We start from the raw sequence: 552,839 nt of genomic DNA on the forward strand, positions 1-552,839 counted from the left end.
AAATTTGCCTGGGGGGGGTTCTTACCCCCCCTGAAAATTTTTACCCCGGGGTAAAATTTTTGGGGGTGCCTACAGCACCCCCAGGGTAGGGGTAAATTTTAAATGGGGGGGGGGGTAAAATCATTTGGGGAGGGTAATCGCCCCATTATCCCCCCCCCTTGGACGTCTATGTACATAACCATGACTTAAAGCATCTTCTGTGAGGTTAGCATGACCTACTGTGCATATAAACATGATATAAAGCATATTATATAAGGCTAGCATGTCTTACTGTATATATAGACATTACATAAAGCATATTATGTAAAGTTAACATAACTTACTGTATATATAAACATGACATAAAGCATATTATGAAAGGTTAGCATGACTTACTGCATTAATAACTCTGGCATAAAGCATCTCATGTGAGGTTAGTATGTCGTACTGTATACACAACCCTGACATAAAGCATCTTATGTGAGGTTAGCATGACTTACTGCTTACATAACTTTACATACATAAGCATCTTATGAAAGGTTAGCATGACCTACTGTATATATAAACATTACATAAAGCATATTATATAAGGCTAGCATATCTTACTGTATATATAGACATTACATAAAGCATATTTTGTAAAGTTAACATAACTTACTGTATTTATAAACATGACATAAAGCATATTATATGAGGTTAAAATGACTTACTGTATAAATAACCCTGACATAAAGCATCTTATGTTTGATGATTGACGAGTCAATTCGTTCATGCAGCGTATATAAACAAGGACATGCAGGAGTTAAACAAACAAAGTGAAAGAACACTCAAAATCATGCATTTCAATACTTGGTAGTAATAAGTTTATCACAGAAAAGAAAACAACAGTGAACTATAATACAAAAACATGTATATCAGTCAATTTTTATCGCTTTTTTTTGTTTTAATGTAGCAGCTCCTAGCAAAAAAATAAAATTCATTATGATGGCCTGTATCTAATATGAGGGAATCTAATCTTATGTACAATATGAATTGCATATTTAAAAAAGGCCTGCGCAAACCACGCATGTAAAAAAGGGCCTACAGTAGCCAATTCATCATAACTAAGCAAGGGCGTAGTGTGCAGTATTTATAGGGGAGGTAACAATTGGGGAATCAACAATAAAAACAAAAACATATTTTCGTAGTTTGAACATTAAAGAAATCAAATAAAAGCTTTGAACGTCTATTTTAAAGGAAGGTAAACCTATTTAAATAAATGTATACCTAATATTCCTATTTATACCTATAACAATCATCACATCTTATTACATACATAATACACATCTATTAGCTCGTTAGCGTACCAACTAAGAGAAGCTTTACAGACAACTCTGACATTTATTTTTACAAACTTTGTCGCAATTTTTAAAAGCGAAGGTTTTCCATTATTAGGGTCGGTCCGTCAGTCCGTACGTCACAGACAGTTAGCTCTTTTCGTTAATTTAAACAGGTTAGAATTGTCCTATCGTTTCCATCTATCGTTTTGCATGATGATTCCTGTGGTAGTTAGGTACAATTTAGAAAGCGTAGCAACTCTATAATTGTTACTAGAATGTCCGTACGTCTATTTTTAACATGTTGATTTTTTAAATTTTAACAACTAATTTTTATGTGAAAAAATCATCCGATTGTTCTGATTTTTGGAATACCGATTCCTCTAGCAACAAAATACAATATTATAAGCGAAGCATATCTATAATCAAGTCCTAAAAATGTAAGCATGTCCTTAAACAATATCTAAGCATAACCTTAAACAATATCGTGTATTTAAGCAGTTTTTAACAAATTTACTTACAACCTTCAACTTTTATTAATTTATATTGTGATATGATTATTCAGTCTGACACTCTACAATTGTTAATGTCCGTTTATTCTACCGTTTCAGAGCTTCGTTTTTATGGATGATGTCATCCTTGTTAATTGAATAAGCTGCATTCAGACCAAGGAATTTTTCTATCATACTAATGGCAACATATACTAACATATTAACTTTTTATTTTGTAATTTTACAAATAAATTGGATAATCTTTTTTCGCGGGATATAATTTGCAATAAGTCCCGTCCTGAAAAGTAGACTATTATCACAAACCACATGCATTTAAAAAAAAAGTTTGTCAAATCAACATTACTCCATTGTTATACATTTACTTATAAATAAAAACTTTCTTAAGCTTAGTAAGTGCCCTGTTTATAGAACAGTTTTAAAACCATAACAAGTTAGGACAACTATACAAAGTCTTACTATATAAGACCTGGCCTTATTACCCTCTAAAATCTATTATAATATAGAAAACCTCTGAAGTGGATAATCAACACTTACAGAAGGGTAAATCTTATTTAGAAATTGATTTGATCCCTCTTAAAGGAGTAATAAACATTATGCAAGGTTAGAGTTTATATTTTATTATGAAACTTATTTTCGTGCCTCCAACTACTAACTATTTTCAATCAAATTCCAACAGTTTTTGTTTTTAGATTCCTTCTGTTATATAGGCGCCGCCTTTCATTTTACAATAGATTTACTATAATCAATATAGGATCATTGATGGTGCCTTAAAAGAAACTAGCGGCCGCGTCATTGACTTCTAGGATTGTTGTACTCAAATTAGGTGGAAGTTAGCAAAAAAAATGCCCTAAAAACCATCCTAATACTTGATTCATAGATGAAATAGGATAAAACCATCCCGAGACCTATGTGAAGCTTCCTTAAAACGGAAAACTTAATTAGTTTAGTGGTTAGCGAGATCTTAACTGACAAACAAAGTACAAAGTTTCACAATTTGAAATATATTAAAATTTTGATTGAAAAATATGATGTATGCATGCATATTACATAGGTCTATTGTTAAGATAGAACAATAAAGCAAGTTTATCATATGTTAGATCAGTTAGATGAGAATAATAGAGTTAATACACATTTCTAGATTTTAAAGTTTAATAAAGCTAGGTCCAATTGTGTAGAAGAGTAAAAACTAGTAATTACAATAAAGGTTTAAATAAAATGCTTACTGTATAAATAAGAAAATTATCTTAAGGCTAATTCAGAAAATGTAAATAAAAAAACATATCTACAGTCACAAAACGCAAAGAAAAGCGTATGAAGTATTAAGTCAAATTTTTTGTATTTCGAAAACATTTTTGATTAGTCTAGAATTGTGAGGTCTCATAAATATGAACATGAAGATGCTTCTGAGAATAGACTTCAAAATCGCTTACCAGAAAGTAGACATATCTAAAATGTGACTCACACAAAATGTGTACTCAGAGTTAACAACATATTTTTCTTTTACCATAACATCAATCAATCAAAGGTAACCTACAAGGTTGTATTATGCCTGAATACCTGCTAAAAATTTCTATCTTCCATATACAGGTGAAATATTTGATGAACTGAATTTAGTTTCCGAAAGTGTGCGTAGCTTCCGCGTCCTATCTCAATATTTGCTACTAGCTAAAAAAGCTTCAAACTTCAAAACAAAATCAAAATTTGAAAAATTAAAATTTTTGAATGTATAATGTTTAAATCGTTTAAATCGCTTTTCCATTTGACCGGAGTCGCTGAAAATAGGGTCTGCAATAATTGGGTTATCTGCTGTACACTTTAGGAAACTAGGGCTCGAATAGGAAATTTATTTCAGCTGATCAAATATTTACATACATACAAAGGTCTTGCCATTAAATAATTGGACTTATCATACAAAAAATATTTAAAACGCAATGATAGATACATTTGGAATATTATCTCAAATGCGAAAAAAATGTTTTTCTATATTTTTCTGGAATTAAAGGATTTTAAACCAATTTCTATTAATTTTTTTTATTTCATGCCTAATTCCGTCTGTTGATAGCAAAAACCCAGTCTTCAATTAAGAATCTCAAAATTTTCCAAATCCAAATAAATTTTAAAATAAGAAGTATCAGTTCATTGACTAAGCTTATGATCTTAAAGATTTTTGTGGGGCTCGGCAGCCTCTCACTTCAGGCACTTCTTCGGCTGTGGATAGTTGCTGAAAGACAAATGCGCCAATTTTGAGTTGCATAAAACTGACAGAGTTAAGTTAAGATTAAGAGACAACTGAATAAAATTCCAAACATGGTTTACATGAACCATAAATTATAAAAAATATCTTGGAAGGAAACTTTTACATCTGATAAAGATATTTTCTCAGATAATTTCATACATACTTTTCTTTACAGAATAGGTCATAAGTATGTAAACAAGGATGATAACATCCATAAGAAAAGAAGCTACAAAATAAAAGAGATTTATGAATAGTAAAACAGAAAAACAAACAGGTTTGAGAAAATGTTCGTTGATCATGAATGTTTTTACTCAAAGTTTAAGACATCCAGTGAAAATAAATTACATTTCTTTACAAAATATATATTTTCAACACAGTATTACTGACAGGCAGACATAAAGTAATTCAATTAGTAGATTCTCAATGACCATGAGAAAAATTATCTAAATATTTCAGCCTTTTTCTCGAATAGCAACCGAGTGAACACAATTACTTCTGTAAGAAGGCCAATTGTCTGACAGACCAAGTAAGGAGAATCTTTACTTAAAGCTAATCGAACTAAGTTTTTTTGCCTGATTTTGAATAAGGACTAGGCAACCACAAGTAGACCATTTAGATGCTTTAAAAGTATTACTATAAGGGGAAAAATTGGACAAGCTGTTTCTTTGGGACTGGCTTGCATGCTGCTGAATTATAAATAAACTGTTAATTAACTTAAAATGTTTGTGTTTTGTTGGCTTGAGCATATAAAGTACTCCATTAGTAATTTATTCATTTCGATAGCTTAAAATTGACTCTCGGTTCTTTGTTCACCCCCTCTTTCCTATATTTAATTGAATAATTAAAGAATGAATAATAAGGAATCGTGGAGTGTTAAAGAGCGAAGGGGGGGGGGGTCTTAAATGTGGGGATGGTCGAGACAACAACACTGTTAAAGACAAGATATACGTGGTGTTGCTGTTTGGTATTCACACAAAAACACTAACAAAATTAATTGTAAAAAAGTAAAAAGCAAACGAGTTTTAGTAACTCAAGAATGTACATCCGTCTGACCCTCCGGATGCAGGTTATCCCCTGGACTATTTTGAATTTTAGACACTGTGGGCTAGAATTGAATCAAGACAAAAGTAAGTGCCGAGCCCTGGGACGTATGTATGGTGAAAATAGACATAAAACCATGATTATTCCAGGTAAAACCAAAATATTTCAGCGGGGGCTTTTTGAGAAAATTAGATTTGAAAATTTCAAGTTCAATTTTCACCCCCTAGGAGTTGCCGCATAATCATGACAAGAAAAGCAAATATTATTTATTTTAAATTTTGAACAACTTTGCTTTTATGGAGTCCTTCTTAAAACCTCTCTATATATGATTTATTTTAGGCTGAATTTTCGTGACCTTTGCAAAGCAAGTGATAAAAATGGCCATTTATTAACTCCCTTCAGGAGTGGTTTTATGAAGAACTTTATAAAAGCAAAGTTGTTCAAAATTTAAAATAAATAATATTTGCTTTTCTTGTCATGATTATGCGGCAACTTCTAGGGGGTGAAAATTGAACTTGAAATTTTCAAATCTAATTTTCTCAAAAAGCCCCCGCTGAAATATTTTGGTTTTACCTGGAATAATCATGGTTTTATGTCTATTTTCACCATACATAGGTCCCAGGGCTCGGCACTTACTTTTGTCTTGATTCAATTCTAGACCACAGTGTAGAGTATTCAACTACTGGTAAAATAATCTATAACCAATTTACTAAAGGGTTGAGTCATCCCCATTACAGAAGAAATGCGAACAAATTGTATCTTGTCCTCTTAAAAAAGGAGACAATAACCAGCTGCCAATTAATATAATACCTCAAACACAAATTTTGTAATGAAGATCACAAATCTAAAGGAATAAGCCAAAAAAAATTAATTAATTTACAGCCCCAATTTTTATAAATAAAACATACCTCTTATGCAGATAAAATGTTTGGACGTTGCTAATATATCGTATTTATGCTTCCGGTTTCGCCCCTAGTATCAAGGGACTCTATATTTGAAGGGATGGAGGGGGGTGTGGGCATCGTGCAGAAAAAAAGCTTAAAACCAACTCATGATTGGATGTAATTGTACAGTAAATTTATTTTAGTTGAATTGCTAAATTAAATTTTGCCTAGATTGTAAGAATATCAGCTGTTGTTGATAAAGGAAGTAAAAGGTGAAAAAATGAATTCTTCACAAATATCAGGGATGAATAAAAGTGATATTTAGAATTTCTTTTTAAAAAGAAAGCATTTCCATCTATGGCGTGCACAGGGTTTAGTCAGTGTGGTACGCGAAGTGCACTAGAAAAATTTGACACGCCCCTTACGAATTTGACACCACCCTAAAACCAAAATCGAGGATGGTGTGAGCTTTAGGAAATTGACGGGCGAAGCGCACAAGTGCCAGCAGGGATTGTAAGAGGTTGGACACCTTCCTTAAATTTGCTCTTTTTTTTGGGGGGGGGGGGTTATACACGCTTCTGCGTCTTTCGTAATAAAAAGTGTGCATCTACAATTTTACAACAAGTAAGAATCAATTTTTATTCAGACTTTCATCCCGTTTTAGCATATAATACAGTACAGTGTGCGTTTATATGTATGTGCGCCCATTAAGATCTCGTAAACTCTAGTTAACAACTTTCTAACAAGCTTGTTTTAAGCTAATCTGAGGTTAATAGTACCCTCTGTAATGGAACGAGTCTCTATTTGATAGAGGCTTATTGAAGTTAATGAAAAAGGAACTGTTTCTCTAAATTCAACTTTGTTGGCCTTTGTTGAAGACGTTGTCACGTTGTCAATAGGACACTCTTATATTTTTTTATACATATCTGTAAATATCTTAATCCCTGCATTAATTTTAAATCTGAATTTTGAAATGAAAAGAAGAGCCTTGAATTTTAATTAATATTTCATTTTAGATAGAGGCGACTATTTATGGATGTTCCTACTAGACAGATAGAAATAAGGACGATTACGTCTAGTAATGTGAAAGATTAAAATACCTATTCCAGATGATATTGGAAAAATGGTGCTTTCCCTCAAAGCACAGAAGCCCACCCAAACTCCATTTCTTTATAGAAATAATTTAAAAATAAGGAGTTTTTTTCCCCTTCATGCCTATTCCCTAACCTTAATCCTGCGTGGAGCCAAACCTACGGGACAACCCTGTACCCAATACAACCTAACCTAGTCTAAAGTAAAAATTAAAATAAAAAATACGCCCCCCTCCCCTCCATTCATTTTAAATTAATTGCAGAAAAAGGCACTTAGAGGGAAACTGCCAAAAAAAATCAATGAAGGAAAAAAACAACTACGTCATAAAATTTTGTTGCTAGGGTCGAAACCAACAGTAACTTTGAATTTCACAACCGACATTTGTTTGTCTATTTTTTGACATTTAGTTACACTGTTTGACATCTAGTGTATGGCTAATATTTGATATTAGAGTAGATACTCTATGAATACCTTTTACGTTTTAAATTGATTTTATTTAAAACTATTTACCAAACAGTTATTGATTAAAAACTTCTTTTAGTTCAAATCACAAATAGAATAAACTAAGATTTAAAATTTGCGTATTTTTATATACTTAGGATTATAAAATAAATATAAGTAATGTAATGGTAAGATTGATATCTAAGGTTAGATTATATGCTAGAATGTTGACAGTTTAAAATGTGTATTTTGAGGTTTTGAAAGAATTTGTGAGATTTTTAAAGAAATTATATCATCTAAATCTTAAGGAAAAAAGTTTTTTCATAAGTTTTCCGTAAATTAAACTGCCTTTTTATTATTATAGAGACAGTTTTCCCCCAAATATAGGCCTAGGCATAATAGTTTTGTTCTATCATTTGGAAAATTTGCATGATGATTTCGTAGCAACTCTATAAACAAGTGTTTTATTTTTACTACTTTTTCTATAATAAACATTTTATTTTAAAATTTAATCGCCTGCAAGATTTCTACAAGAAAAGATATTTTTCAATAATATTTTTAAAATGTTTTTAATAATGTTCAAATTGTGTATACGAATATAAGAATGCCGAGGTTTTTTGGTAATGGCAAATTTCTTTCTTTGCTTTACTTTTTTTCTTAATTCTTTTTCTATTTGACCAAATTCAAAGAAAAAGACATTAAATTGTATTAAAGTTAGGATAAGGAACAAATATAAAAGTTGATCCTGATATAAAAGATTTATTGTCTGTCTATCAGTCACTCAAGATGTCGCTAGAAGTTTTACTAAGGCCAAATGCAGATTTGGGGGGAAATGAAACATTTCCAATAAAAATTTAACCCTAAAAAATATATTAAGATTATTGAACAATTCCACAGCTTATGGATGCTTATTTTTCTATTTAATTGCTTTTGTACCAGTTTTTTCAGGCGTGTCTACTGATTATGCACGGGACCGTACGAGAATGTTTAGTTATCTAAGTGCCTCGGTCGGACAAATGAACAAATAGAGACGTACTTAAGGCCAAACTCCAGTTATAAAGTAGCTACGCTACTAACAATGTTTTACCGTTTTGTGGTGCAACCCTCTGTTATGATGGGAAAAAATCCATTAAGTAAATGTTTTCAATTTGAATATTGTATTTGACTTTGATAGACTTTATTCATGAACTGACTACAATTTTGGACAACAAAACATTATTATTAAGCTGTTAGTTTAAAAGCAACAAGGACGATTAAGCTGAAGAGAAGCGAGTAGTAGTGATCAGGGATTTTAAGGGTCAAGACAATGGACGATAAATTATTATTGTACGTTCCAAATTATGCCCAAGCAATTTTACCCCTACCTACTCCAGATTAAAATTATTTGTATAATAGTTATTTCTCGCATCGTATTATAAACGGTTTTCCGTTTTAATCTTATGATTGTACATTTTTATATTCGTAGAAAGCTGGATATAATACGATGCTAGACATAGTTTTTCGTATGGATGAGAACCGGTTCCTATCCACCGGATTCGAATAAATACGAGAAAAGTTTGTACAATGTACAACACAATCAAGATCTAATATAAATCCTTTAAGCCTACTTTGTGCCATTATAATGTGCTGTCCAATATCCCTTTCTCCCTTACAAGTGGTATTTATTAATGGTCAACGTAAATATAAAATGTTTTAGTTCCCTTTCCCTATATGTTCATAATACTTCTTTAATAATTATATTTTATAATTAACTATTTCAACCCTAAATTAAGACTTAAAGAGTAGCTTCGCTACAAAAGCAATTGAAAATAAAATTATTAGACTGCATCCTTAGACTAAAAGGACTTAAAAGAAGCGAAGCTAATCAACAGTAAACCTTAATAAATAATCTTTAATATTTCAACATAAAACCTCATACTAATGGTTGTAGGATATACATATGTGGATATATTGACAGGGGGAAATTTGTCGATAATTTAGCTTGCTAATTTGAACCTCATTTATTGGTAAGGTCGTTAATACATTAGAAAGGGATGGGATGGGGTAAAGGGGGTGGATTGGGATTTTAACCATCTTCAGATTCACTGTTATCAGAGTACATAGAAATCTGGTGCAACATCCAAATGATAATACATCGATTCACTTTTATCAGAACAATTACATGTTTTAATTTTTTTTAATAAGAGAAATAATATAAAATATGATCATTATACCTTTAACTATTTCTGATATTACAAAACTGTTTTGGACATTGTTGTCCTTGTTTTAAGGATATCAAACATTTATAGGTACATTATTATTTCTGATTGAAATATTCATAGATTATTCATATGCTTTTTGTTTATTTTAACAGAAGCGAAGCTACTCTAGAATAGAAACGGATCATTTTCTTTCCGTTCTTTCCATTATTTTAGCTTCTATCAAAGATAGGTGTCTGTAAATTTCTATGAAGATTCGTCTGTCTATTGCGATATTCTTGAATTCTATATTATACATTTGTAGAAAATATTTTCAATGACCAATGCGCATTGAGCATCTTCTTCCATAAAACTTTTTTGTCCTTCGATTTGTCTGTCAAAATTCCTTTTATTTTTGCGCTACATTTTGATGCTGTCATCCTTGTTATTTATTTAACATATGTATTATTGATCAGTAGGAACTTTTAAATTCTAAATTGATATATTCATGTCAAGAATATCAATCAAATTAAACTAAGAGAGAAATATTTTTTAAAAATATGGTAGTCATGGAATTCCAACCCACGGGATTCCTTCCAATGGGATTCCTCCCACACGTGACTTCTCCCAAACGGGATTACTCCCACACGGGGTTCCTAGTGTTCTAATAGTGGTCATGGAAGGAAGGAATGGGAATTTGGACTGTAAATTATTTTAGTATCCAAATTTTTATAGCCTAGTTATCTTTTTAGTTAACTTTGGATACTTTTAGTGTACAATTTTGTGAACCAATAATTTAATCTACAGATAGGGTAATTTATTTAATCATAATTGGGTATGTACATCAATTATCGTCCATTATCCTGCCCCTTAATATGTATCTCTGGAATTTTCACTCCAAGTCCTATATTATGAAATTTATGATAAATGACATTTAAATGAATGTTTTGTAATAGTTGACAGTCAAACAGCGGGTAACGTGTATTATAGAATTGCCCCACTGAAATTCTAAACTTCGGGTATTTTCTCTTTAGCAATTACAAGGTTGCAAATGTTCATGATTAAAAAAAAATATAAAAAAACAAATTTGATTGAAAACAGGAGGTCAAATTTTCAATAAATTTATACTTTTTTAACATCACTGTATTTTTTTCTCTTATAAATGCTTTATTTTTTATACAAGCAGATACGCCCCTAGCACAAAAAAAAATCTAAAAGTTTTCTCTCCCGATCAGATTTGCCCTTTACAGTAAGAAATAATCCTTAATAATTTATATTTTTTATATTACAGAAAAGTGCCATAAATAAATGCCATTTTTTTCACCGATTTATAGTTTTTCATAGGAAGATACTTATTGAAAGATGTAAAAATATAAAATCACTAAGCAACCCTGAGATATATTAAGACAGACAGGCTATGTTCTAAAATATTGTTTCAACATAAAATGTCGTTATATAATAACAATAGAGTAACCAAGGTATTCTTTTATAAAACAGCATGCGTGTTAAAAATGCTATTTGTAATAGAGTTGAATGTTGTTCAATCACAAGTCCTATTCAATCTGCAGACAAGTTAAGAAATTTTTCAGTAACTATTTGATTTCCTTTGATCTGGAAAAAGGCCACCCTTAAAAATGAATGCTGCTTGCTGCTTTAAACCTTTTTTTGTTTTGATGTTTACATTTTGGGTTAGTGTGTGTCCACTGTCCAACCTTATGTTGCAAATAGCTCTGATAGTTCTACTATCGATTTAAAATCTTAATAAAGGATTCCTAAAACACATAGGTATAATATAGCAATTCTATATTCGTTACCAGAAACATATAAACCAAATTTTTATGAGTAATAATTGTAACATCGATTTGATCAGGGATCGGAAGCTGCGCGTAAGCCGCGTGTAAGCCTCAGTGAAATCGTCATTTTATCACTATAAAATTTAGCTTGATGTATAAAACTGTCTCTTTAGTAGACAATCCTTCTTTCAAAAATTTCTTTTTCTGCTCACAAGCAGGTTTAAAACTGAGGCTTATGCGCGGCTGAGGCGCGGCTTCCGAACCCTGGATTTGATTTATGATGATTCCAAGCTCGATTAGAAATAATTCTAAAAGCATTGCATTTCTTTACTGACGTATCAAAATGTTAGTGTTTCCATGTAGAGCATCTTTTCTTTACAATATTTTGCTGTAAGATTTATTGTGACTTTATATATGCAGGATTAGAACTAGTTCTCAGCCATACTGAAAAATTATTTATAGCATCGTATTACAAAAATTTTCCTCATGTATATAAAATGAAATTAATACCAGTTTTGTTAGCCATGATGGTTAAAATGATGCAATAAATAACTATTATTTATTGGTATTTAAATATTTTTCGATTCCAGTCTACAATCCTTCAATTTTTTTCTATGAATTGGCTTTTGGTAAAATAATTTTTATTTTGAAGATAAAAATGGAGGTAAAACTCAAACTAATAAGGAAAATGAAGAAATTAGTTTGAAAAGGATGATAAATAGTTTTGTCTGTGTGTAATAATGAAACTCCACAGCTGCATTTCTGACAAGTACTGCTGTCTGTCATTAACTAGTCATATATGGAAGCTTCAACAAATTGGTTTATCGGCCAGTAATGCCAATAACTTGAATATTATATATTTTTTGCAATTTAGCAATTGTTTATGACTTATGCCGTTCAGTTCTTTAATTATCTGTTGAATTACTGCCAGACTAACCGACAAAATGGCAGACAGATTATTGAGTAGCTTCGTTACTAAAAAGAATAGTAAAGTGGGGTATAGTCCCTTTCGTAACATCGCACCTTATGGGGCGATTCTTCGCATTTTTCACAGTAGCTTTTTTTCCTATTTCTAGCCCCTGCGGGGCCAATTACTTAACCCTGTGGGGCAATCACCTAACCCAATATAACCTAACCTAACCTAAAATAACCTATAAAAAGCCATTTAAAAATACGCCACTTATGGGGTGATGTTACGAAAGGGACTATTCTAGTAAAGTGTAGACAAAACTCAACCAATTACATATAGTTTCAGTGCGATGGACTTAAACTGTCATGCACAAGATATATACTAGCTGTGTCAAAAAATTTAACAATATATAATCTAATACAATTTTTTGGTTTATGTTTTTTTAATTTGTAACTTTAAAAATGAAATACTCCAAATTGCAACAAACAATTCAATTTTGCATTCTGAATATTTTATTTTTGATGAAAAAAGCAAACAACGACAGGCTCTTGTCCTACACACGAGCTGGGTTATCTTCAAACCTTTGAATAGTACTTTTATTAAATACTAGCGGCTTTGCCCCTAGCCTCTAGGGGATTTGCCCAAAGAGGTATAACTACATCTTTTATTACCTGAAGATCCCCCACTCCACCACTATTTTAAATTTTAAAAAATGGCGGGGGAATTTTTTGTTTTTGGGGGGTTGGGGGTGTCCCAACCCCCAATAAAATAGCCTGAAACCACCACAGAACCAGTAGGTATATTCCCTGAAGAGTAGAATCCGATCGGTTCAGTGGTTACTGAGATCTTAAGGGACAGACAGACAGACGGACGGGCAGACATCAAGCTACTTTGTATAATAGATTGGTTTGGGATATACAAATTACATTTTGTGTTTTTTTCCACCAATACTTTTGCTAAGCAGAATAGAGAAACTTTGTTTATCATAATGTGAACTGTACTTCAACCACTTTATAATCTTTCAATCACTTAATAGCGTTAGACTGTGCCTGTTATAAGTTGCCTTTCTTGTTATATTTATTAGGTATATTTGTCTTTTTATCTTATTTAAATCAATGTCTAGCGCGACATTCTTGCGCACACGCGGGTAGCGCGGCATTGATGCGCACACGCGGGTAACTAAATAGATGATTGCATTTTTTATTTTTTTTAACGATAAAAGTTATGGACAGAGAATGGTACTTGCAAACAGTGTAATCATTTTTATACATTAAGATATTTAAAAAATAAACAATTTACTAAAACTGAATAAGACCAAACATTTAGGGCTCAGCAGCCGTAGCTTGCACTCAAATGGCCAAAATTTTAACAAGGCCCTTAAATTCTAATTTGTAATGTAATTTTTAAAAAATCTTACTTCTATACTGTGGTATACAATTACAAAAGTAGCAACAGATGTTCCTGTTTAAATAAGAAAAACATAATAAGCAAGAGACTTCTACGATAAGGAGAAAGGCGTCGTGTTTAAAAATTATTCACGCAACTTATTCAATTGCAAATACTTTGTTTATATGTCAGAAGCACAAACATTTTTAAAAGAGCAAAGTGTAGATACTCTAAATTCTTATATTTCCTTTAACTTTTTGATTTTGACCATTTTGTGCCTTTTCCTTTTTTACCACTAGAGGCTTCGCCCCTAGCCTCTAGGGGCTTTGCCCCAAGAGGAAAAAAAATTAAGTACTACTGGTGCTGCCGCCAGTAGTTTTATGTGAACTAACTTCCCCATAAGAAAAAAAAAATGTGGAAAAATAGGTACCTACGCAAGAAAAAAAAATTGGGGGGATTTTTTATTTTTGGGGGGGTTGGGGGTGTCCCATCCCCCCAAAAAATAGCCTAAAACCACCACAGGACCAGTAGGTATATTCCCTGAAGAGTAGAATCCGATCGGTTCAGTGGTTACCGAGATCTTAAGGGACAGACGGACAGACAGACAGACATCGTTCTACTTTGTATTATAGACTAGCGGCTTCGCCCCTAGCCTCTAGGGGCTTTGCCCCAAGAGGTGATAAAAAAAAATTTTGGCGAAAATTGTAAAGGACCAAGGAAATCTCCTTCAAAAAAAAAAAAAAAAAAAAAAAATGGGGGGGGGATTTTTTGGTTTTTGGAGGGGTTTGGGGTGTCCCACCCCCCAAGAAAATAGCTTAAAACCACCACAGGACCAATAGGTAGATACCCTGAAGAGTAGAATCCGATCGGTTCAGTGGTTACCGAGATCTTAAGGGACAGACAGACAGACGGACAGACGGACAGACAGACATCGTTCTACTTTGTATTATAGATTAAGGGCTATGCCTTTAAAGGATTCTATGGACTTTTTTTTGTAGAAGTGGGGCGGTAAAAAAATGTAGATCCTCCAATTACAATTTAATTTTTCATGAGTAGAAAAATAACATTACGGTTCACCACTTAAAGAGATATTTCGGTTCAAACACAGGCACACTTCCTATTACTTTATAGAATTTAACACTTCTTATTATATAAAATTACAAAATTTTCGTAGCTAGTGTGATGTATTTTTAAAAGGGTCCGTTGCTATAGAACAAAATCGTAATTTTCTTTTTAAAATTATAAAACAAACTATTTTCATTCTATATTTTATTTATTATTTTAACATTTTAGACAAAATATTCATAGGAGTATAAATTAATAGTATAACATTAGATGAATAAATGCAAGGGGTTTCTAAAAAATAAATTTATAAAAAAATTATCTATATATTTTTCAACACCCTGAATAATGAATACTAAGAATGATTAAATCATTCTCCTAACTTGAAAATGTTGATATACCTATTTATTCTTTTAAAAATGATAAATTGCGAAGGTGGAATAAAAAATACATTTGTCAAATTTAATTCTTAAACTGTTGGCATACAAATCCCCCCCTCGCATTTAATATCTCTCAGTTTTATCCATCTATTTCAGTAAGGACCGCGAAACCAACTTTATTTTTTGAAATGTACCTAAAATTTATATTTCTATTTGTTGTTTCCCTGTCTTTAAAGGGATTTTGTCCTAGGAGATGTGAATATCAGAGGTCCCTAAAAACCTACTTCCAAGATAGTCAAAACCCATATTATATTTTTTTGTTTTTAAAAGTGACTTATTAATAGATCTTAAATCACATATTAGCCAAGAAGATAAAATATTTTAAAAGAAAGGAATAAAATTTAAGTTAGAGAAGAAAAAGAGCATTTTTAGGCTGCATTTCTTGTACCATAAAATGGTTTCGTGGCTCTAACTGTAATAATAATATATATATAATATTTTTAATATTTACATAATATACAAATGATATAACTTAACATCACAGAATGAATTTAACAATCATATAAAAATTCAAAAAACGATTTTTAACATTCAAAATATTTTAGTAAGTCATACTAAAAAAAATATTAATATTTTTAAATCAAAATTGTTATCATAAATGTTTCAAAAAATATTATATTTGACCACTTAAAAAATTCTATAATATTATTTTAGCTTTTACTGATATAAAAAGCATAAACAAATAAATAAAAAAAACCTGATTTTAACCAGGTAACATTTTCCTAGTTCACTTTAATATCAGATGAAATTTGAAATCTGATTTAAAAGTGAATTTATTTAAAACGAATTCTTAAAACATTGAAACGGTAATCAGTTAAAAAACCAACATATCATTAAAAATAAAACTCTTTAAATGACTGCAGATAAAAATAATACAAAATCACATCTATTTAGAAGAAAACTATATATACATTTATTCAAATTATCATATAAAACTACAAATTTAAAAACTTCACAATATGGAAGGTTTCGTAATAGTTGAAATTAAATTGGATTTCATAATGTTATAAATCATGGAATTCCTTTAATATGACCCTTTATAATTATATCTTTAGATGACTTAACATTTAATCAAATTAAAAACGGATTGAAGATGAATTTTTAGGGTTATGGTATGTTAGGTTAAGTATGGATTTGGTAAACCCTGTAGGGTTATTTATATGCCAGATTAAGAAATTATGCCTCATTAAAGAATGTTTTTTTCTAACTAAAGATATTCCATTATGAAAAAAAAACCATTATTCTTTAAATTTTTTTAAAATTATGTTAGTGTGTATGCATATGTGTGTGTGTGTGTGTGTCAGCTATGTAAGTTGTTGGTGATGTAAAATGACATTTACGACATTTATGACAGTAGTACACAAGTCTTATGACTATGTATTCACGTTCAGACCTCTTATAGAAGTATATTCTAAATGGAGGGTTTTTAAAAATTATTTCTTTTCTTAATAAACTTTGCTGTAATTCAATTTTAAATAACTTTACCCTTAAGACTACGAGGTCAAATGGGATTGGATAATTATAACATATGTTAACCTATACATGAAGATAGGTATACCTTATTTACGGCAATTCCTCTTAGGATTTAGAAATTTTTTTATAATTGTTTTAAAAACTCATACTGCTAAGGTTATCTTGAGAAAAATCTGAATGGGGAAATTTGAATGGTATTTCTACACTTGTACTAACACTGCCAGTCACTGATTTTCGCAAGGCTTGCATGGATTTTTAATAAAAAAATTTGAAAAAATCATTGTTATGCAGTCTTCAATTAATAGAAAAAATGTGTAAATATTCTCAGGTTTGAATAAAGAAAAAGCTTCAAAACAGACCTTGACCAATAAAATAGAACTTTGAAATGCAATAATGTAGCCATTTCAGAGATCTTATAGATAGTCAGGCCTAATTTAAGGTTGTAGATTTGTTTAAAATATGATTATTTGCAGGTTTATGTGGACACCAGAACTTTTGTGATGTAAACAAACATGGAGCTGGTAAAATTTGATGTGACACATATGGGGCAGCAGATACATTTGCATAAATACACACACACACACACACACACTCACTCACATACACAATTCGTACGTGCGTAAAACCAGGGTATGGCAAACGCAGTTCAGATTATCAATGATAATATGAGTTAGGTAAAATGATGCCCCTGTGGGGTTTGGACACCCGAAATCAAATACAATCTTTCCGCTGAATATCTAACGGTAAATTGCAATTGACGATCCTTTACATAAATGCCGTGTGTAATTTTATTTTCATGGCTTAATCTTAGATTTATTTTATAAGGCCCTCTTTCAACCACCTATCCGTTCATTTTTTCATCATACCCAAATCAAAATTTTAAGCCTCATTTTTTTATATTCCTTATAGAAATAACTAATTTCTTAAGATTATGATTTTTAGATAAAATATGCATTTGGATAATCTTTTCGATGTGTATGGTATGGTGAAATATCTAATTTGCCGTATGACAATGCTGGTAGTAAGAAAAATTACTGATAATAGCCTTAAATTTCAAATTGAATATGACCATACGGTAAATATATATTCTTTCATTTTCATTTCGCTAAATAAAAATGTTGAAATGAAAATAATATTTTTGCACAAAATTAGGACAAATAAATACCATTTTAGTGTAAAAATATACATATACACACAATTTTGATAAGTGACATTTCATGCAAAGAACAATTAACCCCCAAAAAGGAAAAAAAGGATTGTAAACATGTTTTCTTAGGCCATATGTGTTATCAACAAGTACAACAAAGTCCAAAAATGTATACAGCGGAGATTTAAAACTCAAAAGCTTGCATCTTTCTCTCTACTTTTAACAACCATAATTAAATTTTTCCACAAGCTTTAATAAGTGATAAAAAATACATATTATTTTAAAAAGCTTCAATTTCTTTTTTATTTCATTTTTAATAAAATATTGTTCTTTAAATGGACCTGATTATTAAATTTATTTTGATTCTAGACCATTTTGGAGAGAACTCGATTTATCGAGAAGTTTTCCTTCATCCAACCCATCTTGCTTTATTTCATAAAAAAAAATAATTAAAATGCTAATAATTAATTAAAGTTGTAAGGGTCAAATTAAAAGGTACTAGTTTCGTATTTGCTGCAAATAGTAGTAATCAGAATCTGTTGCAGTCAAATGTACAGTTCAATTATTTTACAACAAAAAAATACATCTTTAAATGTTAAAAATATCACCTAAAATGATGGTTTGTAAAAGATAGATAATCTGAGTAACATAAATTGGTGTGGGTATGAAAAATTACATAGGACAACACAATAGTGTGTTTTTATTATGACTAGCTTCATGTGCTATTAATATTTTGCACACACTGTTTTTCTTTATAAATTTTGGCACACGCAGGGTATTGTATATATTCTTCTTATGCGCAAGCTAATCCATGTCTAGCGAGAATTTTCGCGCAAAGTCAGACGTTTAATCCGTCATTTATATCACCATATAACAAAATTTTCAAAGAAAAGTCTGTTTTTTTCTACAAAGAAATATGCTTTGCAACGAATGGGGAATTATTCACAAAAATATTTTGGTTTTGCACTTGATATGCAGTATTAAAGTTGTGCTGGGTTTGTGCACAATTTTGGGTGAATTGTAACCATCTGTGGACTAGTATAGCGTAATATTATTATTTGTGGGGGTTGGCGTTGCTGTCTATCTTTGTGTCTGTTGTAAGTGTTTGTACATCTGTGTCTGTCTGTATGTACAACATATACATTCTTATACAGATCACACTTATTTGCAACAACCAAAGATATTTTTAACAATAGCTGTGTTTGTGTACGTCTATTGCGTGGGATGTTTAGTCCCTTTACATTAAGATATATCGTTGTGTAAAATATATATAAATGTCTCTAAATAAATAAATAATGCAGTTTAAAACAATATCACTCAAAATAAATTGTTATTATATCTCAACTCACACCGTTCTATAAAGATTAAAGTTTTACTTTTTCTTTTTTTGATTCAGTTTGACTACTTTGAATTTTATATACATATCATTACGTATATACATTATCATTTAAATGAATGTATTCTAATTTTTATTGTCCGTTTTTTAATAATATTCTATTTTGCACATTAAATTGGCACTTTTGTGATTGGTTCAACATTATTGTTCTAGTTCCCCGGGGGTGGAGGCGGGGGCGGCGGTAACGGTCTCTGCCCTATCCGTGGCGGTGTACCGGTAGATGATGGTAGAGTATTGGTGTTGGGGCTTGCCCCGCCATTACCGTTATGCATAGGCTTTGGCGGTAGTTTTGGCATTCCACGGGTTTTCGGCGGTAATGAGGGTTTATCGACAGTCGGGTGATGTTGATTTAGGTTGTTTATAGAGTGACTTGGCGAAGAACGGTGGAGGCCGCCGTTACCGGGAAGAGACCTCAACGGCGTTCCGTTAACATGACCCGCGTGGCTGGGACTAGAATTGCGGTCAGCATCATTAAACAGGTAAAAGCCGCCGTTTTTCTGCTTGGAGTTAACTGGAGTGACATTTGGTGACACCTCCTCGTTATTGCTGACTTTCAGTTTGTAAATATTCTTACCCCTGCTGTTTCTATCAGCCAGATCATTTCTGTACTCTTGGCCGCGCATAGGACGTTCAGGGAAGTTTGACCTCTCTAGGGTATCTTGGTCAAAGTACAGCTCTGCGTTGGGAGAGTTTGGCTTGCTGTGGTGTCCTCTTGACTGTCCAGAGTCATGATTGTTTACAGAAATTAAAATCTTGTTTGAGTAAACAGATTCATTATCGCCTGATATGGATATAAGCATCCGCTCCCCGGCTGCAGAATATTCATAGTTCTTAGGCTCCGCCTCCTCGTCGGCGCTCTCACTGCCAGTGACAGCATTACCACCTTGCCATATACCATCCTCAGTATACTCGTTGTTGATATACACCTCAGCAACATTATCATTCTTATGATGACCATTGTTGGTACCATAATGATCATTGTCAGCGCCATTGTCATATTTATGACCGTGTCCGTTTGCAAAACGGCCAAACTGGTGGCGGTCAGCAACGTTGACCACTTCATAGTCGTCCTTAGGATCACCAGAGGCCTTGGCAGCGGTATTGCGTCTGTTCATTGCACCATGGTTGTTGCCGGTGGTAGTCAACGCAGGATTTGTGTAAATATCGCGTAGTTTTGACCTGTTGTTCATATCCAGACTGTCGTATTCAAATTCTTTTCTGTTGTTGTTAATGTTGCTGTTTGTTGAGTAAACACTCTCTGTGTCAGTTCCTCCTCTCATACGCGGCACCTGCACATAATAAATATAAATCAATCAATAAGCATAAAAATCCATTAATCATAATCAATTGAAATAGTGCTTTCATTATCTCATCCGAAAGGTTACATATACGTATCTTAAATCAATATTTGTAAAATCTGTAGGAGCACATCCACTATAAAATATTATATGTCCTTATACTTAATTGGTTTTAGAATATTAAACAATCCTGCTTTTCTGCTATTTTATTTCTCCTTTTCATCAATATGTTAGTTTATTGTTGTTGCGCTACTTCATGGTCATTGCTGAATGGGAAGTAAGAATAGTTTTACCTTTAAAACTTCAGTATTGTAAATTTCACTGAGGAAATCCTTGTTGCGCCTCCTGGCAACCTTGTTGCTCGTCTCGTTGAAGTGCTGTGAGTTATGGGCAGCTGACTGCAGCACAGACTTGCTGATAGGACTATCAACATAGGTAAATGAATCTGTCTCATCTCCGTCATTGATATCAGAATCATCTGCCACGTCGACAGTGTCATCATCACTGTCAATCTCATTGGATGTGGCCACATCAACTGTGCTGTCACTGTGGTTGTCACTGAGGTCGCTGACACTGCTGGGCCTGGTCTGGATGCCAGAGTCGATGCTGTGCGGATCGCTGGAGCTATGCTTCTTCAGTGTCGGCTGGGAGCCGGAGGATCCGGCTGATCCAGTTGTATCCGTCTTGTTGCTCTTCATCGAGCCCTTGGATCCCTTGCTACCGCCGTCATGTGAGTCATCATTTCCGCCAACATTCTCTGCACCATCCTCATCTTCATCCTTTGTCTTAAGAGTGTTAGCCCTACTGTGCTCCTCTGGGATACCTTCCAGATTTGGCGCAAATCCATGGTGTACACCAACCAATTGTCCACTGCCGCCTTGAAGGCGCCTAGCAGCAGCGGCGTGCATGGCCGCAGCTACCTGGTGCTGGTGCTGTTGCATGCGCATCATGTGCAACCGCTGTTGATCCATTATAACATCCCCATTTGCTGCGGCAGCCGCGTCTGCAGCGGAATCATGGATGGTGCGGGCAACCTCGCGGTTAAGCTTGTTCTGCACGACCTTCTTGTGCGCCTCAAGTAGCTTTTCATTCATCTCAAGAACCACGGAGGCATCAGATTCGGAGCCGGACACGGAACCAGTTTTCTGAAACAAAAAAAAAGAAACATTAATTTTTCGTTAAAAAATTTGTTATTTTTTTTCGCTTTTAGAGTGCTGAATGTTACTACTTAGGGAAATAAATTAGATGAATTTTAAATGGACATAAAAATGCACGGTGCACTTTTTTTCCTTTTTAAAAAAAGTTAGTTAATAGGGTAATTAATTACGTTGATGACCCTTGAGGCTAAGATGGTTGGTGGGGAGATATGAGAGGGGGAGAAACCAAACCACAATTAAAATTATATCTTGTTATTTTCTGCAAAAGCCTCTAATATACGAAAGTGTGTATGCGTGTGTGTGTGTGTGTGTGTGTGTATTTAAAAATATGTGTGTAACCTTGCCCTTGCGAACATTATCCTGATTTAAAATTGCAAACAACATGAACACTATAATATACTATAAAAAAACACAAACTTGAATTTATTATAAATGAATGGATTAGTTATTTATCGCATCATATTATAGACAGCTTTCCGCGGATATTAAAATGAAAACTGATAATGATCTTATTATTTTAATCTTAATATTCGTGGAAAATTGTCTGTGATACGACGCTATACATGATTTTTTGGTATGGCTTGAATCCGGCTTTAATAAATATTTTATCTTGAATTTTTTACAGTGCAAATATACTTTCAACTTTGAACTATTTTCATAAAACACGGCAACAAATCAAGATCAAGATCAAGGGAGGGGGAGGGGGGGGGGGGTGAAATCTGAGAACTGATAAGAAAAAGAAAAATTTATCAAGTTCCGTCAACAATATAAAATGTGCATCTTAAAAAATTGGATTGAATAAAAAATCAAGCACGATTGTGTTCGATAAAATCATGGTGTTCAGTAATTATCAAGATAGTTATTACGAAATGTTTTAGGTCGATAATAAGGTCGAGTGTGATTATTCTCGAACACCCATGATATTTTATTATTGGACTTTGAATTATAATATGGTACCAATAGTTTTAACGACCTCTTATTTGTTGGCTTTTATTCAATATCGATTTGGCTGTATACATTGTTAATGAGGGTGAACATGAATTTATCGTCCATTGTCTTATCCCTTTAATATCATTTAGTCAATATACATTTTTTAAAATTAGTTATAGAGACAATACTTTTCAATTTCACATAGATTTTAAGAGGTAAAAGTGGAGGGAAAGTTGTTTTGTCCTCCATTTACATATCCTATATGCAAATTTCTCTGTGAGTTTTAGCTTAAATTGACTTAATTATTGAAAAAATTTCTATTCTAAAAGCTAAAAGGTTAAACCCAAATTAAGTCTGATCTTTTTAAAAGCAAAGCTTTTCTATAATTAGGGTCGGTCCGTCCGTCCGTACGTCCGTCCGAGATAGATAGCTTTTATTCGTTAATTTAGGCATGTTAGAATTGTTCTATCGATTTCAAACTTTGCATGATGATTCCTGTTTGATCTGATTTTTAGTATATTGATTCCTGGGACAACAAAGAACAATAGTATAAGCAAAGCAACTCTATAATCAAGTCCTAAAAATGTTAGTATGTCTAAAACATTATTCTGTATCAAGCAGTTTTTCAACAAATTTACTTACAATTTTGATTCGACTCTTTTCATACTTTTATATTCTGATTATTCAGTTCAGACACTATACAAGTGTTAATGTCCGTTTGTCCTACCGTTTCAGTGCTTCGCTTTTATGGATGTTGTCATCCTTGTTTTTCTAACGTTTTACATAATATCTGACTTTTAATACGCATTTGGAAAGTTTTAACATGACATTTATGCCAAAAAAAGGGAAGAATAGATTGAATTAGAAAAAAGGGTGAAATTCTTCAGTTTTGTTTTTAGGTTTTATGATACAATAAAAGTGTTAAACAACAAGGATGACAAAATTATCATTAGCGACACACAAAAACTATCCACTATTGTTGTGTTAAAGTTTTTTTTAACACTCCCCTAAAAACTAAAAAAAGATTCCCCTATGGCTAACATCACTGGAGCAAATTTCTGTGGACGCCAATGGATATACCTACTTACTTGCTTATGACGTACTAACCCTAATACAAGAGTAGCTGCGCTATTAAAAATATAAATCAGGTTTTGCCCTCTGAGCTAAACTTTTATTTCATCTAATTTTATGTTCTAAAATTGAAAATCTCCATTTTTAGAAGATTTAAATGTGCATAAAATAAAATTTGATTGTATATCTTGGACTATTGTCTCAATTTTTCTATCTAAAAGCGAAGCTACTCTTTCAATAGGTGAATGTCTGCTCGTCCGTCTATACATTGCGACACTCTTCCGCTTTGTTTCATACGCCTGCGTATACCTGAAAAGACTAGTAAATCTTCGCCTCTAACACAGAGACAGACTCAAATCTTTTAAGGGTTGTATTGGTATTGTGTCGATATAAGCAAGTATGTTTTCATTAGAATATCTATTAGGTATATTCTATGTCAGACATGGCAACTTTTTATCAACATTTAAACTTTTATTGTATAAAAGAGAATGCTATTTATAACTTTTTTCTAGCTTATTGTAATTGTAGCTTCGCCACTTGTGAATTAAAGATCTTTTTCTTGTTTTTCTTCTTTTGTTATATGATTTGTTTTGACCAAATGTCGAGGGAAAATTGTGAAAATTATTTAGTAAATTATGGATGCTTAAATGTAGGCGATTTTTTTAATGGTTTAGAGTGGGAAGTGTTTTAACAAGAAAGAAAGCATACTTAGGTAAGGAAACATATTTTTTCAAATATCTTGATTCTAATGTCCATGGGTTTTCATTTGAGAATTTTCTAAAGTTTATTCATGAATAAAACAAGTAAATTACATTTCCAATCTAGAAATAAAATAACACTAAAGAAGACTTAACAAAAAAGTAAATTATATTAGTTGATGCTGAGTTGCTTGTTAGCCAAAATTTTTAACAGGACAAACCGACAAAATATACATATAGAGCAGCTAAGCTACCAAAAATTGAAGATAGTGAAGGAATATATTAACAAGGATGACAACATCCATAAAAGCGAAGCACTGAAACGGTAGGACAAACGGACATTAACACTTGTACAGTGTCAGAACTGAATAATCATAATATAATAATATAAATGTATAAGAATCAAAGCAAAATTGTAAGTAAATTTGTTAAAAAACTGCTTCATTCAGAATAATGTTTATGGACATACTAACATTTTTAGGACTTGATTATAGAGTTGCTTCGCTGATTATATTATACTTTATTGTCCCAGGAATCAATATACCAAAAATCAGATCAATCGGATGATTAGATCACATAAAAATTTGTTGTTAAAAAAGTAAAAAAATCAACATGTTTAAAATGGACGTACGAACATTTTAGTGATGATTATATAGTTGCTACGCTTTCTAAATCGTACCAAACTATTAAAGGAATCACCATGCAAAATTTGAAATCGATAGGACAATTCTAACATGCCTAAATTAACGAAAAAAGCTATCCGTTACGGACGGACGGACGGACCGAATTATAGAAAAGCTTCGCTTTTAAAAAGAGTAAAAAAGAGAGGAGTAAAGAAAAAAAAACAATTAAAATTCTCGTCATCATAAATTGCTAAAATAAAAGATAGAATAGTAAGAAACAGTTTAAACTAAATTAAAAATTGAAATAAGTTTCTCTTTTTTTAAAATAAAATGTTTTTTCCTAGATTATGATTAATAGCTTTAAAGTTACTATGCAATGAGGGAAAAACTATTTTCATTTTAATACTATTTCCTAATTTTCTACTTTTATTTATTCTAAGGTATTTATGAATTCTAATAGTATGCAAAGAAGATATTCTTCATATGTATGTGTGTGTGTGTGTGTGTGTGTGTGTCTGTAATGTTTGTTTGTGCATTTTAGAAAAAAACAAGGACCTTTATGTTCACAAGCAACTAGGCAGATATAAACTTATTATTAAACTTAAAAATATTATTTATATTGGAACAAAATTATTCTAAACTTTTTAAAAATAGATCGATCTAGACCAGATCCAGTTATAGGGAATGGATGCGTTAATAAAAAAAACATTTGAAAAATAAGGGTACTTTAGGATATTTAGTAGCATCCTACATTTTGAATAGACTACGAAAAATACCCCCCCCCATATTTTATTTAAATTTCAAAAATACTTTAATGGCTACTCCATGGAGCTCTTACCCCCAAAACACCCTAACCTGACTTTAAAAGAAGTATAGTGACTATTATTTTCTTTCTATTAAAAAAGTAAGGAAGGGGGGTGGTTTTTTTACTAGTGATTGAAAATATATTGACGAATATTTGGAATAAGAGATAAAAGGCAGGGATGGAGGGACATCGAACGTAAATTATATAAAGTTTTATAAAAAAAACCGTTGGTTTAAGAACGTTGTTAATGTTATTATCTTTGTTGGTTGTAAGAAACTATCAGCGTCCAAACTTCAATATAGAGAAGGGGCAGTTCTGTTTATCATAATTGGAAGTTTAATGTACAATTAATTTATTGTCTATTGCCGTATCCCCCAGGATCTCTGGAAAGAAGGGCAATTAAAAATGTGGATCCTATAATTAATATTCCAATGGTTAACCGAGTTTGACCATAACACAAAGCAAAATAGTTTTCATTTTCAATCCATTTTGAAAAGAGTAGCAACTCCATGTGTATATTCCTTCGTTCGTTTGTCCATCCATCAGTTAATAACGCTATGGGGTCAATGTGATTGTCTCAGCTGCTATATAAGAAAGACTGTTGGTTTTATGGTGAGGATACCAGTTTCAAAAGAGAAAAAAAATCACTTTCGTTCGTCGGTCTGACCAATACTCTATAACTCATGTTGTCCGTTTGTCCATCAATGATTTTTTAGTGCTTCGCTACTTATTGATTCATCCTTGTTTCTCGCATATGATTAGACAAGAACAATTTTCTTCACTGTAGCAATAATATCAAAAACGAGAACAACGTTTAAGTACCTTTGTTACTAATTATTATTACAAATACTTTTGTAAAACGCAAAGAAAAAAAAATATTTCATCAAATGAAATTCAACTAACAAACGTTTAATTTCCTTTTTGATTGTATCATGTATACTATAATGGTTTATTTCTATAATTGCTTTTAAAATTTTTGCTTGTAGATAAACATCTAAAATTTATTTTTCATTGAGAATGTAAAAGCCAGTCAAATGATAAGAGATAGTCCAAATGGAATAAAAAAAATCAAGTAGATTTACTGATTAGCTAGAAAGTATATATATTATAACCAAGAATATTTTCTTTTCCATTTATCTAAGTCTAAATAAATTGCGACAATCAGCTTAAAAAACTCTAAAATCTCCATTTTTCTCCCTTTTTCCTTTCTCTCTGTGTCTCTCTCTACTTTCTCTCTCTTTCTCTCTCAAATGCAATCTCTCTCTCTCTCTCTCTCTCTCTCTCTCTCTCTCTCTCTCTCTCTCTCTCTCTCTCTCTCTCTCTCTCTCTCTCTCTCTTTGAACCTTATCATGATAGGGTTAAAATCACTAAGCGAATCTAAATTCTCATGTATTTAGGAGAGTCGTGGGTAAATGGGAAAAAATTTAATGGTGTATCATCACAACCGCCAAACGTCTCACAATATAAGATAATTAGAGTCGCTATCTAACGTATAACAAAAAGCTACCCCTTCCTCATTCCTTACATTTATTATAAAACATTCTCTCAAATCAATTTTCTAGTGTATCTTTTTGCGATTATTTAACACTGTGAATTTTACAAAATATGCAGAAGTGATAGTACAATTTAATAAATAATGTTGTCTTGTCTATCTCTAGAAAGCTATCGAACATACTATAGCTTCTCTGTAACAAACATAATCTTATCTTATTTTTATAGATAATGTACATTTTAACTCTTTGAATTGAAAGAAATTAAAGACCATGGCATAATTAATCTACAACCGTTTAATAGTTACAAGTTACAAAAGGCAAAATTTAACACATTGATGTCCTTATTTTGTGTGCTATCCTCTCATTTCTGTGTCATTATTCTTGTTTTTATTAGGTTTGTTGCATTTGAACAAAGTTGTCCTTGTTTGTAAGCATTGAAAAATATTTGTTAATATAGAGATTGGTTCCTTATGATAACATTTTAAACTGCATCTCTAACATCTAGGGAATCTTAATTCAAATGGATATGGGAGGGCAGAAAAATAGCCTAAAACCATACCCAGACTTATTTATAAAACCAAAGCCTTAAACCACCTCAAGACCTAAAAGAAGCTTCACTGTAAAGGAGAACCATATCGGTTCAGCAATAAACGAGATCCTTCGCTACAGACAATAAAAGCTTACTACTTATTATGATACGTCACTTTTCTCTTTCGAAAGGGTATTTGTAAGGTTAAAATTGTATTTGAGTGGCCTTCTTTGATAATATAAGTAAGTCAAAGCTAAATAATCTTTTGAAATTTCTTTTCGTAAATCATTAAAAATTGTGATATTCATTTTTAAATCATAATCTTAAAGATTTTGATGTGAATAACTTTTTAAAGGCTTTTTTTCTTTGTTTCTAAATATAAACTACAGGGTGCGCCACATAAATCCGGACTTTTTTCAAATGGCCATAGCACCAAAACTACTTGACCAATCATGACGTTTGACCACACTATAAAAAGCTTGGGTAGTTATCTTTTTGCCCATAAAAAATTTTTAGACGATGGAGGACGTGTTCTCCAAGCTGGCAGCGCTTATGTTCAACATGGCAGAATCGAAACGCGCTGATAGTTTACCCTGGATTCTTGACTAGGGCCCACTAAATCTGACCTCAGCCCATCTGTAGGTGAGGTAGAGTTATACAACTTGCTGGGGATACTGTTAGATACATAAGTAAGACACTAAAAAAGACTAGAGCTCTCTATCTGAAATGGCTTGGCCGTAGTACTCCATCAAAGTGAAACGTGGCAGATTTTGAGAGGTCAAAAACGTCAAAAATCGTAAAAATTCGTGAAAATTTCTCGGTTCTCGACTACATGGGCCCATTTGTAACCTTAAAACTCGTTTTAGACTATGTGTTGCGATGATAACCCTAGCTTAATCTTCATGCCATTTCCAAAAAGGTATTGCACGTTATTCTAGCTTAATTGTGGCCCAAATGAGAGCCGCCGTGTCGAAGGGTAGCTTGAAAGATGGGTGAATTTGGATCCTGCAGTTACTCACGTCCCTAAGGAGATATGGCCTCCCAGCAGCCCCGATCTTCATCCAATTGACTTTTGGGCCTGGAGCACCATTAAAGCATGAACCAATAGACGCGCCCATACCACAAAGACCTCCTTCATTGCCACTATGAAGGAGAACTTCGCCAGCTTGGACAGGGACATGGTGACCAGGGTCTGGGGGCGGTTCAGGGGGCGGGTAGAGGCGGTGATTGAGGCTGGCGGCAAATTTATTGAATAATCTAATAGTCATATAGCTAGATTGCTTCCCAGTTTTTAAAATTCAATAAAATCTTTTAAATTGACGATTTTATGTTTATTTTTTTAAAAATAAGAAAAAGTCCGGATTTATGTGGCGCACCCTGTATGTGTAAAACTCATATACTTATTATGAATCGTAGTGGATATTATAGAAAACATAAAAACCTATTTTTAAGTGCCAACAAAAATAATAGTTTACATAGGTGTATAGATTATATACCGTATATGTAAAAATGGTGAACTGAAATTAGTTTCCGAATGTGAACACATTTTCCTAGGTGTTTCCCAATCCTATCTCAATATTTGCTACTAGCTAAAAAACCTTCAAACTTCAAAAAAATAATCAAAATTTGAATGTATTAACGATTTATACATTATACATTCAAAGTTTTAATTTTTCAAATTTAGATTTTTTTTGGGAAGTTTGAAGGTTTTTTAGCTAGTAGCAAATATTGAGATAGGATTGGGAAACACCTAGGAAAATGTGTTCACATTCGGAAACTAATTTCAGTTCACCGTAAAAATATGTCCTATATTTACCAGGGAAATAGGAATAGGACAATGGCAAAGAAACTAATTCTCTCGGGAATTAATGTGTGTTACATTCAACCTTTGGTAGCTTGAAAATTTTAGGGGGGGGGGGGGGAAATTGAGGATTAGATTACCACAGATTCGGAGATTTTCAAAATTATTTTCTTTTATAATATTTTGATTGGCGAAAAGTTACATTTTTTCCATAAAGCTAACCCTAAATCGCTGACTTAACCCTTGATATAATTTGTATAAATAATAATAAGGTGGTGGGGTAGTTATCACAATTATATATACAATATATTTAGCCTGGAGTTATCTTATAATTGAGATGTTTATATGTAACAGACAGGGCAATAAATAAAGTAGTCAGGTTGAGGTTTAAACACATTTTTGTAATAAAAAAGATTAAAGAGGAAAGCATTAAAATATACTACATATATCAAGACACCATAAAAAAAATTATGCCCACAAGTAGCGCAGCGAAAACGAGATTTTAACAATTTAGGTGAAAGTGTAAAACTTATTCATTGTAAAATTCTGCTTTTGGTAGATTTATTCTACCGCCAGTGACCTCTCTCGAAAATTAATGACTTCTGCAGGATTAGAAAAACAAACGTACAGACACACGTACCAACAAACATACTAATTAAAGTTACTCATTTTATCTGGTAGACTTTTCTATATAACCTTGATAGACTACGTAAAGGGTGGAGAAATTAAAATGTGAAAATAAAGAAAATGTAAGAAGGGTAAAATTACTTTATTTACCAGGAGTGGATAAGTGTCCAAACAAATATGAATAATATTTTTTTTACAAGAGCACCTGCGCCTTTAGAAGCCTATAGGGGCACATTAGAGGTTGGGGGAGGGGCTCAGTCCACTACATTGAATTTTAAATTTTTTGAGGGGTGGGGGGCGAAGTTTTTTATCTGAGGTATATTTCTTTTGGGAGGGTGGTGTTACTCTTCTACAAATGGCATATACGAAGCTTTACTGAAAATAACAACCATATAGATACTGTTGGTAGTAAGATCTTGCGGTACAAACACACAGACAGACCTTCTGACTCTTGTTACATGTCAGAATCAGATGTTGTCCTATGAATCGTTAAAATCAATCTGTTATCCCTGTGTGACTATTATCAATATAAGACTATAACGTCATGTCGATAAAAAATCAACATTGACCACTTTTTATGTCAGCTATAAAGTCGACATAATTATACATTGAATGTCGAAAAATCGTCCATGCAGTCTATACATTTGAATATATCATAACTTGGATCTTACACCAGATTTTCATGTTCTCTAATAAAGTGACACTTGTGGCGAGCTAAAATAACTATTCCCCCTTTACCCCATACCCTCCCTTCGTACTGGATGAACAAACTTACCAATAAACGAGTTAACAAGCTAATATGACGATAATTTTCCCCCTGACTTGATATCCTCGTATTTTCTACTCCCATTTCTATACAGTATTTAGAGAACACCTTAATCTACTGAGCACAATCAAATCAAATGGACAATTCTACAATTTTCACATAATTTTAAATTTCTATCTAATTATATTTAAGCAAGAATAATTATGGCCGTAAGGAGCGTAGCAATGACAAACTAAACATTTCTTATTATAAAAAGTTATTTTGTACCAAAATAGCCATAACAGATGTAGGTTATATTTAGCTGGTAATGCCAACGAATCATTTTTGCTGGGCTTAGTTTTTAAACCCTTTATGTTTTTAAAATCTACTAACAAACAAAACAAGTCAATTTCAAGTGTCTGGTATTATGGACGGAAGGTGTGCTTGCATACGGAAACTCTCTAATTATTGAGTAGCTTCACAACTATATAATTCATTATATATAGGCTACGGCAGCCCTTTTATTATTTAGTAATTAACATTATTTATCTTATTATTAAACTAGTTACAATCACGCCTTTCAAGCCTTAGGTTAGGTTTAATACGGACTTTATTATTGTAGAATATGTTAGGGAGAGGGCACCTGAAGAAAACTAATTAGCCTCACTCTTAAAAAAATTACTGATTTTCAAAATAAAATTTTATTGCATTATAACTACACGAAAAAATGTATTTTTGATGCCCATTTTGTGTTATATTATGTAAGATAGCCTAAAACCAATTCAAGACTTGAATCTGAAATACAAATTAGCCTAAACCATCCCAGGACCTATGGGAAGCTTTCCTAAAATGGAAAACCTAATAGGTTCATTAGTTATAGAAATCTTAAGCTACAGAATACTTTATATTATAGGATAGGAAATAATAGAGACTCGCAAAGATAAGGGTTAGAAATCTAAACTCAGTGGGCAAAAAAAAGATTTTCATAAGTTGAAAATAATGGATAAATTTGGGATATTGCATCTATTATGCTGTTCGAGAGATAGACTTTCAACCAATAAATTTTTCTGGTGAAAACTTTGTGGGTGCAATACAAGGACACCACTCTTACATATGTAAATATAACAACCTTGAATATTCACCTTCCTTTGTAGTACTGTCAAATTAACAACAGTCCAACATAAACATTAGGGGACCAAAGGAATTTGCCATACTAGAGTAGAGAAACCAGACCAAGTTGACTAGGGAAAATTCTTGTCTTTAAAACAAGGAAAATTCTTTAAATGCAATGAACTTTAATATAGAGGGAAAAAAATAGTTTTGGATTTTTTAAGATAAAAACTATGCACAACGCATTATGTCAAGCAAAGAGAAAAGCTGTTTTAAGTTTCCCTTTTGGATATCATTTTCTAATTAAAAGTGCTTTGAGAGATATGTGATACCTAACTTTTTATTTTATTATATCTTGTTACTGTACCCCATCATGGCGAAATCCGCGAATCCTTCCTTAAAGTGTTCACGAAGCTGGAATTAAGTTGATATATGTCACTGATTAATGTTTTTTAAGATTACTTTTTTGAGAATTAAGTCTTAAATACTTCCCATTTAAAAATAAATCAAACTTTAAAAAAACGAATTTATTCCCTTGAAAACATCGTTGTATTTTGTGTTTTATTATACATATCTAAAAACCTATCAAAATCGACAAATAACAATCTTTTAGTTGAAGTTTACTTGCAAATTTATAGTGAAATAAAAGCTTTTGTTACATACCGTATTAAACTAACCAAAAAATGTTGAAATTGTTATCTACGGATAGATTTAAAATTTTCTTCCGATGGTCACAGAAATAAAGCCATATATGGTAATGAATATCACTGATAATGGTACCTGGATTTTCATTTTTTCCTTTATTTAAAAATTTATATGAATATCTAATTCTACATATCTACATGGCTTTAGATATGTGACGTTAAAAATCATTTAAAATCAGTTAATTGCTTTGTATATGTATGATAAAATGTAATATAACCATTGAACAGGATACATACAGGCAATTGATAATATCATAATTGAAACTATAAAATTAAGCTATTCTCGGGACCATCAATAATGTATCATCTTAATTAACGCCTATCTCAAAAAATGCTTATCTCAGAAAATGCTTTTCTAAAAACATTTTAAAAAGCAAAGCATTGTTTTATATTTAGCAATCAATATATTAATAAGAATATATTTTGATATCATTAATATGACTTAATTATATTCATTTTGTATAAAGACACATTCATTTATTAAAAATTGTTAAGATAAAGTCCAAGCTTTTTAGCTCTAACTAGTGGCTACGCCCCTAGAGGCCTCTAATGGTACTTTAAATGTTTTTTTTTTATATTTAAAATATGTCTATGTTGCGTTTGACATTTATGTTTCATTGAATGCTCTTTGTTAAATCAAGAAACATATTTTTTTTGTTTTCTTGTGATTTCTCTTAGGAAGGTGGTGGTACCCTCCCCCAAAATAGTGACAAATCTTTCCGGGACCTATGAGAATCTACCATGTTAAGAAGAACCTGATTGCAGCGAGATCCTTTGGCACAAATATACAGACACACAAACATCCTGTTACTAATAAAGTAACAGGATGTTTGTCTGTGTGTTTGTACTCTCTTTTGGAATCATACTGCAGAGCTAAAAATACGAATAGGCCCCCACATAATTGGGGGATTTTAAAGTTTTATTATCAATTGAGAAAGTTTTTACAGATATTAAGGTTTTATTTTATTTTGGGGTAAAATTCTTGCTTAGATTATATTTAATTAATTAACTAAAATTTATAGAAGATATTTAAAAGAAACAAACTTTAAAATGTGAATTAATTAAAGGTTTTGCTGTAAGTGTTTTCTAAGATAGGCGTTTTTTGAGTACAGACAGGTTGAATTAAACACACACACACATACACACAGACAGAGTACGGACACCACAGAACTTGATTGTATTAAAGTTTATTCTTCAAAACATGGAATAGGGTAAAGAGCACACAAATTCTATTCTTTTAATAAATTTATATATAAATCTGTTGTATATGGATGTACAATAATTAAAGCAAGGCTTTATTTTAATACTAAACAAAATTACGTAAAGATGGTTCCTGAGATATTAAATCAAGTCAGTTTATAAAATAACATGTCTTTTCAGTTATGGGAATACAATTATTTACTTATTATAGTTATTGAAATTGTCCTATATTGGTCCAAACTTATAACTTAAAATACACTTAAGGGACTGCAACTTTTACAATATTCAAAAATGTTTGGTTTCTATATTTCAACTTAACAAAATTTGTTGGTACCATTTGTACAATGACAGGTAAGAGAGGGGACGAAGAAAGAAAGAGGGAAATACAAACGGCTATAAGTTGGGTTTATAAACAAAATCTGTATGATTATAAATCAATAAATTAATAAACTTGTTTAACCAAGTTGTCGAGATTTTACATAATATCACCAGGGACGTCCTAGGGGGTGGAGGATAAAGGGGTAGGCATCCCCAAAATTTTTAATTTTTACCCCCCTTAAAATAAAAAAGCTTAGACGTCACTAACTCTATGACATAAAGATTTCTCCCCCCAAAATGAACTTTGTGATGCTGTAGGCATCTCAGAAATTGTAATTTTTAATTCTTCCCCCCCCCCCCCAATAAAAATGCTTGGACGTCCTTGAAAAGTATGATCTATGTTATCAAGATTTTCAATGATAAACAACCTTTTTGTTTCAAAGACCCAACTCTGTGTGAATGAAACAGTGATATTACTGGATAAAAATTATATATTATCCAGATTTTATTTAATTGACGACCTTTTTGTTTTAAATCCCCAACTCTGTTGAATGAAACAGACAACTACTTAAAATAATGGGCCCTGAATGTTTATTTTATATGGATTTTTCATTTAAATAATGTTTAGTTGAAACTTATGTATATTGATTGTAGGAATATGAATTTAAGGCTCTAAAAAAAATTAAATAAAAAACAAAATTTGGATATCTAGGGTTTAAATATAGGCAGGTATTTAGAAAAATTTGACTTTTTCCGATAATTGGGAGAAAAAAAAGATTGCTTTTGTTTATGGAAAACCTTTAGTAAGACTGCTAATTTTTTTGCTAGATATGTATAGCAAATGATATTTGTTTATTCTTTTTGCCCAAATTTATTCTTAAATCATGTATTTTCTGAAGATTTCAACAATTTTTCATATGTTAGTGTACCTGCATAGATATATCAATATTTGGTAACTGATTTTACGAAATTAACGCAGGTTTTACATTTAATTGTAAACCAAGTTTGAACATTTATTTCAAAAGAGGTGTAGAACAACAAAATTTTTGTAGTATAAATTTCGTTGTTTTTATGTGTAAGCAAAGAAAAGGGTGATTTTTCCTTAGTCTTATAAGTGCACAGATTGTTGTGGTATTTTTGTGAGAAGTGGATCTCGGCATTCTTAATTAATTTATTTCTACCTTTATGGAATTTTTAAGGCATTATTCAATGAAAATTACTTAAAACATATGAAAAAGTAAATAAAAATGCAATTTGAAAAATTAGCTTCGCGATCACTTTAAACATATGCACATTCATTTAGCCATTTAAACAAACACCATAGATACATACAGAGCACAAAAATGTAGATTAAGATTAATATGGTTTTGATGCTAATAAGAATAATAGAACTTTGACAGCTTTAAAACCATTAAAGGTTCAAATTTTTTTCATTTTCTGCCTTTCTTTATTTCATTAGTGCAGATTATACCTGCAAGCAATGTCATGGGTGCGCAAACAATTTAACCGCGGTATCCAGCGCATGCCCATTATTTTTCTTCACGCAAAATGAGCGCAAATTAAAAGGTGTTTAGGGGCGAAACTTAAAAATACAACAAAATGGTTAATTTTGCATATTTTACCCCATACATTATTTGCCTTCCAATTTTGGGAAAGGACTTTTTACAAGAGATGGGCAATCCAAAAACGAAGTCTATTATTATTTTATCAATAGTTGCATCTTATTAAACAGCCTAACTCTCGGCTAGTTTTTGGATATTCGTTTGTCGCAAATAAGTAAATCCGCAACCCTACCGCACTAATTTGAAAATTCTGCAATTAACTAGATAATTCAAGTTGGCAGCCGTAAGATGTCTATTAAATAAAATTTATCAATTTACTAAGAAAGTAAAAATGCATTGTACTGCTGAACTGTTAAAGATGGTTTGTGCAATTATTCTAGTTAGCAACACATATAAATTATGTGATTACCCCCACTCTCTCTCCCACCTCTCTCTACCACCTCTCTCTCCCTCCGCCATCCTACACTATATCTAGAAGCTAGTAAGGTAAATGCACATCATTTGGTATATAGAGAACAAACAATCTCTCATTATCTTTAATTATTGTTCAAAGTTTCCCTAATTAAAGAAAAGTCTTATTCTATTAATTTAGCTTTTTTAGTAACAGAAAATAAGTAGAAAATGCAAATGAGAATATTTTGCACATTTTTTGGCATATTAAGTAAAAATAAGAAAAATAATACAACATATTTCCCACATAGGAATACGACAAAATTAATTAAAGAGTAGATGCTCATTGATGAGTAGAATCTTCACAATTAATAGATAATTCATCTCTGGTGTATAACAAATCCACAATATTAACCCAACTGTCTATAAGTTGATATATATAATGGTATGCTGGTAATTATTCCTATGTCTGCTTTGTGGTTATACACATTTCAAAGGATAACATAATTGCAAAATTAAACAAGAACAAACTTTATACATTTAGAAAAATATCAAAACTTATTAATAATAGATTCAAGAAAAAATTTTTTAAAAATTTTATTTTGGTTAAAAGCAAGATTAATTTTGATACTTTAATTCTCTCCTTAAGGCCTCCACTTTTTTTGCTTACTGCTGTGTGTGTGTGTGTATTTATATGTAATGAGTCATTCAAAGATTAAAATCAACACTGACATTTTATTAAAATTGTCTTATTACCATAATTTGTAGCGAGACTATTTATTTTTGTTTAAACACTCAGGGACAAGGGATGTAAACATTGGAAGTATAGGAGTTTCTCAAGCCTTAAAGAACGTACTATAAACGTAGAAACAGAATTTTAAAAAGTCTATATGTCAACCATATTTAAGTAAAATGGTTTTTTTTTAGAGATTTTAAACCCTTAAAAGCTTGCAATACCCTAGCGTTTTAAGTTATATAATAAAAATTCCTTTCTTTTTTTATTCTAACTACTTTACGTTGGACATGACGGTCCTTCTTAAAAAACTTTTGGTACTTGAGGATTCTTTCATATCTGAATTTGAAAAACTAATTGTTCACGTCCCTTATCCCTGTGAAACACCTAGGCTAATAACTCATTGTTTGTAAGTCCTTAAACCTTAAATGTTAACAGGGACAAGAACTATTCTTCTTTAAATCTTGTAAAGTAGAGACCCATGCAGGAATGGGTCAATTGAGAAAAAAATGAAATCTCATACAATTTTCCAATTGTCTAAATTCAGAAAGAAAATATTGCTTTTAAAAATAAAACAATCATTCACTTTTCAAGGCCGTTTTTAAATATGCAGACTTTATCTGTGCACCAGGGAGTGACACTAGTACCCAAAGTTTTATAATAACGTTTTCTTATTCGTTGGCTTGACAACTTTGGGATATTTTATTGAATTTGAATGGTTGGTTCATTAAGCTGAATATCTAAACTTTTCAACCACTAATTGTAATCTACAGAAGGGGTAATTTTGTGTATCATATTAACAGACGGAAAGAATTTTTATGAAACATGTTCCTTTCAGTGAAGCTGCACTTGATATATATTGTGTTGTACAAGGTACAAGGTACATGTACTCAACAAGTATACATATGTACATGTTTTCAACTCAACAACACATATCCATTTTTAGTAACAAAGATTTCTTTCAGTTTAGAACTGTCCGTCCGTCCGTCCGTCTATCCGATGACGTAATGATAGCTTTGAAAGTAGATTTTGGAAACATTCTTATATTTATAATTTTGTATGAAGATTCTGTGACAATAAATAATATAAAAGTTAGGAATGATGTTTATGTTTTGAATGGTAGAATTATTCTACTGATTTTAATTAGAGCATGGTAATTCCTAGAGCTTTAATGTATTATTTTATAAGTATAAAACAACAACTGTCCAAAGTAGGTACAAAAATTTTAAGTATCTTGTATTTTGTGCAATTTACAATATATGAGCGAAGATGTTTTCTAATATCAAATTCTGCTCCCTTCTTTGATATTAAAAGTATTTTTACGCTTGTTTGTTAATTGTGTCATTATATGAACTTTGCTTTTATGCATGTTGTCGTCCTTGTTTTAAAGACACGAGGCCATTTCCCGTGTGGTTTGTGCAGCGCCAAATCTTATCTGCAAATCTGAACTCATTCTACAGATCTATTCTACACTACACTCTTAAAAATTTTTATATTTTCTTAAATCCAGATTTTATGTTCTTTATATTTTCAAAAGCTTTTTAGAAGCTATCTTTAAAAGCAGCTATTTAAATTGCTGCTGCAAAAAATGAAAAAAAACGTCAACTTTGTTAAACAAAAAAAATCATTATTATATAGAAATGATTATAAAATTAATTGAAAATTGACGTCAAACACCTTCCTTCCTATTTTGGCTTAATTCACTATGTTAGAATGCGCCAGTCATAAATTCAGATGGGGCAAATCGATTCCACTTTTAATAAAAATAAATATTTTCACCCCAAAAAAAAAGATCGTGAAACTGTACTGTTTTTTGTATAAATTTCTAAGTTAATTTGTTATTATGAAAACTCGAAATAATTCATTTTTTACAGTGCCTAACGATAGTAAAGTCTGAGCTAAAAAAATAAAGATATATATAGACAACAAGCTTATCAAAGTTATCAACATGTCACATATGGACCTCATTTGTTAACAAAAATTGACATTTTTCCTTCATTACCGCGATTATTATCTTTTTAATAACACCACGGCCTAGTTTGAAACAAGGACAAAGGACAACAAACACCTTATAGCAATTTAGAAGTAAAACAATAAAGTATTGTACAGTAAAATAGGGAATTTTGTTAGGTCTTGCTTTATAAAAAAAATACTGAATATGGCACTTTTGTTATTGTTTAAAGTATTTTTTTTTTAAATTCAACCAACGAACAAGGAATTTACTTGTATCGGTTATACACGAAATGACAACAGCACAAGCCCTAGTTGTTGAGAAGCTGCGCTACAAACAACAAGGACAAACCATTTTTTATAATTTGGCGTTCTTCAAGGATATTTACTTTAGGCTTCAGTTATTTGAACTTTAAGTTAAAGAGTTTTTGGGATGGTACAGTTTAAGATTATCATCTATAGAACATCAAATAAGGGGGGTGATCTTTATAGAGATAATATCTTTATATTAAAAAAGGCTTCCTAAGATGAAAAAGCTTTTTATATAATGTATTGTAAAGATAGACATGCCCTACAAAATTTTGATGGACATATTGATAAAAAAATGATTTCAGATTTTTTTTCTCAAAATCATCTAATATTGAGGATAGAATTACTAAATATATAGTAGATGGAGATCAAGTATAGGAAAGACACTTAAATCTTCAATTAAAGAAGTAAGAATTTGTATGTATGAAGCAAAATATCTTTGCAACTGCTGAACTTATTTAGTTATGTTTGTAAAGTAAATTTTACATATTTAAATTATGTTTTTTTTCCAAAATTTATTTAGAGGCTATACTGAATTGGTCTAGCATTGTCTTGATTTTATTGGATGATTTAAAATGTAATTGTAAATAATTTGATCAATTGATGTACAGTAGACTGGCCCAAAAAACATGAATTTTTAAATCTTTACCATATTAATTTGCGCATACCTTGAAGTTGTTACCGGCTCAAATGTAGACCTTTTAGTGAACACTAGACCTCTCTACAATGAAAATTGATCTCGAAATTTCAATCTCAAGCTTTTTATCAAAAACTTCATATTTTCATGATTTTAACAAGAAATGATTAAAGAACTGCCAACCTAAAAAAATGAAACAAGAGTTTAAATATGAAGCAATTATAAAAAGTAGGCAGAACCGCCATTCCTGCCGAATAATTCCGAAAAACGTCTAAAAACATTGTTTTATTTAAATTGATAATTTGTGTAAGAAATTGAACTAAAACAGTAGCTATTAGTCTTATGAGAGGAGAAATGATGAAAAACTCAAAAAATATATGTTTTAAAGACATAAAATAGGAAAAAGTGTTTTTAATAAATTTCATGGCTCAACAGACATTGTCGCCAATAAAGAGACAACCTTTTTCAATAAAAAATTAAATGAAGGTAAAAAACATGCAATATACGTATTCTCATATTTAACTTTTACAAAAAGCATACTAATAAAAAAAATAATATCGCAAAAAAATAATTTGATTGTTTTTTATTAAACCAGGAATAAAGAGTAAGGCTTATCTTTAATTATTTTTCTTCAATGATTTTGCAGTATGAATTAGCTTTCCCAAATTATTGTTATTGTACATAAATAAATTTTTATACTTTCTTTCTTCATATGTTTATTCCTGGTGATTTTAATATTTTATTTCAATGTTTGTAAACAAACAGACAGAAAATTTGATGTTTTGCCTTATATCTGGTGTAAGGCTTTCTTAATTTGAAGAAGAAAAGGTGAAAATAAATATGCATTTGACGAGATAGCGATAGATTTTTTCTTAAAATCAATTATGGGGCTAAAATCTACAAACAATACATAACCTATTTTTACATTGCGCACATTGAAAAGCGATTTAGACCTTCATTTGGGCCACACTAATGTACAGTTACACCCATATTAATGACAAAGTTACTCATTTTGTAGATTAAAATTATTGGCGGAAAAAAATAACACTGGAGGTTTGTATACAACCCAAATAAGATTTAATAAAAGTTTTCTTAAGCCAATGAATGGGAGATCGTGTTTATAAAACTTTAAGGACCAGAATAATTTACAGTCTAATGTCCTCTCCCTCCGTGCAATGCATATTTAACATCCAATATATTTAATATTTGATAGTGTAAGGTCATTTACATCTGTCTATAATTGATTTTCCTTGGTAGATACAATAAATAAAAAGTCTAAGTACTAAATTACACCCAAACCTGTATGAAATGTATTTTGCCAGGGAGGGAGAGGACAAATCAATATAAATTAACCTGCATACCTCCGACCTAACTTATAACAAGCTATAAACAGTACAATTTTTTAATATTGGGAGGGGGGCGGGTGTTAATTGATTGTCCATTGTCCTCTCCCTGGTATATAACAAACTGCATTAGTAAAGGAGGCACTACCATAGCTTAAATGTCCCTCTTCCTACATAATTGCCTGCAACATCATTATTCAAAGTAGTAGGACTCTTTCTACTGTAAAATTAATACTTTTTATATGTTATAATGCAGCAAAATAATAAATACTAGGACACATCTATTAAAACTTAGCCGGCAAATGATTTCCCGAGCAGCTGAGCTCTGCAAAAGTAGGCAGTGGGTGGCCGGTTCAATTTGCATGGACCTAGATACACACATTTACATAAATTGAAAATATCTTTCAAATCACATGGCAGTACCTCCCCCCCCCCCCCCCAACAAAAAAAAAACATCTATAGTGTTTTAAACGTTGAAGAAAAACGAGTCCCGCATGGGATGAAATTATGAAAAATATGGCGGTGTTGTTTGAGGGGTTTTATATGGTTTAACATTGGGTTAAGGGGAATTACCCATAAATTTGTTTTTTACAACTCAAATTCAGGAAGTAAACGATATTATTTGCTGGGTGGATAATTCAAAATATGAAACATTAAAAATTATCTGTAATGAATGGGTAAACCATGAAAGAACCGTTGACATTCTTTAGACGTTATCATCGACATAACGTTATTTAAAAGGACAAAATGATATTTTAAAAAATTGCTTACAAGATTTAACATCATTAAAGACACGTAATAGACTTTAAATTTATAGATTGCAGTAACAGGAGCCGTTCATTTAAATATTGCTCGAAAACTGAAGGAGCAGAACCTGCAGGGTTATACCTGGACCCTGGATTATTTTACCTGGCACCTAGATTATTTGTTATAAACTTTGAAAAAATATTATAGTATTTTGCCAATGTTTTTATGTTTTGTTGAAGTCTACAAAATATTTTGGTTCTCTACCTGGATGACATTGCCAGGCTTGCTAGCCTCATAATCGTTCAGCAAAGATTTTCACCCAAACGGGTTTGAGATGACAGATTAAGCTTCGGTGCCGAGCCCAGCATTATTGTAAATGCTATATAAAGCCAATACAAAAAGGTTCATAGCTAAAACAATTTATAACATTTGTATCTATTTAATTTATCACATGTTGATATTCAGACATAAGGCAAAGGTGCAAGGTAGTACACACAAAAAACAATCATTGTTTTACACTATACAAGTGCGCTGTCTGCTATTCACTGTAAGAAATAATTCAATTCTAATACTAAAAGATTTTAAGAGTTATTTTTAAGGTTACCTAAGTTTAGAAATGCTATTTTGTTTTACTTTTTGCGATATTTGAATTGCTCTAAACACTATGAGACATAAATGGACGGACAAAAGTAAATTAATTTTGACCTCTAAAATAACCAACCACTTTTCAGTCAGCTTCAGAAGAATATCATATATTCAAGACTAATAAAGCATTTATTTGTTTCAAATACACAAAAAAATTTGCAAAAACTAAGCAAATAAATAAAATAACAACTTCTTTTTAATAGTGTATAAACTATTACTAAAAATTAATGATTATTTCATACGGCGCGGATATGAAGTCTTTGTTTAGCAAGCACAAAAATAATTGATCATTCCATTGCAAATATACAGTAGCTACTTAATATAGTTGGGATCATGAAACATACAATTGTAAGGTAGATACTTAATATAAAAGGTACCGTGAAAACTTTAATAATACGATAGCTACTTAAAATAGTAGGGATCACGAAACCTGCAATTGTAGGGTAGTTACTTAATATAGTTGGATCATAGAACCTACAATTGTAAGGTAGCTATCTAATATAGTCAGGATGGGATCATGAAACTTATAATAATAGAGACTTTACTTCGTATAGTCGGAATATGATCATGAGACTTACAATAATACGATAGCTGCTTAATATAGTTGGAATCATAAAACCTACGATTTTATAGAATCTACTTTATTTAGTTGGGATAATGAAACCTACAATAATACGGTAGCTACTTAGTATAGTTAGGATCATGAAACCTACAATAGAATTGTAGCTACTTTATATAGTTGGAATCATGAAACCTACAATAGTATAGTAGCTACTTAATATAGTTTGGATCATTAAACCTACAATGATACAGTAGCTACTTAATATAGTTGGGATCATAAAACCTTTTAATAATACGCTAGCTACTTAATAAAGTTGGGATCAAGAAACCTACAATAGTATAGTAGCTACTTAAAATAGTAGGGATCACGAAACCTACAAAAATATAGTAGCTACCTAATATAGTTGGGATTATGAAATATACAATTGCAGGGCAGCTACTTTATTTGGTTGGAATCATGAAACCTACAATAGTATAGTAGCTACTTAATATATAAAATCTACAAAAGTATAGTAGTTACTTTATTTAGTTGGGATCATGAAACCTACAATTGTAAGTATTTTCTTAATGAAGTTAGAATGGAATGATGAAACCTATGATTATAGGGGGGAGTGAGTAAAGCAGAGCAGATTCCCTAAAAATATATTTTGTACAAAAAGGACACATTCAATATAACTGATAATTAGTCATTATATTGTTTATTTGGGGAATAATTTAAGGAATCTCTTTACCACCCTCTATATGTGTTGTATTGTAAGTATAAAAGTCGGGTTAAAGACAATATAAAATTTTAAATGTAGCGAACCAAACTTCCACCCCCCCTCACTTAAACTATTCTAAGAACATGATTCTAAGCCCCAGTGTATAGAGCTCTAACACAACTGGGCTTTAGGTCTGCGAGATATTTTTCAGGAGAGGCTTTTATAACGCACAGAAACCTAACCTAAATAAGAAACAAAGGTATAAAATATGGGGAGGGGGAGACCTTTGTGGTCAACTGTGAGTATAAAGGATATTGCCAAGACATTGATTAATCATATTTATTTTAGGCCGGAAGCAAACCAGAAAACAATTACACAACAGGGGTATAGGGATATACTAATTGATGATGAGTAACCCCCTACCCTAAACAAAAAAATGTTAAAATTCTGCATTTAAACCTTGAATATAATATTTGACTGTGGAATGATTCAACTACTATTGTCCCTTGTGTCCCTGATTTCACCACGAACTCTTTAAAACCATTTAGGGTACACTCATTGAGCTACGATTATTTGGAATTTAAAAATGTCAGATTGTCTGTCTGTAGCGAAATATCTCAGAAGGTGTAAAGCTTTTTTTACACTCTCAAAAAATACTCCTTCTTTCTTTACAACATGGAAAATGTCAACAAAGAAAGAATTTATTTGAATTAAATAAAAATGAAATAGACCCTAACAGGGTTTGTTTGTTTTTATGTATAGTATAGATACGAAATTCATTTTTATTGATTTGTAATAAAGCAAAATATTTCATTTTTTTGCGAATGTTGATCCAGCTCCTGTATAACTATTAACTAAGGCAAAATACAACTAAATAAGACCTTTACTTTTAAAAAAATATTTCTTAGATTGACTTGCATTTTTTCTTTAAAAAAATATATTCGTAAACATTTCAGTTTAAGTCAAAATTAATAAATACCTAATTTAAATACGTTACTACAACAATGTAATAAAACCTATGATTGCAAAAAGTGTCTGAAATTTTGTGCTAAGCATAGATTGGCAAACATTTTCACAGGCATACAGGGATAAATAAATGGATGCTAAATCAATCTTCCACAACTTTGCAAAGAGTTTTCCCAAAAGGAGAATCTCTATTAGCACAAACAAGTGTGGAAAGATTGATTTATCTTCCATTTCCTATCCCATAATCCGTTGCTTTCAATTGTTTGAATATTATAAAGAGTAAACAAAACTATAGACAAAACCTAACATTTTATAAATTTACATAATAGCCTCAAACTTTTCTACCAGTGAAAAAATAGCAGTTTAAAAAAATCATTACCATACTACAGAAAAAAAATCATTTTGTAATAGCTACCAATGAAATAATAATTAAAAATTTGGGACTAAATTGGTTTTCATTGCACTGTTTTTGTTGGATTTTTTTTTTTTTTTTTTTTTTTGGGGGGGGGGGTTCATTTATGTTCCATTTACCTACACCTAAATCTATGTGTTTATTCAAAATACAGCGTTTAAAGTTAAGATAACTCAACCTTTGACTGGCTATCTTTACAAACAGAAAATGTGTCTATGAAAGAAACCAAAAACATATTAACTGTTTGAAATGAAAGTTAATAAATTACGAAACAAATGAAATTATTTTCATGATGACAATATAGGTGTGCTTCCACTTCCGCATATCATATTCAAATCATAATAAACGCAAATTATTAGTACAGCTCAAAATACCCCTTCATAATGCTTTATTCATCAAGCACAAACTTATAATTATTTTCTATTGCTTATAAACTGATGTACGTCCCTAATAATGATCAACATAATTACCCTCTCTGTAAGATTATGATAAGTGGTTGAAACGTTTGGACACTCAACTTAACTGCAACCAATCAAACAAAATTCAATATGGATCCCCAAAGTTGTTAAACTAATAAGAAAAGTTATTATAAAACTTTGGAGGCTAGTGTAATAAACAGCCCAATGTCCCCTCCCTCCCTAACCATTGTGTATATACGGATAAAATATATGGATGTGCTATTATGCGGGAGTGAAAGCACACTGAAAAGATGACTGCTATGAATAATTTGACTGGTGAAAAGATTAATTATTATGTCTGGCTTTCATCATAAAAAAAACATATTCCACTTTTGTATATTTAATTCTAATAAATAATGAAATTATATTTATGTGAAAGTATTTTGAAGTGAAGTTACTCATAAATGTAATTGCTCCGTCAAAATAAATGCATCTTACCTTTGTGATATCATAGATATGGTCATGATGATCATTCCCATCTCCTGTGTGTAGGGAGCAATGCATCCCGTTGCCATCCGCTTGACCACTGCCGTTCCCGACAATCCTGCCGCCGTTGGACGATCTTGTGCTTTGGCGCAGTTTACCGCCGGCGTTTGGGAAGTAAGGATTAAATCCGCTGCCAAATCGGGTGTTGAGGTTACTTTGATCTCCTTCTAAGCCGAGGATCCGTGAGGATTTATAGCCCAATCCTGGCGGTAACGGCATGTTCAGGAACTGTTCACGCAGCCGCTTGTCCCGCTGGTGGCGCCGACGGATTAGTATGAATATAATCATGGCAAACAGGTAGAGCATCAAGAGGAAGCCTGAACAGATGCCGATGGCAAGGTACTCGCGTTCAGTCAGCCGTTCTGTTCCCTCGGACCCGGTACCGCCGCTTCCTGCCCCTTGGTACACACCGGCGTCTTTCCGTTTCTTTCCTGAAACACATTACATTATCAAGAAAAAATGATATAATAGAATAAAGGATTGAACCATTACAAAAAAACATCCATTCCCATACAAAATTATTTGAGAAGGGAGGGGTAGAAATTTTAAACTTTCACCAAAATTATATATGGAATTTCTTTCTTTTTTTGACAATGTATAAAAATATAATCTTTTCATGGATAATCTTTTTATTTGTCAAAATTTTCTTTAATCCACATCTGATGGTACCAAAAAGGTGTTTTTTTGGTGTTCAGAAAAAAAAACATATAAAAATTATAAGCTTAAATAATTCTTGAGTATTTTATCTATCATCAAATCAAATTATAAAATGCAGATCTCAAAATAAAAGCTTTCGAGTTTAAAAAGCATAAAATTTCTAATAACTAAGTTTATGGAAATCATTTTTGGGGCTAAAAAATGTATTAAATTGGCTAATTGTAAAGATTTTTATTTTTATTGTACGATAACTAAAAATATTGAACAATACATAATGCATCAAACTGTCCTATGCAGGATTTTTAAGAATCAAAAAAAATTTGTGTTCATACCTTTGATCAAATTTAAGTTTTCAATATTTTAGTCAAACATTGCTATCTTATATAAAATTTTAAAATCTATGTTTAAGTTTTTGTAAAAATCTTGAAGAGTCATGCATATTTCTATCAGCATTTTTCTCATATTTTCAACTACCTCAGACAGAATTTATCACATAAGAATTGGTGTAAGGAATTGCGAACTTACTATTGCCTTTTCCCTTACTTTGGGGCGGTTTTAGGCTCACTCCCTTTTCGACAGAGCCCCTAGATACTAAGGGCGAAGACAATAGTAAAGAAAAAATTTCTCTCCGAAGTGTCAAATCCAAATTATTGTAAAAACATAATGGAAAAAATCTACCAAAAGTTAAATTCTTTCATCCGAGCTTGGGATTTAACAAATTTTTGTATCCCTTCATAAATTTTTGGTATGGAATCAAATTTATTTATGTATGCAATTCTTAGATTTCATTTCCCCTAAACTATGTTTGGAAATTATATTAGCCCTCTCATTGGAAAAGTTAAACTTGTAAAAAAATGTAGTTTTTTCTGCTAACCCCACTCGTGAAAAATAACCCCCTGGCAAAAATCCTTCAGGATGTTATTTCTCCCTCGCTCCCTTAAACTTATGTAATTTAAATTGAAGTCACAAATTGATTTTCGAGGATGATGAAATAATCTTTTTCTGTTTGTTTGAGTTTTGATGGGCGGAGGGTAGGGGGGTGGGGGCATGGTGTTAGGTTGTAAAGCTAATCCCTGGGTTAATCCTGTTCACAATGATGCAATTCTTCACATTTTTTTACATTTTTATTCACAAGTTACTTTTAAATCAGGAGGCCGGGGTGTAAAGGTTTGGACTTTAATTTAACAATTTTTCTACAATAAAAATGTATGTTTAGACAATTGTCAATATTTAGTAACTTTGCTTTGTTTCCATTAATACATTTTATGGTTCTTCTGACTTATTATCATTATTGTTAAAACTGGTACTCCTGTCCTACTTCAAATTACAAGCAAGGCTGTTATTCAAAATCTGGCATCCCTGTCTTGTTATGACTATTATTAAATCTGGTACTCCTGTTCTTATATAAATTACAAGCAAGGCTGTTATTCAATATACGGTACCTCTGTCTTATTATTTAATCTTAATCTAAATTAAAGACTGTTTGTGTATATCTGGTACCCCTGTTTCATAATTGTTATTATTTAATGTGGTACTTCTGTCCTAATACAAATTGCAAGTCAGACTAGCAGCCTATATTTGGAAGATTGCTTAATGGTTAAATTCTTTCTATCAGAGAGAAATGATGTTGGGGAAGTTAACAAACAAAATTGCTTACTGAATTTGAATATTATGATTCCATAAAATTAACTTAATAACTAAATAAAATCTCCTTTATCTTTTACTTATTAGGATTGTAGACTAAACTTAATTTCTTAAATCAACACTTAAAATAATTTTTTTTTGCTAAATTATATTAACAACTAAAGTTAACTAAATATAATTTAAGGAGAAAGAGGTTAATGGGGAAAAGCAACTTAAGAAGAGGGTCATAAATAAAGGAGAAGAAAAGATTAAGAAAAAGAAAAAAGTGGAGGGGGGGGGGGGCTTTTCTGGTAAATGAATTGTAGTTTTGCAAAATTAGATTTGCACTGTAGTGTACATTTGTAAATGACCCCCTTTCCCCTTTAACTAAGATTGTTTATTACCGTAATTTTTTGTCAATCACATAATGTTTTTATTTCTAATATATGTTATTGATTTAATTAAGATAAAAATCTTAAAACTATTAATTAATTTTAATTCACTAATGGTATACCTAATACAATTTGTAAATTTAAACATTAAATATATGATTCTAAATCTATCTTTTACTTAAATTTTATATATTTTGTAATAGAATTATTTCTTCAGCACATAAGATTATACGTTTTACATACCCATACTTTTTCAAACAATTTATTTAATTTATAACGTTACTAATAACTAAATTAATACAAAATTGAAAACCCATAGAAATCAACTAAAATTGATGTCCTGTTTTTATATTTATTTTAATAAAATAAAATTCTCCTCAAATGAGGAAAAATAGGCTATTGACTTTTCATCAATAATTATCTATTAGGTATCCCATTGAACTAGTCCAAGAAACTGGTCAAATAAATAAGTCATACCTGGCGACCCAGCCACTCTGAAGGCAATACAAGGCGAGTACAGCGAATTCTCTTTTCTGCTTAAGTCCTAAAAATAATATTTTATAATTTTATTTCTTACTAGCGGATGTGCCCGTGTCATCTAGGGGCTCTGTAAACAAAGGGTAGAAAAATAGCCTTACACCATTCCAACTCTTAGATCTGAAATTATATAGCCTAAAACTATCGTGGGATATATGTGAAGCTTCCCTTATAAGAACTCAATAAGTTCAGTAGTTTTTGAGATCTTAAACTTGAGACAAAAAGTCTTACTATTTTAATTATAAAATAGGATAGCAAAAAAATTAATAATCTTTATAATAGTTATTTTTCGCATCGTATTATAAACGGCTTTCCGCGGATACAGAATGTACAATTATAAGATTAAAACTAGTTTATTTAGCCCCGAGGTGCCGAAGGCACCGGCTAAAAATACTGGTTTTAATCTTATGATTGTACATTTTTATATTCGTAGAAAGCTGGATATAATACGATGCTAGACATAGTTTTTTCGTATGGATGAGAACCGGTTCCTATCCACAGGATTCGAATGAATACGAGAAATAATGTTATTGTTATACTATATTACAACTCAAATATCTAATACTAGCAAATCAAAGGAGTCATTTCATCAGAAAGAAAGACGGGTGGAAACAGTGAGATTTAGACTAATCATAGGAATCATCTCAAGAAATTACAGAAGCATATATCCAAAAGCAGCGATAAGGTGACATTTGGTGTAATGGACAAAGTGAGGCAGATAGCAGATTCTTAAATGTCAGAAAAATCATCTAAAAATTTCAGCTGTTTATCTTTTACAACAGTAGAAAATAACAGATTTAACTGACAAACATTTGAAATTGCAAAGTAGCTTCGCTACTTATAAAAAAGATAGATACATAAATGTAATAAATGGAGAAAGCTTTGTTTTCCTTGCCATATTAATATTCTATTCATAGAACACTCCCATACTGATAAAAAATTGTGCACATAAACAAAAAGAAAGGTTCAGTCAGAAAGAAATAGGCAAATGATGAAATTAACAAAATAGACCAAAAAATATATCTATTTCATGTTATTATCAAATTTTCAAATTGAAAAAAGATATATTGCCCAAAACTTAATGTGCTTGTAAATTAAATTCTCATAATAATTAATATCAAATGACAAAATAGCTAAAAACCTGAAATGAGAAGCTCGAGAAATTCAGTCGTAAGCAAGATCTTAACGGTCAGACAACAAAAACTTACTACTTTAAGTTTATTATTCCTTTTTCCATGGATTGAATAATAGAAAATATTATTATTCAATTTGACCATCTTTTTCAACATCCCTTAAAATTTTCATACTTTAATATAAAATGTAGTTTAAGATCTCAAAACCAATCGTCATATTTATATGATACATTTATGTGTCTTGCTCTGAGTTAAAAAAAAAATCTTGACCACTCATATTTGCTTTTTGGAAAACTTTTAAAAGCCTATTTCATAAGAGCATTACAGCTGTCTAATTAGGGTTTTTAAACGAACTATTCTTTTATGTAATTGAAGTTGCCAAAAATATTTAGCTTCAAACCCTATTTGCAAAGTTTGGGGTGGTGGGGGTCATATTAAGCTAAATGGAAATTTACAAGTTTTGTAATGATTGAACATAAAAACACAGGTCAAAACTTTCAAATCTGCTTAAATATGTAATTTGTTTACTCAAATATGTATACATGTGTAGGAATGTATATACTATCTAAATTTTTCATATTAAATGAACATTATTAATTTTCAAAAAATTTCTCTTCATCACTACAAAATGACAGGTTATTATAAAATTCCATTATAGAGTTCTTCCGTGATAATATAAGTGTAATTGTCTGCGGATATGAAAATAACAGGACTAAATTCATCCTGTAGTTCTGAATTCATCCTGTAGTTCTGAATACTTACCTTGCAGAGAAGGTTGACAAGAACCAATCTTCCTTCCAGGGTGTCCAACAATTTGTCATCTCCCATCCACTAAAAAAAGAAAAAATGTTTTAACAGGGTGTCCAAATTTTAAAATATTACATTCTTAAACATTAAAATGATGTAATTGGTATCCAACAAACTGAAATGAGAAAATATTAAGTCAGGATTTCCAACTGTTTCTCTCTCAATTAGAATAAACAAACAGGTTTATGTTTACAAAATAAACGAAATTTAGTAATATTTGCCTTAGTGAAATAATGGATGTAGAATAAGAGTGGATATTATGACAGGGGATAAATTGTCAAATTAGCTTGCAAACATGGAACTCATTTATTTGTCAGTTCGTTCATCCAGTGGTAGGGGAGGTGGTGGGGTAAAAAGGTTTCGTTATTTTAACCCGCTGCGTGTTTCACTTTATTAAAGGACATGAAAATCTGCTGTTACTTTCAAGTAATATCTATTTGTGAAATTTATAAAAAAAGAAAACTAAAATATACTTTTTAAATGCCCAAATTTGTGATAATATGTATATCCATACACACATATGTCTAAATGCATTAGATGAAACTATTTAAATTCCACTCAAAAAGATATCCTCCATCATTTTGTTATCAGTGACATGCGCAAAAATGGGAGGTAAAAATTTTTAACTAATGGATGTTGAGGCCATTTTATCGCGATGTGTGCATTTAATCTAATTTCTCACATTTTTAAAGGGTGTTTTATCGCCCCCACAAAGGGACTTTATTACAGGGTGTTTAAACAAAGGGAACTTTTATAACATTATGAAAACATAGATATGCAGTTGAATCAAATTGTTCAAAGGTATAAAAAAATCTAAAATTTTATAACAACAGAAGAAAAACTCCCCTCCCCTAATAAGTTAAATAAATATATGTTTTGCAATATGTAAACAGTTATATTATGTTTGCATAGAAAATTCATATTTTTATGGATTTTAATTTGTAACTGTTAATTGTTAACTGCAATTTTCTAAGTGTTTTTTAGACGGTTAAGGGGAAAGATGATATTAAATGTTTATAATAAATATTATCATTAAAGATAACTTTTTGGGTAAAATTGGCAAAAATTTAAAAAAAAAACTAAAGGTGGACAATTAAACCTTATGCAAGTACCTAAAAGAATCACACCAATTTTTTTATTCTGCCACATTTTTCGCTCTTTTTCTGTTATATAACATTTTTGTAGCTTGTTATTAATGAAAACAGTTATTGTTTATGCTGTAAAACTAATTTGTTTAAGTCCTATTTCTAGCTAATAAAAGTATAAGCACTGCATACTAAAGTTAAAACAGTGAGGAAAATGAAAATCTTTTTATGAAATCGAGACTACAATTAATATTATTTGTTGATCTCAATATTGTATAATTACCGTTAAATTGATGAACACCCCCAATGATGATACACAAAATTACCCCTTCTGTAGATTACAATTAGTGGTTGAAACGTTTGGACACTCAACTTAACCAACCAATCAAACAAAATTCAATTAATGTACCCTAAGTTGTTAAGCCAAGAGTTAAGAAAACGTTATTACAAAACTTTAGGAACTAGTATAATAAAAAGCCTATTGTCCCCTCCCTCCCAGATTTTTTTCTCTATAGATACAAAGTATGGGTTTCATTAGCCTTACTGCAACACCTTAGAATTTAAATGCATTGCAATATAATTTCCAAGTATTTCATAAGCTATATTTTTGTCAAAACTGTAATGAACTAATATAACTAATATGTTGTTCAACTCCCTTTAAAAAGATTTATCCTATTATATAAAGTAGTAAGGTTTTCTTGTTTGAAGATGAAGATCTCGAAAATAACAAAAGAACTGATTGGGTTCTCCCTTTTAGGTAAGATTCACATAGGTCCATTGATGGCTTTAGGCTATTTTATTTTCAGATTTAAGTCTTGCGATGGTTTAAGCTATTTTTCGAATACAGAGCCCCTATGCCTAGGCGCGCAGCAGCTAGTATTTAAAATAGTCTTAAACTTTGTGAAATTTTTCATTCTAGTTGCACTTTTGCAGCTATAGCCGAAAAAATTTGTAACATATGTACATACAGCTGCAGCCGCAACTTTTTTTCACAATCTAAAGCTGTTTTAATGCTTACTTTTATTAAAATTTATCTGATGAAATCTACCGAAATTATTTTAACCTTTAAGAAACCATTATTATTAGTTAAAGCATTATAGTAATAATTTGTAGTAATAGTAATAAATATAGCAGCGCGGTAAACAAAGAATCTATATCGCAAGCTTACTCATCCTCTCTTTAGTTTAAAGACTTTTACATAATTTAAAAACGTATTTCTTTGTTGGTTGATCGAAGAGCGACTTCTCTGTAATAGTTATATCTCGCATCGCATTTGAAACAGCTTTCCGCAGATGTAAAAATGTACAATTATAAGATTAAAACCAGTTTTGCTAGCCCCGAGATGCAGAAGTCACAAAACTGGTTGTAATATTATGATTGTACATTTTTATATTCGTAGAAAACTGGATAAGATATAATAATGATTTTTCAGTATGGCTTAACACCGGTTCTAATCTAGCGGATATTCATAGTTTCCGAAGCCATACTGGAAATAAGTTAAACATTTATAATGAGATACACTTTTGTCTTTGTTTTATTATCATCCTTGTTATTTTCATGTCACAAATATATTATACACAGGCCTTGCTGACGAAAATCTCAATAGTTAAAAGGAACAGCATTTGCAAAAGTTTACTAAAAATAATATTAAAAATATTTTCCAATATAGATTATAGCTTTTTATTTTAACTCCATTATAACGGGGGCTTAAAAACACCCACAGAATAATAGTTAAGAGTAGAAAAATGGAGGAGGGGAGGGTATACAAGGCGTTTGTATAAGAATGAGTGACAGAAAAGGTATTCTTATTTAAAGCAGAACATTCTGTTCCCGCCCATACCATTACAAATTCATTAATATACAGGATCAAAACCCAATATAAAACTTTAATAAAAATTTGAATATAGACATTTTAGTTTGTTTAACAATATATCTATAATTTTTGGTTACAATATCTTTTGAACCCTTTTTTTTCCTGTAACAAGATTCAAATCTTTCCAGAAAACTATGTAAAGTAACTTTTAAAGAAAGGGCAACCCTAATTTTATCCTTGATTTCTTTTGGGGGTAAATTGTTTAAAATCTAATAACATAAATCTATTTTTAACCTAAATTTACATAGAGTCTTAAACATCCATCTTAAATATCTATGTGTATTGGCCTAAAAAAGTAATTCAAATAATGACCAATATCAGTGGTTTCAAGGACATTCAGAAAAAGGGTTATTTTGCCAAGAGCAGGGATTACGGGATCGAAGATGAACTCTTTAGGTTGGTTCTTTTTACCAGGGGATCAACAAAGCCCACTTCCACCAAAAAAATAGGGGTAGTGTAATTATTGGGGGATGGTCACGGATCATTCGACGGGGTCGAAAACGAAATATTAAACTGAAATGTTGCAGACCTCCTCTTCCGAGGGTTACCTCGCCAATGCAAAAATACTATCTCAAGTTAACATGCTTTCAATACTGACTTTAGAAGTTTCATTAAAAAATCAAGCTTCATAATTTATACTGTTTTTTCCCTTTTATACATCTCAAAAAAATTATCTGATTTCTGATTTAATAAGAAAAAAGGTTTTAAAATGTTAGAGTGTCCTTTTAAGTAACTAACGTCTTTCCATCAAGATCTTATAAAGGTATGTCCTATTATTTCTTACATCCACACTACAAATTTTACTTGTAAGGAGCTCTTTTGGAGAAATTCATGTTCATCTTTTTGTATTTTCTGACATAATAAAAATAAAAAGCGTTACTTAAAATATCACCAGATTATTATTATTAAAACTTCTTTTTTTGCGCTGTGTTGAATTAGGAGTCCGCAGATAAGAAAATTAAAAGTTATAGGTTTCTTCTCTTTTCTTTTCTTTTTCCCCGATTTGATCAGGATTTATTTCAGTGGCTTTTTTTAAGAAAAAGAGTTGCCGAAATACATGGATTAATTCGGGAAAGGGGGAGGGTATATTCCCCCAAAGCTCCTGTAAGTAACACTCTAGAGTCTCTAAGTGCTGTATATTCAGAAGGGCAGAAAATTAGACTGGCAACACAACTCGACTCAATAATGAACTTTTCAAGTCTTAAATTAGACAATACTTTATCAAACATTGAATCAGGAGCTGGGGAGCGCCCCCCCCCCTCCCCTCCTTATATCTAAACCCCACATTTAAAGTGTTTACAAAACTGTGGAAAATAATAATTAAAACTTTGTACCAAATTAATAACAAGGTGTCCTAAATTATAAGATTATAGTATGGTAAATGGATTTAATATTACTTGGTTCTTGCACCAGATTATCATGTAGTGGCTAAATTAACGACCCCCACCCCCCTTTTACATACATGTTAGGAAAGGACAGACCTATGTACATGTCCTTACTATAAGAAAAGCAGCGAACCAAATATAAGGAAATGTTTTTATACTGTTTTGTATGTTAACCTCAATTTTTCCTTACCCTTTGATAGTTCTCAGTATGTAAGTTACAGGGATAATACAATATACGATAAATTGATCTACATTATACAATATACACCCTTGATTATGATAAACAAAATTATCCACAATTCAGTTAGAACTATTGATGTAAAAAAGTTGGACAATGCTTGTTTGACCCAAACAATCTAGATTTGATGGAAGTAACCTGAGTTTTAGAACCAACGATTGAGAGAACTTTGGGTACCAGTATAATTTAAGGTCCAATGGCCCATTTCTCCCTGGTAAGTTATAGGGTATAGTAGTAAATATTTACCATAATATGATGTCAATATTTAATAAGTTCTTTGTTCAGAGGAGAAGATATAATATAATTAATAATATAATTAACTGTGCTTTTCAGGGAAGTTTCATGTGGTGGTTTATATAGTTTCAGGTATTTTTTTCAGAAACAAGCCTCTAAATTAGATAAATCATTTGCATTCGAAAGAGAATTTTAAATTGCTTTGTTTTTTTAAATTATTGATAAAAAATCTGACATATTAAAAATATCAATACTTGTAAATGTTAATTTTATTTTTACAGCAACAGTATCGGTTTTACAAGGAAGTTGAAACAAATATAATCTCTCTAGGAAACCCCATTTGTTTAGAGTAAAGCTTCTAAAAATACCATTGTTTCTACAAACAATAATGAAGATTTTTTATGATTTCGTTTTGGAAGAAAGGTTTTATTTTTTTAACTGCAATTGTTGAAAATTTAGGTGTATTACAAAAAAAATGTTAGTTGATTATTCTCCCCAAATTAAATTAAAATGTAAAGGTTTGTTTTTCGATATATTAAGATGTATTTGCTTATTGTTACCCTTGTTTAATTAAAATCTTATTTTTCCATACTTTATGAACCATAACTAAGATTGTATTCAAATAATAACATCTTTTTAGTTCTTAAAACTTTAATATAGTACGGTTTGACAGCTTCACCCATTTTTCCTTTAAAAAAAACAGCTAAGCCGCAGTTTTTGCAAATTCTCTGTCAAAACGTACAGAATACAACTATTCCACAATAAAATATGCGCGACTGCTTGGCTCTGACTTAAATTCAACATGTTATATTGATTAATTATTATTAAAAGCTTTTAAATAGTTAACTAGATGATTTATATGAATTCTATCAATCAATTTTTTTGCGAATACACCACAATTGAAATCAATTATTAATTGCTATTAAAAAGATACAAAGCGTTAGTTGAAACACATTACATTCTTAAATGAACTCTTTTTACCATTCCAATCCTTTCTTTTTGGTTACACAGCCACTCTATGATTCAAAGTATGTCCGAATGTCTGACGCAAAAATGTGTAACCTGTAAAAGTATCTGTAAGTTTTTTAATCTGTGCTAAATTTGATGGATTTTATGGAACATGCTATCAGATTTTCTTATGTATTTCAGTTTAATGTTCTTTTTTTCTTCTGAAATACTGTTTTTATTTTAACGATGTACTTCTCTCGAAAATATTTGTTCTTGTTTTATCTTGCCTGGTTTAAACTTAGCTTTTTGCCAATTGTAATTAAGCGCGGCATCCTTAAGAATCCTTATCATACAATTATTTCCGCTCTTGCAAGCAACAATGCCAGAGACTTCTTGATTAACGATCAAATAGATGGAAATTCGGCTCAACAATTGTAAATGATTGTTTTGTTTTCAGACACTTTTTGTGCTCGGGTTTTATAGGCTGGCACAATTGAGATTTTATTCTCGCGCACATGCCACGTATAATTGTGGAGTTTTTGCGTTCGGCATTATGCGCGTAATAAACGTTTATAGATGACAGAAGCTCAATCTTCATAATTGTAAGGTGGTAATGGTAGAAACTAAAAGTAAGGCTACTTTTTAAAATCAATAAAAATTGGTTACTATGTTTAATATTTATGAAACTTCAGAACAGACTTAGTATGTTTTGGAAAATGTTAAGCATGAAAAAATGAAACATGTTGTCATGAATTTAGCCTTTAAATATATATTTATTGTCTATTGCCCCCTCAATGTAAAATTGCCTGGTGTTATTTCCTTCCCAATGACAACTTTATACCAATAACAATGAATCTATAAAATCCCTATATTGAATTTCAATGTATAAATAAGAATTAAGGATTAAGTGTGTAATATGTATTTATTATACTTGGTGTATATAATTCATACATGCTAAGGGATTAAGCACGGCTTTGACCAATTTAAACAATATTTATTAGCGCTGCACTAATTCATAATCTTACTACTTTCCAAAACTCCTCTTTTAGAGTGAATTATATCAACCTGGATGTTCGGCTACTTTAGCTTCTTATCCTATTATATGAAGTTGAAAGGATTTTTTTGTCTGTCCCAGGAAGGTTTTAGGCTATTTAATTTTGATTTTTAAGTCTTGGGGGAAGTTTGAGGGTATTTTTTTGCGCTCCCGACCCTTCGAATACTGAGCTCCTAGATGATAGGGGCGCAGTCGCTATTTAATGAAGTTGTATTTTTGTACTGTAAATATATCACTGAATTTGATATATTTGTTTAGATTAGTCATATATTTCAAATATTTCATATTTTATTTTTAAAATAGCATGGAAGATATAGTCTAAAATTTCCAAGGGTGGAATGAAATAATAACTTACAGACAGAGTCAGTCCCTAGTTAATGAGTAGTAGCGCTTATACAATGAAGTTAAGAGCACTTGGGCAGTCCTTGCTATAAAATGAGCAATGAACAACATGCAGATTCAAATTTCAACAGGAATTCAGTAAGGTACGCCATCACTTCCACAATATGTAAGGACTTTGGGGGATAATGAACGATGAAATAATGTAGTCCCCCAATTATGATAAACATGCAAAGTTATCCCAATCTAAAATAAATATCTAAGGTTTGTGCAACTCAAGAAAGTCCCCAATGTTGCTAGGCAAACAAACAGGATATTTTGAATTTTAAATTTTTGAGCCCCTATAATTTACAGTCTAATTTAATCCCTGGTAAATTGTGATTTATTATCACAATCCTTGAATTATTAATAAAATACAAACTGACCCTTTTTATTTTTCGTATATGAAATAATATGCGGCTATGGCAATCTGCGGAATTGATGACTAACCATCTGTAATTGTAACAGAAAATGGACGTTATAATCGAGATTTAAAGGGTGTGCATTCATTTCCCCACAAAAATATTATTATTTACTTTCAATTAAATCATATTATTAAACTTTGCATATTAACCAAAAGGAAAGTGTAGCGGAAGGAAGTTTGATCAATTTTAATCTGACAATTATTAATATGATAAAAGTTAGCCTTTTGAGCTAAAAATTATTGTCGGATAATTAACCATTGGCTTTTATAAAAATACAGGTTTATTTGCTGTTATGAATCCATACCGATTAGTAACTTGATGAGAATGAGACTTTCAGTCAGATTTAGAAATAGAAAGATATTAAGGAATCTTAGGATTTAAGCTGAGGGAAGGTAACAATACTTATTGGTGTCCCTACATTTCCGTATTTTTTTTTTTTAATGTAGTAATGCATCTCTTGAACTATAGTTGCTATAGAAATAAAACTATAGCTTGAATGCCTAAAGAAGGTATCGTAGATACAGGTTTCTAATAGAAATGATTCAATCAATCATGAAGTGAATATCAAATTTTCTTTTTTCCAATTTGAACAAATACTTTAATCATAAAAAACCCAAAATCTAATATTTGAGTTAGTTAGAATATTTAATAGAAAAAAATAAAGAAAGAATGGTATTCTTCTCTACTATAATATTGTTATTGGCGAAAATGTTGTGACGCCAATTCTATTATGTCCTTCATAGTATGTCATTGACCACTGAAGCTGAGATAAATGATGAGTTTACAAGATATTCCCAGGGATTAGGGAGAGGGTTGGGGGGTTTGGGGGGGGGGGGTGAAACATGAGATTTTACCTGAGGGAGAGGTTTAATAATATCAACCTTTAAACCTTCTATAGTAAGTATTGCGTTTCTTTTATATATAATCTAATCAGTGGCGTGCTGAAGGAGGTTGTAGGGTGATGTTTTTACTCCTTCTATTGGTTTCACACCCCATTGTAAATCGCTGTGAACGCCACTGAATCTATTATTTCAAGATCTAATTCTGAAAGCCTTAATTTTTACAAATATATAAGGAATAATCCCTACTTTTCAATTTATGATATGCATCTGACATAGCTGAATAGCCATGACATAAATTTTTTTGTTTGGCCAACATTTTAATTCATTACTTCACAAAAACTTAAAAAGTTAGGTATTTTTTCCATCAGTATTACATGTCTGTACATCCATTATTCCTGCGATTATTTGATGTATTACAAAGACAGGCTTAACATCTCATTTATTCAAATATGTTATTTCTTTATATTTCTAAAAGATGATTTTTTGGACATAATAATGTACCGTTAAACTGACCAGCTGAAATTTTTACTGTAGTTTAACTTTAAGTTCTGTTTATATTTTTTTTATAAATTAAAGAATTTTTTACTTTTATTATATACAAAAAATGTCAATATTATACTGTTAGACATTATGTTCTTATTTTAGTTTAAAAGAATGCTTAGAAGACGATATTTTAACTGACAAAAATAGCTTTAATTTATCTAAAAAAATGTCTTAAAATTCAAAAGTATATAAAACAATATAAGGATAAGATAATTTACAAAACATGTTTAATAGCAGCAACTAGCAATAAATTATTTGGCATGGCAAAATAGATTTTCTTCATTTAATTTTGATGACAATCTAATGTTGCTTAATATTTCAGTGTTGCTAGATCACATACATACACACACTCATACACACACACACAAATATAATTGAATATTATGCCAATACATATGATTATTATGTGTGTGTGTAAGCTTACTAAAGTTTGTGCTTACTATATAATCTATCTCCTGTATGATTATCCCCTACTTACATTAGGGTTTAAAGGAGTGATAACATTATTTTCTAGTAGCTCAATTTTCAGTTTGTCTCGGTCTATTTGATAAAATCATATCATTGGCTAAGTTGAAAGTTATTAATCCTTAAATAAAAGTAACAGGATGACTGTGTCTGTCTATCTGTGTGTTTTTGTAAGAGTGTAGTGAAAGATATCGCTAACCACTGAACCATTTGGTTCTTCTATACAGTTATGTTTTCAAAAGGTCCAAGGAGGTATTTATAAGTGGAGGGTTCTCTTCCACTCCCCCTGCCAATCCTCACTCAAGTGCCCCTTTAGGCCTCTAGGGGCATATCCACTGTTAGATGATGAAATGAGAACAGCTTTCCTATTATTATTTTTGTCTTAAATTTATTTAATTAGTTGAAAGCAGATGATTTAAATTAGTTTACTTCTCTTCAACTCTTAAAATTTTTAATACACTTTCATTTTAATAGGATCCTGTCTTGTTTAAACTCGGATTCGAAGCGGAAGAAAATCAAGTTCTCAGTTGTGTTTGACAAGTAGCTGATAAAGGTATCTTTGTTCTCATCTTGAAAATTGGCAGGGCAAGTAAATGATTAATATAGAATCATTAACAATATGTGCAGCAGCGTAAGCTTAACTTGGTAGATCTTCAAGTAAGTCATGTATAGACATTTTTTAGGTAATTTTATGAGTAAGAAATGTCTTTAAATGCAATACAAAGTTGAGAACAAATGTAATACAAAATTGAGAACATATGGGGTGCTGTAAAAAAAAAAAGAAACTTAATTTGTATTAAGAGGACACTCTCTTTATTTAACCCAGGAGGGGGTTTAGTGCGCACCTTCTTTTTTTCTGGAGAAGGGGGTGTATAGTACATCTCAACATCTCCAACCACGCACGCCCCTGTATTTCAAATATAAATATGAGGGATTTGTCCTTTTCGTAAAATTATTTTGTCGAGAAAATATTTTATAAAGTAGTTTTATTCTCCCCTTAAACATTAAAAAAATAATGAAGATTATAAATGTACTAAATTACTATTTTAAAATGAAAAACATTTGTTACGTGTCTTGAAATTATTTTGAGAAGTGAAGCTTCTTTATATTTTTATAATTTATTAAATTGTCATCGTCTTCTCAATAAGCTGAATTATTTGTTGGCATAATTGTCCTTGCTGAAACAAATACTTGTCTAAAATACATTTTTTAAAATTTCCCCCGTAAAGTATTTAACCTACCACTCAATTGTCTTCCCCTAATTTTGGAATAATGAGGGAGGGCAAAGTAGATTTTTTCCCCAGTGTATTACTATCAACCTATCAATAGAAGGTTCGGATTATTTTATGTTAGTTTAGGTTAAGTGGGACCCTGAAAGGCTAGATTGATTTCCAAATGTAAGTTCTATGATTAAAATATTATTTTTAGAGAAGCGTCATTTTGTTTATACGGGATTAAGTATTAACATTTTGTTTGTCCAATAAGAATTTGCTAACCACTAAACCGATTTACTTCTTGATTTTAGGGAAGTTTCACATATGTCCGGGAGAGGCGTGCATAAGGGAGGTGTAAGTGTCATATCCTCCCTTTCTGGAATAATCAAAAGTGTGGGTGGGAGGGGGTGGGGTGGTGTGTAATGGACTGACACATTAAGGACATCTACCGATGATAGCTCAATTCTACTTATTTTAAAATTTGTCCTTTGTCTAAATTACTATGCCAGCCATATTTTGTCCATAATTTTCTTATTATTGCATGATCAAAACACACACATATCAAATTACACACACAAAAACATACAAATTAAATATTTATTTTAGTAAAATTGTTATCTAATAAAAAGTATATTTTGAAAAGTTACCTAATATTTTTGGTTGTTTTAAAGTTATCTTTATGGGTCCAAATGATTTTTAAAGATATAAAATCAACTTTAATTCTCCCGATTACAAAAAAAGATTAAGATATTTTATTTCTACCTTTCTATGTATGTAAGCAAAAGTATAGATTTATATAAACTTCAATATAATTAAACGTTTAGCTGAAATTAAAAAGACTAAATCTTCTTAAGAAACAACGATTAGAAAACCCCCTACTGATTGAACATTAATATGTAATAAGAAATTGGGCATTCGAAAAGAGGGGGAAATTCTATGATGGGCTGCTCATAAGTGAAGAGTTTTCATTATAGACCATATGCTTCTTAACTTAGGTAGACAAATTAGATTCATGCGCATAAGACTTAAAATAAACGACAATAAAGAAATATAATAATAGCATTTTAAACAAAACTTTTACATTTTTGAAGGTATTGTCTATAAATCATTGAATTTTACGTTAACTGCTAGAAAATTTAGTTTTAAATTTTAAAATCTGTCAATATAAAAGAAGTTACAGTCATTTTTGCTGACGTTCTCTGCAGACTGAAATGCATTAGTTATACAGATAACGGTAAAAATTTGAGATTTTGCAGATATTGTCAATAAATTGGCAGTATTCTATAATGATTAGATCTACCTATTGACCTGTATGTATATGTATTGATGAAATTGTGAAATACTAATTGCTAGATCATAACAATCATCTATACACATTACACAAACCAGATATATCAACTCACACAGAAGGGGAAAGGTAAAAGATGAAAAAATTTCTGGGAAAAAAAGCTTTAACATTGTCAAACCTATAGTTTAACTTTAAATAAAATACATGTCTGTTTATCTATCGTTAAGGTCTCTAAAACGGCTGTACTCAAATTCAACAACTGAAATTTTGACATTTAACATTTAATTTCTTTTACGTATTGATTATTGTATTTAAATAAGCTTTGTTATGGTCCTAGGCTGATTTTAGACTACTTCTATGCGTTTTACCTACGGTTCATCCTGAAACCAACAATTAATATCTTTAAAGTAGCCATAGAACGTTCCATTTACACCTGGTAGAATCAAAGGGAAACCTATTGGGGGAAACGGTCAGAGAACTAGAAAAGAGGAATATTTCAGCCTGGAGATATTTGTATGAGATGCCTGGAGGCTGCCTGGATAAAATTACTTAATTTCATATTATCTAATCCTCACTCAAACCATACATTTACTAAATTTATGTATAACTTTCATATAATAAGGAGTCATATTTAGCACCTAAGCAACTTAAAAGAACAAAAAGTCGGGGATCTTAAGAGACAAGACAACGTGAGATATATTGATATACATCCCAGATGATGATAAACAAAATAACTCCTTATATAGATTTAAGAGATTGGTTGCTGAAAGGCTTGGATACCACTAGTTTGTAACCAACCATTTACAATTTAATAAAATTTCCCAGATTTTTAAAGCCAACTAATATGATAAAATGGTTAAAAACAGTGGGTACCACTGTAAATTACAGTCCAAAGCCCACTCCCTCCTTAACAAAAAGGGCAAAACATTTATTCGAAACCCTCATTTCGATATTAACTATATTTAATTACTTAATCAAGAGAGAGGAAAGAGGAGGATTTTTTAAAAACAAAAAGATAATTACGTTAATTCTTGATAAATAGACCGACAAATAAGACTTGAAAAGTAGTTATGATATTAAAAATATTTGTAATCACCAATTATTGTGATACCATCTTTAATTTCATTACTTAATCATAAAAGGAATGTGTAATAACTTTATATAATACCATATTATACTTTATTGCTGTCATTATATCAACATATAGTTGTGGGCAAAATTAGAATCGTGGTAGATATAAGTTTCAAGTAGCAATCATTAATTATCGTCACATTAGCTCTTATTACAGCCATAGTCTTGTATAAGAATATCAAAAGAATGTTTCCATATTTAGCAGTATGACTTCCAAACCGATTTATATCCGCTGGATTAGAAATGATTCTTAGCCATACCTGAAAATCAAGGTTTGGATGGCTCGGACCTTCAGCTCATCTGGGTCGACAAAACTTTAATTATTCCTACTTTTCAGTTTACTCTCCGCGCAAAGCTGTCTTTAAAACTTAAAATAAATATTCTTTAAATTTTTAAAATTAATTGAGAATTATTTTCAGCTTCACTACTGCAAATTATGAATGGTTATCATAGTATTCAGTGATAGAGGGATCAATGTAAGTAAAGTATTTTTTTTTTAATACAATGAATGAAAGTTTGTGCCTTTGGGAGCTTGAAATATTGTATCGTTGAATAGGAGGGATAATTTACCATTGTTCTATCCCTTCCAGTATATTATTATTATTCTCTACTCCTCACCTATTCACAATTGTTTTTCAATTTCACACCTCCAAATATTGGCGTACATCCATCATAGAGTGTTCCATCATTTTAGCAAAATTATTTTATCATAACCACAAATTTTAGCTAAATTATATAGTTTTACAGTAAAAAAATGCGTCAACTTATTTTCTACACTCTCACCATTAAACAGTAAACACTCACTCTAATTTATTAAAGTCTTTCTGCGAATACAAAACACTTAATTGATATGAATATTTGTGAAATCGTATGCACATTTGAACTTATGAGTTGTATAAGCATGGCCACAAAAGAATCATATCTGTAATATCCCAATAGCAAAGTACATGTTAACATCTACAAGCAAAAGAGCAGTAGGGGACTATTTTTTAATTGCATTAGAAAATTTCATATTATGATAACTATTCGAGTACTGGCAGGGAGAGAGGGGATATGAGAGATTTTATTCTATACTTTGATTGGTTGGATAAAAAATGGCAGTGTATCAAATTTTCCACCAATAATTAATATCTACAAAATGGTTATGTATTTATCATAATTAGAATAGTCAGTTAATACATCGTACCTTGCCTCATCCTTTATGATCCTTATTCATATGAATTTATAATAATAGCAAATAATTTGGTTGAATTACTTGCACACCTCATATTCTTCCAATCCATCCATACCATTGTGTTCATGTATTTTAGCAACAAAATATGCATAAGTAATAACAGCAGACAAAAATAGAATGCAAAATAAGCACAGAAAACATTATATTTAGTATTTTATAATAAAGTTTAAGGTTTTTTTAATATTGAGCATGTCACATAGATTATTGATTTCTTTGGACTTTTTATGAAATGGATATTAAAATAGTTAACATATTGAAAGGGGAAAAGAGGACATTGGACTGTAAATTAAACTGAAATTTACAGTTTTATAAACACTTTCTCTTATTGGGTAGCTAAATTTGTTGAAAACTTTATATTAAATATAAATAAATTTGTACCAACATGCAGTGTCCAAAGTACTATATTAATGATCTTCTATGTATCACAATTGGGGTGTACATTAATTAATTATTCATTATCATATCCCCGAAGATCCCTGAAAATAACACAGCAGTATGAAAGGCCATTTTTATAATTCAATTGATATTTTATTAAAGTAATTCTAATGGTGTAAAAATAAACAAATATTTAGTTTTTAAAATGAAAAAAGTGTTTAGCATAACGGTGATAAAATACCTGGTCTAAACCCAATATAAATTATGTATGGTAGTAAATTTCAATATTTAATATCACAAACGTTAAAAAAGTTATAATTTTACAATTTTCCTCTAAAGCCTGTTTTAAAGTAAGTTTAATGTTATAGGACTATTCTGTAAGACTAAAGGTGGTTTGAAATAGTTTTTCTTAAGAAGAACCATTCCTTTCCCCCGTTTCAGCGAATGACCTAAAGATCTTAGTTATAGATTGAAGTGCAAAGAGCCGAAAGCTCTATGCTGTCTCTATTTTAAATGTATAAAATACTAAGATGGTAACCTATTTAAGATTCTAAGATATATGTTTACTAATTACTGTTCACCCATATTTCATTGGATGGTTAATATTATACAACAGATAAATTAGGACAGGCAATTGTCTTAGGACGTTGAAAATACATAATTTAGGGCAATGGCGTGCACAGAAATTCACCAGAGGAGAGTAAAACCAAGAGAAAGTGATAAAAGGGGAAGGCAGATTTTCAAATTTCAATTCTAAGCGTTGTATTGTCACCTCTCTATACTTACTTACCTTACGCCACTGATCATATAAAGTTGTTTTGTGATTACTGAAAACTATGGGATGATAATTTTATTATTGTTAATACCTTATTTTGATAAAAATAAAAAGATTGTTTTTATTAAATTTACAATGTCATATTTAATCGTGCTAGGAATACACTTACACAATTTTAAAAGGCAGGTTGATTCATCTATCTTAATGTAAAGCTTATAAAATAATACTAATTTTGTATATATTTACAGATTTTCTATGCTTCCAGATTTTCTATGTTTCCAGATTATGATTTATAGTTAAAGGAACCTTGATGCGAGGTTTAAAACCTTTATGACACTCTTAACATGCCCCAGAACTATTTTACGCAGTGGAGACTATCATATGTATCATGTCCAAAATGTAGAAAAGCTTTAAATAAATCCGAAGCAACCTGAACTAATTTATCCTGGTAGAAATAGTAATTGTAAAACACACCAGCCACAACTAATTACTTCACTTCAGGAATATAAGTGTTTGCCTATAAAAAAAATAAATCAAATAAAAATAATTTTGTTTACCTTTTAAAATATTACCGTAAAGATATAAACAAGCTAACTTAGACAAGACTTTACAAAGCTTCTCTGAAAAGCACTTATATATTTCTTTATTCCAGTATAAGATTGTAAAAGATAGGAAGGTAGGCGGACAAACTTACACTCAGACAGAAAACCTACTACTTTAGAGTTTTTATGATTGTAAGAAATTCAATTGCATTTTAAAAATATTTTTTGTATCCCATTGGCATTTTGTGTTAAAATTAATTATTAATATTTATACTACCCTTTTTTACTTGCCATAAAATTGTTATCGATTAATAAGCATTTAAATTTATTTGGTACTTAAATTTTGAAAGGGTTCTGAGACATTTCATTGGGGGAACTTTTTACAGTAGTTTATCTAGTTTTAAAATTTTAATTATATTAAATTGTGTTTCACCGTTTTTTTTACTCTAACATACACAAGTCCGTGGAAATCCTAAATTCAGGGATCTTAATGGATAGAAAATAGATTAATATTTATATATTCTCAATGATGATCAACAAATTTGCCCACTTCTGTAGTTGGAAATCATTGGTTGAAAAGTTTTGACTCTGTTTTTTTAACCAACTAATCAAGATTAAGTAAATGTACTCAAGATTTTAAGCTAGCAATTGTTAGTGCATGTACAAAATTTTTTGGATAACATAAAAATGTACAGTCTAATGTGCCCTTCCTGCCTGTATGTTTAATATGCATGTATTGTGTATGGGACCTATTTTTATCAGAAGCTCAATTTTAAATTTTGATTCGCTGCCAGATTTTGAAATAGATCTGTCCAAACATACATTATTACAATATACTACTATACAGGGTGCCTCAACTAATTTTGAAATAGATCTGTCCAAACATACATTATTACAATATACTACTATACAGGGTGTCTAAACTAAATTCTACCTTTTTAAAAACTTTTAGTAGGCAATAAGTAAAAATAATACGTTATTAATCAGCGAAGGATGGAACATTTGAATGTATATAAAACTCGTACCACGTTATCTTATTCGATAGCTCAAAAATATTTAGTACTTTTATTACATTTTGAGTGGTTAGTTCCAAACCTTTCAGCCAATATTTTTTACCTACAGAAGGGGTAATATTGTCTTTCATTACAAGGGATGTAAAACAATTTCTCCTCCATTGTCTTATAACTTAAGATCCCTAATATGAATTTACAATTTTTTAATTAACATCATGTTTTATGTAAAACTAGCGGCTACGCCCCCTAGAAGCCTCTAGGGGCACTGCACTGGTAGGAGAAGGAAAAGTCGACCTCATCCTATTTTAAATTTGAGTTTTCAAAGAGTTATAAAAATTATTTTTTTGGGGAGAGGGGGGTTAAGACACCCTCTCGAAAAATAGTTTAATACCTTCCCAGGACCTATAAGAAGCTTCTCTGTAAAGGAGAACAATATCGGTTCAGCGGTTAGCGAGATCCTTCGGGACAGACAAAAAACGCTTACTACTTTATATAATAGGATATATATATATATATAACTCAAAAATCTGTATCTTAATCAAAGACGTCTAAGCCTTTTATTTGGGGGGTGGGTAAAAAATTGAAAATTAAAATTTCATTAATAGGGGGGGGGGGGGGTTAATCTTTATATCATAGAGGCAAGGACATCAAAGCTTTTTTTTATTTTGGGGGGTAAAAATTAAAAATCGGTAATCTCCTCTTTACCCCCTTCAATCCATACATTTTTCATAACTATTTTCTTTTCCTAAAAACATTGATAATACCATTTTATATTTTTAACTATTTTATCATCCCAAGAGAAAACATTAATTTATCTTCCATCGTACTAATCCTGTATTCTTGCCAATAATATAATATAGAAACATATGGCGAAGTCCAGTAAGATTATTGAATTGTTAACCGAACAAAACAGCAAAATTTTTAATAGATGCTTATATGAATTTAACACATTTTTCTATATAGCTAGAAGACAAACCTGAAAATATTATTTCTATGTGGAGTGTCGACTCGCCATTACGCACGTCTATGTATCTAACTTAAAGCTTTGCGTATCTGGCAGCATTTATTGGATAATTTAAATAAAAACAGGTTCTTTTGCAGGATTGATAAAACATTGATTATTGAATTGTTCAACTTTCTCCAGAAGTTTATAAAAGCAACATCTTAAGGTGTGCATTAGATTCCGCATAAAAAGTGTAATGGCTTTGCAGAGGCACAATGATAAAAATGTAAAAAGGGGTTTTGATGATTAGTTAAGAAATAATAGCAAAAATACAGCAAATTTTGGCTTTTGACAATATGAAAATAATAAGAATTAAAGCGGGAGTGATGTCTCACTACATTTAAACTATTTAGGATTTTACAAGACTAAATAGAAAGGGAAAAAGAAATACCAACATCCATAAGTAGCGAAATATAACAAATAAATATTATCATAATAATCAAAAACACACAAAGGTCCCCTAAGTTTTATAATAACGTTTTCTTATTCGTTAGCTTAAAAACTTTAGAGACTTCAGTGAATTTTGATTGGTTGGTTTATTAATTTGAGTGATCATACGTTTCAACAAATAATTCAAATCTACAAGGGGTAACTTTGTTTATCAACATTTGGGATGTACATCAATTTATCAGCCATTGTCTTATCCCTTTGGATTACTGTCAAAAAAAAGATAATAAGACATCAGAATAATACAGTACATTATAGAGTAGATGTGCAGCTAATAAATATACTATAAAAACTCAATATACATAGAAGTTGACGGACGGACAGACAAAGTAAGACAGGTATTTAGTATTTATAAAATCTTTACAAGAAAATTAAGACAATTATATTTTAACAAAAGTAAAAATTAAGTTTATCTTTAAAGAACAGACGTATAGACTAACTTTGTATTTGTAGAGTAGCCACGATCTAAAGGCTGATGAGGGAATAAGAAAAGGAGAAAGGGGGCTAGGTTGAAAAATCATATAATTATTATAGTATTGTCAAATTGAAATCTCTCACTTTTTCACTTCTATTTTCTCTTTATCTCTTTTTTCTTCTCTTTAACTTTCTCACATTTTCTCTTTCTCTCTTTTTCCTTCTTTTTTTTCGTTTTCGCTCTCATCATTTTTTGTAATCATGAATTATAACCATGATGAAAACTCATGTATGGTGTTGTATTACTAACAATTTTCTACAAATAATAAAATTATTTCTAGTTTTGTTGTCACAGACCTTTGACTTGAATTAATCTTTTTATATAATTTTACTATCTACGGAAAGCTGTCTATAGTACGATGCAATAAATATCTATTCCATTCCAACCGTGTTGAGAGAGAAAAAACTGTATTGATAGTATTGTTTTTAAAATACAAAAACCAAATAATGAAGTAATAGAAAAAGCTTTGTGGTAAAAAAGGCTATTTTCGTGTATTCATACATTATTGCTATATATTTTGCCATTTTGTTCAGCAACAACAATATTTTGAGTATTGTGTGTATTGTATGTATATGTATGCTTAAGTGTGTAAACATTTTTGTACTTGGTTGGTGGGTAGTCGGTTGGACAGGCGTGCTAACAAAATCTATTTGTATAGTAGCTTCGCTGAAAATTATATTCTTATTCAGTTGATAGTAACTTCAACTTCATTTTCTAAACGTTTAAACTTTACATAAATACAAACTTAGTTTACAGAGGAGGCTTCGATTCATTCAAAAATCATTTTGTGGTTTTTGAGGCGCTTTTCAATCTACATATAGCTTAAAATACATTAGCTTAGAAAAATCTTTGAAATATATTTAAAGATTTAATGTTTTATTTTTAAAGTAAAGCATTTCTATAATTAGGTTCAGTCCGTCCGTAGCGCAGAACTCTTATTGTTAATTTAGGCATGTTAGAAAATCGTCATTGGACTTGGCATGTTGATTCCTGCAATAGTAAGGTACGATTTAGAAAGCTTAGGAACTCTATAATGGTAACCATAATGTCCGTACGTCCATTAAAACATGTTGACTATCTTTTTAACTCTACAAGTGTTAATGTTCGTTTGTCTTAACCTTTACGAGCTTTACTTTTATGGATATTGTCATCCTTGTTTTTATAAAAAGACAACATAAAATCTTCCACTTGGCAAATCCTTAAGTAAACAAGAACAACTTTTTACTTTACTTGACGAAATCATATACTTTAGTTACAGAGTAGCTCCGCTCATAAAAAGCGAAGATCAAGGGCTTAACACTACTTGAAATTGAAAAGAAGTATAAAAAAATAATATTTAAATTTTTACTCCAATTATGATAGAGAGCGCTCTGTAGTGAAATTGATTTAAGTGATTCGTAATTTCTGGTAGACGGACTCGATTTATCAATATATCTAAGATTTAAATTGTTGCAATTGATATAGAGTATACGTGGATATTATGACAGGAGTAAATTTTTCGTCAATTTTTCTTGCTATTTCTCCTGTCATTTGAGGGTCTGGCCGTTCATCCAGTAGGAGGGTAGTGTATGGGGTAAAGGGGGTATTTGAGAGATCGCAGAAGGTTCACTTTATTACAGAACATGGCAATCTGGTGTAAGATTTAAGTAATAATAAATACCTTGATGTTTCATTAATAACTTTGACGAATGCATAAACAAACATCGTTTTTCTTAAGTAACTCTAACTAAATAAATAGCTTCATATGAAATATATGAATCACATCATGTAATTGAACTATTTTCTAAAGAGGAATATCATCGGTTCAATTAATTTACAACCCTATTTTCCGCCCAAATGTTACAAACAAATTTCCACACATTTAAAACTTTGGGGGAAAGATTGTTTATAGTTCACTGTCTTATCCTTGAACCGCCAATTTTTCTTACAACATAAAAAAAATCTCCTACCTGTAGCAAAGTCCTGCCACCATCCCGAAACAGCTGGAACGGCTGTTGAAACTGCGGCTCATCCGAAGTCGTGTTCTGAACGTCGATCCAGCCGCTGCCCGCGGTTGCCAGGACATCGCTCTCCTTGCTGACCATGATGTTGAGGGTTGAGACGACGCACACGGGCGCTGTGGCCGAGCCGGTTCCAGGTATCACTATTTCAGCACTAAACAAATTTATAAAATTATTTCCAGTATGGCCTCGAAACCGACTAATAACCGCTGGATTAGAACCCGTTCTCATGTATAGCATCGTATTACAGACAATTTACTATAAATGTTAAACTAAAAATCTTAAATCTAATACCAGTTTTGTTAGTGGGCCTTCGGCCTCTCGGGTTTAATAAACTGGTTTTAATCGCAATTTTTTTCACTTTAATATTCGCGGACAGCTGTCTATATTACAATGTGATAAATGAATAGAACAATCAAACTTTTCATCCTATAATCTTAAACTACTTGAGGATGTATATCTATTTATTGTCATTGTCCTATGCTTTAAGATCCCTGATAATTCTTAATATTCAATATTAATTTGTCTTAAGTAGAATCCTCCGATTAATCTTTGCTTTTTAGGAAAGCTTCCTACTAAACTACTGATATTTGAGAGTCAAAATAAAATGTAATCTAAAATGCATTTGAAGATTGAAGCAATGTTTTTTTGGTCTGATAAATCAAATGCAAATAAATGTAATTTATAATTTTGATTAAAAATATTTGATGAATTCTGAGATAAGTTGTAGATACGTTTTTGGAGTTGAAGACCCCATCCCCCCCCCCAACCTCACTCAAAAAAAAACAAGTTAGATTAAAAATCGCCGTAACCTAAAGTACAACAGAGATCAGTAAAAATGTAAAAAAGATGTTCTCATTTTTTTCTTCTCGCTTTCTGTGTTAATAATTTAAATAGCACACCTTCTATATCAATATGGTTTGTTTGTAGGTTCATTTGTCTTTAAATTGTTGTTTTATTCATAATAATTGTTCTCTAGCATATTTTAATAGGGTATTACAACTAATAATTCATAGTTCATCTAAAATATTTTTATCTTGTTATTGCTGCGCACATAGCGATTCTAGAGCAAGAAACTTTAACTTTCAGCAATCAACAAACGAAAACTTCAGTCCTATGTAATTTTGGGTCCAGAATCATAATCTGTTAAAACTAAAATCCTATGTCTTCCTATTTGCAATAAAATCGCATTAAAATTGCAACAAATATTTGCGATACCTTATTTTCATCTTATAAGAAACAATAATCTATTTTGCTAAAATAAAAATTAAAGTTAACCATTTATTAAATACTTTCATATCTTTAAATTTGCAAAAAAAAGATATTTTTTGCAGAATAATGCCATTTATGTCAGCGATATAAAAAGTCTCCTTAAAAACAGATTGTTAGAAAAAAAAGTAAATGTAAGTATTATAATATGTTTTTCTGAAGTCATTTAATAAATTTATACAGTAAAAACCAGAATTGTGCAACTTATTTCAATGAAAAGCCAAAAAACGTAATTTGCAAAAAAATTGCAACCCCTAAATCACCTAGAAAAATAAACTTTTAACCAAACTAAAGTAATATGTTTTAAAAAACATTAAAAAATATTAATCTTTTATAAAAGAAAGTTTGTTAGAAAAGTTCTAATCAAATAGAACAGGGCAAAATTATTTTTTCAAAATGTAAACAAACACTTAACTTTGAATATTTCTATACTTTTTCTAAAACTTAAAAATCAAATCGTACTTAAAATCAATGTTTTGTTTGTTAAATCTTCTTGTGGCGAGATTTATAAATGTTATTTTTTCATATGAATTGAATAATCATAAAAAAAAGAAAAAAAATTGCATTAAGCCGATTCAAATATATTAAATATTTCCTTATAAAGGCAGCAAAATAAAAAAAGGTGTTAAATAAAAATTATTTATATTTATTTCTTAAGCTGTATAACTTTTTAAAAAATTTTAAAACATGATTTTTGCTAAAATAGATATTTTTTCATTAAAAGGAAATATTGTTTATCAAATCAGCTGTTATCAAAGAATATATCGTTTTCTTATGTTGGGCTACGAATAGTAATTTCAAGGGATCGACAGCCCCGCACAAGCCTAAAATTCCGCAGGTGTGCAAAATAAGATTTTAATAAGGAGAATTGTCTGTTAAGAAACAAGTTTAGATTTTCAGCTTAATTTTAAAGATATAATATGACGATTTAACTGAGGCTTACCCGCGGCTGTTGAACCCTGTTAATTTAAATTAAAAACTATATATCTTTAACAGTCTTTAACCCTCAAAAGTAGGACCCCTTTCCGCATCTTAACCAGTTGTACTTAGCAGCTCCGCCGCAGATGGTGGTTGGCGGGAAAACTTTTTCATGAAATTTTTTTCATGAAGCTTTAGTTTAAAATTTTTAGTTTCCAGCCTAAAATATAAGAAGTAGGATGTCCTCCTTATTGAACAAAACTCAAATAAAAGTTGGGTACGATTTAGGAAGCGAAAAAGCTATATATTTCTGACCACAAAATGCTGATTTTTACTTTTCTAACAGCTTTTGTTGATATAATTATCATATTCATCTGATTTTTAGATTACTCACAACAATTTTATAAGCGAAGCATCTCTATATTCAAATGTATGTTCTTCAACAGTATTTACATAATTTTGCAACTTTATGTACAATTTTGTTTAATAACTACAAATTAATTGCCTGCTTATAAAGTTCTCACATTCTACTTTTGCACGCATCTGGGCCCTATTTTTTCATTTGCAAATTGAATACATGTTTGCGGGAGATAATTTAAATTTCGTCTTGGTTACCGCAAAATAATGCGGCACTCCAATGCTAATTGCCTAATAACACGTTTTTTATAGTATTATTTCTTATAAAATCAAATACGAACGCTAATGCATTAAAAATCTGTTATAAATTACAACAAATTAATATTATTATTTTTTTACCACTGGGAGTTATTTATATGAACATTTATGTTATGTTGTGAACATTTTAGCAGACAATTATTTATTTTAAATTTATAAAGGTAAAATTTTCAGGGATATAAAAAAAAGTTTAGATTTTTTTTCATTTTAAAAGATAATTTAATTAATTGTCAATAATCGTATTTCAATATAATATATTTTTGATAGGCAATATATTAGTCCTAAAAATTGAAAGTCGTCGTACTGATTTTAATGATAAGGTTTTTAATTTAAAAAAAAAACTTAAATATCTCGGAAGAAGGGGAAAGAAGGATTTAACTGTAAATGAAAACATGAAATATAGGCCTTAATTTTATCGCCACACTTTGCGGATTCTTGCGGAGAGGTGTGGATAGTATAATTCGCCTCTGACTTGATGTGTGCGCTTCTTATTTACATCACTTTAGCGATTCACGAGATCTTACTAAACTTGCATACATCCAGTAACTTTATAACATAGGATTGCCTATATAATGTGCAAGAAAATAAAATTCAATATAATCCCTTTGTTAAAATCTTACTGTATAAAACACACACATACAAAAACATAAACATGCAACATACAAGATCGAAGAAATAATAATATTTGAATTGAGGAGGGACTAACGTAAAAGTTACAAGGAGAATTATATCCATAAATAGAACAGCATTAAAATGAAAACGGGGACGATTAAGGAGTAGACATTGGACTATTATACTGGTACCCAAAGTTTTATAAATAAGTTTTCTCTCCTACGTTGGCTAACAACCTTTAAACTATATTCAAATGTTGATTTTTTGGTTCAAACTACAGCGTCCAATCTTTTCAACAATTTTTATCTACAAAAGGGATTATTTTGTTTATCCTTATTGAGGATGTACAATATTAATTATTAATTTATCGTCCATTGTCTAATCCATTAGGATTCCTGGTAAATTGTAAGCAAGTTAAAGAAAGTACAACAATTTTTAAATCAAGTATTTGGAGCAATGTTACATTTAAATTACCATTAATATTAGACGTACGGATACAAAAAGCTATTGAACAGCTGCGCTACTAATAATGAACATGAACTATAAAACTCGTCATAGAATGGATATTTCGTGCCATACCAAAGGTATAATTATTAGTTAACTATCCTCCCTCCCTGTTTATTAATGTTCCCTCCACTAATAATAATAAATAATTAATCTCTTTTAGACAATTGGTTAATTTTTATAGCACGCTATTAATTACTATCTTGTACATTATTTTGAATTACGGTCATTAAAAAATTTTTATAATGATTTAATTAGAGGATTTTTTATTGCTTTGTATTCACTAATTAAAACTAAAATTTTAAGCTATAGAGAGGGCGATTTGAATCAAAAATGATTTAGCGCATTTTTTGGCCAGGAATGGAACTTTGGACGGTAAATTCCACTGGTACCTTTGGTAAAACCTTCAGGTACAATTATAGGACTTTAAATGGTTGATTCAAAGCTAGTAATGTCCAAACTTTTCAACAGAAGTTGGGTACATTTTTCTTCATATCTATGTAATGCTAAGCAAAGTCTAGCCCAAGAAATTTAATATAATTTCTCTCATTAGTTAACTTCTTGATTGCTTTAAGCTTCTAAATTATTTTTTTAAAAACCAATTCAGCATTTCTTTTTGAACAATTTTTACCGTGTGTTTTTTTTGTTTATGAATAGATTTATTACCCTAGATGGCCAATCAGTCATAATAATCCCTTTAACTAGCAAAGGAATTTCTAGTAGACGGATATTTTTGTTTTATCATATTTAGTATCATATGACTCACTCGCAATATACGAGCAACGAAGTTTTAGACAATATAATTTACCTAAACAAAGATTAAACCTAATAACTGCCCTATCTTACCAAAAAGTGTACACATTCTTGACAATATTATGTTCGGATTGTTCATACCAATTGAGTGATTATGTATCTAGACCTCCTTTGTTTATTGTAAGGACACACCTTACCTATGCTACCTACTACCCAGAATATTAGGTTGTAAACTTTTTACAGTAAACTTAAAACTTTCAGGGCAAATGAATAATATTCAAAGTAGCCGCTAGATAAACAAAAACGATAGGTTTACAGACTGCGTAGAAAAAAAGGTTTATTACTGTAGTGTACAGTTGTATGCCTTTTATTTGAAACAGTAAGTCAATGGCACCAAAAAATGCGTCTTGTCCTTTTCCCTGAAAACGGACAAAATTGGTTATAGAGTGGTAGCTTTGAAGTTTTAAAAAGTAAAACAAATAAAAGCACACCCCTGTAATATTTTGATATTTAATAACGAAGCTATTCTAATTATTTACTTAAAATAAAATTAAAAGTGGTGGGATAGTTTTTCGTGCATTTTTTTACCTTTTGCCAAGTTAAATTAGGTTGTATTAGGTACAGGATTTCCCCCCACAGCGTTAGTGCACCGCAGGTATAGTACCTACAAGGTTCTAGAGAAAAAGAAAAAAATACCCACCTTATTTTCACTATATTTTAATATAAGGTTTGTGTTTAAGTGGAAAAAAGAATAAAAAATATAATTAAGCTATGCTTTGAAACAATATACACATAAAACACACGAACAATTTAGAAGACAGACGCACATGCATATCAATAAAGATTTGATTGTCATAAATTATGAAAATTTATATCCATGTCATATTAGAAAATTTAATGTTCATGTACATAAACACATTTATTAAATCTTTAAAAAGACACTCAGCAATTTAAATTTTTTTTTTACATAATTGTTTCGATAGTGCCTTTAAGTAGCAAAATGTCGGAAAAATAAAATGAATATAACTATTTTCACTTTATAAAAGTTTTAAAGAATAAGGACACTGTAAATGTTGAAGTGTTTAATAGTCTGTAGACTCTCGAGGCATGTAAGTAGATGCGTGCGGGAAAATTTGGGATTATCTAAGAAGCTTAACTTAAAGAATAATATATATAAAGAGACCTGCAATCTAAGGGTTGTCTGCCTATATATTATGCATATAAAGCCAAACAAAAGAGTGTCCTGTTAAAGATTTAGACTCTGGTGGCTATTAAAGAGAAAACATGATAGTTATTTCAAAATTAATATATACTACCAGGGCCGGGGCTGGCTAGACCGATAAATTTTCCTTAACATCATTTAATACTCTCTGTTTTTTTTTCACATCAACTTAATTATTATTTTCATTTGGGAATATTAAAATTTCATAATTTTTTTCTGAAAGTTATTTTTAAAGGGAGAAATAGTTATTTATGTGTATTCTAATTTTAAAAATGATATTTTTTATCGAAAATAGCACAAATAAATAATTCATGTTATGTATTTGAAAACAATTTAAAGTTTTCTTAATAGAATTTTTCTAGCACAGTAACACTCCTCCTCCTCTCCGTAGATTAAAATAAATGAAGAAAGGGGGGGGGGTAGCTATTTGTTATGTTAGGTTATATTGGATACAGGGTAGCCCTGAATGGTTAGGGTACTGCAGGTTTGGGCATATTAAAACAATTATGTTATCCCCTTATTTTTAATTTATTTACAAAAAATGAGGGGAAGGAGGTTCAATGTTTGATAAGCAATTTGAAGGAAGTCGCCGAGCCTTTAATGATTCCTGTTACCACATGCCTTAATTATTATAATTTACCTGGGATAGATAAGTTGACCAGCCAGAGGAATGAAAACAAATAAGTTACCTGTGATAGATAAGTTGACCAGCCAGAGGAAAGAAAACAAATAATTTACCTGGGATAGATAAGTTGACCAGCCAGAGGAAAGAAAACAAATAATTTACCTGGGATAGATAAGTTGACCAGCCATAGGAAGGAAAACAAATAATTTACCTGGGATAGATAAGTTGACCAGCCAGAGGAAGAAAAACAAATAATTTACCTGGGATAGATAAGTTGACCAGCCAGAGGAAGGAAAACAAATGGAATTTTTTCTGAAGAATTTCCAGAACTGAAGTCAGCCAGCTCACATTCTGAAATAAAAATAAATATTTTTAAGAGGAAGAATAAAATACATTACAATAAACGGATCAAGTCAAGCTGAGTGTGCCAATGGCAACAAGTAAAACAGAGCGTGCCAATATTCCCCCTAGTCAAGTAGAGTATGCCAATATTCCCCCAAGTAAAACATAGTACGCCAATATTTCATCAAGTAAAGCATAATATGCCAATATTTTATCAAACAAAGCAGCATGACAAAAAAAAAAAGATGAATTTAACATATTTTCCGATTTATATTATAATAATTAAACCTACAACTAGGAGCTCTTTATTCCAAGTAGTAGAAAAGTTACGAAAATTAGCCTAAAACCAATTAAATTTCTAAATAAAAGATCTCACTAATCGATGGACTGATATGGTTCTTCTTTCAATGAAGCTTATTATTGGTCCTTTAAAATACCATGATTTTGTTACAATAGTTTTTCTTTTTAAAACCTAAATGTAAAGGAGATTTTCAGCTCTCTCCTTCCCTAAAATGCCCCTACAAACAGCGAGGGGGGGGGGCGCTAGTATATATACATAAATTATTTCAAAATTTAAGAAAAAGCATATCTTGACAAGTAAAGCAGAGTATGCCAATATTACGCCAAGTAAAGCAGCGTGTGCCAATTTTCCCCCTAGTCAAGTAGAGTATGCCAATATTCCCCCAAGTCAAGTAGCATGTGCCAAAACAGGCTATTGGCATACTCAGCTTAACTTGATCCCAATAAACTGTTATACAGTTAAAACTGTATATACATTTGTTTAATTGGGTGGTCATGAACACTTACAAAAAGAAATTTAGAATTTTCAACAAAAAAAAATAAAAATTGTTTCCAGAATGGCTTCGAAACCATTTAATATCCGCTGGATTAGAGTTGGTTCATTGTCACACTGAAAAATCATGTATAATATTACGGACAATTTTCTACGATTTAAAAAAATATCATAAAATTAATACCAGTTTTGTTAGCCAGGGTCTTGAGCCAACAAAACTGGTTTTAATCTTATAATTTCCATTTTGATCACCGCGGAAAGCTTAGTGTATTACGATGCGGTAATTATAATTTTTTTTGTAAATATATATGTCTTTGTAGAAAGCATCGTATTAATTATAATGGGCAATTAAATAAAATTAATTGTCAGTATTAAACGCACACATTAAGTTATCAAAATATTCTGCTTTTTGAAAGTAATAAAAAGTATAAAAATGGTCTGTCTTTTTGTCCGTCTGTCTCATTTGATCTCGCTATCCACTGTACTAATTTGTTTCTAATCTTTAGAAAAGCTTCCTACTAGTCTCATCAAAACGAAATTATAAGTTAGGTTTGGAGTTGCTTTTCCTTAAACTAATTGACAAAGTGAACTAAGCGAGTTACAGAGGAGATGTTACTCCTAAAATGTTATGTTATTGTTTAACTGAAATGATTGATAGAAGAAGATAGTGTCAACAAAATTCTAAATCTTTTAGTTAATCTAAAACCTTTGTTAGTTTTTAAGGCTACACTCTTAAAAATAAACCTTTTTCTGCCAATTAAGTATGTTTTTTTTTCCATTGTTACTTTACAGTAGTATGATCTAATTTTTATTACTGATATTAAAAAAATAACTAGCTTTTTACTGGCCAAAAAACTTGAGAAAATGCTGTTTTTTATATGTGATATTTTCTCTACCAATAAAGCAGAAAATCTTCAAAAACATTTTTTATAGTTTATGTCAAATATGAAGTTAAATATACAGAAACATTTGGAGACAAAAAAACTTGTGACATATGTGGACATTCTTTTTTACTTCTTCCACTTTTTTTGACCAATGGGTTTATTTTATTCATGCGTTTTTATATTTAAAAAAAAAAAAAGTTTGGTCGATGATGAACATTAGGTTACAATGATTAAAAGTTAGTCATCTAATTTCGTCGACTTACACTTTATTAAATAGTATACATATGCCGACTAGATTATATAAAAGTGGCCAATGCTGACATAAAGACTAAACAAAAAAAGAGAATTAATCTATTAAATTTTTCAAAGTCGCAAATTTTCAAATTTTTCATCAATGCAATGGAAAGCGCATAAACAGATCTTTCTGAGCATATAGATAAAAATTATGTATGATTTTTTAAACGATGTATGAATGAAATAAAAAATTTTAGAGCTTTAATAAATCTGTAAAAATTATTTCAAGAAAAAGATACTATCAATGTCGATATAATGATACAATAATAAAAGCACAAAGTCTACTCTAACTCCAACTGAAAAGACGGACGAACAGACAACATTTTTTATAAATATAATTATAATGGGCGTTTTTTGTCCTTGGTACTAATTAAGGATGTAAAATAATTCTAATTTTTAACTAAAAAAGCAAAGTCCCGTTTTAAAGAGTTTTATAATCTACGGAAATGTATGTTTAACTAGGGTCTAATTAAAACGTAATTTTAACAAGGATGACAACATCAAATAAAAATAAGCATAGCAAATCTGTAATTCGGACAAATAAGCATTAAAAGATAGAGTGACAAAGATAATTAATTTGAAGAAATTAATTTTTTCTTACAAAACTTCAAAATAAATCTAAATTAAAAACATAGAAGAGTTGCTACGCCCTAAAACATGCTTAATTGTTGTAGAAATCTTCATGTAAGGTTAAAAATCAAAAGTACAATTCTAACATGCCTAAATTCACGATCAGTGCTTTACGGACAGACGGACACACCCTAAAAGTATGTAAAAGCTTCGCTCTTAATAATAATAGTACTGTACACTCAAATATTTACTATAAATTTTAGATTCTGTATTTTAACCTAGATCCTTATACCTTAAAATCAAATGAAAAAAGTTCTTTTTTGAATCCAGTCATTTTTTCCTCTCATCTATTGTTTTTTTCCTATTTTTCGTCATTTGAATATTTATTCTCTCTTTAAGTTTTTTTTCTGTCTCTTTTTCTCTTTTCTTTCCTACTCTTTTTCATTACAAATCCAATTCAAATTTCAATATTTAAAGTCAAAGTCTAAATATAAATTTGTTTTATATGTGTGTGTGTGTGTGTGTGTGTGCGTGTATGTATGGGACTGTGCGTGTTTGTGTAAGTGTAGCAATCTTGCTAAAAATAGGCCTTTATTCATCTTTTTTTTGTAAGCGTGCAAACCATCGCCCGCCTATGCCTATATATATATACTAGCGGCTTCGCCCCTTTTTGGGAGAGGAAATTTTCAGTTTTGGGGACAGACGGACGGACGGACAGGCGGACAGACAGACATCATTCTACTTTGTATTATAGATTATTCTTTTATACTATAGTTTTATTTATTAGGGTTTTGTTTTGTCAAATTTCATAGTAAGAAGTAGTAAATTGTGGTTATATTATGTAAGATCTTATTTTCTTTGCATATATGGTTTTAAAGCTATTTAAAAATAAGTTTTGTCTATCCCAAAAATCTATAACAATAAATAAAAAAGCTTTTTTAAAAGAAATAAATCAAAATCACTGGATAAAGTTAGTATCTTAAATAATTATCTTATACGAAAACAAGGATGACATCAGCCATAAGAAGAAACACAACAAATTATAAAAATATCAAGGAAATCCAACGTATTAAAAAACAAAATAAGTTTTAGGTTACATGTTCTTTTGTTAGGAAAATTAAATACAGAAATTACAGCTTTTTATCTCCAATATCAGCCAAGAAAATCATGTTTTTAAGATACATACAACTAAAAAAAACTATATAGACAAAGCATAAATTCATGTATGTATAAAGAAATTGATTGATGGACTACTTTAGTAAAGTAATTTATCCTAATAGCCATGTATCTAGGCTTATAAGTGAATTTTAATATTTTTCATAAAATAATTTAGAGACATTCAATAAGGTACATTTTTATTAAGAGAGTCTTTCTATCTGAAGCTTAAGATCTCAATAACTACTGAGATCCTGAAATGGCTTTAGGCTATTCAATTTTCATTTTCTAGCTTTTTTGCTAGCCCCTCTTTTTAGAATACAGAGCCCCTAGAGGCTCGTAGTCGATTGTTGTATAAATAAAATTCTGGTAGTATCTTAAAGGTTGGTAATAATGTCAGCATAAATATCAGGCAATTTTATTTACTCTATTAACGAATAACCATTATATATATGGGGATATATAAGCCCATTGTTATTCAATTCTATGAATAACTATTAGAACATTAAGTTGACAAACTCTTTGAAAGATTAAGGATTAAAGCTAAAATGAAGATTTAATGTGTCTAACTTTCAGATGTAAAAGTTCCCCGAATTAATCAGTGTTGCTTTTTCTATTAACTATTTTTCTATGGTGCTATCACGTTCTCAAATGTTTGTAGTTATTATGAGACAATTTAGCCAAGATAAATAAAAACATGAATTATTCTTCCCCTTTAGTTTTCCACATCGAATTGCGGTATAAAAAAATCATCTGTATAACCTATAAATGTATAAGTGTAGATGTATAACACAGACAATTACCTGGTGCATGTAGTGAGGACCTTTTTAGTATGCTAGCAAATTGCTTTCTGCTCTTTTGTAGTGATTTGGCTTTGTTGATATTTCCGACGCTATTGGCTGATATTCAAAGACGCAATTGAAAGCCGGCACAGAGTCCTCACCCCTTGGCCATCAGTTATTTAACCCCTGCCCCCTCTATTCTTTTAGTTTAATGTATAACCAAATATCTTTAAGTCTGTACCAGTATGGGAGATTATTTATCTTCCATTGCATTGATTCGTTTTTATTCCTGATCATATACAAAGCAAAGCTACTCCAAAGTTTTAAAACCTTTAGATGAACAAAAAACATGTTTTTATTAGGAATATTTATTAAAGGAAAAGACGAAGGATAATAAATTGATATACATTCTCAATGATAATACATAAAATAACTTCATAAGAGCTAAATTATTGGTTGAAAAGTTTTTAAGCCAACGAAAACGATGACGTATTATCTTTAAAGTAATATATCTAAAGAAAAAAATTAAAATACTTTCTGTATGAATGGATATAATGGTAAAAAGTGTCCTTTGTATAAAGTTAATATGAAAGGTTGAATTAAAGCGTAAAAGTATATTGTATGAGAAACGACAAATCCCCCTTTATCAGGGAAAGAAGAGACATTTGACATAAATTATACTGAGCTGGATCTTTAAATCATTTTAGTGGTGAGCCAGATCGGGGTGCGCTGAATTTCAGCCAATGAGAGCACAGCATTTTATAAAATGCCGCGCTGTTATTTGCTGAAATTCGGCGCACCCCGATCTGGCTCACCACTAAAATGATTTAAAGATCCAGCTCTGGTACACAAAGTTTTTAAAACACGTTCTTTAAAAAACTTAGGCTATTTTTTATAAAAACTTAATTGGATTATAAAACTACCAGCAAGTTTATTCTATAGTAGAGGTTGTACATCAATTTTCCGTCTATTGTCTTATCCCTTCAGATCTTTGCCTTGTATCAAAGACTCGGCTTGCCAACTATGGCATTTTGAATAAAAACAAGAAAAAATATAATCATAAATAACATGGATTTGTAATATAATATTTTATATTCTAACCAGTAATCTTCATGGATAAGAAAATAGATGATAATTTTATGTACATCCACATTGCAAGGAAAAATATTTTTAAGGAATTTTAAAAAGTTACCTCTTGAACTTAACTTGTAACAATATAGGTGTAAAAAATGTATAACTTAAGAGAGTTTAATTCTTAAAAAGGAAAAAGAGATTAAAAGGCCATTATTTAAAGTGTAGTGAATTTTTTGCTCCTTCTAAGTCCGATTCTCAAAAAGTTTATCGAAAGCTACATGTTAACAATTCATAAATAGAAAGTAAAAAAACATCAAAAAATCTTTAAAATAAAATAAAGTTTTCAATAAATATTTTAAAAATTAAGTACTCAAGTACACCCTAGAATAAAAATTCTGAAAATATATTTTTCCAAACTTTTAAGTATCGGACATTTAAAGTGAAAAGGTATTGTCTTTCATAATACATCAAGTTAACAGAAAGATTATCCTTTTTTTATTTTACATTATTTTGTGTCTGAATTTATTATGTTAGTTTTCTGTGTATACCAAAGGATCTCGCTAATCGCTGAACCGCTATTTTTCCCCTTTAAAGTGTAGCTTCTCATAGACCCTTGGAAGGTTGGTAACTATTTTTTGTAAATTACACTGGTTATTTTATTTGGTGGCTCAAAAACTTTGGATAATTTTATTGAAATTGGATTTGTTTATTCCAAACCAACAATTATAATCAACAGAAGTGGTAGTTTTTTTTTTATCAACATTGTGGATGAACTTATCGCTTTTTGTCTTATCCCTTTACTTCCCTGTAAACAAACATAAAATGATTGGTATGCAAAAGTTATCACAACCAGTGGCCCAGTGGCTTGACCTCACACACACACACTCACACACACGAACACACACACACACACGCATACATGATCTTGCTAAATCTAATCTAGAATCATAAATACACACACAGACATACATGCACCAAATATCAAAAGGATTGAGAAGAAGGACAATGATGTCCAGAAGTAGCGCAGCATCAACAAGCTAATACTGGTTTTATGAAATCAGAAGATTCAATTGTAGCACGGTAACAGTTCGGGGAAAAAATTGTTCTATATTTAGCAAATGTAATGCTTAAACGATAAAATAATAAAGAAAAAAAAAAGAAAATAAGAAATTTAATGTAAACAGTCTCATCTCGAGACACGAAAAAAAGTTGGGATTTTTTTATATAAAATATTTCAAACAGGTAAAATAGTTTTTATTTTAAGGAAAACTCATCTGGTACAATAATTTAGTGTTTTTAAGCTATTTTTCATGATCATCGTTGCATAGAATCCTATAGCTGGGCAGAGTATGTTAGTTATGGATTTGTTTTTTATTTTTTTAATAAGGAAATGTTAATAGTGAACATATCGGTAAGCCTTCACTTCCGTATACTATTAAATCTGCATTGCCTTTTATAAGATAGTAGTTATAACCTATATATATAACCTTTGGAGGCCAGATACACTGTTAGGTGCAAATACAGTGCGATTGGGAGATATAGTTATTTAACCCTTTCCCTCTCTAGTGTTTTACTCTAATTTCGAAACCGACAAATGGAATGAAGCTCTTCGCCTTTTGCATTTCACAGTCGCGGTTATTGTGATACATGCACGGAAATGATTGCACATCAACATATCAATAAATGACATTCTAGTTTGCACACGATATTTTTGCAATAGTCAACTTGTTAATTGCATAGAAGTGCTTTAATTTACTTTATCCACCTAACGAACGTACGTCAGTCACTAACAGATAAACCTATCCTAACATTTGAATCTATGCAAAAAGAAGAGGAACGGTTATTAAAGCCCCGCACTGTTAAGTGTACTTTTAAAGGCTACAGGTTTTTGAAGATAGGGAGTAATATTTATGACCTATAAAATTTAACTTTTATAAAAATATTTTATACTCACAGTCAAAAGCTTTTATTTGTATTGCCACGCTTTCATAAATATTTTTGTTTTGTTGACTGATATATCATATTTTGGCATGCTATATGCTTCAAAATATAATGCAAAACATAGTATTTAGATAAAAGTCTGTCTATAATTTAAGATACCTAATAAATTTAGTAATTATTTTGCTTAGAAAGCCATATAATTTTATGTAATCAAAATTGTTTATAACATTAATTGAAGATATAGAAAATCTATAAAAATTTTAACTAATTAGGTGCATAATCAAACGAAAATTTTTATCTCAAAATAAAGTCAAAACCTTTCACTTTAGGTTTATTTCTTGTTAATATAACCAATCGCAGATATTTTAGGATACTGCATAAGAAATCTAATTGGTTAAAAACTGAATATCTTTAGCAGTTCTTTTCCAGCCTTTTGCTTACATACCTAAAAAAAAAATAAAAATAATGGTTAACAAAAATATAAACAAAGCAACAAGCTATGAATTGACTATGAAGATAAGCATGTTTAGAATTGAATAAATTCAAATGCTTGACTTTGTGTAGATGCACTGTTTTAACCAGTGCAGTGCTAGGTACCCGCAGCTGTAGGTAGCCGCAGCTGTATTAAGCAGCAATTTTACTAATCAGCCGCGTGCAACAAAACCTGCAATTAGCGATCTATAGGCATCATTGACCTGGCGACTTCATTTTCCTATATATTTAGCTGCATTCTTGTTGAAAAGTAGGTAAAATAAAAGTTAGCCGCGAAAACTAAGCAATCCGCAGCCGATTATAGAACTTATTAAACTGCAAGCCGCTCTGTCGATAGACGGTTGCCGAACGCTTCTTACCTCTCAATCAAACCAATGCAATTCTATAACCTGTTCAGTTCATATCCATTTTTTTTACTTTTAACGACTTTGTTTGGTAAGTGTAGGTCCTCTATAACTTAATTATTATGCTTAATCTATGTCAATGGTTAATTGATAACAATTTGTTCTTTTTAAAATTAAGGACTATTTAAATGCTTATTTTTTTCACAATTTCCTTCCAAGAAGAGCCGAAATTAGTATAAGAATACTTACTAGAAAGATTTTTACATAAATGATAAAAGAAATCCTTTAATTTTGCCTAGACTAATACTTTCATGTATTTTTAAAAACAATACTTTAATCGTTTTAGTAATTGAAAATAAAAGACAATTACCATACCATTAGCTACTCTAAAAAATTAAAACATCTTATAGGGTGAGACGATTTTAACTGCTAATACAAAAGTATCGCTATTTAAACGCTACGATATAAAGAACCGTTAAAAACGTATTAGATTTATTTAAATGACATAAACAAATTAAAAAGGAATAATTTGTGCACAAAAATACAATTTGATTTAATATAAAGCAACACAGAGAAACAGACAGACAGACATAGAAACACACAGACAGACTTCTAAGCAACAGAAATAAGATTAAAGTCGAGCAGACAGTTAAATTGACATAGGCCAACAAAGCAATTGACCTTATTTACATTTACAGAAAGATTACACCCCCCCCCCCCCCCCCCTCCACTCCTCGTACACACTCACACACCTTTTATGTGTTTTGATTCAATTTTAAATTTTGCTTAGGAATGCAGCTACTCTTGAACTTGCACCATCGATTTAAACTTGATGATTCATGTAATAGTTAGGTAATAGCGTAACTCCATAATCAATACCGGATAGTTCGCAAGCCCATTTAAACATAATGTTATTTTGCTGTTTTAAAACAAAATATCTTATGATATAATCATCCTATTTACTAGATATTTTGAAAACGTATTCCATAGACAATATATGATGGTATAAGCGAAGCATTTTTATAATCAAGTCCATTATGTTTGTCCGTCCGTTTGAATTAAGGCTCGAATCTTGTAGTTAGAGTAGTAATAGTATGTAAATATGAGTTTAGAATAAAAATCTCCCAAAATTTTATTTGGTGTCTTTTTGCCAAACAGGAAAAATGCCTTACATAAAAAAGGCGCTACTCAATATTATGCACAGTTAGGGATTCCAGAAAAAGTCCATGCAATCAAAGGATGGTTATCTGTAGGCTGAAAATTTCTAAAATCATTTTTAAATAGAAAAAGTCCTATATATTCATTTTTTATATATGAATTTAAATTTAAAAATTTCCAGATGTAGAAATTTATGTTAAACCGTTTAGGATAATGATTATATTTCTAATGAAAATATCATCACAAGCATAATTTACTTAATGATGGGGAAAATTTCATTTATATGTCTATTAAATCAATTTCAAACATATGTAGGGGCTGAGAAAAATATGTATAGAAAATTGAAAGATAGGTAGAAATTACAGAAAGAAAAAAATTGATAGAAAAAAGGATTATGTAATAAGATTTTTTTTAAAGTCGCAATCATTAAAAATAAATCAATAAGAATAAAGAAAGACAAAAAATATAGAAAGTAAGATAGACATAGATAGAAAAAGGAAAAATAGAGTCAAACACACAATGTGAGGGAAAGATATACAAAGATAGAAAATGACAGAAAGGTAGAAAGAAAAGCAAGAGACAGTAAGACAGACAGCTAGAAATGATAAAAGAAATTTGTAAAACTATTTAAATATAGAAAATATTGAACATTTGTGATAATTTAGACATTATTTCATATACCTCTCATCATGCTATTCATATACTTTTCAGGGATGCAAGGTATCTAATATTAGAAATAAAATAAAAACTTTAATAAGTTAGATTACCCTTTTATTATCCAAAACCTTTAATCAATATTAGACACTGGCATTAAAACTAATCATAGATACCCTTTTATTATTCACTTAGCTAGGTTATCTGTTCTATTAAAGTGTATGTTCTTGTTCCCAACATCCCACGGACAACCAACCTTATGATTGCACATCCTTTGCCAAGCTATACATGGTAATGAGTTGCACCTTATAATTGACCAAAGCATAACCACTTCCCTTAATATCAAAATCTTATACTTGATATAGCAACAGTGTAAACATTTTTTAACAACTTTAAATATGTTACGGTTTTCACTTACATACCTCATCTCTGAACCATTGAAATCATTTACCCACCACTAACTTTCATAACCATCCACTATCCTTTCCTAGGACCACAGCTGCTCTAGGATTCAAGTAATTTTCTGTCATTGTTATTTAAATAAACGTGGAATGTTAGATCAATCTAATATACATATCTGCAAAGGTAAGAACAATTAATCATAAAAATATGAATTGACGAAACTATGTAATCTGAGTTAGGAATTAAAATTTATATATAAAAACTATCTTACGGACCTCCTGACCATCGAGTAATGTATTAAAATATGCTAATTTTTAACAAATAATTATTATAATTGTCTTATAAAGTTTCTAATGAATAGGACGATTCTATTTGGCCCAATTTAGTTTTACAGCTCTGGGTTAAAACATTATTTTATACTTATGAACATATTAGTTCTCGTAAATTTTAAGAACAATTTATTTCTGTTCATAACATTATCTAATAAATTTAATGATAAAAAAAGTAAATAATTGTTTTTAAGATTTTCGTTTTACCATAACATGTTAAAAAATCATTAGTATTTAAATTCATATTTTTGTATTGTGTAATAATTTTAGAAAAATCATTTAAACTATTAATTGCCTAATATATTTTTGTTATTTAAATTCTAATATTTCTCATAAAAATTCAAACAAGTGATTACAAAATCGAACTTAAAATTATTTTTTCAAAAATTTTTCAAACAGAGGAAATTATTTATTCACGGGATATTTTTTCATCCTTTTACAGTTTTTCATTTTATTTTTCATGACATAACGATAGAAATTATTTATATGAAAACAACAATAAGTCGAAAATTCAATATCCTATTATATAAGGAGTAAGAGTTTTTTGTAAGTAGCTTAATATATCAATAACTACTGAAGTTTGGGGATGGCTTTGAGCTCCCTTATAGCCCCTTTGAATACAGAGCCCTTAGATGCTAATATTTTATAATAAAAAAAATCACGCTCTGTATTATCCTTGTTAAACACTTATGATTTAGGTAAAGGTGTGTTTGTAAGCATGCATATGTGTGAATATTGTGTGTGTGTATGTACGTGCGTGTGTGTATATATGTTGATGTTTGTGTATTGGATCGTGTTTGTATTTGAGTCATGTATTTGCTGTTATGGGCCTATATATTCCATATATAAATATACACTTATTACTTAATAATATTAAATATGGTTCTTGGTGGTCCTTTAGTTCAATCCCTTACATATAGTCAAGCTTATCAGGGGTAAGAGGATAGGACAATAGGATAGTAAATTAAACTTTATCCAAATGATTAAATAATTATGTATTTAGGCGCTCATTAAAGATAAAAGTGAAGATACCATTATTTTTTCCTTCCTAGAATTTTTTAATTAATGTAATAATCATGGGACCAAACGTTAAAAGAGGGAATGTACCTTTCTTTTTTTGTCTAAATCTTGTTGATGTAAACATCCCATATTACTTCTCGAGTGTATGTTTCTGGGTTTAAAAATAAATTCTTTATATAAAAGTGTTTGAAAAGTAACACTTTTTGAGTTACTATAAATCTGTAAAGTAAAAGGTGAAAATAAAAGGTAAATTAATCTACCTCCCAATAATTTCAATAAAACAAAAAGGAAAACATTATTGTACTTTTCGATTGGGGGGAAGATTATTTCAAATTTTAGCTGAATGTAGAAAATATGAAATCTAACTTATATAATACATATAGTTAAAATATAATTATTAATAAATAAGTAATAAATTTAAGTTTATTATATTCCAAGTTCTTCTTAACTGTTAAGGAAATAATAATACAAATTTAATAATTTATAGAACGTTTGTGATGTACCTAAATTTACTCTTGTAACTAGTTATTCTCTACGGACAGACATGTTCTAAATAAAGATAAGCTTCGCTTTAAAAAAAATGATTAAATATTTGATTACTTATGATGCAAAATATTTTTATTTTAATTATGTTTTATATAAAGTTGAAGATGAATGGTAATGTAAAATCATTAAATCTGCAAATCTATCACAAAGCAGTGTGCATTCATTTTCGCACAAAAAATAATGGAACCAAAAAAATTATCAGAAGCATAAATGTTTATACTAAAATAAAAGTTGAACATTCTATTATTATGAGAGCATTGAAATAGTTATTTGGGTGCTTTCAATCATTTGTTATTTGATATAATTTATTTTAATATCAGGAATACTTGACTGATTAAATATTTTTTAATGGGCTAGGCTAATTTTTAAGAAATAAGATGTCTTTTTTAAAAAGGTGGGAGATAGGGGATGTTGAACTGTAAATTGTAAGGGTTTAGAAACACGTTCTCTCATTCCTTAGAAGTTGTACAAACTAGCAGTGTAATATTTTCCACCAATATTTTCCATATATAAGAGAAGTAACTATGTTTGTCATCATTGGTGGTGTACATTAATTTTTAACCATTGTTTTTTCACTGCTTATTTCGGCTTTATTATCAAATTACGGTGTAGAATATATTAGTTGGAAATGATAAGACATCATTGGAGAGAGAGAATGCTAGGCATGATTTAAAAGTTAAAATAGTAATTAAGATTTATATCTAGGCAGATAAAGATAACCGAAATAAAAGTAAACTTTGTTATAATAATATATTTGTTATTTTTCATATCTTATACAGTTAGGGAGTTGAATCCATTTTTATAGAAGCAGAAATATAATCTATGATTATGGTTTGGACCCTCTAAAACTGTAATCTACCCTTCCACTTTCCCCTCTCTTGGTGAAGATATCTTCAACGCCGATACGATTTTTGAAATATAAGATTCCACTTTTGTCTCTCTTGTTGAAGATATCTTCACCAAGAGAGGCAACATCTAGGAATAAAGATTCCACTTTTGTCTCTCTTGGTGAAGATATCTTCAACAAGAGAGACAAAAGTGGAATCTTAAATTTCAAAAATCGTATCGGCGTTGAAGATATCTTCACCAAGAGAGGGGAAAGTGGAATCTTACATTTCAAAAATCGTATTGGCGTTGAAGATATCTTCACCAACAGAAGGGAAAGTAGAATCTTACATTTCAATTTTCAAAAATCGTATCGGCGTTGAAGATATCTTCACCAAGAGAGGGGAAAGTGGAAAGGTAGATTACAGTTTAAGAGGGTCCAAACCATAATCATAGATTATATTTCTGCTTCTATAAAAATGGATTCAACTCCCTAACTGTTATAACAAGGATGACAACAATTGCGAAGCACAAAAAACGTGGATGGGAATATGTACAATAAGAGATATAAGTTTTCCGGAATTTTAATGTAGGGAGTAGATTTGAAATCTGCATCAAATTTTAAGGATTTTTTATAAAATTCGTTTTTTGTAATATTCTTTATCTAAAAGCGAAAATACATTTTAAGTTAATTAATTTTGACCAATAGGATAGGTGGATTTTAAACTACCTGCGTTCTAATTGGTTGAATGATGTACGACATCCAATCAGAGCGCAGATTTTTTAAATCCACCAATCACAGATGCCAAAATTAATTAACTTAATTTGTATTTCCGCTTTTAGATAAAGAATTATACAAAAAACGAATTTTATAAAAAATCCTTAAAATTTGATGCGGATTTCAAATCTACTCCCTACATTACAATTCCAGAAAACTTATATCTCTTAATGTACAAGTAGATTTAAAGAGTATTTATTTTAAGGAATGATTTAAAGTGGTTTTTTCACTATTTCTTACGCCTAGAGGCTAAAAGCGAAGCAACTAGTAGCAAATAAAGTAAAGGACATGTGTATAACAAAGATGTTGAGGAAAAAAACGTATTTTTCAACACAAAATCACAAATAATTGTAAACCACGTAGTGTCCTCTTGTGGTATCTATTTCAAGTGTCTGGACTCAATAGTTAGAGTTGGCTTACAGATACTTTAGAAAAAATGAGATTACCATTAAGATTTGATAATTTCATTGTCAGGAGTTTGGTGTTGTATGCCCCGGGTTTTTAACAACAATAATAATGTTGTTTTTTTTAAACAAGAGCAATTCTACCCGTAAGTAGTGCAGCAATTGCATGCTCAGACAAACTTTTTTCTTGTACTTTTATTCTTACATATAAATGTGTGCAAATCGCTAGGATATAACTTGCTCTAACCTAACCAAAAAGTAAGAATTAAACAGGTTTTTTTCATCAAAAGTTTGTTTCAAAAGAATAGCTGACCTATTAAAAATATTATATCCAAAAATGTGTTGCTTTTAAAGGATCATTCTTACAGAATGAGGAAATGTGTGAAATGGAAGCCTGTTTTTGCGTGATGGTATTACCCTCACCAATGTTCACAGAAAATAACCTTAAACCTGCCGAGGATCAATTATAGAGCTGATGTTTTAGATATCTTAAGCAACAGACGAACACCTTGCTATGCTATTGTTTTCTGAACACAAATATTTTTTTGAAAACCTTCCTCGACTGGATAAAGATAATAAGACGTAAATGAGTAGCGTATTTCTATCCATTCATAGCCTGTAATTAGAATATTATACCCAATATAAAAACAGTAAATAGGGATGTGCGATAGAAGGGTGTCAATATCCCTGTGACAAAAATAAAAGGGGTTAAGCACATACAACCCTACCTATTAATGCATTTATATATTATAGAGAGAGAGAAAAAATGTTTATTTTGCTAGGGTTGTTTTTTAAATAATTACTATATGATCAACACAATAATTTTAGCATGTTCTATTTATTTGTTTTATACTCAGCTTTTTATTTTAAAATAAATCACCGAATGGTTTATAAAAATTTTAAGGATTTTTTTTTCAAGTATGGCTTCGAATTCAATTAATATACACTATATTGGAACCAATTCTCAGCCATACTGAAAATCATGTATAGCATCATGTTAAAGACAGTTTTCTACGAATATCAAAATAAAAACATAAAACTAATACCAGTTTTGTTAGCCTGGTTTTGATCTTATAATTTTTCTTATTTTAATATCCGCAGAAATCTGTCTATTACATAATTTCCATCTTATCTCTGACACTCAGAGGATAATGGAGCTAAAATTAGTCTACACACCTTTTTTTTACTAATAGACAAAATTTCAAACATAATCATGGCAGAGAAGATTAGGTTATCGTCCATTGTGCTATCCCCGGCTAACTCCACTTACTGGTATATGTGTATAAATCTCTCTGTAGAGATGCGGGTGTAAAGAGAATATTATTTATGTTAAAACACCCTAGCCCCAAGATATTATACATTTTAGGTAGGGGGGGGGGGGGAGGTACGGGATGAGAGAATCAAGAATATATGAATTTATAAATGAATGATTTGCTAAAAAAAAAATTGACACTTAGACAATGTTTATAATAGTTTAGCCAAAAAAAACTTTTTTAAATGCCATGTAAATATAAGGTCGTCATAGTTGCTTCAAATTGGACACCACTAGATTGTAATTGGGGATGGATTTATCTTCTATTGACCTATTCCTGTATCCGAAGGTGTTAAGGATAATTTACGTTGAAGTTGAAATATGGAATTTACAAATGTAAATAAAAACTAATCTTCCTCCAAATAGTACAAAAAGTTGTCTGTAATTTTTACAAATATTTAAAATTATTTAAACAAAAAATAAGACTTAAGCATATATCATATTTTTTAAACTTTTGGTAAATACTCTAAATAGGGGAAGAAGGTGGAGGTAGTGTACAGCAGGTTTTGCAAAATAAGTTTTGGAACTGAATCAAATTAATAATATTACTTTAGGGCCTTTAATTCAGGCACTGTTCAATGTTTAATACCCTTCCCCATTTTAAATTTGCCCCATGGCCAGTCATTTGCCAAATACCCTATCCCCCCCCCCCCTCATACCTTTCTTACCCCTCTTGGAAAGATATGGGTATTGCTAATTAATGATTGTAGGTTGGGGGTAAACTGGGGTAAATTTTAAGGCCATAATTTGTATGGATTTATCAGGGTGGTAAAACAAGATGAGACAACATTTGGAAAAATTATAGGAAGAACTTCTAAGTTGACGTGAATTCTGGGTCATTTGTGATTCATGGAGGAAACGAGTTGCGGCATTTCTGGCTCTGATGATGTTTTTGCACAGTTTTCAAAATATATTCCAATATTCCCCCTCCCCCCCATGATATAACACTATATTCTTTATACTTTTTACTTATTTCATTCTGTTCATTAATTACAATTGGACATAATCGTTCTATTCCTTTAAAACCTAAAAAATTTATGAAATTTGCCCTCTGCTACCCTGTCTATCTAAGAGAATGGCATAACCAATTTTCAATGTATTAAAGCTCAATTCAATTTTATTAACAATCATATCTATGAATTTATAAAGATTTTTGTTGGCAGCATAGCTACTCTTTAGGATATTTTTTAAGGTTTTTTTTAGTCTCAAGTTACAAAAGATCTTTAGGGATAAGACAATGGAGATAATTGGATGTATATCCTTAAAATACCCTTACTGTAAATTGAAATTATTGATGGTGAAAATTGATATTTTTTGTACAAAACCATAAAGAAAAAAATAAGAGTCTCCATATTTTATAAGCCAACAAATGAGAGAATGCATACCAGTATAATTTACAGTACATCCTATTTTAAATAGTCCTTACCAAATCTACTAAAACGAAAACTATCTTCTGTCGCATTTAAGGCTTATCTTATCCTAATAATTAATTTGAATCATTAATTATGAAGGTTAAATTTGATTTTGTTCTTGTCAGATTATATTTTATCTGTGAAAACTTACTTCCTTTTTTCTATCAATATACATATATATGTGCAGCTACTCTATAAGTCTTTACACCATAAAATGTACAGAAAAAATGGTTGCATGTTCCGTGTTTATTGTAGCTTTTTGAAACCCTATTGGCCTCCATTAAATACCCTACAAAATAGATTTTTATACATCCAGTGTAACCAATTTATAAACTACTAGCCGCTGCACTCCTTTTGGAGGCTCTTTAATTGTATTTTAAGGGTTAGCAAATACCATAAAACCACCCTTTAAATAAAAAAATCAAATAATTTAAAAACCATCCTGGGACAAACGTAAAGCGTCCTTTAAAAAGAGGACCCAATCTGTTCAGTAGTGCAGTAGATCTTAAGCCTCAGACAAAAAAACTTACTACTTTATATGATAGGATAAAGAAGAAAAAGTGGTATATGCTGACATATCATCAACCTACCATTCTCCTATGGAAATTATCGATTTCGAATGTATGGCATTAAATAAGAATTACTAAATCTAACATGTTATTGAAAAGGCATGATTCTAAAACATCATAAACCTAGTATTATATTGATATTATAACAGCATGAAAGATTTTAATACATTTATAACTTAAAATACAGCGGTGTATCATGAAGGTGAGGTCAATGGCAGTCAAATTAATATACGACCCTTCCTTCACTGTAAATTTACCATCAACATAAGGTAGAACTGGAATTAGGAGGAATACAATTTTCTCGTCCAGTGTCCCATCCCTATTACCCTGGCTCTATGCAGTGTGTGGGTGGCAATAACAGAAAAAAATGGTCGAAAAACTGCAAAGCAAAGTGCATACCACTGACAGGGAGGAGATACCGTGATAAAAACTATTTTTTCGCCAACTTTTCCATTATTCAAAATAGTCAATTCTATTGTTTTTCTTTTTCTATGTACAAAAGCATTCTGTAATATATACAAAAAGATAATTCAAAGAAATGTTGAAGTGTCAAAAAAAAGAGTCAGAATAGTTTTCCCTTCTGGTGCCACATCCCTGTATTGTATATAGTGCATACTGGAAGATAAAGGAAATAGGAAAGAGCCAACAGAGAATAAAATGGGTAAATTTAGGAGCCTGGGGGCCCGCAGGGGTTGGAGTAAGGAGGGGTGAGGGGGTTGCATCGTGACCAACTCTGCATTTTGCTCTCTCAGTTCTCTTATAAGGAAGTCAACCATTTTCTTTTACTCTATCATTCACACACACACAATTACACACAAAAGAGGGAAAAATACGCTATCTATAACACTATTAATAAAATTATATACATGTTTTACTAATTTTAAGATTGTTCTTTGAACGTTTTTTTATAATTTTGAAACCACGGGAAAATATGATTAATTACCACAATTCATGCATGGGTAATGGGTATTTATTCTGAAAACGAGAAAGCAACATTAATAAGATTAACTTAAAGTACCCAAAGTTTTTAAGCCAGCAAAAAAGAGTACTTGATATTAAAACTTTGGGGACCAATATAATTTACACCCCACTATAACTCCTTCCCTGAGGGAAACTCAAAGTTTGCGATGAAAATGACATTGAAACAATTTATTTTTCAGGGAATAGTTCCCTGTTCCACCTAGAAGGTATAAAACATAAAAAAATCAGAGAAAAAATTTTGAAGATTTAAATGACCAAGATAAGATAATTATCGTGGAACTTCTTCTGTTTGTCGGCCGCGGGCTCTCTTTGCCAGACCTAACATTAATCATTGAAAATATTCAATATTATATTTTATCAAATGTAAAGGGGCTTTTTTTTATCTAAACTGATGTTCTTGAGATTTAGGTCAATTCGATCAATCACAGGTTTTTATGATTTTTAAAAAAATTCATAACTAAAAAAATAAAAATAAAAACGTTAATCTAAGCATTCGCTTTGAACCTTTTTAGTTTTCGTCAAACACAAGAACATAAAAATAATTTCAAATGTTACATTGTATTACGTGTGAATTTAATATAAAAAGGGGTATGCATTTGCACATAAACAGGTACAATTCCTTAACTATACAGTACATTTAAAGTGTGGTTGTTTTATTTAATTTTAAGACTTGGTCTTAATTAATCTAAAAACTAAATGACTGTACATTTAGCAGTAATCCTGATCCAAATAAAGCTCTTTAAATAGAATTAAAACTTAATAACATCTCAAATTAAACATCCCACAAAAAGGATAAATTTTATTATAGTTTGATATTAAAACAAAGCATATGCTATTATTAATTTATTTCTTGTGATTCTCCACAACAATAATAAGTTTGGTGGGCACTCACTTTCGTTTAGTGTTTAATATAAAACAAACACAATTGCAAATCAACCTTAGAGGGTGTTTCATACAGCAATGAAGAAGTGGCACTTTGTAGGGAGGGAGGGGACAATAAACTGAAAATAACACTGGTTCCCAAAGTTAAACGTTATCTTTTATGTTGGCTCGGAACCGTAGGTAATATTTGATTAGTTAGTTACAAACTTTACCCAAATGATTTTATTTATCATCATTGGGGAAGTATATAAATTCATCGACCATTGTCTTATCCCTAATAATCCCTGTGAAGAGGTTGAGAAGTTGCAGTCCTGATTGATAACATGTAAAGCATGTGCGGAAGTGAAGACACATCACTAAGTTCCTTTTCCAGTGTCTCAGACTAATCTAAATTTTAATTAGAATTTAATTTAAGTCAGGCACATGTCTAATTTTGAGGCAAAGGTGATTCAATATATCCAAAAAGGAGTAGATTAAAAGTCCTCTAAGTTTCTTCCCCCTCCCCTACCCTCTAAAATAAATACAATATTTTTTGTAACACTTACAGTTAAATAAAAAGTATATGTAATTAAGTTATTCATTTAAGATTTGTTTAAGATGTATACAACAATTAAAATGGTTAATAAAAGGTTTGCGCTAAAAATACTTCCTTTTAAAATTTCTTTTTTTTATTTGGATAGTTTCATACATTCGTAATAAGGGGCCATACATACAATAAAGTTAATAACTACGATCGAGGTGCTCGGTTCGAACCTCATCATAGCTGAATTATTTTGTCATTATTCTGCAGTGTCATATTTGCGACATTGATAGTTGGAGTAGGGGGTTATATCTTGGCCAAAAGCAGGCCGACTTCCCATCATAATGAGGTATAACTTTAAAAAAAAAGGCAAAGTCAGGCAATCATAGGGTTGATTGCCTGTAATAGTTAGTTAGAATGCTGATACCGTTTTATCTAACTGACATTAATCTTTTCCTATTATCAACAGAAAAAAATTAAAAGCAACTCTATTTATTCTATAAAACACCAAATAAGTGTTAACTGTTTTTGTTAGAAAAAAATCTCTAAAACAGCTGATCCTAAAGGTCCACAATTTTCAGGTAAGCTTTGATGCTGGGCACATTTGAAGATAATTTTTGGTTGGGTAAGGTAAATTTTCCTATAGAATATTGGCCGAGATCCATCAACCCCAAATCAATAAAGTGATAAATCCTCTGAAGGCTTGGGGCGCAGCTGTATGCCTTTTAATTAGAAGGAGAAATTTTATTGTTCTCGTCTAAAAACAAAATTTCGTGAATAATTGCGGAAAGGTGTAAAGCCGCTACTTCCCCCGCTGTCTATCTACTATCAACACTCTTTATATAACTTGCAAAATAAATTTCATGAAACTAAAAGAACAAAAAGAAAAAGCCAATGAATGGACTATTAATTATGAACTATGAAGGTCCTAACTGAAATATAACGCGTTCTCTCATTTAATGACCTAAAAACTTTGAGGGGCCATTAAAAAATCTTGATTGGACGGTACAAACCCAAAGAGATTTATGCTTGCCTTCGTTTTTATCTTACCCACTATTCATAAACAATTTCGGACATACCTAAAATAATAATCAAATTAAATTATCATTTTGAAGGGTAATCTTTAACAAGTGAAACACAGCTTTGGTCATTAAATCAAAATTACGTTAATACATAACTAAATAAACTAAAGATTGTCCACACAACTCTGAAATAGCCAAAAAAAAAAGCGCGAGAAAAAAATCATTCCCATATAAACAACCCCTTAAATAGTGGATGTAAATATTCATTTATTTCCCTGGTATCTCATTTATATCCCTGGTATCTCATTTATATCCCTGGTATGATTTTAGAAGATTTTTAATTTTTTTTGGAAGATTTTATAATTTTTATTAATTACTAAAAGAAAGAAAATATAAGAAAAATGATCATAGCCGGGAAATAAATGAAAATTAAAAACCAAAATTAAACCACATTTTACTAGCATAAAAATGAGTTTTTTGTTTAAATGAGAATGATATTCCTGTCCAGTTTTTTGTTTAGGAATGAATATTTCTTACCCTCGTGAATAAATGATGACCTACCGGTCCATCATTTATTCCCTCGGGTAAGAAATATTCATTCCTAAACAAAAAACTGGACAGGAATACCCCATTTACACTTTTCAAAACTTATGTAATAATTATATTAAGACTACCTCTCCCTCCATTGCCAAGACTTTTACAAAGATGTAATAATTTCTCTTGGAATCTATCTATTCCCAAGCCAGCACTGTAAGTCTGAAGTAATAAAGGGTTATTGTTTTAATTTCCGTTTACTATACACACAAATATAACTTTTACTATTAAGGTAAGCTCAAAAACTTTCAGTTATCGAATGGACGTACTGACGTTATGTTATTTTGCTTCATGCAACATCTTTTGTTGAAAATCCTTATATATAAACGAACTTAAGAAAATTTAATAACATTAGTACAGTCTCAAAAAACGCTGCGGCATAGCGCTACGACACAAACAAAAACGGGCTTCTCCAGTAGTATAATTTGTGTCTTAAAAATAATATAAAAACAAATTTGGAAATTCTTATCTACAAAAATATGATGCACATTCAATAAAAGAAGTTTTTAAAAGTTACATCATAATAGATAAATAGGTATAACTCACTTTTATGTGATTTTTAGACTTATATTTTTTTTAGAGTTTAGGAGTATCTTTTTAAGCTTCCCTCCATTCCATAATAATCTTATGAAAAATATGGGATGTCTGTCTGTCTGTCTTTCCTTTTTATGGGGGTTGGTTTGTAACCAGGGATACAAAGAAAGGTTAATAGAAAATATTTTAATCATCATTCCAAATTTAAAAAGAGCGTAATACGACTTAAAAATAGTGGGGGTAAGATTAATTCATCAATCATTAATATCATTAAATCATTAACAAAAGGGGTAAAGTCCTACAAAAAATCCAACCAAGATAAGTGTATAATAATGATAATTCTTATCTCTTTTTCCCAATACTTTTAGGGTTAATTGAATTAAAATAAATCTTAAAGATGTATGTCCCTAAATTGATAAAATAAAATTTTGCAAAACTAAAAAGAAAGAAATTTTTATCAATAAGCAGTGAATTTTTTTGTGCTATACCTCTAATTTTGCTGTAATGCATGCACATTGTTAGGATGGTTAAAGACAGGAAACATCACATAAAGTAAATATGTATATTATTAGGTATACATATACATATGTACTTTTTAAGTAGTGCATATTAACATATTTACAAGAATGGTATTATACAAAACAATGGGACCATTTAGGAAATATGTTCTACAAAAAGTTAAAAAACATATTTACTATATTTTTAATACAAACCTTTAGGTAAAACTAATTAGATAATGTATATTTATGTTATAAATTATATATTTTACAAAAAATTGCGCCTTTAAATTTACACGAAAGAAAAAAGTAAAAGATATACAGACAAACACAAAGTATAGAAAGCCCCAAGTATCCCTATATAAAAGTAACAGGATATGTGTCATCTATGTGTATCAAAGGAATTCGTTAATCGCTAAACCGACAATGTTCTCCTTTATAGTGTAGCTTCTAATAGGTCCAGGGAAGGTGTTTAACTATTTTGGTGGGGGTTACCACCACCCTCTTATTTAAAAGAGGACTCATAAAAAAGGTTTTACTTTAAAAGGAAAATTAAATTAAAAATAGACGGGGGTTGATTCCACTTACCCACCTCAAGAGGCCTCTAGCGACCTATCCGCAACTTCGAAATAAACAAAGTACAAACATAGCCTTGAACACTTGATATATTCTTGTTTGCACAATACCAAATTTTAGATCCCAATATTAATAATACAAAGTAGTACTATGCCTGTCTGTCGGTACGTCTGTCTGTCTCAAGAACTTAATCTCTAGAAAATTTTTGTCGTCAATTCATATTTTGTTCTCAGATATTGGTCACTACGTTCCTCCAAGGTCAGATGAGAGGATGGGGTTATGGGGTATGGTTATATTAGCCAGTTGGGAGAAACATTTTATCAGGATATGCTAGAATCTCTCACAATATCCACGTATTTTATATCCATTTGTATTGTATTGTAAACAAGAATTATAGTTTTGTTTGATTTGAGTGTTTAACTTCCATAATTGTGCTCGCCATCATCATGATACCATAACGTGTAAACACAAAACAAAATATTTTAATAGTATCCTATTCTTATATATAAACAACAGGATATAGGTCTGTCTGTCTGTAGAGAACTATCTCGGAACCGATATGGTTATCCTTAAAATTAAAGCTTGCTAAGGGGCCAGAGAAGGTTAAAAACTATGTTTTGGTAGGGTACCTCAAAGGGAAATAGCCCAACAAAGAAATAATTTATTCCAATTAAAACTAAAATTGGGTGATGTAAATATGTCCAGTTTTCTTGCAATGTATATTATATCATTTACTTTGTATTTTTATGTGGACACCATATGATGATACATTGTAATATCACGAGAACAGTATTTTTTTACTTTTTCTTCCCTTCAATCTTTAGCTACAGTTTCCTTTAAACTTAAAGTGAACCACTAACAAACCCTGAATCATTTTAGTGGAACCCAGTTTTGTAAGATTGCGTAACATAAGGCTAGAGCCCCCAGGGTTAGAAATTCTAACAGAGGGCTAAAAGATATTTATTGAAAAAAATAGTGGAGGGGTAGGGAGGAGGAGGGTTATGTTGTCCATACGCCAGTTGAAGGGATAATACCTAATCCTTTTCTTCTTCCGTATTTACCAAAGATAGGCATACAAAAAATCTATTTGTTATAGATAAAGATTGCAAAAAATAGAAATAAAATGATTTTAGCTGCAAAAATATGTTCTACTTGCTTTTTATAGAAGCCAGTTGAATTCTCTTCTATTAATAGTATTGAGACTTATAGAGCTGTGTTGTTATTAAAACAGTATTTAGAAATAAAATGAAGTACAGTAACTCTTTCTTTTAAAAGTAAATCCGTATACACCAGAGAGGGGGGGGGTATTTGACTGTAAATTATACTGATACCCAGTTCGATCTTATAAACCAATTCTAAATTTCATTATCTTTAAACTTTGTAGACTTTTAATTGGTTGGTACAAACAGCAGTGCCTAAAATGGGTAATTTTGTTTATCATTATTTGGATTGTACATAATCAATTTATCGTCCATTGTCTTATCCCTTAATATCCCTGGAATACACACACTTACAACTATAAGCAAATAACAAACAAAACTTCAGAATTTATAACAAATATCCGTTTAAATCTAAGCCATACCCTCTCAAACTATGAGCTATTATTTTATGAAATAGCATTAAATACATTTTTTCATTAATGCTTCTTTAAGAAATGTCAACCTTGGTCCCTTATAGTAAAGGCCAAATAGTAGTTTAAGCCATTTTCTTTCATATTTTCTTTTTTCAAATATAATTTTATCAAAACGACGTTTAGTTTCTATTAACATATCTATCAAAAGAAAAATTAATATTAATATTTTAAATAGTTTTTTTTACCTATCCTTGTAGCTCTGATTAAACTTAAACTGATTATCAAATGCATTGATATTAGCAATGCATGTTTATAAGAGTGTTTCAAAAGGTAAGGACTTTTTAAAATAATGTTAATTTTTGGTTAAATGTAGTCTGTGGGTTAAAAAGTGCAATGTTTTCATAATTTTTTGGCATCATTAAAATGATTAGGATATAAATTCGACTGAAAATTCACCATTTAGAGTTATTTTAAACCCCTCTAATGCTTTCATATGCAAGTAGATATATATTCATACATGTTCATAAATAGGAACACTCTGCAAATAGTCTAAAAGGTAAACTCTTAATATTGCAGTTAAACTTTACAGTGAGGCGTCGACGGTGGAGTTTCGCTCTCGAACAGTTCCCAACTACACCCGTCTACCTTAGCCTTCATAGCCATTCCTTCTCCCTTAGTTATAGAACCATTTTGTCAAGTTTAAATAATTACTCAGAATGGAACTCGAACCATTTACTTGCGGAAACGTTCAATATAGCAGCGATGTGGAGCTGCCGGTTTTTAGGAAAAATGATATTTCCATTCCGGCTCCTGAGAATACCGGCTCCACATACATAGATGTAACATTTAAGAAATTTGGAGCCGCCCATTACTTTGGAGCTCCTCTGCTGCGGCTCCAGCTTCGGCTCCACTCAGCTTTAATAAACATGGTTAAATACAGTTTAACACTGTTTGTTTTTATTATTATTGAAGTAGAGGAGTTTGCCTTTAATAATTGCATTCGCAAGACCAAAATAGTTGCAACTGAATTGATATATGAGGCTTGAAATAGGCCCAACTATCAAATCTTATAAATCAGTCAAAAAAAATTAACAAGCTGCAAATATCATAACCAAATATCCAATCTAATTTATGCCAGCAAAAAAATATCAAGATTTGCAACAAATAAGAATTAATATCAAAGTTTATATCAATTCTATGCGGAAGAATAGCTATTTATCACATCGTATTATCGACAGCTTTCCGTGGATATTAAAAGTTATAAGAGTAAAAATGGCTGAGAATGGAAAATATATTCCTCTTCTACTTTTTAGCCGGTTAAACAATTTAAATTTTTATATGTACAATTTCTATGATTTTTTGGTATCTTCATCTATAATACAAAGTAGAATGATGTCTGTCCGTCTGTCCCTTAAGATCTCGGTAACCAATGAACCGATCGGATTCTACTCTTCAGAGAATATACCTACTGGTCCTGTGGTGGTTTTAGGCTATTTTCTTGGGACACCCCCAACCCCCCCCCCCAATTTTTTTTTACAAGTTTTAATGAATATTTATGAATTTTTACGAATTTTTATGAATTTAACAAATTTTTATAAATTTTGTTAATTTGTGAATTTTGTGAATTGTGCGAATTTTGCGAATTCGCCATTTATTTGCAAAAATTTGTGATCCATTCGCACTTTGTTTTTTGGCTGGGTAGGCAATATAAGATGTAATTATACCTCTTGGGACAAAGCCCCTAGTGGCTAGGGGCGAAGCTGCTAGTGTTCAATATAGTATTCAATGAAAGTTAAAGTAAAGGATATTATGAAATATTATAAATTGAAGGTTTTTATTAATAGCAAAATCCCGTAAAGAAAGATATATTATTAGTTAAATTTTTTCATAAAATAAAAGAATTGCCAAAGCAAATTAAAACTTCCTGTGTCCCTAATCTAATTTATAAAAGGCATGTTACACAAAAATGGCGGGCAGGCCAGAAAGCCTTTGGTGTGCCTTCACTTTCACAAAATGTTTAAAATTATTAAATCACAAAAACTGCATATTAATACAACAGCAAAAACTTTCTATCCCCAATTCTCATCATTCATAAACTATTCTTCTATTTTTTGGCAAATGTCTTTTGTTTTAGCAAGATATGAAAAACTTTGAGGAAATGACCACAAGCGGAAGGGATAGTGCACCCAAGCATTTATCATTTTAATTACCCCTTCAGATTAAATGGTTAATTTTCTTGTTAAGTTGGAGCACAAAATGCAATTAATTTGGTGTCCATCTAGTTTAACACATCAAAAAAGTCTTGGCCAAAACCGCGGCATAACAAAGGATGTTCAAATGTTCCTTCAGCTGTTATGTTGAGCGCTTGATGTTGTTAGGGCAGTGGTAATGACTTGGTACTAAAACAGGCGCAACCATTGACATACACAGTTAGGAATTTTGGACAAGGGCCATGCAATAACAAGAGTTGATTATCTGCAATAGATGGAATGTAGTGCCTTGGGACCAACGATAAAAGTCGGCCCTTCTTTGTTATCAACCATCCAATGAGGTATTTATCTGGTATTTGTCACTCCATTATTTTACTTGTCCTCTCTAAGTTATAATAGGATCACCAAATAGCCTATAAAAAAGCTTCCCAAAAATTGTAGAATTAATAGTTTAATTTACTAATATTTTTGTAAAATTTGCAAGACTGCAAAAACATTAATTAATGCATAAATGATAGAGTATAATTATCTAATAAACACATTTAATCGCTTTGTTAGTTATTATTAAATTGTTTTAATAATTTTTGCTAATTTATGTTGACGTGATAATTATGTGTTTTTTCAAAAAAAATTTAACTGTCCCTAAATCATTATAAATGTAGTAAACTTCCTATTGCTGCACTACTTTTGTACATTATTATTCCTTGTTCATGTTTATTAAACATGTGCAAATTTAGTGAACTAATTTGTGCTAATTTGATGCATATTTTGTATGTATAAGGAATAAAAACAAAAGTATGGCCAATTAGAATTAAACTAAATATCTAGGGGGGTGTGTAATCTAAATAGAAGCAGCTTATAGTGCCTAGTAAAAAATTACGTCACTCAATACAAATCACCAGTGTTAGGCTAGTATACAAGTGTAATTTACTAATGGTAAAATGTATACTGTCCTTGCATTGGTCATTTGTATTATATGATGTCATTATTTATTAGGCACTAGTACGTACGCTGTTTCATCTAAATGATTATTATTAAATTTATTTAAAAAATCTTTTTTCGGCCCATCTTTTGAGAAGCCTGGCTTTTCTATAGATGTATCTATTCCTTTGTTCCTTTATGAATGTCTGTTTGGTAGAGTCATCTCAAAAAACGCCTATCTCAAAATGGTAGTCATGGAATTTAAGAAAAGTCAATACTAGATATTTTTTAGAATCAAGACCCAGCAATGACAAAACTTGTGTGTTGAGCAAATTAGTAATTAGTAATTAGTTATGTCAAAAAACTAACTAGGACTATGTAATAGCTTTAATTGTACTAAGATAAATACAAGGATTGGATAATGAACGATAATTTAATCATATTTTTAAAGGCTTTATTATCCTATTATATAAAGTTTTTTGTCTGATAAGATCTTGCGAACTAATTTACCAATTAAGTTCTCCAGTTTAGGGAATCTTCAAATAAGTCCTGGGATAGTTTTTAGCTATTTTATATTATTTTAAATTTAAGTATTGGGCTGGTTTAAGACTATGTTTTTTGCCTAAAACACAAAACGCCTAGATGCTAGGTGCAGAGCGGCTAGTTTATTCATAATTTCATAGGATGTTTATTTAAAACAATATTAAATTTAGGCTTTAGTACTTATAAGCGTATTTGCTTATATTTTTTAGAGTGTTTATTTCACAGTACAAAAAAAGTTTGCTAAAAGGCCTTTATTAGGAATTTATCCTTGTTAAAATGCAGTTTTCATTTTAGCACCCATTTAAGGGGCATTTTTTAGGTGCAAAACTACTCTTTACACTTTTTATGTTGGTCAACATTACCTTTGTGATACACTTTGTCGTGCAAAAATTTTATTTAATTTGATTCTAAAAAGAGACTGGCTTTGAAAATAATTTTGCAAAAACAAAAAAGTGGTTTCATAAGGGGAATAAATGATAGATAGCTATGGTGGATTGAGGTTTAAAATAAATAAAAGGCTATTAAAAAGCTTTGCAGCCTGATCGTTCCTGTTTACTGTTTAGTTATTAAAATTAACGAGCAACAATGAAAAACTTTATTCATGATAATAACAACTTTTTAAAGCTCGTTATTCTACGTCTTCAAATATTTTATAGATTTGTAAAAATAAAAATATTGTTTAAAAGCAGCTGCATTAGACTTTTTTGCAAGCCGCTGCTATAACCGTGACTGAATTTATGATGGTTTATAACACAAGCAGCCGCCTGGAACTCAAAATTAGCTGCTAATAATAACTAATAGCCAAAGAGTCGACCTCATGGACAATCTGAAACCAACATTTTTTTTAAAAAAACCATAGCTGATTTGCAATAAAACCCCTAAACTTTTTTCTTATTATCACTTTTTATGCTAGGATAGAAATTAGTTTAATATTGGAAAACCAGCCTTTTTCTTCATGTATTATAATATGTAGCTAACACGCTATTTTACAAAAAGGGCGTCTTTGACTTTTAAAAAAGGGGGAAATTAAATTAAATTCATGAACTTTTAAAAGTTAATGCAATTAAATTAATATTACTTAAAACATATAAACAAAACTTAAACTTATATAGAAATTTATATTAAAGGGAGCAAGGACCCCTACTTCCCACCCCTTGCTAACGCCCCTGTTATGATATAGAGACAAATTGTTTTATGCACGCACTCACCTCTTCACACACACACACGCTTATCCAGAGACAAAGGTATAAGTAAGAAGAATAAAATGTTATAACAGTAAAAAAAAACAGTACAGGGGTGAAAGGAAACAAAAAAGTACGTTATGGAATGTATAGCCGCTTTAACAAAAAATAAAAAAATTATTTGAAATCAAGCAAAAAAATTATTATTTTTCTTCAATTACCTAGAGTGCCAAGATAGTTAGACGTTCGATGTACGATGGACGTACTGACATGTATAAATCATAGAGTAGCTTCAAGCTTAAAGAAACTTCTATAGCCCAGTTTTATCTCTGACAAAACTTTACATCTAAACAAAATGCACAAACCTATTCCTAATTCCTTGCACTTCCCAAACAAGATGTGAAAAATTGGCAAAAGAAATTTCTTTCACGAAATCCGCCCACGCGTCAAAAATGTTGAGACTTCGTGTCCGCACATACCATCACAAACGCAAGTATTGTTTCGCACATCAGCAACTATATCACAATAGCAAAAAGAAAGAGGGTGTGCTTAATTCTAAGAGTAATGTAAAATTGGGGATTTGAGCAGTAAAAATCCTATCTAGTTCTTATGACTAGATAATGTGACATGTTAGCGGAGTTGAAGACTCACCGTCAAAAATATGGGTTATGAAGGGGGGGAGGTAGAGTTGGGATGGGGGAATTTTTGCATATGGATCAAATTCGGGTTAGGGAAATTATTAGAAAAATCATTAAAAATTGGAATTGTTCCTATCAATGATTGAACAGGGATAATTTTATAGAGCAGTAACCTATTTCAAAAAAAAGAACAAAAAATGCTAATACAGTATTAATAAACAAAATCTATTCAGTAAAGGTCAAACTGTAAGGTTTTGCATCATAACTTGGTTGAAGCTTTTATCAGAGAGCAGTAGCACCCCTTCCGCGTTGTATGTTCTCAAAAGTACTTTTTAAATTAACATAACTTGAAAGATTTAAAATTATGAATCTATTGTTAATATGTTTATTGGTAAAAATTAGAAATGGTTAGAAAAGTGTTAAATTATAGTACAAATTATCTTGACATGGGCTTTGTTATCTGAGGAAGCTGCGCAGCAGCTTATAGTGCCTAATAAAAAATGACGTCATACAATACAAATGACCAATGATATGCAATTATATACATTGTAATTGACCAATCGTAAAATGTATACTAACCTATGTATACTATTTATACTATTATATTTATATAATATATCTATTATACTTATTTAATTAGAAATAATGCTACTGGCTAATATGTCAGTTTCGACCACTTTTCATCAATGCCATTAAGTCGACATTAAGCCCATTAAAATTGTTTTCTATTTCAATAAAATATTTTTTCTTTATACTTTTTAAGAAATCCCTTTAAGGATAAAGTTTTAGTATTTATACATAACTTTTATAAGATAAAACAATTTTCAAACAATTGATTTATTATTTAACCCAGAAAAAAATATATTTTCACTGATTTGCACAAAACACACACAACAATTGTATCCATAAGTAGCTCAGCAATACTTTTTTGGCTTTGAGTTGTTAAAAAGTAATAGATTTTAGTAAAATTCTAAAATCAATCTAGCTTTTAGAATACTAATTCCCGTTTCTTAAAATAACATTCTTTTGAATGACAATTTGACAAAAGATGGCATAAAGAAGTTGTATCAACTTTTTTTTTATAGCTAGCCGGTTCTTTTAGTAAGTAGTAGATGTAAAATTTTTCATAGAATTCAAATATGCAATCGGTTTTTTTGTAGACCTCTTATTTTTTAAGTAATTTAAGTTTTTAAAAAAAATAATTAAGTCGGTTTTAAGGTACTAAAACGCAACAAAATAAAAGAAGAAAATGGTCAGTAAGAACAAAAATAGTAAGATCTTTAATTTGACACCTTACTTTTAAAATTCTGTTGAGTAATTATTGAAAAAATCTATTTTTTTAACCTCGGTATAATAAAAACTTTAGACCTAAATATTTTCTCAAACAGACATAAAAAACATGGGTTCATATATACCATTAGAATCAGAAAAATATTACGAATCCATTGTAAGCAAAATTGAAAAAAATTAAAAAATTAAAAAATTACAGAAATGGCCAATTATTTTTTTTGTTCAGACAACACTATTGTCTTCCCTTTTTTACCCCCTCTTTACCCCCTCTTTACCCCCTTCCCATTTTTATACTCAATTGAAGAATTAAGACGTTGCCTGTACAACATAATATGATATTTTCATATAATTCCTTTTATTGTAGTTTATATACTATATTGTAAACTTTTTTTTTCAATTTTGCTTACAATGGATTCGTAATATTTTTCTGATTCTAATGGTATATATGAACCCATATTTTTTTATTTGTGAAATAATAAAATTAAGTTCAAAGTTTTTATTCTCGTGGGTTTAAAAAAATCGATTTTTTCAATAATTACCTGACAGAATTGAAAAAGTAAGGTGTCAAATTAAAGATCTTACTATTTTTGTTCATAATGACCATTTTCTTTCTTTTTTTTGTTGCATTTTAGTACCTTAAAATCGACTTAATTTTTTTTTTTTTTAAACTTAAATTACTTAAAAAATAAGAGGTCTACAAAAAAACCGATTGCATATCTGAATTCTATGAAAAATTTTACATCTACTACTTACTAAAAGAACCGGCTAGCTATAAAAAAAATAGTTGATACACCTTCTTTTGAGACAAATATTTATTGATTTAGGATACACCATACATTATATAAAGTGTGCTTTCAGTTCCGCATATGTGTCACATTATCCAATATAGATACTACGCATGGCTCTTTAGGGATAAGACAACGGATGATAAATTTATGTACACCCCTATTCATAATAAACAATAATAACCCTATCTGTGAAGAAAACTAATTTTTGATTGTAAAGTTTGGACACTGCTTGTTCGTTTCAACCAATTAAATTTAATAAAAATTCCAAAGTTTTTAAGCTAACGAATGAGAGAACATGTTCAATTGTTCATACAACTTTGGGTACCAGCATACATTGCAATCTAATATCCCCTCCCCCCAGCCCTGATATTATTACATTTTCAAAAAAAAAGATTAGGTTTCATTAAAACTTATGCCTTTTTGAATTTGTGGAAAAAGAAAAATCTAAATGCCTCTTTCTTCTAAAATGCCCTCTCACATTAGCTTCACACTCAGCCTAATAAGCTAACTCATAATTATTTGTTAGTGTGTCTTTTTTGCAGGTATGAAAGACTAAGCGGATATGCGCAGTGATTTCACACCACACCACATACTAGATCAAATATATGGAAATAAGTTCACATTTACCCAAAGGCGATAAAAATATTACAGATTTCTTATGGACCACATTAAAAGCAACCCCCCCCCCCCTTATTAATTTTTTAACAAGTATAAAAAAGCAAAGCTGGACGTACAAACTAACATTAATAAATAAAAAAAATAGAGCGGTTGTTTTTGGAAGAAACTGAATTTTAACGTACTTACATTTTAAGGCTTGATTACAGAGATTATTTGCTTAGAACATACTAAACATCATATTTTAGAAGTTATTTTATAAAGGAGGGTCAATCAAACGTTGACGGAAATTAATAAGATATATTTGTGTGTCCATTATGAATTTAAAATGATGTTTATACTGGAGAACTGCCTACAATCAAAAACTAAATAAAAAGAATTCATATGCTAAAATCTTGAGGCTAAAGTGGCCTAATTTCTAAATAAATATTTATTCATGTTTATATAGAATAATCTTATTATAAATATGTTTGTCAGAGATGGGAACAATAGGCTGTTTAGTACACTAGTCCCCATTTTTTTTAATAGAGTTTTCTTATGCGTTTACATAACAACTTTGGTGACTTTTAATGAATTTTGACTAGTTAATTCATAAAGTTGAGTGTTTAAACGTTTCAACCAATAATTGTAATCTTTAGAATAGGGAGTTTTGTATATTATTATTGGAGATATACTTCAATTTATCCCTTCAGATCACTGCTATAGACCCATGATTAATTTGTTTCCATTGTATTATCTCTATTTCCCTTAAGACTCATATAGACATTTTCAAGTGTAAAGTTGAACATGAGATGAAATAAATTCCTGACTATTAAAGATACTAAAGCATACATACATAGCATACAAATTGACTTTCTACTGCATTTTTTAAGGGCTCTGCAGCCACATCCACAGCCTCTGTTTTTTCGTTATCGTACTGGATCAATTAATTCTAGACGGTTCCCTCTCGAAACCGCCGTAAACATTCGCATCCAAGTCGTTCTGCAGCTGTAGCCAACAATTCTTACAGCTGATTGCGATAGAAATCAACAGTCGCAAAAGCTGCTGCTGACTTTTTTCAACAATCCGTAGCTTAACCACAACTGTTAAATGTTTTCAATACACTTTTAAAATCTACAATGAGGTGAAAACCCGCCTGGGTGCATTTATATGAAAACTTTTTTATTTACTGTGCATCTTGTGTTTAAATGTTTGTGCGTACATTATATAATTTATCATCATTTTCATATCATATTTAGCTAGGCTATAAATATTATTACCATCTACCATCTTCTATTTGTTCTGCTTGCAGAGTTTCTCTATAATTCACTTTTTCGGTATGTATGTAGTTCTTACAACAATTTAAATTTTCTGTTAAAACAATTATTTCTACTAGTCGCAGAGCATAAAAAAGCATAAAAGCTATTTTATAACATTTTAGGGCTATATTGGTCGTGTAGTAGTTCTATATCAATAAAAATAAACATTTTAATTACTGCTGGAATGAAAAATGATTGTCCTTGTTACCCATGATTAATTATTTAGTAAATACTTTTTATCTCTGGAAATAATTTGCATACAAAAACAATATTCTAAATATTTTTTAACACTTCTCATTTTTAGCTTTCTCTCTCTCTTTCTCTCTCTCTCTATCTCTCTTTCTCCTTTTCTATTTTCTTTCGATCTCTCTCTCTCTCTCACTCTCCCTATCTACGTTGTCTCTCAATTTTTCTTTTTATCTTATTTTCTCCTGTTTATCTATTTTTCAGCCTTTCTTTTGAACAATCTTGTACTATCATTGACATAAGAAATACCCAATTTACTAAATGTCTTTAAAATGAAAATATAAAGAATCTTTATATTGCTTGTAAAAGTCAAATTAGTTGCCAAATTTGTTATCTTTTTTACAGTAATCCTATCTTTTTTTATTTTAAATCTTCCAAATTTTTCATTATGTAGCTATCTATTTTATGTTCTTTTTTTCTAACAGTTTTGTAAAATATCTTATTTTTTAACGAGTAGCTTTTCTACATTTCGGTTGTGTTCATAACGTCCGTTTAGTTAGAAAGATAAATATCCCTTTCTGAAAATTTCTCTAATAATATAAATAAGTTAAGTGTCGTAGCAACTTTATAGCCTTTATGAGAACTAGATTTTAAACGTTTGATACGTAGGTAACATTTTCATTGTAACACGTAAAATTATCAAATTGTAGAGCTACTATGCATCTACGTATGGGTGGTATGTTATAGTCCATATTGTAAGCATAGCTAAATATTAAAGTTCTTTAGCTCAAATCAATCTTACTAAATATAGAGCTAAATAATGTAAAAAGGCATCTCTCTCTCTCTCTCTCTCTTCTTCTCTCTATCTTTCATATTCTCTCTATGTATCCGTTTCTTTCTTTCTCTCTACTTTTTTCCATCTTTCTATTTCTTTCCTTAACACCTTTCTTGCTATCTTTCTAAATATCTTACAATTAATCTTTCTAAATGGTAAGGGTATGTCCCCGGGGTTTTTAATCGCCATGGCATTCCACCAGCAAACCATAGTCTAGATATATTCAAGTGACATCCCGCCGTTTTTATCTTCTCATGGATGTTTGGATAGGTAGAAATTGTACTTTTAAACAGGCATTTTCATTTTAGTGGATTTTAATACAGTATTGCAGTAAGATGCCATATCTATTTTCATAAGTGATAATGATATACAGACAGACGGACATATACTTATTAATATAGTAACTTTTACACTGGCAACATTACATTTATTTTTTTTATATCTTGTTATCTACCATTTTTTGTGTCTATCTTTCTATCTTGAATGACATCCCACCGCGTCTCACCTTCGGTAGATATTACTATCTTAACAATATCCTAATATAGGCGGTTTGAGCCACCTTTAATAACATATTCGATATCGAAGAAAATAATGCACTATTATTACATTTTTTTGTGGTTTCTAAAGCTAAGGTAAGATCCGTAAATTAATTACGAAAATTCCATTTTTTTGTATATTGAAAGATATTCAAAACTTATAAACGAATGGTATTAGAGGGAGGTTGATATTAATTCATGGGAAACTGTTATTCAATTTAGTTTGGTATTCTATCTAACACAAAATAAATCAAAAAATTCTTTCAGGAAAACAATTCAAATGTCATGTAATATTTTATTTAATTTGTGTATTTTTGTTTCAATAAAAGATATAAACTTAGCATATCTTCTTATTATTTCTGTTGATTGTCTGTCTGTCTGTTTGTAAGACTGTGAATTGGGCATTTTCATTGTCCTATGCCGTCCAAAAGATCTCAATCACAGCTGAGCCAATTTATTTCGATATTACAGAGAGGCTTCTTATTTTTCTTAGGCAAGTTTTAATCTATTTTAGGGTAGGGTTAGCATACAAGAAAAATGGACCCCCTTACCCCCATTTTTCTTTATTTTATAAAGCCCCTAGAGGCTGGGGATGAAGTCACCAGTAGTTAATACATGAATGATATTAATAAGCAATGAATGCCAAACCGTCCATCAATTAATGAACATAATATAAACTATCCTAGCAATTTCAGTTAAGTAACATCAATTCATTGATAGAGAGATAAAAGATACAACAAAAACTGAAAAGTAGAACATAGACTTTAATGTTAAAATAAGTGGCGTTATTAAATGACAAGCAGACAAAACAACTTGACAAGCAGACTTACAGACAGACAGACAGACAATAAACAAAGTAACAGACAAGATAAGAACATACAAAAAAAGAAATGGACAAACAGAAATACAGCCAACATATAGACAGAAGGACAAAAAAAGAGACAAACTGTAAAAATTTAATATATGTAGCACAGTCAAATAAACAGATAGTAGACAGACAATAAATGAATGAGTAGGAGTAAAACCAAAAAGGACATACATAAAGACAGTCCCAAAAGTAGACAGACAGGCAGACAGACAATCAATAAATGGGTGTATGAGTAAGAATAAAATAAGAAGAAGTAGATTTGAAATGAAGGAGTATTAATCATTAGAGTCATAAGTTTGATTGGCCAGAGCTTGTTAGGATAACAAATAAATCATGCATCCAAAGTTAACAGCGGCAGGGATGGGTCAACTCAATCAAAAATTTATTTGTATAATTTAACTACTTAAGAAAAATATATTCATTTGCTATTTCATTATTTTCTCTGTGCAACAATTTTTGTTAATTAACAATTTCCTAAAAAAATCGCAGCAATACTCGATTTCTATGATACCCTACCCTGTCTGATATTAAGCACCTTGTATTTGACTGGTCAGTTTTTGCTCCTATGATCATAATGTACTTTTAATACTCGTGGCTAACAAGGAACATAATCTTCAAAATTTAAAAGATGAGATTTAAATTCTTTAATTCACTATTGATGAAGGTTCAAGTATCCACTTTTGACTTTTAGTATTTCTTACCTGGTACATTATCTACACACTGCTTTGTGTCCTCCCTGTAAGTCGGCCTCTCTGCCGGACACTGGCACTGGCAGCCGCCGCCGCCTCGCAGCGGCTGCGAGTACCGGACACCAGAACAGAGGTTATAACCACAACCTGAAAAATAAAAATAATTGTTAAAGGATTTATAGAATGAAGGTTTATAAAAAAAAAATGAAAAACAAGTTTGTGGATTATTACCCCTAATAATTTATATAGAGGTGTAGAGGGACCCTGAAATGTTGATATTAGGAAAGCATGTATTAACCTTTCTTCAACTAATGCTTACACACTCCCCTGGTGAATCGCTGTGCACGCTTCTACTTTAAATGTTTTACATGACAATTGTGATTAAGAGTCTAAGTGGCTGTTAAATTTTCTTGATTCAGACTCAGTCAGTGGACATTTTTATAGTGTCTATAAAAAAATGATGTCATACAATGCAAATGACCAATGATAGGCCAATAGACAGACTAAATTACCAATGGCAGGCCAGTATACATTATAATTGACCAATATATTTTTTATAGGCTTCTCAGTCAGTTGTCTAGAAATTCAGCTAATCAAGAAAATTATTATGAAGATTTTGCTGATTTTTTAAAACTTTGAAATTGTGAGGACACTTTTGTCCAGGATCTTGTCTTGCAAAATAAATTGGCACTAGAATGTATAAAATAATCATATGCAGAAAACAATATTACATAAATATTTCAAATATTACAGTTTCGCAATTGAATTAAACATAAAATTTTAATATTTTCAAATTATGTGTTGATGATGGCTGAAATAGCTTTTTTATTAAAAATATAAATGTTTCAAACTCTTTTCTTGCATCATGGAAAGAAAACGAAGTAGAGAATTTTGTCGTATTCTCACAGTAGCTTTTCTCCTATTTCTAGCTCCTTCGGGGGGCTCTAACAATGCTGGGCAATTATTAACTTTTACCTAACCTATCAAAAGCTACTGTGAACATACGACGAAACCCTCTACTCTATTTTCTTTCCATGGTACCTTTTCTTAAAAAGAAAAAAGATGCATAAGCAAAACACCCTCTTCCACTCAGTAATTTTAAGCAACCAAAGCCAAAATTTTACTTATAAGCCAATTGTCCTTTCCCTATATTTCTAAATTCAATTCATAAACTAATTTAATTTTACATTCTTAAATAAATGAGAAAAAAGGTTCCTAAAATTTAATTTGAATTAGAATGTAAAAATGTAAAGTTATTGCTATAAAACAAACATTTTACAAGCACATAAAAATATTTAACATATAAATGGGAAATAAGTAAATAATAGAGTGCTATAAAAATACTTTAGTTTATGTTTAAAGTGAACCAAGCAATTACTTTTATTATCATATATCCGCATTTTTATCACATTGACAGTTTTTGTATTTTTTACAATATATCAAATATGTACAAATATTTGTTTTAAATAAGATTAGGAACTTCAAATTTGAAAAAATATACGTTTTTAAAAAGTTTTGATATGATACAAGAAATATAAAGTATCTTTAATCAAGAATGTTTTGTGTTCTTTGCTTTAAAAAAAGTTGTACTGTAGAAAGAGGGGGGTAAAAAGAACAAGCATAACTTCGCCCATATGTTATAATTATTATGACTTTGCACGTTGCTGGCCTGCTGTGCATAGTTTTAACACCTAATTGTGCCATTACACTGAAGAAATGACAATTAAGATCATTGAACAAGACTTTTACAGGGCTCATCTTTAAAAAAGTTACAAGGACTAGAGGGTTGAAACAAGAGTTGTTTATTGGTCCACACAACACTTATTGGTCAATTCGTTTAACCAGAAGGAGGGGAGGGGATGGGGTAAAGGGGGATTGCCAGCTACAAGTTTCACTTAAATAAGAGTACATGATAATCTGGTGTAAGATCCAATTAATAATAAATCCATTCATAAAGCTTAAGAGGACGAATCGACATAATTTGTTTGGTGGAACCAAACAATGAAAAAAAAATTACTAAAATGTATTTTTAGTTTGGTCTGGAGATAATTTGTTAATTTGTTTTATAAACTAGCTGCCACTCTTAGTTATCAAAACATCTGTGAAAACGTCAATATATACATAGAAGGAATAATTATCAAATAAAATCTTTAAATTTCTATGTTTAAAAAAAATTTCAGGGTGTATTTAAATAATTATAATTTTGCTCAAATTAATCGGGCAATATTGAAAAATGCCAACACAAAAATTGTAAGCATCTAGCGCGCATAGATTCTTATAAAACTTTTGGTGAATTACCCCTCCTCGTGTATTAACTTGATTATGACATCATCAGAGTGTGTCAACGGAAATCGGTGTCACCACAAATTGTTGGGGGAAGAGTTCCTCCCCATTTTGGATTATGGGGGATCTAAAGAGATAAGACAATGGTCGTTAAATTGATGTTCATCCCCAATGATGTTACACAAAATTAACCCTTTTGTAGATGATAATTAGTGGTTAAAACGTTTGGACACTCAACTCAATAAAACCAAACTTAGTAAAAGGCCTAAAAGTTGTTAAGCAAGCGACTAAAAAAAACAATATAAAACGTTCGGGAGTAGTATAATTAACAGCCCAATGTCCTCTCCTTCCCTAGGAAGAATACCAATTTACCCTAAGTTATACTTCCCTGGTAAAAAAGAGGATTCCAAAAACCTTAATGAAAGAGAGGTCTAATCAATAGGGCAACTGAATTGATTAAGTTTAGACTTTAACGACAAAAAGACGGTAGCGTTGTTATGTATATAATAAAAATATTGCTTACTAAAATTTAAAAACAATATTAAACATATAACTTCAAAAATAAATCATTTTCTAAATAACAATGTGCATTCGTTGAAAATCTATTAATATTTCATAAATTTTAATTATCCTTTTAATTAGATATTTAATTATTTTTAACTAATTTAATTAATTATCAACATCTATTGTCTATGTATGTATTATTCTTAGAATATTGAAATAATTTAACTTTAATAGTCCTCTTAAGAATCTTGCAAAACTTAAGAAATTAATGTACAACTACAGTGGTAATAAAAAAATTATTGGTTGCAAAGTTAGGACACTGGTAGTTCGTACTAACTAATCATAAACTAGTAAAGTATCCAAAGTTCTTAAGTCAACAAATTAGTATTTATTAACCTTCGGGTACAAATAAGAATGAGAGTAAAAGAAAAGGGAAAGGTTAGTTTGTGATGATTAAAATTGATACATTGCAAAATGCACCATTAGCTGCGATTGAAGATCCCTTCTCAAAAGTCTAAACAAGATAAAGTTTAAACTGTATAAAATTTAATAAAATTTTTAATTCCTATAGGCTACTTAAACACACACGCGGACACAATAACTTCAGCTTCAAAGGACACTCAATCTGTGGTTTTTTTATTTTCTTAAATTATATTTAACTCATAAAAATCCCATATAGCGAATAGACAGACAAAAAAAGTTGCAGAGTAGATGCTCATTAATCATGGAAATCTCCACAAATATCTCCGATGAACTAACGATTCCAAAAAAATACCATGCAACCCCAAATCACGTTTATCTTGAAACTATTCTGACAGACAGACGGACAGTATTATGATTTATATGAACTTATTTACGATAAAAAAATTTAAGAAAATTATATCAAAGAGTTTTCATTTAAACATTAAATACCTTTCAAGTTTTAATTGTATTCTTGATATTTCGTGTTTCATTCCAAATTTGTTGCTTAAGATTCTTATCTGTTTACAATTCAAGTATTACAAATGTATGACATATCAAATTATTGAGTGGGGCTTTTGAGGAGTTATTGTTTACTTGTGGGGAAGTTTTCTGCAATTATCTGCTAATTATTTTATTATAGTGTAATAAGTACATAAAATATAAATTCAGTGTGTTGCTTGAATGAGCTATTGTTTACTTGTGTGGAGGTTTTCTGCTATTCTTCAAAATATTCAGGGATTTTGAATATACCCTAGTTTACTTTTGTAGTGTTTATGTCAACAATAAATTTTTATTCAAGTATGACATATCAAATTAATTAGTATGGGACTTGAAGTAGCTATTGTTTACTTATGTGGGTTTTCTGATATTCTTCAAATTATTCAGTATGGATGTTAAATATACTATGGTTTACTTGGGAAAGTGATCCGCTATTAATTTATTCAATTATTACAATTGTTTGACATATCATTTTTCTGGAGTTTGGTTAAACTGTTATCCTAATATATAAAGCAGTAAGCTTTTTTGTCTGTAGCGAAAGATCTTGCCAACCAATGAACTGACAGGGTTCTCCTTTGCAGTGAAGCCTTTTATAGGTCTTAAGATGGTTTTAGACCATTCCATTCTTATAAAAATAAGTCTGGGTATGGTTTCAGGCTATTTTTCTAATTTCGAATATAGAGCCCCTAGATGATAGGGGTGCAGCCGCTAGTTTATTTTTATTTCAGAATGAAAATGTATTAGATATTCAATTATTCTGATGAAATTTGAATACACTATGGTCACTTATGCTTAGTATCTTCATAGATCTTGGTTTTGGATAAATAAGATTCACACAACTTTAATATTATAAAAAAAATTTCATTATATATCCTTCAGAACTATCATTTCTTACATTGATAATTAAAATATTGTAAGTACAATTTCTGTCTTCAAAACTTACAATCCTAAATCAATGACTATTTACATTTTTTTGTCAAATTAGATTTTTTGTATATTTGTACAACTGTTGAAAATCCGTGTCTATATTATGGAAATGTAGCGCGTATGCCGCGTCAATATATATCTATTTGGTTATCTTAAACAAATGTATCATCTCATCATGCATTCTGTCAGCCTCCAGCAAACCCTCCACTCTCCATCCCTGTCACCCTCCTTCCACATTCTCGCCCACGTTCTTTCATTCAAATTGTCTTATCTTAAAAAGATTAAGATTGTTTAGTTTGTTGGTAGCGAAGCTACTCTACAATAACGCGCTATTGAATTGGTTGGTTGGTTAGTCATGCACTGCACCCTTAATGTACTGTGAATACAGTAGTATAAAAATACTATGAACATAGGCAAATAAATAAAAGAACTTTTATAGTATCTGGAATAATATTCTAAACAAAAAGCTACAATCATTCTTATTTAGATTTTAAGTCCTAACTGATGAAATCATTTTTATTATTTTTCCTAGTTTTGGTTTTTATCTTTCTTGTTTAATTGTTAACATAAGAAGGGCGGGGTCAACTGATAAACAAAAATTCTAAAAATATTCAAAATTTTAAATCTTTTAATATCTTAATAGTTACGTTGTATGATTTTGAAAATCCCATATTTTTATCTTTCTTCTGAGGTGTATTAGAACGAGACTAAAAATTTTATACAGGGTGGTAAAATATTATTTTTTCTTAAAATAGATGTATTCTTTTCCTACGCTTCGAATTGACAAAAGAATCGCAGAATCACCGTAATATATTTAGTAAAAAGACATACTGCAGTTTTACATATTTTTTTATCTAAATATATATTAAAATTGATTTTTTTTAAGACGATGATAAACTTTTAATAATAAAAATCTTTCTTCAAAAAAGTTTTAAATGAAGCTGTAAAATAGTTTTTTATGGCGCGGAAGATTTGATCGTTCCACCCTGTAAAACATGTCTTTTAGTTTAGAAATGTGGTGCACTTAAAAAGCATTGCGACCCCACTTATTTTAGTAATGATGGTATTGTAACTAATCTTAAATTACTCCATCCATGCATGAACTGAACACATTTAGATGGTGCAGGGTTAGAGGGAGAGGTAAAGGGAAGATAAATCAATTTCAAACCCAAGCAGTATCAAAGTCTTCGCAAAAACACATAGAAAATATTAATTTATAAAGCTCTGTTTTTCCAAGTCACTTAAAGGCCGAATTTTTGTCTATTAAATTCAATTTTATTTTCTAATTCCCTACACCTATATCCCTAGAATATTAGGAACCTTTATGGTACCATTTATTATAAATTTTACATATACCTATATTTATGGTATAATAAGAACCTATATAGTAATGTAAATATGACTTGCTAGTTTATAATATTATAAATATTTACATATACCTATATCCATGGTATAATAAGAACCTATATAGTAATGTAAATATGACTTGCTAGTTTATAAAATTATAAATATTTACACATACCTATATCCATGGTATAATAAGAACCTATATAGTCATGTAAATATGACTTGCTAGTTTATAAAATTATAAAATATTTGATCATACATTTTTAAAAGGAAGCTTTGAGGCTTTTATTTAATGTAAGCAAGGATAACTTTGATTTAATGCATACCATTTAAGTTTTGTGTCGACATAAAGCTATAAATTTTAATAAGATTCATTATTTTATGTCGGCTATAAACACATGGTAAAGATGGTCAAGACTGACATAATATAGAAATGATGTAGTAAGATATAATTTGACTAATATTTATGTAAGACTTACAAACAAGAAACCTCTATCTACAATTGAGAATATTACAATATTGACAAAGAGTGACTTTTTAATCAAATATGAATTTATTAATGATATATTACAAAATCATATAAGGTAAAATAACAGTTATAATAAAATGTAAATATCCAAAACAGTAATATGAAGAATTAAATAAAGAAACCTCAAACTGAATAGAATGACATGTATGACAAATAGAATTCTTTACCCCAGGGCTTTAGTTGATAAATAACTTCCCACTTTTAAATTAAAACGAAGATTTAAAGAATAGAGTAGCAGTTTTTAGAGAATTCTCTTAATGGCCCCATTTTAATTATTCTTGAAAAAATTTAAAAGCATAAAATGCTGCCTTGTTTATCTTAGAAATATGGGCGCAGCCGCAGCTGTCATAAATGTTTGCTGGTCGCAGATTTAAGCAACCGTCTCCGATAGGAATCAATTTAAAATCGATGAGTCGCAAAAAATCCGCATCTAAGCCGATAAAAATTGGCGACTGCCGCAGCCTGAATATTGTTATTCAAGTACCCCCTGCGGACGCGTAAAATAAAGTAACTCTAAAATCATAAAAGAGATAGAAAGAGACTAACGGAGGGAGAAAGATAGAGACAGAGAGAGAAAGAGAGACAGAGAGAGAAAGAGAGACAGATAAAAAGAGAGACAGATAGAAAGAGAGTCAGAGAGAGAGAAAGAGAAACAGAGAGAAATACATAGAGACAGGGCGAAGAGGAATAAAAATGAAATATAAAGTTTATTATAAATTGATTACTGATTTGCCCCTGGCAGAATAAAATACATATTCAACATAATGTTTTAATATTTATTTATAATTCAGATGATATTCTTTAACAAGGAACTTGTTGTCAAATGAAAGCGAAGCTTTTTCAATATCAGTTAATTAATAATTTTGCTTTATATTATTTTCCATTTATATGCTATTTTTGCATTTAAGAGCATTACAAAAATTTTAAATTAAATATTTTCGAACCTTAATTTTATTCATGGCAAATACTTTATCCTTACTGCTGAGCGTGTGTTGTAAAATGCCCCGCCCCATAACTTAAACAAGGCCAAGAATTATTCCCTACTCCTCCTGTTTAAAAAAACTAATGTTTTAATCTTTTATTTCAAACTTTTTCAGTAGTCATCTGTATTCTATGGTGATACCTAAGATTCAAAACAATTTGTGACATTGTTCTATATAAATGTATGTTTAATATCTTTGATCATATTTGCTGTTATCTAATGTCTCATGCCTATATTTTTTTAGACAAAATGAATTGAAAATGATTGCTAAAATCGAAATATATCTTCATGTCTTAGAATAGTGTAATTTTTTAAAAATAGGTTGAAAAACATAATAACTTTAAAATAAAAATAAAAAAGTTAAACATACAAAAAAAAACTTGTAAAATAGCCTTTCTATTAAAAATGTTTTGTTTAAAATATTCAAAATTCAAGTTTTTAAATTTATTTAAACAATTTACAAATTTAAATGAACAATGGTTAAGCAATTAATGTCTGAAAAGACTTGTTTAATCTCAATTTTTTTGGCCTGGTGCAATCAAATATGGCTCCACTTGTTTCATTTCATTTAGCAAATTTTTTTGATCTTTAAAAATACAAATTTGGCTGGCAAATTCAAAACTATTTTTCATTTGTGTTGTTCAAATATAGACCTCCTTAAGTTGCACATTGCCTAACCTTTTTTAAAAACTGTTCAGCTATGCTATGTATTACCTTATTCGCATGTCTGTCTGTCTGACATGATAAAACGCCAAGCATAACGCTTTAATTGCATTTATGTAGGTTACAAATAAAAATAAACCGTTGCACAGATTACAATTTTAGTTAATATTCTTAGCTAGATTTTGCATGTTAAAAAAATCATCTAAATCTTTAGGATAAAAATTAATGCATATTAACATCCTTGTTTTAGTTCTAAATAGTTTAATTTAGAATTAAAAGATTGTAATATGGGTATGTTTAGTTATTTAGCTAAAATCTTGCCACCCAAGAAACCTACAACATGCTTTGTATATTTGCTTTTAAGACCAACTAGGCTTCTAAAGGAATTTCAATTTTAAATGAGTATTTTTTTACTATAGAGTACAAGATGAACTTTATTTAGTACCTTTAGCGACAGCGGCATGCCGGCCGCGAAAATATAAAAATAACCGCAACTATTTATAAATAGATAATTAAATGGATATATTTTAAGGCACACATACAATCTTCTTCTCTATGGGCAATTTCGAATATTTAAAATATCCTAGACAAGCCTACAGTCATGAGAGTAGGCAATCAAATATATATTTTAGTACATTAGTTTTGATTTGTGTATATACAGTTCCTATTTAGTTATAAAGCAGGTCAAAAACGCCTTTTTTTCTGCCAGTTATGGAATTATAAATATGTATTATTTTTAGCTTTTTTGTTTGTTATAACTGTTCTTTTTTCTTTAGTTAAAAATTATTATTTTGACTTTTTTAATTAAGAAGAAACCAAATTATTGTAGGTTATTTTTCTCTTTGAATTTTTATATTGTTTTAATTAATTTTAAATTAAAAGAGGGTTGGGGTAGTTCAATGGGAGGTATAATTATATTAGTGCTCCTTAGATAACAATAATTGAAAAATTTGAATTGAATCCACTTTAATTTACAGTAAATAATGAATACTTAACTTAGAAGACCAAATTATTTTTTGTAAAATATTCAATCATCATAGATCATAAATACAACAACAAAATGGCCACAGCATCAACAACAACAGCAACAACAGCTTTCAATATTATCATTTGCTTTTATGGTTGTGGACAATAAGAAGTGGGTAATGGAGAAGGGGTAAAAAATTAGCACAATTTTTGGCAAAATCCTCATTTCTCCTTTGCATTCCATACCCTCCCCTCCTTAGATTGTTGATATAATTAGCCTCCCTCCCCCCTTTCATACTGTAATTCCCAATTTGGATTAAGATAAAGTAAAGGAGGTTTGGGGTGATCCACTTGGGTAACAAGGGATTTACCTAAATTTGACTCCCCAAATTGAAAAATCGTGGCATGGCATTTGTATTGAAAACAATAAGAATCGTTTTGCACAAAATTTGTAGATTTTGGTTGTTGGTTCGTTTATATTGCCTAACTACACTATGGGATAAAACATAAATATACTGGCTAAAATATTATTTCTTGTAACAGAATGTTTTATTCTAAAAACAACTATAGACTTTAGCAACTGAATAAATATATGCATGTTTCCAGAATGATCGTGTAAACGACTAGACTGATCATTGATTTCCACGGATATTAAAATGATAAATCATAAAAATAAAACTAGTTTTGTTATCCCAGAGGGGCCGAACTGAAAAACATTGTAAGTTGTATACAATACAATACAGTGATTTTTTAGCATGTCTCTGTTGTACCAGATCATAACCAGCGGATATTAATCGATTTCGAATCCATAATGGAAATATTATTTTTTTAAAGATTGTCTACGAACGTGTCAAACAAACCTGCGAATATGTCATATTTATATGGCAGCAATGCTGCCTTTTTAAGCCATTGTGATAGAATTGCATCAATTGTTTTGACCATCTTTGTAAGTAAATTCATCTTTTTGTTTACAAACCTTTTGTAATAATACCAATATAATTTTATTTAAAAGCGAAAAAATGTAGATTTCACTATTATATAAATTACTAGTATCTAGGGGCTCTATATTCGAAGGGCAGAAAAATAGCTTAAAACCATACCCAGACTTATTTATAAAAATAAATAGCCTAAAACCATCTCAGGGCCTGTACGAAGCTTTCCTCTAAAAGAGAACCATATCGATTCAGTGGTTAGCGAGATCCTTCGCTGCAAACAAAAAAGCTTAGTACTTTATACATTTACATTATAGGATAAACATCAAGTTAAAATTTGCCCTGTGAAACTCTGCTGCTCTTATTGTGTCAACATGCGACATACTTTATTATTACAAAAGCAATAGCTTGCAAGAATGGGGTTGTGAAATTTAACATAACCCTAGGTCGACAAACCTATAGAAATTGAATGTCAACACAGAGCTCTTTGGATCAACTGGGTATTTCTAACATCCTTTTGGAACAAAATTATTTTAAAATATTTTGGCTGTGGTGGCAAATTTTACATAAAAATGCAAATTTTTCTACTAAATCAAAAAATTCAGGTTTTCAGCTTTCAATTTTAACATTTATTGCAAATTAAAAGCTACAAGAATAAACTTATTGCAAAGATTATTTATAGTAAATATAAAAAGGCTAAGTCGTTTATGTTTTAAGGTTACAATTAGTTACAGAAAGGCCTTTTTGGAAAATAATGCAATAAACAATTTACTATTCTTTTTATTTTGTCTAACTTTTACATTTTGGCAGATTTAACCAAAAATGATACTATATAATAATATTTTTGTAAATTAGAGAAAAGTATAATTATCTGTATTAACTTTTTAATCTACACGATTTTAGAACCACTGTTATTCTATAGGTTTATAGGTTTTTGGTACTGTCACTTTTTGAAGCATTACATTGAAAAAAATCAATGCTTTATCTAAAATGTTTGAAAGTTATAAAAAAAATGTTGTCATGGCTTATATGATATTGACGTATAACATTGGGCATGAAACTAAATCGATACTATAACCTTAACAAAGACATTAAAACATATTAACTTTGATTTAGCTGATATTTTGTCAAATTTTAATAAATCTTTTAATCAAATTATCTTGATTTTGAAATCCATGTGGACTTTAACGTTCTTGTTGTTGCTTTTGATGTACCAGATGGGCCATGACTTGATTGAGGGATAAAGAGGGGGCGGATTTTTCAATTTGTCCACATCATTACAATTGACATAAATTTAGAGCACTCATAATTTGCTTTAGACTTTTAAAGATCCATGGCAAGGTAGGAATATCAACTGAAGAAAAACTATTCCGTAAGTCAATAATAACATTAACTTTAGACAGTGTATTTTTATTATGCTTTTGCAATAAGAAAAGACAATACATTTTTTTGACTGGTGATCGTCTTTGAAAGCTAGCACAAAAGATTGGAGGGATCTACAACTTTAATGTCTAATATGGGAACTACCCGAATAAAAGGTTGTGCCATCATTTCAGCTTTTAATATTAATAACTAAAGCTTTGATCGTACAATACAAAGCGCCTTTTAACGACGGGAAAAAGTATAAAAGGCTCATACAAAAGACGAATTTGACATTTTAACTTTTAAGATATAATTACTAAATTGAAAATTAACACCTACGAAAGATCAACATAAACACCCCTCCCCTTGTTTTTTCTGCGGGAGTTCTCGCCCCACAGGTCTCTCTTAACCCTTACTTATTTTAACAGAACATAAATTAGCCATCAAAATTATGACTTTTTATTTGGTCCATTTTCTGTTTAAATGAAATAGCAGGAAAACTTTTCCAATTTGATTTTTACTTAGTATTCTATGCTAATGGTAGAAAAACACCATATTCGCGACAATGATAGGACACCAAAACTAAATATTGTAATATGACGTCGCAGATTTCCACCAATTGAATTTAGTTTTATAATTATCTGAACAAAATTGAAGAAAATTGAAGGGCTGTGCACAATATTTCTAGGAATTCAATCTTTTTCTCCCACTAACCATAACAAACACACACACAAACTCATATCTATAATACAAAGTAGAAGAGTGTATGACTCCTAAAACTGTCTGAAGCTTAAGACCTTAATTACTGGACAGGCGAGGTTGTGATTTTTAGGGAAGCTTCCCCTCTGCAACAGACAACTTTCCTAACTTTAAAGAGACACCACTAAAATATTCTTTTTCTGTCAATTCAAAACTTTGTCTTGCCAAAATTTAAAGGAGAATAAAACTTTTGTATATGATCTTTGGTCTTACTAACTGAAGTATTACCTTAGTTCAGAGGCCTAAATATTTGACAAGCTAGGAGTCACTGCCCCTACTACATCTGCTACTTTTTAGTACAAGTAGCGGCTTCATCCTTAGCATAGAGTGGATGGAGGGCAGTAAATAACCAAAATCAATATTTTGAAATAAATCAGCCTAAAACCATCCCGGGCCCTATAATTAAAAACTTAGTCGGATTCTTAAAAACAAACAAAATCCTTACAACTTTAGTTTCTACTTTACTATTTCAAATGTTCAAAATTGAATGAAACAAATTTGCCTGACCTTGTGAAAAAAAAATTAGGTTTTTATCAGAAGATAATTTTAAAATCTATGAATATTTAAGATTTAAGTGTGTGTATGTGTGTGTGTGTGGTGTGTAGGAGGGCGTAACCACAGTATTTTGTTAATTGTTTGAATATTTAGTAATTGTTCAAATCTTTCTTATCCCAAAATTTATTACATGACTGAGCCTAATTTTCAAACCCAAAGGTTTCCTCCTTAAATTGTAATTTATAATTTTAATTATAATATTGTTATGAATGAATAAATGAGGTTAACCACCCCACCCAAGTTCTTGCTGATTACGCCTCTAATTGTTAAAAATAGTTAATTTTCTTAAGAAAATATTTTTGGTTATTATGATATAAATCTTTTTAAGAAAAGCTATTTGTTAATTTTTTTAAAATACAGAATTTTAAGCTGAACAAATCAGAGCTTTAATGTTTAAAACTGAATTTTTCTTTTAAAATGTTTAAAAAGACAAATTTTAAGATAAAAGGACAATTAAGTGAGAACACCCTGTATTGTAGTATGTCAATTTTTGTTAATTTATAATTTAAAAGTTATTATTGATGGGACACACTGTATATTTTTTTTTAAATAAAGAGTTGGGGCACTCTGTCAAGGTACATAAAACAAAAAATAATCAGGACACCCTGTAAAGTTACATAAGAAATGACTATTTATTCTTGTAGGAATAGAAACACTAAAGTATAGACACCCTGTAAAATTTAAAAATATACTTAATAATTGGGACACCCTGTTAGTGGATAGTTGCATAAGAGTTGATTGTTATGTTTCTTGGCAGGAACAGACACAGTAAAGTATAGACACCCTGTAAAGATACTTAAAACAAGAATAAGTTGGACACACTGCATAGGCGTCCAAGGGGGGAATTAATGGGGCGATTACCCCCCCCAAACGATTAAGGGGGTGCCGTAGGCACCCCCAAAATTTTTTTCATTTTACCCCCCCCCCCCCATTCAAAATTTACCCCCCCTAAACAATTTTGGGGGGGTAAATACCCCCCCCAAAATAAAAATCTCTAATAAAAAAAATTTTTGCGCGCTTCGCGCGCATTTTTAATACTATATATTTAATAAAATTTAAATTACCCCCCCCCCCAAAATGAAAAGCTTGGACGCCCCTGACACACTGTATAGTTGCATAAGAGATGATTATTAAATTTCTTGGCAGGAATAGTTGGCAAATTAAGATAATACTTGATACCATATTGTCTTAGGCAAAAATTACATGCTATACGAGTCAGTGCACACTAGAGGGAAATCCTTGATTATAAATTTTTATTTGTTTTTTATATATAGGACAATATCATATTCTAAATCTTTCAAAATAATGTATATTTTTTAGTCAGTTAAAAATCTAAAAGCATAATAAACGACAAAAAGCTCTAAGGTTAAAGGGTAATGGTTATGATAAGGTTTAAGGCTATTTTATTCAATAGAATAAAGGGGTGGTATCCATTGAAGAAAGGGTATTTTAAAAATCAAATTTTAACCTACCCAGCTTCTAGTTCAAAAGTAAATATAATACTCCTTATTTTTCAACTTTTAGATATTCTGAGGTTTTTAAAAATGTAAAAAAATATTAATCCAATTTTGACCGATTGTATAGTAATGCAGTAAGACATTAGTTCCGTCCTAATTTCACCCACAATATAACATTTTTATAAAGATCTAGCAACCTATATAAGGACATATTTGAATATAATAATAGTATATTTAAATTTGAGAATGTGCCCCTAGCCTTTAAGAACATGTAACAAAGATTTTTGATACCTTGAATTTTATTTTAGAAAGGTACTTTTATAATTAAATAAAAACCAATTCCTGAAAAAAACTTGCCTGAAAATGAGAATTTTTGAGACAATCCAACAAACATCATACCTATTTTATTTATTAGAAAGCAAGATGAGATTAAGTTGATTGAATTAAGAATAAGATATCTAAAAAGAAAAAGAAATTGACAAAGAAAGCGGTTAGGGATGATTAAATAGAGCGAGAGAGAAAAATATTACTTTAGAGAGAAAGAGAGAGAGAAAAAGAATGAGAGAAAGATTGTTTAAAAGAGAGAGAGAGAGTTAAAAAGAGAGAGAAAGAAGATATATTAAGATTGGTGCGCCAGAAGTGCTGACCTATTGACACTTCACTCGCGCGACATACTCCCCCCCCCCCCCAAGACGTTTTGGTTTCTATAGATCCCCCCGGCCCCATCCATGTAGTTGCCCCTGAATGAGTGATTCTCCTGCTACTAGTTTAACCTTAACCCCACCAGTATATGTATATTTCGAGGATCCGCAGCTTTCGTTATGACAGAATATATAAACCATAAGACATAATAGGTAATACATAAAATAGATATCAAAAGATACAAAAACATAATTTTAAGCCATTCATAAATCATGGTAACCTGGCAATTAGGACAGAAAAGCAGGCTTAATACTTAATAGTCCTCATCTTCATATTAAAGTTTTTTTATCTTAATATGTTCAAATTTGAATTTATTCTTTTGTCTGAGACACCAAACCAATTCGATTTTGCATTGAGTAGTATGCTTAACTATAAGTCCATAAATTACTGCTTTGGTTTATTTTTAATATTGCATCAAAGAAAGCAAAAATCCTCCAAAAATACTTGGTTTGGTTTTTGTTCCCTGAACATAGCAAGATCCGTGGATACTCTGATGTATATGAAGAGTATGCTCACAAATAGGGTCAAGTAGTTCACATTATTTATTTCTCTTCTTTACCCAGGGATAGGATAGATGTATTCGTCAAGTTAAAAGTTATAATGTGACATGAGGAGTTTAACTCAATATCTAAAACAAGTTATTAGCCCAAAAAATGACTACTTTATCTATCACCCATCCATCTTTAAAGCATCTTCAAAGCATGCATATCTGTTTATAGACTAATTTTTAACTAAAATTTGCAATCTTTATCTGTTCATAACTTCAAACACCTGACCTAGCAGCAGTAGGCCCAAATTTATGTATGAAGCCATGTCTTCATGAATTCATGGCAGAAGATATCCTATACAATATATGCAACAAAATTGGAAATTAATCATTCTGCTTCCAATGATGTTTCCCTATCTGCCTGCAAGCATATAGTGATACAAGGTTCTTTATTGGTACAAATCTCCACGGTACTGTCAACTAAGAATTTTACAACAGATATTTGTTAAAGATTTTTCCCAAACCAGTATAGTTTTTTTCTAATTTTATCACGGACCTTTCCATGTTTTTCAAGTCATCTTTATTTTAAGAAATTAAGATAATTGTAAATTCAAAACTAAAGCTAACCTAAGATACATAATTCAGCAGGCTTGGAAGCCGCTCACTAACCACCAAAATGCAGCGCATTGAAATAGGCGTTTTATAACTTTAAATATAGCCGAATGTGTGTACTTTTATTAATTTAATACCAATTATTTTGATCTACATAAGGGTTAATGTTGTTTATCATAATTGGGTGCGTATAGTAATCATCAATTGTCTTATTCATTAAGATATGGTAATCTGACCGTTTGGTGATATTTTAAAGCCCCCAAACGGGTTTGAATTAGCCGCTTACGCGCGGTTGCCGAGCCCTGACTAAAAACAGAATCCAGACTATGAATATTTTGTGTGCATTATTATTGTTTGAATGAGATTATGTAAATATATATTGTTTGCTCCCCAAACCAAGAATACAGTTTTGTCCTAACAATGTGTAACTGTAACTGGGAGGACCAAAAAAAAGTCAAACTTCATTTGTTGCAAAATAGACAAGAGACAAAATGATTTGTGGCCTTTTTCTAGATTATTGATAGGGGTCACTACGGGGACCAACACTACAGTTAAACTTAAACACAAAAATATCTTTAAATGTCAAATATATCAAATGGCAGAGGGTATTATTTTGACAAAAAGGGCATCCATTTATAAAAGAATTATTTAAATAATGAAATTTTAGTTTTGGAGGTTTTTTTTAAATGGCTGATAAGTTTTTGGCCATTTAAACTGTTTCAACGGATTAAAAATCCCTTCCATGTACAATAACTGTCCGAATATATTTTCAAAATTACAAATAGATTTGACAAATTATTTTTATTTAGATTTGATTTGAATTATGGACATACATTGATAAGACAATGGCCGATAAATTTATGTACATCCAGAATGATGATACACAAAATTACACATTTTGTAGATAACAATTAGTGTTTGAAACGTTTGGACGATCAACTAAATAAACCAACCAATCAAAATTCAATAAAAGTCCCCAAAGTAATGAATGACTGGTGTAACAAACAGCCAAATGTCCCCTCCCTCCCTGGATTTAAATGCTATATGGACGCAACATACTTGATTGTTTTTTTTCTATAATAATAATCATAGGATATTCTAAATGCAGAAATACTATATGAACAAAAGCATATTAAAAGCCATTTACAAACATAAAGAAAATGCAAAGGACATAAAATTTGAAATAAAGATATGGCAAACAAAAAAAATGAGTATAAAGAGGAAGGGGAAAGAATTCTTATGATGGATAATGATGCACTTGAAACAGGGACGCCATCTTTAAAAAATAATCACAACACACGAAAAACTGAACGTCATTGACCAAAATATTCTGTGTGATTTTTAACAGCGCATCTACTGTATACATTTGTTAAATTTACTTATATTCCACAGGATACAGTTTACACATTAACCAACTTATTGTATACTTGTCCTTGTTAACTTAAAATAACAAGAAACTCAAACTTACATGTCTTGGAAACTCTATTATTATCAAGCTTAAAGTTGGTAACCCTGTTTCAGAGATATAGTTATCTGAAGAGTGATATACAGGAAACGGCGGAAACTGTTACTGTAATTTTATAACAACTTGAAAATATCCACTTTAGTTTTTCTTGTACAAACCGAACTTTTTGATGAAATTCAACACATACCTGGAAACAATAAAATTAAATTAATAATTAAACTTAGCCAAAGGTAAAACAATATTATGACTTTATATTATAAATTTTTTTAAGGAAAGAAACTGCAATTTTTCAATAAGAGAAAATAGTTTTCTTCAAGTTTAATATTCCTGTCCATAAGACGTATTTAATTTTTTCATATGATTATGTTCTCCCTTATGTCTAACCAATGCAGTGCAAAATAACCTTTCCTCAATGAAAAGTTAATGAAAGATAAAAAAAAACTTGTTATAATCCATTGTGCCTACCTGCAGGACTCTCGTACCCTCTACTTAACCTAACCAAAATAAGGAACGCTACAAAAATTAGATTTTCTCAAAAATTGTACCACATACTATACTATGATCTATTAAAATTCTTGAGTTTTGACTCAAATTTTATGAGAAGGTTCAGATATGTTGATGAGTAAATTACTACTATAGTTATCCTTGTTTCATTAACACTTCACCTCCCCATGATCGAGCACATGGTGGGGAGCTGGGGGTAACCCCCCTCCCCTTGAAAAAAATTCTCCAGGAGCAAAACATTTTTTGGCGCAATTCACCTCTCTCTCTCTTACTAAAAGACAGAGGACATATTTATTAAGTTTTTACACCCACCACTTATAATATCATGTGTATACCCTTGTCTCTATAACACTAAATCATAACCATTTCCTTCACTTACTAAAATTGCAACATTTTAGAATTTTTCCTTTTAAAAAAGGCAATAAATTAGAAACATCCCCTAAATAACGTTAACCACAGAAAATAAATCTTTTATCTAAGCCTTTTCTTTTCATAAAACAACGTTTTATCTATAATTTTATTTACATTGTTTTTTGCTTTAAATTTGTATTTTCAGTACAACTGTGTTAAAAGGAATTTATTATTACTTTGATGTTACACCAGATTTTTATGTTCTCTAATAAAGTGAAAAATGCAGCTGGCTAAAAAGATTTTCCCCTTCCACTCCTTTTTCTCAGTCCCCTCCTCTCCTACTGGATGAATGATTGGACCAATAATTGCATTCCATAGATTGGTTCATTGTTGACGTATCATTGACGTATAATTTCAATTTAAAGTAGAACGATGTCTGTGTGTTTGTCTGTGTGTTTGTTTGTCTGTGTGTTTGTTTGTCTGTGTGTTTGTGTGTTTGTATGTTTGTACCGAAGGATCTCGCTAACCGCTGAACCGATAGGGTTCTCCTTAACAGGGTAGCTTCTCATAGGTCCTGGGAAGGTTTATAACTATTTTCTTGGGGGGTGGGACACCCCCAACCCCCCAAAAAATGAAATACCCCCCCCCAAAAAAAAAAAATTTTTTCATTTTTTTAACTAAAACTAAAAATGAGGAGGGGAAATTTTTCGCCCCCCCCCAAAAATTTTTTTTTTACTTTTTCTTTTAAAATATAAAATAAGAAATTTAATTATTAAATTCGACTCTCTCCTCCTCAAGTGCCCCTAGAGGCCTCTAGGGGCGTAGCCGCTAGTTTCAATTTAAAGTAGAACGATGTCTGTCTGTTTGTTTGTAGCAAAGGATCTCGCTAACCGCTGAACCGATCGGGTTCTCCTTTACAGGGTATCTTTTCATAGGTCCTGGGAAGGTTTATAACTATTTTCTTGGGGGGTGGGAGACCCCATATTAAAATAATGGGGTCAACTAACCCCCCCCCCCCCCACCGAAAAAAAAATTATATTTTTCTTTTAAATCTAAAATACGAAAAATTAGTTTGATCTAGCCCCTAGAGGCTAGGGGCGAAGCCGCTAGTTTGTCATAAAGTAATAATAATTGCTACAAGAATTATAAATCTACTGTAAAATTCTGAAACTATGGTTGACATGAACTCTAATGGAATTATACTGACATAGACTTGTATTGAATAGTGTGCTATTATCTCCGCATATATGTGTTTCATATTCCTAAGTTTAAAGGGATACAACCATGGACGATAAATTGGTAGATCCCAAAGCGAAATTTTTAAAAAAGTTCACTAACTTTTGCGTCAGAGAATAGGACAACATGCTTAAGGAAATTTTGGTATCAGCAAAATTAACAGTCCAATGACAATAACTAAACGGTCAGACTATTTTATCAAATCTGCTAATTTTCTAAATGATTTCGCTGGGGTTTTCAGATAGCCGACGCGCTATGAGGTTTTAAGATTAGTAAAATGTATCAAGACATAGCGGAATTGATAGGATAGCATTGCTGAAACTCACGCAATCAGTCAAAGGTTAATCTTACCTCCTTAAATTGTGTATGTGTATATTTAATATTAAAACAATTCAGCTCAAGGATCAGAGCATGCGACAGTAACAAGAAAAAACAACTGGGCGTTTTTGCAAAGCAGCAAAAATGTAATCAGAATGAGAACTAAACATTGAATTGCATAAAGTTGAAATTGGTTAATTAGTATAATATTTCAGCTTTTACAAACAAAGATTTTTGGCATGCTTAAAATTCTTATGTTTCAATTAATTTAATAATTAAGCCATCATTTTAGTACATAAATATTTGCATTGCAATTTAAATAATGAGAAGAAAAAAGTAGTTGCTCTTTTTGAATATACATATATTTCCCCCCAATGTTAAACTATCATCTTCTATCTTTATTATTTTTATAAACATTGCTTTGATTATAAATAATTTTTAACAAGTTTTGCTATCAACTAAAAATGCATATCCTACCGACTAACTAAACGTGGTATAATTTTTTTGCTAAATTGCAGAAGCATTACTTTTTCTTGGCCCTGTGAAATTCAATTAGAAATGGTATTTATTCAAATTATTTTCTTTTTAATTTCTATGTACATATTGCAACGCATACATAGAACAGTAGCGTAAAAGAAGCCTTTGAGTATTCTAACTTAATTTTTATCATTATTGAGACAAAATGGATTATTACTCTTTTATCAGATTTGTGAATTTGTAATTTTGCCTCAGGTAACTTAAAACAACTGAGGGGAAGAAAAGGTTGCAGAATATATTGATTTAGACCCAAAAGTTCTCATTATTGATTTTTTTTTCATTCTCATTATTTAATTTTTATTGAAAAGAGAACAAATCTAATTTTGACTGTCGAAAAGTTGGGGTGCTGCTATTTCTACGACTAGCAAAATTTTAATCACTGTGTTTATAACAAAAATGGGTGTGTTTTTATCAATTTTTTAATAGGGGTATAATTTAACATATATGTATATTGTACTAACGGACAAAATTACAACTTATTATTGTTACATCATTATTATTTCATTAGGTCTTTCTGTGTCCAATTTTATTTCTTGATATTGAATAACAACGTATAAACACGATCGTCCTTGTATTTGTATTCATTCTAAAACAAAATATAGTGAATCTTTTTTATCAAACATTTTGTGTTTTTCATGCCTTAATTTTTTCCGATAAAAGGTGACCTCGAAAGAAAGTAACGCGATAAAAAAGCTATACAATACAGATTTTTTGAAAGCATAGCTACTCTAACAATACCTACTTCTGAAGTTTTGTTTGTGGGTAACTAAAAGATTGAAATAAATTGACTGTAACTTATTTGTTCATTAAAGGTTGATTGGAAATTTTATTTAGCTATAATGTACTTGACTATTAGTGATTTTTGACAACAAAGTCAAAATATTTATGTTCTTGTTGTTTAGCACTTACACTTTTCATCAAATGTTATTATCTGGTTAATGCTAAAATATTTATGGACATGATTGTACTTGTAAGTACAACACTTTTCTCGTGTTAAAACACAATTCAGCCAGATAAAAACAACAACAAAAAACTTTTTAAAAATCAATAAAAATTATTGTTTTCAATTGTTGCATTGAAATCTTTTAAAATTGTTGCAGAGCAGATATTTGAAATAATTCTAATTTGTGACAGTTTAATGATAGATTCACTAACAGCCTTCAATTCTCTGCAAAAAATATTGTTTCTTATGGTGTGGGCTTCACATAGCAAAAAAGCCTTTATTATAACCATTGGATCATTAATAACTGTTTTTAAGGAGGCATAGTTTATGAATTTAAGTATAATTTAGCTATTTGTTGAAAATTTTTATTGCTTACCTGTCTTAACCTCTTTTCGAGGAAGCTTTGTGTTTATCAAGTTCGAAATTAATTCCTTATCATTATCCTAAAACTAAGCGCAAATGTCGTCTTTTTTGGCTTTCCTTTGATAATGTGACGCGGCATGGATTGTTTGTATATTTTGATGCGCACGTTCGTTACTTTTGAATGAGACATGAGTGTGTGAAGATTTCGGAGAACAAAATTGGGCCTATCATTGGTCTCATAGTGTGTGAACGACCCTAGTATACCAGGGATTTGAAACCATAAGAACTTCAGGTAGAATTTGTTAATTTTATTAGGAAGAATGGTGTATAGGACGATTATATGTAGTTTTAAAAAATGCTTTAGCCAGCTAAGCATGAACTTAATTATGATTAATATATGTTTTAGTAATTTTTATGTGCCTTTATTTTTGCATTTAACAATGATTTATTAATCCAAATAATTTTCCTTTAAAGCCAAAGTTTCCAAAGATTCTTAATCGTAGAGAAAAATGATTTTTAAAAAGCAATTAAGATTACGTGGTTATAAATAACTGGAATTATGAACTAATTGATTTTGTAATTTCAGGACTTTGAAATAATTTCATCAATAAATCTATATTCAAACCTGCTGTTGAAACTTGATGGTTCCTGGTATTGGGGGTTTGTATGTTCGCCAACAGATCTCGAGAACTTCCCGCTAATTCGGAAGTCAAACTCAACCAAAGTGTCATGGTTGAGACAATTTCAAAATACTGAAGTTGAAGGAGCTGCACAAGCAATTTCAAATGATTGGAGTTTGAAGGAGCTGCACAAGCGAATTTCAAAGAAGTGAAGGTTGAAGTTTAGGCATTAGCAAATTTCAAATAACCTGATGGTTGAAGGAGCTGCACAAGCAATTTCAAATGGTTCTGAAGAATAGGCATTAGCATTCTTCAAAGAATCTGAAGAATAGGCGTTAGCATTCTTCAATAAATCAATAGCATATAGTGTATTGATGCAAAAAACATTGACAATTTTTCTGTGAAATAATTACCTAGTGAATCAATATGGTGCTCACTAAAAAGCAGAAAATTGAGCGAGCTATCGCTATTGGCAATGAAAGGCTAGAGGTGTTTGACGAACAGATAAAAGTGTTTTATGAAAATCTAAAAGCCTGCCAAAGTTTTAGTTCATGTGAAAATGTGAATTTAAAATCAATTCGTGACATTTTTAGTGAGGTCAAGGACCAATCTGACCTAATAAAAAGTCTAAAATCTGCCGTGGAGACTAGTGAGATGCACAAGTTCAAGCGTGATTTGGATGAAGCTAGTGAACAGAAAACTGTTGCAGATAAAGTTTATGCGTCGTTGGAACAGTGTACGAAAATTCTGCACTGGCTTGACAATGATTCAGACGACGTGAGGTCGAGCACTGTCGCCAGGAACCTCGACGTCGTTGAGAAGGTGAGGATGGACATGGGAGTGCTTAAAATTTCCATGGAGTTGCGCCAAGAAGTACGTGATATGTACCGAAGGCTTAGAGAGATGGAACGTCGTTCATCTAACTCGGATAAGCTTGGTGTCTGTGGCACCAATAATTACGACAGTTATCATAGTCGTATGTTGCATGAGGCTAGTGCTAGTGTGAATACAGTCTACAAATCAAGTTCTGCGCCTAGCACATGTACCTTCCTGCTGCAAATAGTTCCAGTTGTAGCACCTGGCGGCGGCGCCTGCCATGCCGCCGTCAGGTTTGATTCTGGTGCAAATCTATCACTTGTGTCTGAGAAGTTGTCCAGCAAGTTGAAGCTGAAATCTACCGGCAGATATACAAACATTTCTGTTGCTGACGGTAGTGAATCGTCCTGCCGCAATGTGGTGTTCTATCTGAAGGACAGGGATGGTGACTTGAGAGAATTTGAGGCAGCTGTTATGCCTAACCTCGGAGGTGGCAACGAGATGCGCTCGGTCCATCCGGAAACCGCCGCCGAAATATTTAAGATGCCGCCAGAAAGATTTACATATATTAGTGGAGGCTTAGATATCATCATTGGAAATACACATCCTGACGTGTTTCCATCAACCTACCAGAAAGTGGGCCAGTCTATGTTGTGGCGAACCATTTTTGGTAGTGGTTTTATCTGTACAAGTGCTGACTATGGAGCTGGTCAGCAGAAATCTGCGTATAAAGCTGCCGTAACTGTTGATGAGAGTGCGTGGCCGGTTGGTTCTGTCGTAGCTGTTGATAATGAAACGGTTGGTTCTGTCGTAGCTGTTGATAATGAGCCGGTTGGTACTGCCGTAGCTGTTGATAATGAGCCGATTGGTACTGCCGTAGCTGTTGATAATGAGCCGGTTGGTACTGCCGTAGCTGTTGATAATGAGCCGGTTGGTACTGCCGTAGCTGTTGATAATGAACCGGTTGGTTCTGTCGTAGCTGTTGATAATGAAACGGTTGGTACTGCCGTAGCTGTTGATAATGAGCCGGTTGGTACTGCCGTAGCTGTTGATAATGAACCGGTTGGTACTGCCGTAGCTGTTGATAATGAGCCGGTTGGTACTGCCGTAGCTGTTGATAATGAAACAGTTGGTTCTGTCGTAGCTGTTGATAATGAGCCGGTTGGTACTGCCGTAGCTGTTGATAATGAGCCGATTGGTACTGCCGTAGCTGTTGATAATGAGCCGGTTGGTACTGCCGTAGCTGTTGATAATGAGCCGGTTGGTACTGCCGTAGCTGTTGATAATGAACCGGTTGGTTCTGTCGTAGCTGTTGATAATGAAACGGTTGGTACTGCCGTAGCTGTTGATAATGAGCCGGTTGGTACTGCCGTAGCTGTTGATAATGAACCGGTTGGTACTGCCATAGCTGTTGATAATGAGCCGGTTGGTACTGCCGTAGCTGTTGATAATGAACCGGTTGGGTCTGCCGTAGCTGTTAATGATGAACCTGTTGGTTCTGCTTGTGATGCTGTTATTGAGAAACCTGTTATTTCTGCAGTTGATACTGTTGTTTGTATTGCAGTCAATTCTGATGTTAAAGATACTGCCGTAGCTGTTGATAACATTGCTACGGCAGGTGAGGCTGTAGCCGTTCACAATGATGATGCTGAAATTGGTTGTGTTGCAGCCGGTTCTGATAATGAGGTTGGTGCTGTTGTGAATCAAGAATCGACCTGGCTGCTGCCAAGCTGGCCGCCCGACACAGGGTAAAGGGCCTGCAATATGGCGGGTGTTGCCGCCAGAAAGTTATTGAAAGTCTACCAACCCCACAAATCTAATTTACAACATAAACTATTTATGTGTGAAAATGATCTTTTAAAGAAAAAATAGTACAAGTTATATATTAAGCTTGTGAAGGGAACCTAAAAAGGTTCTGTAAAGAATAAGTATTCATTATTCAACTAATTTTATTGTTCATATTTAAGCACAAAAATTCTACAAAATTGTTTAGACTTTTAAAGCAGATTTTAAAAGATTTTGTTTCTTTAAGTATGACTTCGAAAAGCAAAAGTTGTGTGTATTAACTACCAAATGATTTTTGCAGATTTTTTTTAGATTGAGAAAAATAGATTTTTTAAAATTATTTTTCGAGGTATTTTTTCATGGTTCACGTTTGCTTAAAAAATGTTATTTCTCAGATTCTCATATGAGATAATGCATTAAAGTAAAGAACACAACATGTAAAATTATTATGATAATGTTTAAAATATTTCTGATTATTATTTTAAAAAGATTATTGCAAAAAATCAAGATATTTGTTTTATTTTGTAAGCAAATAAAGGTTTTTCGTTCACTCCGGAGGCAAGGATTCCTAATAATCCACGCGTAAAGATTTTTCTTCATTCCGAGAGCAGAGATTCGTAGTAATATATGTACCTAGCGATTTCGGACAGGGCAATTTTAAACCTTGAGAAGTATTTTATAGCAATTATTTTCCTAGGTACATATATTTTCGTTCATGTTTAAATATAAACTCTATTTTCTATGAGATAAGCATTTATAATAATGAACACGATGTATGATATTATTAAATTATTGATTATTATTTATATGAATATCACAGAATTAATTTAAGATAAACTATGCATATTTAAAATTAACCTTTCCTTCATTTTTATCGCAGATATTAAAATAAAAGCGGTTATTAAAAAAAAATTATGATCAATAATTGATTCTTATTTTATGAAAATTGAGAACATTTTTTTTAGAAAAAAGCCACATTTTCATATGCCTATTTTATGCCTAAAATAAGAATCAACCGAAATGCGATTAATTTTTATTCTATTTCATATGCTCAAATTTAATTTTATTGAGTTTAAATTCTTTTCAAAAGTACAATTCATTATAAAACTTACCTGAAAAGTTTACCAAAAAGGAATAAATGTGTCGAGGTTGCGTGATTCGATATTTATTCTAAAAAATAAATCAATTATTTTTAGCAGATTTTTTTTAGAGAAAGTATATATGAATTTCAATCAAGTAAAACATTTTTATTCAGATCAAGGAATGATTGAAAATTCATATTTAAAGTCTCATTTTTTTTACAAAGAAAAATTGGTATATTTTTATAATTCCGATGAAAATTCTAATGAAAATATTATTATTTTGCTATTCTTTAAGTATTAAAAAGTTTTATTGTTGATTAAGATAGTACAGTTCTTATTCATTAAGTTTGAAAAACTTTCTGCCCAAGGATTTTGAAATATTTTTTCTTACTACTCTTTTTGATGCTTAACAAATTTAGTTTTAAGTACCTATAAATCTTAATTTTCTTGTCTAAGATTTATTTCGTTTTATCTTACCATTATTGTTTACATTTCAACCTGATTTCATAGGTACTTATTGATTTTATTATAATGATTTATTACCTATTGATTATGAAATGATTATTATTTAGTATAGTTGTTATATTTACAACATCATGATTAATAGGATTATCTATTTTAGGATTTGTGATTGTCATGTGCATGGAATGTTGTATGGTACAAACCAATTCCCATCCTTCTATCCTAAAATGTGAGGTATTATGAGTCCTAGTGAGGAGTATAATATTGTGTATGCATTTCACGGGGTTTCATTTAGTTAGGAGCAAAATTGTCACGTTTTCGGGATGTGGCCATTCTCATGTGATTATGGTGAGTTGAGTTTAGTGAGCAATGTTGCTAGTGCTCAGCGCAAAAAAAACCTTGAATCTCGTTAAGGAAGTTAATTTGACTTTCAAACGGGGGGTGTGTCTTAACCTCTTTTCGAGGAAGCTTTGTGTTTATCAAGTTCGAAATTAATTCCTTATCATTATCCTAAAACTAAGTGCAAATGTCGTCTTTTTTGGCTTTCCTTTGATAATGTGACGCGGCATGGATTGTTTGTATATTTTGATGCGCACGTTCGTTACTTTTGAATGAGACATGAGTGTGTGAAGATTTCGGAGAACAAAATTGGGCCTATCATTGGTCTCATAGTGTGTGAACGACCCTAGTATACCAGGGATTTGAAACCATAAGAACTTCAGGTAGAATTTGTTAATTTTATTAGGAAGAATGGTGTATAGGACGATTATATGTAGTTTTAAAAAAGGCTTTAGCCAGCTAAGCATGAACTTAATTATGATTAATATATGTTTTAGTAATTTTTATGTGCCTTTATTTTTGCATTTAACAATGATTTATTAAACCAAATAATTTTCCTTTAAAGCCAAAGTTTCCAAAGATTCTTAATCGTAGAGAAAAATGATTTTTAAAAAGCAATTAAGATTACGTGGTTATAAATAACTGGAATTATGAACTAATTGATTTTGTAATTTCAGGACTTTGAAATAATTTCATCAATAAATCTATATTCAAACCTGCTGTTGAAACTTGATGGTTCCTGGTATTGGGGGTTTGTATGTTCGCCAACAGATCTCGAGAACTTCCCGCTAATTCGGAAGTCAAACTCAACCAAAGTGTCATGGTTGAGACATTACCAAATCTAGATTAGCAAGAGCATTAAAAATGTGATGTGAGGGGAAAAAATGGGCTATGAATAGAAATTTTAAAAAGAATATAAAGGTGTTTGTTGGAAAAGAATCTAACTGCACTAGTTGGGCGCTTTAAGTAGAACTATTTCATGATTTCTTCGTTTTTGCTACTTTGCTACTTGCTGAGCTAAACCGTCTCCTTATTTTTAAATATGAATTTTCTGGAATCTTTGTTAAATAGTCAGACTTTTTTATGTGTGTTTGTGTTTGTATGTGTGCGTGCGTGTGTATGTGTGTGTGTGTGTGTGCAATTATTTGAATGCATTAACTTTTGATGTCTAGATTAAAGCAGGAGACCGCCAGTCGAAAAAAAATCAAAGCAGGATTTTTTTTGGGGGAGGGGGGGTATTTTTAATTTTTTTGGGGGGGAGGGGGTGTCCCATCCTCAAGAAAATAGTTTAAACCTTCCCGGGAGCTATGAGAAGCTACCCTGTAAAGGAGAACCCGATCGGTTCAGCGGTTAGCTAGATCCTTCGCTACAAACAAACAGACACACAGACATCGTTCTACTTTGTGTTATAGATTATATGCTGAATAATTTTTTAAAATAGGAAAGTGCCATATTTTCTCGCTACTTTCATCTAGCAAAAATTGCGGCAGCTGTCCATACCTGAATCTAAACTATGCGACAACAAGAGGTAATTTGAATACTCATGACAATTATTTGGTTCAGGTAAAAGTTCTACTAGCCCCCCTCATTAGGTATTTTATATTAACAACATACAGATTATGATGTGTCATCACTTCTGCAAAATGTCAAGTCTAAAACTCACACTCTATGACTTATTTTTAAGGATGAAAAAAGGGTAGGGGCAAATGTAATGGTATAAATGATTTAGCAAAGGTTAGGTTATAAGAACCCCAGTTTTAATACTTCAGTATCCTAGCTCATAAAACACAAAACATTAACTTTATCCTTTTATGTGGATGTGATAGTGCACTGGAAAAAAATATTGAGAAAATATGATTATAGATTTGCATATAAAAAGGAAATGAAATTATACAGAAAAATGAAAACTTATGTTTTATTACTATAGCGCAGCGATAAAAAGCATAGTAATTTTCTAAGAAAAAAAGAACAATAATATGTTATATGAAGAAAATCTATCCAATAATGCAAAAGGACAACTTTATCAATGTATTTTTATTAAGCAAATTAAAAGGAAAAATTCGGCTAATCTAAAAAAACTAGAAGTAAAAAAAGGCTTAAAAGTTGGTTGCCGGCGCTGTGTAACTACCATAAGACTATAATCTTCCTTAATACTCAAAATTGCATCGCATTTAGTAATAAAGACATCCATTATAACATATTTCAAAAGAACCCATCTTGTTTCATTACACAGTGGTACGTGTAGGGGGACAAAATTTAATTTAACAAGGACGATTATACACAATTGTAGCGTAGAACTCATATTGACTGAGAGGTGAATACGCTTACAATTATAAGGAAAGAAAGAATAGCGAATAGTAGGAAAAAATAGTATAATAGATTTTTCTCCGTGCCTAATCCCTGCAGGGGTTATAAGCCTGTTGGGCTTATACTTCCTGTGCCTTAACCCCGTTAACATACTCTATGCCCAATTTAACCTAACCTAACCGATTCATGTCTAGGGTCACAACTAGAACAAAAATTACAATTTTTTTTTACAATATTTGAGGCACTTTGAGGGAAACCACTAATATTTTTTATGTTCCTAAATTTTGACCAACTTTAGCGCACTGTGAATTAAACTCTCTCTACCTACCCTACAACGATACGACACACTTTTTAGACTTTGTCGTGATAGTGCAAAAAATTGCTGATGGATTTAAAAAATGAAAATTATAAGACGGCAAGATAAAGAATAATGGTTGGATTATGGCTTTAACTTTATGACATTAATTAACTATATTTATATACAGGATATATAAAAAAGATAATTTTCGAAAAGTATTAAAATCATTAAATTAATGACGGCCTAAAATAAGCAATTCTCATTATAATTTGTCGAAAAAAATTAAGTAAAATTTAATTTTAATGTCATAATTATTTTTAAACTTTGGGGTTCTATATAGAACACAGTAATAGTGTCTGACTGATTATGACGTAACAAAAAAAATTAGCCAATGAGAGGCCGTTATTGACCAATGCAATGGTAAAATTTAAAGTGGCCTCTCATTGGCTAATTTTTTTTGTTACGTCATAATCAGTCAGACACTATTACTGTGTTCTTCTATATAGCAATTGATTTTAGCAAGGGACGGGTGTTTAATAAATTATTTTTTATACTGTGCAGCTATTCTATAAATAGGTTATGTCCGTACGCCCGTCTGTATTATAGGAGTCGATTAGAATTATATAGGAATTTTTATATGTATTTGTGTCTCTTTATACAGCCCCTTCAGATTAGGGAAAACTGTATATCGTATGTGATCCATAAATAAAACAATTTGCTGTCCTGAAACAAGTAAAGAAGTGTTCCATATTCGCTACTTCTAACGTTGTTATTCGTGTTTTTTTTCTGATTTGCACATCTTCGCTATTCTTTGTACTCATGTTACCGTTGAGGCATTAGCTAAAAATTTCAGAAGAAACTACAATTTTTTTTTTTACATTAAAATAGAGTTCAAAATTTCTCAATACCATTCTAAAATGACTTCAATTGTTTTTATGATTAAGCAGTAAAGCTGTTCTACAAGTCTATGTATTTGTCTGTTCATTTGTTAAATTGTATGATTTTTAGAGAGAAAGGGATAAAATAGAAAAAAAGTAAAATTTGCAATTCTTAAGAAAGAAAATTAGAGTTTCCCTTTATTTAAGTAAGTTCTAATCTGTACTCTTTTCATCTATTGTCTCATTTTTTAAGGTAATATACCTTTAACTAGTGGGGCTCCCATACCCCCCCCCCCTTTTTATTTTTGGATTTTATGATGTTTCTAATAGGTAAAGTCTTTTGGAGGTTTAGGACAATTTTTCGGGAATAGGGAATTCCCGCAGGTGCTATAAACAAGATCTTTAGATGAAGAAGTAATAAAAATAAGAAAAGGTGGGGATTTAGTGGCCCATTGGATCTACAGAAGATCCTACAGATTTTTTTCCAACACATATGCCATCTTTTCACTTGGGATCATATTGAGTTTCAAGTAAGCTCATACTTTAAGTTTTATTATTTTTTTATGAAAAGCTTTTTAAATTTTTTAAGTACTGGGTTATATTTTAAGCTAATTCTTTTTGGAACCGACTTTGCTGTATTTGGTAATGTTTTAACTTTTTAAGGTAATTTTGCTGTGCTGTTTTTTTTTCAAGCATGTGACAAAAAAAGAATCCAATTCCATATTCCATAAAAAAGGCCTTGTTTTTATAATGCAAAGACGTTAAATGATCGAAAAGAACCTATTTATCCATCTTAGAGAAATAATTTTGGAACGCTGAAATATCTATTACAGAGAGATGGTGTAGAAATTTGTTGTATAAAAAGTGTGAATCTTGAGCAAAAAGTTAATACGTTTTATCAGGGCTTAACAGATAGTTAGTTAGTGATCACACGACTTTAGTTATTTATCGCATTGTATTATAGACAGCTTTCCGCAGATATTAAAATGATTTTTATTTTAATATTCATAGAAAATTGTTTGTAATACGATGCTATACATGATTTTTCAGTATGGCTAAGATCCAGTTATAATCCAGCGGGCATTAATCGGTTTCGAACCAATACTAGGAGTTCTATTCCTAACAGAGTAATACAAAAGATACTAAACTAAAGTAATTACCATTACTAAGTAGGACATGTGATATAAATCAGATTTACATGAATGTTTCAGAAAAGAAACATTTTAATGCAAATTAGGACTTTAAAAGAGGCCAAATTTAGGACCAAGCCATTTGTTCCAGAAAATTTGGTGATTTCAATCATTGGCTAGAGTTGCTAAACCTTTTTACAATACAGTTAAAAAAAATTATTAGATAGATAAATAATTCTAATCATTTAGAAAATTTAAGCTATAAGTATATTCTATTTTTATTTGATTATATTTCTCTTCGTTTTTTTGTATTTTATTTAATTTTCAATGCATAAAATTGTTTGAAATGTTAAAAGTAAGTTAAGGCTATCAATGTGTTTATAATGACCTAAAAGCAAACAAAGATTGTAATTGATACATGTTTACTTGATAACCTGCTTTTTAAAAGCGAAGCTTTTGTACATATAATTAGGGTCGGTCCGTCCGTCCGTCACTCCGTACGTCCCCGTCCGTAACGGATAGCTTTTTTCGTTAATTTAGGCATGTTAGAATTGTCCTATCGATTTCAAATTTTGCATGGTACGATTTAGAAAGCGTAGCAACTTTATAATCATTACCAAAATGTCCGTACGTCCATTTTAAACATGTTGATTTTTTTTACTTTTTTAACAACAAATTTTAATATGAACTAATTATCCGATTGATCTGATTTTTTGTATACTGATTCCTGGGACAACAAAGTACAATATTATAAGCGAAGCAACTCTATAATTAAGTCCTAAAAATGTAAGTATGTCCATAAACATCATTCTGTATCAAGCAGTTTTTCAACAAATTTACTTACAATTTTGCATCGACTCTTAAATATTTACATTCTGATTATTCAGTTCTGACACTATACAAGTGTTAATGTCCGTTTGTCCTACCGTTTCAGTGCTTCGCTTTTATTGATGTTGTCATCCTTGTTAAAATAAAAATAAAAAAGTATTTACTAGCAGGCCATTTTCTTTCTGTCTTTTTCATTTTATGTATTGTAAAATGTTGTGTCAATAATATGTTATTAAGTGGTCTTGGCTGACATAGTATCGCCAAGTCGTCATTTATATCGACAAAGTTGCATTTATTTTAGAGTTTTAAGGGATAAAACAACGGACAATAAATTGATATACATATCCTATGAAAACATATTTTATAATGTATGATATGATAGCATCATATAAAATATATTATTATCACAAAATTTCACAGGATTTATTAATTTTTGAATTTTTAAGCATAAAAAGATAAAAGAAATGCATCAATTTATTTACTGAGTTGAAAAAGAATACTGGCTACTCTATAAGAACAATATTTAGTTCAGCAAAAACTGACTAAAAGAAAACTTTACAAAGTTGGGATGCTGAAAAAGACTTTCTCACTAAAAACATCAATCATTACTAGTTTTGCTTTCTTGCATTTGTTAAAACAAAATATCAAAATAAAAAATAGATAGAAATGATCCTTTGGTACATTTACTTTTTATACTGGTAGAAATTGCATTGTTAGATAATCTGTGTCTAGCTTTTTCAGTTTTGTAGATTTTTCGTAGATTTTTTAACCTTTTCCAATAAGTAATCACCCTTTTAAGGGAAAAAAACGCTTCAACCACCCGACTGTAATACATATGAGGCTTAAGAAAATTAATGAAGCCCCCAGTTTTAATAGAAGCTTGGTAAAAAGAGGTTTAATAGATGTTACATCTGGGGGGATTTATTACGCAGGCCATATAATACTTAAGTCCCAAGTGTACTTTAAAATCAACTAAATTCAATACATTTTATAATCACTAATTTTATTGTTTAAAGTCCCCTTTAATCAATTTGCTATATCTTTTTCGATTGTTATACACTTAGTGTATTTTAACATTCGAAAGGAATCGCACATTATTATAGGGAAGGTGAACTATCACGTCTGCGAAAATAACAAACCTAATAATCCATAAAATAGAAAATAGCTTTTGTGTTTCAGTGTTAGTCTAATAGGAAAGGGGAGATTTGCTGCTCTAGTAATAATTTTCGGCACTCTTAACTTTTTCCATATGTAAATCTATATCAAATTATGAAAACAAATTGTCCTTTTGTGGAAGTGATTGGATACCTTTCAGTGAAAGTTATATAATACAAGGTTAATTGTGTCCATTGTAGAATAGGAAAAAATGTGTATATTAATAAATAAGATATTAATTAAAAGCATTTCACATAATACTAAAAAGACACTTTTTAAAAAATTAAAGGTAGTAAGTAAAAGAACAAATAAAATTCAAACAATTTCTGTCTTAAGCATGCTTTTCATGACTGCTTAAAAAATATAAAAAAAAAACTTTTTATGAAGACACTCAAGGATAAGGGTGCCGTCATATAAAGAAAGATAAATAAGAAAAAGATTGTACAAAAAAAAACTGTATAATTCATGTTATTCTAATGTTATTTACATGACATATTACATAATTCTATTCACACCCATCAGGTTTTTAAAATATTTTTATTGAAACAAGGTAAAATTGTCATTAAAAACAACCATTATTTTAAATCTGTTTTTAAGATGGTTTGATTTAGATTTTTAGATGTACTTTTTATGTAGAATAATCTTATAGTTCAATCTCAATTTTAAGCGTAATTAATTAGAAGAACGCCACGATATATCTGACAAAATAACTATGTAAAAAGTTTTAATGATTATTTTGTCGGCTTCTTTTTCTAAATGAAAGATTGAAAAAAACGAATAAAAACGAAGATTGGTAAAAAGTCCGGGTAAATTGTAAATAATTCTAAAATTGACAGTCAAAAATACTTTCATTTTATCAACGTAACACTGTCGATAATATGTCAATCATGGACTCTAAAATTTAAGTAAAAAGAAGAATTAATATTTTCTGTTTAATTTCCCTACCTTCGTGTCCATTTAACATATTTTTACTAATTTTAGTACAGTTTTTGCTCAATTAAATATCATGAAAATGCATATTTTATTCACGCATAAAAAAAGATTACGAAAAAAGTTAAGGCAGGATGAGAAAGAAAATACAGGGTTGTGGGGGTGTTGGGGTGGGGTGGGGTGGGGGTGATCATTTCCACACATATGAACAAGATAAGTAATAGCTAATTGTACCAGTGAGGGTGAGGTTGTTCGCTTTTATGCCAGGGATCTTATCGAAATAAAATGGACGAGAAATTTATGTACATCCACGTGATAATAAACAAATTTCCCCTTCTGTGTATTAAAACTATTGGTTAAAAACCATGGAAACTGCTACCAAACAATAAATTTTTGAAAAATGTTCCCAAATTTTTTAAGCCGACAAATCAGAGATCATTAGGTACAAAAATTATTTAAAGTCCAAATCTGATCGAGTTTTAAAGATGTAAATATCTCAAGTCTAGACTGCGCTGTTTGTAAAAATGGCATAATGGTGGAAATATATGAACACCGTAGGTTTAAAAGCAAATTATAGAGCTAAAAAAGCTACCAGGTAATTTTTCTATTTGTATAACATTATTTTTTACTTTCTATTGCTAACAGCAACAAAAGCATTTCTTTATTTTCTTCATTTAAGCAAAGCTTACCTGAAAATAGAATAAAAAGTAGTTATATGCTTCAAAACGTTACTTTGTTTGAAAATGCATAAAAATTTGAAAAATTTTAGTAAAGATTTGATTTGGTCCACAACAGATTATTTCTCTATTGAAGAATGTATTTATGATATCAAATAAAGAATCACCTCCAACCTCCATAAAAAAAAAGGAAAAAAATATTTTAGAGCGAATCCTATAATATTTGATTTTTATAAGATAAGCTACTTTCTTTTTTATTCATTTTTGTATATAACTGTTTGATGGAAAGTTGGAGATTTTATCAAAATGTAACATGGAAGATTATCAAAAACTTATTATAATCGTACAATATAAAGTAATAAGGTTTTTTTCTCAGAAAGTTCAAGATCTCAGAAAATGCTGGTCTGAATGGATTGTGCTTTTCCGAGAGGCTTCATAAAGGTTGGTTTTAGGCTATCTTTTTTGGACACCACCCTCCCTCCCTTATTGGCTCGGAGCGAAGCAACTAATATTGATATAGGTCAATTATTAAATGCTTTATTTTATGGTTTTCTTGGATATTTTTTAGGACTATATGATTTTTCTAGTGGTCTTACTTGTTAAGCTCAAGCTGCCGTTCTTGATTTTAGCTTGAGAAAAATGTTGATTTTTTAGTATTATAATCTATTTATGTATTTTAATTTCACATCAAAAAAATACAAAATTAAATAATTGTACATACTTTAACAATTAAAAGAAAATAACGTTTAAAATAAAATATGAGTATAACAAATAATCCTTAAAATCAAATAAAACGCCAAACGGCATCCTCCACTAAACCTGTCATTTAGAGATAAAATTCTAAAAAATCCACCAAAGAGATCTAATCACTCCAGAATCGATCTCATGGGTCCCAACTTACAAATAATTCTCTACGGTTTAGATCAGGAATCTTAAGGGATAAGACAATGACCGATAAATTAATCTACATTCTTAATAATGATACACAAAATCATTTCTTCTGTAGATTAAAATAAGTGGTTGAAACGTTTGAACACCCAACTTAATGAATCAACCAATCAAAATTTACTAGAGTCCCCATAGTTATTAAGCCAACGAATAAGAAAACGTTAAAATAAAACTTTGGGTACTAGTAAAATAAACAGCCCTTTGTCACCTCTCTCTCTGAGTTTGGATACTTCAAATTATATTTCTTAAAACTAAATCTTTATTATCATTTCTAAAGCATTTTTTCAATAGTATATAAAATCAGAAATTTTTAATTTATACATTTCTAGTAAATTTTTTAATTTTCAAATTTTTTGGCGACCCTGGTTCTTTGATTGGACAAAATAATCCACCAAATATCTGTGTATGTGTGTATTTGTATGTTAAAAAAAACTTTCTAAATTGTATCAAATTAGTATGTATTAAAGATCTCTATAATTTCTTGTTTTCCTTTGGGAGGTCTTATTATCAAATTGGAACAATTTAAATGAATTTTTTGATGTAATTTCATGGTTTAGATCCATTTATGTGGGTTAAACCAATAAATTTTATTTTATTCTGTTTTTAAATTGGTTAAAATTTGTTACGTTTTGGGTAATTTAAAAAGATTTTACTATTTTTTGAGAAAATATAATTAAACAAGAATGAAAACTTGCCATAATGGCAAAGCTTTTAAATAGATTATATACATATTATAACTTTACCATTTCTTAATTGAAAACCTCTTTACTGAACTCTTTGAGTTACAATTCTTAGCCACTTTATCTCTGTCTATGGACTATAAATTGATTACAATTGAAAATGATGATAAACAAAGATAGCCCTTCTATATTATTGGTTAAAACGTTTAGACACTTTTAGTTTAGAACCAACCAATCAGAATTCAATAAAATTACCCAAAGTTTCTGAGTTAACAACTAAGATAACGTGGTTATAAAACTTTGGGTACCAGGGTAATTTACATTCCAATGTCCACTCCCTCCCCTGATTAAAACCACCTAAAGTGTGTGAGATGTTGGTGAATAGTCTTGGTGTAAAATTTATTGATAGATATATCCGCTATTACAAAATAATAGACGAATTATTTAAAGTAACACAAAATTTGAAAAATAAGCTATAGATTTCATAAAAGTTAGGTATGGTAATTAATTAATATTTGTATACGTAGATAGGTATAATTATTATAAGAAGGTACACCCCTGTGGAAATAGGTATACCCACACTTTACAAGTTTTCAGGTATTAACTTTCATAGACAAAATATTTTGGAAAAAAAAGGACAGTTTAGTTTTAGGTTTTAGCAACAAAGAAAGTTGTCTATAATATTTTAACATCATATTACCGACCAACTAACCGATTGTACATCTTTCAAAGGAGCTACATTAAAGCAAAATAAAAAGATGAAAAATTTAGATCTATGATATTAACTCTATTGTAAAGACATATATGAGCGATTACAAATTATACACATGTATGTATGGAGGGAAAATAAACAATTTCCTCACAAATTCTTACACTTTAGAATTTGCCCCTTTCCCAACACCCTTCTTTTAACCACCCCTTATTAATAATCTAGATGAAAATTTTACTTTTAATAATTTTCCATGGTATATACCATAATAAACCGTCTCTGAACAACTGTAAAGGAGAACCGTAACGGTTCAACGGATAGCGAGATCCTTCGCTACAGGGAAATATAAATTCTGTTAACTTTTATAATGATTAATTTTAGCATTGAAAGAATATTACAAAATTTATTAACAATTAAAATATCCTTTTTTCTATAAGAACTTTTATTTATGCTTTCAGAAAATTTTGAGTAAAGTAAAATAATGCCCATAACCAGTACTAGGCATCCCAGAAATTGATCGGCCATACCGTTTACGCGATCTGACTGGAATATAAAACACATACAACTTATAAGCACAGGATAAATTCAACTTAATGATTTTGCAAATAATTTATCATATAAACTAATACACATATTTTATATTGATAAATTATACATATTCTTAGGATTATTGGCACTTTAATATATAACAATTTATCTATTATATAAATATAATGAATATGTTCATAGAAAACAACAAAAAAAATAATATTTAAAATAAATTGATTATTAAAATATACGAACGGACGGACGGACTGGATATTGTGACAGGGGAAATATTGTCGCCAATTCAGGTTGCTTTTTTCCCTGTCATTTCTTAGTCAGTAGAAGGGGAGGGAATGGGGTAAAGGGGGAGATGGGGGCGGCGTTATTTGGGCCCGCTACAAGTTTAACTCTATGTATTAGAGTTTATGATAATCTGGTGGTAAGATGCCAGTAATAATAAATCCATTGATATAAAGATGTTTTGATAAATATAATTATCTAGCTGACCATATTGATCTTTAATTGTAACATAAGTAACTCAAAGGATTCGAATAAGCAAAACAGAGAAAAATTTTCCTTCCTAAATTCTAAAAGATACTTCCAAATCCAGGTAGATTTCTGTGCACCCATCTGTTGTATTTTTTTGTGCACAAACGTAGAAACATAAACATATTATACACCTACATGGTGTGTAGAGATGATATCAATTAAATTATTTTCATTCAGAAAGTGGAGGGATAAAGCACATGAAGATATTTTGTTTAAGATTCCGAATGAAAACAAAAAGACTACTTAATAAGCAAGGGCCTCAGTCATATATCAAAAAATTTGTATTTTTAAATGTTAGAATTGGTTTATTAGAATCATCTTAAAATCTTTAAGTTTATCTTATTTATAAATACTAAAATCTGTCTTTGGTAGGTTGCATATATTCAGGGGAAAGGGTTGCAGCTTAATTTTAATCCCTTTTAGCCCCTTTCCTCCCTGACATATTTTATAAATTTATATAATTTATAATATTCATGTGCTGTTATGAGAACTATTAGCTTGCTAACCATAATTGATTATTTTAATACTTTCTTCCTATAACAACCAGGCAAATATTGGATAGGACAATGGATGATTAATTAATCTACACCCAAAGTCAGAAAAAAAATTGTGGACAGACATACTTACAACCTTTAATTTGAATTCAGGGCTCAGAAACCGCGCCCCAGATACGCATAAGGCTCAATTTAAAACCGTTTTTGGGCAAGAAGAGAAATTCCAAAAAGATGGAATGTCTGTTTAAAAACAGGTTTAGACGTCCAGCTAAATTATAAAATGACTATTTCACTGAGGCCTAAGCGCGTCTGCCGAGCCCTGGTTAAATTCGATAAGCCTGATGTAATGTTTGTTTGCAAATATTCTCTTTTTGTTTAAGGGACAAGAAAAAAGGATGATACAATGACGAACATCCCAAATTATGATAAAATTGTCACTTTCGTATATTAAAATTTTTCGTTAATACCTTATTAATTAATCACCTTATTTTTACATCATTTTAAAAGAAACTCCCTGAAAAAAATTCAATGTCGCACGAATATCACTTGATTAAAAATTGATTACAATCGCTGGTATGATTGTACATACAATTATTACATATGTAAAGATTGTTAATAAGATAAGATTCTCCTTTGATTTTCTCAAAATTGTAAAGCAACACAAATACCAAATATTATTACAATAACAGCATATTTTCTCTATAAAAGCCAGGGATCTAAAGGGATAAGACAATGGCCGATAAATTAATGCACATCCCCTTGAATGATACACAAAATTATCCCTTCTGAAGATATGAATGAGTGGTTGAAGCGTTTGGACACTCAACTTAATGAACCAACCAAAAATCAATAATAGTCCCCAAAGTTATTGAGTCAACAAATAATAAAACGTTATTAGAAAACTTTGGAGACCAGTGTAATAAACAACGCAATGTCCCCACCCTTCCTGATGAAAGCATAGGTCAGTTTGTGTGAGTGTTCAATCACATTTGGAAAAATATTATAACTGCACAAACTGTTATATATACACAAAAAGCACAATAGCAAATATCACAATATATAAAATAAATTGCAATTAGAGAAATAACTAATATAGCAATAGTTTTTAATTATGATACTATTTGTAGCGGTGGTGGTTGAACACCGTAATCAAAGTTACAAGAGCAGTGAAACCCATCATTTTGAGAAAGTATGTGTGTGTGTGTCTGTGTGTGTGTGCGTGTGAGTGTGTGTGTGTGTATGGGTGTGTGTGTGTGTCTATGTTATCAAAATTGAAGATCTGATTGAGAGAGTATGGTTGGTCCCCCTGTCATCTGTATGATCAGATAAAACCCTGGGGCAACCACTGATCATGTCTCAAATATTTTTCCAGCTTTTTAATGCTTTGTACCGCAAAAGATCTCAGAAACGGTTACTATTATACTTATGAGTGCTGAATTTAGGAAAAATTTGATGTTGTCTTAGTGTTTCTTTAGTCACTTTTTGGGAAAAGAGAAATTATTTTTATGAGGGTTAAGCTATCTGAAACAGTTGAATCCAGTAGATTTTAGTTTTTCGAATTCGACTTTGGGTCTTGGGGTGATTTTAAAGAATTAAAACCCTAAAAATAAGGCAAAAATGTAATTAAATTTTAAGTTATATAAAATGTACATAATTATGTTAGGTTAGATTTTGTAAGCAAAACAGCAAAATAGCAAAAAAAGTTTCATATATAAGAAGGGACCTTAGTGTGTAATTTGAGTCACAATTCAAAGAGAATGTAAGGTGTCTATTGGGAAATAAGGACAAGTATGTTTATATGTAGCACAGCAACAACAATATCGTGAGTGTGTTTGTATATGTACTGGTCTGTAGATTGACGTTTGAGGGCATAGATAATAAATTACGTATTATACAATGAAGTTTACAGACAACATATGTATGGACTTACATACAATTGTATAGTAGCTGCGCTAATACACTTGTTGATTCGAGAATTATGCAATTTTAAGTTGGTATTTTTTTGGAGAAAAAAAGTACAGAGCACTCAATGAATTATATCAGAACAGTGGCGTTCACAGAGTTTTGCAAGGGGTGTGTGCATCTTGAAATAACCATAAAGATAATGGCAGGAATCCAATATTCCAATTTTTATGGCGGGGTCGTATTTCGGAGTATAATAACAATTATAAAACAAGGTTGGCAACATCCATAATTAAAATGAAACAAATATATCTTACTTGTGAAATGATTGGTCCAGCCGTTTGCAAGATCTTATGGGCCACACATACAAACAAACATACATCTTACTAATTATATGATAAGGAAATCACTGGATATTAAAAATATTAAACATATTTTAACTATAAATTTTGTTAACATAATTTTCAAAACTGTTAAAACCGCAGAAATTACATATTACTTTTCACACATAAAAACACACAAAATACACACACACATACACAAGAATACACTCACACACTCAAAAATATATATTATTCCAAAAAGTTTGATTCATTTTAAAAGAAAAGTTCTAATTTTCAAAACTAACATTGCAAATTTGTTCAAAATTGATAATAGGTATCAAAGATGGTTGAATCACCCCACAATCAACAGAAAGTTCAGCCAGTCAAAAATATAAGACTTTCACTTACCTATAAAAGTATTGAATATTATTGATATTTTATGACAAAAATACAAAATTATAACAATATAAAATTATTCTTTTTCATATTTACAATTCTTAACTAATTGTCGGATATTTGCATTTAAAATGTTTACAAGAAACAAGGGCTCGGCATCAGCAGCATAAGCCGCCAAAAAGAAACAGAGAAAATAAGCTATTTGTCACAACTGTTTCTAATATGGTAAACAACCCGCCAATAAACAAACGGGTTATACTCGGCTGCCAAGCCCGGCATAAAACCTGAACATTCAGAATTTCATATAAACCACTATAATAATTACATTATTAATTTTTTGTTTATGGTTTCGTATATTTGCTTATAACCGCCCTGGGTTGTAAATATTTTGGTTTTACTTTTAAAATTAATAAATTATCTAATATGCATATAATTTGTAATGATTTATACAAAAAATTTGGTTGTTGAAATTCACGGAAATAGCTTTAAAACTGCCATGAACAAAAAAAATACTACAAAGTTTTGCTGTTAATTGTGAATTAGTTTCCAAGATCGTAATGAACACATGTGTACAAATAGTACAAAAACACCAAACCACTTAAATATATTTACTAACTACTCTTTTTGTTCTAGCTAACCAGTGTATAATACGCTACTATACCAATCATATATATATGTATATACATTCGTCTATATCTATATCACGCCAGGCTACAATTGAATCAAGACAAAAGTAAGTGCCGAGCTCTATGACCTACGTATGGTGAAATTTAACATAAAACCATGATGATTCCAGGTAAAACCAAAATATTTCAGCGGGGTCTTTTTGAGAAAATTAGATTTGAAAATTTCAAATTCAATTTTCACCCCCTAGGAGTTGCCGCATAATCATGACAAGAAAAAGCAAAGATTATATATTCCAAATTTTGAACAACTTTGCTTTTATGAAGTCTTTCATAAAACCTCTCTATATATGATTTATTTAAGGCTGAATTTTCGTGACCTTAGCAAAGCAACTGATAAAAATGGCAATTAATTAACTCCCTTCAGGAGTGGTTTTATGAAAAACTTTATAAAAACAAAGTTGTCCAAAATTTTAAATAAATAATTTTTGCTTTTCTTGTCATGATTATGAGCAACTCAAAAAGATCCCGCTGAAATATTTTGGTTTTACCTGGAATCGTAATGGTTTCATGTCTAATTTCACCACACATAGGTCCCAGAGCTCGGCACTTACTTTTGTCTTGATTCAATTGTAGCCTGGCGTGATATAGTATGTAAAGTAAAGAAAACCACAAATAATTGTTTGAGTTACTTTTTAAAATTGTAAAAATTTGTTTAGTAAAAATATCCGCACAGCATGTTTACCTAATAACTTTCACCAAGCTAGCCAGCTGCAGCCACATTAAGCCGCAATTGCTTTAACGATACGCAGCTGCCTAAAGCTGACGATAACATAAAATCTAACCAAAGCTGTTTTATTTTAAACAATCCGTAGACGAAGCAAATAGTAGCGGCTAGCCTTTCTGTTTTTAAACCACCGCCACCAACAAACTGCAACTGCATCTAAACCGCGACAAAAATGTGCGAATTTCGTACCCTCGCTTTCACAATTTGTTGAAAAAGTAAATACAAAGCAGACCGTTTTGTTGTTAGAAGCGTAGCCATTCTACAAAAATTTCATGAACCCTAAGTCCAAGTCCATATTTTTTTATCTATAACTATTACTTTTTTCTAGCTTAAAATGATTTTTTATGTTTATAGAAACTAAAATTTGGTGTAAGTATTTATAAAGTAAACACTCGCCCTGCTTTTACTAACAAACCTATTTACTTAAACAAACATTCAGTTACATACACAAATATACCAAATTCGGAGTTTTCCCTGAAAAGTTTCTTGTTGAACACATAAATCCCTCCAAATTATTTTTGAATAAATAGAAAATAAGAAATGGTATACAATTTCGTTTGATAGGTTTTGATAGGATAGATTAGATTATATTGGGTAAGGGTATTAGGAATTGAAAAGAAAAAAAACTAACACCCCAATTCAATGAAAATGACAGGGTTTCAGTACTCGACAGGCACTTTGAAGGAAAGAACCAAGACTTCATAAATATCATATGGCATTAGATTTTCTAAACAAGAATGACAACATCATTGTACCCCGAACTGTAAACATGGCTATAATAAACACATAGTGTGTTCAAGTTTAACAATAAGAAAGGGAAATGTCATAAATGTCCTTTAATAATTTTGTGTATGATTTATAATTAATTTTTGCTGTTTCTATGTAGAATTTGTCCTTGTTCTATTTTTATATATTCTTTTTGGGTGTCTCCATTGTTATGATAAACAATATAATCACATATAAATATAAAGCTAAGCTTAACTAATTTTGAATATTGTAAGGTGACTTAAAATTTCTTGGACCCCAACTCTTATATCAAGCTGAGCTAACTTATTATTCGATGCAGATAAACAAATTAAATAAAAAATATTGATAAAAATTTATGTTTAATTGTTTTAATCAGGTTTAATTTTTTAGAGGGAAATATTTTTTTGTGTAATGAATTAATGTCATGGAAAAATTGTTGGTATTTAAAGCATTAGCGTGCCAAAGGGGGGCTCCAAAAACACGATATTAGGAAGAATTTATTTTCCCTTTTTCACCCCCTTCATATTTGGTAAAACCCTGTAAAATTCACTGAATTAAAGCTTAATAACAAATAAGGTAAATTGGGGCTTCATGATAAATAGTCAATTCATGCACCCAACTGAGCAATCAATAACATAAAGTAGTAATGTTTTTTTGTTTATCGTTTACACCTGGACTGATAAAGTTCCCAATTTTGGCATTTTAGAACTATGGGCGAGAGTGAGACTACTTGTATTGCAATAAAATATAATATAAAAAGGCTGATGTATCGAGTTGGAATCAAATTCAATGTTCGGACTCTAAAAACTATAAGATATATTATATTTATGATACACGACCTTTCATTTCAGTAAGGTAAATGAAATGAATTTTGTGTAATACAGCAAAAAATTATTAAATGCTATTAAAAATAACTGAGCACTAGTCCTTTAAAACCTTTATTCATTTGAATTACCCTACTGTACGTATAATGCTGTATCACTAGAGCCCAAAAAATTGGCTCTGTCATTTTGCATTTTTTCTGATTTGGATTTGTCCTTCGGCTTAGTCAGGGTTCAGCAGCCGCATGTAAGCCACTGAGAGGGGGCTATTCCTACGGTACTACCTAGTGTCCAATAGGTCCTTACCTATTATAATATAAAAAGGAATTTTCAATATATCGAGAGAAAAATATTAGAGGGGGATTGATATGCTCGATTATATGCACTCTTGGTAAAACCGCCAACCTTATCCTAGCAGCGAAATGACAGAAAAATGTCGGTTTATTGGCGGCTGAAGAACCCTGGGTTATGAATATCATTCAATTATTTACTAGTCAATTATTCAAATACATGTACAGTGGAAAATATCATAGCAGAAATGGTAATTTTATTAAATTATTATAATTTAATTGAATATAAAGAAATTTTCCACTAGCCAAAGATTCAGAATTTTTAAACAATTACGCTATTGCTTTACAAATAGCAGAAACAAAATCATTTGATCTTAATAATGATCATGTTTGACTAAAAGAAAATGAAGACAAAAAAGTATTTCTTTGGGTTCAAAATTTCTTTGCATGAAGAAACATAATTGCGAGATAAAAGCTTTGTAGTAAATGTATACATTTCAGATAAAATATTTTAAATTTAAACTTTTTAAAGGTGAAAAAATGACTTAAGGACGAGCTTTTTAAATCAAGAGTATGCAAGGAGATAAAGTCATGCTTTTTATTCATGACTTACAACGGACCAGAACCTAGTAATAGTGTCTAACTTTTTATCTTTGTGACGTAACAAAAATCGAAGGATTAGAGGGGAGGTGGGAAAGGAAACCCCTAAAAAAGAGATGGATTTTTGTTACGTCACAAAGATAAAAAGTTAGACACTATTACTAGCTTCAACGGACCAGTATTATGAAGAAAAAAAATCTTATAGGAGAAAAAAAAGGTTTTTTTTCTCGGACAAAATAAATTAAACAAGTCTTCATATAAAAATTATGGGAAAACTTTTAAATAAATAATATTTTAAATAGCCAAAAACTAACGTTATTCTAAAAGTACAGGTTGCCATGAAAAATATAATCAATCATTGAATTAACAGGTATAAAAAATTGCGCCACCTCTGATAACCACTTCAATATCATTATGAATTTACGATGCACATGCAAAAAATACTTTTAGACTCATCACAAAAAGGTTTTATTTCGATGGTAATGTACAAAATAACAAAAATATATCAGATTTTATACAGCAAATATTTACATTTGGGATTAAAAATAACAGTAAAGTGTTATTAACATATCTTTAAAATCTAGTCATATTTTGCAATATATATCTTTAAAAGTACAATTAGACAGTTGTACTAAACCTAAGAATCAGGAATGACAAGACTTATCAATCACTCTAATTTATATCTAATATTCTGTTGAGCTGATGTGCATGATAGCGCCACTCAAGAGTTTGAATTATTACCCAATACATTCAACAATTTCATCAAATCAGATTAACAAAAAAACAAGAATAGTTCATCTAACAAAATGCAAAGGTATATGGCCATTTAATCATTATTATTTTAATTTTATTGGCTGTTTGTCAAAAAAAAAATATAACTTAAAATCCTTATCATGATTAACAAAAAAAAGTTTGGGAAATGTACAAAAAGTTAGAAACCCTTTAAACAAAGTTAGTTATGAACCCTGATGCAGTTCTTCAAACGGCCATCCATCTTTATTTCTTTGCTGTTTTAGCTTGATTTAATTGAGAAAATAACTTATTTATTCTTTTTAATTTGGTAAATATAAAACATGTTGGCAACTCTATAGAAATAAATGTAATTTGTCACGTAACAAAACTCGTTGTCAACCCTGGCCAAAGAACGAATAGATGTTCTTGGAATGTCCTGACTGACACCTAGTCAGCTAGTTTAAATCATTAAAATGCAAATAAAATCTGATAAATTGCAATTTTGTTTTGTTTTCCTGTACGTGGGTGCTACTTTTCTGATGGTAACATCACTCATAGTAATATCAATTACCTCATACGGGTGAGGTAGCTGTCCATGACAATTTGACGTCAGTTCCAACAACCTAGGATAACTAAGGAGAGAAAAATCTCTCCTTAGTTATCCTAGGTCCCGGAGTATTAGGTTAAGTAACAGCTATCAGATAACCAACTTTTTGATCGCACAACCTCTATATGAAAAGTCCTTACTGTGCAATGCATGGTTAGGATTTGCGCCTGTTTGCGCCAAGGCATTACCCCTACTTTAATAACTTATGTCGCTCACCTGGCATAGCAGCAGTAGGATCATTTTTAACATCTTTAGTTATGACGCGGTGTCGGGCCGAGATTCGAACCTATCACCTACCCGACGACGAGCGGGTGCGCTACGTGTTGAGTTACAGTCACGGGTTTTCAGTCATAGGATGGTGGTAACTGCTCTACAATGTCAGTAGGGTATATCATTTAAAGTATACCTATCTACATAGATTGAAAAACCTATGCCCCTATGCCATAGAATTAGACATGACGTTCATACTTGGAAGATATGAACATGTAACTACATAGACTACTAGACAGTTAAATGTTTAGATCTAAGTATATCTTTTTTCCTATATTAGAATTGGATACGTTTTTATCTTAGGTCTCATTTTTGGCAATTTTTATTATCTAAGAGGCACTACTTCTATGCTTTAATTCTAATCTGTAAATAGAATAATTTTTCTTCAGATAAAATATCCCTTTGTATACTGTATAATCAGTTTGCCTTTTACCCTAATAAAACATAAATGTTTCTTTATCTTTTGAATAGTAATTTTTGACTGAAGTTGTCAATGCCTTAATCACTGGTCCTCCCCTAACCAAAAAAAGTTAAAGCGATAAATGTATAAGATCTAAAATCCAATAGGCCATTAAGATAAAAGCAATCCAGCTTTATAATGTTGTATGTCAAACAAATTGCCTGCTCAATAGAGTGTTTCAAAGATTATATACTTTTAGAAATACTGCAAACATGGTTCAGCGTAGTTAATATGAAGGTTAACATTTATATTTGAGCATGATTTAATTTCATTTTTATAACTTTCCTAGAGTAAAAATTCTTTTCTTCGCTTCAAATTTGTACTACTAAATTTAGCAAATTTTAGCATATTCTTTATTCCGATACAAATTTGATGTAGGCTGTCATATACCTAGTAACCTTGTACAAATGTAAAAAAATCCTTTTTTCTTTTATTAGATTGTTTGAGGAGTATTTTTAAAACTTTTAAAAAGTAAACCATATTTTTATGAATATTTTTGAAAATACCTTAACATGTATTGAGCATAGTTGTAACTACAACGAGAATAAATTTTAATTTATAGAAAATTTTGCATCCCTCTACTGTTAAATGTTCCCTGCTGAACAGAAACACAAATCTTTACAAAACAACTTAATCAGGTGTAAAGCTTACACTAACTTTGCACTCTAAAAAATAGTTTTTTTATATTAGAAGCATAGGTAAGTTGAACATTTTTCATCATATAAAAAAAAGGTGAAACCACTAACTTGTAAAAAGCTTTACAAAAAAGCAACGTTTCTGAACTCTTTTGTTTTTAATAGTGTTATTTAAATCTTAATAGATAATTCAAAATAATCATGTTCTATTACATATTTTTTTAACTGACTTTTTAGAGTGCATTAAAATTTAGTGCAAAAAGAGATTAGCATGTTTCTTATAATAAGTGGTAAAGCACTGCCTTGGGGCAAAATCTTAATGTTTTGCAGATCAGGAATCTTTGGAGCTTCTCTGAAAATCATTCAATTGCCCTGGCTCATTGGATATAGAATACGTGGATATTGTGGCAGGGGAATTTATGTCGTCAGTTTAGGTTGCTAGTCCTCAGATATTGGTTAATACATTCCTCCATCAACAAGGGAGGGGGTGATGTAATAAGGGGGAGATGGGGAGTATCATTAAATTAGCAAGCTGGGAGAAACATTTTAATAGGGTATGCGAGTATTTGTCACAATATTCACTTATTCTTTATCCATTATAACCTAATGTACATAGTGATTGTATATCCATTATAACTTTAAGTTTTAACATCTTATAATGAATTGTGACCTTTGCTTTGCCAATACTTGACATAATTGTTCTCGTCATACTAAAGCTTTAAATACCACGTGTGGTTTATTATTTTTTTATTAGCATTATCTTATTAGACATTTTAATTCCTAATTCTTTAAGTACATAAAAGACAGCTGATGTGATTAGGTGTTTATCAGACTTTTTATAAATCTTTTTACCCCGATATTTTTCAAAGGTTATTCGTAAGTTATTCGACATACTTACTATTTTACCAATTAAGATAAAATGTTATCTAAATTGACATTTACTGCTAACACATTTTTTCTACCTTTTTTATTTTACAGGGAGAAGGGAGAGAAAACCGGACTAAAATGTAGATATTCTTTTTTTAAAATGAATCAAAAAAGCAAATGGGTATGTGTTAAAATTTCAGAATTCTTTGGTTAAAATCATTATTGTAAGCAGTATATATGGGTAGAAAGTGTTTGAAAATAGAAGATTTACATCATATACTACAAAGCATAAAATATATGTAAATAATTATGACAAATAAAGAAACAATTAATAATAATAACAAAGCATAAAAAATTAACCCTTCTTCTCTGTAAATTCTAACACAGAAAGAATATGTTCGCATTAACTAAAAAAGAAAAGTAACAATTACAAAAAGCGCGTGTCTTACTTTTAATGACCAAACAAACTATTTTCCCGTACTAAATCCATCAAGATTAAGGAGTCTCATCCATCAGGTCCTCTCTGTAATTGGAACAATTGTGATAGACGTGGGAAGTATAAATGACAAGTCATAGACTACCCCTACCTCAGTCACTCACAATTTATATCAAATTTAAGGGATTAAGCAAGCAATTTAAAGTTGATTTTATACAAAAAAAAAATATAATTTAAGTATGTTCTAAAATGGTTAGAAGAAAGTCTGTAAAAATCACTTTTCTTTCCTTCTCTTTAATTTCAAACATAGCTTATTTTAAACAAGAGCTAAGCAGCTATAAGCCAGCTTCCAGCCGCCAATTTACTGTACACCAGCTGCTTTGGTGACATTACTAAGAAGATTGGTTGTCATATTTATTTATAGAACAGGGTTCTGATTTCAAAATTAGGAATTAAGGCAGCTGGCTGACAGTTGTTTGAACTCTATACAACCTTTTTTTTAATTTTTTAAAGAAAAAAAATAATTTCTTTTTTAATTTAATCCCTTCCATACTAGAATAAAAAGACATAAGTTTCACTTTTTATGAAAAGAAGATAAAAGCAGAGAAACTATAATTAACTAATCAACACTCACCCTGTCAACATTTAAAACTCTGTTTTGTGCAAGCTGGTTAAAAGCTTTTTTATGCTTATAGTATTTTAACATAAATGTTAGTAGGTAGGAATTTATCAAGAAGGGTTTGCTGATTTGTTGGTTTAAATCTTTCAATCAGTAATTCCAAATACAGAAGGGGTAATTTTGTTGATCATCATTGGTGATATACCTTAAGAATCCTGGTATTTCTTAAGTTAAGTTACTGAATTTAGTGATTACTCAAACTTTTGTAGAATAAATTTAACTAAAGGTGCTTAAAAACAAGACGGTAGTTTTACCTTTTAACACTTTCAAAACAACCCAGTAATAGTGTCGGACTGATTATGACGTAAAAAAATTAGCCAATGAGAGGCCATTATTGACCAATGGTAAAATTTATAGTGGCCTCTCATTGGCTAATTATTTTTTTACGTCATAATCAGTCCGACACTTTTACTGGGTTCCAACAATTTGTAAATACATTGCTAAAAAATTGTAAAATTAACTTGTATTTCATTTTCAATTGTTAACAGGGAAATACAAATAATCAAAATAACTTCACAACAAACACGACAAATTAACTTTGTGCGATGGGAAAGTTTTGTCCCTCCGATAATGATTCAATTTCCCTTCCTTTCTAGTTAAAATTTGGTCATTTCACTTTCATTATTCTTATTAATTACTATTTCAAATGATAATTTATAGTAATGAGAAAAAAAAGATTTTAACTCAGTTTTATGTGTAGTTTAGAAGATTTCTAATTTTTTTAGATGGAATCATAAAATAAAATAACATTTACGAAAAATAATGTATTTCTTATATTCTATTACTATTAAGTAAAAAATATTGTATGAATACTATTTAAAGGCTTTTTGGTCAAAAGAATTTTTTCCTTCGTGGTTTTTTACAGCTAAAATAAAAGGTTTTTTTCAGAAATGTCATAATATGTACATGTGTATTCGTCTCACATTTTATCAAAATTACGAAAATTTCAGTATAAGTGTAAAATTCTACATCCACTTGGATAACCCAAATTTACCAATGAATAAGCATAAAAAAAATGACTATTAAGGCCATAAAAATGTACATGTGTATAAGTGGGGTAATGGCTGTGAACCATATTTGAAAACAAGGAAAGTTATGCCCATTAGTAGCGTAGTAATAACAAGTTGTCATTAAGAATATTGAAGTTTTATGTTGAAAAAAAATTGGTAAACATATCACATACATAAACTTTTCATTCATTTTGAAACAATATATGTTTTATTTTAAAGTTGTAAATTACATAGTAAATTCCGATCAATGACGGGAAGACCTGCAGACATGTTCTAATTATATTGTGGCGGCGCTACTAAAAAAAATATCACCCTTTGGATAAAAGATGGTCATACTGTGCACAAAATTTTTTATCAAATCTATAAAAATTTTACAGGTTGATGTAAAATGTTAAGATTAATTTCACCAACGTTTATATAAACTAAAAGTGAATAAAAAAACTTTTATAAAAACCGACAATTTAATTTTTTGCAGTTCAAGTATGCATAATATTTGTAGATAATTATTTGTAATTGATAATAATTGCAAGAAAAATGCTTTAATCTTTGTTAAAACTGATTTTGTTTTGAAGATTTTTTAAAAGAAGAACTTTTAGCAATTCTTAGCCGGCACACTGTAACTTCTTTTTGTCCATATTCAAAATAAGCATTAAACATTGTAATCTTATTTTGTCCATTTTTCTTTATCCACCACATACACTTTACACAAAAAAATATGTGTGTCTGTGTGTATTTTTGTGTGTTAGTGTCTCTATGTGTGTGTGTGTGTGTGTGTGTGTAAGGTTGTGGTTATCTTGTGACATATGAATACTGTGTTTAAACCGATGGAATTCAACTTTTTGCATCAGAATTATCCAGGCTTTTTATCACATTCCCCTCCCCTTCCCCAGAGTGTAACATTGCACTAACCCTTAACACCCCCTCCTACATCCAATCCCAACATATTTCTATGACCAAGATTCACGAAAAAAGGAATAGTCAAGTACAAAAAAAAGTTTATCTGCTTTTAAAAGATTGAATAGGAGTATTTTTCTGATTTTAAAGTATTTTTGTTATAATTAAATGTTAAGAATGTTAGTGTACAATAATTTGCTGTAATAAGTATCAACAGAAATTAAATATGTAATTTACATGTAAATTAAACCAATATTGGAAAAGCTGAACTACAATAGTATTCTTTCATAAAATACGCCATCATGTAGTTGAGTTTGAACTTTTATAAAGTCTGCTAGTAACATGTTGATAAATTATAGATCGCGGCATTCGCACGCAGGTCTCAAAGAGTTTATATTTGGTTCAAAATGTGAGCAGTTAGGCTGATCATTCATCAATTTTTAAAAATATTTTAGATGATTTCTTTATCCATTTCTCTCTGATACGAATGTGAAGGAGGTGTTATATTACATCAAGACAAAAAACAGGCAGAATCTTAAATGATAAGACAGTCAAAATTCCCTCCATGTCACAATTTTTTTTACAGAAAAAGTATTCATTATTTTGTTTTTAAGCAGCGCTGATACACTTTACCTAGAGAAGTCTTCGAGTCTGTTTGTAGTCGGTCTTACCAAGGGCAGTGGCTAAAATCATTAAAAATTCTATGCTTGTTGATTGATTTTAAAAATTGTTTTCATTTTTAAATAAAAAATTAATCATTCTTTAAATAATCTATTTATTTTTATCAAAATCTTTTTATTAATTTAAATTTTTTTTAAATTAGGTTTATCCACTAACTTAGATTGAAGTCTTTTTTAAGATTTATTTTGTTTTATAAGCTGTTGTTTTCCTAAGAGTACGAGGTTTTTATGTCCATATGTTTTAATAAATATATTTTTTTTTCCAATTCAATGGACCTTTGAAGTGTAGATAAGAGTCTTTATTGACTTTATTTGACCAGATCAGACCATTAGAATCACGGAGAAATGGATAGATAATTAAGATGTTAAAAAAAAAAAATTTGGATCCAAGAAGGGTAATTAATTTCCTATAAATGAACTTTGGTGAAGAAAAGTAGCGAAGAAAATGAAATTAAAAAAGGTTTTTAGATCCTACAAAAAGGTCGTATTTTTTTGGGTTATTTTTCCAGAATAAGTATACTAGAGTATTAAATAAACCAATATAAATTTCACAAATAAAAAAGTTTCCAAATGATCATACCAATCTTTTTCAAATTGAATTTAGACTTTGTTAACAGTAAAAATAATGTAGTATACAATATTCTACATATTACAACTAATAAAAATGAAAATGTATACAATATTGTTAGAAACTTACAAATCAAATTATAGAATAGTGACACTTAAAAAATTATATCATTTAAATTAAATGATAAAATAGCACACCAAAATTTTTAGCTAAAAGACTAAAAATGATTTATAGGACTAAAAAATAAAATTTATATTAACGTTTAATTTAGCAGAAGTATTTACCGTCATAATTTTCCTTGAACTTTTCCACCAGTAAAATAATCCCTATTGCTAAGAAAAGAAAGCGTTGCTTGTTTGATACAAAGATGAAGGAGGAAAAATAGTTTTCTTCAGATGAATTATCCCTCCTTGAAAAATATTAAAATGAATCATTTTAATATCCAAAGAAGAAGCGACACAAGATTATATTTTTATTGAGAATTATTAGACTGGAATTAATTTAAATCCTTGAATGGCTGGCACTCTAAAAGCTTGATACGGCAAGGCAATATTAAAAGCTAATCAAACACTTCCAAAAGCAAAGCTTCTTATGAATAGGGTTAGTCTGTATATCCGTTGTTTCGTTTGTAACTGTTACTCTTATAATAAATTTAGCAGTGTTAGAATTGTCCTATCAATTTTAAACTTAACATGATGATTCATGTTCCAATAAGGTACAAATTTAAAATCGTAACAACTCTATAATTACTAATATGAAGTCCAAAGTTTTATTTTATGAATCTTTGGCTACTTAGACACCACCTTTTTATATGATGTAAATAAATATATTCTTGATTTTTGTAATTGTGATTCCTAGGACTAATATGTACATATTATAAGCAAGGAATCTTAACAAACTAGAATCAAGAAAGTAAATATGTTCCTAGACTTCTAAATAATGTTCTGTTTCTTCCAGTGCCGACACTCCATAAATGATAATATTAGTTTGTAAAACTGTTTGATGATTTATTATGCTTCACTTTTCTGGATGTTGTCATCCTTATTGATGTTATACCCTTTGTTGTTTTTTAGACATGATTAATTTTTACATAAATTGAATAAATTTATATGTTTCATTTATTAATATAAGAAACTTTTAAAATGAATAACTTAAATTAATTTAGAATCTTTTTATTTCTGTATTTTTCACATTTTTTATACAAATAAATAAATATACCTTACCTTGTTCTACAAAAATATCACCGTTAAAATGTCGGTTAATCCGCCGTTGTGGCAGGCTTTGCATTAAACTAGAGGATACCGACTTCACTGAGGTTGGCCACTGGCCTAAATACACACATAATAACACAAAAATGCTTAATTTAGTCATTTTTGATTTCTTTTAAACTTTAAAAGTATACTTCTTAAAGTAAGAAAATCACTGTTTATATATATTCTAATTCATTTATCATCACATTATAGTTTTATTTTTTTCACAATCATATTAAAATTGATTTCAAATCATCACTTTTTAAATTATATTTATTAATCTACATGTTCTATGTAAAAATCTTAACTTTATAAAAAAAAACGTGGAGTTCAACGTCGGATAGGGCGCCGTCTGAAGAACTTAGCATACTGTAGAATATACAACTGTCACCATGGCAAAAGGGTAAGGGGGCCGCAGGGGAGAATTATCATACCGATAGAGTTTAACTTAAAGTCAAGAAAATAAAACATTATGATAACCTGTTTTACCCCATCCCTTATCCTCTACCCCACTTTTGCTTTCATTACAAAATTCTTCCATCCTAACTTAACAACGCTACTCAATACTGTGGCTCACCAAATTTACACATAAGGTGACGTTAACATGGGAAATACATATAATTAATTATGAAAATAATATATCCAAGTGCGTCTGTCGATAAAAAGAGAAAGACACAATAAATCATTTAGCTCTTTATTTTTAATTTTTTAAGTTTAAAAATATTGTACTCGGCTATTCCTTGGCCGATTTAGGCTTTTAATCATATCCTGGCCGAGACAAATTTAGACCGTTGACTAATCAAAAATCGGTTCAGTTAGAGGGATACCCAACGTCTCAATTTATTGCTACCAAAAGTCTTATAACTACGTTGCAATTATATAAAAACCCGTAAATTGAGTTTAATCAAAGGAGTATACTACATATTTCAATCACGCCCCCATCCCGTGATACAGCGTGGAATTAATTTGTCATCGACCTATCATACCAGAATGTTAGGGGAGGGGGGAGACGTAAGAACGTGATGCTTAGGCTTAAAAGGGAAAGTTAATGACTTAGAGTCAAAGGAAGAAAAGGCATGGGGTTAGGCATATTAAAGGGGAGGGGAACATCAAAGGGAAGTGAGTAAAGGGTCTAAGATGCAGAAAACAACGGGAAATCAAGGCATGAATCGCCGTAAGTATATTATATGTGTACATATACATATGTTTGTCTCTATATTTATATTGTGGGGGGAAGGGATCTCAATGGACAGGAGGGATAGGACAAAGGGAAAGAGGCCATTTGGCAGAAGAATTCATCTTTTCTCAAATCAATTTACTCGAGAATTTGGAAACTTTAAAATTAAATAATTAAAAGTTAGATTGAGATAGAGGAGGGAAAGAGAGAAAATATTTCATAATTGGAATTTGAAAGAAAAAAAAATAAATGTTTTTTATAACCTAAGTATTTTTCACCAATTAGATAAATTAAAAGATTTATTTTATCTATTATACAATGTTAACAATTCAAATTTTTTGTGAAACTTTAAAGATATTTTTTCTATGTATATGCATGTGACTGTTTATCCATTAAGATCTCAAAAACTGTTAGTTATTGAGTAAAACACTAGAGGGAGAAAGGGTTAAATAACTGTTTCTCCCCATCGAAACCACCTTGTTCAACCTTTCTATTGGGTCATTTAAAATCAATCAATGGTGTCGCTTATATTAACACAGCCAAGTAGCAGAAAATAATTTAGAAGCAGACGAAAGAGGTCTTTGAAAAAGGAAGTATATACATCTATACTATAGATCTGTTCCATCTATAATAATAATGAAACTTTAGAGACATAAAATTATATATACAAACAAATAAAGTAAATTTTACAAAAAATATATGTAACCATATTGATAGAAGTCTTAAATGTCTTAATTTTGGTGTATCTTAACCCTATCTTACTTTAGGAATGCGCCTGTTTTGGGATAATTGTATGACCCCTAACTTGACATTAATTTGAAGTTTTGTCAAGTTTTGATTTGAGACTATGAAAACCAATAACATCTCTGGAAACTGAAAGAAATATAACCTCTCTAATACAGTCAATGTTTTATAATATTTAATTTCATTTTCAACGTCTTTATCATGCTGCAATTCTGACTAGCACTAAAACTTGATTTAATTCTAAATGCATACGGAATAAAGGCATGATATAAAAACAAACATTTCTATTGTAAATAAACTTTTGCCTCGAGGTTTGGTGTTTTTATCTTATATTTTGTGTTTCTATGTTAAAGGGGTTTAACTTCAATGTCAGTTGTTTTGGGGAGTTAATTGGTTCGAATCTCATCCATCCCAAGTCATAACTGAAAATGTTAAAGTTGGTCCTGATGCTGCTGTATCAGATGCGTGACATAAATAAAAATGGAAGAGGAATAACTTTCACAAAAACAAGCGTGGCTCGTTACGTTATATTTATGATTTTCCAGTTTTACATTAAGAACTTGCGAACTACTGAACTGATTAAATTCTCTATTTGTTTTTTTTAGTCCTAAGTAGTTTCTATATTATTTTATTAATAGTTTTGCATAGAAAGCACAGATGCCCCACCTCCCTTTTTAAAAATAAATTGAAAATAGGAGAAGGGGGTAGTATGTATCCAATATAACCTAACACATGACCTAAAGTAAACACCCAAATTAACCCCCCCCCCCCCTTCCTCTATTTCTTTCTAATTCAAAATAAGGGGGGAGAGTCTGTGCTCAACTTAGCACCTTGAAGGAAACAGCCATTTATTTCTTAAATTCAAATCTTGTAATGGTTTTAAACTATTTGTCTACCCCGTCCTTCTCTGTTTATTCCCAAAGATGCTAGAGGTGCATCCGCTATTAAATACTAATGGACTGGCAGACTGAATAATAAAACTTGCAGAGTAGCTATGCTTGTGACAATATGGCTGCACAACTATTTCATTCTCATTGTACGCAAACAGACATCTTGAAAGGGCATAATTTATTTCCAGAAAAGTGTATGTATGAAGTCTACTTTATGATATACTCAGTGTCCTATTAATCAAAATTTCTCTCAATAAATAAAACTGACGACAAAATCAGATTTGAAGAAAAGTATTTATATTACAGCAAACCTTTTAGACAATTTGAGTTGGTTGTCTGTGTGTTTATACTTAGTCCCTGTATAATTTATCTTTTGTAAAGTAAAAAACAAAAGATTGTTAAAAGAATACATGTTCTAAGAAGCATTTCTTTTCTACATATATATTTTGTCCGCAAATTAATTAATATTAAAGAATTCTGTTTTTTTTTGTATTATGTTATATTTTTGTTGAACTTCACTTTCATAGATGTTTTGTCATCATAGTTGTAATTAAACAAACAGAATCTATTTGTACATGTAGAAGAACTTGAAAAATCTATATTGATTTTTCTTGATAAAATATATTTAATTATCAAAGTATTAGTGTCGTTTGTCTAGAGCTAAAGATTTCAATAACTACTTGGTCGATTGAGGTCTAAATTTAATCAAAGCTTTACATAGGTTCTGGGATGGTTTTAAACTATTTTTATTCTTACTTTACCCGTTTGAATACAATCTCCTATATGCTTGTGGAGCCTCTACTTGTGTAAATAAATTGAATCAAAATATATCAAAAATTCTACAAATCCGATGAAATGCAGAAGTTTTGAGAAATTCAAAGTACTTTTCTCCGAATTTTCAATCAATAATTAAATATTTCCCACACATATTAAACACACTCACACACATACACACACACTCAACTACACAGACATACATACATACGAATTACACAAAAAAAGCAAACAAACACTCACACACACATACAAAAAGCTCTATGCTTTAACTATTATTTTCTTATTTTTAAAACAATTTCGCCTTAAGACCCTAGGTGTTATACCCCGGGGGATAGGGAAATACTTCTAGAAAAAGAGGTGTACCACAATTTCTTTAACCCACACTTGAAAGATGACAAAATCAACATATCAAGACTTGAAGGAAGCCTCCTTTGAAGCCAAATTATTGCAGTAGTTTAAGAGATATTTTGCTTTAAAAAATTAAAACAGGATACAAATGAAATGAAAAGTTTTTAAAGTTTTGCAACATTTCCAGAAATATTATGAAAAAAACAAAGGAAAGTTTGATATGGGGAGGGGCCAGAGCGAAATATGACGTCACTTCTGTTAAGGAAATGATGTTCTGAACAGGAAGATTTCATCAGCATCACAAAAAGACACCGTAACACTTTTCAATCAAGGCTTCGAATAAGATTAATTATCGTTGGATTAAAACCGGTTTCAGACATGGAAAAAAAATCATAGAATTGATACCTTTTTTGTTGGCGTCGAAGGGATGGGCCAATGGCCGGGCCAACAAAAAAGGGAATTTATTCTATAATTTTTACACTTTCATGTCCGCGGACAACTGTAATTAGATTTCAAAGTTTTAAGTTTTATTGACAAAAATATTTTTATAAAATACAATACATATGTACAAAAGTTATTTATCATTGCAAATAATGCAATATTAAGACATAAAAAGCATAATTTATAAAAAGAAAAAAATAAACAAATGTTGTTAAGTCCTTGTGTTTAAAAGCAAGGTAAAATTAACAAGAACAAAATCTTGCACAGATGGAAGACTACTGACATATATAAATTAAAGAAAAACTATGTCAGCCTGTACGTCAAGTTAAAGTATAAGATCTCAGAAATCTAGTCCAAGTTGTATTCTCCTCTATCTAGAGAATTTTTATCAGGGCTCGGCAACCGCGCGTCAGCCGCGTGTAAGCCTCATTAAAATCGTCATTTTATAATTTTAACTGTTCCCAAACAGATAATCCTTTTTTTCGGAATTTTTTTTGTACACAAGTGGGTTTAAATTTGAGGCCCTGATTTTTATACATGTACTAATTTGGTTTTATGCTATTTTGAAAATAATTTATATTGGTTAAAGATAGGTCTTGAGATATTGACAGGTTTACTCTTGAAATAAATACCTAGATGAATTAATCTTCAAATACAGGGAATGGTCAATATAAGAAAAAATATGCCACAATGTGGCTGTGTTTGGAAAAAGATTGAATAGAATAATTTTATCTTACATTAAAATATCCCTAATATACTTAAATCGGGTATAGTCTCTTTTGTGGCAACGCTCCTTAACAGTAGCTTTTCTCCTATTTCTAGCCCCTGCGTGGGGCTCTAACCCTGCGGGGTCAATTGCTTATACCCTGTGGGGCAATCACCTAACCCAATATAACCTAAAATAACCTATCAAAAGCCATTTTAAAAATACGACGAATCGCCCGTTAATGAGCGTTGCCACGAAAGGGACTATTCCCCTTAAATCTTTTTACTTTAAACTAACTACTTCAATTCAATTTTCTACCATTCTTGGACAAATTGAAGAATAGCTACGCATAGAAATTATGTTTTCAAGTCTAATAAAGAAAAGTGGGAAGTGGTTTAATAAATTAATATATTTACTACTTTGCAATTTTCATTTCTAATAAAAACAAAATTAAACAAAAATACCAGGGATGTGCTAGCTTATATTTTACAAACAAATTAAATTCAGAGGTGTATTAGAATGGGTGTAACAAACACCAGAGGAAGCTGATTAAGGTGGTCCGTCTTACCCTCCTCCCCCCCACCCCCAAGGACTCTCCACAGAAAAATCAACTTTGGATTTTTGAAAATCTAACCTGAAACTATTATTCTCTGTTCAATTTTAGGCATTTTTTGTTTTTGTGGCATCGCGATCGAAGCCCTTTGAAAATTTTGTCCGCCGCCTATTTGTACTGCCGCTATAACAATATATACTACACTTTTCTCCACTCAATATATGTTTGCCGCTAAAGAACATTTGCTCCATTGCAACCGGCCGCTCTACGATTTATCCTCTTCCTTGACTGGACAATCCTGCCGCCTCCAGTTTGTGTTCGCCTCCGCCAAATATAACCTTATTTTGCCGCAGTTGCCGCATTCATCGCCCTTCTCCGCCGCTACTCCGCTATACATTGCGTACGTTGCTATACACAACACCCCCAGCCTCCATTTAATTTCTGAACAAGGGAGAGGGGAGCATGTATTGAACCGCGACATACAGCAATGAATAGCGGAGTAACGGCGGAGAAGGGCGATGAATGCGGCAACATAGAAGCTAAAAATCACTAAAGCAGCACAAATTGAATGGCGGGAGGATTCACTTAAAGGAGGTAAAAAATTTCAAAGGGCTTCGATCGCGATGCCACAAAAACAAAAAATGCTTAAAATTGAACAGAGAATAATAATTTCAGGTTAGATTTTCAAAAATCCAAAGTTGATTTTTCTGTGGAGAGTCCTTTTAAGGCTGACATCTTCCACATCCCTGTGCACGCGGATTATAGTTCTGATTTATAATGGTTGGGCTGTAGATAAACTTCTTCTATTTAGTTTTGAGTTGAGTTGTAAATATTTGAAATTTTAAGTATTTTTAGACAGTTGACAACAGATACCAATATAACCCCTTGATTGGACTACGGAAACTGAAAAAATTTATGTTTAAACATTCATTTTGTAAAATTGTTACCATCAGTGGAAGTATTTCGTTCTTGATAAAAACTATTATTCTTAAAATTTTATAATTTATTAAAAATAAATTTTTGACGGCAAAGGTTGACCATGACAATTGATCATTTTAATTTCAAACTTCTGTTCTTTTTCAAACTAATTGTAATATAATTTACTATTAAATACATATGAAATTATATAAAGTTATAAAAATGAAAAAAAAGGATTTATTACTTTTAACAAAATCATGTCACCATGTCAAATCTGTTGATATTTAATAGATTTGCAATTTCAACAGTTAAAGATGACTTTTTATCTTTAATAAAAAAAATGGTCGTGGTTGACATAACAAAGAAATTCAATGGCAGTAGAGATTATTATTTCTGGTGACATAATTACCAAATAACTATGGATTTTTCTGTCCTTGTTAGGGAAAAGAATAGTTGGTACGCATCAATAGATTAACAAAGCCATTTTGTTGGTTAACTTTTTAATATCCCTCATTATGACGAAAACATTTTAAAAAGAAAGGCTCCACAAGTCAAACAACAGGTCAAACGTTTATTTAAAAATGGAACTAACAAAATATTCTTTTTTGTTTTATGTTTATCTTGATGCAATTGGATCAAATACTTGTTGCTCAAGATTGACGTAACTATACTACGCTTATAACATTATTCCTAATCTTTATTAAAGTCGTAACTTTCGAAAAATAAATTAATATCCTATGACATATTGATATCCACAGATACACAAAAATAGTGAGACATAAGGATATTCAGGTATTGATTATAGAGTTGCAACGATTTCCAGATTATAATACAGAAGGAAATAACGTACAAGAAAGAATCTTAAATGTAAATAGGCTTCGCTTTGAAGTAAAAATTATGATTTAATTGGAATTCAACGTAACTTTTTGTGCTTGTTTATTTGATTTGATTTATTATTATTTTGTCTGCGTTAACATTAATGTTTAGAAAATTATTGTTGCATTGTTTTCTTCAAATATAAAATATGGACATTTAAGAATATTTTTTGTTTGTAAAATCAAACAACATAAGTGTATTAACTCAGATACTCTCTAACTAATGGTTGTTCATATTGACTGTACCTGACATAATTATAATATTTTATAGCAGATGCGCTGCATGTCCTTTATATAAAGTATAAAGTTTTTTTCGATTACTACTAATCGACTGAGTTCTTCAATTTAGAGAAGCGTCACATAGGTCCCATGATGGTGCTGGACTAATCCCTTTTTATATTTTAATCATAGGATGGTTTGGTTTAATTTTTGTCCTTCCTTTCTCCTCCGAATATATAGCCCCTAGATGCTATGGGCTCAGCTACTGGTAAAATTACATAGTAATAGGGTTAAGGAAGCAAAGCTGAATAAAACAAAACATTGTGTTTTACCAAGGATGACAACAACCATACAAGCAAAGCTCTAAAATCAGACGGTAGGACAAACAAACATTAACACTTGTGAGTGTCAGAACTTAATAAGTAAACAAAATTGTTCATTATTGTTGTAGGAATCATTATTCATGATCAGATGATTAGTACAATCATATCACAGAAAAAATTGTTGTCAAATAGGAAAAAAATCAAGCTGCTTTAGAAGGACCTATGGATATTTTGGTAACATTTATAGAGTTGCTACTCTTTTAAAATCGTGCCTATTTGTTACAGGAATCACCATCTAAATTAACGTTAATAGCGATTCGTTACTTACTTACGAAAGTGCAGACGGACTGAACCTAATTATAGAAAAGCCTCGATTTAAAAAATCAAACTTAAGGAATATGAACTCATTAATATTCTTAACTTTTATTATCCAATTTTCAACCAGATTTTTTTCTGTTTTAGTTACAAGATTAATTAGGTCAAAAAATTCCAATGGTATCTTTCTTTGTGCTGGAAGAATGAAAAGAACCAAAATTTTAGAATCCTGATGGATGCTTTGGAATTCACCCAGGAAAAAAGGGAACTATAGATTTAAACACTGATTTTGCTCTGATTCATATTTAATTTAATGCAATTCTTTAAAAAAGATTTAAACGGAGGGTATTATAGTATATCTTCAACTTTTAAATTTGCTTGTTTTGTCGACTTATTAAATTCTTATTTAATGATTATTCCTTTAAGAATAAACTATACATAATTAAATCACACAGTCTTAAAATATCAATATATACAGTTTAAAAAATCAGCACATAAATTGTTAATAACAAGATATATTATTATATATTGCAAAAAAAACATTAGTTAGTTATATCTGGAGATAGTTTGATAATCAAATACTAAAGTATTTTGTGTTATCTTTATATTTCAAATCAAAATTAATAAATTTTCTAATAAAATGTGATGATATACTACTTTTATCTAATAATTTGAACAAAATTGAGCTAAATGTCGACTTCAATGTCAGTCAGATTATCTTTTATAACAGTCCACATTTTGTGGAAACCATTTATATATAAATTTCGGAGTTATGGTAGACCTTAACTTAAAAATCTATGAATAATACAATAATATGACTCTAACCTAATCATTACAAAATCATATGTATCTCTAAATAATATATTTACAACATGCTACTGTAGAATATTTAATTATTTTATCATCGAATTGTCAGATTTAAAAAGACTTTGAAGATAGATATTTTCTAATTTACTGAAAAATACAGATTCCTTAATTCCAATATTTCATTCATGCCTTTAACCCAAAATATACATATAACTCAAATATAGGATGATTCTCAAACATATTTACGCTATTTTTTTATAATTTAGATTTATATTTTTAACAGAAGCTTTTCTTTAATTATTCTTGTAGAGTTAGGTTTGATTTAGACACAGTAGCAACTCTATAATCGTTACCAGAAATTCCGTACGTCCATGTTAAAACATGTTAATTTTCGACTTTTTACAACAATATCTATTGATATTGAATATGCTATGCGTCCGATTTTAAAATTTATGATTAATAGGACAACTAAGTATAATGTTATAAACGACATTGGACAGAATCCTCTATTTAGGCAATTTTGTAACAAATTTATAGACAATTTGTTTAGACTTATAAATTCATATTCAGCTTATCTACAAGTGTTATAGTTCATTCTCCTACTGTTTTTTATATTTTTTTAGATGTTGCCATCCTTGCTTTTTCTAAAAAGGAAGGAATTCTATCAATTCAAATGCATTTTTTTCTCTCTTTTTTTTATTTCTAGATTTTTTTATTTTTTTGTGGTTCACCCTGAGAAACACGCGCGTACACACACACACACACACACACACACACACACACACAAACATATCAAGTATTACACGGTTCCCTATCAGGTTTGTTCAACATCTGAGACACATTTTTTTAAAACTTTTTTAAGGAAACAAGGATTATATTAGTATTTGTTGGCGGAGCTAATTTATGCTTATTGTGAACATTTATGATATTTATTTTTTATATGATATCATATAAATAGGAGGTGATGGGATCGAGTCTCGGCACAACACTGCGTCAAAACTAAAGACGTTAAAAAAGATTCCCACTGCTGCAATATCAGATGCGTTACATTAATAGTTAGAGTAGGGGAAATGCCTTGGGGAAATCAAGCACAGCTCATTACTGTGCACAATTTGGACTTCAAGACAGAGGTTGTGTCATCAATGAGTTGGTTGTCTGTTGGGTGTTACCTTACTTAATGCCCTGGGCAATCGATCAGAGTATGTTTAAGATGGCGTGGAGAGGACTTGTACTCGAAGATTAACCTAGCCCCCAAGAGGTCATCATCGTTGAGAAGCTATGCTATGAACAAGCTTGTGTGTGTATGTCCTAAAACTATTAGCTATAGAGAAGCTATGCTCTGAAAAAGCTTGTTTTTGTATGTCCTAAAAATATTGACTATAAAGAAGCTATGCTATGAAAAAGCTGGTATGTCCTAAAAGTAAAACTATTAACTATAGAGAAGCTATGCTATGGAAAAGCTTGTGTGTGTATTTCCTAAAAATATTGACTATAGAGAAGCTATGCTATAAAAAAGTTAGTTTGTGTATGTCCTAAAAATATTGAATATAGAGAAACTATGCTATGAAAAAGCTTGTGTGTGTATGTCCTAAAAATACTGACTATAGAGAAGCTATGCTATGAACAAGCTTGTGTGTGTATGTCCTAAAAATATTGACTGTAGAGAAGCTATGCTATGAACAAGCTTGTGTGTGTATGTTCTAAAAATATTGACTATAGAGAAGCTATGCTATGAACAAGCTTGTGTGTGTATGTCCTAAAAATATTGACTATAGAGAAGCTATGCTATGAACAAGCTTGTGTGTGTATGTCCTAAAAATATTGACTATAGAGAAGCTATGCTATGAACAAGCTTGTGTGTGTATGTCCTAAAAATATTGACTATAGAGAAGCTATGCTATAAAAAAGTTAGTTTGTGTATGTCCTAAAAATATTGAATATAGAGAAACTATGCTATGAAAAAGCTTGTGTGTGTATGTCCTAAAAATACTGACTATAGAGAAGCTATGCTATGAACAAGCTTGTGTGTGTATGTCCTAAAAATATTGACTGTAGAGAAGCTATGCTATGAACAAGCTTGTGTGTGTATGTTCTAAAAATATTGACTATAGAGAAGCTATGCTATGAACAAGCTTGTGTGTGTATGTCCTAAAAATATTGACTATAGAGAAGCTATGCTATGAACAAGCTTGTGTGTGTATGTCCTAAAAATATTGACTGTAGAGAAGCTATGCTATGAACAAGATTGTGTGTGTATGTCCTAAAAATATTGACTATAGAGAAGCTATGCTATGAACAAGCTTGTGTGTGTATGTCCTAAAAATATTGACTGTAGAGAAGCTATGCTATGAACAAGCTTGTGTGTGTATGTTCTAAAAATACTGATTATAGAGAAGCTATGCTATGAACAAGCTTGTGTGTGTATGTTCTAAAAATATTGACTATAGAGAAGCTATGCTATGAAAAAGCTTGTGTGTGTATGTCCTAAAAATACTGATTATAGAGAAGCTATGCTATGAACAAGCTTGTGTGTGTATGTCCTAAAAATATTGACAATAGAGAAGCTATGCTATGAAAAATCTTGTGTGTGTATGTCCTAAAAATACTGACTATAGAGAAGCTATGCTATGAACAAGCTTGTGTGTGTATGTCCTAAAAAGGTCTAAATATGATGAATATCTTGTCATGGATACCAGACACACGCACAACACACACACACACACATTCAAACACACACACACACACTCAAACACACAAACATAAAAAACTTACACAAAATATTAAGAATTGTAAATTTACGCATTTTTAGTCTAAAGAGTCAATATATCTGCTAGTTGCCGGGAAAGTTATGGATAAAGAGTCCTAACTGACAGTATCATAATTAAAGACGAGTTTCTAATGCTCATTTACAAATTAATAGTTATAATAGGGCATGGAATGTCTTGGCCGTAAACAGGCACAACATGTTCAGTTAAGGCTTGAAGAAGAGGTAACTCTTGGATGTTGAACATAACGCTACAGAGTCATGTGCATGACTTTGGGGAGTTGTGAAGCCTTTCATAGTGAATAAAGATGACAACATCCATAAGTAGCAAACTAAAAAATTAAAAACATCCACGTTTACACCATAGCGTTACGGACTCACTGATGGACGGACGGACAGACAAAGATAATTATAGAGTACCTTCACTACTATGTAGAAAAGTAGAAGACAGTTCTTCCTAATATCTCATTAAGTGGATTTTTGACACCCCCTTCAGCCCCAGCCACAGCTTCAGCACGCCAACCATTTAAATGTCTCAAATTTTTTTTTCTTCATTGAATTTCCCGATAAATAAAACCTAATAATGCATAAATATGAAACCATAACAGCAAACAACATGAAATAAATCGATCAGTCACCCCCCCCCCAAAAAAAAAAATACCTCCATTCACTAAAAGAGCCCACACTAAAAGGATATTAAATGATAATGTAAAAATGTAGACTTATGTGAGTTCCATATATGGGCAGGATTGATAATTTTCAGTATGATTTGAATACTTTCTGAGATATTTATGTGTCTCAGAGATTAGGGTCAGGGTAAAATTTGAATCTACATAATACCGATTTTTTTGTTAAATGGTTATAAAGAGGTGTTATATAGGTTTATCAGTAAATGTAATGTTTAAACGATAATAAACCAATTTTAGGCAAGGCTAGATTTATATACATGTCAATTTGATTGAGTATTTGTTGCTCTGTCGGACATATGTGAGTTATAAAGTAGCTTCACTACAAGAAAAGACAAACACATTTATACAAACACTGACAGATAATGAAATAGACAGATGAATTAATATTCAAATTGAAAGATAGGTAAATGGCAAAACAAATGCGAAGGACAAACAGACAGACACAATTATGTATGTTATACAGACAGTATAAGAACAAAAAAACTTGATATATTGGAAAATGGTTATATCTAAAAATGAACAAATAGATTTGCTGAAACTTTGTCGTCCCTTTTCCATGTTTTAAAGTGTGTGTGTGTGTGTGTGAGTATGTGATGGTTTGAATCCGCCCTAGACGATTAACATATTAACCAAAGAGAAAGAAAAGGTATTTTCAGCCGTCACGTCAATTGAAGTCATTTAGAAGTGCGGCAACAACTAATTAGGAATTAATTGATTTTAAGGATTGCATTAATTTTGTTGCTCTATTTTTGGGCAATTATACTTTACCTTTTCATATGTATTTATATACATAAATTTACAATTGAAGATCCCTAAACGAAAACAAACATAAAAAACTTTCTTATGAGTTCATAGCTGAAAAAAATGAATTTCATTGTAATAAATAATGATAAAAAATCCAAACAGATGAAACTTCAAACTTAAACTTTTATGGAGGGGACAAGAAGTACATCCTTAATTTTTACTTGAATATCATATGAAGTGTTAATGTTAATGTCGTGAGGGTGTGTTGCACCTGGACTGAACAGTCAACTTGTCAACTCAAGGCTAGACTCTTGGTCCTTCACCTCATACCGGTGCAGGTACAGTTCATTACAGACAACCAACTCTTTGATTGCACGATCTTTGTCTGGAGATCCTAACTGTGCATGGTAATGAGTTGCGCCTGTTTGGGGCCAAGGCATCCCTCCTTCTCTACTTTTTGATGTCCTGTGCCGAACAAAGCAGATAGGTACCATAATTAACGTCTTTAGTATGACGCGGATTTGAGTTGCATCCTTCCAGTCAATTTCCTTGGCACTTTAATTAGGACTTGTGGGTAATTTACACTTCAACCTTATGGGTGGAGAGTTAAGGTTTCGTGATTTTTCGGTCATGGTATTATTGCGACAATTAATGCATGAACATGACGCTGTATCAGCAATGACTGAAACCATATCAAATCCTAGGGACTTTTCAATGCAATCTAGGATCCAAGCATGACTCCTAGTCGTTGAACTAACAAACGCCACTAATACACTAGTGAGCTACTATACAACACAATGCTAGTCCACAAGGACTTTTCTATCAATCTATGACCTTACAGCGTTTGAACCACTAAGCCATATCTGCGGGTCATATGAAGTGTACATTATGTTTAGGCGTTTGTTCAGGCTTTCAAGAGCTGAATAAGCTACCTGGCCATTTATCTCTTATACCTACAGGAAGACATTAATATAGATACGGGGGAAGATAATTTGGATATCCTAGATATAAAAACAATTGGAATCATGAATAAGGGACATATAAAGAACAACTATAGCAAATTAAAGGCAAAGCTTTTCTACATTTAGGGCGATTCTAATTGTTCCGCTTGCTTCTTGCTAGTAGTAAATCTTCAGTCAGCATTAAAATTTAGTATGTATATCTAAAAATTGAGATTTCTAAGCATATGTCTAATAAGTTAAGTCAATTTAATAAGGCATCTTGCATTTTAAGCAACTTGGGTGAATACACAAGGCATTTTATCAACCTATTAAAATTGTATATCTTTCCATTATATAAGCGCTGATACTCAATTATTGTCTTATTTGTTGAGCTACGCTTCCTTAGATGCTGTCATCCTTGTTTACCTCACTTATTACAATAAGTTAAAAAACATTATATAGACATTAATCGATATATTATATTTCATGTACTCTAATAAAGTGATAATCACAGCTGGCTAAAATAACGATACCCTCATCCATAATACTGGTAATATCTATTTAGACAGTACTACAATACAGTAAAATATTAATGAGTTTACAAATATTGACGCTATTGACGCATCAAAATAGCAGAGTATTATTGGATATCTTTTTGCAATATATCATACTAGCGGATTCGCTCCTAACCTCTAGTGGCTTTGCCCCAAGAGGTGCTCCAAAAAAAATTAAGGCGAAATTCGTAAAAGGACCAAGGAAATCTTTTGCAAATTCTTTAAAAATTGGGAGGATTTTTTTGTTTTTGGGGGGGTTGGGGGTGTTCAACCCCCAAAGAAAATAGCCTAAAACCCCCAGAGGACCAGTAGGTATATTCCCTGAAGAGTAGAATCCGATCGTTTCGGTGGCTACCGATATCTTGAGGGACGGACGGACAGACAGACAGACAGACGGACGGACGGACAGACGGACAGATATCATTCTACTGTGTATTATAGATTATCATTTCAGAGATCTTAATTAGCACACACATACAGCTTACAGATACCTCTAATAATTCTAAATCCTTATACTAAAGTAACAGGATGTCTTTGTGTCTGTGTGTGTGTCTGTGTGTCTGTACCGAAGGATCTCGCTAACCGCTGAACCGATCGGGTTCTCCTTAACAGGGTAGATTCTCATATGTCCCAGGAAGGTTTATAACTATTTTGGAGGAGGGTACCACCACCCTCCCTAGAGAAATTAATTTTTTTTTAAATTTCCCAAATTTAGAAAGAGAGTTCAACGAAAAATAAGCGTCAAACGTAAAATATTTTTTAACTTATTCTTTTAAAATCTAAAATATGAAATTGAATTATTAAATTCGACTCTCTCCTCCTCAAGTGCCCCTAGATGCCTCTGGGGGCGTAGCCGCTAGTGTTAAATAAAAAGCTAATATTTGCTCATACATACATTTACATTTGCAAAATTATATAAAAGTTGGGTGGAAGAGACATATTACTTTTCTTATTTTTAGTGGCGGAGTTACGCTTCGATTCTGTATGTCCGTTTTTATGTCTATCCGAAACATTTTGGGAAAAACATGATTTTCTATGCTTTTATACTATTTAGACGGTGGTTAAATTTTTATACAAAGCAATGAACATCCCGTAAATAATTTACGCAGTTCGATCTGTTGATCTGCAACAAAAGACAATGAGATATTATTTTTATAAAAAGGTTTGATGATTTTCTATTTAGCATGTGTTCTTTCTCTCTCTCTCTCTCTCTCTCTCTCTCTCTCTCTCTCTCTCTCTCTCTCTCTCTCTCTCTCTCTCTTTATGGCCACTGTAGATCTGCTCTAGTACTCAATTTGTCCGCTTGTCCAGCCATGTTTTTTTTTACTTCTTTTCTTATGGATGTTTTTATTCATGTTTTAGAAACTAGTGCTTTGTTTTTAGCCTCTAAAAGCTTCAACTAAAGAGGGGGATAATGTGTAATACCTAACAGTTCTCCCGAAATATAATCCATTAATGTATAGTAGTGGGTAAATAGTAATAAGAAAAGAGAATAATTACCGACCTCACAACTCGATAATGTAAAGAAATAGCATCATACACAAACATTTACAAACATAAACACACACAAAAATTCCTCCATTTTTTGGTTAGACAACATAACGGCAAATATTTCAAGTTCTTATTTGTATCTTAAATTGAAGCTCGGCAACAGCAGTGACATATTTATCATGCTGCCTTATTTTTGGTCAATCTTAATTAGTAAACATAGCGGGTAATTGAATCTGTAGCACTTTTTGCAGTTAATATTTATGATTATTAAGAGAAAAAAGAGAATTTTTATCTGATATATGTAAATATATTGGCAAAAAATAAAACAATTTTAAAAAGTAAACGTTATTTCAATGTCATAATAGTTATTTCTGTCTCAATACAGAATAAAAATCAAAAACTGACTTGGGGAAGCTAATAATGTATAAACATTTTTTTAATGAGCGAATATATGATATTAAAATTGTTTTGTTGAATATAAACACCCATTATCCATACATATGAGCTTAATAAACTACAATCTAGGCCCAAATTTTAATAATTACTGGGTGTTGTTCTTTCTCCACAGTTTTAGCAAATTTTTTGTCCTAATTTTGTTCCTTGTTTGGATATTATCATACTCTGTCTTGTCTTTATTAGTTTTAGTATTTAGATACAAGGTCAACACAAATGGTGTTTCTTTGTTTATGCAGAAACTAGTGGTACGCCCCTAGAGGCCTTTAGGGGCACTGGAGGTTGGGGAGGAGGGGATAAATTTTTTTTCTAAAGAAATTTTGGTGGTCATTTTTTCTAGGGTCGAATTCTCTTAGGGTGGTTGTGATACCCACCCCCAAAATAGTTAAAAACCTTCCCAGGACCTATGAAAGGCTACATTGTAAAGGAGAACCATTTGTACAAACAGACAGAGAGACACACAGGCAAACTCAAAAATCCTGTTATAGTTAAATAAGGATTTAGCAAGCTGAAATAAATCCTCTAAAAGGATAAATTTAACTCGGGTGTAAACATTAGAAATAATTTTAAAAATCCTATTTAAGGTTGTCAATTTTATATCTTTAATAAATATCCATAAAATTAGTCCCTGGGGCATTGCAATGCTTATGAAATGTATAAGACCAGCTGTTAAAGATGTTTAAACTTTAGACAGACAGAAACATCCTAAATTTGACAATGGTAATTTCATCGATTTTTTTAATTAAAGAGGACAATAAAAGAAAAATTGTTGTCAGAAAAGTTGTTGATTTGGAACACAAATTTGTAGTATTACAATTGAGGGTTACATCTATTTTCTCCAATTAAGCTAACAGAGTGTTTATTTTAATTTAAACATTTTGTCCTAGTTTTAATAATATGACTTTGATTAAGTTTTTTTCATTTATTTTTGAAAAGGTCTTCATTTCTGGGTTTTTTTTTAAAGAAGGCGTCTTAACTTTTATTTTTATAGCTAATGTAATAAACAACCCATTGTTCCCTAACTCTCTGAGATTTCACTATCTAATTGTCTATAACTAGCGGCTACACCCCAAGAGGTCTCTAGGTGCACTTGTGGTTCTGGAGGGAGTGAGGAGTCGACCCTCCCAGATTCAATCTAAGTTTAAAAATAAATTTTGTAGGAAAGTTATTTTTTTCTTTGGAGAGTGGTAGTACCCTCCCCCAAACCGGTTATAAACCTTCCATTATCTAAATGGCAATTTTCTTCTTTTTTTGTTGCGTTTTAGTACCTTAAAACTGACTTCATTTTTTTAAAAACTTAAATTACTTTAAAAATAAGAGGTTTACAAAAAAAAGATTGCATATCTAAATTCTATGGAAATTTTACATCTACTACTTACTAAAAACACCGACTAGCTATAAAAATAAAAGTTAAGACACCTTCTTTAAGAAAGGAAGATTATTTTTTTATATTCTATAAAGTTTATAAAATGGGTATAATTAGTTTTTAATTGTTTAATTCTATCCAAAGTTATATCCACCCTTTCCATCCACCCTCAATAAATTACACAATTTAGCAAGGCTCGGTAGCTGCAGCCGTAATCCGCTGCCAATTTGGTTCAGTCATTGGCATCGTGACGCCTTAAAAATCAGCAAAATGGCGGGTAAATTAACTGGTGAACTGCAAATCTGGCTCTATGATCTTTTATCTATTTGTTAGTTTGTCTTCAATTTCTGAGTTATTTAAATTTATTTTATCTTTAATCCAGTCACCCTTTTTTAGCTTATTTAGTCAAATAAAATCATCTTGATTTTTTGTGATCAGCCAACAAACAAGAAATAAGCAACATAGCTATAGATCCTAGTCAGCAAAAAGAAGGGCGGCTGTCAAGCCCCACAATTTAGCCTTATTCCATTTTTTACAGCAAGTTTGGGTCAAAATAGGTTTCAAGTATTTATGACTTTAATTGTTTAAATTGCATTTTAATGGCCCCCCAATTGATTACAATCCAAAATTGGTTCTCTTCATCTTATTCTAGGTTCTATTAAGTGTTTAGAATAAAGAGCAAAGATATAGAGTGATATCTAAATGATCTTTAAAATAAATAATCCATTGCATTTTAAATTTATCGCCAGAATTACAGAATAGTTATTTCTTTCATCGTATTATAAACCGCTTTCCGCGGATATAGAATGTACAATTATAAGATTAAACTAGTTTTTTTAGCCCCGAGTTGCCGGAGGCACCGGCTAAAAAAACTGGTTTTAATCTTATGATTGTAAATTTATATATTCGTAGAAAGCTGGATATAATACGATGCTAGACATAGTTTTTTCGTATGAATGAGAACCGGTTCCTATCCACCGGATTCGAATGAATACGAGAAAGAAAATTAACGGACTTTCCATTAATGAATTAATGAATCAATGATAAGAAAATAACCTCATATAAAGATATAAATTTTTGGTGGGAAGAATCACTGATGTTACTTTATACAATATCCCCCTCCCCCAAAGTTTGTAAGATATCAAGTAGCAGATACTATAGTTCATAAACTTTCAATTTTATTTTTGGAGGGTATCTGTCTCTCCCACAACCCCACAAAAAATTAGATGGGAGGTGTGTTTTTCTATATATCAAATACATGCAGAATGAGCTTTCAGAGAGTAAATGCGAAAAAAACATTCGAAGTTAAGGTTTATTAAAACCAGATAAATAACTCTCTATGTCTAAGTATCAATTGCATGTTTTAAGATAGAAAGAAAAGATGACCAAAAAGTTATGAGATTAAACAAAATCTAAAATGGACTGATCATCATTTAGAGAAAAACAAAGAAACCAAAATAATTGGATACAAGCTATTAAAACTATTAAAAAGGCATAATTGCTTGTACAACTAATTTTGGCTTACATTTTTAATGTACTTAGTAATCAAAGTAAATCAAAATATGAAAAATGTTTGAAGCATTTTTTAAAATTTCTTAAAAGCACAAGGACATTTGTGTTAGCACAGTAAGAGCTAATACTAGTAACTGTAAAGCAGTCAAGAAGCAGTTCAAGTGCCAATGTTATAAAGAGTGCATATTCTACTGCTAAACTAGCAGACATAAAGAGTTTTAGAGTAGCTATGCTGCAAACAATAAGGAATCATTTTTGTATGCTGAAAGTCCGACTCCATTAAGAAAAACGGTATTTTTCGATTTTACAATAGGCAAGCTAACAGCATACATGTATAGAATTAGACACGTTCAAGTTTTCAAAGGTAAATTATGTCCCTAGAATAACATCAAGTATAAAACTTCCTAAGAAAGTATTCAACCGTGTTTATATGTTTTAAAATAGGCCTAGAAATATTCTCTAGACATGTGATACCATAAATAGTGAAACATGGGGCGAGAAATTACAGTTCATTTTACAAAACCAATAACTTTACTTTCCCCCTGGCCTGACGCTACGCCCTCTCCCGCCAAGTATTTTACCTTACTCAAATTTTCACTCAGATATGATGATATGAGCATATGGAATTTTTTCATTTCAACTAAATTTGAAATACAGCGAAGCCATTTTAAAGCTATTGGCTATAAAATTTAATTTAGTCTGCAAAAAAATGTTCAGGGAAAAGTTAAGTGTTAATTATTTTAGATTTGGTTATAATAGATAAGCATAAATTGGCATAATACAGGTTTTAGAAGAAATAAAAAATACAGTTGATTTCAGGAGCTCTACCTTTAATTTCATCAGAATATCATTATTAATTTTATAATGATAGTTTGCTAACCAGTGAAGAATAAAACTAATTTGCTAAAATATTAAAGCTATTATTTTAACATTGTATGAACACTAAATTTTGTAGCCCACCGTAGCATCACAAATATAAAACTAGACGCGGTCAGAAAGTGAAAGCAGAAAAGGAGTTAAATCCAAACAGCAAAACTATTGTGTACGGCTTCAATACGCAAGGATAAAATTAATTGTAAAGTTCGAACATAAAACAAATTGAAGTGCTTAATAAAAAATAAACAAAAAAGTATCTGTGAAAATAATAGACAAGCCTAGTTCTAGGAAATTAACTTTGGCGTTAAAAGAGTTAGATTTGAATTTTTTGGTCTTTTGGTGTGTTTTTTTTAGAACTGAACAAACAGTAGAAATATGTGACTGCCATTATAACATACGCACTTACAATATAAGGAATATATAATATATAAGGAATAAAATAAACACAATGATGAACTAAAATACTTTGGCTAAACTTTGAATCTTGCTGTTACATATGAACATATTAAAACCAACTTTAGCTTGAACTTTTATTTCGGGCTGGCTGAGCTGTTTGCGAAATTGTAACTGTAAAATCTTAACTATTCCGCTTACACTTGTCTAATTGGTCAGATTTAAATAGGACTAATTAGATTAGAATCTAGTATTTGATTAAGAAAGTTAGGATTACCATATGTTCTTATTACTTGCGATACCTAAAACGGCTTATTTGATGTATAGTATAACTTCTTAAAGAGTAAAAAACATGGGCTCATGGGGTCAAGGGCTAAAAGCTGCCCAACTAATTTATAAAATTAGCAAATTAACGCACTAAATTTTGTACAGCTGCCGCAGCCCAAAGCACTAATTCAAACAATAAGAATCAACAACCTCAATCAAAAAAAGTCATTCAAAAAGGAAGCTGTCAGGCCCTTGATAGTCAAAATCTCGACTTCAAAATTTATTTCTGATTTTTAAAAAGATCTAAGAAATAACTTAATAAAATTTGTACTCTAAATAATGTATAAAAATTTGAGGAATGCATTAAAATAAGAAAAAATACTTCTTTAGATATTTCACCCAAACGTTACATATTTAATTTAATGTCATATAATATGGAAATAATAAGTCGATACAAATGCAAGTTTCTAGACTAAACAGATTAATTGGACATAATCATCCTTGTTAATATTCAAAATTTCATAAAAATGAAGATGATGTCAATAAATTTTGAGTTATTAATTAATAATTTATTGAAATTCCTTACTTCAAAGTTAATCAAATATAATAAATTATAGAAGAAGGAGAGAGGGAAAAAAGGAGAGAAAAGTAAATTAATTAAAGGTATAAATTTTTTATATTGTGTTAAAAGATAGAAAATAGAGAGACAAACAGTTTAAAAGACATATTAATTACTCAGTAACGCATCAAAGTCAAACACAAATATTTGTGATAACTAAGCTACTCTATAGTTCAAAATGTCCGTCTGTACGTCAGTCTAAAACCGCCCCCCCCAAAAAAAAAAAAATAAAGTTCTTGATAATTATGTTTTTATTTAAAGCTAAGTCTAGTGAAAATCAGAAATATTGGAGAATTTATAAACTCACTTTATCATATAAATCACATGAATATAATACTGTAATTACCGGTGATGAAGGGACTCCAGAACCCACCTCAGATGTTATAACTGTGTTCTCTAGCCTCAGGTTAGTTTCTCTAGCACAATCAAGATTCTTTCTTTATAAGTCTGTATGTGTGTGCTGTGTGTGTGTGTGTGTGTGTATAAGGTATATGTGTGTGCGTTTATTCCTTGATTGCTAACCCTTGATTTGTAGGTGCTTTATGTCTTAAAGAATTAAAGATTTATTATAAATGTTAATAAAATAAGAGAGGGGAGGGTAGTTTTTCTAATAAGGCTTCGGTGCTACCTATGCTCAATAAAATCTTAGATAACCCAATCTAAAGAAATAAACAATCAAACGAAAAACTGTCCTCACCTTTCTGTTTTTCATTTTTTTCAAAATAAAAGTTTGTTTGGGGGGGGGGGGGGGAGGTTTCGTGCTCGATTTGGCATTTTGAGACGAACCGCCACATATATATACAAACAAATATTAAATGCTTTAGAAACACAATAGTGGAAGCAAAACTGTATAGAACCCGCAGTGTATATTTTTTAAAAAATGTTTAAAACTGTAAAATAATTAATGACTACATAACCTTAGAGTAACAACACACACCCATCTGTAGAGTCCATCTTTTTACTAAATAATGGATCTACAGACACAATTTTATCCATCAGTAGCGCAGCAACAATGAGCTTTTAATAATTTAGATTTAGATGGAATAGTAAACTGTTATACTGCAATAACAAGGAAAATATATAATAATTTTTTTGATAAACAATGCAAATGTATTTAGTCAAGTAATAAAAAATTTTCTAAAAAAAAATAATTTATGCCATTTTTGTGATTTTATAGAGTAAGGTTCTGTACTTTTACTAAAATAACATTTGCGCGTCTAATGATAAACTGTTTGGAATGTATTTAGAAAAAAGAGACGTATGGACATATCCTAATTATATAGTAGCTACACTATTAAAATTACGTTTCTTTGATTGACTTTTAGCGCTTATGTAAGGGCAGGGCGAAACATATTTAAAATTGACCAATTTGAACATGGCTTCAATCTGTTTACTGAGTGTTTAATGTTGGACTGTCCCTAATTTGTATTAATTTTGAGGAACACGACTCCAGTTACGTCATATTTTTCTTTCCCGAAAAAGGGAAGGGGGAAAGAAAAAAGGGAAGGGGGAAGAAAAAAAGAGATGGGAGAAAACGGGGTTTTCCCCATCTCTTTTGAAGAGATTTTCTTCCCCCCTTCCCTTTTTCGGGAAAGAAAAATATGACGTCACTGGAGTCGTGTTCCTCAAAATTAATACAAATTCGGGAGAGTTTTTATTGTGTCTTAATGTTGTGCCTAAACATCCAATTTTTGGAATGACTATTGCTAAATTTATATCTTATCTAAAACCATTTTAATATAACTGAAAAATTTGGAGCTTCGCGAATTCGTTCAAAGTCCTGGATTTTTTTAAATCAGGTAATTTTTTTATATTATTTCACATTTTTACCCCCACAAACAAATTTAGGGGGATAAATACCATCCCTATGTAAATACTGCCTTGGGGGTCTTTTTTTGGGAAGTTACAAATTTTCTGCACGCTACAGACAGACAAAGTAAGTGGAAGAAAGGCCATTTAAAATATCCCTGAGAGGTGAAAACCAGGACTCTGTAGCCGCCAGTAAGCCCCAGTTAAATCTTCATTATAAGTTTTAAATTCAGCTGGATGTCTAAACATGTTCCTACACAGACGATACATCTTTTCAGAATTTCTTTTTTTTGCACAAAAGCGGGTTTTAATTTGAGGCTTATGTGTGGCTGCCGAGCCCTGGTGAAAACTGCCTTTAATAGTATAATAGGATTTAATTTGACTAGCTTTAGTTTTGGAAACAAAGAAACTAATAATCGACCTCAAAGGTGTCAATTTTTTACACTTGTTTAAATTTTAGGGTATTTAAAGTTATTTAAAACAAGAAGAATAATGTTAAGAGTGGATACAATGTGTAGGTATTAGAATATCAATGTAAATAAAGAGATTATATGTTTCTTTGAATTTACTTTTAAAATCTATATCATTATGAGTATAGCCATATGAGATAAACAAATGTACACATTAGTAATTCCTCATTTTTGGATAAGAAATAAGGCAGATTTGCTCTTAAAACAACTTGTCAGTGAAGATCACAGTTTCTCGTTGCCATAAAGTTGATATAAATTATGAATAAGACGAACAATGCTCTTAGACAGACAAAGTAAGTTATAGAACAGCCATGTTATATGAAATGTAAAAAAAATGTTTCAAAAAGTTTAGAACGGCAGACTTCGACACCCTTCAATCAAAATAATTTGGAGAATATTTAGACCCATGAAAAATTGGGCGACTAGTTTTATCTCCATGCAAAATTACTAAAAATCTTATTTCAGACTTTCTTGATTTTTCTAAAAATTAGTGTATGAATTATATAAAATCTTAGCTGTCGGTGTCCCTCGTATCTTTTATACTTTTTATAAGTTAGGTTAGGTTGAGTAAAGGTTAGAAGAGACTCGCAGTAATTGTTCTCAGTAGGAATAGGGCCCCGCAATGGATACAAAAATATTATTTTCAGGGGTTTGGTCTTCCATGTTTATTTATAACTATTTATGGTTTTAAAATCGTCAATAAAAATTGAAAACCCATTTATTTTTTATTTGATAGTTATTTCTCGCATCGTATTATAAACAGCTTTCCGCGGATATAGAATGTACAAATATAAGATTAAAACCAGTTGTATATTTTTATATCCGTAGAAAGCTGGATATAATACGATGCTAGACATAGTTTTTTTTTCGTATGGATGAGAACCGGTTCCTATCCACCTCGGGGCTAAAAAAAACTAGTTTTAATCTCATAATTGTACATTCTATATCCGCGGAAAGCCGTTTATAATACGATGCGAGAAATAACTATTATTTTATTTTAAAAATTAGCTATATCGTTATTTTTTCCTCATTATGTATGGTACATCAGACATAAAAAAAAGTATAAAATATCTTTTTTTTAAAGCTTGGGGGAAGAGTTGATATTTTTTATAGGAGAGTCCAAATGTAAAAGGGGGACATATGTTCATTTAAGAGATGAACAGTTAACTTTTAGATCATAATAGGTTTAGAAATTAGGACTCAAAAGCTAAAGAAAGATCTTTGAGAAGCGAAGCTACTCTGTAGATAGGTTATGTACGACCCTGCTATTGCGTAAAAAAATCAAAATTTCCTTGGGTATAGACGGATTTTAAATAAGATACAACGGAAAGTGTCTTATTCAGTGTCATATCAATAAAACTTTTAAGTAAAGTGTCTACGTACAATTTTTTATTTTTTATGTTGTCAATATAAAATTTAATAAAAGTGTTCATGTCTGAATGTGAAAATGGTAACTGGACAAAGTATCTCAAAAATTAGCTATGTGACGCCATAAAAAAGAGGAATTATCCATTTCTTTTTTATGGTTTTTTTCCCACTTCTCCTCTCATCTCCCTCATTTTTATGACGTCACATGGCTGATTTTTTAGATACTTTTTCTAGTTACGTGAAAATGACGTAGTTATTCCACTATTACATACTATGGCTACGCTACTTGTGGCCCTAATTGTCCCCTCATCAAAATAATAAATAGGTTTTTGAAGTTGATATAATATATCAGAAATCAAATACAATACATGGCAATTTTAGTAACTTAAAGCCTCGCCATTATTAATGATGTATTAGTTTCATTCATCTGACAGAGTAGAAACTTTTTTGAAATTTGTGGTTAAATTTATTAAACTATTAACACATTAAAGAAATGTTTTAGGTCAGTCATTTAGCATTTAAAAGTACGATTAAGACGGTCAGATAAACGATCATTATTAAATATAGATTGCCAATGCTTTTAATATTTAACATTATTCAGAAGTCTCAACAAATATTTATTAGTAATTATTTTTAAAAATACTGTTTGCTTATTCTTAATATGGCCATGCTTCGCTTTTAACTGGTGCCTTTTCGCGCCAGACATATTTTTATCATATTAAATTTTTTAGTCAAAAAGCTTTAAATCATCTTGTTTGAAATGTACAAACAGAAGTCTATTTATATTTATAGAGCTGCTACGTTTTCTAAATTGTAACTAACTTTACAAAAAAAAAAGCATTTTGCTAAGTTTAACATTATAGGACGATTTTAAAATTAGTAAATTAACAATCACAGCAAAACGTTATGGACAGACGGACTGTTCCAAATTGTAGAAAAATAATTACTGCGCCATTTATGAATTTTATTTCCTTGTTTTAATGACAAACTATTTTAAGTTTCAATTCTTTGAAGACGCTATCACGAGAAAAGGCAAATACTATAAATCGATGTTCTCTTTAAATCTATTTTTATGTAGAAAATTTCTATAATACCCTTTCGTGTATGTATCAGTAGTTAATATTCAAAACTACAAATAAAAAATAGAAAAAATATTATCCTAGTTCGAAGCAGTTATTACGTTTGATGGCTTGATCAAACCATCAAGTTACTACTTTTACTAAATTATAGATTGGTGCAATGATCTGTCGAGAAATAAAACATTTTGTTTCAGGACAAAGACCAAATTGGAGAAAAGCTACTGTGAAAGCTACTGTGAAAAATACGAAGAATCGTCCCTTAAGGTGCATTGCCTCGAAAGGTACGAAAGAATCTGTGTATAATGAAAATTTTAAGTTCGCTTCGCGCTACATAAATAACTCTCGCTTGGTTGTATGAAGTGAACACCTCGAACATGCAATATACAACATTTTTACGCGGTGTAGGAAAACATAATAGCAATTTCTACCATCTTTATTTTGGGACCCCTCTAAATAAAATAACTTTCATTTTGAATGCCTTTCAGTAATTTTTCTTTGTACAGAATTAAATAAAACATGGTCTTTTGTAGATTTAAGTTTTGAAATTCTAAATAAATATATTTCAGATACGTTTTCTCGGATTCTATTAAAAATAGATGTTTGGAATTTTTTGTGAAGATTCCATTGCAAATAAGCTCCTACTCTATAACTCCCTTTGTCCGGAAAGAAAAATAAATGCTTATACTTAAACTAGAGTAGTTATATTCATAAGTTGTATTGCACTTATAAAAAGTTAATAAATAAGACAGATAGGACAATGGGCAATAAATTAAGTCTAGCTTTATATTAGTATTTCTGGTAGTTTAACTTGATTTAATTGGAATTTGATTATGAAGCAATAAGACCATATCTTAATTCATAATATTAGTTTTAACTAAGAAAAAATAAGTAGGGAAACAAGGGGGGTGGTTTTACTATGGACCATTACCACTTTTGTGGGATATTGACAAGATAATAATGTATGCATATAGATCGATGTTCATTACAGGGTGGGTCTTCTTAAACCTGAACGTTTTAGAATAATGAATATATAGGCAGAATGGCAGGTAGCTAATATTAAAAATTATTCGGTGATTTTCCCCATGTGTTTTATTCTTTTTTGGGTTATCTATAATACAAAGTAGAACGATGTCTGTCTGTTTGTCTGTGTGTCTGTTTGTCTGTTTGCTTGTAGCGAAGGATCTCGCTAACCGCTGAACCGATCGGGTTCTCCTTTAAAGGGTAGCTTCTCATAGATCCCGGGAAGGTTTATAACTATTTTCTTGGGGGGTGGGACATCCCCAACCCCCCCCCCCCCAAAAAAAAAATACCCCCCCCCCAAAAAAAAATCTAAATTACGAAAAATTGGTTTGATCAAACCTCTTGGGACAAAGCCCCTAGAGGCTAGGGGCGAAGCCGCTAGTGTTAATATAAACTAAGGTTAGCAAAATTGTCTGACTCTGGATAGTATAAATTTTTTTCAAAAATAGGTTTGATTAAAAGCATCAAATCCTATGGTCATTGTTATTAACAATAACATCAAATTATAATATTTATAATATCATTATAAAAATTATTTTTCTTTAATGTAATGAGAACATTGTAATGTCATTAATATGTCAGCTATGTCCACTTTCTACCTATTTGGTGCCATTGGTCAAAGTTTTAGAGGCAAATCCGTCTGGTATTTATTAATCTTAATTTTTTTAATATAGCGTCGACATTTCATCCAATACCAATTAATATTATTTAAAATCTCTATGAAAGCAATATTGAAAAACTGATATTTCTATACTATTTTTCATATGATCAACATTGTCATAATTCAGGACAAGTATATGGACAGGGGCTGCTATTCAGCCAAATAATTCCATTTGAAATTGCCGAAAATTAAACATTTCATAGGCATAGAGTTGGCGTGAATCTTATTTTTATATGTAACTCAAGGGAATTGAGTAAGAAAGGGAGAAATAAGGGAATTGGGTTGTGGGTTGTGGGGAAATTTTCACTTATTTGCATAAAGATATTCTATATTCTAATATATTTTTTCAATTTTATGTAACTTACTTCCTTAGCTAAAAAAGAATTGTTTTGTACCTATATTGAATTCTATCCAACGGAGTCCATGCCTATCCGTCAAGTTTAACCAAAATATGCCTATTTTATACAAAATTTCTCCTTTAAGCAACATTATCAGCTTGCCGAACTCAATTTTAGACATTTTTTCATAGTTCAGATATATATACATGTCTACGTAGATAGATAGATGAATATATAGGTAGATAGACAGATATCTAGGTATAGAAATATTAATCTTATAAAAAAGTAAAAGATAGACAATGAAATGATAGTTATTTCTCGTATCGTATTATAAACGGCTTTCCGCGGATATAGAATGTACAATTATAAGATTAAAACTAGTTTTTTTAGCCCCGTGGTGCCGAAGGCACCGGCTAAAAAAGCTGGTTTTAATCTTATGATTGTACATTTCTATATTCGTAGAAAACTGGATATAATACGATGCTAGACATAGTTTTTTCGTATGGATGAGAACCGGTTCCTATCCACCGGATTCGAATGAATACGAGAAAAAAAATTATATAAAAATTGTAATAATGATTGTTTAAACCTAAAAAAGTAATAAAGTATCCTTATAATTAAGACCAAAAAGGCAGGGTTGTAAAGGCATAAGACAATGGCCGATAAATTGATGTATATCCCCAATAATTATACACAAAATCATTCAAACTATAGACTACAATTAGTGGTTGAAATGTTTGAACACGAACTAGGAAATCAAAATTCAAAGAAAGTGTACAAAGTTGTTAGGCCAACAATTAATAATACTTTGATATAAACGTTTGGGGACTTGTGAAATAAATAGCCCAATGTTCCCTACCTTACTGCCAAAAAGGTTTTCACGTATTTAATATGTTATTTGAACTGCAACTACTATATAACTCTCTTTGTCCATCAGTCCGTCTGTCCTACCGTCCGTCTGTCCATAATGTTATGGGGGATATTTATTATTTGAGGCTGATATTAAAGATAGACGACTGAAATTTTTATGAGTATTCATCTTAAAAATTAACGTTTAGTCAATCAGTTTTGTTGTATGTTGGTCTGTCGGTAATGCTAAGGGTGGCAATTGATTTTAGTGAGAAAAATTAGATTAAGACATCTCAAATTGTTTGTTATAATTCTTTTTTGTTCTGATGGATGATGTCATCCTCGATTTGAAAAGAAGATGTTTCAAATTCTTTTATATTCTCTCTTTTAACCCCGGGGAAAATATGACTGGGAGGGAAAAAAAGACAATGCATTAAATTATAATAAAACCATTGAAAATGAAAAAGATCTATTTATCATATTAATATATAATATAAAGAAGGGGAAAGTGAGAAAAATAGCTCTAAGTACAACAAATATGTGAAAACTTATATAAAAGTTATCATTTTATATACATGTTCACTTTTGTATTTTTTATAAAAATATTGGTTGCTCCGCCCCTTAACTCTATATGAGGACGGGGAGACAAAAAAATAGCCTAAATCCACCCCCAAGACATTTATAAGGATTCCTTGAACAGTATAACCAACCCGAAGCAGCAATTTCTGAGATCTTTAGCTTCAGACCAAACAAAATATTATTACCCTAAAGTCCCCTAGATTTTATACTTTAAGAACAGACAAACGGACATTTAGACAACCTAAATATTGATCTTGACTTGTATACATAAAGTCAATGCTACAATGGGGTATGGTGATAAAACCTAGCCTATAAAAAAACTCATGGTATTTATTAAAAGCGAAGCTTTTCCATTATTCGTCCGTAACGGATGGCTCTTTTTGTTAATTTATACATGTTAGAATTGTCCTGTCGATTTCAAACTTTGCATGATGATTCCCATAACAGTTAGGTACGATTTAATAAGTCTATCAACTCTATGATCTTTGCCAGAGAGTCCGTAATTCTATGTATAACATGCTTGTTTTGTAACTTTTTAATGCTATATTAATCCTATTCATCTGTTTTTTTGGAATGATGATAACTAGGATAACTAGCTTCAATATTATAAGCTAAACATCTCTATATTTAAATCCTAAAAATGTAAATATTTCCTTATAAAGTATTGGGTATTTAAGCAATTTTGCAACAAATTTATGTCCCATTTTGTCTAGACTTACAAATTAATGTTCTCCTTATAAAGCTCTGACAATCTACAAGAGTTATTGTTAATCGTTTGTCCTTCCTTCTTTTTTTAGAGCTTTGCTTTTATGGATGTTGCCATCCTTATTTTTTTACTTTGTCCATTGTATACAGTTTATAATTTATAGTTTACAGCTCTTTTATTAATAAGGTGAAAATAAACAAGGATGTTATCTTGCATTAAAACGAAGCTAACCGCTTCTCAAAAATTCTACATCAATTTATTTATTTGTATCTAAAACCATATTATATTTATATTATCCCTGAAAATTTTCACTTAACGGTCCAACGTGTTTGATATCCTAATGGAAATAAAAAACTAACACGTTTAAAAGTAGATCAGACAGATGCTTCGTTATTTGTGAAATTTTATCCATAAACAAGACTGGAAATTTTCATGGCATGGTACATACATGTTAAAAAATATGCGTAAAATGCGTACAGGATGATTTTAGATGAAGAGAAACATTAGTCATTGGAACCTTCTGGAGAAATTTAATTTTATGTTTAATAGTAGCATAGGAAATAATATTTATAAAGTTAGTTTAAAAGTAAATAAATATTAGTCAGGGGAATCTTCTTACAAAATAAGACGTATATCTCCCAAGTATCATTTTCCTCTATAAAGTGGCTTCGCTAGCAAAACTTTTCTCTTTTACATTGACGAACATTGAATATGGACATGGTTCTATAAATAGAGTAGATTCGCTTCCAAAAAAAAATACTTCTACATTGACGTACAGACCCTATTCAAATAATAGTTTTACTTTTGCCACTAAAATTGACTATGGTTCTATCTATAGAGTAGTTTCGCTTCCCAAATAAAATACTTCTACATTGACGTACAGACCCTATTCAAATAATAGTTTTGCCACAAAAATTAACTAGGTTTACACTCCATCCGATCAGAATTGATAGTATGATAATTGATTGTAAAACCAGGGATGCAGGGATTGGAAGATACATGATAAAATATCTGTCAACATATTCATAATCATATGTGTAGCTTATTATTAGATGAAATAATGAATAACCTAATGTCGTCACTATGTCAGACTTGGCCACTTTTATTTAATGCCATGAACATAGTCGATGCAAATTTGGTTTAAAAAAATGCGTGTCGATAAATTATGTCAGCCAAGACAACTTTTATTTAGTTGACATAAACTATTGAAATTGATATCAACAATAGGCAAAAAATTTTGAATGCCCCTCACACCCTGGTGTGAAAAGGACTTGTTAGCAGGGATCTAAAAGGATAAGACAATGACTGAAATATTGATGCACATCCCCAATTATGATACACAAAATTACCCCTTCTGTACATTACAAGTGGTGTTTAAAAAACTCAACTTAACAAACCAACCAATCAAAATTTAATAAAGGTCCCCCAAAGTTATTAAGCCAACGAATAAGAAAACGTTATAATAAAACTTTGGGGACTAGTGTAATAAACAGTTCAATGTCCCCTCCCTCCCTGAATAGTTGGGCTTAATCTTACATACAAATTTACAGGCTCAATATTTTTTTAGCTATGCCAGTTTTTTTCAAACTCAACATTTTTTTTTAAAATTCATTATGATTGAGTAGAAAATTTCTCTATAAACATTAAACAAACGTCTGTACTTTCGTCCTTTTTCCACCATTTAAAGAATTGATCCAATATTGTTGTATTTTAAAGGATAGAAAACTGTCTTTTAATTCAAAATTTTATTGGTATTATAGACAGCTTTCCGCGGATTTTAAAATAAAATTATTAGATTGAAACCAGTTTTGCTAGCGCATTTTAATCGGTTTCGAATCCATACTGGAAATATATTTCTCGTATCCGGTGGATAGGAATCGGTTCCAAGAAATAACTATCACGACACCCTGTATTTATAAGGTAAATGCACTAGATATTGACACCGCGTATGCGTAAAAAGAGGTAGATATGTTCTTTTTAGAAAATTTAAAGTATCATGTGGATTTTGAAGATCTTTTTCGCAATAGTTTTTTGCAATAGTGGGTAAATCTGCACAATTACCCATAACTGAAAAATCGGCCTAAATACACATAAATTAAAATATAAAAATTTTGATAAAATGAACAGCTAAATGTTTTAAACCAACTTTTAAAAACCTACATACTACGCCCTTGCCTGAATTTTGCACTTGCTGTCGTCTATAACCCTTAATCAAGATAACTTAGGAGGAGTTTCTCTTTTATTAGCATAACTGCATACATGCCACTTTAAACTAGATAAATTTGTATTTTTATAGCGAATCTTTGCCACCTAATGGGTGTGTCCGTGTGTTCTCCCGTTCTTAACAGATAACTCTTACCGTTATATCACAAAAGCGATTTTAAAACATCCTTCAAGATTCCTTTAACGATCACATATTTACAAAATAAGAAGTGTAGAGACTTTATAACCATTAATATAAAGTCTATTCTTTGATTCTTTTACGATTTAAAAGAGAGTAGCATCTCTATAACATATATATCTGTTTGTCTGTAATATCGTCAGAAAGTTTGTCTAAGCCAACACAGAAATGGATGCTTTAAGGATAAGTTTAGTTTTTATAATTGCAAATCAGTCCAGAAAATTTCCATAAACATAAACCATCCCAAAAAGACGTATAAGGATGTTGTTTCAGAAATCTAAAGAATCTTTTAAAAAGACTCACACAGTATATACACTACGAACAAAGCATATTTCAATGCAGCTACGCTAAAAAAATGACAAATTGAAAGAAAATATGTGAAGATAATGGATGAAAAATTTAAACAGTTGTTACAAAGATAACTTTTCTGTTTACACAGAAAGATTACTCTACAGGAATGGATCTATTATTACACGGATCTTACAACAGATTATCATGTACTCTAATAAAATGAAACTTGTAGTGGGGTAAAATTATGATCCCCCCATCCTTTCACCTTCTACTGGATGAACGAACAGACCAATATATGGCCGGGGAAATAGTAACCTAAAGTGACGACAATTTCCCCCTGTCATAATATTAACGTATTCTACATCCTTGCCTACAGGTTGGATATTTGTTTGGCCTATTCGCGTATACAAATATTTACAGGGAGAGGATGAGAAGTACAGACAATTTCCAGGGTGATGTTAAAATACAATGTCCATTGTCTACATTCCCATGCTTGCCCTGATCATCCTTCTTTAAAAGTAACCATATGTCTCTAACCGCTGAACCTATACGGTTCCCTTTTAAGATGTAGCTTCTTATAGGTCCTGGGTAGGTCCCATCCCCCACTAGGGGCGTAAAAATAAAAAATATATAGGAAGGGGAAAATTATGAGTAGCTACACCGTAAAGGAGGACCGTATCGGTTCAGCGGTTAGCTTTAAATTTAGACACATAAAGATCCTGTTACTTTTGTATAAGGATAATTCAGATTATTGGTTGTGCCTTATTAAACGGTTGGTGAGATCCTTCGGTACAGAAAGACACACAGACATCCTATTACTTTACTATAAGGGTAATTCAAATTATTGGTTTTACCTTATTCCTGCATTCATATATAAATAGATTAATTTAAAGAAAGCACTGCTTTTTTATTTACCCTACTGTTGCAAAGTTAAATTAGTTGGTTGTACTGCTAAATACTCTGTATTTCACAAGGATGAAACGTATTAATCTTCCCAATATCTTTATAATTAATATGAATTCTTTAGTAGCTATTGTAATCTTAGTAAAAAAAAAGACTTATATTTATTATAGAGTAATTTTCCTTTACTCCTTCCTAGTATTTCTTTTGTCCTTTAGAAATTGTATTCCAATTTTATTGAAGCAGCCGTGAGAGGGTTTCTTTCAATGCAGATTTATCTCGTCTTAAACTAATGAATAATTAAGTTACACAGCAGCTTTTAACAACAACGAAATTAGTTCGAAAAAAATCAAATCAAAAATTAAATACGTATTTTCATCTGTCGTTGGGAGGGGGGGGGGGGGCAAAACATAGTAAAATTTACGATCTCTCTATCTGCCCCCCAAATATTATTGTAGATTTATTTCGCTTATTAGTTATACCTTATTCCTGGTTTCAATGGGTTACCTCCTCCCGTAGGATTAGGCCTTATTAAAAGGTAGGGTTTGGTAGTAAGGAGTTTTATTTGGGTTTTAACAATCTCATGGGAATCTCCATAAATTATACAATAATAGTAGTTTTGCTTTTAACAATAATTATTCCATAACTACACATTTACCTTTATGAAGCTTATTTTAAAACTTCATCAGAAAAAAACTTTCTTTAGTTATAATTAAACCTTTAAATGTAAGCACTGTTCACGGCATCTTAGTTTTATTTGATTATCTGGGGCATCTGAAAGATGTGGTCACTTATATGAAGCTGAACATTTGCAATGCTCTGCTATTTTTAAACCAAGGAGGGGTAATTATATTGTCATTCGTTGTCTGAAAAACTGTTGGTACTTTTATGGCTGTAGTTTCAGCTATTGGCAATTCAAATTAAAGGGGCTGTAAAACAGTTAACTCTTTAATGTTTAATCACTTTTTTGCAATCTTTTGATCAATAATTATCTTATAACTCGCGGAATCTTCATAAAAGGTTTCAAATCTGTAGAGCAATTTTAATCATGTGTAGTTATTTTTAAAAAGGACCTTTTCTACAACTTTCTAACTAGTAAACTCAACATGAATGTAGTATTTAAAAATGCATTTAGCTCACATTATACAATTACACATGACACATTTTATAGTTTTTTTTAATAAAGAAGCTTCAACATAACTCACTTTGTCTGTCCATACGTCCGTCAGTCTGAATGCCGTATGGAGAAACTATATATTAATCGGTTGTATTTGAGATTGAGTGTAAATATTTCCTCTCCAGTGTCCAAATTAGTTGGTCTGTTGGTAATGCTCTGCTATCTATAGTATTTCTATTTGGATAATGTAACCTACTCTGCTGATTTTACAACAAAAAAATCTAAAGACTATCTTGACTTATAGGCATCTACACTGTCTGGTTTTATATTAGTGCTTCGCTACTTATGGATATTGTCATCCTTGTTTTGTTTTACTTTCATTGTTTTCAAATGCGTCCAGTTAAGGATTTCAATGAAAATTTTGAGTTTTGTACAGCACACATCATATATTGAAAGTATAAATAATTAATCCCTCGATTAGACCAATAAGATCACAGGGACAATCCGACCACACTATTGGTTAAATATTTTACATATATAACAAGTTATTTTTCAGTTATTTGAAGCTTTTCTTGAGCAAACTATATCATTTGTTTTTGGGATGAATCATATGTCATTAAATATAAACAAAAATCTTCGTTTGCAAAAAATACCTTTTTAGGTTTAACAGGCTGTTGTTCCTGATTGATAATCTAAGATGATAAATTTTATTTTTCAAGAATAAATATATTATTACTTGAATTTTACATCAGATTTTCATGTTAGCTAATAAAGTGACTTCGCAGGGGGCTAAAATAACGATTACCCCTTTCCATACCCTTTACCCATCACCTTCCTACTACTGGATGAACTAACTGACCAGTAAATGACAACGGGAAATAGCAACCTAAATTGACGACAATTTTTCCCCTGTCATAATATCCATGTAATTTTATATTTTATCAATTTTTTTTCCAGTTTGGTGCCACTGTGCTCGTCCTGACGTAATGCTAATTATACCAGACTTTGATTTAATGTTTGTGGTTGGCTTATCTAATTTCAGCAAGGAAACAATTTCACAGCCAAGACATTCTTACACGGGCGTGTACAGATATTTACACGAGGGGTGCAAAGCGAGCGAAAATTGTATTTATGAGCTTTATATTGTTTTTTAACTATTATTGACTCGGATAAGACAATGGACGATAAAATGATATATTTTCCCAATAGTGATAAACTTTATTACCCTTCTGTTGATTAATGGTATTGGTGGAAAAGTTTGAATACTTCTAGTTGAGAACCAACTATCAACAATATAATACAGTATCCAAAGTTGTTTAGCTATCAAATAAGATAACGTGGTAATGAACCAGTGATATTTACAGTCTAATGTCCTATCCCTTCTTAACAATAAAATAGTCACATAAAAAAGGTTATGGATTGAAGAATAGTTATTTCTCACATCGTATTATAAACAACTTCCCGCGGATATAGAATGATTGTACATTTTTATATTCGTAGAAATATGGATATAATACGATGCTAGACATAGTTTTTTCGTATGAATGAGAACCGGTTCCTATCCACCGGATTCGAATAAATACGAGAAATGTTATTTTTTTACTGTTAATGCTCCTAAAGTAGAATACTCAATATTTTCTGTGTGGGGTTTTTCCCACCCCCGAAATTATCCTTTGTGCGCTCCATATACATTGTTATGCTAATATTCTGTTCATGACCCGCGGTTTTATATTTTTCCGCGAAAAAAAAAGTACAATGGAAGATTGTTTTTGATTTAGCAGCATTAGAAATTATATATATTCCTAACGGATGTGGCACTAGCCTCAAGGGGAATCTTTAATTTAGTAAGGAAAACTGTATTTTCAAAATATGACTGTGTCAAATAATAAGCTTTCCTGAAATTGAGAAATTATTCGGATCTTTACGAGCAGACGAAAAACCTCAAAGAGTCAATAAATACTGGGATTATTCAGTTAAAAATGTAAGCTTAGTGTTTAAAAAATTAAATAACACAACAAAAGATATTTTGGTGGTATGGTCAGTCAATATTTCAATGAATTTTATAGTTCTTATTTTTATATAACAAAAACAATTTAATGAGGTTACTAAGTCAGAAAAAAATACTAAAACTGTCAGCTTAACCCTTTACAGTCGGGCCCCTTGCCGCACCTTAATCAGTTCCTATTATAGCTAGAGGGCTAAATTTTTTTGTCCCCTGTTTGATAATAAATTTCCGACCTTTTATAAGTCTAAGTCAATTTTCGCTTCCTTCACCCTTTTATTTAACAACCTTTGTTTTTAGGTCAGCGACCGCAGCTGTACTTGGCAGCTGCCAGCCGCCGCAGTCGGCGGGAAAACGGCGGATGAAATTTTAATACGTTATGTAGACATGTAAGAAAAGCTTAAGTTTAAAATTTGAAGTCTCTAAGTCAAAAATTGCGGCCACAGGGGCCTTTTAAAGATTTCTGGAGACCTGGAGGATCAGGAACTGCTTGATCATACCTGGAACCCGAAAGTGACTTGAACACCTGTATTTCATATAAGGATGTACTACTAGAGGATATTTTAGTATTTTGGTATGATAAAATGCTTTGTTTTAGTCAAAAAATATTTTTGCTCTTTACCTGGATCGGATAGCCCTGCCAGGTTTGCTGGCATCCTGTGCCCGCCAGGATGGAGATATTCAAAAAGGAGAGAGTATAATACCCATACTTAAAAAGTCATACAGTTTGGGCTCTTTATCATTCACACAGAAAATGAGATAGAAAAAACCGGAGGGGGGGGGGGGCGTTCAACGCCTCCCCCCCCCCCCCCGACCATTAAGGGTTTAAGTCATATACAAAAAAATGCAAAAAAAATATTAAATTTGTGTTTTGTGGCATTAACCTCAAAAAATATTACAAATCAGAATTTTTGTTTGTTTTTTGTGCATATTTCTATAATGTCATTATAAAATTTTCATATTTATTTCACCTATCAACCATTCTTCTACTTTAATGTATGTTTATCAAAAACAACAGTTTTTGATAGAAATATTCAATGGAATTGCCGGGAGGGAGGGGACATTGTGCTGTTTATTACACTACTCCCCAAAGTTTTTAGATAACGTTTCTAATCCGTTGCCTCAACAACTTATTGTATTTTGATTGGTTGGTTCATTAGGTTTGGTGTCCAAACATTTCAACCATTAATTGTAATCTACAGAAGGGGTAAATTTGTGTATCATCATTGGGAATGTAAATAATTTTATCGGCCATTGTCTTATCTTATCCCTTTAAATTCCTGCAATGGACTACTTAAACTCTTTAGCTTCCTAAATTTAAAAAGCATTTAATTCAATATTTTTTTTTTCTTTTTAATTATAAAATTTGTGTACGTAATCTACAAATCATCTTGGCTTTGTAAAATTTGAGTAACATTGTCAAAACCTTTTTTTGATATTATGATATAGTTAAATTACAGTGGTCATAAAACCCGTCACTACTTGGTCACGTAATATTAAGACATGCATATTGTGGGGTGTTCCTTCAATTTCATATTTTATCATATCCAGGGGCGTCCAAGCTTTTTCATTTGGGGGGGGGGGGTAATCACCCCATTACCCCCCCCCCCCCCTTGGACGTCTATGATCATATCCTCAAGTATTTCAAAATAATTAAAGTTGTGAGACGGGGCCCAGTAGGTATATGCTGTTGTAATGGATGTAGAATATACAGTAATTTAGGTTGCTAACATGGACCTCGTTTATTGGTCAGTTAGCTCATCCAGTAGGATGGTAGGGGATGGGAAAAGGGAGGGGGGTGGATCGTTATTGTAGCCCTCTCCAAGCTGTCGCGTAAGAAACGATAAGGAGGAAATGAGATTTTCTAGGCGGCCTTCCAGGATGGACTGCTGATTTTTTTGTGAAGTTTCCCCATACCAATGAGTATCCAGTTTACAATTTACTTAGTCAGTCATACTAAAAAAAAATTAAATTTAAACACACAAAAAATCATATGTGAAGGATACATGATATTTTTTACAAATATTTTCTTAGTTTATAGCCACTATACAGTATACATCTGCTCTACAACTCACTTTGTCCGTTTGTCCATCACTGATTTTTTACTTTATTATACTTATTGATTTCATTATAAAAACTTTAAAATACAAATAAAAGATATTACTTTGAAATATAGTAATTTTAAAATAATAAAATATTGCTTTACATTTATTTTAATGTTATTTTGTATTTGCTGCACTTCTAAAGGAACTAAAGTTACACATTGAAATGTTTTCAAGTATGGCTTCGAAGTCGATTAATATCCACTGAATTAGAACCAGTTGTAAGTAACACTGAAAAATTAAAACCATTTTTTATAACTTAGGACTTCGGCCCCTTAGGGCTAACAAAACTAGTTTTCATTCTATTTTTTTTTCATTATCTACGGAAAGCTGACTATGATACGAAGCGATGAATAATTATTCCTTGTTCCTAAAAGCCAGGTTTAATATAATTACTTAATATGTGGGTTTGGTTATATTAGTTCAAGATTCAAAACTATTACATAAATCTACAAACAGATGACATCATGAAACATGTCAAAAACTTTTTTTTCACAAGCATAACTTTAATCCTATTATATAAAGTAGTAAGCTTTTTTTTGTCTGTAGCGAAGGATTTCACTAACCGCTTAACCGATATAGTTCCCCTTTTCAGTGAAGCTTCTTCTAGGCCCAGGGAAGGTTTTGAACTATTTTTGGGGAAGGTACCACCACCCGCCAAAGAAAAATCGTCCCTAGAAAAAAACGACACCCTCGAAATTTTTTAGAAATGAAAGTGGGGTTGGATTATTTACTCTCCCCCCTCAAGAGCTACTATATAGAGGCCTTTAGGGGCGTAGTCGCTAGTAAATTTTATAAAGTGATTAAAGCTGACAAAAAAATCTAATTCTTTTATACTTCCATCGACATTATGACGATTCTTTTAAAATATATCCGTTAAGATCTCGCTTACCACTGAACCAATTTAGTTCACCATTTTAAGGCAGCTTCTCAGAGGTTCTGGGATGTTTTAAGGATTTAGATGTTTTAGAAAAAAAAGAAAGTTTGAAATTAATAGGACAATTTCATAACATTCCTAAATTAACATTAGTATCTATCAATTACAGACGAAAGTAATGACTTAACCTACAACTAGAAAAGCTTCGCTTTTAAAACTAGCACACAATCTTAATTGTAGATATTATGAAAACGAAGCCCAAGTAAAATGTTACAATGTCATGACAAGACCATTTTCATTTGGACAAACATGACAACATGTGCATTAGGACTGGGATAATCACAGGGAGAGGGGATTAGAGAATCTTTATTTTTGTAATAAAGGTAGTAAGACAAGAGATGTAATGATTGATTGAGCCAATAGGAGAATCTCATTGGTTGAAATTGTGTACACATTTCATTGTGAACGCATGTTTTTTTTCATTTCATACATAGATAAAAGAATAAAGGTACTAAGAAAAAGAGGTAATGTCTGATTGAGCCATTAGGAGAATACCATCGGAACCTACATTAAATCTCATTGGTTGAAATTGTGTACACATTTCATTACGAACCCATTTTTTTTTCATTTTATACTTAGATAAAAGTCAGCTGTAAACAATATCATTTCTTAATACAAAGCTTTACTAAATCAAACTTACTTGCTAAAAAATTTTGTCATACAATGAAAAAGCTTCAAACAGAGGTGGATTCTTTTTAAAAAATTAGGCTCGCTACTCACTGGTGAGGCAAAATTATTTTTGTAAAAAATCCTCAAAAATTGCATAAAAAATCTACAAAAATTAAATAAAATCATAAAAGGGTAATTAACATATGATTTTGTTTAATTTTTGTAGATCTTTGATAAAACTTTTGGATGATTTTTCACAAAAATAATTTTGCCTCACCATCGAGTCTTTTTTTTTAAGAATCCACCTCAGCTCGAGTCAAAAGTAAACAATACTATCATCTGCTAATAATGTTTCTTTTAAGATTTGACAAAAAAATAGGGTCAGAAGCGTAATCTAGATATAGTATGTCTATTATTTTTGTGTTTAGACTTTTCTACTAATAATTACAATATTTATAAGGGGTAAATTGGCGTTTTCATTTTAAGTGCTCAGGTGGGTTAGAACAACGCAGGCTAGGCATAGATGTTTGACAGGAAAGAAAATCCTTATATCCGTGGAAAATACATTCTTATACATGTAGAGCCCTTAAAACTAGGGATCTAAAGGGATAAGACAGTATCCAATAAATTGAGAACATCCCCAATCATGATACATAAAATCACCCTTTCCATAGATTACGATTATTTGTTGAAACGTTTGGACACTCAATTTTATGAATCATCCAATGAAAATTCAATGTCCCCAAAGTTGCTGAACCAACTAATAATCGTTAATCAACAAGGATGACAACATCCATAAAAAAGAAGCACTGAAACGGTAGGACAAACGGACAACACTCAAACACATAACACTTGTATAGTGTCAGAACTGAATAATCAGAATATAAATGTATAAGAGTGGAAGCAAAATTGTAAGTAAATTTGTTGAAAAACTGCTTGATACAGCATAATGTTTATGGACATACTTACATTTTTAGGACTTGATTATAGAGTTGCTTTGCGTATAACATTATACTTTGTTGTCCCAGGAATAAACATACCAAAAATCAGATCAATCAGATAATTAGATCACATAAAAATTTGTTGTTTAAAAAGTAAAAAAATCAACATGTTTAAAATGGACGTACGGACATTCTGGTAATGATTTTAGGAATCTCCATGCAAAGTTTAATATCGATAGGATAATTCTAACATGCCTAAATTAACGAAAAAAGCTATCCGTCACGGACGGACTGACTGACGGACGGACCGACCCTAATTCTAGAAAAGCTTCGCTTTTAAAAACTTAAGGGACTAGGACGATTAACGTGTAATCAAAACCAAACAAAAGCCGTGCTATCGAAAAAATTAAAGAGTAAAAACTTGCAAAACAACTATATTTGAAAATAAAGATGATAATATAACACTAAAGAATAACATATTTTATTTTATCAATGTATTATGAAGAGAACTTTATTTTAACATAGCAGATTTATTTCATCCAAAACAAACTAATATTTTGTTAAAAATATAATTTCTTGACATAAAAATGTTAGCTTACAAGATGATTTAATTTTTCAACTGGAACATTGTTAGTGGTAGATAAAGTAAGAAAATATAAAACTACAGAAGCAATGTTTTAACTTTTTCTGGTAATTACTACAACGATTGGCGCATTTTTTTTTATTTTTTTATTAAAAGCATTTTCATAGTTGGCAGCATTTATACTATTTTTAATACATATGATATAAGCATAATAATATCTTATCAAAATAAGGCTTTGATGGCAAGAAGGTTCTTTCAAAAACAATTTAACAGCTTTATTTTGTTAAAATGGTCTAAAATTAAAATGATTTAAAATCAGTTATTTGGACCCATAAGTTCAACTTTTCATCAAACGTTTTCAATATTTCATATTTGTATGCAAGAGAAAGGGCAAAGCTGGTTATTTGGATCATTCCATGTGGTGGTATGAGGAAGGAGACAATAGTCGACGTCTTGAGACTTGGCTGGCTTATTCCATTCGTTGTTTAGAGGAAGGTTAGTTTTGGTGGTCCATGCGCGGAAATTCATTCTACGACTCCAGAATAAAAACTTACGGGTGATAATTTGTATTATTCCATGTGTTTGTTGTGGGGAAGGTTAGTTTAGCTGGTCTCTGAGTCCAAAATTGTTAGATGACTCTTGAAAGTCAAGGCTCACTGGTGAAATTCCCCCTAAAACAGAAATTCTTTTTATTACTGTATTAGCATTGAGCAACTTCATACCCTAACATATATCGTATGTTTGTCCAGAGCTAACATAGCCCAAAACAATCCCAAGACTATAGTTTAAAAATAGAATAGCCTAAAACTATCTCTAAAACCATCCCCCCAAATAGTTAAATAACAGAAAGACACATAGATATTCTGATACTTTTTAAAAAGGATAATAAAACTAGAGTTTGTGGGTTTTTTTCTATATATTTACCTAGAATAGGGGCTGGGGACGAGCCCCAAATGCTTGATGGGGTCTGATTAACAACCAGCTGGGACAGTGAGGTCTTTCTATGCTGTTGTTGTTGATGTTGCATAACATTAGCGGTTGACACATGGTGGTGTTGCTGGTGATTAGCAGAGGATGTTGTCATGCTAGCAGAGACGTTACCACCCATACCAACCATCTGGTGGTGATGGCTGTTCAGATAGCTGGAATTAACGCCGCTAACGCCGCCATTTATGGTGACGGGAGGGCCACAAGAGGTTGGTTGGCCACCACTCCCATAATTCATTGTTGGACCACAACCTAAATATAAAAAAATTCTATATTAATAAATAGTGCACAGGTTTATATTTTATATTTTTAAATAAAAAATATTTTTTTTCTTACCTACCTATTAATGGCAAATAATATAAAAATTCAGCAAATAAAAAACATTTTTTAATGAGCTCATTATAGCTTTAGGAGTTTTAATTGATGTAAAACTAAGTTGCTATAAAAATGGATGCAAATTAAAAAATACTTAATTTACCTCTTGCTAGATAGATAACATCACCCCAGCCCTCACTTGGGGGGTAGAGAAGCCCATTTTCTAGGACCAGGTTCCTCCACATGACCCGTGATCCCCCCTGTCCGCTGCTAACGCGGTATTTCAGCCCCTGCGCGCCTCCAAAGATACTCTAAACAAAAATTTGATTTTAGTTTTTAATATAAAGCCTTGGCTATATGACAAAATAGGAAACTTTTAAAAACTAGATCTAAAATACTTACAAAGTAACTCAAAGAAAAAAGTTACGGCACAGAAATTTATTTGGTATAACAGTTTGTTTCATAAGTTATAATGAAGGACTGTGGAGAAACTACTGTGGAATCGCCGCTGCAACCGAAAACTGCAGTTTCACGCCATTTTTTTACGCCAAATTAGACGATTTTGAATCCTGTTATTATTATAATTTCAACTTTAAATTGTGTCTCAAACCTGGATAGTAGCCAGGGGAAGGAGTCCGTCCCTGTTAGTTGGTACTTCCTCCACTTCTCCATCCACCTCTGCCCAAATTCTAACGTAGCTCCGCTCCTGGACTCGGTCACAAGTTTCAGGTTTTACATTCAATAGACCCCTTACAACCTAGGGAAAAGAAAGTTATTTGCCTATCAAGCACAGAACTATTCCTTAAATTTAATTGGAAATAAAGTTGGGGATGGTAGGTTTCTATCTTTTTGCTACCTCTAAAGCAGGAGGTAGGTTGTGCTAAAATTCCGTAAAGGTGTGAGTTTTAAGGCTTAAAAAGAGTAGTAGAACGATTATATTCACTAAATATGTGTATTCCCTATATTGAAAAGAACTAGGTATATGCAAAAATATTAGTGAAAAATGTTTAGTTCTACTACTGTTTTTAAGCCTTAACACTCACACCTTTACGGAATTTTAGCGCAAACTTGTGCTGGCTAAGCCACAAACCTAAATGTTTCAATGTTAAGGAAAGAAAACGAGCACCCCTCCTGGTCAACTATTCATCTGTACCTGTAACTCTGCCTGTACCATGAAGATGTTATAGTAAAATTATTTAATATATTTTCTTTCTTTCTGTTTAAATTACAAAAAAATATTAAGCAAAATTTTAAAACTTATCAAACCATTTCAGAAAGATAATTCAATTTTTAACTCCGTGTAGCCACCTCATGTTCCATAGCTGGCTCAAGACCAAGGAGGAAAATGAAAAGTAAGCTTTCTTATAAAAAAATTGTAATACAAAATTTCCTGAATTTTTAATTCAATTGAACAATTATCAAATTTTGTTATTAATTTAGAATGTGACTGCCATATGAAAGATTGTGTAGCTGCATTAAATTAATCTATCTTATTGCAAGAAGTGCTTGGTTGCATAAGAATCAAGGTAACTACCTATAGTACCTACCTAAAAGAACATTTATAAACTTTTTAATAATTTGTTACTGTGTCCTTAAAAAGAAATCAATATTTAGACTACAAGCTGTGTACCTGAAAAGCTGGTCAAATAATTGTTAACTGTGTACCTATTAGGTAATAATCAAATAAAAATGTATTTTTTATCATTAATTTTATATCATTAAAATCTTAGCCTAAACATATTATTCAATTTAGATGTTTGTTGTGCTGTACCTGATATTTTATGTTGGCATAGCAGCCTTCTTACCCTTCTCTGGTAAATATTTAATAAAGAAAAATTCAAATTCAAATACCCAGAGATAGTTAAATTTTAATAAAAAAGAAAAGAAAAAAAAATTTAATTTTTTAAAATTTTTTTTTTTTAATAACTGCATGCTCTTTTCCTTTTTAGTCATTACGAGCGCAGTGTGTTTGAGTAAAATTACCAACCCAGGCAACTTAATATACCCCCAGAGGTAAAAATATTATTGTATATGTATTTTATGTTTTAAGCTCCAAGTTTATTCCATAGTGTAATACTTTACAAATTTATTTTATCATCTATTCTTTTAAATTTTTATATTTTAATTTTTATATTATCCTTTTACAAAACATAAATTCTTTTTTAGTTTTGTGAAAGCATAGCTGAGATGTTCTTCTTCTATTTCAAAGTTAAAATGCTGTCCACAGACAATGTTAACCATGCCTGTTCCTTGTCCACCGGAGCTGCCTGCTGAAGCAGGGCGGATGCAACCCTCCTACAAATTCCCAGGTTGCACAAAACTACCTCCCCCTTTCTTGTTAATAGGGGAGGGGGGGGGGAGTTTAAAAGAAACCACCACCGACGAATTTTAACGTCTTTTTATATGCAAAGATTAATACTTCTTCGTTAAGTCTTACAAAAAAAGGTATCTAGGTAATTTTTTTCATCTAAAAAATCTCGGTTGACTTAATTTTTATGAGTGAAGGGAAATTTTATGATGGGATTGGAGTGGTTTTAGGCAAAAACTATTTTTCTAGTGTTAATGCACATTGTTATAATATTAATGATCAAAATGATTACCTTTTCCAAATCCCCAAGACGTTTTCCAAAACTTTCGATAGCATCATTATTTTCCTAAAAAATCAAAAATTTTGAACATAATACGAAATATTATTTTTTCTTTTAGGTTAAAGAAATACTTGAAATCGATTTTTTTTATTTTAAGAAATTATTCAATAAAGCCTAATTGACAATAGTAAAATCTCAACGGAATAAAATCAACTTTTGGATTTTCAAAACATGGTTGAAAAATTATAAAACTTTAGCACTCTGGTTTTGGGGATCAAGGATGCATGGTAAAATAACAATAGAATAATGATTAAATTCTTACAATTTTTTTTATTGTGGGAAAGAAATTTTTGTAGATTATTTATGCAGAAGAAATAATAAGATACCAACCTTTATTTGTTGAGCAAATAGTTTGACAGCTCCGTTATTGCTTTGACCTCCATGGTTAGAATGAACGTCCTCATCAGACTGCATATCCCTCTCACCATTCTCAACATTGCCACCAGCCTCACCGCTAAGAAGAACACGCTCGTACCGTGAAGGATACTTGGCCAGAAATTTTGATACAACCTTAGATCTATGATGCTGATTGGCAGCGAGGATTTTGTCCAGTGTATACTTCATATCTTTGTAGAGGGATACAGTTTGAAGGTAGGGAACAAAAATGGTCAGAAACTCGTCGGGGGCCATGTATCTAATATTACCATCAGTGAACAAGGTTGCCTCCAGAACTTGGCTACTATCCAGAAGATCAGCTGATATCAACAAGGATAGAATGATTGATTCTCTGGCAAAATCAATTTTACGATTGTTGTCACTCTTGCCAACGACTTCTAACATCAACTTGCCAAAATTAACCAGTTCAGTTTCAGAATTAACATTTGTGAGGTTGGCGTCGGTAGTATCTCCTTTCTTTGTGACAATTCTCCGGGCAGCTTCTTCAATATTCTCAAGTAGCACGCGAGGGAAGGGCGCAAGAATTCCTTGATATGTTTGATCACCCGACTCTCTATCAAGATTACTTTTCCAAGCTAGCGTGGCAACATGACAGATAACCTGACTGTTAGAGGTATCCAGAACCGGAACACAGTTTACAATTATCATTCCAGTTAAGTCATCATCTTTGAGTTGCGCAGGATCGACCATAAAATGGCCATTATCAATAAAAACAGATGGATGCATAAGAACTTTGCAGAATTGAGTTTGCATTATTATAAAATCTTCCAGATAGCCATGGAAAAATGCTTCAGCTCCATACAGATGGAATCCACTGTTAGCAGAAGACTTGGCTGAGACAATATTTCTGAACAGGGCAATGTTATGTTTAGTTTCTTCCAACAATACATCTTCCTCTTCACAGTTATATCCTTCAAATACATTGGGATGGTAGCTAGTCAGGGTTGCCTGCAGAATATTAAACACATTGATTTCTGTGTCATTTAGATCTTTAAGGCAATGATTTTCAAGTTGCGCAGCCCATTTGCCCAACACAGCACGCAGGGGATTGAAGTAATTTTCAAACGTAACATTATCATCGTTGTTAATAGTGTGCTGGATATCCTTTTCAAGCGAGGATGGATCTTGCCCGCAAGACCTCCAGACTTTGCCAATCATGCTGGCATAATCTTTAAGATCATCTGGGCAAGTGAATATTGAGTTTTGTCCTCCAATATCATCGTAACATAAGATCTCAATTCCCTCAACTAAATCTTCTTCAAGCTGATGAAAAACAAGTCCATTACGAAGGGCAGCAAAGTCATCAGTATCGTACACGGCCAGGTATTCTTCTGGCGGCCGCAGGTCAAGTTTCTTTTCACAGGGATGCGAATGGAAATAATTCCAGAGTATCTCAGCAATTCTAAATACGGTGACACCAATGGCAGGGTTAAGCTTCAGCTTACTCATCTCAAGATTCCATTTCATCTTACCACCCTCCCCGACATTCTTGCATGCATCAAATACATCAAACAGCTGTTGCAACCCCAGCTGTTTCTGGCGCAGTGTCTTAACCAACTGAACCTCGTCTGCCTTGATACAGGACAAGTATTCCTCCAGTTTACAATATTCTTCTTGAGTTGACTGTTCATTTGAGCCTGGGTGTTCTGCTGATTTAGTTGATGGGATGCTACGCATGGGAGAGCTTGTACCTGAACCTCCAGAGGATGATACAGTGTCCATGGTACTCGTCTCACTTGACATCACATCCCTAGGTTGGCTGCCAGGCTGACTGCTGAACAAAAATCCGCAAAGAGAAAATGTTATAGTTGGCAGGTAGGCATCCAGCTTTCTACAGGAAACTCTGGTTGTAGTGGTCTCAACTCCACTTGTATTCATGCGCTGTATATGTGAATTAGTATCTTCCAATAGCTTTTGGGTCAGCTTAGTGGACAGATAGGACTGCAGACGGCTGTAGAACATCTTATTCTTAGTTTTGCCGTACATTTGAACATGATCGCGGTACATTCTAGTAATGTTGTCCAACTGGATGTTTGCTTTGCGTAGCATGATTATCACACGGTGTATGGAAGACTGACATTCTGTATCATTCTGTCGATTATCAAAAAATTCTTTTTCTATGGCAGTAAGGGTTAAATTGTTAGCTGGTATATAGCTATTATTATGATGGGGATTTGATATATTTTCAGAAACTATTGAAGAACTGCCATTAACAACTTTGTTATTATTTGAATTATTATCATCAGGCTTGGCATACAGTGATCGCCGAAACTCTGAATATTCTGCTATAAACTTTTGTCGCTCAGCGCTGCTAATGTTGTACTTGGGGTGGTTGAGATACCGGGACAAGATGTCAACGTCCGCCTTGAAATTTGTGTCGCCTGCACTATAGTTTCCCTCCTCCTCCGCTGCGATGATATTATTAACCAGGCTGTCCACAAAGTTGCTGTTGCCAGGCCGGAGCTCCGGCAACAGGGCGCAGATCTTAGAGCGCAGGTACTCGGCAATCTCGTGCTGTGTGTCGTAGTAACGGTCCAACTCGTCAAGATCAATTTCTGCAGAAGATTCATTGCGCCGACGTTGGATTTTTGTACCGTTAACAGCAGGGTTTGCATCATTAACGGCATCTGGCGCTGTATAGTGTTGGCCATTTGTAAAACTAAGCTTGGACGATTTTGCAAAAGAGTTTGACTCTTTGTCGCCTGCAAATGCTTTAACAACGGCATAACTAGGACCTGCCGCTGATTTAGTTGATCCAGGTTGGTCTGAAGGTGCTAAGTTGAGTGCAACCAGCACAGTTGAACATTCACTAAGGTAAGATTGTAGATCATTCACATTGCATTGGCTGTCCTCAAAGTGTGAAGGATCAAGATGGAACCTGCCAAAGCCTTTGACATTTACAACAACTCTATCCTTGGCTGGAAAATATTCAATGCTGGCGATCTCAACAATTCCAGCGGCCGCAGCAGTGATAGTTGTCTCAGCATTGTTGTCAGAAGTAAGGCCGCCGGAGCCGCCCACTGCGGCTGCTTCAGCGAAATTAGTCGGTGTCTGCCTTTTCTCAACCCTGGCAACAAATGTTTTGCTCAGATCCGAATTCAACTGTTTTAATCCACCGGTTAGTGGCTTCTGTCTAATTGGGACAACACCATTGCTGCTCTTCCTTGACTGCGACTGCTGAAGCTTATTTTGTTGTGGCTGGTAGTCCGATGGACCAGGCGAGACAGACTTTAAACGCTGTTGTTGAATGTTATTGTTAATCCGTGCATCCTGGTGACCTTGTGTCCTGGTGGCAGGACTTGGAGCCTCCAGTTGTTCAAGATACTGGTCCAGGTATTGATCTAGCTTGATTCTGACTGGTGTGGTTACAAAGTCAGGTTGTAATGGTTCTCCTTGCCACACACACCGAGCCTGGTAGCGCACAGCACACTGCGTGTCTAAAATGAAAAGAACTTTAAACTAGGGTTGGCAATCCGTATCCGAATCTGGGATCCGGAATCTGGAATACGTCCAATTTTTGGTCAATTTTGGAATCCGAATCCGTATCCGGAATCCGTTTTTTAATAGCGGATTTGGATTCTTAATTGGTAGGCTAAAATTAGCATCTTGAGTTTTTTCTTTCAACTCTGCCTTTTTGAAGGCAAAGATTAATTTAAATTAAAAAAAGCCTTTTAAAATATTGCTAAAATCCGGAATCCGAAATCCGCGGGAATCCGCCATTTTTGTTTGACGGATTCTTTTAAGAATCCGAATCCGGTCCAAAAATTTGACGGATTGCCATCCCTACTTTAAACTAAACGATTCATTAATATTATATATTTTTTTACGATTGAGGGTAGATGTTCCATTACTGTTATCAGTCATAATGTGAATTCATATGCACGAATGTTGTAAAAAAATTGGTCAAGTAATGGCAAATTTGTTTTTACAAATATTTTTTTTAGTGTTATTGTTAGATTAGGAAATCAAGTCATATTTTCATTTTCATTTGCTAGAAGGCGTACGGTCAAATACCTGATTATTACTAGATAACACAAAAAAAATTAAGATAATACCTGGTGGAACTTTTCTGGCAGTGAAGTAAACTTGAGTTTCTGGTTTAAGCTTTGTTGGCAGGTTGTCCGCAGGTGTAGATATCCTGGCACAGTCCTGGGTACCCCAGCAGTGGCTGTGAGTTGTACAGATCCACACACACGCACAGTGAAATAACACTAGCTCTTCGATAACTCGACCCTACAACAATTCTTTTTATTTTCTGCAAGAAAATAAAGTGCAATAATTTAGGAGCGAAGGCAGAATGGTAAATAAGTACTATTACCTCAATTTTAAAGCGATCAAAGACAGAAATTTTGGGAACTATTCGGAGGTTCCATTAATGAAAAATAAAAGAAAAAAAGCGGCTACGACTTAAAATGGTACAGACTTTTGCACACAAAATTGTAGAACCTTGCTATATAAATCATTGGCAATGGTCACAATTCATCTATGTTTCATGAAGATCAGACAAGTCTTCCAGACAGGCCTACCTGTCTCATACTCACATTAACAAATCAAAAATAACAAATAAATAGTTTGCATAACATTAAAAAGTCATTACCTAATAATCTTTCTTTTTATTTTTGAGTTTTAAAAGACTACCTGGTTCAAAACCTTGACCGCTAGAATACCGCTATCGCCGCCAGATTTAGACGATTTTTTGTGACCGCCATTCTCACTGAGGTAAGATTTTATAATTCCGCGGAAACTGCGCGGATTTGAACAGTCACTTGCCCGCTTCTCGAATTCCTCAAGAGTTGGATCCCTAAAAAATAAATTTATGAATCATTTGGTAAAAAATATGTTTAGTTCAAATGTGAAAGAATTGACTGAAAACTTGGGGCTTAATTATAATTACAACAAGGACATTCTATGTACTACAGTAACAGAATGTCTATCTGAATGTATGTAAACTAAAGACCTTGTCATAATTTTCAGGGAAGTTTTATATTAGTGTAGGGAAGGTTTTAGTCTATTAATAAAAGTGAAAGTCCTTCGATGCAAAGGGCGAAACAGCTGCAAAGCAAACTTATAAAATTATTCACGCAACCTCCCCCAGTTGCGTTAGAAGGGAGATTGTTAGGTAGTTTGGATGCCTAATAACCAAGTGTATAATACCAACACATCCCTTAACGCTAGGCTCCCCTGAGGAGAGTGTCATCCATTACGGTGACTTAATCTGGGACACCTGCCTTACTCAATATCAGCAAGGGTGTTGTAATAACAAGGAGCTCTCATGAGACAGCGTGTCAAGTCATACTTGAACGTGGAGCTTAAGCTGGCCCTTGTGGCTTACCAAAGTGTCTCAACATACTCCAGGAGTCTAGAAACTATGGCTTTTCAAACAAACAAAAAGCTTCTAAAAATTACCTATAAACAAAGTTGTCTTGTTTGTGGGTTTGATTTTGAGTAATTGAAACAGGATTAGATCTGGCAGAAGGAGGGGCTGCCAAGTTGGAACCTGGTTTCTCAAACCATTTCTTTACCTGTAAAAAAAAGTATAAAAACGTCAACGTTTTATGGATAATGCTATTAGTAACTTCAAATTCGTCTTTACGAGATAATTCTATTTAAAAAAATGGAAATACCAAAATATACCTAGTTTTCTAGTATTACAAAATTAATTTTCTACAATCAAAATAATACACTTTTGATTGGTATATGACAGGGGTGCATATTCTACATGGGATCCCATGCTCAGAGGGGGGGGGGGGGGAATAAAAAATAAGTGGTTGAAGGGGGAAAAAAATGTAAAAATTAAGAAAACTGAAAACATTTTTTCCATTTCCCTTGGTTCTTGGTGAAAAAAAACTAAAAAATGTGTGGTAGGAGGGATAAAATAAATAAAATATAGAGTTCTTTAAATATTTTTCCATTTTCCCCCCTACTTGGTGAGAAAAAACTAGGGGGGGGGGGGGGAAATAAAAAAAATTTTAGCCGGGGAAAAAAATAAATCTTGTGCAGAATATACACCCCTGGTATATGAAGTGAATATGTACATGTACGCTTATTATAGAACTTTCTAATTAAAACAAAGTTTGAGAATCTACCTTTAGCTTGTGAATATCTCCAAAAGAGTCCTTGACGTAATGTTGATTCTCGTTCCCGAGGAAACTGTTCCTAGCTTGCTCAGACTGGAAGTGAACAATGGCCCAGCCGTTCCAGGCAGGATTGTTTGGGTTCTGGTGACAGCTGGAGCTTACAACGTCCACCCCGCGCCAGTCACAGATACACTCATGAAACCTAAACATTAAAATATGAAAGGACAAACATTGTATAACGAATTAATTCCAATGTCATTTAGTTTTCAAGCATGATTTTGTACTGGGACTATAAATAATTGATTAAATTGCCTGTGAAAATAACAATTAAACCTTCAAAGCGCACTAAAGCAAAAAAATATACTGTGCTAAACAAAAATAGAAATTGTCTGTAACAATAGCCTGGCTAAAAAATGATCAATCTTGCTTGTTTGTTGAAAATAGCCTGGCTAGATAATCCTAAAGCTTACTTGTCTGTTGATAGTAGCCTGGCTGGAAAATGCTAAAACTTATGTATTTGATGCTAGACAAAATGGAAAATGATAAAACATAAATCATTTATTGATGATAGCCTGGTTAGAAAATGCAAAAAACTTACTTGTCTGTTGATAGTAGACTGACTGGAAAATTACGAATGTGAAGGGCCAGGGGATTTTCTAGCTGAGGTGCGGACTCCTGGAATATAAGTATAAAGATGAATTTTGAAAGAATTTAGTCTAAAAAACAATCTTTATTGATATGTTTATTGGCAAAAATGTTTACAAATACCAGTAAATGGTGGGTTGAAATCTAAGACGATAAAATATTATATAACTATTACAGTTTGGCCTCGTTTAACCTCTTCTTTTTATATTTGCTATACATAAATTTTTAGCTTTCTTATTAGACATTCTCAATGTCCTTCGTAATTAGAAAATAAGATAACTACAATAATCACCAAGTATAGCAGATGGACCACAAGACCCTAGTTCTATAGTAGCTGAGCTAACAAAGCTGGATACTATTAATAGTTGCGAGGCTTTCAGCCAGCAGGAAATAATCATTTTTTTCTTGTTTAGCCAAAACGTATGCTGCAAAAGATGCTTGGTGTAATAGGATAATATACATTAATATACTTTAAATCAGGAATGCAGAGCAGGAGCCGAGAAGCCAAGATATTTTTCTGGAATAATTTTTTTTGTCGAGTTTTTCTTAATTTTAAAATCAAACGGCTCAGCATCCCTGCTTTAAATAAATGAGTTTACCTGGTGAGGACCATGTGACATTATCTGGACCTAAACTCTGGAGCTGGTAGTAAGCAGGGCAAGATAAGGGTCTAAATATTCAACCATAATCAATATTTTTAATTTCAATGTAAGAAATTTTTGGTTAGAAAAGGTAGGGTGAAGCGGGGCATTACCGGTAATTTTTTCGGTTTTTTGAAAAAAAAATGGGGTAAATATTAATATTTTTAAATGGGACCAAGACCATTAGAAAGCTTACGGAAAGGACTATCAGGTCCTAATAGGACATTATCCTAGGACTTTTAGAAGTTTGTCATAATTGGACTCAAAGAAATTACCGATAAATGCCCCACGGTGGGGCATTGTGGGTAACGTCTTTTTAACCTAAAAAAAATCGATGAAAAACGGCCAAACGGCCAGTCAAACATAAATAATCATAATTAGTATAGGTTATAGGGATTATCCACAAAAATTTTCATAAAGATCGGACTATTCCTTCTATGTCAAAAATTATTTTTTTTAAAAGACGAGAAATTTCGATTTTTTTTCCACAAAAATTTTCTTAAAAAATAAAATTTAAATTTTTTTATATAAAAAAACCTGTTCTATTCACTTTTTGGCCTAATTCTTAAAAAGCCCATATTGAATTTTAGATTTTACCAAAGAAAACCTGAAAATTGATCTTAAAAATTGAATTTGAATTTTTTTTCGACGTTACCGAAAAATACCCCGCGCGAACTTTGGTCATTTTTGAAAAAAATATCAACTCTACATTTAAGCTCTCAACGGATTTGGAAAGAGCGGGCAATTCTTAGTTCAAAAGGTTTTTACGGATCAGTTCTAGGTCTTACCAATTTTTGTTTAGGTCGATCTTTATACACCTAGGTAAAAAAAATTTTGGGAAAAAAAAATTTTCGTCCAACTTTGAGACCCAAAAAGTACCCTTAAAATTCACCTCACAAAAATTTCATTTTATACTTTTTTGTAGGCAATTTAATAAGGAACAAATTTGGTTTTATGTTTTTTTCTGTCAGTCGATTAAAACATGGAGATAAATGTCATTTTCTGAAGGTGGGTAAAAAATTACCGGTAATGCCCCTTACCGGTTAATGCCCCGCTTGACCCTATATTTTTCTTATTTTTTATATTTTTACTTGCAAAATGATGAACGGAAATTAGTTTTTTTCAGAGTGTTTTTTCTTTTTCTGTAAAATTAGCATACTAATCATCTTTATTTTCATCAAGCTTCGCGTGCTGTAGGTAGGATATTGCCTTTATTATTTATTGATTTTTGTTTCCTGTGCTGATTATAAATATGAATCATTCTGTGGCCGGGAAGGTTGCCCCTTGTCCATACATAGTATACACAACAAATCTAAAACAAAACAAAAAATATTCATTAATTCATTAAAATAAAGTTTTTAGTAAAGTTAGAAAAATCTAGTTGCCAGTATATTTCGAATCCTACTGATTTCCGATGAATTAGAAACGGTTCTCAGCTAAACTTAAAAATCATGTACAGGCAATTTTCCAAAAAAATAAAATAAAAAAATTTATGCTTTATTGGCCCAGGCCTACGGCTCCAATGCACGGGGCCGATAAAACATAAGGTATTTATGAGTCTTTTAAATATTTTAAAGTTTAATTTGTGCTTTTCTCAGAAGTTAGAACACTGACGTCAAGAAGAGACTTTATATAAAGAACAGTTTTGCTTTAAAAACGAAAATACTCACCAAAAAATCAAAAGAAAGAAGACTGAATATAATATCACTTTAAAGGGCAGATGGCAATTTTCACTAATATATTTTAGATAGTTGATTAGATCTGAAATAAGAGAGAAAACTGAATAAAAAGACAATTACATGAGATTTGAAATGTATAACATAGTTACACAATAACGCAACAACTTTTACATTAAAAACAACTATTTAGGTACAATTTCATTATTTTACATTTTTACATTATTACATTTTACATGTGTTATTTAAGGGATCTATTTTTATACTTTAAGTTTCATTTCATGATTTTATTTAACTGATTGTAGTTTCTTAAAGATTTCATTTTATTATTAAAATTCATAAAAAAAACACTTGTGCTGAATTTAAGAATAAATAAAATACTAAAAGGTAATACCTATTTACATAATTTTAAGATTTAAGTTTAAAATCTAACAAATGCTTAGCATGAATGGAAAAGTTTTTTAATCAATTATCTATAAAAATATTTTTCACCAGACTAAGTTATTTTAAAACAATTAAGGTACTTTTTATTAGCATAATACAAACATTTGAATTTTTTGGGGTATGTTACGTTTTTATGCTATTTAAAAAAAAACATTCTAGGAACAAAACCTGTGAATCATTTTGGATACAAGTCATAATATGGCATCTTCAGTAAATATTATATAATAAAGTATTAATTCTAGATTTATCAATTTGCCAAAGTTTATAAAAATCTATTAGACTAAAGTTAGAATTATGATTCAACTGGTTTAATAGTTATGTCCTGAAATACTGTTAAAACTGTTTTCCAGTCAATTCATTTTGTGCCAAAAAATTTTAATATTTGAAATCAGCCTGTCATTTCAAATTGATTACATTTAATTAAGAAAAAACAATAAAAACAAGTTGCCCGATTTCTTTAAGGCGCACAAAAATGGCAAGGGAAGGTATTTTTCAAGAAGGATTCCTTGTCTAATCATGAGTTTAGATAAGGTACATTTCTGGTTTTTTTTGTTTATCAGAGTTTTACTAACAGCATGATTTTGCCCGTTGTCAGATATTTAAGATGTCAATAATCTTATTAACATTTGAATTCATGTTTCTACTCCAGCGAAACATCAGAATCATCGGCGGCATCAGCTCCACCACCGACGCCGCCATTATTATCCTCATTCTCGTTGTCACTCACAATCTCAACAATATCACTGTCAGGTGTGCTGGGCCGAGACTTCTTGGCCGGCGATTTTTTGGCGGGTGACTTCTTTTTGAACATGTTGGAACTGATCCGCAGCGGTCCGGTTGGTTTGGCAGGCGGTGTCGCCTTTGATGGGCTATTCTTGAAGTTGGGGCGGATTTTTGGCGGTGCCGGCGGTTTTCGTTTAGTTGCTAAAAATAAGAGAAATGTCAACATTTGTATTATGATCGGATTCTACTCTTCAGGGTATACACCTATTGGTCCTGTGGTGGTTTTAAGCTATTTTCTTGGGGGGTGGGACACCCCCAACCCCCCCGAAAATGAAATTTCACCCCCCCTCAAAAAAAATTGGGGGGGGGGGTATGGTTCGGGGCACCAGAAATTTTTTTTATTTTTTATTTTTTTCAAAACTACCTCATGGGGAAAAAGCCCCTAGAGGCTAGGGGCCAAGCCGCTAGTTATTTTATATAGCTGAGAAAAAAAAACAGTAAACTGTGATATACTAATCATACTTAAAATCTCTTATAAGGGAACTGAGCCGAAGCTGTAGACCATAAGCTCTAAAAAATAATCAGATTTTACTTCACCTTTGTTTTCTGACCCATCAGTGATCTGAACAGAGCACAGGGCAGCAGGATTAAAATATTCTTCACTGCCCATGATAGCCTCTCCATTCATTACTATTTCTTCTACAGCTATATCATCATCATCATCAAGATCAACAGATACAACTCCTCCTACAGTATGAACAGTAATAAGTATATGTACAATTAAATCATATCGTTGTAGTAGCTAAAGTTAGGATTCAGATGCACACGGATATTGGTTGTGAGAATCCTTTAGCCAATCGCTAGATTGGAAAGCTTCGCGCAAGACTGAATGTATTGCATGCTATATTTCAAGATGACCTACAATTCTCGTGGAAAATACTCAATTATTACATCACTCTGGCCTTTTTAAAAGAATGTCTTCATTGTCTTCTCGTGTATAAGGTTGAGAAACAGCCATAAAGTAAGAAATCTTTTACTCTGGTCTGTTATCTATTCTTCTTTGATTACTAACTCATTTTATTTATTTAAAATGTGCCATTTACATTATCCTCATTTAGTCCACCATTAGGTTATAGGCTAGGGAGCCGAGCGCTGCGGCTAGGCAGGCAAGGGGGCCGAGCGCAGCGGCTAGGGAGCCTAGCGCTGCGGCCATAGTTCATAGTTCTGTCGGGGGGGGGGGGGAAGGGGGGGAAGAGGGGGGTACTCAAATTTTTAAAATTGAAAAAAAATTTCTAAGAGGATATTACCCAGAAAAGATACATTATAAAGTCAGGGTCGATGCCAGAAAAAATAAATGAAGTGAAAGTTATTACCTAAACAGTTCATTCAACTAACCTTTAGCTTTCTTTGATGAGCTACTGTTTAAATGCGATGTATCCTTCATTTTTCTCTTGGCCTGGCCATTTGAGGAGGGGGTGGAGGGCTTACTACCAACACTCGCCCTGTTTACTTTAACTGGATCAGAACTCTATAAAATTAATAAGAATCGAAGTAGTTAAAGAACGTTTAGCATGCTTATTATTTAGCATGAAGTTAAAATTATTTATCATCGACCGTACCTGTTCTCTATTAAAACCCACCCCAACAAATTAGAACCAAACGGACAGACCAAAACATTTATAGAAAAGCTCTTATTATTTCTTATTATCCTCTTATTTTTGGCCTTCGATAATCTACGGATGAACCAGAAAGTAGACGAACAAAAGGGTAAAAAGCTCTAATTTTCTTTAAAGCAGAAGTTCTAGGTATAAACTATTGCGATGCAAAGATAGTAACTGGTTTCGAAACAGTTATACCAAAAAAAAAGTCAAGATAAATTCTTACCCTAACAAGAGATTTGTACTTTCCGACTGATTCTTCTGGAAATTGATCCTTGAATGACTGCAGCAAAGTTTTCTCTAATAGTTCCATGTTTTGTTTGGTAATACTGTAAACCTAAAATCAAAATTTAAATATCAATCATTGTATTAAAGTAACAGGATCGATGTCTCTCCGAAGGATGTCGCAACGGCTGAACCGATAATGATGTGGTTCTGCTTTGCAGTGAAGCTCCTCATAGGTTCTGGAAATGTTTATAAATATTTTGTGAACCCGCGACCGTGGCTCAACACGTAGCGCATCCGCTCATCGTCGGGAAGGTGTTAGGTTCGAATCTCGGTCCGACACCGCGTCATAACTAAAGACGTTAAAAATGGTTCCCACTGCTACTATGTCAGATGCGCGACGTAAATAGTTAGAGTGGGGGGAATGCCTTGGCCCAAAACAGGCGCAACTCGTTACCATGCACAGTTAGGACTTCTCAGACAAAGGTCGTGCATCACAGAGAGTTGGTTGTCTGTAATGTACTGTACCACGGGTATGAGGTGAAGGACCAAGAGTCTGGCCTTGAGTTGACAAGTTGACTGTTCAGTCCAGGTGCAACTCACCCATACGACATTAGCACATTAGCATAAATATTTAGTGGGAGGGTACCATGAATAAGAAAAGAAGTCCCTAAAAAATTACCATTCCAAAATCTTTCTTCTTACTTTACTTTTTTAAAAACAAAGTTGAAAGTGGAGGGGGGTGAGGGTTTCACTCGTTCCCCCTCCCCCCTCAAGTATTCATAGGGGCGTAGCCACTAGTAAAGAAATATTTATTTTTCTCTCTAAATATTAAATCGATTAAATATGAGCAGAAAGATTAACGTATCGAAAAATCTAAATTAAATGCAATATACCTTTTTAAGTTTAGAAACAACCGCAGCGGCGTTCTCAGGATTCATTTCTTTCTTCTTATTCGCCCACCTCTTCCTCTCATCCTCCAAACATTTCTGGTAGATCTTTAAGGTGTCGAAGGCCTCGTTGATGTTCTCGTCGATGAAGTTGTCTGGGTTGTCGATAATTGTGATAGAGGACTTTGCCTTGGCCTTGGACTGTTGCTGCTGCTTCTTCTGTTTTGCCTCCTTCTCTTTTTGTTTCTGCCTGGACTTACGTTGGCTGCTCCAGATTGATATGGAGTACATCAGGGCTCTAGGAATCAAAACAAATCAATTTGACAATTAGAATTATGTTATCTTGTAACATCTAACATGTCCAATTATTCAACAAATAATTTTAATTTATAGAAGGGGTAAATTTATTTACTATAATTTGGGATATATCAATTTATCGTCTAAAATCTTATACCTTAAGATCCCATCTGAAAACAAAACAGGTGTTACCTCATAGAAAATATAGACTTTGGATCACAGAGGAAACAATTCCAAGTTTCAGAATCATTTATCTGGTTGAACATCTTTCTGCCCAGATTCCGGGTGATGCACCGCTTGCAGTACGAGTTGGTGCACTTGTCGCAGCAAATCATTTCGCCGCCGTTGGCACACCACCGACAGTAACAGTCTGACCCCTGCTCGTCCTTCTCCCATTCACCCTCATCCTATTTAAAAGGTTAATCAATAAAAATCTTTAGCAATAGATAAAGAAAACGTGGATGTTATGAGAATTTTTCGCATACCCTGATGAAATGTATTTCCCAACTGGCTATTATAACGATACCCATCATCCCCCCCACCCCTTGTTACTTTAACCCATTCCATCCTCTGACCATAAAGGAACCTAATGACCAATATCTAAGGACTGTATCAGCAACCTAAATTGATGACAAAAAGCAGTAATTCTATCATCCACAAGAGGAAAAGTGTTCCCCTTTTCTGCTCAAACTCTTTAGCCAACTTTAATAATTGTACATATTTGCTACTTTGCATAAAAAAAATTATAAAAAAAAAAGTAAAAATTACCTCATAAAATGATCTACATTTTCTACAGAAAGGTACTCCGAGTTCTGGATGTCTAGCAATATTATTCTTAACATGATGATTCACCTGAAGAAAAAAAACTGGTTGAAAATAAAGTAACTTGATGTTAAAAATTCTAGCTTTCTGGTTGAAATTGTGAATGCAAAAGTAACTAATACCTAAGGTAATAGTTAACTTTTGTTTATTATCTATATTAGTTCAATACACTTAATTAAGGAACCCCTTTGTTGAGACGTAACATCAACGACACAGGGATCAATCAATAGAACGTTATATTACTCTTCCCAAGAGATCTTACATCAATTCTGCATCGGAAGAAAAGATCTGTAGAAAAATTTTACGTCCATTATTCTCTCCACCTCTCGAGCTTTTTTCAACTCTCCTTACCTGTTCTCCGCAAGCTGTACAGTGAATATTCATTTGTTCCACTGAGTCTGGGTCAGGAGCTTTCTCTTTATAATAAGCTTTCTCCTCCTCACTAACAGCATCGTAGAACTCGGTATCAGATATAACCTGAACAAAAGTATATAGGTAGATTTCAATTTTAGCCAAATAAAGTTTTAGTAGGTAAATACAAGTCAGTTTTTACTTTTTATACCACTTTCGTCTAAAAGGAGAGAGGGTTTATGTTATTCGGAAATTCGTAAGTTCTAAATTAAAAACATAGTCTATAGGTAATAGGCGACCTGATCAAAAAGCTGACAATAATGAGATATAAAATCTAAATCCAATTTACCCGTCTAGTCGCATTTTTTTTACTATTTTACAAATGCAAAATCCGCCTTTAAAAAAAAATGATTATTTCCAAGTGGCTTACATAATATCAAGTTTAGGAACTAATCAGAAGTTAACTTTCTTCATAAATATATTAGTTTATTGAAGTAATAATTGACTTTACCTTCTTAGTAGGTAGATCTTCTCCATTATCCTCGACAGTAATTACATCTGATTTATCCAGATCTTCATTGTCTTTGCTTTCATTAGCCTCGTCCTTACTCTTATCACCTACAATAGAAGCAATAAAAATATTAATTAACAATGAACTAACAAAAGTAGGCTGGTCCCTGCTAATACCTTAATAAATATTTTTTTAATTCAAATCAGTACGATGTCTTTTTGTCCGTAATCGTATAAAGCTTAAGATCTCTGTAACCACTAAACAGATTAGATGTGCTTGTAATACAGTTACTATTAACTAAAAAGCAAAAAAGATACAGCTTTGATTAAGATTAAAATCATTGGTGTATATATTTTAGTTTATCCTTGATGTTGAAATGCTTGAAATACTAACAACACATTTTAAAAGATTGTAAAAAATTCACCTTTTTCATCAGTTTTACTTTCACTTTGTTCTGTGTCAGATTTGTCATCATCTTTTGGTTCATCTGCTGTCTCATCCTTAAATAAAATAGCAAAATCAATAATAGAAATAAATCCAGAGAACAAATGGTATAAGACAATGGTTGTTAAATTTGTCTACATCCCCAATAATGATACACAAAATACCCTCTCTTGTAGATTACAATAAGGGGTTGAAAAGTTTGGACACTTAACTTAACAAACTAACCAATCAAGAGCCCCTAAAGTTGTTAAAATAATGATTAAGAAAATAATAATATTAACTTTGGGGAGTAGTGTAATAAACAGCCCTATGTCCCCTCCCTCACTTAATAAATATATCCTAAAGAATATCAAGTTCCCATTGACTGTTTTATGATTATTGCAGGTTATAACCCCACCCCACTTGTGGTTTTCTGACTTAAAAACTTACAAAGAAAAACATTTTATAAATCTTTTTTTATACGTGTTGCATTAATGTAATCTTAACATGCTAATAATAAAAAAAAATCCATATTAATAAAAGTCTTCGAACAATGAGCACAGTTTTAGAAATCTTATTCATTAATATTTGACATGGCATATTAATGACATGGAGTATTTAAACCCTACCCTAAACATACTGATCTTGATTCCGCCTGCCGACGGCTTTTCTTTTTCAGCATCCTTGCCCGGAGAAGCTGTGGCAGCGGTTGCACCCTCAGCGTCAGACTTTCCATTCTCAGCCATCTTTTCCTTAGCCGTTTTCTCAGTCATTATTTATATTCGACGGCTGAGGGGAAAGAGAATTTTTTGTGGAGGTGGTCTCTTTTTTATATATCTGAAATAGGATTTATGTATGTATGTATATAGCAACAGAGTAAAGCGGTGCTCCAGATTTTGTTCACATCATTTACATAATATGATAACTGTCAACATTTTATTATTATTATGTGTAGTTTAATATTGTCATAGTTTAGGTAAATGTAATGTATATTAATTCTTTGTATTATACTTTCTTCTATTATTTTATTTTTCTTCAAAAAGTGAATGTATTTTATTTCTACAATACTCTAGGTCCATAAATATTTTAAGGCGAGTGTCTTTCTTAGAATAATATGAATTTAAACTATTTACATTTCAAATGAATTAGGCAACAAAATGACAAAAACAATAATGATTGATAAAAAAAATAAAAGTACTCTTAACTTTAAAGGGGGTGTAGTTTTTCATTCCGCTAGCCCCCCGCCCCTAATTTATATTTTTTCGAAAATTAAGAGTGGGAAGGGGTTAAGTGGACAAAAAATTATTTCAGGGAAAGTGCATATTAAAATTGAAAATGTTTGAAATATCTAGTTTTAACCCATATTATTCTAAATATAAAAAAACAGGGATTATAGATAATGTAACAGAAGAAAAAATATTTTACGCCAATTTTTAGTCGGTCAAAAAAGTAAATTATTGAGACAAAATTAATTTCTTTGCAATTGGTTACCAAGAGAATGTGGTTAAAAAAATTTCTTTAAATGCAATATCCCTGACACTGTTAAAGACACTCTTTACCATATTATTGAACAAGTATCAGATAAAACATTTGCATATCCTAATATTATTTTTAATTACAAGTACATATAATATTATCAGTAAATTATATAAACACAAACATTTTACATATTGATAGATTAGCTTAGATAAACAAAAATCCCACGTGTACTTAAAAAGTAAGCATGAAAAAAAGAAAAAATATCATTAAATTTAAAGTTTGAAATTTTATAGTATACATAGTTAGTTTTTTTTTATCGTGGGGAAAATCCATTCAGTCTAATGTGTTTTAAACAGATTAAAATGCAAATTTAAAAACAAAATGTTGAAATGTAAATTAACATAAAGTAAAGCGGTGGAATAAACTAAAACTGAGCAGGAATTTTAATTCAAACCTAAACTCGAACAAAATATAAAAATAAGAAAATCATTTGGTGTCCAAAAAGACTAGAAAAAGAAGATAAAAAAACTATAAGACAAATGCAATATTTGATATCTACAAATTATCTAATGCAAATTTTTTCTAGCAATCCTTGATTAGCGAAATGTTTCATAACAGACAGAGAGAGAAAATGTAATAAGTTTCTTTTTAGAGAAATAGTCTTTAACTAATATATACCTTGCTGCTTTTAAGTAGCATAACGCATTTAAAAGTAATTTTATGATGCATATAAAATTTAAGGACTTGAAAATAACAACATTTTAAAAATTACCTTTAACTATTCCACTAGACAAAACGTTATTTGATTGCAATTAAAGCATACTATTGTGCAGAAATGGCAATCCCAAAGTACATTTTCACTAACGGAAAAGCTAAAAGCAATAAGTTTTTATTACTGTTATTTTTCTGTCTCTTCTAAAATGCTCTTAAAAGTATTATGGACAAATAGTTAAAGACTATTTCTCTATGTACAATAATTGAATAAGTTTCAATGTTAAATTTCTTACTGATGAAGGTATACACTGGTGGTTAATATTATATCGACAACAGGATTAGATGTGTTTGTGTGCAAATAAAAATTGATTATACCATATTATTCATATTAATATTATATACAGATACTTTGGAAGATTTTTTAAATAACAATTCATTTTATGTTCAAATAATCAGAACAGTATTAATGGGAGGGGGAGGATAATTGTAGAGTTCTCGTATTCAGGGGATAATGGTCGCTATGCAACATCGCAAAAAGCTAAAACTTAATGTTTTGCATTCTAAGAACAGGTATTGACCAACTCTAAATTTCATGTATATGCTCTTTGACTCCAAATTACGAGTTCTTACAATAGCTTAACCCCTCCTTTGAAATTTTCTTTTTCATCAATATTATTTCTAAATAAATATTCATTGATAGTGAATAGGTTAATGGATGACTAATTTACATTCTTTTTTTCAAGCTAAATATTAACAAAATAAAACAACAATCCTATCATATGAATTATATAATGGAAATTTAAACTCAAATTAATTATAATAAGATAAAAACAAAATACTACATTAAGGTCGTTATTCATTGGTCGACGTCGATAATAATGAAATTATTTTTAAAACAAAGAAGTTGAGTTATTCTAAAAGCATGTACTTTCGGTACAGATAAAGATAAATGACACAGACATAACACATAAGTTTTATACGTGAAACTTGTACTTTATTACAGTTTACTGTTATACATTCAAATATATGCAGTACATTTGTTGTACATCTGCACATAAATTGAAAATGGCGTTTTAGTGACAGATTTAGTCTCAATGTATAATTAAGATAATAAATAAGGTTATTTAAATTTTTCTAAATCTCAATGATGGAATAATTTTGTGATGCTAGTTGAAACAAAAACAAAAGTAAAGTAAATACTAATAAGTAAAGTTAAAACCTATGTATGACATAAAATCTAAAAATACCCTAAAAATAAAATATCAAAAATCAAAATATTTAATAAACAACAAAACCAAAAAATACATAAAAATTTAACATTTCCGACTCAATATATTTTTAAAGTCCATTTAAAACTTAAAAGTATTTTTACGTCATTATTACATAATAAAAATTGTCATTACTAAAAATCATTCATTTCCAAAAAAAAACATTTATTTTTAGATTTTAATGCACTAAAGATCATATAAAACAATTTTTTGCCTATTAATGAAACTATAAATCTTGTGTAATATTATTTTTGATGTGTCTATAAAGCAGTGATTTGTTGAAATATTGAGAGAGAGAGAGAGAGAAGCAATGTGGCAGGCAAAGGGCTTTCACTTTTTAATCAAATTATAATAATAACTATTTTTCAATAGGAATCAACCAACCAAAAATGCAAAAAAAATTAATGCAGATAAATTTATCATGATAAAATTACACAATTTTGTAGGAACAATGCAATATTTGAAACTAACAAACATTGTATTCAATTGATAAAGTACACAATAATTTGTATATAACTAATTTTAAATTTTTAAATCAGCTGCACAATCAGTGATAAAACAGTTGCATAGCTGCTCAAGAGAACTGTGTAAGGCGGACATATATATATATAAAGTGTACAATTACAAAAAATCCTTACAATCCCTAAACATTGCCTATTGAGGCCTTGACGTATATAGAACATGTAAAAACTAATTCAACCCTTACTATGTTCAAATAAATAAATGTAAATACGATAAAATGCAACCTAGATATTTAAATTTGCAATATCATTCTCAAATTGAAAGCTACCAATCGTTAAATGAATGCCTATCTTGACATAATCAAATTAGGTATTTTGAAATAATAATTAGAAAAGCTTTACACGTTTCTTCAGCTCATTTCTGCGCCACTGCGGAAGCCTGTAGAATTCTGGGCGCGACTGCTCAAATACAAGCTCAAAATCATTGTCAGACAGGTGATTCTCCAGGTTGCAGCGGTCAACATCCTTGGGCAATCTGTAGTTTGTGGTCAGTAGCAGATGGATCGGATAGATCTTTGGTGCCTTTTGTAGGCATGCGTTCATGTTAGGAAGGGAACGGTTCATGTACGCAACAGACGTCCGGCCACCCTCCTCCTCTTTAGTAGCACTCTTTAGTCCTTGTGTATATGTAGTGGAGGATTTGATGTCACGTCGGGAATTTATAGCCGTGGACATCATGGAGTCGGGAATATCAATGCTGTGCTCCGAGGCGTCGCTTCTCATGCTGAAGTCGGTGCTGTGTGTCTTGTTACTGAGCCCAGCCTCAAATTGAGAATAATTGCCAGGTGTAAAGCTGCCGTTACTAGAGGCTGTTCCATATGAGGGTAGAGTGGATGATTTTCTGGCAGTATAGCCAGGTTTGGGCGGGCCACGGTATGATGACACAATCCTGTAGCTTGGAGTTGTTTGCGCAGAATTGAGTGTGCCTCCGTATCCTGGTGTGCTCTGAGACAAGCCACGCTCTTCTGCTCGGGAGTAATGGGTGAGTCGAGATGGAGATGCCTTTACTGGCGAATCATATCTCAGTCCAAAAACTGGTTCTCGCGTGGCTGACGGGGTTCGCGCAAAGCTTCTTGGATCCATGAAGGCTTTTCGTTGTTGCTGCAACTTTTCTCGTTGTTTGACAGTATTTAGAAACACCTTACCAATTTCGCTACCCTTTGATGATATTTTTCTCAGAGTTTCTTCTTGATTTTTCAACTTCTCTTGCATAATGGTGTCCTCGGGTGCGGGTGGAGAATCATCATCTAAGTTGTTATCCCCATCTTTCTTCATAGGCTCTGACCAGCGTCTTCTCCGCTCAGGATCCGCGTACAAAAATTGTGGAGCTGGGAAGTCATCGCGTTCAATTGGTGTTACATGTCCGTCGCCACTCTTTCGTCCATCCGGAAAGTGAGACATTTCGATTGGCTCTTCATTGTTCATATGCGGCGAGCGTGGCCTGGGAGAGCTCGCCGCCAAATTATTCACCATATGATGCATACCCGACCTGCTGCTGGATCTGGTTTGAATTGATATCTTTCGATGCTTGTTTTGAGGAACATGAAAATGCATGGGTGGGTGTGATGTCTTGCGGTCATACGGCTCAACTGGGCGGCGAAGACTGGACACTGACCGACCTTCTCTGATGTAGCTGTAGCCAAAAGGTATTCCTGGAGAAAGAGACCACTGTTCCCTTAGTAAAGATCCACCAGGGCTGCTAGCTCGAGATCCATAGTGTAGCTCACTCATAGTTGAAGACAGACCATCGAAACCATCCACAATGCTTGAAGTATCATATGTATTGAGTACAAATCCGCTTTCTCCCGGGCCGGGACCGCAGCGCGGATGCCAGATTGCGGCTCCCTGCAGATACATCTCCTCCCCATCGCCAAATGGATCCCCGCACTTGCTACATCTTGCACACGTTGGATGAAAATGATTGTTTTCACCTGCTTGCAGCACCTTGCCAGCTATGAAGCGTTGGCAATAGGCACACTTAACTCCATAGCGCTCATGATAGTCCTTCTCGCAATAAGGCTTTCCTTCGTGGCCCATATACTCGCCATGGAGCAGGACACCACAGATTGTACACTTGAAACACCAGATATGGTATTGTTTATCCAAAGCGGCCAGGGCCTGGCCATCCTTGAGCTCTTGAAGGCACCACGCACATTTATCCGTCATGTCAATATCAGAAACATTAATTGCAGAACTAGTTACACTCTTGCCTACGCCTGTAACGTGATCTTTTCCACTTGCTTTGGTTGCAGCTTCACTTTTCTTCTCCTCCTTGATACAATTCTGACAAAAGCATTTCTTTCCGACAAAAGTGACGCGCTCTCCGGTTGGGAAGGGCTTCTGACAGCGTGCGCAGGTGAAGCACTTCTGGTGATAAGTATTGCCCAATGCAGACACTACCTCACCCTCCACATATTCCGAGCACTTGAAGCATTTTGTACCAAAATTGGTTTGATAGCAGTTAGAACAATAATATTGAGAATCCTTTGTCAAAAATCCACCAGAAGGAAGCGATGTGGAACATTTAAAGCATTTAAAGCACTGGGTATGAAAGTATTCGTCATTGACCCTCAACACTTTGCCAGTGCACTTTTTCTTGCATCCCCCACAGTAGGATTTGCCCAAAAATTTAAACGGTGACTTAATTTGATGTTTTAAAAATTTGGTTTTCAAGCTCTCGTGTTGATCCTTTCTTGACTGACGTGAGGATCCAGATTCTGGATGGCCGGAGGGCTGAGACTGTTCACTAGTTACACTCCGTGTGTCAAGCTCCTCTCCGGGGGAACCCTGAGTTGAACTCGGCATCTTCAGGTTTAAGTCACAGAAAGTTAGTTATAGTATGTTTGAATTAAACCGTTCGGTTTTCTTTGGATAATATACAGATCAATACGTTATACACAGATTCTTTTTTCAACCTGAAAAAGGAAAAATGTGTTAATAGTATAAAAGAATGACCTTATGTTTTCACTTCACGCTGGTCATTTAAACCAAATCTAACGACATAATAAATGGATAAAAAAAATATTTGTGTGTTAAATATTCTTAGATTTGAAATATAAAGGAATCTTTGCCAGGTTTTGGCGGTAATTCATTTTATTATTTTTTTATGAAAAAAATTATAAATTAAAACTGCACGAAAAAAAATAATTAGGAAATCTTAGGAAATAAATATTAACAATTAAACATCGTATACTAAGATTGTTATCTTGCTAATAAATTATAATTGTACTCTAAATAAACCCCCAACAAGGATGGGCAATGTTATTTTTAGAGCAGCTTGATTAAATACGTTAAAGTTTAAATTTTTGTTTTGAATTCTTGATATTAAGGCAGCTTTACAGTAAAAACTACTATGCTTTATGAATATAAATATATACAAAAATGTGAAATTTTTATATCAAAGTTCTATGAAGATAATATTACAGTACTAAAAAATGTGTCTCTTAATAAATGCAAAGACAAGAAACTTTAAAATTGTATTTAATAAAAATTAATATTAACAAATCAAAAAAGATAAGATTCCAAAAACGTTCATTCGGTTAAGTATGTATGGAATATGAATCAATCTAAGTGCATAATTAAAAATCTAAATAGATATATTTGCAAAATAAAAACTTTTATTTGCTCTTTATTCATTACTTTAAAAGCCTTAAAGCTTCCAAATGAATAAGAAACCTAAGTACTTAATTTCTACTTGTAATCTAAACAAACAGGTATTTTCAATGGTGAGAACACTTTTAAAAAATCTCAATAAATAATAAGTCAATATTTACCTTTAAAAGGCCTGATACTTAAATAAACCCCCATTCTACGGGAAACACATGATCTGAAAAATATATTTACACTTGTCAAATTGTCAAAAATTATGCAAATTAGATACAAATATTTAGAATTTAACATTAATTTGAGGTAAGGGTTGGGCTCGGATTTCTGCTTGTTGATTTCTGTTTTCTATACAGTTGCCAACACAAATATTCAAGTTTACAATAATATTAGTTCCATATCTTTATAAAAGTTACGGGTAAAATAAAAAAAAGTTATTTGTTTAAATCAAATTAAAAATGCTACAGGTGAATTCTATAACTTCATTTTTCTTATTTTTTTATACAAAGCGTGGAACAAATTGACCTTAAAAAGCAGTTTATAACTTTATAAGTGTTTTACTCTGATGTTTATAACCTGTTTTTTTTTCCTGAGTAAATTAAGATAAATTTTAATAGAAAAGTTCCAGAATAATATTTTTTAAGTAATGTGAAAAGCTGATTCTTTTATATTCAATTCAAAAAAGAGATAATAATTTTCAAATATTTTGTTTGGGAACTCTGGTTTATTATAATACGCATGCGCACATGAACCCTTTTAATTAAATTTTTATATTTTGTAGATTCAAAATTAAAAATTTGTATTTGTTATGATTCAAAGGCTCTACAAATCATGGATTTATTTTGTTATTATTTTTAAATGGGAGATGCATTCAATTGAAATTTAAAATTCAGAATAAATTGTACAAAAAGAAATTAAAAGAATATAATCTACAAAACTCAACTCCATTACGTGTACCTAACATGAAAAAATATACACGCGGCATTTGAGATTTCAATGTCGTCGTTGTTGTGGATAATAGAGGTAGTAAATAATTATTTAAGGGAAAAACATCAAAATATATTTTCTTCTAATTTTCACAAAAAAAATATGTAATATATTCCTTTTTTTGGAAAAAAAAATCAAAAATGTTTATGAAAAGAAATTAGATAAATAATATAAAAAGTATGTCTTTATCATTATTTCATATTTTTTTCAGTTCATACTTCATATCTGTAAGCCATCGAATCATCACATTAAACTTATGTTCAAGATTAATTTTGAAAAATATTTAATTTAAAGACATAAATTCATAGTAAATTGACTTTTGTATAAAGAATAAATTAAATTGATATATAAAATGTTCACTTTTATAGTGTTGTTTTAAAGTTTTTCATAATAAATGTTTTTATTGTCTTTATCAGTTAGGGAGTTGAATCCATTTTTATAGAAGCAGATCGAAATATAATCTATGATTATGGTTTGGACCCTCTAAAACTGTAATCTACCTTTCCACTTTCCCCTCTCTTGGTGAAGATATCTTCAACGCCGATACGATTTTTGAAATGTAAGATTCTACTTTCCCTTCTCTTGGTGAAGATATCTTCAACGCCGATACGATTTTTGAAATGTAAGATTCCACTTTCTCCTCTCTTGGTGAAGATATCTTCAACGCCGATACGATTTTTGAAATTTAAGATTCCACTTTTGCCTCTCTTGGTGAAGATATCTTCAACAAGAGAGACAAAAGTGGAATCTTATATTTCAAAAATCGTATCGGCGTTGAAGATATCTTCACCAAGAGAGGGGAAAGTGGAAGGGTAGACTACAGTTCCACAGTTTTAGAGGGTCCAAACCATAATCATAGATTGTATTTCTGCTTCTATAAAAATGGATTCAACTCCCTAACTGTTTATCATGCATTAAGTTGTATAAATAAGTATAGTTTTTTAAACTTTGGAAGATTTAATCAATTAAACCTAATGATGGAATTTATGTATGTATTTTGATTAGGTAATGTTTGATACTGATTGGCAAGCCCATTTTTTATCTTAATTTTACATTGTTTGGCTTTTTAAAAGCGAAGCTTTTCTATAATTAGAGTCGGTCCGTCCGTCCGTCCATAACGGATAGCTTTTTTCGATAATTTAGGCATGTTAGAATTGTCCTATCGATTTCAAGTTTTGCATGGTGATTCCTTTAATATTTAGAAAGCGTAGCAACTCTATAATCATCACCAAAATGTCCGTACGTCCATTTTAAACATGTTGATTTTTTTTACTTTTTTAACAACAAAGGGGGGGGGCGAAAGTGACACTTTTTGAAACCAAAACTAAGAGTCAACAAAGGAACTCAACTAAAAAAAGGGTTACAGGTCTGAGATTTTGCATGGCAGTTGCTTTATAGGGGTACAATATGGAACTGTGAAGAAACGGCGGCGCAACCGCCGAAAACCGCCGTTTCCCGCCGTAATTTTTGTTGCCTTTTCTCGGCGGTTTTCGGCGGTTGCGCCGCCGTTTCTTCACAGTTCCATATTGTACCCCTATAAAGCAACTGCCATGCAAAATCTCAGACCTGTAACTCTTTTTTTAGTTGAGTTCCTTTGACTTTTAGTTTTGGTTTAAAAAAGTGTCACTTTCGCCCCCCCCCCCCCCCTTTTTATGTGATCTAATCATCCGATTGATCTGATTTTTGGTATATTGATTCCTGGGACAACAAAGTATAATGTAATAAGCGAAGCAACTCTATAATCAAGTCCTAAAAATGAAGTATGTCCATAAACATTATCCTGAATCAAGCAGTTTTTCAACAAATTTACTTACGATTTTGCTTTCATTCTTATACATTTATATTATGACTATTCAGTTCTGACACTATACAAGTAATGATGTCTGTTTGTCCTACCGTTTCAGTGCTTCGCTTTTATGGATGTTTTCATCCTTGTTATATTCTTATATTATATCGATGTATTTTTCAGGCATTAATAAATTTAAAATGGCCACAAGGCAAACCCAGGGCCTTTCTAAATGCATACTGAACCTAGCTCGAACCAACCAATCAGAATCTTTGAGTCGCCGCGGATTTTCCCGAATAGGAGGGGCATTTGTAATTTCAAGATCATCCTCTCTAAATAGATTTACGGGTGTCAATGAAGCTGTTAGTTTAAGCTGCAAATATAGCACACTCAGAAATACAAAACAGCTGTGTCTATTTTCACCACTCAGATCAAATATATTTTCTTTAAATAACAGGTAAAGTTTAGTTTTGATTATTGAGCATCTACTCTACAATTCATTAAAGGCCGGGGTAGTTGCACAAAGTGCACATAAACTTGAATTTAGAGTACTGCATTTTTTTTTTGTTCAATGGTTCTACATCTATAGGACATATATTTGAAAGTATTTAATTTTCTACCAGGGAGCTTAAAAAATATAAAGACTTGAAAATCATATTTTTTGGTTATATGCAACGTAAATGACTGTCCTGTTTTCACAAAAACAGCATGATGACTATTTTAAAAACAGTAACAAGCCCATATCACTCCACAGAGGGAGCATAGGCCGCTGACAATTTGTCAGTGTTTCTGTAACAATGTGGCTTTTTAATGGATATAGGATAGGGTTGTCAGCCCTAAGCCCTATATTTGCGGTGTAAAGCGTCCATTTGCCATTCAGACAACCAACCCTTTGATTGCACGACCTTTGTCTGAGAAGTCCTAACTGTGCATGGTAATGAGTTGCGCCTGTTTTAGGCCAAGGCATTTCCTCTACTCTAACTACCTGACATAGCGGCAGTAGGAACCATTTTTAAGGTCTTTAGTTATGACGCGGTGTCGGACCGAGATTCGAAACTTTCACCTTCCTGACGACGAGCGGATGCGCTACATGTTGAGCCACGGTCGTGGTTGACTATTTTGGTGGTGCCTAATTGATTCCTTTTTATTGTAAAACAAAAGTATGCATGTTAGATGGTATTCCTGTAACTTATGCTTGCAATCAAATGCACTTCTTGCAACTATCCCTTTGGCATTTATTCCATGACACAATAGAAAAAAAGATATTAATCTGCTGCTATATCAGATAGTCCTTAAAAACAGTTGTTAAGATTCCTCTTTAGATATTTATAACTAATTGAATGTCCTATTACACCTTGGCAAATCAAAATATTTTAATTATTTGTTTTAACTGTCGGCTTTGTCATTAATTTCGATGAATTTTCTGTAAAATATGTTTTGTTTTAGATGTTACAGTACTGAAGATAAGAAACCAAAATTAGGTACCTACCTATCTATTAATTTTACAACATTTTTCTTTCTCAAAATTACAGCTAAGCAATTAAACACGAATCAAATGTAATTACCTTTTGTTAGATAATATTTTTTCTTTTAGGATTAGCAGACGAAATTTTATCCGCCAAAATCGCCAGTGAAAAAAAGGCAGAGAAAACTGAAGAAGCCTCTGGTAGTGAGGGCAAAGAGGAAAAGAAAAAGGCAGAGCCGATGCCTAAATGGCAAAAATACGGCTATCTTTTTCTTGGTATAACCATGGGTGGAAGCATTATTGGTAATGCAATATTATTCTCAATGCCAGATCAGGACGAACAAGGAAATAACGTCGAGGTACGTAGTCATTATTAAATACTCCATACTTTCTACACTAGAAGTTTACAAATATAGAAAATGTTTTGTGAATTTATTAATACTTTGATCTATCATAATAATATAAACGAATCTCTTTCATACGCCAAAACCAACCCACGTTACACTTAACCCTTAACTTTATTCTAGTACCTACCTATTAATTCAAAATTCCTACTTTTTAAAGTCCCACCTAAATATTTTTGTGTTCAATCATTTAATTTTTATGCAGGATGAGTATTCAAGTTTGCCTTTCCCCTCACAGCACTACAACAGATTAAAAAATAAGGTGTTCACCACGAAAAAAGCCATTGAAGAACCATTTAGTGATAAACTGTTGCCCGACCCACTCGAGTATCCCATGTATCAACCCAAATATACAATTGTTATCGAGTTAACCGGTCTCTTGGTCCATTCAAATTGGACGCACAAACATGGATGGAGGTTTCAAAAGCGTCCTGGCCTAGATATGTTTCTGAGTCAAGCAGGTTAGCTAGTGTTATATTATTTACCAAGATAATAGTGAGCAATTAAGAAATCATAGACTGCGCCTTTGCCTACCTATACTTCTACCATAAAAGCAACAAATCACATTTCAATCTCATATGTCGTTTTGTAGATCTATTTCTGTATATTATAGGTAGAATTGAAAATGTTCAGGTTATCCTAATTTCGAGCTTGTTGTGTGGACAGTTGAGAATGGAATGACATTTTTCCCAATCCTTATGAATATGGACCCAGAACAGAGAAGCATCATGTACAGGCTTTTCAGGTTAGCGCACCTCATCCATTTTATTTATAATAATATCTTTCAAATGCCTGCTATTTCAATTACCGACAATTGAATCAATGTTAAATCTGTTATTTTGTAATCAATGTTTATTAAATATAAAAAGGTAATTTTGATGAGGATTTCTCTCGGAATAGTGGATAATAATTTACTGAGGACAAAATAAAGCCTAATCATGTTTGATTATATTTAAACAGACTTACATTCCTATTAGAAGAATTAAGAATTCTCGCTATTTTTTGATCGGCTCTTTTTCTTTCATTATACACTTTATTTTGATACTCAAAGATTTTATGCAAGAAGCAGAGCTACCTGTGATTTTTTTTGCACTATGTTTCTGTTAAAAATTAGATAAAATTAACTTTAAAAATCGGTTTTAGCATAGCTTAGAACTCCTGTACTTTAGTAATCGAACTAATAATAAATAGTATGTTAAAATTGAAATATTATTTTCCAACGCTAGGGATGCTACTAAGTATCAGAATGGTGTTCATATAAAAGAATTATCCAACCTTAACAGAGATTTGAAGAGAGTAATTGTGGTAGACTGGAACAAAGATCATGTTCAGGTAAGTTATTTTTTTTAATTAAAAAGTGATATACATACCTATTGGCAAATATTTTAGAAGTTTAGACTGAATCAATAGATTGTTACTAAACGATTATTCAATATAAAGATAACTAGTTGATTTACAGAAATTAGCCCAAAACCTGCTTAAGATAGATACCGTGTTTTCCCGAATAGCACAAGTTAATGTTTTACATATTGCGGTTTCCACAAGAATTTTACCTGCTAAATACACCCTTGCACCTAAACTTTGCAGATATCTTAACTTTTGCTAATCTGTTATAAATCTCTGTCAATTTCTACAATTCTATTTTAGTACCTACAACTTTACATTTTATAAATCATGATTTTTTTGTTCAGCACAATCCAGACAACGCCTTGATTTTAAAGAAGTGGGAAGGAGATAATACTGATAGAGCTCTTATAGGTTTGTTTATATTTAGGGGCATATGCTTGAATATTTCTTAGTATTTACATTTCCCAATTATTCCAAAGGAACGCGTTATGTATAAATGGAATCTGTAGTTAGTAGTACCTTTACTCTTTCAACCTTTCCTTATTATGCTGTCGTTTGATTATGGATATTTTTACTGGATGAATTTGTAATATCTCATACATGGTCTATTCTTTAGATATACACTTTTAACGTTTTTCTTTCATTTAAATGCGAATTTTTTTTTTAGATTTAGGATAGCTCCGTCCGTCCGTAACGGATAGACTATATTTATGTTTTTTTTATGACACAACTATCCTATGGATTCCTAGGACTATTAGAGACAATGATATGATTATAAACTTCATTGTGATATTATCTTAGTTGATGACACTGAACATAATTTAGGATTAGCTCAGCTGTTACACGAAATAAAGGATAATGATATTGATGACGTCAGAGATGTTCTCACCTACTACAGACAATTTGAGGATCCCATCGAGGCATTTAGGTAAGAAATTAAAAGAATTTTTGGGGAAACTTACGTATTTATGATATCAAGAAATCTTTTTTTCAGTATTATTTTGTATGCTGCACTAACTGAGGACAAAAGATTTATTATTTGGATGGTCAATCCGTCCAACTTGAACGGAATTTTAAGTAGATGATGATTTTTGTTTCATTTCGTTAATTCCATACTGCAAAGCATTGTCTTAAGATATAGCTGACCAAAATTTGTACATTTTCTAAGCAATAATGTGGTCTGATTGTTCCTACTCTGTGTTACTCTTATCCCTGATAAATATTGCTCATGTAGACTTTCTACATTTTTTCTGTGGACATGATTTTCCCTGACAATGAAATACCTACCTAATGATTTTAATAATAGGGAGAACCAGAGAAAGTTGGAGGAGGAGATGCGACTCCAGGAGGAAAATAAGAAGAAAGAGGCGGAGTCACACAGGTTCTCTGCTTTCACAGGAGGCGTGTCAAGATTCAATATCTTCAACAGATAAATTCAATCAGATTCAACACAATTATTTTCATTCTTGTTCAGGGTTTAGTTATCATTTTATTATATTATTCTTTTTAATGTAAATTTTTAGTTAAACTATGAACCCATCATTCAAAGCCTTTTAATGCAATCTTTCATACAGAGGTGAAACAAATCAAAATTCAATTAGAAGTTATAAAATAAAAAAATTAAGCAAATGAAATTTTATCTTTGCTATTCTAATTCAGCAATTTTTTTTTTATCAGCCACAGCCGCAAAAATGTAAGTTTCGAATTAAAGTAATCACCATGCCAAATTCTAGTGCTCTAACTCTTTTTTTATAGTTGGGTTTGGCTTTATGTTAAGTTACAAAAATTGATATCTCTTCTGTCCCCCGACCATTATGAATAAATTGATGCACTAACAGAACCTCTAATATTTCTTCATATTTTATCAATAAATTCTTATATGGGAGAATACGTTTGTTGTCTTCCGTAGATGTAAGGTTTCTTCTGATGTAATAAATTGATAAGTCTAGGAAAATATACATTTATATTGTAAAGAAAGGCATATTGTAGTTCTTTGCATTGTTTACTACACAAAAGTCACTTTTTTTTAAAGAGAATTCAGTTTTTCCTCAAATAGTAGGATATTTTTTTGTTTTAAGTTGTTATAATGTTTTTTAGATAGGCATATTTGAATAGGTCAACTCTTCATGTTTCTTATATATAAGGATAATATTTTTCTTTTCGCGCTATTATGTTTATCTTTAATTGGTATTGAATAATCATTCTTACAAACAATGTAATTTTTTTACCGAGTAAACATTTTAGGGGGTTAGAAAAAAATAAGGGCCCATCCACCTTGACAGTAATTTAGGTGAGGAAAAACTTAATTCTATGTCTTGTTATTTTTTTCTTAAATTGTGCTAAAATGTTAATGTAAAAGATATTGTTACAGATTGTAAAATGTCTTGGGATCAACAGTATGCAGCTGGAACTAATGATTATCAGGTTAATATTTATTATAAAAGCGAAGCTTCTCAACATCTTAATTAGTATTCACGTGATAATCTTAATTTGGAATACAAAAATCAAAATCAAAAGTTTTCTTTCCCTGAAATATTGTGGTCAACCAACCCATCGATTCCTCAACGTTTGTCTGAGAGTATTGAATAGGTAATGAGATGCGTTTTTTGAAAAACATTTATTCTTCGGTTCTTACTATTGAACTTTTTTAGCTGTTATTTAACTTATGTTCTAGCAATTTAAAATTACAAATGAACTTGTTTTCATGAAGTTTTGTTTAGTATGACATGTATAATCAATACGCGGCACAGGAAAATCAACCAGTAGATCCACAATACAGCAAGCAGCAGCCACAAAGTTATTATAATCCAAATGATTACCAGCCGCAGCAGCCACCCACTCCGGCTGCCAACGGCTTTGCACAGCCCGAGGGTGGCGGCGGAGGACAGCCATACTACGGTGGTCCCATGATGTACCCTGGAGGCCAGCCGCAGGCTGGATATCCTGGCGGACAACCAGGACAGACACAGTTCATGATGCCTGGAGCAACTGTATTACAGGAATGTTAATCGTTAGTACCAAAACAATGCACTGCCATATCGTGTCTTATTTCCTAAAGAATCAACCTTTAAGTTTCAATGAAATCTGATTTGTTAGGGTTCAGGAGACATGCAAAGACGTCCAAGGGGGGGGGTAATGGGGCGATTACCCCCCCCCCCATTTGAAATTTACCCCTAACCTTTACCCCCCCAAAATAAAAAATCTCTAATAAAAAAAAATTTTGCGCATTTTTAATACTATATATTTAATAAAATTTAAATAACCCCCCCCAAAAATTTTACCCCGGGGGTAAATTTTGGTGGGGGGTAAACTAAATTTACCCCTGCCAACAGATTTCAGGGGGGGAAATTACCCCCCCCAAGAAAATTTTACCCCCGGGGTAAAAATTTTGGGGGGGGGTAAAAAAAATTTGCGGCGCGCTTCGCGCGCCATTTTACCCCCCCCTTCAAAAATGTTTACCCCCCCCAAATAAAAAGCTTGGACGCCCCTGGAGACATGATTCTATTTTGTGTACCTTCTGGTTAACATAATGTTTGTGTGTCAGGACCCCATGGTAACCAACCTTGCCATGTCCTATGGCAGGGACTTCATGGGCAAGGGACAGGAAGAAATCAAAAGAAATTTGGATAAATATGTTTCCATCAGCCAATTAAAGGTAATACGTTTTTAATTTTGTTCAGAATAAGTAACATTCTAGTGTTGCTGTGACCTTATTACCTATGAGTTTATGTTTTGGCTATAATAGATTATAAATATTTAAATTGTGTTCTTGTGATCTATTCCAACCTCCTCTTTACTAAAATATTAACTTAAACGATGTGGGGTTTTTATATTATATTTACCTTTTTGTTTTAGTATTATTTTGCTGTGGACACGACATATGTAACCAAGAAACTGAGCATCCTTCTCTTCCCATTTGTTCACAAAGACTGGTCCATCAGATACAGCCACGGTAACGTTATTCTTAAATCATTTTTGAAGTTGAAAGTAATTTTGCATTTGGCGAAACCCTCAACTCTGGCGTAACACAGCGCATCCTGTAAGGCCCAGCACTGCGTCATAACTAAAGGTGTTATAAATGGTTCCTAATGTTTTCGGTGGTAAGCCTCTCTTTACCCCCCAGCCCCTCCTCCATATTGGACGTCCTTGTCTACTGCAACTGTCAGGTGTGTGACGTACAATGTATATAAATACAGGGTGACCACTATGTACGTTATGTTCAATATGTTCATATTGAACACCACTTTAAGGTTTTTTGGTACGTTTTTGTTCGTTATTGATTTTTGTGTACAATATGAACATTTCAGCATACGTTATTGTACGTTTTTCTGTAATGTATGATTAGTATTAGTAATCATTAATGTATTTTTATTTCATAAAAACTACAAAAAAAATTCTCTGCGCGTCATATACCAATTTATCCTGGGATTTATGACGTCATAGTGAAGCTTCCATTAAATAAAAAAACTCAATCAAGCATTTCAGTAAAAATTCCTCTAAACCAATTACAAACTTTATCAGGACATATGCGAAGTTAAACTTTAAAAGAGTATGATATTTGTTCATCAGTTAGCAAGATAATATTTAGTTGATAATTATGTTTTCATGTACTTATAGGAATGAGATACTACTTTCTATAATACAAAGTAGAATGATGTCTGTCTATATATCCGTCTTTCTTAAGCTTAAGATCTTGGTAACCGCTGAAGCAATTGGGTTCTACTCTTCAGGTAATATACCTACTGGTCCTGTTGTGGTTTTAGGCAAAGAATCCCCCCCTCTAAAAAAAATTCTTTTTCTTTATGTAAAATATAACAAGTAAGTGAGGTGGGGAAACTCCCTTTAAAAAAAACTTTTCAGTACCTCTTTTGGCGATGCTCCTAGAGGCTAGTGGCGAAGATTCTGGAACATTTAATCTTACTTAAACAAGGATGACAACATCCATAAAAGCGAAGCACTGAAACGGTAGGACAAACGGACATTAACATTTGTATAGTGTCTAAACAGAATTATCAGAATATAAAAGTATAAGAGTCGAAGCAAAATTGTAAGTAAATTTGTTGAAAAACTTCTTGATACAGGATAATGTTTATTGAGTTTATGGACATACTTACATTTTTAGGATTTGATTATAGAGTTGCTTCGCTTAAAATATTGTTCTTTGTTGTCCCAGGAATCAATATACCAAAAATCAGATCAAACGGATAATTAGATCACATAAAAATTTGCTGTTAAAAAATTTGAAAAATCAACATGTTTAAAATGGACATACGGACATTCTGGTAATGATTATAGAGTTGCTTTCTAAATCGTACCTAACTACTACAGGAATCATCATACAAAGTTTGAAATCGATAGGACAATTCTAACATGCCTAAATTAACGAATAAAAGCTATCTATCTCGGACGGACGGACGTACGGACGGACGGACGGACGTACGGACGGACGGACGGACCGACCCTAATTATAGAAAAGCTTCGCTTTTAAAAATGAATATAAACCTCATTATTAGTTGGTACTATTTACATGATTAAATTGGGGTAATTTTTTTAGGGGAGGTAATTAAAGGGGGGTAGTTAACACCCAAAGCAGATTTCAGGGGGGTAGAAAACATTTAAAGATTTAATGTAATTTACATTATCTTTCAAATATGTCTTTACATATTTTTACATGATAAAAATTCTGTAAATGAGAAATTTAAACAACTGCGATTTATTTCAGATCAAAATGTAGAACATGATGTTGATATTTTATAGTTAAAGGGTTTTTTTCCTTAATTTGAATCCAAATGTTACTATTTTCTATAAATACTAGCGGAAAGACATTGTTCTACTTTGTATTATAGATATACTAGCGGCTTCGCCCCTAGCCTCTAGGGGATTTGCCCCAAGAGGTTTAATCAGGGTGGGCATACAAAAAACCCACCCAAAAAAACCCACCCAGGTTTTTTTTTAAGGGTTTTTACGGGTTGGGTTAGGCTGGGCTTTTTAAAAAAAACCTGGGATTTTCCCCACCCTGGGTTTAATCAGGAGGTGTTATTTAGATTTATGAAGAAAAAGTAAAAAAAAAATTGGGGGGGGGGGAATTTTTTTTTTTTTTTTTGGGGGGGGGGAGGCAGGGTAGTCTACCTCAACTTTCCTTTTTTGATTTCAGTTTTAAAAAGAAATTTTTTTAGAGGGGGTATTTTTCATTTTTTTTTAAGGGGGGGGGGTGTCACACCCCCAAGAAAATAGCTTGAAACCATCCCAGGACCAGTAGGTATATTTCCTGAATAGTAGAGCCCAATTTGTTTAGTGGTTACTGAGATCTTAAGCTTCAGACAGACAGACAACGTACTACTTTGTATTATAGATGTATATGTGTTTTATGGTACGTTATTGTACGTTATTTTTTCAAAACATGTACGTTATTGTGTTCATTGTAATTTTTTTGTAGTACGTTATTTTCAATATTAATATCAAAAAGGCGGTGGTCGCCCTGTAAATAGAGTAGGGAGAAATGCTTTGGCCCAAAATGCTTTTTTGATTTAAATCTGTCAAAAAACGAGATTAAAAAAGACTTACCTTAAAAAGGTGATATTTTAACATCAAGCGGTCGTCCATTACCTTAGTCCTTTCCATTGTAATAAGTTGCGCCTGTTTATGGGTCATGAAAATACCTCTAAAAATTGGTGTCACTTACTGAACATAGGAGCAATAATGTACCAGTTTTACGTCTCTAATATGACATATTATGGTCATACTCGAACTAGACACCTCTTTGATACTAGCACAGTTGTGCAGCTGCTATATAATCAACTTTCTTATTTTAGATGAACCAGTGCAGCCCAGATTTGAAATGAATGCTGCAGATTTGTACATACCAAGCATGGCATTTGTCACTTATATTCTAGTTGTTGGGTAAGTTGGCAAAATCTATACCCAAATCACTTTTGTTTTTAACAAAATAATGAAATTAAAATTCGTTAAAAACATTCTTTCTCCTCTTGTAAAATACCCAAAAAAAGCCCCTGTATGCATGATGAGAAGGATGGTAACATAAAACCATCCTTTCCCACAATAAAAAAAAAACATATTCAATGTTCAGCGAGATCTTAATAAACAAAGAAAAACCTATTACATTATAAAATAGGATATCTTTTCAATCTGTACAAAAAATTAACCAAACGATTTGGAGGAAAACTAATTTTTATTTATTAATAAAACTTATTCAGTTACATGCTGGGTGTACAAGAACGATTCAGTCCAGAGAAACTAGCCACAACAGCCAGTGGGGCTCTTACTGCACTTTTTCTAGAAATTATTGTAAGTATGTTTTATATTATATCATACGGTAACACCGACAAACGTTCTAATACGACAAACGTCCTAATGCGACAAACCTCCTAAACGTCAAACATCCTAAACGACAAACGTCCTAATGCGACATCTCTTAAGTAAAACGTCCTAATTTTTTTTCAAAAATCAAATCTTCCAAATTTAATTTTAAAATGTTCTAAAGTAAAAGGAAATAGATATATATTTTTTTTAATTTAGAAAATTAAAGGTTTATTTTTGTTTGTGATAGCCAACACAGACTTTGGGAAAACTGTCAGACAGATTTGTAAAATTTAGCCTATGGTTTAAGTTATTTGATTTAAAAAATATTTTTTTCCTGTGTTTTATCGCCATTTGAATTTGATATTGTTAAATATTTTTATAATTAGAGGATTTTGTCCTTAAATTTGGAAGATTTTTTTTATTTCATAATTTTTGAAAATTTTGAGGACGTTTTACTAAAGAGATGTCGCATTAGGACGTTTGTCTCTTTATGACGTTTGTCGTTTAGGAGGTTTGTCGCATTAGGACGTTTGTCGCGGTAGGACATTTGTCGGTGTACCTATCATATGTCTCTAAAGAGCAGGGTGAGAGGATCATTGGATTTTATATTATACCGGGACTTTAGCAGGACTATTTTATTTTAACCATAATTGGGGAAATGTTACAATATAACAACTAGGTACATATTATCAAGTTTGGATGTCGCATTTTCTTGGATATCTTTTGAGGATTTTTGTTATTATTGCACTTGCTTTTAATGATTTTTAATGAAATGCCCAAAAATGGACTCTGTTAAACTCTTTTTGTTGTAGGTAATCTACCTGACAACAACTGTGATGTCTATTAGCTCCACCCTGGCCAAGTGGGACTTCCTGGCCTTCAGCATGTACAAGTACGTGAACATGATCCTGTGCCTGGTGTGTGGCCTCCTGTTGTCCAGGACAGGATATTATATTGGCCTGCTGTACAGCTCAGCATCATTGGCTCTCTTCCTCTTCAGAACTCTTCATCTTAGGATAGAACCAGAGGTAGGCTTTATTTGCATGTTAGGTAGACTTCAGTTGTTTGATTTTGCAATAGACCTATCTCAATCCTTTATTCTATAACTAGCGGCTACGCCCCTAGAGGCCTCTAAACGCACTTTAAGTTTTTTTATTTCAAATATACAATACATTCAAGTCTCTCGATTTTTTTGTGATTGGAGGGTGGTGGTGGTACCCTCCCCCAAAATAGTTATAAACCTTCCCGGGACCTATGAGAAGCTACCCTGTAAAGGAGAACCCGCTTGGTTCAGCGGTTAGCAAAATCCTTCGGTACAAACATAATAATCGTTGTGTCTGGCCTGGGAATTACATTTTTTCATTTTACTATCTGTGGATATGAAGCTGTCTAAATACGATGCGAAAAAAAACTATTCTTCTTTTCCAGGTGCATGGTAGCCACGGAGAGAACCACGGGAAGAGAAAGCTGTGGCTGATCTCCCTGATGGTGGTGCTGCAGCCCCTCATCATGTGGTGGCTCACCTACTCACTCATCCCCAGCGACACACAACCTGCTGCCCCCCGCTCACCAGACTTTAAACAATGAAAATCGGACATAAGATATTTCATGCTATTAGGGAAGAAATCAGTGAAATCATAAATTTGAGTTTTTAAAATGGGACTTGTTTTTAAAAGTGCAAAAATGGAAAAACACATTTATCTGATTCAACTTCATAGAAATCGCTGATTTTTCATCTCCGTTTCTGCGGTCAAGACGAACGGTGCTTCGTTAAAAAAGAATATTGTCTTCTAAATAAAGTGTTGGTGATTAACATAGCATGTTTCGTCACGCCGCAGGTTCATGTTATTTCATAACTGCATGAATATGCGAAGATTATGTGAGGCAAAAAATATAAATTAAAATATTTTTAAAATCATCCTCGAACTGTAAAACCACCAGTGTTTAGATCTATGATCCGTTTTTATGTAAATTATTCCCATCCTAAATATTGTGAATTTTAACTGTTTTGTAATAAAATTATAATATTATTTATGTTAGTTGCTAAAATTTTACATTGTAAACATAAAATATTTACTTTTTTACCTATTGCGTTATAAAACTAATTTATTTTTAATTAGAATATTTTTTTTTATCTGTCTAGAAAATTCAATCCTAATTTTTGGTTCATTGGGTGAAAATTTAACTTCTCCTTTGCAAAGAGATGGTTCCATAATGTTTTTTACAAGCTCAGTCAAGAGAATGTTTCAGATTAAAAAGTATAAAATAAATTAACATCATTCTATAAAATAACCATGTCGATTTTGGCATTTAATAAACATGAAAAAAATTTGTTGTATTATATTTTTCCAAGAGATTTTTTCCTGATTGAGTGACAAAGGGAGAAAGCAGGCCTTACCTATTAAAATTTTACGGGGGGGGGGGGGTAGTTGACACTCCCCTGCAAGCTTAAATATGGTACTATCTCTTTGGTAAGAAAATAACATTATTTTAGATTTAGAAATGGCTTTCTAACAACAAAGATCTTGTATTAACCATAAAATTAAATTGATTGTGATTATTTTATTTTATTTATATTTTTCTCATTCTAATTTAAATGTAAATTTATGATTATATTAAATTTTGCTAGGCATCCTTTTTTCAAATAAATATATTTAATAATATTAGTTTATTTTTTAGTCTGTTAGGAGTGAAGCAGCTCGAATTAATTTTGTTTTTCCTAAAAAGGAACAGTTAGGAAGGGGACATTAATGGATAATTATATTATATAGAATACGTGGATTTTGTGATAGATTCTCGCATACCCTGATCAAATGTTTCCTCCAGCTAGATAATATATCAAAACCCGCCATCCTCTCCCCTATGACGAACGACCCCTGACTGGAGGAACGTATTGACCAATAACTGAGGTCTATATTATCAACCCAAACTAATGACACAGATTTGATGTCTCTTGGTCCATTGAGACTGTAAATAAGTGATTTTACACAGCTTCTACCAATAACGAAATTAATTCGGGAAAAAAATCACGAAACCTATACGTGTTTTTCAGCTGTCGTTGGGGGGCAACACATCGTAAAATTGACGACCTCTCCATTTGCCCCCCAAATATTATTTTAGATTTATTTCGCTTGTTGGTTATACCTTATTCCTGGATTTTACACCCATTCGTTGGGTTTTGAAATTTAGGGTACAATTATTCATCTTGTTTGGGTTGTACAATTCAAACTTTCCTACCATTATACACTAGAACTGTTACTCAAAATACTCTTTCGAATTTAATTCTTCTGTTGACCTAAAAAGTTACTTCAGAGGCCAATAATAGTTATTTCTTTCATCGTATTATAAACGGCTTTCCGCGGATATAGAATGTACAATTGTAAGATTAAAACCAGATTTATTGGCCCCGAGGTGCCGAAGGCACGGACTAAAAAAACTGGTTTTAATCTTATGATTGTACATTTTTATATTCGTTGAAAGCTGGATATAATACGATGCTAGACATAGTTTTTTCGTATGGATGAGAACTGGTTCCTATCCACCGGATTCGAATGAATACGAGATATAAATTTACAAATTTCATCTCTCTATATCTAATGGCTACTTAGCGCCAGGCCTCTAAAAAATCAACAGATAACGGTAGCACAGCGGTTTTAACAATTTCTCAGCAATGTGCAGGTTTTTAGCACTTCTGCATATTTCAACTTAAACATATAAGGCCAAAGATATGATATCCAAAAAAATGTTGTCAATTTAGGTTTCCACAATGGTCCTAATTTATTGGTCAGTTTTATAATCCAGTAGGAGAGGGTTTATTTTAGCCAGCTGCGTGTACTATGTCGGAGTACATGAAATTCTGGGGCAACGTCAATTAATAATACATGCATCGATCAGAACATATGTGCTATTCTCAGCTTCTATTTAAGTGAAGATTCCCTTGATCAATGATCATACCCTCCATTATATTTCGCCATGGATCTATGGGTATAAGAAATGACCGATTAAAGGATATATATCCCCAATGATGATACACAAAATTACCCCTTCTGTAGATTACAATTAGTGGTCGAAACATTTGGACACTCAACTTAATGAGCCAACCAATCAAAATGTAATAGAAGTCTCCAAAGTTTTTAGGCAACAAAAAAATTTATAAAACTTTGAGGACTAGTGTAATAAATGTCCCCTTCCTCCCTGTGATTGACATGCATGTATAAAGAATTTATTATAGGATGAATTAATTTAAAACAAATGAACAAAAAACAATAAAAAACTTTTAAGAAATAATATTTACATTTATTAATAAGAAATATTAACAATTAAACATTCATAATTTAAAACAGGGTTCGGAAGCCGCGCCTCAGCCGCGCATAAGCCTCAGTTTTAAACCTGCTTGCAGGGTTCCGGATCCGCAAGGAATCGCATATTTTTGAGTCCAAGGATCCGGATCCGCAAAAAAATGCGGATCCGGATCCGGATCCTTGGACTCAAAAAAATGCGGAAAAAATGAAAAAATCTACCTAAATTTATATAAAATCTCAGACATTCTCTTGATGAGAGCCAATCTTTGAGGTTTAGGGTCAGACTTGAAAATTAAAAGTATTTTTGACTTCGAATTAAAGAATAAATATTTTTGAAAAATTTGGTGATTTTATTTTTATTGTCAAGGATCCGGATCCGGTAGGATCCGGATCCGCAAAAAGGCAATGCGGATCCGAAACCCTGCCTGCTTGTGAGCAGAAAAAGAAATTTTTGAAAGAAGGATTGTCTACTAAAGAGACAGTTTTATACATCCAGCTAAATTTTATAGTGATAAAATGACGATTTCACTGAGGCTTACGCGCGGCTTCCGATCCCTGATTTAAAAATAATAATATTTATGGAACATATATATAAAAAATCATTTTTTTACATAAATTAAGCAAGTTAAACTACAACAAAACTTCCAAATGTTTACCAAATTATCTTTTTTTAAATTTTTATTTAGATTGTAAAAAAAATTATTGTGAAGAAACTTGGAGAAAACATTAAAATACCCGTAAAAAAATGGTACAAAACAATTTAATAAATAATATATCATATTTTTTAACAGAAAAAATAAATTGAATGACCGACAGACAGCTAATCAAGAAATACATTCATTAATTTATAAATATCTTGAAAAATTATTATATTCAGTTCCCATAATTTACAATAAACATTGACTGAAAATATTTTAATATACAATAAAAATTTATTTTCATTTACAAAAAAAAAGTTTCAATTTTCAACCTTCACTATTTCTTCAGTAACTTTAGGCAGCTGAAACAAACAAAATATAAATTAAAGTTTGTACAAATGAAAATGACTTGAGTCGGTTTCTAAGACAACTGGTTCAGTGTTATATGCGAAGCCTCTTTATAAATGTAAGGATGTCCTAACACAGAATCCTGTTTTTAAGCAATTTTGCAACAAGTTTAAATATTTTATTTTAAAGACTTAAAATTTATTTTCTGCCTATCTAATTCTGACACTCTAGAGTCTACAAGTGTTAATGTTTGTTTATCATGATGTCTAATTTTACCACTTAACTTTTATGCATGTTATCATCCTTGTTATTTTATAATCGGGGCAAACGCATTTAAAAAGCAAATTAAATATTTGAGGAAGATTTACCATTTAATTTCTTACAATTATAAAAATCAATTAGCCTATTATTGTTCCTTACTCTTATAAAAACTGTAATAAAGTTCGTCTCAAAATGCATTTGATTTATCTTAATTTGTTTTAAAAACCTTTTTACATGCGTTGTATCTCTATAAAGTGTATCGTTTGCTTAACGTTAGTTTTAAAAGCGAAGCTTTCTATAATTAGGTCCGTATGTCCGTAATTTTTTTTTCATTCAGACATGTAAGAAGCGTCCTATCGATTTATAACTTATTGTGTTGATTCCTATAACAGTTAGGTATGGTTAAGGAACACTCCACAAGAATTATTGTTTGTTTGTCATACCCTTTTAGTTTAGTTTAGAGCTTCGCTTTTGTTATTCAACAAATAATGTTACCTTCTCTGTGTGACTCTGAAGTTGAATCATTTCTGTGACCAGAGTTTTAGAATGTGACTGTTTGCTGTGACCGCTGGCCTGGCTGCCACCAGGACGTCCAGCCACCTGACCTCCATGCTTTTCCAGTCCCAATAACTATGCATACAAATATTTTTATTAATTCTAATAACCATTATTTTTAACTATAATTACCTAGGGTTACTACCTTTGTAAATATACAAATTTTTAAGTTATATTTTTGTGTTTCAAAAAGTTTACTTGTTTGAGCAATGGGTATAGTCTTGGCTAAATTAAATATTTTTGTTTAAAATTTATTTCCAAATGACATTTCCCAGAAACTTAATTCTTTTAACAATTAAAATCAACTATAAAAGAGATATACTATGCAAACGAGTTATTGTCCTTTTTACTGAACTATATAATGTGTTAATAACAAAAAAAACTTTACCTTTTTAAACGCCAATTTATACTGTCTGTTCTTGAATGCGTAGATGAATGGATTAATAACTGCAGAAGCCCATGCCAGCACTGAACCAATTACGTGTAGACTCGGATATTTTACCTTAATATAGTGTTACTATAATGAATTATACTTATACTAGCGGCTACTCCCCTAGAAGCCTCTAGGGGACTGGTAGGGGAAAAATTCGACCTCATCTCATTTTAAATTTGAGTTTCAAAAGAGTTAAAAAAATATTTTTTTGAGGGGAGGGGGGTGAAGACACCCTCTCCAAAAATAGTTTAAAAACCTTCCCAGGATTTACAAGAAACTTCACTGTAAAGGAGAACAATATCGGTTCAGCGGTTAGCGAGATCCTTCGGGACAAACAAAAAACGCTTACTACTTTATATAAAAGGATGAAAGTAACAGGATGTTTGTGTGTTTTTACTGAAGGATCTTGTTAACTGATGAACAGATATGGTTCTCCTTTACAGTGAAGCTCCCAAGAGAAATCGCCCTTAAATGTAAAGTGAAGGGTCGACTGCCCCCTTCCCTCAAGTACCCCTGGGAACGTAGCCGCTTGTATTAAATAATGAAAGACTTTATTAGAAAAAAAATAAACGTTGTTTTGTATCCCTTAAAAAATATTTATATTCCCCATGCAAAATATCTTATAAATATTAAATATTATTAGCAACTACTCTGGAAATCAAAAACATCCCCACAACTTATGAACACGAACAAATATTCTAAATTAAAATTGTCTCGAAAAAAATAATGAAGAAAAGACAATACCAGAGTAAAAGGAATATGAGTACTTAAGGGGTTCGATATGAAAATGTGGAATTCCTTTTATGATTAAGAGAGAAACAAACCCCAAAATATTCAACAACAAAAAAATCAAAAAGGGGGGGGGGGTGGAGGGTATTATTTTCCTACCAAAATATTCTTTTCCAAAAAAAAATCAAAAAGGGGGATGAGGGGTATTAAGTTCTTTATGCCTTAACACTGCGGTAGGCATAACCCAGCGGAGCATTAATACCTGTATGTGATATATATAACGGCTCTAATAACAAGGATGACAACATCTATAAAAGCGAAGCTCTGAAACGATATGACAGACGAACATTAACTTTTGTTGAGTGTCAGAACTGAATATACAAAATATGAAAATATAAGGTTTGACTAAATTATACGTAAATTTGTTGCAAAACTTATTAAATACAGAATTCTGTTTAAGGACATACTGACATTTTTAATACTTGATTATAGAGATGCTTCGCTCATAATATTGTACCTTATAGTAATAGGAATCAGTAATCAGTAAATCAGATCAATCGGATGATTTCATCACATAAAAAATTGTTATTAAAAAAGTAAAAAAATCAACATGTTTAAAATGGACGTACGGCCATTCTGGTAACGATTATAGAGTTGCTACGCTTTCTAAATCGTACCTAACTACTACAGGAATCACCATGCAAAGTTTGAAATCGATAGGACAATTCTAACATGCCTAAATTAACGAATAAAAGCTAACTATCTCGGACGGACGGATGGAAGGACGGACCCTAATTATAGAAAAGCTTCGCTTTTAAAAATCATCCCCAAGTTGCGCAAGCCAGATTGACAAAGGCACAAAAAGAGGCTTAAAGCCTAAATCTTATTTACGTTTTTAATATTAATTGTCCCATTCTTGGCAAATTGTACTAAATGACAAACACATTAGTGCAAACAAAACATATGTAATGTATATTCTATTCTATACGTTGTGGGGGGCAATTATAAAGTTGTTCACCCCTTTCACATTCAATATACTTCTCATAAAATTACAAAATAATCTTTATTAGTTCTACTCTACAACCAGTTTATGTACGTCCAAGCGTTCTTGCAATATTAAAAACGATTTAAAGAGCGAAGCTTATCCATAATTAGTGTCGATACATCCATCAGTAACGGATAGATCTGATCGGTAATGTATGGGCATGTTAAAACCGTCCTATCGATTTAAAACTTTCCACATTAAGTTCTATAACAATAAGGTACAATTTATAAGAAATTGCAACTCTATAATAATTACCAGAACGTCGTTTACGAGATCTTTTAAGACATAAACAAAATCACTCTACTGGAAAACAAAATTGATGTTTTCCCTGAAAGTGCCTATCAAGTACTGAACCCCTCTTCTTATTTTTGAATTAAATTGAAAACAAGAAGGGGGGTTTCTGTGCTCGAAAAGGCACTTTGATGGAAATTGCCTAATAAATGTTTTTTTGTTAAAAAATACCTCATCATCTAGAACATTGACCAACATGAGAGGGAGAAAGCAGATCAAAAAGCTCAGGAAAATCATTAACATCATCTGAAATTATTATAATTTTCTTTTTATGAAGTTGTAGGAAGTGTGTGTATATGGCAGTCTGTCAGAAAGGATATAGAATACGTGGATATTGTGACTAGGGAATTTCTACGTCGATTTGGGTTGCTAATATAGTCCTCAGGTATTGGTCAATAAGTTCCTCCATGGGGTAAAGTCATAAGTGGGAGTGGAAGTAGTCTTATATTAGCCAGCTGGGAGAAATATTTTATAAAGGTATGCGAAAATCTCTCACAATATCCACGTATTTTATATCCATTTATGTCTGTTTGTCACTTAGTCAGAATCCCTTATCTTACCAATATAGCTCAACCAAAACCCCCTCTTAAATTTAATTTTTGTTTAACCAGCATTTATAAAAAGATATAAAGATAGTTATTTCTCAATAATTCCTAGTATATTCGAGTTTGAGATATCTACTTATAATGATGCTATATTAAGTTGGTTTTAATTATAGCAAAAAATGAACAAAAACTGTAAGCAAACAAGTAGCCAGATTTTAATTTGAATTAAATAATCTCTGTAAATGCACCTTTTCTTTTTATACAAAACATCTTAAAGTATTTTTTTGAAAAATCAATGGCTTCTAAAAATTATGCAATCACCTTAGTCATTCTAATATCCTCTCTCCTCTGATTAGATTGAAGTGAAGTTTGTGTATTAGGACCCGAGGCGGCCAGATGCTTCTGCACGTTCAATCTAAAAATAAAGAAGTAGCAGTTTCCTATTACTTTTCATTTTATTTTATCGAAGAGGCGGACTACGGCCAAACGGCTCGTCACAGCTTTTACGACCTGCCTTTAAAAAAATCAAACAAAACAGTCAAAACCCATGAGGCACAATGCGCTCAGTGTGAGCCGATTTTTTTTCGCGCGTTAACCTCAACCTCACGCTCCTTGCAAATTTTATATAATCTTTTATTTGGTCGGTTCCAATATATTGTAGGCAAAAACCGTGAGCCTAAGCAGTTTTTTTTTATTGTTAGCAGTCTCTAAGGCCAACAAATAACAAGGATGACAACTTCCATAAGTAGCAAGGCTTTTATGTATAAACAATTTACTAAAAAGGGTCATTTATAGACTAAAGAAGGTAGTTATTGAATAGTTGTCCATTGATTAGCAGAAGTAAACAAACAAAAAATGTAAAAACTAGAAGAAAAAAAAGAGAGAGCAACATTAAGAGAGAAAGTAAATGAAAAATATAAAAGGAGAGAGAAAGAAAAGGAAAAAGAGAAAGAAGGAAAAAGAAAGAAAATAAAGTATGTATCCTATTATATAAAGTAGTAAGCTGTAGCGAAGGATGTCGCTAACATCAAAACCTATAATGTTCTCCTTTACAGGATAGCTTCTCATAGGTCATGGGAAGGTTTAAAACTATTTTGGGGGAGGGTACCACCACCCCCCAAGAGAAATCACCCCTAGAAAAAAAATACCCAACTCCCTACCACCCAAAGTGCAACTAGAGTAATCTAGGGGCGTAGCCGCTAGAACATGATATATAGTATAGATAAATGTATTTGTATGATGAAAAGTTGTGTGTACTAATACCAGGCATATTTATAGTTGTGTGTGTGCTAACATGAGCCACATTTATCCATCATTCTATACACAATAACATAAGTAAATATAACATCAACAAATATCAACAAAAATATATTCATATCAATGGATGTAGTATGTACGACGTACGTGGATAATATGACAGGAGAAAAATTGTCGTCAATTCAGGTTGCTATTTCCCCTCTTGTTTATTGGTCAGTTCGTTTATCCAGTAAAAGTGGAGGGGATGGGGTAAAGGGGGTGGAGACAGGGGGGAAGGGAATTGTTGTTTTAGCCCGCCACAAATTTTCACTTTATTAGAGAACTTGACAATCTGGTGTAAGATCCAAGTAATAATAAATCAATTTTCATATCAGAGTTTCATTTTCTTCCAAATGCAACAGAAATAATGAACTGGGATAATTTAAGTAAAGTTAAGATCTTGATTTAAGTTTTTTTATAATAAGGCTTAAATAGAACCTGTTATATGTTATTATATTCCAGTTGAGTTTAATGTTTCGTATTTTTATTTTTCTAATATTTCTAAATCTACAAAACGCCGTGTTTTACGGGATATCTTCAACAATAAACAACCCCATAAGTAGGGTTGGCAAAAAGCCTTTTAAAATACTGCTAGAATCCGAATCCGGAATCTGCCAAAAGTAAAAATCCGGAATCCGCAAGGAATCCGACACTTTTTTTGACGGATTCTTTTAAGAATCCGGCCCAAAAATTCGACGGATTGCCATCACTACTCACTAGTAATATTATTGGTCCTAATTAACAGACAGACTTCATTTCAAGTAATTACCTATATATTCTTTAGCATCGTATTATTTATTTATAATAATAAATGAGGTAGAAAATACAAGATACAAAGAAGGTCAAATATGAACATTTTTTGTTCCTAATCTATATGAGTATGTTAGTACTAATTCATCATTTATAAAACATGTTAATACCAGACTAACATTGTTTTTAAGGAAAAAGAATAGATTTCCAGTATTTTATTATCCACGGAAAGCTGTCTATAATACGACGGGAAAAATGTTTATTATGAAACAATGCCGTAGATGTATACATGTTAAATTAATATACAGCTTTAAAAATAAATTATAGTGGTTTTTTTGTCTCCATGGAATGCGCGACCTTGGGGTGGTTGCAGGTTCTCCCCCCCCCCCCCCCCTCCCTTTCCGTCTAATTATCTTGAAAGGAAACATTTTTGAGGGGGGAGTGTGTAAGAAAATAGCCTAAAACTTTAGCCCAATCTGTCCTGGGGATGAGCTTCGTCCGGGCAGACAGACGGACAGATATTTGTAATTATTTACCTGCTTTGTCTGACTCTATAGAAGATGGCCGAGTAGCAGACAATGATGGCTATGCAGGGCAACAAAAATCCAAACAGGAACAAAAATTTCTTGGGTGATCTACCGTTCTCATCTCTGAAAAATAAATCATTAGTTTATTGAAAACAGAAATGATAAAATTGTTCTACTGCTTTTAAACTTAACTTTGTGTGATTTTTAATATTTATAGGAAACTTGGTCCAAGAAAGGTTATAACTATTTTTGGGGAGAATATTTCCACTCTTACAAGAAAAATTGTCCAAAAAAATATTTTTTTCCAAAACTTCCATTAAAAATAGGGGGATGGGGTCGATTCTCCCCCCCCCCCCCCCCACCCCTATAAGTAACATTAGAGACTAATAGGGGCGTAGACGCTAGTAAATAATAAAATTACACCCCTACACCAGAATTTTAAATTATTTAATTTGTAAATTATAATTTTATCTGCAATTTACCAATCCCTCACTCCCTGAATTGAAAAGTATCTGTTACACACAGATGACTCAATGACTAATGAGTTGTTGAAAATACTAAATTAAGTCTGAAATCTTCCAAGTATAACCAAATAAGGATAACTTATTCTCTAGGTCACGACAAGTCTTACTTTTTTACAAAATATTATGGTAGTGTCAATATAAAATTGGCGCATTAGAAAATGTAGTTTTTACTTATCAATTCAATATTTTTGGTATGCCCATTTTTTCATTTTCTTGATATAAACTTTTACTTAAAAAGGGATGGGGGCGCAAGATGGAAACAAACAAAAAGGAATTTAAAGAAAACAAGTAGATACTGCACTGGGCTGGGATTTTGCTTAGCAGTTGAATCATGGAGTACAATGTGAAAAAATTGGCGGCAGCAAATAAAAAAAATTGGCAACAATATATGATATAAAACATTTTTGAATTCTTAGGATGTTTCTACTAGATACTAGGATTACAAGAAATAATAATAATCCCCCCCCCACCAAAAAAAAAACTTTGTTACCTTAAAATAGTACAGGAGAATGTGGAAGGATCTAGTCCTAGACTCCCCCACAGCTCAAGGAGGGGCGGGAACAGTAACCCAAAGGAAAATATCCAAACTCCAGAAATCATCAGCAAAATATTTAGCCTGAAAATAAAACAATTTTAATTTCTAAGTAACTAAAACACTATTTGAAGAAATATATATATACAATATACATAACATAATCCATTTCGTGCACAAAAGCGTACAGCAAATATATAGTTTTAATTAAATCATTACTACAGCACCATTGTAAAAACACCTAATGTTTATCTACAAAATAGTTACATTTCTTCTTAACTCAATAATAATGCATTGATGTAATACGATACTCCTGTGACAGAAAATTTTGCAATCAAACCCTTTTTTAGAAAATTTAGAGAATTCTCAAATTTTTTCTATCGTTCTTATAATTGTGATATCTTTCAAGGCTTTTTTTAGTTAGCTTTCCATAATAGCATTTCTTTAAGCAGCGAAGTGGAGCCACCGTTTAATTGGTTAGTGGGCACAATATCGCTGCCTGCTATTTCCTTAAGCTGTTTTTTAGCTAGACATCACTTCTTAAATGTATCATTATTCTTTTAAGTTTAAGAAACAAACCTGGAATAAATTCTGGAGTAGGATCCAGGGCAGGCAATCAAAACATATCTGTAAAAATTATAATGATGTATTGACCATACAAAAGTTTTAACAATTTTTTACGGTAAAAGATTACCTTAGACAAATAAAAAAAGAAAGTGGAATGCTCTTGCCCATAATCAGGCTTAAGCTATAATCATACCTGTCTGTTGGGAATTTACTTGTACTTAATACGCCAAGAAATAAAAAAGAAGTCTAAACAAATGTAAGTAAACATTTGCCTATTTTGTGTCTCTCTTTAGAAGTAATCCAAAACGTAGGTATGAACTAAAGTTTTGTATTATAATCTTACTCTCATACCGGAATGTCGATAATATATCAGACATAAACACGTTAATTTAATGCCAGTGACAAAACTATTTATATTAATTAAAGACATAAATTCCAGGTTTGGCATTGTATATTTATACTATGATTTTTTGTGCACCGTTTCTTTATACCAGGTCAATTCTGTTTTACAAGGCAATAAATTATAAATCTTGGAAGGATCCTGGCTCTTGACTCGCTTCAGTTATTGAATTATCATACAAATTACAATTTATTACATGTTCTCCATTCAGCCCAGAGTTGGAACAAGTGACGTGCACAGGGTTTTGATTGACAGAGAGGGCCTGTAAAACTTGAGAGGAAATTTCAACATTAAGGAGATGTTAAACACAACGTTAAGGGAAAAGAATGTAATATTTATAAATAGTGGGGACAGATAAAAGTGTTATCTGGCTAAAAATTTAGTTTCTGTTAAAATAATACAAAATCTATAATATTATCTTATTTTAAAACCCCCATATCCCTGTGGTTCCATTTGAATTCCACCTACACACTAGTGCACCCACAAACTATGTCCAGCCCATAGTCCCTGTGGAGGGGGGTGAATTAATCCATCTTAACCTAATCTTTCTAGTTGCTTTTTTGACCCCAACCCTTTATACCTGTTAATAGTGATAGCAACCATATTAATCAAGCTAGCTCCAACATTTCCATAGAAAAAGAACGGATAGAGCCGACACATGGTATCACCAAGCAACCATTCCTCGTGGATGTATCTAAATCATTTATAAATATTATTTTTAACACACAATATTCTTGTGAAAAGAAAAGAAACATTAATAAAGAAAAGAGAGAGAGAGAGAAAGAGAGAGATTAATTAAAAAGAGATAAAACCAGGGAGGGGGGAGGGAAATATTGGAATGTAAATTACACTGGTATTCAAAGCTGTATAGTGTATAAACAACTAATCTTTTTCGTTGGTTAAAATGAAAAACCACGAGTACTTTCTTTGAATAGTGATTGGTTAGTACCAACCTAGTAGGTAGTGTTTAAACTTTTCAACCAATTATTATAATCTCAAAATTTTATTTACCATCATTTGGTATGAACTTCAATTTATCGTCCATTGTCTTATCCCTTAAGATTAATATGATTTATTTAAATGTTAACAATTTATCTTCAGGATTTTCCCTTTCAATGCTTAGTAAATTGAGTGGCTAGTAATGATAAAATAAAATATCCTAGAGGACGACTGGACACCTTTTGCCATAGAGAAGCTGCGCTACCGCTCAAATTTTTACCTGGAAGCTGTTAAAGGAAGATTTATGCTGCAGAACAACAAATCTGAGATGGCCAAACTAAAATATATCAAATTATAATCAATTTATATAAGATTAAAGTATTTTTTATAAAAACTATTTTATTGAACAATGTTATATTATGTGAACAATGTACCTATATATTATCAATTGGATCTTAAACCAGATTTCCATATTCTCTAATAAAGTGAAACGAAACACGCAGCGGGCTAAAATAACGATTCACCGCTTTTGCACCCTTTACCCCATCCCCTTCCCTCATATTGGATGAAAGAACTGACCAATCAATCACAGGAGAAATAGCAACCTAAGTTGACGACAATTTTTCCTTTGTCAAGTATATCTTACATGCATTATGTGGCCTTGATTTTATAGGATTAGAATTTTATGCTTTTTTTCTTTTGTCAAATCCAAGCTTTAAAATCTAATTGTATGATCTAAAATGTAACAGTGTTGTCTAAAATTACTTTTTTAGTCCTAAACAAGTTGAACTAACTATCTTTCAGGTATAAAGTAATAGTTCAATGAAAGAGAGAGTAAAAAACATCCTTGAATTCAATTATTTCTTTACTAGCGGCTGCTCCCCAGTTGCCTCTATGGGCCCTTGATAGGGTGGACGTCTCCACTTTCAATTGTATGTAGTTTTTTTTAAACCTTGGAATTGGGGGAAGTTTATTCTAGCGGCAATTTCACTTGGGAGGGAGGTGGTAAATTCCCTTAAAATAGTTATAAAACTTGCCAAGACCTATGATAAGCTACTCTGTAATAGAGAACCATAACGGTGCAGTGGTAAGCAATATCCATCAGTACACATACACACACAGAGATTCTACTAATTTATTATTAGGATGTAAATAGGAAATATTGAGACGGGGTTGGGGGAATTCAATTTATCCGTCGTTTACCTATCACTAAATCCAAGCAAACTTCCGTTTAATCTGTTACAATACAATCATTAATAACTTCAATAATTAACAAATAAAATTATAAATTATCGGTAACTTAAGTTTATTTTCAGTACATTAAAAAACAAGGATGATAACATGCATGACAAAAAGGATAAACGAACATAAATATTATGGCAGTGATTTTAACATTATTAGTATGTTGCCAAGCTTTAAATAATTTATATTCCTTTTTGTTAAAGGAATCTTCTTACTAAGCTTGAAATAGGCTTCGCTTAAAAACATTTATATTTCTTATTCAATAAACATTTCTTGTGGCATAATAAGTTGCGAAGTTGGTGAGAAAATTAACATAAATTTTCTAATTCAACAGGGCGAAATTTGGGTTTGAAACAAGTAGTTTTTAACTAAATCTATATCTTAAAACATAAACTTTTATCTTTTTAGACAAAGAGCAGACAATTAGATAATAATATTATCAACAAAGATGCATTTATCAACATCAGCAAGACACAAGAAATATGATACAAAGTTTTAAATAAAACCATTTATTGATATTAAAGGATGGCATCTTCAAACAAGCTAGATTAATAGAAACATAAAGACAAAGACTATCTAATTAAATGAACATTACCTGATTACAAAGGCTGTTGTGGCATGGGTTCTTAATTTGACACAGCGGCACAAAGCAATCACTGTTAGCAAATTTCCTAAATAAATAAATCTTTTTATGAAAAAAATCTTATAATAATGTAGCTGAAAATCTGGTTGTGTTTTATAAAATCTCGGAAACCTTTTAACAGAATAAAACTTTTCATAAAAGCTTGGTATTGATTCCTGACATTACCCCCCCCCCCCCCTCGTCCATTAAAAAATTTAATTCATTACCCAACGTGCGAAGGGACAATGGGTTGTTATTCACTATTCCCCAAAGTTTTCTTATTCGTTAGTTAAACAACTTTGGGGACTTTTAATTAATGGGTAATTGTGTATAATCATTGGGGATGTAAATCAATTTGTAAGCCATTGTCTTATCCCTTTAGATCCCTGCTCATTACTTATTCAATTACTGAAGTCCCGTTTTTCTAGGAGCTAAGCCATTATTATTATAAAATGTAAACCTGTGAGGCCGATAATTGTGAATAAACAGGCAGCCACGCCAGCAAACATTGTTGCAGGACGGGTATAGTGTATATTCCAGCTTTCCTGGGATACCTCCATCACTCCAGAATTTGTTGCAACCTGAAACATAAAAAAATGTTTTTTTTATTCTTCAGTGAACACTAAATAATGTACCTAGTTTGTAGCTTAAGATTTCGTTAACTCATGAATCGTTTAAATTCTCCATTTTAAGAAAGGTTCACATTTGTCCAAGTGTGCAACTGCTGTTTGTTAATGTAACTAGAAATTATGGGCAGCTATTTTATAAAGATTTTGCGGTTGACATTGAATATTAAGAATCCAGCCATAAAGGCTGCATAGAAGTGAGACTAGCTTCAGTTGCGTATTTTATGTGTTTTGACCGCTGGCTTCTGTTTCGGACTGTCTAAGTATGAAATAAGAATTACCTTAACGCCTGACATATTCTCTGTTACGGTCCAAGTATTATCCTCCATAATTCCAATTTAACACACAAATCCTCGAAAGCTTTGCTAAAATCCAGGAGAATAATTGAACTTTTCACATCACATTAAATTCAACTTTTCTCCTCGGTTAGCTTGAAAATTTTTTACAAAATTCTATCTGAAATTATGATTATTATTATCATGGGCGTTCGTTTGCGTCTAAAACTGGTATGATATAGGTATAAGAGGTCAACCGCTTCCAAAAAAATGTACTTGGTTAGAATAACAAAGTCCCAAAGACTACGCTTTGTGAGATATAAAAATCGTAAAAGTTGAACAATTTCTTGGGAACGTGAAATTTTAACATTAGAGAAACTTTAATTAATGATAACTTAATTCCAAAATCAAAGATTTTTCACCTTTCAAGATATTAATGATATTCGTGAGAACGATTTTTAATGAAGAGATGGAGACGAAAGGTTAAAAAGGGAGGGGAAAAAAGGAGAAGAAAGGTTTCAAAGACAGGGAGAGAGAGGGGGGGCTAATAGGAAGGGGAGGGGTTGATAGGTAGCTAGGTCAATCTGACCGGAAAGGTGTTAATCCACGAGCTTAAAATACAGGACAAAAAATTTGAAGCTTTTCTATATGTAGGGCGTGTTCGTACGTCATTTAAATACCATTTGATGCTGTAAGTTGATTAGCTCTGAACATTTTATCGGTATCGTAAAATCTAGTTACTCTTACAAGAACGTAAATTATCCAAAATAAAATTGAATGCTTTTAAAACCAATGTAAATTAAAAGTAAAGCTCCTCTGTGTCTCATTAACATTAAGGATAGGTGTTCAGTCAAGTAAGCAAAACTAAAAGGTTAAATCTCTGTATACCTACCTTTCATCCTTAGCACATGACATACTAATGTGATTTTTGTAAATATGAAAGTAGTTCCTTTTTTGATTTTTGCGGATTGATTTTGTTTGCAAGTTAAATCTAGCGGATTTGTTTAAACACAAATTTCCAGAAAAGTTGTTAAAAAGGGGAATTTTTTGAAAATTAAAGGGTACACAAACAAATCTATTAAACAAAGGGATGGAAGGGGGTGGGGATACTTAATGATGGAAAACAAAGTAAAGATGATTGATTATCAAGTGAAATTAATACTTAGCTAGGTAGGTAGTTGGTAGCTTCACAAATAATTAAAACTTACTCACAAAATAATAATAATAATAAACAATATTATTTAAAGTTTTTGAATTTGGAGCGACGATAGTAAATTGTTTATTCATAATGTATATTTGTTTATCAATAAGCTAAATAATGGATAGAAAGGCACTTTTATTCTAATTATAACATTTACATAGAAATATTTGGAATAAGCAAAATTTTCAAATGGCAAGGATAAAAAGACGCCTAAAAAATAGTAGGCCTATGGGTTAGGCATGGTTAAAGATCTTTTATTTCATATCTACGCGTAAACATCCAACTACTTTAGTGTAAAGTATGGACTGAATATAATCCTTTCTTATTTTCACGAATCCATGTTAAAATGATAGATATCTTAAATTGATTGAAGATGTAGAATGTGTACATATGTATGTGTATGTCCCCCCAAGAAAAAGATACATATCATATTTCCCAAACATATTCTCTTCAAATACTAGGGTCCTTCAAAATAATGAAAATCTAAGTTTTTACAACTAACAAAAAAATCTTATGAAGTATTAAACATTTAAAGATTTTTCAATAGAATTTTCATTTATAAAGATATTTTAAAATGCTGATTCAATTTCGATGTAAAAGGGAAGTTTTTTATGTGTTCTAGGATGGTTTTAGGCTAATTTATTGACCTCTCCCGAACTTTACTAGGGAGGGATCTAGTTTTTTTTTGCAGAAAGGAAATAAAGAAAAAAACCAATCCCTTCCTGTAAATCGCCCAAGATTGAGTGAAAAGTTTGTTGAAAAAAAAAATATTTATGTGGGTGAATATCCTACCCTATGTTAATATTATAATTAGTGGGACCAACCAAATAAGTGACCTATGTAAACATTGGACATTTATGCACACATTTTAGACAAGTAAACAATCAGATACTTTCAAAACAAATTCATATTTCTCACAATATTTTTATCAAAATAATATATCTCAAACTTAACAAAATAGATTCTCCTTCAATTTAATATTTCATAATTGTTTTTTAATTTTATTACCTTTTTTCAATAGGAAAGTTCCTTTTGTACATCGTATTAATGACACTAATAAAGAGCTTTCCTAAAAAGCCATTAGGTCAGCTATTAAGGTCTACAATTAAACAGATTATAGGCTTACTGATAGGGTTTTCAACAAACCTTTTAAATTGAAATTTGCAATGCCCTTTATTAATCCTAAAGAACCACACATTATTGGCAAAAACCTGTGCAAACCAGTAAAAAATATTTAATTCTTTAGTGTTTTTGTTTATCAGATATATTAAAATTACTAAAAAAAAGAAAGTAAAAATTATTAAAGTAATGAAATAAACCTTTCTTATCATGTTTTGCCGTGTTATCAAAGTATCTTAAAACTTTAACACCTAGGTAAATAGATATTTAGGATAGAAATTTGATAATAAAATTAACACCTATGTAAATAAGAACCATATACAACATTCTTAAAATCAACATTATCAATAGCGCATCTACTCTACATTTATCGCGTGTCCTTCTGTTTGTTCGTGAGGTATATCTTTGATCGTTTGGGGTATTTAAATTCTACACCTACTCTACATTATGTTAAGCTTCGCTTTTTTATAGATGTTTTCAACCTTGCTCTAAAAGTCAATCAGAATGTAATTTTTATCCAGACTTTTAACATTATTGATTTAAAAAAGAGAAAAATAAATCTAAGAAAAATGCTATCAAAATAAAGTCTGTATTCCCCAATAGAGATGTGACCTTTAAATGTTGTGTAATTTGTAATGAATTTAGAATAATGATTCTTAAATAAACAAAGTTTATAGTTTATTTGTTCTAAATACTAAATATAATCTTTGTTCACGCCCTAATATATTCTTAATAATATATTTAAATAATTATTATTATATTATTTGTTTAAGATCAAAGTTTATCAATATTAAACATGATTATCTTTAACTAAGAATAGAGATAATCTAGAGACATGTCTTTTAAATCAGCCAATAGAGATACAGATTTTGGTAGGAAAGGACATATTTTTTTTTTCATTTTGTTCGTATAATGAGATACCTATAATTAGTCGATTTTATTAAGAGGTGTTGCAGGCCTCCAGGTTGTCTCTGGACAGGTAAAAATGTAAAAAAAAAAATATTTTTTTTTGAAGAGTTAGAGTTTAACTTTTAAACAAAATATGCATCTTTTATCTTCAAATATGTTAATAACATTCAAAAGGATGCATATTTTGTTTTATAATTTAACTTTTAACTATTTAAAAAATTTTTTTTTTCATTTTTACCTGTCCAGAGACAACCTGAAGGCCTGCAGCACCTGAACCTGGAGGCCAAATACAAAATTTTTTTAAATATAAGAAATGCTCCCTGTTTACGCAAAAGTGTCAGATCCGACGCCCCCCCCCTTGGATTCTTTCGGATAAGTTTCTAGAAATTATATCCTCGCAAAATTTCGTCGCTAACCAAAATTCTCCTTTATGGAGAATTTTCACAGAGGTTCTAGAGTGATTTTATGTTATTTTTCTGACCCTTGCCTCCCCGTTCGAATACAAAGTAGCTAAACTCGAATAATCTTAAATGAAAATAACCATTTATGCAAAAAAAAGTAATGAGCTTCATATTTTAATAGGAAAAAATACAGCACCTTAAATCCTTTCAATTTAAACCTTACATATTAATACTACTAGCTGCTGCACCCTTAGCAAACAAAGTTCTGTATTACAATGAATAATAAGAACCAGAAAAATAGCCTAAAACTTTACTGAGTCCAATTACAAAGCTTACCTAAAATAAACTCACCACTTTATATACGAGTATAAACAAACTCCAAAAGTTCAGACTGCTTAAATCAAAAACCTAATAATGTGAAAACATAAAAAGCAAATAATACATTTAAGTAAACAAAGTTGTTAATGGATAATTAATAATAATTATCACTATGTGTGTTCTTTTCACAAATCTTTTATAAAATGTTTGTTGTTCTTCTTCTCTTATTTCTCCTATAACTAAAACCCTCCCCCTTTTTAAAAAAAAAATCTGCCAAAATCTTCTCAATGTTATATCTCCGACTACCCCTATTTAATACCCCATTACCTCCTCTCTCCCCCCCCCCCGCCCCCATCAAGTATAACACTCAAATGTGATAATCCCCTGCACCTCCCCCTCCCCCTTCCTGCCACCACCCAAGAAGTGAGAGGCCCAGGAAATGTGGACTGAATGACGGACCGACCAGGGCCCAAAAATCTCCGCCTTTTAGAAAATTTCTCCAAGCGGGGATTTGCTAAGCAATTTCCCGGTTAGTGGTAGTAGCCGCAAACAAAAGAACTTCCTAAAAATTTTAATCTTTGAAATAGTGAACCTTTTCTACATAAATTGAGAAATTGTCCGTTCATATGCCGTACTAAACTTTAAATGATTTTATAATTTGTACCTGTGTGTTCCAACTGAGATCAATATTTAAAATCCTAATCTAGAACAATACTATACTATTAAAAGGCCATACCGTGATTTTGAAGCAGAATTAAGACATAAATAATTATCCATTAAATATAATGTTGTTATGATAGCATCAAATTTTGAAACAAATCAACAGCAAATTATAACCAGTGTATTCTATAAAAATCTCAATCTTTTCTTACGTTTTATTTCCTTGATAAATTAAGGAGATTTTTTTAAAAATGGTGTAAAGTGCTAAGATTTTTTACACTAATCTTACGCAGAATAAAAAACCAATGCTTTTGTACAAATTTTACGGATCATGTTACTAATAGGTTAATTTACCGTTAGTTATTCCATGTCTGTTTTACTTTTATGAATGTTTCATCTTTGTTTATTCAGATTTGAATTTCTGTACATCATTATATTATATCAGAAGCGAAATTATAATAAAAAATTCCTTTTATTTTTACTTTAAGTCTTTAAAATAAGTTTTTAATTAATCAATAAAATCAAACTTGATTGACCCACTTAAAAAAATAAAAACAAATTTTCTAAACCTATTTTGTTTATGTGGAAATAATTTTATTCTGCAGTAAAACCTATCAGCAAATGGGATTTTTCCATTAAACCAATTCACCCACTTTCCAACATTAAATTAGGTCATCAAACAAAATAACATTTTTACATTACTTTTATTTTCTACTTTATACAGGAAAAAATATCCATACAAGCTAAGATAAAATAATATAAAAAAATATAAAATTCCAAGAATACGGGATCCTCATATTTTAAAACTTGAATGTTTAAAATGCTTTACCTAAAATATTATGTCATAAAGTCCTAAAAAGCATGATTCATATTATTATCTAGTGTAACTAATTCAAATTGTCACAAGAATACTCAATCTCACGCAAGGTCTGAAATTGATAAGATGAAGCTCGACTTGCCAATATTTACGAACGTTTAACCACAATTACAAAAAAACATCGCTTTAGAAAAGAAAATACATTTAAAAACAAGAATGATAACTTTTAAGTCTTTTTAATGCCTAGTCTATTTCAAAGAAAATCAGCAATTATATAAATTCGCCATTTTCTAAATCTGAAATGATTTCATCTAGTACTATATAATTATAAGATTAACTTTTTATATTTTAATAAATAATATAAAATTCAATACATAATTGTTAAAAGCGAAGCTTTTCTATAATTAGGGTCGGTCCGTCCGTCCGTACGTCCGTCCGTACGTCCGTCCGTCCGTCACGGATAGCTTTTTTCGTTAATTTAGACATGTTAGAGTTGTCCTATCGATTTCAAATTTTGCATGGTGCTTCCTTTATTAGTTAGGTACGATTTAAAAAGCGTAGCAACTCTATAATCATTACCAAAATGTCCGTACGTCCATTTTAAACATGTTGATTTTTTTACTTTTTTAAATAGCTTTTTTCGTTAATTTAGGCATTTTAGAATTGTCCTATTGATTTCAAATTTTGCATGGTGATTCCTGTAATAGTTAGGTACGAGTTAGAAAGCGTAGCAACTCTATAATCATTACCAGATTGTCCGTACGTCCATTTTTTAAACATGTTGATTTTTTTACATTTTTAACAACAAATTTGTATGTGACCTAATTATCCGATTGGTCTGATTTTTGGTATATTGATTCCTGGGACAACAAAGTACAATATTATAAGCGAAGCAACTCTATAATCAAGTCCTAAAAAAGTAAGTATGTCCATAATCATTATCCTATATCAAGCAGTTTTTTAACAAATTTACTTACAATTTTGCTTTGACTCTTATACATTCGCATTTTGATTATTCAGTTCTGACATTATACAAGTGTTAATGTCCGTTTGTCCTACCGTTTCAGAGCTTCGCTTTTATGGATGTTGTCATCCTTGTTTATACAAAAATCACAAATGTCAATAGTAAATAAAACAGTTTATACTTTACAAGCAAAAAGTTAAATTTTTTTTAATTGCACATTGAAAAAAATCTTTTTTTTGATACGATAAATAATTGAATTATGCTTTACCTTGCCGTCTTACCAATAGTAATAAATTTGCAGATGATGGCTAACATAATTGTTAAAATAATTAAAACATTTGTCGTCGGGTTAAGAAATTGCGAAACTGCCCTATAATTCCAGCTGTCCTTAAATTAGAATTTTGCTGCTGTTAATGTAATTTCTATGGCTTCTAAATTTTGTGAATATCATCCTTTAAACTAAGAATCTATTCTAGAACTGTCTTTTTCCTCATGTCTGTTCTGTTTTTCTTAGCATTGAAAACTTGTATTTTATGCTTCGCTTCTTAAGGAATTTTTCATTCTTGTTAATTAAGAATTAAATGGTTAAAAGATTAAAGCGTTTGTCATTTGGTCTTTATTAATTAGCAGGAGGTATATGGCACCTGACAAAATATATTATAAATCTTTTATTCCTTAAAAACGCGAAGTTTTTCTATAATTAGGGTCTGCACGTCCGTACGTATAGCTTTATTCTATAAGCTTGAAGATTCCTGTGAAAGCTTGGTACAATTACAATATAAAGCGTAGCAACTCGATATTAGTAATCAGAAAGTCTGTAGTCCATTTAAACCATGCCGATTTTTAACTAAATTGACACTACTTTTTGTAAGATATAATCATTTTTTGGGACATTGATGCCCTGGACATTACAACAAGGTATATTTTTTTTGCGAATCATCTCTATAATAAAGTCCTAAAATTGTACGTATGTCCTTTAACAGAATCCTGTATTTACGCAATTTATGAACAATTTTTTGTAGGTATGCCTTTTAATTAATTTATTATATTATAGGGATACCTTGCTGAGAGGTTGCGTGAGTATATCCTTATACAAAAGAACATGTGATGTGTTGAGAAGAATATCGCTAACTGCTGGACCGTTATGGTCCTCCTTTGCAGTGAAGTTAAGGTATCTCCACACAATGAAGAGAAATTGAACTTTCTAAATTCAAAAATGCCCACTGCACCCAAAAAAAGAAAGGAGATAACAAAAAAATTTGCCTTAAGATGTATAAGGATAAGATGTTGTTTGTTCTTAGTAAAATATTTAGTATCAAAATATTTTAAATTAATGCAAAGAGTATAAAACAAATACATAATAAACATACATAAATAATAACTATTTTAACAAACAAATATCACAATAATATATTTTTATTTTCTTATTTTCAAATATCATTCTTTGTCACATGACTTATCCAGGCTGAGGATTCTGATATTCTGAAAAAATATGAATATCTTCAATTGAACTATCCGTAAATCCCCCCCCCCCCCCTCCCCCAAAAAATATTATTGTGTAATTTTTTACCTTAAAGATATTTAAAATATAAATTACATTCATAATTGTAAGATTTTGGTTTGTTTATTTTCAAAGCTCGGCATCCTCGAATCAGCCGAATGTGAGCCTCAGGGAAATCAACATTTTACAATTTAATCCTGACCCAACCTTTATATAAATCCTCATATCAAAAAAATTTTTAAAGCATCCAAACGGGTTGAAAGTTGATGCTTAGTCGTAGCTGCATAACCCTGATTTTTCCCTTCATCTTACCCATTAACAAAAGCATTTATTTGGATGCTTTTAGTCCCTCTCGTTTTTATTTTACCTGTGATAAATACCAGGTTGACCTGGCATGGCACAACTGTATCCTGCAGATACTATACCAACCAGTGTCCAGGTTCCATTAATATCCTTAATAATAATCAAGTCAAAAAAAAGTTTTGCTTATTTGCAATAAGGAGAGTTTTAAAGTTTTGCCTTAATTTAGATTAATGATGTCGGTTTAGAGTTCTGAACCAAACTGTGCCATACTATAAACGTTAAGAATACTAGTGTCATAGCAGGCATAAAATAAAAACTAAGATTAGTATAATTTCTTTGCACTTAAACAGGCGTAACTATTTATCGTGTACATTTAAGACAATCACAAAATTGTAGTTATCTTAATTAATCTTGGGGGGACTAAATTGAATCCTAATTGGGTTGTACAAAGTAACAATATCCAATCTTTTCCATCAATTTACCCTGCAATTTTACTCATCATATGAGATTTGGTTCTAGGCTCAGGAGGCCTAAACCGGCCGCCATCCTGTTTGACGATTTACATGATAACTTAAAAAAGGATGTGAACTTGCTTACCTTCTCCATGAGTGGTCCGCCACTATCTCCCTGACAGGCGTCCTTGCCACCATGTTCATGTCCAGCACATAACATCTCTGGATAAATACTCACCCTAAACAAAACATCAAAATAAATTTATTTACACGAAATATTCAGAGTCTATGCAGATGTAACCCACAACTGAATGAATTTAATTAAAATATTTTGTAATTCCAGCTATTTTTGTTAGTTTGTTCAGTATGAGAAATGAAAACTTTTTCTTGTGACCAAAAATATATTTTCTAAATTTTTTTTGTTTGTTGTTCATATCTTGTTATTGGAATTTATATTATGAAACCTCAATTTCATATCTTAGAGTTTTATAAAACTTTATTAAAATGTTGTTATGCATGATGCTGCCATGTTACCTTTAAGACAAAACGTGCATTGCATTATTGAAACAATCGTTACATTCAATAAAACTGATACAGAGAGAGTGTTAAATTTTTTTTTAACCTTATTCCAGATCTCATATGCCACCTTTCACATTCGTTGTTCTCAATAGTCATCACGTCCACGGCCTGCAACACCTTTGGCCGCCGTTTGCTGTCCGACTGCATAGCGCCCCACCCTGCCACTATGGACTGTCTGTCCGGCCCGACGGGAAACACTGAGTTGGGCAGACAGATGGGCGAGACGTGCGGCATTAGGGTGGCAGGGCGGTCCAACTTCAGCAGGGCCACGTCGTATCGGTCAGCCTGTGGCGTAAACTCGTAGTTTGGATGCATTGCGATCTTACTGAAAAAGTGAAAATAATAAATTTTCCTGCAAAATAAATGTCATATCTGTAGCCTAGTGGAGAATTTACGATTTCAGTTGGCTTTCTTCAATAGCAGCCAAGAAAATTAAATTTCTCCATAACGTTACGGACTGACGGGCGGATAAAAAGATAGTGTAGCGTCGCTTTAATAAAATACATAGGTATTTCCCTCTAAGTGCCTTGTCGAGCACAGAAATCTCACCCTCCTTCATTTCTGCAAATCTTTGAAATTTCCAATCTCATTTCTAGCAACCAGAAAATCTTAAGAAGTTTTTTTTTTGTTGAAAAATTAAGTTTGAAAATTTGTATTCCCTAGGAGCTTCCGTACAAGTATGATGAAAAAAGCAACAAGTCTTAATTTAAAATCCTAAACAAGTTTGCCGTTATAAAGTACTTCATAAAACACGAAATACATGTAAAAGTTTCTACCTGACAAAGAATTTCTGTCTTGGTAGAGGTTCACTGTTGGAATAAAGATGATACTCACCAAGATAAACTCTAAATTATAATAATAAATTAATGCTTTGTTTATTCCATTTTTTTTCTTTTAGTATTAATTCTATATGATAACCCAAAAAGTCCCATCAAAATTCAATACAAGTACCCAAAGATTTTGACCCAATAGTGCAATTTTAGTCTATTTTCCCCTCCCTCCCTGACCGGGCCATGTACAATTGCACTTTTCTACATTTTCTAATATAATTGTTTAATAAAAATATCTCCTTTCATCTTCAATATAAAATCAATGTTTATGACTCAATATTTCTTCAATAAAAAAGGAAAAAAAGATTTTTATTTTCATCCTTGGAGTATCTGGTATTTATTGAGGATTCTAATGAAAATATTTAAAGGACTTTCTTAGGGCAGTATTATTACTTTTTCAACCTTTTCTGCGCGTAAAAAAGCATTAATACATACATATATAATATATATTTTACAGTGGCAATATATCAAATAGAAATACTATTTTGGCCTCTTTAAGTACACTTGGCATCAAAGTACTTTCTTATCAAATTAAAAAATACAGAAATTGATAAGGCGAAAATCTTAAATTTTCTCGTAATTAATGTATAAATAGCATTTAGAATTCGAATTTCTATCTGAAATTTTGCATGAGTAATCTTTGGTAGGTCTATTTTCCCTAAATCGAATAAAAAGTTCGAAAAGTAACGGATAACGGCTGGCGGCTCAGCCGTTTAGCCATTTTTTGGGCTATTTTCGAGGCAAATCATCACGAAACCTATCTCCACATAATAATCTCTTTGCTGCTCCAAAACATTTTCAAACGGTTCTAACGGTTGCTGGTACTAGAAATTTAAAAATGTTTTTTTTTGTATCATTTCACATGATTTAAAGCAATATGTTTCAAAGAGTTGATTCCTACGTAATTTATGACAGATTTGATCTAAAACTAGCCAAAAAAAAACGGCTAAACGGCTGAGCCGTTAGCCGTTACTTTTTCAACTTTTTGTTCGATTTAGGGAAAATAGACCTACCAAGGATTACTCATACAAAATTTGAGATCGAAATTCGAATTCTAAGTGCCATTTATACATTGATTACGAGATGGTTGCATTAACCCTCCCCCCCCCTTATCTAAGAGCTTTATTAAATTATATATGTTAACTCTTTTTTTATTCGATTTTGAAAAGTATGAAGCAATAGAATATTAATTACAAAAGAGTAATTATACTAATTGCTTTAGGGAATCTGGAATATGTCTACTTTTTTGTTTATTTTTCAGCTTTGGTAATTTGGTAACCAGAGCTGGATCTTTAAATGTATAGCCGTTGCCGTTGCCGTTGCCAGAGGTACAGCCACTAACCTAATAGCGATCTTTACATCAAATTGGCCACTTTTTGAATTTTCAGTAAAAATATATATAAAAAAAATAATAATAATAATACGTAGGTATAAACTTCAAACATTGAAAAATCCATGTTTTATTGGCAGCACTGGCTGTGGCGACGGCTACAGCTACGGGTACGACTACGGCCACGATTACGGCCAAGGCTACGGCTACGGCAACGGCTACGGCTACGGCTACCCATTTAAAGATCCAGCTCAGGTTAAATGTGAAAGATTGGTAATTTCCAGAGAGAGAGAGAGGGGACATTGGGCTGTTTATTACATTAGTCCCCCAAAGTTTTAAAATACCGTTATCTTATTCGTTGATTTAACAACTTTGGGGAGTGTAATTAAATTTTGATTGGGTGGTTCATTAAGTTGAGTGTTCAAACGTTGTAACCACTAATTGTAATATGTATTAGGGATAAATTTGTGAATCAGCATTAGAGATGTACATTAGATCTTTTCATGAAAATACACTTTTTCGAATTTTAGTCTTCTGCTAACCTAAAAAGTTACTTTAGGAGCCTAGAAATACATGTACAAAATTTCAGCTCTCTATCTCTACTGGCGACCTAGCGCCAGGCATGTAAAATATCAACAGATAACGGTAGCACGGCGGTTTTAACAATATCTCAGCAATGTGCAGGTTTTAAGCTCTTCTGCATATTTCAATTTAAACACATAAGGGCAAAGATATATTATCCCAAAAATCTTTTGTCAAAGCCTACTCTACACCTAGCGCCAGTCAGTTTTCTAAAATCATGCATTTTATACCTGTGAAAATAGAAATCGCCAGCGCTAGGTGTAGAGTAGACTTTGACAAAAGATTTTTGGGATATTATATCTTTGGCCTTATGTGTTTAAGTTGAAATATGCAGAACACCTGAATTCATCTTCCAAGCCATTCTCTAGGCATTTAATTTTTTTTATGAAATAACGGGATTTCAAAACTGCCCTTTGAAAAGGCCTAAAAAATATCTTTTTTTGTCACTTTTTTCACTGCTTATAGTTACAACTTATTAAGATATTATGCTCAGTTAATAAAAATCGGCGCCTCCAGCACAAAAACCGGCAAAAACTGGCAGTTAAACTTCTGTGCCCCTACTTGCCCCCCTCTTCGGTAAACAGTAGTTATCTCAAGAAGTAAAAGAGATATCAACACAGAGAAAGAAAGCTTTTTAAATAAAACTGAACTAAGTAACCATTACACATTTAATTTTGGGACTTTCCTTCTAGGGGCTTGTGGAGCAAAAGACCCACCAAAACACTAATAATATGAGTTCTGAGCTTATTTTTAAAGATATCAACCTGATTATTTTTTTAAAATCTTTTGTTACCATAATTGAACTCAGTAACATTTACAGATTTCATTTTGGGACTTTCCTTCTAGGGGCTTGTTTGGCAAAAGACCCCCAAAAACTAAAAATGTTAGTTCTGGACTTATTTTTAAAGATATCAACCTAATTTTTTTGAGAAAACTTTTTTCACATAACCAAACTCAGCAACCTATACAGATTTCATTTTGAGACTTTCCTTCCAGGTGCTAGTGGAGCAAAAGACCCCCCACAAAAAATATGAGTTCTAAGCTTATTTTTAAAGATATCAACCTGATTTTTTTAAAGAAAATATTTTAAATAAAACTGAACTCAGTAATGATTACACATTTCATTTTGAGACTTTCCTTTGAGGGGCTTGTGGAGCAAAAGACCCCCCAAAACACAAAAAATATAAGTTCTGAGCTGATATCAAACTGATTTTTTGAAAGAAAACTTTTTTAACATAACCAAACTCAGCAGGGGCGTCCAAGCTATTTCTTTGGGGGGTAAAATTTGCTTGGAGGGGGAGGGGGGTAATTACCCCCCCTGAAATATGTTGGTAAACAAAATTTGCCCCCAGGGTAAATTTTTTTTTTGGGGGGGGGGTAATTTAAATTTTATTAAATATTTGGTATTTTTTTTGTTAGAGATTTTTTATTTTTGGGGGGTATTCAAAATTACCCCTCCTAAAATACCCCTTCCTAAATGGTTGATATCTTTAAAAATAAGTCCAGAACTCATATTTTTAGTTTTTGGGGGTCTTTTGCCAAACAAGCCTCTAGAAGGAAAGTCTCAAAATGAAATCTGTAAATGTTACTGAACAAAGTTTTCAAAAAAAATCAGGTTGATATCTTTAAAAATAAGCTCATAACTCATATTTTTAGTTTTGGGGGTCTTTTGCCCAACTAGCCCCTAGAAGGAAAGTCATAAAATGAAATCTGTAAACATTACTGAGTTTCATAGACTTCCAAGAGGGGGGGGGGTAAAGTGGGGATTACCCCTCCCCAAACTAATTTGGGGGTGCCCCCCCCCCAAAAAAAAAAAAAAGCTTGAACGCCCCTGCTGAGTTCGGTTATGTTAAAAAAGTTTCCTTTAAAAAAATCAGGTTGATATCTTTAAATATCAGCTCAGAACTCATATTTTTTGTGTTTTGCGGGGTCTTTTGCTCCACAAGCCCCTCAAAGGAAAGTCCCAAAATGAAATGTTTAATTATTACTGAGTTCAGTTTTATTTTAAAAATTTTCTTTAAAAAGAACCACGTACATCTTAGTTTTGAAATATATATTTTCCCTTACAGGCATAGAAGAGTTGAGTATAGAGGGTTATCCGTATTTATTTTTCGTGTAGATTTAATATCTGAAGCCAGATTTTACAAAGGAGTTGCTGTTTTAGAGATATAAGGGGTAGTAAATAGCCCCTAAGTAAAAAAATATCGATACCGAGAACAAGCCTTTTAATTTTCACAAGAATAAACGCTTAGTGTAAAAATAATAAAATCAATTTTATTGATTAAAAAAATTATTATCATATTTTGTGTATTTTACTAAAAGCCTTTTAATAATATTGCCAAGGAATATAGAGAGATATTTGTTTACATTATGTAAACAGCTGTTTTATAGATAATATTATTTTCCTTGGCAAAGTATATTTACTTATTATGGGGTACAAAAAAGAGAATTATACACTGTAAGTACATATGTATACATTACTATCGGCTACGCTAAAAGAGGCTTTTACGGACACTTGATGTAAAAGGGGTGGGGGAGATTTAAAGATTCCTCTCCAAAAGTTTAAACCCTTTTACATACCTACATATTTTCTTTAACGAGATACATCACAAGATTTTATTTTGTTACATAACTAAATCTTGCTTAATTACTGTGCATGTTATTGTTTATATGGTCTTACGTCCTTTAGTCAAACAACTCTTTAGACATAACTTTTGTGCGGAAGTCCTAACTTTGCCTGATAATAAGTTGCGCCTATTTTGGGCTAAGACATTCACCCTAATCCAACTATTTATGTCCCAAACCTGACATAGCAGCAGAAGGAACCACTTTTAACGTTTTTGGTTATTAGTTTAGTCTGATAACTTTCCCGACATCGAGCCGATGCAACAATTCCAGATTTGCAGACATTCTGTTACTTTTATACTTTGACTTATCTTAATGATTTGTATTTTTTTTCAGATTAATATAATGAGTAATAATAAAAGACCATTATTGCCCCCCCATACCATCAGAAGCCGATCTTTTATTGACAAAAACAGTTTATTGACAGTTTAGGTAAATTATCCTATTATATGAAGTAAAAAGTTTTTTTGTAGGCTTAAGATTTTGATAACTACTCAAATGTTTGAGTTCTTCCTACAAGGCAAGTTTGATTCAACTAGGTTCATAGGTGGTTTTAGCCTGTTTTATTTAGAAATTAAATTCCAGGGATGGTTTAAGTCTATTTTTTCTCCTTCTCCAAAACTTCAATTAAAAGCCTCTAGTTTAGTTTCAATTGGTACGACCGCTAGTATTTTTATGGTCTTACTCTCTAAATATAAACTAGAACTAGGAATAAATATCCTGTAAAGTTTTATAAAATCGACAGCACATGAAAGTATATTAATATAGGATTAATGTTTCTAATCATGTTAAGTTCATATTTCCACGCTAAGACAATTAATATTTTAAAGTCACATGTTTAAAACTTTTATTATTAACGTTCTTCTAGTAAGGGGTCAAACTTTGTAACAAACGGCTTTGAACCTAAAATCTAGGCTAAGTCGTGACCGGTCAGAAAATTAGCCTGAAATCATCCAAAAACACATATTAAGCTTCCCCAAGATGAGTATTTTTTGAGATCTTTAGCTTCAGACAAAAAACTTTGCTTTTTATTTAGCAGTATTGTCAAGCATTGTTTCCATCTGTACAATTTCGAAAGCATGTTGACTTTTTGCTCTTTTGACTTTGATTTTTTATGTGACTTTTGGAATAATGATTCCTAGGATCAAACAAATGTTATAATCAAATCATCTCTGTAATCAAGTCTAAAATATGTTTTTGATTAATGCTATCATGTTTTTTAGTTCATTTGTCCTCCTTTTTTAGAGCTTCGCTTTTATGTAAGATGTCATCCTTGTTAGTAAAAAAATTGGGGAAAGAAATAGGGAGGGGAAAGGAATTCTTTCCTGCTGGCTTACCCTTCAAGTATAAAAATTCTTGTTTCCGATTCTTATTTTGTGTTTATTTCAGATGGTTGGGTGTGGTTGGTGTGGAGTCTGTATTAAGGTAATTTAAATTAATTTTTTTAATTAAAGACTATTGACAAAAACCTTAGCTCAAATCTTGTGATATAAACCTTAAAGTCTTATTTGTCATTTATGTTAGAATCGTCTTCTCATCTACATTAAATTCTTGCAAGAGTGTCAATTATAAATACATATTATTTAACTATTTCATAATTGATCTCGCGAGCAAAGCATTTCTCTAACTAAGTCTTGATAGTCTCGCATTTATAAGTAATTATGCTCTCCGACAATTTACATTAATGTTTTATACGGACTGTTATTTATTTTTCGCCTCAATATTAGAAAGAACACCCTTATTGTTGATTTAGAGGACTTTCGTTCAAAAAAATATTTTGCTTTGCTTTTTGAATTTGTAATGTTTACATGGCTTTAAAAAATGATAATTTAAGCGAGCTAAGGAGTTTGTACAATACATCTTTGCAGATGAGACAATTAAGATCTACATTTAAATAAGGGAGGGGGGGGGGGGAGTTCTGACACATTTGCGTAAACCTGGTGTATAGGCTTTATTTTTGAACTGAGAGGATAGATTATAAAAGATAAAATCATTCTTATATGATGAATTTCACGAATTTTTTAGATTTTTTGGATAGGGCCCCAGGTTCCGTAGCTGCAGGCCTCCAGGTGGTCTCTCTACAGGTAAAAAGGAATAGAATTTTTTTTTGATAGTTAGAGGTCAACTTATGAAACAATATGTATGTTTTTTCTTCAAATATGTAAATAACATTCATAAAGATGCATATTTTGTTTTATAAGTTGACCTCTAACTCTTAAAAACAGATTTTCTTCATTTTTAACCTGTACAGAGACCACCTGGAGGCCTGCAGCTCTGGAACCTGGAGGCCTATCCAAAAAATCTTAAAACTTCGTGAAATTCATCATATAAGAATATGCATATTTTTTCTTCAAATATGTAAATAACATTTTTAACCTGTACAGAGACCACTTGGAGGCCTGCAGCTCCGGAACCTGAAACTTAAAACTTCGCGAAAGTCATCAAGTAAGAATGATTTTATCTTTAATAACCTATCCTCTCAGACCAAAGATAAAGACGGGCTAAAAAACTGGTTTATTCTTATGATTGTACATTTTTATATTCATAGAAAGCTGAATATAATACGATGCTAGACATAGTTTTTTTTGTATGGATGAGAACCGGTTCCTATCCACCGGATTCGAATGAATACGAGAATAGTTATTTCTCGTATCGTATTATGAACGGCTTTCCGCGGATATAGAATGTACAATGATAAGATTAAAACTAGTTTTTTAGCCCCGTGGTGCCGAAGGCACCGGCTAAAAAAACTAGTTTTAATCTTATCATTGTACATTTCTATATTCGTAGAAAACTGGATATAATACGATGCTAGACATAGTTTTTTCGTATGGATGAGAACCGGTTCCTATCCACCGGATTCGAATGAATACGAGAAAAATCTTTCTATTTTCTTTTCCATGAAAACACTATAGTAAGGCAAATTAGCTATAAACCATCTGACAACATACAATTAGATTGCTTGACCTTTGTATGGAATTCCTTTATGCTAGTTGTTGTATACTTTCTTACTTTCCCATTTTATTGGAAACAATTTTATTTATATTTATATTCTTTTTAAAAGCGAAGCTTTTCTATAATTAGAGTCGGTCCGTCCGTCCGAGATAGATAGCTTTTATTCGTTAATTTAGGCATGTTAGAATTGTCCTATCGATTTCAAACTTTGTATGATGATTCCTGTAGTAGTTAGGTACGATTTAGAAAGCGTAGCAACTCTATAATCATTACCAGAATGTCCGTACGTCCATTTTAAACATGTTGATTTTTCTACTTTTTTAACAACAAATTTTTATGTGATCTAAATATCCGTTTGATCTGATTTTTGGTATATTGATTCCTGGAACAACAAAGAACAATATTTTAAAAGCAACTCTATAATCAAGTCCTAAAAATGTAAGTATGTCCATAAACATTATCCTGTATCAAGCAGTTTTTCAACAAATTTACTTACAATTTTGCCTCGACTCTTATACTTCTATATTCTGATTATTCAGTTCAGACACTATACAAGTGTTAATGTCCGTTTGTCCTACCGTTTCAGTGCTTCGCTTTTATGGATGTTGTCATCCTTGTTAAGTATATACTCGTATGTGTTGAACTATGGTAAAAGTCGGATCATTTGTCCCAAAACTTCTAGGAAATTTTAAGAATGTTTAAAGAAGGTTTAAGTGTAACAGCCAATAGTTGTGTGAGAGAGGCACAATTTACATTAGAAACCATATTTTCTGGTTTATTCCTTAGATATCTTGAACAATATCTTAATATGTATTGATGGATATAAATATTTTAATTTAGGTCCGTTATCATCAAATCAAAGAGTATATGATACAATGTGTGTATTAGAAGTAAGTTTTATTTTTAGTAGCGAAGCTACTCTATAATTCACTTGTCCGCCAGTCCGTCAGTCCGTAACGCTATGGGGGAAATGGGATTTACTCAGCTCCTATAAAAGATAGAAAGCTGAAATTTTTTGACAACATTACCATCATTAAGGAGCACAATTAACTATAAAACATCAATGGCGGTCGGACGGCTTTTTAGCAGGTTTTAGGCTATCTTTTTATTTTCCACATTTTCCCTCATATCTTTGGTGTTTATGGTCCGATTTTCAAAATCTTTTCAGTTAGATATATCAAAATTAAATTTTCCGTCGTTTGGAGAACCAACAATGACGGTCAGACTGCCTTTTTGCAGGTTTTTGCTATTTTTATATTTTCTACATTTTCCCCCATATCTTTGGTGTTTATGGTCCGATTTTCAAACTTTTTTCAGTTAAAGATATAAAAATTAAATTTTCCATTGTATGAAGAAAACAACAATGACGGTCAGACTGCCTTTTTGCAGGTTTTTGGCTATTTTTATATTTTTTACATTTTCCTCCATATCTTTGGTGTTTATTAATCGATTTTCAATTTTTTTCAGTTAAAGATATCAAAATTAAATTTCCCGTCGTTTGAAGAAAACAACAATGACCGTCAGTCCCATCCACGAAATTTTGTGCTTCTCTACCTATGGATGTTGTCATCCTTGTTTTTTTTATTTATTGGCAAGTGGGAGATGTTAATATTTCAACATAAGTAAACTTGAACTGTACATTTGTTAAACTAAAATTGGATTGTTATTTGACATATATCATAGAATTGCTGAGCTTTAATTTTGTGCCTAATTGTTACAGGAATCAATTTTCAACGTTTCCAATCAATATGACTAATCTTACATTAATTTATGGTGTACATATAAAACGAAAAATTGTGTATCGTATCCGTTACTGTCCGTATAAATCTGTCTACAATATGATGCCCTAAATTACTGTTCTAGACATAAAGAATTTAAAATTTTAATTCAATTATATTTTTAGGTCTTCAACATGATCAAGAAAGTTTCATAAAAGGAGAAAGACAAAAACACTGCAGTTATTTACAGCAATTTATGTTTTTTGCTGTGTTTTTTAATTTTGTTCTTGGTCTCGGCAAATCTTTTTATGATAATGCACCAAAAAATGTTCAACATTTAAAAAAAAACATATAAAACCATGGTGAAATTGAACTTTTTATTCGATACCATATTATATTAAACATAAACATAGTATACTCAATAAAAATACCAAGAATAAATGCTAGAAAATGCTTAGAATCACTTGTTCGTGCATAGTCCCCTTTTATACAGCCGTTGTTTATTGACTGCTATGAAAAATTTCTGTCCTGTAACTTTCCTTCTTGGTTTAATTACATTGAGTTATGTCTAATACACACATTGTACCTTATACATATCTTTGTTGATTTAAAAAAAATAAATTCTTCTTATTGTTTTTAAACGATTATTATTATTATATGTTTTATTAGAAAAGCTACTCTATAATGTAAAATGTCCGTATTAAACATTTTAATGGAATTTTAATTGACTCAGCTCCTATAAAAGACACAACTGAAACTTCTTTTCAACATTCCTATCAATATGAAATATAATCGCCTTACCACGTAAGGGCAGGATTCTCCTTCGATTTAGAATCATATAGAGAATCCAGAGAAACCTCTGCTTTTAATGGGATGCGAATGCAATACAATACCCAAGGATATTATGTTAAGTAACATCCATCAGAAAACCAACCCTTTGATTGCACGACCTTTGTCTTTGTCCTATTTCGGATATATGCTACTTAAGGGCTAAAGTTACTTTAAAGAATACAGGTGACCCCGCCAATTTCCACCACTGTCAACTATTTTCCCCCTATAAATAAATACAGTGCAGTGGGGGGGGGGGGGGGGGGGAGGGGAATTTAAATTCTTGTTTATACATACAATACTTATGATTGCGGTGTAAAGCGTCGATTCACCCATCAGACAACCAACTCTCTGAGATGCACGACCTTTGTATTAGAAGTCCCAACTGTGCATGGTAGCGAGTTGCGCCTGTTTTGGGCCAAGGCATTCCCTCACTCTAACTATTTACGTCGCGCATCTGACATAGTAGCAGTGGGAACCATTTTTAACGTCTTCAGTTATAACGTGGTGTCGGACCGAGATTTGAACCTATCACCTTCCCGACGACGAGCGAAGGCGCTACATGTTGAGCCACGGTCGCGGGTTTTATCTTATATTTAGTGCTTCTCAAATCTCCTGTGCTTCTGAATCTGAAGATATTAACACGACAACTTTTTTTTGTGGGTCAATAAAGAATATTTTTTTTTTTAGCAGCGACTGTGAATATCGGGAGCGGCATTCAACTCACTGTTTTTTATGTTAATTTTTTAGGGTTAGTTATGTGGGGAAATATAGAAAAAAAACTGGTCTGAAATGATTTTAATTGCATAATTCGGCTGTTTTTTTTGTTAATTTATTATACTGACCTATCAAGATAAGACATAACCTATGTCCTAAAAAACAGAAGAAGCACTGAATTGAAGACATTCCTTGATACACAAAAAATTGGGTATAGTCCCTTTCGTGGCAACGCTCCTTAAGAGGCGTTTCTTAGTTTTTTTTTTCACAGTAGCTTTTCTCCTATTTCTAGCCCCTTAGGGGGCTCCAACCCTGCGCAATCACCTAACCCAATTTTATCTAAAATAACCTATCAAAAGCTATTTTAATAATACGACAAATCGCCCCTTATGGGGCGTTGCTACGAGAGGGACTATTCACAAAAAATCTAAAATGACCAAGTTTCCCTGCAGGGTTAGTTAACAGTGGAATATTTTTTTATAAAACAAAATGGCTTCAAAATAACCTAATTCAGTGAGAAATGTAAAGAAAAATAATTTTTATTTGGTAGCGAAAAATGATGGTGAACAGCAGTCGCCAATATTCTTAAAAATAACTTTCGCCCTACAGAAGCTTAAATTCTAAAATAAATCCATGAATTATCCCCCTTGTCCAGCCCATTATTGTGCACAACCTCCTTTCCCGTAGTTCCCAGGGATTTTTATTATCAAAGATGAAGGACAGGTAGCCTTTTTTACGCATTTCCTCATGTCTCTTCAAAGTTTTTGCGGAATATGGTGTCAAAAAATTTCTCATTGTTTTCAGTATCAAGTATGTAATTTACATTGACTGTCATTCAACATACAAAATGGACGTATAAACATACAAATGACATGATAGTGTCCTAGATTGATTAAGATTGGTTAGATAATTTCAAAACTTCAAAATATTTTTCTAGCCCTACTGTGGACAGTTATATTTTTTTTGCTAAAATACCTACTTAGATTACTATCATAATTTGGGAAAAACGGAAATACAAATTAAATTACATGATGCGGACTCCAGGATCATACTATCTGCTGAACAGTAAAACATCCTGTATGTCTGGCGAAGGTTAAGCTAGTTTTCTGCAGAAATTGTTGTATTGTAATTCAAGGCATATATATTCTTATCATAATAAAATAACAGCGGACATAACACTCGACTTTGTATTAAAGGGGTAGTTACATGAAATGCATTTAAACTTGAATTTAATGAACTGCATATTTTTAATGTTAAATTGCTTAAACTACATTTATAGGGCATATATTTGAAAGAATTTCAATTTTTTACCATGTGGTTTTAAAAAAATCAAGACTTGAAATTATTCTATGAAAATAGCTGGCTTTTTTCACAAAAACAGCATGATGACTAATTTAGTGATAGTCTAATCGTTTGATAATTATTGTAATACGAAATTATATATGTTTGATAGCATACCTTTAACTTCTGCTTCAAATCTTTTGTCTAAAATGCACTTCTTGCATCTATCCCTTTAATAGCATTCAGACCTTGCAATTGCACTGAACTAAAGCCTTCAACAAAAGACAGGATAGTAGGTATGAGAAAAATTTTCTATACTGAAATCATTTTTTTTCAATGTATTGAAGGGTGTCGCTAACCATTAAAATATTTCTCCTTTACAGTGAAGATCCTGGGAAGGTTTTTATCTAATTGAGGATACAACCACCCTAGCAAGAGAAATCATCATAAAAGAATTACCTACCCATTCCAAAAAAAAATTTCAAGTGTAAATAGAGGCCTCTAGGGGCGTAGCCAGTAGTAAATATTATAGTTTATAAGGTTAATTATTGTTTTGTTGGTCCAAAGAGAGTTAATTTGGGAGAGAGTGCAAATAAAGTACTAAACCTTAACCAAGTAACCCATGACCGTGGCTCAACACATAGCGTCTACTCTCATCGTCTGGGGGGTGATAGGTTTGAATCTCGGCTTAACACTGCATCATAACTAAAGACATTAAAAATGTGTCCTACTGTTACTATGTCAGGTGCACAACATTAATAGTTTGAGTAGGGGGAATGTCTTAGCCCAAAAACAGGCACAACTCATTAACATGCACAGTTAGAACTACTTAGACAAAGGTTGCACATCAAAGAGTCAGTTGTCTGATGGGTGATACTTATCCTAATACCCCGGGTGTTTTGACAGAAAAGGAGACATTTAGCTCCCCTTAGTAATCCTACCATTGCATTTGAGTGTCATGAACAGCATCCCCGCCCGTATGAGGTAACCCTCAATCAAGAAATAATAATGATTCCCTGACAATAACTAACAATATTAATTCAGCAGTTAATAAGATCTTGAGGTTCAAATAAATCTGATGAACAGGCAAAAATATGTCCTTTACTGTAGCATACAGGTTCTACACCCCTGTTCAGTTAGAATCTTTTTAATCAAAATGTGTCAAATGCTTTGTCGAGTTTAAATTGTGTATAATAAAATAACTGAAAATAGAGACAAGATTTCACCAGCAATTACTTCAAATAATTCAAATAAGGAAAATAAATACTTAAAGGGCGAATATAGGTTGAATATAATATGGGCTCAAAAAAACCGTGCAATTCCATAGATTATAAGTAACTTTAAGATATTGACATATCCAAATGTATAAGTCTGTTATAGCTTAAAACCTGAACATTCTCAGGATAAATTTATGTAATAAGTGTGGTTCCCTAAGAACTCCAAACACCCTAGCATCACACAAGGCTTCGGTTTAAGGTTGAATTAAAAAGCTTTCGTTAAATGATAGTCGTAATAAAAGTGGAAACCAGTTATCAATCTATTTTTTTGTATTGTGGATTGTTTCTTCCTTGACAATATTCCCCAACAAAGTGTAAAGTATATGAATTTTATTTTTAAAAAAAAACCTTTACAGGAGAAATTTTATTTCATGTAAGTATGAAAATTATATGGTAATTGTTATAATTGATTTAAAGAGGACAAAAATAATAGGTGAATAGTGTTTTTTTTCTTATATTTTTTTCTGGAGAAAATCTGGCGATCGGTGCGTTTGTGTGTGTGTGTTGAAAATGCGTACTAGGGTAATTATATCATCAAGAATTAATCATTGATCTTTATACAGAAAAAAAAACTTTAAAACGTATTATTTACCCTAGTAATTACTCCGGACGCAAATTGACGCAAATTATTTTATGCTTTTTAAAAAATCAATAAAATAGTATATAATATAAAAAAAATAAACACTTTAATTATCAATTAAGATGCATGCCAATGTAATAATCAAATAAACTTAAGAAAACTAGTCAAAAAAAGTCTTGTAAAGGGGTAAAATAAACGATTTTGTTGACTTTCTCATTTATCATATGTTGAAGTAAAAGCAAAAATTGCAAAATCTACTTAAGGATTTTTTTGATTTTTTAAATTTAACATAGATATTTTAAAAGTATGTAATGGCACCTTTCATATAAGCTCATATCATATTGAAACTATATTCGCCCTTTAATGGTTTTAATCAATCAAAATTCAGGTGCTAATTCTTCTTAAACTACAAAGCATTGCTTTCAAATTGTAGACTGAATTAAACAAGAATAGTTTTCATGAACTGAGGTGGATTCTTTTTTAAAATCTTACAGCTTCGCTTCTAGCCTCTAGGGGCTTTGCCCCAAGAGGTGTTAAAAAAAAAAAAATTTCCGAAATCCGTAAAAGGATCAAGGAAATCTTAAGCAATAAAAAATGGAGGAGATTTTTTTGTTTTTGGGGGGTTGGGGGTGTCCCACCCCCCCAAGAAAATAGCCTAAAACCACCACAGGACCAGTAGGTATATACTCTGAAGAGTAGAATCTGATCGGTTCAGTGGTTACCGAGATCTTAAGGGACGGACACACAGACAGACGGACGGACAGACATCATTCTACTTTGTATTATAGATAGGGTCGCTGGTAAGACAAAAATTGTTTTTATGAAATATCTTCGATCCTAAATCACATAAAAAAATCTACAAAAATGAAATGAAATTGTGGAAAGGGCTAATGACAATAAATTTAATTTGAAAACTATATGTTCTTAAGCGTAAACTAAACAGACAGATATAACTTTTGAGACTATGCAAATGATGAATGCATTGAAAATTTTTTTTTTTAATTGGTGGAATGGAAAACTAGTAGTTTTTTCTCACAAAGGCATTAGAATTTCTGGTACATAAAACTGACATTGTTGACATGATAACCACATCTGAATGGAATGTTAATTAGGGTGGGTCGATTTTGGAATTTCACATTAGTAGACATTGGCAAGGGATACTGGGCCAATATAGAACCCTGTGAAACTTGAGAGGTTTTTTTTCATCCAAAAACAACGGGGGCGCGGGGGTATAAAATGTGCCCACTTCATTTTAAAACCAAAAATTGAAATTCCTTCAAACACAGGCATGTTGCATATCAAAATGACCGCATTGAAATGCTGATTACAGATTAAAAACCGTTTTGAAAAATATTGATTTAGTCTGAAATGATTTTCAAATAACCTACCAAAATAAACATATTTGACTAAATCAGCTTTTTTTTAGGTACTTAATGAGATCTTATTCGAACTAGGAGCAACATTTTAAAACCGTTTTCAGATTCGTAATCAGCATTTCAATACGGTCATTTTGATATGCAACATGCCTGTGTTTGAAGGAATCAAAATTTTTGGTTTTATAAGGGGGTGGGCACTTTTTATACCCCCCACGTGCCGGCAGCCATAAGAGCAAAGTCACTTTTGAAACTTGAATGGGGCTTATCATTCAAATATATGACTTCCGAAACTTACAATGACAGTAAAATCAAAAATAAGGGGGAAATGGACCCACCCTAATGTTGATACACAACTGCCTGTCTTAACAAGTTGCCAAGAAAATCGTTTTTCCCCAATTCTGGTTCTAGAACGAATGGACATTTCGAATTATAGAGTCTCTTTGCTAATAAAAAATAATTTTAGAAAAATTCATAATTTGTATTTATTAATTATATAAAAGTCTGTATATAACCTAATATAAACCTTAACTTTAATTAAATAATAAACAAGCAAAAATTGACAGGTATAGTGTGAGTGTACTACTAATTAAAAGAAGAAAATACATTGTTTTAAATTATGATAATTATAAAATGCCTAAAACAGGATATTTGATATTAACTTACTAATAATTAAACTTCATTAATAAACATGAATATCTTAAAACAGTTATATGCAACAGCCGAACGAACCGCATAAATACATTCCTTTTTAATCTTTCTTTCATAGGTAAATATAAATAATTTTAAAAATCGGCTCAAATGTACCTACTATGCAGGTATGTAATTAATTTATGGTTAAATAATTTCAATGCCTAGTGAGAGAAAAAAAGTAGGCTATGCACGAACAAGACCAAGTGATTCTAAGCACCTCACAGCATTGAACCTTAGTATTATTCTAGTCAATAAACTAGGTTTATGTTCAATATTTTGTTTATCTCACTAAAAAATTAAGAACTTAATATGGAAAAATCTTTGAAATGTTAGGTTTACATTTTTTGGTGCAATATCACATATGCATTTTTGAGTTCAAAGGTCAAAATAAAAGAACACGGCAAAAATCATTAATTGTTGTAAATTGCAAAAGTACATTAATTAAACTTAAACAAGTTACCAACCTTTTTTCTAAATATACATCTTTCATCGAAATATTATACTTTGTGTCAAAGCGATTGAAACAACAGTTTGAACTCAACATAACATGTAATGATTTTTTGCCAAAAGATGCTTATAATTTCAAAGTTTTTTTTTCACAAATAAATCAAATATTAAATATAAACTATCTAGTATATTCACTAAAAAATAAATTCACTGCTGGAAGGTGCTTTGGATCACTTTGTCTTGTTCGTGCATAGTCCCCTTTTACAAGAAAAGAAAAGAAAATCAGCGGGAAACAATTTTCGGCGAAAGCGGCAGATTCGTGCCATTACTTCAATTCAATTTAATTCTTTTGTTTGTTGAGTTTCATTTTCTTTTTGGTAGGTATGTATTCTTGACTCACAGACAACTTTTTCCTCTCTTCTATCTTACATTCTAAAAAAAAGAATAAAGTTTACCTAAAACAGGTGATAACAGGTTTACGATAGCTTTTTATTGTAAAGGGCATTCAGAAAATAAATCACTTCAATTTTAGCGCTGGTATTTTTTTTTTGCGATTTCCGGCTGATTTTCTATGCCAAACTCATAACAAGACACCGTAACACCCCCAGGTAAAGAAAAAATATAGATTAGGTATACATTACAGACAATTTCCGTGGTTATGAAAAATTATAATGTCCCCTGGATTAGAACTGGTAATATCCTCTTAGAAATATTTTTTTTTTTGGGGGGGGGGGGAGTGGTAAAATCTAGAGGGGGGGTTAATCTTTATATAATATAAGCAGGGACGTCGTCGTCCAAGCTTTTTTTGGGAGGGAGGGGAAAACAACCTCTTTACCCCCCCCCCTTGGACATCCCAGGAGGTGCCCAAATCCTGTAAGCCCCTAATATCACCTAACCTAACCTAAAGTTAAACACACTAAAAACTATCCCCTCCCCTACTTATTTAATTTCAATAACAAAATCTATATAAGAGGGGGGTTCCGTGCTAAACTAGGTACTTCGTGTGAAACTGCCTTAAAATCTTTATATACTTAATACTTATATAATATCCCCTTTTACATTATTTTATTGCTAAATGCTGTGTTCTTGCTTCAAGATTAGTAAATTATTGACGTTTTTTTTTATCTGTAGCTTAAGATTTAGAAAAGCACTGAATTGAATAAGTTCTACGTGTTCGAGAAGCTTCACGTAGGTTCAAAGGTAGTTTTAAGATATTATATTTTATATATATAAGTATTAGAATGGTTCCAAGCTATTTTCTTTTTTTTTCTTTACTACTTTCAATTCCTTAAATACTATACGCGCAGCCGCTTCTATTACAGTTAGGGAGTTGAATCTATTTTTATTTGGTTTGGACCCTCTAAAACTGTAATCTACCCTTCCACTTTCCCCTCTCTTGGTGAAGATATCTTCAACGCCGATACGATTTTTGAAATATAAGATTCCACTTTTGTCTCTCTTGTTGAAGATATCTTCACAAAGAGAGGCAAAAGTAGAATCTTAAATTTCAAAAATCGTATCGGCGTTAAAGATATCTTCACCAAGAGAGGGGAAAGTGGAATCTTACATATTAAAAATCGTATCGGCGTTGAAGATATCTTCACCAAGAGAAGGGAAAGTAGAATCTTACATTTCAAAAATCGTATCAGCGTTGAAGATATCTTTACCAAGAGAGGGGAAAGTGGTAAGGTAGATTACAGTTTTAGATGGTCCAAACCATAATCATAGATTATATTTCTGCTTCTATAAAAATTGATTCAACTCCCAAACTGTATTATATAAACTTTACCTATGATCTGTAGAAGTGTGTGAGATGGTAACGTAGCGTAATTCTTGACTGATTCACCTAAAATTGTATTATTTTAATATGTTCTAAAACAACTAAATTATTTAGAAAATCATACCGAAAATCTATTCTCAAATATACTTAGTATTTAGCTGAAAAGTTTTTAAAAGCTCAGCTTTTCTATAAAGGGGGGGGGGGGTTAATGCAACCATCTCGTAATCAATGTATAAATGGCACTTAGAATTCAAATTTCGAACTGAAATTTTGCATGAGTAATCCTTGGTAGGTCTATTTTCCCTAAATATAACAAAAAGTTGGAAAACTAACGGCTGGCGGCTCAGCCGTTTAGCCATTAAGCTATTTTGAAGGTAAATCCATCACGAAACCTATATCCACATTATTCTCTTTCCCGCTTCAACGTTTTACAGATCAAAAATCTAATTCTAAGTGCCATTTATCTATTGATTATGAGATGGTTGCATTAACCCCCCCCCCCCCCCCCCTCCTTAGGGTTGGTCCTTCCGAATCGTTAATTTGTACATTTTTTAATTGTCCTACCGAATTCAAACTTTGCATGCGTTGAGTTATAATCGTTACCAGAAAGTCTGTACGCTCATTTAAAACCTGCAGATTTTTAAGTCTACAATCTTAGTATGATATAAAAATCATATACATATATCCATCTATTTTAATAAATAATGTTTCCTAGAACAACAAGGTACAATATTATTGGAGAAGCATCTTTAATTAAATCCTAAAAATAAATCTACGTCCTTGAACAGTATCTTGTATTTCCACTATTTTTTTCACAAATTAATGTTCTGCTTGTTAAGTTTTAACATGCGATTCTATGTATAATTTTGAAATCAAAGCTGTTAATACAGAAGCATTTAGTTTATTGTTTTTATCTGGTTATACCATTCAAATACTTCTTTCTTTCTAACTTATCTCTTGAATATTTGTTCTAAATAAGGATAATAATTAAATATCTTATAGTATTATTGACAGCTTTCCGCGGATAGAAAAATGTAAAATTACAATATTAACACCAGTTTTAGTAGTTCCGAGAATCCAAAGATCCGGGCTAAAAAATTATTATTTATATCTTATTATTGGCAGAAAATTATCTGTAATCCAATGCTATTCATGATTTTTAGAACCAGTTATAATTTAGCGGATAATTTTTGGTTTCGACGCCATACTGGAAAAAATTTCCTTGGTTTTCATTTCTGAATTACATAACCCCTTTTTATTTTTTAAAGCAAATATATTTTTTCAGTCAAATTCAAACATATGTATACTAGCGGTTATGCCTCTAGAGGCCTAAGAGGGGGGGGGGGAGGGGAATAGTCGACTGCCCAAAAAAATTGTAGTTTTAAAAAGAAAAAAATATTGCAGGGGGGAATGTATTTTTAGGATACCTTCCGACAAAATAGTTTAAAACCAAACCAGGACCTATGCAAAGCTACCCTGTAAAGGAGAACAATATTGGTTAAGTGGTTAGAAAGATCCATCAGTACAAAGGTAGGGGGAGGGGAAGGGAGGATTACTTTTTCTTTTCATACGCTGAAATAAAAAATGAGGGAAAGAGTAATTCCACATACCTTAAGTGCCCCTAGAGGCATCTAGGTGGTGTTGCGGCTTGTGAAATATAAAGTAACTAGCATTTGGCATATAGCCAAAGCCAGGACTTATATGAACCTGAACTATAAAGACAACAGACAAAAAAGAATATAATTGGATATGATTTTTAGTCTAAAGCTTAATACTTTGATAAATACTAAACCATAAGAGTTTTTCATTTTAGGGAAGCCTTACAAAGGTACCAGGATCGTTTACAGCTAGGTATTTATTTGTAGATTAAAGTTTTTCAATTGTTTAAGGTCATTTTCCCCTATCCTTCATATAAAGAGCCTTCACATATATAGATGCTAGGGGCGCAGCCTCTAGTATGAAAGAAAACAGATTATGTGTCTGTGTGTACTGAAGGATCTCGCTAACCACTGAGCCGATATGGTTCCCTTTTACAGTGTAGCTTATCATGGGTCCTGGGAAGGTTTAGAACTATATTTTTGAAGGCTACCTTACCCCCCCCCCCCCCCAGAAACATTGATTTTTTTTTGTTTTGGTGTAAATATCCCTTTCACTTTCTGTGGAACCAATATATTTTGAGAGGGTCTTTCAATAAATAAATACCCTTTTTCGTAACCCACTGAATATGCTATAAAAATAAACAATCGATCCAATTTTATTATGAGTTTGCAGATTCTAACTAACATTGCTTGATTTTAAATTATATACCTAGCTTATTAAAATACTGTGCATCATTAATTTTCGAAAATGCACAATTTTAACTTTAATGTTATTGGAATATAATAAATTACCTTGTTTTATAAAGCTGACAGAAAATCCTGCGTTTTATATTTTCTGGTTGATTGCATGCCATTTTTAAGTCTGTAACATAAGAATGACAGTTTTAGTTAATACTTTAATAAGCACTAGCGGCAACGCCCCTAGAGGCATCTAGGGGGAGTTAATGTGGGAGATACCCTCCACCTAAATAGTTAAAAACCTTCCCTAGACCTATAAGAAGCTTCATTATAAAGGAGAACCATAACGGTTCAGTGGTGAGCGAGATCCTTGGCTACAGACAAAAAAAGCTTATTACTTTATATAATAGGATAATTGGATGGGTGAGATAATCACAAAACCGCAGTTTTTTTTTGTTGAAAAGACTTTTATTCACTACGTTAACTAACATGGATGAGGAACTGAAACATTATAGTGCTTTTTTCTTAATATGCATAAATATTCGCAAATTAAAAGTGCTCTTATACAGGCAAATGTAATAATAATATTTATTAATGTATGTAAATATCAAATATCAAAGTAGTTATCATATAATATGTATACAAATATATATGTAATGTTAACGTAATGTGTGGCCCGTGGGCGTAGCGTTGCGTAGTAGGTCACTATCAAGTATCAGCTGTAGCTCAGAAAGCCCCTTGAGCCTTCCCTTTTCGATGAAAAAAAAGCCTTTTCCCAAATTCTTTACCCTTCTGACATTGCAAAAGGGGAAATAAATATTGAGGTCTAGAATCTAGATTATAAAAGTTTTTCTGAATGACGAGCACCTTATTTAGATCTAAACCATGCTATTTACAGGCTAACAAGAATGCGTGGGTGTGTGTGTGTGAGATCTAAATAAGAAAATTTTTTATTTGTAGGCGGGGTAAATGAAAAGGGGAAGGTTTTAGATTATAATGGCTTTATGTAACATAAACCTCAACTATATCTATAAAATATTTAATATTTATCTATATTTTATATTTATACTTAAAGTATGTGTTCCTGGTATTAATATTTTTCAAATTCCTGTTTTTTTGTTTTTTTAGCTTAGGGGCATTTTATTACCCCTGATATCTCTAAAACGGCAACTCCTATGTTAAATCTGGCTTCAAATTTCGAATCTACACTAAAAATAAGTACACTAATATTAAATGTTCTATGCTTATAAGGGTAAATACATATTCCAAAATTAAGATGTACGTGGTTCTTTGGGGGTAAATTTTGGGAAGGTAAACAAAATTTGCCCCGGCCAACAGAAATCAGGGGGGGTAATTACCCCCCCCCCTACCAAGCAAATTTTACCCCCCCCCAAAAAAAAAAGCTTGGACGCCCCTGCTGAGTTTGGTTATGTTAAAAAAGTTTTTTTTTTTTAAATCAGGTTGATATCTTTAAAAATAAGCTCAGAACTCATATTTTTGTGTTTTGGGGGGTCTTTTGCTCCAATAGCACCTGGAAGGAAAGTCCCAAAATGAAATCTGTATAGGTTGCTGAGTTTGGTTATGTGAAAATAGTTTTCTCAAAAAAAATTAGGTTGATATCTTTAAAAATAAGTCCAGAACTAACATTTTTAGTTTTTGGGGGTCTTTTGTCAAACAAGCCCCTAGAAGGAAAGTCCCAAAATGAAATCTGTAAATGTTACTGAGTTCAATTATGGTAACAAAAGATTTAAAAAAATAATCAGGTTGATATCTTTAAAAATAAGCTCAGAACTCATATTATTAGTGTTTTGGTGGGTCTTTTGCTCCACAAGTCTCAAAATTAAATGTGTAATGGTTACTTAGTTCAGTTTTATTTAAAAAGCTTTTTTTCTCTGTGTTGATATCTCTTTTACTTCTTGAGATAACTACCGTTGGCCGAAGTGGGGGGCAAGTAGGGGCACAGAAGTTTAACTGCCAGTTTTTGCCGGTTTTGGTGCTGGAGGCGCCGATTTTTTTTTAACTGAGCATAATATCTTAATAAGTTGTAACTATAAGCAGTGAAAAAAAGAGACAAAAAAAAGATATTTTTTAGGCCTTTTCAAAGGGCAGTTTTGAAATCCCGTTATTTCATAAAAAAAATTAAAATGCCTAGAGAATGGCTTGGAAGATGAATTTATGTGTTCTGCATATTTCAACTTAAACACATAAGGCCAAAGATATAATATCCCGAAAATCTTTTGTCAAAGTCTACTCTACACCTAGCGCTGGCGATTTCTATTTTCACAGGTATAAAATGCATGATTTTAGAAAACTGACTGGCGCTAGGTGTAGAGTAGGCTTTGACAAAAGATTTTTGGGATAATATATCTTTGCCCTTATGTGTTTAAATTGAAATATGCAGAAGAGCTTAAAACCTGCACATTGCTGAGATATTGTTAAAACCGCCGTGCTACCGTTATCTGTTGATATTTTACATGCCTGGCGCTAGGTCGCCAGTAGAGATAGAGAGCTGAAATTTGTACATGTATTTCTAGGCTCCTAAAGTAACTTTTTAGGTTAGCAGAAGACTAAAATTCGAAAAAGAGTATTTTCATGAAAAGATCTAATGTACATCAATTTATCGGTTATTGTCTTATACATTTAGAACCCTGGTGATTTCCATCTCCTCTAATTATAATAAATACAAATACACAACGATTACGATTGACGGATTTTTTTGGAATAATTTGTGTTGTTCTATGTTAAAAATACATATAATTTGTTACAATTAATCCTCGTAATACATTTGATGATTCATGTGTCATTTTTAACTGTTTTACAAGATCTCTACAATAAACATCCGTCCTTTTATTTAAAAAAAATTGAGTGTGGCACTTGAGGAGAAGAGAGTGGAATTTGACTACCCAATTTCTTATTTTAGATTTTAAAAGAAAAAGTAAAAAAAAATTTGAGGGGGGGGGCCAAAATTTTTTTTTTTTTTTGGGGAGGGGGTTTTGGGGGGGGGGAGGTTGGGGGTGTCCCACTCCCCAAGAAAATAGTTATAAACCTTCCCGGGACCTATGAGAAGCTACCCTGTTAAGGAGAACCCGATCGGTTCAGTGGTTAGCGAGATCCTTCGGTACAAACAAACAAACAGACAGACATCGTTCTACTTTGTATTATAGATTACCTGTATTTGGATGGCCAATCAGGATCCTTGATACAATGTCCGGCTGTAATGACCCACGATGGTCGGATTAATGCCCCTCCACATCTTAACAGAATAAAAAAATTCTTACAGTTTCAAATCAGCCTTTTTAACCCTAGAAACCGTATTTTAAGATTTTAAATTACGTATTTTTAGTGCTGGTATTTCTAGTACTAGCGGTCTAAAAGTTTGTATTCAAAAGTGTAGAGAAGGACAGAAAAATAGCTAAAACCCATCCCAAATATAAAAATTTAATAGCCAAAAAACGTCCCGGTACTAATGTGAACCTCCATAAAATGGTTAACTCAATCCAAATCTAGGTAGAGACAAAAAAACCACTATTCTATTGTATAATATTACCTATCCGGGTAAGGTTGCTGTTCATGACACTGTAATGTTATGTCCAACAACCCAGGATACCCAAGGGGAGACAAATATCTTATTTTCAAACACCCGGGGTATTAAGTTTAGTAACACCCATCAGACAACCAACTCTTTCATTGCACTACTTTTGTCTGGAAGTCTCAACTGTGAATGATAATGAGTTGCGCCTGTTTTGGGTCAAGGGATTCCCCCTATTCTAACTATTTATGTCGAGCACCTTATATAGCAGCAGTAGGAACCATTTTTCACATCTTATGGCGCGGTGTTAAGCCGAGATTCGAACCTATCACATCCACGACGACGAGTGGGTCTAGTCGAGTATTAAAAGTACCTGGTACTTCCTCCCCTGATGAGAGCCATCCATGGAAAAGATCCAAATCCTGCCTCTGTACCTCCAACTACCCGCCTACAAAATGATAATGATGATTATGACGATTTGGTCCAATTGTGTCGAAATCTTTTGGAATAATCTTGGTAAAATACATAATTACGGTTATTTAAGAAAGCATTATCCTTGAGTATTTAATGATGGGGGGGGGGGGGGGGGATTATTTTTATTTATAATTCATTAGAATAGATAAACCTTGACCTTGCAGCTATACTCGTATGGCCACAATTCATCTCATTCTCTATTGCCCCATAATCCTAAAAAAAACATTAAATTAAACAAGTCTAGACACAGAGTAAAAAAAGTGGGACACGCCTACAAACTTTTTGGAGACCATCGTTTTAATACACCAAGGGACATACAAATGACGAAAAAAGCACAATTTTTTTTTGAATTGGTAGAAGAAGTACCTAAAAACTGAAAGCCTTTTTTTTAAAAGGTTTTCTTTACAAGTTTTATAATTTAGAACGAGCTAGTTTGGATTCAGATATTCAGAATTTATTTTTACTTGTCCTGTCATAGTTTTATGCTATGTTTTATTTCCGTGGGTTCCACCCTCTTCAAAAAAAAGTAAAATAGGAAACATCCAAGAAACCAGGATTTGCTGCAAAAAAATATTTATAAAAAATTTTCTTACGTAATAAAAATTATTGTTTAAGAACTATTCAATAAAACTAACCTAGACACTAAAAAGTGCCGAAGTTAGATGTTTTTGACTGACAGAGTTTGTTCACATACATAGGTTCACCTGATAATTCAATTTCCTTGCTTGTCTCATCTGCCCCTCTAAGGATCTTCCTGTAACTTCGTGGCTGCAACACACCTAAATAAAAAATGAATAAAAAAATACATTTCTACCGCTGCGACAGTCAGCCGCCAAAAAGCTGCAATTTTTCTGCTGTTAGTATATAAGCCTAAAAATTATTATGCCTAATTTTTATGAAAAGAAACGTCGTTTTTCATGGCTGTCGGCTGTCTTTATTTTTCTGTAAACATAAGTTTAATAAGAATTTACCCTTACTTTATTTCCTAAAATGATTTTTTTATATAAGAATCTTAATTTTAAAAATAATTGAGGCAATTTATAATATTCCATCGATACGAGTCAAGGCTCACCTAGGTACTTTTACACAAAAAACTTAAATTTGTTTTTGTAAGATAATCTTTAGATAGACAGACAAAGGAAAGCTTACCTGATAAAATTTATCACATTCCCCGATTTTCTGGCCATAAGTTAATCTACATGTAATGTCTAACATACACTGTCCCAAACATGTTGTCTAAAATTATATATACTTATATTTATAATTCAATTGTATGATTAGTAAGACCGCTTTAAGTCAATTCAATACTGCAAAGAAATACAATAATACGATGAGTATAACAAATATACAGTGTGTTTTTTTATGAGAACTTTTTTGAAAGCAATTTTACCCCACTTATAGTTATCAGAATTTAATGATTAACGGCTTATTTTCTTCGTTTTTTATAACCATTTTTATAACATCAAAAACATATTATAGTTTTTATTTAAAAAGTACAGTTAAATCAAAAATTCAAAACTTAGGTGTTGTCTCAACCATGACACTTTGGTTGAGCTTGACTTCCGAATTAGCGGGAAGTTCACGAGATCAGTTGGCGAACATACAAACCCCCAATACCAGGAACCATCAAGTTTCAACAGCAGGTTTGAATATAGATTTATTGATGAAATTATTTCAAAGACCTGAAATTACAATATCAATTAGTTCATAATTCCAGTTATTTATAACCACGTAATCTTATTTGCTTTTTAAAAATCATTTTTCTCTACGGTAAAAAATCTTTGGAAACTTTGGCTTTAAAGGAAAATTATTTGGTTTAATAAATCATTGTTAAATGCAACAATAAGGCACATAAAAATTACTAAAACATATATTAATCATAATTAAGTTTCATGCTTAGCTGGCTAAAGCCTTTTTAAAACTACATATAATCGTCCTATACACCATACTTCTTAATAAAAATAACAAATTCTACCTGAAGCTCTTATGGTTTCAAATCCCTGATATACTAGGGTCGTTCACACACAATGAGACCAATGATAGGCCCAATTTTGTTCTCCGAAATCTTCACACTCTCATATCTCATTCAAAAGTGAAGAACGTGCGCATCCAAAATAAACAAACACTCTATGCCGCGCCACATTATGAAAGGAAAGCCCTAAAAGACGACATTTGCGCTTTGTTTTTGGTTAATGATAAGGAATTTAATTTCGAACTTGATAAACACAAAGCTTCCTCGAAAAGAGGTTAAGACAGGTGTCAACATCTAAAAAAGGTTTTAGCGCATTTTTCTTAAGCTCAAATCTTCTACCCTTTGCAAGAAATAAATTGGATTTTCAGTAGTCCACTTTGGGGGGCCAGTACTCCCTCCCTGGTTGAGATATGGCCTTCAAACTTTAATATGTTCTAGTACATGTCCCCAAAAGTATCTTTATCAATTTTTAACTCTGTATCTCAACTTTGAAGCGTTTTGCAGCCATTCTTGCAAAGGGTAGAAGATTTGAGCATGAGAAAAATGCACTAAAACCATTTTTAGATGTTGACACCTAGGTTTTAAATTTTTTATTTTACTCTACTTTTTTATTAAAAACTGAAATATTTTTTTTATGTTCTATAAATGCACAGTGCAGCAAATGTACGTTTTTTTGGACATTTTATCTAAGTTTACTAAAACCTTTATAAATCGATCAATTCTTGATGTATATAGTTACTTAATATCAATTTAGAATCGGCATTGAAGTGAGGAAAGAATACAGTCTTTCTTTTTTAGTTATTAAATCTCTTGAGACGATTTTTTACCGTCAAAACTGAACCTCAAAATATTCGAATTTTTTCTCAAATGTCTTATTCTTAAAACATATTTTTATTAAGTACTTTATTCATCAACTAGCTTCTGAGCCCCTAGCATCTAGGGGCTCTATATTCAAAGGGATATGGAAGGGCAAAAAATAGCCTAAAACCACCTCAGGACCATTAAGAAGCTTCACCGTAAAGGAGAACCATATCAGTTCAGTGGTTGTATGTATGTATGTAGCCTTGATTCTCTGAAGTTAGGATTCAGATGCACGAGGAGATTGGAGGTGAGAATCCTTTCACCAATCCTAGATTGGTAAGCTTCGCGCACAGCTGAGTGTATTCTATGCTACATTACAAGCTGACCCGCAATTCTCGTGGAAGCTACTCAATTATTACATCACCCTGGCCTAGAGTTTTGGCAGGTGCTCCATATTAAGCCACCCTAATTAATGGCACTCTCATATGAATGAGGAGCATGGACGAGGGAAAGCACGATTACAGTTGCTTGATAGGTAGGATCCTAACTTCCTACAAATCTCCCTCCTTACAACCTAAGGGCATCACAGGGAATGTTGCGTGATATTTTGACAAATTGCAACCGCATTTGTCATCCAAGTACAATATCTATGAAAGGACTTGAACTCGGATTTTCCCAACCACAGCGTAGTGCGCTAACCACTACTCTATGGGACACCCTCAGTGGTTAGTGAGATTCTTCGCTACAGACTGAAAAAAGCTTACTACTTTATATAATTAGATGGATGTAGGTTTCTAATTAGCAGCGCAACTTCTCTATAAGTTTAATTTGTCCTTGCAAACATTGGTTACTTTAAGATTTTTATGAAATTCAACAATACTTTGTTTGTTGACGGACTTGAAAATTCTCGTTTAAAAAGGTATAGATGCTGCGCAAAATGGTACAAAAAAATGACGTCATATGATAAAATAACCAATGAGAGGCGAGTATATATTTTACCATTGGTCAATTACAATGTATACTGGCCTCTCATCGGATAACTTTATAGTATGACGTTATTTTTTTGTGCCATTTTGCGCAGCATCAAAATATTAATATATAAAACGGTGGTGTGACCGCCGTTCATTGCCTTTTTGCGCCGCCTCAATTTTTTTTACATTTCTTGCTGAATTAGACAATTTAGAATCATTTGAGACCATGTTGTTTTTTTAAGTTTTTTTTACCCTTTATAATAAGCCTGTGGGGGGACTGCCGCCGCCAAATTTATAGAAAAAAAAATAGGTTTCAAATGGTTCCAAATAGCCTAATTCGGCAAGAAATGTAAAATAAAATTAAGCAGAGGTGGAAAACGGTAGGAGTGGCGTTCACCCCTCCGTCTTTTTTAGGATTTACTGACCCATGAAAAAAGGACTGAATTTAGGATTTCCTTCATAAACAAGAATTTTTAAGTCCCTGTAGAGTTTGTTAGAAGGATAAGATTAAAGGAATAAGAACAACATAATCTCAAATGGTTTCCAAATCGCCTAATTCAGCCAGGAATGAAATTTTTTTTTTTTGGCCCTGGTAGAAAACGGCGGAGCGGTTGTCCTGTCACCGTTTTTTTTATATAAAGATACCAAACTTTGGGTTAGTATTGACCCAACCATAAAGATATACTTAATTATCTCTAAAACTAAGCGAGTAGCACACAAAATAAAATTGCTAGTATGTAGTGTTACTAGATTCCACAACCTCCCTTAATAAAGGTATATGGTAGACAAAAGAACCTTGACACATTTTGTTTCAAATTGAAATAAGAATTAAACATATATCTAATTGTTCCCTTTTAGATTTTCTTTTCTTTTATCAATAAATCATTGTCTCCCATGAAACTTAATTAAAATGATATGAACAGTAAGTTCATTCCATTAAAAGTAGTAAACATTTGACTTAGCAGTTACCAAGATCTTAATTTCAATATAAAAAGACAGGCAATGTTCTAAAATATTTAATTTCTTTCTTTTTTTCTTTTTAACTTTCTTTTTTTATATTGTTCTTGTAAATATAATAGATATAATAACGTATCAAGTGCTATGAAAAAGTCAAATAGTTAATACTTTTACAAGTTGTAGGACCTCTAAAATATCGAATATTTCTCGTAAGAAGCCTTCAGGGCATCACTGGGATACTTTTTTTTGTCATTACTATAATCAAATTAAGTTAGAAATGTACGTGTGAAGTGTGCCCTCGCGGCTTTTTTTGAAATATTACGTAATCAATATGAAAATATCTAAGTAAAGACGAAGGAAAAATAGTAATTATTTTTTTTTAAATGTCTTAATACAACTTATATCCTATAAGAAATAAATATTTTTGAAATTTTTTTTATTTAATATATGTATTGCCATAAATGATTTTCAACATAAAAAGCAATAGAAGATAAACTTGCATGGATAAAAATTGCTTGTATGATGTGACGTCAAAAACTTTAATTTCGTTAATTTTATGATATTTTTGGTTTAGGTGACCTACTTTGAAGGGCTGGTACTCAGTCAATTTTAATAATTTAAATGAAATTTAAACTCCTAGCTTCATCAATATACTCATATTATACAAATATTATGTTTAAAGCTAAAGATTTAAAAGTTCGAAAATTTGAAATGTCCAACTTTGCTGCATTGTGAAATGGTTATAAAAAACGAAGAAAATAAGCCATTAATCATTAAATTCTGATAACTATAAGTGGGGTAAAATTGCTTTCAAAAAAGTTCTCATAAAAAAAAACACATTGTAGATGATTTTGAATATACAAAGCGTCATATAATCTAAAGTAGAATATGATATCTTCTATGCTCTCATGAGAAGTTGGTCGATATCCAATGATCAGGGCAGTTTAGTATTGGTCAAGGGTAGGTTCAGGCTATTTTGCATGTGGGTTCGAAACTGCAACCCTTAGAGAAAATATTCCACCTCCAAAATAAACATTTTTCTACAATCTTAAAGCAAAATTAATCCAACCCCTTCTTGGAGCATTGCTTCCAGCTTTTTAAAATCACACTAAGGGTGTATAAGAAAAAGAAGTTTAAACAAGGATGGCAACATCCATTAAAGCGAAGCTATGAAACAGTAGGACCAACGAACATTAACACTTGTAGTGTGCCAGAAATGAATAAGCAGAATATTAAAATGTATAAGTGAAATTAAAAAATTTGTTGCAAAACTGCTTAATCACAGGATACTGTATAAAAACTGATTTTTATTTATTTATGAAGGTTCTCTACTATTGGAAATAATCGTCATTGTAATTTTGAAGATTATCTTATATCTAACCTGTGAAGCTTGGTTTGGAAATACCAGATCATAAAAATAATGAAGAAATAAAGAATTAGATAACTTCGTCAATATCAACAGTAATATCACTTTCTGCAACATTTTTGCTTTATCACTATAGCTAAGGAGGATCTATCCTTTTATTTCAGTCTTTATTATCCTCCTTTATATCTTATTTCTCTAACACTCCATTGTTAATTTTGTATAATTTTCTAAAAAAATGTTGAATTGGTTTGTTATGTTGTACTTTCTAATCTTGAGATGAAAAGAAATGGAGTATAACTGCCTAAGATGCATTGCTTAACCCTGGCATGACAAGCAGTTAGATTTTCACCCCCCCCCCCCCTCTCTCCTCCACCCACACAATAAACCTTAGAAGTATTGTCCCCAAACCATTGTGCTGCTTTCATTTTTACTTCAACGGAACTAGATGGCCTAAGAAAGGGGGGGATTTGAGTAAGGGGCAGGGGGTGGTAATAAAAAGATAAGGGCACCTTCCTCATATAGGGTTAAGCATGTTTTGTGTGTAATTCTAACTGTACTTATATAATCAATGTGTATGTGTGTGTGTATATTTTCCATCCGACCCCCTCCCTATACTTTAGATAAGCCAAAATTTAAATATTTGTTTAAAACTTATTTACTTTTTTTTATGTATATAACAAGAAATTTACAAATAACATATTTAATATAATTTGTTATTAAAAGTCAAAACTGCTAAAACAATTTTTTATTAATAATTAAAATTGCTTATATCTCTATGATTAATTTGTCGTATGATGATAGATTTTAAAGGATGAGAGGGGGTGTGGAGTTTGGAATGTTTTAAGCACAAAGTATGTGTAAATTTTGAATACTTTATAGGGTATTATAATATTTTAATTGTGTGTGGTCTTATGAAAATTTTAGAGAATTTCTATCTTATTTCAATGAATCTTTATTATCTAATTTTTCAATCTTTTATATTTCACTTTCAAGGCGTGTATGATAATTCTATTAGACTATACTATAAATAAAGTTTCCTTAGTATTTGAATAAAAACGTATAATCACAACAATACTGCAATGTTTACATTTTAAATCAGCTGCTTCGTACTGACAAGGCCGGTTTTTTGAAAATTTAATCTAGATTCTCACATCGTAAGTCTGTTGTCGCGTCGATATTCTATGGATTAATTAGAAATTTAACTTTGTTTCTGCAAAGATTTAAAATTTTAATCTCTTTCCTTTATATTCTTTCTATTTCACAAGCTCGATTTCTTGAACAAACAGCTTGGTACATAGGGTTTACTAGGGGGAAATTCCTTATGTGTTACCTATGTGGACTTAGGGAAAGTGATTCCCTATGACGCACTTACAGAAAGTGTCTCATGAATAATACTTATGTTAGCTGTGCGTATTTTTCACATGTGTAATTAGCTGAGGGAAGTAAGCTGTCATAAGTATCTAAAAGCAATGTTGCCACATTTTTAATTATTATGTTGTCCAATTTTTTTAACAGTTTGATTTACACAAAGCCCATTTTGAAGATCTTATTAAATGTCTTCTTCTCTAAATTCCGGAAATAGAATCATAAAATGATAATAGTAAACATAACTATTATTTTTAAGTATTAATATAATTTTATAGAAACAATAATTTAATCAATATAATAACTTTTCTTAATTATTTAGGTAATACAAATATGTCCTTAAATTTTTTTCTCTTATTAACAAATTAAGTTTACAAAGAGTGTAGATAAATTAAGAAAAATACAAAGAGTAAATCTTTATACAAAAGTAACAGGATGTTTATCTGTATGTTCGACTGTACCAAAGGATAATTGAACAAAATCTTTTTTGCAGGGACAGTGTTTGTCTCTGTAATATTCAACTTTTAGAGAAACTGCAGCTGCTGAAATCGCTGCCACTGGGAAAATTTTTTTTTTTCACCATTTCTTGCCATATCAGACAATATTGTATCATTTAAGACCATGTTATTTTTTCCAAAAATTTTCCACTGCGAGAGCACTTAGTAATTTTTTGTAGAATTTTTAATAATAAATTCTAATGTTAGGCTTTTATTTTTATAGTTTGTTAATGGTCTACATAAAAAAAGCAGTTACATCCCCCTTGAAGAAATTTATTAAAACCGTGGTGGGATTAGAATTAATTAAAGAGTTTTATTTTCTATATTTTCTTCCATATAGAACAATTTTTATCATTGTTTATTTTAGTTTTCTGGAGCTTTTTTATTTGTGTTTAAATTCTAGTCTACAAAAGTACCTTGAAAAACATATCTACTTAATTCTACCCTCCCAAAATTATTGTTATTATGCACAAATGCCCCGTAAAAATCGATTTTTACTTATGTATTTGACAGCTAAGCTTAGGTAAAACAGCTTATTCACATAAGGAATAGCCTGTTCCCCATGTAACATAAGGATTGAATTCACATATGTAAATGACGTCCACTTAGGGAATTTACTTCGGGAATTCACTTCGGTTTTACATCGGGATTGTTCATGATACACTTTTTCTATGAGTTCACTCAGTGAAAGCTGTCATAGGGGAAATCAAATTCTTCAAGAAATCGAGCTACAGGAATGGCAACATTCATAAAAGCTATGAAGTAGTGGTAGCAGACGAACCCATTTGTTTATTAATATACTACTCATTCCAATAACCCGCGATCGTGGCTCAAAACGTAGCGCATCCGCTCGTCGTAGGGAAGGTGATAGGTTCGAATCTCGGTCCGACACTGCGTCATAACTAAAGACGTTAAAAATGGTTCCTACTGCTGCTATGTCAGGTGCGCGACATAAATAGTTAGAGTAGGGGGAATGCCTTGGCCCAAAACAGGCGCAACTCACTACCATGCACAGTTAGGACTTCTCAGACAAAGGTCGTGCAATCAAAGGGTTGGTTGTCTGATGGGCAATTGGACGCTACACACCACAATCATAGGGCTTAGGGCTGACAAACAACCCTATCCTATATCCATAAAAAGCCACATTGTTACAGAAACACTGACAAATTGTCAGCAGCCTATGCTCCCCCTGTGGAGTGAAAAGGACTTGTTACTGTTACTCATTCCAATGCTATGAGAGACGAAATTTTTCGACGATGTAATTTCCTGAAAGCTAATTTATCATATATTTTCTTACCTACATGTTTTGTCATATACTTCACATTTTATTTCAGCACGATACAATTTGCCCAAACAAAGCTTTACCAAAGAACTGCGACTATTTATAGCTGACTAATTTTCCGAAGAAAAAAGAAAAATAACTGTCTTTCTTAACAAAATCTGTACACATTCTAACCAATAATATTGTCAAATTGTTCCTTCACTGTTTTCCTATTGGCTAATTTAGAGAGTATGTATCTAAATTATGTCTATTTTTAAAGCACTGGTTTATAGCCCCTTACTTAACATAACATAATTTCAATTATTGTGTTTTGGGGAAAATTCTCAAAGAGGGAATGTGCAGTAGCATACCTTAACTGTACTTTCATAAGAATCTTAAGATTTCCTAAATCAATTCTCTGAAAAGGCGATGTTTTTCATCATATTTATTATTATATTCTGAAAAAAAATAATGCTAAATAAAAAACATAATGGAAAAGTAAAAATAATATACGGAAAAGTAAAAATAATATACGGAATAACAAAAAAAAAAACTATACATAGTCTCTTACATATAAAGATAACGAAGTTTAATACAAAGAAGATAATATTAAAAAATGATTTCTTCTAAATTATCTTTCTGTTCGTCTGTCTCATGTCCTCTTTATTTTCTTTGTGGTTGGTAAGGTTGGGACCTCTGTTTCTAGTTCATCATCATAACTATCAGAATCCACCTCTCTTTTTATATCTTCATCATTATCACTATCAGAGTAAGATTCTCTTTCAGGATGGTTTCTTATGTTCTCCCACTCCTCTCTTTCACTTTCTAGATCTTCCTCTCTTTGTCTTCTTTTTTGTTCCATAATCTGATCAAATTTCCATTTTATCGCCTTTTTACAGAAGTGTATATTGTCCAAATAGTTCAAGAGAAATGGATTTATTATTATTTGGATCGTACACCAGATTTCCATGTTCTGTAATATAGTGAACTCTGTAGCGGGCTAAAATAACGATATCCCCATCCTTTACCCGGCCCCATCCCCTTCCCTCCTACTGGATAAACGGCCCGACCAATAAATGCCAGGGGAAATTGCAACCTAATTGACGGCCAGCCTAATATCCACGTATAGTCTACATCCATTTCAAGAGATAGTCCAATATGAGAAATTGAAGTCGGACCAGGTAAAACAAAAAACAGGTAACAAGATATCTTTTTTATAAAAATAAACGACTTTTAAAAAAGAAAAGAAAAGATTACAAACCCCCTATGAAAACACCTAGAAATTATTTTCTGATATTTCTGATTTTTTTACATAGACAGATACACATACAGAACGAGACTATCTAATGCATGTAGCCAAAATTGAAAATCTAATGAAAAATCAATAGAAAAATAACTATTTTACAATGCAATATGTTATATGGAAAATGAAAATAAGGAATAAATAAGGGAAAATATGGATCAACAGAATAAAAGAAATTAAACTTGGATGAACAATGCACATCCCTTTGGCTTTTTCTTAAACATATGTGCTGATTTCATGTGCTTGGTCATGTTGGAGTTTGAAGGGAATTTCTTTTCACAAAATTTACACGAGAATGGCCTCTCCCCAGAATGCAACCTCTTATGTACAATAAGGTCACCGTCTTGTACAAAAGTTTTCTTACAGACGTCACAGACAAATGGACGTTCTCCAGTGTGCAACCTTCTGTGCTTATCCATAGTTGACTTTAGCCTAAATCTTAGACCACAATAGTCGCATGAAAATGGTTTCTCGCCAGTGTGAATAGTCATGTGTATTTTGAGGTATCCTCGTTGTTTAAATGATTTGTCACAGAACTTGCATAAATAAGTTTTCTCTGGCTCATTCATTACTTCATCGTACTTTCTTTTGTTTGTGGCTAAGTTTCTTTGGTCTCTCCATGTTGGGTTATGTTTATCATGTTCATTGACAGTTTTAGCAGACGTTGTGCTCTTTAGGTGTTTATATCCATGTAGAAGCAATAAAATTCTCTTAGCAAAGCTATCTCCACAAGTTGCGCATTTGAAAATGTTTTCTTTGTCAACTGAATCTTTCTCTTTATCAGACCTTACCTACGGAGAATTAAAGTTTTCAGATAAGATTATTTTAATAAAAAAACAGAAGGGTTTTTGGGGGGATTTAAACTCACTCTTGGCATAAAGGAGAGGGTGTTCTGTGGTCGACTAATTGCCTCGGGCTAATATTGACTTGGTAAAAAAGGACTTGTAAAGTAAAATTAAAAAAACCCTTAAGTTTGTGTTTGTCTTAAATGAAAAAAAATCGCTGATACTTTGAGTGTAGTAGAATGAATGTAAATCCCTCCTCCCCCCAATTTTATTTGCAAATTTTGAATTATAAAGAATTTGTGTATAAGGCCCAAGAAATTTAATCTTACATTTCTTTCTGAAAATCAGAGATCGAAACGGAAAGGATTTGCCAAACATTTGGCATCATAAATAGGCAGATCGGTTCTTTGGAGACCACTGCTTAGGAGGTCTTTAAGATACTATACAAATACAAAGTGAGTTAGTTGAAATGGTATAAACAAAACACCGTTTTATTAAAAATTGTTAACACGACAATACTTGTACAGAAGTTTTGCTCCCTTAATATCTTGGATGAATTATAAATAATCCTTTTTTTAACCTCCTTTCTTTTGAAGACATCAGTATAGTTTAATAAAGTTGTCTTCTGTTGTTTGCTAGTTACTGAATGTTTCAACTTGTGTTCAGCCATGTCGTTGTAGAAGAAAGTTTCTCCACATTTGGCACAGCGAAACCTCAATTTGGTTTTGTGAATCTCTAGTATGTGAGTATCTATTTCTTTGAGGGAAGGAAAGCTTTCATGACAAGTGGAACATGAGTACCCGCTTTCCGACTTAATATAATTACCAACAATTAGTTTTGGCCTACTTTCAGAGACTGAGTTACTTGAAGTGCCTAAAAAATAAGTTTTTAAAAATCTATGAGGAAGATGTAGATAATATGACGCAATGAAACAAAAAAAAAATAGTTATAGGCTATACTTTGAAGGGTTAGTAATAGATTAGACAACTTTATCATTGCCAACAGACATAAAACTTATAGAGTAGCTTCACTACCAAAAAATATCAACCAACAGATAAACCATGACTCAAGAAATATAAGCAACTTTGCATGTCAGCTGTTGTGATGTAGTATATGTGGAACTGGACATTGATAGAGTGAGTGAAGTTAAACTTTAAAGAACGCAGAATTTGAAAATCACCTGGATAGGATCCAGCAATTCCTTGCTGTTTAACCTTGAGCATGCCATCCTTTGCAGAATATCTTCTTTCATCATTATTTTTTCTTATCTCAGCTGCTTTTTTATTCTCATCAATATTTGATTGACTTACACCGTAATTGATATTTTTTACCAATTTCTTATTTTCTGATTTAGACAGATCGTCATATGCTTTCATTGAGGAATCAATAAGATACAATGCTTCTTTTAGTGGTTCAACAACCTAAAAAGATTTTAGAAGCTAAGTACGAGAATTTTTACAACAGTTAATTGAAGGCCAGAACGTACATTCTTGACACGCTTTGCATGTTCTTTAATCAACATCAACACATAAACAAATTTACATAAATGGATTTACTAAAAAAAATATTTACCCCTTTAAAACATCTGTGATAATTTTCTCTATTTTCAGAATCCACAAGTAAGATGTTCCGACAAATTTGAATTGATTCTTTTGTTTTATCTCTAGCAGATTTAATGCTCTGGGTCAACTTCCTGAAATCATAACAAATATAGAGCCATAACTTATGAAGGAAGGGGAAATTAACCCATCTCCCTCCACGCTATATAGCCTAAAACCTGCATCTGACTTATGCTACTCTTTCCTACAAATTGGGAGAAATAGACCTACGTGAATTTGTTAATTCCAAAGTTCTTATTGAAAGCTTCACACTAATATTTCAGACATCTATCTTTAATAGCATATAGAAAATCAAATTTTCTTTAATTTTATTATTTTATTTTTATGAACAATCGGACAAATAAATAAAATAATTGTGTAGTTTATTACTTATATTTACCTAGTCCGCTCATTTCGATCCATTATTTGTAATAACAAAAATTATTGCATTCTGAAAAAACAAAAACTTTGAAAAATTCAAAAACTGTAAAAGGTGTCCTTGATGTCACCTGGTGTCTGGCTGAAATAATTCTAAATTCAATGAAAGATGGGTCAAGATGCATAAAATTACATACAGACAGCAAAATTGCTTCCTCTAGCTTTTTTAGATGAACATTAAGAGATATAAGTTTTCCGGAATTGTAATGTAGGGAGTAGATTTGAAATCTGCATCAAATTTTAAGGATTTTTTATAAAATTCGTTTTTTGTATAATTCTTTATCTAAAAGCGGAAATACAAATTAAGTTAATTAATTTTGGCATCTGTGATTGGTGGATTTAAAAAATCTGCGCTGTGATTGGATGTCGTACATCATTCAACCAATTAGAGCGCAGGTAGTTTAAAATCCACCTATCCTATTGGTCAAAGTTAATTAACTTAAAATGTATTTTCGCTTTTAGATAAAGAATTTTACAAAAAACGAATTTTATAAAAAATCCTTAAAATTTGATGCAGATTTCAAATCTACTTCCTACATTAAAATTCCGGAAAACTTATATCTCTTAATGGACATGGAAATTATTTTCTGATACTTTTAGCCACAAATAATTTAAATCTAATAAAAATCGGCTAAGATATGCCAAATTCAAAATTGTGTAAGTGACATGACACACAGACACTTTTTGGAGACCATACTTTTAGAAGTTCTTAGGACCAAGGAAATAAGGAATAAGCATAAATTTCTATCTGAATTGGTGGAAAAGGTTTAACTATTTTACAGACATAAAATTAAACATGTAAAATTTATTGTTGATCTAAAAACTCACTAAAATATAATAATTCAATAAATAATGACTAGAGAATTTTGTAAAAGCCAATACAATGTTTTAATTAATCCTATCATATCAAATCAATAGTACAAAGTTACTATCATTTACAATAATTTTGCATTATTTTTCAATAGAGAAAATAAAAAGTCTAGATGACAATTCAACATAAATTTTAAAGTTTCAAAACATTTATAAAACTAAAAACTATAAAAATTTGTGATATCATTTTGAATTGGATTCGAAAATAATGTTCTTCTGTTAACACTGTTATCAGTTCCTGGTCTATTACTGGCAACACTAAAAACAGCTGTTGCTGCTGTACCGCCAAACCAGCTGCTGCCAGCTGTCTCTGCAATTGGCTTTCTAGCCGCCATTCCTGAAGATCCATCTTTGTGTGAAGTAAATTCTGGCAGTCGGGAGTTGGCTGCTGTTATACTTGATGATGAACCTCCAAATGATTCATTGGACAATCTGGATGCTTTAGTTGAGGAGCCTCCTGAGAAAAATCCAGAATCAGAATTATCTGGAAAAAACACAATAGGTAGGTATTCATATTTACTTTCATAAATGTAGTAATTTTTTTCTTGATTTACACTACTTTTAATGACAATAGCTGCCTAAATAATATGGTGTTGAGTAGCTAGCATGTTAACAATAGTTGGACCTAAAACCCGCGATCGTGGCTCAACACGCAGCGCATCCGCTCGTCATCGGGAAGGTAATAGGTTCGAATCTCAGAACAACGTTAAAAATGGTTCCTACTGCTGCTAGTTAGGACTTCTCAGACAATGGTCGTGCAATCAAAGGGTTGGTTGTCTGTTTGATGTTATTAAACCTAATAATCCTTGGGTGTTGGAGTATCGCATCCCATTTCACGCGGATGATGCTCTGGATTCTCTAGATGATCAATCAAGGAGAATCCCTTCCCTTACGAGGTAATGGTAACAATGGACCTGATATAAAATATCAATAAAAAGATCTTACTTGAAAATCTATCTGTTTGAAGCTTTCTTTTAGGATTGTATGCAAACTGTTGCAAAGATGATCTTGATGACAAACTTGCTCTTGATCCTAGAAATGATTATGACATTTAAGTTATAATAGGTTCTTTTTAAACATTTAAAGTACTTTTAATTCTATAAAAAATCAAGTCACTATTCATCTTTTATTTTGTCAACTTTTTTATACGTGAAGCCGGAGAATTTGTTGTGCTTTTGGAAAACTTAATTTAAAACAACAATCTCATTAAAAAGTGCAATGATGTTTTACCTGCCATTGTTCGAGACCCTCTTTTATAGAAATGATTCTTGATACTTCTCACACTGGCTGAGATAGTACTGTGTTGTTTCATCTAAAAAATAATGCCTAAAACCACCGCAGCCACTCATAGCCGGTGAAGTCACAGCCGCTACATTTACAGCTGTATAACTGCTGTCTATAAATATTTTATTTTTTGGTAGTATTACTACAATGGTTAATCCTATAACATTGATATTTTGAACCCTATGAACAAAAATAATACTATGTATGTTACTAATAACAATTTTAGATGTTAGTTTATCCAATTATCTTTGTTTTTATGGATGATGTCTTTCTTTTAAAACAAATCATATTCTATAGAACACATTTCATTTACCTTAATTCCCATTTTACAGCATCTATGCGCACAACTTTGTTTGTTTGCACAAGGATGTTTGCAGGACCTGTACACCTGGAGCTTGCTGGTACTAGCCGCACTCTCTACCGTATCATCAACAGTATTGTCTACGCAAACAACATATTTAAAGATATTGTAGAATTGTAAGCATAAAATTAAATGGGACGCATAAACGTACTGGTTGTTAAATTTTTATTTAATTCATTCACAAAAAAATAATAGCTGAAGACGTCATAAAGTACCAACAGCTTCTAAGTGTCATAGTTAGGCGAGAAAAATTCATAACGTTAGAGTGTAAAAATGAATACACAATAAGATTTTTAATAATTAAGGTAAGTCATTTTTTCGTGGCTGATGATTGCATTAATGTATTATTGCAAATTACTAAAATTATGAACATGCATTGTAAAATTAGGATTTTTTTTTACCTAAGCTATCTTCATTTAAATCTTCTATTTGATCATTAGCTTTGTTTGTGTGATTCTGTGCAGGCCTCCCAGGCCCATATTCACTTTTCAGACCCTTCATATTCAAATCAAAATCAGAATCTTGATCTTCGAGCCAATTTTCATTTTCACAGCTGGGTCCATTTGGTATGCCTCTGGAATCAAATCCTCCAGACCTATTTGTGATATAGCTGCCACCTGTTGACTGCAAGCTATTGTATTGGGCAGGATAAGCTTGATTATTATGAATGTTTCTGTTTGGTAAATTGTTTTGGTTTGTTGGGGCAAATGATAACGATTCATCTGTTTCACCTGAATTTTTTATTTATTTGATTTAATATTGACCAGATTTTTTACTTTTTTTTTATTATTAAATATGAAATTTGTTACCAAAGGCTCTAAAAACTAACCTTGGGTACTGTTGATCATTTGATGTTGATACCACTCTTCAGGTAGCTCATTGTTGTGGGAATCATAATGTTCTTCATCATTATCAAACCACTCGTTAGCCGTATCATTTTTTGGTGCGTTGCCTATAAATTTGTATATACCTCATAAAAATTATAAGTAAAAAATATTAGCTTGTAGACATAAGAATGTTCATTGTCTTCCGTTTGCTTAATTTGGTTTCCAGTATGGCTTTGATACAGATTGATATCCACTTGATCAGAACCGGTTCTCAGCCATACTGAAAGTCATGTATAGCATCGTATTACAGACAATTTTTCACTTTAATATCCGCGGATAACTGTCTATAATATTATGCTATAAATAACTATTCTCTTTTGATTGACAAATGTGCAGTAGAGAAGAAGACTAAACAAGGACAATAACATATTTAATAAGCAAAGCGCATGACGATTTTAACACTAAAATGTATGGACGGACACTCAGAGTGAACAAAAGAGTAGATGTTAATTGCCATCAGAAATATTCACAATCTTTAAGAACCATATATTTCATCACAGCCTACATTTTCAAATTTCTCACAGTAATCCATTGCCCCCAAAGGGTTAAGGACAGACGATCGGACATAGTAAGATATTGAGTAGATGGTCAATCGTTATTGGTACAACAAATATGGAAGAATTAAATATTGCCTTGTCTGTGCTGTGTATAGATTTGACTGTTAAACTGATGTTCATAGAATTCATCAGGGAGGCCCTCAGGTAAACCCTGCCTACCAGATCCAGGTCTAGACAGAGCTACATCTGCTGGAAGATGATCAGGTAAACCATGCCCGCCTGTTCCAGGTACAGGGCAAGATTTAACTGTGGGATATGTATTAAGAGGCTTTGCAATTATCCAAGGTAGATTTAATTCACTAGATACATCGACTCCTAAATAATGGTTGATGTTTCTTTTGGGAAACTTTATTTTAACGTTTAAAGAGTAAAAACAGAGACTTGGCGTTATTTTTAAAACAAATTATCTATTTTAGCCTGCTACAATTATATTAGTAAACATGATAATCTGGTGTAAGATCCAAGTAATAATAAATCTTTTGTTGTTGCTTACCTACAAGAGAATCATGTATAAGAACAATCTTGACAACTTCGTCGACACAGTCTCTAATATAAAAAAAGGTCACACTAACAGATGGTTATGCATAATCACAAATATTGAAAGTAGACTGCATCTTTCACCACTTCTTCCCAAAAAATTGTTATTAATCCATTTAGAAAGGATAGGATATTTTTTTATAATTTAAAATCAAAACCTTCGATTAAGAACGTAATTCTTATGCCAGGTATACTTTTCAGCTTCCAGAATTAAGCTGTTCTGGCCTTGGGTTCTTGTCAGTAGCTTTCTCTAAAAGACTTTTATTAGTATAATTCCACACACCAAGAAGTTGACCACTGAACTCCTTCCTCTTACTTTCATTTTAACAATTTTATCGCCCATGCAAAGATATCTTATTTCGCCCGACAGGTTCTATGCATGTGGGGTTTTCATAGCCCAAACTTAACCAATCCTAAACTAAGAATAAGAAAATTTTAAACAGTTTTGATGACAATTTTTTTTAATAACCTTTATGGCAAAATCAATCATATAACATAATATTTACAGGTAATTTTTTTCAGAGAAAAACTATTTAAATAATATTAGATTTTGAAACTAGTACATTTCTTTCGAAATAACATACATGCCTGGATACGACAGTAACCACACCGACGCTGCAGAGTGGCCTTGCTAAGCAAAATTAAAACCCTACCCCATTTCCAATTATCAGATTCCATTTCTGGTGATTGATGTTGTCTCCAGATTCCAGATAATCCTCCAGATTATTCAAACTAAAGAGAAACCGATTTGGTAGAATCCATAATTCTCCTAAGTGTGACAAGGAACCAAAAATTCACCATAATTCAAAAAGACAAATATGTTAAAAAGGTAATTTTTGTGTTCTCTATAATTTCAGCTTTTTTGTAAATAAATTCTTATGATATTAACTTGATATTTTTTATGGTGATTCCAAGGTACAAGGTTATATGCGTAGCGTCTCTATTCAATTACCTCGTAAGTTGTATGAAAGATAAAAGTAATCAGCTTCGATTGAAAGCAATTTACATTCAAGATTTAGCTTCTTTAAGTATTTTAACCGTAGACTCTCAATATTTGATAATGTTCGTTTGTTCTATAGTCTAGATTGTTGTACTTAGTTTTTAAGATGTTAACAAACATGTTAGAAACTAATTTCAAATCATGGCTCGGCAGCCGCGCGTCAGCCGCCTGTATGTTAGACGGAAATCAACCGTTTACAATTTTAAAAATCAGCTAGTAGTCTTCACCGGACCCAAATGTGGCAATCTCTCTTAATATTTTTTTTCAAAGCATCCAAACGGGTTTCAATTAAAGACTTAGTCGCGGATTACGCGTGGCTGCCGAGCCCTGTTTTAATACCTTAGTGTTATAGTAACTTGATAGGAGTTGAGACCAGACAGGTAGCCAGACACATTCAACCTTCAAATATTATTATACATATATTAATTAAATAAACGAATTAAAAATGAAATAAATCAAATCTAAATATTCTTCAAAATATATATTGAATACCTACAGTTTAAAGCTAAATGAATTAATTCTAATTGAATAACTTAATACAGCCACCAACCTGTACTGTGGAATCTTCATGGCAAAAGTGCGGACAGAGTTGCCAAATGGCGGATACTTGCCGCACACAACCTCAATATCTCGCGGGTTGGCCGCGGACAAGGCACTGAATGTTGTGAGGCCAGCGGCCACAAGATGGTTCGAAATCACAAGACCTATGGAATTAGGAAAAAATTTAGAAAACAAATACCTATAGGTAGTTTTTGCCCCTGCCGAAAGCCAAAGGGTACTAAACAAGTGGGGCCCTTCATCAAAAATTCTATTTATGGTCCAAATGTAATATGAGGAAAATCACCGTTAAATGCTCCAAAGAACTTTTGATCGATAAAAAATTATTATGGAGAATTACAATTTGATGACAAAGAAAAGCAAAACAACTAAAGATAGGTAGACCAACGAATACTATCGTATTTGTAACACTTTCCCATGAACTTGACAAGGGATTCCAGGGGAAAAACATAAATAACTTGAGGAAATAATGTATAAAACTTGTTACCGATTCTATCCATCTGTTTAGCAATATGTGGAGAGTTTTCCCAGAGTCCTGCTCTCAAACTTTTATCCAGGCAAAGACAACTCTTCATTAGCTCAAATTCTTCACTTAGCCTCCTATATGAATAAATTTTTAGTTTAGCAGTTGCAATAAGATTACGTGTTTTTAGTTAAAAAATTACCTAGAGCTTATACTACAAACTGTTTACTTTGTGACTCAAATTGAACTTCTCCACACAGGTCTCCACCAACTTACTATACCCAATACCCATTCCCCTAACATCTGCTTCATCGGGCTAACGAACCTAACCATTACCTAATTTTACTTAATTTATTTAATGGCGATTTTTAAAATCGATGCAGTTTTATTTGTGGCTAAAATTCTATTTTTAATGCATTCGGAATATCAGGATATTGATGCAAATTGTGAAGGTTAAAAAATGCACAAGTGTCACCTGGAGTTACTGACATAACCCACCAGAGCCAGGGAAATTCTGCTAGCCAACTGTAGCAACCTATAATTGAAGATTTGGATCATGTCAAGAAAATAAAGTTCCATCCAGCAATGCATGTCCATTTGTATAAAAAAAAATATTTTTTGAACATGATCTACATTATTTATTTACTAGATGCTATAGAAGCTAATGGAAACAAAGTCATCAATTTGTGAGTGGATCATATTTCAAATATTTGTAAAACACTGTTTTTTGATTAATTTCAAATCAGAAAACAAGATGTGATCAACTGTTTGAGCAAGGGATTAACTAAGATTTAAAAAATATTACAGTACCAAGGTTTACAATATTTTGAAATCTGCATCAAATTTTAAGGATTTTTTATAAAATTCGTTTTTAGTATAGGTAATTCTTTATCTAAAAGCGGAAATGCATTTTAAGTTAATTAATTTTGACCAATAGGATAGGTGGATTTTAAACTACCTGCGCTCTAATTGGTTGAATGATGTACGCCATCCAATCAGAGCGCAGATTTTTTAAATCCACAAATCACAGATGCCAAAATTAATTAACTTAAATTGCATTTCCGCTTTTAGATAAAGAATTATAGAAAAACGAATTTTATAAAAAATCCTCAAAATTTGATGCAGATTTCAAATCTCCCCCTAACTTTAAAATTCCGGAAAACTTATATATCTTAATATTTACCTTGGAGCCTCCAGACCTAATCCAGGATCATTAATACTCATTACCCCAAGGAGTGCCTAAATTGTGGTAATATTTATGACTAGCGGTTACGTCACCAGCATATAGGGACCTAAACATTGAGTGAAAAATATTGATCTTTAGCATAAAACCTCCCTAAGGCCTTTTTTTCAAATAATATAGATGAAAGTGAAAGAACGCTTATTTTGTTCTTTTTATTGTTTTTTCCTGCGCTGCGCACTTTTTTTATTGTTCTTGCCTATTTTATACTTTTTGCAAGTCTCTAGGCAAGCCGCCAGCCAGTATTACTATTTATATTTATTTATAAGATGCGTATGTTTGATCTATAATCCATAATTAGAGAATTATCTTAACCCTCTTTGAAATGAGAATAAAACATCTATTTATCAATTGAAAAATTTAAGCCCATTTTTGGACTGAATCTATAAATGACAGAATTAACTTATTTAAAAACAGACCTGAATTAGAACATTAACTTTCATTGCAGCTGTTTTTATCTTTCCATCCAGTTTAAACCTAAAATAGGATTTATTTTATATCAATAAACTAACAAACGATCAATAAATATTGAACAAAAGTTTAAAAGCTAGCTCACTTAACATACCAGAGTTGTTAGGAAATCTTAACTAAAGGAGGGGTAATTTTAATAGAGGGGGAATGCTTTGGCGCAAATCATTACCAGGCAATCCACAGTTAGGACTTCCAGACAAAGGTAATGTAATTAAAAAGATGGTTGTCTTTAGGTCGTTTGACAATTTAATCATACACATAAATAAGCAAGATTTATGTATGAAGATATAGGCTTCTAATAACAATTTTTTTCTAAGTACTTCTATTATTTGTTAAATTAGGTAATACAATATATAAGGTAAATTATCCAATCTGTTGTATGGGTTGAGTAGGTTAGATATTGGCAAGATAATTGGTTACGCCCACAGATTTAATGAAAAGTAAAAGCAGAAAAAAAAACTTTTACACGGAGAATAGAAACATTATAATAAACATTGAGGGGTTGTTTTCATCAGGGGATTTTTTTCTCTCAATGTTTTTCAAAACATTAAAAAATACATTGAAAACTTAATATTTATGGAAATCGCTAAAATTCCTGCGTGTAAACATTGAAATCTCAAAACATTGAAATAAAAACATTAAAACCTAATCTTCAGGGGAATCGCTAAAACTTTCTAGTGCTTGTAAAATGTTAATGTCTATTTGTATAATTCGGTTCAGTATATTTTTCGCCCAAGATACATTTAAGCAAATGAAGAAAAAATATTGTGTAACAATCTTTCATTGCAGTTAAATAACTCTAATATGTAATATTTGCATAAAAAATACATTTTTTCTTATTAGTAAACAATTAAAAATTTTGGAAAAAAAATTATTGTATGCCACTTCCCTTTTCCTAACACTTTATCAGTATCCAATCACTGAGCGTAATTATCTAATTTTGTTCGTAATATACATATACTAGCGGCTACGCCCCTAGAGGCCTCTAGTGGCACTTTAAATGTTTTTTTTTATATTTAAAATATGTCTATTTTGCGTTTGACGTTTATGTTTGCGTAGAACTCTCTTTTAAAATCGAGAACGTAAAAAAAATTTCGACTTTTTATGACTTCTCTTGGGAGAGTGGTGGTACCCTCCCCCCAAATAGTTAAAATCCTTCCCGGGACATATGAGAATCTTTGTTCGTAATATACATATACTAGCGGCTACGCCCCTAGAGGCCTCTAGTAGCACTTTAAATGTTTTTTTTATATTTAAAATATGTCTATTTTGTGTTTGACGTTTATGTTTGCGTAGAACTCTCTTTTAAAATCGAAAACGTAAAAAAATTTCGACTTTTTATGACTTCTCTTGGGAGAGTCGTGGTACCCTCCCCCCAAATAGTTAAAATCCTTCCTGGGACATATGAGAATCTACCCTGTTAAGAACCCGATCGGTTCAGCGGTTAGCGAGATCCTTCGGCACACACAGACACCAGACAAACATCCTGCTACTTTAGTAAAAGGATAAATAATTGATTGGGCAGATGCTTTTAACATAGGAAATTGGTAATTTCATGTTTAAAGCTCTTTTAACTTTAACAAAGCATTTAGAGATAAAATTCTTTTAATTCTTTCTCGGTGATTAGGCATGACCATTTTCTATATACTTGGGAGGCATGCATTACAATTAAATTTTCGTTCGAGGAAAATTGCCGAAATATTTTTCATTTTTGGGGGTTGAACCATCCCCCATCTATTATTGCTTTACTTAAAAACAAGAACTTTCTCGGCCCAGTAGGCAATAATCTAATTAAGAGCAATTCTAACTATCTCTTTTATATTAGGTTTATAATTCAAATAAATTTTTATCCAATGACCTAATCCTCTTATTCCAGATAACTGGAACATTAAATGTGTATAAATCTGACCTTATCTTAGCTTGTTTGCCAGAATTTAGGTCATTCAGAATTTTCTTCTCTCCAACTCTCAAAACTGTTTCGGTAAATTCCTAAAATGTAGAGAAATTGTTTTTTTCAAGTCGAGAATTTTCAGAATACTTTAAAACTTTGCATGTTATTTGGTCCTAGCATCTATGGGTTGGAATGAGGCAGATAAATAGCAAATAAACATCTAAAGACCTAATTTTATAAATAAAGTAGCCGAAAACCTTTCTAAAAAATATGTGAAGCTTCTCTAAATTTGGAAACAAAAATATTGATATTTTGAATTAAAGGACATTTTGGAAGTCCATAAATAAGTATAGCATGAACTTATTGAAGCCAAAACAATTTTTTGCCTGTAATACTAAATTAGACACCAGATTTATAATAAATGATATCAATAAGTCTACCTTGCTTTCTGCAATTCTGTTGAGAACCTGCACTATACTTTCATCTCCAGTCATTGTAGAAAAGTTTTTAATTGTTGCGAATGCAAGGTAGTACCTGTATTTTATATTTATTATTTGCTATAAAAAAATTTCACTATAAAAAAAATTATCAAACTATTAAATATATCATTATCAATAGCATCATATTTAGTTTAATTTCAACACCAAATTTTATCATACTACTTAAATAAATTTAACTTTGCTTTTAAATGTAAATAAATAGTTGCATCCTTTTATTTAACATTTTACTATATCAATAATCCTTGACCTGGACATGAGCCGTCCGCTAGAAGTACCAGAAACTTTCTCGTTGTCCTCCATAATAATCACCTCGGCATCAGCCATCTCTTTCATGGCCTAAATTTTTGCGCTGTAAGTAACAGGATGTTTGTGTGTCTTTCTGTAGATTAAGATCTCAAAAACCAAAGGACTGATCTAGAAGCCTCTATGGGGCTATATCTTATCTTAATAGTAAAATCATTTTGCATTTTGTAAGCTTTGAAATCCTGCAAAACAAAGACAGATAATGTAATTTGTATTTGACGTTGGTTGATGGTTGGATGATGGACATATAGGGTGGACATACCCAAGTTATAGAACAACTGTGCTACTAAAACTAACCTGTTTGCACATTTTGTACAAATGATGATCAAGATTAGGATCCATCTGATCCTGTTCTATTGAATACCTGAACAGAATTATATAAAAGTTGTGTAAGATGCATGACTAGTAATATATGGATAGTAAGTTACATGATTAGATGCCAACCAACAAATATCTTTAGTTTTATTCAATAAGACAATGTTATAATAAAATCAAAATTTTCTACCATGTTAAAAATTATTTATTAGAAGGGCCAAACCTTTACAATAAGTCCCAATGCACTAACATCCTATCTAATGCAGACAAACAATACTTGGATTGTATGACCTTTTCTGGAAGTTATAACTGTGTATGGTGATGAGTTGAGTCTTTTAGGGTCCAAAGCGTTTCCACCTACTCTTACCATTATTGTTTACACTATTATTACTATTATTGTTTCACATCTGACCTTTCAGCAGTAGGTGCAATTTTCAACGTCTTTAATTTTTACATGGTTAGGGTAGATTTGACCCATCACATCCCCAACGACAAGGAGAGGTGATTTTTTTATAGGAAACATTCATAAATATAAGTTTTAAACACCTGGTAGGATTAATTCTCATTCTAACGTAAAGAAAAGATGCCTTCACCCATTCTACAGCATCTCGAACATTCTTTATTGTTCCTAAAATTCATACAATCAATGGATGTGGAATACATGTGGTAAAAATTTGGTCAAGTTAGGTCATATGGACATGACTTATTGGTCAATTCGTTCACGCAAACGGAGACGAGGTTAGTTGGGGTAAAGGGGGTGGATCGTTATTTTTGCCAGCTACAAGTTTCACTTTTATAGAGTACATCATAATCTGGTGTAAGATCCAAGTAATAATATACCTATACATTAGTCAATCACGTAGCTAATCATTCTATAACTGAATTAATTTCTCATTTGAAACTTAAGAGGTAATAAATTAATTTCATATACAAAATTTATTAAGGTAGAGTTAACATCCTTTAACCCTAAAACCGCACACCAAATTCTATATGTGTTTATATAAAAAGCAAATAACTTAATCTTTACCTAAATTAATTTCCGAATTGAAATGTTGATGCAGATGATTATGAAGGTTTGATTCAACCCTCTGGCTTCCTCCTATCAGCCTCTCATATAGCTCTTTCTTACTTGACTATGATGGAAACAAACAACGGTACAGCAACACAAATTGGAAATAGAAAGGCTATACCTTTCTTTAAGAAGAAGTTAAATCATAAAGTCTTAATGTTAGATACTTTGCTATTGACTAGCGTCTATGGGAACTCGTGAGAGGGGGATGGGGCGGATTTCGATCATTCCTTTATAATTTCAGTTTTTGAAACAAAGAGATTTACTACCCCATAATATTCCCTAGACCTATGAGGAGCCTTATTTAAAGAACAACCATATCGGTTCAGTGGTACGCAAGATCCTACTATTCACATACACTTTTTAGTCTTAGATTAAACATTCACACATCCTATTACTTCTTACTACGCCACACCGTACCTCAGTCATGATGACAACCGTAGCCTGTGAACAATGTTGTGGTCTGCCCGCCCGTCCTGCCATCTGCAGGATCTGTGCCTCTCCATACTCTTTCCAACCTCCCTAAATCATACACATACAGACTGGCCAGCCAATTTTGAAAATAAAAAACGTACATAACGTACACAAAAAAAATACGTTACGTACATAAAAAAGTAAAATAACGTACAAAAAAACGTACATTCCTAATAAAAATAAGTTAAATAATTTCCTAGTTAACTATTATCAATACATTTAAGTCTACTAGCAGCTACCTGTAAAGGAGAACCATAGCGAACTGACAGACACAAGATATCCTATTACTCTATTCAAAAGAACTAGCGTCTACGCTCCTAAAGGCCTATAGGGGCACTTGAGGAGGGGAGAGTTGAATTCAATAAAAAAAACATGGATGACAACATACATAAGTAGCGAAGCTCAAAAGTTATTTATAGACACCTGGAAAAAAATTAACTTAAAATCGCAATTAAAATTCATTTTTGGGGGGAGGAGGTAGTTTTTTTTTTTTAAGGCAATTTCTCTTGGGAGGGTGGATGGTGATACTCTTCCCCAAAATAGTTATAAAACTTCCAAAAACCTATGAGAAGCTATCCTGTTAAGGAGAACCATATCGGTTCCGTGGTTAGCGAGATTCTTTGGTTCAAACAAACAGACATTATGTTATTATGTACAAAGTATATCCTATTATAAGGACCAGCGACTACGCCTTTAGAGGAACTTGATTAGGGGGGGGGGGGGGAGTTAAATTCAAAAACCCATTTTTTTTATTTTAAAATAAAAAGTGAAAAACAAGGATGACAACATCCTTAAGTAGCGAAGCTCAAAAGTTATGGATGGAAATCTGGGAACTATATAAACTATAGATTAGTGTCGTAAAAAATAAGCATTTAACTTATTTAAATAAATCACAAAACCTTTTAAAAATATATAATAACGTGAAAATCTAGGAATAAATTCAGCCCCCCAACCAATAAGCAAATCTCAATGAAATTTAGTGGAAGTATTAAGAATGAAAACTGATACAATCCCTGAAAATTACAACCGTCTATCAGGAATATGAGTTGTGAAAATCACAAAAACCTATACATCTAGGAATCGATCTAGCACTGCAACAAATAGACAAACCTTAAAGAAACTTTTTTGAAAATATGTAGAATGTGAATTTATTTATTCCCTGAAAATTTCAGCCGTCTATCTTGAATAGAAGTCGAGAAAACCATGAAAAAAAGAAAATCTAGGAATAGATCTAGCACCCAACCAAAAGGCAAATCTCAATGAAAATATGTAGAATGTGAACTTATTCAATCAAAAAACAGGAGCCGAGAAAATCACGTTTCTCCGATAGCATAACGGACTGACAAAGTGATTAAAGAGTAGCTTCGCTAATAATTTTTTTAGTGAGGGAAGGGGGAGTAGACCACCCCCATTTCTGATTTCAATTTTAAAAAGAAAGAAAAAATAGGGGAAGGGTTGTGATTTTTTTCTAAGAGTAGTTTCTCTTGGGAGGGTGGTTGTACCCTCTCCCAGGACCTATGAGAAGCTACCCTGTAAAAGAGAACCATATCGGTTTAGCGGTTAGCAAGAACCTTCGGTACAAATAAACTGACAGAGAGACATACATCCTGTTATTACGTACTAAGTATATTCTATTAAATAAAGTAGTAAGTTTTTTGTCTGAAGCTTAAGATTTTCATAACTACTTCACACAGTTACCGAGATGGTTTTAGGCTATTTTTCTACCATTTTGAATACAGGTTCTTGAAGAGATATGGAAGGACAGAGAAAATAGCCTACAACCTCACAAAGATCATGTTGGTTCAGCAGTTAGCGAGATTCTTTGTTACAGAAAAAAAAGGATTTATAGGATAAACATATAATAGGATATAGGGTTATTTTGTCTATTGCTAAAGATCTCAGAAAATACTAGTCTTTAATACAAAGTAAATCAATGCCTGTCTGTCTAAAGCTTAAGATCTTGGTAACCACTGAACAGATTGGGTTCTAAATTCTAATCTTCAGGGAATATATCTAGACTATTTTCTTAGAGTGTGGGAAACCCACCCCCCCCCCAAAAAAAAATCAACCACCCCTCAATTTATTTTTGTAAACTAATACAAATTAGCGGGGTGGGGGAACCCCCACCGCACCCTGGGGCGAAGCCTAAATGAAAAAAATAATTACAATCTTTTTTTATATTTTTTTGGACAAATTTCCAACAAACGATTCTATAAAAGAGGGATACAAAGCCTCTAATCCTAGTAGAAAGTAAAAAGCTTTAAGTGTCCCTCCCCCAAAGAAAATAGCAAAAACCATCACAGGACTATTAGGTATATTCCATGAAGAGTAGAGCACAATAGGTTCAGTGGTTACTGAGATATTAAGCTTCTGATATACAGACGGACAAGCAGACGGACAGACATCATTCTACTTTGCATTATAGATAATATACTATTTTTGTAATACTTTTTGTACAAATACAAATAAATATACAAATACTTTTATACTTATATTTGATTCTTATTCTTTAAAAACTGAAGATACCAAAAAATAAGACTTCTTAATCCTACACTGTGCAACATATGATATCTTGGAAAATTTACCCAAGTATATAAAGAATTTGAAAAAAATTATCGTAAAATCTATTAAAGGGGTAGTAGCATGAAATGCATTTAAACTTGAATTTAGTCAACTGCATATCTCTTTCTGTTCAATAGTTTAAACTATATCTATAGGACATATATTTCAAATCCATAAATTTAAACTGTAAGTTCTAATAACATATATGCATAATTTACATACATATTTTTGTTCTATGAAAATTGAAGATATTATTGAATTTATTTAAAGGGCGAATAAAGGTTTAATATGATATGAGCTTATATGAAAGGTGCCATTACATACATTTAAAATATCTATGCTAAATTTAAAAATTCAAAAAAATCCTTAAGTAGATTTTGCAATTTTTGCATTCAGTTCAACATATGATAAATGAAACAGCCAACAAAATCGTTTATTTTAGCCCTTTACAAGGCTTTTTTTTGACTATTTTTCTTATGTTCATTTAATCAATACATTTGCATGCATCTTTTAAGATCATAAAAATATTAATTTGGTTTATTTTATATATCAATAATTCAATAACAAATAAGCGTCAGTAGGTGTGACGTCATCGACACGTCATACTTTTCTACGCATAATTTAGCAGTTAGATATTTCTTACTAAACGTATTTTTAATGCAATTATTTACCCGTACGTACACTTGTGCGGTTATATCTCTGTCTGCTGTTTACAAATAAACAAACACTAGCGCCACTTTTCTTACAGTAAGTAGTATTTCGTAAAAAATCGTGTCATCAGTAATGATGTTATTTTTAAAATTGTTTTTTTGTATTCTCATGTTCTAAATATTACATATTTCATGTGTGTTCTGTTTTTTCTTACTTTATAACACATGTCTGTTAATTATTTTTACATAATTAGTTAATTATTATTTTGATATTAGATATATTTCTTAACCTAAAATAGCCAAGTCTTAATAATATTAATTTCTCAACCTTTCCTTTTTCCACTAGCTAGCCTCGTTTCTTTCACCCCTCCCTCTTCTCACTATTTTGTCCTCTTCCTTTCCATATCCCCTCTCCCAACCAATCTCGTAGTAACCTCCAATTAGTCATGGTAACATCTTAAACTACACTAAATCCCCGTCGCGTCGACTACGCATAGTTTTATTTATCTTTAGAAGCACGGCTTCTCTTTAATTTGAAAGTGTGTCTGTTTGTCTTTTGGAAATTCAATTCATTATATTTATTCAATACTTTCTTTTCCTTATTAGCCCGGCTACTAAAAAATTTCGTCCATTCAATTAATCTAAATCTCTGTAGGTCTGATTTATTGTGACTACGCGTCGTTTTCTATATCTTTAGCTGAAGCGCAGCTACTCTTCTAATCAAAAAGTCCGTCAATTTGTCTTTCGGAAACAAATTCAATTTATTTTAATACTTCCAATTATTTTTTCTTATTTGTACAGCAATTTTTTTCTCAGGGATTTTTATCAAAACGTCTTAAAATGATTTTGGTTGAAGAGGGATGGTAATATGCTGTGCACGACACTGATCAAAATATTTACACCAGATATCCTATTATATAAAGTAGTAAGCGTTTTTTATATGTCCCAAAGGATCTCGCTAACCGCTGAACCGATATTGTTCTCCTTTACAATGAAGCTTCTTATAGGTCCTGGGAAGGTTTTAAACTAATTTTGGGGAGGGTGTCTTCATCCCCCTCCAAAAAAAATATTTTTTTTACTCTTTTGAAACTTAAATTTAAAATGGGATGAGGTCGACTTTTCCTCCCCCCTACCTTAAGTTCCACTAGAGGCTTCTAGGGGCGTAGCCGCTAGTTACTCATCACTATTAAAATACAGGTTTTTTAGCCAAAAAGATGAATACTCTGGAAATTCGACCAGATATAATTTATTTAGGCCTATATAGAGAGCCCCACGTCTTTATTTAAATCATAAGTGCATGGCCTAATTTTTTTTCTTATTTTATGATAAAACCCTCTATTTTCCATAGATCTAACATCATTTCAACGGGTTTTATTCATTTATTTTATATGAAGTTCTTTTAAATCCACAATAATATTTGTTTTTTGTATAGAAATACATTAATTAACCAAGATGGCATTCAAAATTTAAAATAAATTTCAAAGTATATAAAGATTTCAAAAGAATTATTATAGCTTACAGATTCTCATACTGGAATAGGTCACTATGACGAACGAACATTAACACTTATAGAATAATCATAATATATGAAAATGTTCGTGTCAAAACAAAATTGGAGTAAATTTGTTGAAAAACTGAGTACGGACATTCTTGTAACGATTATATAGTTGCTACGTTTTCTAAATCATAAATACTTAAGTACTACAGGAATCACCATGCAAAGTTTAAAATGAATAAGACAATTCTAACATGTCCAAGTTAACGGAAAAAAAATATCTGGACGGACGAACGGACCGACACTATTTTTAGAAAAGTTTTGCTTTTAAAAGACACATCACTTTGAATCTATAATTCATAATTAAAAATATGTTTATAAATATGTTTTACAAGTATTACAAAGACCTGTTGGTTCCTTTATTTGCACCAGATTTACGAGAACAAACAACGTTTCATTTTTCTCTATATCTTGGCAATTCTTGCCTTTTCTTTCACAAGCAACACAAATTATTTTAGATCTTTTTAATTATCACTTAATAACTATGGCATGTTTGTTATTTAAGAAACAATCACACTAACAATGAATTTTATTACTAAAAAGCTTCACAGATTTTTCATTTTTTAACTTGCGGATTTTTTTTAATGAATTTTATAGTTTAAAAACATAATTTTACAGTTTTTTTTTTCAAAAAAAAATACACTCAAGTTCAAATGCAATTTATTCTTTAGGCCATGCACTTATGATTTAAATAAAAACGTGGGGCTCTCTATATAGGTATAAATAAATGATATCTTGTCGAATTTCTAGAGTATTCATCTTCATGGCTAAAAAACCTATATTTTACTAGTGATCATATATCAAAAAAGAAATTATGTTTTTTTCTACACAAGAGTAGGTATAAAACTTAGTAAATGAAAATTGTTTTTAAATTTCAGGTGCTCTTAAGATAGAGGTGAAGTCTTATTAAAAATGTGTTTGGAGCCCAAAAAAATACGGATTAACAAAGTTCAACAATTTACAGATAATAACAGGTAAGAATACAGTCAACCTTTTTCAATTTTAAACAAGGATAACAACATCTATAAGTAGCAAAGCATAAAAAAATCGTGGATGAAAATACGTAGATTTAAAGATTATTTGTTAAAATCTAGAAAAAAGGGTGTGAAGGGGGGGGGGTGTAAAATGAGGTGACTCATAACATGACATACCTGCAATTTTACCCCCCCCCTTCATTGGAGAAAACAAACATTTTTAAGATGACTGATAGACCAACGATCAACGTAAATTACATAATTGAATTAACATATTATTACATAATTGAATTAGCATATTAACATATAGGAACCGGAACCGCCTCTCTCGCCGAAAACCGCCAAACTTTTGTTTGCCCATTCTCGCCAAATGCAAATATAAGGAACGGCAGGAAAGCGGAAGGCTGCTAATGCAGGAGAAGAGAAGTGAAGCTATACTAGAAGTATGATGCCGTTTCTTAAATTTGCACTTGACGCTTGCAATTTTTCTTTAATATTGACATGTTTGAAATATAAAGCAGCTAGTGAAAATATAAGGGAAATTTTATAAAAAAAGTTTATCTCAGATAATTGAAAATTGTCCAATTTGGCAAGAAAAGGCAAAAAAAATTCGGCGGGAAACAGCGGTTTTTAGCGGGAGCAACGGTTCCGCCCACGTTACTTCATAGTTCCATATTGTACCTCTTTAAACAAAACTGCCATGCTAAATTTTAGAGCTTTAACTTTTTATTTAGTAGAGTTCCTGTGACTTTTAGTTTTGGTTTCAAGAAGTGCCACTTCCGCCTTATCCCGTTTAAACAAATTTAGCCCCGGAACCTGGAAACCTATCCCAAAAATCTTAAAACTTGGGGAAATCCTTTCAGTCCAAAGATAAAGCCTATACACCAGGTTTACGCAAATGTGTGAAAACTCTCCCCCCCCCCTGTTTATTTTATTATTTCATTTAAAGCTTTTAATTTTCATATTACAATACTTGTTTAACTTTTAAGTTTCGCCAGTTGAAAATGAATGCCATGGAAACAGTTTATTGAATTAAAATATACAATTTTTTAAGGTTACATATCTCCATGCTGATGAATATGACTATCGCCAGTGGAAACTAACAAGAATATTAACATGGAATAATAAAATCTCAGGTATACTTCTTACTTTTAATAAGAGATGAAAAATGTCTCTGACTTTGAATTGCAGGATACTAAAAACTAGCAAAACTGTAAATACACAAAAGGATTCCGTTTAAGGACTTGATTAAAGAGATGCTTTATTTTAAATATTGTACCTTTTTGTTCTAGGAATCATTGCTCTGAAATGAGCTTAGGAACTTTTTGTAATCAGTATTAGATTTGCTATGCTTTCAAAATCATACCTTATTGTAACAGGGATCATCATATAAAGTTTGAAATCAATAGCACAATTCTATCATGCCTAAATAAGCAAAAGTTGCTAGCCGTTACTTCTGAATGGACGATCAGATCATAATTATAGTAAAGCCTCACTTTCGAAAAACGTTACTTTCACTTCAATTTAAGAAAGATGGCAAAAAAATATTTCGGATCGTAATTTTAAGAATTAAAAATAATCACAAAAATTAATTGGTGCTAGTTTGACTTTCTTGTATGTATGGGAGAGGGGGGACATATAGGAAGGTGAATCCACCCCTCTGACAATACACTTAACTCAATTTGAGTTTAAGGCGGGTATCAACCATTCAACAAAACCCTGAACACGCCACTAATTGAAAGTTTTAGATTTTTAAGAATTTTTATATTTTTCAGGAAAGTTCCTATGAAGTATGAATATTTCTTCTAACTGTTTAGCTGAAAATGTGCAATGTCAAGATGCTTACGAGATCCTAGTGGAGATCCTGTTGCTTTTAAAGGAATAAAATAAAAAAGGAAGGGTAGAAATTCACTCCACATTTTTTTCTTTCTACTTTGAGGGTGTTGCCACCATCCAATGAGAGAACGCTACTAGAATAAAAATTTTCCTCCACAAAATTTTTGTCTTGTTAGATAGATACTTTTTCTTTTAAAAATAAGTTTATGGTAGTGAAAACCTGGTCCTCCCTTTCCCCTGTAATTATCGTTTTATATTGTTATACTTTTACTATATTTTTTGTTAAATTAAAACTTAAGTAGGTATACAATCTATTTGTTATTGTTGTTTTATGCTTTGAAATAAACTAGTTAATAAATTATACCTAAACATTTCAAAACTTTTGTAGTTGATGTGTAACATACTTGTTACTTACGTTTGTTTGATGATATGTTTCTTTTTAGTAACCAAGCTACTCTATAATTTGAAATGTCCGTCTGTCCATATAAAACATTTTTTTGGAAACATGATTTTTTTCTCGATTTTCTTACATACAAAATGCTTTTCTCCATGTCCATATTATAAACCAAGATTTTTTGTGCTTTACCTCTTATAAGTGTTGTCATCCTTGTTAAAACTTATTTAGAACACAAAGTGGAATAGTTTTTTTCAATTTCAGTATCACTTAAACCTTTTTAAAAATTTAGCAATCACCAACTTTAATAGATTTAGAATCATAGGGGTGTAAAAGGGGTTTTCCCACCCTCCAGTCAAAATTAAATGCGGTGATACACCCCCCTTTGTGCAACTACTTCTAAATTATGGGATGCTTTTTTGTCTTTTGAGTGTATGGGTAGTCTTCAAGGGGGTGTATCCCTAACCTAGCACAAAAATACACTTGTATTATTTGTAATAAACCTTCTAAAGCTCGTACCCCCTACAAACCCCTCGATTTTGGATTAAAAGTGTCAAAATTTCCACACATCTGACGGACAAAGAAACCACACTGAAAAATGAATTAATCAACACATTATTTTCATATCTCGACAATTATTATCCTATTTATAAAGAAGTAAACTTGTTTTGTCTGTAGCAAAGGGTCTTGCTAACCGCATAACCGATTTTGTTCTTTACAGTAAAGCTTCTTATAGGTCTCTGGATGGTTTTAGGCAATTTAATTTTCATATCTATGTTTAGCTACGATTGTAGAGTTGATACACTTTCTAAATTGTTATAAAATGTTATAGGAATCATCATGCAGAGTTTGAAATTGATAGGTCAATTCTAACTAATTCTAATTAACGAAAATAGTTACGGCAGACCGACCTACCCTAATTATAAGAACCATCATCAAAGTTTTTAATCAATAGGATAATTTTAATAATTAGATCATACAAGAAATGTTGTCAAAAACAGTTAAAAATAAGCATGTTTGAAATGGATGTACCGACTTTCTGGTAACGATTAAAGAGTTGCTATGCTTTTAAATAAGTTCCTAACTGTTAAGGAATCATCATGCAGAGTTTATAATCGATGGACAACTTGCCTTGATCAAAGAAAAGAGCTAACCGTTATGGACGGCCGGACCAACCCTTATTATAGATAAGCTTCGCTTTTAAAAACCATGGTTATAAATAACAATATAACGTAGGTAAAATTTTTTGTAAAAATATTTAGGTTAGCAATCCTAATCGTGGATCGGGAATCCGCCCAATTTTTGAATCCGGATTCTAGGGTTGGCAATCCGAATCCGGAATTCGCCAAATTTTCGGCCAATTTTGGAATCTGAATCCAGAATCCGTTTTTTTAATAGCGGATTCCAGATTCTTATTTGGTAGGCTAAAATTAGCGTCTTGAGTTTTTTCTTTCAGCTCCTCCTCTTTGAAGGCAAAGATTTTCATCAGTATATATAATATCTTTTAAAATCTGGTTCGATTCTCGGAAGTGAATTATAGAGAACACCAAGAACATTGATTTTTAGGACATTGATATGTAGCACTTAATTAAAAAAAAATTAAAATCCTTTTAAAATATTGCTAGAATCCCGAATCCGGAATCCGCCACTTTTTTGACGGTTTCTTTAAGAATCCGGAATCCGAATCCGGCCCAAAAAATCGACGGATTGCCATCACTACTGGATTCCGTTTTTAATAGCGGATTCGGATTCTAAATTGTTAGGCTTTGAGTTTTTTCTTTCAACCCCCTCTCTCTGAAGGCAAAGATCACCCCCCCCCATCTCTCCTCACCTACACAACCATGAAATAGGAGAAAACTACTTATGAAAATATGAAAAAAACGCATTTTTAGATACTTCCCAGTACCCGGTAAAATTTAATCCCTTTATTTATTTTATTGCTAGAATCCGTCAAAAAATAAGAATCCATTTTATTTTTGACGGATTCTTGTAAGAATCCGAATCCGGGCCAAAAATTCGACGGATTGACAACCCTAAAAAATATCTTTTGAAAATTAAGAATAATCAAAATACCTAAGTTAAATTTCTAAATGGTTTCAGGAACTTTCCGACAAAGTTTGAATTTTATAGAACAATTCTAACATAACCAAATTACATATCACAGATGATCTTTACACAAAGGCAGACCAATCTAATTATAGACTAGCTTCAATTTTTTAAAAAAATCTTTGAATTTGAGGTTAGCTAATTAGTTAATTAGCCTCGGTTGTACTCTAAATTGACAGGATACTCCTTTTTTAGTGTAACTCTGAACCAAATTTGCAGCATTATATGGTCAAATACCCTTTAGTTAACCAATCCATGTCAATCAATGTCAGGAAGTCCTAACTGTGCATGGTAATGAGTTGTGCTTTTTCTGGGCTAAGACATTTCCCCTACTTTAACTGATTATGTCGCCACCTGATATAGAAGTGAGAACCATTTTAACGTCTTTAAATATAACGCAGTGTTTAGGCGAGCGGAATAGCTACGGTTAGTTAGATTTTGAATTAAGAAATATAAATATCAAAAGAATTTAATACCTAGCAACTTTTTATTTATCTGATATTTGTTAGTTGGCAATGTTGTTTATCAAACAAGGATGACAACATACATAAAAGTGAAGCTCTGAAACGGTAAGACAAACAAAAATTAACACTTGTAGAGTGTCATCAGAACTGATTAAGCAGAATATAAATGTTTAAAAGTCAAAACAAAATTGTAAGGAAAGTTGTTTAAAAACTAATTAAATACAGGATATAGTTTCAGGACATACTTACATTTTTAGGACTTGGCTTTAGAGATGCTTTGGTTTTAAAATTGTTCTTTGTTGTAATAGGAATCAGTATTCCAAAAATCAGATCAATCGGATAATATTATCACATAAAAATTTGTCGTTAAAAAAGTTGGGTTTAACCCCTTTCGTGACAAATCCTCTTGAGGAGTGTTTCGTCGTATTTTCTCAATGGCTTTTTATAGGTTATTTTAGGTCAGGTGATTGTCCCACATGGTTAGGCAATTAGCCCCGCAGGGGCTAGAAATAGGACAAAAGCTCCTGTGAAAATAGAAAGAAACACATCTTCAGAGGCATTGCCACGAAATGAACCAGTAAAAACAGACTTTATAAATACCACTTAGTATTAGAGTAGCTACACGTCTCATAAAACTGAATACGACTATCCTTACAAAATATTTATTATAAAAAACATAGGTTTACATCAATGGATCTAAAATGGGTAAAATGATCTATGAAGAAACATTAGAAGTAGCCAGGATCATACAATTATACCATGACGAAGCAGATCTCCTAGATTATTAGGTTGTCTCTCAGCTCAATCTAAATAAATTAAATAGATATATTTCACAAAAGTGATGGAAATAGGTAAATGTTAATGAAGATACAAGTTTCCATTTTGTGTCTATAAGAAAGTGAAAATCCATTTAAAACATTAAGAAATGAATTGTTTATAAGGTTGATTTTTGTTCCACACATGATGGTTTTTCTTTTATTTTATTATTGATTAAAGGTGTGCCATATTATTACAATCTTGATTAGGCCATTTACTTAAACTTTATTAATTACACATCCACCTCCTACAAAAAAATTTGTATTTGGTATTTAAAAGGTACAGAATACAGTATACCTAAAATTCAATTGCTGGATTTCTTTCCAATAGCAGGCTTAGGTCAAGTAGTTAACTAATTCTTGTGATAAGTAGGCTCCAATAGTTGGTCACTCCATTAAGCCAGGTGGTGAAAGGATTGTATGTACTGTATACACATCTGATCCCCTTAATAGTTCAATATTAGTTTTAACACAGAAACAAAAGGCAACCATTTAACATCCTTGAATAACTTAGATTTTTCGGAATTTTAAAAAAGTTTGTCTTAATGATTTCAAGGAAAAACAGTGCATGGTAAAGAATTGCACCTGTTTATGGGCCAAGGCATTTCCATTACTCTCATTATCAGTGTCACGTACTTCACATAGCAGCATTAGGTACCATTTTAAATGCTTTACTGTAAAGTAGTTATGACCTAGAACCCAACAGCAAGCAGGCACGCTATATTTATGCTAATGTTGCGGGTTGTATTATAAGAAAATCATATAAAAATTGAAAATCTAATCTTAAATTTTGGCGGGCACAAAAAAAAATATCAATAAGGGTAGAAATGCTTACAATCTTTTTATCTGTACCAAAGTACCTTGTTAGTTATAAATAAGAGTATCTTGTCATACTTATGATTTTATTATGCTATACGCTCAGAAAAGGGATGAGACAATAAAGGGGGGAGGAGGATGTGTCACTTGTTGAAACCAAAAGTAAATCGTGCATGATCTCAGCCCATAAAAGAGTTATAACTCTAAAATTCGGCACTGCAGTTGCTTTTGTGGAGAACAATATGGAACTGTGAAGAAACGGCGCCGGAACCGCCGAATTTTTTTGTCAATATGTCAATATTAAAAAAAGTGTCAAGTATCAAGTGAAAATATAAGCAAAATTTTTATGGAAAAAAAAGTTTATCTCAGATGATTGAAAATTTTCTATTATGGCGAGAAAAGGCAAACAAAAATTCGGCGGGAAACGTCGGTTTTCGACCGGACCGGCGGTTCCGCCGCTGTTTCTTCAAAGTCCCATATTTTTCACCACAAAAGCAACTGCTGTGCAGAATTTTAGAGCTGTAACTCTTTTATGGGCTGAGATCAATCACATTTTACTTTTGATTTCAAAAAGTGGCACATCCGCCTCCCCCCTTTATTTAAATCACTAATGATGTTTGACAAAATTATCCCTTCTGTTGATTACAATTAGTTGTTGAAACGTTTAGACACTCAACTTAATGAACAAACCATCAAAATTCAATAAAAGTTCCCAAAGTTGGTAAGCTAACAAAAAGAAAAAAGTATCATAAAACTTCAGGGGCCAGTGACAAAAAAAACGAAATTCCCTCCCTGTATACGCTAGAATTAATTTTAAAATATTGTTTCCTAGTCCAATTAACCATTTAACAAGAAAACTAAAAGGAGGGAACAATTATAGCCAAACTTAGCCTGACAAAGCTAGTCAGCCGTAGCCAAAATGGCTTGAATTTAGCCTAGATCAGCCCCAATATATGAATTCAGCTGTAGCTGTCTATCCAAGCTTTTATTCATAAGTTTCAAGGCCCGACAATATATGCCATTTCCATGATACCATTTCTTAGAGAAACACGTATCTCGGGGTTATTTGAAGACTAGCTTCCCTTCTAAAAATTAATATTTCTCACCTAATTTTGTATAGAATTCCTCTTAAAATTTGCTTTACGTTTTCCATCCTGAAAGAAAAGAATTTTTTTATTTTAATACTTAGCTACAATAGTCAAATTTATATCAAAATACTTAATGCATTTATAAAAATTTTTATTTCTCTCTAAGTCACACATTTCCTTTTTCTTTCAACTTCAATGATTCCTTTTGAATTTTTTATTTTAAAATACATTCTAGTATTACCTGCCTTTTTGGTCCTTGTAGCGACATCGACTCATTAAATTCTACTAATTCATTCCGCAGGCCCAGTGGCCAGTGTTACTGTTTCAGCGAAGAATACAAACTCTCAAACACATGCACATACATAAACACACACACACACACACACACACACACATACATACATACATACACACACATTTAACTTAAAACTTTGTTGGGAGAGTATTTCATCTTGATGCAAATAAATTAAAATAAAACCTTGTTTTGGTTAAGTATGCGATCGTCTGCTATTTTAATGCCAACTAAACTTTCTCCATGACGTATTAATATTAAATATGCGTACGGGGACAAATTTTCTCTGTAAATATTTTCCTTTATAATTAGATATGTAACAAATGTTTAATTAGATTTTCAGCAATGTCTAGAAAGTATTTTGACAGAACCTCCGAAAAAACACATTACAATTTATTAGTACTACGTTATAACAATAGTATTTCAGCAACCTTTACACGCATCCTGGTGTAAGGCAGGGGTATTTGAATATTTTAGGGAACCACTCCTTTGACTTCACTAATTAGCCCAGGTTGCATGGTTTTTTGCCATAAACAGCATTATCCAGTGGAATATCTTAAATTTGTTTAAGTTATTCATAATGTATATACTTGCACCTTTGAAATAAAATCATATTATATTGAACCTATATTCGCCCTTTAAATATACACCTATTGTTTTTGCAAAAATTTTCGTACAAAACATACAAATTACTTTTCTGCTAATATTTGATTCTTATTATTTTTAAAAAAATGTAAAACGTACATAAATACAAATTTCAAAATACGTTACGTACACATCTCAAAATAACGTCCAGAACGTACACAGATTTGATGCGTAACGTACAAAACGTACACTCTGGCCAGTCTGCACATAATCATCACATTTGAATTTGGATTTTTTTTATACTAATTTCAAATCATTAGGTAAATATGTAATTTAATAATATAAATAGAGAAGCCAAAGGAATTACAGAGGATATTACCTTGAACATTTGCAGAGTTGATTTGATGATTACAAGCTCAGCAGGCAAGTTGACCCCTTGGGCTAGAGTACTTGTGCAGGTCAACACAGCCTATTAGAGAATATAAAAGAAAGAACAGTTATGGATTAAACTAAAAGCTAATATCCTTCAATAATCAAGTAAGTATATAAGAATTAGAGGAATCTAAACAAATAAATACTTTTTCTTGTTGGCGACAAAGCATTATCTCATTTGTTTTTATAAAAGCTGAAAAAAATATTTTTGCTACATTAGAATTAATTATAATTGTTTTGGCCTTCTAATACACAAACATTCATAACATTTTACCAATTGATTATTTGCAAATAATCTCTCTACTGCAGATCTATCAGATGGACACAAACCAGCCTAAACATACAACAGTATTAAATCAAAATACTAAGCTATGTCGTTTTGGTATTTCATTGGATCTTAGGTTTGATGGTCATGCAGGGAAAAGATATTAGGATTCTGTTCAAAATTTCTCCCTACCAACTTATCTCATCATAACCACTGTCCTTTAATTGAATGCCTACACCAGCTTTACTCTGAGAGTTTACCCCAACAATCTCAAGTAGAAATTAATTTCTGAATCAAGTCCTCGAGTTGGTGAAATAAATGAGATGCAACATAAGGAGGAAGGGGATATTGATCTGTAAATTACACTGGTAGTTGTGTCAACTTTTAAATTAATAATTTGTTTTATCCCTTAAAATCCATGAAAGCAATCCTCTCAAGAAACACATGTCTGAATGAAGTCTTTAACTGCCTGACCTGCCTGAAATGTGGATGTGAACCCAAAACCCTAAAATATTCCAACTTACATGATGATATCCTATGCCATAATCAAGAATCAGGGTTTTCAACTTTTGATCCATAACAGTTTCTGCAACCGAAATAATTTTGGATCTGGCAGCCCCAGAAAAGGTTGCCTTGTATTCCTAAAATTTTAAACAATTCATATAAATGCTTTTTATTATAATCATTAAAAGGACTGTCCACAAAAAGAATTAGACCACGGTACTACAAATATAAAACATCCCTAAAATTGAAAAGCGAACAAAAGTTTCAGGTTACATTTTGAAAAATCAAGCGGCAAAGTCGTTACATAATTTTCCAGAAAAATGCCAAAGTGTTGGACATTATACCTTATTAAAATATAGATATAACAATTTATTTTAGACCTGTGATAGAATGCTGGCTGTGTGAATGGTTGACTTTCGGGTCGTGCAAAATATTAGGCAAGGTTTTCCATTCCCGTACTCATCAATTATACGTCCAAGCCTTTGGTAATATAATATTAATACTTTTTAATGATTGTTTTATCACTAAAAAAATATAATAGGTACCTAATCTAATAATAACTATAAATGAGCATTATTCTTATTACTTTAATTGCAATTCATTAGATTAATAAAAGTTAATCATCCAATCTTATTATAGAAAGTTTCTGCAGATCATAAAATAAGTATAATATCAATACCAGTTTTCTTGGCCAAAGTAGCAAAAGGCTCGAACATAAAAATCCGATACTAATTTTATAATTTTCATTATAATTTTCGTAAAAATTTACTATAATACGAATCATGAATTTTCAGTATTACTTAGAACCAGTTCTAATCCACCGAAATTTTAAAGGATTCGATCCATACTGTAAATTGTACTTTTTTCTACCTGTAAGATAGATTCATCTCAAATTTGAACTCGGATTGTCCTTTGTAAAAAGGGTAACCTAAAGAATAAAAACTTTAAAATAATTCATGAAAAGAAATATAGATCAAATACAGAAAAAAAGTAAATAAAATAGAGAAAGATAGAAAGTTAAAGGACACCTGCAAGAAAAAACACACTTTAACTGCTGAAAGACTGCCACAAGAAGACCCAATACCCCAAATTTAAAGCCTTCAGCTTCAATAAAAAAAAAGTTCTAGGCATTTTAAAAAGCATTTTATGTACAATGGAATTTTTGATAGATTTCCAATGCTCATAAAAGAAAAAAACAATATTAAATTACGTCGCCTAGACACAAAATTATAACCTTATCTTTGTCATAAACTTATATTGCCTGTAACTGATTACATTTTTACAATAAAAACACCACATTTCATAGTAAAAATCTATGAAAAAAATTCGATTTAAATTGCATTTTTAAACGAAAATCATAGCGGAAACAAAGGGGTAAACTAATACAAGCTTAGCTGTGATTGGTTGTTAAGCTGATTCAGCCTTCTGATTGGCTACAATACATTCGGTACAACGCAAGTAAAACTTAATTTTTTTTAATGATTTTGACTATAAAAATGGGTATTTTTATTGTAAAAATATAAGGTTGGGCACTAGTCGCCGGAAGGTAAAAGCAGTTTTTTGAAACAGGCTCTCTGAGATTATTACAGATTCTGATATATACATATATAGACTAATGAAAAATGCAAAAAACGAAATCAAAAGCGTTCCTTCTTAGGAGAAAATCCGGGAAAAAGATTTTAGCTATTTTTAACCTAAAATTCACATTAGCAAGCCTGCATAGAAATATACAGACATTTTAATCATGTCATTGCTCAGCACCTAGAAGTGGTAGAAAAATGCTACGCATACCATTGGAAAGCCTATAACCTCTAGTTTCCATATTGGTATATAACGTTTTTGTACTATTATTATTTTTTGAGCTAAGTTATTAAGTATACACAAGTTTTAAAAATCCAATTTTTTTCATGAATTTTAAGTTTGATACTTGTTACACAAACTTTTTAAAAATTGTATTGCTTTGCACCTAGGAGTTATATAATTATTTTATATAGGTATATTTATATATTTTGGGTGCATTTAATTTTAGCTTAATTAAAAATAGTCTTTGAAATGTGTATAGTTTGTAGTAAGAACCAAGGAGAAAGGGGGGGGGGGGAGTTTATACTTTTTTTGGCAATGAAATTCAGTATAAAATTTTGCTCTGGATGTTTTTGGGCTTGTTGTTATAGATATTAACATGATTCTTTTTGTAAGATCTCTTATATGATTAAATCTACCAGAATAAATATTGAAAATTGAATTTTGGCACTATCCTTCTAGAGGCTAGTGGGGTAAAACAGCTCCAAAACACTAACATCTAAGGTCTGAACTTGTTTATAGAGGTATCAAACTAATTTTTTGTAAACTTTGCTTTGCATAATTAAGCTAAGTAGTTACTAAAGATTTCATTTTTCCACTTTCCTTCTTGGTACTAGTGTGTTTTAGCACCCCCCAAAACACAAATATTATAAGTTATGAGCCTATCAAGATGATTTTTTTAATTTAAAATTTATTCTTGTACTTGAGATACATAGCCACTAAAGATTTTGCCCTGGCTGTTTGGACTTGTTGTTATAGTTATCAAATGATTCTTTTTTTAGAATTTTCTTATATGATTGGATCTACCTGTAAAACATTAAAAATTTTATTTTTTGACACTAAAATTATAAGCTATGAGATTATTTTAAAAGATATCAAGCTAATATTTCTAATGTAAACATTTTTCACATAATTGAACTAAGTAGCTATTACAGATTTCAATTTGGCACTTTTCTTCTAGAGTCTAGTGGGGTTAAACATTCTCCAAATACAAATATTAGGAGTTCTGAGCTTATTTTCAAAGATATTATGTTGAACTTTAATGAATGATTATTTAGTCCAGCTATTTAACAAAATCAGCCAAATATTTTTTTTAAAAGGCCCAGAACTTAAAGTTTTAGTAGTTTTGGGGGCAGTTTTACCACACTAGCCCCTAGAAAGATTAGTGGCTATGTATCTTAATTATGTTAATAAATTTTAAATTAAAAAATCATCTTGATATCTTTAAAAATAGGCTCATAACTTATAATTTTGGTGTTTTGGGGGCTGTTATAAACTGCTAGCCCCTAGAAGGAAAGTGCCAAAATGAAATCTTTAGTGGCTACTTAGCTCAAATATGCACAAAAAAATGAGCTTGATATTTCTAAAAATAAATTCAGACCTTAGATGTTAGTGTTTTGGAGCTGTTTTACCCCACTAGCCCCTAGAAGGATAGTGCCAAAATTCAATTTCAAATATTTTTACTGGTAGATTTAATCATATAAGAGATCTTACAAAGAGAATCATGTAAATAACTATAACAACAAACCCAAAAACATCCAGAGCAAAATTTTATACATAATTTTATTGCCTATAAGTGTATAAACTCCCCCCCCCCCCCTCCTTCCTTGGATCTTACTACAATGTCAAACCACACACATTTCAAAGACTATTTTTAATTAAGCTAAAATTGAATGCACCCAAAATATAAAATATACCTATATAAAATAATTATATAACTCCTAGGTGCTAAGCAATATAATTTTTAAAAGGTTTGTGTAACAAGTGTCAAACTTAAAATTCAAGAAAAAACTGCATTTATTAAACTTGTGTATACTTCAGAGGATAGCTCAAAAAATAATAATAGTACAAAAACGTTATATACCAATATGGAAACTAGAGGTTATAGGCTTTCCAATGGTATGCATAGCATTTTTCTACCACTTCTAGGTGCTGAGCAATAACATGTTTAAAATGTCTGTATATATACAGGGTGCGCCACATAAATCCGGACTTTTTTCTAATGGCCATAGCACCAAAACTACTTGACCAATCATGACGTTTGACCACACTATAAAAAGCTTAGGTAATTACCTTTTTGGTCATAAAAAATTTTGAACGATGGAGACCGTGTTCTCCGAGCTGGCAGCGCTTATGTTTAACATGGCAGAATCGAATTGCGCTGATAGTTTACCCTGGATTCTTTACTAGGGCCCACTAAATGTGACCTCAGCCCATCTGTAGGTGAGGTAGAGTTATGCAACTTGCTGGGTATACTGTTAGATACATAAGTAAGACAGTCGAAAAGACTAGAGCTCTCTATCTGAAATGGCTTGGCCGTAATACTCCATCAAAGTGAAACGTGGCAGATTTTTAGATGTCAAAAACGTCAAAAATTGTGAAAATTCGTGAAAATTTCTCCTTTCTCGACTACAAAGGCCCATTTGTAACCTTAAAACTCGTATTAGACTATGTGTTGCGATGATAACCCTAGCTTAATCTTTATGCCATTTCCAAAAAGGTATTAAACGTTGTTCTAGCTTAATTGTGGCCCAAATGAGAGCCGCCGTAATGAAGGGTAGCTTGAAAGATGGATGAATTTGGATCCTGCAGTTACTCACGTCCCTAAGGAGATATGGCCTCCCAGCAGCCCCGATCTTCAACTAATTGACTCTTGGGCCTGGAGCGCCACTAAAGCACGAACCAATAGACGCGCCCATACCACAAAGACCTCCCTCATTGCAACTATCAAGGAGAACTTCGCCAGCTTGGACAGGGACATGGTGACCAGGATCGGGGGGCGGTTCAGGGGGCGGGTAGAGGCGGTGATTGAGGCTTGTGGCGATTTTATTGAATAATCTAATAGTCATATACCTAGTTTACTTCCAAGTTTTTAAAATTCAATAAAATCTTTAAAATTGACGATTTTATGTTCATTTGATAAAAAATAAGAAAAAGTCCGGATTTATGTGGCGCACCCTGTACTTCTATGCAGGCTTGCCAATGTGAATTTTAGGTTAAAAATAGCTAAAATCTTTTTCCCGGATTTTCTCCCAAGAAGGAACGCTTTTGATTTCGTTTTTTGCATTTTTCATTAGTCTATATATGTATATATCAGAATCTGTAATAATCTCAGAGAGCCTGTTTCAAAAAACTGCTTTTTCCTTCCGGCGACTAGTGTGGGGGAAGTTTTGACACTTTCGCTTACTCCATGATTATTGGGCTAGGTATTAAAGTTAGACTATAGGTTATTTGGGATAAAAGTTTACTTTTGGTTAGTACTTCACGGATTTTTAATCATTTTTTTGATAACCCCACCCCCTAGCCCCCCGGGGCTCAAAATCCCCCTAAAAATGAACCTAACCTTAATTTTCTCAGGAACCATTTGACCAAAAAAGATGATTTCTTAAACTTAAGCTTTTATGCTTATAAACTAACTTCTGATTTAGAAGTCACCCCCCTGCCACCAACCCCTAGCCCTCCGGGGCTCAAAAAAACCCTAAAAATGAACCTAACCTTAATTTTCTCAGTAACCATTTGACCAACAGAGATGATTTCTTAAACTTAAGCTTTTATGCTTATAAACTAACTTCTAGTTTAGAAGTCAGCCCCATGCCACCAACCCCTAGCCCTCCGGGGCTCAAAAAAACTCTAAAAATGAACCTAACCTTAATTTTCTCAGCAACCATTTGACCAACAGAGATGATTTCTTAAACTTAAGCTTTTATGCTTATAAACTAACTTCTAGATTAGAAGTCTACCCCCTGCCGCCAACCCCTAGCCCTCCGGGGCTCAAAAAAACTCTAAAAATGAACCTAACCTTAATTTTCTCAGGAACCATTTGACCAACAGAGATGATTTCTTAAACTTAAGCTTTTATGCTTATAAACTAACTTCTAGTTTACAAGTCAGCCCCCTGCCACCAACCCCTAGCCCCCCGGGGCTCAAAAAAAACCTAAAAACCTAAAAACCTAACCTTAATTTAAATTTCTTATTTGTAGAGTTAGAGGTACACTTATTAGACCAAATATGCTTATTTTTGGATGTTATTGACATATCTCCTGAAAAAATTAGAATCGGCCTCCAGGTTCAGGTGCTGCAGGCCTCCAGGTCCACTCAGGAGACAGATAAAAATTTAAATTTCTTATTTGATGGTTTAGAGGTACACTTATTAAACCAAATATGCATCTTTTAGGATGTTATTGACATGTCTGCTGAAAAAATTAGAATTGGCCTCCAGGTCCACTCTGGAGACAGGTAAAAATTAAAATTTCTTTTTTTAAGAATTAGAGGTAAACTTATAAAACCAAATATGCATCTTTTTGGATGTTATTGACATATCTCCTGAAAAAATTAGAATTGGCCTCCAGGTTTAGGTGCTGCAGGCCTCCAGGTCCACTCTGGAGACAGGTAAAAATTAAAAGTTCTTATTTAAAGATATGTGTTCTAGGCAGGGTCTAGGTGACCTCCAGGCGACTGCTGGATAGGGAAAATTAAACAAATTGTATTTTTTGAATTTAGAGAAAGTTGTGCTCCAAGCAGGCTCAAGGTGTCCTCTAGGAGACTTCTAGACAGACCTAAAATGTCTATTTTATATTGGCCTAGTAACCCTTGCCAATGTCTACTAATGTGAAATTCCAAAATCGACCCACCCTAAGTAAGTTGTATTTTTTAACAAATAATTTAATCTGCAAGGTATTTTTTTCAGAGTTCTAAAATGGCGACAATATTGCTCACTGGAAATAAGTAGCTATCATATAGGATAACTTTAGATTTTTTATACCTTGATTAAGTTTCTTGTTGTACATATTTTTTATTTCTATTTAGTAACCTTTCATCTTAATTCAAACATTACACATAAGGATTTTTACCTGTTGAGCAGACTCCTGGAGCCTGTCGGGAACACATATTGAAGCCGTAAACAATAAATTTGACTATATTATTTACTTTAACCTTATTCTATTTAAATACCTTTCCTCTAAATTCCAAACTAACCATTTTAGATATTCACCTGAACCTGGAGGCCGATTCTAATTTTTTCAGCAGATATGTCAATAACATCCAAAAAGAAGCATATTTGGTTTAATAAGTGTACCTCTAACTCTTTAAATAAGAGATTTTAATTTTCACCTGTCGAGAGTGGACCTGGAGGCCTGCAGCACCTGAACCTAAAGGCCGATTCTAATTTTTTCAGGAGATATGTCAATAACATCCAAAAAGATGCATATTTGGTTTAATAAGTGTACCTCTATACCTTCAAATAAGAAATTTAAATTTTTACCTGTCTCCTGAGTGGACCTGGAGGCCTGCAGCACCTGAACCTGGAGGCCGATTATATTTTTGTTCAGCAGATATGTCAATAACATCCAAAAAGAAGCATATTTGGTTTAATAAGTGTACCTCTAACTCTTCAAATAAGAAATTTTAATTAAAGTTAGGTTCATTTTTTTTTTTTGAGCCCCGGGGGGCAAGGGGTTGGCGGCAGGGGGGCTATTTCTAAACTTAAACTTAGTTCATAAGCATAAAAGTTTAAGTTTAAGAAATCATCTCTATTGGACAAATAGTTCCTGAGAAAATTAAGGTTAGGTTCATTTTTAGGGTTTTTTGAGCCCCGGGGGGCTAGGGGTTGGCGGCAAGGGGGTGACTTCTTAACTTAAACTCAATTTATAAGCATAAAAGCATAAGTTTAAGAAATCATCTCTGTTGGTCAAATGGTTCCTGAGAAAATTAAGGTTAGGTTCATTTTTAGGTTTTTATTGAGCCCCGGAGGGCAAGGGGTTGGCGGCAGGGGGGTGACTTCTAAACAAGAAGTTAGTTTATAAGCATAAAAGCTTAAGTTTAAGAAATCATCTCTGTTGGTCAAATGGTTCCTGAGAAAATTAAGGTTAGGTTCATTTTTAGGGTTTTTTTGAGCCTCGGAGGGCTAGGGGTTGGTGGCAGGGGGGCGACTTCTAAACTTAAACTTAGTTTATAAGCATAAAAGCTTAAGTTTAAGAAATCATCTCTATTGGTAAAATGGTTCCTGAGAAAATTAAGGTTAGGTTCATTTTTAGAGTTTTTTTGAGCCCCGGAGGGCTAGGGGTTGGTGGCAGGGGGCTGACTTCTAAACTAGAAGTTAGTTTATAAGCATAAAAGCTTAAGTTTAAGAAATCATCTCTGTTGGTCAAATGGTTCCTGAGAAAATTAAGGTTAGGTTCATTTTTAGGTTTTTTTTGAGCCCCGGAGGGCTAGGGGTTGGTGGCAGGGGGGTGACTTCTAAATCAGAAGTTAGTTTTAAGCATAAAAGCTTAAGTTTAAGAAATCATCTCTATTAGTAAAATGGTTCCTGAGAAAATTAAGGTTAGGTTCATTTTTAGAGTTTTTTTGAGCCCCAGAGGGCTAGGGGTTGGTGGCAGGGGGCTGACTTGTAAACTAGAAGTTAGTTTATAAGCATAAAAGCTTAAGTTTAAGAAATCATCTCTGTTGGTCAAATGGTTTCTGAGAAAATTAAGGTTAGGTTCATTTTTAGGGTTTTTTTGAGCCCCGGAGGGCTAGGGGTTGGTGGCAGGGGGCTGACTTCTAAATCAAAAGTTAGTTTATAAGCATAAAAGCTTAAGTTTAAGAAATCATCTCTGTTGGTCAAATGGTTCCTGGTTAAGGTTAGGTTCATTTTTAGGGGGATTTTGAGCCCCGGGGGGCTAGGGGGTGGGGTTATCCAAAAAATGATTAAAAATCCGTGAAGTACTAACCAAAAGTAAACTTTTATCCCAAATAACCTATAGTCTAACTTTAATACCTAGCCCAATAATCACCGAGTAAGCGAAAGTGTCAAAACTTCCCCCCCCCCCCTTAGTTACTGGAAACCTAAATTTATGACAAAAAAAAGCTTATAATTTTGTTTCTAGGCCACGTAGTTTAATTTCAAAGTTTTCAACATGAGCATTGCAATTCTTTCAAAATTTTCAGTGTACATAAAATGTTATTTTAAAATGACTAGAACTTTTTTGTTATACAAGCTGAAGGCTTCAAATTTGGGGTATTTGGTCTACATGTGGCAGTCTTTCAGCAGTTAAAGCGTGGTATTTCTTGCAGGCTTCCTTTAAAACAATCTAAATCCGTCTACAAGTTAAGAAGTAAAGAAGTAATATTTCTTCTTTCATGTACTCTATTAATAATGCTGTGAAAAACAATTCCAAAATTTTAAAAACTTTATTTGAGTCTTATAATGATAGATTTTGTTAAGAAATATTTCCACAAGAACAAACGAGAGCAAATAATTGACAAGTTTGTAGTCCATGGCTTGGCTAGGTTTAATAATCATAGATTAATGACAAAAAAGGTAGTTGCGAAAAAAAGTATTAAATGCTTTGTAGAATTCAAAATGATACTAAATAAATCACAGGATAATGCATGGTGATGCAAAAGCAAAACAATAAAAATAGCTTATCATCACTATCATGAATGCCCAGACCATACGCTTTTTTTGCATACTCCTCTTGAACAGTGCAGTGTCAGTAAAATTCTTAGACCATATGCGCCTTTTTTGCATACTCCCCTTGAACAGTGCAGTGTCATGTAAAAATACTTACCAATAACAACCCTGTTAAGCTGTACAGGCCTGTACTCCTCTGTGAAGTTGAAATGTAGAGCAGCATCTCCCCCCAGCCATCTACTCACGTCCTCCACGTTGGGAAATGTGGCAGATACGGCCACAAATCTGGCAGGACAATTCATTGTTTTTAGCCGGCTCACGATGGCCTCCAAGACATGGCCTCTGCAAAAAATGTTAGTGAGCACTTTTCAATATCAGCGAATGCGAGTTTAACTTTATATATTCAAAATAATTTTTGAAATATTAGTATATTTTTGGAACAGTCAATTCTCAACTGAACTTTTAAGCTATTAATTTAAGCTTTGTCCAATATGTATAATTCAAGAATGTTACTTTTTATAGATCTCCTTTTATTAAACGGATTAAAGTAGGGCATATGCCATTCAATACCATTCCAATTATACGTTAAGGTTTAATTTTAGAATAGTCATATTTAAGTCTTGAGTTGTATTCATCTGTTTTGATAATTATTTTAAGACACTCCTAAGAGTCTAAAAAACCGCCAGTCAGGGGTGTATATTCTGCATGGGATCCCCTGCTCAGGGGGGGGGGGGGAAATAAAAAATAAGTGGTTGGAGGGAAAAAAAAATGTAAAAATTAAGAAAACTGAAAACATTTTTTCCATTTCGCCCCCCTCCTTGGTTAAAAAAACTAAAAAAATGTGTGGTAGGAGGGATAAAATAAATAAAATATAGAGTTCTTTAAATATTTTTATATTTTCCCCCCTACTTTTTAAGAAAAATCTAGGGGGGAAAAAAATAAAAAATTTTGTAGCAGGGGAAAAAAAATAAATCTTGTGCAGAATATACACCCCTGCCGCCAGTAGTATTTTTATAAAAAAAATGAACCTGTCCCCATCATTGATGAGATGGACCTCGTCAATCATGACCAGCCGCAAGGATTTCACAATATCACCCTTGTCCTTGAATCTCCGACTAACAGCATCCCATTTCTTTACAATACAAAAAGTGCAATATGTTCTATAAAAATAAAATAGATTTATGGACAATATGACTATAATCATTCAGCCTTAAAATGGGATTCTTAGCAGATAAAACCTTTTCCTTACTTTAACGATTTGTTGGAAAGAACTATTAATAGTTGAATGAAGACAACATGTTTTAGGCAAGGAGGGGAAAATGAAATAAGTCACAGTGTGCAACAAAACAAAATAATCTGCAACAGACCGACCGATAAACATAACATGGGTTTCTTCTCGAGAAGAATAGCAAATACAATTATATAATACCTCTGGCGTTGATACTATAACATGACTTGTTATTATACTCTCTATCTCCTACGTATTTTTTATTTCACAGAATGTTATTAGTAGCGAAGCTACTCTATAATTCACTTTGTCCGTCAGTCCGTAACGCTATGGGGGAAATGGGATTTACTCAGCTCCTATAAAAGATAGAATGCTGAAATTTTTTGACAACATTCCCATCATTAAGAAGCACAATTGACTATAACACATCATTGGCGGTCGGACCGCTTTTTAGCAGGTTTTTCTCCATATCTTTAGTGCTTATGGTCCGATTTTCAAAATTTTTTCAGTTATAGATATCAAAATTAAATTTCCCGTCGTTTAAAGAAAACAACCATGAAGGCCAGACTGCCTTTTTAGCAGGTTTTAGGCTATTTTTATATTTTCCATATTTTTCTCCATATCTTCCGTGTTTATAGTCCGATTTTCAAAAATTTTTCAGTTATAGATATCAAAATAAAATTTCCCGTCTTTTAAAGAAAACAACCATGACGGCCAGACTGCCTTTTTAGCAGGTTTCAGGCTATTTTTACATTTTTCTCCATATCTTCAGTGGATATGGTCTGAATTTCCTAATTTTTTAAGTTAAGGATATAAAAATTTAAGAAAACAACCATGGCCGCCAGACTGCCTTTTATCAGGTTTTTGGCTATTTTTTTATGTTTTACATATTTCCCCATATCTTTGTTTTTTTTATCCAATTTTCAAACTTTTTGGGGATATCAGTATCAAAATATTTTTTCCCATTGTTATGAGTATCTTTTATGTAATTTACTTTGACCATTGTCATCATACAAAAAAACAAGGTTTCGTGTTTATTTTACCCAATAAATCTATTCTTGATTTTAATAAATACCATTTAAATCTACTTGTACATATTCCCATCTACGATTTTTTGTGCTTCGCTACTTATGGATGTTGTCATCCTTGTTTCATTATTATTAATGTACTAACATGTCATACACCAAGGCTCGCCGGTATATGCACATTCAGCCACGCGGCTAACATTGCAGTGCTGCAGCCACAAACGTAACAAACCGCGAGGCAATAAGAAAGATAAGCGGCGTCGCGGAAAAAATCACCCTGTCTCAGCTGACAATTATTAGTAGCGAAGCTACTCTATAATTCACTTTGTCCGTCAGTCCGTAACGCTAAGGGGGAAATGGGATTTACTCAGCTCCTATAAAAGATAGAAAGCTGAAATTTTTTTACAACATTTCCATCATTAAGGAGCACAATTAACTATAAAACATCAATGGCGGTCGGACGGCTTTTTAGCAGGTTTTAGGCTATTTTTTTTATTTTCCACATTTTTCCTCATATCTTTGGTGTTGATGGTCCGATTTTCAAAATTTTTTCAGTTAGATATATTAAATTTTCCGTCGTTTGGAGAACCAACAATGACGGTCAGACTGCCTTTTTGCAGGTTTTTGGCTATTTTTACATTTTTTACATTTTCCCCCATATCTTTGGTGTTTATTAATCGATTTTCAAACTTTTTTCAGTTAAAGATATCAAAATTAAATTCCCCATCGTTTGAAGAAAACAACAATGACGGTCAGACTGCCTTTTTGCAGGTTTTTGGCTATTTTTATATTTTTTACATTTTCCCCCATATCTTTGGTGTTTATTAATCGATTTTCAAAATTTTTTCAGTTAAAGATATCAAAATTAAATTTCCCGTCGTTTGAAGAAATCAACAATGACCGTCAGTCCCATCTACGAATTTTGTGCTTCGCTACTTATGGATGTTGTCATCCTTGTTATAATCTAAACAACTTTAAGAGACTCCCTAGAAGCGTATATGCTAGTATGAAATCAAAAATTTCCTCGGCGCAAAAATCTCCAGTCAATTCCAAAACTCTTATTCCAACCTAGAGTAAAAAATTAGGATTAATACGTACATATTATGATTTACAATATAGCTTTTTATATGTCCCGGAAAGTTTTCTAATATGCTGGGGGAGGGAATCAACACCCTTCTAAGAGGAATCGCCACTGCACTGTATGACTTACTTGACGTACTTAGTACAATTTTGCAGAAACTTTTCCTTTTTAAAACAACAATTGAAAGTGGGGGGTCGACTTCCCCTCCCCCCCCCCTTTAAGCCACTAGTTTACCAATAAAAATTTGAAAACCGTTTTGTCTAGTTGAAAATTTATTGAATAAGTATTAAATTCAAATACATATTACACATTTTTCTAATTTACCTTAGATAGTTTTGCTTTCCAATCGTTTGCTCTAGACAAAAGAATAAAAAAATTTGATTAGATAATTATACTTTATCATTTTCACTAGCGGCTTCGCCCCTAGCCTCTAGGGGCTTTGCCCCAAGAGGTATAATCAAACCAAATTTTCGTATTTTAGATTTAAAAGAAAAATAAAAAAAAATAAAAAAATGGGGGGGGGGGGGATTTTTTTGGGGAGGGGGAGACGACCTCACTATTTTAATTTTAGTTTTAAAAAGAAAAAGAAAAAATCTTGTTGGGGGGGGGGGGGGGGGTATTTTCATTTTTTTGGGAAGTTGTGGATGTCCCTCCCCCCAAGAAAATAGTTATAAACCTTCCCGGGACCTATGAGAAGCTACCCTGTAAAGGAGAACCCGATCGGTTCAGCGGTTAGCGAGATCCTTCACTAGAAACAGACAGACATCGTTCTACTTTGTATTATAGATTGGGTATATTTATCAGAGGTAAATATTTTCCTTAGTTCCCGGGGGGAGGAGGGGGATTTATAATATAGATTGGGGAAAGTAATGTACTGGTAGGAGGGAAAGAAATTCTAATTGGTTGGAACATTCACCCCTGATTTTGACCTAAATCAAAAAACAACATACCTTTCAGAGCACAAAGCTTTAATAGGTGCGATATACACAATACGAAAACCTGTTTTATAAAAAAGTTCATTTTAAATAAATATGAAATTCGTATTAACTATTAAATAAGTTATGTGTGTTCAGAAAGATTACGCAAACGGCTGAACTGTTGACTTAACGATTTTCATTGTAGAAAATTCATAAATTTCTATGAATATAACTTGTAATTTAAATTGACTTAAGCATATTTAAGTAATTTATGTCTTCTTGACTTTAGCAAAATATGTTTCATTTTATTAAAAAATACAGAGTGAGTCAGAAAAAACTGAGTTTTCCGATTTTCTGATACAACCAATAGGAATATGGAAAAAAACAATTATAGGTTCTTGTTATCTATAAAAATATACATTCAACTTTTTGAATATTTCTGAAAACAATGGCGCTTTTTAGAGCATAAAGATTTCAAAAAGTGTGTGTGATGACTTTTTCGTCTATTATTTTGTATTTTTTAAATAAATTTATTTCTAATAAAATATTTTTGCCATTCTAAACAGATGACTAAACATATTCTTTATTCATTAAAGTTTTTATTCTACAGATTCTTAATATTTAACATCTTAAAAATACAATTTATTTAAATAAAATTTTCACCATATAAATCAGATTATAAGAAGATGACCTGATTTAATCTTCAAAATCCCCGCCCCCTTTTGACAAATTATGCTTATATTTTATAATCCGTCATAATAACTTAATCAAAATAGGGTAAAATTTTAAAAAAAAGCATTTTTATAAAAGAAATTCAAACTTCAATAACTTTTTTGTCTTTAGAGATTATTTTGTCAAATAAAAAGGTTTTATTTTCTTTATACTATAAGCTACGTTATTAAAGAAAATTATTTTACTGAAAACGCATCATAATCAAGAAATGTGAAAAATGGCAAATCGCAGAATTCTAAAAATGCTTTTGTGAGGAGCCAAAAAGCATTTCACCTTTAAAACTCATTTAGGTACTTTTCTTAGACCTTTTTCTAGATTAATATTGAAATTCTATGATTTTTTATACAAAATAGATGAGTTATTTTAATTTTTCTTGATCAACATTTTTCACACAAGGCATTTTTTGACACCATGCACCTATCATAGAGGCCGCATTTTTAGAGATAATGAAAAACACCTTTTACAAGTTTGATGTGCTTTTGTACAGAAAACAAGGACATATAAGGGGGGGGGGGGAAGTTTTGACACTTTCGCTTACTCCGTGATTATTGGGCTAGGTATTAAAGTTAGACTATAGGTTATTTGGGATAAAAGTTTACTTTTGGTTAGTACTTCACAGATTTTTAATCATTTTTTGGATAATCTCACCCCCTAGCCCCCCGGGGCTCAAAATCCCCCTAAAAATAAACCTAACCTTAATTTTCTCAGGAACCATTTGACCAAAAGAGATGATTTCTTAAACTTAAGCTTTTATGCTTGTAAACTAACTTCTGATTTAGAAGTCACCCCCCTGCCACCAACCCCTAGCCCTCCGGGGCTCAAAAAAACCCTAAAAATGAACCTAACATTAATTTTCTCAGGAACCATTTGACCAACAGAGATGATTTCTTAAACTTAAGCTTTTATGCTTATAAACTAACTTCTAGTTTAGAAGTCACCCCCCTGCCGCCAACCCCTAGCCCTCCGGGGCTCAAAAAAACCCTAAAAATGAACCTAACCTTAATTTTCTCAGGAACCATTTGACCAAAAAAGATGATTTCTTAAACTTAAGCTTTTATGCTTATAAACTAACTTCTGATTTAGAAGTCACCCCCTGCCACCAACCCCTAGCCCTCCGGGGCTCAAAAAAAACCTAAAAATGAACCTAACCTTAATTTTCTCAGGAACCATTTGACCAACAGAGATCATTTCTTAAACTTAAGCTTTTATGCTTATAAACTAACTTCTAGTTTACAAGTCAGCCCCCTGCCACCAACCCCTAGCCCTCCGGGGCTCAAAAAAACTCTAAAAATGAACCTAACCTTAATTTTCTCAGGAACCATTTTACCAATAAAAATGATTTCCTAAACTTAAGCTTTTATGCTTATAAACTAAGTTTAAGTTTAGAAGTCGCCCCCCTGCCGCCAACCCCTAGCCCTCTGGGGCTCAAAAAAACCCTAAAAATGAACCTAACCTTAATTTTCTCAGGAACCATTTGACCAACAGAGATGATTTCTTAAACTTAAGCTTTTATGCTTATAAACTAACTTCTAGTTTAGAAGTCACCCCCCTACCGCCAACCCCTAGCCCCCCGGGGCTCAAAAAACCCTAAAAATGAACCTAACCTTAATTTTCTCAGGAACTATTTGTCCAATAGAGATGATTTCTTAAACTTAAGCTTTTATGCTTATGAACTAAGTTTAAGTTTAGAAATAGCCCCCCTGCCGCCAACCCCTTGCCCCCCCGGCTCAAAAAAAAACCAAAAATAAACCTAACTTTAATTGAAATTTCTTATTTGAAGAGGTACACTTATAAAACCAAATATGCTTCTTTTTGGATGTTATTGACATATCTGCTGAACAAAAATATACTCGGCCTCCAGGTTCAGGTGCTGCAGGCCTCCAGGTCCACTCAGGAGACAGGTAAAAATTTAAATTTCTTATTTGAAGGTTTAGAGGTACACTTATTAAACCAAATATGCATCTTTTTGGATGTTATTGACATATCTCCTGAAAAAATTAGAATCGGCCTCCAGGTTCAGGTGCTGCAGGCCTCCAGGTCCACTCTCGACAGGTGAAAATTAAAATTTCTTATTTAAAGAGTTAGGGTACACCTATTAAACCAAATATGCTTCTTTTTGGATGTTATTGACATATCTGCTAAAAAAATTAGAATCGGCCTCCAGGTTCAGGTGAATATCTAAAATGGTTAGTTTGGAATTTAGAGGAAAGGTATTTAAATAGAATAAGGTTAAAGTAAATAATATAGTCAAATTTATTGTTTACGGCTTCAATATGTGTTCCCGACAGGCTCCAGGAGCCTGCTCAACAGGTAAAAATCCTTATGTGTAATGTTTGAATTAAGATGAAGTCGCCTGGAGGTCACCTAGACCCTGCCTAGAACACATATCTTTAAATAAGAACTTTTAATTTTTACCTGTCTCCAGAGTGGACCTGGAGGCCTGCAGCACCTGAACCTGGAGGCCAACTCTAATTTTTTCAGGAGATATGTCAATAACATCCAAAAAGATGCATATTTGGTTTAATAAGTTTACCTCTAATTCTTCAAAAAAGAAATTTTAATTTTTACCTGTCTCCAGAGTGGACCTAGAGGCCTGCAGCACCTGAACCTAAAGGCCGATTCTAATTTTTTCAGCAGATATGTCAATAACATCCAAAAAGATGCATATTTGGTTTAATAAGTGTACCTCTAAACCATCAAATAAGAAATTTAAATTTTTACCTGTCTCCTGAGTGGACCTGGAGGCCTGCAGCACCTGAACTTGGAGGCCGATTCTAATTTTTTCAGGAGATATGTCAATAACATCCAAAAATAAGCATATTTGGTCTAATAAGTGTACCTCTAACTCTACAAATAAGAAAGGGGGGGGGGGAAATGTGGTGACTCGTGCCACGACATACCAGCAATTTTATTTTGGGTGCTACTCCCTTAGTTTTAGAGATAATTGGGTGAAATCTTTTGGGCTGGGTCACTAATTACCCCAACTATTGGTATCTTTAAAAAAACGGCGGCGGGTCCGCCGCTCCCGCCATTTTCCGCCGCCGCCAAAAAAATTTTTTTATTGCATTTCTCGCCGAATTAGGCAATTTGGAATCATTTGAGACCATGTTATTTTTTTCAAAAATTTTTCCCCTTATAACCAACCCTGCGGGGGGACTTGGTCATTTTTTTCAAATTCTCGTTTATCAAGGTATATCTTAGATTCAGTGCCTCTCCTAAGCTTTTAAAGATATTGAGACAAAACCTTTTGAGGTAGATCAGTAAAAAATATTTGAATAAAAAATTTTTACTGATCTACCTCAAAAGGTTTTGTCTCAATATCTTTAAAAGCTTAGGAGAGGCACTGAATCTAAGATATACCTTGATAAACGAGAATTTGAAAAAAATGACCAAGTCCCCCCACAGGGTTGGTTATAAGGGGAAAAATTTTTGAAAAAAATAACATGGTCTCAAATGATTCCAAATTGCCTAATTCGGCGAGAATGCAATAAAAAAAAATTTTTTGGCGGCGGCGGAAAATGGCGGCGAACGGCGGGAGCGGCGGACCCGCCGCCGTTTTTTTTGAAAGATACCACTAGTTGGGGTAATTAGTGACCCAGCCCAAAAGATTTCACCCAATTATCTCTAAAACTAAGGGAGTAGCACCCAAAATAAAATTGCTGGTATGTCGTGGCACGAGTCACCACATTTCCCCCCCCCCCCCTTTAAATTAAGGTTAGGTTCATTTTTAGGGTTTTTTTGAGCCCTGGGGGGCTAGGGGTTGGTGGCAGGGGGCTGACTTGTAAACTAGAAGTTAGTTTATAAGCATAAAAGCTTAAGTTTAAGAAATCATCTCTGTTGGTCAAATGGTTCCTGAGAAAATTAAGGTTAGGTTCATTTTTAGGGTTTTTTTGAGCCCCGGCGGGCTAGGGGTTGGCGGCAGGGCGGTGACTTCTAAACTAGAAGTTAGTTTATAAGCATAAAAGCTTAAGTTTAAGAAATCATCTCTGTTGGTCAAATGGTTCCTGAGAAAATTAAGGTTAGGTTCATTTTTAGAGTTTTTTTGAGCCCCGGAGGGCTAGGGGTTGGCGGCAGGGGGGGGACTTATAAACTAAGAGTTAGTTTATAAGCATAAAAGCTTAAGTTTAAGAAATCATCTCTGTTGGTCAAATGGTTTCTGAGAAAATTAAGGTTAGGTTCATTTTTAGAGTTTTTTTGAGCCCCGGAGGGCTAGGGGTTGGTGGCAGGGGGCTGACTTGTAAACTAGAAGTTAGTTTATAAGCATGAAAGCTTAAGTTTAAGAAATCATCTCTGTTGGTCAAATGGTTCCTGAGAAAATTAAGGTTAGGTTCATTTTTAGGGTTTTTTTGAGTCCCGGAGGGCTAGGGGTTGGTGGCAGGGGGGTGACTTCTAAATCAGAAGTTAGTTTATAAGCATAAAAGCTTAAGTTTAAGAAATCATCTCTTTTGGTCAAATGGTTCCTGAGAAAATTAAGGTTAGGTTCATTTTTAGGGGGATTTTGAGCCCCGGGGGGCTAGGGGGTGGGGTTATCCAAAAAATGATTAAAAATCCGTGAAGTACTAACCAAAAGTAAACTTTTATCCCAAATAACCTATAGTCTAACTTTAATACCTAGCCCAATAATCACGGAGTAAGCGAAAGTGTCAAAACTTCTCCCCCCCCCTTATTTTTTCTGTATTCCTTCTGGTTGTTTCTGAAAATCAGAAAATTCAGTTTTATTTGACTCACACTGTATAGGTAAATATATAAAATAGGGTAAAACTTTTTCCTGGGTCAAGATTTTTGGTGGGATGTTGATCCTTTGACCGCTGGGACAAATCAGATGTTCCAGCTGCGTCTTCTTCCAAGTTGGATCGGATGTACTGCGGGTACCTGACTGCCAGTTCTCTGGCCAGAGCCAGCTCAAAGACGCCAGTTTTACCTGATCCTGTCGGAGCGGCAACAACGATACTTCTGTCAATATTTTTTTAATATTAAAAGGCTTTAATTTATAAACAAAATTTCTAATGACTACATTTCATCAAAGTAGACAAAACAAACGACGCCGCTAAATTTAATACATTCATTTTATACAAAGCAGTAAGGTTTTTATTGACTCAACCTTAAGATTTTAAAAACTACTGATTGTGTTCTCCATTTTTTGGAAGCTTCACATAGGTCAAGGAATGGTTTAGGGGTCTTAGGCTATTTTTTAGATTTAAACTTTTGCGAAGATCTACTTTTCTGGTCACTTCTTAACCTTTTGAATCCAAACTATATTCAGGGCGACCACTCCAAAACCAAAAAAATATAGTATTTTTATAGTATATTTTTTTTATTCATATAGTATAAATAGTATATTTTTTTTTACTCATATAGTATGATATAGTATCGTACTTTGAATTATTTAGTAATACATAGTATATACATCATCAATAATAACTCAAAGCAAAGTTGTTATATAAGCAATTTAACATATAAGGGGGGGGGGGAGAGTTTTGCCACTTTCGCTTACTCTGTGATTATTAGGCTAGGTATTAATGTGAGACTATAGGTTATATGGGATAAAAGTTTACTTTTGGGTAGTATTTCACGTATATTTAATCATTTTTGGATAGGTCTCCAGGTTCAGGTGCTGCAGGCTAGCTGGAAGGTGGTTTCTAGACAAGTAAAAAAAAATTCAAATTTCTGTTTGAAGAGTTAGAGATCAACTTATTGAACAGAATATGCATCTTTTTGGATGTTATTAACATATCTGAAGAAAAAAGGGGGGAGGCGGATGTGCCACTTTTTGAAACAAAACTTAAAGTCAACAAAGGAACTCAACTAAAAAAAGAGTTACAGGTCTGAGATTTTGCATGGCAGTTGCTTTATAGAGGTACAATATGGAACTGTGAAGAAACGGCGGCGCAACCGCCGAAAACCGCCGTTTCCCGCCGAATTTTTTTTGCAATTTCTAGGCGGTTTTCGGCGGATGCGCCGCCGTTTCTTCACTGTTCCATATTGTAACCCTATAAAGCAACTGCCATGCAAAATCTCAGACCTGTAACTCTTTTTTTAGTTGAGTTCCTTTGACTTTTAGCTTTGGTTTCAAAAAGTGGCACATCCGCCTCCCCCCTTTAAATAGGCCTCCAAGTTCTGGTCTTGAAGACCTCCAGGTCCACTCTGGACAGGTTATAAATAATTTTTTTATTTGAAGAGTAAGAGGTCAACTTATAAAGCAGAATATGCATCTTTTTGGATGTTATTAACATTAATGAAGAAAAATTAAAATCGACATTTAAGTTCTGGTCCTGCAGGCCTCCAGGTCCACTCTGGACAGGTAAAATTCAAATTTCTTGTTTCAAGAGTTAGAGGTCAACTTTTTAAACAAATTATGCATCTTTTTGGGTATTTTTTTTACATATTTGAAGAAAAAATGACATTTAGTATACAGGTTTATGTGCTGCAGACCCTCAGGTGGACTCTGTACAGGTAAAAATCAAACTTCTTATTTGAGCAGTTAATGGTTTATTTGTTAAAAAAAATTAGCATATATTTGGATGTTATTTATATATTTGAAGGAAAAAAATTGGCCTCCAACAGAGGCGTTCAAGCTTAATTTTTTTTTTTTTTTGGGGGGGGGGGGGGTAATTTAATAATGTAAATAATTACCTAACTAATAATAAAGTACTAAAAACAATTTCATTCCTATACATAAAAACAAAATAATCAACCCACAAGCGTTGCTAACTGTTGAACCAATATAATTCTCCTTTAAAGTGTAGCTTCAAATATGTCCTGGTAAGGTTTTTTAACTAGTTTTGAAGAGGGTATTTGATATTTTGATAATTATTGAAATGTTTGATTGGTCTAATTTATGGAAGGTAGACAATCAATTTTGATTTAAACATTTTTTTTCCTAATAATTGGGAAAATGTTACTTCTTTGAAAAGACATTGATAGGACACACCCAGTGCATTGTCTAATTAAAGGGCCATTGCAAACTATAACACGTGTTTTTATCATGATTAAGAACTGTTTTTATCTGGTGGAACTATTTAGTCTTTTGATTTTGGGCAGTGGTAAAAAATTTTGAAAGTTGAAGTAAAAAAGCGCGCGAAGCAAGCCAGAACTTTTTAGGGATTATTCATTCTGGGTAATTTTTAAATGTGGGGGAATAAAATGGAAAAATTTTGGGGGTGCCAGCACCCCCAAATTCGTTTGGGGTGTGGGGGGTAATCACCACTTTATTCCCCCACCTTGGACGTTCTTGCCCTCCAGGTAGACTCTGGACAGGTATAAAATAAAAATTTTTTATTTAAGAAGTTAAAGGTAAGTTTATTAAACAACATCGGCTTAGTTTTAGATGTTATTTATGTATTTAAAGAAAAAATGACAATTGAGCTCCAGGTTAAGGTGCTGCAGGCCTCCCGGTGGACTCGGGTAAGGTAAAAATCAAAATTTCTTATAAACATCTTTTTAGATGTTATTTATAATTTTACAAATCTGAAGAAAAAATATAATTGCTCTCCAGGTTCAGGTGCTGCAGGCCTCCATGTGGACTATGTCCAGAGAAGACTTGGAGACCTACAGGACCTAAACTTGATGGCCGATTTTAATTTGTCCTTCAGATATTTTAATATCATCTAAATAGATGCATATTCTGAACTCTAACTATTCAAATAAGAAATTTTAATCTTTTACCTGTAGAGCTTTATGTATTTTTGTCCTATCACAGTTAACTTTTGATAAGTTATTGAAGGTTAGGTTAGGTAAGATAAAGGTTAATGATTGCCACGCAGGGGCTAGAAATAGGAGAAAACCTACAGTGAAAAAATAAGACAAAACGCACCTTAAGAGGCGTTGTCACAAAACTGACAATTTTCGTTTTTTGTTATATAAATGTAATATCATATAGTATATATATAGTAAATTTTGGTCAAAAAAAGGTAATATTATATAGTATATATAGTAAATTTTTGTCATATAGTATGATATAGTATCCACATTCATCCTATATAGTATAAATAGTATATATAGTATGCAGTGGTCGCCCTGTATATTACAGAGCCCCTAGATGATATAGTCGAAGCAGTTAGTTCAAACTAAATGGTAAACTAACTCTCCTCCAAGTTAGGAATAGGCAAGTAAAGCTAAACAGTCCTTTCATATATCTAATTATTTACCTATTAGAGTAGAAGACACTGTCAAGAACCTGAGATTGGACCTTGTTGAACCAAGTATAGTTTGGAAACAGGATCCTACCCACCTCGCCCAAGCTGTCAACTGTAAGCAGACCAGACGTGCTGCCGTGTATACCTGGCTGTGGTCCTGTTGTGCCATTGTCATACAATTTATTTCGTTGACAAATTTCGCCTTGGCTGGAATTCTCAACTTTTTGTCTTCTCAGCCGATCATGGTAACCGTGAATTTGGTTGCGAACCTCATTTCTGAAAAAAAGGTGTTTCTTCTATAATTTTATGCATTGAGATTTGTATGACATTTAAAGATTAAATATTTTGCCTGTAGCTATTCGCCTTAAAAAAATAGCAATTATCTTTATTTTTACTTACGGAAAAGAAGTCTAGTTTTTATTTTTCTGCTTACAAATGCAAAATCTAATTTACCTTATTCCAAAACTACGGCTATCCTGCTTTTGGAAAAGTTCTCGTCTCCGTAAATCTGCCGTATTTTCTTTAACTCTGGCGTCAGTAAGAACTTTATTAACTGCTTCTCTGGCCTTGGTGGGAGCTACAGGCCTGTGCTCGTATCGAGCTTCTATCATAGGAGTCACTCCAGGGGCAATTATAGGCTTGTTTACTTGTAATTGCGGGGTAGAATAGGCATTGCCATCAATATAACTTCCTCCACTTGCAACATTGATTGAATGATGAATATGACGTTCCGTTTGACCACGAAACGTCGAGTTACCATTGGAATTTTGTAAAGAATATACTGGCGTTGAGAATCCACTCATAGGGGATTTCCCTTGGCTTGGATCTAATCCGATTCCACTGTCGATTTGATATGTTGTGCTTGGTTGAGAGAAAAGATTATGGTTAAGTACATTATTATTGTGAGAAATTGAATTGTATGGATAACTTTGGATAATATTGTTTTGGGGATGATTATAAGTTGGCAACATGGTATTATTCATTGGGGCAAAATTAATTTGTGGATTTTGTTGTGTGTTGCCATAAAAATAAGCTCCACCAGTATCATTATAACTAGCACCATGGTATGTTGGGTATGGCACAGAGTATGTTTGGCTTAGGTCTGGATAAGCTGCGGGATTCTTAATGTTTGTATTAACATTTTCAATCCAGTTTTCATTAGGTTTCACAGAATTGCACCTCTCTAAAAAAAGAGTGAAAACTATGAACAAGATTGTTTTAATAAAAAACGTAGGTAGATATGAACCCTATAAGTAAACAAGTCAATTTGAATAAGAGGGGTGTATATTCTGCACAAGATTTTTTTTTCCGGGCTGCAAATTTTTTTTCCCCTCCTAGTTTTTTCCAGCAAGAAAGGGGATAAAATGGAAAAAAATGCTTTCAGTTCTCTTAATTTTTACATTCCCCCCCCCCCCCCAACCACAAATTCTTTACCCCCCCCCCCTCAGCCGGGTTAATTTTGCAGAATATACACCCCTGTTAAGTCATAATAATTCTAGAGTAACTATCTGGCACCAATTATAACAATTCAAACTCATTACTCATGACGAGTTTCAGTTAAGATCATAAATTCTTTTATATCAGCCAATATTCCCTGTTGCTAAAACTGGAAAGAATTAAAGAAAACCGGTTTTAATGATAAATACATCTTAAGTAAACTTTAACCTGATGTTGGTAACCCATATGCATTTGATTCTTTTTGATCTTGTTTTGTATTATCTCCGTCAGAAAATTCAAAATCATCACTAGAATCCCCATCTACATCACCACATAACATTTTAACATCTGAGAGGAGTATCCATGAGACGGATTTGGATAGAAAACAAAATATTCTTGAACTCAAATTAAAGTCAAAATATACTCAAGAAACAAAGATTGTATTCACAGAGCTCAAGTAAATTTCTTAACATATATTTCATGAATAATCCTCCTCTTTAGTATATTAAATTAAACAAAATTTAAACATTTCAATACAAATAAAAATACGACAAAATGGGTTAAAGTTTCGGTTTAAGTGCAAACTTATGATAATAAAAAAAAAGTTATTTCTTAAACAATGTAATATGATCAAAATATTCAACAACGATTTATATAAAAGATAGATGAAATAAAGTCTTAAATTATTGATAATCAATGACAAGATAGAACACTTGTAATTAAGTTACATAAAAAAAGACAAAATAAAGAAATACTAACAATACGGCTTGTACTGGGATGATAGATAGGCCTGAGAAGGACCGTTTGAAACTAATACTAACAAACAAGAGGGGGGGGGGGGGGAGTTTTGACACATTTGCGTAAACCTGGTGTATAGGGTTTATCTTTGGATTGAGAGGATAGGTTATTAAAGATAAAATCATTCTTATATGATGAATTTCCCCCAGATTTAGGATTTTTTGTATAGGCCTCCAGGTTCCGGAGCTTCAGGCCGGTGGCTTCTGTACAGGTAAAAATAAAAAATAAATATTTTTTTTCAAGAGTTAGAGGTCAACTCATAAACCAAATATGCATCTTTTTGAATGTTATTAACATATTTGAAGAAAAAACGTGCATGTTTTGTTTCATAAGCTGACCTCTAACTCCTATAAAAACTAATTTTAAAAATTTTTACCTGTCCAGAGACCACCTGGAGGCCTGGAGCTCTGGAACCTGGAGGCCTATCCAAAAAATCTTAAATCTGGGGGAAATTCATCATATAAGAATGATTTTATCTTTAATAACCTATCCTCTCAGTCCAACGATAAAGCCAGGTTTACGCAAATGTGTCAACCCCCCCCCCTCTAAATACAAAAAATGGCAGCTTCTATAAATCCAAAATAAGCAATATAAACCGAATATAATTGCAGAATTTTCATCATAGGCAAAACATAAAAAAGGTTACCTAGATAGTACTAACTAGAAAGTCGAAAATTTGTAAGATAGAGAATTTAAGTCTTTTAAATTTTAAATTGGAGTAGAATAAACATCTTCTTATAAATGGTGTAAATAATACCTAGTGAATATACCTAATAGAATAAAAAAAACATTGTTCCATTATTTGCTTTCATACTCAGTTAAACATCTTAAATATTCTTAACAATTTGTTTCAAGAATGTCTTTAACGTATCTTCATTTTTTTCCTAGGTCTTTCCTCTGGATAAAACTCATCACTGACAAAAATGTCCAAATCTTGAGTGCTGTCCGCAGAAGTGTTCAAAATTTCCAATTTCGTGCTGTGTGAAAATGTACTCTCCATTTCACAACTTTGCATGTTGTACACTCGCCCAAGTTTATACGTCCCGACTTCATTTGTAATAACCTGTAATTAAAAGTACATCATACGGATATAGACTTATTGTCACTTGGATCTTACACCAGCTGAAATTATGTAATCTGATAAAGCGAAACTTTAAGCTGGCTAAAAAACGACCCTCCCTAGCCTTTAACCCATCTCCTCCCCTCCCACTAGATGAACGCACTGATCATTAAATGATCATCTCTTACCCATTAATCTAAAAGATAAATGTGAAGACCAACCTGAGCAGACCCACCAAAAATTCCATCCAGCTGTTCCTTAATCCAGCTGGGAATAATTCCACCAGATTGTAAAGTTACTCCATCTAAATAACTCATAACTGGCAGGGATAGGCTGGGTACATTTGTGTCACTGCGATCAACTACATTGAAAGTTAAAGGATAAAACAAAAGAGTGTGTCGGTAAAAACAGGGATCATTAGGGGTAGGACAATGAACGATAAAAGGGAGGGGGGGGGGGGGGGGGATGTGAACAATGACATATGAACTTAAACCGTGAGCAAAATAGTCTAAATATTAAGATAGAATTTTGAAACTTGGTACATAAGCATAATACAGCTAAATGGAATAAATACAAAAAATTTTATTTTAAAGGGAACTATCCACAAACAAGAGCAAGTGATTCTAAGCACCTTCCAGCAGTGATTCTAAATGTTTTTTTGTGTGAATATACTACGGTTCTGTGTGATATCACTATATCGATTTTAAAAAATCAAGTTTCATTATGGTTTTATATGGAAAATACTTTGAAATATTATTTGACGAAATTTCATCAAATGTTTTGTTGAGTTCAAAAGTTCAAATAAAAGAACACGCCAAAACAAAATAAAATGCTGTAAATTACAAAGTACGCTAATAAAAATGTTAATAATATTACAAGTTACCATCCCCTTTTCTAAATTAATATTTTTTATTGAAAAACTTTACTTTTGTGTCACAGCAGTTTGAACTCTACAAAACATTTGATGATGTAAAGTCATGGCCTAACATTTCAAAGTTTTTTTTTCATATTAAACCATGGTGAAACTTGAAAAAACCATGGTGAAAAAGGAAAAAACCCACTAAGAAAAAACAAACAATGAAAAGTAGGTAAGTTTCTACATCAAAATAGACCAGAAAAGGCCTAAAAAAACCATTTCCTCAGGGTTTTTCTTACCTAACTTAACGTAAAAATAAAAAATTCTTGATTTTTTTGCAAAATAGATGTAGTACTAGGCTTTGGACTAGGCTTATGTACCAAGTTTCAAAATTCTTGCTTAATATTTAGATCATTTTGCTCACGATTTAAGTTCAGATGAAATTGTGCACCCCCCTTCCCTTTTACATGCCAAAATTTAGACCCAGGTAATAGAAAGGACCAATGTAATAAAAAGAAGAATGTACATGAAAAATGGACGAAACAACAAGATACATGAAAATGAAACAAGGAAAATTTTAGAACAGAAAAAAACAAAGAATAGTTTTATTTAAAGACCAGGGAGGGAGGGGACATTGGGCTGTTTATTACACTAGTACCCAAAGTTTTAAAATTAATTTTTCTTATTTGTTGGGGACTTTTAATAAATTTTGATTGGTTGGATTGTAGAGTGTCCAAACGTTTCAACAATTAATTTTAATCTACAGATGGGGTAATTTTGTGTATCGTCAATGAAAATGTATATCAATCCATCGGCCATAGTCTTATCCCATTAATCTCTGTTCAAAGATCCACGGCGAAGACACAGGTAATTATTTTACTTGAAATGTCATCGATTAATCAATCCTTTAATTCCTGCCTAGATTTTTTAAATTAGTGGTCAGATTTTCTGCAAAACATCTGTTTATGATGTTTAAATGACGAAGTGTTGCTTGAGTTGCAGCCAACATAGATTGCAGGTTTAGGCTGAAGTAGCTTGCTGGTTGGTGGATCAAAATCTGTTGTTGTTGTGGGCCATTCTTATATTTCAGGCACATAATATCAAAAAATAGAGAAAAATAGCCAAAGACTATGCTCAAAGAATAGATACGCGGACAGTTGTTCAAAAATGTTTCTACATTTTTCACTAGCTTTATTCCAAAACTAATTTTAACTCTTCGCAATTTTCTCATTTTAATTCTCTTGAACATAGAGAAATCAATTTGGCTGGTGAGAGTAACTAACTCCAGACTTTCCAGAGTCTCACTTGTCTGAGATATAAACTTTACAATGTTTGTGCCAGAACCGTTCATAATTTCTAAACTCTTCAAATCCAGAAATTTGCAACCTTTTAGATTTTCAATCCGCAGCCATTTGTATTGAGCTATCTTCAAATGTTGCAAGGAATGACAGCACTTGGCCAGAAGTTGGGCAATATTAAGGTTGCTACATACGATTGTTAGTTTTGCTAGTCTTGTCAATTTCGGAGGCGATCCATCACAGTACACTGTTCTACCAATAATTTCAAGCTCCTCTAATGAATCACAGCATTTGGAAAGGAATTTTGCAATATTGATTCCACAGTTTTTCAATTTAAGACTTTTTAATGAGTGAAATGTTGTTGATGTCTCTTCCAGAGCTGTCAGATCAAACTTTCTCATGAAGGAAAGGTGCAGATGCTTGAGATTTGTAGCTAATGGTACAAGAATGCTACTGTCAACTTGACAAAAACTCAATGACAAGGACTTAAGATTGGATAAATGGAAATACTGATATTCGCTAGAAGAAAAAACATAAGTGGTCAGACTTAGTTTTGTCAGTACAGACTGGCAGCCTCTAAACATTACTTGAAACTGGCAGTTTTCCCATAACAATTTTCCAAGAGTAATTTCTCTTAAGTTCCTCCATGATGGTGCTATCTTGTGCAACTGTTTGAAAAACTTTACTTCAAAGCTGTTGGGATATTTAGATCCTATTTCAAATTTTAATTTAACTATTCTATCACCATATTTACGTAACAGTTTAGTGATTGAAAGTAGGTTCTCACTTGTAATATTTTTAACAGATATGCTGAACTTTTTCTTAGACCTAATGACAAAATTCGGTACGCCATCAGTTACATTGAATGTCCACACAGAAAAATGGGAATCCCAGCCTGTTACATTTTCATACAACCTTAATGGAACAGTTACTTTATAAAGGTTAAATTCTAATAAAATCGTTGGAAAGGACCGAAAAAAAATAAATCGAATTATTTATTTGCTTTTATATTAGAACAACAATAAAAGGGGACTTTCAAAGAAAAAGTTTGTTGAATATCATCCTATCCTATTATATAAAGTAATAAACGTTTTTTGTCTGTCCAGAAGGATCTCGCTAGCCGCTGAACCGATATTGTTCTCCTTTACAGCAAAGCTTCTTATAGGTCCTGGGAAGGTTTTAAACTATTTTTGAGGAAGGTGTCTTCACCCCCCTCCCCCCCCACAAAAAAAAAATATATTTTTTTACTCTTTTGAAACTCAAATTTAAAATGGGATGAGGTCGACTTTTCCTTATCCTACCTTAGTACCCCTAGAGGCTTCTAGGGGGCGTAGCCGCTAGTTATATATAAAGTAGTAAGCGTTTTTTGTCTGTCCCGAAGGATCTCGCTAACCGCTAAACCGATATTGTTCTCCTTTACAGTCAAGCTTCTTATGATCCTGGGAAGGTTTTAAACTATTTTAGGGAAGGGTGTCTTCACCCCCCCCCCCCCCACCAAAAAAAAACAATATTTGTTTTACTCTTTTTAAACTAAAATTTAAAATTAGATGAGGTCGATTTTTCTCCCTCCTACCTTAAGTGCCCCTAGAGGCTTCTAGGGGGCGTAGCCGCTAGTTTTGTATAAAGTAGTAAGTTTTTTTGTCTGTGGCAGAAGATTTCAATATCTACTAAACTGATTCGAGTTATCTTTTTTTCATGAAAGCTTTCCATAGGTCACTGGATAGTTTTAGGCTATTTAATTTTTAAGCCTACTTTTTATCATAATAAAGTGAAAAATATTAACCTTCTAGAACATAATCTCAGGTTTAGCCTGTCCCTTAGACTAAGATGCTGAAGAATTTCTCTATAGGGAAGCTCAGGAAGGCCTTCCAAGTAGGACATTTTTATCTCATCTCGTCCTAAATAAATCTTGTTGTCAAAACATTTTATACACCTGTAACCAACAAAAAATATTTATGACGGATTTGTGATTTTAGGGGGGCAACACATCGTAGTAAAGATATTTTTTTTCTGCCCTCCAAATATTATTTTATATTTATTTCACTTTTTGTATATACCTTATTCTTGGAATTATATGATCAATAGATAGCCATATTCTTTTAAAGTGATATATAACAGTCACAGAGGATAAAATCAAATAAAGCTGCTTAAGGCAGTCTGACCGCCATGGATGTTTTATACTATAATATGATCCATAATGAAGGGAATGTTGACAAGAAGTTTCAGCTGTCATTCTTGAACAGAAGCTGTAAAAATCACGTTTCCCCTGTTCTGTTTCTATCGGACAGACATCTCATATTTTAGAGTAGCTTCGTTACTAAAAATAGATGATGGTTATTGGTGATACATTGCCAATCCGATAAATATTGACACGATACCTTTTTTATCATGTCCTTAAAAGGAAATATATAGTGCAGTCATTGTACAATTCTAGAAAAATGTAAAAAAAATTTTAAAGGTCGAAAAGAAAATGTATCGTTCACTACTAAAGTTCCAAAAAATTTCAGCATGCAAATGAATTATACGTTGGCTGTTTTTTCTCAAAAATTGCTGAATCAAATAAGCCGCAAGTGGAAGTAAATCTTTTTCGCGCTTGTTTTATATTTACATGTCAATAATAATAATATAAAAAAATTATATTGTAGAAAAGTTTACTTTTTATAAAAAGTTGTACCTATACATGTAACTACACGAGAAATAAAAAAAGAATATTATATTATATGAATCAAGATAAAACATAAGTTTAAATAATCTGGATTTTTCACATCACATGCTTTATCTTCATCCTTGTTTCCATTCTCAATGTTTATTTTGTCATCTTTAGCCCTTGCTTCTTCACCTACAAATGTCCATGGTGCACTATCATTAAATGTTTCCTTCTCTCTGTATCAGTAGAAAATAAATCTTTGACTTCCAACGGCACCACTGTCGTGTTTCACTTGTTCAGTTTGAAGATTGTAAACTTTGACGAATTTGTAAACGTGCTTGTTTTCTTTCACTATCTGCAAAATAAAATTGGTTTAAATCATTATAAAAGTTAAAAGAAATATTTAAATATGTTGCAAAATAAGCATAAGCTAACAACTTATTTCATAAAACACAATAGCTATGTATACCTACAGAAAACAGAATTACAAAGAATGTTTTTAAAATCAGCTTATAAACAAACGAGACAGAGCAAATTTTCTAAATTACCTATTATTTACTATCAGTCAGACGGACGTCACTAAAACCTTTGCCTAAATTTTATACATAAAAAGCAAGTTCTACAGTGTCTCGCTTCCCTCCCATACTAAAACTTCTTGCTAATTTTATTTCCTACATTCTATCCATTTTAGTGAAACATGAGCGCTGCATTTTTCAACTTATGTCAATCAGTATTTCAACCATAAAAAGTTGTCAATTTAATAAACTAACCTTGTACTGATTGTCAAACATACCAGAAAAGAAATTCCCTGTTATCTGCAGCAACTCATCATTAAATTCAATAGAAGCTGTTTCCAAATGTTCTATAATAGGTAGATGGTGAGCCCAAAGAGGGTAAAGGCTGATATACAGATCTTGACAGCGAAAGTTATTTTTAATCTTCAGATTCCTTAGTTTGTTCTTGACTGGATACAACAAGTACTGAAGGACATAATTGTAGGCATTATAATTTGTTGGGCAACTAGATGGAATAAATCTTGAAGGAGTAAAGATAGCAAAGAAAAGTTTATCAAACTCCAGTTTTAAAGTATCAAGTGAAGGACAATTCAGCAAAAACTGGCTCAGGTTGGTGGCCATTTTCTTCAGATATAGGCTTAAACATCTCAGTTTTGGCATCCCTGTCGATACTAGCATGTAGAAATTAACCTGACAATTCAGAGAAATCTTTAGATTTTCCAGAGTTCTGGTGGTCATGGATAAAAACTTTATAATACTTCTTCCAAGTCCTCCTTCAAATTCAACCGACTTTATCACTGGGAACTGACATCCTTCTAATTGATTGAGCCTCCAGGTTTGACAGTGTTTAATCTCAAGGTATTTTAAGGTTCTGCAACACTTTTTCAAAACTCCAGCAACATCTAGCTTGCAGCCAAAAATAATGAGATGTTGCAGCTTTGCGAATACTTCAGGGGTGCCATTTATCAAGGATATGTCAAGTCCTTTGATGTTGCATAACTTGAGATAAATAAGCTGTGGTGGCAAAAACTGAAAACAATTAGAATCTACAGTACAGTTGCTTAAACTTAAAGATTGTATGTTTGAAAATTGTAGGGGCTCAAAACCAGATATTGCTATTCCTCTCAGTTCCAAAGTTTTCAGGGCAGTCTTGCAGTTGGAAAATAACGGTTCAATGGTTAAATTATTGACCCTCTTATAATCACTATAAATTGTCAACTTTCTTAAGCCTCCACATTTTAGTTGGTGTAACTTTATTACAGAGTTAAGCCGGAGGGCGTCAAAATTGTCTGAAACATTAACTTTAAACTCAACAATTCTGTCAGGATAGCTGTGAATAAAGTTAGGATGAAGTATTAATCCCCCAACATCTCTGATATGGATACAGAATTTATTTGTTGAATTAATTACAAAGCTTGGTGCTTTGTAAGCATTGCCAGCATCAAAAGACCAGGTTGCAAATGTTTCATCCCACCAAAGTGAATTCCGATACATCCTAAAATTAATTAAACATAGAATTCAGCAACTCTATGATTATCAAAATCAGCAAGAGCTAATCGAGAAGACACAAACTTACTACTTCATAATATAATATAGGATTACATAGATTCTTTCGCAAATATTTCATTATCAAGGCTTAACATACAAAGTCGTGTTGTAGCCTCTGAGATCACGAATTAAGAACCAGGATGAAAAAATTGGTAAGTATCGAAGCACAGAAATAAAAGCAAAGGAAGAGGGCGGAAGTAACATGTTTTGAACCAAACCCACAATACTGTGACTTTGAACGACAATTGCTTTAGTATAGAACTAGTGGCTACACCACTAGAACCTCTAGGGGTATTTGAAAGGAGGGGGGGGGGGGGGGTTGTATGTTGACCCACCACTCTTCATACCAGATTTGAAGAAAGGTAATTTTTTGAGGTGGGACAATTCCTCTTAGTAAGTTGGAGGTGCCCTCCCAAATAAACAATTATAATACTACCCTTGACCTTCAAAAGTTTCACTGTAAAAGAGAACGATTTGGGTTCAGCGGTTAGCGAGAACGAAAGACCGGACATACCGATTTTCAGTAGCTATTTAAATTATTTTAAATTATGTTCTTAAATCAAATTCAAGAACCAAGAAAAATCTACGTGATCGAAATCTTTTACACTAAATCCCCTTGTTTTAGGTTCAATAAGTGGTACTCAATGTCAAGAAAAGCTGAACAGACAAAGGAATGAAGTTACTTAATAGGTGCTCATTCGGGGAACTAAAGGGATAGCACAATGGACGAATTAAACCTTTGGTTACAGGAGTAACATAGACTAATGCCCCCCCCCCCCCCCACCCCTCAATGGGGCTAATTAGACAATAAATTAATAGAATTAAGTTGCATATCTTGTGAAATATCTCGTCCATAAACAGGCGCAACTCACTATGAAAGTTTTTTTCGTCTCGTTAGAATGAACCTAAAGTTTTCAAGGAATACCTATTAGAACATAGTCTGAGATTTAATCTATCTCTGTGATCCAGATACTCAACTAAACATCTATACGGAAGTTCAGGTAAGCTTTCCAGAAATGACATTTTTATGAAGATTTAATAAGTGTATCTAAAATACCCGATTTTTGGTCAACATTATTTTTTATTCTAGATTTTTTCCAAAATTCTATGGTCCTCATCAAACCTCTTTTTTTAGCTTTACTATTCTATAATCAGTTTCAAAAAGGGCTCGACAGCCGAAACTTCAGCCAAGCAGCTAAGTTTAAATTTTTGGCTTTGGCTTGATGTAACGTAGCGGCCGATTCTTCCTCAAACTTATCCAGTTATTTCATGTTGCGATTTCAAATTTGTCTAAGTTTTATTGTGTGTTTTAGAGTTGCTTTTAAATTCTATCAGATGCGCGATTGCGACTAAAGCTTTATGGGTCACTGAGAAAGCCGCTTGGCTGATTTTGAGGCTTCTTTAGGACACTTGACTGATAGTGGCTGCGGCTGCCGAGCCCTGACATCTAATTCTTTTACAATTCTTCCCTGAACACTCCTGCCGTTCGAGAGATAATATTTGACACAGACATAACCAAACCATCCAATTACTTCATAATATAGAAGAACCAACTGTTTTTACTTTTTACGTTAAACAATCGCAACGAATAGCACTAATTAAGTCAAATACAGGCTTGTTAGAATATTCCTATCAAATTATATACTTGCTTATAGATTTGTGTAGCAATAGAGAATGTTAGGCGTGGTAACTCTTTTATAATATAATATTATGTTTTTTACTTGTTTGCACGACATTATTTTAGTTCACAACGACTTAAATTTCTATGAAAATATTCTATAGAACACATAACATCTTTTAAAGTTAACAATTACAGCAATGCATTTTTATTTTGTTGAATTACATAAATTTAGAAAGAGTTTTAACATATACAAAATAATAAAATACACGCTCAAATGCACTAAATTGATTTAAATATAACAAAATGTATAGGTATGATTTTTTACCAAACTTAAATTAAATATATAAAAATAATAATAATACCTAAATAACTGTATATAATATGGAATGCAACATAAATTTTAACAATGTAGAAACATGACATTAAAATTCTTGTAAATTTCAGATTATTTTTTCATAAAAAAATGTAATTTCACATAAATCTTTAAGGTTCAAAAGTTTTATTAAAAGGGAAAAAACATATACAATTCACGTAGAAAGTACCTAGATATTTTGGATTTTTAAAGTTGAAATAGTAAACAGAAACTATAGTCTTTTAATTTCCATTTAAAAAATCTACAAAAAAATCTTTTATTTCTTAATACATATTGATTATATTTTGAATTTTTCTATGTTTACATACTCTTCATTTGTTTCATTAATTCTTCTAGAGAAGTATCATCAGCCGCAGCAGGAGCACCATCTTGTTCTTCAGTGTTGCTTGTGCTTGGAAGCTCATAAGCTGTTGTGATGCCTTCAGCCAGCTGTTGTGTGGGCTGTGAGCTGGTTGTAGCCTCGCCTGCATCCTCGTCAACTAGACTGATACCCCATTCATTGTCTTCGTGCACTACTTCTTCTTCAACTATCTCCTCTACAACCTCCTAAATATTAACAATATTAGAATCAGTTGTCAGCTATATTGTAAAATCATGTATAGCATCGTATTATAGATAATTTTCCACGAATATTACAATAAAAATCATAACCCCTCGGAGCTTACAAAACTGGTTAAAAATTAAATTTTTCATTTCAATATCCGCGCAAAGCTGTCTATAATACGAGACGATAAATAACTATTATAAATAGCCATCCTTGTTTTTTTTTTTTTTTTTTTGGGGGGGGGAGGGTGAAAAGTAGCACACAACTAGAAAATAATGCCCTTAAAGTAATCACACAATTACAATTTAACTCAACATGGAATAAATTAAATGTCTATAAATCCCTAATTCAAAAAATTGCACGTTTGGGTTTTAGCACACTATTAACACACATAATAATCGTAACTTTGCATATTTAAATCTTTATGATGCATGCACATCCATAGTGCATTTATGTGTACTATGTGTCCTATCAGAATGTGTTGGAAGGCGAAACGGCTGAGTAAGTGCGGAGAGGGGGGGGGGAGGGTAAAAGTGTATACTAATGGCGCGAAATCAAAAGATAGCGCACGAACTTACGAATCATTACAAATCATTATATAAAGGAAAGAGACAAGGGATAGACAATGAAAGTTAAATTGAGAATAAGAATATATTCGTCAATTATGTACTTTGCTTTTAAGAGTTTTATCTTTAAAATTTATAAGACTTTTCTTAGGTTAACATACCTTGAATTAAAATTTTTCACAACTACATCATTTTATTTAATTTAACTATAGATGAACTTAATTTCAAGTTATGTTAAATCTTATTTATTTCGTAAGAAAACAAAAACATTAGCCTGAAAATACAATTTTTCCTTTACATTAAAAAATTAAAAGATATGTAAACATTTTTAAACAAAATTTAAGAATAGGCAGTGATAATTCATAATTCAATTGTTTGCGGTAAAATAAAAAATGAACAGCGGCATATGCACGACAGGGTGGCCATAATTAAATTATTAAAATCCCTTTTTAGAAATCATATTACGTTTAAGATTAAAAGTCAAATTAAAATCTAACTATCTTTAAAATGCTCGCTCAAAGATCAAATAAATTTCTGGACACTTTAAATATATATAATTATTACATACAGTTTGACTTAAAAATAGCATTTAATTAGAAAAAAATAGGAAAATTTGGCAAAATCATTGTAGGGCCTAATCAACGATTTCCTGCACCGCTGCAAGTAGAAGTAGCAAATTAAATCAAGTCTAGGTCAAGATAATAGAGACAACCTAGAGACATACTGTCTAAATCAGCCAATAAGAGAATAATAAAGGTAAATTCGAGACATCTCATTGGTTGAAACATTTTACAGATCTTGGTACGCAAGGGTATAATTTTTTCATTTCGTTCGAATTATGAGTCAGCTATAAATTGCCGCAAATTTTACAATAAAAGCTTTTCTTAATTAATTCGTGTTAAAAATATTCCATCGTATAATCTAAAGCATATGATAAAACATATAAGAGGGAGGTCATTTTCTAGTAAATCCCGTAAAGGTGTGTGTTATAAGGCCTAAAAATAGTAGTAGAACGATAAGGTGCTCTATATAGTGGTATTCCCTATTGAATAGAACAAATTAAACAATAGGGAAATTTTTTTTTTTTTTTTTTGATAACCGTACCTGGAATATCTTTAAAAAATACAAAATTTCTATCAAACGCTTTGTTTGGCTCAAACTGACAAAATTTAAAAAAAATATAATTATAATAATAATGTTTTCTATAGGTACAAGGTAAAGGTTAAGAACAATCTATACCATTAAACAAAGGAAGAAGCCATTCTTTACAGGTTGTACGAGCAGTGAAAAATTAAAATGAAACTTTAACAAATCATTAATACAATGACTTAGTGAAACAAACCAACACAACAAGTTACATACAGACAATTTTGAAAACATTCAGATATACAATCTATATAAGAAGGTAGTTGTTCGCTGTAGTGAAATTGAAATGAAACAATGCACATTGAAACCTTCTACTTCAAAGCAAACAAACATGAAATTCCACAAACATAAAACTAATTTTTGTCACCTTGAATAATTCAACCTGTAAAGAATGGCTTCTTCCTTTGTTTAATGGTATAGATTGTTCTTAACCTTTACCTTGTACCTATAGAAAACATTATTAATATAATTATATTTTTTTTTTATTTTTGTCAGTTTGAGCCAAACAAAGCGTTTGATAGAAATTTCATATTTTTTAAAGATATTCCAGATATGGTTATCAAAAAAAAAAAAAAAAATTTCCCTATTGTTCTATTCAATAGGGAATACAAATATATAGAGCACCTTATCGTTCTACTACTATTTTTAGGCCTTATAACACACACCTTTACGGGATTTACTAGAAAATGACTTCCCTCTTTCTTAGAATAAAGTTAACTTTATAAAAATTATATCGTCGAAAAATTTCGACGCAAATAATGTCGCCCGTATCTCGTAAAAACAAAAAGTAAACAATAATTTTTGTCTACAAATAAAATCTCTTTTTAAGTTTGACGAAAAATGGGGTCTGATATATAGGTCGATTGTCAAAATAAAACTTTTAAAAGCTTTATATAGTTAGCTCAATGTCTTAATTAAAGTCATGGGATAGTTTTTATCTATTTTACTGCCTCCCTCCATCCCTTTAGGTCTAGGAGTAGTATTTTCTAGGTTATACTAAATTGTCTACAGTGCAGTTAACTTGCAACATATAAGATTATTTTCAGCGCCTTCTCTCTGCGTGCAAGATTCAGAACAAATCTTTCATGAAGAGCGGGAAAAAAAACAGTTTCTTTTACCTTAGGTCTGGCTGCCAATTCCTTGGCGTATTCCTCTTGTCTTTTCCTACAGTGATATTCATCACAGCTGCTATTTGGTTTCATATTCATTGTTGGGAAGAAGTCAAGCATAGCGTTGTAGCCCAGATATCTCGTTACCTACAACAAATTATAACAAGATTAGTTTTCATAAAACCGTACGCCTTTGAATATGGTTAACTGTTTCTTCATTTTATAAACTCTATAAAAAGGAGGGTAGTTTTTGTACCCAGTACCCAATATAACATAAATTAACCTGACAAAAACTATCCTTCCCCTTGATTTAATTTCTATTCATTGGTAAGGAGGGGTTGTTAGTGCATAGGGCACTTTGAGGGAAATTGTCGTAATTATTCAAGACTATATGACGTGGACAAAACTGTACCTGGCCAAACTTAAGAAGGTATTTAAGCGTGTTCTGGACGAGAAATCCAGCCACAATGCCCATTGTGGTTGGAAGGCTGGCGGCGCACACGCCATCCCTCTTTAGGGTCTTCTCGTCGATATTGCTGGCAACAACCAAGGGTGGAGCACAAGCAAAACAAGCAGTTTCTCCAGGCCTATAACAGATACGGCTTGCTTTAAGAAAAAGATTATATGTACGATTTAATAAAAAAAAAGGTTTTAATACATTAATTTTTTAATTCCTTTTTTAGGTAAACTTAAACTTTTAAAAAACCAAAATAGACGAGAGCCTATTATGTTATTAAACTAGCAGAGATCTTATCTTCTGAAGGGAAAAGAAAATGAATGATTTTATACATTAACAATAATGATAATAGTTTCAAAATATTGGTTAACAAGTTTGGGCGCTGCTAAATTAGAACAAACCAAACAAACTGTAAAAAAGGTACGCATATTTTTGAGCCAACAGATAAGAAAAACTTGGGTACTAGTAAGATGTATAGTTAATCATCCGTCACCCCCCCCCCCCCCCTCCGAGGAATATATAAAAAACTTACTTCAGAAATTGGATATGTCCAGAAACAGCATTCTCAGAAACGCCAGACTCAAACCAAGTCTGTCCCAACTCGTTGCATGCCTTGTTGATGGCCATACGTGCCTGCAACAAGTTATCATTCATTTTTAAAACCTAATTGGGGGAACAGTATTTTGCTTTATGAGGTTGAGTATGGGCTAAGAGAGTACCGCAGGGGATAGAAGATGCTTTTAGAAAATCAAAATTAGTGAGGGTACGTAGTTTTTTAATATATAAGATTCTTTACATGTAGAATGAACAGATTAAAGTTGTATATCTAGCCTCGAGAAAGAAAATAAAAATAATATGAAGTACATAAGTACAAAAGTACCCCTTTAAAAGGGATCATGGAAAGAAAGCGAAGTAGCAGGTTTCGTCGTATTTTCATAGTAGCTTTTAATGGGTTATTCTAGGTAAATGTTAATGATTCCTCCGCGGAATTAGAGCCCCCCGCAGGGGCTAGAAATAGGAGAATGGCTACTTTAAAAATACGCCAAAACCCGCTAATTCATATGATTTTTTCGATGATCCAAAGATGGAAAAGGAAATTAAATAGAACAAAAAATAAGGCTTTATCACTAGAATTCAACATTGTTGCCACTGTCGATTTTTAAATTGAAAAAAAGGGTTGCTTACATGAAAAGGATGAGTTAAATTAATGTGACATTGTTACGTCTAAGTCATATCCTCCTCCATCCTTAAATCTAAAAATACCTGCCTCAAAATTATCTACACAGCTGAGAACAAGATCGACAGGTCCATCCGTGAGACTGCCAGTGGACAGCCGGGACATGAAGTGGTCGAAGTTGTCGACGGTGGTGATGTTGTAGTTGTGCTGCTCAAACTTGACGTCAGGGTTAATATTCTCCAGGGTTCGAACCGCAGCTGCAACCTATTTTAATTGTATTTTCTAATTAAAAAAAAAAGAGAACCTAAACACATAATAGAGAAAATAAGTAAAGATTTCTTATTTGAAGCAAAGATCTCAACAACATCTTTTGTTTTTTGTTTTTTTCTATGAAAAGTATTGCCTAACAAACCTGGTAATTGAATCCTCAGGCTAATGGCGAAGCTACTATTGTTTTTTTTAAAACAAAATGCCATGTAATAAAACAGGGACAATAAAATATAATACTATCTAAAAATAAGAATAACTCTGTTAATCATAAATAATTCTTATTTTGTTGATTTATTTGAAATTGTCAATTTTCAAAATTAACTGCAGAAAAAAAACCCACATTTAGCATTGGGATGATTTTGACGAGAGAAAATAATGATGACTGTAAAAAGCAAATGTAATAAATGCTTTGCTTATATCAGGGACAAGGTACCAGGATTCTGACAAACAATTCTAAATGAAAATTTCCCGACAAACTACTTCCCTCCCCCCCCCCTCTCAACCACTTCTCTTTAGCACAAAAAAAGTTTTACGCCAATAAACCTCCATAACAATACCAAAATTTCCAGCAATTTTAAACGGAATCAATTTGCTAAAACATGGCCCCTGCTAATATAGAAAGAATAATTTTACATTCTAGTATGTCATCATTTATTATTTAAAGACATATAAACAAAATTATGGAGTAGCCACTCTACTAAAAAACATGAATTACCTTAGAAAGTCCAGCTTGGTGTGGCTGGAAGAAAAGTCTGTTCATGTTGGCCATCTCCACCTTGTCATAGTCAAACAGAATCAATTTTCCAATACCACATCTGAATTAGATAAGTTTGTGGTCACATATATTTTAAAGTATTTTTTTACAAAAGGGAATGTGAAAAGTGCTATTTCTACATCAATGCAATGATTAAATATCAATGACATTCCAATTTGCTTCATTGATGAAGCCCAGTCCATGTTTATCAAACAACTCGACCACCTAGTCCCCACCTTTTTACCATCTTTTCCATTTTGGCTTCGCAGCCGATTTTTATCCACTAGCTTATAACCGATTCTGAGCATTATTGAAAAATACATCTTATCGAGTTAGACAATTTTTGTGTAAATGTAATAAAATAACAAAATTTATATCAGTTTTAAAGATCCTAGCATTGAGTTTTTGTTTTACTATCCGCAGAAAAGCGATAACGATGCTAACAGAAGGCTATGCCTTTTCCATATACATGTTTAAGGGATATAGAATATATAGTTAAGGACACAAAAAAACCAAAAGATTTTGTCTTTATTATTCATCAATACCTAATCTTTATTTTTATTAGCAAAGGATTCTTACGAATAAAAGGCATCTAAATTTTAACTCATTTAATCTGTTCGTCTAACTCATCTGTTATTGATACTATATTGTATGTCTGTGAGCTTCGTTCCTTATTGAAGTTGTCATCCTTAGTCTAAAAATATATACAAATGTTGAATAGGTACCTTGTTAACATTTCCGCAGTGACACTGCCCACACCACCAATTCCCACCACAGCCACTGTGTAGTCGCGAATTTTCTCGTAGTTTTGCACGATGCCCATACGCTGCAACGCCATCAAACGACTGTATGGGTTCGAGTCAACCACCTAAAAACATGAAGAATTTTCTTTATAAACTAGCAAAATAAGGAAAAGACACACCTGTGTTAGCATAGCCTCTAGTATAGATACTACAAGAAAAAGGGCATTTCTTAATCTTAACATTGAAAGCTTATTATAACCAGCCCAAAATACATAAAAAAAATCCATAGGTAAAAATTGTTATAGCCATTTTAGAGATATTTTGGTTCTTACCTGACTTGACATGGTCTCAATTTTCTGCCTGTGTTGAACATTATTCTGTTCCAACAAATTTTCCAGCTCTGCAATCCTGGTAACAACAAATAATATTCAAATAAAATCATCTCGTTGCAGCTGTAACCAACAACAAAATAAATCAAAAAAATCAGCGTGGCGGAGCCGTTTGATTTTGGTGCGGCTCCGGGGAGCCGTATCTGGAAATACGGCTCCAGCTCCAGCTCCGGCTCCGACCTAAAATCAAGAAAAACTTGACATATTTTTTTCTCCATAAAAAAATATTTCTATTTTTGACTTTTGAAGGTTTAAAAAGTTCAATTTTTGATAAAAATGGACTTAAAACACATGACAAAACAGAGTTACCAAATTATAATTTATAAAAAATCTCTTTATTCATCTAGTCCGGAGCCGAAGCCGTTTTTTAACGAAAATTACGGCTCCGGCTCCCAGCAAAATATGGCGGCTCCACGGCTCCCAGCTCCTGCTCCGCAACGCTGAAAAAAATATTTGAAAAATTTCAGCTGACGTTTTCGTAATTTTGGAAGCAACCTTGTAGTAAAGTAGTCCTTTTTATCTTTCCCTTAAACATTTTTTTAGATTTATTTTGCTTGTTGGCTATAACTTATTCCTGGATAAGGTTCAATAATTTTTCATTTTATAATTATGAATCATATCATTTTCCTGCTCTTTAATTCCTCAACCGACATTTTTAACAATCTATTCACTCAAATCTGAAAATTTATTTTATTATTCAACTTTTTCTCTATTTCTAAAGCTCACTTTTATATTTACAAAACTCTAATTTTCATATCTACATACTAGTGAATAGAAAAATTAATTTGATTATATTAAAAACTAAGGAAAAGTAAAAAAAAAGTTTGTAAATGTATATAAAAATTACAATACTTACATAAAATTGATATACCTAAAAAAACACACTTGTTTATTTAAATTGAATAAAAAATATTTTTAAATTAAGAATAAATCATACAGAATTACAAACTTGGCGGTTTTGACACATTTTTTAAAAAAGTTGAAATCAAAAAAGTAGATTTTAATATTAGATGAATAATGTACAAAAAGGCATAATAAGGTAACTATATACTTTACTAAAATTGGAAGAATTAGGTATTAAAGAGCATTCATTAAAAGATTTTAAACTAAGATAAAGCATGAATGACTAGAAGAATAAATATTAATAATAAATAGAATATACAAATAGATATTAAATAATGCTAAAAGATTTAAATACTTTATGTTACTTATTTTAAAGGCACTTATGTACACAACCAGAATAAATTCTGACGAGATTTTTTAGAGATATTCCTTATACACAAATTCATTTTTTTGAAACAAACAAATATTTTGGCTTTTAATAAACTTTTAGGTACCTATATAGTTTTAAAAAACTTGTTAAAAATCAATCATAGACACTTTCTTTGATACTAGTAAATTTGCATATTTTCAACTTTAAAAAAATTCTGCTTACCTTCTCATGTACATTTCTAGTAGGTATATATAAAAAAGATTCAGATAAATTACAAGTTTTAGCTTTATGGTTATTGCTAAACTATCTTAACAACATCCATTCTAGGAACTATTTTTGGATTGTGTAATTTTATTAAGGGAGGGGCGAGGTGGGCCGACCGCCCCCTTCTCCCGGCGTAATGCTAGACAATTTTGACCGCCTCCATTCTGGAGTCCATATCATCCTGATCGTCAACGTCCTGTTTCTCGTCCAGCTGATCCTTTAACAGTTCCAGCTCCTTCATGTTGTTCTCATATACCTCGGATTTATGGCTTACAATCTAGAAAAGGTACAAAGAGTATTTTTTAAAGTCGCTAATCTGTAAGAAAAAAATGCTTGATGCTTAAGAGAATATTTTATTGACGGACGGACACAATGAAAAACATTTTAGCTAATTTTAGTTCAGAAAATTTCACTTACCTTAAGATAGAAATGAGCAGCAAATGCCAGAAATATGCAAATAATTGGAAGAAGGAGTCCTGTGGCCACCCAGGCAACTGTGTGACCATTAAACTTGTAGAACTTCACCCAACACAGAATCATTATCTCAATCAGAAACAGAAGAATACCTTTAAAAAGAAAATTAAAAATAAGGATTTGTGAACTTAAAAGTATACTGTAATTATCAATAAAATGTTGATATTAATTTAATACTATTAATCATCTATCATAATAATAGATCCTTGTCTTTCTGTCTGTCCGTCTAAAGCTCTAAATCTAGGTAACCGATGAACTAACAAAGTTATGCTTCTAACGGAGTATACATACATTTTAAATTTAAGTCTTGGGATGGTTTCAAGCTATTTAACTGCCCCCCACCCTCCCGTCGAATAAAGACCAAAGATGCTAAGAACTTATGCAACACAATGCTCAATGCTCACCTATAACTGTGCTAAATCCCCAGGCCAACTCAATGATCAGCGACATTTTCGTGTGCGGTGACTCATTCACAGTGTTGGTTGTCTGCATGTGCAGGTTGGACACTGCCTCAACATTGGGTAGAATGCAAGTGGATATCATCAAGGCTAACATGTGCACAGAGATCAGTAACACCGTACACACGGCGAAGGCAATTAATAAACCCTATAAATTTCAACAATCGTTAGTTCGAAATGAAAACCTAGGTGTTTTGGAATAGTTTCAAAGGTCTTATTATACAAAAAATGTTAAAGATCAATGCTCAAAGTACCTTCATTAAAATAAACTTCGAAAGACTACCCTACTAAAGTAAATTTTGTAAAACTAACCTCTGGTATGTTTTCGTCAATCTGTATCTCCACCATAGCTACCATGGCGAAACCTGAGAGCAGGGCTGAGGTCCTGCTAGACGCCTTCAGCTTGGCCCTGGACAGATTCAGGGCCTTCCAGTGGAATATGCTCTCATCAATACTTTGCTGTGCCATCCTAACAGATAATTTTAAATTATACAAATTAATCTCGAAAAGAAAAAAGAAATAGTTTAGTTCCTCTTATAACTAAGAAATGGAGGTACATTAGGCCTTAATTTGCAAATTCACAAGAAGCGTGTATAATATACCTGCTCTGATTTGCATCTACCAGAATAGGTGTTCTTGGAAGTACTATGCTACCCTGAATTAGACAATATATAAAACATCTTGTAAAACTACCTAATAGGAGCGAGGCCCTTTCTTGACTATAATACACCGTTAAATGGCCTTCAGACATGAATCATTTTAAATGTAGCTTCATCATCAAAGGATATTTGCTTCAGGGACATTTCACAGACAACGCCCCTAAGTCCAAACAGGCCAAGGTATTCAGTTTTGCCTGTTTAAAAAACAAGGCGTTCCAACTTCTCTTGCTATTGAAGTTACGCATAAGACAAAGCATCAACGGGTACAATTTTGAAAGTATTATGTAATGTGGTACACACCCGAAACCATTACCTCTCCCTGAAAGCAGACAGGCACTTTGCCATTTGCGCTGATACGTTACGCAGGTCATACAATTTTGCATTAACTAATATTTATTAATCTACATACAATATTTAGTCGACGTTGAAAACACTTTAGCCTAACCTTCCCTTAATCAAAATCTTTTTATGACTCTCGAAAAAAAGTTTTAAAACTGGTTGGCGGTATAATCAGGCGTAACTCTTATGGAGCTAAAACTTATATGCGCTTTAAATATTGTAGAATACAATTTACGTAATTTTTAAGTAATTCTAACATGAAGGTAAGTTTACCTTATGAGATAGAGGATATTTTCCCAGTGCTGAGTAAGTTGATAGAGCACTTGGTTGTCTATGTAGACTTACTGTTCCAAGACTGGACTGTCTATTTAGATGGGTGTAGTTGGCTCTGGACTGTGCCAAGCTGTACACAGTATCCTGATCCTGATCTTCGCACAGTTTTACACTAAAATATGTGACAATAATATAGTTTAGCCTAGCGTAACAACGCTGCATTTATACAAAATGTGGTAGTGTGTATGGAATGATGCAATAACAGGGCATTAGACAATAAAGTTTATTAACCATCAATTCATTTGTATTAACAAAGACTTTGGCAGCTAGAAAATATTGTAAGGATTTATGGGAGGGGGGGATTGTATAATGTATATTCATTTAATCTTAATAAGAGAGGACTAAAAATCATGAATAGAACAATTGTTAATATAATACTCTTTCTCCCAAGTTAGAAAGTTCAATTGTCAATTCCCTCACTCGATAATCAAGCTAAAAAAACGTAGTCCTTTGAAAAGAAGAAATGGTAAACTAAAACAAAAACACATTGCCCTTTTGTGCCCTTTTAAAAGGACAAGAAAATAAAACAATTGATCATATTTAAAACATTAAAAGTTGTTTGTACCTTTCATAATCTGAATCTCTTCTGCCAGACATAGGAGCTGAGATTACAATTAATTTTTAAAATAACATATCTAAATTACACATATTTGAGGGTTTAAATCTGAAAAGTAAGGATTAAATATATAAGCTAAAAAAACATACATAATAGTATTTACTACTTCAAATTAGATTATGAAGAAATTACTTGAGGTTTTCTTATGAAATTCCTACTATATTAGTTTGTCAGGTATGTACAGTAAATTCCTTACCGTTTCTTCTTGTCAGAAACTGTGGAAAATTTACGATATTTACATTATTTTTTCTTTAAGAGAGAATTGCTAGGACAAAAGACTAAAAAATAATCTAACGACAATTAGATTAAGTGAGTAAAGTTATGTTTAAACTTATCAGTCAATTGTTCTCTCCCTCCCATCATGTAAACCATAATAATGAAATTAATTGAGATAATTAACATATTTTTGTTGTAACAAGTGGCTTCGCCCATAGTTACCTTGAACTCTGTATTAGAAGAGAGAGGGAGGGGCAACGTAAAAATAATAAATGTTCCCAATAAATTAAATAACAAAAACTATCACGGTAGCTAAGTGAAGCTTCCCTAAAAGAAGAACTCTTGCAAATTTAGTATTAGCGAGATCTCAATGAACAAATAAAAAATCCTCCTTAATTTAATTTATGCGTAACACTAATATTAAATGGAACGAAATATTTAACATATTGTGTTGAATAATCTTATTTTTTAAAGAAACATTTTGTTTCTAAAAAATTTTTTAAAAATATAATGATGTTTTAACAAATACTAAATAATATAACCAAAACTAAATAATGTAAGAGAAAAAATGCATTAAAATTAAAATATGACTTGTGTAACCTTTCTAAAATTTAACCTATGTTGACATAATTGTAAATATAGCAGACGGAATGAATACGTGTAAACACAGTCAATTGTACACTAAACACTTTCCCTCTGACAAATGTCGTCTTTCATATGAAATAAGATTTTATGAGAAGAAAATAGATACGATTTCATATTGGAAACCAAAGTTTGATAAAAAAAAACCGATCCGTTAGCTAACAAACTTTGTATTTTTTATAAAATCTTGAATGGCCGATCAAAACTTATTTTGTCTTAACTTAAAGACATTCTATAATAAAATTTTTAATTAGGGTTGTGTGGTATATCCAGTTGACGTCCATTAAGATCCCTTAAACCAATGACAGGGAGCCAATACGTTAATGTTATAATGAAGTTCAAAACCAGCTAGGTTTCCATATTCAAGTAAACCTAATGGATGAAGCATATATGTACGTTGATATTTTGACAGGGAAAATATTCGTCAATTTAGCTTGCTAACACGGAACTCGTTTAATGGTCAGTTTATTCATCCAGTTGGAGGGAAAGAAGTAGAGAAGGGAATAGTTATTTAAGCCCTCTGCGTGTATCACTTTATTAGAGAACATAAAATCGGATGTAAGAGTAATAATATATCCACCATTGATAAACTTAACACAGCCACTTTGATAATTTGCCGTTTGTCTTATGGTCCTAAAATAGTCCTGTATATAGTAACAAATTGCAAATTTTTAGAGGTTAAATTATTCTACATAAGATTATCTCTTTAGTAGTCAAGACTTAAAAATTCTAGAAGACTAACATCAAACATCATACATGAATAGAGCCAAGGCGACAAAAATTATTTGTCCCACATTTCATTTCGATTCATGTTCCCTAAAAATATCTAAAACAAAATAAACAATTAATTACATACTATGAAAGTTTTCTAAAATTTTATTTTCTATTAACAGTTTCCAGAACAATTTTTCAACAGAATAAATTGAAATAAAAATAGATTATAATTCCTACAGAATATTGAATATTTATAGATAAAGTAAAAACCTTTTCGCAATGAATCTTTAATATATGAAATATTTTGATTTATTATTAAAGTTTTGCACCGGACAATTTATTTGCTTTACACTGGTTTTAAAACAATAATTTTCTATTAAGCACATGACAATTGTATAATTATGGCTTTAAGAAACAACGGAGACTATCCATTAATGAGATGCGACGATTTGTGAAACTAGGGCAGTAAATCAATTTTTTAGGGGTCTGCTCATAATTTCAAATTATACATATCTCATTCATGAAACATATTTTTAGAGACATATTATATTAAAGCTCTTGAGATTGTAGTTTTACTGTCAGCTTTAGAAAACAATGCTTATCCTTATAAATAAAAGATGATTTAGAACATAAAATTGTTACAGAACTGAATGTATTCTAATTGAGAGAAGTAAACCAAAGGTTTGTGCAAGCATTGTAAAGAGATGGCAAACAACAAAAGCTGACAAAATAATAACGATAAAAAGTGTATTTAGGAATCTTCACCGAACAATAAGACTTTTTCTAAATTATTCATCAGTATGATTCTAAATACAAGTTCTTATCTGTGTAAAAAAAAACATTGGTTAATCGATCATTTTTAATCTAATAAGATACTCTTCACAAGAGCATTGCTTGGGGATTCTCCATAAACTTCTTGAAATGAGCCAGCCACTGAGCACCCACAGCCCCATCCACAACTCTGTGGTCGCACGACATGGTGACGCGCATCATACTAGAGACCACAGGTTCGCCGCCCTTGCCTACCACAACCTTTTTCTCGGTACCGCCGACGGCAAGAATACAAGCCTGTGGAGGGTTGATGATAGCTGTAAACTGATTGATTCCGAACATGCCCAGATTTGACACAGTAATACTGCCGCCCTGGAATTCGTGCGGCTGCAACTTGCCCTCCTTGGCACGGCCCGCCAACTCCTTGACTGTCTCAGAGATCTCAGCCAGTCCTCGGCTTTCAACGTTGGTAACGATTGGTGTAATGAGACCATTGCCAGTGTCGACGGCAACAGATACGTCACAAGTGTGATATTCTCTGATAAATGAATCCATCCAGGCACTGTTGCACTGAGGTACTCGTTTGCTGGCCAGCGCTGTCGCTTTGATAATAAAGTCGTTGACGGATAATTTAACACCCTCCTTTTCGTAGGTTTTATTAATTTCTGCTCTTAATTTTAAAATGTTATCCATGTTGCATTCAACAGTTAGGTAATAATGTGGAATTTCATGCTTGGACTGCTGTAATCTCTTGGCAATGACCTTCCTCATGTTAGTTGTGTCGGCGTCTGTGTACACCATATGGTCACCGGTGGGAAAGCCACCGCCAAGAGGCATGGCAGCGGGGAAACCGGCAGCAGGCGAAGCTACAGGTGCACCCTTAAAATTTTCAACATCTCTGGAGGTAATCATGCCATCCATTCCGGATCCAGATTTAATTTGGAACAAGTCAATACCACGCTCGGCGGCCAAACGTTTGGCAGCAGGGCTGGCGAATGGTCTATCACCTGACTTAGATTGCGCCATTAGAGATGGCGGGGGAGGAGCAGGAGCTGCAGCTGCGGCGGGTGGAGGAGGTGGTGGAGGAGCGGCGGGTTCTTTGGGTGCTAAAGCCGCAGCAGGTGGGGCAGATGATGCAGATTTACCATCATCAACAAAGTCAGCAAATTTGGCCACATCTTCTGCTTTCTCAACAATAATACACAACAATTTGCCGACAGGGATGTCCTTTGCGCCAGCCTCCAACAAAATCTTAGCGAGGTATCCCTCCTCGGGAGTCTCAAAGCCCATGGTTGCTTTGTCTGTCTCAATTTCGCACAAAAGATCTCCCTCGCTGACCTGATCTCCAACCTTCTTTTCCCAGTTGACAATGGTACCCATCTCCATGGTGGGGGAGAGGGCGGGTAGAGCCACCCTGATGTGGGTGGGCAGGTCGGCCATGTGTCTCACCTGGCTCCTCTGAGTTGTGGTAGTTTGGCGCAACAAAATCCTCTAAAATAATAATTTCAATGAAATTATCAAGAGGTGTTGTAAATAATTTAATTTAATAATACCCCAGAACCTTAATTCATTATGACAAATAAAATATTTGGCAACGACTGCTAAACACAATTAAAATAATATTCGTTTCTTTTCTTCTAGAAATCTTACTTCAGACAGACATTCCATTTTTCTATAAAAGATAAACATATTTCATACTCTACCTGGTTTTGATTTGATGTTGCAGAGGCCAGGGTGGCCTTGTTATGAGACACAACACGGGAGCATCCAAGTGCAGCTGCAGGCTGGAGGCTACAGGTCAATCTGTCCAACCGTCTGGCGGTTAACTGACTGCTTGTGCTTGACAGCCTGTGAACACCTCGTCTCACCGCGCTAGACACCCACATTGTGTCTGCAAGAAAAAAAAATCATTTTATAATATTATCATAAATTTAGTTGAAATGCAAATAATACATGATGTTTATAAAAAACATTAACAATTTTGTACATAAGAATTAAACATATACATGTCATAATAAGTATCCAGTTTGTTTTAAATCTAGAGATGCCTAGGAAATCTTAAAAGTTTATGCTTGGGTAATATCAGATTTTTAAAAAATATTAAAATTATAATTGTAAATAAAAACACAACATTTGATTTTTAAGTTTATAAGAATGTTTTACAAGTAACCCCCAATAATGCGTCTTAACAAAGGTTTAACTATCTATTTCTTTGTATAAAAATAAAATTCAGGTACACGGATAATCACGGTCGGATAAAATATTTTTTTTATACCTATCCATTTTAACAAATTTTAATAAGGAACAAAACATCTTATAACAAAAGAATGAAAGCATTGTAAAGATTTCATAATATGGGACCAAGGTCACAAAAAAAAATTAAGGGGGTATTGCTGCTTATTTTCCGTAAGGGTATGTGTTCCAAGACTTTAGAACAGGAGTAGAGCCTTAAAATATAGCATGGCAGTTGCTTTAATGGGGTACAACGCAAATTCTTTTGCTTGTGCTCGCCAAAATAGACACTATTTAATCATTTAAGACAAACTTCTTTTTTACGAAATATGCCGGTTTTCGGCAGGGAACTAAGGTTTCACCGCCTTTACTTCAAAATTCCATATTGTTCCTTATTAGAACAACTGGCGTTCCAAATTTTGAGTTCTACTCCTGTTTTACGGAAAATAAGCACTGGGTCTGGATCAGGTAAAATGATCCCTTTTAAATATATCTAAAATTAGGAAATACATTAGTCCCCATATCTTTATCTATTTCAACTTTTGATGTTTTGTCCCTTTAAAAGTCCTCGAGAAATGGCTATCTTCGATCAATATGAAAATCAATGTTTCTGGGTGTTCCAAAGAAATTAGCCTCAGCTTCGGCGACTAGAAAGCTCAGCTCCTTGGCTGAATATCCTATTAGCTGTTTTAAATCACAGACAAACTTGTAAACAAATCTCTTTCCATGTACCTAAAAAAATAACACAATAACACTCAGTACCTATTATAACCTAATGCTAAATGAACAATGAAAAATAAAATTATTTTCCGCTTTTCTGTGAGTCAAATTTTACTTTGTAGATTTAAAACGAAACGTGTAGTTGTAGATTTAAGCATTTATTATTTACACTTCTTCCAATATCATTATTATTGTAAGTAATAGCTATTTTATTCATTTCGTATAAATATTAGGTATAACAGCCACTAATCTAGATACCTATTAAATTATGCTTGGATTAACGCGATAAAATATATTTTACCTTTGATATCATATCTCCATCGTAATAATATCTGAGAGATCTGGACATTTTCTCATAATTCATCTTTGGTTTATTTTTCCTGGCCCCCCAGAGCTGTGCCACCATTTCTGGTTTGATCAGCTTGAATTCTCCCTCCACTCCTTGCCACTGTATCACCCCTCGATGCTCCTAAATTATTGCAATAATTGTAAATGGACTTTCCATGAATTTAAAAAGCCAATTTCATTTACAATAAAAACTAATGTTAGAAGACGTTATTTTAATGTTAGTATTGTTGTATTCTACGATAAATTCTAGTAATTTAAAAAACTACATTTTTTTATAATACCTACAAGCTTTTCACGAAAAACTGTATTCTCTTTAAACTAAGAACACATAATGGATTATAAATTAAAAGTATTTACTAGCTATAAATAAAACTTATTAACATCGGCCAATCCCTAGTTAATTTCTCCCCAACGAATCTAAATTTCAATACCTTATCAGTCAAAAGTTCTAGTAAAAATTGCCACAACTGAATCTGACCGTTGTTGCCACTTCTATTCCCCGGACACCCCTCGGGAATGGGCACTTGATGACTGCTTTTGGCAACACCCAACGTCACTGTCTTTTTCTTCTTAATGCCCGGTGGCGTGTTGGGCCCAATTGAGTAACGCTTCTCTGGTGACGGACTTGACTGTTCGTTGTTACTACTTTCACCGCTGTTGTTATCCGTTAACGTTCCAACTGCAGCGAAAGGTTTTTGCACAACGGCGACAAATTTACACTTTCTTAATAGTTCAAGGTGCGTCCAAAAAAGGTCACGAGGGTCGACCGGCACTTTTATTTTAAAGTCTGCATGGCTGATATCACAAAGTTTGGGTCCATCTACGGCTGCCCAGTCTGGAAGGTTGATGGTGGCCGCCTGGAACGTCCTCGCTGCCCAGCGCAGCCAGTGCTGCACGTGTGTTACGTGCCATTTGGCGGGATCGGTTGGGATTTTAAGAGATTCTTGTTCACGACGAAAGGCTAAAAGAAGAAAAATTAGTTGATTACTTTATGCAGGAAAAATCAGAAATTAATATACCTGTATTTAAACGTTTTGGAGGTAATTAAGGTTTTAAATAAAAAAAAAAACCTTTTATCATACAATTCATTACAATACAACTGAAATGTAAGGAATCAAAGTGAAATGTAGGTATTTTTATAACCAATGTTCCATACAGCTAAATATAAATATCACAAACAAACAAGATTTTTTTTATAGAATTCTTATTCGAGTGATTTATAAATATCTACCTAAAGGAATTATAACTCATCCAAAGAATATGTTATTGTTTAAGCACTATTTCATATGAACGAGTGAATAAGTAATCTTTAAGAGACATCAAGTAAGGATAAGAGAGGTGAATATTCAGCATGGTATCCCCGACGACGAGGGGGGTGGGGAATATGTGGGAGGGGGGTAAATGAAAACTTCGGTTGATACTAATCACCAGAAAATTTTCTAAAAACGGACCAAACACTAAAGATATTGAAAAATATTTGAAAAAATCAGCAAACAGGAACTTGTCCTCTTATCTTTAGCCACAAAAAAAAATCTTTAAATTTTTAATACAGGAGAGGGAGAAATGCAGCAGGGAAAAACATTAATAAGGGGGGGGGGGGAAGTTTGTACAGTTATAGGAAATGAAATTCAGTACCAAATTTTGCCCTGGCCGTTTGGGCTTGTTTTTATAGTTATCAACCTAATTCTTTTTGTAAGCGCTCTTATATGATTGGATCTACCTGTAAAACTTGAAAATTTAATTTTGGGACTTTCCCTTAAAGGGGCTAGTGGAGCAAAAGACCCCCAAACACTAAAATTTTAAGTTCTGAGCCTATTTTCAGAGATATTGAGACGATTTTTTTAATGAGAACACTTTTTAACAAAACCGAACTAAGTAGCCAATACAAATTTCATTTTGGGACTTTCCTTCTATGGGCTAGTGGAGCAAAAGGCCCCCAAAACACTAAAATTTTAAGTTCTGAGCCTATTTTCAGAGATATTGAGATGATTTTTTTTATGAAAACTTTCTTCACAAAACCGAACTAAGTAGCCATTACAAATTTCATTTTGGGACTTTCCCTTGAAGGGGCTAGTGGAGCAAAAGACCCCCAAACACTAAAATTTTAAATTCTGAGCCTATTTTCAGAGATATTGAGACGATTTTTTTAATGAAAACACTTTTTAACAAAACCGAACTAAGTAGCCAATACAAATTTTATTTTGGGACTTTCCTTCTAGGGGCTAGTGGAGCAAAAGGCCCCCCAAACACTAAAATTTTAAGTTCTGAGCCTATTTTTAGAGATATTGAGACGATTTTTTAAAATGAAAATATTTTTAACAAAACCGAAATAAGTAGCTATTACAAATTTCATTTTGGGACTTTCCTTCTAGGGGCTAGTGGAGCAAAAGACCCCTCAAACACTAAAATTTTAAGTTCTGAGCCTATTTTTTGAGATATGAGATGATTTTTTTAATGAAAACATTTATAACAAAACCGAATTAAGGAACCATTACAGATTTTATTTTGGGACTTTCCTTCTAGGGGCTAGTGGAGCAAAAGGCCCCCCAAACACTGAAATATTAAGTTTTGAGCCTATTTTTAGAGATATTGAGACGATTTTTTTTAATGAAAATATTTTTAACAAAACCAAACTAAGTAGCCATTACAAATTTCATTTTGGGACTTTCCTTCTATGGGCTAGTTGAGCAAAAGGCCTCCCAAACACTAAAGTTTTAAGTTCTGAGCCTATTTTTAGAGATATTAAGATGATTTTTTTTAAATGAAAATATTTTTAACAAAACTGAACTAAGTAGCCATTGCAAATTTCATTTTGGGACTTTCCTCCTAGGGACTAGTGGAGCAAAAGACCCCCAAACACTAAAATTTTAAGTTCTGAGCTTATTTTTAAAGACATTATGGCTGATTTTTTTAATGAAAATTTTTTTCAAATAACTGAAAAAAATAATCAGAGGATAAAATTTTAGCCCCTAGAAGGAAAGTCCCAAAATGAAATTTGTAATAGCTACTTATTTCAGTTTTGTTTAAAATGTTTTCATTAAAAAAAATCATCTCAATATCTCTAAAAATAGCCTCACAACTTAAAATTTTAGTGTTTTGGGGTCTTTTGCTCCACTATTACCTAGAAGGAAAGTCCCAAAATGAAATTTGTAATGGCTACTTAGTTCGGTTTTGTTAAAAATTGTTTTCATTAAAAAAATCGTCTCAATATCTCTAAAAATAGACTCAGAACTTAAAATGTTAGTGTTTGGGGGGCCTTTTGCTCCACTAGCCCATAGAAGGAAAGTCCCAAAATGAAATTTGTATTGGCTACTAAGTTCGGTTTTGTTAACAATGTTTTCATTAAAAAAATCGTCTCAATATCTCTGAAAATAGGCTCAGAACTTAAAATTTTAGTGTTTTTTGATCTACTAGCCCCTAGGAGGAAAGTCCCAAAATGAAATTTGTAATGGCTACTTAGTTCGGTTTTGTTAAAAATATTTTCATTTGAAAAAATCATCTCAATATCTCTAAAAATAGGCTCAGAACTTAAAATTTTAGTGTTTGGGGGGCCTTTTGCTCCACTAGCCCCTAGAAGGAAAGTCCCAAAATACAATTTGTATTGGCTACTTAGTTCGGTTTTGTTAAAAAGTGTTTTCATTAAAAAAATCGTCTCAATATCTCTGAAAATAGGCTCAGAACTTAAAATTTTAGTGTTTGGTTTTTTTTTGCTCTACTAGCCCCTTTAAGGGAAAGTCCCAAAATGAAATTTGTAATGGCTACTTAGTTCGGTTTTGTTAAGAAAGCTTTCATAAAAAAAATCATCTCAATATCTCAGAAATAGGCTCAGAACTTAAAATTTTAGTGTTTGGGGGGTCTTTTGCTCCACTAGCCCCTTTAAGGGAAAGTCCCAAAATGAAATTTGTAATGGCTACTTAGTTCGGTTTTGTGAAAAAAGTTTTCATGAAAAAAAATCATCTCAATATCTCTAAAAATAGGCTCAGAACTTAAAAATAAAATTTTAGTGTTTTTGCTCCACTAGCCCCTAGAAGGAAAGTCCCAAAATGAAATTTGTATTGGCTACTTAGTTCGGTTTTGTTAAAAAGTGTTTTCATTAAAAAAATCGTCTCAATATCTCAGAAAATAGACTCAGAACTTAAAATTTTAGTGTTTGGGGGTCTTTTGCTCCACTAGCCCCCTTAAGGGAAAGTCCCAAAATTCAATTTTCTAAGTTTTACAGGTAGATCCAATCATATAAGAGCGCTTACAAAAAGAATTAGGTTGATAACTATAAAAACAAGCCCAAACGGCCAGGGCAAAATTTGGTACTGAATTTCATTTCCTATAACTGTACAAACTTCCCCCCCCCCTTATTATAAACCACTGGGTAACAAATATGGAAAATGAATTATACCTGAGCAAACCACCCATTTAGTGACATTACTATCCTTTGCAATATCAGGTTCCAGTTCAACTCCGTCATCAGATTTTTCTCCATCACTAAAACAAATGAATATTTTAACAGGGGTGTAAAGTTTCCAAAATTTCTCCAATTGGTCTGGAAGGGAGGGGGGTGGAAAGAAATTCAAAGCAAATATCCAGTATTTTTACTATGTAAATTGGGGAAAGAAATAGAGATGTGCACGTACAAAGAAAAAAAAAACTTAACTAGGTTTAAAGTATAAATTCCTGTATTTTGTTTTGTTTATCATTACATACAATACCTCTTCTCTAATCTACTCGTAATTTGAAGAATAATATTTGAAATATACCTTTGAGGTTCCTCCGGCGGTTCTGGTGGTTTGAGGACATCAACAATGTTTATCTTCTTCAAATTATCCTCCTCTTTAATCTCACAGATGATCTGGACGAGTCCCTCTCCTTGGACACACTGGTCCACCAGGTTCATGTCAGGCTCCAGCAACTGAGAGTCCTGAATAAGGATTAAATATAGCTTTAATTTCCTATTTCCCTCATATCGCACATCATACACAGAATCAGAATTATTGAAAAATCGTATTTTTGATGCGTAGGTTAGGTATAAAATATTATTAGTCAAGCCTCAATTCAGAAGCTTTAAAGCATGGTATTGATTATTTGTTTTTGTAGTGCCTTTCTTACACTTATTGAGGTAATAAAGCTCTTAAGAATGAATATTTTCTGAACTACCTAGGTAGGTAAGACTTTAATTCTTTATTGGAATAATCATATTTGACTCATTCATATTGATTTTTTATTCATGTCAAATTGATATCTGCATTTGAACATAGTGAACAACAGGAGTACTCTGATAGGGAGGAAGAATATTCTCTTGTAGTTGCTATATCTATTGTCTATATTTTAATTTAGTAAAATTTTGTGTCAAACCTGTAGCCAGAAGCTGTATTCCGACAGGTCAACTCCCAACATCTCCTCCAGGTCATTCCTGAGAGTGAGGAGGGGCTCCCGGATGTCCATGAGCTTGGCGTGCATCCCCTCCTCCAACGGGTCGTCATCAAGGTCATCTGTGAACATAAATAAGTAAATTAGTTAGATAATGTTTATAGATATCCTTGAAAATGTGATCCTATAATTATGCTTTTTGAAACACATTACATGTTCTAAGGGAGGGAGGGGAAATTGGGCTGTTAATTATACTAGTACCAAGAGTTTTATGATAGCATTTTTTTTATTCATTGGCTTAAAAACTTTGGAGACTTTTATTTAATTTGGATAGGTTGATTTATTAAGTTAAGTTTCAAAAATCCATGACATGTTCTACTCAGAAGACACACAAATATACCTGGATGTATTGATTGTGCAATATCCTGACCAAATGTCTACACTGTATGTACCTGGATGTATTGATTGTACCATATCCTGATCAAATGTTTTCACCTATATGTACCTGGATGTATAGATTGTGCAATATCCTGACTAAATGTCTACACCATAAATACCTGGATGTATTGATTGTGCCATATCCTGACCAAATGTCTACACTGTATGTACCTGGATGTATAGATTGTGCCATATCCTGACAAAATGTCTACACTATATATTCCTGGATGTAGATTGTGCAATATCCTGACTAAATGTCTACACCATATATACCTGGATGTATAGATTGTGCCATATCTTGACCAAATGTAAAAGCACCATCCTCATCTTCTGTATCTAGCTCTGACATGTTCATCTAATAAATAGATTGATAAATAAAGTAAATAGAGAGTATGCCAATGTCCAATGTAAAGGAGTTTTTCATTTAAATAATTTTAGTTCGAAAATTAAGGAATTAATAGGTAGGTAAGTAGTAAGTAACATAAACATCAGAAACCAAATATTTTTGGACTTAAATGTAAGAAAGTAGTAAACTAGATAAACATTCAAAATCTATAAATTTTAGGATTACTATTATATATAGAAATGAACGTCAACAATTTATGCTTAGAACTAGCGAATGCGCCATAGTATCTAGGGAGGGAGAGCAACATAAAACAATTCCATGACATCCTATCATATAAAGTAGTAAGCGTTTTTTGTCTGTCTCGAAGGATCTCGCTAACCGCTGAACCGATATTGTTCTCCTTTACAGTGAAGATTCTTATAGGTCCTGGGAAGGTTTTTAACTATTTTTGGAGAGGGTGTCTTCACCCCCCTACCCCCCAGATATTTTAATATATTTTAACTTATTTAAAAATAACTCTTTTTAAACTCAAATTTAAAATGAAATGAGGTCGACTTTCCCCCCTCCTGCCAGTGCCCCTAGAGGCTTCTAGAGGCGTAGCCGCTAGTAAATCTATAAATCTAAATGGCCTAAAACTATCCCGGGAGCTATTTAGTTTCCATGAAATGGAGAACACTAAATTAGAAAATATAAAACAAAGTACTGCAAGTAAAACATACAAACATAGATTCCTTTTTTTATTTTAAGGTCAATTTAAATGTGTATAATAAGTTAATACCTTGATTCTTAATATGTAAACTATAATGGATGTCCAATAATTTAATAAATGTAAATAAAAGGCAAGAAAAATCTAAAAATAACAAAGGATATAAAATAACAATATTCAACGACAAAATCGTCTGTAAGCATGATAGTCGAATCAAATTCACGTAACGCGCACATTGTTTTGTTTACATTAATTATAAAAATGTAAAAATAAAAGTACTTCATGTGATGTCCATTGAATAGACGGATTGTCTTTAAAGTGTACACTGAAATTCGCCTCCATAATATCCAAATGTCGTCCTGCTAAAATAAATCTTACGTAAATAAATTTTCCCAATATTTACGTGCGTGACTCGAGAGCGCCTATATAGTACATGCTGTAACAGAAAGCTAACTTGCATTACTTCTATAAGAATGTCATTAGATACAATAAAATGAATAAAGATTATATAAAGGATTATTTAAAAAAAAACTCTTTAGGGTAAAAGAAGCAAAGAAAGAGTATCAAAATTAATATAAAAAATTAAAAATTTTCAGGAATCATTGAAACTTATTAAGTGGAACTATACCTCATATATAGGAAATAAAACTATTGCCTTTTATAAAAACAGGTTATTTCAATATCCTCTCCCTTTGTACATTTTCTATTTTTTTCTGAAATATATAAAATATGTTAATATTACTACTTAAAAAGGATTCAAAATGCAAGGACATATATTTTTTTAACTCTTACCTTATACATCTTAATTGGAACTGATGATCTATTTTTATAGAGAAACATATGTATTCCATCAATAAAGAAAGTTAAAAAATTAAACTGTGTTTATACATATAACAATACTTATATAAATAGGTTTTTTATAATATAATAGTTAAAATGATAAAATATCCATTTATAGATCACAAATACAAATATCCAACAGTTAAATGAATATAATGATATAAATATATTACAAATGAAATGAAAATACTTAGAATTTTAAAATTATCAGTCACAGCTCAATTTTACAGTTTATACCTTTTAGACATGTTATTTTAGGAAACAATTTACTTATTCTTATATTTTACAACAATAGACAAAGGATGACAACAGTCAAGAGTTGAACAGTACAAAAAAATCAAGGATGGACAAACAGACAGAGTGAAATAAAAGAGTAGAAAATTAAGTCGTTTATGCATAAGCAAGGACAAAGTGAATTATCTATAATACAAAGTAGCTTGATGTCTATCCGTCTGTCCGTCCGTCTGAAGCTTAAGATCTCAGTAATCACTGAACCGATTGGGCTCTACTCTTCAGAGAATATACCTACTGGTCCTGTGATGGTTTTAAGCTATTTTTTTACTTTTTCTTTTTAAATCTAAAATACGAAAAATTAGGTTGATCAAACCTCTTGGGGCAAAGACCCTAGAGGCTAGGGGCGAAGCCGCTAGTAAGATATATAAAGCACCAAGTCTATATCTTAGAAATTAAAATAAGAGGGAGAAAATAAAAATTTCAAACATGAAAAATAACGTAAATGTTGACAGAACATGACAATTAAAAAAAAAGCTATCTATAATACGAAGTAGAACGATGTCTGTCTGTCTGTCTGTCCGTCTGAAGCTTAAAATCTCAGTAACCGCTGAACCGATTGGGCTCTACTTTTCAGGGATTATACCTACTGGTCCTGTGATGGTTTAAGCTATTTTCCTGGGGGGTGGGACACCCCCAACCCCTCCAAAACTAAAAAAACTACCCCCCCATTTTTTTTTTTTTTTTTGCAGGAGATTTCCTTGGTCCTTCTTATTTTTTTTTTACGAATTTCACCCTAACTTTTTTTATCATCTCTTGGGGCAAAGCCCCTAGAGGCTAGGGGCGAAGCCGCTAGTCTTTAATAAAAAAAAAGATAAATAATTTCATTTGCTGCAATGCAATGGTAAAATCTATATACATAAAACGGATACTTTTAAATCAGTTTTCCGTAAAATAACATGCCCCACCTTTATTCATGCGATTTAGCTTCATAATTTTGGTTTTCATCAATAAGTTTTTTACTTAAAACTACCCTTATCCGTTCCTTCATCTTCTTGAACAACTGCCCCTTGTTCATCTCCACGTCAAAATTTTCCATAACAATCATCTGCTCCAGCTCATCAAAATCTGCAGCTTTTATAATCATTTTGTAAAGGGCATCATCGGTCAAAGTCATGCCAAACTTCCTACATCTTGCATACTTGGTGTTAAAATCTGCCAGGAAGTTTCTGATATCATCATCTTTACATCTTCTGTATTGTATAAAATCTTGAAAGACTGTGTATTGCAACTCTACTTTATCTTCCTTCTCCACTCTTTTCCTCAAGTCATCAAGAATCAAGCTAACTCCATCTTTATTGTTCTTTAATGATTCTAATCCCCCGACCGCCTGACAGACACTGGGACGCAGATTTTTGCCAAATCTAGCTGAATGTTTAGGCAATGTCTGAAGCAAAATTAGGCCCTGTACGGAATGAGGCAAACCTCCAAAATCATTTGAACTTTGAGACCACATGTTTATCAGACACTCATATTCATCAAAGTCTACATGATCTTCCAATAGTTCAGGAATATATTTCAATTTGTAACCAGTCATTTTTAAAGATTTATTTTGTTTCTGTAGTGCAATTCGATCTATTGATGTAAAAAGATGCTTGTTTGACTTATTTTTGTTGGTTACACGTCCAATCTTCTCAGCTCTTTAAATTAAAAAACAGCAAATCTAAAATAAAGTAAGATTAGATTTTCATAAAAAATTAACGACAATGAGAGGGGGGGGGGGGCGGATGTGCCACTTCTTGTAACCAGTCTTAACACAAAGAAACTCTAGCAAAAAAGTTACAGCACTAGGAATTGGTGGGGCAGTTACAAACTGGAACTGTGAAGAAATGGTCGCGAAAACGCAGCTCCCACCGAAAACCGCAGTTTTTCGTCGAATTATCTTCAACCTTTCCTATCCGAATAACGATTAACGTTAACGCTTGAACCTTAACTAGAAATAGAGGGTCGACTCCACCCCCACTTCCCCGGGAGCCTCTACAGCCGTAACCGCTGATAATTTACACAAAGGAATACCTTAAAAACAAAATTAGATTTGGTTTAACAGAGCATTATTTTTAAATCTGAAAAAAATCACAAGTTCATATAAAGATATCATAATTATAATTTACATAGAAAATTAAATGCATAAGTTATATGTCTATATTACTTAATCAACTAAGTATACAACAACTGCACTGGTTTGCTAAAGGATTGCTTAAAACAAATTAAAACCTAACATAAAATATTTCCAAATATCTAGGATACACTGGTTTGGTTGCGTTACCACAAAGAAAGTACAAATTAACATACGAGATCATCATTTCTGGTTTTAATTGGTTTTGTATTTTTGATAAATTATCCAAAGTACTTAAAATTACATCTGTATTAGAATGTATGGTAAATGTTTCCCTGGGTAAATGGAAAGGTTAATGTCAAATAAATTAATCCTCTTGCACAATAAAAAAAAAATAGTTGAAATTGGAATGAATAATTTGGAAATAAGGGGGCGGGGGAGTAGAAGCAATAGTAGTTTTCAAATATTTTTTTATTACATAAATAAAAGATACTGAATATATTTACAATTTTCTATCTATTTTACATTTTATGGGCCAAAGTGGAAAAGATAAGCTATCAAAGCTACTTCTAATCACCAGTCTCAAAAGTTAATCTTAAAATAATAACAGTTATTTCGTCAATTACAAGATTTAAAATGAAAAAGTTTAATTTGGAATGGTTTCTGTTCTCTTATACCTGGTCGTCATGTATATATTAAACTATTAAACGGTAAAAAAAGTTATAAATACATAATATACATTTGAATCTTACTAAAAGAGCAAAATCATGATTCGCTCAACATTTTCATAAAAATACTCTTGGTCCTTATTGAAAACTACACCAAAGAGCGTTATTTGATTCCAGGTAAGCTTTTCTTTCTCCTTCAATAAGGTGTAGAGGATTTTCTCTTTATCATCGATGTCAATATCTTGTCCGAACGGCCAGAAATATTTAACGCAGTCATCTTCGTCACATTGATTTTCGTAGTGTAAAAATACCTCAAATCGTAGCCCTCCATAACAATTTTCCATGCCAAACCGTAATCTCACTTGATCTAGAATCATGTCAACCCCACGGGGATTATTCTGTAGTGACCGATACCCCCCCACTTCCCTGCAGATCTTTTCCTGTATGTTTAGACCAGTCCACTTGTGCGAGCACTGGGGAAGAGACTCCAGAAGAACAGGACCCTGTATAGTGTTCAATCAATCAAAACCATAGTCATAGACAGTGAAATAAATGTATAATCGACATGTTACAGGCAACAAAAATTAATTCATAATAAAGTTCTAGGGAAAAACAAGGATGGCAACATCCATAAAAGCCTAGCTCAATTAGACCACCAAACAAACAAACATTAACAAATATTAAGTATCAACGTATTTAATGTAAGCAACACTACTTGGAGATATGACAAAAATTATGTACAGGTGTGTATATTCTGCACAAGATTATTTTTTTCCCCTGCTGCAAATTTTTTATTTTTTTCCCCTCCTAGTTTTTTCCAGCAAGGAAGGGGATAAAATAGAAAAATATTTTCAAAACTCTTAATTTTATACATATCAACCCCCTCCCACATATTCTTTAGTTTTTTTCACCAAAGAGGGGAGAAAAAAAAAAAAATTCTTTCAGTTCTCTTAAAAACCGCACACGCCAATCTTGGCAAACCTGAGTTGAATTGATTGAAACTTCCCTGCATGGCATAGCTCAGCCCGTGATAAACATTTGCTACTTCAGACCAAATCCTGATGAATTTTTCATATTTCTCAAATGAAATGAAATAGTCAACGCTAAGTAGTACGCCGCCAGCAGTAGCTAAATGATTTCTCCTTGTAGGGGGCATTTTAGTAACGCGTTTTGATTGTTTCTGAAAAAGAAGTCTAATTGATGGCAATTATTTTATCTTTAACGAATTAAAATAGTAAAAGGAGATCATACACGAACCAAAGCAAGTAGTAATAATAATTTTCAGTTCTAAAACGGTTTTGTGATAACATTAAAAAAATAAAATATAAAAATAAAAACATCGTCGCGTCAAATGCTTTGTTAATCTCAAAGTGCTAAAAAATTAAGGGCCAATATAAACTAAAATAAAAATTATCAAACTTGAGATGCTTTTATCTTTAGTTCATACTCCCTTTAAATTCAGATATAAAATCTTTATAAAGTTTATTTACTTTGTAGGCTATGTTATTTTACTACTAAAGTTACTGTAAACAAATCGCCGTTTCTGCCGATTACCCCACAACCAATATTTGTCTAGGGAAAATTATAAAACTTAATCAAAGTCTGTTTTGCTCTTGCCTCAAAAGTTAAGTCATTTTATAATCTGAAACATAAAATATAGATTAGCAATCACAAAAATATGAAAGAAAATAATTTATTACAATTAATAATTAAATAAATAATATTAAATTACAAAACTACATGCATATATAATATATTATAAGTATTGGCAAATGATTTATCTTTTTCGTACAATTTTTCAAAGAAATTCAGAGTAAAAATTAGGACAAATGTGTTAGTTTTCTTTAGAAAACATGATATTTGGCCTACAATTGAGGAAAGATTAATTTTCTTTCATTTACCTTTATAATATTATTTATACATCACATTCGTAAAATTCAAACAAATGAATAAAATATCTGTGAAATACTATTTCTGCAAAGAAGGTATAAGGGCAGAAAATATTTTAATTTTTAGCGATAAAAAGCTACGCAGAACCAACTCTTGTTTACAATGTAACCACAACCAGGCTTACAGCTTGGTCTAAAAGCTGTTTATTAAGTTATGGGTTTGTCAATGTTTTGAGATGTGCGTTTTGACATTTCTGTGTAAAATACAATAATAATCTTAAAAAATAAGGATTGGAGGTGTATTTTATTTTGCATAAAATAATCACAGTTAGTCAAAAAGCGTGATCATAGTTTTCTTCATTCTTTCGTATAAATTGTCTTGCTCCATGTCAAAAAATGCTTTGAAAACCATATTTTGATCCTCATTCAGCTTTGCTGCCTGCAATAAAATGACGTAAAGCATTTTATCTTGAAAATCTACGTCGAACATTTTACACACCCTATATTTACGATCAAAGTTGTGTATGAAAGGTTTCATACGCTGGCCTTCATTTCTTTTACATTCATAGAATTCTTTGAACACCAGGAAACCTAACCAAAACTTGTTTTCAGCTTCAAACTTTGCCCTCATAAAGTTCATAATCTTGGCAACCCCATTGGGATTGTTTGTCAGAGCCTCTTTACCACCAACAGCCGTGCATAGATCTTGTCTCAGGTTTGAACCAAACCTGTCCGAGTGCTGGGGAATAGAGTTTAGAAGAACAGGTCCCTGCACATGGTGTTCAATCAAAGCCACTAAGATCTTGAGGATTAAATAATGCAAATTTTCTTACTATTCATGAAAACCTATTACTTTGATTAATTTACTTAAAAACCTGTTGAAAACCGCTGTTAAGTTTCAAGGATTTTAATAGTCAGTAAATGAATTCCACGTATAAGAGCTTAATTCTTAAGATAATTCCTTTTTACGTTGAGTATCGCAACCCCCTTCCCTCCCCCTAATTGTTTTTTCCCCCAAGCCTACATCTTCTTGTTATTCAAATTAACAAAATAATATCCTATTTTATGAAGTAGCAAGCTTATGTCTACAGTGAAGGATCTCGCTATCTGCTGAACCAATATGGTTCTCCTTTACAGTGAAGCTTCTTTTTAAAAACTAGTTTGAGGGAGATTATCTCCAACCTCCCTACACAAAATGACTCCCTCCCAAAAAGAATTTTTTTCGGCTTTTCTTTTTAAAACTCATTAACAAATAATAGCGAGGGGGGGGGGGTTGACTTTTCCTCCTCCTACTTTAAGTGGCCCTAGAGTTCTCTAGTTTCTAATAAAGGGCAAATAGTAGCAAGGTACATTTAAAATAAATTCAACATTTTGGAAGGGTTTAATTTAGTCTAGTTAGCTTTCAACTTCTGTATAACAGTTTGATTGAAAACCTGCCTGATCGGAATAACTCAGGTTGAAACAATCATTTGATAATCCAGACCACAATTTTACAATATTATCATAATCATCAAATAATATGTAGTCATGTACTGTTTTCCAATGAAGGACATTTTTGATAACCTGTAGGTACTTTTTCTGTAAAAAATAAATTGGTATGCAATATTTAACAAATGAAACAAAGCTTTTCTAGAATTAAGTGATTCCGTGTGTCTGTAGGAGAAAGGTCTGCTAGTTAATCATCATGTTAGATAGTCTTTTTGACACAAGTTGACGACAATTTTTCCTTTGTCATAATATCGACGTATATTCTAGACTAATTTTCAAACAAATTATGTGCAGCTTTGACCGGTGTAGTCAGAGAAAGCAAGAAAATGTTTCTCAAATAAAAAGACTAAAATGCAAAAAAATACCGAAGTTATTTAATGACCTTTTTTTAGTAGCTAAGAAAGTTATGTTAATTGGAAAATTCTACAGCAGACGAAGGGACAAAGTAAATTTAAAAAGGAAATTTCCGAGACATGAAGATACGAATGATCAGAAACCATTAAACTATTTTTTTGGCCTTTGATGGAAAAGGCAAAAACGAAAAGATTTTTAAAAAGACGTAGAAAAAAAAACAAATTATAAACAACACAGTAATATTAATCATAAATATGGCTTTATTATTACAACTTTTAGAGATCTTTATTAAATCATTATTAGAAAACAAATATCATTTTAACTACAGAATAAAAAAATAATCATTTCAATTAATGTCCTTGAACCTGATTTATTTTTAAAAAGCTAGGCTGAGCAATCATCAGAGCTTACAGACGCTAAAAATATTTTTAAAAAAGAAAAAATGCGGAATTTTATATTTCCAGATTAGCTTTAAGTATTCCAGTACTTTTAAGCAGCTCACATAATTTTGTAACATCTATTATGCTGAAAAACCAAAGTACTAAAAATTGAGTGAAGAAATTAATTAAAAGAAAAATTAATAAAACAACATCTTTAAAATTAGAGAAAAAAATAAGTCAAACTACTTTGCGAGATTCTTTGACATTATATTTTTTGGCGTTGAAAAAGTCTTTTCCATTATGTTTTCGAAACCGATTAATATCCACTGGATTAAATCGAGTTCTAAGCCATAATTGAAAAATCATGTAGTATAGCATCGCATTACAAACAATTTTTCAAGAATATAAAAATAAAAATCATAAGATTAATACCAGTTTTGTTACCCCGGGGGGCTAACAAAACTGATTTTAATCTTATATCTTATTTTAATATTCGCGGAATGCTGTCTATAATACGATGCGATTAATAACTATTTATTTAATTCTAAATCAATGGTTAAGTTTAACTAAATATTATGACCAAAATGAGAAAATGATAAAATACAAAAAATGAATAGGTAGTAAACATCTATTTTTATCTAAAATTATAATTTTAAAAAAAGAAAAAAAAAGGAAAAAATTCCAATTTAAAAATAATGAATAAATTTTCAAACTTAAAACTTAAGCACATTACTTAAATATTGTTTACAAAAATTTGAAGTGCTTACATTGCAAAACGTATTAGATAAATTTAAAATAAAATACATTTTAGATAATTAACTCTTGGATCAATTTTCATCTCAAATCCTCTTAAAAAACCTCAAAATATATGTATCGTTATTAAAGAATTTATATAGACAAATTTTAAGCATAATTAATGAAGCAAAATTAGGTTTTGAACACATGCATTTATAGAAATTGGTGGGATTATGTCACTTTTTGTAAACTGACATAAAACATAAAGGATTTACTTAATAAAAATGTCTAAACTTGGATTTAGCTCTGCTTTAATGAGGTACAATTTGAAACTGTTAAGAAAACGCGGCGGAAACGTTGCTGCCGCCGTCGAAACCTAAATCCTTCCTAAAATTGGTTTTTCCATTTTCGCAAAATCGCAATATTTTTATTTATTTAAAACCAACTTATATTTTCCTCCCAAAATTTTGTTATTTCTTTATAGTTACGCATTGTAACTCATAAAAGCAACTATTGTGCCAAATCCCAGCGCTAAAAATATCCTTTTTTGGTTGAGTTTCTTTGTGTTTTAGGTTTGGTGTCAAAAAGTGACTCATTCATCCCCCTTCCCCGCCCTACCAAATAGACCACTGTGCAGTAACTAAAAAATATATAATTAATTTTGTATCACATAAAGACATTACAACAAGTTAGATTACATAAAATATTGTTTTTCATTTTACATTTCACATACATATAATATTTATTTTTCACTGGGACTCATTATCGTATCTTATGTATATATTCAGTAAAGCTTTAGAGTTGTATTGCTAGTTGCAGCAAATTCGATGAAAATAATTAGAAATTATTGGATGAACATTATTTATTAGGGATCTAGGAATAGGGCAATCGACGGTTAATCAATCTTACCCCAAATCAAATAAGTGACAGGGGTGTATATTCTGCAAATTTTACCCGGCTGAGGAGGGGAGGTAAAAAAATAAAAAATATGTGGTTGGGGAAGAAAAAATGTAAAAATTAAGAGAACAGAAAGCATTTTTTTTCATTTTTCTTCCCTCTTTGGTGAAAAAAAACTAAAAGAAAATGTGGGAGGGGAGATAATATGAATAAAATAAAGAGTTTTGAAAATATTTTTCCATTTTATCCCCTTCCTTGCTGGAAAAAACTAGGAGGGGAAAAAAAGGTAAATATATTGGGGCAAGATTGTTTAATTTTTAATTGATCCCTCCCTTCCTGAATGAAAGACTGGTTCAAGTTAAACATCAGATCCTTGTATATACGTAATAAACTTCGGTAATTCGAATTTGACTTTCCACTTATTATTTTTGATTAGTTTCCTTTATGATAAAAGAAGCTTTCTTGGGATATTTATTATCTTTCTAAAGAAGCATTTGAAAATGATTTTACCCGTTTTAGATCTATAATAGTTAGAATTTAAAATCTCAATAATTATTTTTTTAGTTTGTAAGTATCTTATTAATTTTCCCCTGTCATTTCCAGATTATTTTTAATTATTAATAATTTTAATGTTATTGAACATTTTTTTCAGTTACAAAATAACATTTTGAATAGATATAAAACGAATGAATTTATGTTATAAGTTATTGAAGTATGAATGAGATGAAATTAAGTAATTTTTTTTAATGTGGATATATTTTGAAGGGGATAGTTCCATCAAGGGTGTCTCAATAGTATTTTAGCTAGTTAGTCATGTTATTGTTGATACTCAAAAGTAAAATCCTAATAAGCATTGAAAATAAATCAAACAAAAAGTTTAGGACATGTTCAAATTTTTAAACCTTACACAGTTAACGGTAAAATATTGCTGCAATATATTAAATTACAACTAAACTAAACCGTACTACCGGCTTTCCTTTTCTGAAAATCTAATTAAGAAAAAAAATACACTTTATACATAAAACCACCTGGTGCATTATTTGCCAAATGTACCACTTTTCTGCACTACCTCTCCGATTTTGTTAATACTCTATATTTTGGTCCGTTGGGTCATTCAAGGATGCTGGATGGCCAAAAAAAAGTTTCAGAGTCCCTGGATGTCTAGATATCTAGCTATCTATGAAGGTAGGTAACAAAACTGTAAAAAACACCCATTTTTTCACAATTTTAAAATTTAATTTTTTCATCAATCTTACATCCAATCTATACATTTTATACACCAAAATGATTGCTTATTCATGTAAAAAACGCACATAATGCTATTTTGGCCAAAACTCTAATTTTACAGGGTGTCCAACAAAAAGTGTATTTTGGATATCTAGCGTAATACCCAAAATACCTGTCCGAAAAAAATCATTTTTTTTGGCTTAAATCCTGTGTTTTATCTGTGTGCATATGTGGTATATAACGGTTCGGACCACCCGGGACTATAAGGTTGTCAAATTTCACTTTGGGACACCCTGTAAATGTGATTTTAGCGTCTGTAGAGCTAAATCTTGGTCCAAATTGGCTATTTTTTTTCAAATTACTCTAATATGTGTCTTAGTATGTTTGGCCATAGTGTTTTCTGACCAGATCAATATTTTCATATTTTTTGGACACCCTGTATTTTCAAAAAAAAGAGAAAAAAATTTTTTGTTTTTTTTAAATTTTTTTTCTATTTTTAAGTTACTTAAAACTGTCATATAGATACAGATTTTGACTAATAACAATAATATTTGCCTATTTTACAATTTTTTACACTTTTGGGACACCCTGTGCATGTTTTTGAAAAATGATGGTTTTTGCCCATTTTTTGGGGGAAGGAGTCGTTTTAGGGCCATAGACTATTTCTTCATTTTTATAGAACTTTTCAAGACACATCATTTGTTATTTATGCAAAAACCGCAGCGGTTATTCATCGCCAAAGGCAGAATTTTTACGTTTTCTGCCGTTCCCGAGGTTCTAATGGGCATTTGTGGTAAGAAGACGTTGATTTATCAAGATAACTGTGAAATACTTTTATTTAGGCATTTTAATTTACTAAATTTCATGTGAAGTAAATTTTTTGTATATCCAACCGATTTTTGTCAAAAGGAATTTCAAATGCACATGATTTATGTTTCTTTTATCACTTATGTTATAGCAATTATTTATGTTATATTCACTTCATTTTCTTGTTTTAACAATTGAAATCCATCTCGACGAAAAACGGTTAGCTGCACAAAAAATTTTACTTAATATGAAATTTAGTAAATTAAATTGCCTAAATAAAAGTATTTAAGAGGGATCTTGATAAATCAACGTTTTCTTACCACAAATGCTCATTACAACCTCCGGAACAGCAAAATCGTAAAAAATTCCGCCTTTGGCGGTGAATAACGGCAAAACGGTTCGGTTTTTGCGGTTTTTGCATAAATAACAAATGATGTGTCTTGAAAAGTTCTAAAAAAGTGAAGAAATAGTCTATGGCCCTAAAACGACTCCTTCCCCCAAAAAATGGGCAAAAACCATCATTTTTCAAAAACATGCACAGGGTGTCCCAAAAGTGTAAAAAATTGTAAAATAGGCAAATATTGTTGTTATTAGTCAAAATTTGTATCTATATGACAGTTTTAAGTAACTTAAAAATAGAAAAAAAATTTAAAAAAAAACAAAAATATTTTTTCTCTTTTTTTGAAAATACAGGGTGTCCAAAAAATATGAAAATATTGATCTGGTCAGAAAACACTATGGCCAAACATACTAAGACACATATTAGAGTAATTTGAAAAAAATAGCCAATTTGGACCAAGTTTTAGCTCTACAGACACAAAAATCACATTTACAGGGTGTCCCAAAGTGAAATTTGACAACCTCATAGTCCCGGGTGGTCCAAACCGTTATACACCACATATGCACACAGATAAAACACAGGGTTTAAGCCAAAAAAAATGATTTTTTTCGGACAGGTATTTTGGGTATTACGCTAGATATCCAAAATACACTTTTTGTTGGACACCCTGTAAAATTAGAGTTTTGGCCAAAATAGCATTATGTGCGCTTTTTACATGAATAATCGATCATTTTGGTGTATAAAATGTATAGATTGGATGTAAGATTGATGAAAAAATTAATTTTTAAAATTGTGAAAAAATGGGTGTTTTTTACATTTTTGTTACCTACCTTCATAGATAGCTAGATATCTAGACATCCAGGGACTCTGAAACTTTTTTTTGGCCATCCAGCATCCTTGAATGACCCAACGGACCAAAATATAGAGTATTAACAAAATCGGAGAGGTAGTGCAGAAAAGTGGTACATTTGGCAAATAATGCACCACCTTAATGGAAATATCCCTTTGAATGGATGTCCTAATTCTTCTTGCATACTTTTAGAATTAAAAAAAAAAACTGTCTAATGGAAGACACAGTAAAGAACCAAATTGATTAATACTTTTCATTTCATCAGATAAACTACATATATCTGGACCATGTTAGAAAAATTCCGAAGATTCTGTAAAATAACTTTATAGGCTGCCAACGCCACTAACGCCAATTCACCTTTGTTAATCTTAAGAAGCATAATAAGGTATAAAACACGAGAAAAAATACTGATATTAAGCAATTTTTTTTGCTAACTGATCGTTAATAAATGTATCTTTTAAATTACATATTGATTTTATTAGCTATTTAAAATAGATTCCAATGATGTGCAAACATAAGTTGTGCTGTTAGCTATATAACCGTAAGCAGCCTTTAAAGTTGTTGAAAAAGTCTTCTTTCTTATACAAATTCTTTAGTATGACCTCAGTACAAATGCGCAACTTTAGTAATTCATATATGAAACTATGGAAGAGTAAATTCCACAATCTAAGAATACAAAAATGAATTTCACTGCAGCTCCGTCCTTCGCTTCTTTTCCTGTCATTTGTCATTCTGGGTGTTCTCTTTATTGTCCACATCACAACCTTCCTTGCTGTTACCATTGTCATTATTATCATCAATCACATTATTTTCATCATTGCTACAAGCATCTGCCTCAGCTGCAGCATCAATCTTATTGTCATTCGAGTCATCTTCACTGGTTCTACTGCTGCTTGCGGCTACAACAGCCGCCACCGACATTATAGCATCCTCGCCACCATCCGAAGCGGTGGCGGTAGCTGAAACTGCCATGGCGGCGATCTCACATTCTTCGTCGTCCTGCAGCTGTTGCCGTTCCTCCCGTTCTTTGGCAAACTGTTGGCATCTAGTGACAAGGTTCTGCCATGGTTTGCCGTGTAGGAAGCAGACTAGAACAACAGTCATGTTGTCACACCCCAGACCACCTACTTGACAGTCGGGAGCAAGACATCTGAAGAAAAAACGTTCCTTAGTGCATAAATATTACAACAAAGACAAAAAAAAAGTTGTGAATACCTACCGCAAATGCTTTGATATATTTAGAAAATAATGCGTTAAAAACATATTACGTCAATTAAAACCGTACTTCGAACGATAAAAATAGATTTTAATTTAATTGAGAAAGCTATACTTTACAAAGCAAAGTGAAATTAAAGGGGCCGGGCGGGGGTTGTGTGTGTGTGTGTGTGTGTGGGGGGGGGGGGGGTTAAGTATCGATCCCGTAAACTAATTTAAATTATCTGATCATTTAGGCCTGCGGCTGCAACCTTTTCTTATACAGATATTCCTAGAAAATAAATTGGGAAACTTTTTTTGAGTTTTCCTTTATAAAAAAAAAGGATTAAAAAGATTATTTTATATACCTGTCCATGAGCTGTTCACAGATGTCCTCTGGTTGTGTATTAGCCGCAAGCTTGTCCACGACAAAGTCACACACTTGCTGATTATTCAACACATCCCAGATACCATCACAGGCCAACAGAACAAAGTCAAGATCCTGCAAAATAAAACAAGGATGATTTAACAAAGATTTTAAGATATAAGACCATGGACGACAAATAAAAGTACGTACAACCCACTTACGATAAACAAAATTATCCCTGAAGGTTTGTTCAACCACAACTATTTAATAATAGTCTTTCAGTCGACGAATGAGAGGTCATTCTTTTATTTTTTGGACAGGACAGGACAGTCATAAGTCCCTTACTTTCACTGAATCAATATGTACTGTACATGGAAAAAAAAGGCTACCATTTAGGTCGTAATGAGTACTTTTATAAAGGAGTTTTAAACAGTTGACAGTATAACTTTTAAAAAACTTTTGGCGAACTTAAAACTAAATGAAAGAAAAAAAAATAATAAAAAGGTGTTTACCTCTGCAACAACTCTTGTTTGAACGTCAGGTTCAGCCGACACGATCTGTTTATTTTGAGGTAGCTCGTCGTCAGTTTTGAAAATGAAATCGCCGAGTGCCCTCGACAACGCCAGGTTGCCGTTCACCCGATTGAACTCAACAAATCCGCCTGCAGAAACAATCCTCTCCATCTCCAGCGGATCATTCGGCTTGTGGTCGATAGACAATGCAACAGCATCGCCGTTCACACCCGCAATACACCGTGAATCGCCGGCGTTGCCACACCACAGCTTATTATCTTTTAACAGCACCATTATGGCGGTGCAACCCGCCATTTCGTCCTTAAGCTCTTGGCTGCCCTTCATGGCTCTGTCACACTCTAGGAAGCCCTCTCGAATGGCCTCAGGTATGTTTCCCTCCTGATACTCCGCTCGGTTAACTATGTGTCTGTGCAGGTGGATTGAGGCGTGACGGGCCACCATGGACCCGCCGTGTCCGTCAAAGACAGCAAAATAGGCGGCGTTAGGATCTTCTGGTGAAAGTTGGAGTATGTGTTGGTGTGCGTCCTCCATTGTGACTCTCCAACCTTGCATAGAGCTGGAAGCAACAACCAACTAAAATAATTTAAAAGTTGCAAATTATGTACATGTAGAGAAAACAAAAAAGAGGCGGAACTTTTTAAAACAAACACAATAGATCTAAGCAAAAGTGTCGATAGTTTTAGTGATAAACGATGCTTACAGTTGTAACTAACAAAGGACAATTATATTATTTCCATACGTTTATTCCCAAATAAAAGGGATAGTTGCATCAGAACTCGAATCTAGTAAACATCTTACTTTTCCTGTTCAATGGTTTAAACAACATTTATAGAACATGAATTTGAAAGAAATTCAGCGTCTTTTTTATTACCACGAATATGATAATTTAGGACGTAACACAAAAACGCCTGGTTGTAATTCATTTCTACATCGATTATCTTCAATCTTCATGGCTAACCTATATTTATCATGTTCTACAAAGACATTTAAAGGTTTTATTAATCGAACTACCCGGCCTTTCTCAGTGCATTTCATGAAACTATTCCTTTAAATATCTTACCGAATCATTTCTGACACTCGTTGTCTCCTTAGTTGTGTTTGGTTCTGACAAAGTCTGTCCCATTTTTAACAATAATTAAGATCACTTTTTTGACAAAGTTTATTTTTATGTGCTTTTATGCACACGAATATTTATTCCACTGCTTCCTATTCCCGCGCACTTCAGACAGACGTTTTGTAAATATGTCACTTGTTGAAAACGGTCATATTTGTTTGTTTGATAGATATTAATGAGTTACACGGTCACTACAAACGGTCACCAATCCATCCTTTAATTAAAGATATAATGTTTATTATAAATATTATGCTTGTATAGTGTATTATTATGCGAACATGTATTTAAACTGCGTAGAACTATAAATATTTGTGGTGTAAGGAACTGTGTCTGTGAGTGGTATAGCAGCATTGCGCGCGTGTAATGTCGTCGCTGACTAAATTAGGTTTAATTTTAGATTTGATATTAGTGGAAAATAATAATGATGTTTAAAATGATGAACAGCGCGTCAAAACTACAAATTTACCCTTTTAAACAAATAAAATCTTTAAAATTAAAAATAAAAGGAAAATAAACTGAACGAGTCCCTATTGCATAAAAATTAAAGAATTATTTTCATCTTTTTTGCGGACCAATAAGAAAAAATCGTATTAAAATCTGTATTTATTATCTAAAAACAGAAAAGAAATAATGGTTGGAAACACAAGGTTAGAGAATAAATATTAAGTCAATATTATTCCAGAAATTTTACGTGAGTTGTGTTGGCGAGAGAAAAATATACATTGACGTATACATCTCATGTTTGTTTAAGAGAAAAGGAATACACTTAATTATAATGTAGGTAAATATTATTCTATGCACAAGAACGGTAAGAAAATGCATGTACAAATACAGATTTTATGAAAAAAAAGAGACAATTTACTAAATTAACTAGGTATAAAAATGTTAGTTTTTATAGCAAAGTTTTCTTTCAGATAGTAACGTGGTATTTTTAGACAATTCTTGTGGCAAAGCTACTCTTTTAAATTAAGGGGGGGGGAAGTTCTGCCACTTTCGCGTAAACAGTGTGCAGTGGACTAGGTATTGATTTTAGATTATAGGTTATTTAGGATAAAAGTTTACTTTTGGGTATTAGTTCACGTATATTTAATCATTTTTTGAATAGGTCTCCAGGTTCAGGTGCTGCAGGCTGGAAGGTCGTTTCTGGACAGGTAAAAAAATTAAAAAAATTTAGTTTGAAGAGTTAGAGAGCAACTTATAAAACAAAATATGCTTCTTTTTGAATGTTATTAACATATCTGCAGAAAAAATTAAATTCGGCCTCCAGGTTCAGGTGCTGCAGGCCTCCAGGTACACTCTGGACAGGTAAAAATTAAGTTTTCTTATTTGAAGAGTTAGAGGTACACTTATTTAACCAAATATGCATCTTTATGGATGTTATCATCATATTTGCAGAAAAATTTAAAATCGGCCTCCAGGTTCAGGTGCTGCAGGCCTCCAGGTACACTCTGGACAGGTAAAAATTAAAATTTCTTATTTGAAGAGTTTGATGTAAACTTATTTAACCAAATATGCATCTTTTTGGATGTTATTACCATATTTGAAGAAAAAATGACAATCGGCCTCCAGGTTCAGGTGCTGCAGGCCTCCAGGTACACTCTGGACAGGTAAAAATTAAAAACATTTATTTGAAGAGTTAGAGGTACACTTATTTAACCAAATATGCATATTTTTGGATGTTATTACCATATTTGAAGAAAAAATGACAATCGGCCTGCAGGTTCAGGTGCTGCAGGCCTCCAGGTACACTCTGGACAGGTAAAAATTAAGTTTTCTTATTTGAAGAGTTAGAGGTACACTTATTTAACCAAATATGCATTTTTATGGATGTTATCATCATATTTGCAGAAAAATTTAAAATCGGCCTCCAGGTTCAGGTGCTGCATGCCTCCAGGTACACTCTGGACAGGTAAAAATTAAAAAAAAATATTTAAAGAGTTTGATGTAAACTTATTTAACCAAATATGCATCTTTTTGGATGTTATTACCATATTTGAAGAAACAATGACAATCGGCCTCCAGGTTCAGGTGCTGCAGGCCTCCAGGTACACTCTGGACAGGTAAAAATTAAAAACATTTATTTGAAGAGTTAGAGGTACACTTATTTAACCAAATATGCATCTTTTGGATGTTATTACCATATTTGAAGGTAAATTGACAATCGGCCTCCAGGTACACTCTGGACAGGTAAAAATTAAAATTTCGTATTTGAAGAGTTAGAGGTACACTTATTTAACCAAATATGCATCTTTTTGGATGTTATTACCATATTTGAAGGTAAATTGACAATCGGCCTCCAGGTTTAGGTGCTGCAGGCCTCCAGGTACACTCTGGACAGGTAAAAATTAAAATTTCTTATTTAAAGAGTTAGAGATACACTTATTAAACCAAATATGCAACTTATTGGATGTTATTACCATATTTGAAGGTAAATTAACAATCGGCCTCCAGGTTCAGGTGCTGCAGGCCTCCAGGTACACTCTGGACAGGCAGTTATAATATTTTTTGATACTTTTTGATTTGGACACCTTACCTGGATCCTGGTGACCACTGGTGACTGCTTGTGGTGGCTGGCAAGGTAAATTCCAATAAAGGTAATATTTGATATTAGAGGAAAGGTTTCTAAATAGAAAATTATTAAAATATAATAATATGACAAAATTTATTAAGTAAGTCTTCTATTTTTGTTCCAGGCAGGCGCTAGGTAGCCTCCAGGAGCCTGCTGGACAGGTTTAAAAAATCAATTTTATAATTTGTTTTATTTAGATGAAAGGTTTGAGTTGTGCTCCAGATAGGGTCAAGGTGGCCTCCAGGAGCCAGCTAGATAGATCTGTATTTATTACTTTTTGTTTATGTATGGTTTTCCACACATATGCAAAATATAATTCTGTCTAAGATATAATATTACAGATACTCAGAATGGGGAATGCAATTTCAATAGGATTCAGATTATAAAGTATAGATGCTAGTGAAATAATTTTAAAATTACTACTGAGAGAGGTTAATTTTATCCAGATGTCATTCAGAGCTACAGATTCTCCATCCAGGTTAATAAGTTTACCTCTAACTCTTTAAATAATTTTTTTAAAATTTTTACCTGTCCTGAATGTACCTGGAGGCCTGCAGCACCTGAACCTGGAGGCCGATTGTCAATTTACCTTCAAATATGGTAATAACATCCAAAAAGATGCATATTTTGTTTTATAAGTGTACCTCTAACTCTTCAAATAAGAAATTTTGATTTTTACCTGTCCAGAGTGTACCTGGAGGCCTGCAGCACCTGAACCTGGAGGCCGATTGTCATTTTTTCTTCAAATATGGTAATAACATCCAAAAAGATGCATATTTGGTTAAATAAGTGTACATCAAACTCTTCAAATAAGAAATTTTAATTTTTACCTGTCCAGAGTGTACCTGGAGGCCTGCAGCACCTGAACCTGGAGGCCGATTTTAAATCTCTCTGCAAATATGATGATAACATCCATAAAGATGCATATTTGGTTAAATAAGTGTACCTCTAACTCTTCAAATAAGAAAACTTAATTTTTACCTGTCCAGAGTGTACCTGGAGGCCTGCAGCACCTGAACCTGGAGGCCGATTGTCATTTTTTCTTCTAATATGGTAATAACATTCAAACAGATGCATATTTGGTTTAATAAGTGTACCTCTAACTCTTCAAATAATTTTTTAAAATTTTTACCTGTCCAGAGTGTACCTGGAGGCCTGCAGCACCTGAACCTGGAGGCCGATTGTCAATTTACCTTCAAATATGGTAATTACATCCAAAAAGATGCATATTTTGTTTTATAAGTGTACTTCTAACTCTTCAAATAAGAAATTTTGATTTTTACCTGTCCAGAGTGTATCTGGAGGCCTGCAGCACCTGAACCTGGAGGCCGATTGTCATTTTTTCTTCAAATATGGTAATAACATCCAAAAAGATGCATATTTGGTTAAATAAGTGTACATCAAACTCTTCAAATAAGAAATTTTAATTTTTACCTGTCCAGAGTGTACCTGGAGGCCTGCAGCACCTGAACCTGGAGGCCGATTTTAAATTTTTCTGCAAATATGATGATAACATCCATAAAGATGCATATTTGGTTAAATAAGTGTACCTCTAACTCTTCAAATAAGAAAACTTAATTTTTACCTGTCCAGAGTGTACCTGGAGGCCTGCAGCACCTGAACCTGGAGGCCGATTGTCATTTTTTCTTCTAATATGGTAATAACATTCAAAAAGATGCATATTTGGTTTAATAAGTGTACCTCTAACTCTTCAAATATTTTTTTTTAATTTTTACCTGTCCAGAGTGTACCTGGAGGCCTGCAGCACCTGAACCTGGAGGCCAAATTTAATTTTTTCTGCAGATATGTTAATAACATTCAAAAAGAAGCATATTTTGTTTTATAAGTTGCTCTCTAACTCTTCAAACAAAAAATTTTTAATTTTTTTACCTGTCCAGAAACCACCTTCCAGCCTGCAGCACCTGAACCTGGAGACCTATTCAAAAAATGATTAAATATACGTGAACTAATACCCAAAAGTAAACTTTTATCCTAAATAACCTATAATCTAAAATCAATACCTAGTCCACTGCACACTGTTTACGCGAAAGTGGCAGAACTTCCCCCCCCCTTATTTAATTTTGTATCAAAAAATGTATATTCGGAGGTAATATTTTAATCATAGGCTTCTCTTTAGTGAATGTTATCATCCATTTTAAAAAAATATTTTAACTTTGAGGATTCCATATGATAACAATTCATTTTTAAGAACTGACCTATCAAATGGTCTTGTGAGGTCAAAATGCAATCACCCTAAAACATTTTAATCTGAAAACAAAAAAGCAAAAATTTAGATTTTTGTGAACATCCATAAAAAACAACTATAATTTACAAACATTATCACATTATGCACATTTTACCTTAGATAAAAAGGACCTTTCTACATAAAAAAAATATTTGAAATTAAAGCCTACATTCTAATATATAAAATGTTGATTTTGTTTAATTACTTTTACAAATTAAAATCACTATGACATTTGAACGCAATTTTTATGTTTAAGAAACAACTTAAGTCTGTTATGTACATTCTATACTTGCCTTTGAAAAAATATCTACAATATTTAAGAGCAACATTGACTCTTGGGAGTAAGTTACTCTTACTAAACTAGTTTGCTTGACAAATTAAGTTATAGACACCTGAAACAAGGTGTCATAAACACTCCTTACTCCCTACCTCTCTCTCTGCATTTGCTCCCGTGGTGGAAAGAGAGAAAAAACGGGAGTTAAGAGAGATAGAAAGAGAAGAGCCATTACTTGTCTTATTTAATAAATTTTCAAGAAGTATGAATCCTGTATTTACAAGTAGTGGGATGAGTATGCTTATCTAACTATACGATCTCGATGGTTTATTATCTAATTCTCAATGGGAATGTAAGCACTTTAATCTTTTTAAGGGAAGCTTAGAATAAGTTATCTTCATTTTTTACCTTTTTCAATGATTAAATATATTCTCATTCTTTAACCTTCAAACATTGATTTCAAGAACGATGTTTGTCTATTTGTCTGAAGGTTAAGATCTCAGTAATCACTGGACCAATTGGGTCCAGCTTTGTAAGCATAAAGCAAATACCAAGGTTTCATACTATTTCCCTTGAGATAGACACCACCTTTTAGGGCACATAGGCACAAGGGCCGAAGCCATTAACTATTTTATAATCTAACAAACCAATATTTTATGAATGAAGTTTAGTAGAGGACCGCTTAATTACATTCTAGCCTCGAACGTAAAAAATGCAACAATTACACAAGAATATTGAGGAGTATTTTTTACAGAACTGTCTAGCTCAAACTTTCCAATAAATCCTTTCAATAATCATTCAATTGTTTTTAAAAATGTACTTTTAGCTCCACCTTTTTACGTATAGGTTAAATACTGAACTTAGCAAGAAATTACTTTTTTAGGTTATGGTAATTAAGGGGGGGGGGGCTGATGTTAAAGATTCACTTGAAAGAATTACATCAGTTGTAGGCTGTAGCTCTGAAATGTTGTCTTCATTATTAAATCTTGTAATTTTCAAGTGGCATGGCCTATTCAGAAGCCGAGTCTAATAGCCTTAATCCTACCCTGGTCTAACACTAAGCTTCTCTAGAAAAAATGATCAAGCCATATTGTAATCTAACTGTCGATACATTATTCTAGTAAATATAAAGAATAATCCCCTGATAAATATTAGGATAAATGATGAATATTATATTTTCTGTTGTTATGGTGCATAATAATTGGATTGTCAGAAGTCTTACTCTCATGCAATATTGATTATCTATGCCACAGGTCTTCGGGTGAATATATAAAAAAAGGTTCCAATTAATTGAAAATTCCTATGATTAATAACAACAAAAATTAGTGACTTCACATAAACCTATTTTGTAACTCTACCTTTATTTTAAATTACATTAAAACGCATAGTTTTCGCCCCTACAAGAGCTCTTACACTACTGTGCCCTATCCATGCGAGAAAACTAAAAGTTGTGGAGAAATTTGTAATTGCTTTAAATAAAGCTTCATTTAATCAAAATCCCAAACCGGTAAAAACTTTTAACCGGACATAATATTGGTTTTTCCTGTTTACCTCCCTTACCCCTGAAAATATGTTTTCTATTTCATACTTGCATACTAGGTTATCACTTTTACATTCTAATCATCTTTTCAGTTCTTTGTGTGTCTAAACTGCCTTACAAGTAAACTACTCCATACTGTCTTATATTTAAAGATCTAATATGAATCATGTTGTACAAAAAGGACCGTATTTGTAAATAAAATAAACATTTCTTGAATAATCTTCAGATACTTTTCTCCATAATGGCTTCGAAACCGATTAAAATCCACTTTATAATAACCGATTCTGAGCCACATTGAAAAATCATGTATAGTATCATATTAGACAATTTTCGACGAATAAAATTAAAATCTTGAAATTAAAACCAGTTCTGTTAGCCCGGGCCTTAATCGGGATGCGTTAACTGTTATTAATATTGTACAGGGTGCGCCACATAAATCCGGACTTTATTTAAACGGCCATAGCGCCAAAACTACTTGACCAATCAGAACGTTTGACCCCACTATAAAAAGCTTAGGTAATGACCTTTTTTCCCATGAAAATCTTTGAACGATGGAGGACGTGTACGCCGAGCTGGCCGCGCATATGTTCAACAAGGCAGATTCTAATTGCGCAGATAAATTACCGTGGATTTATGACTTGGGCCTACTAAATCTGAACTCAGCCAATCTGTACGTGAGATGGACTAATGAAACTTTCTGGAGATACTATCAGATACCTAGTAAAAACACTAGAAAAGACTAGAGCTCTCTATCCCAGCTGACTTGGCTGTAGTGCTCAGACAAAGTGGATCGTGGTAGATTTTAAGATGTCAAAAAACGTCAAAAATCTTGAAAATTTCTCGGTTCTTGACTTCAGGGGCCCATATGGAACCTTGAAACTCGTTTTAGACTATGTATTGCGCTAATAACCCTATCTTAATCGTCATGCCATTTTTAAAAAGGTATAAAACGTTGTTCTAGCTTAACTGTGGCCGGAATGAGAGCCGCTGTGTCAAGGAGTAGCTTTAAAGATGGGTTAATTTGGAGCCTGCTGTTACTCACTCCTTAAGGATATGTGGCCTCCCAGCAGCCCCGATCTTAATCCAATGGACTTTTGAGCCTGGAGCGCCATTAAAGCATGAACCAATAGACGCGCCCATACCAAGAAGACCTCTCTCACTGCTCCTATCATGGAGAACTTCGCCTGCTTGAAGAGGGACATGGTGACCAGGGTCGGCGGGCGGTTCAGTGGGCGGGTAGAGGCGATGATTGAGGCTGGCGGCGATTTTATTGAATAATCTAATAGTCATATACCTAGTTTGCTTTCCAGTTTTTAAAATTCCATAAAATCTTTAAAATTGACGATTTTATGTTTATTTGTTTAAAAATAAGAAAAAGTCCGGATTTATGTGGCGCACCCTGTATATTATTTGAATTAAATCAGAATTAAGAAAAGATGTAATAACAAATACATTATTTATTTATTAACATTGTGATAATAATATTAAATGCAAATACTTGATTAATATTTGTTTTAACTGGTGATGAGACGCAATGATTATGGTTCTATTTACAGTAAATGGGAGACCAACCTACATTCACAGGAATAGGACAATGGGACATAATCTTTCTCTCAGCTTTTGTGTATAAAATTCAGAGTTTTGGGTATTTTATGAATATTGAGGTTTAGATTAATCTATCTACCATTGCCCTTTCCATCCCTGCAACATTACAGATTAACCATAGAGATGAAACGAAACAGGATGATTAATATTTTTAGAAGAAAAAAAACACAAGAACAAAATTATAGTTTTAGGCAACAGAATTTGCATCTATCATTCATAGCTTTAAGATTATTCCTTATAAAAAGGAACCTAAAAATTAAAATAACTAATTAAACATTAAAAAGCCAAAAATGTTCTCTAAAAGTTTTATAGATGCAAAACATTATAACTGTTAATTAGAGGAAAGATAACCTAATATACCTAACCTACTAAGTAATCCCAAATGATCAAATATTTTAATATTCGCGTATACACAGGTGTGATGCTTATAAATCTTTTTGATAGACATGATGTTTATTATTATATTTTTTGTAATATCTTTACTAGACATATTTGTATTTTTTAAATTTAAAAAAGGTAACTTTGTAATAAGATACATATAATAAACGTGCTGAAAATATGAAAATATTGCAAATCAAAGCAAAAAAAATTTCTTTGTTCAAATAATAAATTACAAATATATGAACTGAGAAAATTATATTTAGGCAAAATTGGCAGTTTTCTTAATTATCGAAATTTCTTAGTTTTTACATGAAAACTCTTTAAAGACAGGGATTAATTTAAGTTTACTTTTATCTATAGGTTTGAAATATATATTAACAATTTACTATTATAGACTTGAAATCAATCAATCACTGAAAATATGCTGCATCATCGTCGTGGCGTCCTTCAAAATTTGGCGCCACACTATCCTTCTGCTAGTCTTTCTCTCCGCCATGATGTAGAACGACCGGCCTGTTTACACTGGCCACGATGTTGGTCTTGTCGTGCGAGACACTGCGGTGAGCCAACATCTGGATGCGAGTAGGGAAAGGCCGCTTGCATACGGTGCAGGGGTAGCTCTCTGTTGACTTTGGGGTGCTTGGGGCGCTGTTGCTTATGATGGATTGCAGATTTGGATCATCAAGATCTATAGTGACTAAAAAAAATCAATTAATATATATTAAGCATTTAACAATATAGAATAGGTTTTTTAAAAGTATATCAATTCTTTTGATATTCCCAAAATATTCATCCTTGCCCCTCCCCCCAAATAAAAAATCATATTACCTGGTGAAGGGGGTCTTCTTTGTGGGGGATTATTCATAGGAATTCTCTTCACAGCATTTGAGGAAGTTGTGGTAGAGGTCACCATACTTGTTGACATGGAGGGGGTCATCCTGGACTGCGCCATGCTCGACCCAGTGCTTGGGGTAATGCTAATGGATCCAGTGGACATTGGGGTTCTCATTGGTGTGCTGTATGTAATTTTATTGTTGGGCGTGTTGTTGCCGCTAGGTCCTGTTGGGCTAGTAAGTTTCCTAACCCCACCAGCCACTAAAGGTGTGCCCGGGGCTTTGTTAATCACAGTCACTGAATAGTTTGTCATCGCACGGTTGGGACTCGGCGACAGTTTAGTGCTCTTTACACACACTCTCTTCATACACGCCTTCCTCAACTTGCCTTCTCCGCCGAAACGCTTCATGTCACGACAGAAGTCACAACGTTTACAGTTTGGCTGCAAACAACCAGAACACTCGCCACACCGAGTGAATGTGAATCCAGAACCTAGCAAAGACGCAAGTTCAAGTTAAGATTGATTAAATTGAAAATTACAAATATAAACAAAAGACACAAACTTACTCCCCGAGTCACTAAAGTATATGCACTGCTAGTCTGCTATGCAAAATATTTACCTCTCGCCGGGGGACCAGTTGACTTAACTCTGATTGGGACAGAAATTTTCTTTGCTGGTGATGGCTTGCTATCTGGCTTAGCTGCTGCCGTACGAACAAGGGCACAGCCTACTCAATTTTTTTAATTCATTTCAAATAAATGTACTGACAATATCAATAAAATCACATATATTATTGATATAAAGATTTTAACTGTTAAGAAAAAGTATGGCTTTATTCTATAGGTAAGTAGATATTGCCTACATAACTAGGGATGGGAATCCGTCGAATTTTTGGGCCGGATTCGGATTCCGGATTCTTAAGGAATCCGTCAAAAAAGTGACGGATTCTTGCGGATTCCGGATTCTTATTTTTGGCGGATTCCGGATTCGTATTCCGGATTCTAGCAGTATTTTAAAAGGCCGTCCGTCACAGAGGGATAGCTTTTTTCGTTAATTTATCACTATGTTACTTGGTTGAAGCCTTGTTTTGTTTAAAGTGTTGACTTCCAGCATAACTAAAACATTTACATCACATTAGTAATTATTAAAATTTGTTATGTAGAAAAAAATTTAAGTGCTACGTATGTCCTAAAAATGTGCTTGGTATTTTCTAACGGGAGTGTGTATATTATTATGTCATGTGATCACTGTACAGCCAATTAGAGGGCTTAGTTGATGGTGAGTGGATTACACTTCATCACGTGATCGTTGGCTGTCAAATCTGAGGTCTTGGAATTGAATAGCTCATCACGTGATCGCTGGCCTGACAATGAGAGCTCTGTGTTATTAGCTGGTATATCAACTTCGTGGTTTATGTGGGAAGAAAAGAGGGGGGGGGGTTGGGGGGGAAGGTGGTGTGTTGGGGAGGAGGGGGGGAGGTGATCTTTGCCTTCAAAAAGAGGGAGTTGTAAGAAAAAACTCAAGACTGTAATTTTAGCCTACCAATTTAGAATCCGGAATCCGCTATAAAAAACGGATTCCGGATCCGGATTCGGATTCCAAAATTGGTCGAAAATTGGGCGGATTCCGGATTCGGATTCCGGATCCGGATTCCGGATCCGGATCCGGATTCCCATCACTATACATAACATAAATCAAAGTCATATTTCTCTATCGTAATGGCTAAAAGTAGCCCCCCTATCTATATATCATTATTAATGGTAATTTTTTAATGAAATGAAATAAAATTCCTGGGCAAGTTGGTTGAGAACAGTTTAAGCACATCCCTTTCACCTCTCCATTCAAATTATGCTCGATAACCTTAACATGAATTGGAAAATAATAAAAATTAATATGTTAGATGCTCAAGATCTCTGAAAAAAACAGAGACTAAATACTTGCGTTTTAGATAGAAACCAGAGAGGAAGAGACATTGGGGTGTTTATAACACTAGTCCCAAAGTTTCATGGTAACGTTTTCTTGGTGGCTGTCTCAACAATGTTGGGGACTTTTATTGAATTTTGATTGGTTAGTTCACTAAGTTGAGAGCCCTAACGTTTCAACTTAACCACTTAATGTAATTTTCATTGGTTGTAATTTTGTGTAACAGTATTGGGTAATATGTACATCAATTTATCGTCTAATGCCTTATCCCTCTATATCCCTGTAAAAACAGTTTTGTAAAGTGGAGGCTAAAAAGAATATTCATGCCCATGTGAAGCGCAGCAATAAGAAAAAATCAGTTTTTAACAGGGGGTATCCAATAAAAAAATTCAGTGACATGATATATCCAGATTGAAGATTAGCTGCATTCTAAAATAAAATTGAAAGTGCAAATGGGAATGGCGTAAGTGACACTTATTGAAACCCAAACTAAAAGTCAAAGGAACTCAACTAAATAAAGAGTTACAGCTCTGAGATTTGTTATTGCAGTTGCTTTAAAGAGGTATAATATGGAACAGTGAAGAAACGGCAGCGGAACCGCCGCTCCCGCCGAAAACCGCCGTTTCCCTCAGATTTTTTTTGCCTTTTCTCGCCATATTAAACAATTTTTAATCATCTGAAATAAAATTCTTTTTTTCATAAATATTTTCCTTATGTTTTCACTTGACACTTGTAAGATTTTACACTTGCAATTTTTTTGTATATTGACATGTTTGAAAATTACAAGTGTCACGTGAAAATATAAGGAAAATTTTTATGAAAAAAAAAGTTTATCTGAGATGATTGAGAACTGTCTAATTTGGCGAAAAAAGGCAAAAATAGCTTCGGCGGGAAACGGCAATTTTCAGCGGAAGCGGCGGTTCTGCCGCCGTTTCTTCACAGTTCCATATTGTACCTCTTTAAAGCAACTGCCATGTCAAATCTCAGAGCTGTAACTCTTTATTTAGTTAAGTTCCTTGACTTTTTGTTTTGGTTTCAAAAAGTGTCACTTCCGCCCCCTCCCTTTGTTTACTGTACCTTATAAGTGTGATTCTGTATTGAAAGATAAATATCATGAAGTGGCAGTTTTAGAAATTGTTCATATTTCTGGACCCAGTTCTTTGTTCTACTGTGTCTAAAAAAGAACCAAATACATTTCATGATTCAAACAAGCTTAGTGCTAATGGAAGAAAGCTATCAGTCCAAAAAACGTATATTGTATACGATTAAAAGATAGATCGACTTGAATTCAAATATTTCATGTTACAATTAAGGATGAAAAATTGTTAAGATGTCAGACCCACATTATTAACTGGATCTATCTCTGGTTTCAGTAAGTAGGACGTGTCCTACTTTAATCCAATCTTATGAATTAAATCTATAGTCAAATCAAGTTATCATGCATCTTTTCAAAAGTTTTTAATTCTCTTCAAAACCTTTATATCTTAAAATATTTAATTTATTTTCTTAAAAGCGAAGCTTTTCTATAATTAGGGTCAGTCCGTACGTCCGTCCGAGACGGATAGCTTTTTTCGTTAATTTAGGCATGTTAAAATTGTCCTATCGATTTCAAGCTTGGCATGGTGATTCCTGTAGTAGTTAAGTACGATTTAGAAAGCGTAGCAACTCTATAATCTTTACCAGAATGTCCGTACGTCCATTTTTCTACTTTATTAGCAACAAATTTTTATGTGATTAAATTATCAGATTGATCAGATTTATGGCATATTGATTCCTGGGACAACATTATAAGCGAAGCAACTCTATAATTAAGTCCTAAAAATGTAAGTATGTCCATAAACAAAAACATTATCCTGTATCAAGCAGTTTTTCAACAAATTTACTTACAATTTTGCTTCGACTATTATGCATTTATATTCTAATTATTATTCAATTCTGACACTATACAAGTGTTAATGTCCATCGTTTGTTCTACCGTTTCAGTGCTTCGCTTTTATGGATATTGCAACCTTGTTTTATTAAAGTTAACGTACTTAGCTCCAAATTTCTCTCTGCTAATGCTGATTTTCTTCTCTAGGTATAGCGCAACTTTCAGAGGCTCTTTGCATAGGTCCTCATATGAGCTGACTGTGTTGCAACTGGTTATCTTTGTTTTGGCGCACAGCTCCTCGAAATATGTATTTTCGTTGTTCCCCTTCCATACTATAGAGTGGTAATATTCCAGTCCTTCCTTTACAGATATAGGAACTCGTACTATGCCTCCGGTAGACAGCTGGTTTCTGGCAATAAGCTTCAGGCAGGGCACTGAACTTATGTCCACATAGGAATCATCTTTGATGGTGCAGTTTTGAACCTTTATATGAAAAAAAATTTGTAATTTTAAAAGTAAGTACTAAAGTAGGTAATATATATTTGGTAATTTATGGTAAGAAAATATTAAAATAGTTGCATTTTCCAAAGAAATATTATTTTTTCCATGTTCTTAAACTCTTTTTGCCATATCAGAAAGCATCATGAAGGCATGCCTAAAAACTTTTTAATAATCCTCTAATCAATCAAATATTTTGAATAAAAAATCACCTTAACATGATGAAGCGGTGCTTTGGTGACATTTGCCTGCAAAACTTGCAGATCAGTTTCCTCCTTGACCTTGCCTGCCCCGTCGTCAATGTCTACCTCCTCCATGATCCAGGGCATACTCTTGTTGGGAATTAGCTTGGGTGGGTTGCTCTTCTTATCTTGCTTCTGGTACACAAAAACCAAAATGTTAAATTTTCTAATTTAGAGATGGGTAATTTTGAAAGAGATCTACCCATCAAGGTATGATACAAATAAAAACATCACAAAAGAGTTATTTTAAGACCCAATTGAAGTAAATATATTTGTCTACGAACAACTATTTCAAAAAGAAAACAATTTCAAAGGGATTTCAAAATCAAAAAAATAATATTTTATCGAATACGTACATTTATAGGTACAAAAGAATTAGTGTAAAAATTAAAAAAAAAAACTTATAACAATGAAATAAATGTTCCTACCTTGCATTTCTTTTCCACAACGTGTCTGCCATACGTCTGGTTAAGCTTAAAATTTGTGTTGCATAGAGGACAATTGTATTCACCTATAATCAACACATATTCAATACATTTTAAATCATGAAATTTTTACCGTTCAAATATGTCTGTCTGTCTCTTGGTTTGTTAGGCTATTGTCTCGCAGTCGTTGAGTAATCAATGTCTTTCTCATTATCAACACATAATGTTATTTGCTAACTATGGAATAATACGTAGTCAATCATCTAAAAACAATAATCAATCAAACATGAAAATAAAAAATCTTAAGTTTCAACTTCTGAATAGACACATCGGATAGAATTATAAAAACTGTCCAACATCCCAAAACAAATAAATAATACCTGCTTTGCAAAGAATCTTATAAGGTTCCCGTTTCTCATTTGCATCAGAAGCTCCCTACAATAAATATTCTTTTGTATATTGGAAATGTGTGAAATTCTCAAATTTCCATATTTATACAGGGATGGAGAGAATATTAACTATAAATTACACTTGTAACCAAAGTCTTGTGATCACGATGTCTTGTTCGTGAGCTCAAAAATTTTTATATTTTAATTGATTACTAACAAATGATTTGATTTAAAGGGGGGGGGGGGGGCGAAAGTGACACTTTTTGAAACCAAAACTAAAAGTCAAAGGAACTCAACTAAAAAAGAGTTACAGGTCTGACATTTTGCATGGCAGTTGCTTTATAGGGGTACAAAATGGAACTGTGAAGAAACGGCGTCGCAACAGCCGAAAACCGCCGAGAAAAGGCAAAAAAAAATTCGGCGGGAAACGGCGGTTTTCGGCGGTTGCACCGCCGTTTCTTCACAGTTCCATATTTTACCCCTATAAAGCAACTGCCATGCAAAATCTCAGACCTGTAACTCTTTTTTTAGTTGACTTTTAGTTTTGGTTTCAAAAAGTGTCACTTTCGCCCCCCCCCCCTTGATAAAAAAATTCAGCTATTCTATAACACTTAAATTAGAGTAAACTAAGTTTTGTGTTACAAACAAGAAGATGAGAGAATGAAGAGGAAATATTAAAAGAAGCTGGTCGAAAAAAAATTATTCAAAATATACATATTAAACATAGAAATTAAGACAGCAGCATAATTCACCCTTTTTCTTAATATAGAAAAAAGCTGCTAACCTCTGCTGTGCTGACAACTTTCTTCTTTGGAGAGCTGGCGCCACCGACAGGCTTCTGTGCCAATTTTCCTTTCGCATTTTGTTTTTGTTTCGCCATCTTGGCTCGTGCAGCGGCTGCAGCCTTTGCTTTGGCCATTGCAGCAGCCGTAGCCGCGGCTGTTTTGGGTGTACTTCCTTTCTTTCTATTAGCTGCTGCTTGTTGTTGCAAAATTGAGTGGAAAGTCTAAAAAATAAAATATTAGTTAAATAGATTCATAAACGTATATTAAGAATGTATATTTTAATCGATGCTATTGATTCTTATATTTCAGTGGATTTTTACTTTAAAAACTTTTTGTGTTGTTTTTACAAGGTTAAACATAATATTGACAACTTATGAAGTTTGTTTCACACATCAGCATTAAAATGTACCATACCTTTGGATCTGTAGATTTGAGAAATTGCATAACTGCTGGTTGTGAGCTTAATGACACTCCAGATGGTGACACAAAGCTGTGGGACACGATACCGTTCGTGTCTACGGTCGCGTGTACCTTCCAGTCCCGGGGCAACCAGGGGAAGTCTTTGCGGTCCAGTGGCACAACCCGGGTCTAAATAATTACACATTATTGTTATAAGCAAACTATTACTTAACAAACTTATTTTTCTGTACAGTGCAGTGCATGTAATTTCACAGCACAATTCTATGAATCAATTCGTTCAGTCCCAAAAATTTACAATTTTCGAGAAAATGCTGGTTTTTAATTAACCAATCTACCTGTACAGGAGCTGAGCCTTTTGCTGACTTGATTGAGTAAGGTGTGATTGTAATACTGGAGCCGGAAATCTTGGACAGGCGGGTAGCCAGGTCCTCGCTAGACTCCTTGGGCGGCGGAGTGGGCGAGGGTGGCTGAGGGCGTCGTGCGCTAAAGGAAGATAGAGAATAGGGGGAGTCTACTACAGTGCCTTCAAAGAGATTCTTCATTTCAAACCTAAAGCAAAATAATAGGTTGGCAGAAATAATTTATTTTATAAGTAAGATTCATAGTCAAGCACAAAAGTGCTGCTTTTGAGGTATATAGGGTAAATGTTATTTTAGTCAAGATAAAAAAATTAATTCAAGGATTAGGTACTTTACCTGCCAATTTTTCTCCTTCCAGATCGTCTGATACCAGAATCTTTTGTGGTGGTTGTGGTAGGGGAACCTACTTTAGATATAGACAAACTTGAATCAAGCCCAATTCCACCCAACTTCTGCATAGGTAGTATTTCCGCCGTTGGCCGTAGCTTTGAGCGAATAAGTGGTTCAAAGGAGCGGGGCAACTGGAAATCTGTCATGATGAGAAACAGTGGGTCTAACTTAGGCCATGTAAAGGCAGGTCTCCTTCTTAGAAGAGCGGAATTTCTTCCTCCATAAGACATACCTAATGGATCAGCCAGTGGGTCTCGTTGTTGTGTTATACCCAGAAAATGACAATCAACATCAAGAACATCGAGCTGCACCAATGGTTCTGGCTTGAGGCTGTGAATTGAAATAGCTGGTTCCATTGCAATATCATCGTCTGCTAGAGAGTATACAGATCCTAAGGAGATGCCAGTTTCGTTTGCAGATTCATCTTGAATAACAATTTCCGGCTCAGCTTTGACTTTCCTTGCAGACGTTCTTTGTCTTGACGCCGGGGTTCTTCTAGAGGAGGCTGATGTGGTATTTGTGACTGGTGTTATTTCTTTTGTAGCTGATAGCTTACTGCGCTTTGATTTTAATGTAGCGCTATGATTTGAGTCTTCGCTACTTTCATCTGTGCCACTATTCATATCAGGTACATAGCTACCGTCAGTATTTTCATCCTCATCCACATCATTCTCCACACGCACTGTTGGGCCCTTGCTGCGGCTAGATGTATACAAATATGGCGAGTTAGGATCCGTGTTAAAGCCTTGGTTAAACGTTGAAGGCCGAGCTTTGCGTTTCAATCGCCCAGCAGGTTCAAACGACGAGGTTGATGGTTGCTGCGGTTCTGGATCAGGTTGTTCTGGTGGTTCTGTCTTAATACGGACAGGAGGAGCACTAGTTGTTGCTTTGGCTGTTGGTGTTGTGCTAATTTTACTCGCCTTAGATGTAGACTTCTTAGCGGTTCTAGATGCTGGCTTTGACTTTTCATTGGCTTTATTCCACTCCAAAAGTTTCTGTGAGGGACACCGTAATCTCTTGGATTTTTGCTCCGAGGACAACTCCTCGGTAGCTTTTTCTTCTCCAATTTCTTCTTTGATTTTCTTAATTGCGCTCTTAGGTCCAGCCATTGGCAATTTTCTTTTTGTTGTGCTCTTGGTCGAGCTGTCACTTGTACCTCCTGAGGAATTTCTGGTTCGGTAACTTTTCATTGCACTTTTAGGTCCAGCCTTTGGCTTTTTACGTCCTTTGCTGCCATCTGATTTTGTGGACCGCGTTGACCTTGTGCTCACAGAAGAAGCTCGCGATTCGCTCTTTCTATAAGGCTCATCGTCCGACTCAGGTGGCAACGGAGTTGACATGGAGGAGTTGGCTGTAGGTGATGCCGGAGGCAAAGATGAAGGCGTTGGAGAACGTGGTGGAGATTCTGGCTCGCTTTCTTCTTCAGGCAGGTCATTGGCTGGATCATCAGCCCAACGAATGTTTAGGATTGTGCCTAGTTTACTTTCATCAATTTGTTCTTTAGGCTCCTCTTTAATAGGTGGAAGTAATTCCTCTTTGATTTTTACCAAAGGTTCATCTTTCTTTGCTTTGGTTTCAATCTCTCCAAGAATGCTGCTTGAAATAAAAGCAGGCATTGTCGGCTCCTGCTCTTTTTCTGGTTCTTCTTCCTCCTCCTCTTCGGCATTAGGGTCGGCCCATTTTACGCTGAAGAAAAGGGGTTTTTCTTTTACTGGTTCCGGTTCCTTTTCCGGCTCTGGTTCTTCTTTTTCCTCCTCACTGTCCTCTTTCTCTGGCTCTTCCTCAACATTATCGTCCGCGGTTTCATCAGCCTCGTCTTCATTTACATCATCTTTACTGGTGTCTGCCCATTTAATGCTGAAAATTAGTCCCCCCGACTCCTTCTCTGGGGTGCTGCGTCTGCTGGATGTGGTTGAACGTGGTGATTTTTCTTTAGTCGGAGGTATTGGTGACTTGGAAGGAGACTTTCCCTTTGTTGGTGTAGTTGATGGGCTGTTATTGTCCTTCTGGCTGCTGCTCCGTCTCGTGCTTCTTTTCTCTAATTCCTTTGCTTCCTGCTTCTCCTCAACCTCTTCCTCCTTCTAAATAAAATGAAAATAATGTACTTTTAATGTAATAGTTCCCTAACGAGTAATTAAAAATAGTCTTCCAGTAAAAATAGTAAAAAATAATATTTAGGATAATTAATGTTATCAATTGAAATCAAAATCGTGCAAATTGAGTCAAAATATGCAAATCATAAATCAATCATATGAACATAATTTCAAAGTTAAATTTTATTTATGAAATAAACATTTATCTCTGTACGTCCATATAAGTTCGCAAATCTATATTATAGTCATTGTTCTTATTTTACCTCGGGTTCAGGCTCTGCCCATTTGCACATCAAAATCGACATTTTTAATCATTGGAATTTCATCTGGAAAAAAAATATTAAGGTAACATTTATTGTTTAATTTGAAAAATATAGCATTTATCACAGGTTTAAGAATAGTTGATATAACTACGATCACTTTAGTTTTAAATACTTCACAATAGCATTTTCAATAGCTATTTTAGAAAATTCTGTTATAATTTCACAAAATAAAGTTTAAAACACCAATTTCTTGGCAAACTGGTTTGATTCAGAGTCGAGAAGTTTTCTTTTATTAGGCTTATCCATGACTTTCTTGGCGAGTGTTGAAGGCAATGGTAGGTTTTGTTCATTGGAAGGATAGGGCTTGTTAGAAAAATATGGCATTTTTAATGCTTCAGTGCAGTTTGCTCTCTGAAAATACAAATAGGATTTATTCACATATATATACACTAGCGGCTTCGCCCCTAGCCTCTAGGGGCTTTATTTCTGAAGGTTCAGGGGAGAATTTTAAAAATTTTGTTTACATATTTTTAGATATTTTTTGTATTTTATAACATTTTATTACTCTTTATATCATTTTATAACTCTTTATAACATTTTATAACTCTTTATAACTTTTTATATTGATTTATATTATTTAAAACCTTTGAAATTTTTCTTTTTTTTATTGTTTTTTAAAATTTCTTTGCCATTAGTCTTTTTGGGGCTTCTCCCCCACAGGAGAAGGAAGTTTTCACAATCTTTTTGAATTTGATAAAACAAAGTTTAAAAGAAGAAAAGAAATTTAAAAAGAAGAAAAATAATTGAAAATATAAAGAAAATATAAAAAAGTATAAAAAAATATAAAAATTAATAAAAATATATAAAAACATAAAAAAACATTAAAATTAGAAAAAATATGAAATTTTTTTTTTGGGGGGGGGAAATTTTCATTTTTTAGGGGGTTGGGGGTGTCCCATCCCCCAAGAAAATAGCTTAAAACCACCACAGGACCAATAGGTATATACCCTGAAGAGTAGAATCCAATCGGTTCAGTGGTTACCGAGATCTTAAGCTTCAGACGGACGGACAGACGGACGGGCGGACGGACAGACATCAAGCTACTTTGTATTATAGACTAGTGGCTTCGCCCCTAGCGTCTAGGGGCTTTGCCCCAAGAGGTATAATTACATCTTCTATTACTTACCCAGCAGAACGGATCACAAATTTTCGCACCTACCCAGCAGGAAAACATTTTGCGATTAAATTCGCGAAATTCGTAAAATTCGTAAATTTCGTAAAATTCGTAAAATTCGTAAAATTCGTAAAATTCGTAAAATTCATAAAATTCGTAAAATTTGTAAAAAAAAAAAAAAATGGTTTTTTTTTTTTTGTTTTTGGGGGGGTTGGGGGTGTCCCACCCCCCAAGAAAATAGCTTAAAACCACCGCAGGACCAATAGGTATATAACCTGAAGAATAGAATCCGATCGGTTCAGTGGTTACCGAGAACTTAAGCTTCAGACGGACAGACAGACGGACGGACGGACAGACATCATTCTACTTTGTATTATAGAATTATAGATATTACATAATATTTAAAATTTATATAAAAAAAAACACAATTAAATCCAGAATAGACTACACTCTATCTATCTAGGTATCAAGTTATAATGTGACATAAAACAATAACAGTTCTGAATTGACTCGAAGGACAAAACTTGCTTTATTACTTACCTTTAGTGGGCACAATGTAAGAAGAGAAGAAAGAAGATCCAGAAGGTCGTCACCAGCAGCTGTAAAAATATCCCGGAGTCTGGTTCCTGTCTGATGCTTGAACTGGATGTAATCAGGCAAAGAGGTCACTCCGGGCCAAGTCTCTTCTGTCGGTGTCCCTAGTGCCTAAAATGTGAAAAATTCAAGAAAATTTTTTTCTGATTCTGAGAGAGAGCAGAGCAACTTGTGTTTTAAGAACTACACAAATATATAGATCTTGGGGAGTACCTATATCTTTTCACCTTAACTTCAACAGAAACTATTATTAAAATTCATATAAAGATAATAAAAATGATGACAATATACAAAGGCTATACCTGAAATATTTTTGACAACTGGTCGAGACATGTTTCTCCAGCCAGGAATGGAATTCTCAGAAGCAGCTCAGCCAGGATACACCCAACAGCCCAAATGTCAACACCGACGCCATATTTCTTGGCCCCAAATAATAACTCTGGCGCTCTGTACCACCTGGTCACAACCTCGTGTGTGTACAGTCTGTTAGGTGACCCGAAATACTTTGCCAGTCCAAAATCACCTAGCTTAAGACAACCTTTGGCATCGACTAGCAAGTTGTTTGGTTTCAAATCACGATGTAAAATCCAGTTTTGATGGAGGTATTCTAGGCCCAGTAAGGTCTGTAGGATGTAGCATTTAATATTTGCTGCAGTTAAAATCAATGAAGTGTCCTAAAATTTTTAAGAATTATAATTGTAAATTAAAACCTAGCTAATATTACTTTAGTGGTTTCTTAAGCATTTTTGTGTCCAGTTTTACGCTAGTATTAATATTATCATAAAAGTGGAAAGTTACACAATTGTAAAAGCGTAATAAAGCTACCCCCATGATTAAAGCATAATTTCCGATTTCTCGATTAGTTTAGTACCTACATAAAAAAAACTTTTAAATTACAAATAAATCTTAAGATAATTTTAAATCTATTACCTTGATAATAATCTCCAAATCCGTGTCCATGAAATTCATCACAATCGACACATTGGATTTGTGTCCGAAAACGTCGACAAGCTCAATTATATTGCGGTGATTCAGTTCTTGCAATAACTTGATTTCTCTAAACAAATAATTGAATCACAATTCTTAGGGAATGACCTAATCTGCTGAAAAAAAATATTTTTATGTACAGAATACAAGCTTTATACAAAATCACAAGATATACCTAAGAGCAGTCCTGTTAATACCATCTTGAGCTTCAGCTCGGGATCCTAATTTAATCTTCTTCACAGCAACAATCCTGAGGAAATAAAAGGTATGATTTTCTTTTATTCACATTTTCATAAATATCAGATAACGCTTTTTTAACCAACACAATAATTGTTTTGTAATAAGAACTAGGGATGGCAATCCGTCAAATTTTTGGACCGGATTCTTTCAAATATCCGTCCAAAAAAATGGCGGATTCCGGATTCGGATTCTAGCAATGTTTGAAAATGCTTTTTTTTAAATCAAAAAATTTGAGTGATACATATGTCCTAATAATTAATGTTCTAGGTGTTCTCTATAATTCACTTCCGAGAATCGAACCAGATTTTAAAAGATTTTATATATAATGATGATAATCTTTGCCTTCAAAAAGGGGGAGTTGAAAGAAAAACTCAAGACGCTAATTTTAGCCTACCAATTAAGAATCCGAATCCGCTATTTAAAAACGGATTCCCGATCCAAAATTGACCAAAAACTGGGCGGATTCCGGATTGTTAACCCTACTAAGAACTAAATTAATGTTGGTTATAAAAAAATTACGTACTAAAGATTACCTTAATATTTTAAATCCATCTAATTTTCTAGAAGCTTTAAATACTTCAATTGCTCATCATTTATAACGATAAGATTTAAGGTATCGTGCGCATTTGAAAACTCCGATTTAAAAAAAATTGCTGTTAAAATAAATCATAAACTATTAAAGTTAAAAAAATTTGGATGATAATTGGAAGAGAAATAAGTTAATAATTGAATCAAGAAATATCAACGAACGAGTAATGAATACTGACAATAATCAGTACATACCTATCCTCATACTCCTTATCTCTGGCCTTGTAAACAGTAGCAAACTGACCCTCTCCAAGGAAATCAATCTTCTCATATCTACGCAGTTTTTCTTCAATGCTCGACATTTTAATATAATTTCTTTTAATACCCAATTATATCAACATTTCTGAAAGCTTTTATAACCATAAGTTGAAAACAAATCCTATTTAAGTCGACAATAAATAAAAATTAGAAATATTACAAGATTTTATATTTGAAACGGCCACTATTATTGTTTTGTGATGAATTTGGCTAATGAGATGCTGTGAAAATATGTAGCGGCATGCGCGCATAGGATCCCCTCCGGTTTACACAGGGTTAACAACTTTTTAAACTTAACTTTTATTTATAACTTTTTCAAGTGTTTTAAAAAAAAAATATGAAAAAGATAATACTTTTTTACATATAAAACTAACAAATTATAAAATTCAACCTAAAATACTCATTCAGAAAAGAAAAAACTGAAATTAAAACTATCTTTAATAAAAGTTGACAGTTTAAATTAAAAGAGCGACAACTTTTTATTAGAAGTTTCTATAAATGATAAAATAGTCCATTGAAAATAATTAAAAACTGTTTTATTGTACTATTTTACATCAAATATTTAAAATCGAATAAAATGATGTTTTTACTTTTTGTAAACTATATTTAAATCAAATAAAAAAATTTAAGTAAAAATAGTTTGTTGGTTCTGGTAGAAAAGCGCTGAAATCAAAAATCAAAATAAACAAGAAGATATATTAGCAGAAACTTTAAGGCCCACAACATAGGCCTATTTTTTTCGTATTGAAACTTTTTCTGGAAATCCGCATTACTAACTTATTATAAATATAAATGGCGTTTTAAAACAATTCTTTCAGTTTAATATACGAAAACATTATTTTTAACAGATTTTAAAGGTATTGAAATGAAACTCAAAATATAGATGTAATATATATGATATATCAAAACAGTTTTGATAATGATCTTTGAATCAAAAACTAAAATCTCTTGTTAAACCATATTATAACTTATTTTACTGTTATGAAGTGCGATTGTTAATTTGTCCATTTTAATATACTTATATATTTTTACGTTGTACTTGTTTGAAATTTTAGTTAATAATTAAAAATTTTTAAGAATGTTCATGTTTTCTCGATAGTATCTCTGTAGCAAATATATCCTAATAGGTAGTAGTTCAACTAAAATATTTTATATTTGTACTTGTCAATTGTTGTTTATATTTTATTTCAAGATGGATAAAGGAACAGAGATGAAGCCATGCTCTTCCAAACCTGGCAGGCTAAAGGAGTATATTTCACATAAAGAAAATGCCGAGTCTCTTCTTTTACTGAAGGATGTTGAAAATGGCTTATTAGATTATTTATCAGCTCTACAATCAAGGTCATTATTATTACGAAAGTAACTTTATCAAGTATTATCATGCTTGAAACGTTCATTTGAAGACCAAACGTTGTTGATTTGAAATTAGGCGCGCCTGCATTTCATTTTTTTTCATATGCATAGCAGTATTTTAATTACTTTGCTCACATGCAGCAAGAGCAAAAACATGTTATTAATTCCATTAACCCAAAAGCAGGTTTTAAATCAAGTTTTGTGTCCATGGAGTAAGTAAATTTTTAATAAATCCAAGTTACTTTGTCGTTTAAGTACTTTGTGTTTAAAAGCAGAATAAATGATCCTGTTAGGAGATATCTCATGTAGAATTACATAATTTGATTGATATTGTATTATTCTATCTAAAATTTAATGGTTAAGGAGAGACGAATTAAATGTAGAAATAGAGCACCAACAAAAGAACGAACAGATAAAGGACAATAACAATCTAGAGGGCAAAGAAATGCTTTATTATGAAAAGGTATTTTTACAAATTATCTCATTTGATGATTCTATATGTGAATTAGAACATATTAATCTAAATATGACATTTTGGTTACTTTGTTACAGGATGGCGTCTATAAAAAATCAACATTAGGAATCCTGAATGAATTTTAAAAACTAAATAAGGCATAATAAATAAAATTGTTCCTATGTTAGAATATTTTATCAAATGTACATATAAAGTCAATTTAACACAAATTAAATTTTAAAATTAATATCGTTGGTAATAGCTATATCTTAAAAATAACATAATTTATAAGACAATATCTTCTATCCTTATATAAAAGAGGCACCTCCGAACAGAAAATACAATTTTTCTTATAATTTAGAAGGAGCTTCTTGAACTTAGAAAATCTATTGATGCTGTTAAAATAATGATCGAGCAGTCTAGAAGTCTCGCCGAAAATAATGATCCTAACCAAAAGCAAAAAGTCAAGGTAAAAGCAAAACGTTGAGGTACGAATATTCTGGATTGCAAATGAACTATTGAAAAAAAAACTGCATACTCTCGGCAAAACTTGAAAGTTTAGATATTTATAAAAGAGAGTGAGCGAATAATTCTTTAAAAATATTTATATGTCCCAAAAGTCTTTAATATCATCCGCTCTTCGTTGGGGATGTGATAGGTTCGAATCTCGGCCCAAATCGCGTCATATCTAACGACGTTAAAGTTGTACCAATTGCAGTTATGTAAGATGCTCATCATTATTAAGAGGAGGGAAAATGCCTTGGCAAAAAAAGGTGTAACTCATATCCTTGCAAAGTTGCGCTTTCAAAGTGTTTGTTGTCTGCATTAGCTGGAAAATATTTCCTAATATAAAGGTCTTGCCCTACGTTGTAGGCAACCGTCCCTAGAGTTTTTTTTTATCAGGTATCTAACGCCATTTTAAGTATCGAAGCTAATACTAAAGAATTAAAAGATCAAAAATAATTCACGTCTTCTATCCTTATAATAAAGTAACAGGATGTTTGTGTGTTTGTCTGTGTGTTTGTGTGTATGTTTGTACCGAAGGATCTCGCTAACCGCTAAACCGATCGGGTTCTCCTTAACAGGGTACCTTCTCATAAGTCCCATGAAGGTTTATAACTATTTGGGGGGAGGGTACCACCACCCTTCCAAGAGAAATCACAGTAAATCGAAATTTTTTCTTCTCGAATAGAGAATCCTATGAAACATTGCAAAGTATCGTAGAAATTTGATCGAGACTTCTTCGCAACATTGCAAGGTATCGTATTATTATTTTAAAAACACCAAACATTTAAAGTGCCACTAGAGGCCTCTAGGGGGCGTAGCCGCTAGTATTAATGAAAGTGATAGGTCAGATTTTTCAACTCGTACCCAGTTTGACAGAATTGCCAAATTTTAAAAAGATGTTCCTGTGTTCTTCATATATAATCTTTAAATTAAATAATTGTGATCTGCATTCAAATTTTCTTTATATTACATCATCAGGAACTTGAGAAGAAAGTGAAGGATTTGATGAAAAGAAGAGGTGTTCACAAAAAGGCATGTTTAAAATATTTAAATTTCGTGTGAAGTGCAGCTATAACAAGCTAATAATTTGGATAAAAATCGCTTCAATATTGGATGGGTTAAAATTAAATATGTTTTACATTAAGTATGTATTTTTAAAAGGAAGATAGCAAATAATTTAAGTTTTTATAGTAAATATAGCTGGCCAACATACCTTTAATTTATATGATTATATTAGTTTTGTTTTCTACCCTTCAACAATTTATTAAAAGATCTTATATGTATGTTTGTTGCCTAAGCTTTTCTTGAAATTCAAATATTTTTTTTTATGAAATTATTTTTTATTTGTTATTCTAAGGTAAAATCTGAAACACCAGGGCTCACCCATCTCAAAAATGTTGTATATCACCTTCTAAACAATATTATTGTCGCCAATGATCAGCTTTTGGAGGAAATAAAGACAGAAAATAAGCGGTTGGCCAGCATTGAAAAGTTCTTAATGGTGTAAGTAAATACAAATCATTTTAGATATTTTGTGCCTACATTTTTTGTGTGTATTTTCCCACACCTTCATTGTGATCTTGTTACACATCATTATTTAAGGTCAATAACTACAACATATTAAGTTAATATTCTTTTTTGAAAGATTGTTCTTTTCAGATTGGCTCAGAACTTTTCACAAGGTTTAACTCAAGTTAAATTTGTTAGGGAAGAAAAAGAAAGGTAACGACATTTTTTTAGTGTGATAAATGGTTTTAAGTAGCGAAGCTACTCTACAATTCAAAATGACAGTCCGTTAGATACGGAATGGGGAACACTGTATTTACTCGGTTCTCATTTAAGATAGGCTGTTAAATCTTCTATTTTTACAACAAAAAATTCTTGATAATACTATCAAAATTAGATGTATATTTTCTTGACATCTTTTAATATTTTTGTGCTTTCTTACTTATGGATATTGTAATCCTTGTTTGTACTCCTTAGTGCCTAGCAGAATACTCCTCCCCTTATTCTTGAATGAATTGAAAATAGGAAGATGGGGCAGTTTTTTCCCTTCACATGGAGCCCAAAAAGGCAAAAAAAATTTATATGTATACACCTAAATTTATAAATTTTTTTAAACAAAAATACTATAATTTCAAAAAAATTTTATTTTATCATAGAAAAGTTAGCGAACTGGAGGCACAGTTGAGAAGATTTGAACTGGGTTTGTATATTAGTTGCATGGCTACTCTAAACCTCACTGTGTATGTCAGACTCTAATGTTATGGGAGAAATAAAATTTACATGATCTAAATTAGACCTTATCTAAATCAGACCTTATGTAATTTGATCTTTCGTAACAACGCCAGTTATCATAGGCATTTGACATTTCTTTATCTATGTTATCAACTTTATAAATACGTCTGTTTAGCTCTTTATATTTAGCACCAGCATCTACGCCCCTAGAGGACTCAATTATAGTTTTAAAACAAAAAAGTTTTGGCACTTCAGTAGAAAGGGAAAACCAGCAAGTCATACAGTTACGCCGCGCCGTAGTTGAACGTTTTATTTCTCGCTACCTCAGAATAAAATAAAAAAAATGTTGTAATATGACTGAATCTGTTTAAAGCGATGCTGCGCTACAATTTTTTTTCATATGAAATAGGTAAGCTTATGTTGGAACAAAAGGATGATATTTGCCAAAGTAAAGAAAAAACTGATGAAATTCGAGGATCTTTCAATCCTAAAAGTCTGAAATCTCTTCATATTGATAAACTGGTCAGACTCAAAGAACTTCAAATACAGGTAAGTTTATTACTAATCAGTTTCATTAGTTGTGAACAAAAACTTGATTAATATTTACAGTCCATTTTAAACGAAACAAAATTATAGATGGAATTTAATTGTAAATAAAGCTTTTTCACCTATTTGTCCTATAAACTTTGCCACTACTAGACTTATTTACGTCTAAATATTACATCCTATTATATAAAGTAATAAGTTTTTTTTTGTCTTTAGCCTAAGATTTCGATAACTACTGTACCAATTGAGTTTTCCATTCAAGGGAAGCTTTGCATAGATCCCTGGATGGTTTTAGGCTATTTTGCCCTCAATACTTGGGGCACAACTGCTAGTTAACTAAAAAGGAACAAGATTTGCTAATTTTATCATACTTTTTCTATTCTAAAAATAATATTTGTTATTGTATTGTTGCGTAACTTACGGATAAATCTATACTTAGTAGATAGTAGAACTTAGTACTTGGTTAAAATGTCTTATTGTTCTATCTCTGACTTTTGTTACTAATGCAGGCTTTATGGAACCTGCAAGAGTCTGCTAACTGTACCAAGATGGAGATGGAGGACCTGGAGCTTCTCAATAATGAAGGTTCCAGTTCCAGGATTCTTCTCAACAAAGAGATTGACGATTTGTGGTAAACTATTAACAAAACTTTATTAAGCACGATGTCGATATTCTTTTATAAAAGTAACAGTATCTTTGTGTGTTTTTATCGTTATGTTTCTCCTTTACAATATAACCTCTCATAGCTCCTGGGAAGGTTTATAACTCTTTTTGAGAGAAAGCAATAATCAAACAGAATTTAGGCCAAAACTTTTCCATCATATTCTGTATAATTTTTAAAAGGGGAGATAAAAAATTATTATGAATTTGTTTGTTTTTGCAATACACACTATGGATTCCTTTATCCTATCTCCTTTTTTTTAAATGTACAAATATTGTCAAATGTTGTCCCATTCCATTAAGGGCACAATTAATGATTATTATGAGTATGACTTATTAGCAACTATGATCTTGTAAGAGATTTCATGATATCTCCATAATTTGCTAGGTATAAACATTAACTATGTTTGGTCATTTGAATATTTGTATTTGTAAAATATTTTTTGTTTTGTTTTATACATTATAAGGGAATTCAAAGGCAATAAATAAAGGAAGGAGATAAATAAATTAGTATTCTTATATTTAAAACGGCTACAAACCAGAAACATTAAAAGAATTTCTTGTATTTTTTCAATTAATATTTTTTTACTTTTACTACTTATTAAGGTCAAATTGGAAAGAAGAAAAGGAGACACTGAAATTTAGATCAAAGGTATAAATTGCATTTATTTTAAAAGTTTAGATGGAATCTTTTATATTATCAAATTTAAATTTTAAATTAGCTAGAAAACGTTTCTGTTTATTTATTTAAGAACAATATTTAACAAAACCTCGACCTTATCCCAACGCGACACAACTTCCTCCGTCCCCCCTTCTCATCATAATACCTCCTCCCTCCTATTTTACTCAAACCGGACCACAAAATGCTCGTTTCTTATTGGCTGCGCCGCACCTTGCATATTGCTTTGATTGGCTTGAACAAAGTTCATTGTGGTAAAAGTTTAGTTTAATATTTTCTCCCTAGAGTGTAATACTTTAGTACAAGCAAATAGCTAGATTTGAGAGTTTTAAAACTTATTTTTAATTTATTAATATTTTTTAACCTACTAAAATAATTTACAAAAGAAACTAGTAATTTTTTGCTTATAAAGGCAAAAATACTTTAGGATCTTTATAAAAATTTAGATAATTCCAATAGTAAGTAAAATTGCCTCAGTTTTGGTATCGCTTCTCGGCCTTTTGGCTAAGATCAAAGTGTAGTATCTGTTCTTATCAGCTTAATATCTGATACGGGGACCATGTGTCCCCTTCGATATTAAACTCATTTTTGTCAGGGGATGAGGACTTGGAGCTTGCTCCAGCCTTGTCACGGGTTGGCCTGGTATTGCAGTACCGCCAGGATCGGCCCACTTCCCCGCTAATATGCTTAGTATTTCATTATAATTATCAGTTCTAATATTATTGATTTACCGTTAATTCATGGATCTTTGGTCGGTGATATGTTGAATCTATTATTATCATTGAGCGTTTTGCAGGGATTTATTTAGGCACTTGATTTGATTTTGGGCGGCCTAATTGCCAAAAGGGGTTCTGGTTACATATTTATCTCACAAAGCATATTTTTACTTAAAAACAAAAACATTTATATAGTATTTTATCATTATTGTATGTATAATTATTTCCAAAATCTCTGGAGACTGTAGATAGTCAGTTTCAATTCTTTTTCATATAATTATCTCTACATCATTTAATTTTTTTCAGATCGAGTTTGAGTCAATGAAGGCTAATATTAAGAAACTCAAGGTTAAAATAGATATTAAACAGTGCAGCTACCATTTTGCTAAGACACACTCTATTTTTCTTTTTACGTAAACAATCTTTTTATCAATACATTTACAAAAATATAATACCTCTCCATTTAAAAATAAATTTGTGTTGCTCTGCTTTTTTCGAACAAGATTGTTGTTATTAAATATATTATTGTTGTAATTGTTTATCGAATAGAAAAGTATTGCTTTCTATGGTTTTGTTTTGAGGGTTCAACCACTCTTAATCAATTGGAAAAAGTGAGAAACGGAATCAAATCTGCATTTTAAGGGACTTAAATAATGTAAATCTTTACTATTATGTACAAATTTCAATTTTTTATTATCTAGGAAGAGATGAATGAATTGGAAGAGATAAAAAGTCGTGAATGTCATGAGATAATTAAGAAAGATAAAATAATAACAAGACTGCAATGATACATTTGTAGATGTACTATTAACACAAATGTTTCTAGAATCGATTATTTCCACACCCACAAAAAGATAAGGCTGCTAAAGTCTGAACGTACATTTTATGTTTGCACATCATATTAACAGGTATGAGTAGTCATATTCAATGTATAGTATTCTCGCATAGACATAAATGCGCGAACAAGACCTGTCATATTCGTGTTTTCTTTTGGTGCTCTTGTGTCTATATATTATCTTAGCTAGCTGATTTCGGTCGAATGTCATTTAACAATGAACGGATATAAAATGAACGTTTGGCTGCTACCACGTTAAAGCTTCTACAGCATCTGGGGTAGGCCCATTCAATGTTCGAATCGTCATATCGATTTCAAACTTGACCTAACAAGTAGGTACAAATAGAAAGCATAGCAAATCTATAATTATTAGCAGATAGTTTTGTTCATTATAAAATATTATTTATAATGTTTACATTACTACAATTTTATTTATAATACTTAATCTATGTTATATGATGTAATAATCAATTGATCTTGAATTTTGGAGTATGTATTTCTAGGGAGATTATGTATAATCTTTTATGCGAAGCATCTCTATAATGAAGTCTTACAATCTAAGTTTGAAATTAGGCAATAGGATATATCTGTACGGAGTTTTTATATTCAGTTCAGTCGCGTCTCTCTTTTGGACTGTGGAGTCCAGAGAATACGGCCACCCTGCTCCTCCATGAATTCCTTTTTTTGGCAAGTGCTTCAGCTTCTCCCCATGTTAATTTCAAATTAAAGAGGTCCTTTTCAGTGCTCCGCCTCCAGGTCATTTTTGGTTGTCCCCGTTTACGTTTACCAGTGGTGGGGTTCCATTTTAAGCACTTTTTTGGAAACCTATTTTGTTCCATTCTGAGCACATGTCCTAGCCATCTTAGTCTTTTAAATTTCACTTCTGCTTCAATACTATTGCACTTGGTCTTAGCATACAGCTCAATGTTTGATATTTTGTTTGGCCAGAATATTTTGCAAATTCTTCTTAGGCAGCTATTGTGAAATGCATTAAGTTGATTTGTTTCAGTTTTCACAGTTCTCCAGCATTCAGCTCCATAAAGAAGAACTGATTTTACATTACTGTTGTAAAGTCTGATTTTTGTTTTCAGAGCAAGTTTCTTTGAATTCCAAACGTTGTGTAGACTGTTGAAAGCAACCCTAGCCTTATCAATCCTGGTTTTAATATCAGCTTTTGAGCCATTTTCACTGCTGATAACACTCCCCAAATAGGTGAATTTGTTGCTTTGTTTCAATTGTTCACCATTTATTGTTATACTTTGATCAGGGTTTGTAGGTATATTCATAATTTCAGTCTTCTTGACATTAACAAAGAGCCCGACTTGTCCTGCGTATTTGACTAGTCTATCTGTCTTAGCTTGTAGATGTTTAATTGTTTCTGAAATCAGTGCCAGATCATCAGCAAAGTCCAGATCTTCTAGGTGTCCTAGTACGCCCAGCTGGAGACCACGTTTTTTGTCCTCTGTGGTTTTCTTCATCACCCAGTCAATGACCAATATAAATAGAATAGGTGATAAAATGCATCCCTGTCTAACTCCAGTGCTTATTTTAAAGAAATCAGATGTCTTATTGTTTCCAACTGAAACACAGGCTTGGAAGTTGTCATAAAATTTAGTTATCATAATTATCATCTTTTCAGGTATACCATAACTTCTTAGTATTTTCCAGAGTGTTTGTCTGTGTATGGAGTCAAAGGCCTTAGAGAAATCAACAAAATTTACATGGAGTGGCTTGTTAAATTCAACACATTGTTCAATAACTGTCCTAAGGGTGAAAATTTGGTCAACACAGCCTCTTCCAGCACGGAACCCAGCTTGTTCTTCTCTTAGTTTATTGTCAATTTTCTCATCAATTCTGTTTAAAATAACTTTACATAGGACCTTGCTTGGGATAGAAAGCAGCATAATTCCTCTCCAATTATCACAATTGTTCAAATCTCCCTTCTTAGGTAGTTTTATGATTATACCTTTAGACCAGTCAGTTGGTATCTTTTCTTGTCTCCAAATTTTATCAAAGAGATCAGTCAGAGTCCTAGCAGAAAGATCTATGTCTGCCTTAAGCATTTCAGCAGTTATCAAGTCAGGTCCAGGTGCTTTGTCGTTCTTTAGACTATGTATAGCAGCTTTAACTTCTTGAATAGTTGGTGGTCTTGTGTCTATGTCTATTTCATGTCCTGGTTCTGGTTCAGCAGTAATTTCAGGTTCAGGTCTGTTCAACACTTCTTCAAAATGCGATTTCCACCTTTCAGCAACTTCTTTTTCTGTAGTGAGTAATTTACCATCTTTAGCCTTGATAGTTTCACCACTCTTTTTGTTATATTTGCCACTTAATTGCTTGGTTATGTTGTATACTGTTTTCATGTTACCGAAGTCAGCTGCTCTCTGGGCCTTTTCAGCCAGATTGTCAATGTAATCTCTCTTGTCTTTCCTTGTGCGCTTTTTGACTTCTTTGTCTTTAGCAGTATATTCAGCTCTTAAATTGCCCATGTCAGCCAAATGTTGAGCATTATGAATTTTGTTTTTAAGATTCTTTCTCTCTTCTATTTTGTTCCATGTTTCTTCAGAGATCCAGTCCTTTTTCTCTGGTTTCTTGTGTCCTAGGATTTCCTTAGCAGTAGATTGAAAGTTTTCTTTAATTGAAGTCCATGTGATCTCAGTCTCGTCATTTAGGTCCTCTAAGACTTGAAATCTATTTCTGAGTTTTAAGACAAATTCATTCTTTATCACTGGGTCCTTTAATCTTGAAGAATCATATTGTCTGCCAATCTCACTCTTTATATCATGGCCAGTACGCTTCAGCTTTAATTTAATCTTACTGACAACTAGTTCATGGTCACTGAATATGTCGGCTCCTCTATAGCTCCTACAGTCTTGCATTGATTTGACCCATTTTCTATTGATCATAATATGGTCAATCATGTTTCTTGTTTGTCCATCAGGTGTTGTCCAGGTATATTTGTGAATGTTTTTGTGTTGGAATAATGTACCTCCTACGACCATATCATTATTTAAACAGAATTCAAGTAAAAGTTCTCCATTTTCATTTCTTGTACCTATGCCAAAGTGTCCCATTGCATTTTCCACTCCAGTCCTGTCAGTTCCTACTTTAGCATTCATATCTCCAAGAACTAGACACATGTCATGTTTGGGTACTGAGTTTCTGATTGATTGCAGTTGATCATAAAACTCTTGTTTTACTTCTTCACTTTTGTCATTTGTTGGGGCATAGCATTGGATAAGGGTCAACTTGCAGTGCCTTGATTGGAATCTAGCCTTAATTATTCTGTCTGATATAGGTTTCCAGTCTATTAGTGAATTGACATGTCGTTTTTGGATAATTATAGCAACCCCATACATATGTTGACTTTCATGACCAGAATAAAGTATTAGGTGGCCATCTTTGGTTGTGGTTTGTCCTTGTCCTGTCCATCTACATTCTGCAATTCCAAGTATTCCGATATTGTAACTTGTCATTTCTTTAACTACTTGGGCTGTTTTAGTTGACTCATACATTGTTCTAACATTCCAGGTTCCTATCTTACAGCTTTGCTTAGAACTTATTGGTCCTTTCATCAAGTTGATAGCTTCCTTTCGGGTCTCACCATCATCTTTCATATTCTCAGTAAACTGAGCATCAGTTCCAACAGTTCTTGTTTCATGCACACCTCTGGCTGTGTTAAAGCCATAAGTGTTTGAGGTTTTGTGGGTGGTTTCGCTAACTGTGATGATTTTTACAGGTAGGATAGTTAGTCCTACGCAAACCTTTCATATCCCTGGAAGGAAGGGTGACTGGTAAGGGGAGGGACGTCAATATCCCCCAGTACTTCAAGAAGTACCTCCTGCCCTGACGGAGTTTTTATATGCTAAATACTAAATGCGTTGTTACTTCTAATTTGTTAAATTTTGTTTGTCCTGACTTTCTGATTTGTTGAGCTTCACTTATGTTAATTCTTGTTTTGAAAATAATCGATCCCAGCAACATTTTACCACTAGATTTTAATAAACCATGCAGTACGCATACTAGTAAAAATTGAGACGCGAAATTACGCATTTGAAATAACATTATTGAAATGTTGGCAACTAAAGTTACTTTTTAATTAAAGCTTTAGAACATTTTAACATGTGTATAGGTATTACAAGTAATTAAAATTAAATTATAATTTAGAAAGTCGATAAAGTTGTGAGTCATTATAAATATAAATCCTTACACCAAGCGCGTTAGTTGTCAACTTACTACGCGGCATTAATTGCTTGAGTGCGCATTTGGAAAATTCGGACACGATTCATACACAAATGTTATTAATTTATTGAATATTGTTGTCGGTTTTACATATTTTCTTAATATTTTTATTGAAAATTATAAATAATGGTAATTTTAGCTGCTTATAGTAACTTTCATGTAAAACTTTAAAGTTTAATAGCTACTTGGAAGAATAACAAAAATTATGATTATGAAATTGTATATTTTAATCGTTTAATAGTTTGGCAATAAAAAATTCTTTGTTATCAGTTTCTTTAAAATTGTTTATATTGATATTATCTAATTTGATTATTAAACTTATTCAGATATAAATTGAACTAATAATGGCCGGGAACGTCGATATCGGGGCTGTGCTAGGCGAGCAGTTGCTGCAAGCTGCCAAGATCATGGAGGAGCAAGTGGATGATGAAATTAAACAACTAGAGAGGATGGACGAGGATGATCTGGAAGCAATCAAGCGCAGACGAATGGGTATGTAAAATGTATAAAGAGTTTCATAATTATGTGCTGCTTAAATACGTACCTACACATCTAATTAGTAATATTATTATCAAAATTTACCTCCGACTAGATTTTTACTAAATCTTTGGCAACTTTCAATTAAATCTCATGTTTTCTTTTAAAATTTTGTCTTGCATACCATACTATTTAGAAACGTATTATTTCAAATGTCCTCTTTTAAAATTTTCAAATTTAATCTATAAAATCGAACAATAACGAAGAAAATTATTAAATTGATGATGTGGATGACTACTGCTATTTTATTTTCTGGTTTTTAAGGTTTGATTAAGGAGTTTTTATTAAGCACTGTTTTTGTCTATATTCAAATAAATGTATTCATTTCATTATTAACATCGTATAAAATTGCTAAGATTTATTGACCATGTTATGTTTTGTTAAGATGCCATGAAGAAGGCTGTCCAGCAGAAGGAAGAATATCTGAAGCAAGGTCATGGTGAATATTCAGAAATTCCTGAGGAAAAGGAATTCTTCAATGTCACAAAGAATTCGTCCAATGTTGTCTGCCATTTCTACAGAGATGAAACTTTTAGGCAAGTTTTTATTTTGTCAACAATATTATCTCTTTCTTTAAATCAAAAATTATTGGTTGAAAAGATTGGACGCTACAAGCTAGTTCCAACCAATCATAATTAGATAAAAGTACTCAAGTTTTTGAGCTAATGATTAAGATATCGTGGTTTTAGAACTTTGGGTACTGGTGAATTTTACTGTGCAATATAACCTTCCTCTTTGATTTCACCTATGTACATGAGAACTCCACCAACACAATAATTTATTAATAAGTTTAATTTTTTAGGTGTAAAATTCTTGACAAACATCTTGCAATCTTGGCTAAGAAACACGTTGAAACAAAGATCTGTAAAATCAATGCAGAAAAGTGTCCCTTCCTCTGTGATAGACTTAAAATTAAGGTGAGCTTTTAAAAATAAACGGATGGCAATAGGAGACACTTTACACAAATTTTCATTTTTACCTGTACAGAGACCACCTGGAGGCCTATTCAAAAAATCTTAAAACTTGGGAAAATTCATCATATAAGAATGATTTTATCCCTAATAACCTATCCTCTCAGTCCAAAGATAAAGCCTATATACCAGGTTTACGCAAAAGTGTCAGAACTTCCCCCCCCCCCCCTCCTTATTCCTTTGAGTAAGAAAGATTTTTGTTGTAGGTTATCCCTACGGTGATTATGATCAAGGACTCCAAGACCCGGGGGTATGTTGTGGGCTTCACAGATCTGGGCAACACAGATGATTTCTCCACTGAGATGTTGGAGTGGAGATTGGCTCAGGTAGGCAGGATTATTCCATGCTTCCCTGAAAATCAAATATTTATCTATCTATTAATTCTTTATTGACACGCTAATCAACGATTACTGATTAGGTATGAATTATTTATTATTCTTCTACAAACAATCTTTTTTTTATGTGTAATATTTTTTTTTTTAATTTGAGAAAACAAACTTATTTGCAATTTCATAATTTAAATGATACGATATTGTCAACCTATATAGAACATTAATGTATATTTATTTTTAGACAAAAATGTTTTTTTCTAATTAAGTTTTCATTTACTACAGTTAGGCTTTAACATGTAAATATTTTTAAACTTAACCCATTTTAGGCTGAAGTATTAAACTACAGTGGAGACTTGATGGTGCCCCCAGACCAGGCCAAGAAGGGAGGCAAGACCAACTTTGTTGGCAAGAGGATCAAGGGCAAGGGAAAGCGAAGGGATGATGATGAATCTAGCGATGATAATGATTGGTAGACACTGGTACAAACACACAAAACAAATAACAACCTATGAGTTTTGGAATTTTTCTAGGATCTCATACAATCTGCTTACTAACTCTATAATTAGTAAAACAAAATTCTCATTGTAATATCAATTTAAAAAATAATAATCGTAATTATTTTGTTACTGGAAAATAGTAATGTAATTATTACTACTTGTTGATGTAAAAGAGATTTTCTACAAAATATGTTATTATTGTACAAAATTTATTAATTTACACAATAAACACACACACACATGCTGCACTACGTCATTGAGTCATTCAGTATTAGTTTACAATCATGTTTAAACAAGGGGGGGGGGTTTAATGCAACCATCTCGTAATCAGTGAGCAAATGGCACTTAGAATTCGAATTTTGATCTGGAATTTTGCATGAGTAATCCTTGGTAGGTCTATTTTCCCTAAATTGAACAAAAAGTTGGAAAAGTAACGGCTAACGGCTGGCGGCTCAGCAGTTTAGCCATTTTTAAAACTATTTTCAAGGGAAATCATCACGAAACCTATCTCCACATAATACTCTAGGCTGCTCCAAAACGTTTTCAAACGGTTCTAGCCGCTTGTTGCTGGTACTAGAAATCTAAAAATGTTTTTTTTGTATCATTTCACATGATTTAAAGCAAAAATATGTTTCAAAAAGATGATTCCTACATAATTTATGGCAGATTTGCCCTAAAAATAGCCAAAAAACGGCTGAGCCGTTAGCCGTTACTTTTTCAACTTTTTGTTCGATTTAGGGAAAATAGACCTACCAAAGATTACTTATGCAAAATTTCAGATCGAAATTCGAATTGTAAGTGCCATTTGCTCACTGATTACGAGATGGTTGCATTAAAAAACCCCCCCTTATAAAATTCTCTGTGAGGATTTTTTTATTTCGCACAATTTATTAATATTTGTCATATGTTATAATCTTTAGTTTAGCTTTAAGCTTTGCCATTAAAATTTTGTTACCTAACAACTTATTAATATAGTTTCAAAATATTTTAATTCTATTCATAAAGATTACATTGCAATCCAAAAAATGGAAAAGATATTTAGAAAACTCAGAATTTTAGAATTTTATTGTCTTGTATGCTATACACTAACACTAGGGATGCAGGGATAGAAATATGGATATTAGATTAACCTACCCTCAAGCTACATGATCTTTCATGTTTCCTATCGGGGCAAGAATAATTTGTCTTTTCCTGTACCCCTTACTAACACCCATGTAATGCCGCCCGCTGTAATTGGAGATTGGACAAAGATTCTAAAAATAATTCTATTTTATTATTATTTGTCCTTATCTCCGAACGTTGCCTTAATACTGCTGCATTTATATCTCAAAACTTACACATTCTATAATTGTTCCTATTGAAAAAGAAGTGAATTTCAGATTTGACCATAATGGGAGGCTTGTTCAGTTATTTCAAAGGTTTGCTGGGCTCCAAGGAGATGAGAATATTAATTCTTGGCCTGGACGGTGCTGGCAAAACAACTATTCTTTACAGGTTAGTGTGTATTTTATTTGTTGAAGCATTAATAAAGAGATTAAAATAATGATTCTCCCACCTTCCATAGCTATAATAACTCTTTCTTTAAAAAATATTAGTTGTTATTTTATTTGATATAGATTGCAAGCTGGTGAAGTTGTGACAACAATCCCTACCATTGGTTTTAACGTTGAAACTGTTACATATAAAAATCTTAAATTTCAGGTAATTTTTATATCTTTTTGTGTTACATTGTTTTAAAAAAACAAGTTAAAATTAAGTTATTGCAGAATGGATATATTATTACTAAAGTGAAACTTGTAGCGGGTTAAAAAATGAGGGGGGGGGGGGGGGTTTAATGCAACCATCTCGTAATCAGTGAGCAAATGGCACTTAGAATTCGAATTTCCATCTGATATTGTGCATGAGTAATCCTTGGTAGGTCTATTTTCCCTAAATCGAACAAAATTTGGAAAAGTAAAGGCTATCGGCTGGGGGCTCAGCAGTTTTGCCATTTTTTTGATATATATACCTAGTACAAATTATTCACGAAACCTATCTCCACCTTATTCTCGTTGCCACTCCAAAACGTTATCAAACGGTTCTAGACGGTAGTTGTTGGTACTAGAAGTTTCAAAAATGGTTATTGCTATTATTTAACATGAATTAAACCAAAAATATGTTTTAAATAGTTGATTTCTACGTAATTGATGATGAATTTACCCTGAAAATAGACAAAAAACGGCTGAACGGCTGAGCCGCCAGCCGTTACTTTTCCAACTTTTTGTTCGATTTAGGGAAAATAGACCTACCAAGGATTACTCATGCAAAAGTTTAGATCGAAATTCGAATTCTAAGTGCCATTTGCTCACTGATTACGAGATGGTTGCATTAAACCCCCCCCCCCCCCTTGATAAACGAGTTCCATGTTAGCTTGTTAAATTGACGAAAATTTTTCATCTGTCATAATATCCATGTATATTCTGTAACATACATTTATTACAGTAACTAATTTTAAACTAATGAGCTTTTAATTTAGGTTTGGGACTTGGGAGGTCAGACAAGTATTCGTCCTTACTGGAGATGTTATTATACAAACACAGATGCTATTATTTATGTTGTAGACAGTGCTGATAGGTAGATACAATTTCTTTCAATTTTAATGGATTTGTTAATAATACCAAAATTATAAATGGGTTAGTGGAAAAGGGAGACTTTTTGAAACCACTACAAGTTTTTTTTCACAAATATAGTAGGTACAATTTTGAACGGAAGAAAAAAGCTAGTTTTCCACTTTGATTTTTCTGTGATGATGGTTTTCATTCAGAGATAGCAACGGTAAAGTCGCCGTTTTTCACAATATCACATAAGGTGCCACATTTAGCCCAATTGTAATGTCGTAATTCATTACTACATCAAAATTTCTTAATTTTTGACCATGATTGAAACAAATCGCCCGTTAGCGGACATTTTATAATTTTATTTTATTTCAGAGACCGAATGGGGATAAGTAAGTCCGAACTCGTGTCCATGCTGGAGGAGGATGAGCTGAAGGACGCTGTCCTTGTCGTCCTGGCCAACAAACAGGATATTGAGGGAGCTATGAGCGTCACAGAGGTCCATGGAGCTTTAGGTCTAGATAAACTTAAAAGTAGAACATTTCAAATTTTCAAGGTAAGTTGTAATTATCCAGGGTCACCAGGGATAAGGGAATAGGATTTGGGCAACCAATTATAATTGAAAAAAAAACTTTCGTCCAACTTACACTTTCTATTCTCCCTATTTCCTTAATGGTACAATCCAAAAGTTTTGCACGGAAATTACCCAAACAAAATATTGAACTTAATTAGAGGATGCGATCTAATATAAAATACTACGTTTTGTTATAAATTTTTACTAAGTTAAAAGAATGAAATCCTACTTAATATTGCTTTTCAGGCGAGTGCAACAAAGGGTGAAGGTTTAGACGAATCTATGGAATGGTTGAGTGATACTCTTCAAAATAAAAAATAGTCAAATTAAAAATATCAATTCTAACTCCGTTGTATGCCCCTCCCTCTCCTTTGCCAATCCTGAAATTTATGAAAAAACAATATCCCTAGGAATTAATTGTAATTGCATTTACTACCTGTGAAAATGTTTTTATTTAGGCAAGAATAAAAAGATGTGCTAAGTACATCAGACTTTAATTTTTTAGAGCGGCGAGTTCGTGTATTTCTCATCATTTTGGTTAAAATTAGCATGTGATAAAGTGACAAAAAGAATCTGCTTTTTTTTTGTAGGAATTAGCTTTCCTACCAAAGAATTCGTTTTCTAGTGTCATTTCATCACATGTGTGACAATTTTAACTAAATTAAAGTGATATACGCCTCTCTTCTCCCCTCTTATTTCTGCAAATATATTTTTATTTATAAGTGTTTATACTTTTTATGTCCCTTTAGGATAATATTAGAATTTATGAAAATGAAACGTGAATTTATTATAATTTAGAACCATCATGTATCTCTTAATATGGCCTTGTTTTAAAAATATATATATATCTAAAACAGAGGAAGCCAAGTGAACAAATCAGATCTTGGCAAAATGTTTGACTTCGGTAGGGATTATGTATAACTTTCTGTGTTCTTGATTACGTTTATTTTCACTTTTCACGTCCTTATTTCAGTAGGAAAACTGTTTATCACCTATTTGCCTGTTTTATTTGTGATCACTCTCTTTATATTTTTCATGTTTTGTGATAACATAAATTTTTATATGACATAATATAATTGTAGAATATTTTATAAAGCTCTTTTTTACAATAATGAGGTTGCGGTTTATGTATGTTTGTTTTATTTTGTGATAATTTAGTATTTTAATCAGTTGTTAAAAGTGTTTATGTATAAGATAATATTTATTTTAAATAAGATTTTTTCAAACCATTCGATAACACTCAGAGATGTATATTCTGCATGGGATCCCCTGCTCAGGGGGGGGGGGAAAAAAATAAAAAATAAGTGGTTGGAGTGAAAAAAAATGTAAAAATTAAGAAAACTGAAAACATTTTTTCCATTTCGCCCCCCTCCTTGGTTAAAAAAACTAAAAAAATGTGTGGTAGGAGGGATAAAATAAATGAAATATAGAGTTCTTTAAATATTTTTCTATTTCCCCCCCTACTTTTTCAGAAAAATCTAGGGGGGAAAAAAAATAAAAAATTTTGTAGCAGGGGAAAAAAAATAAATCTTGTGCAGAATATACACCCCTGATAACACTTTAACATCAATCAAAATTGATGTCAAAAATAGATATCCACTTGTTTCATAGAAAATTTGCTGTAAATAGACCATCATAATTCGTTTACCCTTTTCCATTTTGCTGGTATCCGCAATGAATTATGGGTTTTGTATGCGGCCAAAACAAGTTTTTAAATTTTTACCTAATATTAAATACCCTACAATAGTCATTACTGTTATATTCATGTTTTAGAAAATATTGACCAAATAATATTGTAACGATCTCAACTTTTAAATCTTTTTCCGTAGTCCAAGACACATTTCTACTTATATAGATTTAAAGCCAAATAACATCACTGTATGTAAATCTTTCTTAAAATAGGTCAAATTTTCTCTAGACAAGATGTTTGTTTGATAATCAGATTGTTTCCCAGTTTGATACTTGATCATTTTATTTCAGACATAAATAGGTGATCAGAATCAAGGCCTACAAGAAAAAGGCCTGATCATAGATATTGTTGATTAGGCCCCTGGACATCGGCCTCAACTAGGCCTTGAAAGTAGACATGGCGTCGTCCGGGGATATCAAACAGATTCTTAGTCTTGCCAGGTCAGTTTTCATATTCGTATGTATTTATATATTTAGCGTCGTCGTTTATTTAGGCACGTAAAATCGTCTTGAATCATGATTTCTGTAACAATTAAGTATTGTATAAAGTACAGCAACTTTTAACCAGAAAATCTCTATGTATATTTTAATATTATTTCATTGGCGGTTCACTTTCAATATACCAATCTTAAAATTATTGTAATTTGTTTAATGGTTTAATTCCTGGGACGAATAAGCACAAATGAATACATTGTTACAATAATAGTTATTAGGAGAAGGTGCCATCCTTCATAATTTCAATGTATAGGTATGGTTTTCAGTAAATATTGAATATTTCAGATGGAACACGTTGTCATCTGACACCCAGGCGGTTTTACTACAAGCCTGGACAACTCACACTGGAGGGCTTAAATCTGAACTTGAAAAGGTAAACAAAGAGAATTGATATCTGTATTTTTCAAGTATTCTCCCAATTATTGACAAATTCATTGTTAAATATTAAGTTTATTACCTCAAAATTTTTATATCTGATTAAAGGATAAGGCAAGCAAATTACAATACAATATTTTAGTATATTATTATGCTGTTATTAGTATCAATATACCTGTATGAAATCAATGAAATAAAGGCACTGTCAATCAATCTATAACGGGAAAGTTTTGGTAAAGTTGTTTATACTTGTGTACCTGTGCTTCTAAACAAATAATCATTCATGGTTTTTTTTATGTCAGACTCGAGTTGACTCTGAGCAGCGGATTAGCTCTCTCCAGAAGAAGTGTCAGCAGTTAGAAGCTCAGGTCACAGAATTTAAAGGTAGGTTTTTATTGTTTAGTAAAACATTGGCATTATAATAGCAAAGACAAGTGACATTATTGGAGAGTTGACCACTAAGAGTTACCGTCAATAGCGTCTTTATATAACTTGTAGATCTATCTGATATATTTAAGGAGGATTTTTAAAGATCAATACTAAAATATAAAAAGATTGTTGTTTTCTTTTCATTTTATTTCTTTGAAAAAGCACTGAGCATCTTAAAAAATAGATAAAACGGAACACCAAATATATTTAAGTTGCGTATTTAAGATGAGAAAGAGAAAGGAGAAACTGCCCTAGATGAATACAGAGAGCAAGCATTCAGTGCCAATGCTACCTCAGTCAAGCTTACACAACAAATAAATACATTAGCTGCGGAAAGAGATGAATATAGAAGACAATTCCAGAATGCCAAGTAAGATTATCTTTTTTAATTTTTAGAAGCGAAGCTACTTTATAATCCACATTGTCGTGTCTGTCAGTAAGTAATTCAGTCTGTCTGTAACTCTATAGAGGAAATTTGATTTTCTCAGTCAGTTGCTATATATTTGATTGTGACTGTAGATTTGTTTGTGAATATTCCCTTTACCATTGAGCTTCTAGAATGTAATTTACTAGTCGTGCTTCAAAATAAAAGTATTATAAAATATAAAAATACGTGAGAAAGGTTTTGTAATGTCCCCCCCCCCCCTCCTCCTATAAATCTATTCTTACTTTTATAATTGCTATTAACTATTAAGATCTCCTTGTTATCTTACAATAGATCAGATGGCAATATTTAAAGCTTAACAGTAACATGTAGGAAAACAAAACATTTTGTTTGACAGAAAAATTAGGAGGCAAAGCAGTAGACTTAAATTAAAGCTTACAATAAAGCAATTTATCTTCAGAGCTGAACGTGATGATATATCCGGAGTATCAGAGCGAAGACAAGAGGAGATAGAGAGGCTGCACACCAAGGTCAAAGATCTGACGGAGGAGCGGGACCAGGCGGTCAGCTTACGCTGCGAGGCCCAGGCTAGGCTGGAGGACCTACAGAGCAAGGAGATTAACATTGAGTTTAGAGAGAAAAGATTGGCAGAGGAGAGAACTTTCCTAGAGTCTCAAATACAAATGCTTAAGGTAGGACCATAACATGTTAATTCATCCCCGCGGGTGTTTCCCTATTTATCACCTGCGGGGGTTTGGTCTTACTATTACCGAGGACACCCAAACCGTGTTAACCTGACCAAAAGTAAAAAAACACTAAAAACTACCCACATCTGATTTTTAAATTCCCAAATAAGAGGCAGGGGCGGATTTTCTGTGCTTAACTCGGGACCTATTGATCTATCTAGTTTAATTTAAGTCTTTTTATTTTGTTATTTTGGCTTTAAAAAATAATTTATTTCTATCAGGATGAAGTAGAGAAGAGTAATGAAGAAGTCCTGAAAACCAAGCGCGAATCTGGCCTGCGCAATATCGAGCTTACCTCGGAGGTCGCCGACAAAACCGAACAGATACGTATTCTCTCCCGCGAAAAGGAAACCGCCATGGAAGACCGCGAGGCATACAGACGCAAAGCGGAGATTCTCACTGAACGCCTGAAGGACGCCAGGGATTCTGAATCTAAGCTGGAGGAGAACTACAGGGCAGAGTTGAAATCTCAGAAAAAATTGGCGGATTTGTACAAGGAACAAAGCGAGGAGAACACACAGAAGACGGAGGAGCTAAGCAACGCGGTGACAAAGCTGCAGGACATGCTCAAGGATGCCGGGGATAAGTATGGTCAGCTGGAGGAGAAGATGGAGAAGGTGAAGGCGGACTACAAGGTCGAGTTAGAGAAGGGCAACGAAGCTATTACTAACCTGAAGGCTGAACTAAAGAATGCCAATAAGCTGATCGAGACCGTCAAAAACAAGGTAAATTTTATCAAGATTACTAACTATTCTTGTAAACTTAAAATTGTTGTAAGGGGGGGGGGCGTAATGACATTTATTCGTAATCCGTGAGCAAAATGGTCTAAATATTTAGCTAGACCCTTCAAACTTGGTATATAAGCCTAGTCCTATAGGTATTACATCTAAATGGCAAAAAAATCCAAAAATTTTTATTTTAAGGTTAGGTTAGGTAAGAAAAACCCTGCGGAAATGGGGTTTTTAGGCTTTTTTGGTCTATTTTGATGTGGAAACTTACCTTAAATTGTTTTTTCTCAGGGTTTTAACTTAAATACACTGTATCTATTCATATGGACATTATTTAAGATGATTCACTAAGTCGGGGACCGACCCCAGGGGGCTAGGTGGGTGGCCCGCAGGGGTTAAGTGCATTTTTCCCAATACATATGTTGTGATACATCTAATTATAGGTTTTTTAGGTCAAGGAACTCAAATTCAGAGCTAATATAAGCATTAGACTAATCTTAAGCTAGCCCCAGCGGGCTAGGTTGGTGGCCCGCAGGGGTTAAGTTCATTTTTTCTAATATATATCTTGCTATATATCAAAATATAGGTTTTTTAGGTCAAGAAACTCAAATTCTGAGCGAAAATTAACATTAGACTAACCTGAAGCTAACCCCTCCCGGGCTAGGTTGGTTTTCTGCAGGGCTTAAGAGCATTTACCTAACCTAACCTAAAAACTTACTTATATTTATACATGTTTTTTCTTGTATAAACTTTGTCTACTAATGAGGACTTTATTTAAGATAATCCAGCAAATCGGGAACCAACCTCAGCGGGCTAGGTTTGTGGCCCGCTGAGTGCATTTTTCCTAATATATATGTTGTGATTCATCTGATTATAAGTTTTTTAGGTCAGTTAAATCAAATTCAGAGCTAGAATTAGCATAAGACTAATCTGAAGCTAGCCCCAGCGGGCTAGGTCGGTGGCCCCCAGGGGTTAAATGCATTATTTTCCAATATACATCTTGTTATATATCAAAATATGGGGTTTTAAGTTCAAGAAACTCAAATTCGGAGCTAAAATTAGCATAAAACTTTCCTGAAGCTAACCCCCGCGGGCTAGGTAGATCTTCTGCAGGGCTTAAGTGCATTTTACCTAACCTTACCTAGAAACTTACTTATTTTTTGGTTTTTTCCTTGAATGAACTGTGTCTATGAATGATGGATCATCATTCTTAAGTAATGTTCCTATGAACAGTTTATTCAATTAAAAAACCTTCCAAAAAGTAAGATTCTAGGTTAGGTTTGGTAAAATGCATTTAAGCCTTGCAGGCAACCCACCTAGCCCGCAGGGGCTAGCTTCAGATTAGTCCGATTCTATTATTAGCTCTAAATTTGAATTTCTGGACCTAAAAAACCTTTAATTTTATGTATGACAGCACATACTTTTTAAAAATGGACTTAACCCCTGCGAGCCACCCACCTAGCCTGCTGGGATCGGTCCCGGACTTGCTTGATCATCTTAAATAATATTCTCATAAATAAACACAGTTTATTCAAGAAAAAAAACCTAAAAAAAAACAAGTAAGGTTCCAGGTTAGGTTAGGTAAAATGCACTTAAGACTTACAGGCAACCCACCTAGCCCGCTGGGGCTAGCTTCAGATTAGTCTGATACTTTTATTAGCTGTAAATTTGAGTTTCTTGACCTAAAAAACCTATAATTTGATGTATGATAACACATACATTTTCTAAAAAATGCATTTAACCCCTGCGGGCCACCCACCTAGCCCGCTGGGGTCGGCTTCGACTTGCTGGATCATCTGAAATAAGATCCTCATGAATGGACAGTTTATTTGAGAAACAAAACCTAAAAAAAAAATATTAAATGTAAGTTTCTAGTTTAGGTTAGGTAAAATGCACTTAAGCCCTGTTGGCAACCCACCTAGCCCGCTAGGGTTAGCTTCAGATTAGTCTAATGCTTATTTCAGCTCTGGATTTAAGTTCTTTGACCTAAAAAACCTATAATTGGATGTATCACAACATATATATTGGGAAAATGCACTTAACCCCTGCAGGCCACCCACCTAGCTCGCTGGGGTTGGTCTTCGTCTTGCTGGATCATCTGAAATAAGGTCCTCATGAATGGACAGTTTATTCAAGAAAAAAACCTAAAAAAAAATAATGAATGAAAGTTTCTAGGTTAGGTTAGGTAAAATGCACTTAAGCCCTGTGGGCAACTAATGCTTATTGTAGCTCTGAATTTGAGTTCTTGACCTTAAAAACCTATATTTTGATATATCACAAGATGTATTTTGGAAAATAATGCACTTAACCCCTGCAGGCCACCGACCTAGCCCGCTGGGGCTAGCTTCAGATTAGTCGGTCCCCGACTTGCTGGATCATTTTAAATAAAGTCCTCATTAATAGACACAGTTTATTCAAGAAAAAAACCTGTAAAAATATAATTAAGTTTCTAGGTTAGGTTAGGTAAATGCTCTTAAGCCCTGCAGAAAACCAACCTAGCCCGGGGGGGGGGTTAGATTCAGGTTAGTCTAATGCTAATTTTCGCTCAGAATTTGAGTTTCTTGACCTAAAAAACATATATTTTGATATATAACAAGATATATTGGAAAAAATGCACTTAACCCCTGCAGGCCACCAACCTAGCCCGCTGGGGCTAGCTTCAGATTAGTCTAATGCTTATATTAGCTCTAAATTTGAGTTCCTTGACCTAAAAAACCTATAATTAGATGTATCACAACATATGTATTGGGAAAAAGGCACCTAACCCCTGCGGGCCACCCACCTAGCCCCCTGGGGTCGGTCCCCGACTTGGTGAATCATCTTAAATAATGTCCATATGAATAGATATATTTTTAGACCATTTTGCTCACGGATTACGAATAAATGTCATTACGCCCCCCCCTCCCCCCCTTATTGTTTTAATTCACAGATTTATTTAAAACTTTATTTTAATTACATAAGCATTACAAGTACTTAAGCATTTTAAAATTATATTTTTTTCAGGGCTTGACAGAGGATGCTATTGAACATCTATCTCCTAGTGCTGCTCAAGCATCACGGCTTCTCAAGTCTGGCGTCACCCTGACTGGTATCTACTCACAGATGGTGTCACTCAGTGAAGAGCTCGCCATGGAGAAGGAAGAGAACAAGCGTTTGAATGAATACATGGACCAGATACTGGCAGAGATTGAAGAGCGCGCGCCAATTTTAAGGCAGCAGCGCGAGGATTATGAGCACGCTATGTCGGCTGTTGGTGGCCTCACTGAGAGCCTTGAGGCCGCACGTGAAGAGGTTGGCCTGCGAAGACGCGAAGCAGAAGATGCTAGACGGGACCTGAAATCAGTGGAGAAGGATAGAAATAAGCTGGAGCAACAAGTTATTGATCTTGGCAAACAAATTACGGTGCTTGTCAAAGAAGTCGAGGCTGCTCGCTCCGGCGGGCAGGTTTATGAACCTCCACAAACAGTCAACGTTTCCTCCCTGGAGTCTGTGATCGAGGCCCGCTTGTTGACCTACAAGGACGTGACAGAGTTGCAGCAGCGCAACATTGAGTTGTTGGCTGTTGTCCGTCAGCTGAGCGAGTCACGTGAACAGGCTGAATCATCCCTGATTGAGGAAAAAACTGCTGAAGTTCGCCAGGAACTAGACACGGCACTCAGACAAGCAGAAGAATTACGCGCTGCACGTGAAAGACAAAATAAAATGGTGGACAACTTGATTAAACAGCGTGATTTGTACAAATCCATGGCAGCGGGTAAAAAGGATCCAACCCCTGCATCTCTAGCCGCTGTAGGCCAGCAGGGAGTTACTTCCGAAGAATCTGCCGCCAAGATTGAAAAGCTAACAGCAGAACTTGAAGAGGCCAGGAAAGATCTGGCCGAGTACAAGAAAGAAAAGGGAGAAAATTATAGAATGCTCGAGAAGGATTGTTCCAGGTTGAGAGATGAACTTCTGGAGGCCAGAAGTCAGGCAGCTAAGCTGTCCTCGCAAGAAGAATACAACACACAGAAATTCAATATTGCCAAGACTAACTGTGAAAGTCTGAAGAAACAAATAGAAGCTCTTGAAATGAGAAATAAGCAAATGCACAGCATTACTGAGAAGCATGAAGAATCAATTACAAAGTTGCGCGAGGAACTATTGTCTCAGAGCCGTCAGTTATCACATGCGGAGCTAACAACAGACAGACTTAGTCAAGAAAACCGCCACCTCAAGGCCATAGAGGCAAGATTGAGCGCCGAGCGAGATGTCTTACATCGCGAACGTGCGTCAACAAACACGATTATGGCCAATCTTCAGCAGATACAACTTAACCTGGAAAGACGTGATGACCAGCATAGGATCAAACTGACTGAGATTAACGCCAATCTGACCAAGGAGGTTGAGATGTTGCGCAAGAAGTTAGACGAAGAGCAGGACCATTTCAAGGCTAGTGTCAGGAATTGGGAGACTGCTAATCAGGAGCTGCGCGAAAAGGTTGCCCGCGAGGAAAACCTTGCGAAGGATTCAACGCAGCGGCTGACAGAGCTGTCTGCCCTTATGGAAACAATGAATACTGAACTAAAGGAGAAGACAGAAGAATTACAGTTAGCAGAAAGTAGGCTAGCTGGCAGAAACTTGGCCTCGCAGGCCAGTATCTCTGATTCAGAAGGCAAGAACAGGTACAGAGATGCCGAGATTCTCATGGCTAAATCTAAGCAGGAAATCAAACAATTAAACAATCAACTCAACAGTGAAAAGAAGAAGGTTGAGGAACTAAAACAGTTGGCAGAAACAGCCGAAAAGCGCATGGCAGAGAGCAGCAAAGCCATGGAGGATTGTAGAGAAGAGGCGAACATTAAAATCCAAAAGGCTGAGGATGAAAAGGCATCAGCTGAAAAGATTGCCCAGGATTCATTCGCTAAACTCAAAGAGATGACCAAAAAGATTGAAGATCTTGAAGTTGAGGTAGGTGCTGAGGGCGGAGTTCTCAGAGAAAAATATAAGAATGCCTGCAAAGACCTTGAAGATATGCAGCAGAGGGTTAAACAGTTCGAAGCACAAGACTCTGAAATGAGAGTGAAGATGGCAAGTTTGTCAAGTGAGGCACAGGAAATGCAGGATAAATATCAGCGTGAGCTACTTCTACACGCTAAGGACATTGAAGCTCTGAACCAATTGAAGAGCGAAACAAAGGACAAGATGACTAATCTAGAAGAGATTGAGGCAGACAAGGCAAGAATTGAGGCAAGGGTTCAACAATTGAAAACAGTTCATACTGCGGAGATGGCTGATAAGTCGGAGGAACTGAAAGCCGTGCAAAGTCAGCTGGAGCTGGTCACGAGCCAGAATGAAGCTCTAATGAAACAGCTGGAATCTGTGAGCGGCCAGCTGTCTGATCTGTCCGCTTCTGGACATGTATTGGATACTTCTCACTCAGCTGCGGACACTAGCATGAATGTTAGCATCAGGTATTATTTCATCATTTGTTTCTTTGTCATTTTACTTATTCCAGTGGATGCATCTAGAGGTCCTTTTTCAAAGGGGTAGGGAGGAACAGAAAAAAACCTGAAACTACCCTAAGGATTAAAACTATAATTAGAATAGCTTAATAGAATTTATATACATAAATTACCCATATTTTAGCTGTTAAGATACCTAAATGTATTTATTTATATTATTTTTTTCATGCAAAAAATTATCTTGATTACTTTCACATTTTAATTTTTCATTTAGCTCCATTCCTGAGGACGGAAGTAACGAGAAGTTGATGTCAATCATAAAGTATCTGAGAAAAGAAAAGGACATAGTGACAGGCAGATTGGAGGTGAAGGAGGCCGCTCTGGCAACTGCCATCAGGCAGCTGGAACATGCCAGGAAACAGGCAGAGGATGTACACAACGCCATGGAAATGGAAAGGTAGGTTTTCGCTTGTTGTTGTATTAGCTGTTCGTAGCCCATTTTCGGGTCTATGGTCGTCATCTGTTTATTGGCGGCTTATGGAGGAGCGTTATTCATGATACGAAGACTTAATTTTGGACACCTGCCTACTCGGCGAGGGTAATGTAATAAAGAGTACCTCCCAGGAGACAGCATGTCAAAACACTACATAGGTATAAAACAAAAACTATGGCTTCCCACTCACAAAAAGAAATGCTTATATTTTGTATGCTAAACAAATAAAAACATTGTAATTTATTCAGGCAAGAAAGAGACTCAAACCTTATGACTGCTGGCAAGCACGCGGAGCTGCTGCGAAAGGTTGAGAGCCTTGCCTCCCTGACCGACAGCAACAAGCTGCTGCGAGAAGAGAAGAATAAGCTTGATGCGATTGTGAACAGTGCACAACAAGAGGCTCAACAGGCCAAAGAAAAGATTCTTCCATTGGAAAACAAAATTCGGGTAAGCTTAATTTAATTGTATAGTTTACAAACAGGGGTGATCCTTTTTTTAACCATATCTATAAGTCAAAGGAACTCAACTAAAAAAAGAGTTACAGCACTGAAATTTGGCATGACAGTTGATTTAAAAAGGTACTATGTGAAACTGTGAAGAAACGGCGGCGGAACCGCCGTTTTAGACCTTGTAGGATACAATATTCCCGTCCCCTTTGATAAAAAGATGAAAAAATATTAGGGATATAAAAAGCTTTCAAAGAATCCTTTGTCGGTTTTAAACTATCTCTATTGAGAGTTAAGTTCTATGATGCATAAGCACCTTTTTTTAATAACCCTAAATTCAAGAGGCATTATATTAATATAAAGTTGTTTATATTATTTGTTGCCCAGGACCTGGAGGAGAAGTGTAGCAGCCTACTTATAGAGAAGACTGGTCTCGTCTCTGAGACAGAGGAATGGAAGAAGAGATCAGATCAGCTGGTTGAAAAAAGCTTCAAGATGAATCCAGAGGAACTTAAGAGGCTCCAGGTTTTTATATTTGATTTGATATATTTTAAGCTTCTTCATGTTCGTCTGTCAGGCAGAAATGTTAATTTCTATGCAACTTTCGAAGATACACAGCTGAATTTTGCTAGTGAACATTCCAAATTCTAACCTTTATCTAAGTATCATAGTCTGTCGCTCCGGAAGTAACGCTATGCTTCGAGAAAAATTATAATCTTGGCTTTTTTGATAGATAAAGGACTGAAATTTCTAAAGGAAAAATCTTCTTTTATTTAGGTACCTCTAATAAACCAATGTTTTGTTTATTTTGATCTTCTTCATTTAACTACAGGATGCAGAAACAAAGTTGACAAAGCAGATCAACCTGCTGAACGCTGACAAACAGAAGGCCATACAGCAAGCAAACACTGTGACAAAGGAGCTTGCCAACTTGAAGCAGTCACTCGCCAATACACAGGAGGAGTTGAAGACAGCTAAGGTATAAGATCATCTTTGGATAGAAAAGTTCTAGGGTGTATTTAAATTGGGCATTAGACAAAAGGGGGGGGGGGTTAATGCAACCATCTCGTAATCAGTGAGCAAATGACACTTAGAATTCGAATTTCGATCTGAACTTTTGCATGAGTAATCCTTGGTAGGTCTATTTTCCCTAAATCGAACAAAAAGTTGGAAAAGTAACGGCTAGCGGCTCAGCCGTTTTTTGGCTATTTTCAGGGTAAATCCATCATCAATTACGTAGGAATCAACTTTTTGAAACATTGTATTTTTGGTTTAATTCATGTTAAATGATAGCAATAACCAATTTTAAAACTTCTAGTACCAACAGCTACCGTCTAGAACCGTTTGATAGCGTTTTGGAGTAGAAAAGAGTATTATGTTGAGAGAGGTTTCGTGACTAATTTGCAATATAGATATCAAACAAATGGCAAAACAGATGAGCCGCCAGCCGTTAGCCGTTACTTTTCCAACTTTTTGTTCGATTTAGGGAAAATAGATCTACCAAGGATTACTCATGCAAAATTATAGATGGAAATTCGAATTCTAAGTGCCATTTGCTCACTGATTACGAGATGGTTGCATTAACCCCCCCCCCCCCCCCCCTTTAAAAAATCATCTACACATATGAAATTCTCCCTGTGGTATGTTTAATTTTTAAAACTTATCATATTTGTTATATTTTTATATTATCCTGACTAAAATATTTTGTTATTGCAGGCTGAGATTGAAAAGAGGCAAACAGACACTAAAATAATAACTACACAGAAAAATACAATTAATAACTTGAATAGAAAGGTAAATGTTATTTTAAGATAAAATAACTTTTTAAATATTTTTTATAGTAACATTAAATTGAAAAAAAAACTGATATGATATTAATAAAAATTCTTTACTATAGAATAATGAAATGGTGAAACAAAATGAAGCCCTGGAAAAGAAACACAAAGAAGAACTTCAGAAATTGAAGTAAGCTTTTATTTAAAGCGGGACTTTTCTACATTTAAGGTCGGTCTGTACGTCTATATAGCTCTTGTCTTTATCTTAGGTTTGTTAGAATCATCCTAACGATTTCAAACTTTTTATGGTGATTCTAATAACCAGCGTTTCGGAGCCGTATCTGGAAATACGGCGCCGGCTCCGGCTCCTACCTTAAAATTAATATATAAATTTTTGTTCATTATTGAATTTCATAAAATAGAATAAATAATATAAAATATTTTGCTTTTATTTGATTAAAGCTATATAAAAGTAGAAGGATGTGTGTCTATTTGTTAAGTAACAATAGTTTTTCAGATTATTATATAGAAATAGACCGTTGCCAAATTATAATACTACTTTTAAAAAATCATTTTTATCTAATCTGGAGCCGGAGCCGTTTTTATCGAAAAATACGGCTCCAGCTCCACCAAAAATGTTGCTGCTCCCGGCTCCGAAACGCTGCTAATAATAGTGAGATACAACTTAGAACGCGTTAGACATCAACTTTCTACATCCTTTACCTAGTTTTCTTTGATTTGTAAAATGTATGCTATATCATTTATTTGTTTATGAAACGAAGAAAAGAAAAAAATTTTTTTGTGATTTAACTGTATCTAGTTTTATATTATTTTTTATTTCGGTCATGAAATAAAAGACGCATCATTACATCATACCTTTAATTTGACCAATGCTTGATTTTCTAGGACAGACTTGGAAACTTCAGCTGCCAAGGCCAAGGAAGCTGGTGATGGGGACGAAGCCTTCAAGAAACAGCATCAAGAACTTGAAGTCAAATATGTAAGTCCTTGTTTTTCAAAACCTTTCATAAAAGGGAAGGATATGCTTATTATTGTAACTCTTAATCCCTTAATATTTGCCCTTCACGCTTGTAATATTGAAAACATGTCACAGCTAAAAGAGTGTTAAGTGCAAGTATTTGAGATAAAAAGAATAAGTTGGTCTTTAATGATTCAATTTAGCTAATATACCTCTTAGAGATGAGGGGAATGGACCTTAGCCAAATATTTAGAAATCTGTATTGTAACAAAATTAAACTTTCATAAAAAACTTGTAGATATATTTGTGTTTTATTATTTAGAAATCGCTAGAGGAAGAACAAAAGAAAAAGGCAACTATTATCAAGAACTTGAAAACTCTCGGCAAACAATTCAGAGACAAATCCACAAGTTACGAGGAGAAGGTCAAAGAATTGGAAGCAGCGACCCAAACCAAGGAAAAGGAGATCTCAGAGCTGAAAGAAAAGCTGGAAACTACTGAAAAAGAATTGGAAGAAGCCAACGCTTTAACTGAACAACTCAATCCTACAGAACATCTGGAGCGTATCAAGGAAATAGAAACACTGAAAAATAACATTGAAAAACTTGAAGAGCAGAAAAAAAAACATGATGATAAAACTAAGTACCTTCTAGGTACTATGCGAGAAAAACTAAGTGAAACAAAGGCCGAGAATCAGAAACTTAAGGAGGATCTAAAGGGCAACAATGTGACAGCTCAAATTGTTGAGCTCAGGGAAGATATTGAGAAGATGAAGACAGAAAAGGAAAAGATGAAGACAGCTCTAGAGTCAAGGCTGAAACAAGTAACAAATGAAAATCTTGTACTGAAAACTGAAGTTAGTGATTTGCAGGACATGAAAACAAAGCTTGATGAGCAAATTGAACAGTTGCAAACGCAGCTCGAGACAGCAGCAACCGCTGCCGCAAAGCCAGTCGCTGTGGCAGGAGTTGTTCACCAACACGAGCAGCGCAAGCAAGTCCAGCCACAGGCACACATTCCACCGCACCGGCATCAGCCTCCACAGCGTGATGAATTCCGTCCGCCCCAGACAGCCAGCATTCGTCCCATGACACAAAGGTCAGCAGCAGCTGTTGTGCTGCCAACAAGCCAAGGCTCTAGTGCTCAACCAGATGCTGGATCAGCTGTTCCAGTTGTTTCGGTCAGCCCAAGTGTTAGTAGTGCCGCTGCAGCCACTCCGCAGTTGCCAAGCACTAGCCAGTTGGATCCTACTGCTGTTGAGTTTATTCCCGGCGATAGGTCAGCTGCCACCTCTTCTGACTCAACAATGGCTGAAGAGGAGCCAACCGAATCTTTCCGTCCGGACAGTGTTCAGGCCTCGACAAGTTCACCAGCTCCACCAACACAGAGTGCTCAGACATCCACTAGCGGCCAGGGAGCAACACAAACGACAGCCAGTGTTCAGCCCACACTAAAAAGAGCCCGAGAGGTTATGGAAAATGTAGTCGTCGAGGATGCTTCTGTTGCCGGACCTTCTGGCAGCATCCAACATCATCAAGTCAAAAAGGCCAAGCTTGTAGCGCTATCCGTTGAACATGAGGTTATTGCGGAACAAAGCAATGTTGCTGACGTTGATCCATCAGCTGCTGACAGTCAAGGTGAAGAGGTTGATCTTGATTTCGATGACAATACTGACAATATTGTAGAATCAAGTGGTGGTTTAGCAGAAGAAGTTGAGGTGGGAGGTCAGCCAACTGAAGAAATGGATTACGGAGGAGAAGACCTTGAGGAGGGAGAAGTCACCGAGGAGGAGGAAGAAGAGATTGCTGGTCCTGAAATGGTTGATGTTGAAGCAGGTGCCATTGAAAGAGCTCCCACAGGTTGGAATTCGATAATGTTATTATTTCATGATTCCGATGTTAATCAATATACAGTATAAACTGACAGACAATACATTCAAGATAAAAATTATTGTTTTAAAAATAATCTTTCTTGATGTTTTGTTTTTTTTATTTTTAGGTGAAGGAGGAGAAGCTCTGGACGAAGAAGAGGAAGTTGATGATGGAGAACCTGGACTAGAACCAGAGGCTCTTGATGCTAACCTTTTCGAGGATGACGGGGAGGATGGAGAGAACAGCAACAACGTGCCGTCAAGCAGCACCGGAACAACTGTGACAGCTGGGATTGCGCCTGTCCGCTCAACTTTTGCCTCATCAACCGCAAATCCCCCGGCTGTTGTCGTGTCAGGATTCGAGGTTGAAGGTTCTGGAGTTGGGGAGGATAGTGTTGTTCCGGGAACACCAAAACTTGCCGAGCCACGCCGACAAGATGACTTTTCAGAGGCTGTAAGCTCACCTCAGGTGCCAACATCTTTTGAGTTTGCAGCAGCCGCTGCTGGAAGCAGCAGCAGCTCTTCCATGCAAGAGTCAATTGAGACTAGCAGCGGAATGGCTAGCGGCGGACTTAGTGGTCAGGCAGGTGCAGCTGATCAGACTTCCTATGATATTTCTCAGCTTGCTCAATCCGACAGCCGTTCTCCACAGCCGCCTCAAGATTTGGAAGAATCTGAAGCATCAACAGGTGGACAACAGCTGGCTGAAGGTTTGGACAGTGAAGAAATTGACATTGAAGCAGCAGGCGAAGAGAATAAAGGCGGCAGTGGCTCTACAACAGCCGCTGCATCCGGAGCCACCGAGTCGGAAGAAAGCGGCGTATCTAGCAGTGGCGGCGGTGGTAATGCTAGTTCAGGCGGTCGTGGACGGCTGCAGAGAAAGCCGATCACCTGGTCATCACCTCAGGAAGGTGAAGCAGGAAGTAGTAGGCAAGCGTCTGGACCTGCAAGTACAAGTCCTCAACGTACACTGAATAGGTCACAGGTAACTAAGCTTTTTTAATTTTATCAATTCGTGAATACTTGAGTTATCCTTTTGATTAAGATGTAGAATGATCGTCTGAAGCGAATAAGAGCTTGAGGGCACTTTTTACCTCATTTAAATTTAATTTTAGCTAATATCCGAAATATGCATGGATGTAGTGTGTATCATGATTTGTAATACTACTAATTGATTCGCCCCTAGCCTTTAGGGGATGGCGAATCCGTTCAGGAAAATAGTCTAAATACATCCAAAGACTTGAAAGCTGCCTTGAAAAGTACAATCGATTCGGACAAGCGGTATCTGAAAAGTTAAGCTTCAGACTTGAAATAAATACTTTATAATTATACTAGCGGCTTCGCCCCTAGTCTCTAGGGGCTTTACCCTAGGAGATAATTTTAAAAAATTATGTACTTCTGGTGCTGCCAGTAGTTTTATGTGTTTACTAACTTCCCCATAAACCAAAAAAATGGGGGGTATTTTTTATGTTTTTTTTTGGGGGGGGGGCGGGGTTGTGGGTGTCCTACCCCCCAAGAAAACAGCGTATAATCACCACAGGACCAGTAGATTTATTCCCTGAAGAGTAGAATCCAATCGGTTCATTGGTTACCGAGATCTTAAGGGACGGACAGACATCAAGCTACTTTGTATTATAGATAGGATTCTTATGATTGTTTAATTATAACTAATGAATATATTTTAGTTGACACGTGCACTGCGCGGAACCGGACTCACAAAACCAACTCGCGGAAAGAGAGGCGGTGCTGCCCCAAAATAAACAAGAGCATACAGTATCCATGTTATAACAATACCAGAATCCTTATTCATCATAGAAACTCTCTTTTAAGTTTAATCTGCTAGTAATACTGTTAAAAATATTTTATTTATTTTAAAACTAAAATATCATTCTTTGAGATAAATATAATCTACGTTCTATAGTAGAATTAGATCTCCTGTAAATTGATAAAGTAAATAAGATGTGATTTATAAAGTAATTATAATGTGTTTTCTGTATATCTATAATGTAACAAAATAATATTAAATCTTTCAGTTTCTTGTGAAAAGAAAGTCAAATGATAAGTAATCCATTTCTTTTTTTAAAAATCTTTTTGCTGGTGAATCATGTATATAGCATTATGTTAAATCTAAGTACAATTGAAAAAATATCATTATTAAACATATGTTCATTTATTTCAGATAAATCTTGTGCAATAGCAATTATTTTGCTATTACCCCCTCGTGTATAAAATCTAAATGGCACGCTTGTTTCAAAAGCTGAAAAAGAACGCGTCTGGCATCTACAACGATCCCTTCAAGTGGGGCGTAGTCAAGTCATTGGGTGTATTCTTATTCGGCATCTACCTGGCACGCGACCTTAAGGGTATCAGTATTGACAGCGCAGCCCCAGCAGGAGCCGCCTAACCTAACATAAACCATATTAAACAAAGACTAAATTACAAGTAATAGTGATATTAAATAATTTAAAATGGGAGAATTAGTGGTTCCAGGTATCCGGTTGTGTGAGAGTGATGACCGTCACGTAGCTGGGCCAGGAACGTACCTCCAGCATGGATACATTTACTCCAGCCTTCTGGGTCAACTCAATCTCGTCACACTCAAGAATAATGTTGTCAGCGTTGAGGTAAGTTAGGAATTTTTTCTCTGGAAGGTCGGAAATGGCTTTAATTTATTCAATTGTAATAGGGCGGCTTTGAGTAAATCGGTATATCCTGATATTATATTTGATAACATTTAACCGTGGCCAATAAACGATGATTTGATAAAATAATTTTGAGGTCAAATGTATTTTTATGTTACATTTTCTTGTCAACATTCAAGAAAGAAACACTTGATTTATGGTAGTAGCCTTTTCTGGACTCATAATGAAATGGGACCAACTTGCCTATATGATCTTTTTAAATTTCGATTCATTTTGCGTTTTGGTTTGTCAATATTATACCTTATACCTGCTTCTGTTAATAATGATTTGAAAATGAGCCATGTAATAGGTCAACCAACAACCAATTTACAAATATGTATCAGGTTGAAGGATGTGGACAGGTGACAGTGGTGCCAACTACCGGTGATATTGTCACTGTCAAAGTTCAAAATGTCAATCCTAGAGCCGCAAAGGTAGGACTTTTTATTATTTAGGCATCTTTTTCATAGGATCAAAATTTTTGTAGATTTCTTTTGGATAGTTCATTATTATTACCCTCATCATCAGCTTAATTTCACTTGAAATATTCGTTTGCGCTTGTCAGCATTTGTTTTCTAACAAATGAACCATTTTTATCCAAAAATGAATCCTTAAAACTCATTTGTTTGGGGGTTGATACCTCAGAATACATAAATTTTTTTGAATAAGGATTGCTTTCACTCAAAGTGCCAAGCGAGCACAGAAATCTATTCTAACCCACCTTCCTTAACTTTGTTGTAAGTTTAAACTAATGATGGTATTGAAATATAGTAATACATTTTTTATTGCAGGTGCAGATAGTGTGCGTCAAGGACGCTGTTCTCTCCGAGCCATTCAAGGGATCCATCAGGAAGGAGGATGTCCGGGCCACAGAGAAGGACAGAGTTGAGATGTACAAGTCATTCAGGTGATAGGCTTATTATTTTGACAAGTTTAATTTGTCATCGTGCTTATAATAAATCTTTAAATATAGATGTATAACAAGACAACTACCTGGATATCTTTTGTCGTTGCAAAATATCTCGTTCTTAGCTCTTAAAAAAATCTAAAAGTTGACAAATTCTCAAAAAACTTAAAAATGGTGTTTTTTTAGTCATTTCTAACGCTAGGATTAGGAACGAGATATTTTGAAACGGACAAAATTCTTGATTCTACTCCTCAATGCCTTTTCCGGGAGCTCTTGAAGAATTAGTTCTGCTTCAATAAACTTTTTATCAGATAAAAATGTCCAAAATCGACCCACCCTAATATACAACCATGATTCAGATAGATGTATAAGAATGAAATATATGGTTTTGGCCGTCCTGTTGTTTTCTAATTACTCTGATTTCTCGATTTAATTATCATTTGTAATAAGTAACATTCTGACTTTGGCCTAGATATTCAGACCTCTTACTATGACCCTACTTGGGTTCATAAAAGTATACTATACACAGTAAACACTATACAAACAATAACAATATCATTGTTTAGACCTGGTGATATTGTTCTAGCAAGAGTTATCTCTTTTGGCGATGCTTCCACTGGTTATCTTTTAACAACAGGTAACTATAGATCATTTTTTTGTTATTGCTGTTTAAAATAGCAACCTCGAATAGTATATATGAAATGAACTTTGGTTTTTATACCTTACAATGCAATGGAATGTTTAATTGGATTGTTTCTGTTGATTTTTATCTTCAACCATTTTTTCTTGATGTATTTATTCCTTTCTTTTATTTTTAAGAGTAGGTATCATTTTTAATTTTCCCTTATTTTCAGCTGAGAACGAGTTGGGAGTGGTGATAGCCAAGTCCGAGTCTGGGTCCAGCATGATACCCGTGTCCTGGACAGAGATGCAGTGCCCGCACACCTATGCCAAGGAGGCCAGGAAGGTTGCCAAGGTGATACCTGAACACCTGGCCATAAATCCTGGCGCCTAGCCGTCCTGCAAACCAACATCCGCCTCTTCATATTAGTCAACACATACTGCTATTTGAATTCTTGTAATGCATTATTCATTCGTTTGTGACAGAAATTTCTTTGTTTTCAAGTCATACATTTTTTTATGTTAATAAATGATTTTTTTGTTGAAATTTTTCGGATATCAGATATCCTATTATATAAAGTGTTAGTTGTTTGTCTGAAGCTTAAGATAAGAGTGGTTTTTGGCTATTTTCTGAACTCTCGTAGAGTGTAGGGGCAAAGTAACTAGTGTGTGTAAAAGGTGGAGTTAAGTTGATATGGTACAGGTAGGCTAAATTATAGAAGCCCCTTGCAGTGACTAATTCACCTCAAGGGGATAAGGTACCCATTTGACTTGGAATAATGATAAATGTGCTTGAGCTTGGGCCTTTCACATCTGCTTGATCGGTAAATTTGGTTTCCGGAACTCATATTCGCTGCAACTTTTGGGACATAAAAATCTTGATTGGTTAGTACTAGCAAGAAGTGTTTTAACTTTTCTACCATGGTTTCTACAAAAGGGGAAATTTTGCACATCATCATTTGTGTTTTGAACATTAGTTTAACGTACATTGTCTTATCCATTAGAGCTACAAACTTTAAACTATGAATACTCTATGTTAAAAGCGAAACATTTCGTTTTACTGAATTTATTTCCCTATGGCAGAGAGCAAGTACAACTATTATCATAATTTTATTCTGCATGCGTTTTTGTCTTGAGTTTGGGGTTAACCCAGCCAATTTGAATTTCTTTGCATTGAAGTATGCCATAAAACCAAATATAGAGAGAATGACAAAGCTCGAGAAGACATACTTTCCCCTTTTTTATCTCTAAGTAACAGCCTTTCTTTAAACAATGTGCACGTCATTGCTAGCTACCGCCTCACTGAGCCATATAGTCAGCCACGCGAATTATTAGAAGCAACAACAAATTGCACGGCTTGATGTTAAAGTCAGCTTCTCAAAGCCGGAGGCTTACTGCCTAGTCCATCCTTCCTCAGCTGCAAAATTCTAACGCTTTAGTCGCCGCCGAATTCTGGTTTGTAAGTCCTATACTAAAATGTAGTAAGTTGTGTATTTTGGTATCAATATTTGAGCTAAATAGGATAGATTTGGGCAGGAAGGACGTTTTTGCAATACAATGAGACTTGAAAGAGCTTGGGAACTTGGAATGTTACTTTATATAAAACTATTTATTGTGTGCAAATAAATGTTAAGTTGCTCTAAAATCTGTTGCTACATCAAACCACAACTATAAATGTTAGACACAAAAAATGTGTTGCTGTTTTTCTTACACTTCTTAGAATTGCATATTTCAAAATGCAGCGCGTCGTGCTTAGGGTGGGAGAGAAAAAAAAAGGTTAAGAGTGATCATAAAAAAATAATTTTGGAAGAGTGTACAATTTTAAATAAAATAATCTAAAGAACGATAAAATTATTTAGGATAATAATGCATTAATGACAAGAGAAATGTTGTTTAATTCAATAGCATACATATGCCTCATAATTTTATCAAGATTTAATGTTTGTTCGTCTGTCTGTCAGTGACATTACCGAAAGATATCACTTGAGCCTGAATCTGTATGTCTCTCATATATAGGAAAGCTTCTTATACGTCTCAGGAAGGTTATTCCACTCTACTTTAAAGTCCCCCAAGAGGTCACAAAGTCGCTGTTAAACAAAAAAGCTTCAAATTAATAAATACTTTTAGTTTGATGTAAAAGTTGAAATAGAAATTTGAAAGACACTCTGTATCATATAGAAAAATTAGACTAAAAACATACTCACAATCCCTATTTAAAAGTCTGTGTCTTAGGATATGGCTGGAGAACATTATCTGCTGGACCGATTAGGTTCTCCTTTACAATAAAGCTTTTTATGGTTCTAAGAAAGCTTAATAACTATAAAAATTAAGATCTCTGTTTTCTTCCTTTACCATGCAGGAAAAATCGACCTTGGAAAAAATGTTCTCCCTCCAAAGTTTTACTTTTGCTAATCCAAATTGAAAGTGGAAGTGGTCGACTTACGCCCCATCCGTCAAGTGCACCCTTCTGAAAAGTAAGCCCTGATAGTTTTCTGCAAATGTTTGATTAAATCTAGTTTTATACTAGTATGTATGTGTCTAGTTACAAAACTCACATTTATCGAGATAGAGAAAAAGATAGAATTTTATTCAAAATGAAAATTACTCGGCGCGACGTATTTTTTTTTGCATAGTACTTGAAACAGGGGAAAATATAATTGAATATTTGTTAATTTGTCATAAAAATAACAATAAAGGATTATTTTCCAATGATCCTTATTTTAACAATATAATTTATGTTGTAATGTTGCCCCCTGTAAATTTCGAATTTATTGCATAAAATTTGGACAAAATTTGTCTTGAACTGGGAGGAAACATAGAAAGGTTAAAATTTAATGCATTTTTTATTTGGAAGAAAAAAAATGAAAAAGCGAAGCTTTCTACAATTAGGTTAGTACGTCTCAGTTAGCCTAATATCCCATAGGGAATTGTTTAAATTGCCCTGAATTATTACACATTTTATCATGATCAACCAGCGGCTGCGCCCCAGGTGCAAAGAAAGAGGTAGAAAAATAGCCTAAAACCATTACATGAAACCTTTAAATCTATTAGGTCATTCCATTCATTATTGATCTACTAGCTTTGTTGAAAAGGATGTTGTCATCTTTGTTTTTTTTCATAATACGGATTTGTTTTGGTATTCATATTTATATTATACAAAGAGAGAGGGAGAGAGAGAGGGCAATGGACTGTTTATTACACTAGTCCCCAAAGTTTTATAATGATTTTTTTCATTTGTTAGCTTAACAACTTTGGGGACTTTGGTAAATTTTAAAGGGTTGCTTCATTAAGTTGAGTGTTCAAACGTAATACCACTAATTTTAATCTAAAAAAGGGGTAATTTTGTGTATCATCATCGGCCATTGTTTTATCCCTTTAGATCCATGATACAATATCTAAGAAAAAGCCCAAAGGCAAAGTTATTTACTACTTGATAACAGCATTCATTTAGACAAAGGCATTTCCTCAAATTTTTAGCTACGTTTTTCAAAAGTTGTTTGGTGGATTTATATTTTCTATCTTAAAAAATTGATAAAAAGAGAAGCTTTTCTACTGTATCGGTATGTATTTGTCATTAAACTATAGCACCTCCCCACCGCCCCCGCCCCCCCCCCCCCCCCCCGAAAAAGAACTATATATTTGTTAATACAGATTGAGGAACACAGTAATAGTGTCTGACTGATTATGACGTAACAAAAAAATTAGCCAATGAGAGGCCACTATAAATTTTACCATTAGTCAATAACGGCCTCTCATTGGCGAATTTTTTTTTACGTCATAATCAGTCAGACACTATTACTGTGTTCCAGTTTGAGTAATAAAAAGGCATATAATAATTTTAGTGTAATTTTTATTCTCTGCGTAAAAATAGTTTAAAACCACTTTAGGCACGGTTGATAGCTTGATAGTATTTGAGATCTTAAGCTTCACACGGACGTGCAAACAAACATTTTCTATGTTAAATTCACTGCAGTAAAAGAACAAGACACCATCTTCAGTCTAAATGACATACATTAATTTAACTTACATATTAAAAGATTAGTTAAAATAAAGAAATTCGTAAAACTGTAAAAGCAGAAAATGTTGCTTGAAAAGGAAAAAAATTATATAATATGATGAACCTTGTAATTTATAGTATAAAGAAAATTCTAAATATTTGTTTGTCTATCAAACAGACCCCCCCCCCTCTCAACCTCTCCCCTTACATAATTGTTGAATTTTATTTTTAATTACCAGCAATTATTTATTTTGAGATAGGGCAGGCAGGCAGTAATTTAAGATCCAAGTCAGGGATCCAGGCCCCAGGGATAGAACAATGGATGAAAACATTTAATTTCCTACAAATATTCAAGCTTTTTGTTAGGTTTTTAACAATTGGGGGGAAGTATGGTTTAATGAAGAAAAAAATTCCCTTTCAATGTCTTTTCCCTCTCTGGATCTAACTATAAATACCAGCGAGATTTAGGGATAAAAAGGGATAAGACAATGGCCGATAAATTGATGTACATCCCTAAATATGATACATAAAATTAGCCCTTTTGTAGATTACAAATAATGGTCAAAACGTTTAGACACTTAACTTAATAACTCAACCAATCAAAGTCCCAAAAGTTGTGAAGCCAACGAATAAGAAAATACCATTTTAAAACTTTGGGGACTAGTGTAATAAACAGTCTAATGTCCCCTCCCTCCCTGAGTGAGATTAGTTTTCAACATATAGAGGGGCGTACACAGTAATTCAAACATGGAATTAGTTGCTTTGATTCATGTCCCAAAACATTTAGTTTTGCAGCAAATCTACTCTAGAGCTATTGTGTATCAATTACCTTATTCGGGCGAGGCTGCTGTCAATGACACTTTAACGTCAGGTCCAACATCACAGCTAGGATAAAAGGGGAACCAAATCTCTCCTTTTCCGTCCAAATCTACGGGGTATTAGGTTTAGTAACACTCATCAACCAACTTACTCTTTGGAGCTATTCTGTAGATATGATATCAACAAAATAAGACATATTTTAGTACTTACTTATTTTATCAAAGCCGAACACTAACAGTCGATATAACTCACATAACCATAGAAATTGAATTTTTAGAGAATACAATCACATTTCTCCAATTGCGTTACGGACCATAAAAATGAATCATAAAGTAGCTTCGCTACTCAAACTGATCAGAGAATACATACATAGAAATTAATATATATATAAATTCTATTTTAAGAAAATACTACATTAAAATCACTAAACCTTATGTTTAATAAAACATCGCCCTTGCCAAGTAACACATCAACTAATGGATTTTTTGTTACCATCCACCCTATTCCCTTCCCTGATACTTGATGAATGAACTGACCAATAAATTACAGGATGAATAGCAATCTAAACTGTTGACAAAAGATAGAAATTAATAATCTTAATTAATAAAAGATAATGGACAAAAGCCCCTTAAAGGAGAAAGCCTAAAATGCTGCTAAAATGTCACGTGTGACCTGACGTCATAAAATTCGATAAAAAGGAAGGATGAGAGGAGAAGTGGGAAAGAAAATCCCGAAAAAAGAGATATATTTTTATGACGTCACACGTGACATTTTAGTAGCATTTTAGGCTTTCTCACTTAAAGAGATGCTACGCATCTAAAAATTAATTTTGACTAATTTATACTTATGAAAATTTGAAATGAAAATTCAACCTTTACCCAATGATTTAAATACTTCTATATAGCCCTTACTTCAAGATGTTTCTACATATATGCTAAAAATTGGTGAGTTAAAACAGATAAAAATATTTTCCATCGGAGTTAAATCTATACGTATTGTGTTGACTTACTATTACATATTTTTTGTCAGGATGTATACGTTTTGTCTGATGATTACGTTAAACTTATAGCCAACATTGTCATTACTAATAGAACCCAATATCTACAATAAAATTGTTGCTGTTAAGAGTAAATGTGGTTTTGTTCACATATATACATTATATACAATATGTTTCAGCAACTATTGGATATAGAGATAGGTAGATGGAGAATAAATTTACCATTCCTTCCAACTATAATATATATTTAACTCTTTTAGTGAAGAAAAAACACCAGATAATTGGTGGAGCTAAAACCACGTCATAACTACTGCTCCAATGTCAGTTGCGTGATATTTTAAGTAAAGGGAATGCCTTAGTCCTAATCAACAGCAACTAATTCATATACACTGGGAGTATTTTCAGACAAAGGTTGTTGAATCAAAAGGTTGGTTGTATGCATTAAATGGGATATAAATGCCCTGGGACTTATCTTATAATTTATCTTTCATTGACTTATTCCTTTGTCCCTGAGAGACATTATTCCTACTTGTATTAAGTGTTACTGAGGTGAAATTATCTTCTAGATTTGCCTCAGGTTATTATTCATCCCAGGCATTAATTGTCAGAATTCAACTTTCAGCTCTTTACCTTTTAAATATAGTTTAGTAGTCTTCCGGTGTTTTCCCACAAAGTGCCTATCGAGCACAGACCTCACCTGAATTAAATTGAAAATTAGGAGATGGGTAGTTTATTTTGTTTATCTCCTGCGGGGATGAGCTAACCCTGCAGAGCACACACCTACTGTACTATAACCATGCGTGGCTAACCTAACATGATCTAAAGTAACAAATAAACATATAAAACAATAGGTTTTCTGTGCTCCATAAGGAATTTTGGGTGTAAGCGTCGAATTTTGTGAAAGTGTGGAATTTCACTTATATTAGAGAAACACATCAGTTAATGCCAATGATAATATTGCGCGGATATAAAAATTAAAAATAATCTAGGCTAATTGTTAACCAAAATGACTGATTTTTGGTTGTAAATGTTAAATCAGAGCTTACTGAAGATAAATGATCATGTTACTTCTATAATTTATAAAAAACATTAGGTAATATTGAGAAGATTCGCCCCTCGGTCTATGACTGCAGACTAGTAATACTTGTAGTGTAGCCTGACTACTAAGGCAATCAATAAAATCACCTTGTTGGTGCAGAAGTATTATTATTACACAATAGGCATAACAATACAGATATATGTAAATATTGAATATATGATCACTAACCTGTCTTTGGTTAGAGCTCCTATGTCCTACTGATATTGCGCACAAGCAAACAACATCAGAGACAAAACAGAACTAACCTAAAACAGGGCATCTAGCTATATTTATAGATGTAGACATTCATTCTTGGACAGCTCTCTAGCTTTCCAAGCATGAACCGTCTTCATGACAAACATATCTATGATGCAACACATATAGGATAACATATAATAATTGATAAAGGTGTTCACATAATATCACATTCTCCCCATTAATTTTTTTTTTGAATTTCTTGATATGTATATAAAATTTATTTGCATGCATATTAATTTTGAAAAAAAGGTTTGGAAGAAAATAAAATTCATAAATAATTATTCGAAATAAAATTTTGTGTGTGCTATTTGTTTTTTTTTCTTCAGTATTTTCTCCCTTCCTTCATCAGATTGTGTCAATTGTAGACAGGGATCTTAAGGGATAAGACAATGGACAAATAAATAATGTAGATTTAATAATGTTGGTAAAAATTAGACACTGCTATTTTTTAAACAATTATTCTATCTTGCATTGACCTATCATATCATTGATATCTTATTTCAATCCTTCGAATTTTTGGAATACTGATACCTAAAAGGTGCAATGTTTTAAGTGAACCATCTCAATAAACAGATCCTAAAAATGTAAGTATATCTATAAACAGTATCCTGTATTTACGTAGTTTTTCAAGAAATAACTGTACAATTTTGTTTGGGCTTATAAATTATTGCGTTGCCCAATAAGTGCTGACACTCTACAGGAGTTATTGTTCGTTTGTCCTTCCTTCTGAACGAATTTTCTTACAATTTTGTTTTGACTTATGAATTTATACTCTGCTTATTCAGTATATTATCACCCACTGTTAATGATCGTTTGCCTTCCATTTCAGATCTTTGTAATCCTTGTTTTCTTGAGATTATCTATCCCTCTAGTCCTCATCACCTTTCACTTTGTGAATGACTTTGTTTTTGTTTATTAAAGGTTTGTTTACAAGTTCTGATGACATCAAGGTGTCAGGGATAGAGCAATGTAATTGATATTTATCAACTTCCATCAAATATAAAAATGGTTTTATTATTATTTTTTGGATTTTACACAAATTGTCAAGTACACTAATAAAGTAAAACTCTCCATCCATCCCCATAACCCCTCCTACTGGATGAACTAAATGACCAATAAATGATGATCATGTTAGCAACCTAAATTCATGTCAATTTTTCCCCTGTCATATCCACGTATATTCTACATTAATATAAATCTGGTATCACGTACCTAACTAATAAATGTTATGTTTTGTTTTGTACCTTAAAGAGAAGGAATGACTCTGAAGGCTAAGGCAGACGGGTCCAGCTTGTTAGAGTCTTTGAACTGGAAGACCTAATCAAGAGAGTTTACCTGTCCCGGCTTTCCTGCTTGGAATATACCAATATTGTTTACTGGGTTTCAGACCACAAAAGCAGATATTTTTTTAGACCTTCCTGACAAAAAACTTGGTACATGTTTTTTTTAGCGAGTTATATAAAGTAGAGCAATAAATCAAAATATAGCTTTGTTAAAGGGCTGCTGAATTTTTATCCTTTTTTAAACATTTTATTATTTTATTAAAAAAAGTGAATTTTTTCATTTTTACTATTATTCATTTTATTGCTGTTAATCTTTTGCTGTTGTAAACCAATTCTTTAAAGACAATAAAGGGAGGGTGACCATGACATAACATAATAGGAAGATTTTGCCAGGGGGTACAAGTAAAGTTTGGGGAAGCTTAAAGGGGTCAAAATCAAACCAATCAAACACACCAAAAAATATTGTTTTAGATAAAATAAATTCAATTTTAAATGAACAAGAATGAAAACACCCATATGGTTTTTAAAAAATTAATCAAAACAAATGGAAGAAAAAAATATGCTAATCTTTAAACAAACATCTGTTTTTACTAGCAGTTGAGAAAATCACAAATTTTTCAGCGTTTAGATGGACTAGCGAACAAATTATTGTAAAACATGACATTTTCTTACAAATCATTCAGTCGTTAAAATCTTGCTCACAATAGATCTCATTCTCTTTTTAAAAATCAAAAATGTATACATTTAGGCTGGTCCGTGCGACCGTCCGTAACAGATTTCTCTAATCGTATGTGTATGCATGTTAGAGACTGAGTTGTTCTTTCAATTTCAATTTTGCGAGCATTTACACAGAATTTTTGCTCCGACTTCTAAATAATATTAAATAAAATAAATATATTTTGTTGATCTTTGTGTGTCTGACTGTCTAATTTATTAAGTTTGCCTTTATAAATGTTTTCATCCTTGTTACTCATGTATCTGTCTATAAAATCCATTAAAATTTAATTAGTGTAAAAATGTTCTCATATACACAGAACAATGATATCTTTATATTTTTATAAATTTGAACATAAGAAAATATACATTTACATCTTTCTCTGAATAATATCTCTTGAAATGCACATGTTGCCAGGGACTAAGGGATAGGAAATTGCGTATTAGATAAATCTTTATACCTTCGACCGTGGCTCAACACGTAGCTCATCTGCTCGTCTTCGTGGAGATGATAGGTTCGAATCTCGGCCCGGCATCGCGTCATAACGTAAAAAATGGTTCCTACTGCTGCTATGTCAGGGGCGCGACATAAATAGTTAGAGTAGGGGGAATGCCTTGGCCTATAAACAGGCACAACTCAGTACCATGTACAGTTTTGACTTCTCAGAAAAAGGTCGTGCAATTAAAATGTTGGTTGTCTGTTGGATGTTACTTAGTATATTATCCACCAGTGGGCGTCAGAGAATTGTATCCCATCACAAGCGGATGATGTCCTTGGGATCTCTATATGATTACTTGAAGTGGAAGGAAAATCCCGACCGAAATAGAAAATAGGTAAATCTTCATAGAATCACAAAATTATATAGACAAAAACCCATTTAATTGAACGCCCTTTGAAACACTTATCATAGTTGTTACATTTCCCTGTTTCCTTGTAAACTTCAAGTGTTTGGGGAGAGGGGGGGGGGGGTGAAAAGTAGGGGCTCTCAAGAGAGTTTCATATTACCTTCCTCTCTTAAATTTGACATAATTCTTACTACCCACCCACCCACTCACCAAAATAGAATACGAGAAGGGATTGAAACATCCCCCACCCTCCCTCATTACTTTTAGTAAAAATTATTTAGAGGGCATAAAAAGGAGAGAGGGGGTTGTTATAAGTTGTTATTCAATTTTTTCTTAGGGGAATCATATGGCCTAAATTAATAGACGCCCCCCACTTAGCGAAAACACACAATTCTGTTAAATTCATTTAAATAAATTTGTTACAATAAATTTCATTTTATAACTCTAAATACACTTAGACATAAATAATCTTTTTATTGAGATTTAACAAAATATTTGGTTAGAAAAATTATAAACAATGATGACAACATCCATAAAAGCGAAGATAAACGAAGATTGAGTTAAAATCTAAAATAAATGAAACTAAAAAGATGTACTACTAATTCTAGACCTAATTTGAGAGATGCCTTATTGCATAAGGAATCATAGTGTCAAGTATATAATAATAGAATATTAGAGTCATGACAATTTCGCTGCAAAAATAGCTGAAAATCAATATGTTTTTTTATATTGAGATAATCCTTTTTATTAATGTCTGTAAAGTTGCTACGCTTACAACATTATTGGACCCTATCGTTACAAGAATCCTTGAGATCCTAAAAGGTTTAAATTAGATGTGACAATTCTAACATGACAAAAATTGATTGTCAATCTAACGGACACACGGACGAACACACACAATGTGGAAAACCTTTAATTTAGAAAATTTTGAAGGGTTTAATCCCTCCCAGGTCCTTTTTCTTATAAGGGGGGGGGGGGAGTAATGATGTAAACAGGGTCATATTACTGTCGAGTTTTTCATGCTACAAGCATTATTCAATCAGATGGTGAGGTGGGGTGGAGGGGGGGGGGGGGGTGCTGGCTGATAAGAAAAAGAATTTGAAACAAGAAAGTTAAAAGAATTATAACTGTGCTTCAAATATTTATTTATTAGAAAATAAACTATTTGTTAATGTAATTAAAACCAAAGCACGTATTTCTTTTACATTCCTAATTCTTAATTATTGCTTGTAATCAGCTTGGAAGTAACTTAATGGCAACATATTTCAATATTTTTTGTATGCATTAATAAATTTTACTTTGAATTACACTGGTACTCAAAGTTTATAGTTTATAAATACGTTCTCTAATTCCTTAGCTGAAAATTGTGAATACTTTTATTAAAACTTGTTTGGTTGGCTCAAACTAGCAGCATAAACGACTTTTCAACTAACTATCTTAATCTACAGAAGGGGTAACTTTGTTCATCATCATTATCCTATCCTGTAAGATCCCTGTTATAACATTGAAATACAACGTGTTTAAGAAAACTTAAACCCTTCAACCTAATGCGATGAAAATATTAGAAACATGAGATACAATACAAAAAAATTATCAGGGATTGTGAGATAGCACAACAGAAGATAAATTATTCCCCCTCAAATATTTTAATTATGTGAAATTCTATCTATAAAGAAATTTTAGGCCCAAATGTAGAGTTGGAAAACAAATTTTAATCGCCATTGAACCAATCCTGAAAATAATTCTTTAAGATATTTGTTTGGGGATAAAACTTACAATCTTAGAATATATTGTATGCTGCTGCGCATTTTTTTTCTAAAATTAGGGTCTGTTCGTCTTGGAAGAATAGTTATTTCTCGTATCGTATTATAAACGGCTTTCCGCAGATATAGAATGTACAATTATAAGATTAAAACTAGTTTTTTTAGCCCCGTGGTGCCGAAGGCACCGGCTAAAAAAATTAGTTTTAATCTTATGATTGTACATTTCTATATTCGTAGAAAACTGGATATAATACGATGCTAGACATAGTTTTTTCGTATTCATGAGAACCGGTTCCTATCCACCGGATTCAAATGAATACGAGAAACGTCATTATGTACATTCACTTTATAATTCACCTCTGAATTTAATTTCATAATGTACAAATATAAGATCAATAATGGTATACTTTTATTTTCAAAAACTAGAGGGTTTTGACGATATGCATACCACTTTTCTACTATTAACACAAGCCGCGCAATTTGAATTTGAAAATGGTCCACATTTTTTTGCACACCCTATAAAACTATTCTATAAGAAGTATTTAAAAACGCTAAACCATACAATCACACAATAGCCAATGGACCAAATGGGTATGTCATATTTCTTATCTAATTTTTATATTTGTTTTCGTTTTTATTTTTAATCCTCTTTGATTTAAATTAAATAAATTACACATCACTGCTTCTAAAGGAGAGGACTGAAGCTGTTAACATTTACAAGAAATTTTATTTACCAAAATTTCCAATGATTCACTTATTCCTTTTTTTCTTTAACTAAAGCTTCTTTGTAAAACAAAGGGTTGGGAAAATATTTTGTATTTGACTAAAGTTAGTTTCAAGAGATGTGGAGCCGAGTATTTGACTATAGTTAGTTTCAAGAGATGTGGAGCCGAGTATTTGACTATAGTTAGTTTCAAGAGATGTGGAGCCGAGTATTTGACTATAGTTAGTTTCAACAGATGTGGAGCCGAGTATTTGACTATAGTTAGTTTCAAGAGATGTGGAGCCGAGTATTTGACTATAGTTAGTTTCAAGAGATGTGGAGCCTAGTATTTCTGTTGGTAAAATATTTTGTATTTGACTATAGTTAGTTTCAACAGATGTGGAGCCGAGTATTTTAGTTGCAAAATTAATCATAATATTTTTTTATAAGTATCAAAAAATTAATAAAACTTTTTCAGAATACCTCCTAAATATTATCTAATTATGAATACAAAAATGAATAATAAATGCTTTTTGTGATACAGACTTTTTCCCATCATCTAGAAGTTTAAAAATCGCAAAAAAAAGATTTGTGTAAATGCATCACAGTTTAATATATCTTACTAGATATATTAGCCTTTACTTTAGGTAGATAGCAGTGACTAGTAAAAAGTGAACACAGTTATGTTGTAGCCTTTGTCGTGTGTGGACGCTTAACGGCTTCCTCCCATTATGGCTGTAATACTTCAGTCTTTCTTATACATAGTCAGCTTATATACAGCATGACCCTCGAAAAAGTATTTTTAAGCATCTGCAGCCCTTATTTCTCAATGAATTATAAAAAAGTGCATATGTCCTTGTTCTCCATAGTATTCCACATAAGTAGATATAAAAATATTTTTTTTACCTCCATTAACACCGGAGATTTTTAGAGCTAAAGTTTTGAAAAAGTGACTGAGGAAAAAGTAACTTTTAACATGAAACGACTTTTTTAGCAAAATTAAGGTAGAAATCCTTTTATTTTTGTTACTAGCAGAAACTTTATACAAAAATGAAATAAAAAATTTAGTTTTTGAGTAAAAAGCATTTTTTTACACATATTTTTTGAGTCTTTTTAGTTTAATGATATTTTGAAAAACTTACTTATTAGGCAAAATTGTTTAAGATTAAAAAACCAAATAAATCTTTATGAATATAGCAGGAAAATTGTTTTTGTTTCACAATCCTAACTTTAATAACAAAAAAGTTATAAAGAAAATAAAATTAGAACATAATGATTTTTTTGTCTAAAAAGCTTAATTAACCCCCTATTAAATTATTGAGATGTCAGAAAAGTAGGCGGAGCAACTGTCATAATTAATCCTTTTCTCAAATAAGGGTTAATAAATAACCTAAAATTTGCAAATAATCAATTCATTCAGTAGTATTTTTTGCCATTAAAAATTTATATTTTTTGGTGGAATAAAAAAGAAATAATTAGTTAACTTGTTTTTCTTTGTGTATCATTATTCAGTTGCCAGAAAAACATAATATAACCATCCAAAAATAAGAGAAACAAAAAAAAATTCTTTTTCTCAGTCACTTTTTCAAAACTTTAGCTCTAAAAATCTCCGGTGTAAATGGAGGTAAAAAAAATATTTTTATATCTACTTATGTGGAATACTATGGAGAACAAGGACATAAGCATTTTTTTATAATTCATTGAGAAATAAGGGCTGCAGATGCTTAAAAATACTTTTTCGAGGGTCATGCTGTATAATACAGGTTGAGAAAATGTGTTTGAAACCAATTTATGTAAAGAAGTGAGAAAACCAGCATGAAATATTTCCACATACCAAAACCATTCAGTGAAGCCAGCTTAAAATATAAGAAAAAATTCTTTGTATCCAAGATGTGTGCTTTCTGTTGGGGAATTTATGTCCCCACATACCCTACTTGCAGACCCACCCTCCTCCTAACTCTCCATAAAGAAGAACCTCCCCTAAATCATTCTACAAGAACCTGTCGACCCCTTCTCCCTCCTCCTAAGCCTGACCGTTGGGTGAAGCTTGGCTGTAATCTGAACCTAACTTCGCATCATCACATTGGTAAATATGGGACAAAACAATTTAGCTTGGAGATAACTAATTTGTTTTTTTACATAACTCCTGATGTTTCAGTTATTATCTCCTGGTTTTACTCATGCCAGGCAGCTGCCATTTTTTATGGGTAGAGGGTTTCTTTATTGAAACTTTGGCGTCTTGCTGTCGACGACTTGCAGTGATCCCTGATACTTTTCCCTTCAAATTCAAAGTCATGGTATACACTACATAAGAAATCAGCACTGAGAAGCATTGATACCTGTCTATGTGGATCTTGTATATAGTGTAAAAAGTGACAATAGTAAAGCTTCATTTATAGCAAAGCAGACGGTTTTCCTCCAGCTTTATTTCTGTGGAATCTTGACTACATCAATTTAAAGAACATATCTACTTGAAGAATAACATAAATGTATTTAACTACAAATCTATTATCTCATTGATTATCATTATTATTATTATATGTACACCCATGCAGAGTAACATGGGCCGTAACATTATTATTTGTTGTGGTATATGTTTACCATTAACATTATTTCCAGTATTTAATGAAAAAAATACTGATGAATGCTATATGTTTGTACACATTATAGCTCATTGTGAGTAGCTTGCTCAACCTACCCGAAGCCCCACGGGTCAAATGTCATATAATTTGACAATTACAAATTTTTAACACTATTATAACTGTGTAGTTAGCTTAATGTTTTTATTATTCTTTAAAATGTTTATGTTTTATTTAATTTAAATGTATGATAGTTCCTTTAAATTAATATGTGATTTAATTATGTATAGTTTGTTCTTAAAGGAATAAATTATTAAATACAAAAAGTGAACACATTGAAAAAACTTTTTAAAAGTATTCCGATTGACATCATATTTCCTTCTCAAATGATGTCATTTGAAATAGCTTGACCCAATCTTATATCATTTGTCCTGTTTTATTACATGGCACTTTTTACATCTTCGTTTTTACAACTAGAAAATTATTTGGATTTTCATCACTAGATATAAAATAATTGTATAGGTGTTAGATAAAGTGTTAGATATTTTCATGGCAGTTACTTGAAATGTAACTGTAATTCTATCAGAGGTTTATTAAGTTGTATTTTTGCTGGTTGTAAAAATGACAGTGTTCCGTCTCTTTACACTCCTACATTTATGTCTTATGGAGATACATTTTAGCCAGGACCAATTTTGTAATCTGGAAATGGATCAGAAATAGTCTAAAAAATTGTATGGCACCACATCCCAGAGTTCTAACTAGTGGAGGTGGAAAATAATAAGATTTATTCATAAATCAAATATAACACTCTCACATGTTATAAAATCTCATAGGGTTAGATAAGCCCTTCTTTACCTTTTAGTAACACTTTGTTTCAATAAATTTATAGTATTTCTAGATGTATAACCAGACAACTACCTGGATCCCCCTGTTAAGGACCTTTTTCGTCTGCTAGCAAAATGGTGTCTGCTTTATACTGTAGCGACTTTGTTGTGTTAATATTCCCAACTCTATTCGTTGATTTTCGATGACCCATTGAAAGTCGGCACAGGATCCTTGAGAATGGGAAATATACTTTTTTACCCCTTCCCCTTTTGGGTTTTACTCTAATGTTTGACAATAAATAGAAATAAAATTTGGGGCCGAGATAAAAAGATTATTTTTGCTACCCACCCCCGCCCCCCCCCCCCCAAAAAAAAAAAAAAATAATTTCAAACCATAACAAATATTAATTTCGAATTTATTCAGTTGTTGGTTAACGCTGTATTTTGCCCTCTTTTAAGAGTTTGGGACTTTTTATAGGTCCCTCAAGTCCTTGAAAGAACCTAACTTTTCTTGCTTTGATGCAAAACAATTTTTAGAAAAGAAGGGGGGGTTGGCAAAATGGCTGTCATTAAAGAAGAAAGGATTTTATTCTGATGAACTCCTGTAAAGTTTTCCAAGTAGGAGACATGTTGTTTTCAATAATTTTATTTATATATTACAATCAACATATATGTTTCACATACAATCATAAAAAGTAAAACATTGCGCACATTTGCTGAAACAAAATATCTCAGAAACTCCTGACTGCTAGACAACTTGGATTTTGATTTAAAGGAAATTCTCACATTCAAATAAAAAATTAACATAAATCTAACAATTTAAATTAAAATATGAGGGGTTGGGGGCGACACCCCTAGGGGCTAAAGCTAAGTTTCAACTTTCTTGATATTTATTTACTTTAAATTCCTTTAGTAAACTTGTTATTTCTTTGTTTATTTTTAATAATAATTCTATTTAAATATCAAGGGTTTGCAGCCGCAAATTTTTTTTCTGTATCTTTTTTTTCGGGGGTTAGGTGACGACGTTCCGGGTTCAAGTCCTCTCTATGTCACCTTGAACACACTCTGTAGTTGAATTGCATTGTAACCCGCTCAATGGCCCAGTGTATTAAGTAAGGTAACACCCAACAGATAATCAACTCCCTTGTTGCACGACCTTTGCCTTGAAGTTCTTACTGTACATGATAATGAATTGCGACTTTTTTGGGCCAAATCATTCCCCCTAATCTAACTATTAATGTCACGCATCTGACATAGATAGTTTTTTAACGTCTTAAGTTTTGACGTGGTGTTGTGCCAAGACTCGATCCCATAACCTCTCTGACGACGAGCAGATGGGCTACGTGTTAAGCCATTCTACAATGTACTCGACTGGGCCAGTCAGTCCATAACTCTTAAAATTATTCTTTTAATTTCAGTTACCGCCTGTAACTGTCTATTAGTCAGTTTTACCTAATCATATTATTTTAGTTGCTCACATCGAGCGACGTACATTGCTAAACATTGTCACCGAATATCACATTTTGCCGCATCTTAGTTTGATTTTTTAAAAATGCGGCTGACAGTCCTCTCTCAGTAATTATTTAGAAGTTTAAAAGGACTTTGCCACCCGAGCTTAATTTTTTTTATCTTTCTCTACATCTGCTTTAAGTTTAATATTTCTTGTTATTTTATCTTAATTTAACATAAACAAAATTGAAACATTCAATTTTCCCAAAATCCAAACTCTAACTCATAAGATTATAAATAGAGATATTAAATTAGAACATATGGATTAAGGTTGTATTAAGTAATTAACTAACCTTTCTCTAACGGAGCGTTGCTTGGTTATTTTGTTGATAGGAGCTTGTATAGGTATGTAGTTAGTAATTATATCCTTACTCTTATTATATAAATTTTACACTAAGATATTAAATTTTTAAAAGGATATAATAAATTAGAGGTTTCATAAGTTTGGTTAAAATTTTTCATTAAGTGCATTTTTTATACAAATTTATCTATAAGTAAACAAACTTTTAAATTTTTTATTTTGATTTTTGGTCCAGTAACGTCTCGGTGAGTTAATCTCGCAAGATTTGAGCTCATCTTAAAGGCTTAAGACCTTTTTTTAAGTTAAAAAAATGGGGGGTGGGAGGTTGATAAATTTTGTACTTTCCTCACTTTGTAACTCTGTAATATTTCTGTCAGATTGTATTTATGTAAATCTTAATCTTAATGTTAAATTTTGTTAAGATAAAACTTTTTTAGCATCTCGGTTTCTTATTGACTAATTTTCTAATTTTTCTCTATTTTACCTAGCTTTATTTTAACTTCAAGGAATTTGATCTCCAATAAAGGGGTGTTACTGGACATTCTCAAAGACAAGCACATAATAAAGTAAGTATATTTTGTACTGGGTGTGATCCATTAGATCTCTCAAACAGCTGAATCGTTAATCAAAAGATTTGTAAGGAAACTATATATTTTGGAGCTAAAGTGTCTTAGTTTGGTAAAAATCGTAATAAAAGGTTTTTTAAATACATTTACATTAAATGAACTTGGATTTTTATATTTTCTAATAAAGTGACACACGTAGCAGGCTAAAATAACGCTTCCACTCTTCCACTCCCATTACACCATCTACTCCCCTCTACGACTGGATAAACGAAATGACAATAAATGGGAGAGGAAAAAGCAACCTAAATCGACGACAACTGTCATAATATTTACGTATATTCTACTTCTATTTTTTTCAGCTGACACCTGTCCCTGTCCCTAGGAATGGGTGTAACATGGGTGTTAATTACAAATAGTTTGTGCCTCTAGTAAAACAAGATACCAGAATTGAGGGAGGGAAGGGGGCGGGGGGTAACCGCATAAATGATTGTACCATTTATTATTATGACAAATACTTTAAGGAAGGGGGCAAAAAAAGAAGGGTTTATAGGTAGGAGAAAGGGAAGTTAAAGGTAATGATTATATGAAATTGAACTCTTTCTCTTAAAAAACTCCCTTAAAACACATAAATAATATACAAACACAAAAAAAAACAAAAATGTTATTTATAAATTGATTTTAAGGGTTTAATAAACATTAAAATCAAGTATGATTAATATAAAAAAAGCACAATATTGACCCTTCCCTCAGATTTTAATATTTTGTCTTTTGGATATGAAAAATATAGCACATAGCACATCAAATTGAGATAATATCCATAAAAGCAAAGTGTAGTAATTTAGACAGAGAAAAATAAATTAAACTTTTTTGATAGATGTAGTTAGATGAAACTAACGTTAAAATCAAAAAAATATTTTACTTAAATGAGACATTTACATTTTCAAAGCATACAATAAATGTATAGATATCATCAAAAAAATTCCCTGAATTTATAGTGGTGACCTTTTTCTTCTGCTAGCATATTGTTTAAAGCTCTTTTGTGACTTGGCTGTGTTAATATTTCCAACTCTAATTTGCTGATATTCAAAGACCTAATTGAAAGTCGGCATAGGGTCTACGGAGTGAGAACATAACCCCTTCCCTCTCCATTTTTTTTTAAATTAAAAGACTCGTAGGGATCTGGGCGCTTGATTGGTAAATCGCAAACTAGGATTTTTAATGTATCCCTAGTTTTATATAGGTAATTTTTAAGATAGACGTTTGATGTTATAGGCGATTTATAATATATCCTTTTTTTAAATGTCCCTAAATAACTCATTGTAATTTCGTTTGCTTCTTAAATTACAATATATTGAATTTTGGTGCTAAAATGTCTAGCTTTTAAAGAAAAATTTCTAAACATTTTTAGGGTGGTTTTACTGTTTGAGTGCGAGTGTACCATCATTACTGCACAAATATATGTTAATTAAACTGCCAAAATCAGAATAACAAGAACTTGTAAGCGAAATATCAGAATCCCAAAATGTTAATACATAAAACAGATCAAAAATGGTAAAATTTTCGTTTTTTACTTGGTATATGGTTCGGTTTATACATCTGAAATGATTGGCGGATTTAATATTTTTCGAATAAATATCATCTGATAAATAATACATAAATAATATAATCATAATAATGATATATATTCTTTTCTTCGGTGGTAATAGCAATTTGTGTTGTTCTTTATGCGTAAATGATAGCACTCGGTAAGAGTGAGACACGTCAATTAAAGTAAATTCCAATTCTCTTGATGAAACAAACTTACCAAACTTTCAAGTTTGGGCTGAAATTACTTCAACCTTTACAGGGAAGCAGGGATATTCAATACTTTATGTAGAAATTTCTACATTTATATACAAGCGACGACGCCCCTAGAGGCTCCAAGGAACACTCTAAAAGAGAATGTGGAAAAACAGACAAAGTAAATAATAGAATACTTTCGCTACTGACAAATATTAACTTTGCCTTTAAAGTGAAATGCGTCCCAAAAGTTGAGTATTTATTTTTGTAAATTCATCTGTTCCCTTGTCCCTGCAGATTTCCCTTGTCTTTGTAATGTATTGGTTTATTCAAATGTGGATTAAACTCAGGAATGGAAGGTAAATACAATTTTTAAAAGCAAAGCTTTTCTATAATTAGGGTCGGTCCGTCCGTCCGTACGTCCGTCACAGAGAGTTAGCTCTTTTCGTTAAATTTTAGAGAACTTTACATAGGTCCCTGGATGGTTTAAAGCTATTAAATTTTAGATTGAAGCCTTAGGATGGTTTTAGGCTTTCGTTTTTTTTGGCCCCTTTTTTACCCCTTTGAAAACATGCCTGGGGCGCAAACGCCTGTATCTTAAACATATTAAAGTAAATATGTACCGAAGGATCTCGCTAAGCGCTGAACTGCTGGTAAGGTTTTTAACTATTTGTGGAGAGGGTACCACCACCCTCCTTAAAGAAAGCCCTATAAAAATCACACCCCCCCCCCCTCTCCCACTAGAGGCCCCTAGAGACGTATCCGCTAGTGATTTTAATGAAAGTGTTCATCCATCTTTATAAAAATTATTTCACATTTCTAATTAACAGTATGCGCTGGGACGCGGGGCGGGTAACACACATCATGTGTGCTACTCTAACCGCTGCACACATTATTTGTGTCAACATTCTTTGTTATTTGTTTGATAACAAAATCTTCGTTGTTTTCCGATAGGTGCTGTGAAGATAATGTTGGTAATCGGACACAGACGATTTCTACCATCACTGGAGAAGAATCAGTTTTCTGTCTGCCTACTTTTTTCCCGCTTCAAGTTTTTTTCGGTTATTATATATCCATTTTTTGTGCTGGAAATATTGTTTTGAAATCTGAAACCAAGCCGAGACGAGATGGCCGCTAATAATCCCGCCTTTTCAACAACAGTTTCACCTACCTCCCTCCCCTCCAACTCCTGTCATCACCCCTTCTGCTACACCTGTTCTACCTCCTTTTCCCGCGTGATGTCTGTGTTTTATTACTACTCTATTTATTGTGTGTGATAAGGGAAATACATTTCCCTTTTATTCTGGTGCATTCTCCCCCATATCATGGGGTTATTTTTACCTGCATATGTCAAGGGGCAGGTCACTTTGTGTGAATTTTAAGAAATCTTTGACAAGAACCTTTGCAGTCTTTATTATTATAGGACTGCCTTACGATTTTGACTTTTCATCAATTTTGTAAGACCCCAAAAGAGCCCAGTAAGCTGAAACTGGGACCCCCCAACTCCATAATCTACTCCTGCCCAAACTGCTTGCTATCAAACAAACCAACCAACTCTAACAAACTGAAACTGAAACACCAAACCAATTTAAACATTATTAATTTAATTGTGTAGTTAGTCTTTATGTTAGTTATTGATATTTTATATGTATAACAGCTAACCCTTAACCTACTAACACATATCTAATTTTTATTTCGTATTTTACTTATTTCATTATGTATGATTTTTTTTTATAAAAATAAATCATTTTTAACAAACAACATTTCTAATTAATTATGCACATCCATATGTTGACTTGGTCATTTACACAAATAGAAAAAAAGTTTCTACGAAATACTATAAATTCCTGTTATTAAGAATTAAAGTAGATCTCACAAGTTAGGTTATTTAAATATTAAATAGAGAAAAGGTGTATTGGGGTGTTGATTAAAAAAATATATTTTTACTAGCAATGGATTTATTATTTCTTGAAAATTCCAGATTCTCATGTACTCTAATTAAGTGAAACTTGCGCCTGGCTAAATAAACTGACCAATAAGTAATCTCCAGGTTAGCAACCTAAAATGACTACGATTGCCTGTCATAATATCTACTTAATTCTAGATCCATTTAAGTAGTGTGCCTTATAGGAGAAGTTTAGATGATGTTTTAATATTTTTTATTAAAGCACTTTTGTCTATAATTCTAAGTTAAAACCGTTGAAAAAATTTCAAACGACGATGACTAAACGCATCGTTGAGAAAACTTTTTTTTCTTTACGTAATTAATTATTTAAATGAAAATTCATGTTAATTTAAATTCAACATTGTATCCCAATTCATTAAGAGCAAAGATACTTAAAATATTCTTTTGTCTGGGATTAATATGTCATTGTCTCATATATATATGACCTCCTTAAGAATTTTTTTTACTTAAAAAAAAATTAAACGTGTCCTTAGAAGCCTCTAGTAGCATAGCCGCTACAACTAAAATAATCAAAAGATAAACTAACGAAAAAAATCCAAAAATGTATGCACATTGGAGATCTAAAATGTCGTAAATGTTCTTTTTTTTACAATTTTAAGTTTAGAACTAATTCCCATGAAGAGTAAAAATTGTTCAACCATTTCTAAGTATGAAAAGTTATCACAACAAAAGTGTATCTTTTATAAAAAGCGCACTATAGGGCTAATGTGAGATTATTGGTTTGGGGAGGAGTAAACCTGTCTAGGAGAAAGCCCAATTAAAAAACTTGCCCCACCCCCTCTAAGGATGAATTTCAGTTTGAGAAGATTTTTTTGTTATTAGTACTCTGACAATTTAACTGTCCGTAGTAATCAAATGAAATCATTTCTACAGAAATACTTGCGCTCCTAAAGATACCTACATTATTGAAACAACTTTGCTTTTATGCTTTTCTTTTTATTTACGAATTTGGATATACATCCAAGCTTTTTATATATCAATAGTTAAACACAAAAGACCCCCCCCCCTCACACAGCTTACCCTCATCTTGCACTGACAAGGAAGAATGTCCAAAACAACGAATAAGATTAATCAATAAATATTTGTTAAAAGAAACCTACAGTAATGGACATGAGAGTGTGTCAATTAAAATCTCGTATACGGTTGGGACTAAGCCTTTAAAGCTTAGTATTGGTCCTGAGCAAGTTTTAACTTTAAAACAGGAGGATAATTCGGAGATACGAAAAGTGTCATGTATGGCGTCATAAAAATACGTCTAAAAAGGAAAGATTAGAGGAGAAGTGTGGAAAGGAAACCCCTAAAAATAGAAGGATTTAGACGTTTTTTATGACGTCACACATGACACTTTATGTATCGCCGGATTATTCACCCCATAAAAAAAATAAATAGCACATGATACCTAGAGAGAATCCTAATATTTTTCTTAAAGCTAATAATATAAATGTTTGATATAGATGTAATTATAGAAAAGCTTCGCATTTTATAATGTTTGTTAAAGAATTAAGTAGGTAAATAAGCCCTGGATTATATAATAGAAAACATCATACCATAAACATTGTTTTAATCCCTCAATATTTGGTAAGTGGTCAAATAGGATGTTTTTTTTATTAAAAAGACAAAAAATATTCAAATTTAAATAGTATGGTAAATTGAAATATTAAATATAAGAAAAATTTAAAACTATGAAAAGAAATATTCGACTGTAAGTAATTAACTAAAAGTGGTCTTGGCTGACCAAATGTCGACATAAAGTTATTCTATGACGTTTCATACATAAAGTTAATTGAATAATGCACCCTTAACAGGGAGAAAGGGGACATTAAGAAATTTTACTTACCCCTTAAGGTTAGGAACTCATTCGTTTTAAACTTTGATTGGGTTGTACAAACTGACAGTACCCAAACTTTTACGCCAACAATAAAATGTCAATAGGGTTTATTTTGTATATCATCATTGGGGATTTTATATTTATTATTTATAAGATTTTTCATTTAGACAAAAATCAAAATTTTTTAGTACTATTAATTCAAATTTACAATTTTTAGGGCAATTTTCTAAAGTTTTATCCCTGATAATTATGCAAAAAATGTAAAATAAAGGTCCCCTTTATCTAAAATCCAATTATTTTTAGTAATTTTTTTTGAATAGCGCACACAGATATAATTGAATTGACAGGTGTTCCTACGTTTTGGGGTGATTTAGAAAATAGCATAAAACCCGTCATTCTTTTTAACTATAACGATTGCATCCATAACAACAAAGCTCAACAAATCAGACAAATGAGCGATATAGATTTATAACGGTAATAATATTGGAGAATAGTTGTTTGCATCGTATTATAGACAGCTTTCCGCGTAAATTAAAAGGAAACATTTTAAGCCAGTTTTGTGAGTTATCAAAACTGGGTCAACTGAAAATAGTTGCCGAATGTGTACGCAGTTTCCTGAGTGTTTCCTCATCCTAGCTCAATATTTACTACTAGCTAAAAAAGCTTCAAACTTCAAAAAAAAAATCAAAATTTAAAAAATTTAAATTTATAATGTATAATGAATAAATCGTTTATACATTCAAATTTTGATTTTTTTAAGGGAAGTTTGAAGATTTGTAGCTGGTAGTAAATATTGAGCTAGGATGAGGAAACACCCAGGAAACTGCGTACACATTCGGCAACTATTTTCAGTTCATCCAAAACTGGTATTGATCATAGACGTCCAAGGGGGGGGGGGGTAATGGGGCGATTACCCCCCCCAAATTTTTTTTCATTTTACCCCCCCATTTAAAATTTACCCCTACCCTGGGGGTGCCGTAGGCACCCCCAACCATTTGGGAGGGGGTATTTACCCCCCCAAACAATTTTGGGGGGGGTAAATACCCCCCCCAAAATAGAAAATCTCTAACAAAAAAAATTTTAACACTATATTTTTGATAAAATTTAAATTACCCCCCCCAAAAATTTTACCCCGGGGGTAAATTTTGGGGGGGGTAAACAAATTTTACCCCTGCCAACAGATTTCAGGGGGGGTAATTACCCACCCCAAGCAAATTTTACCCCCGGGGTAAAATTTTTGGGGGGGGGTAAAAAAAAATTGCGGCGCGCGCCATTTTACCCCCCCCCCCCCCAAAACCGAATTACCCCCCCCTTAAAAAAATTTTACCCCCCCCCAAAATAAAAAGCTTGGACGCCCCTGGTATTGATATTGTGATTTTTATTTCAATATTCGTGGAAAATTGTCTGTGATATAAAGCTATTTTCAATATAGCTGAGAACCGGTTCTAATCCAGTGGATATTTCTGGAATACAGTATATAAAACTAAATACTGTTTTTTTTGTCGTGAACTTTTTTGAAACTCTGGTTGATGAATTCGTTCGTTTTTATATTTGAAAATGTAATCATAGAGATACTCTATGCTTACTAAAATATACTTTATCGTCCTGGTATCATTTCAAAGGGCAAATTTATGAGACATGTGCTTTAGATTAAACGCTTGTAAAAATGAGGGTCATTACCTAACTGTTACAGTGTGGTAAAGTCCACTTCTTCGATACTTTACAGATATCCACGATGGAACCTGTAGTCCAGTCTTCTTGTCAAAGTTGTTCGTCCGAATAAAACAGTCTTCTTTCTTGGTAAGTCTTTATTGATCTTGTTGGTTCTACATTTTAAACATGACTGAATATTACAATGATTGAATGAGTATTTATAGTCAAATCAAATGAGTATTATAGAATACAAAAAGAGAATTTATAAACAGTACAAACATGGCGCTATATAAAGATACATATTACATAAAAAGGTCACTTTGATCATTCTATAGGAAGGTGTTGTAGGTTGGGTATTTTTGTGTTCATTTGAACTTACAATAGTTAAGTGTACATATGTACACAATAATTGACTTCACAATATGGTCCCATGTTGAAGAGTACAAAGTTTGAACTGGAACACATCTGGTATTATTGTGTACACTTGAACCCCAAAGCAGACTTACATAACTGGGTGGCAGGAATAAGGTTGGGGGGCTTACATCAAAAGGGGAGGTAATTCCACAGGCAAGCCTAATGTTGAAGTTCCATTTATGCATATATGTAATCTTGTGTATGTGTTCATCTTGTGTCATCCTATTTGGAACAAGCTTTGAATTCATATCTTATATGGCCATATGTTGATTTTGTTGTTGGGAGTGTATTACAGAAAAAGGGAAGGCAGCCTAACTAATGGTCTGGTTCCTCTATTTCAAAGACTGGAATTCTTCATGGTGTGATTGTTGGGGTTTTGTCAAAGGGAAGGGCAGCCCTTATTCCAAACTTGAATGTATCCATAAAGTGGGCACCAAATTAGGTTGGGGCTTGAACAATAAAAGGGAAGGTAAGTCACTTCAAAACTTGTCCCCATATCGTGGCCACTTTACCACGAAATATATATATAGCAAATTTCTACAGAAGAAATGTTCTTCAAATAAAACAATAATATTTCTACCCAAGAAATCTCCAATTATATGTATACATCTCCACAAAGGAAAATCTCCATTTTGGGTCTCTAGATTCTACATAAGAATTCTCCAAATAATGTCTTCAGTTCCACAGGAATACTCTTTTCAATTAATACTTCTCCTTGGTCTCCATAGATATTTCTCACAGAAAGAAATCCAAAAAAAATATGCTAGAATGGTTTCACACCATATTGTGTCCCAAATCATTAGTTCTTATCTGATAGGTTGAGTCAATTCTTGGGGCCAATGTGGGTGTGTGTGTGTGTGTTTGTGGTTTGACAACTTTGAAGAAATACTATTTAGAAGCATAGCTACTCTGTAGTTGCTATCCTGTATGTCAGGGTCATTCTACTACATTTTATACCCCCAGCAGACTTTAAAATTCAGACAATATGTCTTAATTTTAAACATCTTAATCTCTCAGGGGACATAAGGAGTGTTGTCTTGAGTCAGTTTGTACCAGGGTTCATCTTTTGGTCTTGGAACAGCAACAGGTAAAGGGTCAGGTAGGTCAGTCGGGGGTCTTGATGAGATGTTGATGGGTTACGTATAGAGGTAGGTCGCTGGGGTGAGGTTTACATAACAGCAAGTGGTATAGTTTCAGATTAAGCAGCAGGTATCACTGGATTAGGTTCTAGAGCATCTCTATATTGATTGGTCACCAAGGGGTTGGATGGTTGGGACCTGCTTGTTTTCTTGTCCACAATAAATTGTAGCATGGTTGCATCTACAAACCATCCCATTTTGATTGCTTGTCTAAATCCCATCTTATGATGGCAGGTCAGCAGGAGGACTCTGTACAGCTTGTAAAAGGTGGATAATACAACAATTAATACTATCAGAATGGAACAAACATTTCCTATTTGTGCTATCTTTTGGACCAGTCAAATAGGAACTGGAAGTGTCCAGTAAGCTCCTGTTCCAGGTGTTGAGAATTCAATACTGCTGAAGTTCCCATAATAGACTGATATTCTCCACATTGAGTATTGCCCTCACAGTAACTGGATATCATAGAATTAAGAACTCTTGTTTTGTTCTTTGAAAGTGAATTAAATTGTTGAATTGACTGATTTCTTCAGCAGTGCAGTGTAGAGTAAATCTTCTCCAAAGGAAGGATGGTTGAACTCACTTGTTCTTTCTAGATGAAGATAATCTGATGATAAATGTCCCAAGGTAAGTTTGGTGGTTTGTACTTCAGGCATTGCAATTAACATCCTTTCTCCATCAGATGATTAAAAGACAGGAACAAATGCTTCATTACAAGGTATTCTCTCCAAGGGGTCTTCATCAATTACTAAGTGTGTGCGGACTTGTAGTCGCAATGGTTGGTTCTCAATCCAAACAGGAAGGCTGTCACTTGAACACTGTTCTCCTTGTTTATCTCCTATCCTAGCTGTAGCTACTACTTTCTTATACCAAAGGTCTTGTATTACATCTCCTCTTATTCGCAGAAGGCTATTTGGGTGGAAGGGAGATAATTCATGCATTCCTAGAGAGTCCTTGTTGAGTGAACAAAGTTTGTTGGTTATATCTCCAATTTTGTTCTGAAGGACTGTCTGAAAATAGTACATGAGGTGGGATTCGGAAGTTCTTATTTCCAAATCAATGTCTAAGTTCGATGGATCCAAATGATGGTCAACATTGATCAGGTCAAACATGGCTAAGTCTGCACTTAAGACCTTGATGTTTGGGTACTCAGTCGCATAACCAGTGAATACTGGCTGACAGGAGGATGGAGCATGCTCTTGAGATTTTGAAGTAAGAAAGACTTTGTTCTTAGAATCAACCAAAACTTCTTGAGAGCCTTCATCTGTCTCTACCAATACCAGTTCCATATCAGCTCTTCGAATTACACTAAGGGGGCAGGCTGATTCTGGGTACTCTAGCACATAAGCCTCAGTTCCTGCTTGACAGGATAAAATGTGGCTGCATATCTTCGGTAGCTTGGTGTGGGAATTCAGGTCTATTACATAGTATGGGCCTAATTCCAATTCAACTTCCTTGATCAGAACTTCAGCGGAAACTAATTCAACCAGACTTGATACTTCCTCTCCATGTAAGATTCTGGTGATAGTTCAGTGATGGCTGATGGTACAGTGATGATTGAGGTACAGTGATGACTGAGGGAACAGTGATGGTTGAGGTACAGTGTTGACTGAGGGTACAGTGATGAATGAGGAATAGTGATGACTGAGGAATAATGATGACTGAGGAATAGTGATGACTGAGGGTACAGTGATGACTGAGGAATAGTGATGACTGAGGAATAGTGATGACTGAGGAATAATGATGACTAAGGAATAGTGATGACTGAGGGTACAGTGATGACTGAGGAATAGTGATGACTGAGGGTACAGTGATGACTGAGGAATAGTGATAACTGAGGGAACAGTGATCTTGGTCACAACAAATTCTGGGTACATTGTGCTTGTCAAATTAAAATTATTTAGGTTTTATCAATGCCCTATACTCTCTACCTTATTAAATATCTATGGTCTTGGTCTATACTGATCCTTGATACAACTGTCCACTTTTGGGTTGGTATGATTATGTCAGCATTGTCCAGGTCTCTAACTTGTCTCAGGTGTTCTTAAAGTAGGTAACTTGTAAAAGGTAAATTTTTTATGATAATTCTCTTTTATAAGGGGAATTGGCTTCTACATCAGTCAGGCTGAATTGACTTCCAGGTACAAGGTTTCTGTGGTAGATTTTCAATTTCCACAAGATAAGATTATTCATGGTTGGATTTGCTGGGTTTTGCATGGTCTAATTGTAGGCATTTTCCAACTAGGATGATATTGAACTAGAAATAATCTTCAATGAATGTTAAGCTTACAGCTGATGTAATGTTGTTGAGTATCCAGAGCTATATCAGTTTCCAGTATTATGATGAAATTGAAGTTGAGGGTCATTGGCCATAGGGAGTTGTTAGACAAATATAAATGTTCTGAATGCAGTCATGGTACTGCAGGTTGCTTTGGAACTTCAGATAGTTATCAATGTCAACTCATTAATCATTGGTTAAAATCCTGCAATAATTGTCATTGCCGCAGGTGGCTCCTTCTGCACCGCAGGTGGTGAGGAATTAAGCAGGTGAGTAATTTGCACCATTTGTCTAAGATTCCTATATTCAATCATCATTAGAAGATAGTAAGGCTTGACAGTTTTTCTCATGTAAAAGGCATACTCTTGATGTATACAATTGCGGGTTCTGATTGCTCGGGTAATTGCCAATTTGGCTGTAATGTTTCAGTTGTCTCAAATTCTTAAGATCACTGCTGGCAAGTGTAAACACAATAAATTTGTGGTCTCTTATTCAATATTTTACGGTTTCCTGGAATAGAGATCTGGGGAAGATTAATGGTTGAGGACAGTTGTAAAGTTGTACAAACATACCAGTACACAGCATACCTGTTAAGCAATCTTTAATTTGCCCATTCTCAAATACCATCTTCCATGTGTAAGATCATAACTTGAATATGACTTAATCTTGCTTCTTGGCTCCAAGGTGTTATGAGCTTGTCTGGTTGGTGACTAATGATGATAGAGTGAACAGGCACTATGATAGTGGCTGGTTCCTAGTTTGAATTTGGAGTTATGAGTAACACTACAATGGCTGTTGAATTGATATCTTGTCTGTGTCCTCAGTGACTCTACATCATAGTTTCTTGAACTCCTACTTATTCAATGATATATCCATCTTCTTCTTTTCTTATTGCAGTATCTGAATATTATCTTCAAGCTCCTTCAATTTCTTGTTGTACTCCTCACCGACTTCTCTTCTTTAACTTACCAATTTCCATCTCAATGGATAGTTGCTTATTTTCCCAAAGAAGAGCTAAACTTGAAATTTTGTTGATGATAATCTCTTCTCCTTGTTTCCAAACTTTTCTTATCTGATTATGAAGAAGCAACTTTCAAAAAGTTTTATCTACATAAAAAATCACCAAACTTCTAGAGGGCAGATTCTGGTCTTAGAGCTATAATCTGGCTATAGCAGCTGCATTTGAAATGGTTCATCTACTAACTCTGGATTCTCCATCTCTTAAAATCTGTCTCTAAGGTCTCTTCTATTGGCAGGACTTCTTCATGCTTTTCATGTGTGGATGGACTAAGTTCCTTGTCAACTTCAGGCTCTTCAATAAAAGTTGATTATTCCAAAGGCTGGGTATCATTGTATATAATACATTTGGACAGTCGTGTAGCTCTGCTATCTGCTTCAGAAGATCAGGTAAATTGCTCTCAAATTCTTCTTGGAAGGTCAAGTATTCACCACTATCATCTGCCTTCAGACTGTAGGTAAGTTGTTGACACATCTGGTTGCACATGCTTCATTCTGTTCAAAATTACAGAGATTTCTTGTGGTGATTTACGCCAATAACCAACTGGATATAATACAAAACCAAGGTACTCAAAAGCATCCTTTTAATACCTTCAAAGGACCTATCTAATGAGAATTTAGTTTCTTGGTTAGGTCTTTCTTGACACTAGTCAAGAAATAGTAACATATATCACCTTCTTTAAAGGCTTGTGTTGATCTTCTGTGATATCTTCATTTTCTCTCATCAAACCAGTGTTGCCTAGAATGTCTCATTTCACTCACTGACTGAGGTTGAGCTTCAGATCTTCACTAGAGGTAGACCATGCTATGCCTTCAGGTTCTTTGTGAATAAGGAAATACTGCTTCTAAAGATGACAAATCAGTTATCCGATTCACTGTGTGCAAGCAGAATAACACTGAAATTTATCTCTCCATCTTTGAGCAGGATAGCATTTATCTGAGTTTAGCAAATCACCACAAAGGCAATGTACCACTCAACTCTGTCTCCTTCTGGTGAGTAGGAAGGTGTTAGTTTTATAAAAGACCATAAGCTTTCACAACTTTTGAAATAAGTTAGTTGTTTAAGAACTTCCTCTATCAGTAAGCAATGTCTCCAGACGTCCAAAAACATAGATCCAGTTGTTAATAAAATCTTCTACAATGATTGTTGTTTGTCAGTTGATGATAGGAACTGAAAACAGGTATCTTGTAAACCCATCCAGGATGGTTAGTTTATAATGGCAGGTTTGTTCATGGTAAGGATTACCAGTAGGAGATCCAACCACATCACAGAACAGATGTTTGTTGAAATAGCTAAGTTATTTAGGTTCTTTCTGAAGTGAGGATTACTTGGTGATACATGGAATGCAACTAAGAATAAGATTGCTGATCAATACATACTATGGGGAAAGTTGAATCTCTCCTTCATCTTGTAGTAGGTTTTATTCATCCCATAGTGTACTCCCACAGGATCAGCACGACACATGTCAATTGCAAGTCTAGCTGATCAGATGAATTTGGAAGAAGTCTATCATTTAGTTTAAGAGCTTGGAAATACAGAATTCCTTCTCGGCAGGACCAACATTCAAACACATTGAAATGCTCAGGCTGACACAACCAAATGACTGGCTTCCTTCTGTATCAGGTTTCTTGTTAAATTCCACGAATATGATGAACTTAGATATGCTGGGAGCATGGTTGTTCTTCTTCAGCAACATGTTGTTTAAAGTTGGAAGATATGACGTGGATACCATCTACATCTTGAAAGTACTTGTTAGGGTCAATTTCCTCACCATACTTTCTTCTGGTATTCCTGGTCTTCTGATTAAGGCATCTACATTGGTGTCGAGTCTTCCTTGACATATGTTCCTTAGACAAATATCCCATGATATTCCTTCATGGAGTGTAGAAACTAGACACACCCGCTATCTGTGCGCATTATGGAGGGTTTGGCTCTTAGGATGCACTTGAATTTCTTTAATCCAGTTATGATGGCTGTCATTTCTCTTTTGTGTAGGGCATAAGATGCTGTGTTTGGTTATATTTCTTGACAAGACCCACAGAAATACCATTCTGCTTCAAATAAAGAACTGCAGCCTTGTTGGTGGAACTAAGGTTGGCGATATCCACATAATACAATTCTGCTCTTGATAAAGAACTGCAGCATTGTTGGTGGACTAAGGTCAGTATCCAGAGTAAAAGGTTCAGGATTCTTGTATTGAGGATACCCATGCATTGTTTCTTTCTGAAAGCCTTTCTTGAGTTGTTGAAACTTCTGATTTGTGTCTTCATCCCATTCAAGTGGTTTTTCCTTCTTCTTTTATTCTTGTCACAGGTAGGATGAGTATAGTAGTTGATGAAACTTCTATAATTTCCAGTGATCTAGGGAAGGGCCTTAGTTCTTTCACAACTTTGGCAGAGGCTAATCCATCATCCTCTGAATAAGCTGAGAACATTCAGTATCCCTAGAATAGGCATTACATGCCCAAACTACTGGACTTCCATCTGAAAGGTGTTGTGCTTAAGTTGAGTTTAAGTTTCATTCCAACATCTACATGTAGTCTCACAATCTGGCATAAGTGTTCAATATGTTCATCTACTGTCTGAGAATTTGCTATTATATCATCAATGTATCCCATTGCAAAACCAGGTGGAAGCCTATCCAATGCCATCTGAACTAATCTACTGTAGGCACTAGGTGCATTTGCCAAACCAAATGGCAACCGGCAGAATCTGTACTGGCGCCTGGGATTATTGAAGCTGGTATAATTCTGGTATTCTTTATGCACTAGGATTGTGTGGAAAGCTCCTGCACTGTTGAGGGTACTGAACACAGAGGTACAGGCTAACTTCTGTAAATAGTTCTCTATGTTAGATAAAGGGAATGCATCCTTGACTGACATAATTCAATTTTCTGTAGTTGATAGCCAATTGGAAGTTCTCGGTTCTTTTCTTCTTGCATGGTACAAGAGCACTGGCCCAGGGACTGTTTGATGGTTCAATTACTTTGGCTTCTAACCATGCATCAATCTGTCTCCGTAGATCCTTTTCCTGCATGGGGTTAAGAGGGCATATCCTATCTCTGATGGGAATTATTCCTTTAGGTACTTCAATGTGGAATTTCATCATGTTGGATATTGTATCTCATCCATCTAGAAATATCTGAATTACTTCTTCCTTTGCTTCAGGATTCTATTGTCTTCTAACTGGAGTTGCTTGATAATGTAGGTTCTTCTTTCCATTAACTCATCTTGAGATAACTGTTGTGTAGGATGATGATCTAGAGTGTTGATTGAGTTGGAATGGTGAATAGCTTCTGCCATTGTTCCTAGATGCATACTTTTGGGCAGGTATTGATCTTGATTGCTACAGTTTGTAATATGAACCTTAACTTGGTTACCTTCTTGATGATAAGTTCCAGGGTGAACTAAACTTGATTGTTGTTTAGCCACTTGTTAGTCTTCTTAGGAAAAGAAACACGTCATTGGACTTCTTTACAGCTGGAAAGGTAGATCCCTTCCCCACTTGAAGGTTTACTATGGTTGTGTGCCCTGCTTTTTAGGTATGTCTACTGGATGTTGAGAACTTGCAGCAAAGTTTCACTAAATGTGATAGCCTTCTTTCTGTCTTTGTAGAAAATACCAGTAAATGGAGTTTGATTGTCAACTTCATCTATGTGGTTAATCCGGAGATCATGTACTTCTGCTTATTCAGACCAAGGGTTAGATCCATCTTCTTTGAATTTGTCCAGAATTTGTTTGATTCTCACATCTGTAGTTGGCTTGGTCAGGCTTGAATCACAAGTGTTTAGCATTGTTGAACTGCCTTTGATTCTTAACTGGAACACTTTCTCTCTGATACTCATATCAGCATTGTTGGCCCTTAAAGAGCTCTGTCCAAGGAGTTAGTGGGTGTAAAAGGCTCTTCCAACATAGGGATGAACTGTTACTGTTTAGTCTTGGCGAGGATAGTCACACTTTCATTTGTTGAAACATTACCAACTGTCTTGGTATAGCAGGTGATGGGTGATGGGCAAAGTCTTCTGAGATCAAGTCACCAATGAGATTTCTGCTGTCAGTCAAAGTTTTTGTTGAGGATACTTCTATTGAAAATCTTGGTATGAGGATAACCAACAGCTCTACCTGGGGGAACTAGGTAGGGAGTTCTGTTTCATAAGTTTGGTATTATACTATGGATGAGTTCTTCTTGGATAGAGGAAAGTATTAAGTCTGGCCTAAAAAGAACCAAGGATATAATCACCTTCAGAGTGATCCTCGGTGTCTTCTACCTTGTTGACAGCATCCTCTATTTTGTCTTCCTTCTCCTCTAGAGTGTATTCATTTCTTCCTTGTTCTTCAACTGGTTCATATTGGAGTTCACCTTCAGTATCTTCATAGACAAACATGATCTTTCCAGTACGTCCTTTCTGTTGGCTCATATGTTGGTGATTGTTTCTTGACTTGTTGGAAGGAAGTATTGTACCCATGGTATTCCTCACTTCTTGATACATGTTCTTGCTGACCACTGCAGACACTTCTATCTTGTCACCAAAGGAGGGTGCCACAGTATCTTCATAGACAAACATGATCTTTCCAGTACGTCCTTTCTGTTGGCTCATATGCTGGTGATTGTTTCTTGACTTGTTAGAAGGAAGTGATGTACCCATGGTATTCCTCACTTCTTGATACATGTTCTTGCTGACCACTGCAGACACTTCTATCTTGTCACCAAAGGAGGGTGCCACAGCTAGGAGTTCTGTTTCCTTTCTTGGACATTGTGCAATGTTATGTTCTTTGTTCTTGTGGAAATTGCAATATCCTTTCAGCTTCTGTCCAATCAGTGTATTTAGCTTCTGTCCAGTCAGTGTATTTACCACTTCATTCCTTGGTATGTTGGTTTTAACTGTCTGCACTGCAGATAAGAACTGAGAACTTTTAGCCTCTGCTGCTTTCATCTCTCCTTCAAGATGTTTATACTGGACAACACTTGCAATTTTCATCACATCTTCTCTAAGCAGTTTAAAGTTCTCCACTGGTTCAGGTATCTGGAAACATAAACAATTACGCACATCCTGGTTCAACAGACCTAAAATCCTCTTGATGTATATGAACTGGAAGTCTCTTTGAAACCTCTTGTGGGTATGATGAAATGATCCAAGTTTGTTCTGGAGATAGTCAGTGGGATGTTCTTCTTGCAACTGAATCTTTTGTTCAAAAATAAGTTTTTCTTGTCCACCCAGTTCAAACAATTTACCAAGTTTCTTGTCAGAGTGTTGGAGTGTCAGGGGTTGAAAATATGGCTTGAGAGGGAGAAAATCAGGAGTTGTAATTTTGGATGCTTCATCAGTAGGCTTGGAGTAAAATATCTTCTTAAAGTCATCATCAGTGAATAGATTGTAAGCAGACTTCTCTGTGGTGAAGAAATCCATGTAAGGATCCCAACTCATGTTGGTGCAGATGGAACTTGGTGCTAATTTCTTGAAATCAGCTCTCTATCTTCCCAAAGCATGTTCATACTGATTCCAATTTGGTGGTGATTCTTGTTGGCAATTTGCTCCTCCCTCTTGATCATAAAAACATCTCCAATATATTCCATGATGAAGTTGGTCTAAGTCACAAGTTCTAACTTCTCAAAGATTTTTTTTTATAAAATTATTTATTAAGTCAAAAAAAAAATCTTTAAGTCCTAGAAGTATCTCACAGCTGACACCATTTGTGGTAAAGTCCACTTCTTCGATACTTTACAGATATCCACGATGGAACCTGTAGTCCAGTCTTCTTGTCAAAGTTGTTCGTCCGAATAAAACAGTCTTCTTTCTTGGTAAGTCTTTATTGATCTTGTTGGTTCTACATTTTAAACATGACTGAATATTACAATGATTGAATGAGTATTTATAGTCAAATCAAATGAGTATTATAGAATACAAAAAGAGAATTTATAAACAGTACAAACATGGCGCTATATAAAGATACATATTACATAAAAAGGTCACTTTGATCATTCTATAGGAAGGTGTTGTAGGTTGGGTATTTTTGTGTTCATTTGAACTTACAATAGTTAAGTGTACATATGTACACAATAATTGACTTCACAATATGGTCCCATGTTGAAGAGTACAAAGTTTGAACTGGAACACATCTGGTATTATTGTGTACACTTGAACCCCAAAGCAGACTTACATAACTGGGTGGCAGGAATAAGGTTGGGGGGCTTACATCAAAAGGGGAGGTAATTCCACAGGCAAGCCTAATGTTGAAGTTCCATTTATGCATATATGTAATCTTGTGTATGTGTTCATCTTGTGTCATCCTATTTGGAACAAGCTTTGAATTCATATCTTATATGGCCATATGTTGATTTTGTTGTTGGGAGTGTATTACAGAAAAAGGGAAGGCAGCCTAACTAATGGTCTGGTTCCTCTATTTCAAAGACTGGAATTCTTCATGGTGTGATTGTTGGGGTTTTGTCAAAGGGAAGGGCAGCCCTTATTCCAAACTTGAATGTATCCATAAAGTGGGCACCAAATTAGGTTGGGGCTTGAACAATAAAAGGGAAGGTAAGTCACTTCAAAACTTGTCCCCATATCGTGGCCACTTTACCACGAAATATATATATAGCAAATTTCTACAGAAGAAATGTTCTTCAAATAAAACAATAATATTTCTACCCAAGAAATCTCCAATTATATGTATACATCTCCACAAAGGAAAATCTCCATTTTGGGTCTCTAGATTCTACATAAGAATTCTCCAAATAATGTCTTCAGTTCCACAGGAATACTCTTTTCAATTAATACTTCTCCTTGGTCTCCATAGATATTTCTCACAGAAAGAAATCCAAAAAAAATATGCTAGAATGGTTTCACACCATATTGTGTCCCAAATCATTAGTTCTTATCTGATAGGTTGAGTCAATTCTTGGGGCCAATGTGGGTGTGTGTGTGTGTGTTTGTGGTTTGACAACTTTGAAGAAATACTATTTAGAAGCATAGCTACTCTGTAGTTGCTATCCTGTATGTCAGGGTCATTCTACTACAACAGGAATCTAATGCTGACTAATTATGCAATAATAAGATTTGCTTTTTTTGAAGGAACACAATTGTGACATGAGGGCTTTTCTTTCACAAGGTGTTCAAACGAAACAACGACTTTTTATTCGTTGGCTGAAAATCTTCAGGCACTATTATCTAATCTTGAATGAGTGGTTCAAACCAGCTTATACCAATAACGAAATTAATTCGAAAAAAATCACTAAACCTATACGTGGTTTTCAGCTATCGTTGGGGGGGCAACTCATCGTAAATTTGACGACCTCTCCAATTGCCCCCCAAATATTAATTTAGATTTATTTCACTTGTTGGTTATACCTTTTACCTGGGTTCAAACTTGGAGTTTCCAAACAACCATTGACTTTTATCTACAAAGGGGTTAATTTTGTTTATCATAATTTAGATGTACAATGTACATTAATTTATTCTTTAATATTTGTAAACATAAAACATTTTTGTTTTTAAAATATTTTTGAAGGAAGAAATAAAAGTAGCAAAGCATAAATATATACATGTGCATTTCTGTCAATTTTTATAGGGGCTTTAAACAGGGGCGGGTTCATAAAAATTAAGAGAGGGGGGAGACATCCATATAATTATATTTAACTTCCACTATATGATTGATGATTAATTAAGGCATATTTTTTTCTTAAACATGACATTTTCAGTAATAGAGCTATAGTTAAAATATGAAAAGATTTTAAATTGATATATTTTTATTTTGCTTCGCCCCTTGTCTCTAGTGGCAACAACTATGAAATAGGTGGATGACTCCCCCCCCTATTTCTAAAAAAAGTAATTAGTTATTTCTCGCATCGTATTATAAACGGCATTCCGCGGATATAGAATGTACAATTATGAGATTAAAACCAGTTTTTTTAGCCCCGAGATGCCGAAGGCACTGGCTACAAAAACTGGTTTTAATCTTATGATTGTATATTTTTATATTCGTAGAAAGCGATATAATTCGATACTAGACATAGTTTTTTCGTATGGATGAGAACCGGTTCCTCTCCACCGGTTTCGAATGAATACGAGAATAGTTATTTCTCGCATCGTATTATAAACAGCTTTCCGCGGATATAGAATGTACAATTATAAGATTAAAACTAGTTTTTTTAGCCCCGAGGTGCCAAAGGCACCGGCTAAAAAAAACTGGTTTTAATCTTATGATTGTACATTTTTATATTCGTAGAAAGCTGGATATAATACGATGCTAGACATAGTTTTTTCGTATGGATGAGAACCGGTTCCTATCCACCGGATTCGAATGAATACGAGAAAATTATTTATCTTTCCAAGGCCATATTTTTACAGGGAGTTGACGGACCCCTCACCAAAACTGCACCGAACAAATACTAAACTTTCTTGAAAATTATGGAACTACCGGGTTTACGAGTTCGTAGTGGACATACATACAAACATACTCTTACTTTAGTATACAGGATTATTTACTTTAGGGATGACAATTAGCTCCCTTTTTAATTTATGATTGTTATGCCCCTATGTTGGGTTAAAAGAATTTGCCCCTTATTCACTATTCAATTATTTTTATGGGAAATATATTTGTTTCCACTGAGGCGAGATAAATTAACAATATTTTTGGAAATAGCAGCGCTATTGTAGAGAAAATGTGTGTCCGTTCGAATGTTTTATGAAAAATGGCAATTGCTCAGCTGTTATTTTAGATAGTAGCCTGAGAACATTACATGTGTTTGTGTGTGTGTGCTTTTATTTAATTCAGTCATAGATTATTACATACAAAAGCTGAGAATTTTGTATAAAATCTTTGCTGAGCTATTTATGGTTAATATTGTCCTCGTTTAACAAATTCTATGCTGAAAGTGCGCAGTTGTGCTTGTGGGAAAGAGGCTCTAACTCTGCACTGCAGGTTTTTTATTTACACTAAATTCAACCTAACAATTCAAGACATTAGAAATACAAATTAAGAATCACTGTGAAAACAAGCTGATAATAGTTATTTATGCCAAGCGGAATATCTATCCAATCTTTCAATCATAGCATATTAGACAGACCGGCGGACCAAGTGATTTTTACAGTAGATTCGCTTTTGTCAGAAAAATCTTTAACAACAATAAACAGCCTCTTTAAATAGCATTAGGAAAAAATAATTCAATGATGTGATTTTATAAAAAAAAAAGGCAATCTTTCTTCAAATTGAATGGGCAGTATATAATATTTGTTACGAAAATATTAATATTTCTATTGAAAAGTCAAAAAAATATTGTAAATTGCCTCTGGACAAAAATATCACCATTTTCATCAATAGGGTTAAAGGTTCTGTTTTTTGGTAAAACATCATTTCTGCATAAAGTCTGACTTTTGTTCCCTCCCACCTCGCAATTAGGGACACTTGAGGGAGAGAAATAGTCGACTAACCCAATTTCAATTTATTTTTAAAAAGAAAAAATCTAATTTTTTAATGGGATACTTTTTTTCTAGGGTTAATTTCTCTAGGGAGGGTGGTTTTACCTGTCTCCAAATGATTGTTTATCTTTTTTAGGACCCATACGAAGCTACACTATAAAGTAGAACTATATCGGCCATACGGTTAGCGAGATCCTTCGGGACAGACAGACATACAAAGATTGTGTTACTTTTTTAAAGGAATTAGTGGATTCGGCCATTAATTCTTATTTTTGGGAGGGGGGTACTTTTTATTTTTTTGGTGCAATATCTCCAGGGAAAAGGGATATTTTAAAACTTTTCTTAGACCACAGTTAAACTTCCCTGAAAATTGTGTATTGATCCAGCCGTTTATACATCCTTTTACTTTTTTATGATGTATAGGACTGTCAAATGACGTTGTTACAACAAATTATTACTACAGCACAAGCATCTCTTTCCTTTCATTTCATTCAAAACATTAAACTTCTAATCTATTTTTTTCAGTATTGTAAAATGATACAATTTGCAGTTTTGATGTTTTTTGCGAAGGGTATGGCACACCTCTGTTTTCTGTGTGTGTGTGTGTGCTCTGTTCAAAGCTTTAAATTGTGTGTGTGTGTCTGTGTGTTATCCCCAGGGGTGGGGATGCTTTCCATTGGGGTTGGGAGGGGACTAAAGAGGGGGTGATGCTCAGCTCATGGCGTTCACTGTTTCTCAATTTTTGAAAAGAAGTCCCTTCTCAAATTTATAGTAACGACGCTACTCTATAACTCACTTTATCCGTCTGTCCGTACGCTAATTTGGGAACAGTGAATTTCTCGGATGCTGTTTAAAATAGACGTTTAAAAGTTTTTATCATGAATAATTCTCTATAAAAACTCAATTTATTTACTGAATTTTCCGTCAATAATTATTCTTAAGTTGTCATTAGATTTCTATGTAATTTATTTGGCTGCTAAAAGAGATAGACGATCAAAATTTCTTTAATAGATTTATCTGTCTATGAGATTGGGTGTCTTTTTTATAATTCACATTAAATGTAGGTCCGTCTATCTAAAAGGTTTCCTGAGCGATATTTGAGATAAAAAAATTCCCCTGACCAATAAAAATCATAAAAAAACTTGGTCATCTGTCTGACCTAAGCTTAATGAGGAACTGTTCTTCGCTACTTTTGGCTGCTTTCGCCATTGTTTAGATACACATCAATACACACAATTTCCCTTATTCTGTTTAAATGTGCGTGTATGTCTGTGTGGGGACCCTCAAGGGAGCAAAGTTGGTGGGGCGGTGAGGGTCCTAGTAGTAAGGGTCAGATAAATATAAGAAATGGGTTGTGGTAAGGGGGGAGGGGGTAATAATAGTGGAAAGGTTGAAGAAAAGATGCGGGACAAAATTGTTGTACTTAGTGGGATTATAAGAGAATTGTGTGTGTGCTTGTGCGCGCTGTGTGTGTGTGTGAGGTGTAGTTGTGTGCGCTGCGCGCCCTTATATTCCACCCCCTCTGGTCTTTTTATTATTCCCTTTCCCTTATTTCTCCCCTCGCCCTTATATTTGGCCATTGAAGACTCATCTCATTAGTGTTTTTACACTCTTACTAACATAATAATTATTTTCATAATCTTTCATAGAAAACTAGCCAACATTGACTGCCTTTCAATACCTTCCTTTATCATGTTATCAAGAGACTAAGCAAAGTTAAACATGTTACTAATAGACTAAGCGCTTAGTTTATTAGTAACATGCATTTATGGAGAAAAATCGCGTCCATTGTACCATCCCTGAATCCCTGACAAGAAATTAAGAAAAAAAAGATTGTTACATAATGTAAAGCTTTATTTTACTATAAAAAATACAAATACATAAGAAGTTTTTTTCTGATACAGCAGAAAAGTTTTAATTGTTTCATTCCTTTAATATTTTCAAAGCAAGTAATGCAAGAGAAAGATAACTTAAGCTCTTTTATTTCAACCCGTATTTCCTTGTTTGTAGACCACCAAAATCAAATTTGCCTCAATCTATCCCGAACTTTTAATGATCAAAGCCACAACAATTATTCGAGGACAGCTATTTTTTAATCTTTTAAAATTTTCGCTTTTGTGTAAACACCATCTCATCTAAATACTATAAAAAAATCTCAAGATTGGGACTAGTGTGCTCACCGGGGGGTACCACGGGGTGAATTAATACTATTCAAAGGGAACCAGGTTATTAATAGCCTGAAAGGGGAAAGGTTTGAGGTTTAAAGATTTGGGTAAGGGGGGTTCAAAAAAGGGAATTATATAGGGGAACAATAAGGGTGAATAATGCAGGGTAGCTTCCCTTGTTAGGAGGGGTAGAAGGCCAATCCGCCGGCGGCCGCTAAATATTCACCTAACTCATTCCTTTCCCCTCTTTTATTTTTCCCGCATTTCTCTATCCTAATCTCTCTACAACTAACTCCTCTTCTCTTTTCTATTGTAATCTCTATGTTTTGTTTCCCCTATTTTGCCTCCCCTTTTCTCTTTCTTTAAAATAATCTTTCTCTTTTCTCCTGGCTTACTCTAAATTCTCTTTCTCTCTTCTCTTGAAAGATTTTTCGTCGCGTCCAGTTACAACAAATATGAAATAATTTAGTTTTGGCGTGGGTTTCAATGTGCCAAGGAGGGGCGTAATCATCCCCCTAAGAAAAAATTTGTGAACAATAAAAAACAAACATTTTGTGAAATCTTTCTGTTAATTAAACTTATTTTTAAATTAAACAGGTAATTACTTTTAATATTTTAATGGAAATCTTTTTTTATGTAAGATATTTCAAATTTTGAAGAAAATTGATAACCTACTAGATTATAATAAAAAGAATTAATTTAACCAACTTGAACTTTATTGAAGTATTTTTATATAAACAATTTTAAGACTATAGCTAAAGGAATATTTGAACATTATTGACAATCCAAAAACTTCTTGGCTTTATTTTCAATTAAATTAATGCATCAATTTGTGTTAGTAATTAAAAAAATAAGTATTTAAAAGTTATTAAAATTGTGCCTTTTTGTGTCAAATACAAAAGAATATCCTGTTTGTTAAAAAACTACCTATGCTATTTGGTCATTAAAATGTTAATCTACGCTTTGATAATATTGTTTAACATCATTGAGGACTTATTCTAATTTATCATCCCTTGTCTTATCCCGTAAGATCCTTTATTATGAAAACATTAAATTCAAATCAAATAAATATAAATCTTTTTATTTTCCAAAAATCATATTTGAATTTTTTTAATAAACTTCTAAGCAATAATATTGACCATTTTAGAATAAATTTAAAGAAATTGTTTGCCTTCAAGATAAGATAAAGAATTGGATATATTAATACTTGGATCTTGCACCAGATTTTTCATATTCTCTAATAAAGTGAAAGACGCAGCGGGCTGAAATAACGATTTTTATTTTCATCTCCTTTTCCCATCCCCTTACCACCTATTAGATGAATGCACTGACCAATAAATAAGTTAAATGTTAGCAAGCTAACTTTTTTTCCTGTCATAATATCCATGTATATTCTTCATCCATTGATAAAGATAAACAATGTACTAATCTATCCAGTACATCAATGGTCATTTACAAAGGAATAAACGTAGACAGTCTAGATCCCCAATTGGACCAATAGAAACATAATGACATAATGTAGGAATAATCCCATCCCATTATTGGTCAGAATATGCACATTATTATATTAAACATACAGTTACAATTATCATATTTTGAAATTGATATAATTTTTGTTTATGAATTTGATTTGAAGTAGTTGATTTCAGGAAGAAATACTTTTTTAAATTGTCAGAATTAAGGTGTCTTATTGTCCATCTAGGGTAGTAAATATATTTACAAAATGAAATACAGTTCCGCATTAAGACGTATTTTATAATCATATTGTCTAAAGCTATCAGTTCTTCAAATTATAATAAACTCTGCCTATATGCATAGTTCAAATAATTTGACAGTCCTTCTAATATTTTGCTTTTGGCTTTGTTTGTAACATTAAACAGATAAATAGATTAAAACCATACAGGGTCTTGTGTTAATCGTACTTTTTAAAAGATAACCCATTTGGTATAGCGGTTAGCGAGATCTTGATATAAATACTTTATAAATAGGATTTAACACTATTTATATAGCAAAAAGGAAAATCAAAATTTAGATTAAAGTCATTATAGTTGTAAATAATGAATAAGAATTTTAGCTTTTGTAGAAATTCTAAGATGTAATTATATCTGATACTTAAAACTTAAATTTAACTAAATTTTATCTACTCTTATTGTACAAGAAAAAAAAATTTCAAGATTAAAATTGAAATTATAAAAATAGGAAATCATAACCTATTTTGTTGTAGATAAATCCTATTTTCTCTTATTATAGCTGTGTTTGAACAATAAATATCTAGATAGCATATGAATTATTGTTATAGGTAAGGTTTTTTTGTGAGTCCGTAAGATCTCACTAATCACTTAACCGATTACGTTCTCCATTCTAGGGAAATAGATCCCGGGATGGTTCTAGTCAAATTCATTTTTTTCAGGTTTTTAAAAAGTTTAATTATCTCTTATATTAATTCTCTTTTGATTTCAGACGGAGATTTTGGGAGACCATCGCGAAACCTCGCCAAATCAACGGAGAAATTATGAAGAATATAATATTCCGATACCAGAGAACACTCAGTGATTTGTTCCAATAAAAGTACAATTACTTCAAGTGGTAAATCACACACTCACACAAACAAAATCTTATATTCTGTGTATGACAAGTGAACAAGACAAACATTTTTCATCCTGCCCTCTTATTTGTCAGTGTATTATGTGTGTATTTAGAACTTAGTTTTGTGTAAACACATACACACACACAAACATCCCAACACTAAAATACACAAAGAAACACACAGTTTTGTGATAAGGAGATTCTGATATACCTTTAAAATAATAAAACTCCTTTCTATAAATGATAAGAGTGTTTATTAAAGTGACTAAAACTCATGCCTTAGTTAAACAGTTGTAGAAATATTTTCATGTGATTTATGCACCATGTCACTTAACCTTATTTCTTCCCTATCATTTCTCAAAAACAAGTTTGAGAGTGTGGCGCACGGCGGCGGCGGAAAGAAACGCAAGGATGCGGCGATAGTTGTCAAGAAAACGTCGGCCAAACTAGATTTGTACGCCGGAATTACAGAATCCGACCTCGACGACACGTCATCAGATTCGTCGGACAGCGACGAGGACGAGAATTTGTCGTCCAAGGCGACAACGGCGGTGGGAACGCCGGCCCGTGGCGGTAGCACGGGTTACTCCACGCCCGACTCGCGGCTGGACGACGGAGAAAGCGGCGCCGATAGTAAAAGCGGCTCTGGCGGCGGCCCAACAGCCGACATTTTGCAAAAATGTTTGGATATTTTGAACAGTGACATTTCCGATTCAGAAACTTTGCCCCAACCAGACGTTGTTAAGTCAAACAAGGAGGGGGAGGGAGACAACAGTGAGAAGGGTAAGATAGATGACTTTTCAAAAGATCTAGTTAAACCTTGCATTATCCCTGACTACAGCCAAGGTCTCCTAAAGATAGCCTCCCCCATCCCCAGGATACAACAGGGAGAGGAGGCGGAGAGTGGGGCAGACATGCAGGGGAAGGAGAGTTTGAGTTCAGTAGGAGCAGAACATGTCTCAACCAAAGCCAATAAATCACCAACAGAAAGCATAGAAAAGGACACTTTCAAGTCATTAAGTGTCGAGGTTTACAACAAAGCAAAAACTACAACAACTATTATTGCAAATTTAACGCTTGATCGGCGGTTGTCGGCTGGCGGCAATTGTTCGCCGCCACCGCAAAAACGAACACGTTATGATTCATCAGATGAGGATGACAGTGATGAAGATTATAGTTCTGATGATGACGTGGGCCCGCCACAGCTCGAGCCAATGATCTCTCTCCCGTCGAAGACTCCTCTCCAGCCAGCCATAGTCAACACCTCGTGTACAACAGCACCCACAACAACTGTTGTTTCCAGCACACAACAATCAAAATTTTCTAGTGTATCAGCAAGTGTAGTGACAACAGCTGTGAGTAGTCACAGTCAAGTGTGCCATAATCCACAGCCAACAACCGTGCCATTAAATTTTACTAGTTTACAACAACAGTTACCACAACAATTACCAATTTATACCTCAAGTATGCCAACCGCCACAACTGTTGGTCAACAACATTTTCAACTGCCAATTACTCAACAGCCTCAACAGACAATCTTATCCAATCTTGGCCAGTTAACCAATGCTGGCGGTATTCAGCGGATATTACTGCCGCCAGTTCCAGCCGGTCAAGCACAACAAATTATCATTCAGCCGCCGGCCGCTCAACTACAGCCACAAATCATACAGCAACAGCAGTCATTTTTGGGACCCAACATACCCACTGTACAGATCATTCAGCCGCTCGGCGGCCAGCCGTTACAGCTTGGAAATGCGTTACCACTGCTCAATTCCACTGGTTATTTGTTGGGCTCCCTAGCTGGGGTGGGCAACCAAGCAAACCTACTCAATAATTTACAAAGCTTTACAGGTCTTCTAAGTCACAACAGCCCCCAAGTCATCCAACAGCAACAGCAAAATTTGTTTAATTATGTGCACAACAACAACAATCAATTCCCTCACTACCCTGTGATTATTCCTCAGACAAGTATCCCAAGCACAACAACCTTACAATCATCACAATTATTACCTCAGCCTAAATTAATTCAACCACAACTATTACCACAGCAACAACAACCACAGCCTCAGCAAGTGATTATCAAGCAGGAGCCAATGTCATCATCACAAAGTAATATAAAGCCACAGCCCACGACAGTTAACGGCATACAATTTTCTACACCTTCATCTTCAATTTCCACCTCAATGCCATTCAATTTTCAACCCCAACAATTTATTCAGAATTCTATGGTTGGTTTGGCTCCCCAACAGCCAATAATAAGTTCTTCATTGCCAATGCCAACTTTTTCATCATCTCAGTCAACTGCAAACACATCTTTTGCACCACAAATTTTCACTAGTACAGCAAATATTAGCAGTACAAACACGTTTACAGTGAACAACGCTACAAATGCATCAAATATCACAATCCCTGGAGGGTCTGGTACCTCCCCAGTAGCGCAGCTGGTTCAGGATCCTGTGACAGGTCTGTACAACCTTGTGTCCACTCATATGCCTACCCCATCATCATCTTCGACTAATTCAGCGGCTAGCAGCTCAGCACCCACTATCACAAGCACGCCATTATCCTCGAAACGGCTTTCAACAGCAACACCTGTCTCCATTCCCGGTCTGTCCAGCACACCGCCAGTGTCCGTCACAGGATTCGCTGGTACGCCGATCACAATGCCTCCAGTTCCGATTCCAGGTTTAACAAAAACGCCGTTACCGCTGTCCAGTCTGACCTCAAGCGCATCTACCTCAATTCTTGTGACACCTGACATAAAGCCGGATGTATCCTCACTCACCTCTAGCCCGCCTCCAAGCCTGAACCGCACGTCTACCCCTATCAGTGGATCGCCTGCAAAAATGCCAAAGCATCTCCTTTTGCCGCCGCTTAATTCAAAAGAGAACTACAGACCGCTTATCGCCGCCGATCCTCTATCGGTCGCAGCAGCTGCAATAACGGATAACAATGTCAGCGGTGCATCATACCAGTTGACGACCAAATTCAAGTGCGGCGTCTGCAACAAATACTTCGGCAACACCAAGAATCTGCGCGTCCACATTTCCGAGATTCACGAGGGCAAGCGCGGCCAGTTTCCATGCGACATCTGTCACAAGGTGTTCCCCCGCAAGCGGAACATGGAGCGGCATAAGAATGCGCTGCACCTGAGGAACCATCCTGTCTGCCCGCTCTGCCAGAAGGCCGTTGTCAATATTGATGTTCACATCAAGCGGTTCCATCGCGGCTCGCAGGATCATAAGAAAGTTTCGGCGGCCACTGCGTAGAAAATTATTATTTTCTTAATTTTGTTTTGATCTCATTTTTATTTTATTGTGTACAATTATTTTGACATTCAACAAAAGACATTTTTTACTCTCAGTATAAAGATTCAGCTTTAAAAAAAACTTTTAATTTGTTTATTGTTTTATGGTACCTACTACGTTTCGTTAACTTTATTTTTTGCTTTTTATGTTGTGCCATATTTTTTTGTTCGTTTCGTGCATTTGAAACATTAATCAAAATACTATTTTTATGGCAATTAATAAAAATTTAAAAGACTTAACTGTGTAAAGGGTGATTTTAATTATTTTTCTATACTTTAAATATCCAACTACGCCCTTGTTAAAAATTATTATGGTGAAGATGTATTAAGAAAGTTTTTATAACTTTTGTCCAAACTTTAAAGTCTTTCTTCAACTGCAATACAAATACCTTTATTTTCCAAGGGGCTGATACATTACACACACTCAAAAATATTTTTTTTGCATATTTTAATTTTGTTACATTAAATTATTTTGGTCCCAAATTATTTTACATGCATTTTTGAAGTTAGGTTCTCAAAAAAATGTATTCAGCCCCTTGTTATGACTTTATTGCTCAGAGCTTCTGATATTAAGTGCAAAATATTTAAAAATAGACGCGGGAAAATTATTTGCATTATTTCTATTATATTTATAATCAAATATATAAATTATATTTTTCATGTATAGAAAAAAGACAAAATAATTACTTGATATTATCAATGGAAACTGTTGTGATCTAAATATGTTATAAAACAAATAAATTTTGATGAATTACCAAATATTTTTTTATGTATTTTAGAACTGTTGCTCTATAACGTACTTTTGCCAGTCTGATTGTTTGCTCGTTACAATTTTTTAGCAGCGCAGCCACTTTGTAATTAATGTATGTCCGTATTACTCTCATCCGTAAGCGAATGGAAAAAGGTAAATACTGTAATTATGCACATGTAAACATTGTTCCTGTACTTAAGATTAATTTTTAAGAGAAAACTTCACCAATAGTTCATAATTCAACTGAAAGAAAAGACTTGTTATTACTCCGCTAAGTTTTAATTGGATTCAGTAGTTTTCCTCATTTTGCACATGAACCACAAACAGATATTGTTGGAAAAAAAGATTTTGTGATTATTTTTGGTTGGGTTAAATAAGGGTTGGGATAGCCCCGACGGAATAGAATTTCGTAGGGATCAGAGCCTCTGAAGGTGGAAGATACATTATTTTTTTCATAAATTGAATTGAGGGGAGTTAGCAGGTTTTAATTTATAAGTTTCAGTTAAAAATTACAAATTCTTTTTGTAGCAAAGCTACTCTATAATTCCAAGTATCCGTCCGTTTCTTTGGGGGAAACGTTATTTTCTCAGCTTCTATACAAGATACACTTTCAAAATTAAATATTACGTTTTTAAGGCATGTTTTTCTCTAATAAATATATTCTTGATTTTAACAAATGCTCTTCAAATCTCCTTGTCCGTATTCTTATCCATCACTTCTGCGCTTCTCTAATTATGTATGTATGTTGTCATCCTTGGTTTTATGGTAAATCAAATAGGCCCAAAATTATTAAATTTAATTTGTATAAAAGCAAAGGTAACGGGAATGCTTAATCCTACTTTAAAATATTCTTCGCAAGAAATTCTCCTTTCATATCTCAAATAAATTACAATTTATGTCTCAACCAAGAAGAGTTGAATTTACAATTTAAATATCACAGAACATTAGATTTGACCTCCTTTCATTACTGAACAAAACACTGTAGATTCATCAGTTTTTAAAAAACTCAAGCTAAAGGTATGAATGAACTTTTAAGCGACTTTTTTTTATACTTTTGTTGTTCTAACTTCTAAAATGCAAAAACTTTTATATTGCCTTGTTAAATTACAAGCAAAATTTAGAACAAACTTTACTTTTCCTCTTACTTAAAGATCACGAATTTTCACTATTAATTTTGAAATTTTTAAAAGAAATTCTATAATTCCTTAACAGGTTATCCTTCGTTGATATTTTTGAAAGGGGGGGAGGGGTTAAAACAAATTTAATGGGGATTTTGTTGAATATTTTGGTAAAGTTTTTGTTGGTCTGTTTGCAAAAATGTTAATCCTATTTGATTGTATTTACAAAAACAAATTTAAAACTCAACCTTAGCAAAACGGTCAGATCTATTCTATTTTAGTGTTGAAGCAGCCACTCAATAATTAGTTTTGTTGGTCTGTATTGAAACAAAATTGACATATTTTTGTATATATGTATATTTTTAACTTATTTGATTGTTGGCCTTGCCTAAATTATTTCTTAAAATTATTTTTTGCTTGTAGTAGCATTATGCTATCTAATATGGCTTGCTATTTGAAAAGTGGCTATTTTTTAATGCTTCTTGTTAGGGACAATAGGTTTTTGATTCTTATAAAATAGTTCCTATTAACATCCAGCTAAACTACAAGACTGAAGAGAGTGCTATGTTCATCGAAATATATTTCAATAAATAATTAAGAAGTATCGGAGACTTTTTCACTCAGTGAATTTATCAGTTTCTATAGACCAGTGCTGGATATTAATTGGAATAATGTCATCCTTGTTTTTGTGATGATATCTAGATTTGTTTGTCCGTCTTTAACCTCTAGCAATTCAAAACGTTTGCTATTGTTTGATTTAAATTTTAATAAAAGTTAAGCTAAAGCATGAAAAAAGATGTTTAGGTTTGCTTTTTATCATAGTATATCAAGGCTGCTATGAAAAAAATATTAAATGCTTATTTGAGCAAGGCTTCCATAATAAGGATATCTCTATAAGTAATTTTAGAATAGTCGTTTCAGGTGGATTAGAACCGGTTCTAAGCTATATTGAAAAATCATGTATAGCATCGAATTACAGACAATATTCCACGAATGTTAGAATAAAAATAATAAAATTAATACCATTTGTGTTAGCTCTTGCCTTCATCCCCTCATTTTAATATTCACAAGAAGCTGTCAATAATACGATGCGATTAATTACTATGACCAACCTTTCATATGGAATCTTTGATCAATTGGAAATAAGTATTAAAACGTAGCCAAGTTATTATCTATGAAATTGTAAATCATAGGACGATAAGACACAAGAATAACTTCTATATTATAACATCTCAATAACTAACAAACCAAATATTACCATTACATTATATTGTAATGTTTGATTTGTCGACCTTTCGCTTTATGGATACTGTCATCCTTGTTTTTTATTTTTTGAAACACTTTATAATTTTTAAAAATTTTCCAATCTTCCCACGGAAAGCCTAAAATAAAATCAGTGAGGAAACCAGGCAAATTTTTTGCCAACATTCACTTTGCAAAAAATAAATTTGTATTTTTGCAAATAGCAAGGGATAGTTAGCCTAAAGTTTTTATGGGAAAGACTGAAAAAATAGCGGTAACATAGCTAAATTCAGAACACAGTAAAAGTGTCGGACTGATTATGACGTAAAAAAAAAATTAGCCAATGAGAGGCCACTATAAATTTTACCATTGGTCAATAATGGCCTCTCATTGGCTAATTTTTTTTACGTCATACTCAGTCCAACACTTTTACTGTGTTCCTAAATTCAATAAAAAAGAGTTTAATAATTACTATACAGTACACTAATTAAAAACATTAACTGTATTTGATATTGAGTCTTTTTTGGCGGTTATGTAATACTTAAATACCCAACACTTAAAACTATTTGTATGATACGTTGGAATTTGCATTTTTAGCGGCTGTTGAACCCTGCAAATTGCCAAAGGTTTTTACGTCGACAAGTCACCGACATATTTTTTTGGAACGCAAGTTTTTGTTTTATTAAAGGACGCCTGCAAGAACTCTCACGCTTTAACTGCTGAAAGACTGCCACAAGTAGACCCAATACCCCAAATTTGAAGCCTTCAGCTTCAATAACCTAAAAGTTCTAGGCATTTCAAAATAGTATTTTATGTACATTGATATTTTGAAAGATTTCCAATGCTCATAACAGAAAAAACAATATTAAATTACGTCGCCTAGACACAAAATTATAACCTTATCTTTGTCAGAAATTTAGATTACCGGTAACTGATTACATTTTTACATTAAAAACACCACATTTCATAGTCAAAATCTATGAAATAAAAATCGATTTAAATTGCATTTGTAAACGAAAATCATAGCGGACACAAAGGGGGAAACTTATACAAGCTCAGCTGTGATTGGTTGTTTAGCTGATTTAGCCTTCTGATTGGCTACAGTACATTCGGTACAATGCAAGTTAAACTTAATTTTTTTTAATGATTTTGACTATAAAAATGGGTATTTTTATTGTAAAAATATAATTAGTTACGGGCAACCTAAATTTCTGACAAAAATAAGCTTATAATTTTGTTTCTAGGCCACGTAGTTTAATTTCAAAATTTCTAACATTAGCATTGAATTTCTTTCAAAATTTCCATTGTATATAAAATGTCTATTTAAAATGCCTAGAACTTTTTTGTTATAGAAGCTGAAGGCTTCAAAATTGGGGTAATGGGTCTACTTGTGGCAGTCTTTCAGCAGTCAAAGCGTGGTAATTCTTGCAGGCTTCCTTTAACCTGGTAAATTTGTTGAACTAAAAAAATCAGGAACATAAAGGGATAAGACATTGACCGATAAATTGATGTACATCTCCAATGATGATGCACAAAATTACTCCTTCAGAGGAAAACAAATAGTGGTTAAAACGTTTGTAAACTAAACTTCATGAACCAATTAATTGAAATTCAATCAAAGTCTCGAAAGTTTTTTAGCAAACGAATAAGAAATTGTTATTACAAAACTTTAGGGACTTGTGTAAAACACAGCCCAATGTTCCCTCCCTCCCAGGAAAAAATGATTTTTAAGTGGTGTCAAATGATAATCAAACAAGGAGAAATATGAACATCAGTAGCGAACATAAGGTGAATATGTCTAAAACTTATTTATAACCAGAGGTGAATTCTTAAAAAAAAAATTCGCCTCACTAAATTTTTATTGAGGCAAACTGATTTTAGTGAGCCAAAAGTTTTTTTTAAGAATTCACCTCAGGGCAATTATTTTCATAAGAGACCAATAATGGATTTATTATTACTTGGATCTTACACAAGATTAACATGTACATGTACATGAATTGAAACTTGTAGCAGGCTAAAATAAAGACGTTCCACGAATCCACATCCCCCATTTTACCTTATCCCCTCCCCTCCTACTGTATATACGAAGTTACGAACTGACCATTAAATGACAGGGGAAATATCACTCTAAATTGAAGACAAATTTTCCTTTGTCCAAATATACACGTATTTTCTACATCAATCAATACAGTGAAATGATTTTGTTAAATGTGGTTTTCGGTCGGTTGGGTGGTCGGACATACCCTAGATAATTTAAAGTAGCTACGCTGCTATTGAAATATACAATTATTTGATTCTAGTGATGAGATTAGTAATATTTTTTTGTATTTTTAAATTTTTCGTGTTTTTTCATCCCTGAAAGGAATGACAAACTTGATCTTGAAAATAAGAAGATCAACACACTAAGAATGTAGTAATATGAAATTTATAAATGTTTACGGTGTGTGAAAGTTTTTGGAAGCAGCTTATAGTGTTTATAAAAAATGACGTTTTACAATACAAATGACCATTGACCAGTATACATTTTACCATTGGTCAATTAAAATGTATACTGGCCCCCAATTAGTAATTTTTATTGTATGACGTCATTTTTTTATATGCACTATAATATGCTTAAAGTTTTTGCATTAATTTATTTTGCTTGAAATTATTTTTCATTTGTTTAATATAAAACTCATATTTATTGTGGCTATATGATTTTTTAATTGAGAGCTCAAAAAAACCTTTATGCTTTGTTGAATAAGTTCAGCTCTAGGCAACTAAATAGGGAACCTTATTAAGAATATTAAAATTGCGAACAATCTAATTTAAAAAAATTAAATTATTCTTTTTCTTAATTTAAACTCTATGACAACTTGATAACACATAGAAAGTATACATCTGTAAATTAAGTTTTACATGATTAACTACAAAAAGATGACTTTATCTTAGTGTGTCTCTGATTTCATTCTGTTTACATCATTTTATAGTAGCACACCTGCTCTATAATTACAAAAAAAATTCCGTTCTTGTAATCGTGCAACATCTTAAATAGTTGCGTTAGGCTTTTCATGATATTCTATTATATGAAGTAGAAAGCTTTTTTTGTCTGCAGCGAAGGGTCTTGCTTACTACTGAACCAATATGGTTCTCCTTTTTTTGCAGCTTCTTATAGGCCGAGAAAAGGTGAGGGTATCTTCACCATCCCATGAGAAATCACCTCTAGAAAAAAATGAACCTCCCCCCCAAATAGTTCTTCTTTTTAAACCCATAATTGAAAATTAGAGGGTGGGGGAGCTCGATATCTCCTCCCTTACCTTTAATTCCCCTATAGGCCTATATATACGTAGCCGCTAGTATTCAAGTAACAAAAAGAATCTTAACTACCTATTTGCACTTTGTTGTTCTAGTTTTCTTTCAAGATAACAATCTGGACAAAAATTGCAATGTCAAAGTCTGTGTGTGTATCTTTTAGTGTGTGTCGAGGGGTGTGCACAGAAATTTATGGGTGCATCTTTCTTATTTTTCTTATGGTGAAGTGCAACACACCTAAAATACCCTTCCAATGTCAGTGTTTATTTAATCGTAATTAAAAAACTTCTTTATTTTATTGTTCCCATTTTAGGTCTTTAGTCAATATAAATACTAAAAGTTAATATCCATTTGATTAGATGTTTTAACAAGAAGAACAACATCCGTAAAAGTGAAGCTCTAAAATCAGGAAAGACAAACGAACAATAACTCAGAACTTAATGAGCAGTACATTAATTTGTAAGTTAAAAATCAGCGTGTTTTAAATCGACGGAGGGACTCTCTGGTAACGCTTTTAGAGTTCCTAAATCGTACCTAACTGTTATAGAAATTATCATGCAAAGCTTGAAATCGATAAGACAATTCTAACATGTCTAAATAAATATAAAGAGCTATCTTTTACGGATGGACGAACCTACCCTAATTATAGAATAAGTTCGCTTTAAAAAAAGAAAGGGCGTTATTATCTCAGGTTATAGTCTGTGAATTATTATATAGTGTGGCAAATGAGACATTTTCTATATATATGGAGAGATAAAAGGTTAAGTTTTATCCAATGTTATACTATTACAATACACAGTATAGCAATTGACACTTTTTGTATATACGTAGAGAGATCTTTTAAAACTAGGTTATAGTCTGTGAACTTTTACACACCAATTTTGTTGAAGTTAAGCAAATGAGTCCGTGGATATTAAAAGGATTTTAAGATTAAAACCAGTCTTGATAGCCCCATGAGGCCGAAGTCCCAGGCTAACAAAACTTGTATTAATTCTATGATTTTAAAAATATGTTAGAACTTTGTTTGTAATATGATGCTATACATGATTTTTCACTATTGCTGAGAACCGGTTCTAATCCAGTGTATATTACTCGGTTTCAAAGCCATACTGGAAAAGATTTTCCTTCCTATATACATAACACTGAGTTTATATACCTCACTGTTATGAGCACATAAAGGTTTCTGTTGGAAAGGAATTCAATATGCAATTAACAATTCAAAAATTCAAAACAGGGGTCAATACAAAAGCTTTAATCTAAATCCAAGCCATTACCCCACCCCCTCCCTCCACCTTCCCAAAATTTCTCCCTCCCATGTTTTACAGTTTATCCTTCCCCCTTCCATTGTCCTTTCTTTCCTTTCTCTCTCTAACCTATAAAGATTAAGTTTTATATCAATCTTTAATAAATTGTATTTTTGATTCTTTTAAATACAAAGTAAAAAAAGTACTTTTTTTCAAAAGAAAAAATATTTTTGAATGTTCATATTTTTTTATGTTCTATTAATACTTGTTTTGATCATCAAAAAAAGAGAAAAATGTAAAAACTGATCTTATAAGAAGCACCTGTATAGTGTATACTTTATTTTTCTGAAAATCATTTATTTCCAGAATATTTCATTAAACATTGAAAATAAAACTGTTTTTAATATTGTAAAATAATCTTTTCTATAACTGAAGCATGTCAGGGATCCAAAGGTATGAGACAATTACTGATAAATTGATGTATATCCACAATGACGATGCACAAAATTACCCCCTCTGTAGATTACAATTAGTGGTTGAAACGTTTGGACATTCAAATAATAACCCACCAATCAAAATTCATTTAAAGTCCCCAAGGTTGTAAAGCCAAAAAATAAGAAAACGTTATTACAAGACTTTGGGGACTAGTGTAATAAACAACCCAATATCCTTTCCCTCCCTGGAAGTATGTCTTCATAGTTTGTACTGTATTGCAGTTTGCTGTTTTTTTTATTTTATAACATTGTTAGCTTATCGGAGCGGTACACGTCAAGTGAAATTTAGAAATCCATGGCAAGAACTTTTGTAGCCTTTTTTGTAGGCTACCTTACAATTTTGACCTTTCCTCAATTTTGTAAGTCCCGAAAAATGCCCAGTAAGCTTAAACTGGAAACCTCCAACTCCACAGTCTACTCCTGCCCAAAATGCTTGCTATCAATGAAACCAATCAACTCTTAACAAACTGAAACACGAACACCAAACCAATTCAAACATTATCATTTTAATTGTGTAGTTAGTTTTTTTTATGTTAGTTATAAATATTTCATAACCCTTAACTTACTAACACATATCTAATTTATCATTTATTTCTTATTTTACTTATTATATGATGTATGATTATTTCTGTAAAACGAATAAATCATTTCAACAAAAAGCTTATCGCAAGTGTGCGGTAGCTATGTACAAGAATTTCCTTGTTTTAAGATTAATATCAAGGCATGTTATTGTAGATATGACATGGCCTTGGGGTTGGTTGAGGCATAATTATGGGCCTGCAGGTCATGTGCTTCAGCAACTAATACAGTTTTGGTCACCAAATTCTAAATTGATTGTGGGGTAGAATGGGGTAATCTAAATTCTTTATCATACTTTTTTTTAATTGGTTCCATTTAAGATTCATTTTGGCATCACAGTGCAAGGAAGAAAAAAGTAATATTAATAATTTCTACAAAACTGTAACATAATAAAGTTTCAGCACCTTTAACTGATTATAAGAGCGAAGTCAAAGCTGGCCTACAACTTTCTTTGTTAAAATGAATTTATAATTACTTGGATCTTACAACAACAGATTATCATGTACTCTAATGAAGTGAAACTTGTATAGGGCTAAAATAAAAATCAAACCCATCCTTCCCCTTAATTCCATCCCTTCCCCTCCTACTGGATGAACAAACTGACCAATAAGTGACAAGGAAAATAGCAACTTTCCCTTGTCATAACAGGTACATCAACACCCAGTTTTGTTAGTCTTTCCGTCACTTTCACCGTTTGGATGGAATTTAAATTTTTTAGCTACTTAAATGCCTACTTCGCTTCTTTGATGTTATATTTCTTGTTTCTAAGAACTATATTTATAACTTGTGTATGTTGGATGTACGACGTATAAACGCACGGTACGTGGATCATTCTTAGTTTTGGAGTTTCTATGCTTTTATAAACTAGGTTAGTTTAAAGACATGTCAGCAATTTGCTCAATATTTCCCAAAATTACCCTATTATCGCTATTATGATACTTTTAGTAGTCAAACAGTATGAAAAGAGAGAGACATAGAGAGAGAGAGAGAGAGAGAGGGAGAGAGGGAGGGAGAGAGAGAGAGTGAGAGTGAGAGAGAGATAGTTGTGATGAAAAGCGTGTAGGGGGGGGGGGGGGGGGTGGAACCCAAACTTAATAGGTTTTCTTAAAGAAAACCGTTTTTTCATCTTGTGGACTTGTAAAGAGTGTCTCATCCCGTCCGCCAAAGCTTCTTATTTAGTGACGTGCACATGGGTGTGTGAACTTTGAGGATGATTTTGATTTATTGGAATGTTAAAGCCCTTTTCGCCCTACAAGTAAGGTAATCCGCAAAAAGTCTTATAACGAAGAAATATTTATATCTTATGCTGGATTGACTATATAAAAAAGATTTGGCAGTAGGTGGATTATAGCATTTTTATATAGCATAATATCTAAGGATAAGACAATGGTGGACAAAAAATCCCCTTTTCAAGTTTCAACCTTCTTAAAAAATGGCAGAAGTATTAAAGAATAAGAATGGCCTGGAAGATATCTCTTTTAAGAAAATTGTAATCATTCTTTATATAAAACAATTAGAAATTAAAAAGAATATAAGACATATTTTTAAATTTATTACTGTTATAATATTATTTTCATATGCTATATTATATATTTTTCCTCAAATTATTATTATTGATCTTTGTATAAGATATAGTTAATTTTTAATGGGTTGCTTCCTTTATATTTTGTCCAATAATTTAAAATTTATAAGCAGTCACAATTTACAACTAGTTTTAAATCTACGTCTATATGATAATTCCTAGTCGGAGGGGGTGGTATGCAAAATTTTAATGACCCCTTCTAATGAAAATCATGCAAGAGGCTTATATACCACTCGTTCCTTTAAAGGTTCTTGTAGGAGGGATGGTGAAGATTAAAAACCCTCACATCTCAAATTATTAGAATGCCTTTCCAAGGGAATCTCACTCTATAGACAACAATCATACAATAAAAAGAGTTTACTTAATCATAAGCAATCTAAAAAAAGTTTAATGCCAGGAGCAAACGGCTGAATTCTGATTTGTATATCAAATAATATGAGTTAATTTTGTATCTATCCGGAAAATCATTAATATTTAAACATTAACTTTAATGGACTTCCTATTAAAACTAAGCTAAATTATTGACTTTTTAAATAATGACCCAATTTTTCACATGCACATAGATAGTTTCTTTTTGCGAAATAGCTTCTAACACGCAATTTTGTTTATAAGCCAAGTCTTTAACTTTATTCTAAAATAGGGACGATGACTGTTTGTCAGTCTGCCTGTTGGTTAAGATCTCGGCTACTGCACTTTTCAGGGAATATACTTAGTGGTCATAGGATAATTTTCTGCTATTTCCTTGGGGGGAAAGAAAAATCAGTATGGAAATTTCAACCCCCCCAATTTCAAAAAATGAAATAATTTGTTTATTTTACTATTGATGGAAATAATACTGTAATGAAGTTGAAAAGGTGTCTCCTCTCTTTAAAATATAATATGGAATTATTAATAAGATGACTGGAGGTCCAATTCTTAAATCATCAGGGACTGGACAGTAAATTATACTGGTACCCAAAGTTTTATAAACATGTTCCCTCATTCGTTGACTTAAATACTTTGGGAACTTTAAGAGATAAGACAATGTACAATAAATTGATAAACAACCCCCCCCCCCCTCCTACAATCAAGATATACAAGATTGTAGGAACTGCAAATTAAGATTATTTGTCGAAAGGTTTGGACACTGCTAGTTTGTGCAACCATATCAAGATTTGATAAAAGTCTCCATAGTTTTAGGCCAACTAGTGAGAGAACACGTTTATAAAACATTAGGAATCAGTACAATTTACAGCCTTTGGAACCTTTTTCAAAGAGAAGAGAATTATTTGCAACCTCCCGTGTGCGTTCGAGTTCTTGTGTTTATTTGAAAGAATAATATTTACATAAGAGTGTTTATGCTTTATATTTGAATCTGCTCTCAAACCTGGATTAAGCATGATAACTGTAGTCATATACTTGGTGGGCTTGTATAAATTTGTAAAACTTTTATTAATGGAATAGCTACTCTACTACTAAGATATGTTCGTTAGCAAAGAGAGAGGGGACAATGGGCTGTTTATTACACTAGTCCCCAAATTTTTAAAATAACGTTTTCTTATTCGTTGGCTGAACAACTTTAGGGACTTTTAATGGATTTTGATTGGTTGGTTTATTAAAATGAGTGTCCAAACGTTTCAACCACAAATTGTAAGCTACAGAAAGGGTAATATTGTTTATCAACATTGAGGATATACATCAATTTATTGGCCATTGTATTACCCTTTAGATACCTGAGCTGGTTCGTCACTAAGTCAAGTCTTAATCATTAGCGTAACTACTCTATGAATAAGATATGTTTGACCGTTACTAGATCTAAGAAAGTTGAATTAGATGTATTTTCGTAAAGTACATAACTCTAACTCACTTTTACGGTTCCATTGGAATTCAGCCCACACGGGATTCAACCCACGGAATTCAGCCCAGCGGGATTCAACCCAACGGAATTCAGCCCACAAAGGATTCAGCCCACATGGGATTCAACCCACGGTATTCAGCCCACACGGGATTCAACCCATGGTATTCAGCCCATATGAGATTCAACCCACGGAATTCAGTCCACACGGGATTCAACCCACGGTATTCAGACCACACGGGACTCAACCCACGGTATTCAGTCCATACGGAATTCAACCCAATTTATATCTTTTTTTTTCAAAATACTTTTTTAATTTGTAAAAATAAAATTTAATCAAATTTGTTTTACATTTATAAAAAATATCTATGGAAAAAATTTGAAAAAATTAGAGAAAAAATCTCAGAAAAAAATATGAAAAATTTGTATATATATTGGGTTGAATCCCGTATGGACTAAATTCCGTGGGTTGAATCTCATATAGGCTGAATTATGTGGGTTGAATTTCAAGTGGGCTGAATTACGTGGGTTGAGTCCCGTGTGGGCTGAATTCCGTGGGTTGAATCTCGTATGGGCTGAATACCGTGGGTTGAATCCCGTGTGGACTGAATTCCTTTGGGTTGAATCCCGCTGGACTGAATTCCGTGGGTTGAATCCCGTGTTGGCTGAATTCCAATGGAACCCACTTTTACATATCTATTACACATTTGCATAAGCACTGCACCCGTTAGTTGTAAAGGAAGTCACATGATCAAATGAGGTTCTAAAAACCGAAAATAACGAGAGACGTCAAAGCCGGTACTTTGGACTACTATATCAGGTGAATGATATTTGCCACTCCTATTGTCTTACTTTCATGCAAAGTTAGGACTTTGAGATAAAAGTTCAAAATGAAAACATAGATCTTTAACGACTATATGTCAAAAACATAAAACTATCCAGCTGGGAGTTATTGACAACCATTTATTGTAAAGTTTTTGGTGTCAAAACATTCCCCCTCTCAATTTTGTATATCTCTATTTGATTTTGAAATAGCCACACTTACTTTTAACTAATTTGTACAATTTTAACTTTTAAGTAACACTCATTGTTTTTCAGCATGGCTTCGGAACCGATTAATATCCGCTGGAGGATAAGAACCAATTCTCAGCCAATCATGTATAGCTTCGTATTACAGACAATTTTCCACGACTATCTAAATAAAAATCATAAAATCAATACCAGTTTTGTTAGCCCGCGCCAATGATTTTTTTATTTTAATAACCGTGCATTACGTTTTTAATATTCTCTCAGTTTGAATATAGGAGGAGAGTCGGCAAATCTATCCTCGACTTTTACTTTGAGTTTTAAAAAGAAAAAGTAAAAATAATTTTTTGGGTGTGCGATATTTTTGCCAGGGCCAATTTCTCTTGGGAGGGTCCAGTGGTTAGCGGGATCTTAAGCTATACACACACAGTCAGACATCTACTTTTATCTATAATACAAAGTAGAACGATGTCTGTCTGTCTCTTTGTTTGTTTGTAGCAAAGGATCTCGCTAACCGCTGAACCGATTGAGTTGTCCTTTACAGGGTAGCTTCTCATAGGTCCCGGGAAGGTTTATAGCTATTTTCTTGGGGGTGGAACACCCACAACACCCCCAAAAAAAGAAATACCCCCCCCCAAAAAAAAAAAAATTCTTTTTAAAACTAAAATTAAATCCCCCCCCAAAAAAAAATTTAGTTTTTTCTTAAATTTCTAAACTATGATAAATTTGTTTGATCAATCCTCTAGGGGCTCAGCCCCTAGAGGCTAGGGGCGAAGCCGCTAGTAAGGATATAAAAGACTAGAAAACTTTTATTAAGATCATTTAATTATTATGTATTAGGTCGAAACAGTGGGTCAAGATTTATCAAAATAATCTGATAATTTTTGTTTTTCTTTATTTACATCAATTATGGCATCTTAGAAACACACACTCCCATACATACACAGACACACACAAACACACACACATACACATACACACACAACAAGGATGATAACATTCATAAGTATCGAAGTATCGAATCATAGAAAAATCATTTATATAAATGCCAAGAAAACAGTCAGACAGATCGAAATATTTATTGAGTAGATGATAAAGATTCAAGGGAATCTTATTATTATTGATGGTCATACGATCAAAGTCAATTACACAAGATTTGCTTAATAGTCAGAGAAATTTTTACATAAAAAGTTAGCCTTATATCTTTAATATGAAACAAAAAAATCTTATTGAAAAAAATGAAAAGTTTTAGTCCTGATACCTATTTATTAGAGGAATCCCCACAAAAAATTGAAATCAATCCAGAATGTTTCAGACGTAGAGACGGTTATTTGGAATTTTAGAGTAGCTCGCCTCTTCAAAACAAACATATACAAACAAACTCACACCTTAATAATGAAGAATTAATAATTTATCAGATGTTGTTAATCAGTCAAAATGTCTAAGATCTTATGAAACAAGGCGCCATTTAGATTATCTAATAGGTCACTTTGGAAAATTAAAAGTGTCTTCACCCCTTACCTCTTGGGGGACCAGTAGGTATAATCTCTGAAATAAAATCCAATAGGTGAAGCTGTTAACGAGATCTTAAGTCTAAGACAGGATAATAGATAGAAAGATAGACATAGTAGATAGATAGACATATTCATAGATAGAAAGACATATATTTATAAATAGATAGATATATACATAGATAGATAGACAGACGGAGGGTAACTAAAATGAGCAACTTCCGCTAATAAAACATTCTCACAGAGAGACTATTCCTTAAACTAAAATTATTTGATAACAATTACTGCATTATATTTGTATTATAGATATCCAAAAATGATAGCTTTGGTCTAAAATCTTCAGGTAAGCTTCTTATACATCCTGGCAAATCAGGTTATCAGAAAATCAAACAAAATCTCTTTAAAATTCTTTCATAAGGTGACTATTTTTTAAGGATTAGGATTGCTTCTTTTTAAGGTTTGCAAAGATTATAGCTTTCATTCTTTTATATTTGTTACAATATCTTTGTAATACACAAATCAGCGCTTCTTTGGAGCAGAGCTACTATGTAGGTTACAATAGTTTGAACCATTACATATTACATATAGATATAAAGAAAAGCGAATAGTGTCTAAATTTTGGCATTCAAAAAATTTCTTTACAAAAGCTCAAATAAAGAAATCAATATGTAAAACACAACATAACTATAGTTCGGGTTTTTACAGAAGCCTGATCGCCATAGGAATCAAAATTTAAAAAATCAAATAATGAGCATAAAGTTTATTTCAATGTAATTAAGCAGAAATGTTAATACAAGGTTTGAGATCTAGAGTACAATTCTAACGTGCCTCAAATCACGATCACAGATACACGTTACCTAATCTTTAAGATGCTTTGGTGAAAAAAAAAATAGTTTAAGGTTTTTTTCATTAGTACTTTAAATAGTCACTAGCTGCTAGCTGCTGCGACTATAACAAATAAGGGCTCTCTATTCAAAGGGTTAAGTAAGATTGGGGCCTTAAACTGTCCCAAAGCTTAAATCTAAAAATAAAATAGCCCCAAATCATCCTGGGACTTATGTGAACCTTCCCTAAGAAGGAGAACTCAATCAGTTCAGTAGTTATTAAAATCTTAAACTACAGACAATAAACCTTTACTACTTTATATAATAGGATAGAGTACTCTAGGCCAAAAGAATATTTTTGGTGTAAACAAAAAATAATTATAGAGTTTCCTTTTAGATAAACTTTTCTACCAAAAATTTAAACAAAAATCTTGAACCAATTTCCTTTTCCTTTCGAGGCTTTTTTTTCTATCAGCGAAGATTTTTACACAAGAGGTACGTCCGTCAGTAAAGCAGGTTTAGATGGTAAGTTTACCCATGTTAGAATCATCTAATTCATTGTAAACCTTGTATTGAGATTTGTGTTACGTAACAAACATCATAAAAATCATAACGTTAGCTTTCTTTAAACACGTTAAAATGGTGATTTCTAAGATGATTAGACATAATGTCAAATGCTGAAAATCTCTGCAATTACGTCTTAAAGCATTTTAAGCAATCTTTAAACTAAATTTCCAAGTTTTCTGATTATTAAGCTTTAAAGCTTCGCTACTATGTTTATGTCATTCTTGTTTACTTATTAAAAGCGAAGCTTTTCTATAATTAGGGTCGGTCCGTCCGTACGTCCGTCCGTAACGGATAGCTCTTTTCGTTAATTTAGGCATGTTAGAATTGTCCTATCGATTTCAAATTTTGCATGGCGATGCCTTTAATAGTTAGGTACGATTTAGAAAGCGTAGCAACTCTATAATCATCACCAAAATGTCCGTACGTCCATTTTAAACATGTTGATTTTTTTACTTTTTTAACAACAAATTTTTATGTGATCTAATCATCCGATTGATCTGATTTTTGGTATATTGATTCCTGGAACAACAAAGTATAATGGAATAAGCGAAGCAACTCTATAATCAAGTCCTAAAAATGTAAGTATGTCCATAAACATTATCCTGAATCAATCAGTTTTTCAACAAATTTAGTTACAATTTTGCATTGACTACTATACATTTATATTCTGATTATTCAGTTCTGACACCATACAAGTGTTAATGTCCGTATGTCCTACCGTTTCAGTACTTCGCTTTTATGGATGTTGTCATCCTTGTTATAATATATTCATGATGGATACATAAAGAAGGAATAATAATATGGCGTTTTCCTCTTTTTTATTTTGGATATTTGTAGCCTGTACCGTCCAAACTTTTTACTTTTTTAGTAGCAAACCTACTCTATCATTCTGTCTGTCTGTCCATCCATCAGTCTATCTGTAATAGTATGGGGAAAATGTGACTTGTTAACTTTTTATATATGTAAATATATACATGGAGGGGTGGAAATGTTGATCAATGATCAACCTTCCCAAAAATGGCCTTAATCCTGCCAATGACCAATACTTTCCTTGTCTGAAAATTTTTGATTAAAAGCTTAGCCCTTTCTTATTGAATTTAGCTGTAATCAAATAAAATTTAAAATACAGCTAAAATGTGGAAAGTTTAATACCTTATATTTCTCTTAATGTCGACGCAAATTACATGTTCATTTTTTGTCAATCGTGAACTCTTTCATCAATTTCTAGGCGATATAAATCATGACTGTATATTATTGATACAATATGCGTATAGGAATGACATAAAACCAACTATACTTTATTTAGTTTAGATATTTAAACTTTGTGGTTGGTACGTTTTTACAGCAAAGCTTAAAGGAAAATACCAATAATTTTGGTAAAAAAGGTTTTGTAAACAACTCAGCATAATTTTAAAGTTTTTTATTCTGAAAAAGGGTTCAGTTTTGAAATTTTCATCCGGTTACACGCTTAGATAGGTTACCACAGGGGTTAGTTAAGACAGGGATTGGTGATAGGAAGAAAAAAACTTTTTGTGGAAAAGTTACTTTTGATTTCATAGTTTTGCATTTTTAACTAGTACTTCAAAATAAGAAAATTGTTAAAATTTATACTTTTACGGACACGTTGAATTTCAAAATGAAAAGAAAAATCCACAAAAAAATAAATTTCATTATATTTTAAACAGACTGAGAAATCGTCGGAAAATTTGACAGCCTTGAATAGAGTTAAAGACAAATAGGTGGACAGATACATAATCAGGTGGATTATTGTACAAAAGTACCAGGATGTCTAATTGTACCACTGCAGTACCCAGGTAGGGTAAGGGACTATTTAGGGTGAGCGTACAAAAACCCTCCCAAAAAAATTCACTCCAAGAAAAATTAAACCTTACCTCACATTAAACATTTTTCTCTTATTTATGTGATTTGGAGGTCTCTCAGTAAAGTGTGCCTAGAGACACCACAAGGGGTTGCAGCCTCTAGTTTGTATATAAAGACACATGACAACTAACTTTAATGACAGACAAAAAAATTAAAAGACAAACTTTCAGACAGACACAGAGAGGAAGACAGATTTAAGGAATAATTGATGTATCATCATGACGAACAAAGAATTCTGATAACTCATTTTAAAAAGCGTACGCTCCCGCGTCATCATTATTACTTCGGGTGTGTACGTTAGTCCATTTAATAAATGTTAAAGTATAGATGTATTATCCAGACAACTACCTGGTCCAAGTAGTAGGAACCTTTTTCGTCTACTAGCAAATTGATTTCTGCTGTTTTGTAGCGACTCGGCAGTATTTCTGACGCCATTGGCTGTTATTCAAAGACCCAATTAAAAGTCGACATAGTGTCCCCACCTACCCCGTGGGTAGAGTTACATATAGCTTCTGGCCTCTCTATTCTTTTATTTTAGTGTATATCCCTGGCGTAGTTAAAGGCATGATAGAGTCGCTAATGTGTTTGAAACCATGCCTGGAGATTTCTATTATATCTAATCTCAGAATCGTACCTAAACTTCGAAACATGAACTAGATAACTTAAAATCATACTATAAACTTTAAAACATTATTTGGAAAAAAATTGTAAATTAAAGAATGTATGTATGTGCTGTGCTTTTCAGGAAAATGCTGTATAGGATTGAAAATATTGAATCGTAAGAAGGGTTGGGATCATGCTAAATAGAAAACTTTCCGCTGGGTTAGAACCGGTTTTCAGCCATATTAAAAAATCATGTATATCATCGTATTACAGATAATTTTCTACGAATCTGTCTATAATACGATGCGATATATAACTATTACAGTGTGTTTTTTTATGAGAACTTCTTTGAAAGCAATTTTACCCCACTTATAGTTATCAGAATTGATTGATTAATGGCTTATTTTCTTCGTGTTTTAATGCAATTAAAAGAACACCAAAAAAATATTTCAGTTTTTATTTAAAAAGTACAGTAAAATCTAAAATTCAAAACATAGGTGTCAACATCTAAAAATGGTTTTAGCGCATTTTTTTTATGCCTGAATTCTTAGATTTTCTATTTAATGAACACCAATACTGATTTTTGAAACCATTTGAAATGAATGACAAAATACAATGTATATATTGATAAAATGTCAGTATGAAAAAAGTATTGACATGAGGAATATAAAATGAAAAGTAGGACAAATCTATAAAATAAAAACATTTCTATACACTTTTTATGTGTCTGTCTGTCTGTCAGTATCACTCTAAAAAAATCAACTAATGTTTTCTTTTTAAGAGTGCAGCTGCGCGAATAGTTGTCATGACTAATAGTTGACTCAATGTATAATAGAATCTTCCTATAGGTTTTCAATCTTCTATAAAACTGCTAGATGAATGTTAATAGGAAGCGTGTCAACTCTATAATCACTAACAAACAGAAGCACAAAGAAGGGCTAACACCCTCGATTTTGTTTTAATGGAGTTTCAAAATTATCAGTAGCGCTTCGCGCACCCCTCTAACACAACCTATTCACGCCACTGTAACCAAATGTATGTACGTCCTTTAAGCCTAATAAAATATAAAAATTCAGGCAGGTTAAAATCGTTCTATCGTTTTTTTGTCAAAAGTTTCTAAGAGTGTGATTCAAAGTCCAGACACAATTTTGTTCTAACACCAAAAAATTTATTCTTATTTATTCAAAACCATTTTGTAAGACCTCTTTTTAGAACTATAAGATAGTATTTTGTTAATGTCTGAATGTTTATGAAAAAGAAAAGGAGACTATAATACAGTAACTAGTATCAATAATACAAAGTAGTACTATGTCTGTCTGTCTGTTCGTCCGTCCGTCCGTCCGTCTGAAGCTTAAGATCTCGGTAACCACTGAACCGATCGGATTCTACTCTTGAGGGTATATACCTATTGGTCCTGTGGTGGTTTTAAGCTATTTTCTTGGGGGGTGGGACACCCCTAACCCCCCCAAAAACAAAAAAATCCCCCCCTTATTTTTTATTCCAGCATTTATTTTGAATGAAAGAATAGCAACATTCTCTCACTAAAAACAATAAATATTAATTTTTTTATCACCTCTTGGGGCAAAGCCCCTAGAGGCTAGGGGCGAAGCCGCTAGTAAACTTACAAAGTAATAGCAAAACCATTAAAACGTATGATAGTAACTTAAACAGCGTTTTTGCGTTTGTGTGTTTGTAAATTGTGTTTAAGGGTATGTTGAATGACAACTGTCTGCGCAGATTCTGTAGATTTGGATGGACGTACGTACATACCTGTAGTGGGTATGCGGCGCTTCTAACAACTTTGAGTCGAGGGTGGGTTGAAAATGCAAGTTAACCATAAATGGGAATTCGCCCGTTTATTTTCTGAATGACTTGACTTTTTTGTCTTTTTTTTCTGTAAAATATCCAGGCTTTTAAAACATAGATAGATAAAAAAAAAGTATTATTTTGATGAGCTGCAAGGTGATGTCCTAATGTTCCATTAACATTCTATAGAATGTATAAATTTATACAGCAAAAGCTTTTGTACCTGTAAAATATGAACCATTTGTCGACATATGATTTTAACATGTTACAAAGACCTAATCCTACAAAAGACCTAATGCTACAAAAGACCTAGTTAAATAAATTGCAGTTAATATAAGTTATCATGTCGGACAAATTGCAATGGTCTTATGCTGATAAAATAACAGTATAAAAGATTGGCAGGATGTGTTCAAGAGCAGTGATGGATGGGACATTGGACTGTAAATTATGCTGGCATCCAATTTCTATGATCATGTTCTCTAATAAGTTGGCTTAAATACTTTGGGACTTTTATTACATATTGTTTGGTTGGTACAAATTAGAAATGTTTGACTAGTCCCACCAATAACTTCAATCTACAGAGGGGTTAATTTTTGTTTAATTCGAGGTTTGATACAATTTATCGTCTGTTGTCTTATCTCTCAACATCTATGTGTATTCTGGATCATAAATCATATTGGTTAGAAAATTGTCTATTCTATCAGTCTCTTGGATATTACCAGACAAATTAAACAGGATATTTAAACTGTCCAAGCACGATCATACAACAAACAAGGAAGACACAATCTGCATCACAGTTATCCCCTCGTTTCATATAATTTTGATTCATGTAAGAGGGTAGCGACTTAGGAATTCCACAGTTCATTTTTATTTAATTTGTTAATTTGTATTTATTTTGCGGGGGTTTCTTTTTTCTATGGGAGATTTTTCTTGGGAGCATGGCATGAAATGTAATTGTAAAGGGAGAATTGTATCCGTTCAGCGGTACACAGACAGACACAGATACACATAGCCATCTTGTTACTTTTATATAAGGATATTCATAGATATAGAACAAACAATTATTCATATTATTAATGAATAAAAACTAAACTTGAAGCTAAATAAACACAACTTAATCCTATTTAAAGACATTCATTGATCAGTAGCGAAGCTTCCATACTTAAGATATGTATGTACGTCTCTTCATTTGACTATAAATGAGTGAAAACGAATAAGTCCAAGGTTCAACTCTTAAAGTCACCTTCAGCCACACCTGCACATTTTCGCGTATTTTTGAGGAAGCCGCAACTGCAACCGCAATTAACCGCGCGGTATACAAGAAGAATACTCAACTCTAAGCCTCATCAACTCTCGGCCGGCACAGCTTTGCAGAAGCCACAAAATTATGAATAAGCAATTAACAGCCGCAACAACTCCTAGTCATACCCAGCTTAAGCCAACCGCAGCTTCAGCAACATCCTCAAAGGCAACTGCAGCAGTGTGACAGCTAAGTAACGCTATTTACAGACATATTTGTTCTTGTTTCTTATCATTTTTAGCTTC

At 32.5% G+C, this 552,839-nt stretch overlaps 25 protein-coding genes, 5 long non-coding RNA genes and 1 other non-coding gene across 76 annotated transcripts; 12 read left to right on the forward strand and 19 right to left on the reverse strand.

Annotated features, from left to right (window-relative positions):
- Positions 1-18,887: 18,887 nt before the first annotated feature.
- Positions 18,888-171,761, reverse strand: sha (shavenoid). The gene is made up of 9 exons (XM_080158013.1): positions 171,352-171,761; positions 116,858-116,992; positions 79,249-79,339; positions 72,360-72,564; positions 51,399-51,467; positions 49,444-49,510; positions 46,247-46,725; positions 20,877-21,728; positions 18,888-20,574 (listed from the first exon to the last, which is right to left on the reverse strand). Exons 1-9 carry the CDS (start codon positions 171,497-171,499, stop codon positions 19,435-19,437), a joined length of 3,186 nt encoding a protein of 1,061 aa, XP_080014139.1. The 5' UTR covers positions 171,500-171,761; the 3' UTR covers positions 18,888-19,434.
- Positions 171,762-213,737: 41,976 nt separating this feature from the next.
- LOC145317116 (uncharacterized) lies at positions 213,738-226,916 on the reverse strand. Its single transcript, XM_080158018.1, has 13 exons — positions 226,847-226,916; positions 225,570-225,640; positions 224,924-225,000; positions 224,335-224,527; positions 223,655-223,770; positions 222,887-223,049; positions 222,304-222,481; positions 218,183-221,685; positions 217,805-217,858; positions 215,815-215,961; positions 215,368-215,515; positions 214,827-215,141; positions 213,738-214,573 (listed from the first exon to the last, which is right to left on the reverse strand). Exons 2-13 carry the CDS (start codon positions 225,588-225,590, stop codon positions 214,500-214,502), a joined length of 4,989 nt encoding a protein of 1,662 aa, XP_080014144.1. The 5' UTR covers positions 225,591-225,640; positions 226,847-226,916; the 3' UTR covers positions 213,738-214,499.
- Positions 216,279-217,514, forward strand: LOC145317120 (uncharacterized). The gene is made up of 6 exons (XR_013878907.1): positions 216,279-216,556; positions 216,645-216,730; positions 216,819-216,876; positions 216,958-217,018; positions 217,154-217,217; positions 217,371-217,514. It is a non-coding gene; the product is annotated as an uncharacterized LOC145317120 (long non-coding RNA).
- Positions 226,917-227,371: 455 nt separating the features above from the next.
- ADD1 (ADD domain-containing protein 1) lies at positions 227,372-234,449 on the reverse strand. Its single transcript, XM_080158020.1, has 11 exons — positions 234,261-234,449; positions 233,633-233,708; positions 233,209-233,315; positions 232,698-232,823; positions 232,293-232,376; positions 231,717-231,931; positions 231,234-231,525; positions 230,339-230,449; positions 229,850-229,982; positions 229,052-229,201; positions 227,372-228,655 (listed from the first exon to the last, which is right to left on the reverse strand). Exons 1-11 carry the CDS (start codon positions 234,402-234,404, stop codon positions 228,372-228,374), a joined length of 1,722 nt encoding a protein of 573 aa, XP_080014146.1. The 5' UTR covers positions 234,405-234,449; the 3' UTR covers positions 227,372-228,371.
- An 18-nt stretch (positions 234,450-234,467) lies between these two features.
- Unc-115a (actin binding LIM protein Uncoordinated 115a) lies at positions 234,468-241,507 on the reverse strand. The gene is made up of 2 exons (XM_080158019.1): positions 241,387-241,507; positions 234,468-240,528 (listed from the first exon to the last, which is right to left on the reverse strand). Exon 2 carries the CDS (start codon positions 240,416-240,418, stop codon positions 237,941-237,943), a length of 2,478 nt encoding a protein of 825 aa, XP_080014145.1. The 5' UTR covers positions 240,419-240,528; positions 241,387-241,507; the 3' UTR covers positions 234,468-237,940.
- Positions 241,508-244,136: 2,629 nt separating this feature from the next.
- Positions 244,137-249,577, forward strand: LOC145317121 (mitochondrial import inner membrane translocase subunit TIM50-like). 12 transcript variants are annotated; one of them, XR_013878912.1, is made up of 11 exons: positions 244,137-244,446; positions 245,436-245,470; positions 245,584-245,813; positions 246,064-246,319; positions 246,492-246,603; positions 247,085-247,190; positions 247,550-247,616; positions 248,031-248,133; positions 248,512-248,781; positions 249,155-249,260; positions 249,496-249,577. XR_013878912.1 is itself a non-coding variant. In XM_080158023.1 (10 exons), exons 1-9 carry the CDS (start codon positions 244,160-244,162, stop codon positions 248,636-248,638), a joined length of 1,323 nt encoding a protein of 440 aa, XP_080014149.1. In that variant the 5' UTR covers positions 244,137-244,159; the 3' UTR covers positions 248,639-248,680; positions 249,044-249,577. The 12 variants fall into 12 exon arrangements, 5 of the variants coding, with proteins under 5 accessions (XP_080014149.1, XP_080014150.1, XP_080014151.1 ...); XR_013878914.1 differs by having other exon boundaries at positions 248,512-248,680; positions 249,150-249,260; XR_013878913.1 differs by having other exon boundaries at positions 248,512-248,680; positions 249,488-249,577.
- On the forward strand, positions 249,514-257,188 carry Yif1 (Yip1d-interacting factor 1). Of its 3 annotated transcripts, none has more exons than XR_013878915.1 (9): positions 249,514-249,629; positions 249,926-250,201; positions 250,747-250,860; positions 251,061-251,157; positions 254,018-254,105; positions 254,420-254,510; positions 255,338-255,553; positions 255,954-256,698; positions 257,020-257,188. XR_013878915.1 is itself a non-coding variant. In XM_080158027.1 (8 exons), the coding sequence occupies exons 1-8, from the start codon at positions 249,585-249,587 to the stop codon at positions 256,110-256,112; spliced, it is 1,086 nt and encodes a 361-aa protein (XP_080014153.1). In that variant the 5' UTR covers positions 249,514-249,584; the 3' UTR covers positions 256,113-257,188. The 3 variants fall into 3 exon arrangements, 1 of the variants encoding a protein (XP_080014153.1); XR_013878916.1 differs by having other exon boundaries at positions 255,954-256,583; XM_080158027.1 differs by having other exon boundaries at positions 255,954-257,188.
- Positions 257,189-259,491: 2,303 nt separating this feature from the next.
- Positions 259,492-272,154, reverse strand: LOC145317110 (protein trapped in endoderm-1-like). The gene is made up of 13 exons (XM_080158014.1): positions 271,978-272,154; positions 271,531-271,651; positions 271,044-271,119; positions 269,487-269,543; positions 268,848-268,961; positions 267,880-267,927; positions 267,259-267,384; positions 266,254-266,367; positions 263,993-264,086; positions 263,298-263,372; positions 261,017-261,130; positions 260,569-260,703; positions 259,492-259,826 (listed from the first exon to the last, which is right to left on the reverse strand). The coding sequence occupies exons 1-13, from the start codon at positions 272,023-272,025 to the stop codon at positions 259,785-259,787; spliced, it is 1,164 nt and encodes a 387-aa protein (XP_080014140.1). The 5' UTR covers positions 272,026-272,154; the 3' UTR covers positions 259,492-259,784.
- Positions 272,155-279,589: 7,435 nt separating this feature from the next.
- LOC145317123 (venom peptide isomerase heavy chain-like) lies at positions 279,590-312,809 on the reverse strand. 2 transcript variants are annotated; one of them, XM_080158029.1, is made up of 11 exons: positions 312,573-312,809; positions 307,640-307,726; positions 307,195-307,269; positions 306,648-306,703; positions 306,390-306,464; positions 305,657-305,740; positions 281,972-282,040; positions 281,239-281,520; positions 280,762-280,855; positions 280,229-280,314; positions 279,590-279,842 (listed from the first exon to the last, which is right to left on the reverse strand). In XM_080158029.1, the coding sequence occupies exons 1-11, from the start codon at positions 312,672-312,674 to the stop codon at positions 279,791-279,793; spliced, it is 1,062 nt and encodes a 353-aa protein (XP_080014155.1). In that variant the 5' UTR covers positions 312,675-312,809; the 3' UTR covers positions 279,590-279,790. The 2 variants fall into 2 exon arrangements, with proteins under 2 accessions (XP_080014155.1, XP_080014156.1); XM_080158030.1 differs by lacking the exon at positions 312,573-312,809 and adding an exon at positions 308,466-308,489.
- Positions 286,897-291,876, forward strand: LOC145317111 (uncharacterized). 3 transcript variants are annotated; one of them, XR_013878903.1, is made up of 5 exons: positions 286,897-286,994; positions 287,952-287,987; positions 288,588-288,646; positions 290,358-290,407; positions 291,421-291,876. It is a non-coding gene; the product is annotated as an uncharacterized LOC145317111 (long non-coding RNA). The 3 variants fall into 3 exon arrangements; XR_013878901.1 differs by lacking the exon at positions 288,588-288,646 and adding an exon at positions 288,947-289,007; XR_013878902.1 differs by lacking the exon at positions 288,588-288,646.
- LOC145317112 (uncharacterized) lies at positions 297,763-302,683 on the reverse strand. Its single transcript, XR_013878904.1, has 4 exons — positions 302,602-302,683; positions 300,221-300,277; positions 298,761-298,863; positions 297,763-297,990 (listed from the first exon to the last, which is right to left on the reverse strand). It is a non-coding gene; the product is annotated as an uncharacterized LOC145317112 (long non-coding RNA).
- A 4,335-nt stretch (positions 312,810-317,144) lies between the features above and the next one.
- LOC145317129 (uncharacterized) lies at positions 317,145-319,845 on the reverse strand. The gene is made up of 5 exons (XM_080158043.1): positions 319,767-319,845; positions 319,341-319,461; positions 318,949-319,189; positions 318,349-318,641; positions 317,145-317,774 (listed from the first exon to the last, which is right to left on the reverse strand). Exons 1-5 carry the CDS (start codon positions 319,787-319,789, stop codon positions 317,160-317,162), a joined length of 1,293 nt encoding a protein of 430 aa, XP_080014169.1. The 5' UTR covers positions 319,790-319,845; the 3' UTR covers positions 317,145-317,159.
- Positions 319,816-372,583, reverse strand: LOC145317124 (putative ATP-dependent DNA helicase HFM1). 2 transcript variants are annotated; one of them, XM_080158032.1, is made up of 38 exons: positions 371,896-372,583; positions 370,684-371,413; positions 370,243-370,506; positions 366,863-367,048; positions 361,397-361,444; positions 360,771-360,801; positions 360,387-360,433; positions 358,542-358,587; positions 358,141-358,244; positions 357,270-357,454; positions 348,793-348,850; positions 348,303-348,402; positions 347,943-348,059; positions 347,428-347,487; positions 347,101-347,190; positions 332,531-332,632; positions 332,069-332,174; positions 331,588-331,669; positions 331,024-331,090; positions 330,671-330,759; positions 330,364-330,457; positions 329,942-330,021; positions 327,981-328,038; positions 327,505-327,560; positions 326,797-326,856; positions 326,346-326,458; positions 325,851-326,004; positions 325,640-325,699; positions 324,954-325,032; positions 324,459-324,550; positions 324,257-324,309; positions 323,839-324,078; positions 323,149-323,271; positions 322,721-323,050; positions 322,272-322,399; positions 321,905-321,986; positions 321,620-321,706; positions 319,816-321,131 (listed from the first exon to the last, which is right to left on the reverse strand). In XM_080158032.1, the coding sequence occupies exons 1-38, from the start codon at positions 372,005-372,007 to the stop codon at positions 320,833-320,835; spliced, it is 4,812 nt and encodes a 1,603-aa protein (XP_080014158.1). In that variant the 5' UTR covers positions 372,008-372,583; the 3' UTR covers positions 319,816-320,832. The 2 variants fall into 2 exon arrangements, with proteins under 2 accessions (XP_080014158.1, XP_080014157.1); XM_080158031.1 differs by having other exon boundaries at positions 319,816-321,158; positions 371,896-372,580.
- Positions 339,029-340,540, forward strand: LOC145318322 (uncharacterized). Its single transcript, XR_013879307.1, has 2 exons — positions 339,029-339,461; positions 340,101-340,540. It is a non-coding gene; the product is annotated as an uncharacterized LOC145318322 (long non-coding RNA).
- Positions 343,772-346,401, reverse strand: LOC145317113 (uncharacterized). Of its 2 annotated transcripts, none has more exons than XR_013878906.1 (4): positions 346,323-346,401; positions 345,863-345,910; positions 344,239-344,385; positions 343,772-343,931 (listed from the first exon to the last, which is right to left on the reverse strand). It is a non-coding gene; the product is annotated as an uncharacterized LOC145317113 (long non-coding RNA). The 2 variants fall into 2 exon arrangements; XR_013878905.1 differs by having other exon boundaries at positions 346,086-346,350.
- Positions 372,584-372,906: 323 nt separating the features above from the next.
- On the reverse strand, positions 372,907-382,076 carry LOC145317126 (uncharacterized). Its single transcript, XM_080158034.1, has 7 exons — positions 381,315-382,076; positions 379,097-380,336; positions 378,058-378,681; positions 377,463-377,577; positions 375,300-376,594; positions 373,747-373,886; positions 372,907-373,528 (listed from the first exon to the last, which is right to left on the reverse strand). Exons 4-7 carry the CDS (start codon positions 377,558-377,560, stop codon positions 373,328-373,330), a joined length of 1,734 nt encoding a protein of 577 aa, XP_080014160.1. The 5' UTR covers positions 377,561-377,577; positions 378,058-378,681; positions 379,097-380,336; positions 381,315-382,076; the 3' UTR covers positions 372,907-373,327.
- A 123-nt stretch (positions 382,077-382,199) lies between these two features.
- On the reverse strand, positions 382,200-390,222 carry Uba5 (Ubiquitin-like activating enzyme 5). The gene is made up of 9 exons (XM_080158057.1): positions 390,164-390,222; positions 389,482-389,555; positions 389,132-389,274; positions 388,368-388,467; positions 387,473-387,646; positions 386,738-386,838; positions 386,161-386,335; positions 385,758-385,895; positions 382,200-382,929 (listed from the first exon to the last, which is right to left on the reverse strand). Exons 1-9 carry the CDS (start codon positions 390,189-390,191, stop codon positions 382,684-382,686), a joined length of 1,179 nt encoding a protein of 392 aa, XP_080014183.1. The 5' UTR covers positions 390,192-390,222; the 3' UTR covers positions 382,200-382,683.
- Positions 390,215-394,643, reverse strand: Orai (calcium release-activated calcium channel protein orai). 5 transcript variants are annotated; one of them, XR_013878922.1, is made up of 8 exons: positions 393,844-394,643; positions 393,219-393,390; positions 392,550-392,602; positions 392,260-392,416; positions 391,894-392,095; positions 391,433-391,581; positions 390,974-391,292; positions 390,215-390,486 (listed from the first exon to the last, which is right to left on the reverse strand). XR_013878922.1 is itself a non-coding variant. In XM_080158059.1 (7 exons), the coding sequence occupies exons 1-7, from the start codon at positions 393,873-393,875 to the stop codon at positions 391,155-391,157; spliced, it is 903 nt and encodes a 300-aa protein (XP_080014185.1). In that variant the 5' UTR covers positions 393,876-394,643; the 3' UTR covers positions 390,690-391,154. The 5 variants fall into 5 exon arrangements, 1 of the variants encoding a protein (XP_080014185.1); XR_013878920.1 differs by having other exon boundaries at positions 390,215-390,593; XR_013878921.1 differs by having other exon boundaries at positions 390,215-390,664.
- Positions 394,644-395,612: 969 nt separating this feature from the next.
- muc (dihydrolipoamide S-acetyltransferase muc) lies at positions 395,613-398,137 on the reverse strand. The gene is made up of 2 exons (XM_080158035.1): positions 397,941-398,137; positions 395,613-397,728 (listed from the first exon to the last, which is right to left on the reverse strand). Exons 1-2 carry the CDS (start codon positions 398,121-398,123, stop codon positions 396,346-396,348), a joined length of 1,566 nt encoding a protein of 521 aa, XP_080014161.1. The 5' UTR covers positions 398,124-398,137; the 3' UTR covers positions 395,613-396,345.
- A 376-nt stretch (positions 398,138-398,513) lies between these two features.
- LOC145317128 (DNA-binding protein Ets97D-like) lies at positions 398,514-407,103 on the reverse strand. Of its 6 annotated transcripts, XM_080158038.1 has the most exons (10): positions 407,044-407,103; positions 406,668-406,750; positions 405,610-405,691; positions 404,884-405,020; positions 404,289-404,449; positions 403,931-404,016; positions 399,969-400,498; positions 399,491-399,658; positions 399,026-399,201; positions 398,514-398,550 (listed from the first exon to the last, which is right to left on the reverse strand). In XM_080158038.1, exons 2-9 carry the CDS (start codon positions 406,728-406,730, stop codon positions 399,049-399,051), a joined length of 1,380 nt encoding a protein of 459 aa, XP_080014164.1. In that variant the 5' UTR covers positions 406,731-406,750; positions 407,044-407,103; the 3' UTR covers positions 398,514-398,550; positions 399,026-399,048. The 6 variants fall into 6 exon arrangements, with proteins under 6 accessions (XP_080014164.1, XP_080014166.1, XP_080014163.1 ...); XM_080158040.1 differs by lacking the exon at positions 398,514-398,550 and having other exon boundaries at positions 399,018-399,201; positions 406,668-406,747; XM_080158037.1 differs by lacking the exon at positions 398,514-398,550 and having other exon boundaries at positions 399,018-399,201.
- On the reverse strand, positions 407,088-410,777 carry LOC145317136 (uncharacterized). Of its 3 annotated transcripts, none has more exons than XM_080158062.1 (3): positions 409,536-410,777; positions 408,428-409,182; positions 407,088-407,445 (listed from the first exon to the last, which is right to left on the reverse strand). In XM_080158062.1, the coding sequence occupies exon 2, from the start codon at positions 409,054-409,056 to the stop codon at positions 408,430-408,432; it is 627 nt and encodes a 208-aa protein (XP_080014188.1). In that variant the 5' UTR covers positions 409,057-409,182; positions 409,536-410,777; the 3' UTR covers positions 407,088-407,445; positions 408,428-408,429. The 3 variants fall into 3 exon arrangements, with proteins under 3 accessions (XP_080014188.1, XP_080014186.1, XP_080014187.1); XM_080158060.1 differs by having other exon boundaries at positions 407,088-407,465; XM_080158061.1 differs by having other exon boundaries at positions 407,088-407,465; positions 408,423-409,182.
- A 1,107-nt stretch (positions 410,778-411,884) lies between these two features.
- LOC145317130 (putative protein phosphatase 2C T23F11.1) lies at positions 411,885-427,263 on the reverse strand. 12 transcript variants are annotated; one of them, XM_080158051.1, is made up of 10 exons: positions 427,204-427,263; positions 422,365-422,632; positions 421,284-421,877; positions 420,773-420,906; positions 419,761-420,360; positions 419,348-419,520; positions 415,708-417,014; positions 415,213-415,339; positions 413,570-414,390; positions 411,885-412,901 (listed from the first exon to the last, which is right to left on the reverse strand). In XM_080158051.1, exons 2-5 carry the CDS (start codon positions 422,425-422,427, stop codon positions 419,931-419,933), a joined length of 1,221 nt encoding a protein of 406 aa, XP_080014177.1. In that variant the 5' UTR covers positions 422,428-422,632; positions 427,204-427,263; the 3' UTR covers positions 411,885-412,901; positions 413,570-414,390; positions 415,213-415,339; positions 415,708-417,014; positions 419,348-419,520; positions 419,761-419,930. The 12 variants fall into 12 exon arrangements, with proteins under 12 accessions (XP_080014177.1, XP_080014180.1, XP_080014179.1 ...); XM_080158054.1 differs by having other exon boundaries at positions 419,751-420,360; XM_080158053.1 differs by having other exon boundaries at positions 419,348-419,540; positions 419,751-420,360.
- LOC145317125 (uncharacterized) lies at positions 427,260-441,667 on the reverse strand. 4 transcript variants are annotated; one of them, XR_013878919.1, is made up of 15 exons: positions 441,525-441,667; positions 439,115-441,249; positions 438,755-438,968; positions 438,414-438,587; positions 437,999-438,220; positions 437,206-437,260; positions 436,829-436,911; positions 436,371-436,535; positions 435,824-436,143; positions 434,868-434,964; positions 433,657-433,727; positions 432,487-432,593; positions 431,861-432,358; positions 431,342-431,729; positions 427,260-427,455 (listed from the first exon to the last, which is right to left on the reverse strand). XR_013878919.1 is itself a non-coding variant. In XM_080158033.1 (14 exons), exons 1-14 carry the CDS (start codon positions 441,564-441,566, stop codon positions 431,509-431,511), a joined length of 4,404 nt encoding a protein of 1,467 aa, XP_080014159.1. In that variant the 5' UTR covers positions 441,567-441,667; the 3' UTR covers positions 430,489-431,508. The 4 variants fall into 4 exon arrangements, 1 of the variants encoding a protein (XP_080014159.1); XR_013878918.1 differs by lacking the exon at positions 427,260-427,455 and adding an exon at positions 430,489-431,133 and having other exon boundaries at positions 431,278-431,729; XR_013878917.1 differs by lacking the exon at positions 427,260-427,455 and adding an exon at positions 430,489-431,133 and having other exon boundaries at positions 431,266-431,729.
- On the reverse strand, positions 441,587-445,578 carry Cdk7 (Cyclin-dependent kinase 7). Its single transcript, XM_080158058.1, has 6 exons — positions 445,303-445,578; positions 444,455-444,529; positions 444,223-444,349; positions 443,595-443,966; positions 443,239-443,403; positions 441,587-441,935 (listed from the first exon to the last, which is right to left on the reverse strand). The coding sequence occupies exons 1-6, from the start codon at positions 445,407-445,409 to the stop codon at positions 441,759-441,761; spliced, it is 1,023 nt and encodes a 340-aa protein (XP_080014184.1). The 5' UTR covers positions 445,410-445,578; the 3' UTR covers positions 441,587-441,758.
- Positions 445,579-446,002: 424 nt separating this feature from the next.
- LOC145317138 (uncharacterized) lies at positions 446,003-457,919 on the forward strand. Of its 3 annotated transcripts, none has more exons than XM_080158065.1 (14): positions 446,003-446,222; positions 446,558-446,706; positions 447,082-447,181; positions 447,534-447,641; positions 448,658-448,711; positions 449,037-449,182; positions 449,339-449,401; positions 449,842-449,885; positions 450,327-450,466; positions 450,973-451,094; positions 451,730-451,775; positions 452,825-452,866; positions 453,220-453,336; positions 457,329-457,919. In XM_080158065.1, the coding sequence occupies exons 2-13, from the start codon at positions 446,558-446,560 to the stop codon at positions 453,304-453,306; spliced, it is 1,101 nt and encodes a 366-aa protein (XP_080014191.1). In that variant the 5' UTR covers positions 446,003-446,222; the 3' UTR covers positions 453,307-453,336; positions 457,329-457,919. The 3 variants fall into 3 exon arrangements, with proteins under 3 accessions (XP_080014191.1, XP_080014190.1, XP_080014192.1); XM_080158064.1 differs by having other exon boundaries at positions 457,346-457,919; XM_080158066.1 differs by having other exon boundaries at positions 453,220-453,319; positions 457,346-457,919.
- Positions 452,287-452,478, forward strand: LOC145318436 (U2 spliceosomal RNA). The gene has a single exon (XR_013879330.1). It is a non-coding gene; the product is annotated as a U2 spliceosomal RNA (small nuclear RNA).
- LOC145317140 (thioredoxin domain-containing protein 9) lies at positions 457,913-461,309 on the forward strand. The gene is made up of 5 exons (XM_080158067.1): positions 457,913-458,084; positions 458,515-458,665; positions 458,932-459,046; positions 459,307-459,426; positions 459,759-461,309. Exons 1-5 carry the CDS (start codon positions 457,937-457,939, stop codon positions 459,903-459,905), a joined length of 681 nt encoding a protein of 226 aa, XP_080014193.1. The 5' UTR covers positions 457,913-457,936; the 3' UTR covers positions 459,906-461,309.
- On the forward strand, positions 461,257-463,568 carry Arl1 (ADP ribosylation factor-like 1). The gene is made up of 5 exons (XM_080158069.1): positions 461,257-461,423; positions 461,546-461,630; positions 462,445-462,542; positions 462,899-463,079; positions 463,344-463,568. The coding sequence occupies exons 1-5, from the start codon at positions 461,320-461,322 to the stop codon at positions 463,416-463,418; spliced, it is 543 nt and encodes a 180-aa protein (XP_080014195.1). The 5' UTR covers positions 461,257-461,319; the 3' UTR covers positions 463,419-463,568.
- A 1,489-nt stretch (positions 463,569-465,057) lies between these two features.
- LOC145317137 (nucleoprotein TPR-like) lies at positions 465,058-481,132 on the forward strand. The gene is made up of 17 exons (XM_080158063.1): positions 465,058-465,227; positions 465,567-465,654; positions 465,959-466,040; positions 466,311-466,455; positions 466,931-467,162; positions 467,438-467,941; positions 470,948-473,394; positions 473,660-473,842; positions 474,127-474,325; positions 474,712-474,849; positions 475,157-475,303; positions 476,041-476,118; positions 476,222-476,289; positions 477,006-477,099; positions 477,401-478,937; positions 479,077-479,933; positions 480,634-481,132. The coding sequence occupies exons 1-17, from the start codon at positions 465,184-465,186 to the stop codon at positions 480,706-480,708; spliced, it is 6,918 nt and encodes a 2,305-aa protein (XP_080014189.1). The 5' UTR covers positions 465,058-465,183; the 3' UTR covers positions 480,709-481,132.
- Positions 481,125-483,698, forward strand: Csl4 (exosome component 1 Csl4). The gene is made up of 5 exons (XM_080158068.1): positions 481,125-481,572; positions 481,974-482,063; positions 482,421-482,536; positions 483,103-483,173; positions 483,391-483,698. Exons 1-5 carry the CDS (start codon positions 481,417-481,419, stop codon positions 483,549-483,551), a joined length of 594 nt encoding a protein of 197 aa, XP_080014194.1. The 5' UTR covers positions 481,125-481,416; the 3' UTR covers positions 483,552-483,698.
- Positions 483,699-525,439: 41,741 nt separating this feature from the next.
- Positions 525,440-531,695, forward strand: LOC145317114 (uncharacterized). Its single transcript, XM_080158016.1, has 2 exons — positions 525,440-525,645; positions 527,509-531,695. Exon 2 carries the CDS (start codon positions 527,958-527,960, stop codon positions 530,901-530,903), a length of 2,946 nt encoding a protein of 981 aa, XP_080014142.1. The 5' UTR covers positions 525,440-525,645; positions 527,509-527,957; the 3' UTR covers positions 530,904-531,695.
- The last annotated feature ends 21,144 nt before the right edge of the window (positions 531,696-552,839 follow it).

This window comes from Acartia tonsa, chromosome 4, assembly GCF_053477335.1.
Source record: "Acartia tonsa isolate MP-2025a chromosome 4, ASM5347733v1, whole genome shotgun sequence".
NCBI classification, from domain to species: domain Eukaryota; kingdom Metazoa; phylum Arthropoda; class Copepoda; order Calanoida; family Acartiidae; genus Acartia; species Acartia tonsa.

What these genes read in the sequence shown, in the direction of transcription:
- sha (XM_080158013.1), bottom strand. Translation starts at nt 171,499, where the DNA reads ATGACTAAATTAAGCATTTTTGTGTTATTATGTGTGTATTTAGGCCAG. An exon ending in CAGAGTGGCTGGGTCGCCAG is followed by an intron (nt 46,726 to 49,443) that starts GTATGACTTATT and finishes AATGTGTTTCAG; the next exon opens with GAAAGAAACGGAAAGACGCC. An exon ending in ATATCTATGATATCACAAAG is followed by an intron (nt 21,729 to 46,246) that starts GTAAGATGCATT and finishes TTTTTGTTTCAG; the next exon opens with AAAACTGGTTCCGTGTCCGG.
- LOC145317116 (XM_080158018.1), bottom strand. Translation starts at nt 225,590, where the DNA reads ATGTCACATGGTCCTCACCAG. An exon ending in GTCTTGGGGATTTGGAAAAG is followed by an intron (nt 215,962 to 217,804) that starts GTAATCATTTTG and finishes TCTTTTCCCTAG; the next exon opens with GTTGTAAGGGGTCTATTGAA. An exon ending in TTCCCCTGGCTACTATCCAG is followed by an intron (nt 215,516 to 215,814) that starts GTTTGAGACACA and finishes ATTTTTGTTTAG; the next exon opens with AGTATCTTTGGAGGCGCGCA.
- ADD1 (XM_080158020.1), bottom strand. Translation starts at nt 234,404, where the DNA reads ATGACTGAGAAAACGGCTAAGGAAAAGATGGCTGAGAATGGAAAGTCT. An exon ending in AAGTAAAACTGATGAAAAAG is followed by an intron (nt 233,316 to 233,632) that starts GTGAATTTTTTA and finishes CTTCTATTGTAG; the next exon opens with GTGATAAGAGTAAGGACGAG. An exon ending in TTGTTTCTAAACTTAAAAAG is followed by an intron (nt 230,450 to 231,233) that starts GTATATTGCATT and finishes TTTTGATTTTAG; the next exon opens with GTTTACAGTATTACCAAACA.
- Unc-115a (XM_080158019.1), bottom strand. Translation starts at nt 240,418, where the DNA reads ATGCCGAGTTCAACTCAGGGTTCCCCCGGAGAGGAGCTTGACACACGG.
- LOC145317121 (XM_080158021.1), top strand. Translation starts at nt 244,160, where the DNA reads ATGTATTTTTCAGGCATTAATAAATTTAAAATGGCCACAAGGCAAACC. An exon ending in ATCATGTACAGGCTTTTCAG is followed by an intron (nt 246,604 to 247,084) that starts GTTAGCGCACCT and finishes TTCCAACGCTAG; the next exon opens with GGATGCTACTAAGTATCAGA. An exon ending in TACTGATAGAGCTCTTATAG is followed by an intron (nt 247,617 to 248,030) that starts GTTTGTTTATAT and finishes AACATAATTTAG; the next exon opens with GATTAGCTCAGCTGTTACAC.
- Yif1 (XM_080158027.1), top strand. Translation starts at nt 249,585, where the DNA reads ATGTCTTGGGATCAACAGTATGCAGCTGGAACTAATGATTATCAG. An exon ending in GTCCATCAGATACAGCCACG is followed by an intron (nt 251,158 to 254,017) that starts GTAACGTTATTC and finishes TTCTTATTTTAG; the next exon opens with ATGAACCAGTGCAGCCCAGA. An exon ending in ACTTATATTCTAGTTGTTGG is followed by an intron (nt 254,106 to 254,419) that starts GTAAGTTGGCAA and finishes AAACTTATTCAG; the next exon opens with TTACATGCTGGGTGTACAAG.
- LOC145317110 (XM_080158014.1), bottom strand. Translation starts at nt 272,025, where the DNA reads ATGGAGGATAATACTTGGACCGTAACAGAGAATATGTCAGGCGTTAAG. An exon ending in AGAATATGTCAGGCGTTAAG is followed by an intron (nt 271,652 to 271,977) that starts GTAATTCTTATT and finishes TTTATGTTTCAG; the next exon opens with GTTGCAACAAATTCTGGAGT. An exon ending in CTTCCTTTAACAGCTTCCAG is followed by an intron (nt 268,962 to 269,486) that starts GTAAAAATTTGA and finishes TAAATGATTTAG; the next exon opens with ATACATCCACGAGGAATGGT.
- LOC145317123 (XM_080158029.1), bottom strand. Translation starts at nt 312,674, where the DNA reads ATGTTGCAGAAAGTGATATTACTGTTGATATTGACGAAGTTATCTAAT. An exon ending in ATCAGGGGAGGAAGTACCAG is followed by an intron (nt 305,741 to 306,389) that starts GTACTTTTAATA and finishes TATTCTGTTAAG; the next exon opens with ATGTGGAGGGGCATTAATCC. An exon ending in CATATGAGATCTGGAATAAG is followed by an intron (nt 280,856 to 281,238) that starts GTTAAAAAAAAA and finishes TGTTTTGTTTAG; the next exon opens with GGTGAGTATTTATCCAGAGA.
- LOC145317129 (XM_080158043.1), bottom strand. Translation starts at nt 319,789, where the DNA reads ATGGATCGAAATGAGCGGACTAG. An exon ending in GATCGAAATGAGCGGACTAG is followed by an intron (nt 319,462 to 319,766) that starts GTAAATATAAGT and finishes TTATGATTTCAG; the next exon opens with GAAGTTGACCCAGAGCATTA. An exon ending in ATGTCTTCAAAAGAAAGGAG is followed by an intron (nt 317,775 to 318,348) that starts GTTAAAAAAAGG and finishes AATTCTCCGTAG; the next exon opens with GTAAGGTCTGATAAAGAGAA.
- LOC145317124 (XM_080158031.1), bottom strand. Translation starts at nt 372,007, where the DNA reads ATGTTATGTGGTGATGTAGATGGGGATTCTAGTGATGATTTTGAATTT. An exon ending in CAACTCTGCAAATGTTCAAG is followed by an intron (nt 332,633 to 347,100) that starts GTAATATCCTCT and finishes TGTATGATTTAG; the next exon opens with GGAGGTTGGAAAGAGTATGG. An exon ending in CAAGTTACTATAACACTAAG is followed by an intron (nt 325,033 to 325,639) that starts GTATTAAAACAG and finishes GTTTCTCTTTAG; the next exon opens with TTTGAATAATCTGGAGGATT.
- LOC145317126 (XM_080158034.1), bottom strand. Translation starts at nt 377,560, where the DNA reads ATGTCCTACTTGGAAGGCCTTCCTGAGCTTCCCTATAGAGAAATTCTT. An exon ending in CTGAGATTATGTTCTAGAAG is followed by an intron (nt 376,595 to 377,462) that starts GTTAATATTTTT and finishes TGTTCCATTAAG; the next exon opens with GTTGTATGAAAATGTAACAG. An exon ending in TTTTTGGTGGGTCTGCTCAG is followed by an intron (nt 373,529 to 373,746) that starts GTTGGTCTTCAC and finishes TTTTAATTACAG; the next exon opens with GTTATTACAAATGAAGTCGG.
- Uba5 (XM_080158057.1), bottom strand. Translation starts at nt 390,191, where the DNA reads ATGTCGGTTGAGGAATTAAAGAGCAGGA. An exon ending in ACTGCGGAAATGTTAACAAG is followed by an intron (nt 388,468 to 389,131) that starts GTACCTATTCAA and finishes TATCTAATTCAG; the next exon opens with ATGTGGTATTGGAAAATTGA. An exon ending in ACCAAGCTGGACTTTCTAAG is followed by an intron (nt 387,647 to 388,367) that starts GTAATTCATGTT and finishes CAATTAAAATAG; the next exon opens with GTTGCAGCTGCGGTTCGAAC.
- Orai (XM_080158059.1), bottom strand. Translation starts at nt 393,875, where the DNA reads ATGTCTGGCAGAAGAGATTCAGATTATGAAAG. An exon ending in AATATCCTCTATCTCATAAG is followed by an intron (nt 392,603 to 393,218) that starts GTAAACTTACCT and finishes TGTCTAATTCAG; the next exon opens with GGTAGCATAGTACTTCCAAG. An exon ending in TTGACGAAAACATACCAGAG is followed by an intron (nt 392,096 to 392,259) that starts GTTAGTTTTACA and finishes TGAAATTTATAG; the next exon opens with GGTTTATTAATTGCCTTCGC.
- muc (XM_080158035.1), bottom strand. Translation starts at nt 398,123, where the DNA reads ATGTGGGTGTCTAGCGCGGTGAGACGAGGTGTTCACAGGCTGTCAAGC. An exon ending in CAACATCAAATCAAAACCAG is followed by an intron (nt 397,729 to 397,940) that starts GTAGAGTATGAA and finishes TTATTATTTTAG; the next exon opens with AGGATTTTGTTGCGCCAAAC.
- LOC145317128 (XM_080158038.1), bottom strand. Translation starts at nt 406,730, where the DNA reads ATGGAGGCGAATTTCAGTGTACACTTTAAAGACAATCCGTCTATTCAA. An exon ending in TTCAATGGACATCACATGAA is followed by an intron (nt 405,692 to 406,667) that starts GTACTTTTATTT and finishes TCTATTTATTAG; the next exon opens with ATGAACATGTCAGAGCTAGA. An exon ending in GGCACAATCTATACATCCAG is followed by an intron (nt 405,021 to 405,609) that starts GTATATATGGTG and finishes TTATGTTCACAG; the next exon opens with ATGACCTTGATGACGACCCG.
- LOC145317136 (XM_080158062.1), bottom strand. Translation starts at nt 409,056, where the DNA reads ATGACTGGTTACAAATTGAAATATATTCCTGAACTATTGGAAGATCAT.
- LOC145317130 (XM_080158056.1), bottom strand. Translation starts at nt 422,427, where the DNA reads ATGGGACAGACTTTGTCAGAACCAAACACAACTAAGGAGACAACGAGT. An exon ending in AAACAAGAGTTGTTGCAGAG is followed by an intron (nt 420,907 to 421,283) that starts GTAAACACCTTT and finishes TTTATTTTGCAG; the next exon opens with GATCTTGACTTTGTTCTGTT. An exon ending in TGTGAACAGCTCATGGACAG is followed by an intron (nt 420,361 to 420,772) that starts GTATATAAAATA and finishes TTTTTTCTTCAG; the next exon opens with ATGTCTTGCTCCCGACTGTC.
- LOC145317125 (XM_080158033.1), bottom strand. Translation starts at nt 441,566, where the DNA reads ATGTCGATTTTGATGTGCAAATGGGCAGAGCCTGAACCCGAG. An exon ending in GGGCAGAGCCTGAACCCGAG is followed by an intron (nt 441,250 to 441,524) that starts GTAAAATAAGAA and finishes CATTTTATTTAG; the next exon opens with AAGGAGGAAGAGGTTGAGGA. An exon ending in TACAGAATCACACTTATAAG is followed by an intron (nt 433,728 to 434,867) that starts GTACAGTAAACA and finishes ATTCATGTTAAG; the next exon opens with GTTATCGAGCATAATTTGAA.
- Cdk7 (XM_080158058.1), bottom strand. Translation starts at nt 445,409, where the DNA reads ATGTCGAGCATTGAAGAAAAACTGCGTAGATATGAGAAGATTGATTTC. An exon ending in ATTTGGAGATTATTATCAAG is followed by an intron (nt 443,967 to 444,222) that starts GTAATAGATTTA and finishes TAAAAATTTTAG; the next exon opens with GACACTTCATTGATTTTAAC. An exon ending in AGTTGTCAAAAATATTTCAG is followed by an intron (nt 443,404 to 443,594) that starts GTATAGCCTTTG and finishes TTCACATTTTAG; the next exon opens with GCACTAGGGACACCGACAGA.
- LOC145317138 (XM_080158065.1), top strand. Translation starts at nt 446,558, where the DNA reads ATGGATAAAGGAACAGAGATGAAGCCATGCTCTTCCAAACCTGGCAGG. An exon ending in ATTGAAAAGTTCTTAATGGT is followed by an intron (nt 449,183 to 449,338) that starts GTAAGTAAATAC and finishes TGTTCTTTTCAG; the next exon opens with ATTGGCTCAGAACTTTTCAC. An exon ending in TCAAAGAACTTCAAATACAG is followed by an intron (nt 450,467 to 450,972) that starts GTAAGTTTATTA and finishes TTACTAATGCAG; the next exon opens with GCTTTATGGAACCTGCAAGA.
- LOC145317140 (XM_080158067.1), top strand. Translation starts at nt 457,937, where the DNA reads ATGGCCGGGAACGTCGATATCGGGGCTGTGCTAGGCGAGCAGTTGCTG. An exon ending in AATCAAGCGCAGACGAATGG is followed by an intron (nt 458,085 to 458,514) that starts GTATGTAAAATG and finishes TGTTTTGTTAAG; the next exon opens with ATGCCATGAAGAAGGCTGTC. An exon ending in TGGAGTGGAGATTGGCTCAG is followed by an intron (nt 459,427 to 459,758) that starts GTAGGCAGGATT and finishes AACCCATTTTAG; the next exon opens with GCTGAAGTATTAAACTACAG.
- Arl1 (XM_080158069.1), top strand. Translation starts at nt 461,320, where the DNA reads ATGGGAGGCTTGTTCAGTTATTTCAAAGGTTTGCTGGGCTCCAAGGAG. An exon ending in AAAACAACTATTCTTTACAG is followed by an intron (nt 461,424 to 461,545) that starts GTTAGTGTGTAT and finishes TATTTGATATAG; the next exon opens with ATTGCAAGCTGGTGAAGTTG. An exon ending in ATAAAAATCTTAAATTTCAG is followed by an intron (nt 461,631 to 462,444) that starts GTAATTTTTATA and finishes CTTTTAATTTAG; the next exon opens with GTTTGGGACTTGGGAGGTCA.
- LOC145317137 (XM_080158063.1), top strand. Translation starts at nt 465,184, where the DNA reads ATGGCGTCGTCCGGGGATATCAAACAGATTCTTAGTCTTGCCAG. An exon ending in CATTGGAAAACAAAATTCGG is followed by an intron (nt 474,326 to 474,711) that starts GTAAGCTTAATT and finishes TTTGTTGCCCAG; the next exon opens with GACCTGGAGGAGAAGTGTAG. An exon ending in AGGAACTTAAGAGGCTCCAG is followed by an intron (nt 474,850 to 475,156) that starts GTTTTTATATTT and finishes ATTTAACTACAG; the next exon opens with GATGCAGAAACAAAGTTGAC.
- Csl4 (XM_080158068.1), top strand. Translation starts at nt 481,417, where the DNA reads ATGGGAGAATTAGTGGTTCCAGGTATCCGGTTGTGTGAGAGTGATGAC. An exon ending in GAGATGTACAAGTCATTCAG is followed by an intron (nt 482,537 to 483,102) that starts GTGATAGGCTTA and finishes ATCATTGTTTAG; the next exon opens with ACCTGGTGATATTGTTCTAG. An exon ending in TGGTTATCTTTTAACAACAG is followed by an intron (nt 483,174 to 483,390) that starts GTAACTATAGAT and finishes CCTTATTTTCAG; the next exon opens with CTGAGAACGAGTTGGGAGTG.
- LOC145317114 (XM_080158016.1), top strand. Translation starts at nt 527,958, where the DNA reads ATGTCACTTAACCTTATTTCTTCCCTATCATTTCTCAAAAACAAGTTT.